A 576,716-nucleotide genomic window follows, 5' to 3' on the forward strand; every position below is an offset into this window, starting at 1 on the left:
GGATATTGTGCCCCTTGCTCTGAATGCCCTCCTTCTTTATCCCAACTTCTAGATACATGTCTTCCCTCATTCCCCTAGTTGTTCAGTTTTGGTGTATTTATTTTATATCTCTTATACTTATTTATCTGTGAACCAGTATACCCTGGTAGAATGTAAAGCTGTTTCATCTTTTCTCTGTATATTTAGTACAGCACATGGCTGATTGATTGCTGAGTCCTTCAATGCTGTCCTGCTGCTGCCCCTGGCCCGCTACCCCCGCCAAAATGTCCAGGGCTGATTTCCCTATTTGTCAGTCAATGTTGATGAAGACAGACTTGAGCAAATGGCAATATTCAAACATTGCCAAGAATGATGACCAAATGGTCAGAATGGACAGATACTTAGAGAAAGATTGTGGATAGGTGGTACCAGAGGACCATGCCAAAGGAGGACTTTATAAATTGAAGGATGTCAGGGAGAAATATTGAGGAATTTCTCCCATTATCCTCTGTGAGTTAAACTCTTCTAATGTCTGGTTCTTGGTTGCAGAGATAAAGGTCCATGTGATAAACTTGGAACAGAGTTAGAGAAGGATTACAAGGATGAGAACAGTTAGAAAATAAGACCAATGGGGAAAGGAACTGAAATTTCATTGGCTCCATGCCATAATGATTTACTCAAATTAAAATTCCCTTAAAGGGCTGACCTGCGTCTCCCAAGATGCCCCATTGGAACACCGACCAACTGGCAGGTAGCCACACACCTGCCCCATACCTCAAGAGCTTTTATATATATTTCTAACAACAAAGAATACTGCACTGGGCAGGGGAAGAGAACAAGCATTTATACAGTGCCTGCTGTGGGCCAGGCATCGTGCTAAGCACATTAAAATTATTATCTCACTTGATCCTCATGACAACCCTGGGAGGTCAGTGCTGTTATCATCAGCATTGTACAGTTGAGGAAACTGAGACAAATAGAGGTAAAGTGACTTTCCCAGGGTCACGTAGCTAAAAAGTGTTTGACACTGGATTTGAACTCAAGTCTTCCTGACTTCAGGACCAGTGTTCCATCCACTATGTCCTACTAGATGCCTATGAGTGCTTGCTATTCTTCTGATGGAAGAGGTACCATAAAAAGAACCATCCAGCTCTGGGTAGCTGATGGCATGCTAGACCTGACATCAGGAAACCCTGGGTTCAAATCCCTGCCTCTGATACTTGCTAGCTGCATGACTTGGGCCATGCTGGCTCTTATCCTCTCTGAGTCACAATCTTATCATTTGTAAAACAGGGTCAACCATACCTATAGTGCCAAGCTTACTAGGTTATTGTGAGGCTCAAGTAAAGTAACTTATGTTGAGTGCTTTACAAATTTTAAAGCATTCAGGTGTATGACTGGCAAAAAGATGGGTGAACCAAGGGAAGGCCAACCTCCTATTCCATCGGTATCTACAGACACCAGCCCACGCCCTCCATTGGTGTCTATGAAATGTTAAGAGAACTCAAGGAAGGATTCTAGCTCATTGGAGGGATGCTCTAAGAGAATTTATGGAAAGACTTGAATGGGAGGCATTTATTTCACAGGAAAGGAAAGCATGGATGAGTTTCCAACTACATCACCCACATTGATAAAAATCAGAGATCCACTGGAAATTATACACTAGTATATTATTTATGGATTAACCGGTGCTAAGAAAAAAAGGCATTTCTTAGAGAAAATGAGAAAACTCTTCATGTTGCCCCATAAGAATCACCGGACTCCCCTTGTCCATTTCTCTTCCCTAGAAGCTCTTGTAAATTACTTTGCCTTCAATTGTCTACTTTCTATGAATGATAACTCCAGTCACTTACTGCCCTTCCCAAATATGACATGTAGTTGAGTGGGTGGCCCATAGAGCTGCTCCATTGGTCCTAGGCAAGGACAGCATGTGGACAATGAACTAAGATCAGAACTGAAAAAAGAGAAAGAGCAGTGGGCTGACGTGCACTGGAGAAACAGTGGAGTGTTTTGAATGACCCCAATTTTTCCTCCAGACAAAGGTTGATCTTGTTCATACCAATATTCTTCTAGGGATGCTATGTAGCTATGAGTCATGGGATAGCCAAATCTCTGAAGAATTAAAGTGGCCTAAAAGGCAATGGTGAGACAAAGGGTGGGTATGAGCAGGCTTATTACCAATGAAGAATCAGATGAGTTTATATAAAGGATTCCATCAAGGTGATGAGTGGCTGTAAAAGGGGATATTTTAAAAACTTGTTCTGGCGGATTACATAAAGACTAAATTTTAAATTGTCCAAAAGAATTTTAACTCATTTAAAAATAAAAAAGAAGCAAGCTCATAGATTTAGAGCTGAAAGGGATGTTTGAAGTCACTACTCCCTCATTTTACAGGTAAGGAAACTGAATCCTGCTTCCCCAAGGTCAGAAGACAGTAGGGGGCAGAATCAGGCTTTGACCCCAGAGTGTTCTTTCCAAATCTAGCTACAACATTTGCTGCTCTACCATGTGCTGGTCCCTGGGCAGACCTGAGGTACAGAAAGGGTTGTAAATGCCTTTCCTAGACCAAGGGGTGGGAGAGAAGGGAGTTTGCTAAAGCTCTCCCTCAGGAGCTAACAGCTCTGGTGATAAAGATAAACTGTGATTCAGAGTGGGAGGAAAATTCCATTGGGTTGGACCAGAGTTCCATAAGCTATGGGAGAGACATGTTCTGAGGCTGATTCCTTTCACCTTTTTTTCCCAGCTCTGACCAGGAAAAATGAAAGGTCAGGGGATAGAGCCTGGGGAGGGCAGGTGTGGCTGATCTACCTGGTCATAAAGTGGCTTGATGTTAAGAGAAGCTCCCTAACTTTCAGAACTAACCCCACGTGGAATTGGCTGCCTTGGGAAGTCTTCAAGCAGAGGCAGAGCTTCCACTTGTCAAGTAGGCTATAATGGGGATTCTTTATCCCCATTATAGGAAGGACCAGGTCATCTCTGAGGTCCTTCCCAACTGAGAGTCTATGATTCCAAGACGGCAGTAGGCCAGATAAAAATGACCTCAGGCATCAAGGTGATCACCTAATTAAAGACTTGCCTCTTAGGTTGGTAGGAACACAAAGAACTTTTCAGAAATGCAGCCAACTCAGAATTCCTGGAACCAAACCAGTGACTCCAGGCCTGTGTGAACCCAGGTACAGTGAGGACAGTACCAGGTTGGTTTGGAGCCCGAGTCACCAGCAACACCTGTTTCATGCACTTTTCTATCATGACTTCAAAGAGCATCCTTATTTTCATGGTTAATGTTTGATAGAATTTTAGGTGGAGAAGGGTTTTTCAGAAATGACCAAATCAACCTCCTCCATCCTAAAGTGAAAAAATTCGAGTTAGCGGACCAAGAACTGATTTTCTATGGAAATAGCAAGTGGGATTCACGATTCACCTCGACGCTGGAGAGGGGTTTGGTTGGCAGCTGTTAGTCACCAGATAGGTCCCCTGTGGTGTTGGCGATGCTGCCTCCCAAACACCAGTGCCAGAGCTCTGGAAAAACTCTTAAGGGAACCTCTGAAATGAGAGCAACTCTGAGATGCAGAGACAGCTTCTGTCACCTGGTTAGACGAACTCTGACCAGCCTCACACTAGGTGCCCAGTCAGTGTACCCTCTGTCTTGACAGGAGAGCAAGGAGAAAGGAGACGCAGGTTGCATTTGAAGCCGAAAGTTTGCGTGTGGGTGTAAGAAGGAAAATGCTCGCATTTCAGAATGGGTCACTGAGGGAAGAGGCAGCGTCTCCTCGAGAGGGTTTTAAAAATAGCCTCGAGAGTGGTCCAGAATACAAGTGGGTAGATGGACTCTGAAGGCCCCTCCTCAGTTCCCAGGGCAGGCAGAAATGGATTTCCTCCTTTGAAACACCATTTTTATCTTTGGCTCCACATCTATGGTGCTCACTTTTAAGTTCATAAAATTTTCACTGTTTGGCTTGATGTTGTGAGATATCTTGTATCTTAAGTGGAAGAATTATATCTATATTCTTAAAATTGTATCTATATTCTTAAGCTATCTGCTAGCTATCTTGTTTCTACGAAGAAATCACAATAAAAGTAAAGAATATTTTTAGCATCTTCCTGACATAAACATGTGTCTTGTTTTCATTTGAATTCTTTTCTTTTCTCTCTTTAATCTTTGATGTGCTTACATGGTATGCTGGGTACACCTTCATGTCTCCAAAAAAAATTGGGATTTTGCTTTTCCTTTTTTAAAGCTTGCATTTTAAAAGCAAAGCATTATTCTTATTCTTTTTTTAAACTAAGGTTGTCACAAATCCAGATGATTGAAGATGAAACATTCTACTCACCCCCCTGCCAGACTGGGGATGAATTTAAAATCCAAAGAGACACACACATTTTCTGGGCTATTCAGGTTTGCGATGAGGGCTTTCTTTTTTTTTCCTCTCAATTGGAGGAGTAGTGGGAAGAACAGGTTATAAATAATTGGAAAATAAATTTATTTAGAAAAATTACAGTTAATTAAGTTTTGAGTCCTTCATGGCTGGGTAAAAAAAACTTTAAAAAGAAATAAAATTCCTTAGTTGCACACCCTAATGAAACACACTGCACATGTCTATGGCCCTTAGTAGCCAAAGGGTTGGCCTTGGGATCAGGGAGCTGTGGAGTAGGGGCATCTCTGACCCACCCTGGCTGGGTGACTCTCAGTACATCACTTTAACTTCTTAGGGGCCCAAGAAACTCTCCAAGACTAAAGGACAGAGGAGTTAGCTCTGCCTCCTCGGTGCTGATAAAAATTACAGGCAGGTTTGCACATGAGAATGGTCTGTAGAGGTTCCTGATCATTTGAGAGGCAGGTGGATTCCTTTTCAGCCACAGCAAATCTCCACTAGATTGCCCCTGATTTGTGATTTGTGTGATTAACTTCATTTTCAATGAAATTGCAAGTCTTTGAAGCATTAAGGTATGATTGTCCTCACAAAGTGGGCGGGGTGACTCTGAAGTAGTGGGACACACATTCTGGCCTCAATTTGTTATTTTAGGGAACTAGATGTAGGGTGTTTGAGAACTGACACAATTATAGGGATAAGAGCAACCCCCAAAACCTGTGATCTAATTATGTTAGTTTTATACTGTGTGAAAACAATTGAAAAAAGAAAGAACGATGCCCATCAGCTACTGTGTGCTCTCTTTATACAGGGCCCTGCACATAGGGATTTCCCCCTTAGTTGATTTGTGCTCGAATTGACCAGTTGTTTCAGGAGATGGCGGCAATGATGGCTAATCCCATTGAGTCGACCAGTTGTTTGGGATTAGAATTTTCCAGGCCAGTATCAGCTGTCATCTTCCTGTCCCAAGCAGCCGTCTACCTTGACTCTAGGCTGAGATTAAATTCCAATTCCTGAAAGAAGCTATTTGACTATGGAGGGGAAATTCTGTTACCCTTCAGAAGGGCAGGAAGGAAGCCAGAGGCCACTGGAACTTAGAGAAAGAAGATGGTGGATTCAAAGGCGCTAATCAGTTAGCATGCAGACAGCACTTATGTGGTTGAAGGAAGAGCAAGAGAAGGACGATGTGGAGACATTTCATGAAGGTCTGTACCCAAGGGTGTGGCTCCCAAGAGGCTACTATGAAATTTTCAGTGTCCAAGTGTGTGCCTTGGTGGAAATCAGCAAACTACAAATCAGGTTTAATTTATTGTTTTGTTGATCATCTAAACTTATGATAGTGAGAGAGAAAATGTTAACAATGAACATTAAAATTACAAGTGTGTTGCATATTATTTAGAGAACTGATTGTTAAACATTTACCAAACTACTTTTAGATTGGGCCAGGAGATAAGAGAATCATTCAGTAAGACTGCTGGTTTCCAGGGCCCAGATAAGTTGGTTGGGGGAAAATCTCTTCTACTTTTTCCTCTCTCCTCTTTTTTCTTCCTTTCATCTCCCTTTTCTCTTTCCTTATACTCTGTGTCTGTCCCTACTCCCCACCTTCACCTTTAGCCTCACCTCACCTCTTTGGTCTTTACTGAATCTGTGATGGTGGTCAAATTTGATAGGAGCAAATACTGGCAGCTTCATGCCAAAACAACATATTGTTTTCCTGATGTTATGTGGATATAAAGAGACTAGACCATTCCCTAGACCCAGCTGCCCTAGAGGGTTAAGATTGGTCTCCAACCCCCCAGATGTTTAAAAGTAAAAGATTGGTGTGCCACTTATCCCAAGAAGGCCACCACCGTCTGGTGAGGCTTCCTCTCTACATTCCATCGCTCAGTTTGTGAACTGAAGTACAGAAGTCATTAAAGAGGCTTCTTGTGAGGGTCTTTGTAGTTTAATGATAACTCTCTTCTTGTTCTGTCTATAACAAGTAGCTTCTTCCCATTAAAAAAAAATCAAAACCAAATTCCTTTGTAAATGGTTGCTTTTCTTTATCAATATGAAATTGAATGTCAGTGGAGTCAACTTTGAACATTTTCACAAATCATCTTTTTGGGTATGATGTGTTTCCCCAGGGAACTCAGTCAACCAGACAGAGAAACCCAAGGGGATAGACAAAACAAGTGAAGAGGTACAAAGTAAATGGGGGAAAATGAGTTTTGAAGTTTCTATGACCTTTGAAAAGAGTGTACTGATTTGGAGTAAAGAGCTGGTGGGTGGCTTAGACTGAAGGTCTATGAGAGATGAATGTACTCAGTGATCAGGTTACTCCTAGTCTGACAGGGTTTGCATTTGATGGAAGGGTGCTTTCTATCATTAGAAATAAATGCCAGGCTATACTCTACTAGCCTGGTATGAGATCCTCCAGGAGTCGGGCTTTCAGGCATGCCATGCCTAACTGTCTCAGCTGCCCCCTTCTCTCCTTTCCTGTGGGTGCTTCCTTAGTTCAGGCCCTCATTACTGCTTGCCTGGAGTACTGGAACACACTTGCCCCACTCCAATCCAACCTCCATCCATTTGCCAAAGTGTTACAAAAGCCTCAGTCTGATCCTGTCCCTCATGGGCTCCCCAAGTTCCACAGCACCCCCTGCCATTGACTCTAGCTAACACTCATATGGCACAAAATATTACACATATATTATCTCATTTGATCCCTAATAACCCTGTGAAATAGGCACTATTAGTATTATCATCATCCCCATGTTACAAATGAGGATAAAACACAAACTCTTAAGTTTTGGCTTTTAAGGACCTTCCCAGTCTGGCTCTGGTCACCCCTTTCAAGGCTGATTACACATTACTCTCCCCAACACACTTTACTTTCTAGCCAAACTGACTTGCTTCCTATTTACCATACATGAAATTCCATCTCCCATCACTAAGCTTTTGCATGGGGCACCCCTCATGTTTGGAATGTCGTTCCTTCCTCACTTCTGATTTCTAGAATTCTCTGTTTCCATCAAAGCTCAGCTCACATGCCAACTCCTACAGGTAGCCTTCCTGATTCCCACCCCCACCCCCAGGTACTTCTCCTGGAAATTGCTTTGTATTTAATTCTTTTCTATATAAATTGTTCTCCACCCTCAATAGAATGTAGGATGCTTAAGAGAAGGAATTTTGTTTATGTAACCCCAGGGCCCAACAAAGCACCTGGTATATATTAAATGTTCAATACATGCTTGTTATGAATGAATCAATGAAGTCTTCACAATTCCCACTTGTGTATTCACATGCTGGACATTTTCTCTGCACATTGCCCTTCACAACATCCCTATGTGACTAAGGACCACTACAATTAGTGAAAAATGATGCCACAAAATCTCAGTAATTGTAGAAGCCATCCCTTCATTCAACCACCACCACCACCACAACAACAACAACAACAAAGGTCATGCTTTTGCTTTCAAGAGAGTAAACCATCACACACCTCAAACCTATCATGCTTTTATTAAAAAGGTGTGTGTGGGGGAGTCACATAAAATCTTTCGTTTAAAATAAGAAGTCTCATTGCTTCTAATTCATCAGTAGTTTCAGAGAAAGCATCGCCAATCAGTCCATAATGCTGGAAATGATCAAATCTTCCTCCATGACCAGGGAAGAAATGGTAGAATCAGAACAGGATAAGTGACTTCATGGAAAACAAATGAATATATTTATGAGAACCTCTTAGTCAATTCTGGGGCCAGTTTGCTTGGAAACCAAATTAGAAAAATAGGGAAACTCTTACTGAGACAGAGTAAAGGAAAGTATGTGAAGGTGACTATGGCCCTTACTTCAACCCTTTGACCTGAAGTCAAGAATTCTCTCTAAGGGGATGTGTGTGAGCAAGCAGATGCCCTGCTCTGAACTGTCCAGGGTGCTGAATACTTTGGCTCTTCAGCCATGGGGAAAGGTGTGTGATGGCTGTGTTTGTTTAAGGGGAAAGCTTACTCCTTAGTAGATAATAAATTCCCTTTCTGATCAAAAATGAACAGGTCACATCCTGATTCAAAGTCTCAGAGAGGATGTGGGGGAAAGAGGTAAACAAACCAGTTTGGACTTTCTGTTGCCCCTTGAGGTTCTGTGCCCATCAAGGGGTTGGCCATCATATTGACTTTCGACTAGAGGAACACACAGTATGCCTCAGGGGCTATCCCAAAGTACAGCCTGAAGCATCTATTTTTGTAAAGGTTAGATTTTCTTATACTTGGTAAAAGCAGTCACCAGGAAACAAGTCTGAATAATGAGCTTGAGGAAAAGATATTTTTAAAAGCCCCTGGCCCTTCTATGTCTTTAAAAGGGGGGAAAGGTAATTTCCTTGTCAAAAGTTTTCTAGTACAGCACAGTCTCTAGTAGTTAGCTCATAGCTTGGCTCATAGTAGGGGCTTAATAAAGACTCAGTGAATAGAATTGAAGTCTATAGTGCTTTGCATTTAGAAGGCAGTTAATGTTTGTTTTAATAAACTGAGAGTCAGTTACTTTATAGATATGAAGTGAAATCTAAATGGACCCAATGAATGGATGCAATAAATTCCAAGCAGAGATTTAAGGGGCTCACCTTCCCTATGGTTTGATCGAGCAGTTTTTTCATAAAATTCAGGAACAGGAAATTAAACACAATGGATGAACTAAATTCAACTCATTAAAAACAAAACAAAAAACACCAAACACTATTCTTTTGTTTCCCGGTGAAAAACAGCCAATATAATTTATGAAGATGTTTGTGCTATAGTAGATACAAATTATATTATCTGCTCTAATTCCAGTTAAGAGAAATCAAGGATCTCTGGAGAAATCCAGAAGAGAGAAGGAGGTGAAACTACAGGAGAGAAGAGGTTTTCTTTTGGGATTGGTGAGTACTTAGAACAGCAGGGAGGTCCCTACTTTGAGATGGGGCTCAAAATCTGAAAAGGCTTGTGGTCTACAGTGTGAGATTATAGAAAGTGAAGGTTGATTTTTGGGAATTAGAAGTAATTTGGGTTCTCACGGCTAGGTCAGTATATGTGAGGCCTTGGAGGTGCCTCACATTTATATGTCATTTAGATACGATCATGTTTGCATGGGGTACAGACAACATGGGAAGAAGAAAGATACCAACACAGCATATGATGACAGTAAGTGAGGAGGAAAGAGCACAAAGGGGAAGCACCCAAATCTGCCAAAGGCAGCCCTTTGAAAGACTGTTCAACTCATGACATCCCTGAGTGGGGTGCAAGGAGAGAAGGAAGGATGAATGGAAAGATGAATGTGACTAGAAAACACTACGGTTTTTCTTCTCTAGGAGTTAGTGATCTTGGAGACCTTCTCTGGGACACTCAACTTAACTGAAGGAACTATCTCCATTCAAACTTCCCATACCCCTGCAGGGCTAGGATTCATCTTTGTTCTGATACCAGACAAGGGGCAGTCAGACCTTATGCTGAGGTGAGAAGGATGTACCTGTTCATGGTTCTACCTTCTCATTTCATTTTGAAATGAATCAACAGGATAGATTCTGGCCCGGATTTCAGAGGTTCTAGGACATAATGTCAGCCCAGGTCTCTCAGGGAGTTCAGGTGTATTTTCATTAGGACTAATGTCATCAGAGACCCCTCCCCCTCACTAAACCATGGTCCAACTCTCAGGGTATGGCCAGAATTAGCTTGTTCTCCAAGAGGACATTGAGACTAAGGGATTTGATCGTATTCAAATCCAGTAAGATCTGACCAGAAAAATCACCTCTGAAATGCTGCTTCTGGCAGAGTGATGGGAACTTTGGTCAAGAAAAGGGGCTTAGGGTTTTCTTATATATTCCCCTGTATTAGAATTATACATATGTCTTATATCCCCTATTTGATAGGAAGCTAGTAGATTATAAAGTCAAGAATTGTCTCATTTATTTTTATGTCTCTCATAGCACCTAGCACAACAAGCATACAAATATTTGTGAAGGAAGGGCAAAGCAAAGAGGGAGGAAGGAAGAAAGGAAGAAAGGGAAGGAGGAAGGAGAGAGGTAGGGAGGAAAGGAAGGGAGAGAGGGTGCAAAGGAAGGAAAGGAGAGAAGGAAGGAAGAAAGGGATAAAAAGGAAAGCTGAATGGAAGAAAGACTAAAGGATAGATGGAAGGAAGGAAGAAAGGGATCGAAGGAAGGAGGAAGGAAGGAAGGAGTGAAGGAAAGAAGGAAGGAAGGGGTAAAGGAGAGAAGGAAGGAGTGAAGGAAAGAAGGAAGGAAGGGGTAAAGGAGAGAAGGAAGGAGTGAAGGAAAGAAGGAAGGAAGGGGTTAAAGGAGAGAAGGAAGGAGTGAAGGAAAGAAGGAAGGAAGGGGTAAAGGAGAGAAGGAAGGAGTGAAGGAAAGAAGGAAGGAAGGGGTAAAGGAGAGAAGGAAGGAGTGAAGGAAGAAGGAAGGAAGGGGTAAAGGAGAGAAGGAAGGAGTGAAGGAAGAAGGAAGGAAGGGGTAAGGAGAGAAGGAAGGAGTGAAGGAAGAAGGAAGGAAGGGGTAAAGGAGAGAAGGAAGGAGTGAAGGAAAGAAGGAAGGAAGGGGTAAAGGAGAGAAGGAAGGAGTGAAGGAAAGAAGGAAGGAAGGGGTAAAGGAGAGAAGGAAGGAGTGAAGGAAAGAAGGAAGGAAGGGGTAAAGGAGAGAAGGAAGGAGTGAAGGAAAGAAGGAAGGAAGGGGTAAAGGAGAGAAGGAAGGAGTGAAGGAAAGAAGGAAGGAAGGGGTAAAGGAGAGAAGGAAGGAGTGAAGGAAAGAAGGAAGGGAGGGGTAAAGGAGAGAAGGAAGGAGTGAAGGAAAGAAGGAAGGAAGGAGTAAAGGAGAGAAGGAAGGAGTGAAGGAAAGAAGGAAGGAAGGGGTAAAGGAGAGAAGGAAGGAGTGAAGGAAAGAAGGAAGGAAGGGGTAAAGGAGAGAAGGAAGGAGTGAAGGAAAGAAGGAAGGGAGGGGTAAAGGAGAGAAGGAAGGAGTGAAGGAAAGAAGGAAGGAAGGAGTAAAGGAGAGAAGGAAGGAGTGAAGGAAAGAAGGAAGGAAGGGGTAAAGGAGAGAAGGAAGGAGTGAAGGAAAGAAGGAAGGAAGGGGTAAAGGAGAGAAGGAAGGAGTGAAGGAAAGAAGGAAGGAAGGGGTAAAGGAGAGAAGGAAGGAGTGAAGGAAAGAAGGAAGGAAGGGGTAAAGGAGAGAAGGAAGGAGTGAAGGAAAGAAGGAAGGAAGGGGTAAAGGAGAGAAGGAAGGAGTGAAGGAAAGAAGGAAGGAAGGGGTAAAGGAGAGAAGGAAGGAGTGAAGGAAAGAAGGAAGGAAGGGGTAAAGGAGAGAAGGAAGGAGTGAAGGAAAGAAGGAAGGAAGGGGTAAAGGAGAGAAGGAAGGAGTGAAGGAAAGAAGGAAGGGAGGGAAAACTATATTGAACTGGAGTTAACAATTATTTCCCTGAAAAGAGAATATGGCTGGGGCAAGTTTCAGATGAGTATTAACAGATCCTTGATATATGTATATGAATACTACGTTCTTTATTAAACTGTTAGTGTGTGTGTGTGTGTGTGTGTGTGTGTGTGTGTGCGCGCGTGTGGCAGCTAGTTGGTGCACAGTGTGGGACCTGGAGCCAGGCAGACTTGAGTTCAAATGTGACCCCAAATATTTAGCGGCTAGGTGATTCTGGGGAAGTCATTTAACCCCAGTTTGGCTCAGTTTCATTTGACTGTAAAATGCGTACCACAATATCACTTGTCTCCCAAGGTGGTTATAAGGATAAAATTTGCTAACATTTGTAAAGTGCTTTGCAAACCTTAAAGTGCTATATAAATACCAGTTATTATTACTATCATTGTTATGGTACAAATGTTTATGGGTACTTTTCCTGCAAATGCACTTGCCAGGTAAGCGCAAATATTTATGGGTGTGGTGGGAGAGAAGGGATGGTCATTTTGCCTGAATCTACTGATTCAGTTTGTCCAGTGAGAAGCAGCCTGGGGTTCTATGAATTCATCAGCCTGGGCAGCTCCTTTCACAAGACAACTCGTCTGCGACCTCAGAGATGAACCTGATGGAGGGCCTCTCAGGGCCTGAGGCCCTGAGACTTTCAGTGTCTTGTTTTCAAACTCAGGAGGCAGCATTTGAACCCAGGACATTCTAGCCATCCCACCATGCTCCCCTTGTTGAAAACAATCCCAAGTTAAAAAAAAAAAAGTAGCCTGTACAATTCTGATCTATGCTGGGTGGGGAGGATGACATTTTTTCCCCCCGGTTCAGGCTTATACCACCCACAACTCCTGGCTGATGAAAAGAATGACCCACCAGTGCAGCGCTGTCCATCTCGCTACTGCTGATTTCATCATCTGTAACTATTGAGTTACTGCCACTATTAGAATAAGGCAACAAGCTCAAAAAACAGTCTGTGGCACAAGGCAGACATGCATGGCTTAGAGATAACACCTATATTTGCAACTGCCCAGGACCCAGCTCAGCCCTCAAGGAGCTACCATGATGTGTGTGATCTGAGGGTCCCACTCCTTGGGCTGTATGAAATGTACAAAAAGAAACCCCAAAGTTGGACCCAGCCAATGTCTCTCTCTCTCCCAAGCTTTGCTCCTATCTTTCCAGCAGAATTGCTCCCAGTGCAAATGATGGGAACTGGATTCAAGATAAGGTTGACCTAAAGCTAGGATATTTGCCTCGACTTTTACCAGAAGTCACTGGAGGCTCCAAACTTATCCTTTCCCTGAAATTTATTCCTTTCCTAAAATCTTTGAAAATGTTTGTGAGTGAGCCTTGTACACATTGCATAGTCAGGTTGAGTCTTCCTAAGGTGCTTTCCCACTTGAAGACCTAATGTTTTCAAAAATCCTATTGGATATTGTGAGTCGGGATAGGAAATGCTAGTAAAATGAGTTCAGTCTAGGACCCTAGCAGTCAGCTGGGAATCTTTGGAAAGTCCCACCAGTGGGGCAGGAACAAGCATGCTTAAACAGAAGTGGACCTAGAGGGGAACCTGTTCCTTATTTCTGAACTATTATCCACCACCACAATATGGCACACTCATTAGAGGCACAGTTGGGTGAAGCCCACGTGGGGGCTATCGGTAGAACATGTTAATCTAACTTCCTTATTCCGCGCCCCCCCGAAAACTGGTCTCCAACTGGAAGTTGGGGCTCACTGAGAGAGTGCTAGAACAAATTCAACCAAGTGTGGATGTGGGTGAGAGGGGGATCCCATTTCTTTCCCACAGGACCATTTACTGCTTTGGGCAGCATTGATTCTTGAGCTAAGTACCAACTGTGTACAAGCCCACAAATTTCAGTAAATGTATGCAAAGCATGGTTGCCTCTAAATATATAACTGGGAAATGTGGTTAGCAATGAAGAGAAAAAGCAGGGAAAAAGAAAAAGCGTCTGAAGGTAAATTCTTTGCAAAATTTTAAGTCAGTAAGAAGAACCCAGGGGGTAGCTGTCAATTACATCTTTATATTACTCATTTAATGATCCTTGTCACTCCTCCCCCTGCCCCCTTACACACCCAAACTCAATTAATTCCAGTGGCCTCACTGCAGCAAACTTCCAGGATTAAATAGAAAAGCCTTTGTTTAGCTTTGAAAGCCTTTGAGATCTTGCCCCTTCTCTCCATATTCTCTGAGATCCAGGGATATCGGCCTCCTGGCTGTTCGCCCACAAGATACCCCATCTCTCAAGTCTTCATTTTCCCCAGCTGTTCCCCATTTCTGGAGTCTGGGCCTCCCTAGCTTCTTCTGCAAGAGGACTTCCCCAATCCCTCCTCAATCTGCACCAATGGCTTCCCTCTGGAATTAGCAACTCTGTCTATATCTCGTGTGTACACAGTTGTTTCCACATTGTCGTTCCCTTTAGAACACGAACTCCATAAGGGCAAGGACTCAGAGCTTAGAACGATGCCTGACCCATAGGAAATATCTATGAGTTGCTTGTTGACTAAATTCCCAGGGTGTACAGAGAGCACCATGGCACTGCTGGAGGCGACACAGAACTGAAATAAAACAGGGTCCTCACCCTTAGGGATCTCTCAGTCTGGGAAGGGATCAAGACAAAAGTGCAGACAACTATCTCTGTTGTTCAGTCGTCTTTTAGTCATGTCTGACTCTTTGTGACTCCGCTCAGGGTTTTCTTGACAAAGATACTGAAGTGGTTTGCCATTTCCTTCCCCAACTCGTTTTACTGATGAGGAAACTGGGGCAAACAGGGTGAAGTGACTTGTCCAGGCTCACACAGCTACTAAGAGCCTGAGGCTGGATTTGAACTCATGAAGAGTCTTCCCGACTCCAGGCCCTGCACTCGATGCACTATGGTGTCGCCTAGCTGCCCAAACTATTACATGATTAAAGAGTCACCACCCCAAGTGCTGTCCATGGAGGTCTCCTGGTAAGAATCTTTCTCTGCTCTCTACTCTTTAGGGCAGTGGTGGGGGATGATGCCCAGCTGTACTCTGCTCTAGTCCTTCTGTGTGCCTCTTTCGGAAGTGACTGGTCCTTCTGGAAGGCGGTGCTTCCATCTGGAGCACAGAGATCACCCTGCTCACTGATGTCATTACCGTTAAAATTCTAAGGAGTGAGGATGATGAGTGTCTTTAACCATATACTCTGACATCAATTTTCAGGGCAATAATGAGTTAAACATTTCAAAAAATCATAATGAAATACGTGAGAGAGCAATGCTCACCAGTGACTAGGTTATGATCCACTCTCTCACCTATACGTGTATGGATACATGTAGGTAGCTGTGTATCAACATCTATACATGTGTCAAAGTTATCTCAGTCCAGGTGACTAAGATGCCAAAGTGTGTAGTGACTAGTGTGCAAAAACAGGGATTGAACTGTGATTTTTTAAAAAATTAAAATGTGTTTTATAAGCCTTGTACCCAGTTCCAAAAACCTGTTTGGCTTATAAAGTCTTGTTAAATCTACACAAGCCCTGCCCCATACACCAGGGTTTCCCTTCTCTCTCCTTAGCCTTCCCACCCCTCCACACCATTTTCACTGTATTCTTCCTAGATTTACCAGTCTAACAAAATGCAGAATCTGTCTGCCACAGACACGATCAAAGCCCCCTCGGAGACCTGGATTCTAATTAAAACCAACCCCAAAGAGGTAGAATCTACTTGCTTCTGTAGTATTCCCACAGCCTGCTTTAAACTAGGCCCTCCTTGATTACTGTATTTTTGAATCTTGGAATATTCCAGAGCTTACTCTCATGGCTGTTTACCAGGTAGTGCAATCAGGTACTCACTGAAAAACTGACACGCAACCCTATTGGTAGTGCTCAGCTACGCATTCAATCCAGTTTTTCTAAACTCATGAGTTGCCTTCACCAACTGCAGCTGAACCACCTTGTCACTCCTTCTTTCTCTTTGTTTGCCTTTTCCAGTGTGCAACATTCACTAAGAAGTCGTTTAATGAATCGCGTAAAAGCTTGGTAAATAATTTTCCACTGGGTTAATGCTTCTATTTTTCTTCTTCTCCCTATCTCAACCTTAGAAGATTAACTCAAGGCACTGGCCAAAGGCTTGAATGTTGGTATACTAGCAACAGTAGAGGTGTTGGCCGGAATGACACAGTGCTGGTGAGGACTGAGTAGGAGCCCTTTTGGGCCCTCTTGCAGGCCTGGGACCAGTGGTGGGATCTGTCAGTGATATTTAGAAGAAGCTCCAGAGGGCCATATGAGAAGGCCATAAGGTCCCTTTCTGACCCTTTCCTCCACTCTACCTTTCTCTCTCAGACTCAGTTTGCCTACCAATGAGGCCATATCTGTGAGTTCATTTTTTTTTCATAGAAAGGATTCTATGAGATCAACAAGGGTCACGGATAACATGACTGTAGAGATTGCACAAAATAATGACAGTTCATTTTATTTGGCTCTGGGTTGTAGGGGTGTGGGTTGTAGCAAAGAAAATTAAGCTCTGGAGGGTGTATCAGAAACTGCCACTTGATTATGATGCAGATCTAGTTAGTTCCTCATAGGAAACTCCTCCAGTAGGCTGCCATCTTAATTTTGTGGTCCTCACTAACCCTATACACTCTGTGTGCCACACCCCTGTGACACTGAGTAACAGTTCAGATGGGCATTGGCCAGAGATGGAATGCCCATTTACCACTGCAGGAGGACTGTTTTAGACCTGACTCCTTACAGTTAGACCAGGTGACAGCTTCTCTTGCCAAGAAATACCATTTCAGCTCTTGGGAGAGTAACTTATTTTAATAGACCCTACAAAAATACATATTCTCATTGGACGTAGGAAAACAGTTCATTTACAAATAGCGTCCTCAGAGCTGTGGTGACAGTATGTGATGAGTCTGCGAGAATGCACATGCCGCATGAAACAGCAGCTTGGAAAGTCAACGGGGATCTTGGGTTGCTCCTAATGAGCCATGCTGACACATGAAGGAACACGGACACGGCAAGCTCTGCAGGCTTGTCCTGGAATTTCCAACGGGGCATCTTAAATAAGTGGGTGAGTAAAAACACAAAGAAATATTAAAAAGGATTATAAAATGGATCATTTTTTCCATCACTTGTACTATAAAATGTTTATAATTTAAAAATTCCCAAACTCCCCAATCAGCCTGCCCTTCTCTCTGTCCAGTGGTAAAGGAATGTCAGTGTTCCATACCATTACTTCTGGAAGAAGAAAATACAAATGCTTAAACACTTGGACCAGTAGCAGTTGAGATAAATTTGGGATTGTCTCTAGCCCTGGTCAAAAGGCAAGCTCTGAGATAAATCTTACAGTAGACCACAGCTCTGGGATAACACATTGGAAGTTTATATTTAATGTTAGAATTCAAATATAGTTCCCACCAATGGCTCTCTGCTAAGCAATCCTTCTCAGGGTGAAGCTTCTCAATCCCCAAAGCGCATTGAAATGACTGAAAAGCAGCAAATCTGCTGATGCAACACGCAAGGAAATTCCACACCAATAGCAAAATAAATCACAGGGCTACTATTTATAATTAGAGAAACCTGAAAAAAAAAACAAGCGACTTTCCTGCCACCCATCACTCACTGCTTATATTTGTGGAGAACCATGGTTCCCACCAATGGCCTTTTGTCCATTTTCCCAACTTTGCACATATTGTAATCAGCAGAAGGCATTGAGCAAGTTTAATTAATTTTGTACTGACTCTTTATATTCAGGTCCCAGAGATGAAAGGCTAATTTATGAAACATTTCACTCTGTATGGTGAGAATTTAGCAATGAATATGGAACCAAATATAAACACTGTATACCATATGTACAGTTACTTTCATAAGGCATTATCATGTATTTTATTGAAAAAGATTCAACATAGTAAAGTCTTATTTTAAGATATATTTTCTTTCTCAATCCGAGGTGTTTAGTTTATGAAAATATCATTTCTCTATATTCTTTTTGAATATATGCCAACATACAACTTGTGCTAGAAATATTTTATGGGAATTACAATTCTTTATATCTGTATTTTCTATAGAAAGGCATATACAATTTTGAGGCAGTGTTTCTGATGGAGAGCGGAATTCTTAAAGAGCTTGTGTGTGCTTCCGTGCTCTGAAATTATAGGAAATCCACTTTGAGAAGAAACTAATTTGATAAAAAAAAAAATGAAATGAAACAAAAACCCCGCACCAATGCCCAGCCAGAGGCTGACAATGAGAACTAATACATCACCACGTGAACGTCATATTTATAGAGTGAACATTTTTAAGGAGGATCAGTACTGACATATAGTATTATACATTTGGCACTAATGTTTGCCATTGGTCCAGCAATTGGCAAAAATGTTTTCCTATGTATAAATTTATCTTTGAACATTAGGTCTGATTAGACGAATCTTCACTATTTATAAAAAAATATTTAGACAGTAAGCTCACGCTGAATAACTAGGTCTACTGTGTTCTGGAAACTCTTCAGGAGCAAGACTGCTTTCTCATGTTCCATATGCACAAAGCTGTGTCCATTTGCCTGGAAACACATAAATGAAACAGCATAATCAGCACCAAATTGTAAGTTGTTGCTCTCCATTATTTCTCAAAACAACAAAAATCAAACAGAAATCAACAAAATATTTGATTATGGAAGAGGCTTGTTTTTTAACCTGCCCTGAGATATGAGCTCAAATATGAAGATATACAAATGATCTTTGTTTCACCGAAGGAGGTTTAGCACCATTAATGTCTTCTTCACAATACTGCAAGTTTTAAAAATTATTAATGCTGCTGAGGTGTCCACATATACATGGAGGATTTAGACAAGAGGTGGTGGCTTGACTGGCATCTGGAGGAGCTGAAGGTGGGTGGTGTTGCCCACTTGGGGTTGTACTGATGAGACATGCCACTTCATGGTGACCAAATCTTTCATCTGGGCACATGTAGAGGCTGCCTATCTTGACTGAAGACACTGTTATTTCTACCAGGGCAGATGAGAACAGAGTTAAAATTCTGACTTTTGGATTTATAGAGCAATGACTGATTTTAGCTAGGCTTGCTGGGAGTCATGGCTACTGTGCTGTATCCCTCTGACATAAACATCATTTTGATTACTTCAGGACATGGTGTGAAGGAACAGGACTGATTCCAATCATGTTTCATATAGGATTGATTTTGTCATCAGCCTACAGCAGAATAGGTGTCACAAATATTGGTCACACAGGATCTCACTGACATGAAAATTACAGAGAAAACATAGTATCATTTAACTACTTTAGAAAAACCCAGTGTTTGAAAGTCAAAATTTTTATTGCATTGATAGACATAACCCTGGCCAATTTAACTTAAACAGATGCTTATTTTGATTAAAGAGATCAGTCAAACTGGTGTTTGGCCTTGCATAACCTTAAAGAACAACGTAATGGCTTGCATTTCTCACTTTGTGGTTGGCTGGGTTGGTCTTGTGTAGATAAAGCTTTTGTTATGGTGCTCTTTCCTTCTTTTGTGATACATTAAAATATAATGAACATTTCTCATAACTACTCTTTTCAAATGTTATACTACCTTGGGCGTTCTCATAACAAAACAACAACATATCACCAGTAGTGCTGGATAATACTTTAACGAGGTCCATCTATCTGATAAATTCAAACTTGGTGCTCAAGAGCATGATGGAAGCATTACTCGGGAACATCAAAGCCCTTGATCCACAAGGTAACACTGAGAAACTAAGACAGAAAAAGAAAACTGAGAAATAAGGAAATGATGGTTTAGCATTAAAGTACCTGCCAAGTGTGCTTCCCATGACGACCTTTATTTAATGTAAGAAATAAGCAAAGTTGGCATGATAGTAGCTGAGGCAGCTACAGAAAGCAAATAACTGAGTGGTCCTTTGGCCATTGGGCTCCTGTGTTCAAACTTCTTGCCCTAAGTTGTATTAAGAAGCAAATAATTGGGCTTATTCATTTTTCCTTCAAGTCAGACCAAGATGTGGTTTAGAGAGTTGAGCAAACCTGTTTCCTGTGACCTGACCTGGGCACGTGGGTTTGCTCAGACCTGGGGGGCATGACTTACTAAGACCTCTATTTTCCCCCTTGTGGGGACATCATGAAAAAGGCCCATCTCTTCTCTTTGCTTCAGTAAAATGCAAAGCTGGTGAAAATAATCTTTTTAGTCACAATTTTGTGAGAACTCTGCCTTGACTCTGTTATCTGACAAGAGATTCCTGTCCATTTGCTCTACAGAAACTAAATTGAACAAATGAGCTCCTGAATGTTAAATTTGGTGAATAATTCTGAAAACCTCTCAGGTCAGGGTCATATTTAAAGGGTATAGTCTTCAATAAGTTTCATTTATTACTAATGAAGTTGATGAGATACAATTCAATTTTTAAACTATTTTTTATAAGTACCTTCTCCATGGAAAGCAAAATTTAGATAAGCTCCATTTCTGCCTTGATGGACCTTGTAGTCTAAAAAGAGATATCAATAAATCCTATATTTAATATTCCATTTCTGTCAATTATCTGTTAAGTGTCTGCTGAGTGCCAGACACAATTCTAAGCAATAGGGATACAAAGAAATGCAAAAAAAAAAATATCCCAGTCCCTGCTCTCAAGAGACTCATGGTCTAATGAGGGCGAAAATATGCAAAGTATGTGCAAACAAGATAGATACCAAATAAATTGGGGGTAGTCAATGAAGGAAAGGTACTAGCATTAAGGGAGATTTTGGCTAGTACTTGAAGGAAGCCAGGAAGTGGAGATGAAAATTCAGACATGGACGACAGTTGGTGAAAATACGTGGAGTCAGTAGATGGAGTGTCATATGAAGAACATCCAGGAGGCCAGTGTCATTGGATCAAAAAGTATGGGAAAGAGGACTGGGGGGAAGGGTCATGCCTAAGAAGAAGAGGAGGGGGACAGATTATGAAGGGCTTTATATGTCCAAAAGAGAATTTTATATTTGATCTTGGAGCAAATAGGGAGTCACATGAATATGTTGAATGGGAGCATGGGGGACATGGTCAGATCCACACTTGAGGAAGATCAATTAGACAGTTGAGTTGAGCATTGCCTGTAATAGGAAAAAGACTTGAGACTGGGAGACCTAGCAATAGGCTACTGTAATAATAAAGACATGAGGTGATGAGGTCCTGGAACATGGTGGTGGCAGTGCAGAAGGAGCATATAAGAGATGTTGTGAAAGTAGAATCAACAGGACTTAGCGGGGCAAGGAGAAGCCTTGAGTTGGGCTGTGGGTCTTTTGGACCCTGACTAGGAAGGACCAGCAACAGAACAAGGCTGGTTGGCATGGTCCTGACTAGGAAGGACCAGCAACAGAACAAGGCTGGTTTGCATGGCCCTTGTGATCTCTGTTGGTCTGATCTGATTGGTCCTCCTAAAGTCTAGCATCTCTTGCCACCTTGCTGGTGAATGCTCTCCACTGCCGCGTGGGTAATTTTGTGGCTACTATGGCATGCTGTATTGTGTTTCCTTGTGAGTTGCAATTAGCTTTTTTTCTCCCATTATAAACTCCCATAACTTCGTTCTCTGTAATAGTCTCTCCAGACCTGGGTGCTTTCAAGGCTGTGATTTGTATTCAAATTGCCATTTGGGTCATTCCAAAAATACTGGTGGAAACGAACATTTATTCTTAAAGTAGAATCTGCAAAAACACAGGTTTTGCATTCTTATTGCAGCTCCTGCTCCTGGATTATTTTGGGTGGTTTCAGCTTATGAATGTGTGTTTGCTTTCTCTCCCAAAGCAGAAAAGCAACGTGACAGAAATCAGCATTCTCTGCTGCAGAAAAATGATGCATTCCTTTTGTCACCTTCAATGTACAGCTTTATGGTGGTGTAGCCAGGTGACACAGCAGACAGAGTACAGGGCCTGGAATCAGGAAGACCTGAGTCTAAATCTGGCTTCAATCACTTACTAGTTGTGTGATCCTGGGCAAGTCACTTAACCCGCTTGCCTCAGTTTCCTCAACTGTAAAATAGAGAAGATAGTAACATCCACCTCCCAGAGTTGTGGGGGGGAAATCAAATGAGATAATACTTGTAAAATGTTTACCGCTGTCTTGGCACAGACTAGGTGATGCGTAAATGCTTCCCTCTCCCCTCTTATGTCCAAGGTTTTGTCTCTGAATTTCTTTGTGAACTTATGCTCCAGTCTTGCCCTGGCCAAGTTTTCCACCTGCGCCCTGGACCTACCTCCTTCCTTCATCGTCGGGTCCTTTTTTTCATCTCTCTTCATTGTCTCTCTCTCCACGTTAGTTCCTATCCTGCTCTTTTCCTCCCCCTTGAAGCATATATAAATGTTCTTCTATTATATAATTATGTTCCATCAACTCACTGACCCCCAACCTTTCACTGACTGTGCTTGATGCCCCCACTTCCTGGACACACAGTCGCTGCTCAGCCGCTTGGATGCTGGCTTCTGCCCCACTGTTCTCAGCCGCTTGGATGCTGGCTTCTGCCCCACTGTTCTCAGCCGCTTGGATGCTGGCTTCTGCCCCACTGTCCTGCCGAAAGTGTTCCTTTAAAATTTACCACTGACGCGCTTCTTGCTAAAGTCAATGGTCTTATTCCTGATCCTCTTTGATTTCAGTGCAAATAAAAAATTGACCCTGTTGTTTTCTCCCTTCCCCCCTTTCTTGACACTATTTCCTGGGTTGGTTTTTGTGACACAAAACTCCCAGGACACTTTTTTTTGGAGAGGGAAGGCAGGGCATTTGGGATTAAGTGACTTGCCTAAGTTCATACAGCTAGTAAGTGCGTCAAGTGTCTGGGCTGGCTTTGAACTCAGGTCCTCCTGACTCCAGGGCCAGTGCTCTACTCACCGCAGCTCTTACCTCTCTGATGACTCCTTATATTTCTTCTTCCTGTCCCCTAAATGTATATATCCACCAGAGCTCTATTTTCAGACCTCTTTTCCTCCTTTTTTTCTCTACAGTCACAGAATCATAGACTCAGAGCTTTAAGGGACATTTGCAATCATCTAGCTCAACCTTCTGGGCAAGTCGCTTAACCCGTTTGCCTCAGTTTCCTCATCTGGCAAACCACCACTCCAGTATCTCTGCCAAGAAAACCCCAAATGGGGTCATGAAGAATCAGACATCACTGAAAAATTACTGAACAACGGCCAGAACAAAGTTCAACCTTCTCATTTCACAGATGACAACAGGAGGTAAAATCACAGGTCTAAACCTGGAAAGGACCTCACATGTTGCGTAGTACAGGCCCTTCATTTTACAGATGAGGAAACAAGACACAGGAAGGTTACCCAGACAGCAAGCATCAAAGACAGAATTTGAACCTATGTCCTCTGACTCCAGTGCTTCCCACAGCTCATACATCTCTGGTTACTGAAAGAACCTGCAGATGGGATTGATGAGCCACTGTCTGTAATACCGACTGTGGGCAACGGAGGAGAGACCAGGAAGAGAACAGATTCTGCAAACAACAAGCTAAAAAATTGAACTTTGAATCCTGGGAACATTCTAGAACAGACCATTCAAGATATGGTTCTTAAACATCTGGAAAAGTAAGTCGTGATCAGAAAGAGCTGTCAGGATTTCGCCAAGAACAAGTCATGCTAGACTGGCCTCATTTTCTGTTTTTGCAGAACTATTAGTCTGGTACGTCAGTAAATGTTGTAGATAGAGTTTAGTTAAATTTTAGCAAAGCATTTAATAAAATCTTTTATATTGTTATCGTATGGATGGATTTTGAACTGGCTGCACCGCTGTATTCAAAGAGCAGTCAGTAATGGTGCAACATCAACTTGGCAGGAGTGTACAGTGACTGCCCTGGGCATCATGCTTGGCCTTGGGTAATCCAACATTTTTAGTAAAGACTTGGACAAAGACATCAATGGCCCACTCATAAATCTGCATATGACACAAAGCTGGGGAAAAAAGCTGAATCAAACAGGAGAAAATCACAAAACTGTGCAAACTGGGTTCACGACAAAAGATAATCTCAACTGGGCTTTCACTGTGTCAAGGCAATCCTTTTATATCCCCCCCCCAAATGATTCTCTATCCCATTTACAACAAGAGGTTTTCCAAATCTTTTCATCCCCCCTCAAAACTCCTTTGGTACACTCTTCACCAACTTTTTCTGCTGAGAACTTTGCCTTACATTTCATCGAAAAAAATTGAGGCTGTTCACTGAGAACTCTCTCTTCTCCCCTCCTCTTCATCTTCCATCACTTCAGATACCTTCTACCACCATCTCTGCTCTTGTCTCACGTAAAGAGGTGTTCCTTCTCTTTGCCAAGGCAAACCTTTCTACATGTCCAAGTGATCCCATTCCATCCCAAGTGATCCCATCCTATCCCATCTTCTCTAGCAGACTGCTTCCTCTATCGTCCTCATTCTCTCACTTGTTTTCAGTCTCTCCCTGTCTACTGGCTGCTTCTCTACTGCCTACAAACATGCCCAAACTCTCATTTGATCTGTTATCTATTGTCTCCTCTCTCCGTCCTTTTGTGGCTAAACTCCTTGGGAAGGCCGTCTATATTAGGTGTCTCCACTTCTCCTTTCACTCTTTTCTTGATTCTCTGCAGTCTGGCTTCCAACCCCACCATTCAACTAAAACTGTTCCCTCCCAAGTTCTCTTAAATGATCTCTTAGTGGCCAAATCTAGCTGCCTTTTATTAATCCTCACCCTTGATCTTTCTGCATTCTTTGACATTGTTAATCACTTTCACCTTGCTACCATCCTCTCTCTAGGTTTTTAAGACACTGCTCTCTCCTTGTTATCCTCCTACATGTCTGGGCATTCCTTCTCAGTTTCCTTTGCTGGATCTTCATAAAGGTCATGCCTACTAACAGTGGGTGTCTCTCAAGGCTCTGTCTGCCCAGGGTGCTCTTTTCCTTCCCCTCTATGCTATTTGATTTGGTAATTTCACCAATTTCCACATTACTAATGATTGTCTCTATGTTGATGATTCTCACTTCTATTTATCCAGCCTTAACTTCTCTTTTGACCTCCAGTCTCACGTTGCTAATGTACGTCTCAAACTGGATGTCTTGTTGATGTCTTATACATATGTCCAAAACCAAAACCAAACCCATTCTTTCTCCCCCCAAACTCTCCTCTCTTCCTAACTTTCCTGCTACTATCAAGGGCACTACCATCCTTCTGGTCACCCAGTTTCAGAGCCCAGGTGCCATCCTCAACTACTCTCTCTTACCCCTCCCATCCAATTAGTTGTCAAGTTCTGACAATTCTACATGAGCAACATCTGTCATATATGCCCCCTTTTCTCCTCTGATACTGCTGCCATCCTACTGCAGCCACTAACGTGATTTTCCTAAAGCACAGGTCTGACCATATTGCCCCCAACTCAACAAACTTCAGTGGCTCCCAATGGCCTCCCGAATCACATATAAAATCCTCTGTTTGGTATTCAAAGTCATTCATAATCTAGCCCCCTCCTAAATTTCTGTTCTTCTTGTACCTTGCTCCCCCACAGTGCACTCTTTGATCTAGTAACACTGGCCTCCTGGCTGTTCCATAAACAAGACCCTCCATCTCTCGGCTCTAAGCATCTTCTCTGGATGATCTCCATCCCTTGAATATTCTCTCTTCTCATCTCTACCTACTGACTTTCCTGGTTTCCTTTAAGTTGTAACTAAAATCCCACCTTTTATAGGAAGATTTTCCAAATCCCTCTTAATTCTAGTGCCTTTCCTCAGTTAATTATTTCCTATTTATCCTTTATATAGGTTGTTCATATATGTTTGCATGTAGTCTCCCCCGTTAGATCGTGAGCTCCTTGAGGGTAGGAACTGCCTTCTGCCTTTCTTTGTATCCTCAGCACTTATCTCAGTGCCTGGCACATAGTAGGTGTTTAATAGAGCTTAATTAATTGATTGCTCAAGGTCTTTACCACCTCATGCCTGGCCTACTGCAATAGCCTGCGAGTCAGTCCCCTTGGTTCAAGTCTCTCCCCATTCCAGTCCATCATTTACTCAGCTGCCAAAGTGGTCTTCCTAAAGAGCGGGCCCGACCATGTCATCCCCTACTCAATAAACTTCAGTTGCTCCCTATCACTCCTGGGATCCAATGTAAAACCCTCTGTTTTTTGAAGCCCTTCCTAACTTTCCAATCTTCTTGCACTTCATCCCATTTCATTTATTGACAGGTTAGAGTAATGGGTAGAATCTAATAAGATGAAATACTAAAGAAAGAAATGGAAAATCTTATACTCGGGTAGAAAAATAAACTTCAGAAGTGCAATAAAAAGGGGAGGCATGGTCAGACAGAAGTTTCCCTGAAGAAGAATTGGAGGTTCCAGTGGAATACAAGCTCAGTCTAAGTTAACAGAATGATGTGGAAACTCCAGAAGTGAATGCAGCCTTGGCCTGCATGAAGAGTGTCATAGCTTCAGGGAATATAGAATTGAAAACCTCAATGTGTTCTGTTCTGGTCAGAATAGAGCTAGAACATTATGTTCGGTTCCAGGTATTACAAGAAGGAAATTGATAAGCTACAGAGTTTCCAGACGGGGTGACCAGGGTGGCAAAGGACTTTGAGCACATGTCACACCAGGGTAGGTTGAAGGAACTGGGGAAGTGTAGTCTGAAGAATAGAAGACTCAAATATTCTTCAATATTTAAAAGGCTGTGATGTTTAAGGGGATGGCCCATCCGGCTTCAGAACCAGGGGTGAGGACTAGAAGCTGCAAGGAGACAAGCATTGTTTTCATGTCAGGTAAAGCTTGCCAACAGTTAATACTTTCCCAAAGCAGAAGGGGCTGCTTGAACATGTGAGGAGCTCCTCATTCTTGGAGGTCTTCCAGAAGAGACTGGATGACCACCTGTCACATAATATTACAGTGGGAATTCCTTTCAAGTTGTGGTTGACCTACAGGACCCCTGAGGGTCTTTCTGACTCTAAGGTGCTGTGATGCACTGAAAGAGCAAAGACTTGAACCCCCGTCTTCTTTGGATCCCTAGCATTTAGCAGTGTCTTGCATACATACAGTAAGTGCTTAATAAATACTTGGTGACTTGACTTGCTTTCCTATAAATGAGGGACCTTCCATGCAATTGTTCAGTGACAAAGGGATAAACCCCACCCCATGCAATTAAATAAAAGAAATCAACACACGTGCCACATCTCATGGTGCATCATTTGTCCACATCAGCACTTAGAGTTTCTTTATTCTGCTGGGAAGACCGGAGCACTCCTCACTGCCTTTCCTCCGAAATCAAGACCAGTCACTGCGCTATTTAGAGTTTCAGGGCTCTTTCTACTGAACTGGGATCTCACTGCTCGTTTTTCCTTCTAAATCAGACTGCCTCACTCACCCCTGGTGATCCCATTCATGGCCATAGTTTTAGTTAACTTCTGAGAATAAAGCATCTGATTACATATTTAGGTTCCCAAACCCCAGTCCCTCAGTGTAAATTGCCTTCTAGACATCACTCCAGAACGTCCTGGTCCCAGCACTTTGAGATTAATAGGGCCTAAAGCGAATCTTCCCTAAAGCCCAGACCATTCTCTTAAGTCTTCTCTGATGGCTGCGTGTTTGATTCTGTGGTCACCTAGGGTGCAAAAAGGACTCGTAGCTGTTTTTTAGTTGCTGGGTTATAAAGGAATGTCAAGATGTTCTTTTGATGCTGGAGGTTGTTGTTTAACAAAGACATAGGATCTCAGATCCCTTAATGGTCAATTGTCAATACGCATTTATGAAATACCTACTAGGTAACAAGCTGAGGGATACAAATGTGAAAAAAGAAAGGCAGTTTCTGCCCTCAAAGAGCTAACAGTTTAAACTGGGAAGACAATCCACAAAAGGAAGCTGAAAAGGGAAAGGACGGGGAGGTAGCAGGAAGTAAGGCTATAATGGAGATGTCAGCAGCCAGGTGGCAAATGAGGAGATGTCTGAGCTCCCTTCTTAAATGGAGGTTTGGAGTTTGTGGTCCCACCCTTTAATCAGTAGGACAGAGGGTGAGGAGGGAGAGTCCCAACTGTGATGAGATCTTCCAGGATGATGAGGTTAACCCAAGAATGAGCTTCCTGGGGCATGGTGGAGAAGCGAGTCAGAGAAGTTCCAGAGGAGAGAAGCCAGGTGAAAAATGAGGAGTACTGAGAATGTGAAGAACAGGGCATGGACAGAAGGAGTGCTGCACATGGAGTGATTGGATTGTTGAGGCATTTGAGTCAGAGGGAAAGAGAGATGGCGAACATGTGAGTGGGGAGCCCAAGTGGTGATTCTGATCAAGGCGGGGGAGGATGTGTCTGGGTTTGTCGCTGGATGGTCTGAGTGTCAAAATATGTTGGACTGGGAGTGACCTCTGCTTTGTGGAAGCATGGAGAGAATGAGTAAGTCTTTAGGTAAGCTGGAGACTAGCATGCCTCAGTGAGGTTCTAAGCCCTGAGAGGAGGCAGCTCTGGGCTTTAGTGCCCTCCCATGCAACAATATCACTATTGGGGAGCAATGCAGAGAGAGACCCCCAGATTATTGATCTAAATGGCACAATTCTAGATTTCCAACAGTCTCTACATTCAGTGAGAAAAGAGAGAACCCAGTAGGGTGTGTATAGGATGAGAATGTCTGTGATCAGTGAGAATGGGTCCATAGTTCAGTGTTCTCCCTGTCACCAACCTAAAACCTCAGTCATCTTTTATTCCTGCTCTCTCCTAGCCAACCTCTAACCCACTTCCAAATCTAGTATTTATCCCCCTTCCATTCTTACTTCCATTGCCGTAGTTCAGACTATTGTTATCTCTTACCAGAACTACTGCTGTAGTAGCTTTCCTGGACTCCTTACCTTCAGTCTTTCCTTTTGCCATTTAATCTATAACCATTAGCAGAAAAGCTTTTCTTAATGTATGGTCCCAAATGATAACAGAATAACAGGTTTTTATATTATAGTTCCACATCCACGTTAATGGTATCTGAAGGTCTACAGCTTCCTTAGGCTGACATTCAAGGCCCTCCGTGATCTAGCTTCAACCTACCTTTCTGGCCTTACTTCACATGATTTTCCCCTACATTCTCTCTATTATAGTCAAATTGGACTCCTCACTTTCCCCTAAACTCATTGCCCTTTCCCTTTCTCTATGCTTTTTGCTCGCATGAGTCCCTTTTTCTAGAATATTCTTTCCATGACTGTCTTCAGTCACTGACCTGTCCACACATTTATGTGTACATAGGCATATACAGAGATGTATGTATGCTGGCCTCCCCTTTAGGATATGAGCTCCTTGAGGGCAGGGACTATCACTTTGGTCTTTTTCTATGCCCAGCACTTACCTAGCATAGAGCAGGTACTTTCAAAATGTCTGTTGATTGATCGATTCTCTGGTAACTTGTGACATCTGACAACAGAGACTCTGATTCATCCTTGTCTTCCCAGGGCCCTTGTACACTATCTTGCACACAGTCTGCTTTGAATCACTTTTTTTGTCAAATTTAAATGACGTCCAACTTCTGCCTTTAATTAACAACACCTCAAAACATTTTGAAGAATCTCACAACTGTTCAGACTCAGACTGAACTCCAAAGACCACATTTGGATGCCAGAATCAGCATGTCTTTAGATGACCAGACTGGGGAGCTTTTAGCTTCCAGGTCAGAAGGTCCTAAATAGAAGCCAATCAGCCAAAAGCACATGCAATTCAGAAGGGGTGTGAGATTGTCCTTATGGGACACTCTCCCCCCGTCGTTAACATTGAGCACAATTTTTGGTTACAAACCACTTTTACTCCCAAAGCAGACATCTAATGCCCTCTAGAATCCTCACTTCGGGATCACAGCTCCCAGGAAGAGCTTTAGAAGATCAGGAGCCATTACAAATGGCTTGCTAAACCCCTGGGGCCCCAGAAGGGAGGCCAGGCTGCTCTTCCTGCCCTCTTCTCTCTCCTTTACCAGCAGGGATTGGTGTACACCATCAAGGAGGAGGGTACACAATACTATAGATGTTCTTTTGGGAAAAAATAAAAAAAATGTGAATAAATAGAAAACCTTCATCATTGAAGTACCTCCTGGTGAGGTGCTTAATGAAAGACTTAGAAACTGGATGGCCTGCTGGACTTGGAGTCAGAAAGACCTGAGTGTGAATCCTGCCCCAGAGACTTACTGTCTGTGTGACCCTGGGTTAGTGACTTAACATCTCTGTTTGCCTCAGTTTTCCCATCTGTCAAATGAAGATTGTAATGGCCCCTGCCTTCCAGGGCTGTTATGAGGATCAGATTAAATAATATTTGTGAAGCACACTGTTAACAGTAGAGCAGTATATAAAAAACTCTTCTGTTGTGCAAAAACTCTGTCATGGCTAGACTCACAATAATAAATTATGAACATGGAGGATAATAGCTTGGCATGCAGGCCTCTAAAAGAGGTTTAGTTTTTGCCCAAACTGGGATCCTGAAAAAAGTCAAAAGAAAATATATTTGACATTTTTCTCTCTTTCCTGAATATTGGGCAGTTATGATTGTGTGCTTCTGTTATCTTGGAGATACTGCTAGGACCACGTCAAATATTTTAGATTTCCTTTGGGACTTAGAGGCCAATTAGTATATTTGGGAATCCCCTGGGTAACATGCCCAGCAAGAGGTCACCCAACCTTCTCAGGGAGGCCCCCAGTGTAGGGGGCCCCACTGCCTCATGACTTAGCCCATGCTGCTTGAGAGTAGCCATAGGTAAGTTCGAGGGTCCCTGTTATATCCAGGACATTCAGGGCCCTTTTCAAACTGGACCTTTCCTTCATTCCAGGGGTTCTCACTTTTAAGAACCCCAACTTCCAATATGCAGCTTCCTTGCTATTTCTCACAAATGGCAGTCCATCTCCTGTTTCTATATCTACATACTGGCTCCCCTTTGTTCCTGGAACAAGCCCCGTTTCACCTCGGCTTTTTAGTTTACTTGGCTTCCTTCAGTACTCAGTTTGAATCCCTCAGGGTTCAAGAGGCCTTTCTTAGCTTCCCTAGCAGGCTGTGACTTCCCCTCTAAGATTTTTGTTGTCGTTCAGTTGTATCCAATGTGTCATGGCCCCATTTGGGGTTTTCTTGGCAAAAATACTGGAGGGGTTTTCCATTTCCTTCTCCAGCTCATTTTACAGATGAGGAAACTGAGGCAAACAGGGTGAAGTGACTTGCCCAGGGTCACACAGGCAGGATTTGAACTCAGTGTTGTTGACCTCAGTAAGTGTCTGAGGCCATATTTGAACCCACAAAGATAAGTGCCTATTTAAAACTAGGCAAAACCCTAGAGGTCTCTCGGGAAAACCCCTTCATTTTACTGAGTTATCTTCTACATCTCAGAGAGGTTGAGTTACTTCCTCAGTTACCCAGAGGGCAGTAGCAGAGGCAGCATCTGGGTTCAGGCCCTCTTCCCCCCTCTCCTAGCTCTCTCTCCGTTAAGGTTGTGTTGATTAATACGGGGGTGACCAATTAACATTTACATTGGATAATCTCGATGAGAGACCAATAGATTGGTTTCTTACGCATAGTTTCTCCGGCATCATGAAAACCAGGATTTTAGGGAGGGGAACTACAGGCTTTTAAATTACTTTAATCGGTGAATGAAGTTAATAGGGGTTGAGAGGACAAAGAAGGATAACGGGAGTCCTTTCTCTATATTTTTTTCCCTCTTATTAGGGAAATCAGGTCACTGGAAGCCAGGTGGCACTATGGATGGAGGGCTGGGCCTGGGGTCAAGAGCACGAGTTCAAATCCTGCCTCAGGATTTATTATTATATAATACATAAACTATATATATTATATATTATTATATAATAAATAAACTATATATATATTATAGTGGTGTGATCTTGGGCGAGTCACTTGACCTCGGTCTCCTCAACTGTAAAACAAGAGTAATACCAGCCCCTCCCTCCCAGGGTTGTTGGAGGATCACATGAGTTCATATTTGTAAAGGGCTCACTTAGCACAGTGCCTGGCACCTAGGAGGCGCTTAAGAAACGCTGTTATTTATTTATCAGGAAGTAAAGTGAATAGCAAAGACAAATTTAGAAACGTTTTTGTCTCGAGTGACAAGAGCGACGGTGTAGTGCAGTGGGTAGAGAGATAACCTTGGCCCTGGGACTCGGGATGACTCACTCCATCGCCTCAGAGAACTCTCTAAGGCTGTGAGCTGCAGAACCACGGCCAATGTGCAGAGATAGAGGAATCACAGGTCCCCCTCCCCCCAAACAAATAAACACCACACACAAACAAACCTAACAAGCAACTATCTGTTCATTCTTCACATAGGCATAATGAGTTAAAATGGAGTTATTAGGTTAAATAAAATTCATGCAATTTCGAGGTAAATTGAGTATAAAAGTTTGACACATTAAAAATGAGAAATAAATGAATCTTGTAAAATGAAGTTAATATCAAAGTTATCTGGGAAGGGGCAGAGCTGCCAGCAATTTTATGCCTCAACAGTATGCAATTAGCAGGTTTTTAATTTTAGCTGAGAGGTAAATTCTGAAGAGATTTCAAACTGTTTTCCAGAAGCCCTTAATGTTTGTTGGTGGATCAATAGTGATTATATGCATTCTAGTGTGATAGCCTCTTGGCTGGTGATTGACCCTGTCTCTTGTCGGAGGATCAGCCACTAAGTTTAGGGGCAGCAGGTTAGGCACCAGGTAGTTCATTCATTTTTTTTTCGTTACAACGACTCAAGAACACCTTCTCCCAAGGCACATAGGGCTAAAATCTGCATCGTTAAAAGGGATGCCCAAGCCAATGAAATCTCAGAATCTTGAAATGTTGAATTAAGTTCTACTTGGTGCCTCTTTCTCTAAAAATATGCTCCTTTTGCTCCCTTCCATAATTCGGAATGAAAAGACTGAACTAATGAGACAGTATTTGCAAAATGATTTGAAATTCCCAGAAAAGGCAAACCTTTTAAAATACATTCTATTACCATGGTCATCATATTATAGGAAGAACAATCCTTTGCTGTCTTGCTCTCCCTTGCTTTTTGGTGGACATATTTCAAAACCACCTAGGCATCTCTTACTTCCTTCCTTTTGGTTATTTTGTAAAGTTTCCAGAGGTCACCTTAATTCTCTTGGGAGCACTGGCTGACCTATGGAAAATTACCTATAGGCTTAAGAGTGGGTATATGAGAAGGTCCCCACTTTGAACTTCCCAGATAGTCAGAGAGGTTTCCACTTTTAGATGTTTTTCAGATGTTTAGATGTTTACAGATGTTTTCTCTCTCCTTATTGTGTCATTTTTGTGGCCACCAATAGGAGGCACCTTACATCAGGAGATGGGCTCATATGAGTCTGATTAACTTAAAAATAAATCCTCTGGGGACACACTCTCAAAGGACCCATCCAGGTGTAGACTGGGTGTTTTTTTATTCACTCATTAATATTCTGCATCTCAAATGCCCAAAGGTTTGTCTCTTCTGGCAGGTCAGCAAAAGCACAGCAGGTGTGTGTGAGTTCTAGGCTTGGGCTTTTAGTAACCATGGTTCCTAAACCTTATTGACAGCCAGGCAAGAGAGGAAGCCCTGAGAACTTTAAATAATTACAGGTTTTCTCCACATTAACTTTGTGGAATGAATTCACATTTCAGGAAGTGAATCTGACAGAGTACTATAATTAAGTACTGGGATACATTCAGGGCTGACTAGACTACATTCATCAATACTGTATTGATTCTAAACTAAATCGTTTTTTCCTCTGATGAGAAATTATAAATAGAGATCACAGTTTCCCAGGAAATTCGTACTCTGAAGTTCATAACCCTAAAGCTACGTGTGTTGTGAGAAACTGTTTTGAGGATGGAACATCCTCTTCCTGCTCTTGGTGATTGTTCTGGGAAACAGCAACTAAAACACTTTTCAGGAACTGTTTTTCCCAATTCAGGGGGGCCCAGAGATTGACAACCTCTCCAATAATAAGGGGCAGTAAAGGAGCAGCAACTCAGCCTTACACTTGGTGTATAGGAAAGTGCTTTGCAAACCTAAAGGCATTCTAGAAATTAACATTGTAAATGAGAATGATCGTTGTTAGAAAACTGAAAATAAAATTGTGGCTCAAACTTGTATTTAGTTATGTTAAGTTGGTAGGGCAGCTAGGCAGCACTGGATAGAGTGTCAAACGTGGACTCAGGAAGACTCATCTTCCTGAGACCAAATCTGCTAGCTGTGTGACCCTGGGCAAGTCCCTTTTCTTTGTTTGTACCAGTTTCCTCATCTGTAAAATGGGCTGGAGAAGGAAATGGCAAGCCTCTCCAGTATCTTTGTCAAGAAAACCCCCAATGGGGTCATGGAGAGTCAGGCACAACTGAAAAATGGCCAAACAAGAACAAAATGTTGTTGGTAATATTTCTTCGTGGAAACCACTGAATTAGGCTTGAGAAAGATGGCAGGTGAATGCTGCTAACAAAGGAAATTCCATTGGTGCCCATGACAGCTACTAGGTGGTCATCATTTTCTCTACTTTACTGCTTTCACAGTGTAGGGAAAACTCCAATGACAGGTGCCGATCACCAGAGAGTGAGTGTTTTAGGGTCAATGTTCTCCTTGAGAACTACATTCACCAGAAGCCTGAGTGTAATTCAGCAGCTTTTGGCACACACAATTGGAGGTGGCACATCCAAAAGAAAGATGGGACTCAAGAGAAGGCTAGTAAATGGGAAGGCACCTGGGGAGAGACAGACTGAGAGAGGCACAGAGAGATGGAGCTACATGGGATACATGCAGTACCAGTGCACTTCTGGTGTATATATTAAAAAGCTAGTGATGTATGCCTCAGCCCATACTTGGTGATGTTCAGGAGAGTCCTATTTCCTGTTAGTTTATAATGTGGAGCCTTAGAACATAAAGATAATGTGGAGACTTACAACGTGTATGACTCTTGACTGAGAGATCAGTGAGAGGAAGCTTGATGCCCAATTATGCCCTTAGCTCAGAAGAAGTCAGGATGGGGCCTTGGAGAAAACTATCAGGAACTCCAGCCAGGTGACAGGGTCCTGTGAGAAATCTTGGTATCCCAGTAAAACACAAGGTAAAAGAGGGATGGAGAATCATGCCCTCAGCTGAAGGATTAGGTGATCTCTCTCAGTCCCTCAGAAAACTCCAGACAACAGTGAACCTCCTGCAAAGACCCATCATTACAACCACCAGTGGCCTTCTCTCTTCTCAAGTCTCTTCCCATCCCTTTAGTGGAGGACCTTAATGCATACTTGACTGAGAAAACAGAGACGATTGGCCTCTAGCTCCTTCTTTTCCTCTATACCCTCTCTCCTCCATTACTCTAGACTCCAAAGGGATGGTCCTCTTCCTTGCCAATGCTGACTCCCTATGTCTTCCCTTGATCTTATTCCCATCTGTGGCCTGCACAGTATTCTGCCCTTCCTAATATTCAGACTCTTCCTACTTAGGAGCTCCTTCCTTGTTGCCCACAAACATGCCCAGGTCTCCTCCATCTTTAAATATACCCACGTGATGCCATCATCCTTTCAAGCTATTACTGCATTCCCCCTGAAATTATGTTGTATTTGTCTCATAAGCACTTTGCTTTTACATCTATGTGCACAGGCGATTTCCCCAATATGTGGTAAGATCCTTGAGGGCAGGGACTGTTTGCTTTTCAAATGTGCATTTCTAGAGCTTAGCATAGTATGTGACACATAGAAGACTGAAGTGGATCAGCTTCTCTAGTGAGCAAGAAAACAAAAGGGATGGGAAGCTGCCCGAGAAGGCTCTAAAATGTACTATCCTACATAAATGGATTCTGCTGCTTACAGACTGGCCCTCCTAGCAAACTAATCTTGCACATGAACATTAAACACAACTGTTCTAACTGAGCTGATAAATAAGAGGAATAATAAATGTAAGCAATCAGAATATTCACCATTCTGAACAGTTTTCAAGCATTTGTTGATGGATTTATTCTGTGAAAGATTTTGAGGAGTTCTGTTTTAGGCATAAAAGTCCAAATTCTCTAAGGCTTTCTCTGTGGGGTGGGGTTTGGAGGAAGCTCATCTTTCTTTAATGCTTTCTTCAAAATTAACCTTCGAGGAAATTAAAATATGACTCCTCTCCATTTTGCAAGAAAGGAAGCAGAAAGTTAAAAGTATTCAGTCAAGATCAAACAGTCAATAAGTGACAGGGCTGATTCTTGGAATCAGATCTTCTGCACATACAATCAATGAATTCTCTTTTCACTATAACATATCAGATTTTATTAGGAAACAACTGATTTGCCTGAGTCATTCACTTTTCAATCAGTTGTTTTGGCATGTAGTTCTCTCTTAGATCTCAATTTTTCCAAGTTTATTAGTTAAGTTTAAAACTTATTTTGTCACTCATTTCCAAAATTCATAAATTAGTGAACTCTGAACTCTGCGATGGCAGTGGTACTTTGTCTAAATTTTGTCTCTTCCTGGATACTGACAATGATACACACTATAGGCACACACAATCTGTATTTATTAACATTAATAATGTTTTAGGCACCTGTTGCATACAGTAGGCACTGAAATGTCAAATTAAATTTAGTATTATGTTGAATTAAGTTGGATTGAATGGAAGAAATTACCAAAATTATTTTTAATTCAATACCAAGTCAATGAAATGCCTTATGCTTTTACATTTGGTTTTAATGACCTGTAAAATGCTGTATGAGTAACCCATTATTCATAAATGATTTTTTCTATTGTTTAGGAGATTGTGTTGTAATAAAATGGTGCATACAGACACAGGAAGCTTTTGGGAGGGGGAGTGGGTACTCTGAATCATCTTGTTCAGCACCATCACCTACCAAATGCAAGAAACATTTTCTTCTGGCTTATTTTTCTTCTTGGCAACAAAACAGCTAGCCATAATTAATAGATTATATTTAAATGAGTCTTGAAATTTGAAAAGAATTATTTATTAGACCAGTTAAGCACCATATTGTTACTTGTATTATTTTTAATCTTTGGCAATTCATTCTGAAAGAATGAGGTGTAGAGCGATAGAAAGCCGGCTCAGGAGCTGCTGATGGATTTCTGGTCACTTGCACCATCTATTTATGACCCGCCCCTTGGTCCTTGCAGAATTCCATGAATACTGGACCACATGAAAAACTGAGGGGAGTGCTATCACAGAAGTTGGGATTAACTAGGGATCACTAATATTCTGCTTTAATTCGCGGTCTTGGGTAGGCCATCCATGAAGCCAGATGAGGGTTGGCCTCCTCCCAGCCCTTTGGAGATGAGATGCTTAGATACAGAATAGCTCAATCCTGATTCAGTAACTGCTGTGAGCGTCTGGGGCCATCATCACTGAGAGAGCAGGCTCATTTATTTGTGCTTTTCTAAGCCATGCTTCCTAATTAAGGGCTGGGAGAATAGATGGTACAGGTGTGGACAAGGGCCCAAAAATAAGCAATGATGTGGCCATGGCAGTGATGTGGATTGTCACCCTCCCAGCACCCACGATGGTGACAAACATCCCAGCTCTTCTAGTTAGTTTCTGAAAATGAAACTGGCCACTTCTACCCGCTGAATAGATAACTCTGCTATGTTGTAAACACAGTGGTCAGTTTGGTTGGGTTCAATATGGCCATTCTCCTTTCATTACAGAAAAAATTATTCTGATGTATTAGGTCCAAATGCTTTCCACAAGAATGATAAATAGTATATGGGGTAGGTGTTTCCTAACCAACCAGTGTTCAGAGCTGTGATGGGTTATGATTATACTTGCTTTCTCCAGCTTATTTTAGGCTTTTTGCTATCAGTGAGGAAAGTGCTTTGTTAATTTTAACCAATTGGTTAGCAGGAATTTATTAAGTGTCTGCTATGTGCCAGGCACTGTGCTAAGTACCAGGGATACAAAGAAAGGCAAAAGCATAGTCCCTGCTCTCCTGGAGATCCCTTCTAATGGGGGTGGGGTTGAGGCAATATGCCAAAAACTAGGTACAAAACATATATAGACTAAAGGGGAAGGCATAAGCAGCACCTGATGTTCAAGGTAGAGGTGAGCTAAGGCTTGAAGGAAGCCAGGGAAAGGATGGAGGTGAGGAGGAAGAGCATTGTGGGTGTCTCATCATCGTGGCAGCCAGTGCAAAGGTACTAAGTCAGGAGCTGGGAGTGTCCTATAAGGTTATCCTCACCCCAGACCCACTTAAAAGTAACTTCCTTTAGTAGGTAAGAACACCACTTGATTAAATCAATCACAACTATACATGGAAGATGGCCAGTGAACAGGGCCAGGACCCTCAATGCCATTCACCTGTCTAGAGGATTTCTGTTCCTAGGGGGTGAGAGATATGGTCACACGAGGATCTGGCAGAAGAGAGGAAAGAGATGGAGCATTGAGCTGGGATAGAAAGAATCAAGGTCTCAGAGGTAACCATCCAGAGGAGAAAGAGAGAGTAGGACTGAGTCGTGGCTGAGAAGGGAAGAAGGAGGACGTTGGTGGGCCCTGTTGGCATCTTGGAGCAGAAGACTGAGAGCCACCTCACCAGCTGTACCCACCTCCTACAATGCTGGGAAATGTTCCAAGAAAAGATAACTTTTTTCCCAACTGCCTTCCTATTAATTAACACTGTAAGATACAAGGTTTGTTTCTATATCTAAACATTTCCTGTAATCTGAATATAGCATCAATCCCAAAGTATCTAGGGGTTAGTGAGAAAGAAATACAAATGTAAATTAGGGTTAAAAGCCAAACTCTAGTCTATATGCTAGAGATTTTCCTAACTGGAGGCTCAGACAGGTTGTGATTATACTCCTAATGTTTTATACAATAAGAAATCCCCAACGTATCAGAAGGTACAAGCGACTGGGGACATGGGGGGCAGGGAGACATTAGATTGCCCTCAAGTTTAGAATGAACCAAGAATTGTGACTGTTACAGAGGAAGACAAGGTGGCGAGTGCTGCTGGATTGTAGAGGGTGGCTAGGGGAAGTAAAGTGTAAGAAGACCAGAAAAGTAGGAAGGGGCTGGTTGTGAAGAACTCTAAAAGCCAAACAGAGGATTTCATTTTTGATCCTGGGCAAAACAGGGAGTCACTAGAGTCTAGAGTCTAGAGTAAGGGGTAACGTGGGCAGGGCTGCACTTTAGGAAGATCCTCTTGGCAGCCAAGAGGGGGATGGGCTGGAGGCAGGGAGGCCAATGAGAAGCTTGGTTAGTGCAAGAATCCAGGCAGGAGGTGATGAGGGCCCCTACAAAGGTGGTAGCTAAAAAGACCTTATTGTCACTGATCTTCCATCTGTTCAATTTATACTTGTCAGGAGGAGGGGATGCTAAGCCCACAAGTCCCCATTGAGTCACATCAATGAGCCACACCCAAGTTGCAGTTCACTTCCCTTCCCTTCCCTTCCCTTCCCTTCCCTTCCCTTCCCTTCCCTTCCCTTCCCTTCCCTTCCCTTCCCTTCCCTTCCCTTCCCTTCCCTTCCCTTCCCTTCCCTTCCCTTCCCTTCCCTTCCCTTCCCTTCCCTTCCCTTCCCTTCCCTTCCTTTCCTTTCCTCCCTAGTTCTCTTTCTTTCTTTTCTTCCCTCCTTTCTTCTTGACATCATGGAAACAGAGGCTTAAAGCCTCATTCTTTGATACTTTGAATGAGATACAGGTAGGTAGGGCTGATAGACTTTTTCATGACACATATGTTTTGGTTTCTGTCTTACTACTTAGCCCAGAATAATCCCAGGAATAAATATATATGCACGGCTATATGTCAGGACAAATAAATCAGGCCATGAAGATGAAAATTCATGTTTCTTATTTTCTAAGTGTTTCTGATTGAAAGGTGGCTAGCCAATAGGATGGTAGACCAGCAAAGGTGAATTAAAGGGGACCCCTAGAGCCTTGGAATCATCATTCTATGTGAGATCTAATTTTTTTTGTGGCTGATTCTCCAATTTCTTCTGCATTATGGATATCTACCTCTATGTTCCTTTTCTTTACCTTCACAGTGACATAAATTTAGATTCTGGGACCTATAAGTAAAAAAGTCTGGATCCCTAGGCAGGCATTTCAGAAAGGGCTCCTTTTCTATTGCAAAATAAAGACATCTCCCCTGGAGAGTTTCCCATCATGCAAGACAGGAATTGCTTGTGCAGCATTTGTGTGCATCTTGGATAGGAACTGAGCTCAAAGATGATGATATGGGTGCACAGAGAGAGCAAGATGTCTAAGGCTTCCCAGAGCATTTGACAGCTGTGGGAGTGAGTTTTACCTGCTGTGCAGACCATTAAATGAGATAAAGCCATTTCGAAGAAGATAGGACTTTACAGAAAACTTACCTCTTGCACAGCTAAATTTTTCTTCTTTTGCAAAAACAACAGTGGACATATATTCTATGGCATTAATGCAACATATCTAAGAGTCACAGTTAAGAAAATTAAATCCCAAACTAGTTCCCAATCTCTGGCCCAAAGCCATCAATCTATGGGTCCTTCTTCAAATTAATTAAAATTGAGAAAAAAAGCAAAGTCTCCTTTTGATGACTATTTACAGTACCAAGCAACAATAATGAAAATAAAGACACATTAGTGTCAGAAAAAACATTTGCACATTGGTCACAATATGCTTTTGGTAAACATGTATTTTTTACATAACTTTTCCCTCATGGTATATAAATAAAAAAACTACAACAATTCTCTTACCTGAAGGATCTTATCACCAGGCTGCAGCAGGCTGGATGCTGGCCCATCAGGCTGAACCCTAGTAACAAAGATACCCTATAAGTCAGAAGTAACAGAGGTTAGGATTCTATCACCAAGAACTAGGCTTTAGATTTGTTTGCTATTAATTCACACCAAAAACTCAGATTATTTTTTTTAACAATAACAAAAACTTGAGAAATACTCCACTCATGTTAACTTCAACAATGGGATTATGGGTACCCCTCACGTACGGGTCACCATCACTAAAATAAAGGACTGAACATGTATGGGAGAGACTCCTCAAGCTTTCCAAGTGCACAATGGGATTATGAGTTCATCTGATTGCATTTTCTTGTGGAATTGCAGAGAACTCTATTGTCTTAATTACAAACTCAATTATCTTTCATGTGCTCGAGTTCTTTCGTTCTGTTTTCAAGCATTCCATCTACCTGGGAGGTGGCTCCTTCAAGTGACTGTATATTATTAATTTGGTGCAATGTTTTAAAAGCTTGAGGAGAAGCTGTATATGCTGATTTATTTCAGTGATTATCTTCTGTTTCATTGAGATTTCATCTAAGTCATTTACTATTTACACAAAAATTGAAAACATGTTGACTGAAATACAGATGGTGTCTATATGGTGATGAAGTCTCATCAATTCAGTCCCTAAATTGGACAAATGGATCAGCCAGTTTGTGTAGACAAACCAAGACATTTACTCTCTGGAATTTTTATCTTCCAACTGGCTGCTTGAACATTGTGTAGACACAGTCTTAAAATGCAGAGTGTTTTCAGTATCAATATCATTATATCTGTTCTGCAATTTACACAACCATTTATTGCCTGCTGTTCTGAGGTCTTAATATATTTTTGAAAGTCTAAGCTTTGATGTATTAAGAAATGAGTAGACAAGCTATTCTGAATTCCCCTACCACTACTTAGCCCATTTATATCCCCTAACATTTGAGCTCTTATTCAAAATTACATTGGATGTTTGCCATAGAAGCTATCCTTTGAATTTCCTACTGTTATCCTTCATGTTTAAAGGCACTATCGCCAAGAGTGGCTAGGACTACATCATGTTCTAACAACAAGCTAGTTTCACCAGTCATGCAACTAGGTAGCCAATTAATCAAATGAATCATTTGCCTGAAATGTTAGTTTAATTAGGGTTAGGGTCTAATTAGGTTAGTTAGGGTTAGTTTACTCAAAATGGCCAATGGATCAGGCAATAGTAAACAGACTGTGTTGCCATTGTCATGAACTTAAGACCTGGGGGAACCCAATAATTCTTTCCATGCAGATATGTCTGCAATCAGTCCAAACGGCAGGGGAAGCTTAAAGGGCCCTTTGCTGTTGGCCATTCTGCCTCTCTGCTCCAGAGGATGAGTGATATAACTGCCCAAAATATGCCCCCACATCTCTGATTGCCACAGCAGGTCAGGCTGTGGGAACACTATCTGTGTCTCACAGCTTGTAATTTGAGTTTCAGTGGATTTTGTTGGCTCACTTGCTTCAGGACATTGGACAGGGAAGCTGCGAGTCTCCTTCTGTTGAAGCTGTCCTTTGTGTACATTTGGTCTATAGGAACAGGATCGTAGAAAGTATAACTGCACTGCTTGTGCCTCCCTACTCTCTGGGGCTTTGTTGTTGTTGAGCTGGCACCCAGAATGGAAATGTGAACATCAGAGAAACCTTTTGAGAATCCCAACATGTTGTCCTTGTCAGTGGCAGGTCCATTGAAAGGTGCCACATAATGGGGTGCAACCTAGCCACTCACTCCCCTGAGGTTGACTCTGAAGCTTCCCGACTGATGACTGCAGCTTCCCAAAGGACTTGCTGGCTTCCTTGTTAAGGTTTCCAGTTCGTGGCACTGCTGAGTGAGCAGGAGCTGACTGCCTTCAGCCGGCATCTCATGGAGATCACAGGCATTCTTAGCCTTTCAAGTTGCCATCGTTTCCCAGAGGACTACAAGCTTAGATTTAAGTCAGTGCCCAGATGTTGCTGTTGTTGTTTGTGTCTTTCAAATGATGACACCAGGTAGATAAAAAAGGAGGTCCCAACCAAGGTGTGGGGGGTGTCCTGGATTAGAAACTCACTCCAGTATTGTAGATTATCAGCTCATCTATAACCTGTAGACTTAGAGATGTGACTGAGGCATTGAAAGATAAAATGACTTGTCCAGGGTCACACAGCTGTTATGTGTCAGACGCAGGATTTGAACCCAGATAGTCTCGGTTCCAAGATTAGCCTTCTCTCTACTACCTCATGCTATCTTTAATGGAAGTCTAGATTTAGGTGAATATCAGTGAGGAAAAAGAAAATTGATTTATAAAACTGGATAATCTCATTGTAGCATTGGGTGGAGATTCAAAATATAAACTGACAGCAATGCTAAAATACAGAAGAAAATCAGCTGGTCTCATGAATGTCGAGAACTATTCTGTGCAGCTTTCCTTCTATTCAGCAAGAGCATGGCCATCATCATGTCCTTACAATACCATCTTCCACCTGCTGGGCAGTGTGAAGAGATCACAGATGTGCTGGAAACATGAACAAAGACATCTCATTCATTTTCTGACTCTTTGCCAGAATGTTGGGATTCTTGTGAATATGGGGTGGGAGCAGGGCAAGTGCTGGGAAAAATACTCACCTGCTCCACTGCATTCTAATGATGCAATCTCCATGTGTGAAAAACTGACCTCACAATGAGCTCATCAGTTTACTGTGATGCATTAGGAGGAAAATACTCATAGCAACAATTTCCTAGCAGTCCAATAGGAAGAGTCAAGTACATTTGAAAAACATCTTATTTGTCAAAACTACCTGGTTTAAATTTTGCATCTCTCCTGTATATACTTAGAAATAATGGGCATCATGGATAGGAAGCTGGCTTTGAAACCAGGAGGACCTAGGTTCAAGTCCCATCTCTGACACACACTGGCTATGTGACCTTGGGTGAGTCCCTGAAGCTCTCAGGTGCACTGCTTAGGGACTCTCAGTTTCAGAGAAAGTGTCCACTTTCATTGATGGATGGAGTTTCCTCACCTGGGAAATCACAAGTCCAGTCTTTATCTGCATCTATTTATAGGTGCCTGTTGACTCCCCATGAGGATCTGAGCTCCATGAGGGCAGGGGCTGGGTCTGTTTTTATCTTCATGTCCCTGGCACTTCGCACAATGCCTGGCCTGGAGGAGGGGCCTTATAAATGCTTCATGTAGAACAGATTTGCTTCCTAACATGGCCATGAAGGCACTGCTTTTTGAGCCAAGCATGAGCACAGCATGACTCCAGAAGAGCCCAGAAGTGCCATGGCCTCCAAGCTATTGTCCAGCCAGGAAGAAAGCTCAGACTTGTGCAGATCAGCAGTGCTCAGTGGGCATGCACCAGGCCAGATAAAATCTGAATCTGGCATTTGGCATGATGCCATTTTGTGCACTTGTTTATTCACAGTTTTAGGCCCTTCTTCATGTCAATTACAATCAATTTTCCAAAGTTTTAGACATCCATCCCAGGAACATTTCTGTTTTTGAGCAGTCATCCTGGAAGAAATGAGTTTGGAGGCATATTCATAAGGGACAAGATGTGACTGCTGAGCATATTGTCTGGCATGGAGACTACTGGACATACAATTTGATGAAAAAGATGAGCCCTGCTGTCCACAGGACACATATCTGAAACTACTAACTTTAGAGGAATTTAATGATGAAAGTGAGAAGTTCTGACAGTCTTGGCCACTACAACTGCAGATACCAAAATAGATCTTGCTCTTGGGAAGTGTGAACTACAACTTCTATTTATGGAACATAACACTTAAAAACTCTAGGCCACTCATCTCTGTCTATGCAGACCATGGCTCACACAAAATGCCTAATAATGATTATAAGACTATAATGCAGAACACATTAAATAATCTCCCAGACATCACCAAAGGAATAGTGGGTAAATGTTCAAAGGTTTATTCTGGAAGATAACTGATTCCTGGGATTGGCCAACAGTCACAGACTCAGTCTGAGTAGCTCTTTGGTAGGCTCTGCCACGTGGGCCATTCTTACTATGCTTCCCTTCCAGGCTTGTCCTTTTTCTGGGCTCTGAACCAGCATGAGCCAATGACTTTAGACCCACAGAGATCCCTAGGGAACACACAATTACCACACTTACTTCTGGTCACCTTCTCAAGGAGAGCAGTACCTTGGGGCACAATAAGAAGGATGCAAGAGGGGAACACTCAAGCACCAAACAACCATAGCCACTGCTCTCTTTGCTTTTGTATACTCAACACACAGCACAATGCCTGGCACATAGTAGGCGCTTAAGTGCTTTTTGACTGATTGACTATTGCCTGGTATACTGAGATTTCTTCTAGCTTTGAAATTCTGTGATTTTGATCTGTAGCCTTGGCTCTTGGACTTCAGACTTTCTAACACTTTCCAAAATTCAAACATTTAGCCACACTAAGCACCATTATGTATTTCCAATACAGATTTTAATTCATCATTGCATTCATCAAAATGGCCATTAGAATGGTGGTCCATTGGCCATTCTGTTTCTGAAAAGCACTGAAAATCCAGGAATTTTGTTAGTATAAAGCAACAAATACTTATATGACAAATGAAAAACAGTCAATGACAAACTCCTAGAGATGAACCATACCTTGGCTAATGAGTATTTTAGTTACTGATAATGTTAAAGCATATCACTGGTGAAACTTTCAAGCTAGGTGATGTTAGTTGACCACAAACTACAGTGTGTTGGGTTGTCTGAGAACAAAGGCCCAGTGAGACCCTGAGGAGCAGATAGAACATAATCTGAGAAAGGAAAGCACTACAAACTGGGGGGGGGGCGACTGGGCATTGTTTTCCACAGAAGGTGGGATCAGAGGCGACTCCTGAAGGAAGCTGGGAGGAGGGGCATTGGCTTTCTCTGCTGCTGTATTATTACACTGTTGATTCATAGAAACCTTGTGTCCCCTAAAACCTCCAGACCTTTCTTAAATCTTGTATTTTGCAGTTAATTTTTTGAACCTAAGTGTAAGATTTGTAATTTATTCCTCTTACATTTCATCTTATTAATTTGACCTAAATGTCTGAGTTTCTCTGGATCTTTTTGGAGCCTGACATCGTCCAGAGTATTAATTATCCCTCCCAACTTCAATAAGCATTCCACCAATGCCTTTATCCCAATCAGTGACAAAAAAGCCAAGCAGATCAGGACTGAGCACAGATCTCAGGGAGCTCCACTCAATGGCTGCTGATAAATTGTTCCTGAACCAGTCAAAGATGTCTTTGAAAAATGCCTTGTTTCTTAGGATTTTACATAAAAGTTGTTAGACATTTAAAGGCATCCCAAACTCCTTATTTTTATTTACATAGCAGATTATGGATTAAGATATAATTTAGTTACATTTATGAAAGAACATAGAGGCAACACACACACACACACACACACACACACACACACACAGAGAGAGAGAGAGAGAGAGAGAGAGAGAGAGAGAGAGAGAGAGAGAGAAAGAGAGAGAGAGAGTAATGATCCTTGTACTAGTTGGTGATGATGCTATATAGATATTAGAGTGAAGAGAATGGATATGATTCTAATTTGTAAGATAGAAATGGATTACTTGACTTTTTGGATAGATGGGATTTTTTCCCCCCAGATCATTACAGAGTCCATCCAGTGCAATGAAATATTCATTTTACAAAATGCTGCTCTGGTGGTCTGGTTCATGAATGAAAAAGGTAAGTGATTTACTCCCTCCTTACTAGTTGAGTCAGGCCTATTGAGAAATAGACTAAGAAATAGTAATTCGATGATTTTCATGACTTTGCTAGTTTGATGGTGGATGATTACTGGTTGCTCTCTTTTGGTGACTACATCTTAAAAATCAAAATGGGGTTTGCTTTGCCTACTTTTACCAGGTCAATTTTCTTTTTATTAATTTCTCTGGTGCTATAAAATGATCCAATACTATATTCTCTTTGGGAGATATAATTTCATTGTCTATTTCTAACTGTGATACTGGAATTGTATTTATATTTTGCCCATGAATTAATTTCCTAAATTTAAAAAATAAATTTCTATAGGTTAATTGTCATACTGTTTTTAAAAATCTCCCCTTAGATCACACATTTTGGTAAAAGCTGTCATGCTTTTGTTTAGGATGATGCTCATAATTGTTAGGGGAATAATTTAATTGATGACCTTCTCCCAGTTTATCAAATAATCACAGAATCTTTGAGTTGAAGGGGCATCAGAGGCTGTCTAGTGCAAGCAAAAGTATATGGACAAGAATCTCCTTTAAAATATATTTGACAAGTGATCAACCAGCATTAAGGACCCTAAAGTTTTTCAGTGAAAGATTATTAAGTAAAAATTATTGTGCATTATTAATTATGACTAACATTAATAATTATGATTATTAAGTATTAGGATTAGGATCTGAGAGAGGTGTGGATATTCCTTGAATGTTTTCCAAAACATGATAACTAATTACTTATTAAATGGTCATCCCTGTAGGCTACCCTCAATGCCTAGTCCCTTCTTGGTTTTTTTTGATACCTGTATTCCATATAATAAGAACAAAGGCAGCTGACAAAGTGGAGAATTCAATGAAATTGATTTTTTTGGTCACATCTTCAAAAATGGAGTTATATGAAGTTAATAATTCACCTTATAAAAATAAATTTCAGCCACACCAGATATTCATGAGGAGTCTAAAGAGATACATAACTCACTGATTTGTACTCCTGCCAGGGTCCATATACTTATTCAGAGGGAGGGGAGGGGCACTTTTCTGAGTTCTAGTAAGCAATATAATGTTTATTTTTTTATTCAGAGCCATAAAGAGAGTTCTTAAGAAGCTCTCTCGACTTCTGGTGCCAAGATGGTGGAGTGAGGAAAGAACCCTTTGAAAACTGCCTCAGAATGGATGTAGGAGCAGGCAAACAGTTTACTAACCCTGCAGGAAAGGTCTTTCTCACTAGAGTGGGAGGGGAGTGAGGTCCAAGAGCAGCAGCAACAGCAGCAGCCAGCATCATAGCAGGGGGTCTGCAGCAAGGCTCTAAGCCTACAGCAATCCACCATCAAAGCCCTACCTCCTGCAAGCCAGCAGTCCCCTAGGCAAGTAAGCAGTCTGTGCAGCACAACAAAACTCCACCCCTAGCACAAACCACCAGTCAGGCCTTGAACCCATTACTAACCAGCAGTGAAGTACTGCCCTGGGGCTGGCCAACAGTGAGACCTTGCCCTTGGAGCCTACCAGCAGAGAGGCTCTGTTTCCATAGCAACCCAGCAGCAAGAATTTGCTTAGCTAGAACAGGCCAGCAGCTAAACCCCACACCCAGGGGAGGCCAACAGGGAGGTCCCACCAGTAAAAGCCAGAAGGGAAGCCTACCCTCCAGAGAAAGCAAACAGGTAAGCCTTGAAGCTCAGTGAAAGCCAGCAGTAAGACCCATAGCTCCAGCACAGAAAAACTTGGGACAATGCAGGAGCAGAGCCCAACTCTCACATAAAAACACCAAGTCACAAAAAAGGCAGAAAAAATGGGCAAAAAAAGAGAGCTTGACTATAGACAATTACTATAGTGACGGGGAGGATCAAGGCATAAACGTAGAAGAAGACAATAGTGTCAAAAAGGCTACTTGTGAAGCCTCAAAGAAAAATGTAGTTTAGTCCCAGACCCCAAAAGAATTCCTGGAAGAGCTTAAAAAGGATTTTAAAAAGCAAATTAGAGAAGTAGAAGAAAAACTGGGAAAAGAAATGAGAGTAATGCAAGAGAATCATGAAAAGAGAGTCAATAGCATGGGAAAAGATATATGAAAATTTCCCGAGGAAAATAATTCCCTAAAAAATAGAATTGGTCAAATGGAAAAGGAAGTACGAAATCTCACTAATTAATAATTATAATTCTAATAATAATTAGAATTAAGCAAGTGAAAGCTAATGACTCAATAATACATCAAGATAAAATAAAACAAAATCAAGAAAGTAAAAAAAAAGAAGAAAATGTGAAATTTCTCATTGGAAAAAACAATTGACCTAGAAAACACATGTGGGCAAGATAATACAAGAATTATTGGACTACCTGAAAGCCATGATAAAAGAGGTTTACACAACATTTTTAAAGAAGTCATCAAAGAAAACTGCCCTTAAACATTAGAACCAGAGGGCAAAATGGAAATTGAAAGAATCCACTGATCACTGCCTAAAAGAGATCCCAAAATGAAAACTCCCAGGAACATCATAGCCAAATTCCAGAGCTCACAGATCAAGGAGAAAGTATTGAAAGTAGGCAAAAATAGTTCACATATTGTGGAGCTACAGTCAGGAGTACACAGGATTTGGCAGCTTCCACTTTAAGGAGCTAGAGGGCTTGAAATATGATATACCAGAAGGCAAAAGAACTAGGATTACAACCAAGAATCACCTGCCCAGAAAAATTGAATGTAATCTTTCAGGTTATAAAATGGATATTTAATGAAATAGAGGACTTTCAAGAATTTCTAATTAAAAGACCAGAGCTGAATAAAATATTTGACCTCTAAATACAAGACTCAAGGGAAACATAGAAAGGTAAAAAAGAAACAAGAAAGAGAAAACATAAGAAATTCAATAAGGTTAAACTGCATTTCTGTTTGGCAAGATAATATTTGTACCTCTTAACAACTTTATTACTATGAGAACAATTAGAAGGAGTATATGTAGACAGAGGGTGTGAATATAAGGTGATTTTGATGGGATGACATCTCCCTTCCCAAAAAAATAAAGGGGTGAGAAAGAAAATTGCACTGGAAGAAGAAGGGGGGATTGAATGGGGTAAATTATCCCACATAAATGAGACATGAAAGAGCAATTATGTGATGAGGGAAAGGGTGGGGGTAGGGGGAATAAACAAGCAAAAAATAGCATAGAGGGAAATAGTTATCATAACTACAAATGTGAATGGGATGAACTCACCCATAAGGCAGAAGTAGATAGCAGAATGGATTAAAAAAACTGGAATCCTACAATATGTTGTTTACAAGAAACACATCTAGAGCAGGGAGATACACACAGGGCAAAGGCAAGGGGCTGAAGCAGAATTTATTATGCTTCAGCTGAAGCAAAGAAAGCAGAGGTAGCAATCGTGATCTTAGACAAAGCAAAAGCAATAATAGATCTAATTAAAAGATATAAAGAAGGAAAATAGATCTTGCTGAAAGGTACCAAAGACAATGAAATTGTATCAATGCTAAACATATACGCACCAAGTAGTATAGTATCTAAACTTTTGAAGGAGAAGTTCAATGAGTTATAAATTACTAGTGGGGGACCTCAACTTTTCTCTCCCAGAACTAGATAAAACTAACCCAAAAATCAACAAGAAAGAAGTTAAGGAGCTGAATAAAATTCTGGAAAAGTTAGATGTGATGGATATTTGGAGAAAATTTAATGGGAATAGAAAGGAATATACCTTTTTCTCAGAAGTATATGGCACCTACACAGAAACTGACCATGTATTAGGACATAGAAACCTTATAAGCAGGTGCAGAAAGGCAGAAATAGTAAACACATCCTTTTTGGATCATGGTGCAGTGAAAATGACATTCAATAATGGACAATGGCAAAAGAGATTAAAGGTTAATTGGAAATTAGGTAATCTAGTTCTGGAGAATGGGTGGACTGGGGAACAAATCACAAAAACCATCGATAATTTCATTAAAGATGACAACAATGAGACCGCATACTGGAATTTGTGGGATGCAGTGAAGGCAGTGCTTGGGGGAGGATTTATATCTCTAGTTGCTTGCATTGGTGGAATAGAGAAAGAGTGGATTGGTGAATTGGGCATGCAACTAAGGGGATTACGGGAAGAACAAATTAGAAATCACCTATTGAACACCAGGTTGGAGGTCCTGGTGGTAAAGGGAGACATTAATAAAACTGAAAGGAAGACCACCATTGAACTGATGAATAGGACTAGGAGCTGGTTTTATGAAAATCAAAAACTATGGGGTAGATAAAGCATTGGTTAATTTGATTAGAGAAGGGAAAGAAGAAAACCAAATTACTAGTACCAAAAATGAAAGAAGTGAATTCACTACCGATGAAGACATTAAGACAATTGTTGGGAGCTATTTTGCCCAATTATATGACAATAAATTTGATAGTCTAGATGTAATGGATGAATATCTACAAAAACATAAATTACTCAGATTAACAGAAGAAGAAATAAAATACTTAAATAACTCAATCTTTGAAAAAGAAATTAAGCTATCAATGAACTTCCTAAGAAAAAATCCCCTGGACCAGACAGATTTACATGCAAATTCTACCAAACATTTGAAAAACAATTAATCCCAATACTATATAAACTATCTGGAAAAAGAGGTGAAGGACTTCTACTAAATTTCTTTTATGACACAGATATGGTGCTGATACCCAGACCAAGGAAAGTCAAAGCAGAGAGAGAAATAAAATGCTAGCAAAGAGATTACAGCAATATATCAAAAGGAACAGGTGGAATTTACACCAGGAATGCAGGGATAGTTCAATATTGGGAAAACTATCAGCATGGTTGACCATATCAATGGCAAAACGAACAGAAATCACAGGATTGTCTCAATAGATGTAGAAAAAGTTTTTTGACAAGGTACATCACCCATTCCTATTGAAAACATTGGGAATAAATGAAGCTTACCTTAAAATTATAAGTAATATTTATCTAAAACACCAGTAAATGTTGTCTGTAGTGTAGATGAGCCAGACGCCTTCCCAACACAATCAGGGTGAAGCAGAGATGCCCATTTCCACCACTATCATTTAGTATTATGTTGGAGATGTTGGTAGTAGATAGTAGTGGGAGAAGGGGGAGAGAGACTGAAGGAACTGGAGTGGGCAATGAGGATACAGGACTATCACTTGTTGTGGATGATGTGATGTCATACTTAGAAAATCCTAGAGGATCAACTAAAAAACTACTTGAAATTATTAACAACTTTGTCAAGCTTGCAGGATACAAAATAAACCCACATAAATCATCAGCATTTCTGTATATTGTCAACAAGGTCCAAAAGCAAGAGAAAGAGGGAGAAGTTCAATTTAAAATAATTGTAGTTAACATAAAGTACTTGGGAATCTTCCTGCCAAGACAAACCTAGGAACTATATGAACACAACTATAAAATGCTTTTAACACAGATAAAGTAAGATCTAAACAACTGGAAAAATGTTGATTGCTCATGGGTACACTGAACCAATTTAATAAAGGTGACAATTCTACTTAAATTAATCTATTTATTCAGTGCCATACCAATCAAACTATCAAGGAATTATTTTATTTGTACCAGATATCAAACTGTATTATAAAGCAGTAATTACCAAAATAATCTGGCACTGGCCAAGAAATAGAGTGATGGGGGGGGGGGGGGCAGAGCCAAGATGGCGGCTGGAAAGCAGGGACTAGTGTGAGCTCCCCCCCGAGTCCCTCCAAAAACCTATAAAAAATGGCTCTGAACCAATTTTAGAACTGCAGAACCCACAAAATAGCAGAGGGAAGCAGGGCTCCAGCCCAGGACAGCCTGGATGGTCTCTGGGTGAGGTCTATCCCACACAGAGCTGGGAGCAGAGCGGAGCAGAGCAGAGCCCAGCATGAGCAGCGTGGACTAACCAGACTAGGAGCTGGGCGGAGTGTGCCCTAGCGCCCTGAATCAGTGAGCTGCAGCAGTTACCAGACTTCTCAACCCACAAACACCAAAGACAACAGAGAAGGTTAGTGGGAAAAGCTGTGGGAGTCAAAGGAGTTCGCAGTTCGGCAGCGGAGATGGGGCAGCTACATAAGTACAGCTGCAGTTGCTTCCGGCCCCAGGCCCACCTGGTGGGAGGAATTAAGTGGCGGATCAGAGCAGGAGGGAAGAGCCTGCTGAAGATCTAAGTCCAGTCCGGATTGGGGGTTCTTGGGGAAGGAGGAGTGCTGGTGTGGCAGAGCTGGTGCATCCCCCCAAGCTTGGAACATAGTTCTCTAAACTCTACAAGCAGTCATACCCCACTGAAAAACTCAAGGGTCAAGTTAGTTGGCTGGGAATATGGCCAGGCAGTGAAAACACACCCAGATTCGGTCTCAGACTTTGGATTCTTTCTTTGGTGACAAAGAAGACCAAAACATACAGACAGAAGAAGTTAACAAAGTCAAAGGGCCTACAACAAAAGCCTCCAAGAAAAACATGAACTGGTCTCAGGCCATGGAAGAGCTCAAAAAGGATTTGGAAAAGCAAGTTAGAGAAGTGGAGGAAAAATTGGGAAGAGAAATGAGAAGGATGTGAGAAAACCATGAAAAACAAGTCAATGACTTGCTAAAGGAGACCCAAAAAAGTACTGAAAAATATACTGAAGAAAACAACACCTTAAAAAATAGACTAACCCAAATGGCAAAAGAGCTCCAAAAAGCCAATGAAGAGAAGAATGCCTTGAAAGGCAGAATTAGCCAAATAGAAAAGGAGATCCAACAGACCACTGAAGAAAATACTACCTCAAAAATTAGATTGGAGCAAGTGGAAGCTAGTGACTTTATGAGAAATCAAGATATTATAAAACAGAACCAAAGGAATGAAAAAATGGAAGACAACGTGAAATATCTCATTGGAAAAACCACTGACCTGGAAAATAGATCCAGGAGAGACAATTTAAAAATTATTGGACTACCTGAAAGCCATGATCAAAAAATGAGCCTAGATATCATCTTTCAAGAAATTATCAAGGAGAATTGCCTTGATATTCTAGAGCCACAGGGCAAAACAGAAATTGAAAGAATCCATCGATCACCTCCTCAAATAGATCCCAAAAAGAAATCTCCTAGGAATATTGTTGCCAAATTCCAGAGCTCCCAGATCAAGGAGAAAATACTGCAAGCAGCCAGAAAGAAACAATTTGAGTATTGTGGAAACACAATCAGAATAATCCAAGATCTGGCAGCTGCTACATTAAGAGATCGAAGGGCTTGGAATACGATATTCCGGAGGTCAATGGAGCTAGGATTAAAACCAAGAATCACCTACCCAGCAAAACTGAGTATCATGCTCCAAGGCAAAATACGGATTTTTAATAAAATAGAGGACTTTCAAGCTTTCTCAGTGAAAAGACCAGAGCTGAATAGAAAATTTGACTTTCAAACACAAGAATCAAGAGAAGCATGAAAAGGTAATCAAGAAAAGGAACAAAAAAAAAAAAAAAGAAATTGCAAGGGACTTACTAAAGTTGAACTGTTTTGTTTACATTCCTACATGGAAAGATGATGTGTATGATTCATGAGACCTCAGTATTAGGGTAGCTGAAGGGAATATGCATATATATATATATACACATATGTGTGTGTTTATGTATAGATATGTATAAGTGAATGTGTATGTATGTATATATGTATGTGTGTATATCTATATATCTATATCTATATCTATATATATATATATAGAAAGAGAGAGAGAGAGAGAAAGAGAGAGAGAGAGTGGGCAAAGGGTGAGTTGAAGATGAAGGGAAGATATCTAAAAGAAATAAAATCAAATTAAGAGATGAGAGAGGAACATACTGAGAGAGGGAGATAGGGAGAGATAGAATGGGGTAAATTATCTCGCATAAAAGTGGCAAGAAAAAGCAGTTCTGTGGGAAGAGAAGAGAAGGCAGGTGAGGGGGGAATGAGTGAATCTTGCTCTCATCAGGTTTGACCTGAGGAGGGAATACCATACACACTCAATTGGGTATCTTACCCTACAGGAAAGAAGAAGGAAGAAGATAAAAAAAGGGGGGGGGATGATAGAAGGGAGGGCAGATGGGGGTGGAGGTAATCAAAAACAAACACTTTTGAAAGGGGACAGGGTCAAGGGAGAAAATTCAATAAAGGGGGATAGGTTAGGAAGGAGCAAAATATAGTTAGTCTTTCACAACATGAGTATTGTGGAAAGGTTATACATAATGATACACAAGTGGCCTATGTTGAATTGCTTGACTTCTTAGGGAGGGTGGGTGGGGAGGCAAGAGGGGAGAGAATTTGGAACTCAAAGTTTTAAAAACAGATGTTCAAAAACAAAAAAAAAGTTTTTGCATGCAACTAAAAAATAAGATACACAGGCAATGGGGCATAGAAATTTATCTTGTCCTACAGGAAAGGAAAGGAAAAGGGGATGGGAGGGGAGTGGGGTGACAGAAGGGAGGGCTGACTGGGGAACAGGGCAATCAGAATATACGCCATCTTGGAGTGGGGGGGAGGGTAGAAATGGGGAGAAAATTTGTAATTCAAACTCTTGTGAAAATCAATGCTGAAAACTAAATATATTATATTAAATAAATAAAAAAATCATCAGAAAAAAAGAAATAGAGTGATGGATCAGTGGAATAAATTAAGCACAAATTACATTACAGTAAATGACCATAGTAATCTAATATATGATAAACCCAAGGATCCAAGTCTTTGGAACAAAAATTCATTATTTGGCCAAAAACTACTGGGAAAACTGGAAAACTGGGTATAGACCAACATCTCACACAGTATACCAAGATAAGGTTCAAAATAGATACATGATTTACACACAAAGGGTGATACCACAGGCAAATTAAGAAAGCATGGTGTAGTTAATTTGTCAGGTTTATGGATAAGGGAAGAATTTAGTAACAAAGAAGATACAGAGAGCATTACAAAATGTAAAATAGATAATTTTGATTATATAAAATTAAAAAGTTTTTGAACAAACAAAACTAATGCAACCAAAATTATAAGGAAAGCAGAAAACTGGGAAATGTTTTTTTTGCAATAAGTATCTCTGTAAAGGCCTCATGTCTCAAATATATAGAGAACTGAGTCAAATTTATAAAAATGCAAGGCAATACTCAATTGATAAATGATCAAAGGATATGAGCAGGAAGTTTTCAGACAAAGAAATCAAAACTATCTATAGACATATGAAAAAAATCAGTGCTTCTTAAACTGTGGGTTACAACCCAATATCATGACCCACAGTTTAAGAAGTGCTAAAGGGGTTGCAAGTGGAAAAAGTTTAAGAAGCTCTGCTTAAATCACTATTGATTAGAGAAATTCAAATTAAAACAAGTCTGAGGTACCACCTCCCACCTATCAGATTAGCTAAAATGACAAAAAAAGGAAAATGATAAATGTTGGAGGGGATGTGGGAAAACTGGGACACTAATGAGCTCTTGGTGGACAGCAATTTGGAAAGGGCTATAAAACTGTGCATACCTTTTGATCTAGCAATACCACTGCTTGGTCTATATCCCAAAGATATAAAAAAGGGAAAAGGACCTATATGTACAAAAATATTTATAGCAGCTCTTTCTTCAGTGGCTAAGAATTGGAAATCAAAGAGATACCCATCAATTGGGAAGTAGCTAAACAAGTTGTGGTATATGACTATAATGGAATATTATTGTGCTGTAAGAAATGTCAAACAGGATAATTTCAGAAAACTCTGGAAAGACTAATGAGAACTGATGCATAGTGAAGTGAACAGAACCAGGAGAACATTGTACACAGTAATAGCAACATTGTTAGATGTAGAACTGTGAATGACTTAGCTATTCTCAGCAATACAATAATCCAAGACAATGTCAAAGGACTAATGATGAAGTATACTATCTGCCTCCAGAGAAAGGAACTGATATTGATTAAATAGAGATGGAAGCATGCTTTTTTCACTTTCTTGCTTTCATTTTTTTCTTTTGTTTGATTCTTCTTGTACAAAATGACTAATACAGCAATGTTTTACATAATTCACATGTAATCCATATTTCTTTGCTTGTCATCTCAGGAAGGGGAGAAGGGAGTAAAGGAGGGAGGGATAGAGTTTGGAACTCAAAACTGAATAAAAATGTTAAAAAATTGCAAAAAAGGAGTGCTGTGAAATGATGAAGAATATGCTTGACCCCAAAGAACAGATAGAGAAGACAATTCCCTCACCCCCTGCTCTTTTGCATGTGGATGTGGAACACTGCATATAACATTCAAATTAGTTTCAAAGTGTTGATTGATTTTACTATTTTTTCTCTTTCCTTGTTTTTTAACTTTTAAAAATATATAGCCTGTCTGGGAGAGGCTAGAGGGAGAAATTAAGAGGAAATTGAAGTGACATAAAAACAAAAAATATCAATAAAATCTATTCTAAGAAAGAAATTATAATAACCAAGCTTGGCACCAGAGAAGAGATATGAGAATCCACCTTCTTCCCTTCTCTGCAGAGGTTGTAGACTATTGGTATGCAATATGGCATATGTCTGAGATGGTGATTAGATGTGCTAGATTGTGGGTGGGGGTGGGAGGAAGGATCCTTCTTTTTAAAAAATTATTCTAAGGAAGATCATGGGGCAATGGCTGTATTGGGAAATATAGTGAGGTAAAAACAACAGTTATCATTAACAATTTAATAAAAGGAAAAGTTCTTTTTAATCGGCAGAAAAAGATGTTCTCTTAATGGAGAGGGGAATCTAAAGTCATGCTTCCTATTTCTGTTAAAACTCAAATATTTATGGGCAGAATCCAAGGGTCTATTTCCTCCTTCCTTTGAAGCAAGTGAATGGTGGTATCTTGGTTATAGTGATACAGTGTGAAGAGCCAGGATCTAGATGTAGGCAGAATTAACTGAGAGGGGAATTATGGTACTCTTCTGCTCAATTATTCATTAAAGCCAAATGAAGCTAGTACTCTTTACCAAAATGAAGCATAGTAACATTTTAAAATCATTTAAAATGTAATATTTTTATAACGAGATTTAAATAAACATCTTTGACATAATTGGTATTTTTTATAAATGAAAAGCTTATTAATCATTGATGAATTAAATCACAGTTTCATCTCCAAGTTTGACTAGAATTCTTTCTAACTCACCCTGAAATTCTTAAGAGGGAGTCTAACCTTTACTAGGATGGCTCTGAGACTTTGGGAAAACTTGACATCAAAAGCTCTTCCAGGCAATTGGCTTTAATGGCTGGCAGCCTTCCTCCAGCTCAGCTATTGGGGGTCTAGGGGCCCAGCAAGGCTCTTTGGGACACCTTAACTTGCCTTTTCTTAGCCAACTCTCTCAGATAGAATGATGCTTGCCTGTTTCCTTGAATATTGTGAAAGAAAAGTAGAAAGATGTAGAACACATCCACATCTTCCATTTCTGATCATCACTGGGCAGCTCAGTGGTGCCATAGCACACAGAGTGCTTGGCCTGGAGTCAGGGAGACCTGAGATTGGATTCGATCTCAGACACTAGCTCTGTGACCCTGGACAAGTCTCTTAAACCTTGCTTGCCTCAGTCTTTTCATCTGTAAAATGAGAATAATAATGACAGTTCCTACCTCCTAGGGCCGCTGTGAGGATCAAATGAGAGAATACTGGTCAAGCGCTTAGCACAGCGCCGGGCACATCGTCAGCTCTGGCAAACGTCAGCTATAATCATCTCTGGTCCTATGGGATTCTCTTCTGAATAACCTTTCTGCCTTATGAAGGAACTTATTCCAAGCTCTTCCTTACCTTGTAATTAGTATCTAATCTTGTAAACAGCGACGTCCTTTAGCAATAGTTGTTTTTATTTATAGAATTATTTATTTTTAGTTTTCAACATTGACTTCTATAAGATTTAAAGTTTTAAATTTTCTCCCCCTTCTTCTCCTCCCCCCTCCCCAAGACAGCGTGCAATCTGATATAGGCTCTACTTATACCTTCATATTAAATATATTTTCACATTAGTCATGATGTAAAGGAGAATTAAACTAATGGGGGGAACCATGAGGAAGAAGAAACAAAACAAAACAACAAAAGAAAAGGAGAGTAAATAGTCTGCTTCCATCTGCATTCAGACTCCAAAATTCTTTCTTTGGATGTGAATGGCCTTTTCCATTGGAAGTCTTTTGGAGTTGTCTTAGATCCTTGCATGGCTGAGAAGAGCTAAGTCCATCAAAGTCAGTCATCATGCAATGTGGCTGTTACTGTGTACAGTATTCTCCTGGTTCTGCTCACTTCACTCAGCATCAGTTCATCTAAGTCTTTCCAGGTTTTTCTGAAGTTGGCTTGCTCATTTCTTACAGTACGATAGTATTCCATTACATTCATATACCACAATTTGTTCAGCCATGTCCCAATTGATGGACATTCCTTCAATTTCCAAATCTTTGCCACCACAAAAAGAGCTAACATTAGTTTTAACTTCTGCTTCTGGCTCAAGTATAAATTGCTTGCCATTAGAAGGGCAAAACTATTTTCCATAATAATAATATCTGACATTTAAGGGAGATTTTAAGGTTTGCAAAATATTTTAAAGACATGGTCTCATTTGATACTTGCTCCCACCCTGTGAGGGAGGCAGAAAAGGTACTATTATCTTGAGGAAATCTTGAGGAAACTGAGGCTCAGAGAGTTGAAGCGATTTGCCCAAAATCATACAGTTAGTAAGAGTCAGAGATGGAAATTGAACCAGGCTTCTCCTGATGTCCAGTCCAACAGTCATTTGTGACTTATCCAGGTTAATACAGTCAGTAATTGTCAGTGTCAAGACTAGAACTCAAGCCTTCTACTCTCAGTCCAGTACTTCTGCCACCATATTACATACCTATCAGGGACCAATGTCCTCTTAGGGCCTGGCACAGAAGAGCTCCCTATTGCTGACCACTGACCTGTTTAGACCTCTGCCTACACCCTGCAACTCTAAAGGCCCATGTCAGCACATCTTCTGCCTGCCTGCCCACTCTTAGGCCTCCCAGAAACAGATTGCTCCTCATGTTGTCCTGTGCCTGTGTCCACACTTTCCTAAGTTACCAAACATCCATCTGAATTCTAGGGCTCTCAGCCTGGATCTTCCTGGATCATTTGTCTCTTGGCAGAAGTCTGTCAAGTGGGAGCTAAGTAGTCCTACCTGTGAGGGTAAAGGATGGGAGAAGCCAGGCTGACCTTTATGGTTGCTGTTCAACTGATTTTTCCATGGCAGAATTTAGTCAACAACATCCTTGAGAGAAGGGTTTCTTCAACCTTCTCTGTGCCATGGGTCCCTCGGCACATCAGCCTGGTGAAGCCTCTGGGCTCCTCAGAATCAGCTTTTCAAATGCATAAAATGAAATACAGAAGATTTCAAAGGAAAATAATTACAGTGAAATAGTTATCTTCATATATGTCTCTATATAGGTATATATGTATATGTAACTATATGTATAAATATTAATAAAGCAAGTTCCTAGATCCCAGCTTAAGAAGCCCTATTTTGGAGGTTTCACAAAAGTCTTGGACCGCCCAAACTTCGGAGATTTGCCCATCCATCTTCTGGTGAATAACAAAACTTCTTCCTTGCTAAGTATTATTCTGCTCTGTGATATGATTGTCACGGACACATGATAGAACAAAGATATACAGAATACACATTTTTAATAAGAAAATGCTATTCACAAACTATTCTATTTTTAAATTGAACAATGTTACTGTGCTCAGTAAGCCTGAAAAATACTTCAGATGCATTTCATAATTTTCTAAAATACCCTCCTAAGTATTTGCAATCCACAGGTTCCAAGGAATGCTGTGATGCTGTGCTTATAGACTCTTCTCTTTTGAAAAAACCTGTACACACCCACACCCCCCCACACACTATACATTTTCATTTGAAACAATCTTTACCAAAATTAAATGTCTTCAAGCTTTCTCAAGAAATCTTTTTTTTCTATCTTTATGATACCCTAATGAGTCTCTATTGGAGAGGAAGATGAGTTGGAGAGACCATAATAATCACTTAGGATGGATTGAAAATCAACGTTCATAATAATCACGTTTGAGATTTCCTTTCTGTTGCTGGTGACTTTGTCTCTAGGCCAGGCTTCTAATAGTATCTTAGGGCCTCTCCATGGGAAGCATGAGGAGATTTCTTCAGTCTCAGCGCATATACTCAGATTGTCATTGTCGATGACTGTCCAATTTTCTGTACCATTGCTAAACATGGAGATTGCCTGTATAAACTTCATGGAGAAAAAATTAGGTTTCCCTCTAACGTTCAGCATCCTGCTGAAAAAGTCCTTTTGGAATGAGTAGGTGTGTCGATTTCATGGTGGTGGGGTTCATTTTGCTGTGGCTGTGAAACCAGATTCTTCCTTAGTAGGATTTGTCGTAGTTGTTGTTCTGTGCTTTGGAGAGAATGAGGTCCAGAATCCTTCTTCATTCCCTTTCCTACCTACAACTTTGTGATTCACTCTTCCTTTCCTAAAATGGAGTGATGAGGGAGCTTATTCCTTCAGTGATGAATTTCTAGTATCCACCATTAGAAATTTTTTCCATCAATAAAAAAAGGTCATAGATTACCTTATGGAATTGATACAGTATGATCCTATCATTGATAAATATAATGAAGAGATTTTCATGTGTATTACTCATCAACATTTTTAATAGTAACCAATGGAAATTGTGTACCGGCAAACTCTTTGCAGTCAGCAATTTTAAAGCACTGTTGCACGAATATTTAAAGATAAGCAAATTAAATGGTAGTTTGCTACACAAGGTCTTGGAGAGCCTCTCAAACTGAACAGATGAAATTGTGATCTGATTCAGTAATGGGAGTACCCATAGCAACCAAACCAGAGCTATTTGATATGTAATCTAATAATGAAGTAAATACTGTTGGATCAACCTCAAGGGGAATGGTGCTCTGTTTCTTAAATCTTATTGGATTAGACCAGTCAACAGTTATAATAAACTCTTAGTGGTCTGGCTTCAAGTAGCCTGGGAACTCTAATTTGCTTTGGCTTGCCCATAGTCCAGAAGATGAATTGAAATTGAGGTCTATGGTAGGACTACTCAACATCTGAAGTTCTTCAGGACTGAAGAAGTCCTAGACTTCTCAGAGATGCCAGACTAAATAGTCAAGTCCCACATTCTCAACAACTTTTATTAATACTTCAGACTTTTTCCCTTATCAAACTTTCATAATTTTAAAAATCAGGGTTTGGTGTGCTGTCTTCTTTTCTCTATTTGTTAGGATGCTAAATTTGTTCATGCAAACACAACTTACATACATGGAGGAGAGCAACTGATCATTTTAGGATGCAAAATCCTCCAATGAGTGTCACCATATATGTCAGATGATCAAAAATCTCTGGATACTTCTATTTTTAAAGGTAATTTTATAAAGTTCTTTAGTAACAAAAGACATTATCTGTTTTCAGTAAATAAGTTGAATATGGCAAGTTTCTAAATTAATTCATTCCATAAAGAGAAAGAAGCATAGACCAGATTAAAGTTTCATACTTTGAGTCAACATGAATTTTATGTGATAAACTTAAACCTATCATTCTTTTCATCTTTTCCTGATACTCCCATGTATAATACACTGTAGATTCAGCTGTGCCTACTATTAACTATCTTGTCATTTTAGGAAAACAAAATCAGGGGAAAAAAAAGAATTCAAATAGTTTTTTTCAGTCTTGTGTAGACAAAAGAAATAATTGACTACATTTTCCATTTTCCTACTTGTTTCTCTGGTTCAGTAAACATAGTCCTAGGACCATATTCTAAACCTGTAGTAAAGTAGAAAAGTTGGGCCATATGCCCCAACTGACCTTTCCAGAGATGAAGCCCTTCCTCCATAGATGCCCATCACTGAAATGGCACCATTTGGCCTCTTCCATTATTCCATTGCCATCAATAGTGGCACAATGATGACATGATTATGTTCAGTCCAAAAGTGGCAAATAGGAGAATTCCTAATTATTTTATGTAAATTGGGAACTTTCACTTCAATTTGGCAATACTAGAAGTATATACCTACATTTGCAAAGGGCTCCATTGCTTCTTAGGGAGTGTTTTTTCCCCATGGTCATATGGAAATGCAATTCGATGTCATGACATTTAATCAAAATAAATTATAAGAAATAAGTGGTCTCTTTAGAAGTTTAGAGAAATTGTAAATATGTAATTATGTAATATTTGTAAAAATGCTTATATTTATCACTGAGGAAGGAATATAGGGTAATTTTTTGGGTAATATTAGAAGCCCTCAGATATATTGGACTTTGTAATTGAAATAATAATAAAGTGGAACCACACTAGCATTCACAAACATCTTTTCCATCAGGTCTTTTGTTCATTCTGAGTAGAAAGTTTTCCAATCAAACTGAGAACATCAAGCACCTTTTCATCTCTCTATTTTAAAGAAAAGAAGAGAGAAGAAAAAGAAAGTGACAGGATGTCTATGCTGCTCAGAAAGAGTAAAGAATCAATAACATTTTCTTGAATTTTGTACATATTTTCCTAATGATTCATATTTCCATAAGGATTGGTTTCTCACCATGACTGGGACTAAGATAGAAATCTCAGTAGAGAGATAAGAAGTTGTGCCGGGCTGTGACAGAAGGGGTGGGGGGCGGTGTGATGGTGAGGGAGATTGCATGTTGCCATGATCAAAACAATTAAAAAGAACCACAGTCCTTTTTCTGTCGTTGTTGTTTCTGACAACTCTGAATTTTAAAATTCTACATTGATACCAATTTGCTAAAAATACAACGATGACTTCCTTCTTTCTGTAATCACAGCCCCAGAGGGTAAGGACCTTAAAGTGCCTTAAATACATGACATCTTCAAACGTATTTTTAAGTGGAGCTAGCAACAACTTTTGTGACTGGTGCGTATTTGTAAATAATCTACAACTATTGCTTGGATTACACATGAAATTGCTATTTTCCCACTTGTGCCAATGGACCTGAAATACACTTGGGCTAACAATCTCAAAACAACTAAGACAAATTCAGGAGGCAGTAGAGAGGAGTCCCTGGGATACAAGGCCCCATGGAGAGAAGAAACACTATTATATAAGACTGCCAATGAGGAGGCTGCCGAGGATTGGGAAGGGCAGGGACAGATCACCTGGTCAAAAATTATGATGTGGGTGTATGTGGGGAAAATAATCTGGTAGCTTCTAATTTTAAGCTATTATTCTTGCTATTGGTTAAGCTCAGTTGTTTCTAAATGCTGGAGTTCAAGTGCTATCAGCACTCCCTAAATTTCAGCACCCTGAGACAAAGCTCAAGTTGTCTCTCCTTAGTTATCACTCTACTTATATGCTTCCCTTATAAGTCTGAGGTTGAAGGGAATGTCTTTAAGGATGCCCTTAAAAGAGAGGGGAAGAGTGAAAAGGAATTACTAAATGCCATTCCTACCACTTAACGCTTATCAGCCCTGCCCATTTCTGGTCCCAGATCATCTCTTTTTATCTCCATTTCATTCTGCTTTTCACCTTAGAGTCCTCACTAAACTCCTCTCCATCCTCAGTTTCACTTCTCAACTCATTCATTCCCTACTGTGATGGGACTTCAGGAGTTTATTGCTATTGGCTCAAAGAATCCTTGTGTTCATTGCTCAGCAGGCAGGTGAGGGGAGAAGGCGAAGAGAGCTGGTTCTTGGGTTCACAGTAGGGGAGAAATGTGTTCCTGGCATCCCAAGGTGGACATCTAAATGCATCGTCCCTTAGGAACCTTGCTATTGATGATGGTGTCTTCATACTTCTGGTATATTACGGGTATTACTGGAACTGAATCTCATTGTATAACATTGTTTCTATGAGAAAACGTATTTCAAATTCTAAACAATTTGCTTACTAGCTTCTGCAACCCAATCCTTTGTGAGCTGGAAACTGTCAGTGCAGTTTTCTTAAAAACAAAACCAATCTAGTTATATAGGAGAGATAAGATTTTTGTGAGATCTATTTCCTACAATTGTTATGTTCAAATCTGTTTTTGTTACATTAATGCCAGCATATATGAAAGCAACATAATGCAGTTTTATCTTACTGATGAACAAATGTATAACTTGTTTCAAAGTTGCATACTTTATTAAAAAGGATAAAATGCCTTTTTAAAGAGGTTCCAATTAACATACACCAGAGGGAAGGTTTGTCATTAATGGTCAATGAAAAATTGATTTCTTACCTTGTCAGAAGGTTTGAATGGATTTCCTTGTCCACTAATTCCACCACTGATACTAAATCCAAGGCCAGGATTCTTTTCTATTCTCACACAAAACTAAGTTAAAAGATATGAGAAGGTAATAAAATATGTAAAACATAGTCTTTTCAAATCATTGCAATCCCCCTTTCTACATATTAAAAATTCTTCATGTAACATTGAATTCATTCCCAATAGATATAGAGCAGGAACATTTAGAAAATATTAGGCTTTTCTACTTACTTCAGTTTGGGTCTAAATTAGGTTGAAGATATTTATACAGTGAGTCAGTCAGAAGACACTGCCTGCTATCAGCAGTTAGTTAAAATTAAAATGCAGTTATCAGATTCAGAGCATTCACACAGAAAAGACCAAGTGGATGAATATCTATTGTCTAGGTTTCAACATGTTTGGATGTACAGTTCGTAGTACTTGTTCATCACTATCTGAGTCTAGGACAAAGCATAGAGATAGTCAATGAGTGATGAATAGGGGGAAGAGAGTGGCCTTCATTGCCTTTAGGAGATTGCCAAGCTCTTTAAACACCCAAGCTCAGAAGTCCTTATTCTTAATAGCAACACTTTACGGATATGGCTATAAGCAGAAAAACATGGAATACACTAGCTTCTGAAGAATTAAAAATGAATTTTATACAGCGGCAACATAAGCAGGTTGCAACATGAAACAAATGAGGAATTTTGATGAAGAACTTGAGTAAAAGAGATCATCGAGGAAGAGAAGAGGGGCTGGGGATGACTTGTAGGCAGCCAGAATCCTCCATGGGGAACCACCCAATGTCATGTGTGGGGGACCTTCTGTGATGAACTTGGGTGAGGCCATGGACAAGAGTCTTCCAGGACAGGTGGCAATCTGAATGGTTGTAGATGACATGGAATCAATCCATGTCATTGCCCATCAAATCCAGCTCCACTGGAGAATGGCATGGCCTCTGCTAACGTCCTGGTACCATGGCTAATTGCTATGGGGGAGGGGGTGTTGGTCAAGGTCTCAGAATCTATTCCAGCAAAGCATATGTTCTGGCTTTGACCCCTATCCCAAGAATATGCTTTATACAATGGAAATCAATAATGTCTTAGGACATTAAAGAAATAAACCTACTTCCATATTTATCAATGTTAAGTGTCCTATTTGTTCCATAAATAGTTCGCTTACAACTTGGAGGTGAAGAATTTCCCACTGATAAAGTCTTTATTGCACAGTCATTAGTGAATGGTTTCCAAGTATAGATTTCAGGCTGAGGATGAACAACCATCCACCCTAAGCAAAGCACCATGTTTTGACTTTTAGGATGTCTTTAACAACCACTTTCTAGCTAATGAAGCTCTGCTTTTCAAAGTGAGTTATCAGCAGGTGTTTAAAACTGCAGATTATGACAAATTTGTCCTTTTTTTTCTGTATTTTGGTACGGATGAATGATTAAAATGTATTATTAGTCAGAAGTAAGTGGAAAGATTTTTTTTAGCTCTTTGTCATAGGTTAGCTGTCACTTTTTTATTAAGTAGAAAATAAAAAATATTGGTATGATTAGTATAGTTAACCTTTGTCTCTTCTCTATGTGCAAGCATTTCCAATTACTTGAAATTTGGGTTATTTATTCATTGTTGGAGAATCTTCTATTACATGTTGGAACCTGTGAAAGGTTTGTGGGCTCTTTTGGATAGCAGTCCCAAAAAGAAATATTCCATACAGAGATAGGTAATAGAGTTTCCTTATAGGAAAAGCAGCTGGATTTGTCCCCTTAGATCCGCTTTCATTCTTCTTTCAAGGTTTAGGGAGTATTTACATCCCAAGGAAAACCAGAACTTCATTTATTTCAAATATTAAGTTGAAGAATCATGTCATGTGATTGTTACTGTCTAGATCTGTGATTTTGTTGGCATAGGGAGCTATGATAAGGAAGCAACCTCTATTCCTGTAGACTTGTAACTTAGAATTTGTAAAAATTGTCTGCAAGGATGGAGATTTGAAGCTAGTAGACGCCAGAAGTTGGTTTTGAATGCAGGCCATCGAAGTGATTAGCCTTAGAGTGGACCTTAGAGGAAAGCTAGTCCAAATCCTGTGTGTGTGTGTGTGTGTGTGTGTGTGTGTGTGTGTGAGATGGGCTTCATATATATGTCTGTGTGTATATGTGTTGCTCATCCTTTGTTTCTGAAGAGGACTAAGGACATCACAGGGCAATGTCTTGTCTTGCGAGTGAATTGGATTTCAGTGAGGCACAGTTGCACAAAGTCATCAGCCTCACTCTGTCTTCCAGTCAGTGAAGTCTAGTGGCAGGACAAAAGTCAGGACAACTGCCCATGGTCCAGGATGCAGTGGGTGACTTTGGCACCTTCAATGTCTGACCAAGCTCTGAGTTCTCCACAGCACCTGCTTCTTGGAACCTTTTTCAGAATAATGTTTTTAATACATAAAATGAAACACACAGAATGATAAAGAAAATCAATTACGTTGAAATACAGTTATCAAAATATATATTAAAAAAAACCCAAGTTCATGGACCCTGGGTTAAGAACTCCTAGTTTAGGTATTTGGTATATATGAAGTGGGGAAGACTGGTGGGTATTTAAGTCTCATGACAATGTTGTGAGATTTTATTCCCATTTTATAGGCAAAGAAACTGAGGCTCTGATGGGTTCAGTGTATTGTCCAAGTTGGTATGAACAGTTAAGTGTAGAAAGTGGTATACAAACTCAAGCTTTCCTGATTCTTGCATCTTATCCTGGGCCAGAGTCTTAACCTAGGGTCCATGAGCTCATCTAAAAAATCTACTTTGATAAGTATATTTCAATATGAAATGGCTTCCTTTGTAATTACTCATTTAAAACATTATTGTGAGAAGAGGTTTATGCTGAAGATGAAACCTGTTCCCCACCCCTTGCTGGAAAGGTATGAGACCTGGAATGCAAATGAGATATACATCTTTGGACATTTGCTATGGGGGTTTATTTTTATTTTTGTTTTAATTCTTCAGTGGAAAGTAATGAGAAAAGAGAATACTTGCGAATTATATATATGTATATATATATAATACATGTATGTACATACACATTCACCAAAGTGCTAAAGGGGTATGTGACTCAAAAAATTTTTTAAAAAGGTTGAGAACCCCTGTACTAGGCCATGTGTTTTGTTTTTAAATAAATTTTGCATCCATTAGCTCATTTGATTCTTACAAAGATCCTGTGTGATGTGCAAAGTAGGTATTTTGAGACTCCTTTCACAGGTAGGGAAACCCTGTCCCTTAAAAGTTAAGTGACTTTTCCAAGGTCACATGGTTTAGTGAAGTTGGAGCTTAGACACAGGTTTCCTGTCTTCTTATTCAGTGTATTGTCTTGTCATTACTAATTAGATTTTATTTACAATACACTAATAATTATTAACTTCTTTAAAAAGGTTGAATTTCAAATTTTTATTTTAAAAGACATTTTAAAAAATCTGTTACTTTTTCTAGTGTTCTAGCTTGATGGTGTTTCTTGGCTTTTTGCAAATCACTAGGGCATGGGGCTGTTGCTGTGTTGCTCCTTACCACTTAGCAGTGTTTTGTGACAATATTCTTTATGAGCTAGAGGCCTTGCCCTTTTTCATGGTCTTGAGACATCCATTTCCTTTTAATGGGCCTTGTGAAGATGGAGTGTTGACTTTTAGATGCTTGGAACCCACATAAAACATTTCAAATATTTTATCGGTCTTTGACTTTTAAGTTGCTATACCTCATTTCTAGCTCCAAGCTGAACATGTTAATGATTTTCTTTTAAATATTTTAAAACTCCTTTCTTGCTAATACCTTCTATATGCCTTCTGATAAATTCTTCTTTGTTCCCTATGTCATTTCTAGGGATTTGAGTTTTCAGAGGAAAGCATTTAGAAATATTCAAAATTGCATTTACAAAGTACATGTTTTTTTTTTTAAAGTACGCTTACTTAAAAAATATTTAATATTTATATAGTACTTTACTGTTTGCAAATTGCTTTATCTTCTTGGATCCTAACAACTTCCTGGTGGAAAAGGTATTATTAACTATGATTATTTTCAGTTTAAAGCTAAAGAAACTTGAGTTAAGGTTAGGTGATTTTCTCATGGGAGGAGACAGGATTTGAACCCGAGAACGATGCCTCTGAATCTGGCACTCTATCCACTAGGCCACCTCCCTGCTTGGACCATCTGCATCTTAGTGAGGAGAGACTATTCAAAAGCATTCTAAATTATGGAGAATAACAATCAGAATGGTGAGAGTGTATTTCCAGGTGAACCTTTATGCCGTTGGCATTGGTTTAGTAACAGCCTTCACGTGACTTACAGCAGTAGGAGACTAGCGATGGTTTGGGGAAATTTAACTATAACTTCTTTCCCTTCCTACTTTCATCGGTTTGCCATCCTTGTCTTTCACTTCTCATGCTTTCCTTCTTTGATCCTGGGGAGTGAATTTCTTGGGATACCTCCAAAGGTGTGTCCTAAGCTTTAGCGGAAAGGTAAGGAGGAACCAGTGGCTGGGGGAGAGAAAAGGAGAAACCAGCCTGGCTGTACAGAAAACACTTCAAGGGATGTAAACTTTGAAAAGACTTGGGGACAAGAAAGCATCAGGGACAGGTCATGGTTTATAATTACAAATGCATCACATGGTCCTTAAAGGAATGCTCGGAACAACAAAGAGGCTTGAAAAAAAAGCTACCTTGAAGGAAAGATGAGCTCCAAAAGGAGTGATTAGGTGCTGACTGGAGCAAATGGGCGGGAGATATGGGACAATAGAGAGGTGGAGTTAATTTTACTTCTGCTTTCGCTGCCTTGGAGAAGGACAAAAGGCTGGTTGTTGGTGTTGGCTTTGTTCTTGAAATGGACATCAGGAAGGGAGTAACTTGACTTGAAAGTGAATTGACTTTAAGTGAGGGAAGGCTGTGCAAAGTCCTTGGCCTCACTTTCTCCTCCAAAGTGATCTGGGTTCAGTGGCGAGATATTGATCAGGACCACTGAAGATGGCCCGATGCAGTGGGAGACCTTGGCCTTTTTAAACTAAGGTCTTTCCCAAGTCTCATTTTGTTTGAGGCAATGTCCATTCAGTGATTAAGGATAGGTAATAAATGAAGCAAAGAACAGCCTCTTACACTTAGTTTAAAAAAATATCATTCTGGGAGAGGAAGACCCTCAGGGTTTCTGGCCAAAACAGAAACAATTGCTATGTATACTCACTCTGAGCCATCAGAACCCAAAGAATGACCAAGTGAGGTTTAGGCTGGGATCTATTGTTGGCCAATCAATGAGAGCCAGAGCGATTTGGGTTTAGGGCATGGTCCTTAAAAAAGAATCTAGCCAGAGATAAAAATGTATATTCCTTTGAGCAGAGTACCTGCAGGTAAGGGTATGATTGCCTATGTGGACAGAGGGAGGGGAGAGAAGGAAGGAAGGAGGGAGAGAAGGAAGGAAGGAGGGAAGGAAGGAAGGAAGGAGGGAAGGAAGGAAAAAAGGAAGGAGGGAGAGAGGGAAGGAAGGACGGAGGGAAGGAAGAAGGAAGGAGAGAAGGAAGGAAGGAAGGACGGAGGGAGGAAGGAAGGAAGGAAGGAGGGAAGGAAGGAAGGAAGGAAGGAGGGAAGGAAGGAAAAAAGGAAGGAGGGAGAGAGGGAGGGAAGGAGAGAGGGAGGGAAGGAAAGAAGAAGCTGTGTTGCCAACTTTTGCTTTTCCTGCATTGGAGAATGACAAAAGGCAGAATACAAAGGGAAGGAGATAAGCCAAGAGCACTTAGTTTTGTTAAATGAGTAAATGTAGCACAAATACAAAATAAATGCCCAGTAATACCTAAGGGAATCAGGAAAGGTGGCACTTAGGTTGAGCTTAGAAGGAGAGCTGGGATTTAGAGGGGGAGGTGAAGAGAGCACATTCCAGGCCTGGGGCTTGGGATCAGAAATGGAGGATCGAATACAAGGAACATCAGGCAGGCCAGTTAGACTCCACCCTGAAGGGGACTAATGTATAATAAGCATAGGAAGGTAGCTTGGAGTCGGTTGTAAAGGCCTTTAAATGCTGAACAAAGCCACTAGTACTTGACTCTAGAAGGAATAAGAAGTGCCTGGTCTTGAGCAGGGTGGACAGACATGAGCTTTCCCAATATCACATTGGCGGCAGGATGGAGGATAGATTGGAAAAGGCAGAAACTGGAGACCAGCTAGGAGGCTACTGACATTCTCTAGATAAGAGGTGATAAGGGCTTGGCTGAAGGTGGTGGCCATTCGGGTGGAAGGAAGGGGACAGATGTGAGAAATCCTCTGGAGGAAGACTGGACAAGACTTGGCAATTTATCTGACATATGGAGTGAAGACTCCATGATGATTCTGAAGCCATGAGCCTGGATGGCTGGAGGACCACAGTGCCTTTGATAGAAATAGAGATAGTGATCAGGGTTTTCCTCTCTTCTTTTTACCTGTTGAAACAAGGGGACGTTATTTGCTGTACATTTCCAGCTATTGAAATCTCCAGGTGCTCTGCTCAACAGTGCCTAAGAATGGGGAAAAGGTTTGCAATTGACATGTGTTGGGGAAGGTGGCATAGCTATATATGTACATGCAATGCACATGCATGCCTGTGTGTAGTATAGCAATGTATGTGTGCACACATGTGTGAGCATGCACATGTGTATGTATGGACATATAGGCACATATATACTGCACACTGGTGTGCTTGGGTAAGGTACACATGTGTATGTGTGTACAACCTGAAGAGAAGGTCGGCTGCTCATTTAAAGCAAGGTGACAGGGAGGAGGCTTGAGTGATACCAATGAGAGATGAGAGGACTTGGGGAGAAAGCCTTTGTCATGATGGGTAGATAGAGCCTCTAGGGAGTGCTGAGGGGAGGATAAGACTCAAAATCACCCTAGAGAGAAGGTGTGGATGGGCTGCGATCTGCACCTCAGGAATGGCAACATGGATGGGATTCCCAATCCTCTCAGGTATTGGCAATGAAGCAAGGATGAGAATGTATAGATGCACACATATTCACATATGTTTGCATAAAAAGATTCATGAGCAGATCTCATGAATGTGGGGCAACTCTCTTTACTAATGCAGACTGATTCCCTGAGGACTTGGAGGTGAGCCCTCTGGGGCCACAGGAAGAATATCCAGGTTCAGTCACCTGCCCCTGGTCCTAGAATAAGTCAGCATTAGAAGAAGCCAGGGCTTCCAGGCCTCTTATCCCTCAAGGGCAGAGCTCTGTTAGGCCCTGGGGCCTCACTTGGTGTGTATTACACACACACATACAACATTGGAATGAACACATTTTAAAGCAATTTTAAAGAAGTTTCCCTTTGGCTGCGTTGTCCTCCCATGCCCTCAGTTTTTCCTTCTGTGTATTGGGCCTTCTGGGTAAAAGGGCCTCATCCTGTAGCTGGGGTACTAATCGGGGCTCACACTTACACGGCAGGTTAAAGTTCCCACTCTGTTTTCTCCATGCCATCCTGTGAAGGAAGCAATGCTGGGAATATTATCCTCTCTCTTTGATGGCTGAGGAAGGACACTTGGACAGTTGAAATGGCTTGCCCTGGTCACCCAGCCGGGAAGGATCAAAGCTGGGATTCCAAGCCAAGTCCTAAGCCAAGCTGTCTTCTCACAGTAACGGGCTGCCTCACAACAGCCATCACTGGCCCCAAAGTAACACCATGGGATTAATATTAACATATTTAATTTCCACAACATTTCACTTGGGGATCCATACAGGCAGAAGGAAAACCATGGGCTTGTGGGTCGGTGCTGAGGGTGTTGGGAACCACACAGGAAGGAGAAGGAAAACCATGGGCTCCTGAGTGGGTGCTGAGAGTATTGGGAAAGTGGCGGCTCACCTGCTCTGGGTACCCGTCCATACTCCTCTGCCCTTTAGTTTGAATTAAGCACCGTCCAGGCTGAGGTCCCCGCGAAGCTTGTGAGGAGGGGATCTGAATGGGCAATGGCGATTGAAACTGCTGGATGGTCACCTTGTTGACATTGCCCTCGTACGGCTGCTGCTCCCGACTCCGATGCTGGAGGCTCTGTGAGCCCATCAACGTCTGGATGTGGCTGCCTGCCTGTGGGGAGAAGACTCTGTCAGTGTGGTACTGGGACCCTCCACCAGGCCAGCGCGGTCCAAACCGGAGGAAGAATAGCCGCAGCTAAGCAGCCTAGCAACGTCGGGCTTTGGATCAGAACCGGGAAAAAGAATGACCAAAGAGCGTGGCCCTGCTTCCGCGAGTTTATGAAAAAGTGGAGGAAAACGAGATCCAGTACATCCACAGTTATCCAAGGGCATGCATTAACGTGATTCAGCCCGAAAAGCCTCAAGATGCCAAAGTCTCTCTCTTCTTCCCCCCCGGGGTCTGACTCCTGCAACCTAAAATGAGCATTCATGTCGTAGAGGCACACGGCGGGGGCAGGGGGAGGGTAGTAAATAGAGGGATGGCCTTGGAGTCGGAAAAACTCTCATTCCAGTACCGCCTGAAATCTACAGGCTCTCGTTGGGCAGTCCCTTATCTTCTTAGTGACCCGGGTAACTAGAGCTTAAGTACACATGATTTGGGGATCTGCATTGGTGGAGGGGATTTCCACACTAGGAGTTCCCTGCATTGCGAAGGACTGTGGGTGGGTGTGTTTGGCTGAGGAGCTTGGGAGAGGCTGTGGCTTGATTCCAAAGTGGGTGTGATCAAACATCTGGGGAAGAGAAAGGTCATCTTCTACCCTATCCGCTACGACCAGCTTTGGCGCTTCTCTCCACCACGACACCTAGCCTCATCCCCCAACTCTCCCCTTCTGTACCACGTCCTTCTGCATGTAATCTCCCAACCTCCCCTCTGATGAGCATCTGGGGGCAGTTAGAACTTAATCACCACCACAGGAGTGCTGCTCAATTCCCATTGGGGAATTTCTCTCACTAGCCCCCTACCATATTCATCCCTCTCACTCTCAGCTCACCTTGTGGTTGCAGCAGGTGTTCCTGGGAGGGTAAGGGTGGGCTCTGCATGCCAGGGCAGGGACTTGTGAGAGTTCTGTTTAGCCCTCTTTTCATTTTGGTTGGGATTGAGTAGCAGAAGATGAACGTGTGTGGGTGGGTTGTGACAAATGGCAAATTCATTCCATTATCTTTCTTCTCTCAATTTCCCCTTGACTGTTGAGGGCACCACCATCCTTCCTATCCCCCAGGTTCAAAATCTCAGTATCATAAGGGGTCCTCCCTCTCCCTCATGTCAATCAGTTACCAAATCTGGCCATTTCTGTCCCCCCCACGTCTCTTCCACATCTCCACCCATAGTCGCCACCCTAGTTCAGACCATAATTACCTTTCAGATGATGATTGATAAGCCTTCTAGTGTATATTTCTGTCTAAAGTCTGTCCTCTCTTCAACCTATTCTCTACATAGTGGCCAAAATGATTTTTCTAAAACTGAGATTTGATCACGTACGCTCCACCCCATTGAATAGACTCTAGTGGCTTCCCAGTGACTCTAGGATCAACTATGATTTCATCCTTTAAAAATCTATCTTCAGTATATGTTTTATAATGAATATAGTAGTACACGCAGGTAATTTATAGATAAGTCAACATAAATGTGGAGGAGGTGATATTCTCAAAGCTCTTTGCTCCTCGGAGTGCACAACTGAAAAAAAGCATGAAGGGCACTATTACCCTACACCAATCAAATTACGGCTCTAGATTTTTACAAAATGACAAAAAGCCCTCACGTTTCTATAATACTTTAAAGGTGGAAAAGTTCTTTTCTGACAGTCCTCTGAGGCAGGCAGTGAAAGTATCATTCTCATTAAAAAAAATAAAAGATCAGGAAACTAAGACTCTAACTGATTAGCTGACATTCCTGACCACATAGCTTGTATCAAGTGGAATTTGAACTCAGGTTGCCTGAATCTAAGTCCTGCATTTTTTTCCCAACACATTTGGAATTTTACAATTGAAATTGTTAAAAGACTTAGAGGAAAACCTTTAGCACCCTGGTTGAAGATTTTATAGGAGGATGGGATAGAATATGGAAAGGCAGCAAAGTGTAGTGGCTGAAGATGGGACCTTGGAGTCAAGAACTCCTGGGTTCAAATCAAGTCCCATTTCTGACAAACACTGGCTGCATGCCCCTGGGCAAGTCACTTAACTTATCACTTTCCCAGGCAACTCTTTAAGATCATCATTAGTTAGGTGACAGAGTGGATAGACTGCAGGGCCCAGGGCTGACCTGAAGTCAAATCCAGACTCAGACACTTACTAGCTGTGTGACTCTAAGCAAGTCACTTAATCTCTGTGTGCCTCAGTTTCCTCCTCTGTAAAATGGAGATCATAACAGCACCTCCCTCCCAGAGTTGTCATGAAGATTAAATGAGATAATTATAAAGTACTTAGTATAGTGCCTGGCACATAGTAAGCACTATATAATGTATTATCATTTCTGGTATATAGATTCCTCCCTGGGAGTTCACACTACCAATGGAATCACAGACTTGTCCACAAATGGATAAGAATCCCCAAGGATGAGAAGGCGTGGACACATTGTAAAGCTGTGAGTGGGATGCGATTTGTACTACTGGGGGTGGTACTTACAACACCAATATCATAGCCCCATCGAAGTAACAGAATCCAAATGAAATAGTTATTAATAAACGGTATCATAACTTTAATTTCCCTTTTCTGAAGCAAAAGTCTTGGAAAAAGTTTTATCCACTTTTATAATACGTCACAGGAAAATTATAGTCTTGTTTAGATAAGTACAATTCGTATTTATTGAATTATTGCGTTATCTTAAAGAGGAAATATTTCTATGGCAACTTATTCAAGTGTTTCTGCTATTTGGAAACTAACCTAGCTAACAGAGACTCATGATCCCATTGACTAGAAGGTGATGAAATTTTAGGTCATAGAAACTTTCTATCATTTATTTAGTTAGGAAAGATTATGATCCATCATACCTGCATTGACAAAGTCATATCCTTCAGCTGTCCAAACTATATGTAACTAATTGTACCCATTTTGGTTCTTGTTCTCTCTCTCTCTCTCTCTCTCTCTCTCTCTCTCTCTCTCTCTCCTTCTCTCTCCCTCCCCACTCCTTCCCTCTCTCTCTCTTTCCCTCCCTCCCTCCCGCTCTCTCTCTCTCTCTGCCCCCTCTTTGGGTGTATATGGGCACACATATATACATATGTGTACACATAGTCTTTATATACAAAAATCTTTCAAGGGATAGCTACATATGTAAAGGATCTTACAGAAGAAGAAGCAGCAGCTTACATTTAACTTTCAGAATCTGAAATTGATTTTTTTTCAAATAGTAAGTATTTGTAGAGGAGCTGATTGGTGTAGCAGATAGAGTGCTGGGGCTGAGTTCAAATCCAGCCTCAGACCCTTTCTAGCTTTGTGACTCTGGGCAAATCACTTAAACTCTGATTGCCTGACAAAAGGATCCACTGGATGCCCTGGAGAAGGGGATGGCAAAACCGTCCAGTATCTTTGCCATTAGAACCCTGTGGATGACATTGGTGTGCATTGGTCCGCGGGGTCCCATGAAGTCAGACACAACTGGATGACTAAACAGCAATGACAACGATAACAAAGTAATAGTAACTGTGCTGCCTTATCATTATTTAGTGGAGCTGTCCTCTTTTATCATAAAATGAAACAGTCATCATAGATTTAGAGCTAGAAAGGACCTTAGAGGCCAAACGGTACAATCCCCTCATTTTACAGATGAAGAAACTGAGACCCAGAGAGATTGAGTGAATTGCCTCATTTCCCAATCACACAGCTAGTAGGAGAGGCAGGATTTGAACCCCGGATTTTTGGATACCCAATCATCCAATCCGCCCTACTATGCTGCATCCGCAATGACATTTCCACTGTAACCAGTTGGTTACCTGGTCGAGTTATGTAATCTAACAGCACCTTTTCAGGCTAATCCCATAGTTTATCTTTTAGGATTCCCTAAACACTTTTGTAGATTTTTCACAATCCATTCTGCATGCCCAGAATATACAATCTCCTCATTCCCCGCTTCTTAGAATCATTATCTTTCTTCAAGGCTGGGAGCTCAGATAGTATCTCCTGCTCCATGAAGCCAACTAGTCACCAAGCATTTATTAAACAATTACTGTCAATTACAGGTGCTGTACTAAATGCTAGGGCTACAGAGGAAGGCAAAACCCATCCCTGCCCTCAAGAAGCTCTCACTGTAGTAGGTATTTCTGAAGTTCACTTAGCTGTATGCATTTTGTTTCTCCTTTTTGGAAAATTAAGCTCCCTAAGGGCAAAGGATGATTTAGTTTTTCTCTTTGTACTTCCAGCACCTAGAAGAGGATTATACAAATAGGACATGCTAAATAAAAATTTGCAGGACTGAGTTACATTTCTTAAAGGCAAGTGTAGTCATAGGGAATAACTGTATCTGAATAATAGACTAAAAATATCACCATATTGCTACCATGAAGAATAATTCATCTTTAAACACATGACCCAGAATAATTAAAATCATGAATTTACAGTTTGTGTCTGAACAACACCAACACAGCCTGCTGATTCAGTGAAACATTATGTAGAACAAAAGCAAATATGTTCGACTGAATTATTTTCTGTTTATCTAGCTGTACAAATCATGGGGATCCTGTTCTAGTTTTTATCCCAAAACAAGCACAATAGCTTCAGGAATGCAGAGAAAGGTGAAAATATACAAAAATAATCATAGACTAAGTAGTATGGTCACCAAACAAATGTCAATTTTCTATTCACATTAAAAATTCATTTTAATTCATATTAAGACTCACACATTCATAGAATTGTACCATAACATGACTGGGAACAACCTCATGAGATCACCTGCTCTTTGGGGTCTGTTTGTATCCGACTGAAAATGACTACCTTCCTAGCACGAACCCAGACTGTTGCTCCAATGTGAGTCAATAACCTCATTTAGACAATTATTCAATTGATTGGAAAGAAAGTCATAGAAATGTCCTTTCTGGACTACTAATTCATGAGGTCCTTGAAAAAAGAAGTAAAGTTTTATTTGTTTCTTATTGTATTGGTGCATAAAATTTGTATCTTCTCACATACTGCCAATTCTGTGCATACATATATACATGCAGTACATATTTAATAGATGTTTATTTAACCATTAACTCTGCATTGTGAAAGAACTGTATCAGCCTCCTGAATTATTAAGGTTTTATTTGATTGCTTTCTTTGTTGATGCAACCATTTAAGCAAATGAAACATGAAAAGGAACAGAAAACCTAGGAGGGCTTATCCAATTTCTCTTTGACCACTGCCCAATTTTCTGCCAGACTATTGCTTTATTGCTAAAGTATTAAGATTTCTGTTTCTTAGGATTCAAATATGAAGATGAACACTTATCTTCAAGCCAATGAGAAGGCACCATCTGACAGAGAAGGTTGGGCTGAGTGCTGATTATTTTCTGTGTGCATTGGGGAATGAACTGTGTGCTTGGGGGAAGGCTGGGCTCTAGCCAGGTTCCATTTCTGCATGTAGCAGCTGGGCTTCAGACTAGGCCAATATGGCTCATGCCTGCAGCTGAGTGAATAGCAATGTATGTCAGGTAGAGTCAGGGTGAACGTTGGTGACCCTTTCACACAGGCAAAAATGTAATACCAAATTTCTTGTGAAGGTAAATCTAAAATAACAATAATTACCTCCCCCAACATTCACACAGTACTTAGCATGCCAAGCATTTTATATATAGTATTTCAATTGATCCTGACGACAACCTTGTGTAAGAGGTACAAGAAGTCCTGTTAACTCTATTTTATGAAGTGGAAAATGACACTCAGAAGACCAAGGGGACTTCCTTGGCATAGATTTAACAAGCTTATGGGGACAAAGTAATGCCAAGAGCAAGATTTCTTGACTGATCCAAAAGGTAACAATGTAGGAAATGTCTTTATGTGAGGCATGGAAGACAGGAGAGATCTGATTTATTCTAACTGATGACTTAGCTCTCAAAATAATGGCTTCAGGGTTAAATTTAGATAAAGAGACATATTTGGAGGAAAAGGAATATGAAAAAGCCTATCTACAATTTTGTTATATAATTTGGATAATGAACAAGAGAAAAGACAATTGTTCTGATCTTTCAAGGAAATGGGACAAAATAATTTTTTTTGAAGAAAACATTAATCGATAACAAATTCTGATGTTTTTGTTTCCAGTTGCCTGTAGACAAAGCATCAGAGTCTATGGCTGGAAACTTGAGTATTCTGGGTATCCAAGAAAATGCATGTCAGATTTGCAAGTGAAATCTCTATTGATATATCTCTTTGAAATCAATATAATTGTTTATGCAGAATTCATTTCACAAACTCAAGCCAACCATCAGGCTTATTGTGTAGAAACTCTGAAGTGTTGAGAGACTGTGGGCGAGCCACCCAAGAGTTGTCTGTTGTGGTGAAGTGATTGGCTTCTCTGCTTTCACCTTTAAGTCTATTCAAAAGAATGTGATGCAAGCTATAAAGACTATGTCAAAATCAGAGATCTAAAAAGAGCTTTATGTAATATCAGCATCATTGGATAGATAGCCTTCCAAGATGACTGATGACTTGGAAGGTAAAAATGCTCACCTGGATGTAGAAGTTCTGGGTATGTTCATTTAAAAAATCATTGTCATTAGTATATTGTCCTTAAAGTCTTTGGTGTATTTTGTTGTTTTGACATAAGATAAATCAAATGCAAGAAACTAAGAAGATCATTCATATATTATTATTTACATATAAAACCTTAAATCTGGACACACATATAGAGAGGCTGTTACTACTCCACAACCAATGTGAGAGGCCTATAGTAAACTCTGATGTGAATGTTAGAGATACAGGTGGTCACAGTTGGGAATATGCCTTTGTTTGTGTGTCCTTGGTATATCTAAAAGACAACTTTTCCATTAGCAGCTCTGTGTGCTTACCAAATGAATACCTTATCTAGTTCATTCTCAACCATGTTTTCATCTAAAATACTAAATTCTATAGACAGAAAAATGATAAAATTAAGGATTGTGGTTTAGTCTGGACTTCAAGAAAAAATAGAGCCAAAAGCTATAGTCAGACTTTAGAATGAAGTCAAGATATTAGTTTTAGACTCACAGATTTTGATGGTTGGAAGGGACCTTTGAGGCCAACCCATACATGAACAACAATCTCCATGGTAACATAACTGGTAAGTCCAGCCTCTGCTGGAAGACCTCCATAGAAGGGGCCCCCTCCACCGCATTTGTGCTCCCTTTTTATGGAGATCTCCAGTTCTGTAATTCACAGTTATTTTGTGTAGTACTGTGTTTTATTTAATCTCTCTTGTAACCTTAACCTGCTCTAAATTTTGTGGGAAAGAATACTTTCTCTAGAGTCATACATATAGTCAAATTCACCTCTGACACTATCTGTGTAACCTTGGCCATGTTATAAGTAACATTCTGAGCCCTAATTCCTCATCTATAAAATAAGGGCCTTGGAATAGTGGGCTATGGAGTCCTTTCTAGCTCCAGATGTAGGATCTTATGACTCTGAGATGCCAACATGAGATCTCATGGACTTAAGAGCCAGAAGAAACTTAGAGGTAGATTAGTCTAAATCCTTTATTTTATCTTTCCAAGGAAATAGGTCCAGGGAGCTCAAAGGAACGTTTGACTGATAAGAATGATTATCCTTCCTCCAGGCCTACTCCCATGCAGGTAAATAGAAGGATGGTTCACAAGTTCTCCTTAGAGCCACAAATAAAGGAGTTTATGGAGTTAATTTCACTGTGCACCTAAAGGTAACAAAATATTATTTCATCATATTTGTGTCCCTTTGCTGTGCTCATGATGGATATAAGAGCTTATGAATAGACATCTCTTGCAGAAGCTGAAGAAACAGCATGAAAAGCTTAATGCAATTCTCTTAATTAAGGCAGCATATCTTTTTATACTGGAGACTTCAATGGAAAAGGCAGCAAAGCAGAACATTATCAAAGTCATTTTGGCACAATATGACTTAGGCCAAAGAAGTAAAAGAGGCCAACAACCTTCTAGACTCTTCAGAGGCCTCATGCCAGATCAAGAACACATTCTTCAAGAAAGAGAACTAGAACACATGTGGTCTGCACACCGGCTATCCGTGTGCCCACAGAGCCCTGGACAGAAGAAAAGGAGGAGCTCACATCAGGTTCACCACTGCATGACTAAGGAGGCTCTTGATCTGGTATAAAAGCAGAAGAAATGAGTAATGCTCTAAAAGTAGCCACATTTTGATGTGTTTTGAATTCCATGCAGGCTAAAGTTTGGATCTCAGTTAGCAGGTAATGGATGATTCGCAAAGGATTTTGAACAATGGGGTGACATAATTGGATGCCAATTATAGTGGCCCAGCCTGTAGGAGGGTGCACTGAAACCAGGAGAGAGTGGAATCAGATGTCTGGCAGAGTCTGCTGTTACAAACCAAGGAGGAGGCAAGCCACCATGACAGGTCCACTAAGCAAGACTCAAGTCTCAAGTTAGTGAGGAGGAAGGGGAACAAACGTTAGGAAATTTTGCTTTTGAAGGAAGACTTCACTCATTGATCCCCCAATGGGCCCTGTGCCCCTGTGCCCTTGCTATTTCTTCTCCCCTGGCCTAGGATTCCTTCCTTTCAACTCCTTCCCTCTCCTTCATGGCTCTCCCAGCCCAACCTTCAACTCTTCCAAGAAGTCTTCATTTCCCAGTGTTCCTTTCCTTCTTTGGTTCTCTTGTTGCACTTGTTACCTATAACAAGCTGGCATATAATTCTGCACTTAATAAAGTGCTTACCTACAAAATTGTGTCTTTCCTTCTCTGATGGAGGCAGTACATGAAATGGAAAATTATCAACACTAATGGAACAAATACTTAGAGAGATTGGCTAATGGATGAAAGTAAAATTAGGACTTGGCCTAGACACTTAAACTTTTAATTCATGCTGGCAGACACAAATAAAAGCAAAGGTTTGACACTCATTTTCTTTATTCTTATTCTCTTAGGATAGCCAGATATTAAATGATTCCATTTGAACACAGATTGTTTGACTCTCTAGACTAAGTATTTATCTATAGGATTTTTTCTTTTTTTCTTTTCAGGAGCCTTCCAAAAAGCAGAATGCACTAATGTCAATGGATGTGTTCATTTTACAAGGGCTCAGTGGTCACCTGTTTCAAAACAAACATTTCAAGTATTGCTGGGATAGTTCCACAGTCCTAATTTGCCCCTATTTCTACCACGTAAACTGTAAACATTTTTCCTTCTTCTTACTGAATATCTATTGGACACTCTTTAGGCTTATGTATTTATTAAATAAAATAGCTTATAATCAGCATAGAAATAGTCAACCCCCTGATTTTGTGACAAAGACTTTTTTTGATGCTGGAGATAGATGTATTCTTGCTGAAAAGATATATACTCTGGTAACTGGAGATGTAGGAATGGATGTGTTTTGGGATTTAATGAACACTATGGTTAGAAATAAGAAAATACAATTCAAAAGTGACAGAAAAACCAAACAACCTTTTAGTTAGTTGTCACTTCTACTTGGAATTAGAGAACTTTTTTTGGTACCCTTAGTACCCTCTGCCCCTGTGATTGGAGGGAAAAAAAGCTCTTCCCAAAGCCTCCATTGAAAGAAGGCTCCTAGGCCAACCAACTTTAATTTCCCACCAGCTATTCTCTTTTGGATTGGCCTCTACCTTGCCCTCCTTAGGTAACTTTTTTTCTTCTCCTCCTCTTTTTTGGACTTCTTTTGTGCACTGTCTTTCCCCTTTAGATCAATAAGTTCCTTGAAGGTAAGGATTGTTCTTTTCCTTATTTCTTAACAAGGAGCCTGGCACATAGTAGGCACTTAATAAATACTTATTGACTGACTGACTGGTCATCCAGCTACCTCCTAAGGCTTCCAGTGATTGGGAACTTGCTACTTCCAGAGTTGGTTCATTAAATTTTTGTACAACTTTATTTATCAGAAAGTTTTTCTTGTACGTTGAGCTTATATCCGCCTCTCTGCAGCCTCCACCCATTTCTTCTAGTCTTGACCTTTGGGAGTAAGCAAAACAAGTTGACTCCCTTTTCCCACCTGATAGCTCTTTAAATCCTTGAAGGCAGCTGTCGTGCGCTTTCTAAGCCTATGTATTCCATGTGACCTATTTCAAGCTACTAATTCATGCCTATTGAGGGAGTTTTAATTCTCGTTGCATTAAAAGTCTTCTATCTCTTAGGTCAATAATTTATATCTTTTGGGAAGTCAATTCTGCTTGGATACAATCAGTCTTATTTGCCTACTATAAACTGTACTCTAGGGCAGACCAAGAAAATTACAGTAGGAAGCCACAGTGGCATTCACATTCTTGGTAAAGATAATCAGAACAATCAACCCCAATTTTCAATCTGTGTTCAGCTCAAAGAATGGGCAAAGGCTTTCAGTGGCTACATAAGTGTGATGCCACTGGTGCTTCAGATGACTAACCCATTTCTATGCTAGCCTTTTATACTTTATTTATTGAGTATAGTCTATCACTAAAATGGTATTTTTTCTCAGATAGGTCAGTGACTGATATTTCTCTCATTAAACTTGTACTTTTACTGGAACCCAGCTAGGAAATCTATTTCAAATCAGTAATACTCAAGTGTTCGAACAAGAAAAGGAGAGACTTAGGATAGAGACTTGTAAGGGAAGCGGGGATTAGTAGGCATCTTCATAGGGAATTAAATGCATATTCTTCTTGTCATCTGAAAGGTCTTCCTTTTCTATGCTCACTTTTCAGGCTCCAGACTTCTTTTCCTTCAAGGAAGGTGCTAAGGTGCCAACTCCTCCATGAAACTTTCCCTGATTACTGAGTCCCCACACCTCAAATATTCTCCAGCTTATCCAATGTTTCTAGAGCATTTTGTTTGAACTTCTCGTTTTCTACCATCATAATCCAAATTATACTTACATGTCTATATGTTAAATCCTACCCCAACCCCAAAAGAATGTAAGTTCCATGTGGACAAAAACTAGTTTTTTTTTTTTAAATTTGTACCTTTAGTAACTAGCATCATACCTTGCATAAACAGGGTGTCCCAAAAATTCTTAGTGAAGTTTTAAGTTATTAAAGTTTAAAACTGGACTATGACTTTTGGGCCACCTTCTATAAATGTATAGTGTGTGTGTGTGTGTGTGTGTGTGTGTGTGTGTAGAAACAGAGAGAGAGAGAGAGAGAGAGAGAGAGAGAGAGAGAGAGACAGAGAGAGAGAAAGAGAGAGAGAGAGAATATAGGTAGAAATGTCTATGTTTATTTTTCTATCTGGTCTGGACTTGTGATTTCATTGTCATTGGAATTCCTGGTAAGGAAACTCCATCGACAAAAGCTTCGTTTAAACTCCAAACACAGGAAGCCTTCCCTACTACCTTCTCATTCCAGTGCCTTCCTTCTGGTAATTATTCCGTATTTATCCTGTACATAACTTGCTTTGTATGTATTTGTTAGCATGCCATCTGCCTTTTTAGATTGTAAGCTATTTGAGGGAAGGGGCTGTTTTTTGTAACTTCAGTGCTTAGCATAGTACCTGGCACATTGTGGGAATTTAATAAGTGTTTATTGATTGATTGAGCTACTAAAGCAGAGTAGCAAGACTTCTGCAATTTCTAGGTTGAGAGAGCCATCTGAATAGTGAGGGATAATGTGTCTCATCAAGAGTCATAAAGCCAGTCTGTTCTGGAGGCAGGACTGTAGCCTCAGTCTCCTTGATGCTAAGGTCAGCCCTACCTACTATACTACACTGCCTCTTTCCTTACATAAAAACTATTTAATAAATAGTCATTTAATTTAATAAAAAATTCAAAGAATCTCTTCCAAATGGCTACTTTGTATGTATATCCATTTTGCTTTCCAATGACTATAGCCCCCCCAAAATAGTCATCTAAGATGCTATCTTAATTTTCTTGTCTCTTCCATTTGATTGATTAACTGAGAAATTTATTAAATATGTACTTTGTACTAAGTATCAGGAGAGAAGAAAGAGCTAGGAAGACATGGTTGTAGTTTATTTTGTTTAACACCAGATTTAGAGGATGACATTGATGGTGAAAGTCTATGTGATTTTTTTCAGTATCCTACATATATTCAGAACTTTTGCTTAAAACTCTTTGAGTTGGAAATACAATTAAAGAGGAACACTTGCTTGTAACACAAATAATAAATTACAGAACAAAATATTCTTCCAGCTAAGAAACCTAAGTGGTTACTCCCTTTTTAAACACCAAGAACAATAAGGAAAGTATTCCCTCATTACTCTAGCCAGTCCCTTTAGACAGAAGTACTTTCAGGGGGGAGTTTTCCTTCCTGTCTACACATGTATCTCCCCACTTTTCCAATGAGATATTTCTATATCTTCTTAAAAATAACTTTTGAAAAGGATTCCTGGGTTCAAGGGGAAAACTCTGGACGTATTACTAAACGTAGCATTTCTTCTACTTTTATAGATGCCCTAAATGAATGCACTAAAGGCTTTTGTTACTGGGGAAGAGAAGCTATGATTGTAAGATTGCATTCATTGTTTCTTTCACTGACTCATTGTTATTTTTGGCATAGCTCACTGATAGCAAGTGTGCCTTCTTTCAAGGAAGAGAAATGAAGATGAGGAGAGACATCCAGGAACCACTTTAATATTACTAACGTAGCTACAGTGCTGTCCGAATTACCTGAGACAAGCAATAATTGTGGAAAGAAATGTGGCCTCAAAGTCAGGGAGACCTGAGTTCAAATCCTGCCTCTGACATGTACTAGCTATGGGACTTTAGGCAACTCTGACTATAAGCTGAAGAGGTATCAACCCGCATGGTCGAAGGGGTTCCTTACCTGAGAGTTCTCTGTACAAATGAAATCACAAGTCTTGTTCCAATCCTATTTATTTTGTGACAGTAGTGCTCAGGTGTGGGGGCTACTATCCATACTAAACTGACTCAGAATGTTAGACCTTGACAAGATAAAAGTAGGTTGAGCTGGTTTTCTCACTTTCACAGTTCACAATATATCATTGCTCTATTTTAAAAATGTTTAATTCTGTAGTTTTTAAGAATGGCTATTACTTTAAGGAAATATATAAAAGTCATAACTTTTAAAGAGCATGCTTCAATCACTCTTGATGTGGAGAAGCTAAGCATTTCAAGGATCATTTGAGCTCACAATAAAATAAGATTAACTTCAAAGGAATATGCGTTCAAAAATGAAAAACAGGACAAAGAACTGGCAAACTATTTTTGTAAAACAGCCTAATAATGATAATAAAAAAATCAACCAAAGACCTTCAGAGGGATTTGGCAGGTAGAGGAGTTTCTCTGATTCTTTGACAATTCAGTTTAGGCTTCTTCAAGTTGAAAGAACATTAAGGAGACCTATAAAAAACAAGTGCTAAGACAATATAAAAACTGGAGTTCTGATATTAGAAAAAATGTAGTCTCTACTGATGAAACATACTTTTTTCATTAAAAGCTGTACCAAAAGTGTTGTCAGTTTGACTCGATAAGACACCTCCCAAATTATTTTAGAGATTTTTTTTACTTCCAATGCATCTAGAAGTCTTGTTCCCACTGAGGGAATGATGAATTATGGTAAATATGCTGATATATTGATTGTAAGGTACATTCTGGGCTTCTTTGGTCTTCTTGTTGTGGCAATTAGCCTCCAGTGGTTAAAGTTCTAGAGCAAATTATTATGGTCAGTAAGCCAACTGTTATTCAACAGTTAGTCAAGTGATTACTAAAGATCTACTATATGCCAACAAAAGTGAAACAAAACACACCAAAAAATAACCCAACCCAAGGAGCTTACAGTCTAATGGGGGAGATGCATGGAAAACAACCATGTATATGCCCTCTCCCCTTTCTCTCTATATACACACACAGAATAAATGGGGATCGTCTCAGAGGAAGACATGAAGATTAAGGAGGTGATGGTTGTTGTTTTCAGAAGATAGGACTTAAAGTGAGACTTAGGACTTGAAAGAAGATGGGAAAGTCAGGAGGTAGAGATGAGGAAGAAACATTCCAGGAATGAGAGAGAGTTCAAGAAAATGCTTATAGTTGGGAGATGGTGTATCTTGTGTGAGGATCAGTCAGAAGGCCAATGTTAGTGGATCATAGATTATAGGGAAGAGAGTAAGGTGTAAGAAGACTGGAAACGTAGGAAGGAGCCAGGTTATGAAGGGCTTCAAAAGCCAGATGAAGATTTTATATTTGATCCTGCAGGTAACAGGGAATTATTGGAATTTATTGAACAAGGGAGTAAATGGTCAGATCTGTGCTTAAGGGAGGTCATTTCAACAACTCAGTGGAGAATGGACTGGAGTGTGGAAAGACCTGAGGCAGAGAGATCAACCAGAAGGCTATTGCAGTAGTTCAGGAATGAGTCTGATGGCCTGCACCAGGATGGTGACAGTGTCAGAGGATAGAAAGGAAAAGATAAGAGAGATATTACAATTGAACAGATATGGGGGCTGAAAGAGAAAGACACCTAGGTTGTCAGTCTGGTAACTGCAAGGATGGTGGTTCTTTGACAGTAATAGGAAGGGGGAAGGGTTTTAGGTAGAAGATATTGAGTTCAGTTTTGGTTTAGTAGAGTTTAAAATGTTTATGGGACATTAGGTTTGAGATGTTAAACATAAGCATTTGTAAAATGCAAGACTAGAGATCAGCAGAGAGGTTAGGGCTGGACAAATAAATCTGAGAATAATCTGCTTAGAGATGATAATTGAATCCATGGTATCTGATGAGGTCAGCAAGCGAAATAGTAAAGAAGGAGAGGAGAAGAGGACCCAGGACAGAGACTTGGGGAAACCTATCATTTGTGGGCATGACCTGCAAGAAGATCCAGCTAAGGAGCCTGAGGAGAGGTTGAGCCAGTAGGAGAACCAGGAGATGGCAATGTCCCAAAAAACCATAGAGAAGAGTTTATTAAGGACAAGATGTAATCATCAGTGTCAGACTGCAGAGAGGTCAAGAAGGATGAGGACTGAGGAAAGGCCATTAAAATCAGGAATTAAGAAATCATTGGCAACTGTGGAGAGAGCGACTTCAGTTACTTATCATTCGATAAGTAACCAGAATGTAGAATGTGAAGATGAGAAAGGAAAGTGAGTTTAGGTAACAATTGTAGATGGCTCCTTCAAGGAGGGAGGAGAGATATAGGACACTAGCTAGCAAGGAAGAGAAGAATCAAGTGAGGAGGTTTTTGAGGATGAGAGACATGGACATTTTTGTAGGCAGTAGGGAATCAGCCAGTAGACAAGAAGAAATGGAAAGTTAGTAAGGAAGTGGGAATGGTAGGGGGGCAGTCTGCTGGAAAAGATGTCATGAAATGTGATCATGTGTTCACATACAGAGGTTTGCCTTAGCAAGGAGAAGGGCCACCTCTTTATGTGAAACAGGACTGGAAGAGATGATAGAAGTAGGCACCTGAGTGATGTGAGATGAGGAATGGGAAGAGGGATTTCTTGTGATTGGAAGAAGTAGCAAAGGGAAAAGGGCAAGATAAGGGAGGGGAATCAAGAAGGAGGGTAAATAGAGGAAGGAGGTGGTCAAAAGGAGTGGAAGGGAGAAGGGAAAAATAAAAGCATGAATGGGGGGGGTGGGAAATAGGAAGGAGAAAAAAACATAGATCATAATCATAACTGTGAATGTGAATGGGATGAACTCTCCCATAAAACAGAGGCGGATAGCGGAATGGATTAAAAACCATAATCTTACAATATGTTGCTTACAAGAAACACATTTGAATCAGGGGCATACACACAGGGTAAAAGTAAAAGGCTGGAGTAGAATATGTTGTGCTTCAGCTAAAGTAAAAAAAGCAGGAGTAGCAATCCTAATCTCAGACAAAGCAAAAGCAAAGATAGATCTAATTACAAGAGATAAGGAAGGACACTATACCCTGCTAAAAGGCACCATAAACAATGAAGCAATATCATTATTTAACACATATATACCAAGCGGTATAGCATGCAAATTCTTAGAGGATTAGTTAAGGGAGTTACAGGAAGAAATAGACAGCAGAACCATACTAGTGGGGGACCTCAACCTCCCCCTCTCTGAACTTAATAAATCTAACCTCAAAACAAACAAGAAAGAGGTAAGGAGGTGAACAGAATTTTAGAAAAGGCAGATATGACAGACCCCTGGAGAAAAATGAATGGGGATAAAAAGGAATATATTCTTTTCTCAGTGGCACATGGCACAAACTCAAAAACTGACCATGTACTAGGGCATAAAAACCTCACAATCCAATGCAGAAAGGCTGAAATAATTAATGCATCCTTCTCAGATCATGATGCAATAAAAATTATATGTAATAAAGGACCATGGAAAGATAAAGTAAAAATTAATTGGAAACTAAATAATCTAATCCTAAAGAATAAGTGGGCCAGAGAACAAATCATGGAAACAACTGATAAATTCATTCAAGAGAATGAAAATAATGAGACAACATACCAAAAGCAGTTCTTAGGGGAAGTTTTATATCTCTAAATGCATACATGAATAAAATAGATAAAAAGGAGATCAATGAAATAGGCATGCAACTGAAAAAGCTAGAAAAAGAACAAATTGAAAATCCCCAATTAGATACTAAATTAGAAATACTGAAAATCAAAGGAGAGGTTAATAAAATTGAAATCAAGAAAACTATTGAACTAACAAACAAAACTAAGAGCTGGTTTTATGGAAAACCCAACAAAATTGATAAACCCTTGGTCAATTTGATTTAAAAAAAGAAGAAAATCAAATTTCCAGTATCAAAAATGAAAAGGGTGAATTCACCTCCAATGAAGAGGAAATTAAAACAATAATTAGGAATTATTTTGCCCAATTGTATGCCTACAAATTTGATAACCTTAGGGAAATGGAAGAATATTTACAAAAATACAAATTGCTCAGGTTAACAGAAGTAAATTACTTAAATAATCCCATCTCAGAAAAAGAAATTGAGCAAGCTATCAATGAACTCCTGTACTGGAAATCAAGATGGGCTTTTAGCACTCATTCAACCAAATGCCCTTGAAGAGTTTGGCCTTTGTTTCCTTGATTAAATTGGGAGTCCTTGATGACCTCCTTGCCTCAAGGGAAAGCCTAGTTTACATGGGTTTGAGTGACATGTTTGTGACATCAGAGGCTTTTAGACCATGTGGGTTTAAGTCGCATTTTTGTGACGATTTTGGGTCATGTGGGTGAGTAGCATGTGTGACTCACCTTTGACCCTGAATAAGATATATAAACCCAGAGGTTGGCCTTCTCTTTTGGAGCTCTGAGCCACAGCAGGAGTGGTACGTGACTCTAGGCAAGCTGATGTTATCAGCTCCCTGGCTTTGAAGAAAACCCAGATGTTGATACTTCTCTGGTAACTGTATATTGTGATTTTGTCAGACAGAAATCTCTCTGTTGATTTGTGTTTATTTGCTCTGTTTGTATTTGTTCTGAAGCTCAGGGTGATGGCTTTTCCCCTTGAGCCGAGTGAATGATATTTGCATGTTGGATTAAAGTAAGATTGTTAACCCCTTAACGTTGCTTTCCTTAGTAAAGCAGATCAAAAGAACCTGGGCTTGCAGCATTCTTGTTGTTGGGCTTGTGTTGGTTTTTCACCCTCACAGCAGCTGCTAGCTGAATTGTTGAAACAACTCCTTGGGAAAAAATCTCCAGGGCCAGATGGTCTTACATGTGAATTCGACCAAATGTTTAAAGAACAATTAATTTCCATACTTTACAGACTATTTGGGAAATTAAGTGGAGTCCTACCAAATTCTTTTTATGACACAAATATTGTAATAATACCTAAACCAGGAAGAGTCAAAACAGAGAAAGAAAATTATAGACCAATTTCCCTAATGAATATTGATACAAAAATTTTAAATAAAATATTAGCAAAAAGATTGCAGCAATTTATCAGGAGAATAATACACTATGACTGGGCAGGATTTATTCCAGGAATGCAAGGCTAGTTCAATATTAAGAAAACTACCAGCATAATTGATCATATCAATAACAAAACTAGCAGAAACCATATGATCATCTCAATAGATGCAGAAAAAGCTTTTTGACAAAATACAACACCCATTACTATTAAAAACACTAGAAAGCATAGGAGTAAATGGAGTCTTCCTTAAAATTATAAATAGCATCTACCTAAAACCATCAGCAAGCATTATATGTAATGGAGACAAGCTGTATACATTCCCAATAAGATCTGGGGTGAAACAAGGATATCCATTATCATCCCTATTATTCAATTTGGTACTAGAAATGTTAGCTTTAGCATTAAGAGAAGTAAAATAAATTGAAGGAATTAGAATAGGCAAAGAAGAAACTAAGTTATCACTTTTTGCAGATGATATGATGATTTATTTAGAGAATCCTAGAGAATCAAGTAAAAAACTACTTGAAATAATGAAAAAAAACTTTAGTAAAGTTGCAGGATATAAAATAAACCCACATAAATCCTCAGCATTCCTATCCATTACCAAAACCCAACAGCAAGAGATAGAAAGAGAAATTCCATTTAAAGTTACTGTAGACACTATAAAATATTTGGGAGGCTATCTGCCGAGACAAAGCCAGGGCCTATATGAATACAACAAAATTCATCTGGAAGAACAAAAGATCCAGAATATCAAGGGAATTAATGAAAAGAAATGCTAGGGAAGGTGGCCTAGCCATACCAGATATCAAACTGTACTTTAAAGCAGCAGTCATCAAATCTACCGGGTACTGACTAAGAAACAGAGTGGTGGATCAGTGGAATAGGTTAGGTACACAAGACGCAGTAGTGAGCAACTATAGCCATCTACTCTTTGATAAACCCAAAGAATCCGGCTTCTGGGCTAAGAATTCACTAATACACAAAAACTGCTCGGAAATTAGAAAAATGGTAGGGCAGAAACTGGGCATAGATGAATATTTTACACTGTTTACCAAAATAAAGTCAAAATGGGTTCATGATTTAGTAATAAAGGCTGATACTATGAACAATTTGGGAGAACAGGGAATAGTTTACCTATCAGATTTATAGGAAAGGGAAGAATTCATGACCCAAGAAGAGATAGAGAGCTTTACAAAATGCAAAATGGATAATTTTGATTATGTTAAATTGAAAAGATTTCATACAAACAAAGCCAATGCAACAAAGATTAGGAGGGAAGCAGAAAATTGGGAGAAAATCTTTACAACCAGTGTTTCTGATAAAGGCCTCATATCTAAAATATACAGGGAACTGAGCCAAATTTATAGGAATACAAGTCATTCCCTAATTGAGAAACAGTCAAAGGATATGAAGAGGCAATTTTCAGAGGAAGAAATTAAAGATATCTATAGGCATATGAAAAAATACTCTGAATCACTATTGATTAGAGAACTCAAATCAAAACAACTCTTAATACCACATCTCTCCTGTCAGATTGGCTAACATGACAAAACAGGAAAATGATAAATGCTGGAGAGGATGTGGGAAAACTGGAACAAAAATACATTGTTGGTGGAGTTGTGAACAGATCCAGCCATTCTGGAGAGCAATTTGGAACTATGCCCAAAGGGCTATAAAAAGTGCATACCCTTTGACCCAGCAATACCACTCCTAGGGCTATATCCCAAAGAGATCACACAAGTGGGAAAGGGACCTGTATGTACAAAAATATTTATAGCAGTTTTTTTGTGGTAGCAAAGAACTGGAAATCAAGGGGATGCCCATCAATTGGGGAATGGTTGAACAAGTTGTGGTATATAAATGTAATGGAATACTATTGTGCTATAAGAAATGGGGAAGACACAGACTTTTTAATAACCTAGAAAGACCTACATGATCTGATGCTGAGTGAGAGGAACAGAACCAGGAGAACATTGTATACACCACAGACATATTGATTCTGTGAGGACTTACTTCGATAGACTTTGCTCTTCTCAGCAATACAAGGCTCAAAGATAGCTCCAAAGGACTCATGATGGAGATAGACATCTACACCCAGAGAATTCAATCTGAATGCAGATTGAAGTAAACCATTTACTCTCTTTTTTGGTTTTGTTTCTTCTCTCTCATGATTCATTCCATTGGTCATAATTCTTCTTTACGACTTCACTATTGTGTAAATAAGTTTAATGTGAGGGTATATATAGAATTGTATCAGACTATATGCCCTCTTGTGGGGGAGGGTTGGGAAGGGAAGAAAATTTGAAACTCAAGAATATGTAGAACTGAGTGTTGTAAACTAAAAATAAAAAATCTAATTAAAAAAAGAAAGATGGGAGCCTTCAAAACTGATAAGCCAAAGGGCCTCCTATAGAGACACATCATTCAGGGACAAGGATGGGGCAGGGACACTTGGAACTTCCAGGTGAGGAAACTCCCTCTATCAGTGAAGGTTAGAAAATTCTTTGCGATTTCAAAGGTAGATCACCTAGGGCACTGAGAGATTATGTGACCTGCCCTAGATCACACAGCCAATATACATCAAAGGTAGAACTTGAACTCAGATCTTCCTGGTCCTAAGACCAACTTTCTGTCCACTGTGGCTGGCTGTCTTCCCAAAGCAACCATACAGGGAAGTCAATGTTGTCTTCAGCCTCCTTCAGCACTTCACTGGTTCTGAGATCTTTCCATCAGCTGGAGCACTGTGGCCAATGACATGGATCTGAGCACTTCCAGGCATGACTCTGGTTTGTCCTCTCCCATCAATCTTTTGCCAGGGCTGTAAATGGGGGTGGGAGGGCAGTCTTCCTCAGGTCTCTTAGCATTACCTGGGTAAAAGGACAGCATATGTTCTGTTTCTATGGTTTGTAATTCCCAGCTCTTTCCAGGGATTCAGCTATTTGATGTCAGCTTTTATGTTCTTCCTTGTCCATGAGACAGCATATTTAGGCTTTTTGGGTGACTTGAAAATTTGATTCTTGATAGATTGTGGTATTCCATGATTAGTAGCCATGTAGTATTACCAGAAAGTAATAGTTTTAAAGAGGTGAACTTTCATGTCACAGAGGGGCTCAGAGTCATTGAAAATTCCATAAAATTTCAGAAATGCAATGCAGCTCACTCTGTTCCTCCCATCCAGTCCTGAGGCTGTCCAAAGCATATGGACTGATAGACTAGCTCAACAGTCTGCACAACAGCCATTTTTCATTCATGTGGTTTCCTCTGTGAATTATTAGGTTGAACTTTTTAAAAGAGCAACTCGGAGGTTCTTTCTCAGTGATGTCAGATGCCTTCTATAAGGATGAAAATGGAATCAAGGTTAGCTGCTTCACTTATGGCAAATCATTTAACTTGAAAAGGCTACAAGCCAAGACCAAAGTGGAGGGAGAGTTGGACCATGACTTTTTGTTTGTAGATGATTGTGTACTCAATGCAGCCTCTGAGGCCAAGGTGTAACAAGGTATAAGTCGGTTCTCTGCTGCTTGTGCTAATTTTGGTCTGACAACACCAAGAAAACACAGGTGCTTCAGAAGCCAGTAGCAAACCATTCCTACATGGAACCATTGGTTACAGCGAATGGAAAACTTTTGAGTACTGCGGATAAGTTCACTTACCTTGGAAATATCCTTTCCAGGGATGTCCATTTAGATGATGAGGTTGATGCACACATTGCCAGAGCTAGCTCAGTGTTTAGGAGGCTCCAAAGGAAAGTATGGAAGAGAAGAGGTATTGAACTACCTACTAAACTGAAGGTCTACAGAGCTGCCTTGCTGATTTCATTGTTGTATGCCTGGGCAGCCCGGGCAATATACCAGTGCCATGCCAGGAAACTGAATGGCTTCCATTTTAATTGTGTTAGGAAGATTCTGAGGATTACCTGGCAGAATAAGGTACTGGACATTGAGGTTCTTTCTCAAGCTACACTGCAAAGCACTCAAACTCTACTGCAGAGAGCAAAACTCTGATGGACTAGCCATGTTGTTCAAATGCCAAACATATGTTTGCGTAAAGACTATTTTACAGAGAACTCACACATAGCAAGTATTCACATAGAAATTGGAAGCATCAGTGACAAGGACACTCTTAAGGTCTCTCTGAAGAACTTTGGAATTGATTGCATTACATGGGAGACACTTGCAAAGAACCACCCAGCATGGTGTATCTGTATCAAAGAAGGCACAGTGCTCTATGACCAAAACAGAATTGCAGTAGCTCAAAAGAAATGTGAGTTGTGCAAATTTAGAGACATCTCCAAGCCAAATGTCCAAGTGGACTATTTATGCCAGACCTGTGGTAGAGTCTTCTGAGCTCATATTGGTCTGATCAGCCACATCTGGTACACACTCTACTTTGCTTCCAACTTAGTGATGTCATTTTGATCGTCTTCAAGAATGAAGGACAACAACCAACCACCAGTTTGTGAGGGCTTGATGTCATGATGTCATCTCGAGAGGAGGCAGGTCAAAGTGCATGAGATGCTGGATTTTAAGCAAAAACTAGATTCAAACTCATCTCTAGCTGTGTGGTTACAACCAGTCACTTAATTTCTCTGTGTCTCAGCTGTAAAAAAAAGGGATAATGATGCCTGCTGTATCTGCCTCACAGGGATGTTGAAAGGTTCAAACTAGATAATGTAATTACATAAAGTGCTTTGCAAATCTTGAAGTATTATATGAATGTTGGCTGCTATCATTTTTTGTTATTATTATTATTTTCATTTGGAGGACATCACCATCTATAGGAAATCACACTCCAGTTTGGACTTTGCACTGGGCACTATCCATGACCAACTTTGGTGGACACCCCACTCCTTGTTTTATGCCTCACTTGACATTAACATCAATATTTTTTCAAACGAAGTGATCTCTATTTTTGCACATATCGAGTGTTCTTGTATATCTGGGCCAGACCAGCTGCTCTTCCCATCTCTGTTTTCTTAAGGGTCAATTCTTCAGGCATCACATGGGATGTCCATATATGTCACTTTGTCTGTCATTAGTGGAAACAACAGCTTATTATAGAAAGGTTGAAAGGTCTTAGCATTTTGAGGCAGCTGGGTGGCACTGCAGAGCATAGAGTTGGGCCTGGAGTCAGGAAGACTCATCTTCATGAGTTCAAATCCAGCATCAGACACTTACTGGCCATGTGTGCTCCAGTTTCCTGATCTTTAAAATGAGCTGGAGAGGGAAATGGCAAACCACTTCAGTATCTTTGCCAAGAGAACCCCAAATGGGGTTCTGAACACAAGAGTTGGACATGACTGAAAAGACTTAACAACAATATTTTGAGTTGGTTGGTTGATCCTTCCACACTCATCCTTAGATAGATCTGGCTTAAATGGATCCTATGCCAAACTTTCTACAAACCCATTTTCCCTTTTACCACGTGATATTTCATGAGAGGCTAATGTTCAGAATCTTCAACCAACTTTCTTCTTCAGATTCTGAAAATGAGTACCCCTTGCCTTGGCAAGGGAAACAAGTGTGTGCTGGCTGAGGCAGACTCTGGGCTTTTCTGGTTTCCTTATTGATTACTTTACATTGGTTAAACCTCTTTAGGAAATGATGATGGTGTCACTACTTATTCCTTTATCTATTTCTCATCTTTTGGTGGGGGAAGGAGGAGCAATAAGCTTGTTTAAATAGGCTGCGTTGGAGTAGTTTTAATTGCATTCCATTTCTTTTTCTTATCCCATCCTTTCTTCTAATTTGAGTGTTAAAATTTTTGCTCTAACTTTGCTCAAGCAAGTTGAAGGTGAGACTTCAGACAACTGATTTGGTAATAAAACTACAACATAATAATTTCTTGTCTCTTAAGACAGTCAATTTCATCATTTAGGATGTCATTTAGTGTCATGCCCAGCGCTGACTCTCTTCTTGAAGCTGGTATCCATGACATGTAGTTTTGAGTGTTAAATAGTTTGTAAGCCTTTGGCATCATTTCAAAAATGATCCTGAATTCTATTTTCTAACTTTTAAAAATTATTGATATTATTAAAATATTCTAATAGACTTTAAAAATAACTTTGTCATAATATTGACTTATTTTTGTTGGTGAATAAAAAAATTACGCACTCACTATGTATGTGACAGGGCACTGTGGACAGAAACACAAAGGTGTGACAGTTTCTGTCCTCAAGGCATTTATATTCTAATATAGGAAGACAACACAGGCAAGTGAATGGTGTCCAGGGAAGGAATTTTCTGGGGAGTCCCAGGGATAGCGAGTTGATCCATAAGGCTTCCAATGGACAGATCCTTTCCAGGAATGATGGTAGAATTGATTTGATTACTACTTCTAGAACAACAGGTGGAAAACTGTGGCATGGGCTATTGGCAGGTGCTAAGATTGCTGGAGGGGACATCTGGATATGATGTAAAAATTGGTCTGATGGTATGGACTGGGTCGTGGGCATAGTGAGATATACAGCGTTCTAGTTTACGCCCTACAATGTAAACATTTGCTAATTCTAGTGAGCTTTATTTAATAAAATGAATAGATTACATATTTAAAAAAATCTCGTGTCTCTTTGCTGCTGTTCATTGTATTTTTCACTTAATTATTTGTAGATTGTAAAGTCCTTGAAGGCAGGTACGGTTTCCTTTTTTTTTGGTAGTTCTGGCACCTTCCGCAGTGCCCTACATATATCAGACTATTGATAAAAGCTCAATAAATAAACTGCATTAACATAAAACATCTACATGCAGTCTGTACTTAATATAATATTATATAAAGGGGGTATTTTAAAAAGTATGGTCTTTGTACATATTAAAAACATGTTGATAGCTGTTTTAAAAAGTGCCAATGATGTAACTACAGATTACACACATATGATGTGGCCTTAAAAAAAAGACAACGACTCTATGATAGGGTTAGAATTACTGATCTTGCTACATCACTACACAAATGCTTGGCGGAATCAATGACCCCTGGGCCATGCTTTAATAATCTGACAAATAAACCCAGGACAGGGTCATTTCCAGAGTCATCTACACAGGTTTTCACACCTAGAAATTGTTGCTAAGAACAGGACTTGCAATGGATTTGACAGATTGGTGTGAAGAAAGGAAAGTAATTGGATTCTAAGTTTATGACTGAAATTAAGTGGGTCCAAAGTAATCCAAAGAGCTTACTCACTTGCTTTAGTAAGAAGGCATGCAATGTGGATTCTGAAGACTCAGATCGTTCAATTCTCCTGAACAAACATTTACATAGCACCTATTACATTCGAGCACTGTGCTAGGTCATGAAGATACAAAGACAAATAGGAAATGATTTCTGTGCCCAAAGAACTTCCACATATACACAGAGAAGCAAATACAAATTATATAGGTAATGAATATAAAGGAATTTCACCTAATGCTTGGTAGATCAGGGAAGGCTTCATGTAGGAGGTGACATGAGCTAGGTACTGAAAGGAGCTAGGTATTCCAAGAGGCAAAGGCAGAGAGGGAGAACATAGAGAGGCAGAAGGTGAAATGCCTTGTAAGCAGAGCAGCAAGTGGATCACGTAGCAGGAATGTAAAGTATGTGAGAAGGAATAACGGGAAATTGTCTGGAAAGAGAAGTTGGAGCCAGACAGAGAAGGGTTTAAGTGACCAACAAAGAATCTTCTATTTTATCCTTGAGATAACGTGAAGTCATTGACACTTCTTGAACAGGGTGGTGTCATGACTTTAAAACTATCCTAACTGTGCTTTGGTTGCTATGTGGAGGATGGATTGGCAAAGAGATGTTGAAGACAATAAGATGAATTAGACTCTTGCCTAATAGTCTGGGCAAAAGGTGATGAAGGCCTAAAATCTAGTGGGCTGGTAGCTATAACAATGAGGAAAGGGGGTAGAATCAATGAGGCTTGGCGAACGACTCTAAAGTTGTGAACCTGGCTGACTGGAAGGATAGTTGGACTCTTAACAGAAACCAGGACATTAGAAAGATATTTGATTTAGAGGCAAAGATAATGTGTTGTTTTGTACGTGGTGAGTTTGAGAGTCAGTCCTATGGGAAATCCAGGTGAAGATGTCCATCAGGTGGTAGGTGATGTAGGCATGGAACTCAGGAGAGAACTGAGGGATTAGGTCTGTGGTCATCTGCACAGACATGGGGAAGGAAAGGGAATAAGCACTTTTATAGTACTTAATATATGCCAGGCTCTGTCCTAAGTACTTTAGAAATATTGTCTCATTTGATCCTTACAACATTCCTGCAAGAGAGGCCTGGTTATCCTCATTTTACAGATGAAGAAACTGAGGTAGACAGAGGTCAAATGACTTGCCCAGGGTCATACATCCAGTAAGTATCTGAGGATGGGTTTGAATTCATGTCTTCCTGACTCTAGGCCCAGGAATCTGGGCACTGTGACACACTCTAGCTCCCATAAAGATGATCATGATTACTAAGCATCCAGAGAAAGAAGAGGACCAAGGCCAGGGCTCTAGGATTTATTCATGCATGGACATGGTGCATGGTGGATGGTCCAGCCAAGGATCACAGATTTCCATCTGGATGGTAGCTCATCAAGGTCATCTGGTTCAACCCCTCATTCTACAGAGAAGGAAAATGGGACTCAAAGAAATGAGTTCTCCAAGATTACAGATGTAGCAAGCATCAGAGATAGGATTTGAACTCAGGTCCTCAATCTGTATCTCACTGTCTTCCCCCAGCTCAGTGTGTCAGGGGCATGACAGAAGATGCCTTCTTGAGTACAGAGGGTTGGCCAGAGATGTGCTATGTGGAGATTTGGGTTTCCACACCTAGAAGAAGATGTGGCAGGCGTGGGAAAGGAAAGGTCAACGATGAAGAGTGAGGTGTTAACAACTGAATATGGCCCTTTAGGGGACAAGAGGACAAGAGGGCAGGGAAGGTTAGGAATTTGGGATGCAGAAGGATGAAGTGGATGGAGAGGAGGAAGAGATGGGCTCGTGGAAGAAAGGAATCTTTGGCCTGATTTGGAAAGCAGCAGGAGAAAACTTGCTAACCATTCTTAACCTCATGGTATCACTACTCTCTGTTATTTAGAAAAAACTTTATACAGTTAGACTGGGAAGAGTGGCTAAGATCAACTTGAAAGGGATCTAGTCTTGGCTCCATCTTTAATGATAACTTTGGGACAAACAATCTGGGCCTCAGTTTTCCCATTTCCAAGAACAACCAACTACACAAACTGAATTTAGGTTTGTTAAATAAAGCAATAACAGAAAAGAATTAAATTTAGATTTGAGTATCTTAAAATACAAGATATTATTAGGATTTAAGCTGAGAAGCCAACTTTTAGGGTGAACTTTTAATAGCCCTAAAACATACTGTGATGGTGACATTGGCTTTGGAAAATATTCTCATCCCTCTCTAGTTACACCTTCTGTAGCATTACTATTTATATTTGATAGCAACATTTCAAAAAAGACCAGTGGAAGAATAAACACATTTAAATGACAAAAGATAAAAGAGTTGAAAGTAGGTCTATTTAGACCATTAGACCTGATACACCGGAACATCAGATGGAAATAAACAATTTAGAAACAAAGTAGACATTGTCTTTCTGTGGTATTTTAATTTTCAAATAGGTCAAACACTTTGTGAAGTCTCCCTCTGCTGCTTTGGGAAAAATGGAAGTTTTACAGATGGAAAAAAATGAATATAAACAGATCTCAAATTCATTTAAGAAATTAATTCTTTGAAAATATTAGGGTGAGGCAGTGTTGTCCAAAGGAGAAAACACTGGATCCACCAGTGTCTACCAGATGTTGATGTCTTTTATAATAATACCTAAAATTTGATAATATTTTACTTCTATTTGTGACAAATATTGTTCATTATCATATTTAATAAAAACTGGACATACTTCCCCCAAAGCAGGACCAATCTTACCATTATCTTTTTGAAAGGGTGGGATGATAGGCTCCATGGGTTATTTTGCAAATTTCAAGCAGAGAGTACAGTGAAATGCCCAAGAAGTCCTACTTTTTCTTATCTACACAACTGTACCATAGTTCTATTGAGCCCATTATCCTGCCTTTTATATTAACAAAGCTGGATCAACCAAACTACCACGACCATGATGTCGATGATGACTATTGCTCCTACCTCCCATTGCTACCCACTTTAATGCTTATAAAGAATTGTCTTCACTATAACCGTCTAAAGCAGGTGATGTATTCATGCTTGTGTTTACATGCTTGTCTTACAGATGGGCAAACTAAAAAATAGGGGGTCTTCTCTTGGAGTTATATAGCCAGAAAGGGTTGGAACTAACGCTGTTAAGCAGCTCCTGACTCAAGGTACCACACTCTTGAATACAATGCAGCCTTACAATACAGTCAACAGATGTTATTGTGGAAAATTATGAATTTTAAATTTGTTATGGTAAATCTGGCCAGCTTATGTAAATTAATTTTCCCACAGTCTCTTGGCAAGTGAGTGTGGGGTGGGAAGTCTATAAAATAACTTCGGATGGCACCACCATGAAAATGGCCTGCATGCTGATCAGTACCCCCTCACTCAAAAGCCCGGCCAAGTTCTACCAACACTATCCATGGTGCACAGTAACAACTATGGAGCTGGGCTGATGCCAGAGTGCCTGGCTCTAATCAGTGCTGCCATCTCTTTTTGGAGGTGGCACTTCAGACAAATGGTTGGGTTAACCCCACAGCCCAACTATCCCCATACAGCTAGGGGCTAATGCAAGACAGTCAGGCATCTATACTTGTAAGCCTCTAGGTGTATGCCTGGGCTTGGTGGTCTACGGGTCTAAATTTACAAGTTGAATTGTATAGTGTTATTAAAGAAAACTCATAATTAATACAGAAAGTTTGGCATCAATGACTTTTGATATTTTTAAAAAACGATTCCATTATATTGTGCTTCCTTTTGTTGGGTAACATTTAGCAAATATTTATTATAAAGGCAGAAGTGATACCAAGCCACAAACTACAGACCAGACATTACAATGAATGGCACAAAAGTCCAGGGTCTCTGTTATCAATTTGAATAGATTACCTTTTTAGTAATCGTGTCCGGAGGTACATCCCGCCTCCCAAGTGGATAGGGGTTCCACTGGCCACTGGGAGATACATCTTCTTGTCCATTGTCTAGAATGTTGCTTTGCTGGGACGGGGTCTATTGTAAAAACGGTATGGCAGTCTTAATTGATGTAACAGAAGTTTCAATACTTTTTTGAAATGAGTGCCTAATTGTTATGGCAAAATTAATTTTTGTTTACTTGCAGAACAATATTTAACCTGAATTTGAAATATTATTATATTCTATTTCCTGGCTAAGGACTGTAAAATGACAGCCTGTTGGTGGCAGTGCTGGATACATATTTCATTGAAAACCACCAATTTGTGTTGGTTCCTGAACATATTTGGAAAAATTATTCTAGATTATTCATAGTAGATAAAATAAAAAAAATCACAGCAAAACTAATAAAAATATAGTACCTTAGAAAACATATTTAAAGCTTAGTGTGTCTTTTTTTAGCATTATCTTACTACTAACAGTAGAAATCAAAACTTTTATGTTGTGTATCAGACATCTTACCATAATCCATGATCTCCAAGTGGCTAACCTATGACAGACGGTGTAAGGCTGTGCCAGCACCAAGGCCATAGGACGCTAGGCTCCTAGTTTGCACCATATTGAGATGGTGTCAATGCTAACAATGAGCAAGATGTAGCATCTTGGGACATTGTCCATTGCTTCAAATAGCAGATTAAAACACATTCAAGAATGTAATAAGAATGTTACACTATTCAAAAGAGGCAAAGCAGGTCATAAAAACTGACTGAACACAAGGTTACTTGATTGATTTGTATAAACCATATTATATATTTCTTTTGTTAAAGTTTAAATCTTTCATAGTTGTCTTGTCCTAGTCTGATCCTTTGCTATTGTGGATACCTAGTGATTCTTCAGCGAGTACAGCAATGATCTCACCCCTGTCACCCCCTCTTTCCTTTCAGCCAGTTCTATATGTGCTTCTGAAAGCCATGTCCAGAAGGAATGGAACTAGCAGCTGTATACAAGATGAATTACAGAGTTTGTGCTCAAATCTGAGAGATGTCTATAAAAGAGTGTCTGGGAAAGAGAATTTTCCCCCTTCTCTCTTGCACTACTGGATATATTGAAGTTATCTCTAATTCTAAAAAATGGAAAATTGGATTGATTCTCTCTCTGTCTCTCTCTCTCTCTCCCTCTCTCTCTCTTTCCCTCCCTCTCTTCCCCACCCCCACCTAACCTGCACAGAGAACTCCCAGCTAGTAATCTCCCTCTAGCAATACAGATCAATAACTTTTGTGCAATTTATACTCTTAAAGAGTTGCCTGGGTCACCAAGAGGTTGAGTATCTTGAGCCCAGGTCTTCCTGACTCCAAGGGCAGCTTTCTATCTCCTATACCATTCCTTGGCCTGATGTCCTTCTAAAAGAATTATAATTTATTAATTGCTAATTTTACTAATGCACATTTAAAATGTGAATGGTTCTTTTTCTTTGTTCCCATTCTGAGTAATTTCTATGACATGGATATGACATTCTGTTCACATGTATTTTGCCTCAAATATATTTTGCATATTTATTGTATCAATGAAATTAATACTTATGAACCTTAATGAAGCATAGTAGGCAGGGTCTTAATAGTGAATGAAAAACACTCTAGATTCTCTATTTATGCTTATGTCATGTTCCATATATGTATATCCTAAGCATGTGCTCCTTTAATAAGCCCACCTAAACATTATTTTTTTTTAAAAACCCACAACTACATTTGATAAAAGAAAGGAAGTGAAAGAAAGAATACTCTTAGTTAAGCCAATATTTATATTTAGTTTGCTTGAAACAAAATCACATATACTTGAGTTTTCTCAATTACCTTTTCCTCTCAAGAATAATACCTAGCCATTTCTTTAGGGTTTATCACTGGTTCCCTTCGTTTATATTTCTAGTCTTCACTTCCTCTGGACTGAGAGCTTTTCATATACGCTGTTGCATATGGCCACACAATTCCCCTAGGTATGCCCTATGCAGCCAATCAGAAGAATATTAGAACCAAGCAGTTAAAATACAGGGCATCCCAAATGGCTTGCAGTGGAGCTTTAGAACAGCAGGAAGACTTTTGGAGCTCACTGTCCAGTGGACACTGTAAGTCAAAACTTTGCTCTTCCCCTTTTGGCATGTTCTTTTTGTTTTGGTCTCTGTCAAGTCTGGATAACGCATCTTCTTTGGGCTAAGCAGTAGAATGCAGCATTTTACAAAATTATCTGAATAATTCAATAAAGCACCTTTTCTTTCTGATCCTCCCACTTTGGGTGGGTTTCATCTCTCCTTATAACTTCTGAGCTAATTACGTTTTTACTTTGCTTTGTTTGGCTGCATTGACATTCTTTCTACAGGTGGGCGAGATAATTATCACATAATGTAAAAATCCCTTAAAAGTGAAAAAGATTAACGAGGGAACTTTTAAGCCCATGATAATCCAGGTCTTTTGCTGATGTATAAATTGCTGAGATCTTTCTGTCCCCTAACTAGAATGACAGATTTAATGCACATTCTTCTCTATTTCTAGGACCCAGTGAGAAAAGTAGTTAGGCACTTTCTTTTGGTGAGGTAATGGGGTTAATTGATTTGCCCGGGTTCACAAGGCTAGTAAGTGTCAAGTGTCTGAGGCCAGATTTGAACTCATGTCCTCCCAGGCACATTTTAAAGGTGGTTTTGTTGAATACCAAAATTAAAGGAGTTCTCTGAAACAAATTTCTTTTATCAGTACCAAGAAAGTGGCTGCTTTTTCGTAAGGGAGTCACATTCATTGTAGATTTTCAAGGAAAGCCAAACTAAACCCCAACAAAACAGAGAATGTTGTTGCTCTTGTGTGAAAGGAGGGAGAACTAACAACCTGAGGCTTATTTGCCAAAATGGGAGCTACTTTTGAAAGGCAAACATTTGACCCAGGCTTGTTGAATTGGATCCAGATGAAAGTGGCCCACCTGGTAAGCCACAAGGAGCATTGCCAAATGTACAGCAGCCAAATAGACCCAGTGAGTTTGAGAAATCTGAGTCATCTTTGTGCATGGGTGTTTGGGCCAGTCACAGGGGGTGTATGCAATTATATTGTAATACTCTGGACACACCATTTGTCTGCCTGCCTAAAATGAAATGAGGTTTATTTTTTTAACTGAAGAAAAACAATGAAATATGAAAGGAGATATGGTCTATCAAAACCAAACCCTTGAATTCTAGGTTTTGAAAGAAAAACTCTCTCATTTCAAAACTATTTCGAGAAGGCTAGTTTAATTTTGGGGAATATTCTGAACTATGTCCAATTTGGTAAGAATGCATGGAGTACAGGGTTCATGGGACCTCTTTCAATGAAGACTGGACTGTAACTTGGAATGGGTACAGACATTGCCCAAAGTTCTTGAAGATAGCTGAGTGATTCACGTAAACACCCAGCTCTGAAATCTCACACTATTCTTTAACTTAGCAATTTTTTCACGGCCAACACAGAGATAACTTTGGCTCTAGTTTCTGTCTAAATCATAGCAAAACTCCAATTTCATTTCTCACCTATTCTCCAATTTGGTCAAAGTTAGCATTTCACCAGGGATGGGAAAAGCATGCTCTACTGGTTCCCTCACTGGCATCAACCTTCCTGTCTAGCTTTAGATTAGAATATGAGGATTTAATCAAATGTGTATGCTAAATGCCATTTTTTATAATTCTTCATGAAAGATAGGCAATTAATAATAAACGGAGTAAAATCTATACAGAGTACAGCTATGAATTTTGAAACTTTGTAACCCACAGTATTATGATGTGACTAAACCCACACCAAATGTGACCCTTGCTGAAATCTTTTCAATAGATATTGTTTGCATGGATCCAATTACATTAAAAAATTATAGATAATTTATACTGCACAGTAGCTTTCTTATGCAGAAGTTGAAGCCATTGTTATCTAATAAAAAGTCAGTGAAGAATTTTGATATGTGCAGGATGAGTAACCAAATCTGAATGACTGTTTCATTTTCATTCCCTTATCTGTACTGTATAATGCATAAATATGTGTACTCTATAAATAATACAGCAAGTACACAAAATAGATTAATTCTAACTCAGAAAGAGCTTTTCACAAGGTGATTAACTCATTTAGCTTTATAGTTATATATAAATTTTTTGAAGAACTGGGAAAACTTGGGAAAACTTATGTTAAATAAAGATTTAAGATCTTCTTTGAAGAGTTTTATGCTAGCTTTGTTTAGGAATATTTTTCCAGTAGTTAAACTACTTTGTATTAGTGATTAAGATACATTAGGAAGATTCGTGAACTCTACCAGACATACCATTTGCAAACTCAATGAAGTAGAGATTAGTAGCATTTGATTCAGATATGGAGTCATTTTGGCAAAACAGTGCAAAGGTCTTCGATCATCCAGGTATGGACTGAATTCTCCCATTTGTGCTTTAGCCATAGAAAGCTGCAACTTTGCCCTGAGGGTCTTTCTAGGCCCAGCTCAGGGCAGTTAGCTCATGGGCACTCACAGAATGCACTGTAAGGCTAATGCCCCTGAAGTGATTTAATTAGGAAGGTGAACGTGTTTGAATAAGTCATAGGTTATAGTCCCAATAGCAGATTTTGGGGGGATTATAAAAAACATAACTCTATTTCTCTCTCTGTACCTCCTTCCACATTCTTAGCCTCTCTGCTCCTCTCTTCAACATAGACATGTACTTCTACTAATGCAGATGCTGAAGGGTTGACTCAGCCAGTCTCTTAAGAGTTGAAGGATTCCTGGGTTTTAAATTAATGCAACTTTTGAAGATACCTCTTGGGTATCTTCATACCTCTTGGGTATTTCAGGTGCCTGAATAGGCCCTGAAATATCCTAGATATGTATCACTTCAGACATAGAACATCTTTAAGGTGTATGGTAATTCATGCTGAGGTAATTCTTTAGGGTCCCCTGCAGGACATTGGACAGTTAAAGTTGCTATCTGGAGCACCTAATAAAAAGCCAGAAAATAACAGACACCGATGGGCTGTGGCCCAACATGTTTTACAATAATTCACATATATTCATTACCTTCTGTGGCAGAGAGGATTGCTGAAGGGCAGCAAAACCAGATAATTCAAAGATCCCCAAGATCTCGCTTTGGAAAGGCCCTGGATGGCCACTACACCTACCCTGTGCCTGAAGTGGTATTTCCTTCAAAATGTTTTCAGTGACTGAGCTTTCAGCTTCCACCTGAAGACCTCAAATTAGGAGGAACCCAGCCCTCAAATGATGACTTCTACGTTTGGGAAGTCCTAATTACCAGGAAGTTTTCCCTAACATTGGACCAAATCTGCTTCTCTGCAACTTCTGTCCCTGAGTCTTGCCCCCTGAGACAGTCAGAAGGGATCATCATGTGGTCCAGTACCCTCACTTAACAGATGAGGAAACTGAGGCTTGGAGAGATGAACTGATAATGGCCAAAGTCACACTGCTGGTAAGGGGCAATGCTGGAATTACAACTTAGCTTTCCTGATCAATGTCTTTCCTACCAAGTGACAATGTCACACTGGGCATATCATTCCTAAGGTTACTATGTAATGCCTGTCTTAAACTAATTAACTCAAAACACATTTTTAATTCTAGCTCTGTTCCCAGAACGCATCATCAACAAAAGCTAAAACTCTATCTTAAAAATAAAATAAAAGGACCTCAAAGCAACACACAAAGCCACATGAGCTTGAATACAATCCAAAAAGCAAGGTTGTCAGCTGGGAACTGACAGCCAGCTGGTTCAATGGCATGGCCTGTTCCCATCAGGCATATTGGCCCTGATGCTTTTTGGACAGTGGAGGAGCACCAAAGAAACACAAGGCGTTGTTACGAGTTGAGAACATGAGGGAACAAACAACATTAACTAGCTTTGGAGACACTGGCCCATCAAGGCTGGTCCATACTTACATGCTGGAGAGGTAGCTGTTGGTGTGTTTGGTTCTCAAACTGAGACTTAGTCTGCAAGTTTAAAGTCATGCTTCTCCCTGCATGCACGGCCGAAAACCCTCCAGAGTGCAGCATGCCAAGGTTAACTGTGGCGTGTTTGTAAGCAGCATTCTGAGTAGAGGAAATAATCACGTGACAGGGAGTGGACACATGCTCAGCAACACATTATTACACGAACATGTCTAAATTCTTAAAGTATAAGTTTTCGGCTGGCCAACAGGAAGTTGTTTCTTGAAACATGCACTGAATTAGACGGAAGCTTACAAGTAACAGTGTTAGTTATACACAGAATGAAACCATCTAAAACTATGGCAAAGACAGAAAGCAAACATGACCCGTTCTGCTGTACACTGGCTGATCACTGTCAATGACATAAAATTATCTTTTGAAAATTGTGGTAGTGGCCATTCTGACCCACTGTTGTTCATCTGTGGCACAACACATTAATTTGACAAATTCCAACCACAGTGAAACCCCAGTTTTATCACTTAGAAATAGTGCTAGAGATTTCCCAGTAATGAAACTATCATACAAATATCTTTAAAAATCCCAGTTTGTAATTATGACTTAAAGTGAGAAAACTGGACAGGCTAAAATTAACAGTCATAATTATCCTAGTGTCTAGAGACCCAACAAGTCACTTAGTGAGTCCACAAGCATTGATTACGCACTTCCTATGGGGCAGGCACAGTGCCAGGGAGAGGGATACAAAGAAAGGTGAAAAAACCAATGAGAATAAATGGCATTTTAAAAACAAAGTCAACTAAATTGACTGAATCGGCCACTTGTCTGACGGAATTTTTGATTAAATTAAAATTGTCAAATTCATTAGGTATAGACACAGCCTTTCTTTGTCCTTTCCATCTTCTTTTGACATGGGCTTAATTGAGCAAAGGAAAGGGCCAAGTCAAGCAGAACTTTCAAAGAACTCTTTGTCATTTTGGGACTAGGATATAACTCAATCCCCTAATTTGATATTTGAGGAAACTGAGACCCATAAGGACTAAACAATTTGTTAGGGGTCACAGAAAGAGTTAATGTCAGATGTGGCACAAGAGATCATGTTGTCTGATTCCTAGAGCAATTCTCTTCCCATTCATGTACATCTTTCTAGTTTTTCTTTCCATAAAATTATATGAACTTACATGGAAGCAGAGGAACTGAACTCTATTTCTTAGTATGACTTAGGACTCTGACTCATTGAGTTATAAAATAATTTATCCACAAATTAATGTGCTACAGCAAAATATTTATGCATATGTTCTGGAAATCAGAAATGGCAGGTGAAGTGATGACTATCAAGGAGTAAATCTAAAGTTATTTTGGGCACTGGAATATTCCTTTTAAAATGCTGACATGTTAAGGATTCTCTCAGAAAATAGCACCAAACCTTGTTGATTAAGGATATACTTTTGAGAGCCTGTGGGATCAGAGATGTAGCCTTAGACAAGTCCTTTGCCTCTGAAGGCTGGCTTGTCTGAAGCCACAAAGGGAGTGAGCAGTAAAGCCTGGATTGAAATTCCATCCTAATGCCCAATCTTGCACTCACTGCCTTCAACCTCAGGGATCTTTCATCTATAGATGCGGCCACTTTAAACTATTTTCTTACTCAGAGTCACAGAAATAAATTATATTAAGTCTTTCCATCCATTTTTCTTAATAAAATGTTCAGAACTGTATACATATGATTTGGAACTTGAAATGCTAATTCTGATGGTGAAATTCTGGAAAGTGTCACTATCGAGGTACTAATCCTTAACAATCCTGAACTCCAAAATGAAAATGTAGTTTAGTTATAATACACTAATATATGAGGAGTCTCAAAAGCTACTAAAGTAGCTTTTGAGTAGTGCACTACTACTAAAGTAGTGCACTAAGACTACTGGGGTACCTTGTATGGAAATATTTTATTTTGAGTATATTGAGTAGTGCAGTACTACTAAAGTAGTGCACTAAGACTACTGGGGTACCTTGTATGGAAATATTTTATCTCAGATAATTTCTTCTACCCAGTCATTTTTAATGTCATCACTTCAAAAATGAGATTAATAAGGGATGAAAAACAACTTATTTGAGCATGAATGATTCCTTTAGTTACCCTAATTCCTTGTATAAAAAGTGTTTTAACTCCTGTCCTTAACAACTGTTGTATGGCTAGGGGTGAGGGAAGACAGGGGATTTGAAGGAATAGGTAAATGTCAAAAGATGTTGACTATCCATTCTGTGGATAAACAGTAGGGAAAGCAGGGTTTGGGGTTGGGTTTGGAGTTTATTTCTGTAACTCTCCTTCCAAGGAAAACATTGATTCTCCACTACCAGGGATGCTGTCTAGCTCCCTGGAGGACCAGAACTCCAGAAGTTCTCTTTCTTGCAAAATGAACAAAGAACTCTGGAATGTGGTCATCAGGGCTCACTCTAGAGACCTGGGTGAATTTCAGGAGCAGTCCATTATGTTTCTGCTGTAACCTTGCCATACAGGGAATTCCAAAGAGCATGGATGCCTTAGAATGGACTTCACAGAGGAGCTTGAGCTTCACTGCTTGGAATTAACTGAGCATCTTTAGGAGCAAGGTAGGTAGGCTGGGTAGCATGGCTGTTCAATGGCTAGGGGTGTGCCTTGTTTAGATGGAGGAATAAGAGGGAGAAGACAACTGTTCCCAGCTGCCAGGACCTGGGATACCTTCACATCATCTGAGGCATTTTAGTCTCTTAGAACTAAAAGAGAAGCTGCTGAAAACAATTTCTACCCTAGTTCCTTTGAAGAACGTCAGGCTTATGGAATATAACACAGAAAGTTAGTGTGAGATTCATGTTCACTAACAAAAAGGGTTATACCAGATAAATGGAAAATGCATTTTTAGTCAGTTTTTCCCAGAATGGGGCAGACTGCCTACTTCTCCATCCCCATCCCCATTTCCACTCATTTGGTCTCTGCTGATTCTAGAGAATGTCACTTTATCATTCATTGGAAGTTCTAGCTATGAAATCAGGGGCAACAAGGTTTTAGATCACCCAAGCTTCTTGTTGTTTGTTTTCATTCCTCTTCCTATCACCCCCAGATAACTGTATGCTACTCTATTCATCCAAAAATAGCACTGAAAAGTTTCTTAGGACCTTAGGACCTCTGTTACTGGCTCACTCTGTTAATGTATGGTTGTATCTACAAATCCAAATAACATCCAAATAATACTGTATTCTTTGGCCCCAAACATTTTTTCTCTCCATGTTATCTGTCTGCATAGAGCCGAGAAAGGATTTACTTGAGATAAGGCAGGGTCAAAATGTGTCCTATCAACAGATTTGGTCTGAAAACCTCCCTTTAATATGAATGAGCATACCTATTTGAAACAGAAATTTTGATGACATATTTGATAAGGCAAAACTGATTCCCACATCGAAAAAAGCTAATTCCCAAATTCCTGTTTGTTTTTTCTTTTCCCCTACAAAAACTCTGATTGTAATGTAGCCATGACAGAAATGTTACAAATAATACAATGACTTTAAAAGAATTAACTCTGAAAATATGGAATCTAAAATTAAAGAACTACATTGTAAAGGCCATGGGCCATACTCTTCTCGTCTACAGTCTAAAACAGAGTAAGTGAAAAGGCCACCATTTTCTAGGTTTAACAATTTTCATTGAGTAACCAAAACTAACCAAGAAAAACAAGAGATCCTTTTTTTTTCAAATGAAAATCAAAAACAACTAACCACCCCCTTTAAGTATCTTTCAGTAGAGAGCACTTACAGAGACCTATGCTGAAACTAAACAAACAAAACCTTATGAAATCCTTCACTCACTTCATTAATTTCTATGGAATGAAACATCATATTTCTCCTGGATAGATCTCAATTTCTAAGACAAAGTGATTTTCAGCAGTTCCCAGACAAATCTGAACCTCTTAAATCATACCATAAGGCATCTTGTGCTGTGACTTCATGCTTGAATGAATCTGGATGAATTTTCTTATTTCTTGTAATATACATGCTAATTTCTAAGTTTCTGATCTTCTCAAAGAATCATCATTTATTTTTATTGACTTAAAAATTGGATCTAAATATTTCCTTCTATATAAAACCAACAATGCAATTAAAAAAAGAAATGAAATGGGTAGGAAGACATTGAATCCTGACTTCTTTTCTTATTTCCTGCTGGGATGCTTATTATTCATTATAAGCAATAACTTAAGTAGTCCCCTAGCTTTAACTAAATACAAATTGGTCTCCACAAAATAGGCCTGACTTTTATACATAATTAGTCTACAGAGAAAAGGGTGAATGAAGTCATTACTATTCATAGGTGTAATGACACATTTTGGTCTATTAGGGCACCTTTTTGAGCCCTGGGAGAGGAATGTACTCTAGTGGTCTTAAAGAGACAATTCTCCAAAATAGAATCATTGACTTTTTCCCCCCACCAAGAAGACCAAGGCCAAATTTGGAAAATCGCTATCCCCAGATAGCTGATACTAATAGGTTATTTAAAAAATGTCATTGGTAGGTAACCCTTTGTGGTCATCTTCCCATTAACGCAAACACAAAGCAGATTTTGGTCATCACTATTCAGTCATGTAGTTCATGCTTTACTACAAGTACTCAAAAATATGAAAATGTAAAACTAGAGGCATCGATGATATTCTTACAGAGAAATGCCAAACATACCCTGTCTAACCTTCTAGCTTCTATATGTCTAAGCAGCTGTTGTCTCCAGTCTGCAGGCATTTTCCCACAGCTCTCCTCTCCCTTCCCAGGAGTGGGCCTTGGCTTTAAATCACTGTTATCTGATGGCTTGTCACCATAGTTACCCAAGTTATAGTCAGATGGTATCTTTTCCAAAAGAGCTGCCATAGTAGGCCTAGCTGAAACTGGTCTGGTTTGGGAGGCACCATAACTCTCTGTACTGTAGCTTCTTGCAGACAATGGCCGCCTTTGGGTAAGGTTTTTAACTGGAAAACTTCCCGCCTGGGCTTTCACTTCTTGATATGAAGGATGTTCATCTTCATACCTGCCATTCCTTTTGAGGAACTGGGATTCAGACACTGAGGCGCTGCTTTGGCGATCCAGAGCTCCTCTATATGGAGGCCTGCCATACCTATCACTCGGGGGCACTTCATGAGGTTCACTGACCCTTCTAAACATGGCCATTTCCGCGGAGCTTGCCAGAGAATCGGCTCTTCTTAGGAATCCTGCCCTGGAACCCTGGCTTGCGAACTGGGCATTGACGATTGCCTCCTCATTAACAGAAGGCTGAGAGAATGAAAACATATGCTCTACGGGGGGATAGCCTCTGTAAGCTCTAGGACTGACCAGATCCTTCGCCATAGTTTTACCAGGTTGGGAAATATACTCAGGGTTCTGTTGGAAAGGGGGTGGCATCCTCTTTTCTGCTTTCACCTCTACTGCTCCTTGTGGATTGAAGCTTTGGTCAAACTGATAGACTTTCTTCGTCACAGAGGGCTTCTGCGGTGGCTGCCCCTTACTACTGCTGTAAGTCAGCATCTCATCATCTAGCATTGGTACAGATTGACTACGAGACATACTGGGCATGCCATGCTCTGGCACCATTATTTTATCTGGCCTTTCGTGGCTCCCTAAGTGATCATTACCAGATGCATAGTTTTCTAATGGTATGTTATAAACCTTGTATGTACCAATGTCTATCTCATCAATACTTTGTGACTTTTTGAATTTATTGGACTTTATATCTTTCATCAATGGTGAAAGCCTCTCTGTGCTTTTGCTAATTGGAATCACACCTTTGGAAGGCTCTGGGCGGCAGTGAATATGAGAAAAGACATTACTGAGACTCCTGTTCGCATTCGAATCATGATACTCCCAAGGTACTCCTGAAGAGAAAGGACTAGCTATTTCTGCTGGTTCTTTTATATGGTCTTTCCTTTCCGGCAAAGGGCTGGTGGTGGGGGTGGTCTCCAATTTAGAAGGAAAAGCTGTCCTGTCTTCAAAAGGACTAGGGGTTCGGGTCCAATTCTGCCAAGGATTGGAAGGAGGCACTTCTGATTCAGGTGTGTGTCTATGTGTAGACTGTTCAAGTTCCAGGGGAATGCCAACTATCCTGTCTTGTCTAATCAAAGGCCGACGCCCATGAGCAGATGTGCTTCTAGATTTAGAACTTAACAGAGGGTTACTGTTGGCATTATCTGCTGTGTTCTCCTCTGCAACGAACCCTGTGTTATCATAATGGGAGCCATCGTTCCAGTGATCAGCGAATGTTTCACTCATCGGACGTCTTTCAGGACGCGGGGGTAAGTTCCCTGGTGGCACAGGCTCACGTTGGCTGAGTAATGGCTTTGAGTCGATAGGCTGTGGAAAAGGCTGCGGAATCCTGCAGAGAAGATAAAAAGAAGCAATATTACAGTGATAATTAGCTTGGTGTTCATCAATGAATGAACAAGCAGCAGAAAATGCCATCATACTGTATGTATACAGCTAGTTGGTCATTCACCCAGGACAAGTGGAGAGACAGTGATGATCAGCTACGTAAGTGGAAAGAACTCTTAAAGGATCTTGGCTCATCTAACAAACTCGTGTAATCTCTAAACAATGTCTGTTCAGAACCCAGGTACTCAGAATGTTAAGTAAATGTATGATAACACTTTATTGGGACATAATATGCACATGTTTGGCCATATTTTCCAAGGACAAAAAATTATATAATGGAAGACAATCTAAAATGTTCCTTTTAGGTTAATAAAATCCTTCAAATAAAATAGGTCAACTATTTCTAACTGGTATCCCAGTGATCCAAAATTACCCAAAACATTATCTGAAATTTACTCTCAGCAATATATGTGTACATGTATGTATATAATATGTATTTCATATAAGAATGTATATATTTAAAAATATTTTTCTTGAGGTAATTGTAAATACATACACATATATCTGTATATACATGTGCATATATAAATATCTCTTCCTGGATCAATGCCTTGTCATGGCAGAGGGGCTTACATAGTTCGATGAAATTACGAGCTATTCTGTGCAGGGTTATCCAAGATGAACAGGTCATAGTGCAGACTTCTGACAAAAGGTTATTCACTGGAGAAGGAAATGGCAAACCACTCCACTATCTTTGCCAAGAAAACCCCATGGACAGTAACAAAATGATAAAAAAGATGACATTGGAAAAGGAGCTCCTCAAAGGAAAACTACAAGTAGTTCCAGCACCAATGAAGTGGCTGGGCCAAAGCTGAAAGGGAGCTCAGCTTCAGATACATCTGGTGATAAAAGGAAAGTCTGATGTTGTACAGATCAATGTTGTGTAGGTACCTGGAATGTAAGATCTATAAACCAAGGTAAGTTAGATGTGTTCAAACAGGAAATGGCAGGATTAAACATCTTGGGTGTCATTGCATTTAAATGGATGGGAATAGGTAAATTTAATTCAGGTAATCATTAAATATACCGCTGTGGGCAGAAACCCCCTAGAAGAAATGGAGTAGCCCTCATAGCCCTCCTAGTCATCAATGAAAGGGTGAGAAAAGCAGTATTGGGGTATAATCTCAAAATGGCAGAATGATATCTATTTGATAGCATATCGAAGTAAGCCATTCAACATCACAATAATACAAGTCTATGCTGCAACGATTGATGCCAAAGAGGCCAAAGTTGATCATTCTATGAAGATCTACAACATCTTCCAGAGATAACAATAAAAAGATGTACTCATCATAAGGGACTAGAATGCTAAAGTAAGGAATCAAAAGATAATTGGAATAACGGGCAAGTTTGACTTTGGAGTACAAAGAGAAGTAGGGCAAAGACTAATAGCGTTTTGTCAAGATAACTCACTGGTCATAGCAAAAACCCTTTTAGAACAATCCAAAAGGCAACTCTACACATGGACTTCACCAGATAGTCAATACTGAAATTAGATTGAGTATATACTTTGCAGCCAAAGGTGTACAAGCTCTATGCAGTCAGTTAAAACAAGACCCAGAACAGACTGGCTCAGATCATGAGTTTCTTATTGGAAAATTCAGACTTAAATTGAAGAAAATAGGGAAAACCATTAGACTGTATAAGTATGACCTAAATAGCATCGTTATGAATATGAGACAGCTGGTGACCAGAGTGCAACAAGGCTGTATATCGTAACATTATTTATTTAATTTATATGCAGAGTATATCATGTGAAGTGACAGGCTGGATGAATCAAAAGCCAGAATTAACATTGCTGGGAGAAATATCAACAACCTCAGATATGCAGATGATGCTACTCCGGGATGGCAGAAAACAAAGAGGAATTAAGAAGCCACTTGATGAGGGTGAAAGTAGAGAGTAGAAAAGTTGGCTTGAAGCTTAACAAGAAAACTAAAATCTTGGCAGTTGGGCTTATCATTTCCTGGCAAATAGAGGGAGAAGAAATGGAAGGAGTGTCAGATTTTATATTCTTGGGCTCAAAGATATCTCTAGATAGTGACTGCAGCCATGACATTAAAAGACACTTGCTCCTTAGAAGGAAAACTATGGTAAGTCTGGACAGCATACTAAAAAAGCAGAGACATCACCTTTCTGACAAAGGTCTATAAGACCAAAGTTAGGGTTTTTCCAGTAGTAATGTATAGCTGTGAGTTGGAATGTAAGGAAACCTGGGCGCCACAAAATCAATGCTTTCAAATTGCTGTGCTGGAGAAGACTTTTGAGAGTCCTTTGAACAGCAAGGAGATCAAATCAATCAACACTTAAAGAAATTAAGTCAGACTATTCATTGGAAGGTCAAATACTGAAACTGAAGTTTAAGTACTTTGGCCACATAATGAGATGACAGGACTCATTAGAAAACACCAATGCTGGGAAAGATTGAAGGCAAAAGGAGAAGGGGATGGCAGAGATGAGATGTTTAGATATTGTCATGGAAGTGATGAACCTAAGCTTGGATAGACTTTAGGAAGTAGTGGAGGATAGAAAGGCCTGTGTGCTACAGCCCATGGGGTTATGAAGAGTTGACATGACTGAACCACAAAAATATATACATATGTTCATACACGTATCTATATCTATTATATCTATATAGTAGGAGAGTCAGAAGAGACCTTAGAGTTAATTTGGTTCACATACGCAATTTTACAGGTAAAGAAACTGAGGCACAGAGAGTTTAAATGATTTGCCTAAAAGCACACAGTTAGCAAGTAGCAGATCTGGACATTGAACTCAGGTCATGTGTTTCCAAACCCAGAATTTTTCCCACTATATCACAGTGTTTCACTTTTAAACATTCGTAGTAGTTTCTTAACTGTTGATGAAGACAATGTCAGCAGTAGGAATATTATAATATCTGTGCAAAAATGAAAGACCATGGGATGCATTAACTGCTGACAATAATTTGTCCATTGCTCCCAAAGCAAAACTAATAACCAAGGAGGCTATACTCTAAACGGATTATAGAGCAGAGTACTTAGCAGTGCTCCTCTTTAGGAGCCTGCCCCTTCTGCCCTGGATGGCTGTTGTTCCTTGGGTCTTTACTTACTCATCTGTGAATAGGAGAAGGTGGGGCAGAATCACTGATGATGACCTAAATGCTTTTGTGTGTCCCATTGACTTCATCAGGTTAATGCTAGTGCCAGCCAGTGCTCCAATGTGATAATTTTAAACATGGTTCAGGAATGTGGAAGTCCAACGAGGTCCTTCTGACACCTATTCCCATCATCCTCAGAGTGCCCTCACCTGTTGGGTCCTCAGTGATTTGACCAACTCAATCTGGGATTCTCTGTCTGCTGTGTCCATGCGATTGCTTAAACTAATCCCTGAGGCAAGAGGGTAGTCTTCATTTTTGTTTTATTTTTAAATGACAAAATAAATAGTCATTTGGGAACCCCAACCCACCTGTTGCCCCACAGAGAATGATTTCCTGTATCTTTAGTTGTTGTTTGCAAAGATGCTGCTTTACCACGGGCATTGGATGATCCTGAGGAAGCCTGAGAAGGTGAGTAGTCTGAGTAAGTACCGGAGGAAACACTGTTATTCAGACACTGAGTTTTATCGACTTCAGACTCATCTGTTGATTCTGAAATTTAAGGGGGAAAAGTTATCAGAGTTGTGGCTATTTACAATCCAGTATTTTCCAGAACATCATGATCTGAAAACAAACACCACATTCTGCTCTCAGAAAACACAACTGTAAAAGAGATGTACATGAAATACCATGAGAAACAGGTAACCCTGTACAAATGTCCTGCAATTATTTAAATGCCAGTTTGTAAGTATTACCCTTTTTGTCTTTTGCTAGAAGAACAAGTTTGGGAGGGTATAGCGGAGTCTCGGCCAGCGAAGGGTGAAGTTCCCCAATCCTCATTTCACTGGCTGGATGAACAAAGGAATCCTGAGGGATGGGAAAATAAGAGAAAACCCATGAATAGAAAGTGACCCAATGGCTGCCTTGAAATCAGAGAGAGTGACGTAGCTCAAAGCACCCTGGGGGAGAAGGGAAAGAGACCTCCTGTTGCATCCTCAATTTGAGTGAGCCCTGGAAGTTCTTTATGTTGGGCAGGCAAACCCACATTCATTGGTCCAGCAGTCTTTATGAGCACCTACTCATAAAGTACTCGAAGTACTGTGTGCAAAGCCGTAGGTGGGACACTGAGAGATTGACAACGCATGTTCTCTGTATGAACTTAAAGCACAACCATGATAAAATACATATGAAACAACAGTTATAGGCATTTATAGGGTGCTATAAAATCTGTAAAGCATTTTACACCCATTAGGCATTGGAGCCTCATGCCAACCCTGGGATGTTGGGTCCCAGAGGTATCATTGTTGTACAGAAACTCACCAGATCAATGCAGATTAACAACTTCTTGGCAATTTACAGGATTACTGGGATGCCTGGGGCACAGAGAGTCTAAATGACGTGTACCTGGTCACACATAGGTCTTGAACCAGGTCTTCCTGACTCCAAAATCAGCTCTCTACTGCACAAGGATGCCTCTCCTATTTTACAGTCAAGAAAATTGAGGTTCACAGTCATTAAACGGCTAGCCCGTGGTCCCTCAAACAGGAAGCATCCAAGCCAGGATGTGAGCCTAGGTCTTTCTAACTCCAGATGGTACACTCCAGTGGCCACACCGCACTGCTTCTCTAGGAGATATATCTGGTTTTCTGATAGGGCTGGGGCTTATGACATGGGACAGGTAGGTAGCACAGTGGGTAGAGTGTTGGGAATGGAATCAGGAAGATTTGTGCTCAAATCCTGCTTTCAGAGGGTGAGAGGGAGCAATTACTTCCCTTTAGGTGTTTTGTTGTTGTTAATGAGTTTTTACGTGAAAGACCTGACACAGATAAGAAAGCCATATGCCATCTGCTCTAATGCAAATAGTGATGAAGTCTGAAACATGTATAGTAGCAACAATAAAGAATCATAAATTTAGCTTGTTACAATAGTTTTTTCCCTTTTAATGATTAATATAATGAATATTTTGGGTCAACCAAAAATATATCATTACCATAACATAATTGGTGTTGGCCAGATTTTTGTGGGTAAGTAAACCATTTCTTGAGAAAAGTTTGGAAAATTTGGGTTCTCTGCTAACGATTAGACTGAAAGAGTACCATTTAATGCAAAAGTGACACTCAGTTTTTAAATATGACAAATGTTTCGATGAATTTTTAAAAGTTCAACTAATGTCCTTGAAGTAATTTACTTACCAGGAGTAGCTGTTAAACACAAATCAATGTCATATTTCTTAGCATTTCTAGTCACCCACATCATACTGGAAATTGCTAATAACTTGGAAATACCTCAACTGCAATTTCCTTTGGAGCAACTGGCCACTTGTGTTCGTACTTCTCTTTCACGGGTTGGTCTGTGTTGGCCGCTGGAGTTGAATTCTCAACACGCACTCCATGGCTTGTCTTTCCGACCAGATTTTGAACAGATTTTACCATATTCTTCAAATCTTCTGGGTAAGGAGTAGGATATCGTTTTAGGTTTATCTCAACCTGCAAATTTATAATAAGAAATTTAATATAAAATATCTTTGGTATGCATTTTCGCACAGCTTCCATTATATGCATAATAGCTAGTAAAAGTACACACGAAATCACAAACACTATAGGCATTTGAACAACTACTTTCTGTGGAAGAGTGCTTATCATACTCCCCAGTTCTTTTGTTCATGTGGTTTTTAGATCTTCCTCTTTTCTCAGATCTGCCTAGCAGATGTCTGAGAATCAAAGCAATTTAAATGTTTGAAATATTGACAGAAAATCTAAACTATTCAATCATTTTGTTATTAGTCACTTAATATTTTATACATTGAGGGCTTATTCCTTCCATTCATTAATTACTTATAGGTAATAATACTGATGTTAATGGTACACATGCAGGAAAAGAGGGGAGACATCCCTCCTTCAATGAATTTCATGCAGTATTGTTATATGTAAAAGAAAAAAAATGAAAAGTAGATAACATCTGGTGTCCTAATATGCATCAGAGAGAGAGATGTTAATGAGCACATTACTTTGAAATGTACATCATTTCCAAAGTAGGATGAGAGAGAAGCATTGTAAGGGTCACTTACATTTAGTTTCACCCAAGTAAAGTACAACATTTTAATGTGTTAGATCAGAGTTAAACCAGTCAAGAAAAAGGGAGAAGTGAAGCAATTGTCTAGCCAGAATGCTTTGGCTTCCATTTGATTGCTGTTTAGCTCGATGCCATCAAATGGTCCTCTGACAAGAGGGCTTTTAGCTTTTGTTTTGGCAAAGATTGGCCTTAAAACCACCTCAAACTCTGCTTCACTCTGTTGATCTAAATTTAATGAATTATGTATATGTGATGCTTCTGAACAGCTAATTTATAGAAAAATGAGAAACTCCTTATTGAATAGCCTGCCTTTGGGTTACTTATCACAATGTAGTTGGACTGAAACAGACATTTATCAGAACTGACTTAAAAATAATAAAAAATTAAGTTGTGCACATTTGTCTTATCCCACTAAAAAACTCATGCTATCTAACAAAAGAGTAACATATGAACATGACAGCTTTGGATTTTCATCTAGATGTGGAAATTTTGCATGTGTGTGTGTGTGTGTGTGTGTGTGTGTGTGTTTGACTGAGTGTGTGTATAACTCGATAAAATTCTTAGGAAACAGGAAATTCTACTTGATGGTGGTGAGGCTAATGTGGATGACATAAATCATTTTGCCATCCAAAAGGAACTGAATATTTCCAAATTCCCTAAAACAACAAGCAAACCAAACCAAAAAACCAAACCAAACCTCTTTTCGTTGCTCTGTCCAGATTATATTTCTAATAGGGGTAATAAGAAGTAGCCAACTATTTATAAAGTTGTTTAGAGATATGTAAAATATTTTGGTAGAAAGGTACATAGATAGCTTATTTTTTTCTGTCATGTAAATAGATTAGATTAGAATTCATAACATGAGAATTAACATAGAAATATAACAAATCACAAGGCTATTGAAGTCTAAGCTTCAAAGAAAATAAGCTTTACATACAGTGTAGATGTTATAAGAAAGGTGTTTCTTTTAAAAAGATTATTTCCACACAGTAAATATTAAATAAAAATTAGTATTTTTGCTAGTAAAATCCTGTAATAATACACTACTATGTAAATTGGGAATGGTAATATACCATATTTGATTTATTTTTAATTATTTTATTGAACTTTAGCATTGTTTGATATCAGAAATTTTAAGTAAAAAAATAATCATTTCTAAAAATGCATATATTTTAATCCAGGAATTATGATTTCTGTCAGTATATTATTTTTTATTAACACATAGTGTTTATATGGAAAGTTATGTTCAAATATGATCAAAATTAAAGTTATACGTGCCACAATTTCTTTATCTTCAAAGTAATTTTGACATTTTCAATTCTATGGTACATTCTAGAAGTCAAGAAAAGAAGCCATTTTGCTCATCCAAGATCTAGTTGGAATAAAATTTGTTATTTTTTTTGTCAAACCTGCTTCCTATTGATACGATTACATGATAGTGTGTTCCTAACTACATTCATGACATTTTCTGAATATTTTGTCAAGTGACTATATTTTGGCAATATGTCCAGTATTCAAATGAAGATATATTTATATAAAACAGATTTGGGGACAGATATTTAGCCTGGAAAATAATCTCATTGCTTTATTAGAGGAAGCATGATGGTCTTATTTGAAAGTACCGCTGGACTAGGAGTCAGGAGACCTGATTATTGGGCCCAGCTCTCCTCTTAACAAAAAGGGCCACTACAGGTAAATCAAAGTCTTTGTGACTCAGTTGCTGTATATGTAAAATATGGATCATTGCACTTGCTTAATTTATCTCACAGGGTTGTTGTAAAGATATGATGAAATAATAGATGTGACAGTCATTGAGAAGTTAAAGTTATAAGATAAAGGAAGTTGACATTAACATTAATTAAAAATGGCAAATTGGCAAAATTGGGAAAAATTGGCAAATCAAGATCTAAATTAATATGCTTTGCCATATTACCTTTGGTGTTTTTCTAATCTTATTCAGATGTATTTGAAAGTAAATCTACTTCAGTGGCAGGGATAGACCAATCAAAGATATTTTGATACTATAAATAACTCACCAGTGTAGGCATCACACACACACACACACACACACACAACGCACACGTGTGCACACACGCATGCGCACACACACACACACAGTATTATAGAGACAAACTGGCAATTTACAATCTACTCTTTTTTGTTTAAAATAAACTTGTATTTATTTTTTTCCTGAGTGTCTGAAGCATGTGCCGCAAGGTGGTATAGTACCAACTTTCAAAAATTTAGTAAATACATGTTTCATAATACCTTAATGATTCTTTTACTGATTTTCAATATGTATGCCAAATGTTCCAGTGATGATAAATATATGATCAGAAACAATTATGTTAATATCACAATAATCTAAAATATATTTCTTTTTTTTAAAATTTTAAAATGTTTAGGAAAAAGTATCTTTTATTCTAGTACATAATCTAGAAAAAATGTAATTAGTTTAAATTCAGGTAACATATCTACTAACAATTATTTGATTAGTGAAATGTTGTGTTATATCACTTACCCTATAGTATTTGTTGATGTAAAATACATCTTATTGAACAGAAAAACCTACTGAAATATTCAGTCAGTTTATGTAAAAGAAGCAAATGTTTTCTGCTCTTTCTCTTTCATTTTTAAATGAACTGGAAAAATTATTTTGTTTAAGAATTAAAAGTTGAAACAGTAAATCTGTGGTTTAGAAATATCAAAACATTAATTTTGAAGTTGAAATTTCTTAATGCCAAAGCATTTTATAGATGTTTACAAGACTAGAATTTAGAAATGGACAAATCTCTATGTTTAAAATAGAGCCATCATTGTTTCATTAAAAAATTACTTGAATCAAATTCCAGTAGAAAAATAGTTACTGTGCTGAGAATTTCATTATGAAATATCTTATTCTGAGGTGGAATTTTTTGAAATTAAAATAAATCTCTGAACACTTTATAGGAAGAGATTTTTGCTCAGCTTGACTTTGCAGAAATGTTTTTGTCCAGCACACAGACTCATAGGACCATAGAGTTGTGCCAGAGGAACTTCTAGGCCACCCTCATATTACAAATAAAGAAACTGTGGCTAAGACAGATTCAATGATTTGTCCAGGGTCATGCAGGTGGTAAAAGTCTGAGGCAGATCTGAATCTGATCCTTCTTGCGTCAAAGCTATTCACTAAACCATGTTTCCTCAAAATCCAGTTGGTTATGTGTCAGGAATACAATTAGTTAGTACTTCTTTAAGTAATAATAAATGCAATTGTAAAAAAGTCTGAGACCAAGATGGCAGGTTTATCATTTCATTAAAATGTTACTATTTGTTACAACTCTAAAGTAAATTGATGTTTTTTTTTTAACAAAATCCCATCTTGGTGCCAATGTTCCTTTCCTGTGAATTTTCATCCAAATGTAATGTCATTTTAAAAATGAAAGATTTAGATAGTTCACCTACTTCCAAATGTGCATTGCCATGAAGTTTAAATCAATCAGTTGTCTAACTCTGGCAACACATCTGTCCAGGGGCTAATGTTCTACCAATATGCTCATGCTTAGGATGGGAAAGTCCATCATTAACAATAAAAGCAACAAACAACCAAAATTGGTCCACCCAAGTCAAAAGCCACCCCACTGATCCCCCCTGGAGGTGCCCCAAACTGTTTTTCCCACCCCTTTAACATTTCCCCTTTCCCCCAACCCCACCATACAGATGCTGATATTGCCAAGTATCCATAACAAAATTCAATCTGGATTAAATAATGGCGATTAGAAAACAGGTAGGCAATCATCATTCCTTACAAAACCCATGCAGAACATACCCCATAGACCACTGGCTCCAAGGCAGCCTTTATGGGGGGGGAATCTCCTGCCCCAAACACCTAGGCCTACCTGTCTGCCACTTAGAGAGGGAAGAGTGGTGGAATTTGCTGCAACTGGCAATGGAGTGCACATGCTCCTGTCCTGCTGGAGGCCACTTATACAACCCCATGCCAGCTGTGGGTCAATCTGGGGAACTGGCATGTCTTGGATCTGCTGATCACACCTGGCCCATGGTGTGCAGCAATCACCAGACAGTCTGGCAGGTTGGAGGGTAATCCCACGCTGGCCCCTTTCCCAGGGGGCATGGCAAGGGTGATCCTGTGGGAGAAGGAATCTCCATTTTCTGGGAGAAAGAGGAGCACTATAGCAATACTTTCAGTTTGTTATCATTTCTTTATCCTAATTTTAGTGCTTTTTTTTTTGGTAATGCATTTAAAAACTGCAAGCAAATTAGCTTTCTCTCTAGTTTATCAAACAGCAATATTACAGCAGGATGCTAATGGGTCATAAATTTGTCACAAAAGGCAGCAATCATGCTATGCTATACACACAGTTAGGGAACTATACGTTAATTCATATGGAAGTTGATGGCATAGGTTTTCCATTTTCTGAATTGACATATATTAAGAGATAACATGGGTACTGAATTTAATGCACATGTAATGAACCAGAAAATTGAGATTAACCTCATTTAAGATTTCAGTGTAACCCATTCATCATGCCTCCATGATGACTTATTTAGAAGAATGTTTGTATTCTAATTTGCCCCAAAGACACTGGCATTGGAAGTACTTAAATTAGCCACGACCAAGTAGATGGAAATTTTAAAAAAATGAAACAAAACAAAACCATAACAAGAACAAAAACCACGAAAAAAACTCAAAGTAAAAAGAAAAGCTAATGTGGAAGCAAAAAACAAAAGAATAAAAGCAAACTTAAACCAAAAGAATAAACCCCAAACTCCCTCCCCAACCCCCCCATAATAAGCCACCACCCAGAGGGTAGGGACCTTGTTTTGGCCTTTCTCTTCTCCCCAGCACTTAGTTTGGTGCCTGGTATGTAGAAAGTGCTTAATAAATGCTTGTTGATTGACTGATCAACTCAACAAAGCAGACTTTTAATAATGGTTTGAACTGACAGTCTTTGGGAACTGAAACAGCTCTGCTTTGATTGTTACACACACACACTCCAGATCAGATTCCACGCTCTTTTCATGCCCTCTTAGATGCTCTGTTAAGATTGTCGGTGAAAAGTGCTGGGAGTTTTGGAAATTCAGTAAAGTAGGAAAATGCTTCAGAAGTCCAAGGCAGAGCGTGTTAGCATTGGTGCTGCGGTGAGGATTTAAAATTCTGGGAGATTAGCACCGTCTTTGTTTATTTTGGGGGCTCTTAATGATAATCTTAAAAGCATGAGAAATTCTGATCAAGACTGGTTTTTTTTCCTGGAAACTTAAGTAAAAATCCTCCCAAGTTATTTTGAGCCCATAATCACCAAGACACCAAGATATTTTTGCAAAATTCCTGTAATAATAAAGGTTTTTTTTTTCCCTGTTACTAGAAAAAAACCCATGGTACATCAGTGAATGCTCAACTACCTTGCTTCCCTTTATCCAGAGAGCACCTTAATGTTCAAGAGAAAGGTCAGGAAATGGGTGGGGTCAAGGAAAGGGTGTAAAGTCAAAGGTGACCACAAAATTTGTCGGCGAGATGCATATTAAGTTACCTGCATAATTAGTCAACTAGAGTGAGAGTTGTTAGTGTCTATGATGGGAAAAGTGCATAAATAATAAGAAAAAAAATTAATGGGAGATCCAAGATGTTGCCATGATGATAGAAGACACTGAAACTTGACATTGACAAAAAGTGGAAATGTATTTACATTTCTGAATTCATCTAAGTTAAATGAATTGGAAATTACTAAAGGATATTTATTTAAATATCCTGTAAGGTTGACATTTTGAGGACATTTGAAACAATAAAAACATCATCTACCAGCTTTAGTTACTCTTGTCCTTAATTACTTGGTATCCTCAGATTTAAATCTATTCCTGGTCTTTTCTCAACTATCCCAGTGATGCTTCAATCCTTGACATTTTAATACTAAAGTTCAAAATTCATTATATTTAGCCTCAGTTCAGTTTGTATGATACATTGCTCAGTAAGTAAAAGAAAACCAAGGCTGTGTAAGAAAGACTGAAATAAATCTCTTGAGAATTCATTTAATTTTTTCACGATGATGATTATTTTACTTTAATCTGTACTCAGAATGGTCTTTTCTCATTGGCTACCAGCTTGACTCTCTCTCCCTAGGGCGATGACAAGTATCTCAAAGATCCCTCAGGCAGAGCTGGGGAAGTATGAGGAGCAAGCTCAACCAGATGGGCAGATTAAGAATCTGCAAGGTTCTTAATCTTTATGAAACGAGACCATGTTGCGATTTTTAAAAACAGTTAATGGGAAAATGTAAGGATTGCTTCCATTATTCAGTATGCTCTAACCCTTGACTGCATACATAACACCAATGGAAAACTGGAAGACTCCTAGTGGGTTGGGGACTGAGAGGCTGGGAAAGAAGACATAGAAGCTTCACCTTCACTTTTCCAGCACTGTCGTCTTCTTCCTTTTTGTCTTCAAATTCAAAGGCAACAGTCATTCGTTGTTGTCGCTGCTCCTCCCACAGAGTAGGGTTAAAGCTGTCGCTGTCTGACTGGAAATCTACAGTTACATTCCAAAGGATTATCAGAGTAAAAGTAATTTTCTAATAGAGGATTCTTAACAATCCTTAATTAATGCATCAAGCAAAAACTGCTGAAAGGTACTAAAAACTGAAAAAGAAAAGGAGGCACAATCAACATTCCAATTACCAGATGGCCTTCTTGCAGTTTAACTTAAAATCAACTATTATTAATTTCCATTCATTCCAAACTGGCCTTGCTTCTGAGCCTTCTAGTGTGGACAATTGGATATGTAGAGGGTGAGATGTGGCATATTTTGCTTAGAACATTGTATACATATGGTTTCTTATGGAAGAGGGTTCCTAGCATTTTATCCTGTTTTTGGATAAAACCAGGCGTCTTTTTTTTTTCTATCTGGGAGAAGGAATGTGAACTTTCATACATGGATTCCAATTATTCCATTCAAGTCTGAAATTGAAAAAACAGTGTTAAATGACTCCTACATATTCTATTTTCCTTAAAAGGCTGGGCAATGACAGTGATTTTGAAATGCTGAAACTCCGAACTATGGCCTTGGTCAGACTTCTTTCTTGTCTTCTAAGCAATTTGGAAAGTGTGTCTATCTATCCATCTATTAATCCCGCTTGTGTCTCTGAAAGCCCAAGATGACTAGGAGTTCAAGATTTTAAACTATATAGTAACTGCCCTTATCTCTCCTGGGGTAAAGATTTTTTTCCCCATATGACAGATTTTTTGTTATTGTCTTAATGCTACATCTCACTTCAATAGGTCTATATCAAATCAAGGAAGAAAGTAGATTTTTATTTAAATGTCTGTTTCCAAGGAAGATATTTGTGAATGTCGTTTCATTTTTTTCTTGTAAACTTCAAAGGAGAAATCTTTCAATAGAATTTGCCTGAAGGTTCCCTGAACATGGAACTATAAAGAACACTACCTGTACCACTACTACTATTCCATAAAAAGAGCATTTAGGCTTTAATCTTCAAGTAATGATATAAATAAACATGGTTGTTTTTTCTTTCATAACTCAAAATTTCAAATACACTAAATACGGGGATATATTTTTCAAATTAATGTTGATTCTTAGATTCCTAAAAGGTAAAAATGCTTATAAAATAATACAAGAAGAAACTGAAGGATTCACTTATATTTGTGAATTACAAAAAAAAAAAATTAAATTATAATTTAATCTTAAAACCAGAAAGAGGGGCATACCTGGTAAAGAAGGATCCATTTACAAGTTGTCCTAATTCAAGTAAAATTGGATTTAAAGAGGGTTACTTTTTGAAGCAGCATTGTCTGTCTCCTTTTCATGCCCCTTCCTTCTGTCTCTCTTTCCCTCCTCTGTCTGTTTCTGTCTCCCCCCCTCTCTCTGTATCTGTTTCTCTCTCTTTCCCTCCCTTCTTCTCTGTCTCTCCCTGCCTACTTCTCTCTCTTTTCTCCTCACCTTTCTGTTTCTCTGCCTCCCTCTCTGCCTCTCTCTCTCTCTCTCTCTCTCTCTCTCTCTCTCTTTTTCTGGAAAAACCTCACCTTCATTTACCTTCACATTCCCACTCATTAGCACTTGGGGGTGCAGTTGCCCATGTCAGCACCCCAAGAATGAATAATCGATTTCTTTGAAAACATGAAGAATCAATAGGATCAAGAGGCTACTTTCCCAGCACTTCAGCACTTAACCTCACCCTTTAATCCTTGATTCTTAACTTAAATTTCCAAAAATGCTTATTAACATTTCTTAGATAAAATGCTTCACCTTGGGAAAGACAAGATTGTAACTCTTTGTAAAATGCCTTTTTGGGATTAATTTCTAAGGGCAGCTGATGTCACAAGTTCATGAGCTATGTGGTTTGTGCTTGTCGAACTAGGGAACGAACCCAAGGTGATAACAGCTCCATGAGAACTTGAGTTAGTTCTGCTCTCCTCAGACTGACCTTGTATCATTCCACTTAACTGAGTGCTTGTTTAAAATACCCTGGGAAGGAAATGCCAGAACCTTTTTTGATTGATTACCTCCTAGATCTACAATACCTCCAGTCAGGAAGTTCCTTAAATTCAATTGGCCATTTCTATTTAACCAGGGAGGGAAACTTTTCAGAATGCTTCTGAAGATGTTCCTTTGGACATAATGATTAGGCTGGAGAAAAAGCAAAGGTACTCCTGGATCAGAAAAAACCCCAATTATTTTTCTATACATCTATTCAATTGTTAAAAGTTGTGACACTGACACTATCAACAAATCCATAGCCTTACCCCTCCACAGATGTCACTGTCCAGAAGTCAAAACCAAAATAGTCCCTTTATATATTATAAAATTTTTAAAACTTCGTTTTTGGAAGATATTTCTGATGGCGATTTACCTTCATCACCTCGAGGTTGCTGAGGAAACATGTAGTTAGTCAATACTCTCTGTTTGGTTTCTGGGTGAGCTTCAGTTTGTAAAGGGATAAGGGCCTTTGACTGTAAACAAGGGGAAAACAAAACAGGATCAGAAAGGCAAAAATGTACATGTACATTTGTACAGTACAAATTGAAGAATTTTTTAAAAAAATGATACCAAATAAAGTACCAAAATTCCTTCTTCAGGGCTGTAAATGAACAATTGAACATGAGTCGTAGTAGAGTGGTGAGAGGTAAGAAATGAGAGTATATATAATATAAATGAAGATTGCTGCAGAAACATATTTCAGGATTCCAAACTGAATGTCAGTGAAGATTATTAAACATATTACAAAAAACAGTCTTTAGTCCAAAAATGTCCTAGTCTGGTACCTCACTAAGGTTTGGAGAAAACTCTGGACTCTAAAGGGTAGGCCAGGGTTGGGGAATCTGCTGCCTTGAGGCCACATGTGGCCCTCTCGGTCCGCAAGTGCAGCCCTTTGACTGAATTCAAACTTCACAGAACAAATCCCCAGTGACGTTTGGATTCAGGCAAAGGACCTCACTTGAAGACCTACAGGCCACATGTGGGCTTGAGGCTGCAGGTTCCCCACTCCTGCTAGGCCAATGGTAGGCCCTATCAAGGTGGCGAGGCCTTGAGTAGAGTTCTGAGGATGGATTAAATGTTTTCCTCTGACAAACAATTTTGTTCAGAGATATCCATTAGCGGTTGTCCTCAGGATGATGAATTTTTAGCCATAGCAACCCTTAGGAGATCATAACTGTTGGAGAAGGTAGAAGTAATATCTACACAGACAAAATCACAGAACCCTGAAACATTGAAGACAGAACAAGGTTCAGTTTCATTGATCAGTATCACCAAAGCTGGGCTCTGGTGGGGAATGCCCAAACTTAATCAAGTTATTTGTTTCTTTTATTAAAGAAAAAAGCTTTAGGTATAATTCTGCATGCCCATTAATTTTCAATGATGTGCTTTCCGAGTGATACATATAATACCTAACATACATAAAGAGAATGCACTTACATATATTACCTCATCTGTGATCAAACATCACAATGAAGTTATAACCAAATTCGTGAAATGCAGAGTTCAAAGATTTTACATGATTTAAAATGCCATCAAGAATAGTTGCTTTGAATTTTTGCTTTATGATACAGATAAAAGATACATTTATTGACCAAATAGTGTGAAGTCTCACACACACGTATGTATATGTATACATACATATATACATACATACATATATCTCACAGTGCCTTGCACATAGTAAGTGCTTAAGAAATGTTTACTGGATTGAAAATATCAAGTCCAATTATATCAAGTTCTAGCCAAAACTCAAGAACTCCATTAATTTTTAAAAACTGATTTATTGAAATCTTTCAAAAAACCAGTTGAATATAATATAAGCAATTTTATATAATACTTCAAAGCTTGTCTGAAATAGTCAAATTATTTAATATTTTGGAAAGTCTGTTCACTGTATGGCATTTGTTTATACAGAAAAAAATATTTTGTTAACATAGCATTTTATACGGAAATGTCAGGAACACATGAAAAACCATTATTTTAAAGAAAAAGTTAATTAGACATTTTCTGTTCTATCCAAATTCCCATAAGAGTGAATCATGATTTTAGTGGAAGTTCTCCATGATTTAGGTGTCTAAAATAGATTCTCTATTTCACATTGATTTCAGAATGAAGTATGACTTATTATGATGTATAGGGATTCCTTGATGCATTGAACACTTCACATCATATTGACAAGATATTTTGGGTGACCGGCCCAAATGGATTGAAAATATCAAGTCTGACTATATCAAGCTCTAGCCAAAACTCAAGAACTCCATTAATTTTTAAAATTTGATTTATCTCAGTAGATAGAAGGAGACCCTATTATGAGTACAGTATCATGAACATACCTCTCACATGCTCTCTGAACCACAGGTTTAGGGTCAACTGAGCAGGTGTCTAAGAATGGCCCAAGAATCTGTCTGTGGCCCCGTGCTGCTTCAGATGTTTGTCAAGGATTTGGATAAAGCAAAGATGGCATGCTGATCAAATTTCCAATGACATAAAGCTGGAAAAGACAGTTAATGTATGGAAGAATTGGGATTCCAAAAGGTGACACAGTCTCTAACTTTGGACTAAGAATAAAATTAATAATGATAAATGTGTGGTCTTATAATTGGGTAAAAACATCAACTTTTCAAGGAATAGATGGGGGGGATGGTGTCTGAAGAGAAGCTGGGGGTTATAGTGGGTGGCCTGTTCATTATGAATCAAGAGTATGATATGGCAGCCAGAGAAGCCATATGATATTGGGCTGCAGAGAGATGTCTGGTGTTCAGAAGGAAGTGGGTGCTGCTCTTCTTCTCTGCCCTGGCCAGACCACAAACCCTGGGTAGTTTAGGCACCATCATGTTTTAGGAGAGCATCTAGGTAAGGGTGTCCAGGATGGCATAGGACCTCATGATGACGTTGTATGAGCATTTTTTCTAGAGAAGAGTTTGTGTGGGACATGACATTTGTTTCTAGGTATAACAGAGGGCTGGCAGACATTCACAATTTCCTCAGCTGATGAAATTCTCTATTTGGAAGAGGTTGTGGAGCCTGGTTCTAAAAAGCCATGATGATGTGGAATGGAAGGGCTCATATGTGCCTCAGTTTGGAGCAGCTGAGTGTGGTCTGTCAAACAAGACCAAAGAGAAGAACAATTGATGGGCAGCACAGTCATAAGTGGGGCATGCAAAAAGCACCAAGTGGACAAAGTGAGATGTCCTCCTTCCTTCTTGGCTGTGTGCACACACAGAGAGAGAAGGGCTAAAGCTGAGGTGGGGAGTAGGACACAGAATGGCAAGCCATCACAGGTCTAGGGGCCAGAGGCTTGTGGGAAGCTGGATTGTGAGTGACCTGACTCAGCATGGATGAAACATCAGCAAGAGGGAGCTACAGAGATTTATCCACTGGGTATGGTGAATTCAGAGGTGGATTCAGTGGGGGGGTGCAAATACTTTGTAGAAACTACCTTATGTTTGAGCCTACTCTCTGCAGGAACTGAGGAGGTAAAGGGAAAAATGCACCCCCAGGCAACAGGGTGTGTAGTCGGGTATACTTTGCAACTTCTATTCTTGCTATAAGTAAGAACATCCCATATACAAAATTAATGTAAGTGGTTAAAGGAAAGGGATGCACTAATCATTGCCAGTTAACAATGAGTGAATGAACAAAGCATTAATTAAGTGCTTACTGTGTGTAAAGTATGGGGGAAACAGATAGAAAAGCCTGGCAGGCCCTCCTTTCCAGGAGCTCACATTCAAAAGGCGAGACAACACCAGGAAAGGTTTCAGCTGCAAGTCATATGGGAAGGTCCCATGGTCCTTAGGCCCCAAAGCAGATGGTCATGTCTCTTCCTGAACACCATTCCCACTTTGAGTCAGGTTCTGATGAACTATTGGATGGCCAAGGACTTTCCTTTCTGGATCTTTATTTGCTGTGGCTCTAGCTCCTGCAGAAGAGGGTCCAGGCTACATTTTCTTGGGGGCTGCTTCTTAGGCTGGTGGCTGAGGGCACTGGGCTAGAGGCTTGGCTATTCTCAAGGCTCTTGGGCTCAGGGTCTGGGCCTGAGGGGATGTGGTGGTCAAGGAGGTGGTGGTTTGAGAACACATTGTAGTGAGGGATTGAGCTGATAGCATTAAGCGAAAATCACCCCATCCCTTCAAGGGTACCCTGTGAACTCTTAGGTAGAGATTCTGCCAGCCCAGCTCTGGCGCTGGACCTGCTACTGTGCCTTCTATATTAGGAGAGTGTGTGTAGTTTGACTGCACAAGTAATTGAAGGACCTTTGTGTGGAAGAGGGATTAGGCTTGATCTGCTTGGCCAATCAAGGGAAGAAGTGGACGGCAGTTGCAGAGAGTCAGATGAGTACTGATGAAAGGAAAAACTTCCAAAGAATTAGGGGAACACAGAAGCAGGAAGGGCCGCCTAAGGAAGGGATAGAATTTCCCATTTGGGGATTTTCTTCATTGTTCAGAAAATCTTAGAAGTTGCTTGAAGATCTTTAAGCAATGAGACAGAGGGCATGCTAGTTGGCAACAATAACAACAGTACAAACATTGTCACTTATGCAGTGATTAAGGCTGACAAAGCAAGTTCCAGACAATCCTTCTGACTGTGCTGAGAGGCAGCTCTTTAGGGTTGCTCATCCTTATTTCACAGAGAAGACTCAGAGGGTAAAGTGACTTCCCTTGGAAGCATACTCCCAGTAGGTTCCAAGGGCAGAATTTGAACCTGGTGCTCTTTTGACTCCAAATCCAGAATTCTTACCATTGCAACTACAAGTCTAAGATTCTATGATTCTGAATTGCCCAGGTGGCTGGAGCACAAAAGTCATGGAGAGAGGCAATGCATGAGCAAGCTGAGAAGGTGGGGTGCTGCACCCTATCGTAGAGGGCAAGCAGAGGGTTTGTTAGATAATGGAGAACCAAAGAAGAGTTTTGAGCCGAGGCGTGATGTGACTATGTCCATACACAACAAAAATTATTTGTAAATTAATCAGCAAGCATTTGCTAAGTACCTACTATGTGCCAGGGCAGTATCCTATGAACCAGGGAAAGAAAAATTATTCGTAAATTAATCAGCAAGCATTTGCTAAGTACCTACTATGTGCCAGGGCAATGTCCTATGAACCAGGGATACAAATACAAAAAAATGAAACGATCTCTAAAGTAGCTTATACTCCATTGAGGTGAGGTACAATAGGCACACATCTAAGTACATAGAGAATCAATAGAAAGTAGTTAAATACTAGGTTATTAGGGAGGGAGGATGTTGGCAATTTGTGGGATCAGGAAAAGCTTTGGGTGGAAAGTGGCACTTGAGCTGTGTCTTAAACAGATATTTTCAGAGGTGGCTGTGAGGAAGGAATGCATTCCAAACAGGGTAGATGGCCAACTCCAAGATATAAAGAAGGGGAATTAGGCACTTTGTATGAAGAACAGAGAGAAGGTCAGTTTGGCTAGGCTGCAGAAGATTGCAGAAGAGCAATGTGTAATGAAGCTAGAGAGACAGGGTAAGGCCAAGTTGCAAAGGGTGTTCAAGACCAAACATGAATCTATATCTTATCTTCAAATCAAAAGGGAAGCACTGGGACTGAGTGAGTGGGTGAGGGACATGTTCCTAACTGCACTTAAGGCAATTTACTCTGGCAGGTTCATGGATGGACTGAAGTATGAAGAGACTTGAGGCAGAGAGATCAATGACCAAGAGACCATTGTAACAGTCTAGAAAAGAGGCGTGAATGCTAAACTAAGATGGTGGCTACTTGAGTGGAGATGTTTTAGGGGTAGAAATAGCAAGATTTTATGATTGGTCGCTGTGGGGTTAGGAAGAAAGAGGAGTTGGGGTTAGTGCTAAGGTTATAAATGTGGAAGGCTGGAGGAATGGCACATCTTTTAGAAATAGGTGTGTTTGGAGGAGGGGTGGGCTTTGAGGAAAGATCAGCAAGTTGTGTCTTGAAGATGTTGGGCTTGAAATGTTTCCAGGGCATCCAGACTGAAATATTAGTTAATAGCCTACTGGGGATATGGAAGCAAAACTCTGGAGAGAGTCTTGGGTACACAGATCTGAGAATCATCTTCATAAAAGATGGTACTCCAGACTATGGGAGCTGATAAGGTTAGAGGTGTGGAGAGAGAAAAAGGTACAGGACAGAGTCCTGGGGGCAGGGTGATATTGGTGATGATGCAGTGATGTGAAGGATGGATTGGGGAAGGGCCAGAAAGGAGCAAACATCTACTAAGTGCCTACTATGTGCCAGGCACCGTGCTGAGTGCTCTACAGATAAGGACTCATTGGATGGAGTGAGGAGTGGGGAAACTGGCCCAAGAGGGTGGTGGCAGTGAGGATGGAAAGGAGGGGGTGGATATGAGATAATAACCAGGATTAAGAAGCAATTCTTTGAACTATTTCATGGTATTTTTAGATGACAGAATTTGTCATTAATCCTCACTTTTGATATTTATACTGTAGATATGGATGAATATGCAGAACCAGTAGAGCATAAACATCTGGGAGTAGTTTTATAGGAAAATCTTTTATTTACCTATATCTATATCAATCTCTATGTGTGTGTATGTGTATGTATATATGTGTATATATATATGTTTGTATATACCTACATATCTATAGCTATATATATGTGTATATGTGTATATATATATATACGTGTATGTGTGCATATACATATAAATCTGTGAATAAGAAGTTGAATATAATTCTTGTCCATTCGTGTCTGACTATTTATGATCCCATTCGAGGTTTTCTTGGCAAAGATACTGGAATGGTTTGCCATTTCATTCTCCAATATAATTAAAAGCTGGCATAAAAGGAATATGAAGGCCTACTTCTGAGGATTGTGTCCCTGGTTTTTTATGTCTTCTCTTTAAAGATAAGATTAAGTTATAATCTCTAAGTTCACTGGTCATATTTGTGTTACCTCTGACTATGAACTGAAAAGCTAGATACATGTTGCTGTGAGCTGAAAGAGGCAAGATATGAACCAGAAAACTAAATGTTGAGTCTCGAGAGACTGTTACACTCTTAAGCATGAAAAATACAAATATTTTAAACAAAATGCTATTTCTATATTTGAAGTAGTCCCTTTTCCCTCCTTCCTTCCTGTATATTCTTTGGCTTGCTGAACTTACGAGCTTCTGTGGATTTGATTACCATCTCTGTGCAGACGATTCTTAGATCACTCTCCTGATCTCAGGTCTGATATCACCATCTTGACTACTGAGACTATCTTACTGAAGTCTCCCATGGTTACAAGCCAAGTGTGATCCTTGACTCATCACATTCTCCCACTCCTCATATAGAATCAGCTGCCAAGTTCTGTTGATTCCACCATCTTACCAGCTTTCACATCTGTCCCTTCCCTCTTGTGATACTGTCCTACCTGGTTCACTGTCTCACCATCTCGCTCCTGGACTTCTGACATCACCTTCTGCTTGGGGTCACTGACTTGAGACTCCCTCAGCTCCAGCCCTTCCTCCACTTGACTATCAAACGAGCTTCCTGAACCATCTGTCTCACCAGGTCTTCCCTGCTGCTTCCTCCTGCTCTACTCAATGGCCTAGTGACTTTTGATTACCTCCAGAATCTAATATAAAATCTGGTTGAGTCTTTCCTAACCTGGGCTCATTCTACCTTCCCAGTCTTCTTATACCTTAGTCCTCAGCAAATATCCTATAATCCAGTGACATCGGCCTCATTGCTCCTTTTACAACATACTTCATCTCCTGATTCCGCAAACTTTTGCTAGCTGTCCTGCACCCCTGGAACTTGCTCCCTCCTCGACCCTGTGTCCCAGCTGCCCTGAACTTCCTTCTGGTCTCAGACAAAATCGCAGCTTCTACAAGAAACATGTCCTGGTTCCCTTTCATTAGAATGCCTTCTCTCTGATGCTTATCTCCAATTTATCTTGGTTGTCATTGGCTGCTTTGGCCATAGTTGTTTGCATGTTGTCTCTCGCATTAAATTGTAAGTTCCTTGACAGCAGGGATTGTTTTTTCCTTCTTTTGTGTCTCCAGCACTTAGCATGATATCTGGTACCCAGTAAGTACTGAAGGAATGCTTGTTAACCTGACATTATTTGAATTGATGAACCAAAGCCACTTATTTAATATATTTTCTTTTTTTTCTAGCAACCCAGTGTACTAATAAAGATGTAACATAAACATCTTTATCTATCTATCTATCTATCTATCTATCTATCTATCTATCTATCTATCTATCTACCTATCTATTTCCATACAAAGATACATAGTTCCATGAAGGAAGTGATTCTGTCATATGGAAACTTAGCACCTCTCCTAGAATTTAGAAAAGTTCACACAGTAGAAAATGAATAAATGTTTGGTGAATTGAATCAAACATAAAGTTATAAAAATAGATAAAGGAAAGCCCAGAAATGGATGAAGAACATAAGGGAGAGATGGGAGGAAGGGGAATAAAGACTCATTTCAGGACCTACTCTTCCATGAATATTTCCTAAGCAATATCTAGCCTATAATTAAATTTCATTAACTTTGAATCACTATAGGAATTATTCAGTTGATATTACACATGTACCCCTTATGCTTGGGGAGATCTCCTATCACTTAACTTGCTATGCTGCATGATTAAATACATTTTATTAAATCAATTAATCAATCAAAAATCATTCATTAAGAACCTAGTAAGTGTCAAGCACTAGCTTAGGTGCTGGGGACAAATACAAAATATGAAACAATCCCCATTCTCAAGGAGCTGACATTCTATCAGGGAATACAATATGTATGTGTATATGTGTATTTGTGTGTGTTTTTGTGTAGAGAAGAAATAGACGCCAGGCAGTTCAATACTGGGAAGTATTTCAGGGAGGGCACTAGCAGTTGGAAGGATTGGGAAATTTTGAGTGCAGAAGATGATTTTTGAGCTTTATGAAAAAGGGAAAGAAGGATTGAAAGGATGGAGGTAAGGAGGAGGTACAATGTAGCTATGAGAGATGGGGTGGGGTATGGGGGAAGGTCTTGAGGCAGGGAGACTAACCAGAAGGCTATTGTAACAGTCCATGCATGAGGTGATGAGGGCCAACATCAGGGTGGTGGCAGTGCCAGAAGAGAGAAGAGGGAATACTGGAGATATTTTACAAAGACAGAAGCAACAGAACTTGGCAACAGACTGGGCACAGGGAGTCAGAAGGCTCAGTCAAGAATGACTCCCTCGATTGAAAGCCTGGTGACTGGGAGGATGGTGAGACCCTTGACAATAATAGTAAAGTTAGAAAGAGGGGAGAGTTTGGGGGAAAATAATGAGGTCAGTTTTGGACATGGTGATTAAAGTTGTCTATAAGACAGTTCAAGATGCCCAACAGCCAGATGGAGATTGGAAACTGAAGGTCAGCGGAGAGATAAGGGCTGAATAAATAGATCTGACAGTCATCAGCATAGAGATGATCATTGAATCCTTGGCAGGTGATGAGGTCACCAAACAAAAGAGTATAGAGAAAGAACAGAAGAGGGCACAGGACAGAGTCCCGAGGGCCACCCATCATTAGCAGGTGTGACCTGCATTAAGATCTAGCAAAGAAGACTCTGAAGGAGAAGTTGAGCAGATAAGAGCAATACTAGAATAGAGCAGTTTTATGGAAACCTAGAGAGAAGGATTGAGAAGAAGGTGTTTGACAATGTTAAAGGCCGCACAGAGATGAAGAAAGATGAGACTTGAAACAAAGCCATTAGATTTTCAACTAAGAGATCACTGATACTTTGGAAAGAGTAGTTTCATTTGAATAAAGAGTCTGGTAGTCAAGATGTAGAGATTTTAGAAGAGAGTGGGAAAAAAAGAAAGTGGATGCACTGGTTGCAGACTGCCTTCTCAAGTTTAGCTACAAAAGGAAGAGAAGTATCAGCCTAGTGGGGATAGATGGGCCAAGTGAGAGTTTTTTGAGGATGGGGACTACATGAATATATGTGTAGGAAGTAGGAAAGCAGTGAGCAAACAAGGAGAGATTGAAGATTAGTGAGAAACTTTGGAGGATAGAGAGGCCAATCTCTGGGAGAAGATGAGACTGAATAGGCCCATTTTGCATGTAGAGGGGTTTGCCTTGGAAAAGAGAATGGCCATCTCTTCATGTGAAACAGGGGTCAAGGAGGAGATAGCAGAAGCAGGCACTTGGTGATATAAGATGAGGAAGAGGGGGAAAAGAGGTCTCTTAGTGAATGACCTCAGTTCTTTCAGTGAAATATGAAGCAAGGTTCTCAGCTCAGAGGGTGGAGTCATGGGAATTTTGAGGAGGGAAGGACAGGTCATTGCTGTGTGGGATGATGAATCAATTAGGCATGAGTAAAATAATTGGCTTGTCTCAGTGAAGGTCCGACAGAGATTATGTAACATAAATTTGTGGTGGACCCAGTTTATATTTTTCTCCAGTGTTATTCAGAAATATTTGAGTAGGAGTGAAGGCAATGAATTGTGACAGGCTAAGGGGGCAAGGGAATCTAGAGAAGAGGACAGTGTAGAGTTGACTTGGTTCACCATGGAGTCAAGATGGAGAAGGGAGGAGAGTATAGTTAGTAAAAAGTGATGGCAGCTGAGGGACTAGCTGTAACAATGAGGACAGAGAATAGAGTTTGGAATTGCAAAGCAGAGGGAGAGGTAAAATGACAACAGACTGTGGTCAGAGAAAGGGATTTCAGATTTCATGAATGTAGAAGTGGTGTCTTTGTGCATGACAGCAAGATCAAGCTACGAGTACCTTTGTGTGTATTTGAGGTGCGGTAGAGGAGTAGGTCATGGGAAATGAGTAAGTCGAGGAACTGGGAGGGTAGAGTATTTGAGAGAATAGCAATATGTATGTTGAAGTCGTCTTTTATGAGGGCAGGCAGGAGTTGGGGAAGAGAGAAAGACTGTGAGACAGGTACTGAACTTTTTGAGGAATGAAGTGTCCTAGGGGTAGGTAGACAACAGCTACCAAGATTTTGATTGGGTGATAGACATGGAACCTTAAAAGATAAGCTACTGAGTGATTGTGCTTGGTTGGCTGGTTGGTTAGTTGGTTGATTGTTGTCATTTGTTCTTGAAGAGGATCATGACATTACTACATTGGAGTCAAAGTACAGTGAGTCTGACTGTGGCTGATTGGATTAATATGAGCTCAGAAGGCTCTACCACAGGTCAGGCACAAATAATCCACCCAAACATCACATGAGTGAGGGTGGTAGAGAGACACTGGAAGTAGGAGAGGGGAGCAAAGTATATTCTAGCCACCCCACATCATCCAATGAGTTGAGTGGAATCAAAGTATAACCAAAGTTGGAAAGGAAAGCCAGGAGGCTGTATCATTGGGAGGGAGCCACTTCTCAGCGAAAGCCAGAAGATGGAAGTGGAAGAATGGAAAAGATTTAGAATGAAAGCAAGTTTGTTACCTATGGAGTAGATATTCCAGAAAACACAGTGGAAGGGGTGGGTATTTTTTTTTGAGGGAGGAAGGCAGGGCAATTGGGGTTAAGTGACTTGCCCAAGGTCACGCAGCTACTAGGTAGTATCTAGGTAGCTACTAGGTATGTCAAGTGTCTGAGGCTGGATTTGAACCCAGGTCCTCCTGACTCCAGGGTCAGTGCTCTATTCACTGTGCCACCTAACTGCCCCAGGTGGGTGTTTTTTTCGAATGAGACACTGGCGGGGGATAAGGTTGAGGGGAATGGGAAGAGAGGAGTAGGAAGTTGGGGATGTAATCTTGGGCAGGTCATTAAGCCACTCTAAGACTCAGTTCTTCATCTATAAAGGAGGGAGTGGGTTTAGATGGTCTTTATGGCTCTTTCTAGCTCTGCCTTTAATGCCAATATGTAGAACTGAAAGTCAGGGAAGTGATTAGGGTTGGATTTATAGACTTAATGTCATGTGAATAGAGGCTACAATTAAACCCATGGATGTTAATGATGCGATTGAGTGAAAGAGTATAGAGAGGGACCTTGGGGAACACTCACAGGTAAGAGGGGTGGTATGGATCATAAACCAAAAAGGAGAAAGTATGTAGAAACAGAAGGTGAACAGCAATGGCAAATGCAGAAGATGGGTGCAGAAGGATAAAGACTAAGAAAAGACCATCAGACTTACAGTTAAGAGGTCATTGGAAACTTTGGAGAGAGCAGTTTCAGTTGAATGATGACGGGGGAGGAATCAGAAGCAATAAAAGTAGACAGGTTTTTTCCCCTTAGAAGTCTGATAAAGGAAGGAGAGATGGGGGATTGATAGTTTGATGTGATGATAGAGTCTAGGAAGGATTTTTAAGGACAGTGCAGGATTGGTCACATTTGAAGGCTTTATGGAAGGAACCATTAAATAGAGAAAGATTAGTGGTTAGACAGGGGATTATTGAGGGGGAAATCTGCTAGACAAGATAGGAGGATAAGGGATCAAAGGTACCCTTATTATTGGATATAATCACCTCTGGGTGGCTAGTCAAAGTGTACACATTGGTATGAGCTCTTTAGCTATGGTTTTAAGTAGGTGCTAAGCCAAATTGTACCTAGAACCTAGAATATCTTTTCTAGACAGCCCACATAGAAAAATGGGTATCCTATGGGTTACTTGGTGCATTTTCTATGCATTCATAGAAGCCTATGTACACAACTTTCTGTTTTCCTCCTCACCAGAATTAGTTCTTTCAGGATTTACTGTTAACTTCCCATCACCAATGGGTTGACCCTCTGTTGACTTTAAATCCAAAATATCTTGTCTATCCTTTTTCTTAACTCTTTGGAATCCATTCTCCTAAAGTCTAAGGTACATGCCAGATTATCTCCAGATTTCATCTCCTATATAAACAGTTCCTCCTTGTTAGTGAGGATCAGACTCAGAATAGATTTCTCTTTTTCAGATTCTTCAAATTTTCAAGGATGAAATTATCTTTAAAACAAGTCAAGAAATTGTTGGCATGTCTGGTTTTGGCACAAACACACACACACACACACACACACACACACACAGAGTTCCAAAAGATGTCCTAACCGAAGTTCTTCCTCCACCACTAATAACCATAATAGGTAACATTCATATGGCGTCTACCATAAAGCAGGTACTCCCTGTGCTAAGCACTTCACAAATATCTGACTTGATCTTCACAACGATCCTGTGAAGTAGGTGCTATTACTGTTTTCATCTTACAGACGAGGAATCTGAGACAGACAGAGGTTTAGTGACTTGCCCAGGATCATACGACTAGCAAAGTGTCTGAGGCTGAATTTGAACTCGGGCTTTCCCAACTTCAGGCCCAGCAGTCTGTGTGCTGCCTCAACTACTCTTCTATCCAGCTGCTGCTCCTATAGCATGCTACTCGGCTAGGGTGAGATCTGCTTCCCAGCTTCTCCTTCCTTTCCTTTTTCTGCAGGGATCGGCAGTAGAGCCTGACAATAAGAAGACATACTTCTCTGCTCTCACTCACCTTCATTCACATGTTCTCCACTGGCTAGCTCTGTTTTCTATGCTTTGTCACATGAGTGCATCTTTTGAATATATGATTTTAAATAGACCTCTTACTTCCTTTATTTATCCAACGTCTTCTGAATAAAGTTCATTCATTTAGAGCCACAGTCCCTAGATCTCATCCTACCAAGTTTTGGTAATATAGATGCAGTCATATTTGCCTCCTGTGTTAGCCTCAGTCGTTCAGTTTTTGGTTCATCCTGACTCCCATCTTCCTCTCACAGGCTGCCTTCATTGTGCTGATGCCAGGGGAGAACATGGACAGTACATTGACTCTCCCTGGTTCTTTCTATTTGACTGACAGGTCTCCTTTCCAAGTCATACTTCTCTCTGATCACATCCTTTGGGGAGCTTGTGGCCTTGAGGCCACATGTGGTCAAGTGTGGCACTTTGACTAAATCCAAACTTCACAGAACAAATTCCTTAATAAAAGGATTTTATTATTATTAAATTTTCTTAATGAAAGGATTCAGTTAATGGGCCATACTTGAGGACCTAGAGGGCCATGTGTGGCCTCAAGGCTACAGGTCTTCCTCCCGCCCCCCCCCCCCCTGCTTAACACCATTCTCCTGGTACAGTTATCCAGGGTAATATGTTGCAGCTTGCTAATGAGTGAAATGCCTCTTCTCTTTAGCCCTTTGGAAAAATGATAATGTTAATTCTTGAAAGACTTGCAGTCATATTGTGTCATTGGATGAACAATGATGTTAAAAAGATGAGCTGTTGTTTCTGGAAGAAGCTTGAAGTCATTTAAAACATGGCATAATTTCATAAAGGCAAATGCATTCTACTCTTCAGCTACTGCTAAATTCTGAGGGCAGACTATTGTTCACCCTTAGTGACTGGCCAAGATAAATATGATGTTGGAGCAGCCATACGGGTTCTCCATCTAACTGAATGTCCTCATTTGAATAATAGCCATTTTTCATCCACAAGGTTTTTCCTGGTGAATAGTGAGGCCACACTCTTCTCAGTGAATATAGATTTCCTCTAGGCGGTTCTGTAAGGATTAGGGCTTGCTGCAATGAATACGTCATCCACAAAGAAGGGCACAAGGAAGACCTTACCATCTATAGAGAATCTCTTTTCTTTTGGACTCTGTGCTAACCACAGTAACACTAATAATATAACAATGATAGCCAGCATTTAGATAGCACTGTAAGATTTGCAAAATGCTTTTCAAAAATCCCGTTTTAGCCTCTCTGCCATCCTCTATGATGGTGGCATGCCACTTTGGGGAGAACACATCTCCTATTTTATGTCTTATTTCATATTAAGAATCTGAGGAATGTTGAACAAAGTTACCTCTGGGGTTATAGTTTTCATAATGTTGTGTGATTGTGACATACATGGAAGGTCTCATGTTTAAAGCCAGCCTTTACAGGGACCTTTGGCTCTACCCATTAAACACCTTTTTTATAGTGACAACAGAAGAACAGTAAAATGAGATATTCTCCGTGTTTTAGTCAACTCTGCGATTATTTAAAAATATGGTTAGCTTTAGATCACTGTTGACAAAGGCCTGATTATTCCCTTTGCAAACACCCATCAAGGATGTCCTTAATGTATGTGTAGATTATTCTCACAAAGATCTGCAGAGATGGGTCAGCCAGTAGTAATATTTTCTATAACAAATTTTTCACTAAATATTAAGATGTGCTATTTTTCCTCCAGGAGTTGTATTGATTTTGTCCTTTGCTCTAATGGGTTGTTGGTCTGACTGTATACACAACAGCTGATTTATAAATGGTTCCCACATGAGCCACCAGTTGATTTTTGTACGTTGAAATATCAATTTAATGTGTGTGATGCTATTTGGTACTTATTATGCCCAGTTCCTCCTGACTCCTTGATGAAAGTTTCCATTACAGATTTGCATGAGATTTCCTTAGAGTTGACAAGTTTTTGACCTCTTGTTTCTTATCCCCAAACCCTATTTTCTACCATATTTTTTATTGTACTCTCCTATGCCAAGCTTTATGTTTATGTCACCAAGAATTAAATACATAATACATACACAACTAGCACATATCATTTAATTTTAAGGATCTCCTAAAATTTCTCTACTCCATCTTCTTCAGTGGATGTTATGGAGAAGTTATGATTATTTTCATGGTGGTCTATTTGCAAATGCTTTTTGTGAATAGTGCCACGAAATATGACAAAACATTCCACAAAATTATACTTTTTGTTTCCTTTTGATACAATTCCCTGCTTCCTTTCTTTGCTTTTGCAAGGAGAATCAATAAGCCCTCCTATTTACTTGACATTTTCCTGAATTTTTTGGTTTTGTTTATAGTAAAAATGTCAGAATTGATAAGATTCACTTCTACTTGTATGTCCTCTGGAACAATTTGATGTTCGTTGTGTTTCTTGTTTGTTTGTTTGTTTGATGGGTGGCCCTGGCCCAAGTGGTCAAGCTCCTGGTGAAAAGCCTCTCTGTCCCTAAGCTAAGCTAGTCCTTGGGAAGCAGACAGGATCAGTTGTTAGGATACTACTGAGCTTTTGGTGAAATCTTCGAGGGTTGAGGCTCTGCTGACCCAGCCTTGGTGAATTTGGGTCTTCTGACTTGTCATGATGATGTGCTTAAGCAGGGCTCTGTGGAGCTCATCAAGTAGAACTTTATCCATTTAATACGCATTTTAAATACCTCTCCTGATTTCACTTTCCTCTCAAACATACATTATAACATACACCTGGTTTTACTAATTTTCAAAGATATCAAAGTTCATTCATATTTTGATGACATGTTAATCTTTTGATTATAAGGAGATAATTCTTATAAGTCCTTACTTGATTGTCGGATAGCCACAAAGCAGCAAGTTCTTTCAGTTTGGTAAATGAGAATGGTAAATTCTTCAGCCTGAAAATAAAACAGTATTTCAACATTATGGATGAATTATAGAAACGGTCATCTTTTATTTTATGAGAGCTTATTTTAAATAGCTATATTCTATGATTACTACCAAAAAGTATAAATTCTAGCAGAACACATTCAACTCAGGCATCCTAATATGATAGAAAGGGTACTGGCCTGGGAGCCTTGGTCTTGGCTCTATCATCAGCTAGCTTTGTGAACTTGTCAAACACTCTGGGTACGCATGGAGGGTTACAGGACTTATTAGAAATCATCTAGTCCAATCCCATCATTTTAAAGATGAAGAAATATGGCTTAGGCAGTGAAGTGATATGACTAGAATTAAACAATGAAAAGTGTCAGCACATGAATGAGGGTAGCTGGATGGTGTAATGGTTAGAGCACTAGGACTGGAATTATGAAGATTCATCTTCCTGAATTCAAATCCGGTTCCAAATACTTATTAGCCACGTGACTCTGGGCAAGTTATTTAACTCTGCCTCAGTTTCCTCATCTGTAAAATGAACTGGACAAGGAAGTAGCAAACCACTCCAGTATCTTTGCTGAGAAAACCCCAAATGGGGTCACAAAGAGTCAGACGTGACTGAAAATGACCATACACCAACAACAGCATCAGCAGCAGCAATTTGTTAGAGAACACTATGAATTATTAAAGAGAAATTGAGATAAAATGAAATTCTAGAAGGTTCTCAGTCTTCTCAAGCTGGACAGTTTGTGTTTGAGAAGCTGTCATTTGTTTTCTCATTAGTTTTTATTTCTCTTTTGCAATTAAATACGAATCTCTTTTCCACGTCTTAAATAACGGGAATAGAATTGAATCTTATGACTTAAGGGAACAACATCCGAGTGCCAACATTTTCATATGTGTAGTAAAAGTTTTATTTGGTAACAGCAATCATTAGCGTTTATATAGCACCTTATGTTTGCAAAGCGCCTTACAATATCTTATTTTATCCTCACAACATCCCTGGGAGGAGGGTGTGTTTATTATTCCCATTTTATAGATGAAAAAACCGAGGCAAACAAAGATTAAGTGATTTGCCCAGTGTCACACAGACAGTTAAGTGTCCTAGAATGTATTTGAACTCACTTCTCGGCTCCAGGTCTCACTGTGCTGCAAGATGCTTATTTGGTAACGATATTATTTTCTTCTTCACTATATTATTATTTTTCATTGTATTGGCTAATAAACTTTAGATGGCACACTCTTTCATTAATAATATAGGTATCTTTCTTTAGAATTCATTAAGTTTTAGTGCTATCCTTGAGACATCTGTCCAGTTGTTTGAATATTAATTTGGAAATTATGGAGATGTAATTCCATAATTGGTCTTCATAAGAAAACTACCTCAAGATGATATTTATTCAGTTTTCATGGAAATCTAACTGCAATTACTAGTTGTCTCTGGGAAAAAAAACAAACAAAACTAGTGCCAGTATTCATAGTGGGCAGCTAGGTAGCAAAGTAGATAAGAGTTTTCTCTTTGGCTAATTTCTTCTTGAGGTCAAATCCAGCCACAGTGACTTCCTAGCTGTATGAACCTGTATAAGTCACTTAACCCTGTTTGCCTCAGTTTCTTCATCTGTAAAATGAGCTGGAGAAGGAAATGGTGAACCACACCGGTATCTCTCCCAAGAAAACCCCAAATGGGGCCATGGAGAGTTGGATGTGAACAGTAAGGGCAACATTTTTCATAACCTTATATTGATATTATGTCATATAACTAAAAGAAAAGCGAAAACAGCTGTATTTAAAGAGTTTTTTTAATTTAAGAACAAAGTATTAATAAAAATAATCTCTAATAGTATAGTAACCACCAGAATGAAATAAGAGTAAGCTCTAAGCAAACTTCAATTCACTCTTGTTCTCAGTGTCTCAGCAAACTTTCCCATATACTAAAAGCAGGGCAGAGGTCCTTGTACACACTGCACTCAATTAAAGTCATAAACCCTTTTCTGAAGACTGATCTTTCAAATTAAGAAATAATCTATGTGACTAAATATATTTAAGTTCCCTTGGTACTCTCTTGTCTTACAGAAAACATGTCTGCTCATTTCCTGCTCTTTTCTCTTCAGGAGAGCACAGGTGCCAATGAGACTAAGAGGGATTTCATATTGCATCCAACAAAATTTAAGGAATTCAAGCTTAGCAAGATCTTCAATTTCACTTTTTTGAGTTAATTAATGTTTGTCAAGAGGGGGAAAATAACCCACATGGAAAGCATCAGGGGCTTATTTTTAGGAATTCATGTAATTTGTAGAGTTACCTTTAAATAAAAGTATAGCTGTTCAGAAGTCTCTAATGGGTCATACCTTCCACCTAACTGTCCGTTGTATGTTCTATGTAAGCTCCCTCTATGGCTTCAGGATGGTAGCTTTCCATAAATTGGAATCATTCCCAATCTGGACTCTGCTTTCCTTTGGGTTATTTTACTCTACCTGGTGTTCCTTTAGTGTCTGTTATGGTTTAAGGCCACAGGGACACTGATATTTATGCAAAACATGTAATAAGCATTTGCTGAATGAATGAGTTGCTGAGGACAGCAGGTTCTGAGGTGGTGGCATTAAAAAATAAAATTGTTTTGACCTCATTATATTTTTATTCAGTCATTCATTGAATTCTTGGTCTCTTTTTAGGTCTTTTCCCATCGAATATGGTATTTTACCCATGTCCCAGCACAGGCTAGCAGGTCTCTTTGATCTGATACCAAACCTACATTGTCAATCCCCAATCCAAGGTAATCCTCATCATCCACTTTCCCCCATTTCTACTCCCAGAACAATGTTCATTGGGTTAGTTACAAATTCACGTTATGTAACCATACTGGCCCACATTGGGATTCATTTTATTCCTATCTCATCTACTCTCCATTGTTGTTCTAAACCTTTGCAGCCAAGTAAAATAAATTTAATGCACCTACACAACAACCCTTCAAACATCTACTCTGTTTTTTTCTTCTTCAGGCTAGATACCCTCTGTTTCATTTTTCTTCATATGGCATGCTCTCCAGGCCTTTTGCCATCCAGATTAATTTCCTTTGGATGCTCTCAATCTTCAATGTGTCCTTCCTAAAATATGGTACTCAGAACTCAACACACCACTCCAGACGTAGTCTGACCAGGACAGTGCACAGTGGGAACATTGCTTCTCTAGACACAATGGTGGAGTGTATGCTCAGCATGATTTACCAGGCAACAAAAAAAGATAATGCCTTTTGGGGTGGCATTAAGAGAGGCATAGCTTCCAAGAACGAGGAAGTGATACTACTTCTGGATCTTCCCAGTCAGACCATATACAGAGTGCTTTGTTCAACTCTAGGTGCTGTACTTTAAGGATGCCAGTTGGCACAGTGTTCAGAGGAGAGCAAGCAAGATGATGATGATGATGGGTGTTGAGCCCACATTCCATGAAGATTAGTTGAAGGAATTGGGAGTGTTAAGTCTGAAACATGGTGGGCCAGTCAGCCTCCAAGGTCCCCTCCATTTCTAAATCTATTATCCTATTAAAAGAGAAGATACAGGGGAGACATGATAGCTGTCTTGTTCAAATATTTGAACAGCTGTTATGAGGAAAAGGGAACAGATGTTCAGTTGATTCTAGGAGCCAGAACAAGGAGCAATGAGTAGAAGTTTAGAAAAAATTTAGGCTTTATGTCATGGGAAAAACTCACAACTTCTTAACAAGTAGGGCCATAAACAGATGAATTTGGCTACCCAAGAAGCAATGGGTTCTCCACACTCTGGGATTTCCAGAAAAGGCTGGATTGATGACTTATTGGGAGTGTTGTGGATATGATTCCTTTTGAGTTATGGATTGGAAGTCCCTTCCAGCTCTGAAGTATTGTGAGTCTCTGATTTATTCTGCACCTACCATCTAGGTGAAAGAGATGATTCATATAGCTTAATATATAAGAGGAGAGAGAAGATTGTTGTATGAGAGTTTTTGTCTCTTTATCCTCAGCCTCTGTGACAATGGAAACATTTTATCCTCCTACCTCTGACTTCTTTTTGGTCTCTTCAGCTTTCTCTTATTCCACCCATCCACTTCATATAAAATTTCTCCAAGGAACTGCTCATTTCCCTTTCCCTAATGTTTCCAGGCACTCTCCTCTACTCCAATGGTTCCCATTATCACCTCTATCATAGGACCACAACTTTGGAGCTAGAAGAGACTTTACAGGTCATTCAGTCCAACCTCTTCATTTTGCAGACAAGGAAACATGGATCTGTCCAAGGTCCTGCTGGTCACATGTGGCAGAGCTAGGACTCAAGCCCAAGTCCCCTGCCCCCAAATGCAGCACCTGCTTTTACCACCTGGATAGAACCTCAAATCCAACATCTCCCAGGCCCTCATCTTTCCTCCAAAATGTGCTCCTCCTCCTTACTTTCCTGTTTCTGTCAGTGGCAGGATCATGGTCCCAGTCACTTTGGTGTCAAATTTCAGAATGTCCAACTTTTCCCTTTACTTCATTCTTGATTTCTAATCTGTTGCCAACTCTTATTAATCTTCTCCCTGAAATCATTCTTCCATTTGTCCTTTCATTTGCACTCACCACCCTCACTCACATTCTCATTATAACTAGACAATGTGCCCACCACATTTCTAAACTGGTCTCCTCCTTCAGTTTCTCCCACCTCCAACCTACCCTATATCTCCCTGCCAAATTGATCTTCCTAATGTGTGGCTCCAATGATGTAATTCCTCTACTCAAATACCTTCAATGGTTCCTCAATTCCTCTTGAATAAAAAGGATTAGCCTGGCCTTCAACTTGTCCTCAACCTAATTTTCCAGCCTCATTTTAAATTACTACTTTTCATGAATTCTCTTTTGCCAATTTTAATTTGTCCTCGAGGAGCTCACAATTGAATGGGGGACAAAACATGCAAACAGATTGTATGCAAACTAGAGATATATGGGATAAATAGGAAGTAATCAAAAAAAGGGAAGGCATTGGAATTGAGAGCTCAGGAAAGGCTTCTTGCAGAAGGTTGGATTTTATCTGGGATTTGAAGGAAGCCTGGGAAGCTGGGAGGCAAAGATGAGGAGGACAGCCTTCTATTTGTGAGGGAAAACCAGAGAAAATGCCTGGTTTGGGAGATAGAATGTCCTGTTTGAGGAAAGGCAAGGAGTACGCATCACTGGATTGGGGAATAAGTGGTGGGGAGGAAGATGTAAGAAGCCTGGAAAGGTCAAGGCTGTCAGGTACAGGGTTGTAAAGAGCTTTGAATGCCAAAGAGAATTTGATATTTGGTCCTGAAAGTGACAGGGAGCCACTGGAGTTTATTGAGTAGACAGGTGACATGTTGGACCTGTGCTGGACTTTTAATTTTCTCTGGACACATCACCTCCTACCATGCATGTCAATTCTTTGTGTAGATCTTGTCTTGCCTAATAAGTGACAAACTCTTTAAGGCCAAGTTGTCCATCATGTTTATTTTATATCTACCATGTTGTCTTTGCTGAGCCTCACACTCAGTAACTGGTCAATAGAAATTTTCTGAATGAATGTTGTTCATGAATATTGTTGCTCATGGTTAGTAGAATTGAATTCCATATCCAATTTAAAAAAAACCCATATTTAATTATCTTTTGGTAGTTATTGCAGATTATTTTATCATAATTACAAATTAAGTTATTAAAAATGGAAAGTTTTAAAATTAGATGAGGATTTTGTGTAAAGCTTGTATATGATTCGATCAAAGTTTTGTTAAATAAAATGGATCTTGCCCCTTATACAGGACATATTCATATTAGTTTATAACATTAGATAATCCAAATTTAGTCTATCAAAGAGGTGATTCCCTTAGAGGCCATCTAGTTCAAGTCCCTCATTTACAGAGAGAAAACTGGAGCCCAGACAGATGACGTGAATTGCCCAAGGTCACATAAGTGGTCAATGTCAGGCCAGGATTTGAATACATATCCTCTGACTTTGAGTCTGGTACTTGGTCCCTCTGCCCTTGTACTCTTCTGATTGGTCAATTCCTTCCAGAATCTCCATTTTAAGGAATAGCCCAGGCCAGGCACAGGCACATTGTTCCCTTCTTCATTTCTCTGTGGGCTCTACTCCTGACTCTTTCTTCTTTCTCTGTCAAGATCCCAAGCAAAGAGCTTCACTTTCCTTCCCACCCTCCTTCAGTTTCCTCTATGTGTTGATTTTTCTAATAAGTATGTTCCTTGAGGATAGAGATATCTTTCTTTTTGCTTTTCTTTGTATTTCCAGTGTTTAGTACAGTGCCTGGCACAAAGTAAACACAGTAAACACTTAATAAATGTATGTTAATTTAACTTTCCTGGATGCTATCTTCTACATTGTAAAAGTCAATGTTAATAATAAATGGTTTTTAGTATGTCTTATTATAATGTTTCCATCTTTTACAAGTTGATTTCAAATTTTAAAAGAATCACTTCAACTTAAAACTTTTTGAAAAAGAATATATTTGGTATTTTCTGATGAAAGTCTCATTTTTGAAGACTTTCCTTGCATATTATATATATTAATTGGTTAATGGAAATATTTTCTAGGTAGGTTTGGTTGATTATTAGACTCAGAAGAACAAAAATTTGTGACATAATTAAGATGACAAAGCCTTGCCATTGAATTTTGTGGGGATTTTTCTTGGCTTTTCTATTTTTCTTATCACCTGTGCTGAATAATTTCTGAGTACCATGGACTGGCAATTAGACATCTTAATGATATCATTATTACTCTAATGGGAATCCCAGTATTTACACTGCTAGGTAATTTGTTAGAAACAGTTATGAGTGCCCACAAGCTTCTTATTTATTGTTAAACCATGTGGACTTTATTATTACAATGAAACAGAATTTTTACCCTTCTTAAATTGTAGGATACTTCTGACTGGGCTCTTACACACAGACATTTCTATATTCTAACAGAATTTTAATAAAGTTAGGTTGATGTAACTTATCTGCCCCTCTTTGAGGTTTTATTTACTAATTAGAATTGGTGGTGAAATGGTTTGCTACTGTCTACATTCACAGCATGAAAAAGCAAATGAGTGATCCAAAACAATAAAACATCACTTTTCTTCAGTAAAGGTAGATTTATATGGGATGTACAATATTGCAGAAATACCTGTTATCACTCAAATTTAAAACCCTTAATTTCTGCATCTGTCCAATCTCTTCAGGAAGAAATTCCAGCTTATTGGAGCGCAGCGACATGACTGTAACATTTTTACAGCTCCCAATCTGTGAACAAAAAAGGGAAAAGAAGTGAAGAAGTTTCATTTTGCCACAATTTTCATATGAATTGCTTTGACTCGCAAGAGTAATTATGATTTTTATTCGAATGGAGGCAGTCCATAGTGCAAAGGGCCCTGGGCAGGGAGTTGGGAAGGCCTGGGTTCCTAGACCAACTGTGACACTTATTAGCGGCTGGATCCTGGGCAAGTCCCTTAACTGCTGTGTGTTTCAAGCAATTTCCTAAAATGGATCCTTGTTGTTGTTGCATTATTCAGTCACGTTAGACTCTTCATGACCTCGTGAACCATATCACAAACTGTTCATGGGGTTTTCTTGGTAAAAATACTTGAGTGGTTTGGCATTTCCTTCTACAGTGGATTAAGGCAAACAGAGCTGTGTGTCCTGAGGTCACACCACTAGTAAATGTCTGAGTCCAGATTTGAACTCAGATCTTCCTGAGTCCAGGCCCAGCACTCTATCCACTGAGCCACCTAGCTTTCTGATCTGCCAAGGAACAAATGGTCTGGACATGTGCTGTCGGAAGGCATTCCTACACATGGGGTTCTCTATCTTGACACAATCACAGATCCTTGCTTATTCACATTTCATATGAATATTTAAGATAATAATAGGTTTCAATATATTTCTTTGAGAAAATTATTTTAATCCTTATTAATTTCAAAGTCTCTTTTTAAGCTAAGGCCTTGGACTAAGCCCTGGGGATACAAATAAAAAGCAAAAGACAAAAATAAAAATGAAAAACCAAACTAAAGACCAAAGCTTATGTAAAATGATTCAAGAAATTTCTCAAATATGTCTAAGGTCCTTCCTGTATAAGAGCACTTTCCTTGAGACATATGACACTTTGGTGACTATTCATATATTAGGTTCATCATCATTGTCACTGTCATCATAATTGTTTCCAGCAGCAGCAACAGCAGCAGCAGCATCACCAGCATCATCACCAGCATCATCATCATGTGTGGTGTTTTAGGATTTCATAGAACATTTTCCTCATAACAAGTGTGTTGAAATAAGTATCTCCATTTTACAGGGGAAACTTACCCAAAGTCACAGCTAGCGAATGGTGGAGTCTTTGACTTTTAGATCTAGTGTAAGATTTCAGCTTTAATAAAATATTTATTAAAAATGAGGTCTTCTTATTTAACATTTCCTGTAGCTGTGAAAGTTAGCAATAACATAAGCTCATTTCACTACAAAAGGGGTATACAGATACATTTTCCTAGAGAAATTAAAGTTTTGCCTACAAATGAGCCATTCTAATCTAACGCTCCACACTCTGGAAATTAAAAAAAATGTTTAAATTATTGTTCTTTATTAAGGAAGTACTGAAAGAAAGAAGTTGAATTTAAATGTGCACTGAAATTCAATTTTCCATTAGGATATGGAAAGTATATTTTCTAAAAATAGTCATTAAATGGAAAAGATATTTCCTATCTATCTATCTATCTATCTGTCTACCTATCTACCTATCTATATTAGCAAACCTTTTAGGAGAATTTGAGGTATTAGTATTACCAAATTTAAACCTTATGGCTTTAGAAATAGGAAACTTAGAAAATAAGAAACTGTCATCTGAAATATACACAGTACCCACAAAAAGAATTCCTTAATTTTTCCAGGAAAGTAAAACACATGAATTAGCTTTGAATCCTATTGTAAGAAATACAAGTATGTCTTCATTATTATTACTGATTTTATTTCCAATTCAGTAATATTTTAGTTGACTTGGAAAAAGCTTTTTTGACATTCTGAATATACATTCTATTTTTTGAATGCTTGAGCATTGTGTTGTACAAGGTAGCATAACTAGGTCTTATCTAGAAAAAAATATATACATAAATGCAATTATTCTAATGCAATATTTTAAATGAGCAGTGGCATAAGTAAATATAGAAAACATACTTTACAAGTTTTAATTTTTATAATATCTAAATATGTATTATAATTATAAACATTTTTCACCTCACTTGTCTCCTGAAATAAACAGGATTACATACATTTTAACAGATTTCTACTTATATCACACACCTCATGAATCTACACTGAAGATATTCATGCATGATCAAATAACAGCCATATTAATAATGAATGTATAGAAGTTAATCTCTTACTTCTCTAGGTAGTTCTGGGAGAAAATTCTCATCCACAGCTAATGTCCGAAGACTATGTAGGTAGCCAATAGTGGAAGGTAGGCTCTCCAATTCATTACAGCTGCAGTCAAATTCTTCTAATAAAGATAAACTGAAATTTCAAGCACAGTTTAAAGCATTTCAAAATTTTAGGTCATCAAATAAGATTTTATAAAGTCATATTCCCCCCATCTTCAAAAGAAACTGAAATTTATCACCTAGTGGTCTCATAAAAAAAGTTATCTAAACTACCCTGAGCAATTTATTTAAATAGGTCAATTTAGTTTATACATAAAAGCCCCACTTCTCCTTTGAGCTAAGTCATCATTTGACTTTTGTGCAGATGCTGGTTATGTTTTACAGTTGACCAAAAGGAATTTCTCAAATGTGGGCATGTTTAAGTTGCTCTGTGGAACAGTGGCTTCAAACTCAGATAGATATGGAGGCCACTAAATTGTACATAAGGAACTCTTCAGGATGTATATTGACTTAGAAAACCATGCAGTTACGGGTTTAATTTTTTTTGTTATTAATACACCAACATGTTCCATGGATAGAAGCTACCTTTGAATCTGTTGTGGGGTCTCCGTGGCTGAATGCCCATTTGCTCAGGGCTGCACCACTGGCTTGCTCAGCTTGACAGCCACTCAATAGCCAGCCCAAAGGGCCTAGCAGAACCCCAGCTGTGCATGGACCAAGGTCCGCCACACTTCTTCACCTGGATAGCTCATTAGCATCTTCAATTCAAGTCTCTATAAAGGACTCACTATGTCCCATGCTAAACCAGCCCCTCCTGACTTTCCTCATTTCTAGTGAGGACACCTTGCTTCAGGCCGGACCCTCAGGTTTGGAACCCCTAGTTCTTGTAGAGCCTCCCTCGCATCATGCTAATTCTACATTCTGGCATGTCTTTCATTTCCCCCCTTTTCTCTCCATGTACACAGTTAAGTACCCAGCTTCAGAGCCCCGTGAACTTGTATTTGGACTCCCTTGTGAGTGGCTCCCCTACCTCTGGTGTCTCTCATACTAAGCCACCTTACACATGGCTCTCAAAGTTACCTTTCTGAGGTATTGTTCTGATCTTGTCACTCCTCTTTTCCAAGACTTCCCTAGCTCCCTATTTCCTCTTGGGTCAAATGTAAATTGCAGAGCCTGAAGTTTAAATCCCTCCCCTCCAAACCTGCCTTCAAACTACCTTTGCAGCCTTGTTAATCACATTAATCACCTTCCCATATACTATGGGTCAGCCATCATGGACTCTTAGCAGTTCATTGAATTTTACATTCCATTGTCTGCCTCTGGATTTACACAAGGCCAAGGTCATTGCTGGATCTGGATCAAATGTCCCTTTTGCTTCAGGCTTTTTATTTTCTTTGAAGACTCAGTTCAGGTCCCCTACCTCCTCTGGGAAACCTGCTAGAGTTCTCTCTCTCTCCCATATTAGATTGTCCTTGCTTACTGGGGTGCATGTGGTATGCCTCAGCAGACTGTCAGAACCTTGAAGGGAGGGACTGTGTTTTTCATCCTCAGCTACCCCTTAATCAATGTGGTTTTTTAAAAATAGAATTGGCAGTTCTGTAAGGGGCTTGGATTTCCTAGCAAGCCCCAAAGATTGAGGACTTCACTTCTCTAGATTGGAGAGAGCAGGGCCATTTTTAAGCATCCTGTGCTGATTGTACAATGTGAATTTACTCTATGGCAGAGGGACCATTATCCGTTTTCAAAGTGCAGGCTTCTTATTCTTCTAGAAGAGAAAGTAAAGACTCACAGTGGTCACCAGAGAGTTAGAAACACCCCTTGAAAAGAAAACAAAAGGGACCATTATCTGTTTTCAAAGTGCAGGCTTCTAATTCTTCTAGAAGAGAAAGTAAAGACTCACAGTGGTCACCAGAGAGTTAGAAACACCCCTTGAAAAGAAAACAAAACATAATCAGAAGGACTCTAATGGAAAAATGAGGAAGATGGATGTAGAGGCAAAGGGCACTTGCTGAATTCTGCCAGTTTGGAGGGTAGAAGGATGTGATATATTAGTGAAAAGGAAGAGGGATCACTGAAAAATTTGAGGCAAGAAACAAATCTGAGGCTCTTTCTGAAGAGGAGGGAGTTAGACTCTCTAGGGAAGAAGCAACTGCTGGTTTTCTAAAGTATTGTGATGTGGCATTTGGGAGATACCAAGTGAGAGACCAACCAGTAAGGGTCAGAAGGAGGCAGATGAGTACTAGGTTGTTGGTGACTCCCTTTTGAGGAGCATTGACTAGGGTGCTTATTAACCTGAAAACAACCACAAAGAGACTCCTTGTCTTCTAAGTGTCTGTACCCAGGACATGATGGTGTTGAACAGAAGACTACTACCCACTTTTGATGAGTCATATGGGCATAAATGAGGCTGCCAGAAGGATCTAGAAAATATTGCTAAGGAACACAAAGTCTTGGTTAAGAAAATGAATATGGGACAAAGATATTGATTTCATCACTTGATTGAAGGCAAAGGTTTTGGAAGGGAAAGGGAGATATAGGAAGAGAACATCTGGTTAAGAATATGGTGGCTGAATGACAAAACAGGAAAATGATAAATGCTGGAGAGGATGTGGGAGAATTGGAACATTGTTACATTGCTGGTGGAGTTGTGAACTGATCCAGCCATTCTGGAGAGCAATTTGGAACTATGTTCAAAGGGCTATAAAAATGTTCATACCCTTTGACCCAGCAATACCACTTCTAGGGTTGTATCCCAAAGAGATCACACAAGTGGGAAAAGGACCCATATGTACAAAAATATTTATAGTGGCTCTTTTCATGGTAGCTAAGAATTGGAAATCAAAGGGATGCCCATCAGTTGGGGAATGGCTGAACAAGCTGTGGTGTATGAAGGTAATGGAATACTATTGTGCTATAAGAAATAGGGATGATACAGACTTCATAACAACCTGGAAAAACCTACACGACATAATGCTGAGTGAGCGGAGCAGAGCCAGGAGTACATTATACACAACCACAGATATATGGATTCTGTGAGGACTAACCCTGATAGACTTTGCTCTTCTCAGCAACACAAGGTGCAAAGACAACTCCAAAGGACTCACGATGGAGAATGCTATCTACATCCAGAGAAAGAACTATGAAGTATGAATACAGATTGAGGCACACTTCATGCTCACCTTCCTCCCCCTTTTTTGTCTCTTTTGTTTTTGCTTTTGGGTTTTTTTTTGGTTCTGTTTCTTCTTTCTCATGATTTATTCCATTGATCATAATTCTTCTCCACAACTTGACTAGTATGTAAATTAATTCATTGTGAAATTATACGTGGAAGTTATATGGGATTCCATGCCATCTTGGGGAGGGAGGGGGAGAGGGAGGGAAGAAAATCTGGAACTCAAAATTATGTAGAACCAAGTGTTCTAAACTAAAAATAAAAAAAATAAAAAATATACTGGCAAAATAAAAGAAAAAAAAGAAATAAAAGAATACGGTGGCTGAGAATGGGATTTGGACTTCTGGACCAGGGTTTGAAAAATTTAAATGACAGGCTATGGCCCAAAGATGGGGTATGCCTAATAAGAGATGGTGAAAATATATTTCCTTGGTGTCTTGAAGATCTATAATATAGGCTTTAAACTGAAAAGGATTTTGGAGGTAGAAAACTGCCTGCTGATGTCAATCATGTTAGATACTCTACCTAAACAGTGGCTATGATGAGGGAAGAAGAATATTGGTAGTAGACAATCCCAGAAAATCCCAAGGTACAAAAATTCAAGAAAGGTGCTTGCCATAAAACATTGCCTCAGATATCTATACAAGCAGGTAAAAAGTACAGGTAATATGACTATCTAAAAAAAAAAACACTGGAAGATGTGATTCTAAGACACTTCAATGATCTTTGAAAGATCCTGGTTATTGGCAAAAGGTCCAGTAGGATTGGAGAAGGCCAAATGTCTCACTTTTCAAATGTGGGAAGAGAATAGAGTCTACTGTAGCCTAAGGGTTTTAACTTCAGTTCCAAGCCAAATTCTAGGACATATTAAAGGCATCATGGGATAGTGTTACCATTTTAATGTTATTAAATACAGCAACATTTATCATACCAGACTAATCTCATTTCCTTTTTGGAAGTTAGTTAAAATGATGGTAGGTTGTAGGAATGCTATAAATATAATTAACCTATATTTTAGCAAAGCATTTGAAAATATGTGAGGAGTTATTCTTTGTGGGAAAAAACTATAGAGATGTGTGTTAGATTAATGATGTTAAATTCAAATAGAAACAAGGGCCGCTATATTATACAAAAGGATCCCTGCATGCTGCATATTGAATTAGAAAACCACATATTAACATTATCTATTCTATTGAATTTTTATTTTTTTTGTTAAATATTTCCCAATTTTAACCTTGTGGGTTTTAGGGGGAGTGCTGTGCCTCCCAGTGCCTCATAGTGGGTTGGACACCTCTGGGTTAGAGAAAAGTAAAATTTCACATGTAAAACCTTACAGAGGGTGACAGGATCACAGTGAAAACTATGAGGAGGTGGAGGAAAACGTGTGTAAAGAAAGCTGGACACAGTCACCAACTAAGCCAGCTCCTCCAAGAGCATTTAGCAACAAAACCAGAACAAAAGAAAGTCCCCCTCCCTCCTTCAAAAGGCACATATCCCTCAATGTTTCCATAATGAGCTATTTTAATAATTAATGACTGGAGAACAACTGTATTTGAATATCAACACCTTTGTTCTTGATGTGCTGTAATAAGGAAAAAGAAATGAGCCTAAGAAAATAAAGTCGGAAAGAGCAGCCAGAGAAATCTAAATATGCAAGGAATGCAAGTCTACTGGAGGCAAGACCATTTTGGAAGCACCCAGAGAACAATTTTCAAGCCATCTGAAAGAAGAGAAGATGTCAAATAACTAGAGGGAAAAATCTATCCCTAAAAGGTATAGTTTACATTGTTAACCTCAAAGGTAACTAAATGGAAACCAATAACTACAAAGTCATATTATGTCTTGCTCAAGCCTGCAAAATTTTGATGAGTATAATCTGCTTGTAAACACATAGTTGTTTGCATTTGGTCTCCTCCATTAGAATATGGCTTCCTTTATGGCACAAACCATGTTTTTGCTTTTCTTTGTAACCTTGTGCTAAGCATTGAGGCTACAAAGAAAGGTGAAAACAGTCCCTGCCCTCAGAGGGTCCATGCTCTATTGGAAGAGACAACAGGTCAACATCTATTTATAAACAAGCTCTAAACAGGATCATTTGGAGCCATCTCAGAGAGAAGGCACTAGAATTTAGAGGGATTAGGACAAATTTACTGAGGAAGGTAGGATTTTAGCTGAGATTTAAAAGAAGTTAGGGAAACCAGGAAGTAGAGACAAGAAAGGAGACCATTCTAGCCACGGGCGGTAGCTGAAGACAATCCACAGCAATATCTTGTTGGGGAGCCAATAATGCAAAATTCTGCACTACTCAGTCAAATGCTGTCTTATACTCAACAAACACCAAGAAAGGAAGGATCTAGTGGTCTCACCACCCTTCAACTGTGTGACTAGGAAGATGAGGACTACTAGCAAATATCATATGTGGGGTCATGCTGGTTCCCTTCTTCTAGACATTGCTGTAGGCTATCATCACAGAGATTTTCAAGAAAAGAGCAAATAGGCATATAGGCTGAGAGTGGTTGAATGTTCTTGATTGCATTTGCTCAGTAATGACAAATAACTGGGATTTTTTTCAAAGAATTTGGTATCCTCTTCTTTTTCAGATACCTTAGGCTTTTGAAATTGTGCTGCCTTGATACTGAACCACTTCTGCGGAGAACATGGTCTTCTGGTATAGTCTCCTAGCCCTCAGGGTAATCTCTGTGCTATGGTGAGACACCAGAGAAGGACACTATGGACCCAAGGAGCTGGCCTAGACTACCTGTGAAGGCCCTTCCAACTCTAAGAGTCTGAGTCTCTAGAAATCACTTCCAACACTACCACTGGAATTGTTAAAGATAACATTGAACTATCTATATGCTGTAGTCATGAACTGAAATATGGAGGCGGGGGGGAGAATTCAGGCCAACAAAAATATATAAAATATAATTTGACCATTATCCATACATGTTTTGACAATGTGTCCCAGAGTTTAAATAGTTAATCCTGAGGATTATTGTATGCCTCAGCTGAAATCCACTTTCATTCATGATACTCAAATTCCATTTGAGTTATGTACTTTCTTCAGTGATTAAACTCAATGATTTCTGTGAGGTTGCTATTACATAACGAAGTTAATAAAGCCACCATATTTTGTGTTTAGTCTGATGTTTTCTGCAATATTGATTTGGTAAGAAAATAATGTGACTATAACATTTAGTAACAGTCACCAGGGTGCAGTCAAATAGGGTGATGACTGTTGCTGCCTGTAGATACAGATCTCTCAAGTTCAAATACTTGGATTTATTGCATTTACTTCCATTTGTGAAGTGACCTTTTAAAAAAACAAATAGAAAACTATTAATTTGCATTATTTTAAACCTCATACCAATCCATATTAACAATCAACAAATTGTAGCTAGCACCTTAGAGTCAGCACGGTGTTGTGGAAAGAACACTGGGCTTGGAGTTAGGAGAGCCCTAGGTTCAAATTGCTCCTCTGATACTTGCAAGCTGCATGAACATGGTTAAGTCAGTTAACCTCTCTGAGCCTTAGTTTCCTCATCTGTAAAATGGTGACAATTATGTCTGTAGTACCTAACTCACAGGCTGTTATGAGGATCAAATGAGGCAATGTGTATAAAGTGCTTTTAAAGAGGCAGAGAAGTGTCAGCTGCCATGTGGGAGGCCCCTGGAGGGAGATGCAAGAAGGAGACCAGATTGCCAAAATAGTTACAATACAGTTGGGAAGAAAACATGGATCATGTGAAAAGGCAACCAACAATGGAAAAGATAAACATTCAATAAAATACAAGAAGTCAGAAGGCAAATTATGGTAAAATGTCAAAGAAATGGTTTAGACCAGTGGTCTTCAAAGTGGAGAGTAGGGGTGGGAGTGGGCCACAAGCAAATTCATTGACTGAAATGCAGAAAAATATAAGAAAAACTGTGTGTGTGTGTGTGTGTGTGTGTGTGTGTGTGTGTGTATGCATGTAAAGACAGCAATTAAGCTTGACTAAATCTAAAGTACTGATTGATGCTGCTGCCCTCACCTGGTCTGCATGTCATATACTCCCAGGCCATATTCAGTAAGGAAGGTGACTCAAGGGAAGAGTAGGCAAGCTACAGCTCAGAGCAGTGGCCAGGGACTCTCACTCAGATGCTTTTGATGTGTCCTATCTTATAGTCTATATGTCCCTGTTAAGTCAATTTCTCTCTTCTCTAGTTATAACTAAACCAATCCTCAAAAAATGTTCCTGTAAAAGAATTGCAGATTGAAAATGGCACTAATGAAAAATGTGAGCGCAGGAAAACAAAGAGAAAATGGCACGGCTAACACTTCTCTTGCTCCTTGGATGGGATCTTCATCAGTAACATTACAAGGCAAAAATGGCAACTGAATCAGATAGAACAAGAAGCTGGCTCCCCAAATTCCAAATTCTCAAGGTTATGTGCAACATGGATTTGTCCCTACTATTCCTAATGCTGAATGCCACCTAAAGTGTTTATTGTACTTTGAAATGCTAGCAAATAATAGTAGGAAGCCATCACAATATAAAAACTAAACATCCAGAACATGAAGATGAAACTACCATTTGTTTTCAGTCATGTTTAAAATCACCCAGGCTTGCAAACTAGGTCACTCTCTATTCCTCATTCTCGCTATTTTATATTTCGATTTGCTTTTATAATATACATACTCTATTCTCTATTATACATACGTATAATAAATACACATGTTTGCATGTGAGCTAAAAAAACCTTTACTAATATCATGAGTGATCAAATGAATGTGACAAGAGCTCATTGGAACACAAGAGAATAATGGATTGTGGAGAGTTGGAAAGACTTCACTGAAAGGAGGAATTAAGTTAGATGTTGAAAAATGGGTTTGATTTGCAATGGTGAAAATGTGAGGGAAGTCCTCCATGCGGTAATGATAATGGACAGGAAGAAAAGAAGAGTGGACAGTGGAGAGGAAATGATATGAGCAGAGGACTAGTAATGAGAAAGGAAGAAGGAGAGAGAAGAAGGAAGAAAAGATGGTAGGAAGGAAGGATGGGATAGAGGAGGCAGAATTAAGATGTGTTGCACATACAGGGAGTTTGGCTAGAGAGATAGGTTAGAACAAGTTAAAAATGGACCCTGCAGTATCTGGTTGCAGTTTCCCTTTCCACCCACTCGTCCTATGATCCCTTTTGGTATATACTGGATTCTACTCAAGCTGGACACTTCTAGGGTGTTCCCTGTATACATTATTCCATCCTACACTCATTACTCCATCCCACACCCATTACTCCATCCCACACCCATTACTCCATCCCACACCCATGTGCATTTATTCAAGATGTTTCCAAGCCTAGAATACATTTCTCCTCTTCATTTCTGCCTGGAAGAATCCTTTTTCTCTGAGGCTCAGCTCTTCTCTGTGAAACCTCTCATCACCCCAGTTATTCCCCCTTGTTCTCCTAGTCTTCTAATAATTTGTACTCATCACCACCCCTCTTAGAATACATGGTCAATGAAATCAGGGCCTGCTTCATTTTTATCTTTCTATCCCCAGGGTCTGGCAGGGAACCTTTCACATAGTTTATGCCTAAGGAATGTTTGTTTAAATTGGATTATTGTGGAGGGCCTTGAATGCAAAGTGAAGGGGCTCGAATTTTACACAACAGTAAGGTGTAAACTTCCTAAAAACTTAGAAAGGCTAGTCCGGTGGGCTTTAGACTAGGAGCTCCTTGAAAGCAGGGAATGTCTTTTGTATTTCTTTGCATCCCCAATGCTTAGCCCGGTACCTAGCACATAGTAGGTACTTAATAAATTCTAGTTGACTGATTAGTAGTATGTAATTTTTAAAAATATATTTAAAATATATAATTTATGACAAAATTCCCAACCCGATGGCTACACACATGGTGATTCATTGTTGGAAAAAGTTACCTGACAGCATTTAGAAGGCGTTATTGATTTTAGGAAAGCACTGGCAAGAACTAAAGTATGGCAGCACAGACTGTCAGGCTTCCTCCTGGTTCCTTTTTATTTCCTCTCTATTTTCTCACTTGGTGACCTCATCAACTCCCAAGGGCCTAATTAACATCTCAATGTAGATTACTCACAAATCCTTATTGTTTTTTCTGAGCTCCACTCTCATACCTCCAATTGCCTATTGGATATTTTAAATGGAATTTTCCATGGGCTTCTCAAATGCAAACACTAAAATCATAGAAACAAAAATCATTATCTTTTCATTCAAACTCATCTCCCTCCCTAACTTTCCCAGTTTAGTCAAGGCTACCACCATTATTCTTGTCAACCAATCTTGGAATTGTCTTTCCTCTCCCTTATCCCACATAAGAACCAATCATGGCTGCCTTAATATTGTGTTAGGGGCTGGAGATACAGAGGCGAATCCCCCAAATGTCTCTACTCTCAAGGAGTCTGTTGTCTGCTGCCAGAAACAACAAATACATAGAAAAATATGAAATACATGCCAAGTGCCTGCTGGGGAGATAAAGACAGCTTTCCCATAGGAAGTGGCCTTGGATCTGAGAAGGCCAAGGATTCTATGAGAAAGAGTTGAGGAGGGAAAACCTCTCCAAGATAAGGCCAGACAGGCTGGGAAAAGGCACAGAGCTGGAAGGTAAGAACTGCCAGCAGAGCAGGGTGGGCCTTCTGTAGAAGGAAGGAGAGGAATGCGTACCATGGATGGAAAGGTAAGCTGGAGACACATTCTGACATTCTGAAGGGCTTTAAAATCCAGATGGAGAAGTTGGCATTTTATTCTAGAAGCAACAGGAAGACACTAACCATTTTTAAGTTTGGGAATGATACGGTGCTTTAGGAATATCATTTTGGCAGTTGTATGGAGGATGCAAGGGAAAGGGGACAGACTGGAGTCAAGGACAGTGTTTTCCCTATTGGGTCATTGTACTAAATGAGTAAACAGACGTAGTAGAGATGGGGTGTGCCGATTATCCAGACATGATGCTGGAGCTCCTTCCTTCCTTCCTTCCTAGCTTCCTTCTTTCCTTCTTTCCTTCCTTCCTTCTTTCCTTCTTTCCTTCCTTCCTTCTTTCCTTCCTTCCTTCTTTCCTTCCTTCCTTCTTTCCTTCCTTCCTTCTTTCCTTCCTTCCTTCTTTCCTTCCTTCTTTCCTTCCTTCCTTCCTTTCCTCCTTCCTTCCCTCCTTCCTTCCCTACTTCCTTCCTTCCTTCCTTTCCTCCTTCCTTCCCTCCTTCCTTCCCTACTTTCTTCCTTCCTTCCTTCCTTCCTTCCTTCCTTCCTTCCTTCCTTCCTTCCTTCCTTCCTTCTTTTGTTTCATGTATGGTAGAAAACCTGTACAATGTCAAAGAGGCAGCAGAAATAATGTTATAAATGCGGAACAATAAGGAGGCCACTTAGCACAATCCTGGCATACTCTAGGTCCTTACTAAGTGCTTGTTGATTGAGTGTGTGAAAGCAAATGATGTACAATAAGCCTGGTGAGATTGGTAGAACTGGGGAGTATTGTGGAGTGTTCTGAACATTCATGGTGGAGGGAAGCAGGAACACTGTGTCTATTGAAGAGGTGAATTCCATAGTCAGACCTGTGCTTCAGGACAATCACCTTTGCAGCCATATAGACTATCTACAAGTTGGCCATTGTGATACTCCAGGTGAGAGGTGATGAGGGCCTGAACAGGGGAGAACCTGAGTGAGTGGAGGGCAGACAAGATGACAGATGGAAAGCTGGAAGGGACTCCAGAGACCCACTAGTCCAACCTCCTTGACACGAAGCCCAAAGAGAGGACGAGATTGTTCTAAGGCTATACATGGTTTCTAGGTGATGGAGGCAGGATTACAAATCATGTTTTCTACCTCCAAAGCCAGGGTTTTTTCAGCTGGATCACACAAACCTACAGATGTCACAAAGAGGGAGGGGAAGGATAGCCAACATGGTGACTGGAAGTTGGGTTCCAACTGCCAATATAAGAAGATGAAAAGAGAGAAAAATGAAGCCTACACTTGGGTTCCAAAAGCACTTTTACAAGTGTAAGACTGGTGAGACACATCAGTTCAATGGAAAAAGACCTGGGAGTTTCAGTGGATGGCAAGCTCATACCTCTAGTAAGGTAGGGTAGCCAACTGTATGCTGTATTGGGAGAGATGCTCCTGTTCAGATGAAGGGAGTGGTTTGTTTCCTGTGGTCCAGGTCACACCCTGTCTGTGAGTTCAATCTGGGCACCACATTTCAGGAAGAATCCTGATGTCACAGAGGGCACCCAGAGGTTGTCTAGAATGATGAAAGGCTTCAAGATCAGGGCTTATGAGGTTATGTCATGAGAGAGACATAACCCAGAGAAGAGAAGAGAAGACGTAATGGGGACAGAATAGTTGTCTTCAGTCATTTGAAATAATGGATGACAGTGTCAAAAAGGTAGGTGTCGGCTTCATTTAAAGAGTGATTTCCCAACTTAGAACTATTCATGGGTGGAAAAGTCTGCTTTGGGAAGCTGCTGGTTCCACCACAATTGAAGCCTCCTATAGAACAGGAGAGATGATCACTTTTGGGTTTGTTGCAGAGAAGATTATAGCACAGCGTGGACTCGATGACTTCTGGGCTACCTTCCAACTCTAACAATCTGTGATTTGGGGATTTAAATGATAATAATTTTCAGAAACCATTAATATAGGTACAATTTAAATCAGAATCTTTTAAATAATAATTAAATTTAGATACTTTGTTTAGAAGAAGATTTTTCTACAAAACTGCATTGAACATGGCTACTTTTAAGAAAATATTAAAGTCCAGTAATGAAGTTTTCAGGCATTGGGAGATGGCTTTTTAAGAAAAATGTCATGTACTGCTGGGTCTAGATGATTATGCCAGAACATGTTACTGAAAATAAAAAAAATCTGTAACAGAGATGTCTTGTCTACACAGTGCTGAACATGTAAATATAGGCAATGAAATTATTTTTCATATGAACATTTCTCATAATTAAAATTGTTACAGGACTAACAACACAAACTTAACAATTCAAAGAAAAATATTGTAATTTCCTCAAAATAGTACAAACATCTACATAACTGAATGTACTTTCCATTTTTTATCGGGATGCCTTGATATAACATGGGCCCAGCTGAATATTGAGCTTGATATAAGCGAAGATCTCTTGCTTAGCTACTCTCCTTATCTTTGCAGAACAGATTATATACTTTTCCCACAAAAAATATTTTGCCTCAAGAGCTGCAGCTGCCATCAACTGAACCATCATCATTAATCATTCAAAAACATCCTGCAAATGTGTGAATTGGCTGCCATGATGTAGCACACTTTCGATTTTCAGAGCAGCTACATGTCTCCTGGGAACTAATTAAGATTCAGTGACAGGCAATAACCAACGAAACAAGGTATTTAATATAAAACCTAGGGAATCCCTTCCAGTCATGGGGTATAGAGTAAATCATCAGCAATCAAAAAAAATCACCAAAGACAATTCTCAGATATTGAAACAATCTGAGTAAAAAGTGGGAAACACTATTTTTAGGTTTTCTAACTGATGAGAATTTTGTGGAGTTTTGGTGGACTTAGTTCTGGAAAACAATGTTTTTAATAACGCAACTAATATAAAAGCATTCATCATTTTAAAAACACATTTCTCACAGATTTGTCATGTAACAAAATGGGAATTTAATTTTATCTCCAGCTCTAGAACTACGATATTAGGTAATAGACTGCAAAGGTAGATGGGTCCCAGATGATGGAGGGCTATAGATGCCAGGCTGAGCTGAAGATTTTTTATTTTTATCCTAAAAGCAAAAGGAAGCCTTTGAAAATACTTGAATATTGGGGTGATATGGTTAGTAAAATCTGTTTGAATTGGGGAAGGGCTGGGGGTAGGCAGAGCAATTAGAAGCATGTTGTAGTAGTATAGGTGAGACATAATAAGGCTTTGAACTAGATTTGAGGCTCCATGAGTGCAGAGAAAGAGGTTTATTTGAGAGATGTTGTGGAGTTATAATGAACAAGACTTGGTAACTGATTGGATTGGGTGTACATGGAGGAGGGAAGTCTCAAAGGTGATTTCAAGGAATCTACTTAACCAGCCCCAGCCACTACTTATTTAGTCTTGCATCTCCAACTGTCTATTTGACATCTCAGACTGAATATCCCACAGACCTCTTAAATACATGTCCTAAACAAATTCATTATCATTGCCTTCAAACTCCCTCTTGCCTCCCAACTTCTGTACTACTATCGAGGGCATCATTATCCTCCCAGTCCCTCAGGCTCCCAGCCTAGAAGTTATCCTGGACTCCTCACTATCTCTCACCACTCATATCCAATATGGTGCCAAGGCCTGTGAATTTTGCATCTGCAGGATTTCTGAAATATGCCTCCTTCTCTCCTCTGAGACTGCCTCCACTCTTGTACAGACCCTGTCCCCTCACACCTGGACTATTACTATAGCTTCTGTGTGTGTGTGTGTGTGTGTGTGTGTGTGTGTGTGTGTGTGCATGCATACGCGCATGCAGGCGTGTGGTTCTTCTTGCTTCAAATTCAGTTCATCTTCCATCCAGCCATCAAAGTCATTTCCCTAAAACACAGGTCTGATTATGTCACCTCCCTCCCAAAAAAACCCACAACAATTCCAAAGGCTCCCTATCACCTCCAGGCTCAAATACAAAATCCTCCAGTTTGTGTTCAGAGCCCTTCATAACTCAGTCCCCACTCCCCTCCCAAAAAAACCCCAAAAAACGTTTCCAGTCTTCTTATACCCTCTACATCCTCTTCCATCCAGTGACACAGGCTTCCTTGCTGTTCCACTAACAAATTACTCTCTCTCTTGGCTCCAGGCAGTTTCTCTGGCTGTCCCACATGCCTGGAATGCTTTCCTTTCTCATCCCCATCTCTTGGCTTCCTTGAAGTCCCAGATAAAATCCTACTTCCTGGTCAAAGTACATCCCCCTCGGTGTTCAGTATCCTCCCAGTGACTAACGCTCCATTCTCTTTTCAGTGGCTCTCCCAGAGCAGCCAGAAGTCCTCACACCTTGGCCAAGGTGACTCTGAAGCTTCCACCGGAGGGAGAGGCCGAGGCCGAGGCCCAGGTCCTCGCGGGAGATCTTTTTTCGGCGCTCTCTGATACCTTGGGGTCAGAGGGCCCTTCTACGAGTTCCCGGCCCCCAGAGCTACTCGCTGCCACCGTCAGAAGGTCTTCCTCAGTCAAATCCTGATCTCTGGGAGAGGAGGCTTCCTCTGAGGTCAAGCAGTGGCAGCTGTGGGCTGTCGGAGGGCCCAAGCCCCGACCCCCACGACTGGCCGGGCCCCCCCCCCCCCCCCCCGCTTTCGCACGGCTTTCACGGCCAAACATATCAGCACTCTGGAGAGCTCCTTCAAACGCCACCACTACCTGGGTGCTGCCGAGAGGCAGAACTTCGGGGCAAGACGCAACTGTCTGAAGTTCAGATAAAAACCTGGTTCCAGAATCGCCGCATGAAGCTGAAGGTCCAGCTGCAGGACTTGAGGCCCCTCGACTTTCCTCCAGGCATCTCCCTCCACCTCTACAGCCCCTTGCTTCTGCGCTCTGCACCAGTGCCGCCTCTGGGCCGGCCTTAGGTGCACCCCAGTTCGCCGCAGCTTTGAGTCCCCAGCCTCATCCAGGAGCCCTTTGCTGGTGGCCTGGCCCTCCCACCTCTGCCCCCTCTGTCTTTACCCCCAAGTTCCTGCCAAGTGGCATCTCCTGCCATCCCGTCTGCGCTGGCCTGCAAGGCTGCTGAGCGGTTGCCCAGCCTCCTTCCCGAGGGCATTGTGACATTGGAGACTGGCCTCCCTTTGGGGGTGATACTGAAGAAGAAGGAGAGGTAAGGGATGGGACTGGACGGGACAGGACAGGACAGGACAGGATGCCTCCAGGAGACAAAATCTGAGACAAGAGCTGGTGATAGAGTTCTCTTTCCTTTGGCTTCTGCCAAATATATTTGGAGAGGTCCTCCAAATATAAACTTATATGTATATATCTGCAATTTTTTGTCAAAGTATATTACTTACAGAAAGAATTATTTATGGAAATATTAAAGAATAGTTATGTTTTTTTTAAATCCCACTTCCTGCAGGAAGCCTTTCCCAATCCCTCCCTCTCAATTCTAGTGTCTTTCTCCTGTTGATTATTTCCTATGGACCCTACATTCAGAGCTTATTTTCACATAGTTGTTTGCATGTTGTCTCCCCAATTAGATTGTGAGTTCCTTGAGGACAGGGACTGTCTTTTGATTTCTTTATATTCCCTCACTTTGTGTCTCCATCAGAGTGCCTGGCACATAGTAGGTACTCAATAAATGCTAGTTGACTGGCTGACTGACTGACTGAAGAGGCATAAATGAGGATTTCATCACATTAGCTGAATGCCCAAACCCATCCCTTGTTATTACTGTTAAGTGCAGTGCCATCCTTCAAGCCATACAGTTTGGTAACTTTGAGGTCACCCTCAATACGAACTCACCCATTTATCATACTTAATCAGCTGCCAAATTTTGTAGACTGATTGATTCTACCTGTACAACATCTCTCAGTTACGTTCCTGTCTCTTTCCTCACTGAGCCACTACTCATTTCGGTCCTCAGCATTTATCATCTGAATTATGACAATAGTCTTTTGATTGAGCTTCTTGCCTCATCTCTCCTCTCTCCAATCCATTCTTCACAGTTGCCAAAGTGATTTTCATAAAGTGCAGGACCAAGTCACAGAATTTCTGTGGCTCCTTATTGTCTCTAGGATAAAAATGTGATTTCACCTTCATCTCATCATTTTTTATTTCTATTTTTGTGTGAATTTTAAAGTATAAATAATTATTAGTTCAATAGTGTATGTGTGTAACTTATACAGTGATGAGAACTCTCTCTCTCTCTCTCTCTGTTTCTCTCTCTCTCTCTCTCTCTCTCTCTCTCTCTCTCTCTCTCTCTGTGTACTGGGAGTCTAGGCTTGAATTTTTTTTACTAATCTGGGACACAATCACAAGTGTGTAAAGTACTGCTCTTGGTACTCACTATTTTAGCTCTTACTGTGCAAATCATTTGATCTTTTCTATTTTTAAGCCACCAATTTTCTCTGACTTGCTTTTTGGGAACTAAGGTAATTAGTTTATATTTCAAATGGGACTAAAAGTAAGAAAAGTATCAAGTGCTTTACTAAGTCAATCAACAAATATTTTTTAAGTGCCAGGCTCCGTGTTAAGGACTAGGGACACAAAAACAGACAAAAGACAGTGCCTGCTTGTGAGGAGGTTACAATCTAATGGGGGAGACAACATACAGGTAAATACATAGAGAGAGCAAACTATATACAGGATAAAAAGGAAATAATTCACAGCGGGAAGGCAGTAGAATTAAGAAGCATTAAGAAAGGCTTCCTGTAAAAGTCAGGATTTGAATTGGGAGTTAAAAGAAGCAAGGCAAGTCAGGAGGTAGAGTTAAGGAGGCAGAGCATTCCAGACCCAGAGGATGCAGGGTGGCCAGAGAGAATGCCCAGAGCCAAGAGATGGAGTGTCTCATTCATGGCACAGCCAGAAGGCCAGTGTCACTGGATCAAAGAGTAGGTGGCAGGGAGTAAGGCATAAGAAGACTGCAAAGGTGGGAGGGAGATAGGTTAGGGAGGGCTCTGAATGCTAAACAAAGCATATTGTATTTCCCCCTAGAGGTGATAGGGAGCCAATGGAGTTTATTGAGTAGGGAGTGACATGGTCAAACCTGTGTTTTAGGAAAGTCACTTTGTTGGCTGAATTGCTATATTTTTTTCCCTTGAGAATTAGTGAAAAGAAGTATCTCATATCCAGCCATTTCTGCAAGAATAAGAAAGAGTAGCAAAAATACCAGAGAGTGGTGAAATTATTTTGTTTTGAATTTATCTCAAGTGAAAGCAGACTACACCATGCTTTCCCCGCAATGGGGAGCCTCACAGAATCACTGGTGATGATGTAAGTAATTGTAGAGACAAATGTAATGTTTGATAGACAACATGATGAGAGTGAAGAATAGTGCAGGTTTTTGCTACCTTTCCAAATGCTGAAGCATGTCAGTTCAAAAGAAATCAATAGTTAATGGCATCATCCATTTTCTAATTTAATAATGCAGCCTAGAATTTTTGCCTGAAATTGAAGCTGTCTTGTCTAGGCTGTACTTTTTTCTGAAAAGCAAGATATTTTCTCTTTTCCATTTCTGATACCTTTCCATTATCCATATTCCATAGTATCAAATATACAGCCTGAACCAGATTGAAATGTCATTGGGAAATATTTAACAAAATAAATACAAATTCAACAGAACATAGATACTGTTAATCTGTGGATTTCCAAGTCAGTCTGTGCTTTCAGGGATCCTCATGTCCCTGTTTCTATTTGATTCCAACAGCACTGTAGCATCTTATGTCCCTGATGAGTACTCAGCATCCATCCCCATGACCATCTTTTCAGTTCCTGTGCTGGAGTTCATCTGGCCCACATGCCCTAAGTCCATGAGAGGTGGCTAGATACTCTTTTACTATCTCTTTACTTATTTTGGGTATCAGTTTTCCATTAGCCATATTTCTGCTGAACATTTTTCAAGGCAGAGAAAAAAAATGCAAACAATAGCTGAGAATTTCCACCTTCTTCCCATTGCTGATATTCTGGAATCAGACATGAGAACAGGATCTTGTCTTAGGTATAGTTTTTAAATAAATATTTATTCCTTTCAGATAATTCTGTGGGTTCATCTTCAATTATTTCTACCAAAAAATTTGAAATCTTAGCTGAAACAAATTGATTTATTCTTAACTCTTATTAAATAGTCAAATTAAATTGCAGCAAAAACACTTCCCTCCCAAAGTACAATACCAAATATATCAGGAAATCTTCATCTGTTGGCTACAAAGCTTTGCTAAAACAGAGCATGCCAGCATAAATTAGCATTTCATTTTGAAATGCTCCTTGGTTATAGAAAAAGACTGATGGAATCTTCAAAAGACTGGTAAGAGTAAATATAAATTGTTCACCAAGCATCCATGTTGCTTGTAAAAAGCAGAGTACTTATCAACAAATGACTGAATTAAGGTAGTAAAAGAATGTCTTGATATAGAATTAAATTTAAAATAATTTAAAGTTTCAACAAATATTGTTGAAAATGTCAACAAATATTTTTGTTTTAAAAACGTTTTCATTTCTAGCTTTAGGGATACGGGTTCATTTGATACATCTGTACTTACTTTCCAATTGCATTGGGTAACACGGTAAGTTGATTGTCATCTACTTTTAGAGTTGTTAGTTTTTTCAACAATCCTAAAAAAAGAGAAGGAGGGTTGTTAATACATAAGAGCAGATTTGTAACACTAAACTTTGTTTTAAAAACAAAGGAATCACTTGTCATGAACACATATCACACATCATTGGCTCTGTGCTGTTTAAATAAACACATGCAGAGAGTTCTAGGTGTGACAGAAGACAGAGTGCTGGGCCTGAAGTCAACGAGTTTTGTCTTCATGAGTTCAGATCTGGCCTCAGACATTTACTAGCTAGGACACTCACTTAATCCTGTTTGCCTCAGTTTCTTCATCTGTGAAATGAGCTGGAGAAGGAAATGGCAAAGCACTCCAGCATTTGGCCAAGAAAACCCCAAACGGGGTCACAAAGAGTTGACACAAATGAAGTGGCTGAACCACAACAAAATTAAGTTCAATTTACCAAGTATTACATACAAGGCATTATGCAGGGTGCTAAGAATACAAAAATGACATTAAAAACTGCTCCAACAAGCATCCAATCTAGCAGGGATATAAGAGACTTCTACAGATTAATGACTACAGGATAATTTGAATAGGAAGACTGAACTAAGAACTAAATGGGTCAGGGAAAGTTTCTCATCTGAGGCGGCTCCCAAGATGAGCCTTGAAGGAAGCTAAAGATCCTGGGAGCCAGAGGCAAGGAGAGAGGGCATACAGGTATAGGGGACTTGTACGAAACTAGGGCTCTATAAGAATTTGAGTTAATGATTTCTGCTGTGAGACAAGATAAAAGCAAATCTGAGTTTAAACCTCTCCTATACTAGACTGTTACCTGCTTGAGCCCAGGGATTGAGCGTTATCCTTGCTATAATAGGGATTCGAATAGTTTGTCAATCAATGAAGACTGACTACTAAGATATTGACAAACATTTCTAGATGGATGACCCACAGGCATTTCAAATTCAATATGTCCAAAACAGAATTCATTCTTTTTTTAGGTATCGTCAACCTCTCTTCCTAACATTTCTCTTTCTTTAGAGAATGTTGCTATCCTTTCAGTCACCTAAGAACACAGCTTTGGAGTCATTTTTGACCCTCTCATCACCCACCTCTCACTTCCCACCTTCCTATACAATCAGTTGCCAAATCTTGTTAAATACAGCCCTATAACATCTCTTGCCTCCTCCTCCTCCTCCTCCTCCTTCTTCTTCTCCTCTCTCTCTCTCTCTCTCTCTCTCTCTCTCTCTCTCTCCCTCCCCCCTTCCATATATATATATATATATATATATATATATATATATATATATATACACACATGTATGTGTATATATGCATACATAGGTATATATTTTTATGTGTGTGTATTGTGATAACTGTATTTCCATATAATTTGTCTGCTTTGTAATCCTATGGATTTTGTTTCATGCATTTAAAACTATCATCCTGAGAAAGGGTCCAGAGGCTTCCCCAGACTGACAGCAGCCAAAGGTATGCATGACACAATGAAGATGAAAAACCTTTGTTTCCTGCTGGGAATACAGCCCATCCTCCTAAGTCTTAGAATGACTAGTTCCTCTCATACTCATTTTAAGAGTCTCCTTCTACACAAGTCCATGGGTTTCCTCCAGCTGATTAGTACCCTCCATGCTGTTTGCCTCCTGACTGGAGGGCTAGTGGGCAGAGCAAGGACTCCCAAAGCCTCCATTTAAAGATGTCTCGCTGGCTAATCATCTTTTCATTTCCTGGCAGCCTATACACCTTGGACTGGACTCCATCATACCCCCATGCCTCAATACCTTCTCCCCACTCTTCTCCCATTCCCGTTTTCAGCTTCCTTTTTTGTGTTGTCTTTCCCCATCCTATTGTGAGCTACTAGATGGCAAGAACTGTCCCCAGTGCTTAGTATAATACTTGGCACAAAGTAAGTGCTTAATGAATGTTTATTGACTGACTCTTCCTTGAATCTAAAATCAATGTTAAATAAAGCAAAGAAAGAAAACAAAACAAATAAGATTTTTAAGCTAGGTTGGATTTATTATTGAGATAAAAGAAGGGAGAGAGGATGATGATCAATGGATGAAAAAGTTTGATTTTGTTTCTGTTTTATCTTTGTACTGGGAAGGAGACAATGAAAATGTTTAAGAGTGACTCTAACATCATTTAACTTCCCTGAATAGGTTTACTAGGCCTGTTCAAATGATACCCTGTGGTACTGAAAAATCCATCAATGTGATTGTTTACCAATGGTTAATAATCTCTGAAAGTCTATGGAAAATTGCAATTATCCTAATTTTTAAAATACTGAAGAGGATGGAATCTATAAAATATAGGCCAAAGAGTTTGCTTTTGTTTCCTGATAGAATTCTAGAACATCATATTCAAGAGCTGTTTTGTGGCCATTTAGAAAGGGAAGCAGTGATGACTAAAAATCAGCATGGTTTTATCAAGAATAGGTCAGGCCAGATGAACTTCACTTTGAAACAAATTTACTATAAGGTTAGATTAGGGAAATTCTGTATCTAGATTTTAGATTTCAGGAAAAAATTTTATTTAGATATTTAGATTTCAGGAAAAAATAAACATTTGAAAAGATTTCTCATGTCATCTTGGTACATGGGTCTAGATGGTAGTATAGCTCTAGGAGTTTGGAACTAGAAGAATGACCAAAGAACGGTCATTACTGGGGCTAATGTAAACATGTGGGCCTTTAGCAAAGTGCTTCTGGAATATGTGCTTACCTATGTGCTACTAAATAATTTTTTTTCAGCAGTATGAATGAAGCCATAGAAGGCATGATGGTCAAATTTGTAGATGATGCAAAACTAATTCATTAAAAATTAACTACTTAGGAAAAATTAACATTGGATAAAGTATCCAACAAGATAGTCTAGAATGAGTGAAATACAATAAAATGAAATATAATAAGAGATAAGTAAATAGTTGTACACTGGTTTAAAAAAATAAATTTTAAAATTACATGAAGTATAGCTAGATAAAAGGTCTACCAAAATTATCTAGAGGTCTTGTTGGACTAAAAGCTCAACATAAGTCAATGGAGTGATTGGAAGACAGAAGTAGCAAACAAACAAACTAATGTTGTCCTAGCTTACATTCAAGGACATAATAACCAGAAAAGGGGTCATAATCCCACTGTACCTTGGTCAGATCACATCTGGAGCATTGTATGCGGTTCCAGGTGCAACATTTTAGGAAGAGCATTGACAAGCTTCAGAATGTTCACAGCATGATGAGAGGTTAAGAGAACCTTCTACATTAAGGAAGGAAATTTGGGTGATTCTCTCCCTTAAGACTATGAAGTGCTTGAGAGCAAGGACTCATTTTTTGATATTCTTTGTATCTTCAGCACAGTGACTTACACACAGTGAGTGCTTAATAAATGTTCATTGATTGATGTTTATCCTTTAGAAGAGGAGACTGAGAGGGGACATGACAGTATGTCAGCCTCTGAAGTGGTATCATGTAGGAGAAGAATCTTGTTTTGCTTCACTCCAAAAGACAGAATTATGAGCAAAATCTCCATATCACAGAAAGACTTGAAGCAACAGTGAAGTAAAACCAAGAGTCCAAACCAAAAACTTCCTAACGATTAGCTCCATCTACCCATGGAGGTTCCCCTCACTGGGCTTTTTCATTGTGAGGCTGGAAGACCTCTTGTCTCTGGCGCTGGAGTGAAGATTATTGTTCAGGCACAGTTTGGACTAGATGGCCTCTGACCTCTCTTCCCAGCTCTCAGAGTCCTGGATTCCCAGAACATGCTTTAATGGATCAATCCATCAACAACTACTCTGTGCTAGACTGTGTGCTAGGCATCGAGGTTACAAACAGGGGAGTGAAGCAGTTCCTTATGATATGTTCACAAACAAATACACACAAAATCAATACATTGTGAAGGGTGGGGTAGTGTAACCCTAGGATTCTTCAGGAAAGGACCCTTCTAGCAGGTGCTGCTTGAGGGCTTCAAGATGTAGAGGTGAGGAGGGAGCCTAACACAATGGCCTCAACCTAGGAAATTGGCTGCCATTTATGGGGAAAGGCAAGTAAGGCTGTATGGTTAGAGCACAGAGTGCAAAAGGGGACTAAAGTGTAAATGAGCTAGAAAAAGGTTAGAGGCAGATTGTGAAGGGTTAAATGCCAAACAAAGGAGTTTGTACTTGATTTTGGAGGCCACTGGGTGTTGTTAAAGCTTCTCGAACAGAGGATCAACATAGTCAGGCCTGGACTTCAGGAATATCAATTTTGGTCAAGCATGGTAGCTCCCAAACATCACTGCTCCTTGTACCTGGGGAAACTGAGGCTGGTCACTTCCATTTGGGAATTTTGAGCTGCAGTGGGCTAAACTGATTGGATGTTTGCACTATTACTGTGAGCCCCTGGAGCTGGAGACTACCAGACTGCTGAAGAAGGAGCATATCAAAGTTCCCATGCCACTCAACAGTGCTATGGGTCTGTGAGTGATCTCTGCAGTTCCAGTCTGGGTGAGAGAGGGAGACAGAGTCTCAAACAAAAACACCATGACAATAAATAATATCTAATTTGACAGCTTTGTAGAGGATGACTTGGGGAGAGGAGAGGCTTGAGGCAGGAATACTAATTCAGAGGCTAGTGCAATCAGTAGCCCAGGAATGAAGGTTTGGGTTAATGAGGTTATGGTATGAGTAGAGAGATGGATATGTGCAAAAAAATTTGAGGAGTCAGAATTGATAAGACTTGGCAAAGTGTTGGATATGGTGGGTGAGGGAGAGTGAAGAGTTGTGGGTGATTCCTAAGTTACAAACTGAGTCTGGAGCCCTGGAGGAGCATGGGCAGTGATGCAGAAGTGATTGTGAAGTAAGTACCAGACAACCCAGGTAGAATGGGGAACAGGACAAAAGTAGCAAAGAAAGGTAGGAAAGGGAAGTGTGTGTGTGATCTGGGAAGACCATCATGCATTTTGTTGACCACTAGCTACAGGCTGATGATCGGCATGATTAGTTTATCTTGCAATTCCTTCTCCTGACATCTTTAAGAGAGGCATCCTGTTGGAGCTGATAGAGTGCCGGACTTGGAGTCAGAAAGATCTGCCTCTAACAGCACTAGTTGTGTCACCCTGGGCAAAGCATTTAGTCTTTCCATGCCCTGGACAGCTGGTTACCATTATACATGACACTAGACTTATGATATCTCTTGATATGCACCTGTGAAATCACAGGTCTGTACCACAGATTTTCTTTATAGCTTTATGTCTCTTCCCCTTAACAATTTCATTTCTATTTTCCACTATTTCTTATTAATTTTCCTAACATTCACAACCTTTGTAATAGGGAAAGAAAAGGAAATTTAAAGCTCTGCCAGAAGACAAGTTGTTGTTCCTAAGGGTGGAGAGAGAGAGGTCCCCACAGAATAGACTTTGTGATAATAGGTAGATGAGGGCCCTGATTGGCTTTGGAGAAGATAGATCCTCCAGTGGCACTTCCAGGAAGTCCAGAAAACAAACAATGACCCTTCCCTTGAATGTAGATGCCAATGTAGATATGTATGATACCTCTAGGGTAGGTGGGGAAGATTCCATGGCTCTGAGGGTTAATTCTGGCATAAAAGGGGTTGGGATTTGTTTTTGAAGTTCTATATAAATAGTGTTATCAACAGAGTATTTTCAGTCCAAAGAACATTTTCCTTGCCCATTATCATTGTACCACTCATCCAGAACAGCCATCCTCTTCCTCCTTTCATTCCCCCTCTTGACCCTAACCCCAAACCCTTTTTGATGACCTTACAATTAAGCTTAGATTTAGTGAAATAACCATGGGACAAAAAGCATCCTGCTCTAAGATGCTATTAGAGCAACTTCTCTCCTGGATACCCGACCTCCTCTGACTGAAGCCCTCTCTCTGTACTGACCTATGGCTCCTTGGTGTTCTGTTACTGTCACCTCTGGACCTCAACTATCAAGCATCTAGCTCACCTTAGGACTTGCTTGGACTGAACTAGTTTCTATTTGAACGGCCTCCCTTGGCTCTCTGTGGGAAGCCTGCCTTCAGGTCTTGTCTTTGAGGGCTCCGTGCTCTAACCTAGACTGGCTGGTAATGGAGCTGAAATATCTAAGCATAGAGGGTGCCAAAAGGGTTTAGGGTTACTAACAGGGAATAGGGAAGGACAATGAGGGGAGAAAGGAGAAACTTCACGCTGTGTCTAAGTTTATTTTACATATGGTGCAGTTTCCATCATCAAACACACTTATTTTCCAAAGCCAAAAATAAATGACTTTTGGATTATTCACAAGATTGCCTGTCATTATGAGTAATAATTAAAACATAGTTTTAAAGGGTTTCCAGCCTGACTTTATGATCATAGCACATCATATCCAGTTTTCATTGTAATTGTTCAACTGAGGACAGTATGTGTTATGTAGAATAGAACTAACATTTGGCAAAAAGAATCATAATTCAAAACATACATATTTGAGTGTATATAATATTTTAAAGCACCCCTGAATACAGCAGCATTCTAAGGACTACAACTACTATAATTTCTGTTGTAAGAAAAATTGTACACATTTATCAACTTATTTTAAATATGAGAACATATTTATAATATAATAAAACAACTTGGATTATTTTAAATATGCAGGTTTCAAAGGTTCACCATAATAGGGCAAATTTCTAGAATTAGAAATCAAAGACCAGCTTTTTAAAAAGAAAAAAACAACTTTAAATATTAACATAAAAATGTATGGGCTTAAAAGAGCTCAGGCATCACCTTAATCAGTCTCTTTCATTTCACTGATGAGGAACCCGAAGCCCAGAGAGGCAGAGGCACTTCTTCCAGGCCACCTACCTAGAGTCCATCAGCTGCAGGCCAGACTCTGGGGCTCCCTCCGTGATGCCCCTCTGCCCCTCCAACAGTTCTTAGATTTTATACTGGTTACTCAATTCAAAATGAATTTGGTCGTCTTTGCCAACGGCACATCCCTTACTCTCCCAGGAAAGATAAAAAGATGCCAGTAAATCGAAGACAACATTTCACCCATCAAATGCTTGTTCCTCACCTATAGAGTCAGGCAGTTGTTGCAACATATTGGATGACAATAAGAGGTCTTCAAGCGCTTCACATCCAGAAATGTCCAAGTCAACAGTTTCAATTCTGTTTTTTGACATATCCAGGTACACCAACATCTTTAATTTCCCTATAGACTTGATGACATTGCAGAAACTCAGGGTTAGTTGAGAAGGTTTTCCAAGAAGTTCACAAGGAATAAATACATACAGCTATAAAAGGTCTTATCTAAAAAATCGAATATACTCCAAATGGCTCTTCTGGGAAAAAATGAAGATTGCCAATTAAAAATACCATGTCATTTCCTCAGTCAGAAATCTTGTTGTTTGAGATGACTGAAACTGGACTGTCTTCTACAAAGCAGGGCAGAAACAGCAACTTCCTCTGACTGCTGTTTCACTCTTTTCTCTTGCTCTGCCTCAAAGTAAATGAATACTCTTCTCCCCCAGGGTCAGTTGGCCTCCCTCTTCCCAATGACTTGTCCCATCTTTCATTTCCAGCCACTGAGCCATTGATTGACCCACCTCTTTCTCTGGGCTTCCATGAGGGTGCCTGCTGACTGGTCATGGGCCAAGAAAAGAGTGCAAGGTCCCCACATCAACATTCTTGGTGATGCAGATCAAGGTATAACTAAGGACAACAGACCTGAGGTACTCTAAGACTGAAGACCACTGGTCCCCCCTACTCTCTCTGCCTCACCCTATCAGCTCTCAAATTCTGGGGATTCCCACTAATCCCAACGGACTGAGTCCATAGAGAACCCATTTTCAAGAGGGCGCTAGAGGACATTTGTTTCCAGAAAATGGGGGAAGAGACCCACCAGATGGCCCAGATTGTTGGTTGTGCATGATAAAACAAGCTTGGCTTCAGTGACCAGACAGGAAGTAGGAGGAAGTAGGAGGCCTGCCATCATCCTGGTGTGTGCCACAGGCATTCCAACAGCCAGGATTCTGCACTGTGTGAAGTGTGCCTGGCTTAGATCACTTGTAGGTCTCAGAGTAGCACTCCCGAAACCAGCTTTAAGGCCATGTGAGAACCCAAGCAAGGAGTCATGAAAAGGATACCTCCTGGCATCTGACACCACTGGTGTCTGCCAATGTTTGTGAAAGGTGTGCAAAGAGAGGGGAGTGTTAGCCTAGTTGTCTGCACGTATGTCGAAAGAGGAGGATGAGAAAGACTGTGAGGTCTGCTAAATTGGCATTACTGGTATAGCATGGAAAGCCAGAGTGGACAGCTTCTCCCTCAGTGATTCAGCATCTCAGCTGAAAAATGTGAGCCCTGGGACGATGAGGCCATGTTTAGGGGAAGGGGTTGGACAGTTGGCCTTAAAATGGGAAGACCAGAAGTGTGTACAGTCACGGTCAATCATGGGGTAGGGACTGTGGAATGAGCCAGTCTGGGACATCTTGGTCTTTTGGAAAACTTGGTCACTGTGGCACCTTTTTAAGTCATCCTTACACATGGAGCACAATTTCTCCAACTCTCTTTCAGAGGGAAGCAGATGTTAACTAGCTCTACACGCTTTCCTTGTAGTGCTTTTGGACCATGCCTAACTTAACTGAGTGTGTGTGTGTGTGTGTGTGTGTGTGTGTGTGTGTGTGTGAGAGAGAGAGAGAGATAGAGAGAGAGGGAGAGAGAGAGAGAGAGAGAGAGACACAGAGACAGACAAAAATGCAGGGGATAAAGGAAAACAAACACCCAGAATTATTTTGCTGTCCACAGGTTCCTTCCAAGTGTCTCCCCTCCTGGGCCTGGATTTTCTGTGTATGTTCTGTAAACTTTGAAGCTGTGGGAACAGGCGGGGTGGGGGTGGGAATGGGGATGAATATGCCACCCTGTGAATGCTTGTAATTCTGTTATCCCTTGTTGGAATCTCTTGGGGGGGGGGAGTGGCCTCTTGGCCTGGTGTCCTTGTCAATAAACTCATTTACACAAAAGAAATCATTTTATGTTCTCCCTAGCTAATACACAATTTCCCCTTGAGTCCAAGGTTCTGGTGAGCCATTTTTTTTTTCTGTTTCAAAGCTACAGAACCTTTTGTTCCTAAGATAAACTACTTTTGGTCTTTCTCATTTACAAACATTTTGCCAGCAGTGGCCTTTCTCTTGGCCAAAGTGTGTCCAACTATTTAGGTTTGGTTCCTCCAAATCTTTACTTGAAAATTCTCAAAAGAGCCAGAGGTACAGGCAGGAGTGGCCTTGAGGATACAATAGTTCTGCCCTATGTGCAGATACTCTTAAAGATGGGTGAGGGTTATAACAGAACAATAGAACTGGCCTCGAAAGCAGGGACTGTTGTTTTGTACTCCAATGGCTGGCACACAGTAGATACTTAAGAAATGCTTTTTGATGAATTGGTTGATAGAGAAGCTCTGGTTTAGGTATGTGGGGCAAGAGGAGGAAGCCCTGTGAGGTGGAAATTAAAAGGCAATGAGAGAAGTTAAATGAGGAAAGAGAGTATGTATGTCTGGGTATATAGGAGAAGTGCAAAAATGGAAGGGAGACCAGATCCTCAAACCCAATTTTTTGGAGGCCAGACCTATGTTTTCATAAGTACAGGGAATTTTTGATAAGAAAGCCTCCTGTGCCAAGGTAGATTTTCTTTACAATTTATTGACCTAGAGACCAACAAGAATAGTGAATGTATGTGTGGGGTGGGGAGCCCCAGAATCTACGGAAAGAGAATTAAAAAAGTAATGCATAAACTTTGACCACATTTCAGCTGATAAATCTTTAGAACACAGCATAATGCAGTCTACCAAGATGAGGCAAGACGTGTTAGAAAGCTAATTACAGGGGTCATTATGGACTTGATTTTGAGTTTAAGATTTTAAAAAATGAAATTACTTCAGCTAAGGTTTCCAGAAGGATTAAAAAAATTAATCTAATCTATTAAACATGTGCTAAACAATAAAAAAGCAATAATATTCATAGATAAAATGCCAAATAAATATGCAAATACATTTCAGCCTAGGTGTCGGGCTGTATTGGTAATTAAGGTGGGACTTTTTTCACTGTTTTAGAATGCTAAATTAATTAAGTGTCTTTGATTGAGTCCTACTAGGTGCAAAGCCCCAGGCTGGTTAGCAAACTAGTTCTCTAGTTTTAGAGAGGCGGGAAGCCCCCAGGGCCCTAAGGGGAGTTGCTAAGACCAGAGCCAATGGTATGTGCCTAAGTTCTGGTCAATAAGATGAAGTTCTAGTAGATCAGATGATATCTAAGGACTGTATAAAAAGAGAGAACAGAGTTGTTTGCTTGGGGCTCTTACTCCTGGAGGAGTGTTGATGTGAAGACTCTGGGCAGCTGCTCTAAGAGCCTCCCAGCTCGTAAACCCAGATGTTGATGCTTTCCTGGTAACTATGAATTATGATTTGGTCTTTTTATATTGTCTCTGTTTCTAATTTGTTTGTATTTGCTCTGAAGTTCAGGGTGCTGGCTTTTCCTCCGGAACTAAGTGAATGATATTTGTATGTTGGATTAAAGTAAGATTGTTAACCCCTTAACATTGCTTTCCTTAGCAAAGCAGATCAAAGAACCCATGCTGGCAGCTCTTGTTGCTGGTCTTGTTGGGTCTTACACCTCACAACAGCTGCTAGCTGAATTGTTGCAACAGGGGCATAATTTATTTTTGTTTATTTGCTGTGTCCCAAGACACTAAATTAATAAGGTTAATCATGTAATGAAACAGATTACCATCTACTTCTTTGAATGTACATTCACCAATAAGTCTTCCTGAGTCAGTAAAAAACAGGCCTATTCCAAGGCACAGTCCATCATGGAGTGAAGCCAGTGAAAGGTTGGGGTCTGAATCCATTTGTTGAAGCAGGCTATAAATGAGTGAAATACCAAACTTTCTAACCTAATAAATGAGTGGATGTGAGTCATCTTCACAAGACCCTGTTCCACAGCCTCATGGTAGCATCGAGGTACTCTAGGTTTCTTCAAGGCTACTCCAGAAGAGCAATGACTCTAGAAGGTTCTATTGTGCTGTGATTATGGTTCTAATGGTAATTTATGCTTTCCAGGTAGTTAAGTATGGGGAAGATCATCAGTAGGTTGGTCACTTAGTGATGCATTCTTCAGCTATGACAAGCCATAAAATAAAAAAAAATACAGAATGGTCCTTAGTTCTGTAGAGACTCCCACCTCTACCCTTTCCATTTCTGCACTGTATCTCATAGTGTTGGTGGTAGGAATGGGGACTGAGTCTTAGAGGCTATATAAAAGTCACATAGTAATTTGTGGTTTATCTATAAACACTCTTAGAGGTAGAAAGGCCCCGGAGATCCAGCCTTGGGGCTAGGAAGACCTGGTTCAAGCCCTGCCTTTGACACATACTGAGCTGGGGCATCCTGGGCAAATCATTGGCTCTTGGTGCTCTAGGCCAGTGGCTTCAAACACTTGGTTCTGGGGCCAGAGTGAAATGTAATTGGGGAATATTTAACAAGAGAAATAAAAATACAATGGGACACAGGTAATGTTAATATTTGAATTTCTAAGTTAATAGCTGCTGCAGGGGTCCTTCTGTTTGGTTCAGTGGCCCTGTTTTGATTTGAACTTGGCCCCTCTACTTGAGGACATTCTGTAAGACTGTAAGGTGCAGAGAAGGTGATCAACCAGCACTGGTAGAGGGAGCGTCCTCACCTGGGGGTTCCTTGGCCACTACAATAACAGGTTCAGTCCCTACCTCTGTTTATAAACTCTAATTGACTGTTGGTGCTGCAAATGGTAAATGCTTGTAGAATGACCCATGAGAGGCCTGAGGAACTGAATGCTCCTTATAAATGGAACTGTAAGACAATGAGAAGGTCCAGCTAAATGGAAGGGTGACTTACAGGCTCTTCTTGGAAAGGCACATAAAGAGTCAGTGAAGATGCTTTTGTCATACATTTAAGGGAGCAAAGATAGTAATTTCATGGGACATTCAGTCATATCATATTGTCATGTTCATTATGAGGATTTGAAAAAAAACATCACAAAGATAACTGCAATTTGTGTGCCAACATCTGTGGTAGAGCTTGAGGTCAAAAAATTCTATGAAGAACTTAGCAAGACTCTCCAGATTAAAGCCATATGTAATTTGATATTTGGTGACTAGAAGACAAAGGAAGGCAAGAGGAGGACAGTAAAAAATATGTTGGAAAACATGATTCCAGAGTAAAAAACAAGAAAGCTGAAAAGTATTGTGAATGATAATAAGAGCCATTTCTTGATATTGTGGTGTCTTTATTACTACTTCTAAAGGGCTGGGAGGTGCTCGCCATGGCCAATACCAAATAACATCAAAAATGAAGTTGACTGTATTCTGACAAAAAATTGGATACTGATGTGAGAGTCATTTATGAATCACTTATCTGTGTATAGTAAGAACACTGACTTGTTAGATTCAAGATAAAAATAAATATCCAGTTAAAATAAAGAACAAAAATCAGGATTTACCATTTGAGGCAGCTCCAGCAAAAACATACTTAAATATTCTTTTGATGCAAAACAAAATGGGAAGTGGATGAAAGGACAAGTATCCACCCAGATCATCACCAATTCTTAAGGAAGTTTTATTGGTGTAAATCAACTGGCACAACTAGCAGACTGAAAAAGCAGTACTCAGCAAAGACTCGATCTACCTGCCAAGGCAAGAAATGCTTCAGCTGCAAGTAACACTGATTTAAAACAAAATCACTTCTAAAAAATCATAGAGGAAGATGTTGGAACATTAAGAACAGTTATCTTCTTGGAAAACACCAAGTGACAGTGGAGGGGCAAAGTGGAAGGAAAGCCTGGCAAAGGCCTAAATGAAGTTGGTTCATCCTTGAGAGCATGTAAGCATGACCTTAATACAAATACGTGAAAACTGGAAAAGGCTTGTCAAGATTTCTGTAACAAAGTCTTTTTTTTTTTATCAAGAATGGAGTCATCACATTTGGAATCTAAACCCATTGCCCTTCATGGGAAGTAGAAATGGTGCTAAGAGAAATAAAGATGAGAATTAATAAGCCCACTATACACAGACGATGGTCTTGGTAAAAGTGAAACAATTTTTTGGGTATTGACAGGCTGATATTCAAAATATCTGAAGGAAGAGTTGATAAATGCTCAGAAATGATCATGAATGTTACCATTACACTCCTGCCAAAGAACAATTTAAAAATTATCAATAACTACTAACCTATTGCCCTAATTTTTCATTTTTATAAAATCTAAGAGGATATCTAGAGCATCCCTGATAATAAAAGCCTGATGAGAAGGGAAAATGCAAGTTTTTGAAAATTATTTTCTATATCAGAATTACATCTTTAAAGTTAAGTAATTACTAAGTGGTTTAGACAATGTAATATTCCATTATGCTTACTGTTTGGTGGCCGTTAAAATATATTTAATTTGATGGAACAGAATGCCACATTAAAGGCTCTCTTCCAATAAGGTTTCCCCTATGGATATATTAAAGTTATATAAGATCTTCCCTGAAAAATGTAATAATTAAATAGCTCTGGTTTTTACCCTCTGATTATTAATATGGACATCATCTGCTCACCATTTGCCACTTTCATTGAACATGTCCAGTGCAGAGTCCAAATGAAAGAGGAATTCTCTATAAATGATGAGGTCTTCCAAATGCTTCTGTAGGTAGATGATATTATCCCACCTGAATTAAGCCCCAGAACATTTCAGAGCCTCCTAGATGGGACCCACATTCACTAAAAAGTGTTTGGCCTGTCTACATCAGGGAAACCATGGTAATGGAGAATGCTTATTGTTCAAATGATAGAACTTGTCCATCAATATGTATATGTTGTTTAGTCACTACAAATGGATAATGAGCTGCACCCAGAATTTAAGTTGCATAATGTGATTGATTACCTTTGAGAAACTGTCAAGTTCTTTTAATGTCTCCAAGCTTCTCCTTCAAACAAATGTCTATATTTTAAACATCAGTAGTTCTTTGGTGATTTTATATGACTACGATTCATGGAGAACTAATTTCCAAAGAATTAAGGTCAAGGGTCACTCATCTTTATGGAAAGGTACATAATGAACATGTATAGGTTGCAAGACATTAGAACTAAGAATTGAGCAGAAACTGTGACATCAAGGATATTGTCAAGGAGAAAGTCACCTGGTCATGAAGTAAGAGGAGGGGAAATCTACTTGTATCCATGCAGTGTCAAGAGTTAGAAGAAGGCCTTTCCTTAGCACACTGGGTGGACTCCTTGTGGAGGGCTGATGGGGGGCATGAACAAAAGTCACAAGGGATGAGAAAATGTGGATGGATTGTGATCTGCACCTTTGAATGCAGTACCCACATCTGGGAAACCAGAGATATATGCAAGTATGGGAATGTGGAGAATGTTGATCAGAAGTGGCCTGATCAACCGAATGAGGCTAAGAGATGAGGCATTTGTTTTGGCTTTAAAGACATCTCCCTAAGCAAAGTGTGAACATAATGAAATGAATGTTGACATTTCTTTGATGGTTTGTAAACAGAGGCATGATAAACAGGACAAAGCAAAAGATGCTTCTGGAGACATATTTCCTATGGAAAGAGTGGATCTCCCCATTGATACCATATCAAGATGAATGCTGACATGTCCTTGAAGGATAGAAGGATTGTCCTTGGCCTGGGGACACTTTGAACCATTTTTGAATCAATGAGGATAACTGATTGGGTCGTGGCTACTCAGAGCTGAGTTACATCCCTGGATTGGGGCCTCTGAACCCCAGAGAGATGTGGCAGGGAGATGAGAAAGCTGAAAGAACTGAGCATAGGTAGGACCAGAAGACAGAAGTGGGTCCCTTGGGACCAGGAAGCCTGCCTGTCCAAATAGTTCTCCTTTTGGGGAAAATGCTAATCCCCACAGATGGCTGAAGTGCTTTGCAGAGAGCTTCTGGGGCCACATCTGGGGAGAGGAGGTGGATTTCCTGAACACATCTTGTGCTCCTGGACTTTGCTTCTTCAGGAGAATTTCACCTCCAGTGCCTGGACACAAGCTTTAGAGAAGAGGAGGAATTCCTCTGCATTACAAAATCAAGCCCTTCTGGGAGAAGAGGAATAACCATGTGGCCCAGATAGAGAAGCAGAAAAGGACTATATGGAGAAACCTGGTCTTCGTCTCTGTTGCTGTCTATTTCTAAAGGTAAGGAGGGGCTGACTTCCTAATAACACCAAGCACACTGGCATCCCTTTCAAGAGAGCCCCAATCACAGGGTGTGACTCTATGTCTAGAGAGCTGTCAGTACTTCTGGGAAGGGAAGGCTCACAGGAACATGAAGGGTCACTTATCTCTGCCTCAAATGTAGTTCCCTTCCAGGGAAATTTGAGCTGCATGATGGTGATATGAGGAGAGGTGAGACTTCTGGAGGGGGAAAAGAATTGCCTTGACTGCTTATAAACTGCTCTGAGTTCTTTGTGTTTTTCTCCCATACATTCTTTCTGTGGGGCAAAATAAAAGCTGGTAGTTGAGGGACATACCTACACAAATCTGTGGTGTCACAAACTGTATTCTGATGACCCCAAGGGACAGCAAGGGTGGAGGAATCCTTGAGCTAGATATACAGCCTATTCAAATGGCAGTTATTGAGTGCCTGCTATGGGCAGAGCTCTCTAGTAAGCACAGTACATACTCAGTGATGTATACATACTTTATGAAGATAAATCCAGGATCTGTCTGTCTATTTATCTGCCTTTATACATCTATCTAATTCAATATAGATATGTAAACGTATACCTATTTCCCCATTATGCCTGGGAGGATTAGTAGCAACGTGATTTTCAGGTTAGAGAAGTAAGCTCTCTGCCGCATTCCAAGACTCATCTTCTAAATTAGGTTTATGATTGTACAAAAGGAGAACACATTTGTTTCTGGTTATATCTATAATTCTTACCAATTTTCTGACATTATTCCATAAAGCAGGGGCTAGGAATCCTTCTCTAGAGCATGTAGAAGGGGTAGTGATGCTAACAGAGTTGCTATTTGCCACATGAAAAGTGCTCATGTTTAAATACTAAGAAAGGACTTCAAGCCAGAGTGGGCTGAAACTCTGCCATGCCACAGGAACAGCCACAAGATCTACACTCATTAAGTTAATTGTTATAGCTTCCATTTAGGAGAAAGTACAAAGTTATCCTTTAAAGCAATGAAGAAACTGATTCTTTGATTTCTCATTTACCTTAATTAAATTTTAGCTCATGCTGTACTCAAAATTTCGAGTCTAAACGAAATAGATGGGACCCAAAGAATGATTTTGCTCTTAAGATAAGACTGTAAAAATATTAACGCAGTTTCTGATTAGCTTTAAGGACAATAGCTTTAAGGACAAATTTAAGGCAGTTTTTTGAACTGAGGAAACCCATGGCATTTCCAAGGCCTCTTCATTATATAAAATTTCCTAAATTAGATAATATACTCATTCATGAGTATATAGACCATTTATTTTTCATCTAGTAACAATACATTTTCCAGCTTTTGAAAACACAGGTAACCTCAATTAAGTGGCACAGATAAGTGAGATACCCCAAAGAGAACTAATAAGGTGGACCATTCATACATTTTTAAGCACATACACAGAATAATTAAAGAACTAAAATTAAATCCATCGAATACTTTTTGCAGTTAAACATTGCTATAATACATCTTATAAAATGGTTTTAAAACTCCTATATAAATGGAGTCTATTATGGTTAAATGATAATATATTGTATAAATGATATTTCTCCTAAAACACATTTAAAAAGCATTACATAATATAAACTTACATACCCCAGGAAGTGTTTGAAGTGCATTATTATCCATCCACAATTCTCTTAGGTTTTGTATTTGTTCCAGAACCTCAGGCTGGGGAAGAAGAGAGATAATCTAATTAACACCAAATTATGACAACATCCAATAGAACTTAACTGAGGAAAAAAGTGTCTGGATGTTATCTTTGGTACCTATTTTGAAGGGCATGAGAAGAAACAAAGTTGGGTCTTGTGTGCATTTGTAAAGGAAGTCATTAGTATGTGTTAGATTATGGTCTTGAGTTCTCTAAGAAACTTCCAATTTAAGAGGCTTTAAGTAACACCAAAAAGTCCCTAAACATTTATAGTCAGCCTGGAGCTCTTCTAAATTGTTCCTTTCCCCTGGAAACGTGCAAGACTAGAAATCAAAAAAGAAAACCAAGCCAGATTGATTGTTCACTGTCAACATAGGAATCTGCTAGATGATTCATTCTTTCCTTCATTCATTCACCAAGCATTGAGTGCATGGCATTTCTTTCCCACTTCAAGCATATCAAGGTATTTAGATTCAGAATGACAGGATTTCAGAGAGAGAAAGAGCCTTTAAGAATTTGGTCTAACCTATAGCTCAACAAGATTCCCCCCAACAATGTACTTGACAAATGGCCATTCAACCCTTTGCTTAAAGACTTTCAGTGAGGGGGAACCTCTTGAGCAACCTATTTAACTCAAATAGCTCCACCTGTTAGGAATGTTTTCCTTCTATTAAACTTAAATTAGCCTCTTTACCTCTTTCACCCACAATTCCTCTTTCTGACCTCAGAGGTCAAACAAAACATGTCTAGTCTCTGTTCCATGTAGCAGTCATTCAGATATTGGAACACGGCTACATGGAACTGCCTTTCCAACCCATTCCTTACCCATCTCCAGCCCCTCCTTCCTCATTCTCCTTACGTGGTACTCATATGTCATGGGAGCTGGCTGAGGGTCATAAGAACACAGACTTGGAACTGGAAGGACCCCAGAGGTCACCTGGAACAACCTCATCATTTTATGATGACATAAAATGGGTGTTTTCTGGAGGACAAAAATGAGCCCCAGAGAGATGAAAAGACTCTCAAGATCTCACAGATCCACTAATTCCAAATTGTTTGTCACCCTTTTCACACTGTATCATGTTCATCTTCCTGTTTACTTTGCTTTGGAAGCATTCCAAAGCTTTAGATCTTCCCTCTAAAAAACTGAGTTGAAAAATGAACACGATACACCAGATGTGCTCTGATCAGACAGAATACAGTTAGACCACCCCATCTTTTGTCCTAGAAGCTATTTCTTTCTTAGTTAAGTCCAAAATTGCATGGGCCTTCCTGACTGCCACTTTATACTATGTACACAAATCAAGCTTGCTATACACCCAAAGCATCAGAAAATTTTTTAGATACACTCATCTTTTATCTTATACTTATGAACTTGACTTTTTAGACACAAGTGTAAGATATCACCTTTACCTTTTCCATCTCATTGGATTTGACCTGATATTCTAGCTGGTCAAGATCTTCTTGGGTCCTGATTATATTCCAGTATATTGTGTTGGCTACTTGTCCCAGGCTTGGGCCATCTGCATATTTGGCAAGCATTCTACCTATACTTTTGTCCATCTTGCTGACAAAACCTTGAATGGTATGAGGCCATTAAGATAAAACTGGGGAGATCCATTAGAGACCTTTTTAGATATTGGAGGTCTATTGATGACATTGACTCCCCAATGTTTTGCATAGAGCCTGACCCTGCAGTAAGTGATGAATAAATGCTAATTGATTGGCTAATAAATTTTATTATAGCTAAGAGAAAGCCTGGCATAGCATCTCATTTTGGTTCTGGGTCACATTCTATATTTGATAATTTCCAAGGTATATGTTCATTGGTAAAGCTCCCTGAGCCTCAGGAAACTAGCTAAAATGATAAATTATAGATGGTTACTAAGTTACAGATGGAGAGTGATCTCTGTTAGATGAAATAACAGATCCCTGATATTCTGACATTATTAATAATCCTAATTCCATAATGCTTCAAAGGATTCTTGATTTTGCCAGTGTTGGCAACCTTCCACCTACACAGGCTCCAAATATCTCCTCACCTGAGTGTATAGTTCACCAAAAATAATCATAACAGATTAATTGGATGAATAATCATTGAAGTTTTAAATAAACTGACTACTCTAAGCCACCTGGCATATGCCTCATTACTGACATTTGATATGTGCCCAGGAGATGGAAACTAATTTTTATACTGACATAAGAAAAAATGACTTATAAGAGTAAATCTTTGTTAACTGCAAATATACGTATCTCTAATGGATGTCAAATAAAATCATATAATCAAATAATCACACAGAGCTAACTTAGTCCAACACTTGCCTGAAAAATGAAAACTCTCTACAGTGTGCCTGACTAGCACTCAATCATCCTGACTCTGCTTGAAGAACTTCAGTGTTGGGGAGTGCAAAGGCGTCACAGTTGAATCATATTTTTGGACAGATATAATTGTAAGGAAACTCTTGGTTATATTGAGCCCAAATCTGCTGTCCCTTTAACTTCCATTCACAGGTCCCAATTTTTCCCTCTGGGACCAAGCAGAAGAGAGGGAATCCGCCTTCCAAATGAAACCTTTGAGATGTCAGAAGATAGTTCTGTCCTCCCCTTTCCCTGCTTTTCCTCCCCCTGCACCAATCTTCTCTTCCTTAGGCTGTAAGTGATTTTAGGACTAGCTGTTTTGTATCATTGGTGCTAATGTTCTATTTTACTAGTGTGTGGGGTGAAAGACCCTCACCAATTAAAAAATTAATTTTTAATAAAGAGCCATCTCAGGATGGGAACAGAAATAAATTTTATTCAGTTCTCTTGAGAAAAGGGCATCCTCTGCCAGGATTGGACTAGCAGAAGGAGGTGGAGTTCAGAAGGCAAGCAGGGAATTATATACCCTTGTAAAACAATTCTAAGAAATCCCACTCCCAGAGACTGGATCCCCATTCCCACTGGCAGGGTCAAGTGGCCTCACAATCTAACCAGGAATAAGGAAATAAGTTTTTACCCAATACAAGCACAGAAACTACAGAATTACCTTATAGGGGGAAATAGGCAAGGGGAGGGGGAGAGGGGAATGCCATCTGACTTCCCCGGAATCATATGATTTACAGGAAAATGAAACTGAGGCTGAGGTGACATCTATAAATCTAAAGAAGGAGAATAGGGAAAAAGGGGAGGGGGAAACCCTCTTTTCTCTCTCACGGTAAAGAAAGCAGGTCACAGTGACCCTATTCTTATTTGGTAAATCTTTAAACCAGAACTAGAAGAACAAAAACTTCAGGGGAGAAAGACATTCCCGAAGGCTCAATAATCAGATTCCCACAGACTCAAATTTATCTCATTTCCCTTTTCTCTAAATATTGAAAACATTTTAGATATAGATACATATATATTCCCTGTGAAGTCTTCACATGTTATTCTCTCACTACCTCACACACTACTTTAGAAAGTCAGTTGTCACAACTTGTGTGTGTATACACACAAATATATACACACATGTATGCATATATACATATACAAACATATGTGTGTGTGTACACACACACACACACACACACACACACACACACACATTTGAGTTAATTTAATTTAAGGCTTTTTTTCTCCCAGAGTGCTAGGTGTCAGAGAAAATGTTAGAATAGAAACATATGTCACACCACACATTCATCACAGTCTATCAAACACAAGCAGTCAACAGGCAAGCAAACAGTATGGGAAGCTATAAAGGTCAATAACGGGGCAGAAGTGGGGGCAGAAAAGCAGATAATAAGTAAATCCGACCCCAAGGACGAAAAGCAGAAGTTAATCATTTCACATCCAGCAATTACGTGAGATTTAAAGGCGCATTGTTTTTCTATCAATAATAATAATAATAATAGAGATTTCACAGAACGCCAGAGTTGGAAGGGCCTTCAGAAGTTTTCTCAGCCAACCCTCCTGCACCTGAACAAAGAACTTCCACAAAACTATCCCTGGTAAGTCTGAATTCAGACTACACTTCACTAGAAGAACTGGAATTTAAGAGTACTTCAAAGTGCCAAGCTGTGCGATTAAGCAGTGCATTTCTTTTTATCCATAAAGAAAACAGAGGTAGTAGGATGCAAATTTTAATTTCAAAGTAAAATTATAATATCTGCTTGTAATTTATTGTATTTAAAGTGCATTTGCACAGATAGGTGAAATCATAGTAAATGTTATTAAAAAAAAAGTGGTATCAGTTGAAGTACCTGGTCCTACCAAGTGCTTTTCTGCTACTTCCCAAGAAAGCCCTTAACACGCTGCATCCCTCGGGCTCCCAATATTTCAGACCCATCTCGTCACACCGTCATGCCCTACGTCCCCATCCCATTAGGGTCACCATTCCCTCTGCCTTCTCCCATGCACCCTCTTAGCACCCCCTCTGTCCCTTCATGAGGTCTTCATGCCTTCAGTGCTCCTGGTATGGGCTGGACTCCAAAACCCTGCCACTGAAATTTATGAGGACCCACACTCGCTGCGACCCTGGGCAATTATGGAAGTTTTCTGTGCCTCAGTTTCCTCATCTGGCCTCGACACCCTTTGAGGTCCTTTCCTCTTCTAAATTTGACCCAGCTTTCTTCTCCCTCCCCCCGCCCCTGGAGTTCTGAATCATCTGGGTCCTGTCCTAGTCCCGCCCCCCCCTCCCCACATCCCAGTTAGTGGCCACACCCTAGCTACCAGCCGGGGCTCCACCCTACTCCTCTAGGTTTCCTGAGGTCCGGGGTCGTGTGTGCTCCCGCCTCCACCTGCCTCCTGCTCTGGCTACACGTCTCGGAGACGGCTCCCTGAGCCCCACTATTCCCTAAACAATGGAACAAAGAAACCTAAACTATGATGTCCCTTTCCCCGTCGAGCCGAGGTCTACTGGAGGTAGGGCGAAGGCAGAGCTCATCCAACTTGTTAGAATGTCTGTATTTGCTCCTGGAGGCCATAGGGAACCATTGATGGAAAATCACTTTAGTGGCCGAATGGAGGGTGGACTGGAGAGGGGAGAGACTGAGGTAGACGGGATCCCCCTCCCCAGCAGGTGTTGCAGAAGGCCAGGTGTGAGGTGATGAGGATCTGCACCAGGGTGGGGACAGGGTGAGAGGAGAGAAGTGGGTGGGGGTGGGGGGCCGGAGAAGCTGCACAAGTGAAATTGACAGGCCTTGGCAACAGTTTGGATATTGGGGGTGAGAGACAGTGAGGAATCCAGGGTGACGCCTAGGTTGGGAGCCTGGGGGACTGGGAGGATGAGGTGTCTTCTACAGTAATGGGGACGTTTAGAAGACTCACCTCTGCTGAAAGGTAATCAGTATCTCCTTTTCAGCCCCCCCCCTTCCCCAATCAGAGTTCTTATTCTACAGGACAATCTGAGGATCACACTAGCCTTTTGGTTATAACAACTGGTAAAATTCACGAATTTCTGAAGGACCAGTTAGAAACTGTTCGTGAGGGGCAGAAATGGAAAATTACTCTTTTATTGAAAATCCTGCTCGTTTTCTCCGTGCCCTTCTGTTAAATGTGTCTATAAACCCTGTCACCTTTCCAGAGTTAATTTTGTTAGAGCTGCAAAGGTTAGCCCCTAAAGGACTCAGTCAGTTTTCATTTTGTAGGGGATTTATTTTTCCTAGTTTTAATTCATGTATTAACTGCTCTGAAATGTTTTTCCCCTTGTTCCCCTGGTTTTGAGACTGGAGTGCTGGACTTGGGAATACTTGGGTTTAAGTTCCATCTCCAGCATTTACTAGCTGTATGTACTAGCTGTACGATCCTAGAAGAGTCACTTTCCCTCTCCGGAGTCTATTGGCTCATTTCCTACTGCCCATCAACATGCTCAGGTGTTCCCATCCTCAAACAATCTTCACTTGATCTTTCTATCCCCATTTCCTTTGTCCTAAATCTCCCTTGTACTTCCTGTTACACTCTCTAAGAAGGCCATCTTCATACCACAGGTACCTCCACTTTCACTCTCTTAACTTCCTACAGTCCTGCTAATGGCCTCATCATTCCACTGAATTTGATTTCTCCAAAGTGACTGCCGATCTCTTAATTGCCAAATCCAATAACACTTTCTCCAATCCTCATTATTCTTGACCTATCTTAAGCCTCTGACCCGGTTGATCACTCTCTCCTCCTTGTTTCTCTCTGTTTTCAGGACACTGCTCTCTCCTGGTTCTCCTCCTATCCATCTGACTTTTTCTTCTGTCTCTTTTCCTGGATCCTCCTCCAGGTCACACCCTCTAACCGCAGGTGTCCCATGGGGCTCTGTCCTGGGTCTTCTTCTCTCTCCATACTGCTTCATTTGGAGATCTCATCAGCTCCCATGGATTTAGTTATCATCTTGATGATGATGATGATGATGATGATTCTCAGATCTACCTCTCCTGCCCTAACCTCTCTGCTGACCTCCAAACTCACATCTCCAGCTGCCTCTCAGACATCTCAAACTGGATGTTCAGTAGACATCTTAAACTCAACATGTCTTAAACATAAATCATTCTTTTTTCCCCTAAATCCTCCCTATTTCCAAATTTCCCTATTTCTATAGAGAGCAACACCCTCCTCCCAGACCCTCCTCAATGTATTCATTGATCCAGAGACATTGTTCCCTTTGCTGTTAGATACTCCGTCTCAGAACAAGATACTCCATCTCAGCGTCCTCCACCTCTCAAGCTCTGGGCATTTTCTTTGGCTGTCCCTGTGCCTAGAATGTTTCCCTCCTCACCTCTGCCTCCTGTTTTCTCTGTCTTCCTTCAGGTCCTAGTTAAAATCCCATTGTCCACAGGAAGCCTCTCCCAATCCCGCTTGATTCTAGTGTCTTCCCTCTGTTGATTATTTCCTGTTTATCCTGTATAGAGCTTGTTTGAACATATTTATTTGCTTTTTGTCTCCTCCATCAGATTGTGAGCTCCTTGAGGGCAGGGGCTGACTTTTGCCCTATTTTGTATTTCCAGTATTTAGCACTATGCTTGGCACATACGGCACACTTAACAAATGCTTATTGACTAATTGACTCTGCATTTTAATTGGGGATAATAATAGCACTTGTCTCACAGAGTTGTTGTGAATATATAATGTATGTAAAATACTTTTCACATCTTAAAGTGCTGTAATAATATAAGCTATTATCATTATTATGGTTATTAACAATGGTTGTAAAATCCCTGAAATGTCAAGAGATGCATCACAAATCTTCCAACATATTGGGTCATTCTCCCATGGAGAAGTGATGGTAAGACATGGACAAGAGGATGTAGAGGATGGCAGGCATGGATGGTTATTGGCTCTAGCAGAGGGGTTTGTCCACACCAGCGAGATTACAGTGCCATAGAAGTATTGAAGTGATAAAATCTAATGCCGTGGAAATGTTGTTTACTTGTAGTTAACAGCAAGAGCAACAACTACATTAGTCTCTTAGGTTATACTCATCTGTGAAGAGCTCAAAGCAGTTTGTGTTATCTAGTGGTAGGATAGTTGTTTTGCCACCAATTGAGAAGCCCAGAAAGCACAGAATGTCATAATAGTATGTTGACGAAGTGTTGACATAACTGTGGAAATATGTCTATGCTCTGGTTTCTTTATGGGACATAAACAACATTTTATGATTAAAATAAGAAGGGAAGAACAGAGGTTGCTGATCAAATGGACTTATCAAGCCCTTGAATGCTTTAAATTGCCAATCCCTGGGGAGTTTGAGAGAGTTCCTCTTGCAAGACATGGAGGAAGAACCAGTCCTGAGAAGGAATTACTATTGGGGAGTGATAAGAGGGTTCTTTCTTCCCTGATCCCCAAGCCTCTCCACGGGTCATCTCACTGTGAAGTGGGTGTCCTGGGGAACAGAGGTATACATTTTAGACAAACATGGAAACAGAGAGACAAGTCTCTTAATCCTCACTTGGACTAAGAAATAAATTTGAAGAACAAGACTGCTTCATAGCATTAAAAAGAGCTATGCCCTTGAGCAGCAAGCCTGAGTTAGCAATAATGCAGCCAACCCAGAAGAAACACTCTAACCTGTGAAGAGTGAGACCTATCTAGTGGACACCACTTTTAATAGGGTCCTTTGTGAGGACTCTACAAAGAGAAAAAGAAATTCCACGTCTTGCTGTACCAGAAGCTATAAGCTGCCACACTTGTAGAGAATGAAAGGAGAGGGAAGGAAATATGCATTTATACAGTGCTTACTATATGCCAGGCATTGTTGTATTATCTCATTTATTTCCCTTATAACAACCCTAGGAGATAGATGCTAGTATTATCACTCTAATTTTACAGTTGAGAAGACTGAGTTTAAGTGATTTGCCCAGGGTCACACAGATAGTAAGTGTCTGAGGCTTGGTTTGAATTTAGGTCTTCCTGATTCCAGCGTTAGCATTCTATCCATTGTGCCAGCAGCTACCTCTTGTATCCTACACATGTGTCTCTCTTGTATAAGGCATTCCAGTATAAATGTTGTATATGTTTGTAGGAAAGCACAGCCCAGTTTTATGAGGGAAAGTTTTGTAACTACTGTCCTGCTGCTAGCATTTGAGAAAATGTCTTTGTCAAGAGCCAGTTGGGTGTACCGGCTGATTGTTGAAGGGAAATACATTGGTGGGGACTCATGAGCTATAGTTTTATAAGTACAGCCCCACAGGATCACCTCTAGAGTCTGAGGGAGCATCCACCCTGTGTCACACATCAGCACATAGTAAGTACTTCATAAATGCTTATAGATTGTAAAATAAGTGAGATAATTTGAAGTGCCCGATATTTGATTGTTCATTTGTTCTCATAACTCTAACAGATGCTTTTTCACTCAGACTGATGGGAGAACATGGGCACTTATGTTCACTCAGTGGAAGATGAAGAGGAGTGGACATCTTTTGGTGTTTTCTTTCATTCCAGTGTATCTAATCAGGCTGGCCACCATGTTTACTAGTCACCAGCTAGCTGTCAGTAGTAAATAACTAAAGTTGTGCCTGGCTGAATGAGCGAAAGCTTGGGCAATGCCACTGGTAGAAAGGGTCTCTGACCCTTATGACCTGTGTGGATTTGGGCAAGTCACTTCATGGGCCCCACACAGGTTTTATAGGATCATCTCAGATTTAGAGCATACCTGGAGGTCATCTAGTCCTGTGCCTTTATTTGAGAGATGAGTCTGCAGTCCAGAAAGGTTAAGGGAACTGCCTTAGGTTGTAGGTGGCAGAGACTGGATTTGAACATGGGTTTTCTGACCACAAACTTAGCTCTGTCTCCACTGGGTTCTATTGCCCCTCTTGGGCCTCAATGCCATCTAATAAAATAAGGAGTTTGAATTAGATGAACTTTTAATTAATATTTCTTCTCTCCAATTCTATTGAGCAAATTTCTCACCATTGTATTTTCTTTCATTTAGGGAGACTATAAGGTCAGGGGTTTTTGTTATTATTGTTTTTGCACAAGGGCCTTTATTTAAATAGGAGCTGGGTGTGAAAAATGAGTGGGAGGTCAGGTTGTTTTTATTAGAATAAATTGTCACTTTACAAAGTAGGAAGAGTTTAGCCCTGGAGTTATGAGATTAAAGCAGAACTATAAAATGGTATAGTGGAAAGGAAGTTAGGTAGGAAGGAAAAACAGCTGGAAGGAAGGGAGAAAGGGAAGGAAAGAAGGAAAGGAGAGAAAGGAAGAGAGGGAAAGAAGGAAGGAAGGAAAAGAGGGAAAGAAGGAAGCAAGCAAGGAAGAAAGAAACAAGCATTTATTGTGTGCTTGTATTATATACTGTGTTCCAGGCACTGTGCTAAGCATTTACAAATATTATCTCATTTGATTCTCATAACAATCCTGGGGGGTAAGTGCAATTAGTATTCTTATTTCATAGTTGAGGAAACTGAGGCAGAGTTAAGTGACTTGCCCTCAGTCACATAGCCAGTAAATGTTGGATGCTGGGTTTGAATTCAGGTTTTCCTGATTCCAGGTCCAGTGTTCTGATTCACTGCTCTATTATGCCTGATATCTGGAGGTATGATCTCTCCCTTGCTCTATGCCATGACTACCTGCTTCCTTGGCATAATAACTGTGTTACCTCCGCCATCCACCAACACCCCTTTCTAACAAAGGCCTTAGGTTGTTCTGAGGCCTACCCTCCCACAGAGGCTTATTCCTAAGGAAGTCTCTTTCTGAGTCCATTTACCAGAACCTTTCTCCAGCTGCCAGCCGGAATTGTTAGTTGCATTTCTGCATATAAAACAATGGATGAGAAAACAGAAGTGGCATAGAGTGGCAAAATAGAGTTGACCATACCCAGCTCATTTAGGAAAGATAGGTCTGGAGAATGAGGCCCCATGTGGGACATGGGGTGAGTGTGTGTGTGTTGGAGATGATGACTTTAGAACATGTCAACAAGTCAAGGGTCTGTGACTCTGTCAGTGTGGGAACTTGAACACACACAAAAAAATGGAATTTTCAACCTGGAGGGATCTTAGTGTCCACGGAGTCCAACTTGTACCTTAAAGTAAACTCCATTTTAATCCATCTGGCAAATTGTCCTCATGCTATTCCTTGAATATCTCCTAGGAATGCGAAGCTACCCCCTGCTCTCCAGTCTTTTCAGTGTTTGGACAACACTAATGGTTGGGGAGTTTTCCCTGAAGTCCAGCTAAACTGGCCTCTTGGCAACCCTGCCCCACTCCCTATTGCTTCTGGTTCTTTCCTTTGGGCCAAAGGAAACAAGTCCAATCCCTGCCCCCTCCCACCCCACTGAATAGCTCCAGTTGCCTCATTTACCTCATATGTCATGGCTAAAGGCCTTTCACAATTCCGGGTGCCCTTCTCTGTGTGTTCCCCCTTCATCAGCCTTGTGTTAAACTTGCCTGTGCTCTGGAGTCTTAGGGCACTGCCTGATGCCTAAAGGATTGCCAGGAGGCAGAGGGCAGCTGCTGAAATACATGCAACAGTTAGGATCTTCCTAAGTGTGATCCTGCCAGGGGCCCGTAATCAGTCAAAAGTGGAACAAAGTCAAGAACTGCTTCATTAACTCACGGCCAGAAACCTCCTAAATGGCAGCAGACCCTGGAGATTCAGAGTCTAAACAGCCAGGTGACAAAAGGTAAAGGCAATACCTCTGATGATGTTAGCTAGCATTTATGCTGCGCTTTAAGGTTTGGAAAACTCCTCACCCATGTTAAGTCATTTGAGCTTCACAACAGCCTTGTGGTATCCCCATTTTACAGATGAGGAAACTCTGTGAGCCCAGAGTCACACAGTGAAGTAAATATCTAAGGCAAGATTTGAACTCAGGGCTTACTGACTCCAACACTCTGCCCACTGCTCTGCCTAGGGTCAACCTTTTCATAATCAAGCCACATTCTCTATTTTGGGGCTGGGAAACCTCAGAAGTTCAGTGGTCGCAGAGGCATGGATTCATAGGCTCACATATCTAGAAGGGGCCCTGAAGGTCTTGCCCCCTATTTTATAGCTGACAAAACAAAGATGGAAGATGACTGGCCCAAGATCACACAGATAGTAATCATTTGAGGTGGAACTTGAACCCAAGGTTCCTGACTCCACAGGAGGTGCTCTTTTCACTATACCATTCTTAGTTGGGTCAGCCAAAAGGAAATAAAAATCTTAGGCATAAGACCTTAGTGTTGTAACAAAATAGCAACAAAAATGACCATCGTGGAAACGTGAAAATTGACATTAAAATGATTTCATTTTGTAGGTGATGGGGAGATCTAGGAAAGAGCAGTAGATGAAGAACCTGAAGCCCTGGGGTCTAGTCCTCATTCGTTATCTGATGTTGACTTCCTGGGTCTCAGTTTCCTCAACTGGGAAATGAAGGATTTAGACTATGTGAGCTCTGATTCCTTCAGTTCCATGATTCTATCCTCCCAAAAAAGTCAGATGATTACAGATGTTTGCAAGTCAGGGAGGAGAGCTGCTGTTGGAAAATGCAAATTTCGATGTTGAATCCTTGAATGATGCATACATGCTCATCAGTGAAAATTGTAATTATAGTAAATGATATAATTTCTAGATTAAGTTTAGTTTTCTCTGTCTCTTAATAATGTTTAATATGTTGAAAATTGTATAAACACTTTTATATGAGCAGAAGCCTGTAATTATATATGTATATGAGGCACCCATGAACAATTGCTAATACTATTGTATTTCTCCTGTATCGGTCAGACTCTTTTTGCAATTTAGATACTTCACGGAAGGAAAATGGATTTTTGATGCATCATTATTTTCTTGTTTATGAGTGCCAGTCAACCTGTAATGTGGACTGTTTCATTCACAAGAGCTCTGAGCAGTACTTTCAATAAGCTTTCAAAGGCATGGTTAAGAAGAGATACATAATAATGGTTCCATTTTTCTGTGGATGATACGAAAATCCTTCTTGTATTGCTGATCTACTGTGCTGATGAATTTAATTTTATCTAATGCTGTGAAGTGTGGTTTGTTTGGCTAGTCAAACCCTCACCCACCTCAGATGTTGCCACTCTCACCAATACTACGCTCTACTGACCATCAGATTTCTTGAGACCCACCCTCAGGAACTAGTCCATTTAGATTTGGAACTTTTGTCCTGGGGGTGATCTGATTAGTGAGAGAGTATGGATTCTAATAGCTCACTATGTCTAGCTGGTCCCGTATCAGATTCTCCAGACTGTACTATGTAACACGTCCAGTCTCCCACCCTGGCATTTTCTTACCTGTCACAAACATACCCTCATTCATATTCCATACTTCCCAGTCTCCTCCAAACACACACACACATACACACACGCACACACACACACACATGTCCTTCTATACTTCTTGCCCTGGGAAACGTAATCAAATAAATACAACCATTGGTTCTGGGAAAGGCATGTCAACTGGTTCTATTGATCATCCCAGTGACCTTCACACCCTTCCCTGGCCACCACTCCCCCCGCCCCCACCCGGGGTGTTGTCTCTCCATCATGAAATTTAAGCTGCTTTAGGGCAGAGACTGGTTTCACTTTTGAATCCATATCTTTGGCACTTAGCACAATGTTTGGCACATGGCGAGAGCTTGATAAAAATGCTCGTCATTCACTCTTTGATTTGAGCACAACCAGAACTTCTATTTCCATGCTTACAAATAAAGTGATGATTGATATCCATAGTGATGACCTTGTATCTTGGCAGACTCTGCAGGTATCTTCAGAACTACCAAAGAGAGTGTTCTTAGGGTTAATGTGTTGTATTGTGCTCCTACAACTAGGCTGCCTACATACATTGCTTTAGCTGTTTCTTCTCAAAAGCCTTTAATGAGGCTTTGCAAATAGCTGAGGAAAGAAGGAAAATGAAAAGTAAAGGGGAAAGTGAAATATCCAATTGAATGCAAAATTCCAGAGCCTAGCAAGGAGAGATATGAAGGTTTTCTTAAATGAGCAATAGAAAGAAACAGAAGAAAACAACAGGATGAGAAAGATGAGATCTATTCAAGAAGACCAGAGGCATAAAGGGAAGATTTCATGCAAAAATAGATATGATAAAAGACAAAAGTGGTAGGGATTTAACAGAAGCAGAAGAGATTAAGAAGAGGTGGCAAGAATACACAAAAGAAGTATACAAGGAAGATCTTAACATCAATGATAACCATATTACTGAAGCCTAGCTTCCAGAATCTTAAGCATAACTGTGTGCATTTAGGCTTAGGTATATGAGATAAGCTCAATTATTTGGTAATTTGAACATTCAGCAGTGGCCACTGAATTGGAAAAGATCAGATCAATATCAAGGAAGGACAATGCCAAAGACTGTCCACATTATCAAACATTTGCTTTTATCTCCCACACCAGCAAGGTTATGCTTAAGAGTTTGCAAGGTAGGCTTCAGCAATATGTGAATCAAGAATAACCAGAAGAGTGGGATGGTTTTTGAAAAGGCAGAGGAACTAGAGACCGAATTCACAACATTCCCTGGATTATGGGGAAAGTGAGGGAGTGCTGGAAAACCATCTACTTCTGCTTCATTGACTGTGACTGTGCGGATCACAGCAAAATGTGGTGAGACCTTGTAGAGATGAAAGTCCCAGGTTCATCCTACTTGTTTCCTAAGGACCCTGTATGTGGGCCAAGAAGCCACAATTAGAATCAAACATGGAACAATTAATTGTTTAAGAGTGGGAAAGAAGTACAAGGCCGTACACTGTCACCTTATTTATTTAATATGCAGACTGCATCATGTGAAATGCTAGGGCGGATGAAATCAAAAGCCAGAATTAAGGCTGCCAACAAATCTCAGATGTGCAGATGACACCACTCTGAAGACAGAAAGTGACAAGTGTCAAAGAAGAGCATGTAAAAGCTCACTTGAAGCTTAACATAAAAAAATTAAAATTTTGGCAATTGACCCAATCACTTCCTAGCAAATAGAGGGAGAAGAAATGGAAGGAGCATCGTATTTTATATTCTTGGGCTCAAAGATCATTGCAGATGGCAACTGTAGCCATGAAATTGGAAGATGCTTCCTCCTTGGAAGGAAAGCTATGGCAAACCTGGGCAGCATACTAAAAAGCAGAAACGTCGCCTTGCCAACGAAGGTTGGTAGAGTCAAAGCTATAGTTTTCCAGGAGCAGTGCATGGCTGTGAGAGTGAGATTACAAGGAAAGCTGAGCCCTGCAGAATCGATGCTTTGGAGAAGACGTTTGAGAGTCCTTTGGACAGCAAGGAGATCAAATCAGTCAACAGTTAAAGAAATTAATTCAGGCTATTCTCCGGAAAATCAAATACTGAAACCAAAGTTTAAATACTTTGGCCACATAATGAGAAGATGAGACTCATTGGTAAAGACCCTGATGCTGGCAAAGATTGAAGGCAAAAGGAAAAGGGAATGACAGAGAATGAGATGGTCAGTGTCATGCAAACAATAAACATGTTGGACAGACTTAGAGATAGTGGAGGATAGGGGGGCTATCTCACTATAATCCATGGGGTCATGAAGAGTCAGATGCTTAACAATGACAAAGTTGCTTCTTAATGTATAAACCTGGCTCAAAGACAGAGTTGAGACCTTCCTGTTGGAGCAGAGCAATATCCTTGGAGTCCTTCTTGCTGGCCTCTCTGTGACCAGAATTAGAAGAAAATGCAGAAGTTGTTGCTGAATGGAAAGGAGGCTCCAAGGAACTCTCTCACCTGTGTGTGTGTGGATTTGTTTGAAGGGAGGAGCTCAGCCAATTAGTTGCATTCATTGTGCATCTAAAAATAGTTGACACCTTTCATCCAGTCTCTGTTCTCATACCTTGAAGTGCTTGTAGTAATCTTAGGCAAAGAGACCAGTATGGCTTAGGAGCAGTCAACCATTGCAAACATAGGAGGAAGGGGAAGGGAATAAGCATTTATATAGCACCTTCTGTTTGCAAGATACCTTACAGATATAATATCAGTTGATCCTCACAACAACGCTGGGAGGCAGGTACTATTACTATCTGTATTTTACATTTGAGGAAACTGAGGCAAATAGAGGTTAAGCGACTTGCCCAGGGTCATACCACTGATAAAAGCTTGAGGCTGGATTTGAAGTTGTATTTTCTTGACTCTAGGCCAGCACTCTATGGACTGCAGAGCCACCTAGCTGTCCACCTGTGGGAAAGGTGTTCATAGTAATTGCTCCAAAGCTGGAGAGGTGGCACAGGGTAGGTTGTAGCAAATGCACTAAGTGTCTGAGCAAATGGCTTATCTTATGAAACTTCCCACGCAGAACAGGATTGTGAGCTCGGCATCACTAACAGTGATGTGACAGTCCAGAGAAGTTGCACAGTGTAAGCTGGACTGATAGCCAGAACATCTGGCAGTAAGCACGTGATCACCATCCTCCTGTACCCTGCCCTGGCCAGGCACATTTTAGCAAGGATGTTTCGGAGAGACTGCTTTTGTTTTAATTTGTGTCTCCACTGTTCAGCTCAGTGGATTTCATTAACACCATATTGACTGGTTAATTTTGAAATGGAATGTGTGCTAAAGAGGGCAGCCTATCTGGGCCTCGAGTTCCTGCCACAAAGAAACCGAGGTTGGGACATGATAGGCATCTTCAAGAAAGATCAGACTTGCTTGCTCCCAGAGGGCACATCTTGGAGCAATGGGTAGGACTTAGAGGGTATAGATTTGGGCTTGATATAAGCAAGACTGTCCTAACAGCCAGAATTATCCTGAAGTAGAAAGGGCTGCTGAGACGGGGATTCCCCCTAGGTTCAGGTGGGAGTTAGGCTTTCTGGATTGGCTCAGAGGGTCTGGCATTATAATCTTTGTTCTTGAAATCAGGCATGTAAAGTACTTTGCAAACCTTTACTAACTGAATACAGCCATCGTTATTCAAGGAGAAGCTAACACTGAGCAGGAGATCTCAACCTTTCTAGTGTAATGGACCTCTGTGATGGTCTGGTGAAACTTATGGGTTCCTTCTCAGAACAGTGTTATTGAATGCATAAAATAAAATCCAGAGCATTACAAAGAAAGCAAAGTATGTTGAAAGTTATCAAAATATATTTTTTAAAAATTCCTAGGTGAAGAAGGCTTGGCCCAGAGGGTGGATTCTGTTAAATATCCAGTCGTCAGCTCCCATCAGATGGTCAGGGGAAAGTTCCGGCTTTTTACATCTGTTTCACTTTTTTTCTTTTTTCTTTTCCAGCCAAGCAGGGAACAGCTGCTTGGGCAGGTTCATTTTGTACTGTATCTTGTACTCCTCCACGCATCCTGGATGCGGATGCCTGCCAAGACCATATCGCAGCAACCTTGCTTGTCATTAATCACATCACAACCAGTTATTTTCACTTTTATTAAATTAAAGCAAAATTAGACTTCCAGTGATAAATTTTTGCCTTACACGTAGAGAAGCCACTTCAATGCTCATTGTTTCCGGCCTGCCATAAACACTCTGCTATAGACGAGTGCACCTGCTATTAACATCCAAGTCTTTGCCCAGGTGATGGTTCTCTCTATTTGAAATGCCCTCCACTCAATTCGATTCAATAAACAAGTACGTGGTCAGTTGTGGTCATACATGCCTCTAATCCCAGGGAGGCCCAGGCAGGTGGGTCTTGAGCTTGGGAGTTCTGAGGTGTAATGGGCTAAGTCTGGGAGCAGTCTAGTGAGTCTCCAGGAGCAGGGGATTGCCTAAGGCCAGGAGAACTAGTCCCAGGTTGGAAATAGAGGTTGGTGGTGCTTGGTCAGTTACTTGTGTCCAAACCCCATTTGGGGTTTTCTTGGCAAAGATATTGGAGTGGTTTGCCATTTCCTTTTCCTGCTCATTTCACAGATGAGGAAACGGAAGCAAACAGAGTTAAGTGACTTGCCCACGGTAACACAGCAAGTAAGTGTCTGAAGCCACATTTGAACTCAGGTCCTCCTGATTCCAGGCCCAGGACTCTATCCACTATGCCATCTAGCTGCCCCTGGAAATGGAGCAGATCAAGGCTTTTGTGCTGATCAGCATTAGGATTGGGTCCGTGAATGGCCACTGTACTTCCAACCGGGGTGACATAAGGAGACTCACTCTCAAAAACAAACAAATAAATCATCAGCTATTAGTAAGACATTGGGGATACAAAGACAACTCCTCCCCCCAGTCATCCTTACCCTTAATTTATATTCTATTGGGTGACACAGAAAGTAAACCATTATAACCTGTGTCTACACACTGCTTGTCTTACATAGAACATCCCAACAGTGTCAGTACAGTTGGGAGTTATTAAAGCTATTTTAAGCTATTGAAGCTTAAAACTTCAGTTAGACTTTTGGGACATGCTGTAAATTTTTCAATAGTCAGTAAGCATTGATTATTACTATGTGACAAGCACTGTAATATCTGATGTTATTATCTGACAATAATAGTATCAGAATCATTTTTTCCCTCATGGGCTTGGGATAGATGATAATCATATGACTTGTCAGGAATAGCAGTGTTCTACCCCCAACATCAGCCATCTTTCTAACTTGGTCCCCACAGCTATCATCCAAGAATAGTAAATACTATGGAGAAGGGCCTACCACCTCTCTTTCTCAAGTAACTGCCAACCAATCACCATCAATAGGGCAGGCAATTGAGCCTAGCAGAAGCATCAAGGTATTGTGAGAAAGAGACAAAAGGTAGCATGTGGTGGGCATGTCAAACCACTTTGATCATCTTGAAAACTAACTTTTGGACCCTGGTGGAGACAGTCCTGAACCCAAAGCCCAAGATTTGTCTAAGACCATTAACTCTGCTTCTAGCCTGGCTCCCACAGCTATTATTCAAGGGATAAGAAGTTATAATGATGCTACCACCAACATCAACTACCAATCAACTGCCAGCAATGGGCAGCTGAGTTCAAGAGACTTGGGAACAGTAGTGTCCCCCAAACCACCAACCTTGCTACCAGTCCAGGGCCCACAGACATGGCTAGGGGACAATCCTTTTAGAGATGTAACCTGTCAATAGCCCCTACCTTCTCAGCAGTCAATGACTCAAGGCCCAGAAAAGAAAGATGTCGCCCCAAAGTCCTTGGCACTGTCAAATTGCTTAACATCAGAAATAGTTTATGATTTTGTCAATGGAAATGATATTAGGAAGCACCATCACCATCTGCTTTGCCACTGGACCTGAAGGACCACTGGACATTTGCATTTGACTTGCAGCTGAAGCCTCTTGGATGAGTTTTCTTCTAGTACAATGTGAGCTCCTTAAGAGAAGGGACTGTCTTGCCTGTCTGTTTGTGTCCCTAGTACTTAACACAGTGCTTTGCACATAGTAAATGCTTAATCTTCCTTCCTTCCTTCCTCCCTCCCTTCCTTCCTCCCTCCCTCCCTTCTTTCCTTCCTTCCTTCCTTCTTTCCCTTCCTTCTTCCTTCCTTCCTTCCTTCCCTTCTTCCTCCTTCTTCCTTCCTTCCTTCCCTTCCTTCCTTCCTTCCTTCTCTTCCTTTCCTTCCTTCCTTCCTTCCTTCTTTCCTTCCTTCCTTCCTTCCTTCCTCCCTCCCTTCCTTCCTCCCTCCCTCCCTCCCTTCTTCCTTCCTTCCTTCCTTCCTCCCTTCTTTCCTTCCTTCCTTCTTTCCCTTCCTTTCTTCCTTCCTTCTCTTCCTTCCTTCCTTCTCTTCTCTCTTTCCTTTCTTTCTTCTCTCTTTCTTCCTTCCTTTCTTTCTCTTTCTTTCTCTTTCTTCTTCCTTCCTTCCTCCCTTCCTTCCTCCCTCCCTCCCTTCCTTTCTTCTCTCTTCTTTTGTTCACTCATAAACGAGCAGAACATTTCTGATGATTGCTGTATCCTTCCTCCCCTGAGAAGATTAAGATTCATCCTGTGTTCTTTTCTTATTGACTCTATTTACAATTGATTTTTACCTATAATTATTTTTCTCCTGTAACTGCTTAAGTCATGGCTCTTTGTCTCTGAACTTGGTTCAGAGTTCAGCTGGCCTATAATGGATTAAGTTTAAAAATCCAGCTCTCCTGTTCAAGGAATTTTTCTAACCTTGGGGAATGTATGAGAAAGCCAGGGAGTTTGAGCTTGATAACTTTACTCCACCAAGTACCCTTCAAGGATGTCTGGTTTGCAGTCCACTATCTTGAGCTTGCACTCAGACAATGAACACTTCTTAGTCTCATGAGAGAAGAAGGTGGGGAGCGATCATTGATAGCCCCTATTACCAAACTTCCAGTCAGTCTTGTCACCTTTAATCCCATGATGTTATCTGCCCTACTCTGTTCTTTGTCCTGTACTCCCCAAAATGTATATAAGGGGAAATGTCATCTGCTTGGGGTCTTTGGCATAAATGGAGGCCATCCACTGACCCATTTTTTGACAGGCAGCATGCCCCTGCTAATAAATGTTATTTGGCTTGGAGAGCTGTCTCACTTTACCCTTTTGTCAAAATACCAAATGAGAGACCCTTTTATTGGACCTCTTCCTCCAATTGGGGAGATCCCCCCAAACCTCTGTTTGAAAAAGTGCCCCTGCCATCCATCATTTTCTCTTCAATCCCTGGCCAGCCCACAACTCTCAGGACTTCCCATCCCTATCTGCCCCCTCCCCCCAGCTTTTCAGCTTCCTTTTATATGTTGTCTTCCCCCATTAGAGTGTAAGCTTTTTGCTTTTCTTTTTATTTGTATTTGTATTCCACAAACCTAGAAGAGTGCCTGGCACATTAATAACTGTTTTATGTCTCTCTACGCATCTAAACCCTGTTGTCTGTGAGTATATCTGGAGGCAAATTTGTGTCTAGTGGTAGAAACAATAGCCCCAGAAGGTCTAGTGTACATCCACCCTGTGTCTATTTTACTATCCCAGCTGTATTGTTAATTCCTTGAAGGAAGGAACCGTTTTTTGGCTTTGCTCCCTATTTACCATACTACCTTACATAAAGAACGGGATGAAGAAATGCATCAGTTCACTGATGGGGGCAGACCCGGAGGGTTCTCAGGGTGGGGTATCCTAAAGGCATGGTTAGTACAGGTCAGCTAGCAGTTAAGATCACCCACAGTCTTGGTCTCCCCAGCCCTCAAATTCTCCTGCCACAGGGGAAGACTCTCCCTGAAAATCACAGTGGCCACATGGTGTGCACATGGGTGGGATCCGAAAATGAACTGGGTGCCACTTTCCTGTAAGGAGCCTAGTGAAGGAGCTTCATTCTTTTTCATTTTCTTTAAGCACACCAGGCCAACGTTTTCTTATTTGCTACCTCTTTGATTTACTTAAACAGGGTGTCCCGAGAGTCTTAGTGTAGCTTTGAGTTAGAATCCAGCTTAAGGCTGCACTAAGACTTTTGGGACACCCTGTCTCATCCAAAATAGTCACCTGGAGTGGAATGTGAAAGATGCGAGTTATGCAGCAACATGACGTCTCAGACGAATATATTTGAGGTTACTGTGGCATAGTGGACAGAGCTCTGGACTTGGAGCTGGGAAAGGCCTGGGTTCAAATCCAGACTCAGACACTAGCTGTGAGACCTTAGGCAAGTCATGTAATTTGTGCGAGTCCCAGTTTCCTCATCTGTAAAGTGGGCACAATGATCCCTGCAGTAATTATTTCACAGGGCTCTTGCGAGGGTGAGATGATACAAGGCGTGAAAGGTGCCCTTACAAAGCCCTGCAGCACTACAGAGATGGCGTTATTAATTAGACGGCAAGCTTCAGAGAGAATCACGTGATGTGGAGAGGATGAGCCAAGGATGAGAAAGCTGAGGTGCAGCCACTTTGGGACCCGGGGCTGTGCAGCAGCCTGACTGCCGAGCGACAGAGGGAAGATGGTCCCGGTCCCAGGTAATCCCCCGCAGGGGCTCCCTGTGGCCTCTGGGATCAAATATAAATTTCTCGGTTTACCTTTTAAAGCCCTTCACAACCTGGCCCTAACCTATAGAGCAGTGAGCCTGAAGGCAGGAAGAACTGAGTTCAAATCCTGCCTTAGACTCTTAACAAGCTGTGTGGGCAGGTCACTTCACCTGTCTGCCTCAGTTTCCTCAACTGTAAAAAAGAAGATAATAGCCCATACCTTCCAGAGTTGTTGCAAGAGTCAAATCAGATGGTATTTTGTAAAGCACCTTGTGCAGTGCCTTGCATAGTTTCTGGTTTGTTTTGTTAAGTATTTTCCAATTGCATTTGAATCTGGAGGGAGCATTCTGGAGGCCCTGTGTATTGGTGTGGCCTGTGTATTTGACCTTGACCTATAGATCTGCTGAGACTGAAAGTTGTGCCCAGAGTTTGGTTCACCATTAGTCTCGTCAGATCTTAAATCAAATTGCTGTTCCTACAATTTTAATTTGTGCTTGTACTCACCAGTCAGACAGATTTCAAGATCTCAGCCTCCCAAAGAGCAGGATTTTAGCTTGAGGTTTGACTAAACCACAGAGAATAATTTGCATTTGTGTTAATGGTGATTCACAATCCCTTACTGAATATTCAGGGTTATATAATTCTGTTTCCCTCATGAGCACCAAATGCTCATATTTCCTTTGTGAAGCCTCAAATGCAAACACAGAGCCTCATTCAAAACAGTTTCCCCTGGCTTAATCACAGAGCATTTTCCCTTTAATTCATCTGGTAGGGCTGTTGACTAAAGATTGCCAAAGTGCCAGCTGCGCCGACAAGCCTACAGAGCTCAGAAAAATCCATTGAAGGAAAGGCAACCAGGGCTGATGAATTTCATTCACAGGGTCCAGCTACCACATTGCAGACAAGAGAAAGATGATGATGGAAAAATTACTTCCTATGTCAGTGGAAAAAAACAAAAAAAGAGGAAAAAAGGAAAGGAAAAATACTTCTTTGGTTGTTCATCAAGATAGTTCTTTAGAGAGGGAGGAATTGAGTTTATTTGTACAAGGTGGGGCACATCACTTTCATACACATTATACATGCACACGTATATTTGTATATACACATATAAATCACTCTGTCTGTCTGTCTGTCTGTCTATCTATCTATCTACCTATTTATTATCTCTGTGTTTTTGACTAAAATCTTACTCTCATGCCTCCTTGTGGAAACTCTGAGTCCTCCAAGGCCAGGCCAGCAGAATCCATGCTGGAAAAGCTTTCAAGGAAGAAAGCAAAACAATTTATAGTCATATGAAAAAATGCTCTAAATCATTATTGATTAGAGAAATGCAAATTAAGACAACTTTGAGATACCATCTCACACCTATCAAATTGGCTAAAATGATAGAAGGGGGAAATGACAAATGACCCTAATACATTGTTGGTGGAACTGTGAAACGATCCAACCGTTCTGGAGAGCAATCTGGAATTATGCCCAAAGAGTTAGAAAACTGTGTATGCCCTTTGACCCAGCAATACCCCTGTTAGGTCTGTTTCTCAACATGACCAGGGAAAAAGAAAAAGACCTATATGTTCTAAAAATTTATAGCAGCTCTCTTTGTGGTAGCAATGACTTGGAAGTTGAGAGGATGCCCGTTACTTGGGGAATGGCTAACAGGTTGTGGTCTATGATTGTGATGGAACGCTACTGTGCTATAAGAAATGGTGAGCAGGTTGATTTCAGAAAAACAGGAAAGACTTGCATAAAACAATGAAGAGGGAAATGAGCAAAACCGAGAGAATGTTGGATATCATGGCAGCAATGTTATTCTAAGAACAACCTATTATAAATACTCAAATCAACTACAAAAGACCTCTGAAGGAAGATGCTGTTCACCTCCAGAAAAAGAACTGGTATGGTTTTACACGTACATGTGTATATGTACACACACACATACACACACACATATATCACATATTTGTATCTAATGTTAGCCTTTTCTAGGGTGGGGTAGGGAGAGAGGGAGAAAAAAAATAAAAAGTGCACAGCAGAGAACAAAAGAAAACTCAGAAGAAAGCATGTGTAGCATTTATTATGTAGTATATTTTAAAATAGTGTGAAATAGAGAGTCATGATTTCATATTGAATCCTTTTTTTATGTTGTGCTGTGTACATGAAAATGTTTTTTGTTATTTTTGTATTTAAGTTCAAAATGAATAAAAAAATGAAAAAAAATTGGTGATAAAACTGTGTCTGTAGCCCCAAGCAGGTGTTGACCCTCAGGCGATGATGTTTTGGCCTCAGCAATACATCAAGAAAGCCTACTAAGGAAGGGAGGGTTGGGGATTCTATCTGTGGGTGAAATCACTGATCATATGGCCTCTGAGATCCCACCTGTCCCTTGGTTTCTCTGAGTCTGTGGAAATTAGAACGGGCAGCATCATACAGCAGATGGAAGGCTGGACTTGGAATTGGAAGATTTGGGTTAGAATCCAAGGTCCCATACTTAGTAGGTACTTTATTCTCAGCAAGCTGCTTAATCTTTATTTGCCTTAGTGGAATGAGGATAACATTTCCCTTCCTTTGGGCAGATTTTTGTTGGCTGAAAGCTACCTACTTAATTTGAGGTCTACTGGCTAGATTTCTTTCTCAATGACCAAGCCTTAAACCCAAATCATTCTGGATCTCAGGGATTGGTCAACAGATCCCTGCCCAAGCACTGCTTAATGGTTATTTTGGGGGCCCTCCTGGCTCAGAGTGAGTGTAGATAGTAACTACTTCTCTTTTGGTCAGTAACTGGGAGGGTCGTCCCCTCCCAGTTTGATTTTTTTTTTATTAAAGGGGCCATCCCTTGATTCACTTCTTAAAGAGGCCTATTCATTGAATGGGCCTTGCCTCACTCAAAGTGAGCGCTTGAAAAGACCTTAGCTTAAAAGGGCCAAGGTCTCCCACTGCATTCTGGGCCATCTGCAGTCATCATGATCAATATCTGGCCAGTGGACCCAGATGGCTCTGGAGGAGAAAGTGAAGCTGGTGGCTTTGCACAGCCCTTCCTCATTCAAATCAAAGTCCATTGCAAGTCATGTCATCACCTCGCTGATGTCATGCTCCTCTTCAAGAATGAAGGACAAACCACAAGGATGAGGATAATAGCATCTACCTCCCATGGATCAACTGAGATAATCTATATAAAAATGCTATACAAATCCATGTTATTATTGTCATTGTCAATCAAGTGCTCTGAAGACAAGAGCCCCAGAGAAGGCTGAGTAAGACTTCAAGCCTACTGGCATTCCAAGATCTCTCTCATTTACCATGAGTAGGCCACGCAGAACGAAACACTTCCATTGCTACTTCAAGGCAGAAGAATGGCTTTCTGACTCCTTGACTTGCTATGAAATTCTGAGGGGGCATCCCACTGTGTGCTTCAGTATTGGGGAAACACTCAGTGGTAGAGTTCAGAGTGAACTGTGGATGATACATCAGGAGAGAGAGTAGAAGGAGGAATTGCTGCCTCCAGATACAAGAAGGCACAGTCTCCTTTCACAGAGTTCAAGTACACACGTCCAACACACACATAACATAACTTGAGGGTAGTCCTGCCTTGGGGACACAGACAGATATGAAAGGCAGGAAGATGGATTTAAGCCCTGCCTGGCACTTACTAGGTATATGACCCCAGTTAAATCATTCAGTCACTATGTGCTGCAGACAACTCCTCTGAGCTTATCTAGCAAGGCATTGCCTGCTTGGGACTGTCACTTGGTGGAGGGAGTTCCCATTGTGGGAAGTCCCTATATATGTTATATATACACACACATATTAATCAATAACATTAATTAATATTAATCAAGCGCATATTATTAATCAAGTTACCATTTGCATGTGTGTACACATATACACACAATATACATATATGTGTATGTGTGTATCTATAGTCCCAGAATGGTAACAATACACACACACACACACACATACACACACACACACACCCCATACTTGTATGTATCTCTAGATCATTATCTATATCTACATCTTTATCTGGCAAATCTTTTCTGACTCTGAGTCCCATATGTGTTTTTATGTACGTGTATATATAAAATTCAACTTGGGAGCTAGTCTTGCCTCAAGGCTAAGGGGGAAAATCTTACATTCAGGAATATGAGGATTTCAGTTCTTAGGAGATAGGTAATGCTAAGTCCTCTTTGCTTCAGCTCTTTGTGCCCCCTTACTTTTGTAAGATTCCAACTTACACACCAGTTATTTAGGACTTGTGTTGGTGAAGGCAGTTTCCACACTAGAAGTTCCCGGTTCTCCCCTTCCCTGCCCCCAAAGAAAATCAACTTAATCAGATCTGATCCTGACAGTAAAATGGAATAAAATCTTTACATCTTGTAGATGGATCCTTTTTTTAATTCATTCAGTTTAATTAAACACATATCAAATGCCTTTTGTGTGAGTGTTGGTGGACAAAGAGATCTAAAACATGGCTCTTGACTTCCCTGCCTGTCTGTCCCGGTTGTCTGTGTAGCTCCAGACTTCACAGTACATTCCAGTGAACTCAATAGGCTGTCCCATGTCAGTAAATCAAATAAATTTATCAATATCTATGGAGAATCTATTCTGGGTTCCATTCTGTTTGACAATGGTGGGACCAGGGCGGGGGCAGACTCCCTTATTTAGCAGTCATAAATATGTTCCAAACAGTTGCATTTTATAATTGAGGAAACTGAGGCCTTGAGAGGTTTGAATGTCCTGCTTGTAGTCATGAAACTGGCAGGTCATCAGATGCAGGCCTAGACCATGCCTAGTCTTCCCTGTCTTTAAGTTTAGCCTTCTATCCATTATACAGCATTGGCTCTTGAGGTCACACATTTCTAGGAGATACAAAATAATAGAGACATAATTTGAACCAAGTACTGAAGAAAAGCAAAGTGGCTTCACAGGCAATTTTGATAGACCATGGAGAAGGGGGGTAGCTCCTCTGAAGAGAACCCTTGGCCAGTCGGCTTGAGTTACCTGGGACTCATCAGTGAGGGGACAGGAGGCTGTCCATATTCTGGAGGGGGTGACCCTTAGATCTGCTTGGCCTCTAGTCTTTTTTTTCCTAAATCATTATTTATTTATTTAATGTTTTTAGTTTTCAGCATTAATTTTCACAAGAGTTTGAATTACAAATTTTCTCCCCATTTCTACCCTCCCACCCACTCCAAGATGGCATATATTCTGATTGCCCCATTCCCCAGTCAACCCTCCCTTCTGTCACCCCACTCCCCCCCATCTCCTTTTCCCTTATTTTCTTGTAGGGCAAGATAGATTTTTATGCCCCATTGCCTGTATATCTTATTTCCTAGTTGCATGCAAAACCTTTTCTTTTGAACATCTCCTTTTAAGACTTTGAGTTCCAAATTCTCTCCCCCCTTCCCTTCCCACCCACCCTCCCTAAGAAGGCAAGAAATTCAGCATAGGCCACATGTGTATCATTATGCAAAACCCTTCCACAATACTCATGTTGTGAAACACTAACTGTATTTTGCTCCTTCCTATCCTATCCCTTTTATTCAATTTTCTCCTTTGACCCTGTCCCTTTTCAAAAGTTTTTGCTTTTGATTACCTCCTCCCCCTATCTGCTCTCCCTTCTATTGTCCCCCCCCTTTTTATCTCCTTCCCCTCCTTTCTTGTGGGGGTAAGATACCCAATTGAGTGTGTATGTTATTCCCTCCTCAAGTCAAATCCGAAGAGAGCAAGATTCACTCATTCCCACTCACCTGCCCCCTCTTCCCTCCCAACAGAACTGCTTTTTCTTGCCACTTTTATGTGAGATAATTTACCCCATTCTATCTCTCCCTTTCTCCCTCTCTCAATATATTCCTCTCTCATCCCTTAATTTTATATTTTTTTACATATCATCCCTTCATATTTAACTCACCCTGTGCCCTCATACTGAGGTCTCAAGAATTATACACATAATCTTTCCTGGTAGGAATGTAAACAAAACAGTTCAACTTTAGTAAGTCCCTTTTGATTTCTCTTTCTTGATTACCTTGTCATGCCTCTCTTGATTCTCGTGTTTGAAAGTCAAATTTTCTATTCAGCTCTGGTCTTTTCACTGAGAAAGCTTGAAAGTCCTCTATTTTATCAAAAATCCATATTTTGCCTTGGAGTATGATACTCAGTTTTGCTGGGTAGGTGATTCTTGGTTTTAATCCTAGCTCTATTGACCTCCAGAATGTCATATTCGAAGTCTTTCAATCCCTTAATGTAGAAGCTGCTAGATCTTGTGTTATTCTGATTGTATTTCCACAATACTCAAATTGTTTCTTTCTGGCTGCTTTCAGTATTTTCTCCTTGATCTGGTAGCTCTGGAATTTGGCAACAATATTCCTAGGAGTTTTCTTTTGGGGATCTTTTTCAGGAGATGATCAGTAGATTATTTCAATTTCTATTTTACCCTCTGGCTCTAGAATATCAGGGCAGTTCTCCTTGATAATTTCTTGAAAGATGATATCTAGGCTCATTTTTTGATCATGGCTTTCAGGTAGTCCAATAATTTTTAAATTATCACTCCTGGATCCATTTTCCAGGACAGTGGTTTTTCCAATGAGATACTTCACATTGTCCTTCATTTTTTCATTCCTTTGGTTCTGTTTTATAATATCTTGATTTCTCATAAAGTCACTAGCTTCCACTTGCTCCAATCTAATTTTTAAGGTAGTATTTTCTTCAGTGGTCTTTTGGACCTCCTTTTCCATTTGGCTAATTCTGCCTTTCAAGGCATTCTTCTCCTCATTGGCTTTTTGGAGCTATTTTGCCATTTGAGTTAGTCTATTTTTTAAGGTGTTATTTTCTTCAGTATTTTTTTGGGTCTTCTTTAGAAAGTCATTGACTTGTTTTTCATGGTTTTCTCACATCACTCTCATTTCTCATCCTAATTTTTCCTCTACTTCTCTAACTTGCTTTTGCAAACCCTTTTTGAGCTCTTCCATGGCCTGAGACCAGTTCATGGTTTTCTTGGAGGCTTTTGATGTAGGCTCTTTGACTTTGTTGACTTCTTCTGGCTGTATGTTTTGGTCTTCTTTGTCACCAAAGAAAGATTCCAAAGTCTGAGTCTGAGTCTGAGTCCGTTTTCACTGCCTGGCCATGTTCCCAGACAACTTACTTGACCCTTGAGTTTTTTGTTGGGGTATGACTGCTTGTAGAGTAAAGAGTACTTTGTCCCAAGCTTGAGGGGTTTTGCTGTTCTTTTCAGAACTATTTCTACACAGCAAGCTCTGCTACACCAGTGCTCTTTCTCCCCCAAGACCTGCCAACCCCGGACTGTGACTCAGATCTTAAGCAGGCTCTGCACTCTCGCTGTGATCCACCACTTAATTCCTCCCACCAGGTAGGCCTGGGGCTGGAAGCAACTGCAGCTGTAGTTCTGTCCTCAGAGCTGCACTACCTCCGCTGCCCCCTGGGGTGGTGGCCAAACTGCAAACTCCTTTCACTCTGTCCCAACAGCTTTTCCCACTAACCTTCTCTGTTGTCTTTGGTGTTTGTGGGTTGAGAAGTCTGGTAACTTCCACAGCTCACTGATTCAGGGCGCTAGGGCCTGTTCTGTCCAGCTCCCAGTCTGGTTGGTCTGGGTGCGGCTCACTCTGGGCTTTGCTCCCAGCACTGTGCAAAACACCTTACCCAGCAACCATCCAGGCTGTCCTGGTCTGGAGCCCTGCTTCCCTCTGCTATTCCGTGGGTTATGCAGCTCTAGAATATGTTCAGAGCCATTTTTTATAGGTTTTTGGAGGGACCTCATGCAAGTCCCTGCTTTCCAGCCACCATTCTGGCTCTGCCCCTTGGCCTCTAGTCTTGTAAAGTTGAATTCTTAAATCTCTCAGGGGCTCTTCTTCCCTACCCTCCCCACCTGTTATAAAACAAAATCAAAAGTACTTGCTGGCTTCATGTAGCCCGCTATTATCTGGCTGTATTTGCTCTGTGGAGAAATTTCCCTGACATGGTCTTAGAGCTGTAGTCTAGCTCTTGGTCTTGTCTAGAGCCTTCTAGGACCTCTTCTATGATCAGCACAGATCAGAACAACATCTCCTTGGCAGAGAACATAGAAGCAAACTAGGAGTTAAAAAGTCAAGGAAATCAAAGGTAAAGGACAAATGTAGCCAATGGCCTGACCATTTCCCTGCCTCCCCCATTCTGAAATTTTGCAGAGTCCATAAGAGCCCCTAATGGGCATTCAATAAATAGCTGGGCTTATCATGTAGAGAAAGATCATCAGGAAAGGACTTAAGGTGAGGTACCAAGAGAACGTGTGACAGAGGATCATTGCCCACTGTCAGTGAGTGACTTCTGAGAAATCAGACCAATTGGGATGGCAGGAGAATTGCAGTATGCAACTGGAGGCAGGCAAACTTTATCTTAATTTTTTTTTGTTTTTGTTTTTTTGGCAGGGCAATTGGGGTTAAATGACTTGCCTAAGGTCACACAGCTAGTATGTGTGTCAAGTGGCTGAGGCCAGATTTGAACTCAGGTCCTCCTGACTCCAGGGCTGGTGCTCTACTCACTGTGCCACTTAGCTGCCCCCATCTTAATCTTTTTTAAAAGAAAGGGTATTAAGGTGGATGTTTCAAATAATGTAGAAAGTCCTGTCTGGCTCTTTCCTACCTTTGCAGTCTTTTTGTATTTAACTCAGCTCCATGTAGGGAAGGAAGAGAATAGCTCTTTAGAGAGCACCTACTATGTGCCAAGCACTGTGTTAAATGATTTTACAAATGTTATTTCATTTGATCCTTACAACAATTCTGTGAGATAGGTGCTATTATTATCCCCATTTTACCATTGAGGAAACAGGCCAACAGAGATCAAGTGATTTGCCCAGTGTCACACAGCTAGTAAATGTCTGAGGCCAGTTTTGGGCTCAGGTATTTCTGCTTGTCAACTTGACTTGACCAGTCAATTTTCCATTGTGCCCTTGAAAATTCAAGAATTGATGAAAAGGACAGTTTATGAACATTGGTAAAGAGAGGAAGTGAGCACTGAAAGCCATCATGGGTTCATCAAGAACGTGTCATGACTGTCTAAACTCATTTCTACTTTGACAGTTACAAGACTAATTGATTAAGGGAATGCTGTGTTTACATCTGTATTTCAGCAGGACACATGACAGTCTCTCCCAGAAGTGGAAAGAATACTGGTTCTGCAGTCAGGTTTCTTGGGTTCAAATCCTGCCATATATGCTTAATTTCTTTACCCATATGAGACTGAGCTAATCACTTTTCCTCTCTAGATCTCAGTTTCCTCATCTGTAAAAGGAAGAATTTGGACTCTGTGGGCTCTGGGGTCCCTTCTGACTTTAGTTCTATTATCCCATGAAACAGGCAAGTTAGAAAGAGAGGGACTCGGTAATAGCACAGTTCATAGACTGGTTGGATTCAAAGAGGGGTCATTAATGTACCAGTGTCCCCAGGAAGAAAAGTCTCCAAGTGAGGGTGACAGCTTTAGACTTGAACACTCAACATTTCCAAAAAGGCTTTATCAGGAGTTCTTTGCAGTTTTTGTGTCATGGCTCACTTGGGCAGTATGGTGAAGCCTAGGGACCATTTCTCAGAATCTACTTTAAATGCATAAAATAAAATACAAAGAATTACAAAATAAAACAATTATATTGAAATATTGTTGTTGAACTAAATATATATATTTTTAAAAAACCAACAACCAAGTTCATGGATGCCAGGTTAAGAACCTTGAAGATTCAGCATGGACAGCACTTAATTCACACCAGTCACAGTGAGAGAACTAATAGGTTAGATAGAAATTGGTGGCCCCCAAATGCCTCAATAGGTAGGAATGGTTGGATCAAGCAATAGTTTAAAATATTATAGGATAAATGAAAGGTCCTTTAATTTGCTTAGAAAAATAGCCACAGTAGAGGAAGGGGGTCAGGTCCTATAGTAAGTTTCTCGTCATAAGGATAATATCTTGTTCAAGGAGGCAGATTCTCTTCTGGCTTTGATTGTCTCCTTGTATATTTGTGAGCTTGTCTTGCCCTGATTGTTTCCTAAATATCACATTAAGTAAGATTTATTGAATCATGGCTAATCATACAGCTGAGCTATGCCCTTGTACTTGACCTTGAAAAGAAAAGAGAGAAAGAGGGGCAGGCAGGCAGGCAAGAAGCCAGAAACGCAGCTCAGATCAATAGGGACAGGTCTGTTGGGCATGTACAGATTTAGAGGCCCTGGAGGGAAGCTTGCATAGAGCCACACAGAACCACATGGCACCTCTAGGGAACCATGTATATCGGAGAATTACCTAGCCCCAGGGGAGGAGGGGACCACATGGCTCCCAAGATGGCAGCAGATGGAGGCTGCAGTTAGAAAGCTGTTCATGGGCAAACAACATGGAAGGCTTCTAGTGAACTGTAAGGCCAGAATGAATCAGTAATGCGATGTTATTCTGAGAAAACTGGGCCAAGTTTAATCAGATGAAATCAATATGCTGTTTAACATTGCTGTCACTGACTTGGATAAAGGCATAGATGACATGACCGCCAAATTTGCAGATGGCATAAAACTCTTACGCTGAGTGATGAAGTCAGGGTCCAGAAGAATCTTGACAGGCTAAAGCATTAGACTGACTCAAAGAAGACAAAATTCAGTAGGAACAAGGGTAAAGTCTTAACACTTGGGTAATGATGTATAAGGAGAATTGAGTGAAACCAATTTAGGTTTAATGTCAGGAAAAACTGCTGACAATGAGAGTTTTCCAAAAGTGGAATGAATTGCCTTAAGGGATGGTGGGCTCCCCCTTCTTGGTGTTCTCCATTCATAGGCTGGACAGCTAATTATCAGGCAGGTTATAGTGGATACTTCTTTCACATATGGCTTTGCCTAATTGCTTGCTGAGGTCTCTTCAAACTCTCAAATTCTGTGCTTCTATGATTATAAGGATAAATGTGAATGTTTTTACTTTGCTTCTAAAAACTCAGTTTTACATTATAAGATGGCTAGAAGTGGTTAGAGAATAGTTTGTATGAAATAAACTGTGGGGTTTAGGTGGACTTTAAACTCAAGGTGAGGTCCTACCTAGCCTGATGTGGAAGCTTAAAGCCCAACCCAACCCAACCCAGGCAACTCTTGCCTGCTCTGAGAGACGCGCAAAATGTTCACATGGAAAGGCCCTCTGCATTCTTTCCTCATTTACTACGTCTCAAGTTTTGTGCTCACTTCTGGGCACCATGAATTTGGGAGCACATGGAGAATATCCATATGAGGGAAAAGCAGATGGTGAAGGACCTGGCGTTAGTGCCTTGGAAGGATCAGATTAAGGAAACAAGGACGTGAAACCTAAGCAGAGAACCTTCAGGGAGGGCACTGATAGCTTTCTTCAAGTATTTGAAGGATCAGATTGGTTCTGGTTGGCACTGGACAGCAGAACCAGGAAAAAAGTCTGGAAATGTTGGAGAGTGAGAAATAGCCTTGACATCAGAAAAGTAATTCCTAAGAATAAAAACTATCTCAAAGTAGGAAGGGCATGCCCCAGAAGGGTCCCTTCACTGGAGGGCTTTAAGCAGAAGCTGTAAGAGGATTCTCCAAGTTTGTTCTAGAAGGGAGTCTTGGTCAGACATAGGCTGAACCAAGAAGACTCTGATAACCCCTCCCACCCTGAGATTCTGGGATTCTCTGAATTTTAAAACAGCTTTAAGCAGTAAAGTTGGCTCTACACACAACAAAGGCACAGAGGTGGGCTGGTGTCCCAGGGGAGTGTGGGCTGTTGGGCCCCAGTCCAGCATGGTGGGAGGGAAAAAGCCAAAGTCCAAACAGAAATGTGGACTTCTGAAGCTAAGTTTCCCCACTCTGCTGGTTCTGAATAAACACTGAAGGGTCATGGGAGCCCCAGTTTTAACTAGGCTAAAACCACACCCAGGACAGTTGGACAGGACTGAAAAACAACCCAAGCCTCAGAATCCCTATTAGCATGCTTACTGGCAACATGCATTACCTGTGTTTACTGGACCTACATCCCCAGCCAGTTTTTCATTTTTCAGTATCATGGGACCTGGTTTACTCTGTGATACAAATAACCATAGAATATGCAAATTCAAAACCAATATACTTTTCAAATGGCCTAAGTGTGAGCAGGACCTCAGGACTGAGACTCTTCCATACTTTCATAGGTAGTTTCTTAAGTTGCTATAGCCAAAGTACCCATCTTTCCTTCCATCTATCCATCTATCCATCTATCCATCTATCTATCTATCTATCTATCTATCTATCTATCTATCTATCTATCTGTCTGTCTGTCTGTCTGTCTGTCTGTCTGTCTGTCTGTCTATCTATCATCCGTATCCATCCATCTATCTATCTATCTATCTATCTATCTATCTATCTATCTATCTATCTATCTGTCTGTCTGTCTATCCATCTATCTATCTGTCTATCTGGTTATGTCTATATATACAGGGTGTCCCTAGAGTCTGGACATATAGGCAAAAATGCATATTTTGAAATATTTGGAATATTAAAAGACCTTAGCCCCGTTGACTTCTTTTTCTGGGGTATGTTAAAGGAGAAAGAATACTCAATGAAAATCACCAATGCAACACACTTGATTGAACACATAAAGAGTGAATGTGCTAAAATTGATAGCAATGTGGAATTATTGCATTGAGTTCATGTGAATCTTGCAAAGCTCATCAACCTTTGCAACACAATTGATGGAAATAATATTGAAGATGTTATTTATTAATATTCCAATTAAATAAAATGTTGAAAATTTCATTCATTTCATTTCTTGAAAATATGCATTTTTGCCTATGCGTCCGGACTTTAGGAACACCCTGTAGTTATTATAGTTTAATTGTGAATTTATAGGCACAAATATGAAGTGTTTCTAGGCATCTTCTTGTTTGAATGATCAGGTCTAGTTCATAGGGTAACAAATTTAGACCTTATAGTATATGAGTGCCTTGTTTTATGGAGGAAACTGAAGCTCAGAGAGGTTAAGAGGCTTCCTCAGTGTCAACAGCTAATAAGTGTCTGTGCTTCCTAGCATCTACTTCCTTTGATAGAATGCCAGCTCCTTGAGAGCAGTGGCCATTCAATTTTTTCGTCCCCAAATGCTTAGCATGGTTCATGGCATCTGGTAGGCATTTTAAATACTTTCTAGGCAGCTGGGGGCACCATAGTGCACAGAGGCTTGGATTCAGGAACACTTGGGTTCAAATCCAGTCTCAGTTACTAGCTGGGTGACCCTGGGCAAGTCACTGCCTCAGTTTCCTCAACAGCAAAATGGGGATCATAACACTGCCTACCTCACAGGGCTACTGTGAAGATTAAAAGAGATATTTGTAAAAAGCACTTAGCACAGTGCTTGGCACATAGTACATGCTTAACACTAATTCCCTTTCTGATTGTGAGTGACAATGAAGGATTTAAATTTCCTGAACGTCTAATCTTACAGGAATTCTTCACTTTTTTGGTGCTACTGACCCCTTTGGCAGTCTGGTGAAACCTATGGACTTCTTCCCAGAATCATGTTTTTTAATGAATAAAATGTAATCCCTAGGATTGCCAAGGAAACCAATTGTATTGAGATACCATCATCAAGATGTCGCGTAGACCTCAGCTTGAGAACCCTCCTCTAGGGCTAAGGCACACACAGGCCGGCCAGGACATTTTAGGCAACATGACTTAGGGAAAGCAGTCCCGTTACGCTCACACCTTAGTATGACCTGATGCTGCTTCTTCCCTGGTGGCCAGTTTCAATGATGAGTCTCTTTGACCTTGGGCTGTGGGCCCACAGGCAGCAGAGCTGATGATCCCATGGGCTTGGGCTGGGAGCCTTCTCCTTTGGGTAAGATCTGACCAGGCTTGGACCCTGCTGACACAGCCTGGAGAACTCTGGAGAGGAATCTTGGAGGTCCATTGAGCCTCATGGAATGAAGCGTAAAAAGCTGCAGCTTCAGAAATCAACCCCCTGCTGGGCAAATGATGTCACATAATGCAGAGAACTCAGAAAACCCTGCAAGTATGATACAGTAGAAATTTTACAGAGAGAATAAGTGCTCTCCATCCATCCAAGTGGCGTGGCCATAGCCTAGAGAAGTTAGTGGTTGGACTGGGCTCACTGGGACTCCAGCTCTTTGCCAGCCTGTGAAAAGGAATCTATTTTCCCATAATCCTTCTCTAGTCTCTCCCTGCTGGAATCCATCTGTAGGTCACTGCCAGATGAATCTTCCTTATGCAAACTGTTCATGTTCCTCTTCTGCTAAGAATACTCTATTGCCCATTGACACATGCGTATGCACACACATATACACACATGCACATACCATAGATAGCTTTGATTTCTTTGTCTGAAAACTGCATGTTCATATCCTTTGACCATTCAGCAATTGAGGAATGACTTGTATTCTTATATCAGTTCTCTATATATTTGAGAACTGAGGCCTTTATCAGAGACACTTGCTGTAAAATTTTTTCCCCATTTTCTCCTTTCCTTCTAATATTGGTTGCATTGGTTTTGTTTGTGCAAAACCTTTTAAATTTAATACAATGAAAATCAACCATTTTTTATCTCATAATGCTCTCTATCTCTTGTTTGGTCATAAATTCTCCCTTATTTATAGATATGACAGGTCAACTTTCCATGCTCCCCTAGACATCTTTTATATCTAAATCATTTACCCACTTTGACCTTATCTTGGTATAAGGTGTGAGACTTTGGTCTGTACCGAGTTTCTGCCAAATTGTTTTCCAGTTATTTTAATCAGTTTTTATCAAATAGTGAATTCTTGTCCCAAAAAGTTGGGTCTTTGGATTTGTCAAACATGAGATTACTATGGTTATTTACTACTGTGTCTTGTGTATTTTAATCTATTCCACTGATCCAACAGCCTATTTCTTAGCCAGTACAGGTTGTTTTGGTGATTACCACTTTATAATATAGTTTTGAGATCTGTTATGGCTAGGCCAACTTCCTTCACATTTTTCCATTAATTCCCTTAATATTCTTGATCTTTTATTCTTCTAGATGAATTTTGTTTTTATTTTTCCTAGCTCTATAAAATATTTTTTGGTAGTGTGATTGGTATGGTACTGAATAAGTAAATTAATTTAGGTATACTTGTCATTTGTATTATATTGGCTTGGCCTACCTATGAACAATTAATATTTTTCAAGTTGTTTAGATCTGACTTTGTTTGTGTGAGAAGTGTTTTGTAATTGTGTTCATATAGTTCCTGGGTTTGTCTTGGCAGATAGATTCCCAAGTATTTTATATTGTCCACAGTTATTTTAAATGGAACTTCTTTTTCTTTTCTTTGCTGCTGAACTAGGAGCTTACATTTTAATGGGAGAAGATACCAAAAAGGAGCTGAGCCAGTGGAAGTGGGAAGGTGCTCAGTGTGGGGGAATTGCTTTGAAGTCTAGAAAGTCAGGGCCTGGGCCAGGAGGAGAATAAAGGCAGGGTGGCTTGAGTCCTTCCACAAAATGGAGGTTCCAGAAACTCAACAATGGGAGAAATGGGGAGGAGGACTCACAGACTCCTTGGGTGTTCCAGGGCAGGCTGTTCCAGGGAGGTCCCTGGCACTGAGGGAAGTTCCAGAATGAGCCAGAAGTAGAGAAGACGCATCCAGATAAATCCAGAAAGTCAGGACCAGGCTCAGCAGGAGAAAGGGTCATAATGTCAGAATACTGAGCTGGAGGGAATGGTAGAAGCCATCTGTTCAATGCCTTCATTTTATGAATGGCAAAACCGGGGCTAAGTAGGAGAAGCAGGATTTGAACCCGGTCCTCTCACTTCACATCTAGTGATCTTTCTGCTGTATCATCTCACCTCTCAGGAAGGTCCTCTCTGAGGAGATGCACACCACACTAGGTTTCCACAGCAAGTCTTTGACAAGACCAATGATGGATGCCTTGTAAGGCCTGGGTCAATGAGCCTGAAGAACCATTGAAAGGGCAGTGTCTGTTTTGTGCATCAGAGGGATGTATGACTCACCCCAGATCCTGCTTCAGCCACTCTCCAAGAAGTGGCAACTGAGGTGAGAGCAGCCTTGGGGCTGGGCGGGGGTGGGGTGGACGATGACCACAGTTCTATTAAAATTGATTTGATTCAATTAAATTCTAGGACTATTCATCGAGAGTCCACTTAGTACAAAGCACTGTGCTCACCATGGGCCCTAGAGATTCACAATCAAAAGCAAAACAACCTGGGTCCTGATGAAGCTTCCCTCCCATGTTCTACATCTGCTCAGGAAGAAAGACAAATGCAAAGAATCACAGAACTTCCTGGTCGTGAGGGTCCTCAAATCCATGTGGTTCAACCTGTATTTCAGCAAGAATCACCTTCACAACAATGCCAAGAAATGGTTGCTCACTTGCAGAGGAAAAGCCTCTAGGATGGGGCCCAGAGCCTCCCTACCTTCCAGGCATCCCATTCTATTCAACTGCCTCTACCTGTTGGGAAGTTGTTCATCAGGAATGGTCTAAGGGCTGACTCCTTTGAACTTCCCTTTATTTCTGCCGGTTAGTCAATCAACAAACATTTATTAAACACCTACTATGTGCTGGGCACTATGCTAAGTGCTAGGAATACAAAAAGAGGCAAAAGACAGTCCCTGCCTTCAAGGAGTTTACAATCTAATGGGGGATGTGACATGCAAACAACTAAATACAAATAAACTCTAAACAGGATAAATTGGAGATAATCGACTGAGGAAAGGAGGCTCCAGAATTGAGGGTCAATGAAACTCTCTGAGAATTACAGGGCCAGAAGGAATCTTTGAGCTCATTCGGTCCAGGCTCCATGGCGCCATGTCACTAGGTGGAATGTCCAACGATAGGACACCTGGGCTCTGAGGTATCTGTTATGGTGTCATGAAAGGGGTACGTTTAAGGGCAAGGGGCTTGTTGTGTGTGAGAGATCTTCTAGTCCCACCCCCTCATTTTACAGACGAGGATACTGAGGCTCAGAAAGATCAGATGATTTGCCATGGTCACATATCTATTCAGTGTGTGTGGAGCTGGATTCCTAGGGTTGGGAGACTCTGGGCTTTGGTTCTCTCATATTCCACATGAGGGTGGACATTTAGATGACCACTAGCATCTTTTTCAGCTCTAAAACTCTGTGATGGTGATGACGAGGACGATGAGGGTAGGTAACATTTATAAAACACTTCCAGGTTTACAAAAGGCTCGGCAAAGATGGACTCATTTGATCCTCACAGCAGCCCTGGAATGTAGGTGTTCTTAGTATCCCCGTTTCACAAATGAGGTAATATCCTAAGAAAAGAGAAGTGATTTGCTGGCGAAAGCTGAGGCTTTGAACTCAGGTCTTTCTGAAAACCCCTCTATCCAGTACTCCAGCCACTAGGTTACCTCAATGTTTCTATGTGAAGTGGGGCTTTTTCACTTGCCCATGAAACACGTTTTGTCATTTTAAACTTTGTTTACTTTTTAAACTCTGTAAATGTCAACACCTTTTTCTTTATGTGATAACAAAAAGACAAAGAACAGGATTTGGCTGAGTATCTGGAGGGAACCTCTTATCTGTCGTAACTTAGTTATATAATGGAATTGGAGTCACCACATGGTGCTGATTCTAGAGGCCGTTGATTGGACCCAATTACCCTATTTTCCTGTTAAAAGATATTACTGTCACTGGAAAGCTGCCAGGGCCACCACATGACTAATACCAACAAACCACTGCATTAAAATGAGTCCCACTACAAGCACGAAGCCCCAGAATGCTCCTCTTCCCCCCAATCCCAACACAATGACATTTCCAAAGAAAGGGTCTCACAGCAATGGTGAGAAAATGAGAGTTTCATCGGTGGTGAAGAGTACTCTGAATTCAGACGGCTGAAAGGAGCCTTTGTATTTAGATAATTTCCAAATGCCTTTAGGCATAATAAATCAGACCAAAAATATTTTTAAACCCCATTTTAATAGGATATTTTGATTAATTAGAATTCAAAATGTTCTTAGAGACCAACCGTCTCATTTTATGCATGAGGAAACTGAGGTTCACTTGGCAAGAGATAGAGCTTAGCTTTAAACCCAGGTTTCTCTGCCACTTAATACCTGTTGTGCGTCAGTTGTCTCTTCAGTAAAATGTGGTCATCAGACTAGATGACCTCTAACAATTATTTCTAACTCTATAAAATTTGAGAGTCAATCAACAAGCATTTCAAAGCACCTACTATGTGTCAGCCACTATGCTAAATTCTGGGGATACAAAAAGAGGCAAAAGATGATCCCTGCCCTGAAGGAGCTCACAAACTAATGGGAGAGATGATAAGGAAACAATTATGCTACACAAACAAGCTATGTATAGCATAAGTAAGAAAGAGTCAATGGAGAGAAGGCACTAGAATTAAGAATTTTCTTAAAGTACGGTTGGACCATGACACCTTTCAACTCAAGAAACTCCAGTGGCTCCTTATCACCTCCAGCATCAAATACAAAATCCTTTGCTTCGTGTTCAAAGCCCCCTCCCCACATTTCTGGTATTCTTACATACACTCTTTCCTCTTTTCTCTAGGGACTTTTCAATCCAGTGACATTTGGCTTCCTTGCTATTCTCTGAAGAAGACACTCCATTTCTGGCATTTTCTCTGGCTATCCCCCATTCTTGGAATACTCTCCCTCCTCACCTGTCTTCTACATTCCCCAGCTTTCTCCAAGTCACAATTAAAATCTCACCTTCTGTAGGAAGGCTTTCTCAGTCTCTCTTAAGTCTAGTGCCTTCTCTCTGTTGATTATTTCCTTTTTATCCTTGTCTTGTTTGTACTTTTTTGTTTGCATAGTGTCTCTCTCATCAGGCTGTAAGCTCCTTGAAGGCATGGACTGTCTCTTGCCTTTCTTTGTATTCCCAGCAGTTGGCATAGTGTCTGTCACATAGTAGGTGCTTAATAAATGCTTATTGACTGTGTGATTAACCTCATACCTGAAAATGTATTCCCTCTGCAACATTTAAGTCCTCACATTAGAGTAAACTCACTCCTTCCACTTTGGGATATTTCCAACCATGAGGAAGTTTTCATTGTATTAAGTCCAAAATAGTCTCTTTGTAACTTAAATTCAAAATGTCTAAATTCAGTCCTACAATTGCTCAACCAAGATTGGTCTCAGATGCTAGTAAAATCCTCCCTTCTTCTGAACCTCCTTGCTGCCTTAGGAGCATCACCATCCTTCCGATTGCCCAGGCTCACAGTCGTGGTGTTGTCGTCTTCTGCTTCTTGGTCGACCTCACCCTCCATAACCAATGCTGCTGCCGTTGTTCCTACCTTGACAATATGTCCTTAAATGTCCCCTTCTCTCCACTTACAGAGCTACTGCTCCGGTTCAGGCCCTGATCACCTTGTGACTGGACATTTGCAGTAAGCTGCCAGACCCCCTGCCTCATCACTAATTGCACCCCACATGTCCCAATCTTCACTTGCCCTGATTTCTCTAAAGTACAAGTCTGATCATGTCACTGTGATGCTCAATAAACTTCAGTGGTTCCTAATACCACTAGGATAAAATATAAAGTCCTCTTTGACATTTAATGCTCTTCACAACCCAGCCCCTTCCTAGTCAGTCGTTTAATAAACATTGAATAAGCACCTACTGTGTGTGAGGCACTTTCCTGCATTTTGCTCCCTCCTCACACACCAGTTACATTGGCCCATTTGTTCCTCAAACTTAAGACTTCATCCCAATCTCTGTCTTTGCATTCAGTGCCTTGTGTCTGAAACACTGCTCCTCCTCACCAACAGCTCTCAGCTTCCCAGGCTTCCTCAGAGTCTCAGCTCAAAGCCCGCTTTCCGAGGGAGGCCTCTCTGGGCCCATTCCCCACACGCAGCACCTTCACTCTGATATTAGGCTGTCTGTAGCTTATACAAGTACATAGTTGAATGGGGTCGCTTCCCCCATCTCAACTTGAGCTCCCTGAGGCCAGGGACTGTTCTTGTCTTCCTTTGCATCTACTCTGATTAATAAGGATGGTCCACTGACTGACTTATAATCATAGAGAGCTGCCTGAGAGGTCAAGTGACTTGTCTAGAGTCACCCAGTCAATGTGTGGTGGAGGCAGAACTCAAACTCAGGTCTTCCTGAATCTGCAAACAGCGCTCTGTCCACCGTGGTTCACTACCTCTGCCTGATAATATCAACCCCAACCCCAATGAACAGAGGGCTTCGAAGCTGTGAATCTCTTCACAGACGCTTTCTATTTGAAGCCACACAATCACTCTGTGAAGTGGGCATTATTCTTCCCTGAATGATTTGCCCAGGTTAATCACAGAGGTCGTAACTAGCAGAGCAGAGATTTGAACCCAGACCCTTTCACCACAACCCTGATGCTCAGTCCACTGTCCCATCTGATCTTGCCCCTTTGTTTAACTGATGAAGACACTGATATTCAAGAAGGGCCAGACCTTCCAGAATCCAGGTCTTCTGATTTCCAGTCCCTAAGAAACCACGCTGCCTGGCACATAGTAGGTGCTTAATAAATGTACATTGACTGCCTCAGTCCAACAACTAGCTACTCACATCTCCTGAGGTACAAAGGTACAGAATTCTTTACAATGTTTGGTGATTGAGTATTTGGTCCTCATGACAAACTTGGGGGTAAGTAGGACAGTATCATTATCCCCATTTTAAAGATCAGCAAATTGAGGTGCAAAGTGTTTTTTACAAGTAACTTGTCAGTGACCCCCCAGTTTATAGGTACTGGATCTGGGATTTGAACCCCAGCCTCTTGTTTCTTTCTTGGAGACAGGATTAAAGCAATATTAATAAAGACATTTGCTATTTGAGGGGGGAAGGACTCAGTAGCAGGCTTTGGAGCCACTGCATGTAATGAATTCTAATGAATAAAATACACCCCTTCTAGAGTCCGGTTAAGTTCTGCCTTCTCTCCACCCATCTGCAATGACAAACCTTCCCATTGTCAATGGCCTGTTTACTGGAATGATTCCAGCAGAGCTTCCCACCCCACGATGTACTTTCATACCCACTGGGGACGCATCCAGAACAAAGGAAGCAGTCTTGTTCATCACATTAATCATGTTTAGAAAATGTGCCTTCTTACCAGCTCGCTGAACTCATTATTGCCTAGGTCAAGTCTCTCCAGCTGCGCCAGTTTGTGCATTGACCTGTAGCAGGTGAAGAAGGAAAGAGAAAACCCACTGTGAGACGTAGTAAGAAAGCAGGCTTCTGAAAGGTGGCGTTTATGGGCTTTTGTTCTTATGCTGAAGTCATGGCAAAAGTGGCAGTGAAAGTACACAGGCTATTCTTTATCATCACAGAGCCTTAAATAATCAGCTGGTGGCTGGAGGTCATCTGCCTTCGACGCTGACTTGGGTTCAAGGGCCACATCTGATACAGGGTGGGCATCATAGGGCACAGAGCCCTGGACCTTGGGTTCAAATAGGACCCAAGACACTAGCTGAGTGACCTTGGGCAAGTCACTCAACCTTGGCCTCAGTTTCCTCTCATGTAAAAGGAGGATGATCATACCATCTACCTGCTTAGCACAGTGCCTGGCACATAGTAGGCATTTAACAAATGCTTGTTTCCTTCCTTCCTTCTTTCCTTCCTTCCTTCCTTCCTTCCTTCCTTCCTTCCTTCCTTCCTTCCTTCCTTCCTTCCTTCCACAGGTAGTATTTGTCAAGGACTGGAACATAAGCTTTCCTGATTCCAAGGCTAGCCCTCTATCCATGGCACCAAAGTACCTTTTTCATAGGATCATAGATTAAGGCCTGGAAAGTGCCTCCGAATCCAACCCTTTCATTTTTATAAATGAGGAAACTGAGACTTGGTGATGTTAAAAGAGACTCGCCCAATGTCACCCAGATCATAAGCACGGAGGATGAATAAAGGGAAGTCCCTAGTCTACATCCTATGTCCTTTTTACCCCACAGCCATCTGTAAGATCCAATTCAAATTATGCCTCCTCAGTGAAATGAATTTCTCTGAAATTCTATATCCGTTTTTGTTCCTCCCGTTGATATTTCCCACTTAGACACTTCTATTAAAAAGTCAGCGCTAATACGGTGCTTTATGATCTTGCAAAGGGCTTTACAAATAACATCTTGTTTTATCTTCACACGATTCTGGTTGGCAGGCAGGGGTTGTGATCATTCCCATTTTACAGATGGGGAAACTGATTGAGGCTGGATGCGACCTGAGGTCTTACAGGTTTCAGGTCAAAGGCTCTATCTACTGTACCACCTAGCTGTCTATCTTTTCATTTCCTCACTTCACCTGGAGTGGTACACACACACACACACACACACACACACACACACACACACACACTCCTGCATGTTTATATGTGGGGGAGGAGAGGGAGAGGGAGAGAGAGAGGGAAAGAGCTGGCTCTTAAGTAGTCAGGACACAGCATGGATAGACAGGAACAAGGTGCCTCATTTCTCCAACTCACACAGGAATAGATCCCTCACTATTAACCCACAAGGCACTTTCTCCTGTCTCTAATGCTGAAAAATGTTTCTCTTTGTTGACTTTCTACACAGTACATTTATTTTATACAAAGGGAGTTTGCTCATCACGGGTTCCATTTACTGTTGAAATCACAAGCCTAGATAAACGATACTGAACAGCAATTGAGGACATACGAGAACACCTCAATGTAGGAATTAAAAATTAGGATTGTCAGTGGAGAGAGGCTGGAGATCTGTGATGGGTGGAGATAAAGAAAAGAGGTTCCCATTGCTCGCAGATGTGCAAAATAAAGGCAGAGATGGGAGTGGGCTCTGGCAGAGAATGGCCTTGGTTCCCAGGACTAGCTTGAGTGTACCCTGAATTTCACTTGCATGTTAATCTGGGAGTTATTTTTTTCGGGGAGGGGGAGGGTAAGGCACGATTTAGCAATCGAGGTTAACACCAGACTCCACATAGACTTTTTTGAGCAGAGTCTCCAGCTAGGTTTAGGGATACAGGCTCACAATCGGGGGTATCAGAATTTTGTAATTCTAAGTCAGATACTTGTTTGGAACCATGGGGATCACATCCAGTGATGTGATGTAGCAGTGATAGGCAGCTACAATCAGAGCCAGCTTTAGCTCGGGCTGTTCTGTGAGCCATTCCTGGTTGGCAGCCCCAAGATGTGGATGAAGAAAGCTGCAGCCCTGCCTTCTTCCTAGTCCCTGATGCTAATAGGGAGTAGCTGTTTGCTAGCTAGCTGAAGCCCAGCAGGTGGTAGCAGAGCGTAGCTTGAGAACCCTAGGACCAGGGCATCCTTGCGCAGCAGCATTGCACTGATGGATGGCAGAGCGATGATAACCAGAAAAGACTGAATGCTCAGATGAGATTAGCCTGATCCTGTCCTCAGAGGAAATCCGTGGTTCTGCAGTGTCAGAGGTGTGAGTGGCCACTGCCTCTTGGACCACCTAGTAGGCACTTAATAAATACTGCTGATTGATCTCTAGATGGCCTTTGAGGTACCTTCCTTTTTGGTCTAGTGTCCCATGTGTCTGGGGTAATAATTAAACCTAGGTCATCCTTACTGGAATACTGACCCTCTGGCTGTACTGCCTTTCCAGGGAAAAATAGCTTTATGTAATCATACGCCTTACACTTGGAAAGAACCCTAGCAATCCTATAGTGTGCTTTATCTTTACAGATGAGGAAAATGAGGCCCAAAGAAGTTTGAACTTTCTTTCATTTATAATATGGCAAAAATAAAGCAGGGTCTATTTTTTGAAATAAAGATTCAAACGTAGTATGAGTGTGGGTGCATATGTGCATGTGCGTGTGTGTGTGTGTGTGTGTGTATCTGTATGCATATATACACACATTAGCTACTGGGGCACCACCTCCCACATTGGACTCCAGAAAATTATCATTTATGAAAAAGTAATTCATATACAGATTTGTGCTCCTGCTGGATTATAGACCTTAGAGTTGCCTCAGGCCTTAATGGTCTATAAGGTTTGACCTCTCCCATGGTAAGTACTTTTTACTAGAGCCCCCTTCGACAGTATCCAGGATGGACCACGACTGGCCACGCCGGGAGCCAGTGGCTCCAGTTGGGGCATCCAAGGCACTTGCTCCATTTTTGGGATGGGTCCAACAGTTAGAAATCTCTTTGTCGCGTTGGGGAAAATATGTTGTTTGGCCCTTTCATTCATTTCTTTCTTTCTCTCTTTTTTCCCCTGGCTAAACACACCTTTTTTTCTTAAACTTTTACTTGTTTATTTCTAAACCTCTCCCAATCCTGGCAGCTCTCCTCTGGACGCTTTCCCGCTTGCCATTGTCGTTCCAATAATGGTATTCAGAATTAGCCAGGGTGGTTCTGAACTGGCCTGACCAGTCTGGAGCACATGCATGCTGCTGTGCTGTGCAGGCAGACTTTTTCCAGGGTGCTCCATCTTTCCTCTTTTTCTGTTTGTAAAGCATAGACTAAGTGTGATCACCAAGTAATGAAGATGATTCTCTAGATGCGCAAGAACATGAGAAGCTGGCAGTGCCAACGATGCTTTATTTCAGTGTCACCAGGAGGAGTGATCGCTGGTGAAAGGTCTGTTGTAGAAAGGAAACCTCAGACTACACTGAAGGGCTGATACTGATACATTTTCAGAATGCATTCGAATCTCCAGACTTGGTATACCTTGATCATCCAGACAAGACAGCATGAAATAAATATTTCCATCTGTAGAAATATAGCTAACTCTATATGTGTTCTAACATATCCACATATGATATAAATTTGATCTAATAATCCATGTGTGATATATATCTATGTAGACATAACTATAGATAGGCATATGGAAAACGTTTTAGGAAGTATCTTAAACAAGTATCTCTTAAGTGCCTACTTTGGACCAGGGACTCTGCTGGGAGGTGAGAACATAGAGACAAAAAGGAAACCTTTCTTGCCATCAAGAAGTTTACATTCTGTCAGGAGAATCAATGCGTGCATATGTAATATGGAATTAATGCAAATTAAATAAAAGGTAATTTTTGTGGGTGCTTGCTTTGGCAACACATATACTAAAACTGGAATGATACAGAGAAGATTAGCACGGCCCCTGAACAAGGAGGACATGCAAATTTGTGAATAATTTTAGGCAGGTGGGTGGCACAGGAGACAGAGTACCAAGCCTGGAGTCAGGAAGATGAGTCTTCCTAAGTTCAAATCTGGCCTCAGACACTTACTAGCTGTATGACCCTGGGCAAGTAATTTAACTCCATTTGCCTCAGTTTCCTCATCTGTAAAATGAGCTGGAGGAGGAAATGGCAAACCACACTGGTGTCTTTGCTAAGAAAACCCCAAATGGGGTCACAAAGAGTCAGACATGACTAAAAAATGACTGACCTAAATCTTTGTAGGGGAGTGGGCACTGACATTTGGAGATTAGGAAGGCCTCCTGGAATTGCATGTGAGCCAATAATTCTAGATCATTTCACATGAAATACCATCACACAAAGTCTCCCATACTTGTGTTGGTGAGCTTCTTAATATCCCTGTGCACAAATCCCTGGCAAACAGATTTAAATGAGAACATTCTAACCCTTTTCTAAAATATCAAGAAGGGACAACAGCACAAGGAGGAAAGGGTCCCTACTAGAAGCCTAGGGAGCAAAGGATGGAAAACAGGCCTTCCCTAAAGCCTCTCTGGGCCTGGCTCCTGTTGCTTGCAGCAGGATCTCTATGTTTCATGATAGAGCTCAAGGCCAGACTGGGCCTTCCTTATCACTTGGCCCCTGTGGCCATGTTCTGTGCCCCTGAAACCAAGGCTGTGGCTCTGATACGACGGGTCAGTCTCTACCACAGGCACAGGTGTAGGGATGAGATTCTGCCAGCATTTCCTTCCTTTCCTATTCTTCTACAAAGTGGCATGAGTACTGGGCCTGAAGTCAAGAAGAGAGGCCTTAGGGCCTCCCCTACAATCCTTTCTAGCTGGGCAGAGTCCTGGCAGTCCTCTGGGCAAGGTCCCACTGGTGCCCAGAGCCTCAGTGTCCTCTGGGCAGGGTCCAGGTGGTGCTCCCTTTAGTGAACAGAAGTGTAGTGGTACTTCGGTGAGGTGTTCCAGGGGAAATTCTTTCCAAACTTCAAACATTCACCATGGGCAAAGCTGGGGAAAATGATTCTTTGTACATTGTTCCTGCAAGAATCCTTCAGAATTTCTAAACTCCTGGTTTCCTTCCCACAGCCTTTTACCCTTCCCTAATTAACACACTATCCCACTCACCATAGCAGCTCTTCCTTTTCAGAACTCTTTTTTGAAGTTAATTTCAGTTCTCTCTCTGAACATTTCTCTCCACCCCCTCAACTGGATCTTTTCTTTGATTTCATTCCTTAGAATTCCAAATCCTTTCCATTTTTTCACAGATATCACCAACATTTTGTGGCATCTTTAAATTCTCAATGGGCAGCCAGGTGGAGGGGTGGCTGGCACATTGGATGTCAGGGTCAGGATTCGAGTTCAACTATGATCTTAAACAGTCACCAGCCATGACCCTGGGCAAGCCGATTAACCAGCCTCGGCATTCTCATCTGTAAAAACGGGGATAAAAAGAGAGACTATTTCCCAGGGTTATTATAACATCAAATGAGATAATAGCTGTAAAATGCTTTGCAAATTTTAAAGCCTATCCAGTTGTTAGATATTATTATCTCTGCTTGTGAGAGTTAGGTCAACAAGGATGCTTCCTAACATGGTACCACCTCTTTTTGAACCAAATTACTGCCTCCAGTTAACCTCATGAGGTTCAGAAAGTCCTTAGATTTCACAGCTGCATAGGAGCATCGAGGTCATTTAGACTAGTCCCCCCAGGTTATAGATGAGGAAACCGAGGGCCAGAGAAGGTAAATGGTTTGCCTGAGGTCACATGACTAGTACTTGACAGAGTGGTGTAGGCACAGTAGTGCCAGTCTTGGAGTTGAATTCTACCTCTTCTCCACTAGATGTGCGACCCTGGGTAAGTCACATAACCTCTATCTGCCTTGGTTTTGTCATCTGTCAAATGGGATAATAATAGCACCTCTTTTCTAAGGATCTTGAGATGGTATCTGTAAAGCACCATGTAATTGCTGCTCTCCTTATTATCTATAAAATAGAGCTGGTAATAGGACCGACTCCACGGTTCTGGGAAGGGCAAAAGAGATGACAAACATAATGCATTTTGTGACCCTGGGAGTTCTCAGTATTTGTTAGCTCTTATTACTGTTGGGGCCAGGATTTGAATCGGGGTGTTGTGCCCTCATAGCCAATTCACATTCCATTTCACCAGCAGAGGAAGCAGAGTTTCACCTTCTCTTGCTTACTAGCTTCTAGTCCTAGGTCCGAGTTTGCCCATTCACCCAGCATTCCTGTTGTTATGTCTCTCACCAGCAGCCCGGCCACTCGAATTGCTGTGGGACTTTGCCATGAGAACTTGGCCTGCTTGTTTACCTAGAGTATGCCCTTCATTATAAGGCTTTCAGCCTTGAATCTACTCTGCTCTCCTGGCTCTCTGTAGCATCTGCAGGTGATGATGGTGTAGGTGGTGATGGGGGTGGAGCCTGGAGATCATCCTGACTCACTGTAGCATCTGCAGGTGATGATGGTGTAGGTGGTGATGGGGGTGGAGCCTGGAGATCATCCTGGCTCACTGTAGCATCTGCAGGTGATGATGGTGTAGGTGGTGATGGGAGTGGAGGGGACTGGAGATCATCCTGGCTCACTGTAGCATCTGCAGGTGATGATGGTGTAGGTGGTGATGGGGGTGGAGACTGGAGATCATCCTGGCTCACTGTAGCATCTGCAGTCAATGTACAGTGGGTGATGATCGTGTAGGTGGTGATGGGGGTGGAGGGGACTGGAGATAATCCTGGCTCACTGTAGCATCTGCAGATGATGATGGTGTAGGTGGTGATGGGGGTGGAGGGGACTGGAGATCATCCTGGCTCACTGTAGCATCTGCAGGTGATGATGGTGTAGGTGGTGATGGGGGTGGAGACTGGAGATCATCCTGGCTCACTGTAGCATCTGCAGGTGATGATGGTGTAGGTGGTGATGGGGGTGGGTGGAAGCTGGAGGTCATCTGGGCTACCTTGAATTGTACATGACAAGCAACCTGTGTAGCCAGAGTGATGCTAGGGATCCTCCAATGAGCCTTTTGTGACTTTGGCCATCCACATGGCTGACTTAGTACTTGGCTAATTAGTCCCCTGTAGTGGTTACATGCTTTGATGATAGTATAATGGGACTCTGGCCCATAGACAAAGAGGATCACCTAACCCACTGATGCAAACTTCCTCCGTGGAGAGGCAGAGGAGCCTGCTTCTGGGAGAGTTGTAATGACATGGAATGGAAGAGCCTTGGAGGGACTATGGACATGTGTAAGCTTTTGGTAATGGGTTCTGTTCTGGGGCTAGGACAGGCCATTTCTTTTGGCTGCTTAGCTACAACTGGGGACATCCTTCAAAAAACTGATTCAGCTTCAGCCTAGACTCTTCAGCTCATTCTCTTCAGCTGGGCTCTTGGGGGATCTCATTCACTGCTTTGCTCGTGGCATCTGCTGAGAAACAATGCTGTGAGCAGAGAGGCCTTGGGGCCTTCTCCCAACCCCCTCCCCCCTCAGACCATATGGTCCTTGGTCTCAGCATTCATTTTTTTCTGACACAAGTGAGGAAGAAGTTAAATCTAGAGGTCAGGGGAGTGAGTTGTGGGAATCCCAGAGTCAGATTCCAGGCCATGTTTTGACACCAAGGCTGCATCGATGTCCAGAGAGCCCCTTTGGGAGTGACCTTCAGGACCCAGCTGGGAGTAGCTGAGACAAGTGCTCATCCTGAAGTCAAGATGTGGACTCAGTGGTACCAATGTAGGAAGTATACTAAAAGTGAACTTACTCTCTCTCTCTCTCTCTCCAAAGACGAAGGGGATAGTATGTCCCACAGGTGTTGCATGGAAAATGCTTATGCTTTGGTCTTGCTATATCTTTGAAGTAAAGATCCCTTTATACAAACCAGTTGTTGTTACGTGGTCACATGGAACTGGGGCACTTGTCACTGGTGGCTGACATTGGTGGGTGACACAGCTGGTGGGAGCTTGAGCCAATAACAGTAGAGACAGGACATCCCTAAGCCACTTGGGGTACCCTAGAACCCTGAATGGGGAGATATAGTCAGCCTGGTAGGATGAGGCAGATCTTGGGTGGTGCCTTAGTCCTTCCCCAACTCTTCCTCCCCACCCTCTGAAAAGCAGGGGGAGGGGCAGGACTACATTAGTTTTGAAGCAAAAACAGCTTTGGGCTCACTCAGTTCCTGCCTGGTAGTATCACCTGACTCTGGGGCCTACTGGGAAGGAGTAGGGAAGGGCAGCTGGCTGTTTTCCCCACTCCTTACTCCATGCTGCCATGAGCACACTTCAACCAACATCCAGGCCTTGCCTATGCAAGCAGGGTCCTGGTTTGGGGTTGCCTCTTCAGTGTGTCCTTTCCTACATAGGTGAAGGATCATCACACTCAAGATGGACATGCCAGTTCTTTTCTCTTGAGTTCTTTGCCTCCTTATCCTATGGCTGAAATACTGCTAAATGTCTACCTTGGATCACTCCCATCAACCACTGCTTCTGTTTGGCCTCGGAGCAAGGCTGGAGAAAATCTTGAAAGAATGATGTTTGGGTCCACTACACATTTATGCTACAACAATCTCCACTGGATCATCCCTATGTGAGGCAAGGGAAGCCTTTTACACTTCCCTAATTAACACACTATCCCACTCACCATAGCAGCTCTTCCATATCTTTTTTGTTCTTCCTTAAAGCTTCCATGGCTTGTACCTCCCTCTGCCCCAACTCAGCTGAAAACCTGTCTACATATTGCACTGAAAAGACTGAGGCCATTCACTGAGAGCTCCCTCTTCTCCCTTTCCTCTCATTTCACATCACTCAGGCAGGTGCCTTCCTCTATTTTTTCTTCCTGTAGTCTTGTCTCCCAAGAAGGGGTGGCTCTTCTCCTTTCTGAGGCAAACCCATGCAAAATGATCCAATTCTATTGTATAGTCAACATTGAGGCTTGGCCCCTCTCTCATCCCTATTCTTCCATTTCTCCTTGGCTGCTGGCTGCTTCCCTCACGCCTACAAATGTATCCACGACTCCCTTACTCTCAAAAGAAGCCCTTGTTCCATCCATCCATGCCCGTTAGCTATCTTCATATATCTCTTCTCCCTTTCATGGCCAAACCCCTATAGAAGGCCATCCATAACTGGTACCTTCATTTCCCTTGAAGCTTTACTTCTTCCTAACTCTCTACAGTTTGGTTTCAAACCTCATCCCCAAATGAAATGGCTCTCTCCAAAGTGACCAAAGATCTCTTAGTCTATATAATAGAGGGAGAAGAGGAGAGGGCCCAGGACAGACCCTTCAAGGGCATCCATGATGAAGATTCAGCAATGGAGAAAGTGAAGGAATGGTCAGAGGGTGGAAGGACAACCAGGAAAGAGTAATGTTGTGGAAACCTAGGGAGAAGAGAATGTCAAGGAGAAAAGGGTCCCAGACCGGGTCCGATGGGCAGAGAGGTCAAGGAGGATGAGCACTGACAAAGGGCCATTCAATTTGGCAGTTAAGAGTCACTTTGGAGACAGCCATTAATGAGGGCTTTGTGGGGGGAGCGTAACAAACAAAAGGGTAAAAAATAATACCAGCTAACATTTGGTGCATGCTGTATACGAGACACTATAATATAATATAATATAATATAATATAATATAATATAATATAATATAATATAATATAATATAATATAAACATTACCTCAGTAGTACATCCCCACCACAGCCTTCAGAGGTAGGTGCCGTCATTATTCTTATTTTACAGTTGGGGAAACTGAGGCAAATAGAGATTCAAGTGATATGGCTCAATAAGTTTCTGATGTTGGATCTGACCCCATCTTACTGATTCTCAGCTCAGCCCAGCTGCTCCCCCTTCCCCTGTTCCCCCATGACAGGCCAAGTTTGAACCCAATGTGGGTCATGTGCATAAGTCCAGAGCGGAGGAGCCTCTTAGAGGGAAGGGAGAGGGCATAATGCTCCAGCCTCTTGGGCTTGGCAGTTGTCCTTATGGTTAGACTGACCTCTCTTAGACTCCCATGGAGCCCTTGGGCAGAACATCACTGGGCCAGACAAATACATCCTAAGGTCCTGAATGAGCGAGACTTCTATGAGTGGCTGATCCCACATCCACGACCTTTTGAAGGTCATGGGAACAGGAAGGGTGCTGCAGGCCCGAAGGATGGGCCAGGCCTGTCTTGATTTTTCACAAAAAGAAAAGAGAGTGTGGAAAATACAAATCACAGGCCAGCAAGTTCCATGGAGATTTTGGGCAGCGTTCAGGAGTTTACATGGAAACTCTGCTTAATTGGAAAGCATTAGATGAATGGAGAAATTGCTTTAATTACTAGGCCTGAAAGAAGAAAACATTCAGAGAAATAACTTGGAGTTGCTAGCTTTTTAAAAAATTCTCATTTCGAGTCACTTGGACAATCCGCATTCATTCCTTTTCACTTTGTTTCTCTGGATATTTTTCTGATCTCTGCTTCCAAGCTGCTTCCATTTCCGACTTTATTTCGAAATGACCATTTCAGTTTGAACCATTTTGTGCCTTCTCGTTCAGAAGGAAGTGGAAACATGTTTTTCTCTCATCTATTTCTCTGTCCTCATTTCTGTTTGTTTTGCCTTCAAAGTCATTTTCTTGCCAGATTTTTTCTCTCTCCTAACTTTAGACTTTTTGTTCATCTGCAAAAGGCTGGTAGCACTTTCCGAAGGCAACCAGGATTCTGTGATCTTCCGTTTGAAGATGGGACTTGATGCCCTCCCCCACTGACGGGTACCAGGAATGGCTTTTCTTCCTGGTAATGTGTTAATAGTCATTATTCCTACATAAAAGTAAAATTGGATTCCATTCGGTAATCGAATTTAGGTGTAAATTAAGTCAGATGTATTGGTTTTCAACTGTCTTTTAATAGAATATCACTAAGGAGAGAACTTTTGGATGGTCATTAGCCGGTTTCGTCTTTTTTCTTTTCTTTTCTTTTCTTTTCAAACAGATATCCTTTGGGCCCACAAATGAGTCTATTAAAATACAGGTGTGGCAATTTTCACTCAGAGGTAAAGAAGGTCTCAAGAAGGAGTCAGATGAGCTATTAGAAGCTCATAATGGGAAATACAATAAGAAATTTCAACAATGAAAAATGCTTGCAAGAGGAAGGCATGAAAATAGGGCCCTTAATGAAAACTTGTTTCAGTTGAAGAAATACCAACAAAAAAGCTCTGAATTATAATTGCATTTTAAAAAACCTGGCTCCACATTTACATAAAATTATTTTGACTTCAAGTAACTTGCATGATGGGAGTCTGCCTGCCTTGCCATTGGTAAAAATACATGAGGAGTTAGCTTCTAGCTCTTTGCATGCAGGATGGGATGGGGAGGGTGGGGATAACTCATGGCTCCCCTTAGCTTCTGCCAGGCAGCACAATAATAGATGGGTGGGAGTGAGTCAAATGGCTGGATCCACAGGTGGTTTTCCCTTGTTCACAGAGAAGGACTCCTTTGATTGCAAACTGACTCATCCCTTAAAAAGGGAAGGTGCCCTCCAGGACCCTCAGGGTTGGGAAGGCAAACATCTGGTTGCTTCCAATACTCAGGCAGACCTGAATCTAATCCTAACAGTAATTAAGTGGATGGAAAGCAAAGTTCTCACAATACAGGGACCCAGTGGAAGACAACACCAGGTGGAGATGAGAAGGATATTTACCAGGACAATGGCATCCTGTCTTCTACTAGAGTTCTTCCAAAGGTGTTTTTAGTGCATCTGCCGAAGATGAGCTTATACCCCAATGATTTTTACCTACTGCAAAGTAATTCACTGAATATTAACCCCCGAAGAGCAGAGTAGAAAGTTAGCGACTTGGCCTAGAACTGTGTCTCTATTGAACATAAAGATGACAGGAATGCTGACAATAGGAGTATAAGTAGAGCACCAAGCATGCCTGGCACTGATGTAACCAGGGGTGGCATTTAGAGCCCATGTGGGCGCACACCTTTTACGTGGGCACATCCATCCGCCCCTTGTATCTGCCAGGCATTTTCCGTGGCTCCCCATTTGACCGTCACCACAACCTGCAAGGTCAGTTCTTCAGTTCTCCGTGTTTTCATTCCCGTATCACTGATGAGAAAACCGACTACTAGAAATTAAGTGATTTGCTTATGGCTGCAGAGCTAGTAAGTATGTGAATTGTGACTTCAGATTGGATCCTGCTGATTTCTAAGGGCTAAGCCAACAAACTAAATCAACAAAATTTATTAATCAATCAACATTTATTAAGCACCTACTATGTACCAGGCACTGCGCTAAGCACTCTGCCATGCCGTGCTACCTTTAGCAAGAAGGAACATGACAAGTGTAGACTTTGGACTCTATGACCTCCCAGCTTGGCTTTTCTAGAGCAGTAAAAATAGGGGTGTACGATCTGATTAAAGTGAAATAGTGGGAGGACTTTCAAGTTTCTTCTTGCCTTTCCTTTCTCTCCTTTTCCGGGTGCGAAGACGAAGCTGAAAAGGAGGGGGTGGTGCAAAAGAAAGTTTAGGAGGCATGAACAAGGTTTGGAGGGGGACGGAGACTGGCCCAGCCCTCTCCTCAAAATGGAGGCTCCAGGAGGAAGTCACCAATGGAAGAAGGGGTGGTCTGCACAAAGCAGTGTTCCATGTTTAGAAGGCTCCAGGGTAGTTAGACCTTCCAAGGTGAGGAAAGTTCCCAGGATACAGTATGGTTTGGAAGTCTGGGAGCCAGCAACAGGGCTGGGAGTGAGGAGATATGAATATCAGATATGTGTGTGGGAATGATGGTAAAAAGTCCTGGATTGAGAAGAGACCAATGCCAAGTGCTGGGTGGGGGCAGGGGTTATCTTTCTGGCCTTCTTTTCTCATTCAACACCAATCACTATTTCAAGTGAATCAGGCTGAGCGAACACTGAAGGCTGTGTGGTGAAGTGGCTATTTTGGCGGACATCCATTTCATTTATCAGCAAACAAACACAGGTGCTTCAATAGGAAACATTTCCCATTTGGATTAGGTTATTTTCATCATTACTGAAGAAGGAAGAACGCTTATGATTTTTATACAGTGGGGATAGAATGTTATAATTTGCAAATCTTTTCAAATGAGAAGTTGTCACTGCGCTTGTGATCAGAATGTTTGATGACAATATGCTGAAGTTATCTTTTTTACTCTCCAGTAGAGGCCAACAGAATATTGCTTTTAAAATATGCTTTCATTTTATTCCTTATAAAGAAAAGAATGGAGGGAATTGATGTCTCATTTCTTAGATGAAAATTTATTTTCTCCTGGAAGAATGTTAACTCACTGTGCTTCTTTGGGTCAGAATGCTTAATTGTGAACCTAAGACTGAAAAGAGGAAATGCACATTAAAATGGGCTTTGCTTTCTTATCTATAAAATTAAAGAGGTATGATCAGTGATTTAGAAGGTTCCTTCCTGGTATATTATCCCATGCTTGTTACTGCCTGTATGATCTTGGTGCAGTCATTTTATTTCACTTTAATGTCCATTTCCTTCTGCATCTTCATTCCAAATTTTAAGTGCGGACATGCTCTTATCCTATTTGTTGGTAATAAGCTGATGAATATTATGACTTTCTCTTTCTTTTAGTTTATTTCTAACATTTTTCTAGGCTTCTTTGAAAATCCTATTTAAAAGACATGACCTATATCCAGTCTTCGAATGAGCTGTGCTCTTATATCCGTAACTGCTGGAGGACATCTCTGGGTGATGTGTTGTATGCTTCTCAAACTCAGCATGTCCAAATGAACTCATGATCTCTGTCCTCCCACCCTGACCCTCCAAACAACAACAACAAAATAAAATCCAACCTAGCTTAATGTTAAGTTCCCTATTTCTGTTGGGGGCACCACTGTATTTTCTTGCATCACTCCTACCATATGCTGCCTTTGTTCCTACACACCTGCTGCTGAATGAAGCTGGAGAAAATCCAGAAACTGTACTGAGTGAATCCACTACAAATTCATAACTCCATGTTCTGACTCCAACTGGGCCCTCACTATGGCAAGACAATTATCTTCTGAAATATCTTGCCCACCACAGGGCCTTTTCCAAAACTTCTTCCCTCCTCAAATCTCCCATGGTTTTCCACTCCCTACTCTTCTGAGAATCTTGCTTCATAATTCACTGAAAAAAATTGAGGTTATTTGCTGAGAGCTCCCTCTGCTCCCCTCATCCTCCTCATCTTCTATCATTTTGTTACTATCTTCTCCTTCCTCTCTGTCTCAAAGGAAGAGATGACCCTTCTCCTTACCAAGATGAACCTCTTGACATGCACAAGTGATCCCCTTACATCCTCTTTTCTCCAGCAGATTGGCCCCTCTGTCATCCCCAACCTCTCATTTAGCTTCGATTTCCTATCTACTGACTTTCTACAAACATGCCCATGTCTCCCCCACCCAAAAACAAACCCTCACCTGATCCATCTGCTTCTTCTCTCTCCCCCTCTTCTTAACTCTCTGCAGCCTGGCTTCCAGCCTCATTGTTCATCTGAAACTACTCGTTCCAAGTTAGTAATAGTCTCTTAAGCTGCCAACCTGAATGGCCTTTTCCCAGTCCTTACCCTCTTGACCCCTCCACAGGCTTTGACACTGTTGCTCTCTTCTTCTTGGTACTCTTCTCACTCAATTTTAACAATACCGCTGCTTCCATGGCTGACCACTCCTTAGTCTAGATCTTCATCGTCTGATCAAGGCAGCCATCCCCCAGGGCTCTGTCCTGAGTCCTCTTCTCTGTCTCTGTGATTTTGGTTGGCTTCCACGGTTTCAAGGATGATTTCTATGGTAATGATTCTCACATCTACTTATCCTCTCTCCCAACCTCCAGACTCGTATGTTTAACTCCCTGTTGGACATCTTAAACTGGATGTTCCATAACTTGAACTTAGCGAGTCAAAAACTAGATTCATTATTTTCCCCTTCCCTTTCTGGTCCCCAGGCTCCCAACATGGGTGACATCCTCATCTTTTAATTCTTTCTCTCCTCCTCCCCATAACCAATCTGTTGCCAAGTCTTATAGATTTTTACCTTCATAACATCACTCATAAGTACCCCTTTCTTTCCTGTGACACTGCCACCTTGTGCAGGCCCTCATCATTTCAGGCCTAGACAACTGCATCAGCTGCTGGTGGAGAGGCCCTCCTCCAGTCTCTCCAAACTCCAGACCATCCTTCATTTAACCGTCAAAGTGATTTTTCCAAAGCACAGGCCTGACCATGGCACCTCTCCCCTTCTCCCATCTTTGACAAACTCCAGCGGCTGCCTATTACCTCCAGGAGCAAATATAAAATTCTCCATTTGGCATCCCAAGTCCCTCACAATATAGCTTCCTCTGTCTTTTCAGCCTTCTTCTACCACCTTACCCCACCCACTCTGAGATCCAGTGACACTGGCTTTTTGCTATTCCTTTCACAAGACCCTCAATCTCCTGACTCCAGGGATTTTCTCTGGCTGTCTCCCATGGCTGGAATGTGCTCTCTTCTCATCTCTGGCCCTGACTTCCTTCAAATCCTAGCTGAAATCTATCCAGCTGCAAGAAACCTTTGCTGATCCCCCTTAATTGAGTGCCTTTCCTTTATTATATCCAGTTTGTCCTATCTATATCTCATTTGTACATTGCTCTCTACATGTTATCTCCCCATCAGACTCTTAGTTCCTTGAGGTCAGGGGTAGGCTTTTGCCTTTAGCTCTGCCATGCTTAGCACAGTGTCTGGCACATAGTGGAGGCTCAATAAATGCTTATTGACTGACTGACCCAGATTTGCAAACTCAGCATCATCCTGAACTCTTCACTCTCCCTCCATCCTGCTCTCCAGCCAGTTGCCAAGTCTTGTCAAATCCATCTTCCCAGAATCCCTCACATCCATCCTGTCCTCTCCTGTCCTGCAGCCATTAACTCAGCTCAAGCTCGCTTCTTAATAGGATAATTCAATAGCCTCCTCATTAGCATTTCTGCTTCTTACTCTCTCTTCTTTGATCTATATTCTGTTCTGTGGCCAAACTGATCCTCAAAAAAACCCAGGTTTGGCCATGTTACTCTCCTGCCAATGAATCTTTAGTGGCTCTATCTGCCTCTTGGAAACTTCTCTTCTGGGTATTTAGAGACCTAAAAATGGCTTGAGTTTACCTTGTCAGACATCTCACTTTGTTTTCCTCTACACATTCTTTATTCTGGTCAAAGCTTCCTGTTTGCTATTCCCTGTGCATGACACAATGACTCTCTCTCTCTCTCTCTCTCTCTCTCTCTCTCTCTCTCTCTCTCTCTTACTCTCTCATCCTCATACTTTTGTGCAGGCTGTCTTCAAGACCCAGTGGAGATGCTGCCTTTTATAGGAAGATTTTCTCCCTCCTCCTAGTTACTAGCACTCACTCTCTTCTCAAATTAAGGCAGCTATGTGGTGCAGTGGATAAAGCACCAGGCCTGGAGGCAGGAAGAACTGAGTTTAAATCCAGCCTCATACATGTCCTAATTGTGTGACCCTGGACAAATCATTTAACCCTGTTTGCCTCAGTTTCTTCATCTGTAAAATGAGATGGAGAAGGAAGTGGTCAACCATGACCGAATCTTTGCCAAGAAAGCCCCAAATAGGGTGATGAAGAGTTGGACATGAGTGAAAAATATGACTGGCTGAATGCTGAGAGAAGTGATAAATAAAGTAGAACATGGAAAGTCTTTCATAGACTGATAAAAAGTGAAGTAAGCAAATAATGGAGAACAATATACACACCCTCAGAAATGTAAATGCAAAGAACAACTACCACAAAGCAAAAGGAAATGAATTTTGCTACATTACAGAGCTCGAGATTGGTCCCAAGGAAGAGACAGGACATTTCCTCTGGCTCCTTTGCCTAGGTGTCAGTCCATGGGCATGCAACATTGAATACAACATCAGGTTTGTTTGTTCCTTTTTTTCCTGACGCACAGATTTGTTTTGTTGAATTACAAACAAACCATTGTTATAAGGGGTAGCTTTCTGGGGAAATCTAGGCCATATAAAAACCAAGGGTATCAATAAAATCTATTACTAAAATTATAAAACTGTCCCTACTGTCCCACATATGGCAACGCTGCCTCAATTCAATTCAATTTGATTTAACAAACATTATTAGGCTCCTATTGTGTACATGATACTGGGAGGAGACCAAGAGGAAGATGAGGCAGACTCCGACCTCAAGAAACTTACAGTACAATAGACAACTGGGGTAGGGTTGATTTGAAAATTGTAAACTATTAGAAAAAACAATAACAAAATTCATCTGGAAGAAGAAAGGGTTAAGAATATAAAGGGAATTAATGAAAAAAATACAAAGAAGGTGGCCTAGCCATATCAGATCTAAAACTATATCATAGAGCAGCGATCGTCAAAATTATTTGGTACTGGCTAAGAAATAGAGTGCAGGATCAGTGGGATAGATTAGGTACAGTAGCAAATGACTATAGTAATCAACTGTTTGATAAACCCAAAGACTCCAGCTTCTGGGATAAGAACTCACTATTTGACAACAATTGCCAGGAAAATGGAAAATGGTATGGCAGGCACAGCCCAACATCTCACACCCTACACCAAGATAAGGTCAAAATGGGTACATGATTTAGACATAAAGGGTAATACCATAAGCAAATTATGAGATCAAGGAATAATTTACCAGTCAGATCTATGGAGAAGGGAAGAATTTGTGACCAAACAAAAGATAGAGAACATTATAAAATGCAAAATGGATGATTTTGATTACATTAAATTAAAAAAGTGTTGCACAAACAAAACCAATGTAACCAAAATTAGAAGGAAAACAGATATATGGGAAACAATTTTTTCGGCAAGTGTTTCTGATAAAGGCTTAATTTCTCAAATATATAGAGAACTGAGTCAAAAATTATAAGAATACAAGTCATTCCCCAGTTGATAAATGGTCAAAGGATATAAGCAAGCAGTTTTCAGATGAAGAAATCAAAGCCATCTATATCCATGAAACAATGCTCTAAATCACTATTGGTTAGAGAAATGCAAATTAAAACAATTCCAAGGTATTACCTCCCAGCTATCAAATTGGCTAACATCATAGAAAAGGAAAATGATAAATGTTGGAGAAGACGTGATAAAATTGGTACACTAAAGCATTGTTGGTGGAGTTGTGAAATAATCCAGCCATTCTGGAGAGCAATCTGGAACTATGCCCAAAGGGCTATAAAACTGTGCATACCTTTTGATCCAGCAATATCACTTATAGGTCTGTATCCCAAAGAGATCATAAAAAGGGAAAAGGACTCACATGCACAAAAATATTTATAACAGCTCTTTTGCAGTAGCAAAGAATTGGAAACTGAGGAAATGCCCATCAATTGGGGAATGGCTGAACAGGTTGTGGTATACGAATGTAATGGAATACTATTATGCTGTAAGAAATGATGAATGGGCAGACTTCGGAAAAACCTGGAAAGGCTTACATGAACTGATGCTGAGTGAAATGAGCAGAACCACAAGAACTTTGTACACAGTAACCGTAACATTGTGCCATGATCAACTATGATTGACTTAGCTCCTCTCAGCAATACAGTGATCCGAGACAATTCCAAAAGTCTCTTGACAAAAAATGCTGTCTATAACCAGAGAAGGAACTACAGAGACCGAATGCAGATTGAAACATATTATTTTCACTTTTGGGGGGCTTTTCCTTTTATCCTGATTCTCTTTCACAACATGACTAATGTGGAAATATGTTTACACAATTGCACATGGATAGCCTAGATCAGATTGCTTGCTGTCTTGGGGAAGGGGGAGGGAAGGGAGGAAGAGAGAAAAATTTGTGACTTAAAATCTTATAAAATGAATGTTGAAAACTGTCTTTACATGTAATTGGAAAAAGAAAATACAATTTACAAAAAAAGAAAAAGAAAATTGCAAGCTATGGATCAGCATATCCTCAAGCTTTCAGTTTGAGAATCATATGTTTCAGTCATAAACACAGTAGCCAAATGACAACTTGATAATATGTGCCTGGAGACAGTTAAAAGTCCATGTCATTTATAACAATTATCTGAATATTGTCATGGCAAAGACTGCCATCATGAGATTTCTGGTCAAGTGACTTGGAGGTAAATAAAAGGAGTAGCAGCACTGGCATAAATCATGCGAGGGATACTACATTTAAGCTTAGAAATCAAAACGTGCCTACAGTGTGTGGGCATGGCCGATAAAGAGACATGGTGGAAATCTAACCTAATACTTTTAGGGACCTACACTCAGGGTCTAAAGGAATGAGTGAAAGCACAATGATCATCTTCAGTGATGTAAAGGACGATCCTGGGGAAGTGTTTGGCCTCAGAGGGCAGAAGTGGGAGTAACCAGTGGAAGATGCCAAGAGGCAGATTCCAGCCCAGAATAAGGAAAAACCTTCCCACCAATTTGAGGGGTTCCAAGTAGAAAGGCTGCCTTGGGAAGTAGTGAATTCCCCTTCATTTGAGGTTTTTGAATGGAGGCTGCATGGTCACTTGTAAAGGAGGTTATAGACCATGAGTGTTTAATGTTTTTGGGTCAGGGACCCCCTTTGGCAGTCTGGCAAAGCCTCTGGAGCCTTCCTCAGAATCATAGTTTAAAATACAAAAAATTACAGAAGATTACAAAGGAAATCCATTACATCAAATACAATTACCAAAATATATTTATAGCATGGAGCACAGGGCCAAGCACATAGTAGTTGCTTAATAAATACTGGCTGACCAACTTTAAATATTAAGCACACTTAAGTTCACAGGTCACAAGTTGAGTATTCCCGTGGAAGAGGTGTTCTTGTTGAGGTGGAGGCTGGATGAGGTCCCTCCTAACTCTTGAGGTTCATTGATTCAAGTAAACAAGCATTAATTAAGAACATACTATGTGCCAGGAACTATGAGGCACTTGAGACCCAAAGACAAAACAAAATAGTCTATACTATAAAGGTCAGGAAGAGGGGATATGATCCCTAGTCCCAGCTTAGCTGCTAGAATCACAGAATGCAGTCACATACAATGAAGTCATAGTGTGTAAGTGAGATGCATGTTTGCTCTGTTATCTCTTCATGAGGTGTGATTCTCTTTGATTGGTCAAGAAAGGAAGTGAATTGGCTTAACAAACAAGCTACCTACGGCTCTGGGGACCTTAAATGGCTCGATGAATTTCAGCAGCCTGAGTTCCAGTTAGGTAGTTGGATATGACTATGGCAGGAAACCCCTGTGTCTGAACCAGAGAGCAGCAGCGGGGATAGGTATGGGGACGGGATGTTCTCTCTTTTCCCTACTGCACATGGCCAGAGCAAGTGGTTGCCACTCAGGTTACCTCCTTGTCAGAGTCTGTTGGGAATGCGATATTCTCAGGGTGGGGAAGCTGAGGACCTCTTGGGTCCCCAGTGGAAGCATCCTACCCAATATCTTTGGAGGGTGATGTCGACTCACTGAGAGAGGCCTTTAAAACTGTTCTTCTGAATTTAAGATCTTGCTTCAGTCTGGAGCTAGGACCTGGTATTTGGCAGCTGTGATGCTGTATGGTTTCAAAGAATTTCGAGGATTTTCGTTTCAACCTCACTTTCCTTTACACATTGATATGACTGATCCTCTTTTATTTTGGACTTGAAGCATCCTTGAAATGCTGGACTTCCCCATCCCAACAGCTGTTGCAGCTCTAAAAGTCACTCGAGTCACTCACTAAGAGCTAACACTTTTACCTATTTCCTTGAGTCGTATCCACTTAAAAAAAGCTCAAAAATTTAAAACACAACAAAAGGTCAATGAATACATATATTTGGTACTAACTCTAACATTCAACTGACAGAGAACTTATGAAAGGTGGGGAAAACCAGCTTGATCTAGTATTGACTGGTCAAGGTCAGCTGTTTTGACTCAACCTACTGTTAGAAGCATTCCTGCATGGCCATGGCTGTCACACAATGAAACCCTATGGAAATGAATGCTTTCTCCAAGTAATTTGCACATGACCATAGTTCATTCTCTCACACTGTGGGAATCCTTGCTGCATGACAGTGTCCTTGCCAAAAGGTCATCCAGTCTATACTGGAAAACTTTCAAGGATTCTTTCAAGAGCTCATTAGGGTGGCGTAATCTATAGACAGCTGGATGGACCAATTGTTTCCCCCTGTGCGTGTCATGAAGACAGAAGACACTAATGACTTTGCCCCCTATAGAATACCCCCTAAGAAAAGAGCAGCAGAGTGATGTAGTGGATAGAGAGTTGGCCTTGGAAGTGCGGAGATCTGGATGAATGTCTCATCTCTCTCCTTAGACACTGCCCCCACCTTGGTGCAGGCCCCCATAACTTTGGATGATCTGACTGTCTCTAGCCTCTCCCCACTCCAGCCCATTCTCCATTCCACCACCAAAGGGATTTGCTTAAAGTACAAATCTGATCAGGTCACTCCCTTACTCAACAAACTCCAGTGGCTCCCTATGGCCTGTTTAGCATTCAAAGTCCCTTGTAACCTGCTCATTCTACCTCTGCAGTCTTCTTACCCCATCCATTCCAACATATGCTCTTCAATCCTGTGACACTGGATCCCAGGGTGTTCCAGAAACCGGACATTCTATCTCTTGGCCATTCTCCCTGACTATTCCCCATGCCTGGAATGCTCCCTCCTTTGCTCCAACTACTAACCTCCCTGGCTTCCTTTAAGGCCAAACTAAAATCCCATCTTTTATAGGAAACCTATTGCAACCCCTCTTAATTCTAGTGCCCTCCCTCTGTTAATTTTATCCTATTTATCTTGGATATAGACTTTGTATATATTTGTTTGCATGTTGTCTCCTTATTAGGTTGTGAGCTCTGTGAGGTCTATGCTCCTTTTTCTATGCCCTGTCCTTAACATAGTGTCTGGCACACCGTAGGTGCTTAATAAATGTTTACTGATTGATTGACCTTTGATCTTTACTGGTAATAGAATGTTGGCTAAGCCTCTTCACTCTAGTACCCCACACACATTATATGAGTCACAGAGAATGTACTAACTTGCACTGGTAGAGGGTGTTTTCTTGTCTAGAGGTTTCCTACATATCCAGTTCCCATTACCATCCCCCATCTATGACAAATAATCTCCCAGGCTTTTCTTAGAGACCTCCAAGAACCAGGAGCCCACTGCTTCCAGAAGCAACTTGTTCAACTTTTGGATAGCTTGCATGCTTTGAATTTTTCTAACCGTATTCCTATATTCATAATATAAAATCTTATTCAAACTAAATTAAAGGGATCAGAAATGATAATAATTCAAAAGAGAGAATTGTCCCTATTCATTTAACTAGGGTTTGTGTTTTTGCACATTTAAATTTTTTTAACATTTTTATTTAAAGTTTTGAGTTCCAAATTCTATCCCACCTCTCCTCCCTCCTGTAAATGATAAACAATCAGATATAGGTTATATATGTGCAATTTGCACGTATTTTTGAACATGGCTGTGACCTACATTCTAGAAATCAACATCCAATCATGGACTTCCAGAGCAATGTCTTTCCAGTTTCACCCCCTCCTCCATATTGGGAAGTGACTGTGCTTTCTGGTGCAAGGTTTACAGGCTTTCATCATTTCCCTGGAAAAGGAAGGTGACTAGGTTTGAAATTCAACGTTGCATACAATACAGCTTAGAAAAGTCAAGAAATTCACGTGCACCATCATTCCACTTTGGTATGCATTTGACAACTGGCCAATTAAATATTCTGGACTAGACATCGAGCTTAAATGAAATATTCAAACTTCTTTATCTCCTGAGTGAATATTAAGAAACGGAGCTTCCACAGAGCACAGTTACTTCCCACCCTAGGAAAGGTGTGACTCTCCTATGTCCTTAGATCTTGTTGGTCTATTCAGAGCAAAATTACCCAGCCAGCCCAGAACAATCCATTTGAAACAGATGCTGTCTTTTTATTTGTAACTAAGGTGCTAGCTTGCTCCAGAACTTCTTTGCAGATTCCTAGGGTTTCAAATCTATTTTCTCACCTCTTAATTTTTTTTAAGTCTTAGCATTTCAAGTTGTCTAGAGGGTTCAGTTATGAAGAACATCTCATTCCCTGGAGGTGTTGGATATATGACGTGCTATCATAGTTAGCGGAAAAGAATAGGAATAAAACTAATTTTCAATGAACCACAAAGCCACATTTCCTAAAGACTCTGGATTTAAATCTTATTAAATGAAGTCAGGCTGAACACTCACCTTTTACTTTTTTCTTTTTTAAAGATGTCTTTTTGAAGGCTAAAAGCCTCTTTAAGCAATACTCTCCTTAAATCTAATTTTTATCTTGGCTAGAACAATTGGCAGAAGTTGTGGTAGTTGGAAGTTTTTTCTAGGATATCTGTAATGCAGAGTTAAAATGGACATGAAGGGAGAGAGAAAGGCCACCTTCCAGTGAATCCACATGTGACTTAGAATTGCCTTCTCTTTACATAGCTACAAAGGATGACTTACTTAGAGCCTTCCTCTCTGAAGTGCTGGGCAGATTTTCTTGAAGAGTTTTCTCCAATTTGGAAGTTCATTTATGATAGAACTATTATGCTCACTCAGTGCTTTCTCACACTTGTGCTTTGGGAGAACTCCTCCCCCTCCCACCCCATGTTTGTTTGTTTTTTTTTTGTCCTTTAAAACAACAGCATGGACTGAAGGTAGACAGCTCCAGTGTGGTACCAGCAACAAGAGAATGATGCCTATTTTCACACCTTTCTCTCACAAGTCTTTCCATGTCATGGCACAGCATTCTAAGGAAGCATCAGTGAAATGTCAGCAGGGAAAATGTTTTCCTCACGTCTTGTCCTACTATCCCCTTTCCCTTCTTGGAGCTTGAACTGACTGTGAGGGAAGATTCCTTCCTCCTTCCCAACAACGCCCCCCCCCTTCCTCTCAGGATTCTTTAGCCAATGAATTTATGCAGCCAAGTACTATTCTCAGAGATGTTTCCCTTGGAAATCACATTGAAAGCCAGGACAACAGGATGCCAATATTTCAATGAGAATCAAGTCAGTGTTTTGAACATTTCCAACTAAGGTATTAGTCCCCTTAAAGAGCCCCATGGGTCAGAAATTTCATGAACCTTCAGAAAGCACATCTTTTTTCCTTTATTCTCAGAGGTAGTGGGCCATTCCCCAGTATGTACATTTGAGAGTCATGCTACAATGGATAGAGAGCTGGCTTTTGAGTTAGGAAAGCATGTGTTTTCTCTGACACATGCTTGTTGTGTCACCCTGGGCAAAATATCTCATCTCTCTGTGACCCAGGCAACCCTCTAAAGACTCCAAGTCTGTTGATCTGCATCTGAAGGGAGTTTCTGCATCAAGACTTTGTGTATGCTAGTGAAATCACAGGTTGAGAGGGACCTTAAACCAAATTCCCTTCAAATACAAGGTTTTTAAAGACTTAAAACAGCACCAAGACTTTTGGGTCACTAGATACACATACTTATCTATATATGCATACAAACATATATATTATATATTTATATGAATCATGTATGTAAATATCCTCTCATAATTTATAGAGAATAAAATTTTAGAATCCATTCTGAAATGTCTATTCTTAAAATTGTGGTGGCTCTATTACAGGCTAGTATTGTGTTATACTTGTATTCAGTATTTACAGCAGAGATAATGATAGAATTCATGGAATTTGGTGCTAACAAATTAAGCTGTTTTCTTATACAATCATTTTTCTGCATGTAGCATTTTAAAAAAAATTACAGTTTTTTCTTAAATGGCAGCTTTGGCTGCTAAACCTGTTCTTCTTGTCATTAAGAAGCTGACTCTTGGTTTTCTGAGATTCAATCCTAACTGCAAAAGCTGAAGCATTCTTCCATCCTCAGGGAGTTTCTTCCTTCAAAAAGCCTGTGGGGCCCCACCCCCCACCCCCACCCCATGCCCACCTTAGACTTTCCTTCTGTTTCTTTCGGGGTCTACACCATGTAGAAGATAGGATTTTGGACTGTCTTGGGCTCAGGAAGGACTAGGTTCAAGTCTCACTCAGACTTTTTCTAGCTGCATCCTTGAAAGTAAATCACTTCAACCTCTCCAGACCTCATTTTTCTCTTCTGTAAAATGGGAGGAAGAAGAGGGAGTCTCAGTGATACTGAAAGTTTCTACCCTGACATGTGGTGGAGCTCAAATAAGGTCCTATATGGGGAACATTTTGTGGACATTAAAGAGCTATATAAATGTCAGTTATTACTACTACCACTACCATCATCACCACCACCACTACCACCACCACCACCACTACTAGTATTTAATGACAACTACTACTACACCTACTATCACTCCTCCTCCTCCTCCTCTTCCTCCTCCTCCTTTAACTACTGCTGAACTACAACCACCACCACCACCACTACTTCTGCTGCTTCCGCTGATGGTGCTAGTGAGCAGTTGTGTAGTGTGTCAAGCACTTTAGAAATATTATCTTATTTGATCCTCACAACAACAGTGGAAGGTAGGTGCTGTTATTATCCCCCTTTTACAGATGAGGAAACTTTGGCAAACAGAGGTTAAGTGACTTGCCCAGGCATACCCAGTTAGTGTTTATCTGAAGTGGGATTTGAAGTTGTCTTTCCAATCCTGGGTCCATTTTCTATACACTGCACCACCTACCTTGCGTTACTGTTGTTTGTACTTCTATCATATGCACTCTACTAGACTATATCCACCCCTGGAACAGGGGCAGCATCTTCAATGAACCAGCATTTATGAACCACCTACTATGTTCCCCAAACTGTCCTAGGTGCTGAAGATACAGATATCCTCACTCATTAGGAGCTTAAATTCAGCTGGGGAGAGAATCTAAGTATATACAGAATAAATACAAGGTCATTAGGGAAGGAAACCACTGGTAGCTCTGGGGGTCAGAAAACGTTTGTGTCTTTGAAGGTGCTGCTTGAGAGATGTTAACAGCAAGTATTTATTAAGCATCTACTGTGTGCCAGGCACTGCTATGTCTTGAAGAAAAACTAATCATTGTGAATACCCTAGGACAGTATAAACCCATACTAAGTGAGTGTTTGTGAAGTAGATGGCTTCAGAAGGAAAAAAATCATCCTTGGGTCAGGGCAAACACTAATGAAAATTTGGAGTCCGGGCTTGGGGTATGGCTACAGGCTAATTTTGCTACCTGCAAAAGCTTGAGCAAACCACATCTCTCTGGGACTTGGTTTCATCAACTGGGAAATGAAGGGGCTGGACTCAATGTTCTCTGGGCTTCCTTTGAAGTCTAATTCCCATGAGGCCATACTGCTGATTTTTTAAATACTAGCACTAATGTAATAACACTTCTAAGCATTATTGGAAAAAAATCAGATTTTTCACTTGGAATAATTCAGTGATACACCAATAGTATTTTTTAATTTAAGCTGCTCTTATCTGGGTGCTTCTAAATAATCTTCAAAGTACATTTTAGCAAGTAAGCAAATTGGGAAGATTTGGAGAAGGGAAGATTTAATTAGCAGATGATGCACAGGCACACTCTGCACAAATAATGTTTAATTTATTTCATTGTGATGCTGTAACATTCCAGAAATCTGGAACTGGAAGGGACCTCAGTGACCATTGAGTCTGATCAGTAGCTGAGCAGGAGTTCCCTCTACAAGCTACCCAGCAGTCTCTGGTGAGTGCCTCCAGTGAGGAAAGATCTGCCAGATCAGATAAGTTCTCTTTGGGCAGCTCTAATTGTTACTATGGCCTGCCTTGTGGTGAGCCTAACATGACTCCTTTGTGACTTGCACTCATTCTTTCTAGTTCTATCCTCTAGGACAAGAGTTCTCAACCTTTTTTATGTCACAGACCCTCTCTGGCAGGTTGGTGAAGCTTATGGATCCCTTCTCAGAATAATAATTAAAATGCATAAAACAAAATACATAGAATTACAGAGGAAGCTGATTATAGTAAAATGTGATTATTATATTTTCAAAATGCATAGAACCCAGGATAAGCACTTCCATTCTAGGGTCAAGAAGAACATGTATAATTTCTTCTCAGTGATGACCTTTGCAATACTTCAAGCTGGCTTCATACCCTTCTTAAGTCTTCTTTTCTCCAGGTTGAACATGTCCAGTTACTTCCACTGGTCATCCTCCAGCATGAATGAGGCCCTTCATCTTCCTGATTGTCCTTCTCTGGATATATCTAGTTTATCAAAGTCTTTCTTGAAATATGGCCCCTAGTACTTGATTCAATATTCCAGATGTGTTTGACCAGAACAGAGCACAGCAGGGCTATCCTTTCCTTGTTCTTGGGAACTATGCCTCTCTTCATGTAACATAAGATTGCATTACCTGTTTTTTCTGACTTATTATACTTTTCAACCCATATTGAACATATAGGTGGCAATCTCCAAAGGTCACAGGTTTACTTTTCTATTTATCTTAAACTCTTAAAAAAGCAACATTTTCAGAAGGCAGAAAATAAAGTTGCTATGCAATAATACTAATAGTAGATACTAATTTAGTGCCTTTAAAGCTTGCTTGTCACTTGTCACAGATACTCTAATAGAATAGATATGGTAGAGTGGGCAAAGTGATGGATTCAAGGTTTGAGTCCCAAACATATCATTTAATAACTTATCTGACTGTGGCCAAGGCACCTATTAGTTAGGAACCTCAGTCTCTTCATCCTTAAAATGGATTTAGCAGTTCTTATCTTCCCTAGCTTATAAGCTTGTTATAAGGACCAGAGAAATTCATATAATCACAACACTATAAACTAAGTACATTATTATTAAGTTATTTAGGACATAGAATTATCGAACATCCATTTTAGCTTTGAGAGATGATACGAGCAATGAGATAAAGACGGACAAAAAACAATAGATTTATTAACATACAAAAATAGCTACATTTGTGATTTTTAGCTTTTGAGAGATGATACGAGCAATGAGATAAAGACGGACAAAAAACAATAGATTTATTAACATACAAAAATAGCTACATTTGTGATTTCCCAAGAACAACTCTTTAGAGCCACACTAAAGATTCAGTGCAACCCAATTCAAAACACATTTATTGATCACTAGTTGTATGCCAAGCACCGAAGACATAAAGACAAAAAAGAAACCCATCCTGCCTTCAAAGACCTTATGATTCACTGAGTAGAAAACACATGTACACAGGTGAGTGAATGCAATAACACACATGTACATATATACAAATGTGATATACACGTATACAATGCAATATATATACATCATATACACACAAATGTATATTTGCACACACATATACACATACACATACACACACATATATACCCAAAGAATTTTTGGGTCCAGGAGAGTACTAATAATTAGATATATTGGGAAGGCCCATTGAAATCATGAATAATACAATTTTGATGGCATGTTGTACCTACATACTGCATATGACACAAAATTGTATGAATAAGTTGGACCCATTCTTTATTTTTCATATAGTAAAAATACATGAATTGAGGGCTCTGAATATCCCTTCAGAATCATCCAGGGAATGCCATAATTTGTGACTTTCTAGATAATAAATGAAAGAAATTAAAGTTCTAGAACTGCTCTTCCATTTACTTCAATTTTAAGTAAATCCCAATTCTGTTGATTCCTGCCAACGTAGAAAAGAATTCCAGCACAATATTTTATTAGCTACATTGAGAGCAATGTTTTGGGGGCTCATAATCTATAGAATCTTAGGGAACCCATTTGCATTAGACTACAATACTCTTTTCTGCTTTTTTGTCCATATAAAACACAATTTAATAATAATGACAACAACATTTATGTAGCACCTACTATGTGCCAGGCACTGTGCTCAGCACTTTACAATTATTATCTCATTTGATCCTCACAACAAACCTGGGAGGGAGGTGATGTTCTTATCCCCATCTTACAGATGAGGGAACTGAGGCAAACTGAGTTTAAGTGACCTATCCAGAATCACCCAGCTAGTAAGTGTCCGAAGCTGGATTTGAACTTAGGGCTTCCTGACCCCAGACCTCACCTATTATAATGATAACACTAGACATTAATATAGTGCTTTAGAGCTTTGGTAGCACCTGACATAGATTGTCAGATGACAGAAATCCTGAAATCCTGACTGAAGGTAGGAATGGTTTTTATTTTGTCATTGCCTTAAGGGAGGCAGTGGGAAAATCCCTGGCAGTGGAGTTGGAAGACATGGATTCAAATGCTGCCTCAGATGCTTGCTTACTCAAATCACAACATTTTCTGGGCTTCGTTTTCTTTCTCTGTAAAATGAGGACATTGGTGTGGAAGCATTCTGAGGTCCCTTCATACCCCACAACTATAAACCTATGATTCCTCAATACCTAGCAAGGTGTCTATCCCATACGAGGAGCTTAACAATTACTGACTGACTTTGACTTTTCAACAGTCTATGATTTGATCCCCTACATCATCGCTCCACCAATGTGAACGACATCTCTTCGGTGACATAGTATGTCCTTTGAAAGAGATGCTTGGCTGTTGTCTTGTTGCTGCATTGTGGTTGATTAGTTGGCAGCCCTTGGCAGACTGGGTAAAGAGCATTTCCAACTTAGCTGAAACTGAGTTGGTCATCAGGAGACAGCCTTGGATTTTGGCAGTTTGTTGGATTCAGAATGCTTTTTTTCTACCTTGGATTCAAGGTTCAGAATACATTTTTGGACAAGGTGGAGATTTATTAAGCACATTAGTTACAAGACTTTTCTTTTTGGGGGGTTGATTGGAAAGGAGAGAAGACAAATGTTTGCAATTGAAAAGGAAGACTACCTTAGAGTTTACAATCTATTAGGTTATTCTCTGAGAATCTATGGCTCTTCCATTCCCTGATGAGGCATCAAGGGAGGACTTCCATTAAATCTGGTATTACCCACAGTTTAATAATGTTAAATAAAGCTGCAATTGAAATTACCCAAAGAATTACCTATATATTTTAGTCCTCAGGCACAATACAATTTTAATACAAAAACACAATAGCAGCACTAAATTACATGTTTAAATGTTCCATGTAAATGGACCCCCTGATGCTGATTTTATTTATTTTGCATAAAGTCATTATAGAAAACAATTCAATGTGCAAATTGAAACACACTATACAAATGAAACCAACATTGGTAATTAACATGTTTTAGGGCTACAAAATCACTGTTATGTATTAAATTACACATGGTGAAAAGAAAACATGAAACAAATCAAACATTGATGTTATAATCATTTTAATTTAGTCCCAAAGTTTAGGCAACAGTTGAAAGGAACTAGAGGTCAGGAGGGATATTTAGCCTCATAAGTTTTTCGCCGTGACTCGAGTGGGATAAAATCCATGAACTGACCAAGGTCCTATTTTGGAATTCCTTATTAAAGAGGAATAGGATAAATAAAATGGCCAGAGGAAGATTACATATTAAAAAGGTATGCTTATGTGAGGAAATCTCAGAACTGGGGGTGGTGATGTAACATGATGGATGATATTTGGGTAAATGTCAAAGGATGGAGAAATAAGTGATTTTGTGATTTGACTCTACTAAAGACTACCTAGCCAGAAAGAGAAAATAGATGAGGAGTCGAGAAACTGATGATAAGCACAGCATAGAGCATCATAGAGCAATGATGGGGGCTTTAGTTATACAGATATCTGATGGCGCTCTCACTCTGGCAAAAATAGAATCTGCAATACATTATTGACTTGCTTGAGCGATAAGTTCATCCTTCAAAAGGTGGAGGAACCAACAAGGGGAAATTCTCTTCTGCATCTGATTCTGACCAATAAGGAGGGACTGATTGTTGGGTAGAAATGTTAGAGGGGATTCCTTTCACCACGAAGTGGGGCTAGGTGTCCAGGGAGGTCCTCTCCAACTTTCAAACTTTATGATTCTGCTAACTGGGTGTGAGTTCTTAGAGAAGATCATTGGAGAGTATCAGAATGCTGGATAGAGTTCTGGGATGAGGATTCAGAAAGAATTTGATTCACCTTCTGCCTCTGACACCGACTAGCTGTGTGACCTTGGAGAAGCAACTCTACCTTTCTGTGCCTCAGGTACTTTATAAAATGGGGATATGAATGCTTAGTATACCTACCTTATGGGGCTGATACAAACCTCTGGTGAGATAATGAATAAAAAGAGCTATGCAAAGAAAGGAAAACTAGCTCTTGCCCTTGAGGAGCTCCAAGTCTAATGGGGGAAACACCATGCCAACATCTATGTAGGTACAATATGCATAAAGGGTAAATTGGGAAGAATCTCAAGGGGGAAGATCTGGGTTCAAGTCCTGATTTGGACAAGCACTAGTGATGAGACCATGTGTAAATCATTTAACCCTTCAGTGCCCTAGGCAGATCTTTAAGATTACAAATTCAGATTAGTGCCTATCTGTACCAGAGGAGGAAGTTTCTACATAAGGAGTTCCCCACACTGATGAAATCATAGGTCTAGATTTAAAAAAAAAAAAAGCTGCCTCAGACTGAACTTATCTGAGCACACAAGATTTCCTTCTTTTTAACACGAAACTAATAGCTAAGCTTTAGTTAAAAAGCAAACATTTTTCATGACACTCAGCATGGAAAGAAAAGGCAGCCCCCATCAGCATGTAGTATTCCAAAAAGGTTTGGTCCCGGAGCAGAGTTTGGGAGAACTACCTCTGCCAAGTCTATAGGCGTGGATGTTCCTGGTCCTGTCATTGCTGGTGCTCGTAAAGCTGCTGCCTCCACCTCTGCTGCTGTTCAGGCCACTGTATAGTCCCCAGGTGACTGGGCCAGTGGGGGGACCTCAGGATCTTCCAATGCTAAGATGAGAAAAGTCAATTTCAATGTCCCAGAAATGGAACTCTTGATGTGACTAAAAAAATAAAAACCAAAAACAAACAAAACCTTGGTGTATGGCATGGGCAAGTAGGAATATTTGTTTAAACTACTAATATCAAAATAGATTAATATGAAGTTTTCTGAGGGACTGTTTTAGAATTACCCAAAGGAGAGAAAGGAAATATAAAATAAACATGGAGTGAGGAATCAAAAAAATCCTCTCTTTCTTAAAGAAGGGAGAAAATTATGTCATGTATATTATAGAGATAGGGCCTGAATCTGAGATTCATTAACACATGGAATTCCCAGATGAGGAAACTCTACCAAAGCATGTTGGCATGATTTACACCATTTGTAGTCTTAGAGAGAGGCCTAGGGCACTGAGATGTTCCCTTGCTTGGGTTCACACAGCCAACAGGTGTCAGAGGCAAGGCTGGCAGACAGAGTTCTCTCCCATACACCCTCACATGGCACACCAGCCTCTTCTTGTACATTAGAATGATTCATAAAGCAAGCCTTTCGCCCTGATGAAAAACATTTTCCCCAAATATCTTCAAAGTCATTTGTGCATGTTTTAATTGTCAGTTTGCTTGTGGGTCAGTTATAGTAAATATATGTTTAGCTTTTCTTTTCTTCTTTCTTTCAGATCTATTTTTTCTTCTCAGAAACTGCCTTCGCTGACTTAGAACAGTGCTTCCTAGTTAGGGGTTTAGAGAGTCCATGGGGGTTTATGAGGAGGGTCCATGGGGTTCCTGCTAAAATTACCCTAATAGTGCCTTAAGCAGCAAGTGATTGCCCAATTATGCCACAAATACATTTTTTTCTCAGTGAGAATAAGCACGTGCATGTTGGAAGCATTATAGGTTTGTTTTCAAAATCATTAAGAGCTTTTTGGGACGAAGGTTAGCATTACAATGTCTATAATTATTTAGTGGATAAATCTAAAATAATATTAGGAGTAGTATGCTAAATTACCCTGGGGGCTCAGAACACATTTGTTGTTGTTGTTGAAAGGAGCTCACCAAACCAAAAGTGTTGAGAACCATTGACCCAAATAATGATGCTACTGGACCTTAAAGTTTTAAAGTTGACTGTGGATATACTAAGACTTGTCCAGGGTCACACAGTCAGTATGTGCATGAAGCAGGACTTGAACCTGGATCTTCTATCCACTAGGTCATGGTGCCTTCTATTTGCATATTTAATTATACCTAATACATATCCAGATATTCCAGACAGAAGTAGGATGGACAAGACATTTCCCTATGAATTTCTGCCTCCTTTTCCTTTCCTTGCCATCTACATTTGCTTTTTTGGAGCCACCTCCACCTTCTGAATTTCTTTCCTGCACAGATATGTTCCCATCCAGAAGGGGACACTCCCAGAAGATTCAATCTGGATTATGTGGGATTTGAAAAACTCAGTTCCATGAGATACCACAGTGATACCACTGAGAGTTTGATGTGCTTCGAGGAGAGATTGTGGCTGGAGAACACATCATAGAAGGACATGCTATCAGCAAAGACTCAGAATAAAGACAATACATTTCATAGTACATAAGTCTTCTCTCAATTCTTCTCTTTAGATATTTAAATAGGAAATTTGCTTAGGGGACATAAGTTTAAGTGACGGATGCCTGTGGTCAGCATCTTAGCAAAGTATTGGTTTAAAAATAAAGGTTTCAATTTGAAGGCATATATTGGAGAAAAATGGTTTAAATCGGTATGTATGCCCCCTGCAAATGCATCAGTCACTTGATGAGCATAGCAAGGTTATTTGGATTTAACGATCACATTTTTTAAAATGAAAGAATTCAAAGCACTTTCAAGGGCAAATATTACAGTGTAGGCACCTGCGTCTATTATATTTGAGATAATGGAAAGTGAAACATGACCACAAACTACAATGGCTGGCTTGTACCGAGCGTAATTTTTCAACATGAAGTGTCTGGAATCAATTAATCATGGGATCTTTCTGCTTCAAATGGGTGAAAGTTACAAGTCACTTTTTCCATTAATGACTTTTCCATGGTTTGTGCATAATTTTTAATGTGTGACATTTTATTCAAATTAATTTTCAAATTATGTCCTTTTTTTGAGACCATGCCTGTGATTTCTGAACTTCTTGTAAAAGAAAATTCCTTCCCCCAAAGGAGATATGAACCTGCTTTGCAATGTTTTAGGCTTTTGTGCCTGGGGGACTGAGGGGTTAAAGCTCTCTGTGAATTTTAATTTCTAACACAATAGATATAACCCTAATTTTTTTTAAAAAGCTCTTTGGGGGAGTCCTCAATAGGTTTTAAGATTGTAAAGGGGTTGTGATACCAACAAGTTTGAGGACTGCTAATCTAGTCCAACCCCCTCATCTTACAGATAAGGAAACTGAGGCTGAGAGGTTGGCGACATGCCCAGTGTGATATAACTACTAAGTATCTAAGGAAAGATTTGAACTCAGGGCTTCCTGTCTCAGTGAAGCCCTCTGAATTGAATATTGGGATTGTTTGAACTTTTCCTTTATTACTGCTAATGATATACATATTTTCACTTCATTTAAGTAGTATAGTAAAATAGTATTTCCCTATAATGCTGCAAGATCCCCATGGCAGGTTTCTCTAAGTGTCCACGTCCTGTTACATTAGAATAATATGTGTCTGTGAATATGGGGTAACAAGAAGGCATAAAGACCTTTCCATCCCACAGGATGCAAGTCATCTCTGACTTAGCTGAAGCTTCCTTAGGAGGGGCCACAGTCATTTAGAGCACAAGTAACTTGAACAGCCACTAGGTGGGAAAGGTGGGATTTGAACTCAGTCTTTCTGCCTCTGAGCCCAGCAGTCCGGGCAGTGTGCCACCTTGTATTTATGGATTCATAGAATACTACCACTCGAGAGAAATGCCACCTGCATCCACACTACTTGTGGCTATCAATCAATCAATAAACCAGCATTTAGTAAATAAGCACTTACTATGTGCCACATACTGTGCTAAATCTGGGTGATAAAAACAAAAGGCCAAAAGGGCAGGCTCTGCCCCTGGGGAGCTTCCATTCTAAGGAGGGAAATGACATGTAAGTAAATAGGTTTCCACAAGATTGATGCAGAGAAGATAGAAAGTAACAGTAGAGGAGGAGGGGGCTCTAGGAGCTGGGGCTGAAGAGGGGGGACCAGGGAGGCCTGTTACAGATGACGGCCTTTGAGCTGAATCTTGAAAGAAGCCGGAACAATGTTGTCTATGGTCCAAAAGCTTGACACACCAAAACAGATCCATTCTGGGGCCGCTGTAACTCATGGATTTGGATGTCTAATTTGTTGCAGCTGTGTTATTTTCACATCGGCTGTACCTATGAACGACACTTCAAACATGATTTCCAAACAATTGTGGAAATATTATCATATAGTGATTAGTCAGGTCTGATCGTGGTGTTTCAATTGTCTCTATCTGCATCTGTCATTTGTTCTTCCTACATACATGAGATATATGGATGTCATGGAGTCATTAATTGTAAGGGCCTTCAGGAGGAACTGTACCTGTGTTTAATAGCTGGATGGGGTGAGGGCCTCACACGTCTCACCTAGCCACAAGGACACCTGCTTCCTCTCTGGGTTTGATAGCTTACTTCAGCCTTCACACTGGCAGGTCTGGGTTCACACAGAAGGGCTGATACCATACAATTATACTCAATGCCTATCAGAGTCTTAGAGGTAACCTTATTGAGGGGTCAATATCCTCTCCCTACTCACTGCCTTAGTTATGGAACCCCCACCAATGCACTTCTATTTATACAAACCAGCCACTTATAATAATGACACTTTTAGAACTTAACCAGAACCATCTACTTAGCATTAAAAGAAATAATAATATCATAGGAACTAATATTAATCAAATCCATGAATAGTAAAATACATCACAATCCACACCAAACCTAGATCACACTACTATAAATGCACTTAATTTCTATGGGAGAAAGTTGGCATACACAGAAACCTATCCCAGAAGCACATGAAGGGAAAATAAAACCCATGTTTGGGGTAACTCACAGTTCTGGTCTGTGGGCTTTGCTGTTTTTTCTCCATTTAGGAAGATGTTTTTCAGTTGTGTCCAACTCCTTGTGACCCCATTTGGGGTTTTCTTGGCAAAGATACTGGAGTTGTTTACCATTTCCTTTTCCAGCTCATTTTACATATGAGGCAAACAGGGTGAAGTGACTTGCCCAGGGTCACACAGCTAGTAAGTGTCTGAGGCCAGATTTGAACTCAGGAAGATGAGTCTTCTTGACTCCAGGCATTTCATTCCATGTACTGCACCACCTAGCTGCTCCAGGATAGGTAATCCTCTAAGAAGCAAATGCACTGGGAAGCTTATGGCGGCTCGGGTTCTCCCTCATGCAGCATGACTTAGCAAGGTTTGACATCGTGCCTCACATAGAGTTTCATCATTCTGTCTCATAGACACTTAACTGCAGCTCAAGCATCTTGAAAAGATTCCCACTCCTTTTATGGGGAGGAGGGTTAGTATATTATTTCCTTCAAATCTTTGTGGAATTTTGTATTTTGTTGAAACAAAGCCTAGGATCCTAGACATAGAACTGAAAAGGACCTTAAAAGCCATCTAGCCCAATTCACTCATTTTACAGATGTGGAAACTAAAACTCAGAGAGATTAAGAGATATAACCATGATCTATCAGAGAGTAAGCATTAGAGGGAGGATTAGAACCTAGCTCCTTTGATTCCAGAGTCATCACTCTTTCCTTTTTATCAAGTTATATATCATTATGTGGATCATGTTGGAAATTAAATTAAAACATTGTTTTGATGTGGGGAATCTCCGAGCCTGCCACAGACAAAAGTGTGACATGCTAAAGATTGTGTGTGAGTCTCCTTCACTTCTCTTTTCCTCTCTTGGTGCCCTGATTTCCCCCTCCTTTCTTTCTTCTGCACCCCCACCCTTCAAGTTATGCTCCTGGGTCTCACTTCCATGAGGCACTTTTCTCAGGTAGATGTTAACTTGCCTCTCATGGAATGTTAGATGATGCAACAAATGACAACTACTTATTGCCTACTGTGTGTAAAACACTTCACAAGGCACTAACCAATCAACTGGCCAAGGAACATTTATTAAGACTAAGCTAATGATATCATAGGACATGACTATAGCAAGGTTATGTAAGGTGAGGAAATGTGTGGAATCAATAGTGATGCCAAGATTGTGAACCTTGGGGACAGGAAGGTTGATCACACCTTTGACAAGAATACAGAAGTGTTAAAGACAGATAGGTTTTGGGGAAAGAGAATGAGTTCTGCTTCGGGCATGTTGTGTTTGAGATGGTTATTGGGCATCTCTTTAGAAATGGCTTTCAGCAAGGCCATAATTCGCTAAGAATATAAAGACAAAGCGTAACCAAATCTGTCATCCAAGAGCCTGCATGCTCCTGGCTGGTGGGTGGCAGGTGTAGTATATGACATGTGCCTGAAGAAGATAAATGACTGACATTTGTGTGGTACTTGATACATATTATGCCATTCGAGACTTACAAGAACCCTGTTGGATAAGTACAGTTATCCCTCCCACATCACAAATTTTCCCATCATTCCCATCTGGTATGTTGTGGGTTGGCACAAAAATTAATGGGAATCTTGGGGAGTCTTGTCTAAGCCGCAGATGACACAGAAAGGGCCAGGAGGTGACACAGAAGAAAGATTAGGAACTCAGAAATGTGCAAAACATGTGTTGTATAATATCAACCCCCATTTTACAATAAGGTACTGTAAACACCCCATAAAAGAAAAAGAAGAAAATTCAGACTTCTTCTCCAAAAGGAGGGCCAAACATTTTTACATGGATTTTCCAGATCATGGGGGTGCCACACCCCTAACCCCTGAGATGTAGAAGGAATAATTGGGCTACATTTTGAACATCCCCATTTTACAGCTGAGGAAACTGATTCTCAGTGATTCTAAGGGATTTCTCCATGGTTACATGACAAGAACTAGTAAGTTTTAGAGTGAGGATTTGAACCCAGATCTTTCTGACTCCAAGTCCAGTGTTTTTGCCTTTTAAATGAGGTCTTTTTCACCCTCCTCCTTCAGCTGCAAAACTGTGTTGGAGAGCCACCCCTTTCAAATACAATAAAAGAAAAGAACATGCATTTACTTAGAGTTTTAAGGTTTGCAAAGCACTTTACCTATAGCTAGCGATGGGGGTGAAGGTGAAACCACTGTACTTTTGGAAAATATAAGTAGGGAGAGTCAAATAAACAATCATGAAGCATTTCCCATGTGCTGAGTACTGGACTGAGTGCCAGGGACACAAATATAAGCAAAAGAAAGACAGGTCTTGACCTCAAGGAAGAAGACAGCACATAGAAGGGACTACAGGCAGGAGAATCATGGTGGTGAAAGATGTCTGGAAAGGACTGACGTAGTGACTCTAGCTGGCCTGGGCACTTTCCTCCAAATGGAGATTCCTGGAGGAGCTGACTAGTCAGAGTGAAGAACATTTGGGGACAGAGTGATCTTGCAAGGTGACAAGGATGCTAAGAAGGCATCTCCATTTGGGGGAGTGACAATGCTTCACGGATGAAGTGATGCCTTGTTTGAACTTCAAGGGGACTCAAAGTGCTTTCCCTCCCAAGTTAGCACCATATTTCAGAATCACAATATTTTAGAGCTACAAGGGACGTGGGCAATAATCTTGTTCCAGCTTCAGAGCTCTACCCATTTGGGAGCTTAATAAATCTTTTTTGAATGAATGCATTCTACAGATGAGAAACCGGAGTCCCAGAGAAGTGTAATAACCTGCCTGAAGTTAGACATTTGGGAAGACACAAGACTGGAGCCCAAGTCTCTTGTTTCCTAGTACAAAATATAAGCTCCCTGAGGGCAAGGACATTTTTTTTTATCTTTGCATCCCTAGTACCTAGTACAGTGGCATACAGTAGGCACTTAATAAATGCTCATTGATTAACCTTACCTTTCCTTGCAGTATAAAATGTAAGCCCTCTGAAGGGAAAGACTTCATTTTGTCTTGCATCCTTAGTCCTTGGCATACTTCTTGGCATATGATAGGCATTTAATAAATGCTTGTTGAGTTGAATTTTAACAACATATAACCAATGGCTTTTGAGACATCAAAGAATAATCAAATAAGTCAGCAAGCACTTATTAGGCTCTTACTATGTGCCAGGCATTATGGTTCTCTAATTGCGACATTTTAGGCATGCTGACAGGTGGTGGAATACATTGATGGGTGCTAATAGCCCCACAAGAAGACCCTCAAATCCACTTCAACAGGCTGCTTCCTACTCTCCCTATGCACAAAATTAGACTTGGAGCCTCTTTAAATTCTAGCACTTTGAAAATGCTTGTGTGAGAAATAGGAACATTAGGCTTCCTCATTTTGGAAATGTGCTAGATGCGGCATTTGACTTTAGCGGCTTGTAATCAAGGTCATATAGATATTTATTACAAACTTCACACCACTAGCAAGGCATTCTTAATGTTTATGTTGGCATGCTTAGCTAAAAATATGTCAGTCTTACTGCCCTCACAGAGCAAAAAGTCAATCGAAATATTCCTTATTTTATCATAATTCCCTTTTTATGTAAGGCAAGTTTAATTTCCAAAGAAATGCTTCAACATCACAGTAAAAAGTAGCATACAGTACGACTCAGCACAGGGGAAACATGGCCTTGAGTGCAGTCATGCCTTCACCTGGTTTTAGGTATGGCGCTATAACCTAACAAATAGGAAACCCATTTGTTGCCCTGATGATACCTAATAAAATGCAAATCCTGCTCCAGAGAACATGAAGACTGAACAGAAAGCATCAAGGACGAATTTTCAATCAGTCCCTAACCTAAAGTTTCACATCATGACTATGTTGTAAGAAAGGAAATGAGTTGAATGAAAGGATTGAGATTTGTACTTATGGATACAGCTTGAGAGATGAAATATACCATGGGAAACTCGATGTCTCATTTATAAGGATACTACAATAGGCCACATCAAACCTGGGAGAAAAGAAATGCCTGTTAGCCTGATTCATGATGTAAACTGAGAAGACAGAAGGGAGAGCATAGAAGAGGATATACAAGAACAGAAAATAAGAAATAAAGTTTGCTTTAATTTTAGGATTTCTCAAAACAGAAATGTGTAGGTGTATTTTGGAAGGTGATGCATAAAGGAGTCTTGAACAATTAGTATGCTTGAGCATAGGTCCCATGGACCTGGAATGAAATAAGACTCTCCAAATTTTGGAAAATCTTAACTAATGGCTTACTTTCAGCTCCTTAAGCCTTGGCTTTTTAATAGAAGGTCAGGGAAGAAAGAAGGCTATATTGCAAAATTAGACAGCCAGTAGATAGCATTCTGGACTTGAAATCAGTACTCGGTTCAAGTCCCATCATTGGCATGTATTTTGCCATGTAATCTTTTGATGTTTCTTAAACTCTCTTCTGTTGCTTGGGACCCTTCTTGTAACCTTAACTTGTGACCTAGTTTTAATTTGCTGTGGAATTTTACTAGCTGGCTTGCGGAATCCCCCATGCCTCAGTCTCCCTAATTGTATTCTGAGAAGCCACCATTCCTTACCCTTTTCCTTGGCATAAGTGCATCACTGTTCACATGACCTGAAGTTAGAACAGCAGGCAGTCTTTCACCTACCCTGCATCCAGAGATAAAACAATGTCTTATTTTATTAGAGATTAAGTGGGAACACCCTATCTCTGTCTAGATGGTCAGAGGGAACACCCTAGAAAAAGTTCCTAAAAACCCCATTTAACCTCAGTAAATAGAGCAATCCCTGTCGGTCTTCTGAATACTTGGTTATCTCATACCCTTAGTGGATGCCTAAAGATCAGTTCTTCTGTTTGACAGGTATTACTTAATTCCCTGAGAGGGATTCCCTTGGGCATTTATCCCTCCCTTGGCATAAAATAGGTAAAGTGTCTTGAAAACATTGAAGGACTAGACCAATGCCACCTACTATTTCTAGGGCCAACATTTGTTAGATTCCTATTCTCTAGTCCTACTTTTTCTAACCTTCAAGTTCTAGACCCAGCTTGCTTAGATTTATGTTATTTATTCAACTACTCATGCCTTAGCTCTCTTGCCTGAATTTCATCTTATGCTTGGGTCAACTTAGAGTATCTTCTGACTCTGTTAATGTGCTCATCTGGAACTTGACCCCTTTGTGTTGGTAAGCAAAATGGGCTCTTAGCACTCAGTTCAACCAAGTGCCCTTGAAGAGTTTGGCTTTTGCTTCCGTTGATTAATTCAGTGTATTTCATTGAGTCTTACTAGGTGCTAAGCCCCAGGCCCTAACCCCTATTAGGTGCTAAGCCTATGTGTGTGTGAAGCAACCAGGGTACTAAGGGGAGGGGCTAACTCAAGAGCCAATCACAGGAGCCTAGTTCTGGTCATTCAGCTGACATTTGATGACGTCTGAAATGGTATAAGAAGAGAAGACAGAGCCATTTGCGCAGGGCTCTCACTCTTGGTGGTGCATGCTGATGCGGAGACTCCAGGCAGCCGTAGCTAAGAGCCCTTCAGCTTGTAAACCTGGATGTTGGGACTTTATTAAACTCTGGTAACTATGTATTGGAATTTGAATCAGACAAGGTCTGTCTGTCGATGTTTGTACTTTCTTTGTATTTTGCTCTGAAGTTCAGGGTGCTGGCTTTTCCCCCTGAACTAAGTGAGTGATATTTGTATTCTGGATTAAAATAAGCTTGTTAACCCATTAACGTTGCTTTCCTCACTAAAGCAGATCAAAAGAACCTGGGCTTTTGCAGTGTGCTGGCAGCGTTCTTGTTGTTGGGCTTGTATTTGGTCTTTCACCCCCACAACAGCTGCTAGCCAGATTGTTGAAACACCTTTGCCTGTTAATCTTATGTTATCCACCAGACCTCACCATTCCAGCCAGTATTGCAGGCTTTGTCAGCTTCTAGTTTAACTGAGCCCGATGCCACTCAGGTCTTCCATGATTTTAACTCAAGCCAGAACCAATTACATTTTGTAGGGGAAAAGTCTAAGGGGAAGGATTTATTATTCTTACATCAATAAAGTTAATTTCTTGACAATTGGAGTTACCCCAAAGTGGAACAGGATCCAAGAGTGTGATAATCAATGGATTAACCAACAAGCACTGATTAACTGCCAGACTATGTACCAGGCACTGCACAGGTAGTAAGTGTCCTGCTGAAGCAGGAGCTGGATGCACATTTATTCAGGCCAGTGTTGAAGAGATTCATGCTTCAGTGAGTATTAGATTCCATGACTTCTAATGCATCTTCAATTTCCTCATTCTATGATTTTGTCACTGGCTGAAATATAAAGTACCAAGTCCTTTTAAATCGTGAAAGTGGCAGAATTCCAGTTAAGCAGATAGTTTATAATGCTTCTACCCACAAACCCCTTTTTATGCATGATAAGGGTATGTTAATGTCCTTGCAGCCACAGAAGGTATGCTGTTAGGGGTACAGCTTGGGCTTGTTGGCTTTTGGGGTCCTTTTTACTCTGAATTTCTGAAATTATGATTGGGCAAATTCATTTATCTGGTGCATCAGATATTATAGCAATTTTGGAAACTTTCTAACAAGTTTTTCTTAAAAATTTGAAATGCATCGAATAGGAGCCCATATCTGGAATGGATTAGCTTTATGGGCAAAATAGTCAATGTCTGCTATTAATTTAATTACTTGAATCTCAGAGGAATGGAAAGGGGCCCCAGAGGCCAGCTATCCCCTCCTAAAACTGAACAGGAAATTTCTCTATAACATTCATGATCATTGGCCATTCAGCTTTTGCTTGACTCCATGGCGTCATAGATTTAAAGCTAGGAAGGAATCTTGAGGCCATCAAATTCTCTGTCCTCATCTTACAGATGAGGCAAAGAAGGCACAGAATATTTAGGTCACATAGCTAGTAAATGTGTGAGCTAGGATTTGAACTCAGATTTTACCATCTCTAAAGGCAGCACCATTTCCTCCTACTTACTAAGGCCCAGGGCAGCCTGCTTCACCTTTGGGCAGCCTTGATTATTGGCAAGCTTTTTTTTTTTTATCTAAGTGGAACTGAAATCTGCCTTTCTGAAATTCCCACCCTTTGTTCCTAGTTCTATCCTGCAGAGACAAGCAGAAAACATCTAATCTGTCTTCACCATGACAACCTTTCAAATATTTGAAGGCAGTGTGATCATATTTCCCACTCATTAGTCTATTATGGGAGTGCTGTTCTCTAACAGCATTACTCAAGACTTACACTTCATTTACTTATCTGCCAAGCCAACCCAGTGTAGGCACATGTTGATTTCTCAGATTAAATTTGTGGGTCTTCAAATGATTTCTGCTGATGATGTTACTCATTTGCTCAGGTGCTTGCTTGAAAGTCTGGTGATGGAAGTCTTCTGTGTGATAACAGGGATTTCATTGTTATTGATGCTAAGTGCTTCTTCCTGTCTTCAAGCACATATCATTTGAGAAGTATCATTAAGCTGTCATTTGATTTCTGATATTCTGGCCTGACTCTCATATGGAAGCTTGAGAATATGCTCAAATCATCATTAACTCCACCATCTCTCAATTGTCTATTAGACTTTTAAGTGCTCCCAGTACCGAGACTGCCTTCTTTTCCATTGTGGCATCCACACAGTGCCTTGCACTGTGGAGCTTATTAAAGTTTGTTGAAGTGAATTGCTACAATGCTGCTCTATATGAGTCTGGATCAGAGCAGGAAATGAACTTTACCGATAGGCCACAGGATTACTATTTCCAAATATTTGAGCGACTGCAGACTCTTAGTGGTCATATGGACCGAGTCCAAGCTTTCCCTATACGGAAATTCTGTCTACAAAATCCCAAGAACTGAACAGCGAGTTTTTGTTTGAATACCCTAAGTGAGGGTGAACCTACTCTCCCCAAAGCTTCCCATTCCACTTTTGATTGACTGTTAAGAGTATTTCCTTAGATTTAGTCAAAATCCGTCTTCCTAACACTTCCTAGTTTCTACTCACTGAGGTAAGGCAGAACAATCAACAAAAAATCTACAAAGCAATGACATAGTCCTTGAGTTTATGTGCTCTGAATTAACAAAATGTGGGCAAGAAAATGTGGAAAACATTTTGGATCATAATTTTCTGTTTCTCTATCCATTCTTGTCATACCCAATTTGTCAGTTTCTTTAATGTGGAAGGAGAAATATGAGATCTTTTGTGCATATATCTCTAATTTGGTTGTTAATAATTCCTCACAAAGAAGAAAGAGAGATGGATCCAATAGAAAGATTGCATTTTAATATGTTTTTGGTGGGACTGGACCTGTAATTGCATTGGTATAGGGAAGTCCCAGCGAAAAACCTCCTGTTACCAAAACAGATTTGCACCTGTTCCACAGCTTAAAGCTTCAGCAGGTTGCTCATTACCCTAAGAGTCTGTGACTTGCCCAAGGTTGCAGAGCCAGTATAATTCAGGGGTTGGGCTTGAACTCAGATTTACCTGACTCTGAAGTCAGCTTTCTAGGTACCATACCCTGCTGTCTTTTACATTTGATTTGATAAAGCAACTTTAGATGAAAAAAGAATAAGAAAGGGAGGAGGTTTCATTTTCTTAGGTGGAGAAACAGAAGTGGGAGCATCTCCCTGGCTAGAAAGTTCCAATGAAGATTCTTTGTCAGACCCAAAGGAGTTAAATCCAAGGATAATGAAAGTCAGCAATGTATTTTAGCAGGAACCAAATAGCTGATGAAACAGCCCCACTTTGCCCTGGGTAACACTAACACTTTATCAACATTTCTGGATGGAGAACTGAATACTGGATTGAAATGCACAAGCTAAAAAAAGAGATGGGATTCTTCTTTCTGGTACCCAATGCTTGCAAAGGATTCTGGAGGAAATATGGAAGAAAAATGAGTCCAGCTAAGAATACGATGATAAGATACTAGAATTTTGGAGAAGGAAGCACACAATTGGAGTGGCCATCTAGCATAAGACATCCTGTAGGAAGAACTTTTGGACATCACAGCGGAAGGGCCTTGCCAGTGAGGAGGAACTCTTGCTTCCCAAGGCAGGTCAGGCCACTTTGGAATAGCTCTAATTTGGGGGAAGGTATTTTCTGAAAGAAGCAGAAATCTTGGCAGTCATCAATGGCTCCTGGTTCTGAACTCTGGAATCAAGCAGAACAAACCAAATCCCTTTTCTGTGTGGTGATCCATCAGATACTTGAACATCAATAAATCAGTCCACAAACATTAAAAAGAAACATTTCCTACATTCTGGGTGGAGAAACAAAGACAAAAGTGAAATTGTCTCTTTTTTTCAAGGAGCTTATGTTTTGCTGGAGGAGACACTATGTACCCATATCCCTATATCCATAATATATTTACTACATAGAATATGTTATGTAATGGGGGTACACTAGCCATGGGGAGGGGGTCAGGAATGTCTTCATATAGGAGATGACATTGCAGCTGAGATTTGGAGAAGAGATTCTAAGGGGCAGAAGTGAAGAAGGACCACATTTCATGCCTTTGAGACAGCCTGAGAAAAGACATGGAGATGGGAGAGGGGGTATCATACATAAAGAAAGGCAAGAAGTCTGAGTTAGCTGAACCAGGGTGTGTGGAAAGGGCACACAATCTACATAGCCTAAGAAGGGTTGCTATCAGATGGTGAGTGGGCTTTAAGTGCCAGAGGACCTTGTATTTGATCCAAGAAGTAATAAGATAGATAATAGTAGTAGTAGTAGTAGTAGTAATAGTAGTAGTAGTAGTAGTAGTAGTAGTAGTAGTAGTAAATAACAGAGAGCATTTATATAGAGCTCTAAGGTATACAAAGCATTTTTTCACATGCTTTATCATTGGACCCTCACAATGACCCCATGACATGGGTGCTGTTACTGTTAGGAGGCTGATAGAGGTTAAGTGACTTGTCCAGGTTCACACAACTAGTGAATGTCTGAGGTAGGATTTGAACTTAGGTTTTCCCAACTCCGAGTCTAACATTCTATCCACTGTTCCACATAGCTTCCTATTGTATCCTTCGTGGTCTCTTCTCTAAATAAGCACCTCTAATTCCTTTATGTGTTTCTTAGATAATACTGCCTGTCTCTTCACCATCTTGGTTACCCTCCTCTAAGTGCTCCAGCTTATCAATGTCCTTCCTAAATGGTACTGCCCATACATGAACAATTCACTGCTGTTTATTCAAACACAATCTGGTAAAGTGGATGTGTGTTTATCTGACAATATTTTAAATTTAGAAACAAAAACAAATCATCAGAGTAATGAGGTTTAGAAAGCAAAAAGGCAATTCAGGAGAGATTTTTTAAAGTACAACTGTAAAATGGAAACCAAGAAAACATTTTTAAGTGAAGGACAGGACTTTTCAATTTTGGGTAAACTGAGTTCATTTAGCAAGGCTCCAAGGGAGGTACTTTTAATGGAACTAAGCACCTTACCCTATTCTAAAACTTGATCAAATTCATCCTTCAAGGAAGAATAATATAATTATTCCAAATAGTACCTTGCCAAAACCAACATATGTAATAATGGAGGTAGGGGCTTTTCAGTAAGCATTTTGTTTGATGATACGGTAATAAAAATAAAAAAGGAATTGCATGCCATATTTCTTTTGGAAATGCTTTAAATTCTCAGGTGGGCAGCCTTATATTTATGATACATGCTATGGAACGTGACCGAACTGTACATTAGCCTCTATGCTGTCAATTAGCATAGATACAAGTATATACATCCATACATCTCTCTTTCTACATATGCATACATGTATGCAGAGAAAGAGAGAGACAGAGACACCACTGTCTCTGTGGTTTCTGTGAAACTGTGATTTCACTGTACTAGAGAACTCCCAGTAACGATACTCCCTCTCCCACTGCTCATCACCCAGAACTCTGCCACTTCTAGTCTCTGAGAGTTGCCTGGGGAACTGAGAGACTGAAGAATTCACTCTGAGTACCACAGCAAACATGAGTCAGGGGCAAAAATCAAATCCAGGTTTTCCTGACTCCAAGGTCAACAATCACAGAATCAAAGATTTCAATCTGAAAGGGACCTTAGAGGCTATATCTTACAGATGAAGAATTGAAGCTTGCCCAAAGTCACCCAGGTCTTCTAACAACAAGTCCAGTACCCATCCACATCATTATTCTGACTTTTAATAGAAAGTAAACTTCAATTCACAATGGGTACTTGTGCTAGCATCCCTTAGAAGAGGAGAAAAATCCTTCAATGCTAAGGATGAAAAAACTATTTCCACTTTGGAGAGAGCAGTGCCTTCTCTATGGAGTGTAAAGTCACCTTTGTCTGGGAATTGAATGTTTCCTGATGATTAATAAAAAGAGATACTGGAGCTATCTTTTGGGATTTAAAAAAAAATGAAGATGAATGCTTTCTTCAGATGGTTCTGCCTGAGGATGATGGATTAAATGATCCTGCCTGATGAGAGAATGAGGGCTTCACCCTTCTCTACAATCCTTTCCGTCTGCATGATTCCAGGATCACCTTTCCAATATACATGAAACCGCATTACATTCATGATGCAGAACTCTAAATTATGGCTTTGCATATATCACATGTATACCACTTCATGTTTCATCCTCATATAGATGAAATAATGTGTTAAATGCTATTATTACATATACATTTTTTAACCAGTTACCTTTGGCTCCAAGTTAAAATATCAACTTTTATGTAATTCTCCTAAATTCTGCAAATTCATGAATAAAGACCACTGAGTTTTCCTGAGACCACTGCTTTGAGGAAGGATCTGTAATTTCTTCATTAAGGGGAAATACAGGTGGCGGAATGCCCTCCACCACATCAGATCACAACCCACCTATGAGATGTGGGCAGGAGCCAGATTAAAATATTATTGACAAATATTTAGCCAAATAAATAAAGCTACAATCGAACATAGATGATATTTTAACATTTTTTGAGTCCAAATTTTCTCCCTTTCTCCCTCCACTACCTACTGAGAAGGCAAGCTATATGATTTCAAGTATACAGGTGGAAGCATGCAAAACATGAAAATGCATAATGTTAAAATGTGGATTTCTTTTTTTAAAAAATTTATTTATTTATTTTTAGTTTACCACACACGGTTCTACATAGTTTTGAGTTCCAGATTTTCTCCCCTCCCTCCCCCCCTCCCCAAGACGGCATGGAATCTCATATAACTATCATGTATAACTTCGCATTGAATTAATTTATGCACTAGTCAAGTTGTGGAGAAGAATTTTGACCAATGGAATGAATCATGAGAAAGAAGAAACAGAACCAAAAAAAAAAAAAACAACCCAAAAACAAAAACAAAAGAGAAGCAAAAAAGGCGAGCATGTAGTGCGCCTCGATCTGTATTCAAACTTCACAGTTCTTTCTCTGGATGAAGATAGCATTCTCCATCGTGAGTCCCCTGGAGTTGTCCTTGCCCCTTAGGTTGCTGAGAAGAGCGCAGTATGTCAGGATTGGTCCTCATGGAATCCATATATCTGTGGCTGTGCACAACGTTCTCCTGGCTCTGCTCCACTCACTCAGCATTATGTCATGTAGGTTTTTCCAGGTTGTTATGAAGTCTGCATCATCCCAATTTCTTATGGCACAATAGTATTCCATCACCTTCATATACCACAGCTTGTTCAGCCATTCCCCAATTGATGGGCATCCCTTTGATTTCAATTCTTGGCTACCACAAAAAGAGCTGCTATAAATATCCTTGTACATATGGTCCTTTTCCCACTTGTGTGATTTCTTTGGGATACAACCCTAGAAGTGGTATTGCTGGGTCAAAGGGTATGAACATATCTATAGGCCTTTGGGCATAGTTCCAAACTGCTCTCCAAAATGGCTGGATCAGCTCACAACTCCACCAGCAATGCAACAATGTTCCAATTTCCTCACATCCTTTCCAGCATTTATCGTTTTCCTGTTTTGTTATTTTAGCCAATCTGATAGGAGAGATGTGGTATCTAAGAGTTGTTTTGATTTGCATTTCTCTAATCAGTAGTGATCCAGAGCATTTTTTCATATGCCTATAGATAGCTTTAATTTCTTCCTCTGAAAACTGCCTGTTCATATCCTTTGACTATTTCTCAATTGGGGAATGACTTGTATTCCTATATATTTGGCCCAGTTCCCTGTATATTTTAGAAATGAGGCCTTTATCAGAGATACTAGTTGCAAAAATTTTCTCCCAATTTTCTGCTTCCCTCCTAATTCTTGTTGCGTTGGCTTTTTTTGTACAAAAACATTTCAATTTGACATAATCAAAATTATCCATTTTGCATTTTATAATGCTCTAAAAATGTGGATTTCTAAGACAATCCACTTTCACAGGGATCCTCAGGTACGGTTCAGTGGCCCCATTTCCATTTGAGTTTGACACCACTGTCTGAGTGGATAAACCCGGGGTGGGGGGAGGGAGGGTTGTTGTTGCTCAGTCTTTTCAGTCATGTCTGACTCTTCATGACCTCATATAGGGTTTTCTTGGCGTGGAGTGGTTTGCCATTTTCTTCTCCAGATCATTTCACAGATAAGGAAACTGAAGCAAGCAGGGTGAGGTGACTTGTCCAGGGTCACAGAGATACACAGAGGTTAAGCATGGCCTTAGGGAGAAAGAAATGCTGGAGTGAGAGTTACAGGGCCTGGGATCACATTCTCTGGGCCTCAGTTTCCTCAGAATCAGACTAGCTGGTGTCTATGTTCCTATGACTTGCCCAGGATCCAATAGCTAGTAAATTTCAGAGCCAGGATGGGAAGCCAGGCTTTCCTGACACAAGTCCATGTCTAAATCCAATAGAAGATGGCGATGTCTCTTTATTCGGAGGATAGGCTGTTATTATGATAATTGCTGGCTATCCCTGGCAAAGCGCTTAACCTCTCAGTGGCCGGACAATTCTTTAAATCCCAGGATGTTTGTCCTGAAATCACTTTTTTCTTTGTTATTAGTAATATATCTCTGTTGTGTCTGCTTTGACTTCTTCATCTGAAAATTGTCTTTTAATATCTTTTGATCATTTATCAATTGGGGAATGACTCATATTATTATAAATTTGACTCAGTTCTCTATACGTCTGAGAAATGAGACCTTTATAAGAGATACTTGGTGTAATTTTTTTCTCCCAGCTTTCTTCTTTCCTCTAATCTTGGTGGCATTGGTTTTCTTTGTGCAAAAAAACTTTTAAATGTAATATAATCAAAATTACGGATTTTATAGTTTGCACTGCTCTCTATTAAAACTATGCCCAAAAGGCTATAAAACTGCACATACCTTTTGATCCAACTATACCACTACTAGGTCTGTATTCGAAAAAGATAAAAAAGAGAAAGAACCTATTTGTACAAAACTATTTATAGCAGCTCTTTTTTTGTGGTGGCAAAGAATTAGAAATGAGGGCATGTCCTTGTTTGGGGAATGGCTGAACAAATTGTGGCATGTGATTGTAATAGAATCTTATTATACCATCAGAAATGATGAGCAAGTTGATTTCAGAGAAACCTGTGAAGACTTACATGAACTGATACAGTGAATGGAGTAGAACCAATAGAACACCATACACAATAACAGCAATGTTATACAATGAACAACTGTCTATGACTTAGCTATGCTCAGTAATAGTGATCCAAGATGATTGCAAAGAACTCATGATAAAAAATGCTATCGACCTCCAGAGAAAGAACTGATGGAGTCTGAATACAGATTGAAGCATACCATTTTTTTGTTTTTTTTTTGTGATTTTTTTTTGGTCTGCGTTTTCTTTCACAACATGGCTAATGTGGAGATATGTTTGCATGATTGCATGTGTTTAATGTATATAATTTTTTTTACCATATCAGGGAGTGGGGAGGGAAGGGAAGGAGAGAGGGAGAAAATTTGGGACTCAAAATTTTAAGAAAAGAATGTTAAAAATTGCTTTTACATGTAATTGGGGAAAAACAAAATGTTATTCAAAGAAAAAAATCGATCCAAAAATTTTAAAAGAGAAATGCAATGTCAGCTTGTTCCTTCTTGGGAAAAAATAATCAACAGAATCAGAAGTTAGCCTGGTGGAGTCTTAGGAGGGTTGGCTTTGGCATCCAGGAACCCTGGGTTTGAGACTTTATCTTGATACTTACTGGATGTGTCCCTTAACTTCCGGTTATTCCCTTAGCCTCTCTGAGTCTTGATTTCCTCATCTGTCAAATGTTCATTGTAATGCCTTTGGCACTTATTTCAAAGAGTAACAAGAAAGAACAAATGAGATTTTAGATACAAAATACTAAAAAAAAATCCCCATCAACTTTAAACCTCTCTATAAATGTCCATGATTAAAATATAATGAAAAACACTGAGAAAAAAAGACTTGAACATTCAACACAAACTCATCCAGATATTGCAGAGTAGTAAATCTCATTCACAAACTAATTTTGGATCATTAATCATGATATTCAATAATGAGCACATATTGCTTTTTCTTTTAGTCATGTCAGTGATTTATTGAATCTCAACTGAAGCATGAATTCCAGGTCTGTAATGATGAATAAATGGAGAAGGAAATGGCAAACCACTCTAGAGTCTTTGCCAAGAAAACCCCAAATGGGGTCATGAAGGGTTGGATGATGACTGAACAACAACAGCTGATGAATAAAAGAGGCACATATTTTGTGTGTATATATACACATACACACACATATATAATATGTATGTATATATGTGTGTATGTCTGTATACAATATATGTGTATATGTCTCTCCCATTAGAATGTGAGATCCTTGAGGGCAGGGACTCTTTTTAAAAATTTAAAAAAAAATTTTTTTTTGGAGGAGGGCAATTGGGGTTAAGTGACTCGCCCAAGGTCACACAGCTAGTAGTAAGTGTGTCAAGTGTCTAAGGCTGGATTTGCACCCAGGTGCTCCTGACTCCAGGGCCAGTGTTCTACTGACTGTGCCACCTAGCTGCCCCGACAGGGACTCTTTCAATCTTGCCTTCATCTCTTTAACACCTAGTACAACTCTAGCTGGCACATAAAGGTTGTTTAATTGAGGCCTGTTGATTCATTGGTTCCATTGCAAATTAACGTACATTTCTCATACACTTTTTGGCCAAGATTTTGTACAATCACTAATTTCAAGTTGGAATGGCTGTTGGAGGTCCTGTCCTTCAATCCTTTTTTTCACAGATGGAGGAACAGACAAGTTAATGATTTATTTAAGATCACGCAGGTTTTAAGCTCTGACTCCAAATTCCACATTCTTTCCACTCCAGCATGATTGAGTTCTCTCTCATTTTCCCTCTTGCCTTTGCCCTGGGTTAGGATATCTCACAAAGCTTCTTCTCTTAATGGTTTAACTACTTATTTCAAGTGCAAGCATTTATTCTACTAGCCAAGATCTCTAGAAGAAAAATGTTTTGCATTAATTTCTTGATGGCAAGTCAAGTAGAACAGAACTCCATGATAATAATGGTATTCGTCATGATCAAGTTTCTGATATATTCATAAATTAAATGTCTCCTGAGGCAGAGTAACTATACACAGGGAGTGTCTGATAGAACCAATCAATCTAAGATCACATGCCTGTTCATGTAATCCCCTGACAGAAGCATTGTGATGACTCTACTTTATTTGCCTTTGGGCTTGAGAGATGACTGAATGACTTGGTTTCCCTTATGGCAAGGTCTTCCTCTTAACTATCCCTGTATCAGTCAGTCAGGCAGTAAACAAGCACATATCAAGTGCTTACTATGTACCAGGCACTTTGACAAGCACTTAGGATACAGAGAAAGGCAAGGAGCTCATATACTAATGGGGGAGACAACCTTTGGATAATGAGGTACATATAAAATTACACAGCATAAATGGGTGATAACTTGAGAGGGAAAGGGCTAGCATCAAAGAGGACCAAGAGAGGCCTCATTTAAAATGCTAGGTTTGAGTTGAGTCTTAAAGGAAGCCTGGGAAGACAAGAGGCAAAGGTTGGGGGACTGAGCATTTCAGATATGAGGGACAGCCAGTTAAAAGACCCAGAGGTGAGAGACAAAGTCGTGTATGATGCGCAGCAAGTGGGTCAGTGTCTCTAAATCCCAGAGTAATGCAAAAGAGTACTGGACAGGTAGGAAGGGGCAGATACATTATGAGCTTTAATGCTAAATAGAGGATTTTATATTTGATCCTGGAGGCAACAGAGAACCACTGGAGCTTGTTGAATAGGCAAGTGACATATGCTTTAGGAAGATCACTTTAGTAGCGGAGAGGAGGAGAGATTGGAGAGGGGAAAGACAAGGAAGGGAGATCCTGGTAGCTATTGCAATAGTCTGGGTATTAGGAGATGAGGGTCTGCACCAAGATGGCAGCAGTGTCAGAGAAGAGAAGGGGACATAAGTGAGAGATGTCATGAAAGGATGAGAAGAGTCAGTTATAGATTGGCTATACGGGGTAACCATGAGAGAGGAGTTGAGGATAACACTGACCCTATAGACCTGGATGATTTAGATGAGGATGGTGCCCTCAACAGTGCCAGAGACATAGAGGTGATTCTTTGTTTTTCATGACCAGATTGGCAAAGGACAAAGTGTGTCCTGCCCTAGGACTCCAGAAAGATTTTGAGGAGTGGTCATGCAGAAGAACTCAGACATAAGCATAATGTCCCTTCCTGAGTCTTCTCTTCTCCAGATCCTCTTATACCACAGACTCAAGGCTCTTCACCATTGTGCTTGCTTCTCTAAGGTTATTCCCCAGAGTGTCAGTGTTCTTTCTACAATGCATTATCCCCTTGAATGCATTACTCCAAAAATGGCTTAAAAGACAGAATATAGTGGGGCTAGCACTTCTTCGTCCCTGGATTCAGAGGGCCAAGAAAAAGGTCGTGTGTCCAAGATCGTTATGGGTTGAAAATGTGACACTTTAAGGATCTACTGGGCAAGCTTGGTTTAAAATCAGGCCAGAGTCCAAGAGCTCAGATGGTCAAACATGTGTGGAGTCATACAAGAGGTACATTTTTTATCTTGCCTGGGGTAAAGTTATTTTGACCCTAATATTTGAGGCTAATATCCCCCAACCCTTTCTTCCACTAATATTTTGAATATCTTTTAGTTGTGGACAGTTCCTATCACTGCTGAGTTTCCATATGGGAAGCAGCTGTGTACACCAGATGAGAGGAAATGCCCAGTACTGGGTTGGGTAACAAAGCCTTTTTCTTGATGCACTGGCCATACTGCTCTAGTAACACTGATGAATTCTTACTTAGATAAAGAATTTGGTTAGAAAATGCTTCTCTCACTATACAAGTGTTGTATGAATATTACATGAATTGTATAATTATTGTATTGTGTAAATATTATTGTATAAATATTGTTGGAAAACATTTCTATCCCCATAGATGGAAGCCACAACGGCATATCCTTCCATATTCTGCTCACCTTTAATAACTCATTTGCCTTTTTAAAATGAAAATCATCAGTAACATTTAAAAATGATACAAGCCCAATGAAAGACAAAGTGTTTAATTTTTTGAGTGCTATTTAATTTGGAAATTTTATTTTATATTGATAAATGGCCCAGTGGGCCTAATGTAAGTTTTAATTTATTTAAAACCCTTAAAAGAATCCATTCATCTAAAGTTGCATTGGAAATTGTCTGGACATACAAAGACTATGTATCTAACTTTCCTAACCCCAAATTTATTGGATACAGAATGTTTCTGGATAGCATTTTTTGAACATAACACAACTCTAAATATCAAATATTTCCTAATGGCCACCGCAGCCCAAGACACTAATTAACTTCATTTCAAAGAACATTGCTCATAAAATTATGAAGCTCATTTTGTAGCTAGAAAGAATTGTTAAATCATTATTTGGGGGTTATAAATGTGAACTCAGATGCATAAATCCTTTAAAAATGTCAGCATGCAGTGGAAAACTAAGGAATCATGACTATAAATTCAAAAAGGTGATTAGTTTACAACTTAGAGTCCTTACGGTGGCAGGGTTTTAAACAGTAAAAGACATAAACAAGTGATTAGCAAAGTAGAGCAGTGAATGGAGCCCTTGGGAAAACAGAAGTTCAAATCATCTCACAGATACTTTGTGTGTGACCCTGGACAAGTCACACTTTATGTGTTCTGTCACTGTTTTTGTGGCCATGTTAATACATCATTCTGGCATACAGTGTAAACTCTAATGATGAAATGGCACCCTGAGAGAATGTGTGTGTGTATGTATGTATGCATATATATGCATGTATATGTGTATGTGTAAATATATGATTATAAACAGAAAGATAGCAGAAAGTTAATTGCCAGCCAAAAATCAAAACCAAAACCCCAGAATTTTCTTTTCTTTGCCCTATCTTCTTGAACTAATCAGAAATACCAAGAAAGGATTCTTTTGACAAGGCACCTACTGGGTGCATCCGAAGGCACACTGGACTGGGAGCTGGAGGCCTTGGGTCTGTAGAATCACTGAATCTCAGAACTGACAGGGGCTTGAGAGGAGGTCTGGTTCATCCCCTTCCTGAATGATCATCCCCTCTTCATCACACCTGACAAGTGGTTCTAGAGCTGGAACATGTGCTGGAGAATTATCAGTGAGAGGGGAACCTACTGCTTATTACCAGCACCCTTTCCACTCTCAGTAGCCATGAGGGAATGTTTTCTATCTTTGGGTGGCCCACTTGTGCTCACCGGCCCTTGGCTTCCATGTGTGAAAAATGAGAGAACTGAACTAGGTCATAACTAAGGCTCCACCTTGTTCATAATACTATGATTTTCCTCCTCAAATATTTTCTTTAAAAAATCAGATACAGCAATAGCAAGTAATATCTCATTCAGTGGATCTGTGATCTCATGATTATAGGGACTTACTTCATCAGTGCTGAGAATGGCTCTTCCACATTACACAATGTGGTATAGTTGACTGAATACTGGACTTGGAGTCAAGAAAACCTGTGATTGTATCTACCTCAAATACTTCCTGGATGTATGATGCTGGGCAAGTAATTTCACTGCTCTGGGACTCAGTTTCTCCATCTGTAAAATGGGGGTGTTGGCCAGATAAACTCTAAGGTTTCTTCGACTTCTAAATCTGTGATCCTCTTATGCACCTTTCTTCATGTGACTCAGAGTCATGCTAGGAAGCATTTTGGGGATGGGAGGTTCATGGAATGCTTCAATCATATCTCTTTTAATCCTCATAATAACTGAGTAAGGAAAGCACTAATTAAAAGGATTATTATTATCTTAATTTTATAAATGAAGAAACTGCTACTCAGAGAGGTGACTAGATTTACCTTTAGCGTCATAGTTAGTAATCTGGAGGGAGATTTGAATTCAGGTCTTCCTGACTCAAAATACAGCATTCTACAACAGATTCCACTCATCCATTGGAAGAAGAGCAGTTCTTTTAACATTATTGTTGTACTGGCACTATGTGGTTTAGAATATAGACATCTGGCCTTGGACTCAGGATGATCTGGGATCAGTTCATGTCTCTGACACACAGAGTGACCCTAGGAAAGTCATCAAAACTCTCAGTATCCTAGACAGCTCTCTAAGGGTGTGAGCTGCAGAAGGTGCCAACCCATATTGGTAGAGGGAATGTCCTCACCTTGGAGTCCTCTCCATCAATGAAATAAATCACAGATTCAGACAAAAATAGCGCAGCCCTCGGGTCTGATGACTGAGGAACAATAATTGCTTCTTATTCTTGCTCCATGGTCAACCTCTCTCCTTTTCTATTGATACATGTCCCTGATGATGCCTCTTTATGTAATTCTTTTACATGTAAGCCATCGTCGATAACAAGGATAACTCTACGTATAAATATTATGCACCTTTCTATTGCTCCATGGGCCACTAGCAAGTTTGATTTGTCCATAGTCATGGTATTCCATGTGCACACTGACAGATTATCAGTGGGAGAATATGGTTTCTAAAAAGATGAACATTTGCTACGATGAGCAACATGGGATCGGTGAAAGAAGAGCAGAGTTTCCCAAATGCAATCTCATATGGTTTCCTTACACTATGTCATCCCATCTTATTGTGTTTCTGCTGCACGTGTCTAAGAATGCACAATAAATGCATAATTGTGAAGTAACTTGAGGGACTGCCTCTCTAGTGCTATACCATAATTGGGACAATATGTGTTTTTCTCCTCTGCTTTATTTTTCTGATGTAGATGGTTGAAGAAGCATTGTAGTAAGTCAGAGCTTGGTACAATTAGCCTAATGCCATGTAGGAATGAGAGCAACTTTCCCTGACACAGTACCATGCTGTGGGTTTGGTGACTAGAGCTGCCTTCCCAATTGTTGATCCACTTTGGCTCCTAGTCAACACAATGGCCAGGAGTGGCCAAAAAGGAGGGAATGTGTCTGGAGGCATGCATATTGGAATGGTGAGTATGTTAAAAGGAAGAAGGATAAACACATCCTGGTAGGACATGAAAGGAGAAGTAACGGAAGATTGGGCTTCAAAGGTGGTATTTGGTGGAATAGATCATAGGAGGAAGAAAACTGTTAAAAAGATGTAAGAATCATTAGCTCTACTGATGGGAAAGGGAAAAGAGTCAAAGAAATTTATGGTAATCATGGGCAAAACAGTTTATAATTAAAAGAATCTACAGTACCATATATTATAAGCCAGTATGAATACCAAGCAGTACTTAATAGAAGTTCTTGATTGTTGGGGCTATAGCCAATTAGGTAGAGCATGACATTATCCATGACATATTTAGATCCAGTCACAAGGTGGAACATTACCAAACATATGGTGATTGAAAAGGTTTAAGAGGGTGGGAGGGAAAGCTGACTCAGAGAGCATCGAGAACACTGGACCTGGAGACACGAAGATCTGAGTTCAGATTAGGCCTTATACACTTATTATGTGACCCTAGGCAAATTACTGAACCTCCCTCAGTCCTGATTTCCTTGTCTGTGAAATGGGAATAATAACAACTACCTTTCAGGGTTATAGTGAGGATAAAACCATATTTGTAAAGTGCTTTACAATGCCATGTAAATATTATTATTTTTATGATCCTTAGGCAGTAATAAATAAGGATTCAAATGGCATAAGAAAGCATCACTGAATACTAAAAAACAAACAAAACTAAAACCTCCACCTTTTTAAGCATTTAAAATTTTCAAAGTACCTTAATGAAGAAAAGAATCATTGACTTCAAATCTAGCTTTTTTTTTCTTGATTTATTTTGTGGGATGTTGTGGGAGCATGCATATTGTATAGAGGGTTGAGGAATGCTGAATTTGGAGTTAGAATCCAGATAAACCAGGATCACACAAAGCCATAATGGTCCTTCCAGAAGTGCCTAGAGATTGGACCTAACACAAAGTCCCAATTCAAACTGGAAGAAGGATTAAAATAAAAGACTCTTATTATGACAAGCTATGAGAAGCATGCCGAAGATACAAACCAAGAAAAAGAAAATGATTCCAAATTACCTACGAGTAAAGCCACAAAGAAAATTCAGACTGGGCACAAAGCTAGTAAAAATTTCTAGAAGATTTTCATTAAGAGTTAAAAATGATATTATAATGAAATGAGACCACTAGAGGAAAGAATTGAAAAAGAAATGAGAGACTTAGAGGAAGAGACTTGGAAAAAGAATAAACTAAAAGCTTAGCCCTAATAGTACAAAATCTTACCCCCAAAATAAACTCTTTCAAAGGGAAATAGACAATAATACCATGGAAGAACAAGAAATATCAAGGCAAAAAATAGAAGAAAATGTAAGGTATATTGTATTACCAACAACAGACCTAGAAAATAGATCAAGGAGAGAAAATTTAACTCATAGGATTATCTGAAAAATATGACCAAAAAAAGAGTCTGAATATCTTTTTTCCAAGGAAATCATGATAGACAACTTCTCAGTTCTATGGAGGAACTAGAAAATATGGTGGAATATCAGGAAACAGTAAAGACCAGACCAGTTTTTCCCATATGATTCTTCCAAGAAAGGGCTAGAAACTGTTCCAGACCAAGAAATAATCAGGAAATATAAGAGGAAAAGGAGAAAACTAAGTAATTTTTCCAGCCTGGGGACAGATGCAAGTCTGTGGGCACTGGGGGTGGTTCTAGATGGGAAGATGATGCCCCCAGGAGTCTTTCAGTACAGTTACCGAATTGGGGCCTATGGCTCAGTGCTAGGGAAATACTGTCTAATCTAGTTAGGATAAGGGTTTCAGGGAACAGGGACAGGAAACCCAAATCAGTCTTGTTGCCCGTATCCCAGAGCTAGGTTAGAGATTCATTGTGGACTGAGAAGGGGACCCGGATTTAGGGGCCTTGGAATAGCTGTGCAATATTGACTAGTGAAAAGAGAGGCCATTGGCCTAAGACTGTGAACTGGGCAAGAAGCTAGAACTATGTGGGGTATTGGACTTCCTCCCCTACTGAGTCTGAGGCCTGCAGCCGAGTGACCAGGTCAGGGAGCTCAGACTAAAGAGAACTCCAAACCTTTGGAGCCTTTCTGCTATCTTACATGGATGGACCAACATAAAGAGATGGGAAATCCAACTAGGGGTAAGCCTACAGTTGTGTCCCTCAGACTCAAATTGGGGGAAAAGCTCGGGAAAAAGAGATAACCCCAGAGAAATTCCAAAATGAAAACTCCCAGGAAGGTCATACCCCAAATCCAGAACAAACAGGTGAAGAGTTCAACTACGGAGGACCATAACTATGGAGGATCACACAATATTTAGCAGCTGCTATTATAAAGAAGCAGTTTAAGTGGTATAATTGGATTGTTGGAATACAATATTCCAAAAGGCAAAAATTAGAAGCTTAAAACCAAGAAAGCTGAGTAATCTCGCAGGAGAAAATGGGTTTTTAATGAAATAGAGGACTTTTTAACATTCCTGATGAAAAGATCAGAGGTGAGTAGAAATGTTGAAATGCAATCAAGGGAGTCAAAAAAAGCAAAAGGCAGATACAGCTGAGGAATCCAAGATCCTTACAAGGCAAAAGTATTTACATTCTAATTGGGGGATATAATACAAGTGCCCCCTCCAAACCTTAATGCCATCAGCAGTCACAGAAAGAGTCAAATAAGATAGAGGCTTCGAGATTAGTTTTTATGTTCTGATGATCTTTTAAGCAAAGGAAAGGGAAGAAACAAGGAATCCAATAGAGAAGATGGGGTTACTTATTTTATATTATCAGAGTGACAAACAGAGCACTCTACAAACAAGGTAGGAGGTGAGCATGGAAGCAGGCAGCCCTTCCATCTAAACTGGTCAGAGGAGGGAGTAGAAATACCTTGGGCAAGCCTTAATTTTTCTCCATCTCAGTTTCCTCATCTGCGAAATGGGGATACCATTAATACCTACACCTCTTAGGGTTGTTGTGAGGACCAAATGAGATAACATTTCAAGCAAGTGGGGTTAAGTGACTTGCCCAGGATCACACAGCCAGTAAGTGTCATGTCTGAAGCTGGATTTGAACTTAGGTCCTCCTGACTCCAGAGCTGGGCTCTTTCCACTGCTCCACCTAGCTGACGTAATGTCAGCTATTGTTAACTGCTATCCATTGTCTTCATTACTAGGATGGGCTGGAATTGAGAGTAGCTTGAGGTGGGGGACCAATTAGAAGGCTGTCACATAGTCTGGGAGAGAGGTAATGAGAATCTGAGCTAAAGTGGTGGCTGTAGATGGGGACATGCATGAAAGACACAGAGATAGAAATGACAAGATTTGGTGCTGTGGGCTGAAGGGAAGCCAGCTCATAATGCACATCAAAAGTACCTAGTTCTAAAATTGACTATGAAGTGAAACAAGGTTTCCCAGACTAGAAGAGACTTTGGTGCACACATGTTTAACTCTTTATGTTGATACCTTCCTTGGTTGCCTGAATCTGCACTCTTGACAAGGGCCCTTCTGGGCTCTATCCAACTGGACATCATCTTCCACTGCATGTTCCTGTTGCTACAGCCCAACAGACCATTTCTTTTATCACATCCATTTTGTTCATGTGAATCTGCACAGGCTACTGAGGTGGCCAGAGCAGGCTCCTTTTCTCTTCTCTATCAGCCTTATCCTTTTTTCCTTTTAAAGCACAAACAGTGGGAGTTTTCCCTACCTTGGATGTACATGGCCTTTGAGGCTCCTTCCAGACCTGAGTCTTTGACTAAGAAAAGACTCTTTAAAATCTGTGCCATTGGTAACATTAATTTAATGTACAATTTTCTTCTCCACAAAACTTCATCTCTTTTGAGTCAGCTTTCACAGATTCATCATGTACAAGAGAACCTTCAGCACGGACGTGACGGGATATAAAAACAGGAGGCAAATGTTCTCCTAGCATTAGTACAGCATGCATTATTTATGCACAAGGTGAAGGATTAACTTTAGAACCTAAAAAAGCCTTCATGCACCTGGTAGAAATGGCCATGACTCTGGACAGCCTGACTGTATCACTACTAACATGGGCATCCAGTTAAATAACTACCTGGGGAAGGGGCTGAACTGTGACCACTAGTCATCACCAGTCAACTACCATGGGGTTAGGCAGCAAACTAGACAAAGGAATCATTTTGCCCCCTTTCCATTTCTACCTTGGCATAAGAATTCAGAGGTAAAGGTGTTTTGAGGAAAGAAGTGTTCCCTGGTTTGTTTGTTCATTTTCCTCAGTGCACAGTTCCTACACTTCCTGGCTACAAAGGAGAAACTTAACGAATGGTTGGTGATTTCTGGCTCCAGATAAAATACTTCCTATTACGCAAACAATAAAGCAATGAACTGTTGTCTGCTTTAGATATTTTGGAGCAGATACTTTCAAATGCCCATTTCTTAAATTCACATTTTCCTCCCTTGTTTTATCTTAATTTTTATACATGATGTGAAAGAGGATTTCACTAGAATGGAGAAGCCCCTCCATAGATCCCAGATTTCAGACAGTCTGTGACTTAGTGAATAAATTCTAGGCACTTGCTTCAGGTCCATCAAGGTTAAGTGACAGTGCCTAAGGTTGCACAGCCAGTAACCTGATGGGTGAAGAGGGGTTTCAAACCAGGTCTTCCTGACTCCTGTCTGCCATGCCATCCATTTGATCAACAAACACCAAGTACCCTCCATCCAACAGTCCATGCCACAAGCTCTCTAATTTCTACATCTTCAATATCTGCCTATAAGTCCTCAATTATCTGGGTATAAATCACTCCCTGCATTAAAAATCCTTTGCTGACTTCTCATCCAGCAAGCACATCATTTGAGCAGCCTCCTCCCCTGCCACCCCTCATTTCTGGTCATCAGGTGAGGCAGGATAGGGGCATGTGATCTGGATTTCATGTTGAGAGAAGTAATACATTATTAAGAATGAGCTGCTGAACGCTGCATTTCAATATGGGAGACATGATTTTTTGCTGACCCACAATTTGAAATGATTCATTATGTAGCATGCCCTCTGGGCTCACTGTCCCCAACTCCCACTCACATTGCCAGGTTGGGTTTCCAGAGGGCTGCTAATGACATTTCTCTTGAGGGTACTAGGAGTAACCTTGAGGCTTTAGGGATTTCTTGTACTGTTTGCTCACACACCCTGCATCTCTCAACCACCCCCTCCTACTATGGCAGACCCTGCCATCAACCACTGCTGCTTCTGAGGCACTGCTACTCTTCTCAATAGGAAGTCTAAATATTCCTGCTTTTTCAAAGTCACAACACTATTCTATCCTGTTGTCAATTGTGGGGTAGGCAGAGAATGCACTAGGTCCCCAATCTCCCCTGCCCCTGCCCCACTCCCAAAGCAATTTCCTCAATCGCCATTACCAGACTGGCTCATTGCTAGACTTTCTTGCCAAAAATGTGCAGATTTTTGAACCTTCTAACTGTAATATACACAAGCTCAGAGGTGTGTCTGATTCTTTCAACCAATCTCATTACATTTCCTATCTGGCTTCATCTGACTTTATCTAATGATGAAAGTACTTTATTCCTCCCAATTTGAATAAGGAATTGTTCATACTTCATTTATATTTTTGATTGATTTGATTGAAAAGAGTTGTCTAGAACTTCTCTAATTACATTAATTTGGATTGGGAATGCTCTTAGAATGGCTCACCACAAGTCATCATTTCAATAACTTTAATTCAAACATGCCTACACGCTTATGAACATATCTATAATATATGACAATGGAAAGAAGCTACAATTTTGTCAAGATGGAGAATTCCTGGTGTGAGCCCTTTGTCAGAGAAGATGGGGCATGATTTAGTATGTGAGTTGTGGGAGAGTCTTGAGGTACAAAAAAGCATGAGTGACTTGCCCAGGATGGATCAAAGCTGGCATCCATGGCAGGTCCAAGGCTAGCCCTCACTCATCTGTTGTGCATATGCCACAGCATCATTAAAAAACAAACAAACAAAACCTCCAAATCTGTTGGTCATCCATGTGTATATAGGACTTCCCTAGAAAAAAATTCTCTCATCTAAAACAGATCAGCAATTGCTCTGCAATTAAGAGTTTTCTGGGGGCACAGAGAAGTTAAGTATTAATAATCATAACTAGTATTTAGATAGTGCTTTGAGATTTGTCATGCACTTTACATGGTACTCCATTTGATCCACAATAGCCCATTAAGATAGGTGCTATTATAATCTCATTTTACTGAGGAAAAAAATTGAGGCCCAGCAAGATTTAGTGGGCAGCTAGGTGGCATAGTGGATAGAGCACTGGCCATGGAGTCAGGAGGACCTGAGTTCAAATATGGCCTCAGATACTTACTAGCTGTGTGACCCTGGGCAAATCACTTAACCCTATTTACCTCAGTTTCCTCATCTATAAAATAAGCTGGAGAAGAAATGGCAACTCATGCCAGTATCTTTGCCAAGAAGACCTCAAATGGAGTCATGAAGAATCAGACATGACTGAAACAACTCAACAAAAACAAAGATTTAGTGACGTCCAGGATCTCATATCTAGAGTGCTTGGAGTCAGAATTTGAACTCAGTTCTTCCTGACTCCCAGTCCACTACCTGGTTACTTCTTGCTCAGAGTCATACAGCCAGTATGAGTTAGATGTAGGACTTGTACCCAGGTCTCAAGGACACTGTGGCCAATTCTTTATCCATGGTATACCATGATGTCAATAATAATAAGTCAGTCAGCCAATGGATATTTATTAAGCACCAGTGCCAGGCACTGTACTAAACACTGGAGATATAAAAAAGGCAAACAACAGTCCCTGTTCTCAAGGAGCTCACAGCCTCATGGAGGAGACTACATATAAATAAGTATATACAAATAAGCTACAGACAGGATAAATTGGAAATAATCAAGATAATTATGGTAGTAACCTGGATGGATATACAAGGCCAGCTGACTTGGTTTTAGTAAATGAGATCAGTTGATCCTGAAAGTGTCACATACTTTCCAATGGCACTCCTGAACTGCTGAAGGGTGTAGGGAGCCCCTATCATCAGAATGTTAGTGAATTGTACATAGGTGGACACATGGATGAGTTTAGAATCATCATAAAAAGGAAAGAGAAAAAACACTGACTAAGCAACCCTTCAGCCTTTCTGTTGCATTCCAGAAAAGACAGATGCTAAGAAGTCTGGAGTTGTCACAGTGACCTAGGGTTGGGAGGCATAGGGAAGCTCAGTGGTCAGCCAGATCAACCTGAAGCATTTGTCTTCTCTATATCATCCCTGGTTATCTGGTATCTACTTGACATTCTCCAGTATTGGTGGCCATATTTTCTCTTGGGACAGCCTGCTCAATTTTGTGAACATCTCACGTGATTACGGAGTTTTATTATATCCCAAAGAGTGGGGTCATCATGGTGGGTGATAGATAAACCACACCTATAGTCCCTAGAATTTGGGGGACTCACATCTCTTATCACAGCATGTTGACACCCAAACTTTCTCTGGGATGGGACCCTCACTCCAACCTGGCCTTATCTTTGCTAAGTACAGAACCTCAATGTTAGACTACCATTATATTGTTACATTCAAACTATGTCAGGATCCCTGGGGGAATCTTTTTGAAGCTAAGTAAACCTCTCCTCCTCTCCACTCCTGAATACCACTGAATGCACTGAATCCAATGCATTCTTGATGTACGCAAGCAGTTATTCCCAAGGTAAGACAGGCATAGAGTAAGTGATAGTTACATGATCACCCAACTTGCAATAAATGCCACTTTACAACTTAAATACAACCATTCATTAACAAAAATGAAACAATATTATCACAGACATTAATAAGATAAGTCACAAAACATATAGTGCCTTGGATCATACTCTCCCACTGTTGTGGGAAGTGATGTTCATCTGCAGCGAAGAGAGGGCCCACATTTACAGGACTCTGGTAGGGAAGCACAAGAGGGAGGAAAACCCATCTGTGCTTAAGGTATTTCCCAAATCAGGACTTCAGTCTTTGATCCTATTTGTCCATTAGGGAATATATATACATTGCAGGAAACAGCCTCTGCTCACCACTTGACTATCCTCACTACTCTTCAACTGGGAAAAGCCTCTTCTCTGTTCTAATCAGGACTCAAAATTCACAAACTTTTTTCAGTATATAATTATCCCTAAAACAGTACTTAGAAAATGTGTGTGTGTGTGTGTGTTTTAGAATGAATAGTAGTACTCTTTAAGATGGATAGCTACAAAGGTCACCAAACTGATTATTCTGGGCTCTACATATCAGACCAGTAGGGTATTCATTCACCTGGAAGCTTCATTGTCCAATCAGAATGGAGCTTACAGCACAACTCAGGTTGACCTTAAGCCAATTCACCTGGCTACCAAATCACCTGTCAAGCCCTTTCTGCTTTTCCTTATCATGCCACAGGTGGCAGCAGAGAGCAACAGGTCCTTGTAAGACATTTCACCTCTGCTGAGGGGCATATCTTTCCTTCTTGATCAATGAAGTCATTTCTCTGTTCCACCAATCAGGAATCAATTAGTGGAAATCTGTCAGCTAACTGATCCTACCTGCCACAATTCCAACACAGCAGCCTTTAAGCATCTTCCCCTTAGCTTTCTATACAGTTCATTGGTTTAAATGAGAGCCTGCCAGCAGATCGACTCATCTTTCACTTAAAAACTCACAACTCTCCAAATTTTCTATATGAAATTGGTAGTTATTTTAAAATCATACCTCAGTCTCCAAATTATTATATGATGTCATTTTTTTGGTTTTATCAATTTTAGTAATAAAACAGTTATATGCAAATGAGCATAGTGAGTTACCGTAATTGTCTATAGGTCTAGAGTCTACAGTGTGGTTTAACGTATCTTTGGTGTCCTTGAAATTGTTTTTTATACTCACATTTTTCTGGTTTTAATTAAATAAAATCTTTGCCTCTTCATAATAGCCTTCACAGGGTGATGTGTCTTTATATTTATAATTCCATTTCTGTCCCAAACTGCTCAAATTCTACCTGAAAGCTATGTTTCTTCAGCATGTATTGAAATAAAGTTATTTTCCTACTGCCTTTTGGTATAAAATGTTAATTTATGGCAATTACAGTGTCTTACCTTCTTTGTTAGTTAACGTAAATCTTTTTATTTACACAAAAATACTTTTTTATGCCCCTTTCATGCCCAAACTTCTCCATAGGGAAAGGGCCTTGAAGGGGCACCATATTTTACAGAGTTCATATTTTCTAAAAGTAAGAGTGGTGCTTGGCACTGTTCGTTGCATGTATAGGCTATTAATAACTTTTTAAAGTTGTTGAGTATAATAGTAAGTTTGAAGTTTTACTGGTCTAGAACTGCAATGTCATCAGCATATGAAATTTCTAGCATGGAAGCTTTCTTCACCCAACAGAGGACATAAGCATCTCTTAGAGAAATACCTGAAACACTGAGTGGTCATGAAGTGCCAAGGGTTAGGGTCAGAATTAGGGTGGTGGTCAGCGTGTGTCTGAGGCAGGTTTGAATCCAGTTCTTCCTGATTCCATGTTACTCATCTCTAACACCATCATTATGCACAAAGTCATGCTTTCCCCAATCATTTCTACTTTGGTTTTTCCTTGAAGACCACACAGCACAAAAGAGGAAGGAAGATTGCTAGAAAATGCAGCTAAGTCAGTGATACTTTGAATAGTGATTAAGAAGCTATCCGATACAGTCCAACAAGCATTTATTAAGCACCCACTACGTGTAAAACATTATTCTAGGAAATGGAGACCCAAAGTAACCATATAATGAAAAAAAGCTCATGAAAACATACTCCAGAGTCATTAAAAACCAAGTCTTTTTCTGTGGTTCTCATTCTACAGGGACCAAAACTAAGTATGTTACTTCCTAACAACTCCCCGCTTACATTTTTAGTGTTTTAACTCTAACTTACATAAAACCTCCCACTAGCAAAACAAAACACATTTACTTTGAAAATATAAAATCTCTCAAGGAGAACAGACACAAGGTTACATTTTCAACAAATATTTACCTAAGTGTACTGCTTCCTTTATGAACGTTGTTACAAAATCCACATCCCAAACACAGCTTTACATATACTATTTACAGAAGTTCGGTTCACTATGGAACCATGCCCATATTCTTCAGACAAAATAACAGCTTAGGAATGGTCTTGTATCAATCATCTTATGGCATTATCACAAATGGTACAAGCACAGTAAGAATAGCCAAGATCCACATAGGATATACGCAGGCTCCATTTCGTCCTCTGCACTACAGCACACATTAATGGAGAATTGAGGAGAGGGGGCTCTTTACCACTCCCTTTAGTTTCTTCATGTCCTCAACTTCTAGACTAAGTCAAGGAGAGAGATGTTTTCACATTGCCAGCAGTATTTCTTCCATTACTAGTATTATTTCTCTGCCATTTTTTGTTTTTTGGAAGATTTACCGAAAAGATGAGAGATGGAACCACAGGCAGTAACTATATTCACAGGAGGCTGATACTTCAGTGTGACTCCTGTCTCTGCCTCTAACTGCTGTATCAAACCCCTGGTTTTATATTTACAGATCTAAGTTATTGACAGAAAAATCACACAATAAACATGTCTGAGAATGTTTTATTGTCCCATGGGTGAGAAAACAATACATTTGGGGCTGTTTTGTTTGGAGAAGATGTAAAGACAAAATGAGCACCCAGGTTAGGTGATTAAAAGGGAAGATCTTGAGTGCCAGTCCTTTCCTGGAATAGGATACCACTATATTGGAGTTGTACAACCTTTGAAATCACAGTATTTTGTGGTCAAACATTTTGAATCACAAGCAAGAAATCAACCTCATAACATGCATACTATTTCCAGTTTATTTTGAAAAACAAACCCTTCCCCCATCACAATTTTTTCTTTCAAATTTCAGAAATCAGTGACTTATTTTTGCTTTTCTTGCCTGGAATGTTCTCCTGTCTTATAACTGTATAAATTGAGCCTGCCTTCCTCATCCCCATCAGCAACAACTTCTGCCCAAATGATACCAACAGGCAGAAAGGTCTAGGAGTGGCAGCCTCCCCTAGACAACTGGACCTGCTTCCAGCCTAGCCTTCACAGCCAGCTTCTGGGGATGCAGCTCCTGTTCATAAGGTGCCATTCCCACCAAGTGCCAAACCAAGTACTACATAAGTCAGTCTAGCTGCCCTAAGGGACGCATCATGATCCATATCACCACCACCACCACCACCATCTAGACCATAATCTTCCCTCAGACCCCAATGGAAACAGCTGAGGATTCTGACCCCTAGGGCCTTGGAAATATCAAGACTTCTAGCCCACTGCCTACAGCCATCACCCTAGGCAGCAGCCACTGTGGAGAACTTCTCCGGCAGGTGTGAAAACCACAGCTACTGAAGACCTAGAAAGAAAAGTTCATACTACTGAAGTCCTTGGCCCAATCCAATGGTTCCACATCAAAAACTGATATGATTTTATAAATGGGAATGACATTTAAGGAGAGATATTAGCATCTGCTTTGCTTTCATACCCTAAGGTTCATGGGACCTTTCCAATCTGACTTGCACCTGAAACCTTCCTAGTCTTGTCTCCTCCGTTAAAATGGGAGCTCCTTGAGGCAGAGATTGTCTTGTTTTTCTATTTGTATCTCCACTGCTTAGCACATAAATGGGTGCTTAATAAATGCTTCTATTTATTCATTACAGACCATTGTAGAAGCTTATACTTTTACAAATGTAGAAGATTAGTTTTAGGGTAAGCTTTATCCTTTAATGAAGGATAGATTACCTATGATTCTAATGTGTCTATTTCTTAGAAAAACAAAACAAAACAAAATACTGTTCTGGTTGCATTAAGTAAATGATATGTAATGGGATATTTTAAAAATATTTGCAAATACAGAACTTATGCTAAATGTCCCTGAGATCCTATTTAAATATGGGCTTAAATAGAGATGGATTTTGGTGTGTTTCCTGAAAACTGATACTTCTATTATTATTTTCAAAAATTCAGGCATATATAATCCAAGGACGACATAAGGCCTTGGGGCCGAAAAACTCATCATGGTCTGCTGCTGCATGAAGAACCTAAAATCGACCCTTCTACTTTTCCTTCTCCTGGCTGGAAAGCGGAAGATTTTCATGTATTTAGTTTAGGCCACTCTTAGGAAAACCAATGTAGCCCTTCCTTCAGAAGCAGACACGCTGAACTGAATTGAAGTGCTGCGGAGAAAATGAATCCCACAGCCTCCATATACAGAGACTGTCATTTCTCCTACCAGCTGAAAACAAAACTTTGAAAACTGCAGGTCAGACTTAAACAAAGCATGTGCTCACTTACTTTGGTAGAGTTTTCAAGTGATTTTCTCTTAATTCCAAGATCCGCAATTTGACAAGTCTACAGAAAAAGATACAAAATTGTTTCTTAATATAATCATACAAGAAAGTGGTTCAGAAGCCAACATGAATGACTTTTATCCCTTTATTGCCCAGAAAGAAATGCCCCAAAAAACTGGTACCATGTTGACATATGGTACCAAAAGGAAGTTGGTTCATTATCATAGTAGGGCCTAGGTGGCAAATTGAAGGGTCGGGCATCCAGACCCAGTGCTCAGATTCCAAATTTGGCTTCTTTTTATCGTCCTCTGGATTCAGAGCCAGAAGACCCGGGTTCAGATCCTACTCCGACACTGTGGGCCTTGGGCCATTTAAGCTCTCTTGGCCTTGGTTTCTTCAGCCATAAAATGAATGGGTTGGACTAGACATTAATCTATGAATCTATGGCATTTCACACATTTTTATGAGCCATATTTTTCCTCACTTTCGTAACTACAAATGGATACTGCTCTGTGAGCTCATTTGAAATGACTAAATTTTATTTAGAATGGTCAATTTAAACTTCAAGTTTTTATTAAATGATCTCAGATATCCTGTATATTATGAGATAAGTGGCCTAGTGAACAAAGAGCTGATTTCAGATTTGAAATATATGGGTTCAAGTCTCACCCCTGACATATATTGCCTATGTAGTACTTCTCTAGGTAACCTGGCACAGGGAGCTTCCTCACTAATGAAATGACAGCTCTGTCTCTCTCTCCCCTCCACATGAAGTCCATGATTTCTGTGTTTGGGACAAGAATTCCATTCGTTTATTCAACAACTTAAGCGTCTCTGGACCTAGGTGCTATGGGGAGGTAATGAAGACAGTAATAAAAATGGGGAGGCAATAAGACAGAGCAGGTGCCCTCAGGTAGCTCACCATCTAGGAGGGAAAGAAAGATTCATACGAATAATTATAAAGCAAGGCAGAATTTGAGATCTCAGTAAAAGAGACATAAAGCCGTAACAATGATAACCGCATTTCTATGGCAGTGCCATGTGCCGAGCACTTTGTACATATTGTGTTCTTTGATCCTCACAACAACCCTGGTGGGGAGGGGCTGTTATAATTTCCATTTTATAGATGTAGAAACCGAGGAAGAGAGAGCTTAAGTGACTTGCCCAGAGTTACACAGCTTGTAAGGTCTGAGGCTGGGTTTGAACTAAGATCTACCTTATTCCAGGCCTAGTGCTCTAACCACTGAACAGCCTACCTGAGGTATACAGTAAGTATCGTCTCATTCTTTTTATTTGCATCTGCCTGGACTTAGCACAAAGCCTGGTACCTTGTGCGCACTTAACAAATGCCTATTGATGGATAATTGTTAGAAAGAGAAAAATTCAAATAAGTGTCCATTTTGTCTATACAGCACCAACTGATTAGTTTAGCTTATTCTCTCTATGAATGAGTAGTTTGTTCAAACTGGCCCAGGCATGGAGAAGGGATTTGCCCTTTGCTGATTTTAAAGAATTAGAAGCTGGATTGGGAGTGGGGAAGAACTGATAACTACTGTTTTGTCTGTGACACCTCTGATTAAGAAGTCACTGTCTGGCTTGTTGGGATTAAGGAGGTTTTCCGCCTCTTTGTTCAGATTACAACATGGGCTTCACCTGGCCTGTCCAGGCCTGACAGATCTCTCCATTAACCACTTCACAGTTAGGGCCACCTGACCATCTGAGGGATACAGTAGCTGACCTCACTCTCTGAGCTCTTCTCCCTCTGACCAGCTTTCATCTTCATCCTTCTGCATTGATTTCCTTTGACCAGCAACCCTTCTGCCCCATTCTTTCTAGGCCCCAAGTCCTTTCTTCCTAGCAACCACTTTCACTTTTTTTATCATATTTTTTGGACCCTCTATTTGGGAAAAACTTTTCATACCTCATGGATTCGACTCCCTACTAGGAAAAGACATCCCCGAAACATTTATGCAGCCGCGTCTACTTTCCACATTTTTGAAAATATTTAACAGAAAGGTGGATCTTTGTGACTTTGAGGGTCTCTTATTTTTTGTCAATGCAGGAACTTGCTTTTCATCAACTCAGATCATAACTCTCCAGATTTAGCAGATGGTCTTTGAGATCTGTTGTGACTGGAACATTCTTTGTAAGTAGCTTGTCTGGGGATGGATTCTGAGTTTGTCTCAGCTCATCCTTGGGTAAAAGGCCCAAAGGCCAGTGTCCAAAGCCTTTCCCTCTTGCTAGGATCTGTGATCCTCCAGCATAGATGCTGAGGACTGAGAAGACCTTCTACACTACTTCTATGCTACAGTGGAGCTTTGGAGAAGAACTTCATTGGAGAAGTATGATAATATTTCAGAAATATTTTTGGTTCAACAGAAAAACTTTTGAGATAAAGACTTTGGTCCTAAATGTTTCTCTCCCTAGCCCAAATACCAGGTTAATAATAAAAAGGAGGGCATTCAGTCCTATATGACAGGTATAGAGACAACTTCCAGCCCTGTGATGAGTAGATTTCATGCTAGAATTGGTGTCAGAAGGCCTAGATTTTGGTACCAGCTCTGCTTTTTAGAATAGTGGATAGGCTGCTAGACTTGGAACCGGGAAGGCTTGGGTTCGAATCTTGCCTCAGCTACTTACCATATGCAAATCACTTAACCTTTCTGGGTCCTAGTTTTTTAATCTGTGAAACAAGGGAGCTTGTGTCTAAGATAACATCTGATCTTAAATCTAGGCTCCTCTGGTCCTATAAGTCCATGAACTCTAGGCTATGGATTTCCTGTGTTAAAATAAGGATAATATTGGTATTACCTGCCTCCTCATGTTATGAGAGAACATTAATGTTCTCCAGAAAAGATAATTGTCATTATGCTGATGAAATGAATTCAAATGAAGCAATGCATGTGAAAATGATCTCTAATAATAAGGAAATAGATTTCAGTTTTTACATATATCATACGCATATTTCAATGTATGTATATATTGTTAAATAGAACTCTATGTAGGGGAAGTATTATTATCATTCCTATTCCTACATATGCATACACACACTTTTATACGTTGACATGTGTGAAGTATGATCTATTTTTATTATTTGGGGTCCAGGTACTCTTTTTAAATTTTCCTACTGTCTTTATTTTAATTCTTTCATCTGAGTTCTCTGCTCCTTGCCTGGCACTTTGGAAAACAAGACAAACGGAAAGCCCAAAATAATATTGATTCTAATCCAGGGCTGGCACTTGGCATTCCATTCTTGTGCGTTTGCCCAGAAGTTCATTGTGCCTCTTCCTTTCTCCCTTTGAATCTTCTTCTTCCTTCAAGGCTTATCTCAGGTGCCACCTTCTCCATGAAGCCATCCAGGTCTGCCTCTGAAATTAGTACTTTCTCCCTCTGTGCGTTACCTTGTACTGACTCTCTCTTGTGTTCATGTTATAATCCCTTGCTCTCTTCTCCTTCAATCCACTTATCCAGAGGCCCAAGCACCTCCTCTTACTGGAGGCCTTTCTTATACCCCAAGGGCTAGTGCTTTTCTCCTGCCTCCCTTCAATTACCTTTTATTTACAATGTAAATATTTGGGATGTAGTATTGTTTGTACATGCAGCATCCCCTTATGGAATAGAAGCCTCTGGTGGGAAGACACTTTTTCATTTTTGCCTATTTTTCCCTAGTGCCCAACACAGTTCAACACATAGGTGCTTAATTAATTTTTCCTGATGTGAAAGTAAAATTCTATGATCTCTTCTAATTCTTGAAATAATTATCTACCTCATCTATCTATCCATCTTTCCTTCTCTTCCTTTCCTTCTTTCTTTCCTTCTTTCTTTCTTTCTCTCTATCATTCAACCATCCATCCATCCATCCATCCATACATACATACATCTATCCATTTCTCTATCTATCTATCTATCTATCTATCTATCTATCCATCCATCCATCTCTTTAGAGTTTCCCAAGTGATTATGTGACATCTGCTCCTGGAGCATTCTGTATGATTTATTGGCCCCTCATTTCTATTTGAGTCTGATGCCCCCCTTCTGTAGACAATGCCTAAGAGGAGACATTGCAGAGAAGGCATTGGCCTCCATTGGCAGAGGAGCTTTTTCATCCAGGACTTCCCCAGAGCAGTGAAATCACAAGTGCAGACCCTAGGCTATTACTTGATGTTGTGGTACCAATCCACTTAGGAGACATGTGGTACTTTGGTAGTAAAAAGTCACAGATTTTCCTTTGTTGACAGGTTATTTAATATCATTTCATAAACTCAAGATAATAGAGAAAAGGAGAGTAATAAAAATAGCTGACATTTATATAGCACCTTTTGGTTTGAAAAGCATTAGTAAAGCGTATAGTTCTCATTTATTAGCCATTGCTAGGCATCTAGAAGGCTCACTGGATAGAGCGTTGGGCCTACATTCAGAAAGACCTGAGTTCAAATCCAAACTCAGACACTTACTAGCTGCGTGACCCTGGGTGAGTCACTTAACTTCTGTCTGCCTCAGCTTTTTCAACCATAAAATGGGGATAATAATAGCAGCTACCTCTCAGGATGGTTGTGTAGATGAAATGAGATAATATTTGTAAGAGACTTAGCATATATAAATGACTTAGCCTAGTATGTATTAGGTGCCGAATACATGTTTATTCTCTTCCCTTCTCCTCCTTCCCTTGTTCTTTACAATAAGTAGAGGAGATACTTAATCCTTGTATCACAACTTAGGAAACTGAGGCTCAATGCCTTGAAGTGACATATCCGGTCACACAGCAAGCATTGGGGCAAGATTCCAAGCCAGAGCTCTTGGGATGCCAAATGGAGACTTTTCCCCATTGTTCGTTCTGCTGGTCCACACTGAGAATGTGCCTGAAGGCTAAGTTACTCATGAAATCAGCTAATTTTCCTGCAAAATTCAGCCCAATATTACTTGCTTCCCTCTGTGGCCATGATTTTCAGTGTATTCTGGATTTGTTATTTAGTCTAATCAATAAGGAAATACTTGCGAAACTCCCGCTATGCTGCAGACATGAGGCTAAGTTCTGTGGGTGCAAATAAATGGCTTCTACCCACAAGAAGCTCACATTCCAATGGAAGTAAAAGTGATGATTAACTTGGTACATAAAAGGGGAGGAGGAAGGAATGAGCATTTATTGCATGCCTACTATGTGCCAGATACTGTACTAAGTACTTTACGAATTTCATCTCCTTTGATCCTCACAACATTCAGGATCTATTCATTTTGAGTGGAAGGTGACCTCAGAGGGAAGATATTAGCCATAGAGGGGAAGGGCTGGGAAATGACTTCTGCAGAAAATTGGATTTGAATCAAATCTTGAAGGAAGCCAGGGAAGCCAGGAGGTACAGGCAAGGGGGCAAGGGGACAAAGCAAGGAGGAGAGAGAGTCTGGATCTTAGAGTATGTGTAAGGGAGTAAAATGTAAGAAGACTGGAATGGTGGGAGGGGTCCAGGGTCTGCTGTGCTTTACATGCTGAACAGAGCATTTTCTATTTGATTCTACAGGTAATAGGGAGCCCCCAAAGGTTACTGAGTAGTCGGGTGATATGGGCAGACCCCAGCTTTAGAAAAATGACTTTGACAGATGAGTGGAGGATGGACAGTGGAAGAGCCCCTGCCCTCAGGGATATTACAATCTTAGCCTGGTAGTTCAGTAGATGCAGCACTGGAATGACGTCAGGAAGACCAGAGTTCAAATCCAGCCTCGGACACTTGCTAGTTTTGTAATCTTGGGCAAGTCACATAACCTTTGAATGCCTCAGTTTCCTTATGTATGGAGGCACCTGCCTCCAGGGTTGTTACGAGGATCAAATGAGATATTTGTAAAGCATTTTGTGAATCCCAAAGTGCCGTATAAATATTAGTTATTATTATTAGATGGAATGTACAGCATAAATACAAATAATCATGGTGTAGATAAATTAAAAACAGTGTAGACACATGGTGTACATCAGGAAAGGCTTCATGCAGAAGGTGGCATTTGAGCTGCATTCTAATGAAGGAAGGAGACATCTGGGAAAATGAAGGTGATGCTGTCCTTAACTCCTAGCTAAGGAAGACAGGTTAGGGACACTTCCTCTACTGGAATGGGTTTTTTCATCTTTTATCTTGACTCACACCTTCCAAGAGGGACAGACTCCTCTGGTGAAGTACTTGCCCAAGGTGAAGTAAAATTAAATCTGTTCAAGTCATGTGTTCTTACCTTCCAAAGTTAGCTGGAAGAAACTCCAGAAAGGCATCATTCAGGTACAGCTGGGTCAGGTTGATGAGCTGTGTGAAGCCATCGGGGAGCCTACAAAGGAGTTAAAGGTTTGGTCACTGCATCAACATCACCATAGAAACAGGGCCGACATGTACATCTCTAAGGAGAACAAGAAAGAAATGTGATAAATTTCCCAACTCTCCTTTGGTCACACGAAGACGGTAGAATTTATTGAGCATCTTGTTATAGCCTACAATTTTTGTCTGTTATTAAAACAAATGACAAGCATCCTGTCCATACTGCTATCACAGGGTGAGATTTATATGCCTGCCAAATGAAGGCTGCATCATCTTTCTTGTGTCCTACTTTGGGAACCTTGGCTGAGGGACCATACATGAAAGTGATGAGTCTATGCTACTTTCCCTGACTTTGAAAGTGGTATTTCTCTTTCAATTCAGTTCAATTCAGTTCACTTAAGTTCAGTTCAATTAAATTCATGTTTATAAAACATTTATGGCATGGTGGGCATTGTGCTAGGTTCTAAGACAAAAATGAAACTAATCCTTATTTTCAAGGCCCTTGCATTCTACTGGGGAAAGGGAGAGGGGGAGAATATATATATTTACTGGAAAGCCTGTATCTCACTTCTCTTAATAATTAAAACCTAAAATCATGACTAAAGTTTCCAACTCTGAAAATGAAATAAATGGCCAACATCCCTGTTCCTTCAAAGTTTTTTTTTTTTTTTTACATTTTAAAGGATCTACTATTTAACAGGCAGCATTAGGATACTCTTTGGTCTAATTTTGAAGAAAAAAAGTCAAGAATGGTTAGTGTCATGTTGAACGTGTAGCATTAAAGACACCAAATGTGTATTTCTTTATTTTCAGAAAAAAAGGTTAGGAGAGAAATTCTCTGGAGAAACCAATAAATTAGCTAAGGTAGATGAATGGAGGCTCTTTTCTTATTTAAAAAAAGAATTACTATCCGTTAGGCAAAATAAACCCTTCCCATTAAATTCCCACAAATTATACTGATTTCTTTGAGCTAACATTGCCCAAATTGTGAGGCAATGACCTGGCCAAGTATCCTTGAAGGAGTCTTAGTCACTTGGGGGTGATGAAGGCAAGATGTTCAGAAGAACTCTGGAGATGGTATGGTGGTGAGCGTGTTGGACTGGGATCCCAGAGATCTTAGTTCAAATTCCTGCCTCTGTCACTCGCCAGCTTGGTGATTCGAGTTACTGCTTCTCTCAAGTTCACTCTCCTTATTGATAAAAAATGGGAGGCGGGGGTGGGGGTGGGGTGCTGATAATGCCTGTGATGTCTACTGAGCAGGCATGTGAAGATCACATGACATATGGTGTGTAAAGAGGTTTCAAAGCTTGAAAATCCTATATTAACATAATGCTGAATTTAAGATTTTGTTTTTGTTAATAAAAGAATAAGGCCTAGTTTATTTTATTTTTGCCAAAAGAATCATTCATTTATTTTTTGGAGAGTCTATTAGCTCACAGTCCACATATATAACATTTAGAAGATGTTGGTCTCTAATTAGTTTCTGTCAAACTGTTTTCCATTTTTTATCAACAGTTTTTTTTTGTTGAATGATAAGTCTTTGCGCCAATACCTGGGATCTTTGGGTTTATCAACCTAGACTATTCTGATCATTTGCAGTTATCTATTGCAACCTTTCTTTCTTAACTAGATTTCTTGTCTAGATTAACTCTTTCTTAACTACACATTTTCTTCTATATTTCTTTTATGACACGTTCAAATTATTTTTAAAATTATAATATTTCAATACTCTATTTTTAGTTCTGTCATTCTTGGCATTTTATAATTTTATAAATATTCTTCAATTTCATTTAGACTCAGTTTTGTTGGCATAAAATGGAATAAAATAGTTGCTAATCATTTATTTTATTTTTTGTTGTTTTTAAAAATTCACCTTTTTATTTTTGGCACTGGTAATTTGGTTTTTTTTTTTCTTTTTAAAAATTAAGTTAGTTAGTAGTTCACATCTTTTTTTTCTTCAAAAAGCAGTTCCTACTTTTATCACTTCACCTTTTTTGCTGGTTTTCAGTGTTTCTATTTTGGTGCTTAATCAGAGATCTTTAATTTATTAATTTTCAATTTATTTAGCTATATCCAATTTGTTTTTCTGAACTTCTTTCATTAATCAAAGTGTTTAAAGACATAAAATTTCCCTTAGGTGATACTTTAGCTGCATTCCCCCAAATTTTTTATGTTGCTTAATTCTCATTATATTTAATTAAATGATTGATTGTTTCTGTTCTTTGACCAACCTATTCTTTAGGATTAAGTTGTTTAGTCTCCAATTAATTTTAATCATTTCTTCAGGGGCCTTTAAAATATAACTTTTATTGCCTTATGAACTGTAAAAAATATGTTTAATATTTTTGCTTTTTTGCATTTGCTTGTAAGTTTTTATGCTTCAATAATTTGTCAATTTATATGAAGGCAGCATTAACAGCTGAGATATATCCATATTCCTTTCTTTTTTCATTTAATTTTCCCATTTAATAATCTTCAGAAGTTTATCTTATCTAATTTTCACAAAATTAAATTTATTTTTTTGTTCATTTTTGGGGGAGTTAGATTTATCTAGATCCTAGATCTGAGAAGGGCAAATTGAGGTTTCCCATTATATTTTTACTGTATTTTTTCCCTCATTTAACTTTTCTTAAAGGTCTTAGATGTTTTGCCATTTGGTGAGTATATGTTTAGTATTGATATTAACTTATTGTTTATGGTACCTTTCTGCAAATTGTAGTTTTCTTGTTTATCTTTTTAATAAAGTCTATTTTTATTTTTGCTTTATCTGAGATCACAATTCGTACCCTATTTCCCCCCTTCATCTGAAGCATTATAGATTTTGTTCTAACTCCTTGTTTTAAGTCTGTGCGTCTTTCTGTTTCAAGTGTTTCCTTTAAACAACCTATTATTGGGTCTAATTTCTAATCAAATATGCTATCATTTCATTTTATGGGTGAGTTTATTCCATTCACATTCACATTGATGATCATTAATTATTTCCCTCTATCTTATTGTCTTATGGGTTTTATTTCTCTTTGTTTCCCTCCACCTCTTTATTTAAGTTCTATTTTGCCTTTAATATAGCATACATTTATTTGTTGGTATTTCCAATACTATAGATCCAGGTTTCACTGAGAGATTCTTTCCTTTTATGTTTAAATGAAATGAAATGGCAACATTTGATAACATGAACAAAACTATACATATTAAAAAATCCAATTCAAATAGGATATCTGGATAACAAAAACACCTTTTCAAAGCTTCCCTGTCTGTTCCTCCTCCTAATGCTCTCTATGTTACATTGTTGTTTCTTAATTTTAAATTTGATCATCTAAATTACCAACAATTTAACCAAGCATTTAATCTTTTCATGCAGGGATTTCAATTTAGAATGTTCTGTTTGCTTTTGTTTCTCTTATTCTTCTTTAGATCTTGCTTTAGCTTCTACTGTATTTTGCTCCTCATTCACCAATTCATTCATTCATTCATTCTCTCTCTCTCTCTCTCTCTCTCTCTCTCTCTCTCTCTCTCTCTCTCTCCTATGGTAATTTTCCTTAAAGGGTATCAGTAGCTCTATATCTTTGTATATTTATCCAGGGGTTTCTATAAACTTCTTGGCAGATTCAACACTATCAAACATAGCAAATATTGATCTCTTAAATGATTTATGTACCTAAGATATTTTCTTCTTGACCTTTGTAAATTTATAAAATATTTTGTACTTGATTTTTGCCTTCTAACTGTTCTTTTATGTCTGAAGGATTGCATCTGTTGGAAAACCTTTATCATGGATGGATCTTTTATTTTCCTTCATTTTTATACTCATATATTGCTTCAGGGACCCTCCCCCTTTTTATAAAAAAGAAGATGGTAAGAAAGAAGCAGTGAGTTCAGCCCCAGTGCTCTAGATTGGGTATAATTTGATTTTGTTCCCCTGCCCTTCTTCTCTTTCTTCATTCAGAGCCCCAAAACAGGGCCTTATCATTTCTTTCCTCTTAATCCTCTCTTTAAACTTCAACCTCCTTAAGGTTTATTTTGTTTAAGACTAATCCTTTTCTCAGTCTACCCTCCATATTATTCCCATATCCCTCTAATTTTCCTCTTGAGTGAAATATATTTTTGTACCTGACTGTGTCTAGATTCTTCCCTCATATGATCAGTTTAGACAAGAGTGAGGTTCAAGGACTATCCACTCTTCCCTCCCCCTTCCTCCTTGTTTATATAGACTTTCATTTGCCCACCATAATTATATGATATAATTTTCCCATAATTCCTTTCTCTCCCCCACCTCCCTCCCATTTACTTCTTTCCATTATTCCTTAAGATACTGAAAATATAGCAGAACTGCTCCAAGACCTTTGTTTAATTAGAGTCCCTCTATGACCCTTTATGATAATAAAGGTGATACACATATCATTTTTCTATATTAGAATGTAAATAGTTTATCCTTATATAGTCCCTTATGATTGGTCTCTCATGTTTACCTTTTTATATTTCTCTTGACTCCTGTGTTGGCATTTCAAAGGTTCTACAAAGCTCTGATCTTTTTACCAAGAATGCTTGGAAATCCTCTATTTCACTAAGATCCATTTTTTTTCTCCTGCAGGATTATACTCTGCTTTGCTGGGTAAATTATTTTTGGTTTTAAGTTTAGATCCTTTGCCTTCTGGAATATTATATTCCAAATTCTCTGCTCCTTTATACTGATAACTGCTAAGCCGAGCATCGTAGTGTCTATAGGTCTTTGGTACTTAAGTTCTTTTTTTTCGCGGTGTGCTCTTTGCCAGACCCTATCTCCAGCATTCATGGATCTCTCTCTTTGTCTCTCTAAGTTGACCTGGGCTTGATATTTGACTAATTTTAATTTTTTCTTGGATTTTCTGCCCAGGAATTGGTCTGATGCAATTTCTAGGTCTTGTAGAGGAGTTATGTTGGGGGTATCTCGGCTATACTTCTTTTTGCTGCTCAACTATTCTCTCTCTCTCTCTCTCTTTCTTTCTCTCTCTCTCTCTCCTTTCCCTTTCCATCTCCATATATACATATGTGTATACATATATACACACATATTCATAATTTAATAAACATTTACTAAGTTTTTGCCACGTGCTAGGCACTGAGTATATAAAAGACAAAAAAATCCACAGCCCCTGACTTACACCATTCTATTGGAGGAGAAGAGTATGCACATAGAAATAGATTTCCGGAGTGAATCATATAAATTACATCATTCGATCAGGTAATGAAATATACTAGAAAGATCACTAAATTTGGAGTCAGAGGACTTTGTTTCAAATCCTTGCTCAGCCACTTACTGCTCAGATGGACTGGGACAACCAACTTTGCTTCTCAGGGCCTTAGTTTCCTCATATGAAAAGATTGAAGGCTGGACTAGATGACCTTGGCCTTCCTTCTAGCTCTAATTCTACGATTCTATAAATGGTGTGGATTGGATCCCTCTCCCTTCCCCTCATGCTATATTTTCTACTTAAATATTTCTGTGTCTCCTTCTTCTGTCCAGTCCATAATGAGGCATTCTTCAAGATACATAAATATATTAAAAATATGATGGATTGTCTTGTAATAAGACAATACCTGGCACTGCCTTGTGCTTGTATACATGAAGGATGTATACCTGGGTACTTCTTAATTTGGATATCCTTCCACAAGCTTATTTAACAGTCTTATAGTCTAGAAATGTAATTTCTGAGCCATAGCAGGACCAGAAAAAAGTGCATTATTTGTTGAATCTATTCTCATGCCAGATTGCAGAAAGACAATAAAATAATCAGTGCCATTTCTATTCTAATGATCAATTTCTCCTTAGTTTTTTCAATCTCTTTTCCCCAAGAATCTTTGAGTAAGTTTAATCTTTAATAGCTTAAAACTTCACTAAGACTTTTGAAATATCCCATTTATATACCGGCATGCACATATGTATACACCTTTATTCACAGCATAAATTTGTACTAGATTGTTACAATTAAGTCCATAATGGCTCAGTAACAGAAAATTAGACATTCAAATTGGGGACTAACTACAAAATCTCCACTGTTTTACTTTACCAGCTGGGGCAGACAATGTCACGACATATTTTATTTTTCAATGCTTTGTTCAGAGAGTTGGAGCTTCTATCATCGCTCTCTTTTGCCCTAATATCCACCTGGGTCTTTCTCTTAGGAAATGATTGTGGTGGTCATGCCAATATCTTTTTAAAATGTTTCTCTTTGATTCATGGGAAAGCAGTTCCTTGTTTAGGACTAACTCTTACATTCTGAAAACATGCACACAAATATGGTGACACCAGGGATTGTCTGCTAAGAAAATATATTGTGGTTTCATCGACAGCTGACTTTTTCCTTAAATTCTTACTAGTCCATGGCACATCTGGATCCATTCATCAGCAGTTTTAGTTCAAAAGAAGTTTGGCTACAGCAGGAAATGTCAATCAAGAAGTCAGCAAGAATGAATTGATTGGCAGTTCAATTTGTCTACCGTGTGTGGCTTTGTTTGTCTCGTGCTGTTTTGAGAAGCCAATTGGATTTGCAAAGCTCACTTATTTCCCCTTCCACTCTCATGCTAATAGCATATTGCTCTAAAGATAAAGGGTACCCAAAGCCAATTTTTTCCTACATGATTTTAAAATAATAACCACATTCATAAAAATTGTTAGTATAACTTGTATCTATATAACACAATGGTTTTTGATCATTTCTTTTAAACTATGAGTCAGACTAAATTGTGTTTGTTTTGTAGGTGATGAATCTAGAGCACAGAGGTACAAATTCATTTGCCAAGCAATGCCAATGAGAAAGCTAATTATTTCTGGAGCAATGGGGATTTGTCCACATTTGTCTTTTTGAAACAGATACCTTTCTATTTGAATGAGCACATCTAGGCAAATTTTGACTTTTAGCATGTGGAGAATGCAATGTTCTCAAATTTTTTGGTCTCAACACTCATTTGCCCTCTTAAAAAGTTGTTGAGGGCTCCAAAGAACTTTTGTCTTTATGGGTTACTTCTATTGATGTAATTTTAAACAAATTTAAAAAGGACAAATTTAAAAATATTTATTAATTCATTAAAATAACAAGAATATTATAGTTAATAGAAATAACAAATTTTCATGTGAAATAACTGCATTTTCCAAAACAAAAAATTAAGTAAGAGGAGTGGCATTTTTAAACATATTTTTGCAAATCTTTTTTATGTCTGGCTTAATAGGAGACAGCTGGATTCGAATATTTGCTTCTGCCTTCAATCTGTTGAGATATATTGTTTTGGTTGAAGTATATGAAAAAAAAATCTGGCCTCATACAAATTGATATGTAGTTCTAAAAGGAAGCAGTACTTTAAAGGGTAAATAAAATCTTAGCAATATTACAAAAAAGAGTTTTGATCTTGTAGAACCCCTAAGAAAGTATCATGGATAGTCAACCACATTTTGACAGCTATTGTGATTGAGCCATTGTGAACTTAATTATAATAATCCTTTATAAGCTAATACTTTGACTAACTCTTAAATATTATGATTCTATTTCCCCTTGTAATTTATTTAACTTTTCTTGTAAGTATTTAAATGTTGCATCACTGGGCGCATATTTGTTAAACATTGAAATCAATTCATTGTTCTAGCAAAATGTTGTTCCCCCATTTCTCTTTAAAACAAGTCTATTTTTGCTGTTGCCCTGTCTGAAATCATAATTGCTGATACTGCTTTATTTTGGTTGTTGTTGTATAGCTAAGGTGTGATAGATTTTGCTCCAACTCCTAATTTTAATTCTTTGTGAATCTTCATGTTTCAAACCCATTTCTTTTAAGCAACATATCGTTAGATTTTACTTTCTAATTCTGCTAACCTCTTACGCTTTCTGGGTGAATCAATTTCATTCACATTTACGGTCAGGACAGTGATTTATTTATTTCGCTCCATTCTCTCTTCTTTTATACTTTTCTTCTGTATGCTGCTCTCTCCCTGTTTATTTCAAATTATTATCTTTCTCTTGTTCCTTTTTACTTTCTTTTCGCTCCAAATTAACATTTTGTTAATGAGGATGAGACCATTTTCTTCCTGAATCTACCCTTCTGTTTGTATTTCCCTTTTCATTCTTCCTGTTCCTATCTGCCTTCTGGTTGAATTGGATTTGTTTCCCCCTAACTCTCTGTCTCTGTCTCTGTGCATTCTGTCTTCTTTTGACCAGTTTGGTTGAAAGTGGAGTCCGAGTAATTTCCTCCATTCCTTCTGCGCTTGCATATATTTCTCCCTGCAAAACCAGATGACGTCTTAACACGTTCTCCAGTATTTCCTTTCATTTTCCCTTACTGTATTAAAACATCTCTTTTTATTTTCTCTTATAACATATTCAAAATATAACAAAACTACTTATAGATCTGTTTCAATTTATTATTTTTAAGCCCCACTGTGAAACCATGATTCTATAAGAACTGTTTTAATACCCCTCCTCTCCATTAGAATGCAAACTACTTATCTTTATAAAGTCTTTTCTTATTGTTCACTTGTCATTATCTTTTCATTTTTTCTTGACTTCTGTATTTATATTTCAAAGTTCCTTTTCATCTCTTTTATCCATTTTTAATCAGGAATATTTGAAAATCCTTTATTTCATTGAAGGCCCATTTTTCCTCATGTAGAATGATACTTAATTTTCTTGGGTAAGTTATTCTGGGTTGTAGATCTTTGTCTTTTGACTTTTATAACATCTTATTCCATGTTCTCTGCTACTTTAAAGTGATAGCTGCTAAATTTTGTGTGATCCTGATTTTGCTTCTTGGATACTTGAATTATTTCTTTCTTATTTTTGTAGTATTTTTTTCTTTCGTCTGGAAGCTCTAGATGTTGGCACTGACATTTTCCTGCATTTTCATTTTGGGGTTTATTTCAGGAGGTGATGGCAGATTGAATCTATTTTCACACTCCTTATTCTAATATGGCTGGGATATGTTCTTTAATTGTTTCTTTTTTAAAAAAATATTTCTTGAAATGTGATATCTAGGTTCTATTTTGGTTATGGATTTCAGATAATCCTAGTTATAAATGATCATTTCTTTATTTTGCAGGTCCATTGTTATTAATATACAATTTCTCATACATTTCTCTATTTTCTCATTCTTTTGACCTCATTTTAAGAATTCTTGTTGTCATCTAGATCATTAAATCCCATTTAATCCATTCTAATTTTTAGGGATTTTTTTTGGCTAGGGTAAGGTAATGTCTTCTGTTAAACCATTAATGATTTTTCCAGTTGTTTTATACATAGCTTTCATTTCTTCTATAATACCTTTTATAACTCTTGCATCATTTCTTCAAAGAATTACAATTGTTTTTGTGAGTAATCTTTTTTTTTAAATGTTTTAATTTTATATGTGTTTTCATGTTATTCTCCTCTTCTGGGTTTGTGCCTTAGGTATCACTGGCTTCATAAAAGTTCTTTATCTATCATCTATCTATCTGTCTATCTATCTGTCTATCTATCTATCTATCTATCTATCTATCTATCTAATTTATTTATCTACCTAATCTATTATATGTGTCTACCATCTATCCATTTATTTGTCTATCTATCTCTATTTTTAATTTAATCCTTTTTTGTTACTGTTGCCAAGGCCTTAGGAGTTGAGTTCTGTGTCTCTCCTACTCTGGGGATCAAATCAAGCAGAAATCTTTCCTTTAATCCAATGGTATTTGTTAAGGGTTTTTCCTGTCCTACGGACACCAGAAATCTCTTCTTCTGTAACTAGCCTTTTCCTTGGAATGAGGAGAAAAAGAAGGAGAGGACTTTTCTTTAATACTCAGTGAAATCTGAGGATATCCTTCTCTTGTGGGACAGATTGAGCTGAGTCCTTTTCCTTGAGAGGAGGAGATAGGGTAAAGTCTTTTCTTTCACATTTCTTTTTAGATCATCTGTCAGCCTGAGTGAAGCCTTTTTCTTTTTCACACTGAGATTTTTTCTCCTTAATGTGTAGGTGTTTTTTTAACCTTAGTACTTCATTTTTGTTCAGTTGTTCAGTCATGTCTGACTCTTCATGACCCCATGGACCACAGCATGCCAGAACTTTATGTCCTCTACTATCTCTTAAAGTCTGTCCAAGTTCAAGTTTGTTGCTTCTATGGCACTATCTATCTCATCCTGGGTTACCCTCTTTTCCTTTTGCCTTCATTCTTTCCTGACAACAAGGTCTTTTCCAATGAGTCCTGCTTTCTCATTATGTGGCCAAAGTATTTAAGCTTCAACTTCAGTATTTGACTTTCCAGTGAATAGCTTGAATTAATTTCTTGACCTTAGTAGCACTGAATTCTGTCAATTTCACTTTGGTCTTTTGGGGAATTTCTTTCTCCTGAAGCAGTTGGGACTTTTACATCCTGTAGACGTCAAGGCTTACGACCTTGCTTTCTCATTTCCTCACTCTCACTCACTCTACAGGGTGTCCCTAAAGTTTGGACACACAGGCAAAAATGCATATCTTGAAAGATTTGGAATACTAACAGACCTTAGCCCCCTTGACTTCTTTTCTGGGGTATGCTAAAGGAGAAGGTGTACTCAATGAAAATCACAGGTGCAGCACACTTGATTGAACGCATTGCATGGAGTTCACATGACTCTTGCAAAGCGCATCAACTTTTGCATCACAAATGATGAAATCATATTGAAGATGTTATTTGTTAATATTCCAAGTAATAAAATGCTGTTGAAATTTCATTCATTTCATTTCTTGAAAATATGCGTTTTTGCCTATGTGTCCAGACTTTAGGAACACCTTGTACATATCTCTTCAGTTACCAAGTACTGTCTTGTCTATCTCATATAGGCTACCTTATTCCCACTTACACAGCTATTATTCTTGTTGAAGTACCATCACCTCACCTCCAGACCATTTCAGTAGCCTCCTGAAAGATCTATCTGTCCTTTCTCCCTAATTCAACCTACTTTCTACATAGCTGCAGAGCTGTCAAAATGATTTTTCTGAATTACATGCTAACCATGTTACCATCCCCTTTCCACACACTCAGTAAACTCCAGTGACTCCCTACTATCTCTAGCATAAAATTCAAGCTCCTCTCTTTGATATTTAAAGCCTTTCACAACCTGGCTCCAACCTACCTTTCCAGGCTTATTATATAATACTCCTACAGCTCTACATTCTAGCATAATGTCTTTCTTGCTATACTTCACCCTTGACATTCTATCTTCTCTTTCTTTGCCTTTGAACAGGCTCTGCCTCATGCCTGGGATGCTCTCCTTCCTTCCCTCCATCTCTTGGAATTACAAGTTTTCTTCAGGGGTCAGATCAAAGGTCATATCTTCCAAGAGGCCTTTACTGACCTACCAGCTATCAAGACCTATCTTTGGAAATTATCCTTGCATTAATATTTCTTACACACTTACATTTGTACACAATGGTTTACCAAAATGAATGTATGTTTCTTGAAGGCAGGGATTATTTCATGTGTGCCCCTAGCATCTAGCACAATGCCTGGGTACATAATAGGTCCTTAATAAATGCGTATTTGTTGACTGATACATCTTTCTCAGTGAAGTATTTTAAAGCTATCCATATCTATTGAGTCACTATGAGTAATTCTCATAGCACTTTGTAATCCTATGTAAACTTACTTTAACGTTGGAGCATTAATTAAATGATTACTAACCACCACAACGGACAAATATTAGCAGCAATAATAAAAATAATCACAAGTATTCATTCAACACATTCTTTATTATGTCAGTTTACTAAATATTAAGAGTATAAAGGGACATAATATAAGGTCACTGCCTTAAGGTATATATTAGCTACTTGGAGAGATCAAACATATATTTAAAGGAGGACTTTGAAGTAACAATAGGGCTTAGAACAGGGGTTCTTAACTTAGGGCCAACAGATCCCTTGGGTGTCTGTGGATAGATTTCAGGGAGGGGGGTCTACGAACTTGGATGGGGAAAAATTACATTTTTATTTCACTAAAGTCTAACTGAAATGTAGTATTTTCTTTACTTATGAATGTAGGCAACAAGTATTGTTTTGAGAAGTGACCCGTAGGATGGAGTCCATGACATACACACAAAGGTTTAAGAATCCCTGGTTTGGATAAAGTCTGCTTGGGGTGATTCTAGCCATACAGATAGCTGTGTTCAAAGATGGGAAGCTAGTAAGAGGTGTGACATTTTGAGAAATCATGGAGTGATGACTTTGATGGAAGGGTAATATTCTAGTAGAATGGCAGTAGAAAGAAGACTGGAGTAGTGGTTAGGGAGAAGATAATGGAAATTCTACTCTAATAATGTAATGGATTCATGGTTTTATTGGCCTAACCATTCTTCCACATCTACTCATCCTATTTAATTGTCATCCATGCCTTTCCAAAAATCTCATCTCTGTCTTTCCACAAATCCATCATGGAAGACGGACCTAATGAAATGAAAGCTTTCCTGTTTTGTTTAATATCTTAAGGGTGCAATGTAGCACTAGGCATGCTTATCTGCTGTCTTTTATGACTAGCCCATCCACTTTTCATACAGGTCTTCCACTGGTGTCTTTGATGCCATGCTGGTAATGTTGTAGATGGCACATGCTCACTATGATTTGTTCTATTGTCCTTTGGTTACTTTGGACATACTTTGAACTATGAATTTTTTTCCTGAAGTAATGGTGATTCTAAGTCAAGTAACATCACAGGAAGATGGGCTTTGGGAGCAGTGAGTAGTTTGTCATAAATGAAAGCCCCTTATCTTCTACTCAATTTTGGACCTGCCTTATTGTTCATATGCGTCAGGTTCTTTCCACTCCCCTAACCCCATCTGAACAACTACCCACGGCCTGCTTTGATGGTTACCTAGCTCACTCATTTATATAGGAACCATTTTTTATCTACTTTGCTTTTCTAATGTGCATGGTCCTAAGAATCTCTTTCAGACTTCTGCGGATGTCTCTAAAGTGGCTTTTTAGTGTTTTGGGGCTTGACAGAATTGCTGTTATGTCATAAAAACATGAACATATGGAGAACTCTGGTATTCATAGGGAGATCTTTATTTGAATCAAGATACTTTTCATGACACTAGTGAATAAAATGAAGGAAAAAATGAAAACAAACATTTTTTGAGAACTCATTGTGGTCCAGGAACTGTGCTTATGTGAACACCTTAATGAAGCATATCTTACTCTGTCCTACATTTTACTTGAGAGTTTTAAGATTTATAAAACATGTAATATAAATACTTAGCTGGCCATAAAACAAGTGTTATGTTCAAGTTCACAGCTGTCATAGGCTCATGTTTAATTTTAAAGTATATATAGTAGACATTTATATTGAGGAAAGCTTTCAAGGCCAAATTGTTTTTTGAATCAGTTGTTTAAAAATCAATAAACCACATACACAGCAGGATCTTAAATTCTCTGCATTTCTCGTTTAGTTCCTTACATGACTATAAAGACACTGTCCACCGGAAAAAAATCATTTCTGCAAACCAGTTTATTTCCTTCTCAGGTTTTCATCCAGGATGCCCTCAATACATACATATAACATCCTCATAAATTGTTTATAGAGATGGGAAAGTAGAGCAGATGAGTTAGTAGAACATGTGTCAGTAACCCACTGTTTCCCGAGATATGTTCAATTTGATTTGAATAAAACATTATTCAGCGCTATGTTCATAGTCTTCTACGTCTCCTCCTAAAGGAAGATTTCTAGACATGTAGGAATGAACGAGTATTTTAAGCAATATTGAAGGTTTTTGACTCCTTTAAGGAAGCAGCTAGGTTGTACAAGAGATAGAGCACTGGGTCTAGCCCTAAATAAATGTTTATTGGATTGTGTTATATAAGGCACTGGGAGTCAGGAAGACCTAAGCTCGCTGCACTTTGAATCTGCTCCTCTGCCTGAGTTCAGCTCTGCCGAACAAGACTCCCTTCCCAGAGTAAGCTCATCACTTCTACTTTGCTAATTCAAGACCTGACTGATACCACCTTCCTCAGCCTCCTCCCCTCTTATGGAGGGCTAGATGAAGGAATACCAAACTCCTCCCAATGCCTTCCTTCATAGAGGGTATGAACTGGACTTTTGGGCTTACTCCACTCTGCATCTGCTGCTCTACCTGGTTTCTACTCCATGGAACAAAATCCCACTGAGCCAGGTACCCCCTAGGTCTCTCTCCCTCGAGGGGAGGGCATCTAGGATGGCAAAGGCTTCAAAATTATGCTTGTCCCTTGACTTCTAGTACCTAAAGAAATCTCTAGGACTATCGATTTCAGACTAACTGGAGATCTGCCTTGGTGGAGGGGATTGGTTCTCACCAAGATAAAAATTTTAAGTCTAGGCCCTCCTCCCTAGCCAATGAATAATCTGAAAGTCTATTAGTTTCTCTACTATGAATAGTAAGTAACTATCCTAAATGCCACCTATTAGTTGCTAAAAAATGAATAAAACTAACATAAAGAATGGTAGACTCATTAACTGAAGCACACCATTGATAAAGAGAGATTTCCTGAGTTAGATCCTTTCTCTCCATTGAGGTGGCTAGTTCACTGCATTAACCCAGTCATTGGGCACCATTTCCTTACTATTTGCTAAGTCATACCTTTACTCCATTCAACCAAATCCAGGGCTGCTTCCAAAAAAGACAAATGCAATAAAGGGAATGTTTTGTGAAATGGAAGAGTTTGTTTTATTATACAAAATATCTTTGTGGGGATTAAAACATCATCCATGCCTTCCGGTAGAATGAGAATGCCAGGAAGGTAGTGGCTGTTCCATTTCTGTTTTTGCATCCCCTAGAAGAGGGCTGTCCCCAGAGGGAGCTCACTAGGTGCTCGCTGAATTGACTTGCAGGTTGGACTATACAAAGAGAAGACAAATTGGGACATTCGCTAGATTTTAGTGGCCATGTGGACTATGGAAGAAGGGACACAGAAGATGCTCCTTAGAAAGCTTATTGAAGATATATATGCACATATAAATGCATATGTATATACACACATATATCTGTGGTAAGCCTTTTTCTTAATGCATAATCACACATATGATATATATGCGTATGTCTACATACACATGTGTAAATGCATATATACAATAAATATAAAATATGTTTTTATTATATGATAATAATAGCATTTTCATTGTACACTAAGGTTTATGAAGTGCTTTGCAAATATTATGTCACGATAATCCTGGAAAGTAGGTGCTAACATTTCATTTTATAGATGAGGAAGCAGAGACAAGTGGAAGTTAGTGATTTACCAAGAGTCACACAGCTAGGAAATGTCAGAGGCCAGATTTGGGGGTAAGGGCTATTATCATCCCCTATTTGCAGCTGAGGAGAAATTAAAGCAGATGGGTTAAATGACTGGCTCAGGCTCACATGGCTAGTGTCTGAGGTCACATTTGAACTCAGGACTTTCTGACTCTAGGCTCAGCATTCTGTGTACGGTACTACCTAGCTTTTCATTTACCTTATTATACATGCGTAACAAACATAGATACATACATACAAATACGTGCCTACCTGTAGAGCCATGCTTCTATTTTGCCTTAGTATGTAATTTTAAATAATATATTTATTTTTAACAAAATGCTTCTTATTTCATTGTTTCTAAAATCCTAAATTTCATATTTCCTGTGCCAAGATTTTCAAACTCCTTTTGGCTGAGCAGGGCCTGCCTGCCATACATAAAAGACCATTTTTTTCATCAGCATGGTGGACTCTTGGAGGGGGAGGTTCCTTAATAGTCTATGACCTGGTAGCAAGAGAGGTTCTAGGGATTTGTCTGATCACAGAAAGATTAAAGAGGTGTCCCAAGGCCACACAGCCAGTATGTTAGTGATGGCTTTTAAGCCCAGCTCATCCTGCCTCTCAGGCTAGCCCTCTATCCTCTGTGACCTAACTCAAAGAGATTCTCCTTGCAGAAGGAAGCCTAAGCCACTCTAGGAGGAAAACAAACATCTCTAACTTCATGCTTGGTAATGATATATTCAATCCCTATTTTCAAGTTAACTAATATTCATTCATCACAGTTTTTAAAAAAGAACCTCCAACCTTTGTGTTTTAAAAAGAAATACATTTGTCACTTAGAAAAGAATTGTTGTTCACAAAAAGAAAAAAAATGCGTTAAAATTTTTACATAATGTAACAGGCATTGCATAACAAACCTGACTAGGCATGGGAGCTTTAAATAACCCAATAATTATATTACTTAAAGACATACCAGGTGGTTTTTTATATTTGACTGACTTAAGAAAAGATTTCAAGCATGCCAGTTGATGGGTTTTATATAGCTGTCAAGTATCACTTTCTTTCCAAAGGCAGAGTTATCCTACCTTTAATTCAGTGCATTTAAAATTCAAAATAGGATCTTAGATCCTGACCTGAACCTCAGAGACCATCTAGTACAATCTTCCCATTTTCTGGATGAGAAAAAAAGAGGTCCAGAGAAATTAAGTACTCACTCAGGGTCCCACAGTTGGTAAATATCTGATACTGGATTTGAACTCAAGTCTTTTGGCTCCAACTCAATGCTCTTTCAACCTTAACACACTGTCAACATAGCCCAAATAAAGAGTAGCAACCAAATAGAATGTCATTCCGTTGTTGCTTCTCAGTGTGCAGAGGTTTTTCTCCAGGAATAAATAGTACTGATATGGTGATTCAAGGCTGACAAAAGGCCATAAGTGTATTATTTCATTTGGTCATTATGACACACCTAAGAGTGAAGTTCTAGTTATCACCATTCCCATTTTACAGATGGGGAAAAGTGAGACTTCCTACTGGTCGAGTGGCTTGTGCAGAGTCACCCCACTAAGTAGTCAGGGCTGCATAAAAATCTGAGATCCCTGTGACTTTGCTGAGGAAAAGCTAGATTGCTAATAATGACAACACCAGGCTATTTCTTAATACCAGCCGGGAGGCTATTTAAAAGTCTCACAGCTGAAACCACTGGTGCAGATGGCTAGGAGAGATGAAGAAAGATTGGCCATTTTCGCTGCTCTTACAAAGTTTTACCTTTTGAATTCACACTTCTATATTTTAAAGTTAAAGATGAAAGATTTGACAGTCAGATCTCATTTGATCCTAAATACATTTAGGGGGAGATAGTTGGATGACTGTTACATGGGAGAGGGAGTGGATTTGTTGTGTCATCCCAGAGGATAGAACCAGAGGGAGTGGATGAAAGTTACACAGCCCAATTTAACCTTGATGCTAACTGGAGTGGGGGGTGGGGTAAGAGGTGGGGGTGAGGGTGGGGTATTCCTAATGATGAGATCTGTCCAACATGGAGCTGGCTCCTCTGAGAGGTGGTGGCTTCACCCTCCCCCGAAGGGCTTCAATCAGGAGCTGGGTTTTGTAAAGGGGATTCATTTTCAGGCATTGATTGGACCTGATTGCAATGAGATTCCTCTAACTGAAAATCCTAGTACAATGCAAGCTCTTCCAAGGCAGGGCCCATTTGATTTCTTTTTTTTTTTTGTATCCCCAGAGGCTACTGCAGTATCTTGTTCAAAGCATGAGCTTAATAAATGTTTGTTGAATATACAGGTTAATTCTATGATGTCACTCACTCCCCTGCCTCTTCCCCCCACCCTCTCTGTCTGTCTGTCTCTGTCTCTGTCTCCCCCATTTCTGTCTGTCTCTGTCTCTCTGTTTCTCTGTCTCCGTCTGTCTCTCCATCTCTCACACACACACACACACAAATACACACACACACACACAAATACACACACACACACACACACACACACAGGTTCTAAGCTCTCAGTCCAGAGCTGGCAACTTAGTGGCTGGCTGTTCAACAAAAGCTTATTGATGAAGATTCCTTACTGATGAAGAAGAGGAAAGACTAGATACAAGAATTTAAAAAAGAACCTAATGCTTGATGAGTTGTTACTGTGGATATGCTCAAGATAGGTTTGGGGGCCATAATGCAGTTTGTAAATAAGCGTCATATGAGCTTGCCATTATAATTAATGATTAAATTAGCATTATTATTTTGGTATTCTGCTTGGCAGGCTGCTTGGCCACATCTCCCTAATCTCTAAGTCCCACGTATTCTATGACAGGTCTCTGTCCTACCAGTGACAATGGAGTAGAGGGGGAACGACACTGGATTGGGAATCAGGAGACCCAAGTGCCAATCTCAACATTCTCTCCAAGTGCCTCCACTCTGAGCTGTGGGCTGTGTGGGACCTTGGACAAATCCTTCTACATCTCTACATCTTGGCTTCCTTTCTAACAGAAGTCTGGGCTACAGTATGTCTATGGTTCTTTCTGGAACTAAATCCACCGGTCTCAACGTTGTATCTTCCAAGCATCTAGCAGAGGGCACACAGAGAATTTGAAGAATTGACGTGAATTGATGATTCTTCCTTCAAGAAATGTCATCATGTTCAAAAAATTCTTGGGAAAGTTACTTGAGGATATTTTTTTCCACTTAGTTCTTCCACTTCATTGGAATGTTATCATTTGTCCTTTACATGGCACAGGGTGCAAAAATGGCTTTATGCTAATATAACTGTCCATGATCTTGCATGCCTCTTCTGGCTCCTGTACAGTCCTCGTACCCCTGCCTTTCTAAAATGATCTCCAATGTATCCTGAATATATTTCATTTGTACGTAGTTGTTTGCATGTGGTCTCCCCCATTAGACTCTGTGCCCCTCAAGGGCAAGGACTGGGTTGTTTTTTTTTTTTTTTGCTTTTCTTTGTATCCCCACTGATTAGCACAGTGACTAGAACTTGACTCTCTTATCCATTCCATTCCAGTCATGTTCTCCCCTTCACCTCTCTCCTTACGGCCTCATTCTCCTGGGGCGCATGGAATCTATGCTTTATTATTAGCATAAGCCTTCCATCTTCCCACTCTAACAGAAATTAGGCCTTTCCTCAGGACAAACACTGATTTTACTAGGGACCTCTCCCATGGGGGCCTCGCCTTTTCCTGTGCCTGCCGTTATGCAATCACCACATGATATCGTTGTTATTTGTGCATATGTCTTATTCTCCCCAACTATACCATAAGATCTTGAGGGCAGTGACTTTTTTCTATTTATTCTTGCAAGGCCCTTAATAGTCAGCAACAACCCATTCATTCATTCATTCATTCAATAAAATTGTTATTGAGTGTTCCCTATGTGCTAGGCCCATGCCCCCTGTGATGGGCACTGGAGGAGGTCTAAAGTAGTGAGGACGGGTCTTTGCTCTCACAGTGTTTGCACACATTCAGTAAGCATTCTAGAGCAGCCCAACAACTGTAATGTTGGCTTGTGCTGAAAGAGGCCTGAAGGCTCATCGGATCCAATGTTTCCCACATTATGTTGGTCGTGGAACGCTTTTCGGCTTGAAATATGTTCATCCAAGTTTTGGGGACCACAACGGCAATGATGGAAGTAGAGCCAAGGAGGGCCGATAGGGCATAATTATTAGGGAGAGAGAAACAGGAGACAAGGCACTGTCAAGAAGGGTCATTGCAGAAAGTGATTAAGGGGGAGTGGGGTGGGGGTGGGGAGAGACTCTCCCCTTCATTTGATCACTGTTATTCCCACTCTAGGTAGCAATGACCTTATCCTTCCTCCACCCTCAGTTCCTGTTCCACTTACTCATGACCTTTTTTTGTCCCCTTGGGCACTGTGGTATCAACATTTTCTTCTGAAATCTTTTATATTTATAGAAATATATTTTATATTTATAGAAAGAAAACCTCAGATACTTCCTTGGGACTAGATTTGGGAAATATGGATCTAGTCTAGATTGATCATTCCACAGAGAAGGAAAAAGGGGCCCAGTGAGACTTAGAGAGCTCCTCAAGGTCACTCATCTAAGTCATGGCCAAGTTGTGGTGAGAACTCTGCAAACTCCAAGGTCAGGATACTTTCCACTGTACCACAGGAACACATTTACGTGGATAACATCTCGAAACTCAAGACTTCCTATGTACATTGACATCTTTTTCATTTTTGAGACCCTCCAGGAAGGCCTCACTGGTGCACCCTCATCTGAACTTGCCTCACTCCTCCAATCTCTCATAGCAACTTCTGTTGATGCCAGAAATTTGTGAATTTAATCATCTACTCCATTGAGAATTCTCCCCTATGGTTGCCCTAAACTGTGATTGAAATTGTGTATTTATTAGCATAGATACAGCTTAAGCACCAGAGGGAGAATGGAATAGTGGAGTCCAGGAGCTCAAAGGGTATCTCAGACAAAGCTGTATGATCCTAGACAAGTCACTTAACTACTCTGTTTCTCAGTTTGTACATCTGTGAAATGAAGGGATTCAACCCCCTGGCCTCTGTAGTTCTTTTTAGCTCTAAAATCTATGATCATCACTTGCTATGTGGAAGTTTTCTTGATCTATTCACTCTGAAATGGCTTCTGCCCTTGTTTCTTCCCTAAAAATATGGCATCATCTACTTCCTATTTATTCTGCATGTACTTCGACATGGGTTACCCTGCTGGACTTCCCCCTGAATGACAAATCCAAGGATGTCAGTCAGTTCTCAGAGGCAGCTAAGAAGTGTGGCAGCTAGAGCTTTGGGTATGGACTCAGACCAAATGCAAATCCTCTTCATGTGCAGTCTCGGACACTTACTACCTTTATGACCTTGGCCAAGTCACTTGACTTCTGCCTGCTTCAGTTTCCTCAACTCTAAAATGAGAATACTAACAGCACATACTCCCAAGGTTGCTGTGAGGATCAAATTAGATAACATTTGTAAAGTGCTTAGCACAGAGCCTGGCACATAGTAGGTGCTTATTTAAATGCTAGCAAGACTACTGATAGCTTCCTTGAAGGAATGTAAGCTCCTTAAGAGTAGGAATGGTTTCGTTTGATGTTTGGCATCTGTATCCCTACAGACTAGATCGATTGATGATTTGATTAATTGAAAGAAGGGCATCAACAAGAGCTTACTAGGATGGGCCAAGTGGGAGGTGGAAATCTGAATAGTTGGGAGGAATATTCACATGGATAAGATCACAGAACTGTCTGAGTGAAAGATTTGAACAATAATAGCTGACTTTTATTTCTAGACAGTCAGTGGCAGATGGTATGCTGGTGTCACACTCAAACAAAAATGTAGACCACTGAGCGAGGATCCCTAGGGGCTGTGGGTGACTTAGAAAGCCCCATAGTACCATGAGATTTATTCTATTGCATTTTTATTTAAATGCATTTCATTAAAATGTATTTCCCAATTGCATTTTAATCTGGTTCCTACTGCCCTCAGGAGTGCTACTGGTCCTGTTGGAGAGAGAAATAGCTTCAGAGTAGGGAAGTCCTGCTTTCAAGTCCCACGTCTGCCACACAGCCTACCCGTGTGGCCCTGGGCAAGTCACCCTATCTCTCCGTGAATGGATTACTGAGTTCAGGAAAACCTGAATTCAAATCTAGCCTCAGATACTTCCTAGCTGAGTGACCCTGGGTAAGTCCCTTAACTGCTGCCTGCCTCAATGTCCTTATTTGTAAAACGTGGGTAATAATAGTTACCTTCCTCACAGGGTTATTGCGAGAATGGATGTAATGAGATATTTACGAAGTGCTTTATAAACCTTGAAGAGATATCTAAATACTAGCTAAGTAAAATAAAAATAAAGCTGTAAGACTATAAATTGTAACGGCAGGTGTAGATCTGTACAGGTAGAGGAAGTACCTCAGTGGTAGTGCCCTACATGAATGATATTATTATTCAGGAAAAATCCAATCTTTTCTTGAAGAATGTAAGGACATCTCATCTGTACAATTGGACTTCCAGTCTCTTGGCCAATGATTGTGCCTAAAAAGAGGAGGGAGAGTAGCTAGAGAGGCTCTAGGGAGCACTTTGGGGGGCCCAGAAGCATTGAAATGGAGTCAGGAGACCCGAGCTTGATCTCAGCTCAGACACTTAACAGCTGGATGACCCTGAGCAAGTCACTTCCATAAACCTTATTTTCCCTATCTACAAAATGAAGATGAGAATACTCGTACTCTGTGCCTTGTAGGGTTGTGAGGAAAACCCTTGGAAAGGCTGAAAATGCTACAGGAAAATCAGAAGCTGTTGTAATAATACTTCCTCTTCTCCTGCGGCTCTGACCTTGGGCAGGTGGTCAGTACACGTTTGCCCATTTGATTTCTCTCTTCCTGCCTTCCATGCATGAATAGGATCTGACAGTGGGTGAAAAAATTCAAATTTCTCCAAGTGGGAATTTTCTTTCTGTCTGTATATTTTTCCTGAGAGTGAAAATATGAATAGAAATAGAAATAGAAAGATGAATACTCACTTAGAAATGGGATTGACACTGGCTTCAATAATTGTTAAACACTTACAGCACTTAATGTTTTCTGGAAATTCTTGTACACCTAAAGATGTAGAAACATAGAACCGAACATGAGAATATGCCAAGCAAAAAAATCCTCTTATTTCATAGCTATTATTCAATTCAAAACAATAATGGCAAAACTCATGCACTATATTTACATATAACAGTTAAATGTATAACATGTAATAGTTACATAGAAATATTTACATCTCTAAACTCAATTTCATATATGCATATATAATTGTTGTCAAAATCATTTTTCAGTTAAAAGGATATCTAATTGCTACCAACACATTTTAAACAAATTATCTTTTGTGTACTGTGCAATATATATACATATATATGCATGTGTGTATATGTATATATTTATAGATATGTATATATCTATATATACACATGGATGAAAATCATAGTTCAGCTAAAAAAAATCCAAGGAACTCTATATATCTTCTCCCTCTCCTCTCCCCTGCCCTCCCTTCCCCTTCCCTCTTCTCCTCTCCTCTTCTCTCCTCTCCTCTTCTCTCCTCTCATCTCCTCTCTTCTTCTCTCCTCTCCTCTTTTCTCCTCTTCTCTCCTCTCCTGACCCCTCCTTTTCTCTCTCCTCCCCTCCCCTCCTCTTGTCGTTTTTTCTTTCTTTCTTTCTTTTCTTTCTTTCTTTCTTTCTTTCTTTCTTTCTTTCTTTCTTTCTTTCTTTCTTTCTTTCTCTCTCTCTCTCTCTCTCTCTCTCATTATTTCACTTTGTCTTTGAATTCCCAAGGCCTTGGAGAGTTCCTGGAACATAGTAGGTGATTAATAAATGCTTGTTGTTTGAGCAGTCAGGAGCAAGAGAACTTCACAAAATATATTTGTGAAGTATAAAATCGCCATGAAATAGGTAGCTAATAATAAGTGTGCATTTATATAGTGAGAATATATTCCATACTAGAGATACTAACCTAGAGAATTCAACAAACATTTCGAATCATTTACTATGTACAGGTAGAAAAAATTTTAAATGGAAGTAGTATGAAGGGTACAAGAGAAAGTGCAAGCTCTGGAGTCAAGTCAACAAACATTTACTAAGCACTTAATATGTTCCAGGGCCAGAGTTAGGGGACCTGACTTCAAATCCTGCTACTGCTTCCCACAGCCTTTGTGACTTTGGGCAAGTAATTTCACCTCCATGTTCCTCTGTTTCCTCATCTGTAAAAGATGACTAGATGGCTCTGAAGTCCTCTCTGACTCTGTGTCTGTGATCTTATGATCATATCTGTACTCATTCAATGAATTGACTCGTAGCTGAATATCGAATTAACAATAACTATATTTTATATTTCTACATACTGGGCACTTAATAAAAGTTTCTCGAATTCTGTAGATCAGCAAATTCAGTACATTATGGGGAAATTTTATGCTGCCTTTAGAACTGTTATTTTCCTAAAAAGAAAATTCTGGTTTTTTTAAACATTAATGTTCCTCTAGTGATGCTATATAGCTATGGGCTATGGAAAACTGCTATTTCTGAAGAGCCAGAGCTGGGGTTCACCCCAAGAGCCCCAGGGAGATGCTCAGTTTCCAAGCGCAGAATTCAGTGCAACAGTGTAGATGAAGATTTACCCCAGGGAAGTGGGATAAGAGCTATTTCATCATACCGGAAGGAAGATGGGCTGCTAATGGACCACAAAGCAAGGGCTATCCAACAGATGGTTTATGGGCTGCACTGGTATCTTCCCGAGATAAAGAGATGGACTGGAATGACACAGTCTTTACCCAGGGCCACTCAACCAATACAAAGTAGGAGGCAGAACTGGAACCCAGGTCCTGCTCTCTAGTTACTGCTCCATATTTACTATATAAATCAATATTAAGGCTTCATTTGTGTTATTAGTTTCAATGGTGGGCCAGTAGACAAGGGTTGGGTATGATGGATTTGGGTTTGTAAAGCAACACAACATAGCACAACACAGTACTGTGTAGTGTGATGTGATGTGACACAATACAGAGTCATGGTATACGTAAGCATTCGAGTCCATATTTGCATTGAGCAGCATGCCATTTATAAGAATGAAGTTCATCATATTTAGATATATAAAGTCAGCATTGCCTACTCATGAAAGAACCAGCCTAGAAGACAAGAGGACCCGGGTTCAAGGCCCATCCTGGTAAACGATAGCCACTTAGTGCTAAAGGCACTCTAAGACTCAAAGGCCCAAAGAAGAGGTTGTGTTGACTTGGAAGAGGGGATTCCCTAAGCCACCAGCACAGGCCTAGGTCTAATGCCTCTCTCTTGATATTTTCTAATATAAATGGCTCAGTTTAATCTAGAAATTGTGAAAACTTCACTTTAATAGCAACGTAAACAGTTTGACCAATTTTGACCTTCATGAACTCTGAAAACTGGAAATAATTAGACCTGAATGGTTCCTAGCCTTCTTTAGTATGAGGAAACCTTTTTAACATAAACCATTTTGCAGGCATCCACAATATTGTCCTTGTTGGTACTGAACAGATGAAAGGGCAATATTTAGCATGTATGTGGATTCACAGACTCCTAGTCATAACTCCCAAGGTTCCATGGCCCACAAAATGGAAGAATGGGAACCAGGGTTTCAAAGTGGTCACCCTTAACCTTGGGTTTTAGGCCTAGATTTCACATAGTATTTTTAACACTAGCTCAAGCATAGCTTTTCTTCCCCCCAGCAGGCCTGAGATAACTTAAGAGGGGAAGGAATTGATACAGACATTGATGTTGGAGAGCTCCAGCAGAGGGCAACTGGGATGGTTGAAGTTCATGAGGCAGCAGGAAATAGGGATGTTTAGACTAAGGAAGAGGAGACTTGGGTGGGTGAAGGGGGAGGCAGGCTAGTTATCTTCAAGTATTTGGTGATCTACCATGCTTCGCTGACCTCTGGACTCAGCCACTGAGATCTCATCCAACTTTGAAAAAAAAGATTCTCTGTTTCTATGAATTGGGGTCACTTTCTCTAGGAGGCAGATCAACCTAAGTTGACCCATCAAATACAACAAAAGGGCTTCTGGAGGCACCTGTTTTATAGGCAGTACCATTCTATTTGGTTTAAATTCTGATGCTTGAAGTATGAACAAACAGCAAATGCTACAAAAATATGAAATAGAATCAAGAAATGCCTTAATGCTGACTTTGGTAATCACACCTCTAAACAGAATTAGAATATTCTCCTGGAAATAGTGCCTGTAGAAACTCTGCTCTATACATACTTATCAAATGAGAAATGCCATAATTTTGCTTACTGAACTAAATGGGTCCGATAATCAAGGTTTTAGATAGAAAGGAATTGATAAAAAAAATCCATTAAGAATACATTCATGTGTTCACAGGCAGAAGATAAATTGACCATTTAGGCTCGTTCTAATTAGGAAAGCATTTGTTTCTTTTTTTCTCTTCCAAATCTGAGGGAAAATTTTAAAAGACAGTAAACTCTCAATTATTCAGGGACCAATTAGTCAGTGTGTGGATTATCCATTCTCTTCCTTGTTCTCTCTTTGCCTGGCTTCCATGTAACCATTTCACTCCTCATTAACTCTTCCACCAGAGGGTGTGAAAAGTAAGGAAAAGGAGAGGAAACTCCAATCCATCAGGTTCAGTCCTTGTTTGTGGGCAGAGCATTGGAACTAATAGTGCAAATGAAGACTTACTACTCCCTGTGAACTATATTTATTCGTGCTACTCTGACCCTTATTAAGACAAACCTTCAAGAGTGGACTAGAGATTGGCAAACCCATTAATAATAGCAGTTTTCAACCTTAGTTAAAGACAAAAATAGAATAGGTGTCAGACTAGAAATGGAATGCCATAAGGTGTTTAATCAAAATCAAAATTGAATTAATAGGGCCATGGGATTACAACTTGAAGGAGCCTGAGAGAGCATGTAGAACAGCCTCCTTATTTTATGTATGTGCTTGGATCTATATCTGTTTGTATACAGACAAATGTTTGTATACATATGTAAATATACATGCATGTATATTTCTCTCTCTCCCCTTACCCATCTACCCTTCTTTCTTTCTTTTTCTTTCTTCATCCCTCCCTTTCTCTCTCTTTCTCTCCTTCCTTTGTTCCTTCCTTCCTTTATTCCTTCCTTCCTTCCTCCCTCTCTCCTTTGCTTCCTTCCTTCCTTCCGTCCTTCCTTCCAACCAACACAAGGCAGCCACAAGTTGGTGCATGAAGAAAGAAATGCTTATTTCCATGGTCTACAGGCTGAGCTTTGGTAGAATAAATGATAGATATTAGAAATGAGAATAGTTAAGTGGCTGTAGTATCAGACACTAATTCTGATACAAAAATATTATAAAAGATGATGTAAACTGATGATTGCATCATTCTAAATAGGAAATCCCAGATCAACAAATCCTCTGCACTTTATCATCTTAAAGAGCTGCCTGGGCATGCAGAGGTTAAGTGATTTATCCATAAAGTCAGTGTGTATCAGAGATAGGATTTGAACCCAAGTCCTCCTGTCCCTAAGTCCAGAACACTATCTGTTCCCCACAAGTATCTGCTGTTAGGGGTGGAGTGGTAGTGTTAGGGGAATTTACAAGAAAAATCAGAAGTATATGATAGAAAATATTCATTTGAAAATCTCAAATCATTTTTTCCTCCATCTTTTATTAGTCTCTCAAATATAATCTCAGAATTTAAAGAGAGGCAGCAAAGGGCAGTGTAACAAAACAATAACAAGCCAAAAACATTGTTCCTTGAGTCAGGAGAGATGTGGGTTTGAATTCTACCTCAGATTTGCATTACATCCCTGTGTAAATCATTTCACTTTTCTAACCCCAATTTCCTCATCTGTATAATGGTGGTGATGCTAATACCATGTTATAAGGTTGTTACAGGATTCAAATGCAAAGGCACATGGAAAACATGTCAGAAATCATCAATTACCCTATAAATGGCAGCTATTAGTAGGTCCTCTTCCCAGTGTCCAGTTACTTAAAAAGTATAGCTAGCAAGTGACTGTTAGGTCATACATAAATGATCCTTTGCACTATGTCATTGCTGAATATATACTAATCAGAAAACAAAAAAAAAACTGAAGTAAGTGCCATATTTTTAGCCAAATGAGGCTAGGTGAGGGATGGAGCTTGGGATAACCTTAACATGAGGTATTCCTGTGGGAGGAAATGTTCTCTGCCAGTACAGGCCACCAACGAACTTCTCTGAAGCTGGGAGCATTAGAGACATGTCCAGACCTCTGAGAATTCAGACCTCGCCAGGACAATATAGGCAAGGGGCAGAATTTGAATCACTGGATTGGAAGCTGGCTTTCTAGCCCCTCTGCCCATCCCCTCTAACAAAATCAGGACATTTGAGTTGGATGGGACTGAGCTTTGTAAGAGAAGTTCCCTTAATGCCAGGCTCTTAACCTGGTTATCTCCAGTTATACTCTCAGACTAACCTGCAGGTAATTTCCTGCATTCTTCTCCAATAGGCTTGCACCTAACAGCTGGGGTAGGGTGACTATTCCTTCCTTACCAATGTCACCTGCCATAGCATGAACTCAAGTACTCTGATCATATCAGGTCTACTAGTCAAAACATAGTATGGGGAAATGCTTATCTTATAGTTATGCTCATCAAATTTCCCCTCAAATCTATCCTGCCTCTTCTGACCTGGAAGGCACCAGCATCGTGCCCACGTTTCATTTCCTTAAATTTGTGTCTATCGTAATCCCCAAATAAGACAAGTTTATTTACGGATGGCCTCTTTCCTTTTTGTCTTTGTATCTCCGGTACCCAGCAGAGTGCTTGGAATAGAGTCCTTGCTTAATAAATTTTCTAGTGTGCCAAGGATTGGGTGGTTAGCTCTGAAGAAGTCATTCTACTGTTTCCCAGTTTTAAAGGCCTGGAAATCCCAGATGTCCAATTTGAGTCACAGGCTTATGGGCTCTTAGATTTTCAGCTAGAAAAGATGTTAGAGGCCATCTGGCCCAATTCGTTGATTTTTACAAATGAGGAACATGAAACCCAGAAGTAGTAAAGGACCGGTAGCATCAAGTAATAGAACTGAGATTTCAACTCTGGTTTCTCAACTCCAAATTTATGACTCCTTCCCAATGCACCACCCTCAGGAAGAAGAGTGAAGTTCTCTGCCTACTAAGTAACACTGTCTCTTACAGAGATCGAAGATTTCAGTCTGGCAGAGACTTCAGGCCATATAATTCAACCTTCTCATTTTCCAGATGAGGAATGTCTCCAAGGTAGTTGTAGGTGCCCATCTCCCTTCTACTTTATTTACTCAGAATGCTTTAACCATTTGGGGTCCAGTGAGAGTTCTTTAAAGGATGGGGGACCAACATATGAAGATAGAGGCTGATTTGTGTTGGTTGATGGAGTTTCCTCATTGGAAGTTCCCTATACCCATACAATCACAGGTTTAGACAAAAACAAAATGTTAGCCCATTAAACAAATCATCAACTAAAGGGTGGGTAGCTAGGTAGCTCAGTGCACAGAGCACAAGACCTAGAGTCAAGGGAGACTTGAGTTCAAATCCAGTCATAGACACCTACTACCAGTGTGATTCTGGAAATGTCACTTAACCCTGTTTACCTCAGTTTCCTCATCTGCCAATTAAACTGGAGAAGGAAATGGCAAACCATTCCAGTATCTTTTCCACAAAAACCCTAAATGTGGTCACAAAGAGTCAGACATGACTGAAATGACTCAAACAACAACACCAAGGGATGGAAGGACTTGGTATCTGCATAGAAAGAAGTTGAACAAATACTCCAACGCTCCACTAGCTTTAGGAGCTCGTAGTTGTGGAAGTGACAAAGTAGGCTTTACAGTCCTGAGATCCCTGCCTCACTGGGCTTCTAGTCAATAACACACTTTCCTTTCAACAAGGGGTTTCAGTGGTCTGCCTAGGCCCATGCCGCAGCATTTCTTGTCATGGTGTCACAGGATCCCAGTTGTAGGGCTAAAAGGGCCCCCAGGACTGATCTACTCCCAAACTCTCATTTTACACATGAAGAAACTGAAGCACAGAGAAGCTAAGTGACTTGCCAAGGTCAAACAGTCAGTTGGTAAGTGGTAGAGTCAGGATTTGGACACAGAATCTTGGAATGGCTTCTTTTTGCTATACCATGCTCCTAATAGAAAGTAATTCAGTTGCAGCCTTTTCTCCCAGATCCTACAAATGACTTTCCTAAATTGACTGTCTTTAAAAAAATGATAATGAATACAGTGATCTAGAATCTTTTTTCCTTCATTTTAATATACTCACTTTTACATTATTTTTGGAGCTTGAATGGCTGCTCATTTTCTCCTGTTCTAATCTGATGTGACTGAGTAAAAGAATCTTCTCCATTTACCCCAAGATTGGGAAAATTATTTATTGTTTCATTCAGCAAGCTCCTACTTTGGGAAAGAGTGGGATAACTGATAAGTTAGTAAAACATTTAATGATGGCCCAAGTGCTGATTGCTTTTCATTAAGCTAAAATGATGATTTAACCTTTTGTGATGTTATGAGAACCCATCTTGTTGAGAAAGAAGTTTTGAAAGAAGAAAGAAAAATCACTTAAATGTGGCAAAATTATGCAGGGCTTTCAAATTAATTCATTTTCATTAACATCAATAGACTGTGGTGTCAGGCTCTCTGTGACACATCCACAACCAGACTTGAAATTGAGTCATTGCTCAATTAAAATTCACCATTTGTTATTATACTTTCTCATATTTAAATCAATGCTCTTCAGTGAAACCTTCTGTCAACTTTACAAATAGGCATATCGGATTTATCTGGAGGCCACAAAGTGGTGAGAAATAGATGCATAGAAATAGATGCAGGGCTTCAGAGTCCTAGCTCTAGAAATGGAAAGAACCTTAGAGATCATGAGGTTCAACCCTCTCATTTTAGAGATTAAAAAAGTCGAGGACCAGAGCTGGTGAAGGGTTTTGCCCAGGGTCATTAGGTAGCAATGGCAGAGATGGTATTTGTATTCAGGCCATCTGACTCTAAATCCATGGCTCTTACAACTCTGGGAAATGGATTCACAGGAAGAAGATAGAGAAGACTGTGTGAGATTCTAGCTGGAAAATGGAGAGATTAAATATAATCATAAACTTTTTTGTAAATGTTGAAGTGAAAAGAGCATTAAATTAGTAGTCTGAGGACTCCACACCCCCTTTCTTCCAATGACTACTTGTGTGACTTTGGGAAGGTCATTTTTCCCTTTCTGGGCCTCAATTTTCTTACCTATCAAATGAGGGAGTTGGACCAAATGATCTCTCAAGTCTCCTCCGACTCTAAATCGATGATGCTAATATTACCAGTTAAATTTGTTTAGCCACTATTTCCATTTATACAAAGGACTTTTGCTGGATCAAATGCCATAGTGTTTTCTTCATGCCCTCTCTGCCTTCATCAGCTCTCTTTGCCAATCCATCTGTTCCCATTTAATTTCCCCATTGTGTGGTCCTAGTCAATGTGAATCTGTTCTTTCATGCTCCTTTTCTTCTTTGCATTATTTCCAAAAGCCCCAGAAGGGAGGTCTTTCTCACTATGGAAGAGGCACTGTAACTTCTTTTTCTCTATCTTACTGGTGCACAGACAATTTCTGTGAGACTGAAATCTGTGAAGAGCATCAGGACTAAGGTCCTATTTTTTTTTTTTTAATGAGAAACAGGCCGAAGATCAGGGAAGTAAGGTGAACTGTTGCTGTCACTGCCTTATCCCACTTCTGTGACTTTGGTCAAGTCCCAGTTTCTCTGGCCCTTAGTTTCTTCCTTTGTGAAATCGGGCTGTTGGACAAAGTGATCACTAAGGTCACTTCTGGCTCTAGATCAAGGATGGCCTTGACTATTTAGGATGTCAGTTTTGGGTCTCACTCCTGGTAATTCCTAAAACAGCAAATACTTACTGGGTAAGAATTGGTTAAATAGGTGCAGTGTTGTCTATAAAATTTCAGCAGTCTTCTCTACCTCTCATCTAGCATTTCCATTTTCAGGGTCCCTAGGCTAGGATCTTGATCCATAAATTGCTTTGACATAAAAGAAGGGAGAACAAAATGGCCAAATTGTTGGTGCCGTATAGGCTGCCTCTCATCTTGTGAATGGGGTTACCTTCCAAAAGGCCATGTGTGAGTCAATGAATTTCAAACTATTTAGAAGAGAATCACCAGGTTCTCAGCTACATTTACCCCAATATAGCTAAACTCCAGTACCAATAGGCCTGAGCTGATGTGAAAAGGTCTACCACAGGTTGGGCACAAGTAGTCCATATGAACATTTGGGATGGTCTCTACATTTGCACATCTCATATTTCTTTTGATTTTTTTCTTTTGAGTTTTGATTAAAGGGGCCATCCCTTGATTTACTTCTTAAAGAGGCCTATTCACTGAATGGATGTTACCTCACTCAAAGTGAGAACCTGAAAAAACCTTAGTCTGAAAGGGCCAGGTGTTCCCAATGCATCCTGGGCCATCTCCAGTCATTTTGGTGAGTATCAGGCCACTGGACCCAGATGGCTGTGGAGGACAAAGTGAGGCTGGTGACCTTGCACAGTCCTCCCTCACTCAAATCAGTAAACTGCAAGTCATGTCATCATTTCCTTGGTGTCATTGTCCTCTTTGAGAATGAAGGACAAACACAACAACAAACCTGTTTCTTTTGAGCTACAATAATTCTGCTTTACTCATGGAGCATAGCACCATCTTTGACCACATAATAGGAAAATTAAATTAAATGGGTTTGATCCGCCACAGTCGGATGCACTGTACTTTGACCAAGACATAGTGATGTCACTTTGGTCCTGATGGAGTTGTTGTTTGTCCTTCATTCTTGAGGAGGGTATGAAGGACAACCACCAGATTGTGAGCTCCTCGAGGGCAGGAACTGTTTCAAAGCTTCTCCTTGTATGTTGGATACACTTTTAAGAATGCAACTGTAAGACCAGGGAAATTTTGAAACAATCACAAGGATGTCACATGATGCCCGTGGGATTTCAAGTGCTAGAAAATCCGTTCACTCACATTTTGCAATAACCCTGGTGACAAGATGCTTCACAACTAGGAGGATCGCAGGGTTGGTCCTGGACATGTCTTAGTTTTTAGACTAGGAGCTAGTGGTTATCCAACCCCTTCACACCCCCCACATACTGTCAGCAATAAAAGCGATGAGTTATTTTGGGTTCACTGGCCCTGTCTCACTCCCACCCCCACCATCCACGTGTCTTCCTAGACTTTTGTAATAATCCCCTAAACAGTAGTTCCTTTGGGCAAGTCGCTTAACCTTAGTCTGCCTCAGTTTCCTCATCTACAAAGTGTGGCTAATGTACCACTTCCCAGGATTATTGTAAGGATCAAATGAGACAAGATTTGTAAAGCACTCTGCAAACCTTAAAGAGCCATGTAAATGCTGACTATCCAACTTGGCATCTCCCTAATGGACAAGCCCAGTGATGTCACTTCCCTTCTCAGAAAACCTTCATGGGCTTCCTATGATTTACAGGACAAAATACAGGGATCTGAACCTCTAAATTGGCTTCTAAGTTGCCCTTTGGGGCTCCAGCCTCTTTCCTGGTTCATAATGTTGGTGCCCTCTTCATGGAGAGAAGCAGCAATTGATGTGGGGCTGGAATCAAGAAAGACCAGGTTCTAGCCCTGCCTCAGAGCCTTAATGCTCTGGGAACCCGGGTAAGTCCATTGATCTCATTGAGTCTTGGTTTAGTCATCTTCAAAATGGAGTTACTAACAGCCCTGTTTCCTAGGGCTCTTCTGAGGACCTAATGGGATAGTATATGGAAAAGGTCTTGCCAACCTCCAAGTGCTATATAAATGTCATCACTTATCATCATCATCATCATCATTTGTTATTTAAGGCACAATCTTGCTTCTAGCTCCTTCAAGAACACTTCCCTGATCTGCCCACATGAGAAAGAATTTCATTTCTCAAATTTCTTCTATCATTTTATTCAAGACTTTATTCACTACTTTCAGATGAACATGCTTTCTGGGTGACAGGTCTTACAGGCAGGACTGTTATTTCATATGGTTTGGCTCCCTTAGGGTCTCCTACTTACTCTCAATCTTACCAGTTCTTTCTACACAGCTAAAAAAAAGTTTGAGCATTGTCAGCTCCTTCTAAATTTTGGCGCCCACAGTAAAAGCCCAGTTGTCCTGACCTAGTTATGGATCTAATGCTATTGATGTCTTAAGGGAGTGTGGCATGATGTGGAAAGAATGCCAGGTTTAGAGTTAGGAAAGCCCTGGATTTGAATTTATCCTCTGAGATTTATTAGCTATATATGACCCTGGACTAAATGAAAAAAAAAAGTATAATTGTGAGGGCTAAGCAGGCCCCTCGGCTCCCTGACCAGACCACAGCTGGTCTATGATTCAGTTCTGAGTACCACATTTTAGGCTTGAAACAAATAACCTGACGTGTCCAGAATAGAGCAACCAGAACAAGGAAGGGCTTAGAGTCCAGGTTATCAAATCAAAGGTTGAGAACTAGAAGCAACCTTTGAGGCCAGCCCTCCCTCCCTCCCTGTACCCCATTTTACAGATAAGTAAACTGACTCAGAGAGTTGGAATGATTTACCCAAGTCACGTGGCTGTCTGAGTGAGTTTCAAAGCCAGGTCTTCCTGACTCCAAGCCTAGTCCTCTCTCTGCTCTGCTTCTCCTCTAGTGGTTGAGGGAACTAGGGATATTGAGTCTCAGCATGGTATGATAGCTGCTGTCCAGTATTTGGATGGCTGACATGTGGAAGAGAGATTAGATTTGATCTGTGTGTCCACCAAGGGAAAAACCAAGAGCAATGGGAGGAAGCTATGCAGAGACAGTCTCCAATCTCTATAAGTAGTCAGATATAAAGACAGCCCAAGTGCTTCTCCAAAGAGTCCTGACTCTGGAACCACAGGACCTGGATTCAAATTCCACCTTTGGGGCTTCTACTTTGGTTTTTGCTGTTGTTGGGTTATTTTTCAGTCACATCCAATTCTTTGTGATGCCATTTGGGGTTTTCTTAACAGAGATACTGGAGTGGTTTGCCATTTCCTTCTCCAGCTCATTTTACAGATGAGGAAATGGAGGCAGACAGGGTTAAGTGGCTTGTTCAGGGTCACACTGGTAAAAACTCTCTGATGCCAGATTTGAAGTTAAGAAGAGGAGTCTTTCTGACTTCAAGCTCAGCGTTTTATCCACTGCTACCTAGCTACTTTTATGACCTTGGGCAAATTATGCCACTTTCTGAGCCTCAACTTCCTCGTTTGTAAAAATAAGGAGGTTGGACTAGATTTGCCCTCAGGATCCTCAAAGCTCTATATCAATGATGCTACATGTAGAGGGAAAAGTTGCTGGAGGAGGTAATGTTAGGAAGCTCACTCCTAGTATCCCCATTCAAAGTCCTAGGACAAGTCTTTAAAGCAGTAAAACATACCTTTTCCATGTCTTTGTTTAGTCATGATCATTTTAGTTTATAAGTGATGCATGAGAATATTGGATCTAAAAATGGAAGACATTTCCAATCAATCAACAAGCATTTATGGAGCACTTCCTTCATGCTGGGCACTGTTAGGCACTTGAGATACAAGTACAAAGAATAGCGCTCGACCAGCTTGGGAGAATCGTTATAAGGCAGTTCTTAGGGAAACAAAAAACATTTAATTTTTTAAAAAAACCAACAAGTTATTTAGAAACAAGACCCTTACCGTTTTTACTGATGTCAAGTTCTTTGAGATTAACTAAACTAGCAATAGTGGTTGGCAGATTCGAAAGGTCATTATCTGGGATACTCAGTTTGCGGAGAGCTTGACAGTTGAACAATTGCTGAAATGGAAAATAACCATTAATTAGATTGCAATTGGAATATGCTTAATTTGCAAGCAAATTCAATGATGCAAAAATGTAATTCATAATCTCCATATATTATATATGTATATATTAGCATAAATGTATAAATAAATCTCATCTGATCTCTAATCCCATATTACAAGTTTCTTTAGCATATCTCCACTTGGATATGTCAAACCAAATGAATCAGTTCCTCTCCTGAATGACTCCCATTTTTCAAAATTCCCATTTCTGTCAAGTGTAGCTCCATTCACATGCTCACTATGTTCAAAACCTACAAGGTTCTGTTTATAGCATCATACATTCTCAGGTTAGAAGATAATTGAGATGGTATAATTCAACCTCCTTTTATTACATGCCATCTTTGGCCTTGCCCTTGTCATATATTTCCACAATCTGATATACATTATGAGGCACCTACTCTCTGCAATGCAGGATACTAGGTGCTAGGGATAGATTAGAATAAACAAAAACGCTGTCCTCAAAGACCTTACATTCTCCTGGGGTGGGAGGGTGGGGGGGAGAAGGTGAAGAGATTCAGCTTTTACAAGTAAAAGTGAAAGTTAAAATAAAGTAAAAAAAAGTTTTAACAAGTTTTAAAAAGTAAAAGTAAGAGATATAGCTTTTATAAGTAAGTACAAGATAATTTGAGGGTGCGAGAGCACAGGCAGCTAGGAGGGATCAGGGAAGGCTGACTGTTGGAGGTGGCATAAGAGTTGACCTTTAAAGTTAGGAATTCCCAGAGGCAGAGATGAGGAGGGAGGACATTCAGGGCAAATGGGAGACGTAGTGCTGAATACAGAGAAGCCAGCGTAGTGAGGACCACGTAATTGGTCCTTAATTGGTGCTTAATAGATGCTGGTTAAATTGAAAGACATCAATGCCACAGGAAGCTAAATCCTGTTTTGATTGCTTCTTGCCATCAGAAAGAGCCCAAATGGTATGAGAGACAGAACCAGGCAAGGAGGCAGGAAGACCGGGGCTCAGAAGCCATGTCACACACAAACTGGTTGTGTGCCTCTGACCAAGTCATTTAACCCCTTAATGGCCTCAGGCACCTCTCCAGGATCCTGAGATGCAAAGATGGTGGTGGTGGTGGTGGTGGTGGTGATGATGATGATGATGATGATCTTCCTCCTTAGTTCAAGTTCTTCCCGATCTGGAAGTTCCTTAGACCAATAGAATCAAGAAGCCAGGCCTGACCCTTCTCTCTCCTTAGACAGTAAGACTTTAGGACTTGCTTACCAAGCACTCACACCAAGATTGGAACCAGCAAATGAATACTCAAGCATTTACCTGGTGGATTTTTAATGCCAGGCACTAGCACAAAATTTACTGAGTACGGCTCTCCAATCATGGAGGGCTCGAATTTTCACCAAGAATGAGATCATGTTGTCCAGTGGCTGCTGAAAGATGGGAACAGCTGGTTTGTGTTTCAGGATACATTTGATAGTTTTCTAGCTCACAATTTTTTCCATTTCTATGCTTTAAATTTTACTTTTTTCAATTAACAAATATTTTTTTTCTGCCCCCTTCTATGCCTCCCTGAAAAGAAAGAAAAAGAAAACCCATATAGCAAATAAGCATAGTTAAGCAAAACAAATTCCTTCATTGGCTATGTCTAAAAACGTATGTCTATTCTGAATATTGAATCCGTCACTTTGTTGGGAGAGTGGGTAATATTCTTTGTCAATGGTAGGGAAAAAATGTTATGAAAAGAGCTCTGGGTTTGGACTCAGGGGATCTATATTGGATTCTTTCTTATCTCTGCTACATGCTACCTCTTCAACCTTAGCCACATCGTGTAATTTCTCTGTGCCTCAGTTTCCCATTTGTAAAATAAGAATTCTGAATTTGGGTCTCTTCATCACTGTCAGTGACTCTATGCTCTTTGTCAATTACCCTGCTTTAAATTTACTTCCACGGGGAAACCTTCCTAAGAAGGAAGCAATCTCTGAGTAATTATCTAATCTCTGTACTCACAGCTCCTAATGGACTAATTTCACTAGTGGAAGAGCCTCAGGGCAGAGTCAGGCCAAAGGATTTGTGTGTTCTAAGCAAAATTTGAGAGTTGTCTCCCTGGGTTCCTGTCCTCCTCTGAGGTCCTTTTCTGATGGATGCCTCCTCATAGCTTTGAGATGACACTGGCCTCTGATATGAGTGGACTGACTCTGTACATCTAGTCGAGGGGGAAGACTTCGAGGATGATCCCTCTGCATACACCCCAAAGAGATCAAAGAAAGAGAAAAAGGACTCACATGCCCCAAAGTATTTATAACACTGTGTGTGTGTGTGTGTGTGTGTGTGTGTGTGTGTGTGTGTGTGTGTGTGTTGGCAAAGACTGGAAAACTAAAGGAGAGGGATACTTGACTATGGCAAATGGCTAAACAGATTTTGGTATATCAGTGGCATAGGATGGGATTGGATCATGGCATTTTCAGATGAATGACTTGAAAAAAGTGATGCCGAGTAAAGGGGGCAGAACCGGGAGGACAATTTCTGCAACAAAATAAGATCGTTAAGAAAAACAGCATTGAAAGACTCAAAAACTAGTCCAGGTGGGACAAACCATGATTGTATTGGCCCAAAGCTGAAGCGGGCTGCCTATTCCTGACAGGGAGGCAATGAATGGATTTAAAATTCAGAAGAGAAGGGAATTTGGGGGCAGGGCCTATGTGGGAATTTGTTTAATTTGATTGCATATGTTTGTCAGAGAATTTTTCTTTTTTCTTGTTAATTGATTTATTTGAAGGGGAGAGGAGAAATTGTAAGGATAGAAAATAAATGCTTGATATTTGGAAAAGTAAAAATAGAAAGAAGTATTAAAATGGCCCTCATGTTGGTTTGTTTGCTTATTACCCTAAAAAGAGTTTATATAAGAGTAGTGAGACTCATCTCCAGTCTGGTCAGGTGGTGACACATTTTTTTCTGGTCATGGAAACTCATAAAGACCATGTGGAATCATAGGATAATAGACACAGAACTGGAAAAGACTTCTTTTTACAGATGAGGGACTGAGGACCAGAAAAGTTAAGTCACCTGCCCAAGGTGACACAGCCATTGAATGTCTGAGGCAGTACCTACATGGTCCTGGTGCCAAATCGAGCCTCATTCTACTAAGTCATAAAGGGGTGGAGATCTATGTTGGTGGAGGGACCATGTTAACAAAATTACTGGTCCTGGAAAGACTGGCACAGCAGATAGAGCAGAACTTGGCTTGGAGTCAGGAAGACTTGGTTCCAGTCTCATCTCTGGTTCATACTGGCTATATGACCCTGGGCAAGTCATTAACTTCTCCATTCTCCAGGAAACTCTCTAAGACTGCACGCTACAGCTAAGTTTCTGATTTGCTTCAATGGAGGGAATTATTCCCATGGATGGAATCACAATCAGGAGAAAAACCTAAAGATGTCTTTCAAAGGGTTTCACATGAAGCTTGAACCATTGCAAAACAAAGCCTTAGGTACTGTTGAGTGTGCTGATGACTTTGCTGCCATTGACATTTGAGCGTTCCCCAAAATGATGCAGATTATATCTTAGGTGGGTGATTACCCAGAGGCTTAGCTGTGGACCCTCTCAGCATCAGGTGTTTAAGAGAGCTTCCTTAAAGCTTGTAATGTTTTTCTTAAGCTATAGTATCTTACTAGGACAAAATGAAAGAGGACAATACTTTTCAAGTGGGAAACAAATTTTATTGTTCTATCATTTTATCTAAAAGTTTCAATATTTAACACATTTTAAAAATCTATTGTATGTATTGTATTACTTAAAATCCATTGTAATCAGTATTGTTTTATTTTCATGATTTTTATCTATTATAAGAATAGATGATGGGCTTAGTAAAAAGTGAATTGGTAAAAGAAAAAATAATATGGATTATAAGTTGACAATTACAAAGATCACATAGATAATACATTTGTATATATCAAAGAGAAAATCAAAAAGAAATGTTTATTTCATTGACAGTCATTAGGGGAGCTGGAGAAGAGCCTGGCATCATGGGTAAGACACAAGACTTGGGATCAGGAGGCCCCTCAGTTCCAATCCCAGCTCGGACCCTTCCTAGCTGTGTGACCATGGACAGATCGAATTCTCTGAACCTCAGCGTCCTCAGAGAGTAATACCTGGATGACTTTCCCATTGCATGATGTAATGTCAGCCAATTGTTATGACGTGAAAAATCTGGACAAAGTAATACCTCACCTCACCCTGCCAAGAGCAGCCATGTGTACAAGCAGGAATCTCACGATCTTGTTTGATCTTTGCAACGACCCTTTGAGGTAATGCCTATAGGCACAGTTGCCGCAATTTCATTGGTGGAGGAAACAACTGGGGAAGAAATTCCTTTTAATAGTAACAGCAACAACGATGATATCTGGCATTCATGTAGTGCCACAAGGTTTATAAAACACTTTGCATATTTCATGCTATCCTCCCACCAACCTGGGGAAGTAGGTCCTATTATTATCCCCATTTCACAGAGGAGGAAACTGAGGCTTAGAGAGATTAACTGAGTTGTCCAGGTTCACCCAGAACTATAGAAAGGATTTGAGGCAGGATTAGAACTCAGGTCTTTCGGGCCCAGTATTCTATGTACCTAACCACCAACTGCCTCTAGCAAGTCAGATCAGCAATTTAGAGTCTTCAAGAATTGCCTGTGGTCATGGAGGGCTTAAAAACTGTTCAGGGGTCCTGCAGCTCATGTGTATTAGAAGGGGCACTTGACCCCAACTTTTTCTAACTCCAAGGTCAGCTCTTTATCTACTATATTATGCTATCTTCACAAGTATTATTATCATCCTAATTTTATAGATGAAAAAATCCTTTGTTAAGAATTAGAGAGACTGAGGTAGGATGTGAAGGAGGTTTACTCCCAAGTTCAAACAGAGATTAAGTAAGAGTGGTCTGAGGTAGGGTGTGAAGGAGGCTTATTCCCAAGTTCAAACTTCCCACTCTTTCCACAACATAAACATAAGAACATAATGAAAGATGGGCAAGGGGGAGAGAAGAAAAAGAAATGAAAACATAGAAAAGAAAAGCATAATGTCTTAAATAATCATTTCATTAGGCCCCAGCCATGTATATAATCAATCAATGAAGTTTTATTAAGTACCTGCTCTGAATCAGGCACTGTGACAAATCCTGGAGATACAAAAAGAGACAAAAGACAGTCCCTGCCCTCAAGGAACTTCCACACTAATGGGGGAGACAACATGCAAATAAATATATAGAAAGCAAGCTATGTACAGGATAAATGGATTAATAGTCCATAGAGGGAAGGCCCTGGAATGAAGAGGGTTGGGGAAGGTTTCCTGTAGAATGTGAGATACTAGCTAGCATTTAAAGGAAGCCTGGGAGGTCAATAGTTGGTGTAGAGGAAGGAGGGTATGCAAGACATAGGGAACAGTCAGAGAGAATGTCCAGAGCCTGGAGGTGGAGGGTCATATTCATACACAATGTTATAGAATATTTAATTTATTTGTCATCAAAATGTGATTGGTACAGATATAAAATTCTGTAAAATCATGAGTTAGGTTACTATGTACTACCTACATTTTAAGTAGAGAATAGTAGGCTACAAATATGTCCTGCTTCTCTTATGGATCCCTCATGGTCTCTTTAATGGACAGAGCCATTGGCATTGGCCAGTAAGCACAATCCAGGGATTAAGTCAGAATCTCAAACAAATGTTCTCATTAGGAAGGTCATAGGGAAGGGTCAGCAGAGAAAGTTGGAGAGTGAACAGTCTTAAGGGAGATATCAGAAGCAAAGCTCTTGTCAGCCAAGGGATCATGAAGGAAGTCTGACCTGTCCATAGATGCCTCATGGGACCAATCACAGATATAAAGCTGGAAGGAAATCAGAGATCATCTAGCCCGACCTTCTCATTGGACAGGTCAAAGAAGAGTAAGCAACCTGCCCCAAGTCCCTCACCTGGTATAAGGCAGAGCTGAGATTTGAATCTAGGTCCCCTGACTCCCAATTCAGTGTCCTCTCGGTCACACTCAATTGGTCATACACACATACTTGAGGAACAACAAAAACCAATAAAATCTCAATGGAGATTTCTAATGAGTCAAGACCAGAAACAATGCAACAGGACATGGAGGAGGGAATGGTGTACCTGGAGTCAGTGTGTGAGGTTGAACCTTGTCTCTGCCAGTTACCAGCTTGGTGACTCATGCTGGAGTCGCTTAATCTCAAAAATCTTCGGTGTCTTCCTTTGTAAAGTGGGAATAATAAAAATGATGATGAAAATAACACTTCCTACCACTCATGTGGTGATGGCATGGTGAGTGCTGTGCCAATGAGATATAGTGTGTGGAAAACTCTCTGCTGGCCCTTCAAGCACTATGTGAATGCCTACCAAGAGAGAAGAGCAACTCCCGCCAGTATCGGGTCCAATGATGTAGCCTACGTAGGGCATTTTGCAAGCCTCAGAGGGCTCACTCTATAAATGGACGTGATGCTGGTGGCAAGAGTACCTAAGCAGGATTCAAACTCAGGTTTTAATGGCTTGCTTCCATCCATTTTAGTTCAAGCTGACTCTCTATCTCCTGATGCCCTTGTGGCTTTTGAGTGAGTACCTCTGTGGGGCACAGCCGCATGTGAGATTGTAGGAAAATTGTAGCAGTAGCAGACACCAGGATTGGAAGCCATATTGGCTTCCCCCACCTCCCAGGCATCGAGGCCCATGCATGACGTTCCCCACCCCGCCCCAGGCTTGAGCTAGGAGAACCTGCAACAAAATCCTGTCCCACTTTTTCCATGCGCATTCTTAAGACATCTTCATTTTTGTCTGTTTCATCTCCCCAGTTGGAGCCTAAATTATGAAGGACACATTATGTGCACGAATTCCACACACAATGGGAACTCAAGCAGCTACTGTCAAGTGATTGTTCCCAATGACTAATCAAGCCAGCCTATGTGCCTCAATCTCCTAAAAAAAGTTATAATTTATTTCAAAAACAAAACAAAACATTCTGCATATTGAGGCAGCAGGACCCAATGGATACAAAGTCAGCCTCAGGAAAGACTTTGGTTCGGTACACTCCCTGACACACCACTGGTTATGTGACAAATCACAGTCTTTTAATGCCACTAGGTAAGACTATCCAGGATTGACTAGTGGGCTATTGGTATTTGCAGAGAGGTCTCCATTTCAATAAAACAACAGATCTAGACCTTAAAATAAAAGTGGCATATGCACCTCCTATCACTGGATCAGAAATTTGAGATGAGCAAACATTTCAGGTGAAGAGAAATTCCATAAAGAAGATGGGAAACTTCTGAGTTTGAGTCATGGAGGTCCACAGACTGGTGAGCAATTTAGAAAGTCTTTTTTAATGAGTCTGTCAAAATTCATGCTTTGAATAAAGAAGTGAGAATCATTTCTGAGCTGGCTGTAATTGTAGGATGTTAGAAAAAGCAAATATAATTAATAGTCAATTAGAGGAGGGCCATTAATGGTTATAGTTATTGTGACTTTCACTAGTTAATAGTTTTTCACATTTCAAAAACTGGGCAGGTAATAAAAATGTTTTGAGTTATAAAAGGTTTTTTATAGAAAAATGCTTTCTTCTTCGGGTGAAAGGGCCAATTTATTTAGATGTGACTTAAATTGGTATGGAGATGGTGGGGTTTAAAAAAAACATGGAGTTTAGTGAGCCAGATTGGAATTGGCACTGGACAGAGAGAGCAAAACTGTGCTTGGCACATAGTAGGCATTTAATAAATATTTCTTGCTTGCTTGATAGCAGAACATCTTTGGATAAAAATGAAAATCTAAAAGATGGAAATCTCTTTCTCTCTCCTTTATGTGTGTTCAGAAAGCAAGATACTAAGGGCAGCACTTCTTTGTGTGACCTTGGGTAAGCCACTTCATCTCAGCTGAGAGCCTGGCATATAGGAGATGCTTAATAAATGTTTGGTGACTGCTGACTGACTGTATGCCTCAGTTTCCTTAGTTGTAAAAATGTCATGAACGTGACAGATCATATTTTATACTGATTGGTGCAGTTCTCATTTACTGGTCAATCAACAACCATTTATTAAATGGCTGCTGTATTCTAGGCACTATGTTAGGCTCTGGAGGACAAAGACAAGAAAAAGCTCCTGCCTTCAAGGAGCCTACATTTGTGCTGCTTTCCTGTACACATGTACCTATGTTCAAAATGAGGTTGCGTGTATATGTATGTGTGTGTGTGTGTGCGTGTGTGCGTGCGCGCATGCTTGTGTGAGTAGGGGGAAGCATTAGCAGCTGCAGGGATCACCAAAGGCCTCATGGAGAAGGTAAGGCTTGAATTGAGCTTTGAAGGGAGCTGGGATTAGAGATGCTAAGAGGAGAGAGTTTATTTCAGGCATGGTGACTGAAGATGGAGCATCATGAATGGGAAAAAGGCAGCATAAGCATTAAGTGAATGAACTTTATTATTCATTCATCACCATGGTTGCTGTCCATTATTGATGTGGATTCTAAAAATTGCCTTCTCCATGGGAGCTGCTGCACTGGGATACCCAGATGAAACTTACAGCTCCTTCCCTGAGAGAACATGAGTGAGTCAGTGGAAAGAATTCACCCTGGGAGTGGAGAACTTGGAGCCCCGGGGCACAGCTTAATAACTAGGCTGGCTCAATACTTGCTGCCTCATTGAACTCGGAGGACTGTTTAATCTCTGGGCCACATTTTCCTCATCTGGAAAACTCAGGGGCTGGACTAGACATGCTTTCAGGTCCCTTCTGGCTCTAAATCATGACAGCTGGGTAGTGCAGTGGATAGGGCGATGGACCTGGAGTCAGAAAGTGTTGAGTTTGAATCCTTCCTCAGACATTTACTAACTGTGCGGACCCTGGCCAAGTCACTCAACTTCGTTTTCCTCATCTGTAAAATAATAGCGCCTACCTTACAGAGGTGTTGAGGGTCAGATACACACACGCACACACACACAGACACACACACACAGACACACACACATCATCACTTGGTAAACTTTCAATAAATATATTAATGTGTACATACATATGCATATATGTACATACACACTAGTTATCACTATATTTGTTATATCTTCTGATTCTATCATTACAGTCTAGAGCAGGAATAAAGCCCATCCACAAATGTGTTTAATATAGGTAGAAAGTGAACATTCCCAAAGAAGAAGGTGTGTCACAGGATCATAGACTGAGGGCAGAAGGGACCTCACATGGGTGATTTGGTCTAACCAAATGAGACCAATGAAGGGATTTGTCTAAGATCCAGTTTTTTAAGAGATGGAAAGATCCTTTGTGTCAGGGAGATCAGAGAAGGCTTCATGGAAGAAAGTGCATCCCACTTAGGTCTAGAAAGAAGGGAGGAGGGATTTTAACCCAATGAGATGAGTAAGGAATCTGTTTTAGGTGTGGGGAGCACTGAGCAAAAGGCTGGATAATAAAGATGGCAGCCTGAGAAGGAGAGGTGATGACATACATAAACGGGATTGTGGCGCTTACGTGGTAGGTTGGACTGTGGAAGGCCAGCCTTAAATACCAGGGCGATTTAGCTAAACTTTATTCACTGAAGGTTTTTGAGTAAGGGAACAACATGATAAGAATAGTATGTCAGGATGTTTACTCTGACAGCTTGTGAAGAATGGACTAGAGAGGACTAAGGAAGGAAGCAGGAAGCTCAGTGAGGAGGGAATTATAAAAATGCACGGCAGAGGTGACAAGGGCCTGAACTAGGCTTGCTGAAACATGAAAGGAAAGTGGGGGACAGATGCAAGAGTATTGGTGGAAATGAAGTGACCCAGACTTGGCACCTGATAATATTATAGCAGGTGGGAGAGAGCTTTGGGTTTCAGGCTTGGTTATGCCAACTTGGTTATGCCAAGGTGGTACCATCAACTGTGATTGGGAAGTTAAGGAAAGGGGCAGGTTTGGAGAAGAAGATGAAGAGTTCAGTTTTAAAATTATTGAATTTGAGATACTGGCTAGATAGACATCATGGTAGAGCTACCCAGAATAATGATGATGATGAAGATGACAGCTAACATTTAAATGGCACCTATTGTATGCCAGGTACTAGGTTAAGTGCTTTATGAATATCTTATTTGATCTTCATGACAACTGTGAGAGGTAAGTGCTGTTACAATCTTTATTTTCCAGTTGAAGAAACTGAGGCAGACAGAGGTGAAGTGACTTAGCCAGGCTCACACATCTAATAAGTGTCTGAGGTCAGCTTTGATCTCTGGTCTTCCTGACTTTAGGCCTCCCATTCTATCCACTGAATCACCCAGTTGCAAATGTAGTACTAGTAATCTGGGGATAAGGTGGAGGAAGGTCAAGACAGGGATTAGAAATGGAGGCTGGACCTGTGACTTCATTAGCATAGGGAACTCTTCAGGAAGGAAACTTTTAGCATTGGAAACTTAGAAATTCTGACTATCTCATGTTTCCCTTTTACACAAGGCTGAAATCACATCCTCTTCTAAAAGACTGCACACCCACTCTGAAGCCTGCTAGCCTCTGCTACAAATAGGCTCTGCCATAACCCAGCAGATCTTTCAGCTGTCTCTGTGGTTTTAAAATTTCCTGTTGAATTTTTCTTCTTATTGCTTCTTCACATTTGGCTACTCACAGAATTTCACATCTGATTCCCAATCATCATGGTCTTTTACTGTGCCTATAACCCTGAGCTCCTGACTCAGGAACAATGGAATCAGAATTGGGCTATGTGCTAGGGCAGAGTGTGTGGGGTGGGAAAGAGGTGGGGGAGGATGGAGGATGTTCTTAAGGAAAGGAATGTCATTTCATGGTCTTACTCTCGAATATAGAAAATTATGCAACACTAACCGAACTTTCTCTAAATGAAATTCTTCTCCTCCTCTGGGGTCTATTTTTACGTGTTTTCTGACATTCTTTGTCATGCATTTTGTAACATCATTAATTTTTTTCTTTTTCTACTTACTGTATCATATTCTATGGCTCAGAACTACCTGTGACTACAAGGTTAGAGAGAGAAGCACCAAGGTGAAATGAGTGAAAGATATGATGGTCAAAGAGCAACTCTTTCCTAAATGGTGTTGATCAACATGAGTTCCAGTGGACATTATGGAAAATTCTAATGCCCAGTCCATCTCACATTATGGTGGGAATGACACTAGGAATAATCCAACAATAACCACAATTGTTGATCAAAAATGTATTGATGTTTTCCTAGCACAACTTCCAAGACTCTCCATTCAAGAGCAATGGATTTAGAGTCAAGGGACCTGTGTTCAAAACATACCTCTGATTCATATTTCCTCTGTGTCTTTCAACAAATCACTTTACCTATCAATTTCCTCAAATGAAAGTTTTCAACTAGATGAGATCCCTTCCAGCTCTAAATCTATGATCCTATTAGTGACACATTAGCCATGTGTCCTTGCACAAATCACTTTACTTATTTGGGCCTCAGTTTCTTCATCTGTAAAATGAAAGGGTTGGACTGAATTATCTCTGAGGTCCCTCCTAGTTCTAAAGCTCTGATTCCATGGTCGTTCCCCAAAGGATTCACCCTACAGAGTCACTATAGAAATACGCAACTTCCATTGTTCTACTGGAATCTTGAGAGATTGATCTATAGACTAGAACTGTGTTTTCCCTGATCCAGGGAACTCAGATGAGAAAACTCCTGCTACCAGTGCAAGTCAGCACCTTCTTTGAATCTTTATGATTTCAGTGAGGTGCATAGTGCACCATGCACTTAAATCGCTTACCCAGACTCACAAAGCCCATATGTATCAGGAGTGGGATTGTGATGGGCTCTCTTTCCACTTCTCCCTGTTGTCTGTTCATTGGAACATGAGAGGAATCTCTTTCTTTCTCTTCCTTCCTTCCTTTCTTTCTTTCTTTCTTTCTTCCTTTCTTCCTTTCTTCCTTTCTTCCTTTCTTCCTTTTTCTTCTCTCTCTCTCTCTCTCTCTCTCTCTCTCTCTCTCTCTCTCTCTTTCTCTCTCTCTCTCTCTCTCTCTCTCTCTCTCTCTCTCTCTCTCTCTCTCTCTCTCTCTCTCTTTCTCTCTCCTCTCTCCTATTATGATAAAGAGCAATATTCTTCTTTCATGCCATGGGTTTTTTGGATGGTTTTCATTAGAACCAACTCACCTGAAAGCTGGACAGTTCCTCAGACTTTGCCTGCCTGAGAAAACATCTCCTGACCACTGGTCAGCAAGTCTCTACTTAACAACCTTTAATGATAGAGAAATCACTTCCTCCCTAGGCAGTACATTTCACTTCGGGCTAGCTCAAATTATCAGGAAGTCTGTTTCTGAGATCAAATCTAAATCCACTTCTTGGCAATATTCATGCAGGGCTCTTAGTTCTGGTCCCTGGGTCTAAGCAGAACAGGGCTAATCTCTGAGACAACCCTTCAAATCCTTCAAGACTCTTTAAGTCTTCTTCACCAGCTCAAAGTTCCTTGACTCATCCTCACATGGATTAACTTTGATCCCCTACAGCATTATCATTTTATTTTTTTGTGGACACCCTCTAGCTAATCAATGTCCCCTCTAAAGCTTGATTCCAGACCTGAACACAATACTACAGAGGTGGTCTGTCCAGGGCTGAGGTGAGTGGAGGAATAACAACATCTCATTCTAGATGTTAGGTTTTTATTTGTGTAGACAAAGATGGATGAGGCTTTTTGGGTTGGAATGTCACCCAGTGGATCATAAAGCTGGACCTTAGACACTATCTTGTCCACCCCTCCCCTGCTTCACAAATGATGTGATAGGTTAGGTGTTTACCCTAGACTGTAGGAACCTCCTCCTTTGAGTTTATTTTCCATGGACTCTGAGTATATCTTGCATGGACCTAGTTATTTACATGTTGTCTCACCACTTAAAAAGTGAGCTCTTTGAGGGTAGAGACTGTCTTTGCCTAAAGTTGGGAAGCCCAGGGTTCAAAACATACATTGAAAAATTACTAGCTAGGCAAGTAATTTAACATTTCCCTGACTCAATTTTATTGTCTGTGAAAGGGAAACAGTAATAACACCAACATGGAAGAGTATTCATGAGTGTGAGATGAGATAACATGTATAAAGTGTTCTGTAAGCCTTAAGTATTATATAAATTCTCTCTGATGTTGCTATTTTATTAATTTTTATTAAATTATTATTTGAATTATTTATTATTATTATTAATACTATATAATGAACATTTAGCACAATTTTTGGCACATGGGTAGAGATTCAGGGATATATAGGTCATGGGAAATTCCAGGGTAAGGAAGCTCCTTATTCTAGTGTAGGTTAATACTTCTGCAACTTATGGTCTTTGAGAGCTGCCTAGAGCACTTCGAAGTAAGAGACTTGCCCAAAGTCACACAGTCAGTGCATGTCAGAGTAGGAATTTGAAGCCAGGTCTTCAGAGACTCAGAGACCAACTCTGTGCCCACTCAGCCATATTGTACACTATCTAGCACATAGCAAACACTTAAATATTTGTAGCTTTGTGACTAGTAACTGATATAGGATTTAGATTAAATTTATGGACCTCCACAACTCCTGGGTCTTTTTTCCACAAGGGGTTATCTGTCTACATGGCTCTGCATCCTGCCCTTCATTCTGGGCTTGAAGCTTTGAATTTAGGCATAGGACAATAAATTCACTTCAATTAAATTTGACCTTGAGAGGCAATGAGACCTATTAGATCCAGAACTGGTCATAGAGTTAAGAAGACCCAGGTTCCAATCTTTTCTCTGACACATAAGACCTGACTACCTCGGGCTCATCTCAGAGCCACAGTCAGTTCCCTAAATCAAAGTTGTAGACGAGTTGCCCATCTGCCTTGGTGGAGGGGGTGTTCACATGAGGATCAGGTAATAGCTATTCAGCAGTAGGACAGAGGTCTTGGTCTTCCAGAAAAGGGCAAATGAGCCTAATGGACCACTTGAATATCTTTTTAAAAATTTCCTGTATTTGTTTCTGAGCACTTGAAAGTTCTTTTGCTCATCTCATCATTTTGCATTTTCGGTAGTAAAGAAAATAAAGACCATCTCTACTTGATGCCCATGTCATACATTGACTATCTGTGTGGGAGTCGAGGAGCTCATTACCCACTTTGAGTGAAACCATAGACATGAGTCATCCTGAAGCTTTGCTTAGAGATTTCCTTGGAAATTTCCAGGTGGGGCATGAGTCAAGAGAGAACCTGAAACCATGATATCACTTCCCTCCCCCGTTAACACAAATTCACATGACCCCATAATCCTGGATGAGTCCAGGGCCTTGGGTGGCATGCACATATTTTGTGGAAACACATATACACATGTTGTCTTTCTCTCTTAATAGAAAGAGAATACCCTGAGGGAATGGATGATTTCATTTTAGTCTTTATATCTCCAGGGCCTAGCATAATTCTGGAATCCAATAGTTACTTAAAATCCCTGTTGATTGATTTCAATATTTGAATACCTCAAATTAAATCATCTTAGTGTATGGCCTTTTAAGATTCTATTTGATTTGTTAAGTTCATTCTCCATTTGTATTCTAATCATCTGTAAATTCTTAAACTGATCTATAACCCAACCAAATAATAAAATTTTATTTTGTGAAGATCATGAAAGTACAGGATAAGATACTTGAGATACCTATCAAACAGACTTCTTTCAAGGAAGAGTTTGCAATCTAATAAAAAATATAGTCCTATCTGCAGGGCATTATTCAAAGACTGTTGTGCTCAGAAAATTGAAACTCCTGAAGCTGTAAGAGTAATTGATTTTTGATGGCCTTGCTTCTGGTTACCGACTTTGCATGTTGCCTTCTTTTAGCAAGAAAAAAAAATAACATTCAAATACTTAGAAAATGGACTCTGGACTGGCAAGAAAGAGTATTAGGTTTGGAGTCAGGAGATCTATTACTGAATGTGTGTGTTATCTTGGATAAGTGACAGAAAATCTCTGGTCCTTTATTTTCTCACCTCCAAAATGAGGAGCTTGGGTAAATTTCTTTTGTGTTCCTTCCAGTTGTAGATTTCTATGAGCCTAAGATCTTTCACAAACATGCTCCAGTTTTGATTGATTGAGTTTGATCAGATCAGGAGGTCTGAAAAGATCAGTGGCTTCAGAGAAATGGCAAAGTGTCATGGTAGCTAACTTCAAGCATTTAGAGGGCTGTCATGTGGAAAAGGCATGAGACCAAACATTTTGCATTATTTATCTCTGCACATGGTTCTTATGATAGAATGTGAGCTCCTTGAGGACAAATCAAGTCAAGATCATAAACAAATTATTGAGCACCTACTATGTGTCAAGCATTGTGCTAAGTAAGTGCTGGGAAGACAAAGAAATGCAAAACATGGTCCTGCTCTCAAGGAGCTCACGACCTGTTGGAGGGGAAAACATGTGAACAACTATGTACAAATGAGAAAAGTACACACTAAATTTGAGATGATCTCAGAGGAAAAGAATTAAGGGGGATCAGGAAGGGCCTCTTATAGAAAACAAGATTTTAGATGAGATTTGAAGGAAGCCGCAGAAGCCAGGAGGTAACTATGAAGAGGGTAGGCATTCTAGGAATGGGGGACAGTCATCAAAAATGCCCCAAGCTGGAAAGAGTTTGTGTGAGGAATAGCAAAGATTACAGAGTTACTGGACTACAGAGTACAAGAAAGCATATAAGAAGATTGGAAATGTGTATATGTGTGTGTGTGGGGGGGGGGCAGGTTATGAAGGGCTTTAAAAGCTAGAATAGTTTATATTTGAACCTAGAGGTCATAGGTAGCTACTGGAGTTTATTGAATGGGGGCTGGAATATGACACCATCAAACCTGGCTGCATTTTAGGAATTTTACTTTAGTAGCAGAATAGAGTATAGACTGGAATGGGGAGAGATGAGAGGCTGAGAGTCCAGCCAGCAGACTATAAAAATGGTCCAGGGGCAAGGTGATGAGGGCTTGCACCTGGATGGTGGCAGTATCAAAAGAGTGAAGAAGGTGTATTTGAGAGATGTTGCAAAGGTAGAAATGACAGGATTTGACTACACAATGGATATGGGGGCTGAGAGAGTGGGGAGTCCTTAACAAAATCTTGGTTGTGAGCCTGGGTGACTGGGAGAATGATGATGCCTTCAACAATAATAGGAAAATTGGGAAGAAGGGAGGGTATTGAGAGGTATAATGAGTTCAGTTTTGGACATGTTGAATTTAAGATGTTCATGGGACAAGTAGTTTGAGATATCCAATAGGCAACTGGAGATGCAACATTGGAGGTTAGCAGGGATGCTGGGGCTGAATAAATGGATCTGGAAATCATCAGCATAGGGATGGAAATGGAATCTATGGGAGCTAATGAGATCACCGAGTGAATTAGTATAGAAGAAGAAGAGAAGAGGGCCCAGGACAGAGCCCAGTGGGACTCTCGTGAATCATAAGCAGGCCCTGGATGAAGACCTAGCAAAGGGAACTGAAAAGGAGCTTCCACACAGGTAGGAAAAGAGCCAGGAGAGTGAAGTTCCACCAAAACCTAGAAAGAAGAGAGTATGGAGGAGAAGCAGGTGATCATTGGGGTCAAGGGCTGCAGACAGATCAAGAAAGGATGAAGATTCAGTGCAATAGAACCGAAGGGCCCATTACTAACTTTGGAAAGAACATTTTAGTTGATTGATGACATCATAAACCAGCTTTAGAGAGTTAAGAAGAAAATGAGAAGGAAGAAAGTGGAGACTTGGATTATATCATCCTTTGCAAAGACTTTAGCCATGAATAATTAAAGAGATACAGGATGGTTAACAGGGGTGGTCACAAATTCCCTGATTCAAGTCTCCTCACTTCACACAGCTACTGAAATTATCTTCTCCAAGCACACTTCTGACCATGGCACCTTACCTTTCTACCCCCTCCCCAACTCAATAAACTTCAGAGGATCGCCATTACCTCTATGATCAACTAGGAAAAATCCTTACTTTGGCATTTTGGATTCTTCACAATGACCCCTTCCTTCTTCTCTAGGCTACTTACACACTACTATTGTCCATACTATTTTTGGCTCAGCCCTATGAGCCTCCTTGCTATTCCACACACACAAAGTTACATCTGCCATCTAATCTCCTTTCCACTGGCTCGTGCCTAGAATTCTTTCTCTCCTCACTTAAATCTTCTTGACTCAGCTCAAGTGCCACCTACTCATCCCACAACTGCTAATATTTCCACCTCCAAGATTACATTAGATTTGATTATGTCTTGTATATATCTCTCTTTGTACATGCTATTTCCTCCATTAGAATGTAAGTTTCTTGAGGTCAGGGACTGCTTTCCTTTTATTTTCATATTCCCAGGGCTTGACTTAGTGCCTAGCACATAGTAGATTGTGGTATTAATAAACGCTTGTTCCTTGATTAATTGATTACCATTGAGCCCAATCAATCTGAGTTTGCTTGGAGGACAACAAATAGGCTTTGAAGGAAAACAAATAGGCATTGACTAGAACAACGTGATATCCACATGAAGAATATTGTTTTCTATGTAATGGAACATGAAACAATAGCATTTAGTAAAGAGACTACAGGAAGCCAACCTGCTTATTTGTTGATGTCATCTGTGGATCTTCCAGAGAACAGACAATATTTAGAATTCATGGCTAACCCTTTGAAATCCTCAAGTGTTTATTTAGAGTTTATATTTCAGATCCTAAAATATTTACCTTAGGCAGCTCTTCAATTTGATTGGCATCTAGATAAAGTTCCTCTAGGGTCCGTTCAAAGTTAAAAACCTCCTTTGGCACCTGCTGAAGGCCACAATGGGAATAATCCAACACTGCGACAATTTCTTCTTCACCTCGGAAACATCGGCATGGCACCAGGCGGCCGATGATCTTCCGTTTGGTTGTCATCTCCAGGCACTGCACTAGAGAAAGAGAAAAAGTGTTGCTTCATTCTCTGCTCTTGGAAAAAAAGACCCAATTCTGCTAGTTAAGACAGGGAATAATAAGTTTTCGTCTTGGAATAGAAATTGAACATATTCTTAATTTGCAAAAAGGACATTTGTACATATTCAGACTGATTCTCACCCTTATTCCCAACTCTCCAAAGCACAATATTGCCCACCCCCTCCCACTGCCATGGGGAAGGACCCCTCCTTCAAAGCAAAACAAACAAAAATGCCACTCTAATTCCTCTGCCTCTCTAGTTGAGGGAATAGAGAAATTCTTCTATTTGGGAAAAAAGGCTTCACTCCTTATTTGGTTTATGCCATCCTGAATTCTGACCCTATGGATCAGAGAACTGGGATGGTCCTTTTCATATCAGAAATTGTCTTCATGAATCCTACACAGTTTGATGGAAGCACATATCCTTGATCTTGGTAGCAGGTCATGCTGTACTGATTTGCGGTAGTGATTAGTTTTTCACAATATCTCTAGCACCGTAATTAGTGTCATGATCTAACTCTGATAGGTGATTTTCCTTTGCTAACAATATGTATTTGACTACAACAATTTTTTGTTTATCTATCTATCTATCTATCTATCTATCATATGCCTCTATTTTGCATTGCACAAATAATATCACACTCACGGATAATTGACTCCAACAGGTCTAAAATCTGTTTTATGTAGAGCTTCATGTCAAACTTAATAACACTTCCAGCTTTGCCAGTTGACAAAAGGATTTGGGTAAACTTCATTATCAAACCATCCTCCTTCACTGGATATAGACAAATGATCCTGCACTTAAGGCAGATGGTAACAAGGTAAATATTAAAAGAGAACAAGACTAGACATCTTGGGTTTTAGTCATGGCTCTGTACTAGCTATGACCTTGAGGAAGTCTCCTTATCTCAGTTTCCTTTTCTGTACAACCAAGAAAGGCTATATTCAAAATGATCTTTACAGAATCTTCTAATGCTGTATCTATGATTCCCATAAAGATACGGTACCTATCAGGGGTTTTTAACCTTCTTTTTTTCATGGACCTCTTTGGTAGTCTGATGAAGCCCATGGGTCCCTCCTCTGAATAAAGGTTTGTCTTCTACATTTGTAATGTAAGGCAATGGTATATTTAATCTAGATGTTAATAAAAAATAAAGTTCAGTCCCCCTACTCCAAGATGACTTAGATACTCCAGCCATTTTCAGTCAGTCAACAAACATTTGTTAAGCAGCAGTGCTAGGCAGTGTCTGGTTAGAGTATTGACCTTGAAGGCCAGAAGCCCTAAGATCAAAGCCAGGCTCTGACTCATATGACTATATGACCTTGGATAAATCACTTCCCTAGCATCCCAATTTCCTAACCCCAGACAGCTCTCTAAGAGTACAAATTCCAAATAGGTTCTAATCTGCATTTGGAAAAAAGGTTTCTTTACTTGGGATTCAATATTCCAATGGAATCACAGGTCCAAATGAAATAAAGAAAAGCCCATAACAAGTCTGTACAGTGATCCTGTAAAGCAAAGGGACAGATATCAGTAGTTCTAGTGTATGTGTATGTGTGTGTGTGTGTGTATTTTCCCATAGCTTTATAGGTTCATAGAGGCAGTGACCTGGAGTGGATAGAGAGTTGGCCTTGAATCTAGGAAGACTCGGGTTCAAGTTCCACTTCTGACTTATCTTGGTTTTGTGACTCTGGGCAAGTCACTTAACTTTTTGGTGTCTAGACAACTGTCTATGATGGTAGGTTTCAAAAATGGTATTAGCTGGTATCAGTAGAGGGCCCTGTCCTTATCAGGTAGGTTTCTTATCTCCAGTTTATCATAGGATCATAGGAGAGTTGGAAGGGAAGTTCAACCTTCTCACTTTACAAAAGAAGGTGAGCTCCAGTTCTGTGAAGAGACTTCCCAGAGGTCTCACAGGGAATAAGTCCCAGAGGCAGGATTCTGGGCCAGCGTCCTCTGACTCCAGACCAAGTGCTCATTCTCCTGACCCAGGCAATTTCTTTCATGTGGGAAACTCTCTACCAAAGCACATGCTAATTAATCTCTCACATAGAGTCTTAGAGATTTGTTGGGCCACTGAGAGGTTAAGAGACTTGCTATATAGTCTTTGTCATTACATGTTAGAGGCAGGGTTTGAACCTAGGTCCTCTTGACTCCAAAGGCTGTTGTCTACAATATCCACTTTACTTAGCTGCCTCTTACATCCATTTTACAGATTAATAGCTTGAGATACAGAGAGTTTACCTGACCTGCTTAAGGTTACACAACTATTGAGGGGCAGTACTGGGGTTCTAGGTGTTCTGGATCTCCTCTTATCCAGTGCTTGACTTTTTTAGTAGATGATGATGCATTGCCTTATGACCATACAAAGGCTTTGAAAGAAAAGACTTGATATTAACATTTCTATTACATTCTAGTCTTCAAGCATGGGGATTTATGTATAGCACAGGGTGTGGGTAGAATGCCAGAATAAACTGGTGGGGAGTTGTCATCATTTCTCTTCAAGAGAGCTAGAGAAGACTCAATGCCAAGATAAGCCTTCAAGGGCTGGGCGGGGGTGGAAGTACAAGGAGGCGGGCATAGCCAAGGCTTCCAGCCTGGCACACTACAGATCCTATATGCACTTATGCAATGTACCATACTAAGGATCCAGGTTTTCCTACTACATGGCCAGAGATCAAGAACTCTCAAAAGGCATTGACACAGACCCTACCAATCTGATCTATCGATCCATCCTAACTCATGCCCCTAAAATGAACCCTTCTAGTAATTATAGCAAATGATCCACATCCAGAGAAAGAATTGATGGGGTCTGAATGAAGATTGATCCAGATTCTTTTTACTTGTGTGTGTGTACTTTCTTTTGGTCTGTTTCTTTTTTCACATCATAACTAATATGGAAATATCCTTCACATGTTGCACATACATATGTATGTGTATATAGACACATGTATACATGTATATATGTATATGTGTATATGTAGGCATATACATACACACACACACACACACACACACACACACATATATAACCTATATCACATTGTTTGCAGTCTTATGGAGAGGTGGGAGGGAGAGAGAAAATTCGGAACTCAAAATTTAAAAAAAAGACTTAAATTGTCTTTACATGTAATTGGTAAAAATAAAATGTTATCCGGATATATAAAAAGCAATTATACCAAACTTGCATGAGATTTGCACTGCACTTTATATATTTATTTCATTTAATCCCCACCACAACTCAGTGGGTGGAATAGGCGCTATTATTCCTCCAATTTATGGAAGAGTTCCTTGAGGATAGAGAGGTTAATTGAGTTAAGGTCATACAGGTAGCAAGTAGCTGTCCAGCTTGAATCTTCCTGATTCCAAGTCTAGAATTTTCTTCACTATACAATGCAAGCTCTCCAATATCCAGGGTAAAGGGCTCCTAGGCTTTTCTTGAAGATCTGCAGTGAAGGAGAGGGCCCTCCCCTCTGAAACAGCCTATCTCACTTTGGGCAAGCTCTAATTGGTAGGAAGTTTTCCTTGAATGTATTTGTCTTTCTTTGGATCTTTAGGGCTTAGAGCAGTGCCCCACCCCAGCCCCAACTTTTTAGCATCCTTTTGTGTATTGTCATCTCTTAGTACAGTTATCCCTTCCACATTGCCACTTTCCCCATGGCAGTTTTGCTATATTGCAGGTAGGCATAGAGCAATTAAATGGGAATTTGGGGGGAGTTTTGCAGATTACATGCAAAGGCTAGCAGATGACACAGAAAAATTCAGAAACTCAGAAATGCATAAAATATGTGTATAGTATCATATAATATCCATATATTTTATCTTTTAATACCATAATAATTCAGACTTCTTCTCTGGAACAAGGGGACGGCCAAAATCTTTTACATGTATTTTCCAGATCTTGGGGTGCCCTCAGAAGGGATCGTTGTACTTAATAGATGGTTATTGAATGACTGGCTATTCTCCACTCCTGGAATTCTCTGGCTCTTCATCTCCACCTCCTGGATTTCCATGCTTCTTTCATTTCAGTTCCATTTTCTATTAGAAGCCCTCTCTTAGCATCCTAGACCCTCACTCAAATCCCATTTACTCTTCTTTCAAATCAGATGGTAACACATTTCTGTAATTTCTCTCCCCATAGCAGATGAGAGGTAGAAAATGAGACGGGGTTTTGCTCTTAGTAGACTAAAAACACCAAATAGAGATGGATAATCATTTTGCATGGAGTGAGGAGACAGAAGAAGTCAGGGGCCATTTCCTAAGCAGGTCCTACCTCAACAGACCTTAGCATGGACTCAGAGTCCATTTCCATGATGCTGACCAGGAATCAACAAAAAAGGCTAAATTGTGTTCTATTTACCCTGAATAAGAACATGGGGTCAACAGAAAGGGCCAGTGTTGGAGTCAAGATGGCCTGAGTTCAAACACAGCTTTCACCTTACACTTCTTGGGGTTCCTGGACTGTATAGAAAGGTCCTTCAACTACAGATTGAATTAGAAAAAACCATCTATTATTATTATTATTATCCATGCCTTACTGTATTTTTATCTATTTTGTTAAATAGTCTCCAATTACATTTTAATGTGGTTCAGCCATATTTCAGAGTGTTGTGGGTTATGTGCTGCCCATGGCCATGTGCTTGCCCCTATTCCCCCATTCCCCCATTCCTAGAGCAGAGGTCAAGAGACTTACCCAAGGTCATGCAGCCAAAATGTGTCAGAGGAAGGATGTGAGAGGCAAACTTTCTATCCACCACTCCACCCTTCCTCTCAGGGTGATTTGCTTTCAAAATATTTTCATTAAAATGAGTATTTAAAGAGAACAACCTCATCGATAAGTTATTTAGGTATAACATCTCATTCACCCACTCCTACCAACAGTTTGTAAATGTTAACTCAGAAGACTTAGAAAAGAAGGTATTTTCCATTGACTAGCAGAATGTTTCAATAGAAAGAATCAGAAGGCCTTCATTCAAATCTTGGCTTTGCTATTTGCTACCTGTATGACCTTGAACAAGTCAATTGACTCTTCGGTGTCCTCATCTGTGAAATGAGGGAGTGGTGAGATCAAGCTGATCATATCTCTGTCCTTTTACATAAAATTATCTTTACATATCTCTTTACATAAAGTATCTCAGCCAAATCTTACAGAGACCTGCTGGTGCCAAATCCATCATTCTTTGTTGGTCTCTCATCTTAAAAGCCCCGCGCTGCTTCCAAGATTGGATAGAGCCTCAAGTCCATGGGCTTCAAGGCATGCTAGAAGAGCCATCTTTTCAAGCTGCCACTTGCAGCATGGATCAAGCTGCTTTGATGGAATTTCAAGCTGTTTTATGCTGATATTTCTGTCATAACTCCGGATAATTCCTGCTTTTTTCTATTTTTATTGATATTTTAATGAATGTGAACCATGTTTGTATTTGCACCCTAAGGTTATTTAGAACAAATGGTGCAATTGTGTAAATCAACTCAATAAATAGAATCCCCAAAGATAAACTCTTCCCAATTGGCTCCCTCTCTCCCTCATAGCTGCTTTAGGTGTAAGAGGCAGGCAGCTGCTTTGGAAGAAGGAAGATTCTCGGGAAGCTCACAATGTACATAGCGACCTTCCTTCCTACACCCAGAGGATAGAGGAAGAGAAAATCCACTTGAATGGAAAGAAAAATGAAATCTCAGAATTCTACAGAAAAGTGCCAGTTAGAGGTATGAGAATTTACTCCTAACTGCCATCTTCAGCATTCTTAGAAGAGAAACTGCCCATGTTTATTTATGAGAGAGCAGAAACTTTGTCTCATTGGGAATGAACACTTCTCTAAAACTACATCATGCAAGCCGAGGGATTCGACTCCATTAAATAATTGGGGATGTGCAGCACAGTTGACTGAGTTTATAGGCAGACAGGTGGTGCAGTGGTTAGAGGTCAGAGCTTGGAATAAGGAAGACCTCAAGTCTAAATCCTGCCTTAACTAAAAACTTAACTGCCTTAACAAATCAGTCTTAACTAGCTATGTGACTGGGTAAGTCTTTAGACACTAACTAGCTGTGTGACTGGGGCAGATGGGGGTGTTGCAGCTAGGTGGTGTAGTGTATAGACCACTGGGCTTGGAATCGAGAAGACTCATCTTCATGAGTTTAAATCTGGCCTTAGACATTTACTAGCCGTGTGACACTGGGCAAGTCACTTCACCCTGTTTACTTCAGTTTCCTCATCTGTAAAAAGGAGAAGGAAAAGGCAAAGCATTGCAGTATCTTTGCAAAACAAAACAAACCACAAAAAACAAAACCCCAAACCCATATGCGGTTATGAAGAATAGGACGTGACTGAAACATGACTACACACAGAACAATAAGTGTGCCTGGATGAGTCATTGAAATTCTCTCCTTTCTAGGTTTTTATGACTCTGCTCTCCCCTGGTTCTCCTCCTGTCTGTCTGTCACTGCTGGATTTTCTTCACTCATGTGGGCGTCCCATAGACCTCTGTCCTAACTCATCTTCCCTTCTCCTCCCATGCTACTACACTCCTTGATCTCATCAGCTCTCCTGGATTCCGTTAGCATCTCTATACTGACAATTCACAAAGCTACCCATCCAGCCCTAACTTTCCTGCTGGCCTCCCACCTCACATGTCCAGCTGCCTATTGGAGATATTGAGCTGTTTTTCCATAGACGTTTCAAACATGACTTTTCCCAAAATGAACTCCTTATCCTTCCCCCAAACCTTCCCCTCTTCCTTACTTTTCTATTACCGTTGAAGCACTGCCATCTTCTCTGTCACCTGAGCGATAAATCCAGATGTTAGCCCCTCTCAACCCTCATATCCAATCAGTTGCCAAGGCCTGTTGATTTTACCTTTCTAACGTCTCTCCAACGGCCCCCTTCCCTTCTGTTCTTTGACATGGCCCATACCCTAATGCCAGCCATCGTCACCTCGGGCCTGGACTATTGTCCTAGCTGCTTGTGGGTCTGTCTGCCTCAGGTTTCTCCCCATGCCAGTTCATCCTTCACTCCGCTGCCAAAGCAATCTTGTCAAAGCTCAGCTCTAACCTTGCAACCCCTCCTGCTCAATACGTAGCTAGGATTTCTAGAGGCTTTAAGGTCTGCAAGGCACTGTAAAAATGTGATCTCATTTTAGTATCCTGACAACCATGGGAATTGGCATCTTATTATTATCCTCATTTTACAAAAGTGGAAATGGAGGCAGACAAAGGTTAAATGACTTGTCTGGTTCATAAACCTATTAGGCCTCTGAGGCCAGATTTGAACTCAGGCCTTCCTTGCTCCAAGTCCAGCACCCTTGCAGACACTGTGCTACCTCCAGTGGCTTCCTATCATCTCCAGGATCAAGAAAATCCTCTGCTTGGTTTTTAAAGCCCTTTCCAATCTAGTCCCTGCCCCCCATACCTTTCTAGTCATCTTGTTCCCATTCAGCCCCAGGCCTCAATATGACATACACTGTGATCCAGTGATTGTGGCTCCTGGCTATTCCTCTAGCCATGACATTCCGCCTCTTGGCTCCTGGCATTTTCATTGCTGTCCCTCATGCCTGGAATTCTCTTCTTCCTCATCTTTGCCTCCCAGCTTCCTTGGTCTGCTTCAAGTTCCAGCTAAAATCCTGTCATCTACAAGAAACCTGTTCCAACCTCCATTAATGCTAGACCTTTCCCCTGTTGATTATTTCAACTCGATTCTGCTTAGAGCTTGTTTCTACATAGGCATTCACATGTTGTTGCCCCCATTAGACTATAAGCTCCTTGAAGGCAGGGATGGTCTTTGCCTTTCTCTGTGTCCTCAGCATTTAGCACGGTGCCTGGAATATAGTAAACAATAAATGTTGATTGATTAAATGAGTGAATTGTCCTTTCTCAGCCTTACTTCCTGCAGAGAGGGCAGCCATTCCCATTAATTACCAACCAATCATAAAGGGGCAGGAAAGGGAGCCTAGCTAAAGCCGAACCCTGGGGACAGACAGGAGGACCTTGGTGCCAAGCAAATCAGACCAATGCTGTCACCTTGACCCTCATCTCTTGTCACCCTCCCAGTGGAGTCAGTCCATGAGCTTGAACTCAAGAACCTTGGGAATAGCCCCACTCTCAGCCAGTGCCCTTTGCCGTCATCAGGGGAAGCCACAGCTGTGGCAACCTGCAGCCACTACTGGCACAGCTACTGAGGACCCAGAAAAGAAAGTTCTTATCACCAAATCCTTGGTCCTGTCTGATGACTCAAGATCAGAAACTGATAGGATTTTCAGTGGAAATTATATTAAAGAAGAGGCTGTCCAATCTACTTTGTTGGACAATAGGACCTCTCCATTGGATATGTACCTGAAGCCTTCCTTATGCCTTGTCTTACCCCATTTGAATGTGAGCCTCTTGAGAGCAGAGACTGTCTGACTCTTCCATGTATATTCCAAGCCCTTAGCCCAGTGCTTAATAAGTGCTTCATTCATCCATATGCCTCAGTAGAGAGGGGGCCTATGGGTATTTAATGTTGCATGTGAGAGTTGCTCATTTTATTAGCCCCTTTTCCTCAACTCTTGTTCTTTCATACAAAGGAGGGTTCAGTGGGGGGAAGGCATAGTGGATAATGGTTATAGTGTAAACATGGAAGGCACCAAGTAGACTTCTAGTGTAGATACCTACAAAAATGAAACGGGAGTGGCATTAGCATGGATTATGGGAGAAGCCAGCAAAAGCCTAGATAAAGGCAAAGAAATAGAAAAAATATTTAAAGACAGATAGAAGTGGGGGGTCTTTACCACACATTTTGGCAATCAACTTAATATTTCATCACACAGAAAAGCATCATGGCCTAAAAGAAAGTGCTTTGGAGGTACAGCTACAGCATCAGGTCTTCTTTATCCCAAAGAGAGAGAAATGATTTTCAGATTGTAAGCTCAAGACTTTATGCTTTTTTCCCATTAAATTTCATATTGTTAAATTTCCTTTGTGATAGGATTTCTGGATCAGTGACACTCCCAGCTCTGGGTAAGATTGTTAGAGAGTGTAGCCTGGCTTTGGTGAGACATTTAAGAAGCACATTGGGTTGGCTGCTTTATCACCCAAGCCATATCTGATCAGATGGAGATCAGATGTGGGTTGGGCAATGATCAGGGTCCTGCGATGACAGGTTGAGAGTTGCATAGGCCCTTTGAGGTCATTCTTTTGGATGGGAACCAGACAAAGGTCTAAGGCTGGAGGTTCTTAGAGGCTGTCTAGTCCCATCTCTTCCTTTTACAGTTGAGGAACCAAGCTCCAGACAGATGTCACCCAAGGTCACGTATATAGTAAATGGCATAGTTAGGATTCAAACTCAAATATGGTAACTCCAAGTTTAATTTTCTATCCTTTTTACATGTGAGGGAACCAAAGCCCAGGGAACTGAGTGATTTGCTCAAGGTCACCCAAGTTCGAAGTGGAAGAGCTGGGATTGGAACCCAGGTCCTGTGACTCCTGTGTCATTTTTTCATCTCCTTTTCAATAATTTGGATTGCTGAGGGCTAGTTGACCAATGGTACCCAAAGAGTATTTTTAAAGGATTGCTATCTGCCTGGATGAATGTCTTTACTGAGTTAACAGTATTAGAGAATTCCAGGACCTCAGAGATGGAAAAAGACTGAGTGGCCATGCAATCTAGCACAGCCATTAAAAAACAAAACCCTAACTGCAGTGTCCAAGTCATGCAGATTTGTTGGAAGACCTCTAGTGAGAGGGAACTTACTGCCTGATGAGGAGTCCATTCAGCATTCCAATAGCTCTAAGTCTTAGGAAGGGTCTCCTCACACAAAGGCTGAATTGAACTGTTCGCAGCTCCTATCCACTGCTTCTAATTTTGCCTTCTGAGGACAAGTGGAAAAAAATAGAAGCCCTTTTCCTTAGGACAGTGCTTGGGGAGACCTATTATGTACTCCTCTCCCTGGGGCCTTCTTTTCTTCAATATAAACATCCCTCCTTTCTTATCCTGAGCTCTCCATCATGATTGATACAATGTCTCTGTCCTTGGCTCACTGTCTCTCAACATCTTTGCTGATGTCCTGAAGACATAGAGAGGAGATTGACAAAAATCTGTGGATGAAACAGTCAGCATTGACAGCAGCCATGCTGGATGACAGAGTCAGGATTTGAAAGACCTTGACAGGAGGTGGGAGGAATTGAAGAGCAGAGAGAGCAAAGAGAGGCATCGGCCACAATCTGCATGGCACTGGTGATCCAACTGAAGTTTCTGAGCAGCCCAGAGGGGCCCCTTGCTGGTGGTGAATGGGGAGACCCTGGGCCCCAAAGACCTATGCTGGACCCTGACAATGAAGAGGTCCATGGACCGAACCTAATGCTGCTTTCATTTCAAGTCAAGCCTTAATTTCTGATCATAAAACATGTAAGAAATCAAAGAGGGTATTTGTGATAAATTACTAATGAATTTTCAAGTATGGAAAAATCATGGGGTTATTTGAAGTAAAACTTGATGGCTGCTCTACAAGGATTTTTATTTTTTTGACCAAATTACTCATTTCCCTCCCTTAGAAATTCCCCTCTTTACACACTTAAGGGGAGAAAAGATGCTTACTAAGATGTTCTGTCATCTCAAGGTCATATAAAAATTGAGTCAAAATGAACAATAGGCTTGACTTCAACAACCATGGATAAGTGAGTACTAGGTATGGAGGGGGCACAAAGCCCAAGTGGGGATGTTTCCCCAAGGAAACAGTCCCTGTCATCAAGGAACTCATGTTACAATGAGGCAAACACACACACACACACACACACACACACACACACATGCACACACATGCGAACTAGAGAATAGGCACAAGGTAGTCTCAAAGTAGAGGCAGGAGCAGTGGAGGGGACTGACAAAGGCCTCAGGCCTCAGGCAGGATTTGTAGCTGGTGCTTCCCTTCTCCTACAAAGAATCAAACATAAATAAAAAAACAAAAGTCCGACTCTTTTAAAGCATTTTAGTGGACAGAGGAGTTGGAGGAGGGCTCTGTTGTTTTTTACTTTTAGGAAATGATATTAGTGAAAGTTGAGCTGTTCAATGTAGTTTAAATGCCACTGTTGGAATCTGTAGGAGAATGGATAAATCTTAAATAACATAAATTAGATCATATGTGGATTTTTGTATGTTCTGATAAGACAGCTTCGTAAGGCATACATCATTCACCTGAGTTTCCAAGGAACAATTTTAAAACAAGCAAGGGAAATGAGTATCCTAATGTCTATGGTCCTACTGTCATTAATACTCCCCTTTCAAATCAATGTGTTCCCTGACATCAGGGGACAATCCTGGCAATTTGTACGAAGCTCAAGATCATGCACATTTCATTTTCTGGGTGACACAGCGTGTCAAGGAGAAATTAGTCTTTTTGAGATAAATACAAACACTAAATATTTAACTTTCCTGCCTAGAATCTAGTTAGAACTCTATCTGTGCCCGGCCATTAGAGGATGATTAATGTATGAAGGGCTGTCAGAACAAATCCTTGCTTTTATCCCTCCATTTCTGGATGACGTGGAGAAGAGGAGAAGGTTCAGAAAAGAATGGGAACAGAAGGGAAGAAGACCATGAGCAGCTGCTGGTTCAGGAGTGGGATCACTACTGCCAGGAACCTCAGAGCCAAAACAAGTATGGAGGAGGGAAGGGGTAGAGTCTCCTCTTGTCACTCCTTGGGACCAGCAACTCTAGGATAAAAGGGAGCTTTCAATGATGCTTGAGCACAATGCATGCACGTAGAGGGATGGCTACATTAATGCCTCAGGAATCTAAGATGGGAAGAAAGGAGAATATTCTGGATAAATGAATTTCCTATTCAATCAACAAGACTTTATTAGGCACCTGGGACACAAAGTTAAAGCGGCATGGTCTCTGTGCTCAGGGAGCTTACAGGACATCCTGTCATGGTCACCACTGAAGAGGCAACATTACAAAATGTTAAGTCTCCAAATCCATAAGTCCATTTACCAGGTACTGTGTGGCCTTGGGCAAGTCAACTCACTTATCTGGGCCCCAGTTTCCTCATCTGCAAAGTTCAAAGAATAGGGTAAAAAGTAACTAGAATTTCCTTCCAATTCTAGAGCTAAACTTTAATTGACTCAATCATGTGAGGTGGGATCTTGAGATAAGAGCCAGGAAAACAAAGGTGTGCGTGTGTGTGTGTGTGTGTGTGTGTGTGTGTGTGTGCGTGTGTGCATGCATGAGAGAGAGAGAGAGAGAGAGAGAGAGAGAGAGAGAGAGAGAGAGAGAATATACTGGGCATGGACATTGTAGTGATGGTGATGGTACGGAGAAAATACCAGGGGGCAGAAAAGGGCCTGTGGGTGTGACAGGTAAAAAAGCAAATACAAATAATTTTAGGAAGGAGAGAGTTCTAGGGACTGTTTGCCTTAGGAAAAGCCTCCTATGGGAGATGGTGCTTGAACCAAGTCTCGAAGGGATATAGAGGTAAGGAGAGAGGGCGTTTCAGGCAGGCGAACAGCCTGTGTAAATCCATGGAGGCAGGAGATTGCATGTTGAGTTTGGGGAACAGTCATCAGGCCAGTTAGGCCAGAATATAGAGTGAGTGAAGAATACCATGAAATAATGTGAGAGAGGGAGGTTGGCGTGAGACTGGGAGGGACTTTAAATGCCAAACTGAGGTATTTACATTGCACACTAGAGGCAATAGGGAGTCAGTGAAGATCTTTGAGGAGGGGAGAGAGACCCACATCATAGGATTTGTTACGTTATGAACTTTGACAAACATCTCTCTCATTCATCTACTTGTTTCAGCTCTTCATTGGCATTTCTTGCCTTTCCTACACCTCCCTGAGGATAAAGAAAATGAGAATGTTTTTCCCTGTTTTGTTTCATCACATTTATATACTTCTTCCCTCCTGAGGAAATTAGCCACCAGAAGCTTATTCACTAGGAAACCTTCCTAACTGAGGCAGTAAGGGATTGCCAACTGCGCTGCTAGACTGTGTGCTCCTTGAGGGCAGGGATCTGTCTTTTAGCTTTTGTCTTCATATCCCCTGCACCAAAGAAGGTATCTAGCATACAGTAGGTGCTTAATAAATGCTTATTGGTTGATTGATTGAGAAAGCTAGTACCCACATTGATCAAATCAGATTTTTCTTCGTCCAGAAGCAAATTCTTATGCACTTAGAGGCAATTTCCAAACTGCTTACAAAATGGTCTATGTAATGATTCTAAAATGACTTTGCCTTCTATTGTTCTTAAAGCCTGAATAAGCAGAATAGGAGGGTGGAAAGCTTGCCCCAATACTCTCAGGATGCTCATTTGATTTATTTTTTATTTTTTCATTTGGCAGCCAATCCACCTACTTTAGTGAATAACTGAGAAATGCTAATTTCTTGGAACTCCACTTGGAAAATAATTAAGTCTCATAGGAGTTATGAGAGCAAGTCAGAAGAAAGCATTTCCTTTCTCATTCCTCTCCCCCAGCAGTTATCCCAAACAAACTTCCAATGACCAGTGAGTGTGAAGGAAATGGCAGGCCAGAGTCAGGGCCTCTGCTTTAACACCTGCGACATAAGAGTGTTGGCCAAGCGTGAAGGGGAAGGATTTTGAAATAGAAAGAGTGGTTTGAAAAACAACAGCAAAACCCTTATGCCTCTATGTGGCTTGATGGGGCTAGAAAGCCAGAGCTTGAAGGGTCACGATTCTTTTTGGTTATTATTTTTCTCTGGAAATGACTTTGTTTTACTTTGCATAGACTTGGTATTAACAGCACTGACCTATAGACAGCCACACCTGCCTCCCACCAGGAGAATATTGCTGTGTCCACAGTATGTACCACAAATCCTTGCACATATACTAGTGATAGCCCATGAGAGCAATCATAACAGCTGGCATTTATATAGTGCTCTGAGGTTTGCAATGTGCTTTACAAATATTACCTCATTTGATCCACAAAACCACTCTGTGAGGTCGGTGTTCTTTCTGTTTTAGAGATGAGTAAACTGAGGCTGAAAGATGGCAAATGTCTTGTCCAGGGTCACATAGCTAAGTAAGTGTTGAGATGGGATTTGAACTCATGTTTTCCTGTCTCCAAGTTCAGTCTGCTTACCTACTGTGCTGTCTGTTGGGTGTAACTGATTTTAGATTTATAAGTGATGCCAACCACAAAAATTCCAGATATTCCTGCCGAAGGAGGTGAATTATATTCATCACTGGATTTAGTTTATTTTCATACTGTTCTTTTTCCTTCTTCAATATAATTACAAAATCTAGCTCCCTATCCATGGTAGAGTTATCTGGCATTTTTGTACTTGTAAAACATTTATACACTTTGAAGCACACGAGTCAATCCAACCTGCATTTATGAAGCAGGCCACTTGGGGTCACTGATCATGACCAAATCCTGTTAGTGCCAGAAATCTATTAATCCTGTTTTTCAAGGGACCCATTTCATCTGACCAGAGTTGGCTTGGAATAATGGGGGCAGAGCTGGCCTCAGAGCCAGGCAGATTGGGATTCAAGAACCTCCTGACTGTGACCGTAGCCAAGTCAATTAAAATCTCAGGGCTCTGGGCAAGACTTGAAGATTATGAGTTGCCAAGAAGATGCCACCCTGCATTGATAGGGAAAATTTCCAATATCAAAGAACTAATAGATCTGTTCCTTAAATCTTATATCTACCTCTTGGTGTCTTGGCATAGTCCACTAAAATGGGCATATCCATGAACCACAGAATTCAGATGAAAGAATTTTCTCCTTGCTACACAAAGCAAAAGTAATAATGCCAATGGCTGGCCTTGATGCCCAGCCCTGCCATCTCATCTGCTATGTAACCTGAGAAACCCTGGGCCTTCCCATGCATCCCACCACCACACCGTCAACATTTCTGGGCCTCTCCCTTGGCCTTGGAGCCAACCTTTATTTTCTCTGTTGTTTCTTACAATGAGAAGGTGAACTTGCCGAGAACAAGGTTGGAAATTTTCTATTTGCATCCTCTACCATTTAGCCTAGGGCTTGGCATGTAGTAAGCACTTAATGCATGCTTGTTTTCTGACTGGTGACTTTTTCATTCATTCCTGCCTGACCCAATTTATACTTCTTACAGTAAATATTACACTTGTTACTATTCTTATTTTCCAAATGAGGAAAGATGAGAGATGAAGTAACCTGCCAGTGGTCAGATGGCTTCTCCCGTTAATTCTGCAGAAATGGAACCTTGGATGTTCTCTTGGGGATTAGGCTGGGTGGGGGGGTTGGGAGAGAGAATGAGCTTGCCTGAAGTTGCAGGGGAGGATTTTCACTCAGCTTATTTGAATTAGGCACCAGCAGATGGAAAACAGTGCAAAGAAGAGCCAAGGACGATGACAAACCTACAAAAGAACAGCAAACATTGCAACGGGAAAGGACACTGCTGCCATGGTCGTTGTCTCCATTCCTTCATTAGGAAAGCTCCCCCTCATGCAGCACCCCCTCTCTGCTCTTTAGTCTCTGAAGAGTAATGGGTTGTCTCATGGAATGTGAGGAGAGTCATGTTCACAGAAAAATGGAACAGGGGCCAATGACATGCTTGATTACATGTCTAATAGGGCACATCCGGGATGGTCAGGAAGCCTGTGAGCATTGAACGACTTTTATTTTTTTAAAAAGGCCACCCTGGTATAGAGAGAGAATTGGCCTGGGAGGCAGGAGACCTGGTTTCTAGGCCTGCCTTGGCTATTCGCTAGCTGCTTGACTTCAGGGCATATCACCAACCCTTTGAGGAGGGGGCTCCTCGGTTTCCTCAAATATAAAATTAGGAGATATGGCCAATTGGTCTCTATAGGTTCTTTTCAGCTCTGATGTTCTAAAATTTGACAGTGACTTAAGAGTATGCCAGTCAGTTAACAAATACTTATTAAACATTTATTGTGTGCCAGGGAGTATGCTAACTAAGCAATGGGGATGCAAAGAAGGGCAAAAACAGGGTTCCTGCCCTCAAGGAACTTATATTCCAATGGGGAAAGAACACACAAACAATTAAGTACCTATTCTCATTCTCTCTCTCTCTTCCCCCTCCCTCTCTGCCCACATATATACGTATATATGCATGTAGATGTGCAATACATACATATACATACATACATACATACATACATAAATGCATATGTACATTCATATATGTATATTGTATATTTTATATAATGTATATATTGCCTATATACATATTATATTATAGTATATTAATTATATTATATTATCTCCCTCTTTTATGTATGTATGTATATGATATACATGTATGTATATATATACATGCATATATACATGCATATACACACAGGTATATATATATATACACTCATATATGTCACATACAATATATTATTATATAGCTATATACATATATTATGAATGAGAGAGAGAGAAGGGGGGAGAGAGAGAGAGAGAGAGAGAGAGAGAGAGAGAGAGAGAGAGAGAGAATGGGAGGCAATCTCCCAGGGAAGGAAGTCACTAGCAGTTGGTAGACCTGGAAAAGCCTGTTGTAGAGACTTGAAGGAAGACAGGAGGCAGAGAAGAGGAGTTAGAGCATTCCAAGTATGGAGGCCAGCCAGTGAAAATGAACAGAGTTGGGAGATGGACTATGACATGAGAGAAATAGCAAGAAAGCCAATATAGTTGCTTCATAGACTTCATAGAGCAGAAGCAAGTATATGAAGAATGGAAAGGCAGGAAGGGTCCAGAGAGTAAAGAGTTTTTCCTTTCCCTTCTACTTTTGAATACATCTTCTCCATAGAGACACAGACCTCAGGGACCTCACTTGACTTCTTGACAATACCCTTTGTTTTGTCATTTGCAAAATGAAGGTCTTGGTCTAAATCGCCTCTACATGCCTCCCCGTTCTGAATCTATGCTTTCTTGATGCTATTTCTGCCTTGCTTAGGACCAGCTCTAGCTTGAATCCTGTGTGTGCTCTGTCATCAGTCTGGTGAGCCAGTCTAGGATCAGGGTCTGTGTTTTATCACAGTAGCACTTTCTGTGTCCCTAGAACAGTGGGAAGACTGCAGGAACCCCAAAGCCAATATTGCTCCTCCCACCCCCACTCGAAGAATGGTCAGTGCCATCTGTAGGATACAATACAAATTTTTCAGCGTGGCTTTTAAAGCCCTTTACAGTAGCTTAATGGACATAATTCCTATTATTTCCTTTTATGCATTCATTCTATATTCCAATCAGTCTAGTCCACCAGCTATTCCCCAAACATCCTCCCAGCGCATTTGCACTTTGGGCATCAACTCCCTCTTTGCCTCTTCCCCTTGGAAGCCTTCTCTTCCTTCAAGGCTCACTTCAGCATATTGATTCTTCTTTCCTCTGGGAAGCCATTCCTGATGACTCCAGTGGCTATACTTTCTTCGTCCTCACATTTCCTTCTATTTATGGCATAGGGAATGATTCAGTCCTTAAAGCACTTGCAAATACTCTCCTTCTGCAGCCAGTCCATGGGGGGAGCCAGCTCACTGCTAGGATACATTGGCATTGCTACTATGTGATGATATAAATTGCCTGTAGAGCTGGAAAAACCAATAACTCAGGCATGGCTGGGCCACATCTGAGTGTATATGTCAAAATGCCACTGGCTGGTGTCTGGACATGTTTTCTTGGTGGTTTTAAGTGAAGATTGCTGTGAGCCACTGGCTAGGGGAGTGGCAACAAAGCTATGTTTTCTCTACCTCACGACCATGTGTCTGTGAGTACATGGAGATCTTGTTTCCTGTGTGCTTATTCTTTATTAATAGTAGGAGAATGGGTATTAACTTTGTGATCCAGAGGTGCTATGAGGGGCCCTGTTGGTGAACAGGGAAGTCCACTACAGGTGGTGGTGGTTGCTGCCCGAGCAGTAGCAAACACTGCCAGAGTGCCTGCCTATGGATTTGAAAAGCCAGTCACCCATGGACAGTGGTAGCTTCAGTGATGGAGAAAAATGGACCAAAGTCACCATCTTTAGAACCCAGTAGACAGCTATACCTTAGCATAGCTTCATGAGGGCTCCATGAAGGGGAAACGGAAGACCTCTAGTTCAAGATTTGAGAGGCACCTCGTGGTTGCATATGGTCTCTACATCTGTGCTTTAACCATTGCATTTTAAGTTTGAACCCAATTCTCCTGAAGGATCTGGTGTCTTCAAGGGGACAATATTACCTTGGATTGGGGAAATGCTTTTTTTTTAAATAGCTAGTGTTCTTGCTATACATTCTCGGTAAATCCCTTTTCTAAAAGTTAATGTAGTTCAATTAGTTCTGACTGATAATGGGGAAGATACTAGTGGGGACCCTTGAGTAGTAGTACTAGAAACACCAGCCCCTCAGGGTTAATCAACAGGACCCTGAAAGTAATTAGTATCTGCAAACCCTCTGGGGCCCTCAACCTATGAATACAAATGCTCAGTTGAGAAAGTGGCCCCTGAGGGATAGTACATTTACTTAGCAGCATATCTTTTGTTTCCTCCTGGTTGAATGCAAGTTGCTTAAAGGCAGGGGCTATTTCCTTTTGACTTTGTATCCCCAAAGCCTTGTGCAAAGTCAGCATTAATTTTGTCCATTGTTTGTTAAATTGAGCTATTTAACCATCAAGATTGATAAATAAATAAATAATAAAATAAACAGTTTAAATAACAAATGGTGCAATGGTTCCTATTATTTTGTTTTTTTTGGAGGGGGGAAGCTAAGGCAATTGGGGTTAAGTGACTTGCCCAAGGTCACATAGCCAGTAAGTGTCAAGTGTCTGAGGCCAAATTTGAACTCAGGTCCTCCTGACTCCAGGGCCGCTTCTGTATTCACTGAGCCACTGAGCTGCCCCTCTTATTATTTTAATGAGTGCACACCGGAGGCCTAAAATATTGATTCTAAAAATATATCTGAAATGTACTGAATTTTATCTTTTTTTTTAAACCAGTGCATATCTCAAGGAGACAGATTATCCTAATTGTTTGTCTATGAAAAAAAAAAAGAAAAAGAAAACATTTTCCTGGGCCACAAAGAAGAAAATTTCAAAGTTTTATCATAGTAAAATTTGTATCACCATTTTAAAGCTAGGATGGCACTGCTGACCTGAAGCGACCTGAAATCCCCTTCATCTTGATCTTTAGTAGAGAGTTCTAGAATGGCAGTTTCTGATATCTTTTCACTGGATTTCATTGTCCTAGAGTCTAGACTACCTGATTGGTCTCCCTAGTGCTCACCTTTCTAACCCATCCTGCACACAGCCACCACATTCCCATACCTAAAGCACAGTGGTGACCTGCCACTCTTCTGCTAAGAAGCATCAGTGACTCTCTTTCTCTGTAGGATAACACACACACTCCTTTATTTTGCATGGAATGCCCTTCACAGTCTGATTTCTCCCTCTTTCCAGAATGATTTCACATTACTCTCTCCCTAATGCACTCTACATTTCATCCAACCTTGCCTAAAGAGTGTTCCCCACAGAAGGCCTTCCACACATTGTCACTGGGTCCTTGCTTTGCTTTCTGCACTCAGAATCCCTGGATCTTTGTATAGCTGCATTGGTAACTAAGATGGGACTTTCTTACTGTTTTAGAATGATAAATTAAGTCTCTTTGATTGAGCCTTACTAGGTGCAAAGCCCCAGGCCCAAACCCCTAATTACCAGGGGCTAAGCCTATGTGGGCGTGAAGCCCTCGGAGTCCTAAAGGGAGTTGCTAAGACCAGAGCCAATAGTAGGAGCCCAACTTCTGGTTCTCAGATGACGTTTGATGATGGCTAAAGAGTGTATAAAAAGAGAGAACAGAGCTATTTGCTTGGGGCTCTGAGCCACAGGAGGAGTGACTCGTGACTCTGGGCCAGTTGTTATGAGCTCCCCAGCTCCTGAACTCAGATGTTGATGGTTTCTTGGTAACTATGAATTGTATTTGGTCTGTTTATAATGTATCTTTGTAGTTTGTTTGTATTTGCTCTGAAGCTCAGGGTGCTGGCTTTTCCCCCTGAACTAAGTGAATGACATTTGTATGTTGGATTGAAGTGAGATTGTTAACCCTTAACCTTACTTCCCTTAGGAAAGCAGATCAAAGAACCTGTGCTGTCAGTGTTCTTGCTGTTGGGCTTATGTTGGTCTTTCACTTCCACAGCAGCTGCTAGCCAAACTGTTGAAACAACGGCTCAACTCAGGGAGCAAGTACTTCCTATACAAGATTTTTCCTGACCCACCCAGTGGTGTGCTGATAAGTGTTTAACAACCAGCTCTCCTAAAACTGAAAACATACTTTAAAGTCTAATCTGCACTTTTAACATTTTCTCCATCACTTTCTTAAGTCCAGACCATCAACAAAATAATACATCAAGTCCTAATTTGCAGCATTTAATAATTTCTGAGGTGTAAATGCTTGCATTGAAAATGTAACCATCAGGTCTCATGAGCTGGTTAGAGCTGGCTCCAGTACATCCCAGGATCCATCCCAGTTCTTAGTGCCCTTCAACTCCTGGAAATTACTTCGCATTTACTCATCTGTGTACACATTGCTTTCTCCCAGTATAAAACGAAATCCTTGTGGGCAGGAAATTTAATTTTTTGTCTTAACATCTCCCAATGTCAAGAACAGTAGGTGGCAAAGTGTGATTTAATAAATATCTATTGAATCCAATTAGATAAAACCATCATTGATGAATATCAAGGTTGAGGAGCATAGCATTGTGGATACAGAACTTGCTTAGAACTTGCTAGATTCCAGTTCTGACTCTGATACATAGTGCTGGGTGACCTTGGGTGAATCACTGAGCCTCTTGATGCCTTAGGCTGGCCCAATAGAGCACTTAAATAAAGAATTCTGTATTATGGACCATTTTGTACCATCCCAGATACATAGTATATACTGAGACACTTAATTTCCAATGATGTATTTTCAGGTAATTATTTTAGAGACAAAAAGAAAACCAGTTTTCATTCAGAGATTATGGAAGCTTTCTTCAAAAGTCTTACATAGATATTTTCCTGAATCATAAAAGTAGAAATTTAGAAGATGGGTCAGAGCTCTTATTATGCATGAAGATATTTTTAAAGACTCTGATCTCCTGCCATCATGATCATAAAAATGTATTCTGGACTCAAGTGACGTTGAGTTCTTTTCTTTGAATAGTTTTCCAGGAAATTGGCTGCATTCCATGTGGCGAACTGTGCTTGAAATGATCCTGCATGACTGTACTTGATGGGCAGCAACCTTATGAAAACTGTGATGTCTTTAGGCCATGACGTAGGACTGGAGGTAGAAGGGCACTTAGCACTTTTGAAGCTCACTTCTGCCATTTTATAGGCGGGATAGCAAGGCTCTGAGACTCAGCACAGTGGCTTACCCAAAGTCTCCCAAAAATATGCATCAAAGATGGGCTTTCACCTGAGCTCTCTTGACTCTAAGTCCACAGCTCTTTCTCATGCTGCCTCTAATTCATTTAGAAATAATTTAGAGTTGGAAGGAACTTTATTGGCTACTTAGCCTGAATCCCTCATTTTATAGGTGGGAGAATCAAGGTCCAAAGAGAGGAATTAACTTACCAAGGTCAGATAGGCAAGAAGCAGAGCTGAGACTCCAGCCAAAATCCTCTGACCCCCAAATGCAGTTCTCTACGCCACATCTGTGATGCGGCAATCTAATATATACTTTAATATATAATGTTCTTATCTAGTATATGATGAATATATCTCATGTATTCTAGCTAACATGGCTAATCTCTTAATCTATTACACACACATACATAATGATACAGCAATATATCTAGTCTTTTAATATAATGTATACTTACCTAAACTGTTTTTCTTATGCATAACATACAATTAATATTCACCTATCATATATTTATTTAATGCTTTTAACATATCTAATATGCCCATTTAATATATTCATCTAATATGTATTTATCAACTATATCTAATATTTCTCTGTATCTAATATAGCTAATACATATTTCTAAGATGTTACCTATTACCTATTTGTATTTTATATAATTTATTTGCATAATATATTTAGCTGGTATACATATTTGCCTAACATGCATTTTTCTAATATATCTAATATATTTGTTTAATATATACAATAGATTTTTCTGATATGTATTTATCAAAGATACCTTTGTGTCTTCTGAGACTCATAGCTGTCTTGATGCTTTGCACATAGCATGCCCCAAAATGAGTTTTGCCCTAATGAATGACCATAGATTTAAAGCTGGAAGGGATGTCAGAAGCCATAAGTCTAATCTTCACATTTGATAGAAGAAGAAACTGAGATCCAGAAAGTTTCAATAATTCACAATAGCAAAGGCATGATTTGAACTCTGGTCCTCAGATGTCCAAATTCAATACCCTTTCTATTACATCACACTGAGTCCCTGGAAAAATGGAGAAATGAGGGCCTGGGTTGAACTAGTTGACCTCTAAGGTCTCTTATGTTCTGATGAATCATATTTAGTCACCAAATATTTTGGGCAATTGCCTCGAAGTTTGCTGTTGGGAAGCTGTCCTAAGATATATTCCTTAGCATTTTCCTAGTGGGAGTCCCATGGCACAGGGAGTCCATATCACCTTTAGAGACTTATAGGATCCCATGATTCTAGAGTATCTGGTTTAGAAGAGACCTGTGAAGCTGCCATAGAGTCCAACCAGAATTTGACCAAACTTGACCATTCTCTCTACAATATCCCATTTGTTTGAAAACCACCTGCTGTTTGGAGGTGGTCCTTTTACTTAAAACTCCCTTTGATTGTTAGGAAGTTGTTGCTTCAATTGAACCAAGAGCTTTCTCCTTGCAACTTCAGATGGTCACTTTAAATTTTGACTTGTGGGACCAAGCAGAGCCAGTGCTCAATGCCAAACGCAGTGCCTTGCCCTTGGGATTGATGGTTGGTCGAAGCCAACCTCAAACCCTCTTTATAAAGAAGGGCATATAAAGAATAAACAACTCATCTTGGGGCCCCGTCATCCACACCTCTATATCTTGTCTAAAAGAATAACATGAGAGACCCTGCATTCCCAGCATTTCCCAGATGTCCTAATTAGATAACTAACTGTGCAAAAGGGACATGAGGTTAATATGGCATCACTTGCTCAGGAAACTGGGCTTCCTTTTTGCACTGTCTCTTCTTTTTCTAGATTGCCACTGACATACGACATTCTAGAATTTTTCTAGGAGTCAAAGTCAAGCTCATAGGCATAAAGGTTCTAGACTCCATTTTCTCCCCCTGTCCCCTTTTGGGGGATCAAATCAGAACATTTGCCCTTTTCCAGTTCTGTGGCACCTCTTCTACTCCAGGCTCTTCAAAGCTCATTTGACAACGGCTGTGCAATATCATCAGTTCCCACTTTTTGTGTCTTGGGATGTAAATCAGTTGGGCCTGATGACATTAACTCACTGAGGTCAAATAGGGGCCCTCTGAGTATTGCTCTCTTACTCTCAGGTAACCTCATCTGCCCTTTTGATCTTTTGTTTGAGATCTAGTCCCTTCCAGGTCATGGAAAGCTGCCCTGGTTCATGGGCAGGTTTCCTCTACTTGATGACGTCTCTTTCATTAGGATTTTGACCCTCTCTAGTCTATTCTCCCTCAAGAAGGAAGACTCAAGGTTTTGTCCCCTTTCTTAGTTCATCCCTGAGCCTCATTCTTTGTGTGATGGGATGTCCTGGGAGGTATCTCATTAAGGACACAGATTAAGTGCCTGCTTGATACTTTAGGTGCCCAATCATGACTGACTCCCAGGCAAATCAGTGACACGCCCATCACTGAGACACTAAAGATTCAATGCAAGGCATAGAGAGTGCAACTCGCTACAAACAACATGGGTTAGATGACTGATTTAACTGCTAAAGAATGGAAGTCAGTTTTCAATGAGTGATAATTTGATGAGGAAATTAGACAGGAAGATTTGATAACTAGCTTATTATGAGTACACAGGATAAACTTTAGCGCTAGAAGAGACCATAGCAATGATGAGCTTGTCCAACTCCAAGGTTGTCGGGCAGAGCTTTAGAGCTAGAAAGGACCCTGGAGATCATTTGGTTCGGATGTGTCAAACATGGAGCCCATAGGCAGCACATATGGCTTAGTGGCTCCCTTTTTCTATTTGAGTTTGATATCACTTCTTTAGTCCAAACCTTTCATTTTTCATTTTAAAAGTTTGAGCAAAAGTTGTTGAACTACATGTCAGATGTAGGGACTGCACCTGTGATTCCTAGTGAGGAAACTCTCACCTCTGCAACTTAAAGTCTTCAGAGTGACTTGTCTTAGGTCAGACAGTCAGTATCTATTAGAGGAAAGACTTGAACACAGGTCTCTCCAATTTTGAGAACAGCTTTTTTATCTACTACATCATGCTGCCTCTCTAAACTAAAATCAATGATCATTTAATCTGTTTGCTATGATGCTAGGCATTGAGGGGACTAGGTTCTAGAAACACAACAAAATAGCTCTTACCCCAAGAAGCTTAAATTTTGATGGGGAAACAATTTAGCCCCAGGTAAGTAGATAGAAATACATGATATATCAGCTGTGGTGAGGGTGGAAGAGCCCTAAAAATGAACAGAATGTAGAAAGGTTTTGAGTAGGAGCTGTCAAATTATGGGAGCTTCCACTGGCGCAAAGGGGAGGGCAGGCCTTCCACATAGGAGAAAGGGCCCTATGCATGAATTTGGAGGTGGGAGTGGGGCCTGTGCACAAATATGGAGATGGGAGAGGGGCCTGTGCATGAGTATGGAGGTGGAAGAGGGACTTTTTCATTCAGGAAATAGAAAAAAGGCCTATTGAGTTGGAATGTACAAGGAGTGAAGGCGAGTCATGTGGATAGAGCTAAACTGGAATAGGTTATAGCTTTAATTACCAAACATTTCTATAGGGAGACACTGAATCTTGCTGGAAGGGAGAGTGTAAAAAATGATCGACGGGTTTAGATGGAATTCTTTTTGAGGTGTCAGGTAGAAGAGATTGCTCCAGAAACCCTGACTAGTACTGGGATTCTGCAGTTCTAAGCTATGATCAAGACAGTACTCAGTGGTCAGGACTGGAACTCCAATCCTGTAGTTTGAACCCCAGGGCTCTTTCTACCACATTGCCTCTTGGGAAATCATCTCTTTTTTTTAACTCAGAGTCAGTAGGAGCATCCTCAGGCCTGACCAGCTTTTTGGTAACCTATCTCTTTACCGAGAATTGTACTATCCATTTTTTTTTCAAGGAGATTTTGACTTCTCAGATGGCTATTTTAGAAAAAGCCCTAATAAAGTCTACTAGCTCAATTTTGCCAGCATTTCCAGATGGAGAATGCTTTCAACAAGTTTGCCAATTAACATGTTGTCCCGGAACATACATATATATGACAAAATATACATGTCTATGACAGATTTTATACTTACATATATGCATATATGACAGATTATATATATGATCTGTCAAATTACTTGGAAATGATAAGCTATAAATATATATATATATATATATATATATATATATATATATATATGTGTGTGTGTATACAGATTATAATTTCCAAGTTGTTATTTGACAGCTAAGCCAGCAGTAAGGCCAAAAATTTTAATCTAAGCAATATACTCCAAATTAGATTCTGAAAGAGTCATTCCTTATAAAATATTTCTTTCTCTCTCTCTCTCTGTCTCTGTCTCTGTCTCTCTGTCTCTCTCTCTCTCTCTCTCTCTCTCTGTCTCTCTCCCTCCTCTGTCTCTCTCTGTCTCTCTGCCTCTGTCTCTTTGTCTCTCTGTCTCTGTCTGTCTCTCTCTCTCTCTCTCTCTCTCTCTCTCTCTCTCTCTCTTTCTCTCACTCTCACTCTCTCTCCTTTCTCTCTCCCCTCCCTCCTCCCCACCTCTTCCCTGGCCTCTACTCCCTTCCCCCTTCTCTTTTCCCTTGCCTCCCTCTCTCATTTGTGGAGGTGGTGATTAAGTATATAGGTGTAACACTTTATTTAGCCCACCTCATAATGAATTTCATTTTTTTTTACATTTTTGACACAAGGAGACCATAGAGCAAAGGCTCAAAACTCTAGAGCTAAGAGGGACCTTCACATATATGATTTCTGTGCATATAGACTACACATAGATCTTTGCATGTATGTAGATATGTATGTTATCTTCCCCTTGAGCATGTCACCTCCTCAAGAGCAGGGTCTATCTGATGGATGACTTTGTAGGCCTTGCTCTTAACATCTTGCTCAGCATGTAATAGACACTTCATAAAGACCTGAAGATTGATTAAAAGGATATTGGCACTTCTTTGGCCTTCTTGTTTCCCCCATTCAAATGTAAGTTCATTGAGGTCAAAGCCTGTTTTTGATATAGTTTTCTGGTTTAATAAATGCTTCTACATTCATTCATTTGCTCATTCATTCATTCATGCAAAGACACACTAATTCTAGACCATTTCCAAGAAGGACTTCTTACAAAAGTTCTATATTCAGAAAAATACCTCTTCTCTCCCATACTTTCCTTCGGAGCCTCCCAAACACTGAGCTAGCTCTGGCAATGTGAGTGTCAACCTCATTATCAATGTATACATCCCTGGAAGTACACTAGCAAGGTAAGTGAACTTATCCACAGCATTCAAAACTCCTCCATTTGTTGTAACTGATGGTTCCATGTATGTATGGTGTGTCGGTGGCTGATGGAGCACCTGTGTTTTCTTGCTGTTAATTGTTAGGCCAAAATTAGCACAAACAGCAGTGAATTGATCCCTACTTTGCTACATCTCAGCTTCAAAGGCTGCATTGAATGCACAATCATCTGAAAACAGAAAATTGTGCACCAATATCCCTCCACTTTGGTCGTGGCTTGTAGTCTTCTCAAGTTGAAGAGTTGACCATCAGGGCAGTAGCTGACCTTGATGCTGTGTTCATCCTCAATGAAAGAACTTGACAACATGGCTGAAAACATCATGCTAAAAAGCCTGGGAGCAAACATACAGCCTTGTTTCACTCCGTTGGTGACTGGGAAGGCATGAGAACATTGTCCATTATCTAGAATCCGGGCAAGCATGCTGTCATGAAAGTGACATACGATGCGGATGAACTTGTCTGGGCAGCCAAATTTTGACATAATTTTCCATAAGACCTCATGACTAACAGTGTCAAAGGCCTTGGTCAGATCCACAAACGTTGTATGTAGACCTCTGCTTTGCTCTTGACACTTCTCCTAGAGTTGTTGAGAAGCAAACACCACATCGACTATTCCTTGGGTCCTTTCTGAAGCCACACTTGCTCTCAGGTAGATGGCCATCTTCCAGGTGAAAGATCAGCCTACTAAGGAGGACTGTGGCAAGAATCTTGCCAGCAATAACTAAGAGAGAGATGCCCTTGTGATTTTTACAGGACAATCTATTTCCTTTACCTTTATAGAGATGGACAATAGAGGCATCCTTGAACTCCTGGGGGATAATGCCCTCTTGCATTGCAATCTGGAAAATTTCAGTCACCTTTTGTGTGAGCAATGGATCCCCTACCTTGTAAATCTCAGCTGGAATAGAATCAGCACCAGGTGCTTTGCCACATAAAAGGAGCCTAATGGCTCTCAAAAGGTCTAGAGAGCAATTGTGCTGACCTCATTGTACGGCTGCGAAATCTAAATAAGTCTATACCAGCGCCATGGCAGGAAACTGAATCGCTTCCATTTCGGTTGTTTTAGGAAGATTCTGAAGATCACCTGGCAGGATAAGGTACCAGACACTGAGTTCCTTACTCTAACTAAACTGCCAAGCATTCAAACTCTGCTTCAGAGAGCACAACTCCAATGGGCGGGCCACATTGTTTGCAAGCAAAATGGTACACTTGCCAAAAAGATTATTTATGGAGAACTCACACAGGGCAAGTGCTCACATTGTGATCAGAAGGAGCAATACAGGGACACTTTCAAGGTCTCTCTTAAGAACTTTGGAATTGATTCTGTGACATGGGAGACATTGGCACAGGACTGCTCAACATGGCATGCCCACATCAGAGAAGGTGCTGTGCTCTATGAGCAAAGCAGAATTGAGACAGCTTAAAGGAAACACAGGAGGCCCAGATTTGGCGTATCCACCCCAAATGTTCACATGGATTATTTGTGCCGACCTGTGTAGAGCATTCCTGAGCTCATATGGGTCTAATCAACCACAGTTGGACACATTGAAACTTGACTTTAGCATAGTGATGTCATTTTGGTCCTCTTCGAGAATGAAGGATAACTATTCAGAAAAAGCAGGGTGTACTCCCCTCCCCCAACATGCTAATGTACCACAAAGATAGCCCAAAGACAGATTTAGAGTGGGGAGGGGCAGCAAAGCTCATCTAAGCGATAGGGCAATGTAGGTTAGATTACTTAACGTATGTGAGAACTGAAAAGAGTAGAGTGTCTTAACCAACAAAGACTGAAATCATTGGATTCGTAGACTAAAATTAAAATTATTTTTTTTCAAGAGGGAGGGGACATTCCAGGCAGCTTCCTCAGTCCCTCCAGTAAAAACAAAGAGTTTTTCTTCCCGTGTGAAGGAAGTGCTTCTTCCCCCCTGTCTCCCTCTCTGATGAATTGAGCAGAGAATCAGGAGGGGAAGAGCTCAGGTTTCCCTCCTGGGTTCTTGGGCTCCCTGCCACGTCGGGGCTTCTTTTGCAGCAGTAAGCATCCAATCTGTCTTGTTAGCAAGGAGTCCTGGCCCAGCAGGTGAGGCCCATGAGTGGCAGGAGGGCTTCAGCATCCCTTCCCTTGCTGGATATTTGATGGCCTTTCCATGTGGCCTCGTTTCCTGCTGAGCGCCTTCTCCGGGCAGTCTGACAGATGGGCCCGGCATCTTCCGGTGTTTGTTTAGTATGAGCAAGGCTGGCACAAATCCGCCTTTTTTCAAACAGTTTCTAGTTAGGACACAATAACGCTGTGCATGGCTGGGTACTGCTTCTTGGTGGGATGAGGGGAGGATTTAATGAGCTAGAGTGTCACCATTTTTTTAAAAGAACCTGCCACAGAACACTCGTTGACGCCTCCCTCTTATACAGAACAAGAAGATGTGTGAAACCTGCTACGTGCCTCATCTCATTTGAGCCTTGCCATGTGCCCCGTGATCATGCCCTTTTTGATGAGGAAACTGAGCCTCAGAGAAGTTAGAAGCTTACATGGCTAGTAAGGAAGGATTTGAATCCAGGTCCGTCTGACTCCAATTCCTTTGGGAAAAATCATGAAAGACAGAATAATGTTCTCTGATGGGGAGTGTGGCATATTTAGCTGATAGAGGTCTGACCTTGGAGTGAACATGACCTGGGTTCAAATCCTGCCTTATACATAATATCATTGTGATCTTGGGCAAGTCACTTTATGCAATTCATTCACCAAGCATTTATTAAGTGCCTACTGTGCCAGGAACTGTGCTAGGCACTGGGGATTCATAGGCATGAATGTGGGCTAATATCATAGTTGCCTGTGTTGCTCCAGGATCCTGACTCATGGAGGCTTCAGAAGTCAGGTACGGTGTTCACTCACATTGAAGAAGCACTGAGGAAGGTGTGGCAAGATCTACCTTAACTGCCGGGTGTCTGCTCTTAGACAAGAACGGGCTCTGGCCAGGGCACGGTCTCCACCATCCCTTCTTCTGGATGATACACGTGTCTATTAGTCTTGCCTCACACCACGGAAATTTTTTTGTTGCCACGTCACATTAATGATTCACATTGCAGTTGTGAGCCACTGCAGCCCATAAATCTAGTTCATATGAACTGGCTTCAAACCACATTTCCCCTATCAGATACTCGTCTAGTTGATTTTCTTAACCCAAGTGTAGGATGTTAAATTAACACTATTAAATTTCTGCCCATTCCCTTTGACCTGTCATTCTAGCCTGTTGAGATCTTTCTGAATTCTGATTCTGTCAGCCAATATATTCATAGCACAATTAATTAGGCTAGGTACCCAGGGATTTTATTTTATTTTTGTTTTTAAAGTGAAAACTTAATGAATACTCAATTAACAAGGGAATTATTTTATTCATTAAGTAAAAAAAAAACCTTATTTTAAAAACTAAACTTTACCATAAAAACAAAATTAAAAAATGAGATACAAAAGCCAGCTTTTGCAGACATTGTGGTATGCCTCTGCCCACCCACCTGTCACAGTCCATCTGCTTGCCTTGTTTGTATTATTCATCCTTCCCAGCTTTGAGGCAGCTGCATATTTGATTAAGTACGCCTTGTATGCATCTATCCCCATCCTAGTGATAGTACTACCACCCAGGACTATTGTGATGGTCAAATGAGGTAATGTAGGCAAAGTGTTTTGGAAGCCTCAGAGCGCTACACGAACATCACCTGGAGTTATCATTCTTATTGGCACTGATAAAACTGTCGCCCAGTAGAGAAGAGCCATGGATGGATATAGCATTAAGGCAGAAATGTTTGATGATGGCTAAAGAGTACATAAAAAGAGAGAACAGAGCTATTTGCTTGGGGCTGTGAGCCACAGGAGGAGTGGCTCATGACTCTGGGTCAGCCATTGTTATGAGCTCCCCAGCTCCTGGACTCAGATGTTGATGGTTTCTTAGTAACTATGAATTGTATTTGGTCTGTTTACAATGTGTTTTTGTAGTTTGTTTGTATTTGCTCTGAAGTTCAGGGTGCTGGCTTTTCCCATGACCTAAGTGAATAATATTTGTATGTTGGATTGAAATAAGATTGTTAACCCTTTAATGTTGCTTTCCTTAGTAAAGCAGATCAAATGAAGCTGTGCCGGCAGTGTCTTTGTTGTTGGGTTTGTGCTGGTCTTTCGCCCCCACAACAGCTGCTGGCCGAATTGTTGTACCAATGAAAGTGTTGAAAGTAGTGAATGGAAAGCTAGAGCTGGTTCTGAAGGCTGCCTGAGCACATACTAGCTGGGATGACCCTCAGCATCACTTCACATCTTTGAAGCACAATTTCCTCATCTGTGAAATGGAGACAGTAATGGCCTGTACCTGACAGGCTCTTGTGAAGATCTGATGAGAAGAGATATGCGAAGTGCTTGACCGACAATGCGCTATGGGTTCATAGTCACTATTATCATCATGCTGATATTCCATCATATGCCACGATATCATCATGCTCAGAAATTCCTCTATAGATAATTCTCCACTGTGGTTCACATGGTTTTGTAGAGAACTGGACATAAGTCATTACCATTTCACCATATCTTTCTAATGGAGCTCAGTCTAAGAAATGTAACTGGGTCAAATGGAAGCATCTTTCACACAGAGGTCTAAGAGCGGGGTGATAGGATTTCAAATATTTCTATACCTCTCCCAGACACAAGGTACCAAAGATTGCTACTTGTGATCAGGATGGATAGAGAATGGAAACTATTTTAATGGCTGAAATGAAGAAAATGAAAAGGGTGGGTATTTCCCCATATCTGTTGAGTGTGCCCCCTTGAGTTTGTGGAGTTTAGAACTGAGAAGGACTTTAAAGATCACTTAGTCAAGCCCAAAGTCACATGCCCAAGGTTACACTTGGGAGCAAGTGCAACCCAGGTCTTCTGATTCCCAATCCAGTGTTCTGCACACAATCACATGCAATCCCTGAATGGTAAGAGCTGCATCTCCCTTACCTATTAAGTGACACCATATGTGTCCAGAAGGAGGGAGCAGTGAGAAAGGGCAGATTGGAAAGAATCAGGGTCAGAGAAATAGTAAACAGATGCAAGTACATGGAAGGGCACAGCTTATGTCAGGAGTGACCTTAAAAATGGCTATCTGTGTGGAGCAAAAAATCCCAGGCCCCAAAACAAAAAGCCCAACACCCACAGAGAAAAGGAAATCCACCTGGGCTTTCATCGAAGGGTGGGGGAGATCCAGAAATGTTGTGGTAGTCTTCTAATGTGATTGATCACACCTTGTGGTATCTGGCACTCAATTTGTTTTTGATTTCCCCAAGGTAGAGTTTTATTAGCTTTTGATTGCAAATCATCTCATGAGATAATTAGAATTGAATAGAAAAGCACCACTAGGAACCACTGGAATTGAGGGCAGTGGGTTTATGTGATTGGGAAAAGCAAAACAAAACAAAACAAAATATGTTAAGTTAAATTCACAATAAAAACCCCTCAGTATTGTTGTCCCTAAATGTGAATAATGAACTTTAATATATCAACTGACATGTGATTTCATCAATCAGAGAGCCGCAATCCCAGCAATGATGCAGGTCCCAATCCACTGATCCTGGCCCATCCTTGTAGCTTTGTCTATGAATTCCAACGAATCTGCCACCGGGAGCATCCAATTGTAATGAGGGACGAGCTGTATGTCTCTGGGATGGAAAGCATGGGCTGATTCCCAATTAGCTCTTGCTCTCTGTACCAGACAGGCTCATTTTTGTTTCTAGTCACACAAAGCAAAGCAGAGATATTTGGGGCATCATTGTCACAATTTTAAGTAGTAAGAGACAATGCCCTTCCCTTTTTTCTTGTCTAAAGAGTAGACAACCCTCATATTATAGATTTGAAAGAGTTCTGATGATTAGATGATGTAACGGATAAGGAAGGGCTTTAACGAATCTAAGGTCATTATTTGGAGTCCAAGAATCCATGTTCAAATTTTACTCCTGACATTTACCACTTACATGATCTCAGTCAGGAAAGTTATTTCATTTGCCTGGGCCTTGGTTTACTGATCATTACTATCCACTGTACGGTGGATAGAGTGCCAGGCCTGGGGTCAGGAAGACTCACATTTCTGAGTTCAAATCCAGCCTCAAACACTTACTCGCTGTGTGACCCTAGGAAAGTCACTTGACCCTGTTTGTCACAGTTTTCTCATCTGTAAAATGGGCTGGAGAAGGAAATGGCCAACCACTCCAGTATCTTTGCCAAGAAAACCTCAAACGGGATCACAAAGAGTCAGACAGAACTCAAACAACCGAACAACAACAAACAACAAAATAAAGAGAGCTAAAAAAGATCAACCCTGAGGTCCCTTTAAGCTCTAAATCTGATCCCGTGACCTGGGCCGAGTTACCTTACTTTTATGAGCCTGAGTTTCCTCCTCTGTAAAGTGAGAGGAACAGACCATACATCCTTCAAGGTCCTTTCCAGCTCTAGGTCATCAAGCAGCACAGTGGATAGGAGCTGGGCCTGGAGCTAGGAAGACCCGAATTCAAATCCAGCCCCAAACACTAGCTGGGCAAGTCACTTAACCTTTGTCTGCTTCAGTTTCCTCAACTTATCAAATGAGGTGATCTCTATAAAGTTCCTGGCACATAATAGGCGGCATAAAATACTAAAAATTATTGTTATTAATATTATTGGTTTTGCGGTGCTGTGATGTGATATTAGCTGTGTGATGTCTGCCTCAGTTTCCTCATCTGTAAAATCAGGATAATAACAGCATCTACCTCAGACAGTTGTATTGATGCTAAGATGATACATTTGTAAAGTAATTTGCCAACCCCAATTATTAATTATTAATTAATTATTAATTTGCCAACCCCATTATTAATTATTAATTAATTATTAATTTGCCAACCCCATTATTAATTATTAATTAATTATTAATTTGCCAACCCCATTATCCGAATGTTTGTATGAACATGTAAACAGAAGAACGTTATTGCCACGTCCGCCATTGTTGCCGTTCCTATTTGGAGAGGATCCCCTTTGCGCATCACAACAATGTATGAGCGCTCATAATACGGCCGTTGGATTGTGAGCCCCTTGAGAGCAAGGATGTCTTTTTTCTATTGGTATCCCTAATGCTTAGCACATAGTAGGCACTTGATAACTTCATCAATTACTTGATTAATGGCCAGGCTTTACAATTTTTCCATGGACACTATTTTCTTTTTTCCTCTCCTTTTCTTCTATTCATCTCCCCACCCCCATCATTTCCTTTCTTCCTTCTCTTTGGTCCTGACTGGAAAGAATTATAGTTAGACTTGGGGCCTGGAACCATCAGCAAAGCCTCCCCAGTACACAGGTGGAGCTTTGGCTCCCTAGCTCAGCCTGGGGATCAGAAAGAGATCCAGGGGGTGGCACCAACACCAATTCAATCTTTTACTTGGCGTTAAGTCACCTGTGGGCATAGCAACTGGGCTATAAGCCCACAGAAAACTCCCAATAGTCAGAACAGGTCTGGACTGGAGCCCAGGGTTGTGCAGCTGGTGATGGGCTTTCTACCTAGCACATAAGTCACTGGGATTCGTGAGTCTCCCAGGCTTCTCTGCTGGCACACTCAAGAGCAGAGGTCAATGGGAGGCAATATGTCTCCTGCCCAGCTTCTCTGGGGTTACTTCATACCTCTGGCTACATCTTAACTGAACCCTAGGGTCCTGAACACTAGGGTCCTATTGCCTCTCTCCCCAGAGATAGAATGGAAAGAACACTGGGGCCAGAGTGTCTCTGTACCCCTCCTTCTTGGCTGCTCTCTAGCGGCATGTCTGTGGGCAAGTGATTTTACCTCTCTGGCCTCAGTATCCTCATTTGTAAAATGGGAATAATAACATTTGTGATTCTTCCCTTAAAGCAGGAGTTCTTACCCTGGGCCTCACGGACTTGGGGAGCATTTTAAGAATCATATTTCAATCCAACTCGTTCCCTTTGTGATCTGTGATGTATTTCAGGCATTTACAACCATCGTTCTGAGGAGGGGCCCCTAGGCTGCACCAGGGTGTCCAAGGGGGCCAGGACAGAGAAACAGTAAAGGACCTCTGCATTAAAGGGGCACGGCGAGGATCAAATGAGAACAAGAATCACCAGAATTCTAGGAGTGAGGGACTCTGGAGATCACTTAATCTGACCTCCACCCCCATCTTACCGAGCAGGAAACTGAGGCCTGGACAACAACATAAATGAGAGCAATAACTAACATTCCAATATGGCTTTAAGACTTGTAATTTGTTCCTTTAGGTTTCTCCCCCTCTTTTCTTCTCCTGCTACTGGTTTCACTTACAGAAGATCCATCCATCCATCCATCCATCCATCCATCCATCCATTCTTCCATCTATGTGTATCACTCAAATCAAAGTCAATTGCAAGTCATATCATCATGTCCCTGATGCTATGGTCCTCTTCAAGAACAGGGACAAACTACAACCTGTGAGTGATCTGAGCTACCTGAATGGGGACCCAGCTGGCCAGCTTCAGTTGTGCAATGCAGCTTCTCCTTTCCTCCTCTCCTCCCCTCTCCTCTCCTCCCTTCCTCTGCTCTCCTCTGCTCTGCTCTCCTCTCCTCCCTTCTCTTATCTCCTCTCCTCTCCTCTCCTTTCCTCTCCTCTCCCCTTACCTGAGGGTGTTCTGCCCAAAGGAATGGACATTTTGATGGCCAAAAGCTACTAGTTAATTTGGGGTTTACTGGCTAGATTTCTGTCTCAAAGACCAAGCCTTAAACCCAATTCACTCTGGATCTCAGGGATTGGACAATATGTCTCTTAATGGTCATTTTTGGGCCCTCCTGTCTCAGAGAGAATGTAACTATTTCTTTTCTGGCCTGGGTCTTCCCATCCCAGTTTGATTTTTTTATTAAAGGGGCCATCCCTTTATTCACTTCTAAAAGAGGACTATTCACTGAATGGGTGTTGCCTCATTCAAAGTGAGAACTTGAGAAAAGGACCAAGGTCTCTGACTGCATCCTGGGAAATCTCCAGTTGTCCTGATCTATATCTGGCCACTGGACCCAGATGGCTCTGGAGGAGAGAGTGAGGCTGGTGACTTTTCACAGCCCTCCCTCATTCAAATCAAAGTCAATTGCAAGTCATGTCATCATCTCCCTGATGTCATGGTCCTCTTTGAGAATAAAAGACAAACCTCATACAATATATCTATGTATACACCTATGTGTGTGTATCTTTATCCCTTTCTGTATCTGTATCCATATCCATCTCTATTTCTATCTCCATCACTATCTTTAGGCAAACAAATATACACATATTCTCACATATATAGTATTGATTTACACACAGGTGCATGTATATGTGTGTCCCTATATATACATATATAAATATGAAATTGGTGACTCTGTGTTTATGTTTGTATATATGTATATCTGTCTGTACATCGGTATCTATATCATCATCTCTCATCCTTTGTCTGTCTGTCTGTCTGTCTGTATCTATCTATCTATCTATCTATCTATCTATCTATCTATCTATCTATCTAATTTCAGGCTCTTCCTGAAGCTTCAGTCTTGCATTATCAGTGGAGGTCCTACAGATATCTTGGACTCAATTTGTCCAAAACTGAACTTATTATCTTTCCCCCAAATCACCCCCTCTTCCAAAGCTCCTTATTTCTGTTGAAGGTACCACCATCCTTCTAGCCTCCCAGGTTTATAGCTTTGGAATTATCCTTAACTTCTTCCTCTCCCTCGCCCTATGAAGCCAATCAATTGCCAATTCTTGCCCTTTCAACCTTCACCTTATTTCTGACATAGCTATTACTTGAGTCCAGGCTTTTATCACTTTATTATTGTGACAGCTTCCTAACTGGTCTCCCTGATTCTTCTTGCCCCATCCCAGTCCATCTGTCAGACTTCTTCAAAATAAATTTCCCTAAATGCAGATCCAACCACTAGATTCTCCTACTCAATCAACTCCAGTGGCTTCCTATTGCCTCTAGGATTAAATATAAATTCCCCCATTTATTTCAAAATCCCTACACAATCTGGCCCCAACCCATCATTCCAGTCTCACCAGCTACTTGTAGTCTGTGACCCAGACAAACTGGCTTTCCCTCTGTTCCTCATACACAATTCTCCACCTCCCATTTCTGCCTGCTTTCGCACTGGCTGTCCTCTGCATCTTAGATGCACTTACCTCCACCATGGAGAGTCACTCCTTTTCTTTAAAATACAGCTCAACCATCGTCTACAGTCAACACTATCTAGTCCTCACAAAACAGAGTGCCCTCCTTTGCTACTTCCTTTCCTCCCAAAGTGCCTTCGTTATCTGCTTTATTTGCATTCATGAACTTTATATTTATGATGTTTATAATTTTATGTCTTTGTTGTCCCCTCCATTACACCAGAAGCTCTTTGAGAGCAGAGGTCATTTCATTCTTTGTATTTATATCCCTGGTGTCAAACATTGTGCCAGGCACACAGTAGTTGCCTAATAAGAAACACTGATTGCCTGTTTGTATATATTAACACATTTGATCAGGAGAACAACTCTATAGGGTAGGGGCTGCCTTTATCTCCATTTGAGAGTTGGGGCCAACACTCTCTGTTATGCCCTCAATTGTCACAAAAGTATTAAGAAATGTATGATATGTGAAAAGTTTTGAAATTATATAATGCTATACAACTGTCCATCCAATTTCATTCTGGGCCCAGGACTGAACTGAGGGAAGACAGTGGGAGGTATTGCATTTGGGAAATGAGGCAGTGCTTCTAATTGCCTCAAACTTTTGCCTAGGGGCAAAACTTTCAACATTAATGTTTTCTACTGATGCTATATTGAGCAAATCAAGGTCTACCACAGCCACCAAATACAAACTTTAGGGTACCAAAAAGGTCCCAGAAAGGTTCATGGTGGGCACCAATAAGTTACAGCATAGAACCACACAGCCCTCGTGCTGACGGCAGCACCTGCCAAGTGCAAAAGAGCCCTCTTCACTTTTCATTCTCTGAAATCAAAGTCCCTTTATTCCTTTCACCTGTCAAATCTCCAGTGAGATCTTTTCACATTTTGGTTAGTGAGTAAAATTTCTTATCTCAGTGGAAACATTTTCTAGATAGAGGCACATGTTTATGAAGCCATCTGGATGCCCTACATAAAATGGGAAAAATTTCCTTTTAGTAAACACACGCAGATGTACACACATACGCTCATGGACAATTCTCTTTTACCCTTCCCCCCCCCCCCACAGTGTCTAGGACAGTGCTTGGGATATTCTAGGTGCTTAATAAATGCTTGTTGATTGATTCTTGACTGACATTTTACAAGACAAGAAATAAAGTAAGATGGAAATAAGTAAATGAGATGATATATACCTTCCGCCATTCTAGGCTGTTATGAAAATATAGGATTAGAGATAGAGTTTTAGAGCTTAGCTATTGTCTAACCCAACTCCAATTTCCTTTTTTTCTACTACATATTTTTAAAATTTAATTTTAATTTATGAAATAACATAGTAGAGTAAAAAAAAGATGATTGCACATGAAATCACATCTATTACATACAACTTGCTATTCTATTACAGTAAACAAATTGAGGCTTAGAAGGGGAAGAGACTTGACTAAAGTACTATATTTTGTAAATTTCAGAGCCCAGATGAAAAGTTGTGCTCTGTGGCTCCAAACCTAGTATATGCTGCATTCTAATAAAAAGGAGTCTAACTCTAATGAGTATACTAATGCACAAGCATTTATGAAGCACATGCTATGAGCTTGACACTGTGCTAGGCACAAGACCAACGAAGAAAGAAAGAGAGCTTGCATTCTAACAAGGAAGACAACATGCATACAAGGCAAAGTCACTGTTCAGGGACTGGGTGGCACTCAGGGCTGGTGTGTGTGGGAGGATCGAGAATGACTCCAGGCAGAAGATAGCCCCTGAGCTACATTTTTAAGGAAACTAGAGATTTGAAGAAACAGAGCCAAGGAGAAAATGCTTCTCCAGCAGTGGGAATGCAACCTCTGCAAAGATCTGGGGATAGAACAGACTGTCTTATAGATTGAGTAAAGGAGAGTTAATATATGACAAGGCTGGACAGTAAAGGTGGAGGCAGGTCATGATAGGCTTTAAATGGCAAATAGAGGAGTTTGTTTTTGAACCAAGAGACAACAGGAAGATGTTGGCAATGTCAAATTTGTAAGGCAAAAGGAATCTTAACCCATAGCATCCTAATTATCCTTTCTTTAAACCATTGAAAACTTGCATTTCAATGTTCTTGATGAATATGGTGGTTCTTGGGGGAGGAGGAGCTCTGGTGTGGCAGAGCTTGCTGTGTAGAAAAAGCTCTGAAAACAACAGCACAGCCCCTCAAGCTTGGGACAAAGTACTCTATACTCTACAAGCAGTCATACCCCAACAAAAAACTTAAGGGTCAAGTAGTTGGCTGGGAACATGGCCAGGCAGTGAAAACAGACTCAGATTCAGACTCAGACTTTGGAATCTTTCTTTGGTGACAAAGAAGAACAAAACATACAGCGAGAAGAAGTCAACAAAGTCAAAGAGCCTACATCAAAAGCCTCTAAGAAAAACATGAACTGGTTCTCAGGCCATGGAAGAGCTCAAAAAAGATTTGGAAAAGCAAGTTAGAGAAGTAGAGGAAAAATTGGGAAGAGAAATGAGAATGATGCGAGAAAACCATGAAAAACAAGTCAATGACTTGCTAAAGGAGGCCCAAAAAATACTGAAGAAAATAACACCTTAAAAGATAGACTAACTCAAATGGCAAAAGAGCTCCAAAAAGCCAATGAGGAGAAGAATGCCTTGAAAGGCAGAATTAGCCAAATGGAAAAGGAGGTCCAAAGGACCACTGAAGAAAATACTACCTTAAAAATTAGATTGGAGCAAGTGGAAGCTAGTGACTTTATGAGAAATCAAGATATTATAAAACAGAACCAAAGGAATGAAAAAAATGGAAGACAATGTGAAATATCTCACTGGAAAAACCACTGACTTGGAAAATAGATCCAGGAGAGATAATTGAAAAATTATTGGACTACCTGAAAGCCATGATCAAAAAAAAAGAGCCTAGATATCATCTTTCAAGAAATTATCAAGGAGAACTGCCCTGATATTCTAGAACCAGAGGGTAAAATAGAAATTAAAAGAATCCACAAAAACTCTTAGGAACATTGTTGCCAAATTCCAGAGCTCCCAGATCAAGGAGAAAATACTGCAAGCAGCCAGAAACCAAGAATCACCCACCCAGCAAAACTGAGTATCATGCTCCAAGGAAAAATATGGATTTTCAATAAAATAGAGGACTTTCAAGCTTTCTCAGTGAAAAGACCAGAGCTGAATAGAAAATTTGACTTTCAAACACAAGAATCAAGAGAAACATGAAAAGGTAAACAAGAAAGAGAAATCATAAGGGACTTACTAAAGTTGAACTGTTTTGTTTACATTCCTACATGGAAAGATGATGTGTATAATTCATGAGACCTCAGTATTAGGGTAGCTGAAGGGAATATACATACATACATACATACATACATACATAGACAGAAGGCACAGGATGAGCTGAATATGAAGGGATGACATCTAAAAAAGTAAAATCAAATTAAGGGATAAGAGAGGAATATATTGAGAGAGGGAGAAAGGGAGAGAGAGAATGGGGTAAATTATCTCACATAAAAGTGGCAAGAAAAAGCAGTTCTGTAGGAAGAGAAGAGAGGGCAGGTGAGATGGAATGAATAAATCTTGCTCTTATCGGATTTGACCTGAGGAGGGAATAACATACACACTCAACTGGGTATCTTACCCCACAAGAAAGAAGGAGGAAGGAGATTAAAATAAGGGGTGATGATAGAAGAGAGGGCAGAGAGGGGGAGGAGGTAATCAAAAGCAAACGCTTTCGAAAAGGGACAGGGTCAAGGGAGAAAATTGAATAAAGGGGGATAGGATAGGAAGGAGCAAAATATAGTTAGTCTTCACAACATGAGTATTGTGGAAGGGTTTTACATAATGATACACATGGCCTATGTTGAATGGCTTGCCTTGTTAGAGGGAGGCAAGAGGGGAGAGAAATTGGAACTCAAAGTTTTAAAATCAGATATTCAAAGAAAAGTTTTTGCATGCAACTAGGAAATAAGATATGCAGGCAATGGGGCATGGAAATCTATCTTGCCCTACAAGAAAGTAAAGGAAAAGGAGATGGGGGCAGAGTGGGGTGACAGAAGGGAGGGCTGACTGGGGAACAGGGCAATCAGTATATATGCCATCTTGGAGTGTGGGCGTAGGGTAGAAATGGGGAGAAAATTTGTAATTCAAACTCTGGTGAAAATCAATGCTAAAAACTAAAAATATTAAATAAAATAAAAAAAACTAAAAAAAATGTCATTAGGAAATGTTTAACAAAATAATGAAAAAAGTACAATGCACCATAGACAATGTGAATTTATGGTTTTCTAAGTCAATACGCTGAAGTAAGGATCCATGTCTATTTGAGTTTGACACCACTTGTCTACAATATTGTTTCTATTTCAGTTTCCACCGATGTACACCTAAGTGTGTTGAGCTCTGGGCACCCAATTTTAGGAAGACTTTTGAATGGCTGGAAAGGATTAAGAGCAGTACAATGAGTACTTGAGTTTATGCCACATGGGTCACAGTCAAACAAACTGGCGCTGTTTTTCATGGTAGAGAGAAGACGGAGGAGAGATATGATGGCTTTCTTAGAACATCTGAAGGGTTGTTATGTGGATGTAAGATGGGCCTCAGGGGTGGGCCAACTCATTCTGCTTCACTCTGAAAAGCCAGTTGTTAAATTTTCTGGGTGAGCATTTGAATCTCAGAAATCAGCAAATGCTACAAATCAGGGCTTGTTTTATTGTTTTGTTTATTATCTAGACTTAAGAAAGTGATGGAGAAAATGTTGATAATGTGAATTAACCTTGAACGTTCGTCCTGCATGTATTCTCTCTGCCCCGCCCCCCCCCCCCAAGCCAGTTATTAAACATTTTTCCAGCACATGGCCTGATTGGGTATGTCCTACTTGGCCTCAGAGGCCAGAATTAGAACGATGCGTGGAAGCCACAAAGAAGCAAATTTGGATATAAACAATAAATAGCCAGCACTGTGCTTTGCACAAGTGATGTAATGTCCAAACTGAGCTCCCTGCCCTTGAGGTGCATACATCCAGAGACTGGAGCTGTCCAACATGGGCGGGGGCTGCTTTAAGAGGTCACCTGATTGTATTTGGCTTTTCAGAGCTGGAAAAGAGGGCAGTGGCAATCTACCTCGACTTTTACTTGAATGAGACTCCCCTTTACAACTACAATGTAGCCAAACAGATAGTCATCCATTGTTTTGCTTGAAAACCTCTGGTGATGGCAAATTCATATTGTAAAAGCAGCAAGGAGGGTACAATGAATAGAGGACTGGCCTTCAAGTCAGGAAAGGCTGAGTTCAAATCTTGGACATTTACTTACCTGTGTGACTCTGGGCAAGTCACTTAACCCCTATATGCCCAAGTTTGCTCATATGCAAAACTGGGATAATAATAGGGTCAACTTATAAGACTTGGAAGGATTGGATGAGATAAGAAATAGAAAGCACTCTGTAAAACTACACCATCTATGTAAATGATAGATAGCATCATTAGAATGAAGTGTGAATGATAACAAGTGTTTATAGAGTCCTTCCAAGTTGGCAAAGCACTTTCTATGTGTTATCTCGTTTTGATCCTCCAACAACCTGTGACGTAGCTGCTATTACCCCCATTTTACAGATAAAGAAATTGAGGCTAAAAGATGTTAAGGTGCCTGCTCATAGCTAATAAGTGTCTGAGGCAGGATTTGAATGCAGGTCTTCCTGATTCCAAGTCCAACACCACATGCACTATGTCATCCAGTGGCCTCTAATTTTGTGGGTTGTTGGCAGTCTGCCTGCCAGATCTTTAGTACAGTCATGAACTGGCTTGTTAACACCTGGCTGCATCTCAGCTGCTAAGGGGATTCCCTCTAGAGGTCAGCCTCAGAGTAAAAGGCCTCAGGTTGATGGTTGCCCAGCACACTGTGAATGAATTGCAGAGGCATTTTCTGAGGGAATGGGGCAAGTTTTCTCTGATTTCACCTTGCCCTTTTTGTTGAAATATCATACGCCCTTATAAAGGAAAATGGTGGTCTGAAGGCTGGATTTGGAAAGGATGGAAGTAGAGAGAAATCCCCAGAGAAGGGAAGGGAAAGACTGAAAAGAAAGAACAGGAATATGTTCCCCCCTCCCCTCGTCTCTTCTGGTGACATCACAAGGTAATAGGAGACATGGGAAATTTGGGAAACCTACAAGAGTTGTGGCGTGGGAGTAGGGGCAGCACCTTCGTCTTGCTTTAGCCTACTTCCAATTATCTTATATTTGTACATGTCTGTACATCAAATCCCTTCCAGCAGAATGTAAGCTCCTCGAAGGCAGGAACTGCTTTTTTTCTTTTTTCTTGCTAGTGTCTGGTGCAGAGCCTTACACACACACACACACACACACACACACACACACACACGCACACACACACACACACCCCTATATAGTACTTATATTGGGCAAGGCAATACACACCTATACATTGGCTACATAAATATGTAATTTGATTCAGTCGAAAGATGAGTGACTCTTACTAGGCTACACATCAGTGGGAGCTGTGAAACTAGAGAACAGAAGGGAGGCCTCTAACAAGGCAGTCGTTTCACAAGGTGTTTCCAAGCCCCTTTGGGGTGTAACTGTGCCGTGACAGTTAGCTAGCATTTTCATAGTGCTTTTAGATCTGCACAGCCACGTATGTACGTTATCTCATTTGATCCTGATAACCACTCCAGGAGGGAGGTACTCTTATTCCCATTTGCATCTGACAAAACTGAGGTAGAGGGAGGTTAAGGGACTTGGCCAGACTCATGTAGCTAGTGTGACAGAGTGTTTGAGGCAGAATTTGAACCTGAATCTTCCCGACCCCAGGGCTGGAATTCTTGCTCATGGTGCCACCTCATGACAATGGTTCAATGGAGCCGTAAGACTTTTCCTTGAGCCTAGCATCTATATGATTTATTCCTCAGGATTCTGGAGGATGGAGAATCCAATTTTATCTGAATTATGTTCATCTTTGTACAAACAGATGGTTATCATGATTATTAGAGTCTAAATTCCCCACGCAAAAAAATTATTCGGTCAGTCAGCTCATTTAATTTTGAGCTAAAAAGGACTTACTATGTATTTTTATTCCTGTGTGCTCAATAAACATGACCAAAAAGTACTTGGCATGCATTTTAGTCCTATGTGTTCAATAAATTTCCATTTTCAAAGTAAGTACAGTCTAAGAAGTCATGCTATTACCCACAGTCAGAAGATTTTTGAGTCACCAGACTATTTCTTCTGGAAAACAAAAAAAAAACCTGCGAAGCTTCATCTTCTAGAGAATGCAGGGCCTGTCCTCCTCTTCCCTTGGAAAAATGGGAGCAGTCTTTGTAACATTATTCCACCGAAGATTTATTTATCAAGTCATTTTAAGCATTGTCCTTGGATTAACACCTACAGTCAAAGATTTCGTAGGAAGCTTATTACAAACACTCTGATTATCTCCTGTGAATGCTTCCGAACACATTCATTTTGAAACTAGGATTTGAATTCTCCTCTGTTAGAGAATTAAATTAGCAGTTGCCAGGGGAAGAGGTAATTTATTTCATATGGAAAAATATTTCAGAGTTTCTTTGATGCATTTCATAGGCTCCCCTTCATGGTTTGTTGGAGGAAAAGGGTTTTGGCATACATTATTTTAATTGTTACTATGGTTACCTAAAGTATGGAACTAATGAGACTAAGGTCCCACAAGATTCAGGTTAGCATTCTCTCTTTCTGTGGCATCCTGGCTACAAGAAGCCACTGCACAGATGCCTTCCTTTGGTCCCAAGGGTACACCAAGCAAAGAAGTGAAAAATGATCAGCACAACAGAGAGATTCCACTGGTAGGCATATATTCCAAGGAGAGCAAAGACAAAAAGGTCCCACACACATCCAAATAGGCATAGTATTTGTTGTGCCAACCAAAACATGGAAACTGAGTAGGGACTCATAGGGTGAGGACTGACTAAGCACATTTAAGGATATAAAAACAATGAAATATTTTTGTGCCACAAAGATCGAGGAACACCATAAATACAGAAAATGGAAGACAACGCAAAGTGATCTTGAGTGATAGAAGCAGAACCAGGAAAATACCATACACAATGACTAAAATATGTAAAACAAAAACAAATTAAAAATGGAATAGGTCGTTAGGGACCATGCTTGTTCCAAAAGAAGAGATGAGAAAATGCACCATTTTGCCATCTTTGCAGAGGTGAAGAACATTTCATTTTAGTTGTCTCCAGGATACAAGTCAGGCACATAATAGGTCCTTAATAAATGCTTCCTGAATGTCTGAGTGATACTGCCAGACTTGATTGACATGTTGCCAAATTCCACTTTCTTATTCCTGTTAAAAGGGATGGTTCTGCATTTAGCAATTAATAAAACTGGTCAAAGGACAAGAACAGGCAGTTTTCAAAGGAGGACATCCAAGCTCTCAATAGTTATATGAAAAATGCTTCTAATCACTAATGAGTAGAGAAATACATATTAAAGCAACTCTAAGGTTATCCCTCACATCCATCAGATTGATAAAGGTGACAAAAAAGAAAAAGGAGAAATGTTGGAGGGATTATTAGGAGTTGGCACATTAATGGATTGCTGGTAGAGCTGTGAATTGGGACAGCCATTCTGAAGAGCAATTTGGAACTATGCTTAAAAACTAAACTGTGCAAACTCTTTGACCCAGAGAGAGCCTAATGAATGCCATACCCCAAAGAGATCAACGACATGCAGAGGACTCATGTGTACAAAAATAGCTACAGCGTCACTTTTTCTAGTGGCGAAGAACTGGAGACTGAGGGTGCCCATCAACTGGGGATGACTGAAAATTATGGTATATGACCAAAATATAATATTATCATACTCCAAAAAATGACAAAATGGATGGCTTTAAAGGAAGCTAGGAAGACTTGTGCTAGAGAAGGAAGTGGCAAACCACTCTAGCGTTTTTTGCCAAGAAAACCCCACGTGGGGTCACAGAGAGCCAGACATGACTGAAATGACTCAACAACAGCAACAGGCAGACTCATAAACTGATGCAGAGTGAAGGGAGAAGACCTAGAAGAACGATTTAGACAATGACAATATTGTGACTCGACATTCAGTCACCAGGCTGACCACGCCAATCAGTCAGTCAGTCAGTCATCCAGCATGGTATGATCTTACAGCTCTTCACAACCCTGGCTTCCCTTCCTTGGACACTATATAGGTTCGGAAAATGTGGTATTGAGAAACGAACACAGTATTTCAGAAATGGTTAGCTTGCGGTAGTATATAGTAGGACCATAATCTCACAAATCTTGGACACGATGCTTTTCTTAATGTTGCCTAAGACTATAGTAGAGTTATTGGATTCCATATTGTACTGTTGACTTGCTGCACTACTGGGAGTAGAAAAGCACTGCCCCTTTACCACTCACCCATGGTTGTATGTAGGCATATCCAAAGATAACAAGGTTCTCAATTTTACCATCTTCTCTTTCTTCTCTCCTTTCACTATAGGATGGAGTGACTGCTGGGCATTCATATAGCCAAGCTCTTAGGAGAATTCTCTAGGTCAGGGCTTCTTAAGCTTTTTCCACTCATGACCCCTTCAGCACTTCTTAAACTGTGGGTCATGACCCATCTAGACAACGGGTTTATCGAGACCTCCGTTCAAAGCTTGATAGTTGGAGAGCATGATGTCTGGGAGAGAACACTCGATTTGAAGTGAGGAAACCTGGATTTGAGTCTCACCTCACAGGACCATAGATTTAACCTCAGTTACTTACCAGCTGTCTTAGCTGGGACTCTTCTCTGAATTTCAATTTCTTCACCTGACAAATGAAGTTAATTACAAGAGTAACAATCTTATCTACTACCCAGGGTTATTGTGAAAAAAGCACTTGGACAACCTTAAAGTCTTATATAAATCTAAGTCATTAATCTTATCTAAGTGATAGTTAATGTCCACCTTTATTTTACCTCTATTATTGTGTCTATTTTTAATTAATGGGCCATTAATCTTAGTATGTCTCTTTACCTGGGTAAACTGATCTGCGACAGGGACATAGGATCATGGATTAAAAGCTGTGGGGGGGGGGGTAGGGACTTTAAGGCTATCAAGTCTAGTTCTATTATTTTATTGAGGAGTAGACGATGTCCCAGGAAGAAAAGGTAACTTGCCTAGGGTCACACAGGATTTGAAGCTCTCTTCTTGGATTCCAAATATTCCCAAATTTCCCATTGTCTGAGAACTTCTAGACATCGTGCACCGGCTTGGCCTTAGTCTAGTCCAAGTCATTCAGTGCACAAACATTATTCAATGCCAACTCTTTGCCAGGGAGGATGGAGGCAGGTAGTGATTGCAGCCAATGCAAAGATATGGATATGGGAGCTCGATCGCCTAAGAGCAGTAAAGAGGCTAGTTTGGCTGGACTACAGTGTGTACCACAAAGAGTAATGTGAAATGAGGCTGGAAAAGTAGGTTGGAACCAGGCAGTGAAGAGCTTTAAACACCTGACAGGAATTTATGTTTGATCTTAATAGAGGGAACTACTGGTCTTTAGCCATTAGTCTGAAAGAGCCCAAATAGTTTAGGAAGAACTCTTGCTAGTGCTAGAGCCTGGCACCCAGTCAAATCCCCTCCTCTGTGGTGGAAGAGAGCAGAGAGTTCGATCATCTACTACAATCAGATATGCAGCTCTCAGTGGAACCCTAGATGCACCTCTCTGCACATTTACTTAGCCTCACCTGGCCTTGAAACCTATATTCTCCCTTCCTAGTCTCTGTTTTCCACCACATACTACATACTAGCCAGTTTGATCACAGATGCCTCAACTCCATATTCTATTTCTGACTCTTCTAAACCCTGGCCAATTATAGATCTCTGTGGAAGATGTGATATAATCAACCTACTCTTTACCAGCAGTACATACTGGACAGAAGCATCCCTGGGGAGCCCCCTGGCTCTGCTACACCTGCTTCCCTGTCCTCATGTTACTGTTTTGTCTTGTGGCCAGAGTGGCCAGATGGGCCCCCAACAGCTGTAACCTGCTACAGGTCTTCCAACATGTGTTACAGCCTGGTGCCTCCATCTTCCCAGTGGTAGAGTGACTTCATTCAAAACCACATGGGGACGTGGCCCCAGAGTAAACCTTTCAAAGTCCACCTTCAAGTGATCTCTAGGTAACTCAGTTGGGCATAGTTTAATTCATGAGATAACCTGAGTCTAGAGCCTCTTCATATTTTCCCAAAACCACAGGGGGTCACTGGATCAGAGGAGCCAGAAAAGTCTGTTCTTTCCTTGTCTGGGATGGCATCCTTGCTCTGGGACACCACCTCTACCACTCCTTAATGACTGCTCTCCAACTTCATCTTAATCTCCTTCCATCAGAACTCCAGACTCTGCTCTGGGTCCTCTCGCTTTGATGAGTGGACCATCGTCTTGTTCTACTGAGGCCTTGAGCCTCCACGCTACTTGACAAAGCTGTCTTTCGTGAACTCTGTGTGACCCTCAGCAAATCATTTCACCTCTCTGTTCCTCTGAGGAAACTCTGCCTCAATTTCCTCATCTATAAGGCAGAGATAATGATAATACCTGTCTTAGAAGGTTGCTGGGAATATTGAATAATATATATATATATACATATACATATCTTTGCAAATCTTAAAGACTAGCAATGATGATGTTGATGATAATGGTGATGGTAATGAATTCCCCTCCCCCTTCCAGTACTATTTAAGTATAATTTTCCCCCATTAAAATGTGAGGTGAGAGGGGATCTACGATGTGCCAGGAGAAGGAAATGGCAATCCCCTGTAGTATCTTTGCCAAGGAAACCCCAAATGGAGTCACAAAGAGTTGGACAGGACTGACACACCCGAACGATAACAACAACAAAATGTGCCCAATACTGTGCTAAGCGCTTTACAAATAGTCTTATATTTGATCCACACAACAACCCTGGGAAGGAGGTGCTGCTATGACCCCCATTTTACAGATGAGGAAACTGAGGCTTATAGGAATTAACTGACTTGATTAGGGTTACACAGCTAGTAGGTCTTGGAGTCTGTATTTGAACTCAGGGCTTCCTGACTCTAGGCTCTACTCTTGACCTAGCCGCCTGTGAACTCCTTAAGGACAAGGGCTGTCTTGCTTGATTGTTTTTGGATTCCCAGGGGTTGGCACATAGTAAGCACTTAATAAATGCTTTATCTGTCTATTTAGTAGCTGGGAATAGGAGAAGACATTTGACAGATGTGCAGTCAAAGTGGTTGTGATGATCAAATGAGATGATATTTGGAAAGAATTTCAGAAAACTTAAAGTGCTATATAAATGTTAGATGTCATTATCATCTAACTTAGAAAACCAGAAGACTTATTCCAAAAGCCACATTTTGCTTTCACAAAAGTCATAGACTCTCAATGTTCAAAGGACCACTGGGGCTATCTTGTCTAAAACCATACATGACTTAGAATTTTGCATCACCTAAATGATCATCTAATGCAGGAGTTCATAATCTGGAGTCTATTAATTTATTTTAAAATATTTTGATAACTATTCCAATATAATTGGGTCTATTAATATATTTTAAAAGTATTTTGATAACTATTTCAATCTAACTGATATCTTTTGTCATCATTGGCTTTTAATTTTTGGAAGTAGAAAAAACCTTATTCTGAGGCAAGGTCCTTGGGTTTCACTAGACTGGCAAAGGGGTCAAGATATACCAAACACTTAAGAACCCTGCTCTAAAGGACAGAAACACAGGGTTTGGGTAGGGAGTGGCCCTCAATAGCAGCAAGACTTAGGTTCAAATATTGTCTCTGACAAGTACTGTGGGCTGTGTGACTCTGGATAGGTCACTTAAACTCCTACTGCCTCAGACAACTCTCTAAGATTTTAAGTGGATCTGTGCAGATCTATACTGGTGGAGAATTTTTCACCAGGAGTTCTCTATGCCAATGATATCACAGTGGGAAGAAAAAGGAGGAGGAAGAGAAGGAGAAGGAAAAAATAAAAGAGAGAGAAGGAAGAAGGGAAAAGATACAGGCAAAAGGGAAGAGGGAAGAAGAAAAAACAGAAGGAGGAGAAGGAAGAAGAGAAAAAAGAAGAGAAGGAGGAGTGGAGAGAGGAGGAGGAGGAAGACAAAGAGAAAGAGAAGATCCCCACCTCACAGCAGTAGGTAATCAGGTACAAGCTGTCTAATTGAACTAAGGAGGCTCCACTCTTTTGGGTACAGTTCTGTGAGAACAGCCTCACCAAGGAAAGTTAGGCAGGACCAGATGCCAGTGCTGGTGGCTGAAGTTTAATAAATTGTCAGCTGGCATAGACCAGGGAGCAGGTGAGGTGGTGCTAGTGGTTTCAGGACTTGGCCAGGTGACTTGGGATTAAGCCCCTTAGCACAGTTCCCAGCATCCAGCATAGGTGCTTAATGCATGCTTGTTGACTTTCTTTGAAGCCTAGGGAGATAGAAACTAAAAGAAGATAACAGAAATATCATTGTAAACTATGAAGAGTCTGATCCCTCCCCTGAGGCTGAAGTGGTGAGTCGTTGATAGGGAGTTGATGAGAGTGGTGGGACATAGAAGTAACCCAGATATTGTTAAGGCTGGCAGAAAAATAACCAATCAATTGGGAAAGAGCTTTTTCCATCTTTGATGGTGTGTCAAGTAAAAGTTGAAATGTCTGAGGAAACTAAGGTTCAAGTTTCCAAGTGTATTGATTTATTAAGCAATGCATGACAATTGTCCAACAAATTGGGACCCCTTACCTTCCTCAACTTTGTTTATATTTGAGGTCCAGTGTCAAAACTACTGGTCCCAATTTGTTGGGCAATTGTAATGCATTGCTAAATAAATAGATACATTTGGAAGTTCAAAGCTTTGTTTCCACCTCTTTTACCACTAATCATTAGAGTTACTGATATCTAATTCGTTCCCTGGAGGAGAAGCCTGAGGGAGCTATTGGACTGTAGCCTTAAAAATAAATCCAGCACTTTAGAAATACTTGCTGACCCACAGGTACAGAAGGTGGAGGCTCTAAGTTAAGAGGACAATTGCCTATGGTGATTTAGGAAGGCTTCATGGCTGCCTGCCCTCTCTGTCATAGCTCTCTTCACCAGCACCAGCACCCTTGACTCTGGACCTGAGAAATGCACCTCCACACCTGGGACTTCCAGAATCTATTCCCTCATCCATGCATCTCTGGAGCTCTTGCCTAATTGAATGGGGACTAAGAGTGTACAAGTGACTTCACTTTAGCCCACTACAAATTTATGGTACTAGACATCAGTCCAAGCTGCAGCTTTCATTCTCATCCAACTAGGGAGCTATCAAGTCAGGCCATCACACCATCTACCTGCTATGCTGCTGCTCTCCCTTCCCATTCCTAGTCTTCTATCTCCCTATAACAAAACTTTCTCCCCTAGCTACTTCTCTCTCTCTCTCTCTCTCTCTCTCTCTCTCTCTCTCTCTCTCTCTCTCTCTCTCTCTCTCTCTCTCTCTCTCTCTCTCTTTCTCTCCCCCCTCTCTCTCATTCTTCTATCCCCTCCTCTTTCTCTCCCTCTCTCTGTCTATTTCTTTCCCTCCTTCCCTGGTCCCTTCCTCCTCTCTCTTCTCTCTCCTTTATCTCTCTCTCTTTCCCTCAGTCTCTGCCTCTTTATCTCTCCCCCCTCTGTCTTTCTAATATTTGTATCCCTAGATCTAAGCACAATACCTGGCACATAACAATGGCTTGATGAATTAATTTTATTTCATTCATTCATCTGTCTATTCAGAAAAGCTACAGCCCTGGGCGGAGGGGAAATGGGAAATAAACACTGAAGTATAGGTTAGGTCTACCCTGCTAAAACACTAACATAAACACAAGTCTAGGTATCATTGAGAAGCTCAAAATCGAGTCTGGCCAGAGAAAACAGTCTTTATAACATAATTAGTAAAGAAACACCACAAGGACAGGTTCAGGAAAGAGAAATTGAGAAAGTCCTGTGAAGATCAAGGTGAAGGGAAGGAAAGGAGATGATGCTCATAAAGAAAATGAAAGAAAGAGTGAAAGACAGAGGTCATTCCTACTACTTGTCTGGAGAAATCATTTATAACGCTAGCAGCTCCCTCCAGAGAAAAGATGCATTGTTTTCAAGTAGAGCTCCCTAATTCATTATAAGACAAATGGATTTTTATCTTTTTTTAAAGCTCTACAGGTAAAACGCAATGCCACAGCCTTGTCAGAAACTGTTGTCTTTTCCTCACTTAAACTGAATCTCCTTCTCTGTTACTTGCTCTGTCTTGGTGAAGATGAAGAAGAACAGATTATTGTATTGCATATGCCTGGCATTGTGTAGGATTCAGGACAGCTCATGCCAATTAAGGGTTTTGAAGACCACACGCATAATAGGAGCTGATGGTGGGGTGTATTTGCTAAAAATATTGACACCATTGGAAGCTACATTGACAGCTGGACAGTGTTCAGATTAAAGGACACACAATTCCATTGTACTCTGCACTAGTCAGACCACATCTGAGTGTTATGTTCACTTTGCAAACTTGAGCTTGTCTATTCTGCTGGATACTCTCTTCACTGGGTTTTCCTGACCCTGATCTCTTTTGGTTCCCCTCCCATCTTCTGGCCAGTCTCTGCAACCCCCATCTTAGCAGCTCTGTTTCAAGTGACATGGTTGAGAAAAGTCTAACAACCTGGCTAAATTGTTTAGCTCTGTATGACATTCATAGCAAAATGCCAATTTGTCATCCCATGACATAGAGCTTCTTCTTTGGGCAAATTCTACCAGTTCCTTAACCTTGGAGATAGTGTTTTCCATTCTTTTTAAATTGTGAACTCTACAAATAATAGAGATGTTTAAGAAGTATTTGCTGGCTCGAAGTGAGTTGACCGCTAAACTTGAACCTATGATTTATAGCGTATATGCTACCATCAGACCAATCCTACCAATTACTTAATCACTTGCCCTTGGCTTGTGGTCCTTTGAGGGCCCTGGGAAGTTGATTGCCAGACCCATTCTTAGTTATTCCCTTTCTTCTAGTAGTCTTCCTTACCAGTGGTTCTCTGCCTATGTGTAATGAACCACCTGAAGAGATAGTGGGATTCCTTCATTTGAGGTGCTCAAGCAGAGGCTGAATGATCCTGTTGCAGGACTGTGTTGGTAAGCAAAATGGGCTCTTAGGACTTAGTTGGCTTTTGTTTGCTTTGAGTAATTCAGTGTATTTCATTGAGCCTTACTAGGTGCTAAGCCCCAGGCCCAAACCCCTATTAGGTGTAAAACCTATGTGGGTGTGGATTGGTAACCAAGGTGGGGCTAACTCAGGGGAGGGCCTAGTTTACACATGATATTGAGTGATAGGTTTGGGACATCAGAGCCTCTTAGACCACGTGGGTTTGTCGCCTCTTTGTGATGATTTTAGGTCATGTGGGTGAGCTGCATGTGTGACTCACCCCTGACGCTGAAAAAGATATAAAACCAGGGGTTGGCTTTCTATTCTTTGGAGCTCTTAACCACAGCAGTGGTGGTGCTCGTGACTCTGGGCCAGCCCCTTTCATGAGCTCCCGGGCTGAACCCAGATGTTGGTAACTATGAATCTGTATTTGGTCTGTCTGTTGATGTTTGTAATTTGTTTGTAATTTGCTCTGAAGTTCAGGGTGCTGGCTTTTTCCTATGAACTAAGTGAAAGGTATTTGCATGCTGAATTAAAGTAAGCTTGTCAACCCCTTCACCTTGCTTTCCTTAGTTAAGCAGATCAAAAGAACCTGTGCTTTTGCAGCATGCTGGTAACATTCTTGTTGTTGGTCTTGGGTTGGTCTTACACCCCCACAACAGCTGCTAGCCGGATTGTTGAAACAAGGACATGGTTGGTAATAGGGATTCCTTTCTGTTTTGGAATGTGCCGTTTGGGGATGTGTTGGGTATTATCTGAAGTTCCCTCTGTGTCTACAATCCTATGATTTTGTGATGAAATGTCTTTCTGTCCTCTCAGACTTAGAGTTATTAACAAAAATGTCTATCAGGGCTTTAAATCCCCTTGAAATAAGAGGTTTGCCTACATTATATCTAAGGCACCTTTAAGATCTCATATTCTAAAGCTCTATAATTTAATTAGAGATTGATTTTATAGTCAATCAGTCAACAAATATTTATAAAGCACTTATTAGGTGTTAAGTGCTGGAGATACAAATAAGGACAAAAACAGCTCTTGCCCTAAGAAATTTACATGGAACAAACATCTAACTGAGACAGCAAGTTGGTGCAGTGCATAGAGTACCGTTCTTGGGGCAGGAAGACCTGAGTTCAAATTTACCCTCAGACACTTACTAGTTTAATTACCTTGGACAAATGACTCAATCACTGTTTGCTTCAGTTTGCTTATCTGTAAAGTGGGGATAATAATTGAACCTTTTTCCCAGGATTGTTGTGAAGCTCAAATGAGATGACAACTGTAATGCACTTAGTACTGTACTGGCACATAGTAGGTGCCATAGAAATGTTGTTGTTGCTGCTGCTGTTGTTATCAGCGATGCTGGATGAACTTCACCCAAAACATCTACTATATACACAATTCAACAGCCAATAGGGGGCAGCATCATCTTGATGGATGAATAAAATACTTGCAGTTTAGTGTTCTAGGATTCCTAGGGCACAGCCCTTTGACTGAGTCCAAACTTCACAGAACAAAGATGAAGTTTAGATTCAGTTAAAGGGCTCCACTTGAGGATCTAGAGTGCCACATGTGACTCCCCACCCCTAGATCTCTTAAGTGATCTCTCAGAACATACATACAGAGTGTTCCTTGCCCTCACATGTACAGCCTTCATTTCATTCTGTTGACCTCTAATAGGTATATAATTTTTCAAAGTTATTTTGATACTAGTCCAACAATAAGCTCTTATTAAACATCTACTTTATGCCAGGTAGTATATTTAAGCTCTATGGATAAAAAGAAAAGAAAAACCTCAGTAATCACCCCAAAGGAGCTCACAGTGTAATGGGGACAACATGAAATGAACTGCTTACATGAAAGATGTACATAGTGTAAATAGGAGGTAATTCGGGAGGAAAAACACTAGCATGGGTTAGGGAGCGGGGTGGGGAGCCTGGAAAAGACCTGAAGAAGGTGGGGTTGGAGGTGGGGCTTGGAAGAAGCTGGAGAAGCCAGGATGCTGAAGCAAGGTCAGAGAGAGTTCCAGAGAGTCCCCCAGGCATGGGGTCACAAAATTCAAAAGCCATACTTAAGAAATGGAGTATCTGGTGAGAGGAACATCTAGGCCAGCCACTGTAGAGCATGTGTGTGTGGGGAAAACTATATCAGAAGACTGGAAAGGTAGGAAGGGGCAAGGGTATGAAGGGTTTGGAATGACACACAGAACATTTTATATCTGTTCTTGGAAGCAATAGAGAGCCATGACAGTTTACCAAGTAGGAGTATGAACTACAATTTGGCAACTGAGTGGGAGATGGAGTAGGGAGAGACTTGAGGGAGAGAGACCAACCAAAAGGTTACTAGTCAAGGTGTGAGATCGTAAGGATTTGAAAAAGGGTGATAGCCATGTGTATGGAGAGAAGGGGAAATATTTATGAAAGACATACAATAATATACAAACATAAGATTTCATAAGATTAGATATTTCAGGTGAGTGAGATTTGAGGAGAGAATGACATTGTGAGCCTATGTGACTGAAAGTACAGTGGTCCCCTAAACTATAAAAGGAAAATTTGGAAGAAAAGGGAAGCTTTGGAGGCAAAGTTTTCTAAAGTCATAGTTCAGAAATCAATCAATTCAGAATAATCTCTAAATACTGCTTACATGGATTAATTCAGCCTGATGAAAGAGTGGCCTTAAATATGGTGGACTCTTACAGGGTCTCCAGTAGTGGAAATTTGATGATAGTTCTTGGTTGTTATATTTCCATTCCTAACACTCGCAGGATGAGGCAACTAGGAAATAGACCCTCATTTGCAATGGACAGCGGTATCCTTTTTGTAAGCTACTAGAGACCCCCCCACCAGTTCTCACTACTGCCTATAAGATTTAAACAATATAGGAAACATGTATTGATGTGAATTCAGTTTCCTAAACTTCAGTTGTTTGTGACCCTATATTAATCATGTGATATACATGGCCAAATGAACAGTCAGAAAGTCTAAAGACAGACAAAATGGTCACAAAATTAAAACTTTTATATATATTGTATTCCTTCTCAAGTAGAAAGTAAGCTTATTAGGAGTGGGAATTGTGTTTCGTTTTTATCCCCTGGGTCTTCTTTGTTTCATGGATTTCCATGGGCAAAGATTGCCTTACCAAGTAGGCTGATTACTGGAGACAATCCTCTATTTCCTTCGCTGGAGTGGTAAGACCTGAATAAGAATTGCCCAGGATGAGTTGGTATGAATGGGTTGCAAACTGCTTCACTGGAGGGAATTCCCACAGTGACAAGAGCACAAATCCACTGGAGTATTAGAGTATCCTTAGCGCCTAATGGAATGTAGTGCATATATACTTAACCATTGCTTATTAGATTGCTTTAGAATTCATGGTCAAACGACAAATTTAGAAGCACGATTATTTGGAAGACTTAACTGTTATCCCTTAAAGCCTTCCTCAGATCACTGTGTGGAGATGATTAATTTCTTGAAGGCTAGGCCATCAGAGTTTATTGTGTTTATTATCAAGTTCTGGGAGAATCTCTCAAGCTCTGAGCATAGGTCTGAAGAAAGACCACATACCTCTCATTGGAGGACCAACCCACAGAATTTTATCACTAGGTTGGTCACAATCTAAGACAATCTACTAAGTAAGAGAGTATGACAGACAGGCAGTCATCTGCACCAAAGAAAACATAGATTCTTAAGATACTGAGGTACGGTCATCCAAAAAAATTGGATCCTTCCAGCAGAATGTAAGGTCCTTGAAGGCAGGCCAGGTTTGTAACAATATGTTCTCCTTGGAAGTACTTTGCAGCATGGTTGATGATCTAGTCCAACCATTGTGGATAACAATTTGGAACTATGGCCAAAAGGTTACAAAAAGAGGACCTTTGACCCCTGAGAGATCAAAGAAAAATGAAAAGGGCTCATATATATGAAAATATCTATAGTGTCTCTTTTTGTTGTGGCAAAGAATTGGCCGTTGATATTATGCCCATCAATTGAGGAGGAGCTTAACAAGTTATGGTATAAAAGAGGGTGACTTCAGAAAAACTGATACAAAGGGAAGGGAGCACAACCAGGAGAATGATGTATACAGTAACAGCAATGTTGTGATGATGGCTTGACTGCTCTGATCAATACAGTGATCCACAATAATTCCATGATGAACAATTCTCTGCACTTTCAAAGAGAGTTCTCATGGACTCTGGGTACAGATTGAAGTAGATTTTTTTCTCTTTCTCCATTTTTCTTGCTTCTTCCTCCCACCCCCCACAATATGGCAAATGTGGAAATGTTTTTTATGACTTCATTTGTATAATGAGTATCATATTTCTTGTCTTCCTAATGGGTTGTGAGGAGCTGGAGGGAGGGAAAGAATTTGGAACTCAAAATAAAAATGAAAGATAAATTTTTAATTTTTTTAAAAAAGGAATCACTTTGCATTTATTTTGCATCTCTTCTATATTTACTTAACTGGGGACATTTTGTTCCCCTTCCCTTGAATGATGTAAACTCATTGAAGGAAGAGACTGTCTTCTTTTGTATTCCTAGAACATTGCACATGGCAGGTGATTAATTAATGCCTTTTGGAAAGAATTGGCTTCTTAAAAACTATAAATTTATGTAACAAATTTATTAAAATATAGTTTTTCCAGAGATATAAAAACCCAAGTAATGAATTAACTCCCATCCTCTGAATGAATTTAGTTGTAAACAATTTTAGAATTAATTTCAAACCTTGACTTCATACAGCTTACTGTAAGACCAGCAGAATTTTTGCAGTATTCAAGGGACATCACAACATCACTCAGCAATGACGCTTGATATGAAGAGAAACAATAATCTACAAAACACATTAATTACAGACAGATAATCACAGATGAAACAGCCTCTGAGGGCTACTCTGAGACAGAATCATTGACTCTTAGAAGAAACTGTTAGCCAAGGCTAGAGAGCCAAGAACCCTTCCGTCCCCATTCAGAGATCTTCCCACCATGCCACGCTGCTTCTGTTATTAACATTTCTTCATGTGAAGTGCTATTTTATAAAACCTCTATCCACTTAGATAAATGCGTGAAAAGTAAACTTTGAAGAGAGTTGGCCCCAAATATAAAAAGCCTTGTAGGGCAGCTATAGATTTTTAGTCCAAATGAACCCAGTGTTCTTTGTAATTAAGCCTCATTAGTAATTTATCATGAATGTGGTTTTTGATTTCTTGCTTTTTTTATTAGAGAGGCAAATTAAGGCAATGTCCTTCTCTCAAATGAAAGCAACATTAAACTGAATATACCAGCTTCCCTAGTTGTCAGAGCCCAGACAGCAGGCAGAAGTAGGCCTAGATAAATCCTTTAAAGATTAGAAAGCAGGAGACCATAAGTGAAACAAGGCCTTTAAACTTATCCATTATCACCTGGCATTGGTGGCTTCTCTCTTTTCCATCTCTGACCCTTCCTTTTCACCTTCCTTCCTGCTTTCTGCTTGCTTCTAATCTGTTCACCTGGAGAAGATCTCAGTGATTTTTAGCTGGAAGGAATCTTGGTAAGATAAGTCTAAACCCTTTATTTTATAGTTGAGGGAAGGAGACTAGTACAAGGAAACATAGCTAGTAAGTGGCAGATTTGAGAGTTTAACTCTTGTCTGCTGGGGCCAATATCAGGGATTTTCCCATTGCACTACACTACCCTTAGGAGGAAAAAAAACATAATGGAAAACTTGACCATGATTGTCAAGTCCTTAAAGGATAATTATGTGGAATATGGATTTGAATTATTCTGCTCAGCCTCAGAGGGTAGAACTAAGTACAGTCAGTAATTACAGAGAAGCAGGTACCATGGACAGTTTCTTAACAGTTATTGCTGTCCAAGGAGAATAGGTTTTCTTAGGAGACAATTACTTCCCCATTGCTCGAAACTATTTAACAAAGACTGGGTGACCCTCTTTTGGATTTGTCATAGAGAGATCCTGGTTTAGATGAACATTGACTAGATGACTTCTGAAGTGCTCTCCAGCTTTGAGATTTTGTGATTCTGGAGTTCTGTGACCTGGACCTCCACCTCAAATTTGATCTGTTTCTGGTAACTTTATATTCTCTTTTCCTTTCTTCTATCTCATAGATCTCATCCCTCACTCAAATCCAAGTCATGTTATTATTTCCCTGGTGTCATGGTCCTCTTCAAAAATGAAGGACAAACACAACAAACGTGAATAGTTTAACTCACAGATTTTACTTTGCCTTGGGCAAATCACTAGATCTTTTTCAGCCCCAGTTTCCTCATCTGTAAAATGGAGATATTAATAGCACCTCCATCCCAGGGTTGTTGCGAGGCTCAAGTGAGGGAATAATTATAAAGTGCTTAGAACAGTGCCTGGCATGTGGGAAGTGTTCCGTCAATGTTAACTATTATTATTAGCTATTAGGTAACTCCTCAAGTCTCAGGCTCTTGGGATATGGCTCCTTTGTACTTAGCATTTAAGTCCAAGCCCAGAAGTTGTGTAGGCAGATTAAGTGGTCACCTTAAGATATGTATTTAAGGGACATCATTCGATTAAGACATTTGATTCAAGGGACAATGAGAAGGATCATCATGGCTCTCAATACTTCACTCAGCCTGGTGCTCATGTGCCTGAAATACTGAGCATCAACAGAATAATACTTCTACTACTACTAGTAAGGCAGCTGGGAGGAGCCTGGAAGACCTGAGTTTGAATCTTGCCTCATATACTAACTAGCTCTGAGAGTCTGAAGGTGTCATGTAACTTCTCAGAGGTCAGTTTCCCCATCTATAAAATTAGATTAAATGGTTTTTAAGGTCACTTTTAGCTCTAAATTCATGATCTTATGATTAATAGTAATGATCAGTAGCATTTATACAGAGCTTTCAGATTCATAATACACTTTACATATTATCTCATTAATAATTCTCATTAATAACCCTCATTTTACAAGGTGTCCCAAAAGTCTTAGAGCAGTCTTAAACTATGAAACTTAAAAATCCACCAAGGCTTTGGAATACCTTGTATAACACTTGGAGTTTGCACTTTGCTCACAATCTGAGAATTATGAAGGACTTTGAAGGTCATCTAGTCTAACCCATGCCTGGCAAAGGATCCTTGTTGGAACATGCCTTCCTACCTATCACCTAAGGTTATACTTCCTCCTCAGGCAAGAGTGGCCAGGTCATCCTCTCTGCTAGCCAAACTTTATGCATCTACATAGAACCCCCACCCCAATGAGGGCAGAGGTTTTATTATTGGTGCTTTCTCTGCTTATTGCCTCAGGTTCTGACATTGGGGATTTCTTTCCTCCCCTTTCCAGGATTCATGCTCCCACTTTCCATCACCACCTGCTCTCTCACTTGGCCCAGGTGACCACATCCCCCTACTCCTGAATCCCTCTCTGTTACACTGGCTGCTGTCCCTCCACCTTCAATAATAAAAACTCAGACCTAGCCCTCCCCAAGACCCTCTCCTGCTCTGCTCCCATCTCTTTCGTTTCTGAGAACTTCCCTTCTCCAATGACTTCAGTCTCTAATCTGTTTCAACCACACACTGGAGGGGATATCCTCCCACCCTCTCATGCTTGCCTCCACCTCCCCAAGTTCCCAAATTCCGAGTCATAGCTGGATCAGCTGTTATCCAGCCCAACCCTCCATTTTACAGATAAGGTCAGGAGGCCTGGAGGGGTCCAGTCACTTGTCAAGGTCACACAGGTACTGATGGGGCAGAGCTGGCAGCTGATTCTGGGTCTTGTGACTCCCCATTCCTGCCTCCTTCTCACAGCAACATGCTCAGCACTCCAGAGTTAAGTGGAGAGGGGATGATGGAGCAAAACTGGACCAAAAAGATTCTTTAAACTATATGGCAAGCATAGTATTTTTAATGCTCATATATTCTGAAATATTTTAAACAGATTATTTTAATAACAATGGATTTTTTTATTTTGGTGTAAAAGCACTGAGTTAATCCTTTGTATTTTTTTGGTATAAAGTAATATAACAATTTAAAACCATAATGGAAGGGAGGGAGGGAGGAAGGGAGGAAGGAAGGAAGGAAGAAAGGAAAGAAGGAAGGAGGGAAGGAAAGGAGGAAGGGAGGGAAGAAGGGAAGGATGAAGGAAGAAAAGGAGAGGAAGGGAGGGAAGAAAGGAGGAAGGAAGGAAGGGAGGGAGGGAGGAAGGAAGGAAGGAAGGAAGGAAGGAAGGAAGGAAGGGAGGGAGGGAGGAAGGAAGAACTTTTATGAGACTCTTACTATGTGCCAGACACTTTTAAGGCCTGGGGATGCTGATACATGAGCAGGATAGAGCTTGCCCTCAAGGAGCTTACATTCTAATCCATCTAAGGGGAGTTTCTAGGGAAAGTCTTTGGCCTAGGAAGTCACAGTGATGGTAAGTGGAGTCTAAGGACACTTGACTGACACATTGTTTTTATGAATGCCATGTCGATTCAATTACTGTCCTTAGAGCAGAGCTAGACTTGGCAAGTTGAGGCGAGACAGAGAAGACAGGACAGGTAAAGGAGATGACACAGCAGCACTGCAGACAAACGGCTAGGGAGGAGAGTGGTGGGTCTGAGCTGGGCTTGCTATGTAGAGCTCTCAGTAACCAGCAACATCAGAGCCCGGGTCAGGAGCTGGAGGAAGCCAGAGTGCTGGGTCACAGGTGGAGGCCAGAGTGCAGTAGCATGATATAAACTGGGGCAGAGAGCCACCTGAAGGCTTTGGGACCCTGGGCAAGACAATGAACTTCTCAGTGCTCCAGACAACTTCCTAAGGCCCGAAGTCACAGAACAGCTGGCAATCTGCCCAGGGAGAGGGAGTTTCTTCACTGAGAGTTCCCCATACCCCTGGAATCAAAGGCTGAGCCCTAGTAAGTCTGTGTGTGTGTGTGTGTGTGTATACATATTATATATATTTTATATATATAATATGTATATGTATATATACACATGCATGCAAACACACATATAAAATGTATGTAATGTCTATATATGCAATGTATATATGTGTAATACACACGTATGTAACATATGTAATATGTGTATCTATCTCCATTACCATGACTATGAAGTAACAATGGTGGAAAGATGGCTGTGAATCAATGTATTTCGAATATGAACGTAACCAGACCAGACAAGCTCTCACTGAATGTTATTCTCTTCAGGTCAAAACCCAATCCTACTTGTCTTCATATTCACCAGAGTTCCCGGAGTATTGTAGGTCCTCAATAAGTATTGGGAGGCTGGATGGATGAATGAACGAACGGTTGCCAGGCAATCAGAGAGTAACTTTCCTATGAATGGATGATCTGAGTCCATAACAACCTCAGCTATGACAGGGGCAAGAATCTAACTGTGTGTTTATTTTATTCATTCAAAAATATGATCCTCACTAAGGTCTCTGTGGATGACATTTGGAAGGAGTGAAAAACTGGAATCTGACTTGCTGTTGGTCAAATGATTTTGTTATTTCACCACACAAATATTGAATAAAATTGTACATAAGGCGTTTGTCACCTGCAGTGTGCCTTCACTCTTGCAAGTCTAGAGAGTAGCATTGGGGCAGATATTTCTGTAGTAGTCTTTCATCTCACTTTTCGGAAGTCTTTCTTGATCCCCTTTGAAGCTACTGTCTTCCCTCAATTGATTATTTCCAATTTACCTGGTCTGTATCTTGTACACAGTCATTTGCATGTTGTCTCCCCCATTAGACTATGAGCTCTTTCAGAAGTCTTTTGGCTTTCTTTATATTCCCCAGAATTTTGTACAATGCCTGGCACATAGTAGGTGCTTAATAAATGTTTACTAACTGATTGATTTATACCTCCTTAGAAATCTGAATTGAAGGGAAAGAAAGCTGGACTTTGAACCTCAAGATTTGCATTTGAATCCCTGCTAGACCATTTACTGTGTGACTTGGGAAAGTGATTTTGATGAGGATATTCAAATAGATGACCTGCAAAGACCATTTGAACTTGGATATTTTATTGTTTTGCCAAAGTAAACCAAGCAATAGGCATTTCTCTATAGTTACAGATGCCTGGACTACTTAAAGTGACCTGGTTTGAAAAGATAATGAAATTGTCTGTTGTTTATTACACAGCCCTTTTCTCATCTGTATCATCACCATCTTCATCAATGAGGGATTATGGTACATGGGAAAGAATGCTCAAGTTAGAGTCTGAGGATTTGGGTTCCAATCTCAGCTCCCAGTTTCTTTATTTATAAAATGAAGGAGTTGGATAAGATTACCCTGAAATCCCTTCTAAGTAGATAATCTTGTGTAGAGTTTACAATGCTGAGTGTTCTCAAAATTGCCTATGTTTATAAAAATATTAGTCAAAATAACTATTGAATGTAAAGTCACAACCCAAGTGACTTGATTTAATCATCTGTCAAATAAAGAAATGGGTCTTAATCAGTGATTGCTGATTTTTTCCATATCGGGCTTCTTTGTATCTATTTGTTTGAACGTTAAGTGAGCTCCCCCATGAGATTGTGAGGTCCTTGAGGGCAGGGACTGTCTTTTGCCTCTTTTTGTGTCCCTAGTGCTCATCACAGTGCCTGGCACATAGTGGATGTTTAATAAATATTTATTTATTGATAAATAAACACATGTTTCTCTCACATCTAATGTTCACTGATTTAATAACAATTCTCCAGATACATTTCAGGATAAATCTTCTCCAACATTACACTAAGGATACAATGAGATCTTAGAACTTTCTCCTTACTACTCAAATTTCTTTGCTTATCTCTTCCCATTTAAAAAAGTCTTTTCCTGCCCACCCACCTCATTCATTAAAAGTGTGTATATTTTTTAAAATCTTGCTTCCTATTCTGTGTCTTGAAAATGTCAGGACATCCTGATACATTGAAAAGAAAAATCCTCCAGAGATAGCAGCTTCTCGGAATTTAAAAAACTGTAACCTTTCAAAAAGACTGGCTTTAATTCAAAAAGAAATCACTTTCATAAAACCATTTGTACTTAAAGATCCTGGGCTGATTTTATGGCTTTATATTATAATCAAAGTTAGCATGCAATATAGGGACATTGATTTACTCTCTTCAGTAAGACATACATATTTTGAATTGGGCACAAGGAATAAGAGAACTGACTAAAAACAGCGTCATATAGCCACACTCTTTAAAGACGCAAATCATTAATGACACGAGATGAGCTTCCTAAAATTCATCCTGGATATTTCCTCCCTAATTGATTTAAAGCTATTGTGTATGACCACCAAGCAGTGGCAGGTGCCAATTCAAGATTCCAAGGCTGAGTCTGGGCCAGTGACAGAGCTTAGCACAGTGCCTGGCACATAGTAGGTGCTTATAATAAATGTTTATTGATGGCTTAATTGATGAGAGGCTCCCACTGCCAGAACACGACAGCATTCTACACACTAAAGGGTAGAGAAATAATTGAGTATCTACTTGCTAGTTATTCCTGTCTCTGCAGACTTCTAGGATGGGACCACTTGGACGTGCATTTTTTTGTCAGGTAGCGGAGAGCTCCTTTAAAAAAAAAAAGAAGAAGAATTTTGATTAAGTGCACATATACATGTACATGTGTCATCAAGCTGTAACGACATCTGAATGAGCATTTCGAACACAAATGGAATGGGGAATATTCCAATGTGATGCTTTCCAAAGTGAAGTGTTTTATGTACAATAATATGGAACAAAGTAACAAGACATAGGGACTCAAAACACAATGTTATGGGTGAGTCAAAACAGGTTTTATTCAATTCAACAAGCATTGATTAAACACCTCTTCTGGTCAAGGCACTTGCTAAGGAACTGAAGACACAAAGATAAAAGGGAAAATAGTCCCTGCCCTCAGGAAGCTTAGGCAGGAATGTGGTTGATATTAATTGATTTTAAAGTCTCTCGTTCTCTAGCTTCATGTAGTTGTTCAATCAGGATTTAACATGTGTCTATTAGATGCTAGGCGCTGTGTTAGGTGCTGGGGATCCAAAGGGAAAAAAGACCAACCCCTGCCCTCAAGGAGCTTACATTCTATTGAGGAAAAGCAATCTGCATATAGACAATTGAATACAAAATGTATAAAAATAATTCGCTGCAGAAAGGGTACATGCAACTGGGGGATAATTAAGATGGGCAAGGTGGCATTTGAGCTATACAAGCTAGAGACTCTGAATGTAGAATTAGGAGAGAATGTTCTAGATGAGAGGGAAAGAAGGCTGGGCACGGGACAGAGTCAGGAGATGGAATGCTGAGTTTAGAGAAAAGCAAATGCACCATTTTGGTTAGAGCCTTGGTTATGTGAGTGAAACAATTCTGGGAAGTTAGGCTAGAGTCACATCTGTAAGGGCATTCAATGGAAATCTGAGAACATTGAGTTTTATCCTAGAAGCAGTAGGGAGCCATTGAAACTCTTTGAGTAGGGGAATGAATAGTAAGATTTGGGCTTGAAGAATGTAATTTGGCAGCTACGCAGAAGGTGAAGTAGGCAAAATATAGGAGCAAGGAAGAGAACTACAAGGCTTCCTCCCTATAATCTAGGAAAAAGAGAAGGGAAAGCTGGAACTAGGGGAGCAGCTGTGTGAAGAGAGAGAAGGCGACAAGAACCTATGGGATCTAATGAATCCATGAAGCAAGAGAATACAGAGAAAGAAAAGATGAGGGTCCAGGATGGAGCTCTGGAATCTGTGCACAGGGATTAGGGCAAGGTTGGGGATTGAGCAAAGCAGAAGAACTAGGCACAGTCAGACAGGCAGGAGAACCAGGAAAGAGCAGCATCCCAAAAATCTAGGAAGGAGAAGCCATGTAGTCAACAGTGCTGAGAATGAAGAGAAACTAAAAAAGATATTTAGGAGAAAAGGGCAATCAGCATTGTCCATTACAGTAGAGAGAATTGAGAATTGAGAGAAAACTGGATTTGCCAGTTGAAAGATCATTGTTCATTTTGTAGAGAGTAGCCAGTGAAGTGATGAGGTTGGAAGTCAGGTTGGAAGGACCTGAGATGTGTGTGGGAGGAAAAGAACTAGAAATGGAGCATGGATAGCTTGGAGTTTGGCTATAAAAAAGGAGAGAAGGGATCAGATGATGACTTGAAGAGATAGTAAGGCCTAGGTTTTATTTTTTGTATTTTTTCCCTTTGAGTATGATTTTAAGCAAAAACACTTCTTCCAGTGATATCCTACGCCAATGTTTTTGTTCAATTACTAATGAGAGACCATTAAGATGTCATTTCCTTCCTTTCTTCCTTCTTCCTTTTTTTCTTCCTTGACCAGTAGCCAATGTATCAGAGGATTATGGATTTTGTTTCATTTTAACAGTTTGTTCCTATTAAGAAATATACAACATAATCTATCATCGTTCATTTTGTAAAAATGACACCAGGTTTACAATAAGCATAAAATTTGTATGTTAATTAAATGTTCTCACGCTCATAATAAATGCCATTTGCATAGAGTTTTCAGGTTTCTGTAGTCTTTTAAATGCACCATCTCATTTGATCTCAATGATTGCACTGTAAAACAGGTACTATAGGCCTTAGCATCTTCGTTTAACAGATGAAGGTAAGTGGCTTGCAACCATCAATTAGTGAAGGTACCTTCCGGTGTCTAGTACGGTGCCTGGAATGTGATAGCTACTCACCAACAGCATCATGCGGTGGGAAAGGGCCAAGCAGAACAAATCTAGACCCTTTGCATTGGAGAGGACTTAACCACAATGATCACTGGGAGATTAGTACCCAAGGTAAATCAGGAGATAGTAAGAGAAGACATCGCTGGCCTGGAAGAAATCTAGTCATCTAGTGCGTATAATAATGACCATGATGATGATAGCAGCAATAGTAAATGTCAGCTAGAATAATACTCAGCATGTCCACCTATACATATGTGTGCCCGTGTCTATATACAACGCATGCACATATATGTACATATACACATACACACATGTACATACACACGTATGTACATATACATGGTAACTATTATTATTTTTGTTATTATCATTGTTATTATATGCACTAGATGACTGGATTTGTTCAAGGGCCCCTATGTCTTCTCTCACTCTATACGTGCACACACACACGTGCACACACACACGCACACACACACACAGAGTACATAGCATGTGCCAGGCAGTCCGCTAAGTGCTGTACAGATATGACCTTACTGATCCTCACAACGACCTTAGGAGGCAGAGGTTATCATTAGCCCCATTTCACAGCTGACCAAATATAGGCAAATCGAGGCTAAGTGACTTGCCCAAGCTCAATCAGCAGGTCAGTGTCTGAGGCCAAATCTGAACTCAAGTCTTCCTGACTCTAGGCTCAGCACTCTATTTGCTGTGTCACTTAGCTGCCTCAGATATCACCTGGAGGAAGATTTTGAGTTCAACATAAGGAAGGATTCAATGTTGAGGCATCCCCAAAATGGCATGGATTGTCTAATGAGAAGGAAGTATTGATCTAAGGTTAGACTCGTATCAGGATGTTATGGTACTGCTTGATCAGACAACGCCTAAGTCTCCTTGCAACTACAACGTTCAATGGCGAGCTCTAGACCATCCATTTCTGTTGGTACAAATTCTGCATCACTGTAGTCACCGTGAATCTACACACACTTTTTTATGGAGCTTGAACCTTCCATCATTGTGAGAGCCTCAGGCCAGGGGCGAAGGAACTGGGTTTGGACATCAGCATGCGTGTCTGAGCTTGGACGCTGCTACTAATTAGCTCTTTAACGAGGGAACCAGTCACTTCTCCACCTCACAAGAGCATTTTAAAATAAAATTTAAAAATGGTACAGGGTTGAGCATACTTTTAGAAGAATGGTGTCATTACTATGCGTTATACATTCCCAGTGCAATTAGGTGTCTATGGTTGTGTCTTGCCAGTAAAGAGCTCGCTTATGAATTGAAGATGGTATTATACCTTATTGATAGCTAATGGTCCATAATTCTTAAATAAAACATTTTCCCCTTTCATGCCACACTCACTTTCCAGGAGGCCAGAAATAATACAGAGCACTGTTTCTCAAACTATTATTTGCCCAGGGCACCATTTCTATTGTCTCAAGGACTGTAGCTCACAATGGCAGCTTATGAGACTCATACATGTGACTGAATACTTTGATAATGTTAGGGCTCATAGTAGGGAGGTGGAAGGGAAGAGAAGAATCTGTGTTTCTGTAGCACCTACTGTGTGAGAGGCGATGTTAGGGCTCATGGTAGGGAGGTGGAAGGGAATCCACATTTCTGTAGCACCTGCTGTGTGAGAGGCAGTGTTAGGGCTCATAGTGGGGAGGTAGGGAGGGGAATCTGCATTTCTGTAGTACCTACTGTGTGAGAGGCAATGTTAGGGCTCATTTCTGTTGCACCTACTGTGTGAGAAGGCACTGTGCTGAGGGCTTTCCCAATATTACCTCATTTCATCCTCACAACTTTGCAAGGAGGTGCTGTTATTATCCCTCTTTTACAGTTGAAGAAACTGAGGCACCCAGAGGTTAAGTGCCCTGCCCACAGTCACCCAGCTAGCAGGTATGAGGCCAAATTTGACCTCAGATCTTTCTGAGTCCAGGCCCAGCACTCCAGGCCGGGCCGTACCCAGCTGCCACTGCAGTCAGTGGCACGCTCTTGGAGAACAGGGATCTAGAGCTTGGCTTCATTTCTGCCTGACTCATTGCTAGGAAGTTCTCCCTAATAGTGAGCCTAAACCTTTCTCCCCTCCAACCTACACCACTGAGTCTAGTTGTTTCATTCTCTAGCACCTGGAATAAGTCGAGACAATTTCATTGCAGGACTGAAGGAATGGTGTAGACACACCCTTGGTCACTTGGGTGTTGAAGAGACAAGCAAGTCCCAAAACATTAACTCCGCTGTACTCTGGGTGACTATGCTCTCTCAGAGAAGGAAAAATCAAATAAAACAGATGTGTCCGCAGAGATTACCATAACAGAAGGGAGACTAGGTCTGCAGGCAAAGGAGCTGGGATCAGATCCCATGTCTGTCAATAGCTACAGTGTGACTTTGGGAAAGTCACTTCACCTCCTTGGCCTTCAGTTTAATCTGTGAGATGGGAGGTGGGGTGGCCTCTCATGTCCCCTTGAGCACTAAGCCCACATCCACTATTTAGTGTGAGAGCGTGGGAAAGATTTCAAAGTGAACAATTAGCCTTGGCCAAGCAGAGGAAACAGGACAGAGACCAGACTAGGCCAGGATTATGTTCATTCGGTGGGATCTTCTTAAGAGATATTTGATTTTTCTGTTACAAGGGACACCGTGTGGCTGAGTCACAGCTCCTGACCCCATTCAAGAGAAAAACAAGGTGCGGGGCGGGGGATAAAACACACAACCCTCCCACAAAAGACAGACTGCGGGGATTTTTTCTTCTTTGCAAAGACTTTAAAACAAGAAACATGGGAGAACAGTGAACAAAACCCAAAGGCTCAGCAGATGCTCTCCCCCTCTGGGCTAATACATTGCTGGCTACTTGAGGCCTCGAGCGAAAGCTTCACTTTAAGAGGTTTCTCAGGAGGACTTAGAAAGAGAAGTATTGTTTGAAAGCTTTCTGAAAAAGCTCCTTGCTTTAAGCAAGAATTTGGGGTTTTTGTATTTTTAAGTTCACGTCATTTAACCAACGATTCTTGAAAATATAGTCTGTCAACTTAGTTTTCTCAGTGTACGTAAACAACCCCTCAAAGGACCCCTGAACACCTGGGCTTTCAGGCACAATAAAATTCTTGCTAGCGGATGCCTCCCCTCACTACCCTCCCACCCACCGCCCCGTCCCGGGCTGGTCAAGCGGAAGTAAAACATTACACTGGGAAGAATGGGGTTCACATCTTGACTCTGACATTTCAGAAGCAGAGAGTACTTGAGCAAACCACTAAGGCCTTGTCAGCCTCACTTTTCTCATCTGTAAAGTGGGAATGATAATAAAGCACCTACCTTACAGGGTCGTTCTGAGGCTCAGGGTGCTTTTTGAACTTTAATGAGCTAGGTAAACGTTGGCTGTCATCATCATCACAAATCTTCCACCTCACTACATTCTTCTCTGCAGAGGCAGCTACATGGCACAATACAAAGGGCACTGGGCCTCCAGTCAGGAAAGCCTGAGTTTTAATTTGGCCTCGGACACTTACTACCTGTGTGACCCTGGACAGGTCACTTAACCTTGACCTGGCCCGGTTTCCTCAAGTGTAACAGGAGAATCCTAACAGCAGGATTGTTCTGAAGATCAAACGAGATAATCTGCTTCTTTCACCCCGCCTCCTTCTTTCTTCCGACTGCCCTCGCCCTGGCACAGGTCTCCATCACCTCATGCCTGGACTATTGCAATGGGCTGCTGGTGGTTCAGCCTGTCTCAAGTCTCTCCCTACTCTCATTCATCCTTCACTCAAATTTCAAATTGATCTTCCTAAAACGCAGGTTGGGCCATCTCACCTCCCTGTTTCATCGACTGTAGTGACTCCTCATCACCTCCAAGATGGAATGTAAATCCTCTGTTGGGCTTTTACAGCCCTCCAGAACCTGGTGCCTTCCTAAGGTTCCAGTCTTCTTGCCTCATACTCCCTTCCTTGTACTTTTCCAGACATGGCATTGGCCCCCTGGCTGTTCCTCCACCAGGATCCTCCATCTCTCTCCTCTGGGCATTTCCTCTGATGAGCCCCCACTCCCGGGATGCTGTCCTTCCTTAGCTTTACCTCCCATATACTCAGGCTTCCTTCAAGCATCAGCTAAAGTCATACCTTCTCCAAGAGATGCCCCTTTACCTTAGTCTTTTCCCTCTGAGATTATCCCCACTTTATCCAGCATATATCTTGTTTATACAAAGTTATTTTCATGTCATCTTCTTCCTTAAACTGGGAGCTCCTGGGGAGGAGAGATGGTTTGGGCCTTTCTTTGAGTCCCCAGCACTTAGCACAGCTCCTGACACATAGTAGGTGCTTAATAAATGCTTGTTGACCTGATTTGACTTAAAGGTCATCTAGTCCAAACACCTCATTTTCTAGACGACAATGCTGAGACCCAGAGAGGTTAACTTACTTGTCTCAAGTTACATAGACAATGACCAGAAGAACCATTATGGGAGGTCCTTTGATCCATACCCAGTCCCTATCTTTCCATAATACAAGACAGGATTTGAACCCAGGCCCTACGATTCCTCCATCTGAGGGTGGTCTTTCCACACTTTACATTGCCTTCAAGGACTATGATGCAAAACCAAAAGCCCCCACACTTTTTAATAGACCAACACACAGACTCCCAGAGGCAGGTGCCATTTTGGGTGTGCATCCTATGCCACGCACACCCTTTTCAGAAACATTCAGAAACATACAAACATTAAACAATCACAAATGTGACTGGAAGGTAGAACCACAGGTAATACATTGTCTGCCCAGATTTCAGGGCCAAGAGCTCTAACTCCTGGCCTTACACAGCAATTGCCTTTAAATGAGAAAGCTTAGTGGAAGAGTTTAAATATTTATAAAAATTAACCTTCCAAATCCCAGAGGCCCAGTGTTTGACAACATCAAAGCTGGAGACCTCCATTTCAAGCTACTTAGCAAATGAGAGCTAACAATGAAGCCCAGGCCCAGGCAAGCTGGGGTTCAAAGGCTTTGAAATGTCAAGAGGGGAAGGTAACCTTAATACTTGGAAATCAACACTGAATTAGCCAAAAAGCTCAAAGCCTCATTTTAATCTCAGCTCAGTAGATTGAGAGATGTCCCTTGACTGATTTTATGTGATTTCGATGCAGTATTCATTGACTGCTCAGTGCCAATGATGTGCCAGGTGCTCAGAGCTTAGAAATTTGATAAACAAATCTAACTGAGCATTTTGCACAGTGAGATTGAAATACCAGCTAGAAGGAACTTCGTGAGGTCATTCAATCTATTCATAAACCATAGATTCATGTGATTAGAGATACAGAACTCCAAGGCACCTTTGACACCAGCTGCTCCATTGAACCCCTGTTTACAGATAAGTGAAGTGGGGCACAGAGACTTGTCACATATAACACAGGTAGGGACAGAGACAAGATTGTGAACCATACCCAATGACTCCAAATCAACTTCTCTAGGCACTCCATCATGGCACTCCCTCTTCCTATCATCAGTGTTATATAGACAATGGAAGGGATACTGGCTTCCAGCTCAAATGACCTCGGTTTAAATCCTCCATCTTTCATTTAGTACCTGTGTCACTTTTAGCAAGTCAGTTAACTTATTTAGGTCTTGGTTTCCTTATCTGTACTATGGGGGAGTTGGACTAGGTGGCTGCCAAGGTTCCTTCCAGCTCTATGTCTATAACTGTATGAGCCCACAACTATAATTAAATTGTTCCTGATGGACAAATATGTTGTTCTTCTAAAGGCTTCATGGAATAATAGCCCGAGGCTATCTTGTCTAAACATAACAGGGATCCCTTTATGACACTGTAAACACTCAATAAATATTGGTTGACTGAGAACATTTGAGACATGACTTGCTTTCATGACCTTCTTTGGGCACCTGTTCTCCCCAAAGCCAGAAATCCTTCTTTAAACCTTGTGTATCATAATGATTGTAGCTGTGTTGATACTTGTGTTCTACTAACACATTCCTAGGCTTCAATTAGGACAAGACCTGAGGAAAGTGATAAGGGTGCTAAATTGGGAGTCAGAGAACCAGGGATCAAAGCCTGACTCTGACACTTGCTATCTATGGGATCTTGGGCAAACCTCATAGCTTCCATGGGCCTCAGTTTCCTAATCTGTCAAATGTGAGGGGTTGAACCAGATGATTTCTAAGCTCAAGATTTATGCTTTATTAATCTATTTAAGTTTTATAAACAATTCCCTCAAAATGATCCTGCGAGGGACATGGAAACAATTCATCTTTATTTCAAATCCTACCTCTAAAACTTCATGTGTAATTTTGGCCAAGTTATTCCAGATCTTGGGTCTCAGTTTCCTCAACTGTAAAATATGGATGTTGGATGAGATGACCTCAGAAGCCCCTTTCATTTATGACTCTATGAGCCTATGAATTAATTAAATGCTGTCTATGAATGTGGCCTTCTGCTGGGTGCTGGAAATAGACAAACAAAAGGAAGAAGCAGTCACTGTGGAGCTCACACTCACCTGGGGCAGAGCCCACAGATTCTCCTGATGTGTCTATGTTCTAATAAATATGAGAGTTCTCTGCAACAATGGAGGTGGAGGTCACAACTCATCCTTGACTTTTCCTGGAAAGCGCTCGTCTTTGTCTTCCCTCATATCTTCCAATGGGGATCTACCAATGGTAGAGGCCTCTCAGCTGTCTTGACATTGGCCTGGGGGACATTGGGGCTCATGTCTGTAGCTGTACAGTAGGTAGCAAAAGTACCATGCCTGCCATTCTGCAGATGAGGAAACTGAGTGTGGGATTAGACTTGTTCTGTATGGCTCCAGAAGGCAGAACTAGGGAAAAAAAGGACAACTTTCCCAAATTTAGCACTATCCCAAAGTCAAGCAAAACACACATATAACTGGAAAGGTGAATGTATAAAATCCTATTGTGCATAAGAAATGAGGAAACAGATGATTTCAGAGAGACATGGAAAGACTTGTATGAACCGATGCAGAGGCAAGTGAGTAGAACCAGATGAACACTTCATATGATAACATCAAGACTATAAAACATGAACCATTTTAAAGATTTTATCTTTTAGCTGATGAGGAATGAAGGGAACAGAGCCAGAACAATTTAAACAATAACAACATTGTAATGACAACAGCTTTGAAAGCTGTTTGTCAATATTGTCAATATGCTGACCAGCCATGATTCCAGAAGACCAGTGATGAGATGTAATATCTACCTACCTACTGTCAGAGAAGTGATGTATGTGTCTCATTCTGCACCTTAAATCTTATTTTCTTTTCAATTTTATTTATTTTATTTTGAATTTGTGGAATAAAACAAGCATTTCCATAACATAGTATAATAAAAAGATGGTTGCATATGAAAATGCAAATTATCATTTACAACTTGCCATTCCTTTTATATACATAATAAATTTATCATGCAAAATTTCTTTTTTTCCCTTTTTTCTCCCCTGCTTTCCTTTCCTTCTTTCTTTCTTCTTTCTTTCTTTCAGTCTTTCTTCCCTTCCTTCTCTCTCCCCCCTCCCTCCTTATCTTCATTTCTATCTACCATTTCTCTCAGCCTCCCCCTTTCTCCCTCCCCCCTGCCCTGGTCATATCTGTGGCAGTCCATTTTAGAAGGACTCTTGCTAAACTGGAGAGTAACCATACAAAGCCAGTCAGAATGGTTCAAGGCCCTGACTTCATGCCACATGAGGATCAGTTGAAGCACTGGGGGACACTAATTGGAGAGGAGAAAGGACTAGAAAGGGATGTTATGACTGCCTTCAGGTATTTGAAGGGCTATCTTGAAGAGGATGAGTTAGCTGATTCAGCTTGGCCTCAGTGATCAGAGTGAGTAGGAATGTGGGGGGGGGGGGAACTTCAAAGAAACAGCCTTTGCTGGCTATAAAGAAAACTTGTAACCACTGGAGCTATCCCCAAATAGATGTGGCCATGGTGGGAGGCAGAGGGTATGGCCTGCCCCTCACTGGAGGTCTTCAGATAAAGGCTGGACGGCCACTTAGTAAGGATTCTACAGAAGGTTCTTTTTTAGCTATGAGTTGGATGAGATGACCAATGAGGTCTCGTTCAGCTCTTAAATTCTTAAATTCATATGGCCCTGAAGTCAAGCAGAAGAGTTTGGCTTTGATGGGGAAGCCATGTGATGATAAGAGCACTTTGACAAGATTAGTTTGGCAGGGTTGCGTAGGACAGGTTGTACTAGAAAGAGATCAGTACCAGAAAGGGAAGCTAGGAGGGTACAGGGATCCCGAGATCATGAAGTCCTTGATTAGGGTTTAGCAGTGAATCTGAGTCACCACTTCATGTCTCTGGGGACTGTAAGCCCAAGTAGCTTTAAAGATATTTACGGTTCTGCAGAAGGGCTCCAAGAAGGGCTGCAGTTCTGCAGAAGGGCTCCAAGCTCCAGAAGGGCTAGGAAGCATAGCTATTAATTGTTAGTTAGGAGCCCCCAAATAATCCCAGTGAGTAATCATAGATCAGTGGTGAGTCCTAGCAGCCTGTACGTTAACCTTCTGCCAGTAATGTCTGAGTTATGTGACTTATCTATAGACGCAGAGATCAGAGGGCAAATGGGATGACACATGCCACCATAACAGTCCCAGAGAGTCTCAACACTCTCAATGATCTTGGGCTCATCTATGATAAAAAGTCAGAAGCAAACCTTCCTTTCCACACAAAGTCATGCCAGCTGCACCCAGGGATGGACACATCTATATGTCCACAGTTGTACCATCCCAGCCAGGACGGGTGAGAACAATGGGAACAGTGGCAGTGTGGTGTTTTGTGGAATAGCCACCAGAAGGTGCCCTACTGAGAGACACCTGGGAAAGGCAAAGTGGTATAAAGGACAGATGACCAGCATTTGTGTCATGAAGACCTGGGTTCAAAGACTACCTCTCACCAATACTGGCTGTGTCACCCTGGGCAAGTCACTTGAGTTTTCATTAACATGAAAGAGCTTTCTAGGACTATGAATTAAAAGAAAAATTGCTGATCTGCATCAGTGAAGGGACATTGCACACCAGGAGTTCTACATACTGATGAACTCCAGGTCCAGACCAAAAACAAATAAGCAAACAGACCCTACCTATGAGAATTTTAGTAGGTCACCTTTAAAGTCGTGCAGGAAAGCTCCATAATAATCAGTATAGGGAACCCCAAGTGGGAAAATTCCCTCTATCTGCACAGATAACAACCTACCCAAAACTTAGAAGACAGACAGACATATTATGAAGAGTTTTTGGAGGTGTTGGACACTTAAACAATTTGCTAGAGGTCATATAGCTGTCAAATGGGAGGGGTCTCCTTGACTTCAAACCTATTACTCTCTTTACTACAGCATGCTCCCCCTTTGTATTATGTAATCTTCATAATATAAGGCATATGCTTTATGTATGTAGTAGATATACGACTATCAGAAAGAATAATATTTATATTTAGTTAATAAAATATTCTAAACACTCTCATATAAAATTAACTGTTTCATAGGATAATAGTTATTGTTATCAATATTGGTAGATACATTTAAGGTTTGCACAGAGATAACACATATCTCATTTGACTCTCATAACAACCTCTGTGAGGTAGGTGTTATTATCCCCATCTCACAGATGAGGGAACTGAGGCTGAGAGAGGTTTAGTGATTTGCCCAGGGTCACAAAATTGTTAAGTGTTCAAGGTAGGATTGGAACTCGGATCTTCCTGATTCCATGTCTTGGCATTCCATCCACTATGACACCTAACAATGATAATAATAGGTATTAAAAATGGATGCCATTTGTTCCTTCAAGTAAATTATCTAATTAATATTTTTTCAGCTTACGGCTAACCTGTACCTCTTTCCCCACACTCATCCTCATTTTCAGTTAATGGTAAAACTCAACAAAACAAAATAGTTATTGAAATTTTTATTAAGCATTCAAATGAATTCATTGACATGCAAAGTCTACGAAGGGCCTTTCAATTTCCCCAGAAGTTGACAATATCGAAGACTATCAGTGGCCACTTTGCCTTGGAGGAGCCAAGCTTTTGCTAAGACAATAGACTAGACTCTACTTGCCTCAGAAAAAAGCTCATTAAAACAACTATTCCTTCACCACCCAAGGTTGTAAGAGATGACATCAATAGTTGAGAAACTTCAAAATGCTGCATGGCCTTAAATCAAAACAACAAGGAGGTGAGATAGGATGTATCCAGCCTGGTCTGAAAAGGATCTGTCACTGAAATGGAACCCTGTATAAAGGAGAACGGTGTGAGGAAGCCCTGGGTTCAAGTTATATGTTGGACACATACTGGCTATATGACCCTGGACAAGTCACTGAACCTCTCCCTGTGCCCCAGAAACTTGCTAAAGATTATAAGTTACCAAAAAATGCCAGGCTATATTTGTGGGGGGCATTTCCTCACAGATACTTCTATACACAAATAAAATAATTGGTATAACTCCTCTCCTCCCCTCCAAAGGAAAAAAATATGAAAAGTACATACAACTCTACACTCCTTTCTGGGGTTACAAAGAAAGAAACCAAAAAACCAGTCTCAGCCCTTAGAGGCCAAACATTGTAGTAGAGAGCAAGTAAGTCTATAGGCAAGATCATTTAAGGAAGGCACGCTACTAAGAACTTGGTGGATCAGATCTGGGAAAAGGCTCAAGAGGGAGGCAGCATCATACAGTGGGAAGAACATTGGGCCTTCTGAAGATCTGATCTCACCACTGTCACTTAGTGACTAGGTGACCTTAGACTTCAATGTCCTCATCTGTCAGAGGGAGGCTTTGACCTCTGCTGTCCCATCCAACCCTAGATCTAGGATGCTCTGATATCTCCCAATATTGTCTCCATCTCCTTCCCCCTCTGCCACACATCCCAGCCTCTGACACAACCTGATTGGCTCCAAGGAGCTGAATGGCCCCACAAATGGATTAGCCATCTGTGGAAGACGTCATCTCTGCCCTGTGTAATGACAGCATAGACAAGATGCAGCACCAGTGGAGAAAAGTGATGCCCGTGTGATCAGCATAATCGATCCTCCGATGAGTTAACGGGCTTGGGTAATGGCTAATCATAAAACTGCTCACCCTACTCTGATTGCCATCGATTTTCTCCAAACACAAAATCTAATTATAGCTGTTGAGTATGTGTTCCACTAAGCCTACTCCTTAGCCCATATTTCACACCTGATCAGAAGTCTTCATTTCAAGTCATACATTTTCCCAAATGCCTTCATTGTCTATTAAATTTAAAGAACTTTTTTTAAAAAAAGTTTCTTATTCTGCCTGCCCTTAATGCCAGCTAATCTTGTGTCTATATATTAATTGTTACCCAGTTATTTCTTTAACCCTGTCACACTGTGGGCAATGAGGCTTTTAGCAAGAGATGGCAGCTTATAAGTCAAGAATTAAAAGGCCACTGAGTTTAAGCATTTTTCCTGGTGGCTTTTTTCTTCTCTTAATTAATTTTGTTACCCTTTCAGTTAAGAGCCTAGTGAGAAAGGAAGGGCAAGGAAAATCCATAGGGAAGGTTCCCAAACAATTCTGTGGACAGTGAGGTAAGAAAGATCACCCCACAGTGGATAATCTCTTACAATTCTGTCTAGCACAAAGCATTATTAATAACAGCGTATCCTCAAAAATTGTGTCTATCACACAAGCTGTCATGTTTATTGTCATCCAGAGTGTAGATCAAGGATTGGAGAGAGAACAGTATGAACTGTGGTTCCTATCATGTGCTCTGTCTTGTCTGACAATAAACTGCTAGGCATGTGACATCAGCTTTCTGGCTGGGGCATAGCAAATACCCCAGGTTGGAACATGACCTTGGTCAAACCTGCCATGTCACAACTGAAAAGTAGAGAGCAAATTCATCATTCACTTCCACAATGTGAAGGCAAATGCCCCAAACAGTCCCACAGCTCTCTCTTTCCTCTCCATCAGCCCCTGTCCCTCTCCCTCTCTCCTGTCCTCTTCTTTCTCTCATCTCTTGCTCTTCCTTCCTTGTCTTTCCTACTTCTATTCCTCCTCTCCTCCTTCTTTTCCCCTCCCTCTCCTTTACCCCTCCCTGACTCCAAAGTATTGCCCTCTGACCTGCTTGCCAGTGTCTCCTAAGGACTCCTGGACTTTGCCTTTCCCCGTGCAGATGGCCCGAAAGGTCCAACAGACCTTTGCCATCCATCATGGCATTGTACTCTCCTTTATTCATCACATCTACTTTCCTCTCCTCTTCCCTCATTCTCCTTCTTATCTTCTTTCTTCTCTTCCCCTCTCTTTCCTACCATTTCTCTCTTCTTATTTCCTCTCCCTCTCTCATTGATTTTCCCCCTTCCCCTCTCTTCTCTTTCCCATTTCAATAAAGACACTCCTGTTCATAATGAACAGAGCACTTGAAGTCAGGAAAATTCAGGTACTTAACTAGCTGTGTGAGCACAGGTAAATCACCCAATTTCTCTTAGTCTCAGTTTCTTTATCTGTAAAGTATGTATGGGGGGGGGGGAGATGGCATCTCCAATACTGGAGTATCAAAGGGGATAATATATGTGATCAGTTACTGAGGGTACTTAATATGGGTTCTCAGTTCTGTCTAAGGCCATTGGCCTCAGGTTCACTTTGGACATTTCCTCCCTCATAGTCTATCCTTTATGCCAAGCACCAGTTCAGAATGCAATAAAATTATCTTATATTTATCTTCAGATAAAACCCCTTATAATAATACAGACAGCAAATAAAGAAAATTTAAACAAAGCAGGGACACTCCTGAGCAGGGGTCAGCAAATCCCTAAGCTAAGAAAGCTTTTTGCATTCTTTAATAAAGTTTAATTGTATTTAAAATATAAACAAAGACATTCTTAGCTTGCCCTAATAATAGACTTTGTCAGCTATTATAAAATGGGCAATGAGGATGACCCATTATGGTGCCTGAACATCTTGTTGCAGAAATCTATCTTAAGGATAAAGAACTAGGCTTTGGGATATATTTGGTAACCTACACAGGGAAGGTCTTTAAATTTTTGGTTATATCAACATAGCACACTAATATATATATATGTAATGTTTAGAGCTGGAAAAAAGCTGAGAGGTATATGGTTTTGCCTTTTCATTTTAGAAATGAAGATTCTCAGGCCCAGAGTTACAAAATGACTTGTTCATTATCACACAACTAGGTTGAGGGAAAACTTGAATTTGAACTCAGGTCTTCTGACTTCAAATTTAATACTCCTCCCTCTCCTACTCCCCCAATATACCATATTATCATCAAGAAAATCAGCCCCAAAGGGGAAAAAATCAATCAATTCTTTTTAGCTCTGTGTGGCAGTAAATCATAGAATTTCAGAGTTTAATAGGACCTTGGAGTTCATCTAGTCCAGTCAGAAGTAAAACCATCATCTATTCTACAGAATTCTGGAAAAGTTGAAATCCTGCCTTTGCTGGACCATCTTCAGTAAGGAGAAGCCAATCAGAATGAAGAGCTCTCATTTTTGTTTTTGCTTTTAAACATATTTTCATTTCATTAAATATTTCCCAATTACTTTAGAAAACTTTTAATACTCACTTAAATGTTTCAGATTCTTTCTCCCTCTCACCTCTCCCCCATCCCTTAAAAAGGCAGGCAATATGATATTGAATATACTTGTGAAGTCATGCAAAACATATTTCAATATTAGATATGTTGCAAAAGAAAACAAACTTTCTCTCTCTCTCTCTCTCTCTCACACACACACATAGGCACACACACACACACACACACACACACTCTCACTCACACACACACACACACACACACACACACACACACACACACACACACACACACCCCAAGAAAAATGAAGTGAAAAAATCAGCTTCATTCTGCACTCAGTACATCAGTTTTCTCTCTGGAGGTGGAGGGCATTCTTTATCGTGAGTTTTTTGGAATTGTCTTGGATTTTTGCCTTGATCAGAGTTAGCTCTCATTCTGGGAAGTGTTTTTTCTTATGTCAAGAAGAAATTTTTTTCTTCTGCATCTTCAATGGACCATGCCAATTTCTGCCCAACCTCCCTGTGCTTCAACCCCTCCCCCAGCCCCTTTATCATCTGACTTGTTGGTGCTCCTAAGGACTCCTATGAGGAAAATTAATTTTAATGCTGCATCATTTGATTATTAATACGGCATTAATTTCTAATCCCTTCACTTTTCAGTATAACTTTTTAGAGGGACCTCTTCCATTTTAGCTAAGGAATGTGCTTACATTCCAGCCTCTCCCAAGGCCTGGGATGGGCCTCTCTGTCTATCCCTGAGCACAGAAGCCAACCTGAACACTTCCACACTAATAAGAAATGACCCTTATGTCCTTGCTTTCTAATCAAAATTGGGGATACCTTGGTCTATTAAGTGGAAACTAAGCCAGAGAGATCCTGATTGGGGTGGTTTTCCTTGCCCAGATTTCTAGAGGCAACTGAGTCTCATGACCAGGCCACTTTCCTCAGTTGACTGCCCCTTCCCATGAAGTAATAGGGAAGACCTGAGAACACATAGACTCCCTCTTCATTAAATGCTCATCAATCAGGGTTGCCTCTCACTTGTTGGGGGGCTCCCAATTAGGTACTAGGCCTGCATTTAAAGGATACTGTGCCTCTCACTCAGTGTTTTTGATCACCAAGAGAGATTAATGACCTCTATTTATTGGTGATTTCGTGGTCTTGCTAATATATTGATTTATCATACTTAGAACTTTGTTCCCAGGAATTTCATTCCTGCCATCTGGACTTTGCCATCCCTGCTAGTAATGCATCCAAAGGTCCATCAGTCCTTTCTATCCATCTTGGAGCTGAACTCTCCTTCATGTATCATCTCCCCCAATTAGAAGCTGATCTTTCTGAAAACAGGAACTCCTTGATTTTCTTTTTGTATCTTGGGCACTTGGCACACAAGAAGGAACTAATCTTTGCATTTTAATTCATTCATTAGCATTTTGGGCTGCTACACCATACACTGACACTCCCGGATCTTTCAGATGGTTTGGTCTGGCCACACCTTTCCATCACTTGTAAAGCGATTGAAAATTATTTTAGAACTGTGTAGATACAGCCTCGGTGTGTTAATGTGAAAAATGAAGGAATTTTATCCAAGCTCTACTTGAATGTCCTAGATTTCTTCTGCTTGAATGAAATGATTCTTCCTCAGTGACCCAAATCCATTCATGTTCTCATTGCTTACTGTTTCACTGGAGTGCTTTCCCTATGCAAATCTCTATTTGTGGGTGAATGGATTTAGCTTATAAATGGGGTCATCAGTAAAATCTAGGGAAACTAAAAATAGAGGTCAATTTGCAAGTGTGCATTCTGCTTCATCAAGCCCTTGCACTTTCTTCTCCTCTGAATATGGGAAGAATAGAAAGGCTGAGTTTGTGACGATTTGTTAAGTATTTCTCATGAACCCAAAACTGTGCTAGGTTTTGAGGATGCAAATAGGAAAAGGAAGATTGTTCCTGATCTCAGAGAGCTTACATTTTCATAGGCAATGAGGACACATATAAGATGTTGGTAGCTAGAGAATGGAATGTCCGAGGAGTCACAGTGATCGTGAGTTGATAGGTTGTCCCAAAAGTCTTAGTATGGTTTTAACTTTAGTAGCTCCAGAAGTGTCAACATTAGGAGCCACAATGGCAGAGTCCATGCTGGGACCCAGCTGAACCCTTCCAACAATCACCTCTAAGCAATTTTAAAATAACATTTCAAATCAAATTTTGGAGCAACAGAGTCAACAAAAGGTCAAAGAGACCTTTATCTAGCCTAAGACAACTTAGGACATTTTCAGGAGAGGTCTGTGACACCAGGGTGAGTGCAGGCCTGGAACCTGGCAGGAGCACCAGCAATGGACCTTGGAAGTATCTGTGACAGTAGCGGCAGCAGCAGCAGCAGCAGTAGCAGCAGCTCTCAGCCTAGAGATAGTAAGGGGGTTGGATGGCTGGTCAGAATGAGATTACATGGGACCTTTTGCCTGCACTGGTCACAGGTGGTGCTGATTGGCAACCCTATGGCCCATAAGCAGTTCTATGTCTTGGTTCCAGATGAGGAGGAGTGCTTGTGATTGGACACAAAGGACACAGTTCCAGGGTCAAGAGGAGTGCTAGCACTTGTGGCTTCAGGAGAAGAGGGGAATTGATCACAGCCCCAGATTCAAAAAAGAATCTTTATCACTTAAGGATACAGTGGAACAGGGGCTCCTCTTCCTGAATAAAGACCAGAGAACAGACTAGAAACAGTGACCACACCTCTTCCTGGGCACCACCACCTTGGCAGCACCAAAAACTTGTAGATCCCCAGAACTATCTCTGAAAATAGCAGCACTAAAAAGCCTGAAGCTTGGCACAGGGCCTCCTCATCCCCAGGTGAGCAGAGCCTAACTTCAACATAAAATTCAAAGTGAAGAAATGTGATGGGAAAATGAGCAAACAACAACAAAAAGAAGACCAACCATAAAAGCTACTATGGTGGAAGGTAAGAGATCAAGATATAAACTCTACAAGCAAAGCCTCAAAGAAAAATGCCAGTTGGATACATGGTCAGTAAGAATCCCTGGTAGAATTAAAGAAAGAGATGAGTGGTAGAGGAAAAATTGGGAAAAGAAGTGAGAGAGATGCAAGAAAATTATGCAAAGAAAATTAGCATCTTGTTAAGAGGCATACAAAAATACTAAAGAAAATATTACCTTAAAAAACAAAATTGGCCTAATGGTAAAAAAATGGCACAAAAAATCACTGAAGAAAAGAATTCCTTTAAAAGCAGAATTGGCTAATTGGAAAAAGAAGTACAAAAATAATTCCTTAAAAATTAGAACTGGGCAAGTGGAAGCTATTGACACCATGAAACATAAAGGAACAATAAAACAAAGTCAAAAGAATGAAAAAAAAAGAAAATGTGAAATATCTCAAAGGAAAAACCATTGCCCTGGAAAATAGATTGAGGAGAGATAATTTAAGAATTATTGGACTACCTGAAAACCATGATAAAAAAGAGCCTAGACATAATATTTCAAGAAATTATCAAGGAAAATTGCCCTTATATATTTGATCCAGAGGGCAAAATAGCAATTGAAAGTATCTGCCAATCACCTCTTGAAAGAGATCTCAAAATGAAAACTCCCAGGAATATTATAGCCAAATTCCAGAGCTCCCAGGTCAAGGAAAAAAAATATTACAAGTAGCCAGAAAAAAACAATTCAAATGTCATCGAGGTACAGTCAGGATCACACAAGATTTAGCACCTTACATGTTAAAGGAGTGAAGGGCTTAGAATATGATATTCTAGAGGGCAAAGGAGCTAGCATTACAACCAAGAATAATCTACCCAGCAAAACAATATAATCCTTCAGGGCAAAAAATATGGATCTTTAATGAAATAAAGGACTTTCAAACATTCCTGATGAAAAGATAAGAGCTGAATAGAAAATTTGACATTCTAAAAGGAGACTCAAGAGAAGTATTAAAAAGATAAACAGGAAAGAGTTAGTTATTAGGGATTTAATAAAGTTAAACTATTTACATTCCTATATGAGAAGATGATACATGCATACCCTAAAAACTTCATCCTTATTATAACAGTTAGGAGGAGTCTGCATAGACTGAGAGAATGGATGTGAGTTGTATATGTTGGGGTGACCCCCCACAAAAAGAATAAAGGGTAAGAGAGAAGGATGCACTGTGAAAAAGGAGAAGGGAGAGGTAGAATTGGTGAACTTTTCTCACAGAAAGGAGGAAGATAAGGAAGAGCTTTTATAGTGGAGGGAAACATGGGTGGTGGCAGCAGGTAATGACTGAAGCTAATTTTCACTGGGATTTATTCAAAGAGGGAAGGATATTTATACACACTGTGTTGTGTATGGAACTCTATCTTACGCAATAGAGATTGGAGGGGAAGGGGCTAAGAAATATAGGAGGGAGATGACAAGGGAGAGGGTGGATTAGAGGAGTCAGTGGTCAGAAACTAGGCAGATTTTTAAGGAAGGACAGGATAAAAAGAAGAAGAGAGAGAGAAGGATAAATAGAGGAAAATGGGATATGAAAAAGAACAGTTAGGGGTTATAACTGTGAATGTGAATGGAATGAGCTATCCTATAGAACTAAAGCAAATAGCAGAATGGATTAGAAACTAGAATCCAAAAATATGTTCTGTACAAGATCCACATTTGGGGCAGAAAGATATGCATGGAGTTGAAATGCAGGGCTAGAGGAAAGCCTATCATACTTCAGCTAAAGTGAAGAGGGCATTTGAGTGAGAGAAAGTGCATTCTAGGCAGTGGAACAGTCTGTACAAAGGTATGGGGTGAAGTGGAAGGTTGAGTAGATCAGATTGTCTGGAAAAAAAGAATGTATCCCCAAATTGGTATATCTGAAGTTATAATTGACTAAATGTAATTCAGATAGAGCGTATTTATCCAACTGAGATGAACAGTTCATGCTTGGCTAATAGAATGTGTGGCACACAGTATGTCTGATTGGAGGCTCAAGTCTGTCTTTAACATTTCTCTTGCTAACATGCCAAAGCAAAATTAGAAGTAATTGAACAAGATAATCAGGGAAACTAAATTTTGCTAAAAGATATCACAGACTATGAATTAATAGCAAAACATTTACAGCAAATTTATCTGATAAAGGTTTCATTTCTCAAACATACAGGGAACTGAGTCAAATTTATAAAAAATAAGAACCATTCCCCAAGTGACAAACAGTCGAAGGATATGAACAGGAAGTTTTCAGAAGAAGAAATCAAAGCACATAGGCATATGAAACAATGCTCTACGTCACTATTGATTACAGAAATGCAAATTAAAACAACTCTGAGGTACCACCTCACACCTATCAGAAATGACAAATGTTGGAGGGGATGAGGGAAAATAGGTACATTAATGAATTGTTGGTGGAGGAGTGAACTGGTCTAACCATTTTGGAGAACAATCTGTAACTATGCCCAAAGGGCTATTAAACTGTGCATACCTTTTGACCTAGCAATACCAGCACTAGGTCTGTATCCAAAAGAGACAAAGAAAAAGGAAAATAACTTATATGTATAAAAATATTTACAGCAGTTTTTTTTCTTGCAGTGGCAAAGAATTAGAAACTGGGGATATACCATCAACTGGGGAATGGCCAAACAAGTTGCAGTATATGATTGGGATGGAGTACTATTTGGCTATAAGAAATGATGAGGAGAGTAGTTGCAGAAGAAACATGGTGACATCTATATGAATTGATGCAAAGTGAAGTGAGAAGAACCAGGAGACTGTTGTGCAAAGAGACAGCAATGTTGTAATGATGATCATCTATGAAAAACTTGGCCACTCTGATTAGTACGGTGACTCCTGGTGAAAAAAGCTAGCCAATTCTAGAGAGAGAACCGATGAGCTCTGAGTTCAAATTGAAGTATGGTTTTCTCACTTTTTTGTGATATGACTGATACAGAAATATGTTTTGCATGCTTTCACATGTATAATTGATATATTGTTTGCCTTCTTAGTGGGTGGAGGAAGGGTATGAGGGAAAGAGGGTATATGTGACTCAAAATTTTAGAAAGAAAAAAAATGCATTGTTAAAAAGAAAGAAGTTGGGGCAGTTAGGTGTCACAGTGAGTAGAGCACCGACCATGGAGTCAGGAGGACCTGAGTTCAAATCCGGCCTCGAACACTTGACACATGTACTAGCTGTGTGACCTTGGGCAAGTCACTTAACCCCAATTGCCTTGCCAAAAAACAACAAAAAATCCAAAAAGAAAAAGAAAAAGAAGTATAAATGTCAAAAATTCACAAAAACATTGCTTGAAAGTTTAATTATTTACATTTCTTTAGTTTTGTGAATCTTGAATAACAAATTTTTAATTTTAACAAGATAAGGCATTCGGTCATTATTCACTGCATATGCAACAGTTTCTGGGTGGCTGTTTCTCAGCCCCTTGGTCACTTGATCTATCTCCATTTGACCATTTCTTTTGCAGTTGTGTCAAAACTTTTAATGTGTATATCAAAGCCTCACTCTCTGGATTATCTTAAGGCTAGAATTACCAATGAAATCTTTTCAGTCACTGAGTAGTAGAAAATTGACTACAGTACAAGACAGTGGGGATGTTGAATTTTAACAAATTCTTAATAAACACTTCTGGTGTTGGGATCTTCTGTTCTGCCTCTTCAGTTAGGACTTAGACCCTGGCATTCAGGCACTGCCAATACTCATACAGCTTCTTTTCAAATTATCTCCTCTATATTTCACAAACGACTTTTGATATATTAATTTTTAATGAATGCAACAAAAGCCACTAATTAACTTTTTTGTTTGGCTACCATATGATCCTGTTGAGTTACCGTAAGCTTGTTATCTATTTATCAATCAATCCATAAACATTTATTAAGTATCTACTATATGTCAGGCACTGTGCTAGGCTCTAAGGATGTATATACAAAGAAGGAAGCCATCCCTCTTCTCTAGAAGTTTATATTCTAACAGACACTCCAGATCTTTTTCAGAGAGCGGTTGCCTAGCTACATTCCCCCCATCTTTGTCCTTAAGAAACTTGTTTTTGAATGTTTAAATATAAATTAAAATTGGTATAATATAACATTCTCAACTCCAAATGTCTCATGCCCTCTTTCTTCTCTCCCTTTTTTCCTCCTTCCCTTCTCTCCTTGCTTCTTTCTTCTGTCTCTTTCTCTATGTCTGTCCTTCTATCTCTGTCTGCCTGTCTGTCTCTCTCTCTGTCTCTGTCTCTCTCTCCCTTCTTCTTCCCCCACCCCTTTCATTGCTTGGAGTCAAACACAAAGCAGGAAGTAACTGGGAGAAGGCTGTCATAATTCTCTGATCTCTGAGCTGCATCCCCACATGATTTACACTGTAAATCTGCACAACTTCCTTGACTCTTCTGTGTGTCCAATTCTTTCATCTATACATTTTGTATAATACATTTTCTTAATAACAAGAATATTGTAATGTAGGACTAAGGAATTATCCCATTTCATAAAAGCATCCTTTCTGTGGTTTGTTGTTCTCTCCCACATCTACCTTATTAGACCGAAAGCTCACCAGGTGGGAGCCTCCTGCAGCCCTCTGTTTTATGCACACTCAGCATGCCACTGACATTCAATTTGTGCATGTTAGCAAGAGAAATGTTAAAGAGAGACTTGAGCCTCCAGTCAGACACAGTGTGTGCCACACATTCTATTAGCCAAGCATGAGCTGTTCACCTCGGTTGGATAAATACACTCTATCTGAATTACATTTAGTCAATTATAACTTCAGATATACCAATTGGGGGATACGTTCATTTTTCTGGACGATCTGGTCTACTCAACCTTCCTCTTCACCCCATGCCTTTGTACAGACTGTTCCACTGCCTAGAATGCACTTTCTCTCGCTCAAATGCTTCATCCTTCACAAATTCTTTCTGCTTTCTTCTTTTTTCCAATTATCTTGCACTTACTAAATGGAGTTTCCTTCCATCACTGCAGAAGAATGCATGTTCCTAGAGGGCAGGGATTCTTCATCTTTAGATACCTAGAAGCAAGCATGGTACCCTGCACAAAGTCAGCCCTCGATACCATCTGTTGAATTGAACAATGAACACAATTAGACCTTCAACCCTCGGCTACACTTGGTTTTGATGAACAAAAATCCATTAACAGTCTCTGCCTACAGAGTACAGTAGGGCACAAAGACAGTCATAGAATCCAAGAGTTGGAAGGAATTTTAGGGTTCATCAACTTGAAGACCCATGTGAGCAGAGGAATCTTCTCTCACTGACGCTCATCAAGTGGTCATCTACTAACAATAGCCATTTACCATCTCATAAAACAGTCCATTCTATTTTAGTATAGCTAGGTGGCACAGGGAATAAAGTGCCAGGCCTGGAGTCAGGAGGACTCATCTTCCTGAGTTCAAATCTGGCCTAAGGCACTTACTAGCTTTGGCACCCTGGGCAAGTCACTTAACTCTTTTTGCCTCAGTTTCCTCATCAGTAAAATGAGCTGGAGAAGGAAATGGCAAACCACTCCAGTATCTTTGCCAAGAAAACCTCAAATGGGGTCACAAAAAGTCAGACATAACTGAAATATGACAATACAGCAACATAACAGATTGACATAATGTTGAATCCCATCAACCTTGTGATGTATTCCCACAGTCTATTGTTGAGTCAAACTGGATTCATCTTGGTCCCACACCAGGCACACCATCTCCTGCCATCATGCTTTGCACTGGCCACCGACAGATTGGAGTGCACTCCTTCTTCTCTCCTTCTTCCCAGAATTCCTAAGTTCCTTTAACACATAGTTCAATCTTCATATTCCATATAATGTTTTTCCTGACCCCATCCACTGCTGGTGGTATCTTTTTCTGCATCTTGCATTCTTCTGTACTTATCCTATTCATATTTCTTTTACATATTTGCATATGCTGTGTATATGTTCTGCTGTCTCCCCTAATAGACTGCTACTTCTTTGAGCAAAGCTTTTTTCATGTTTTGGCTTTGTTTCTCCAATGTTTGGCATGTACTTAATGGTTTAATAAGTGCTTGTTGATTGAATATTTTGAATTTAAATCCCCTCCCTTAATTATTGTAAAGTTGATTCCCTTTATGCCCCTCCCTGCCCCATATAATCTGCCTTTGGATTTCTCCGTCCTTTTATAAAGCTCCAAACGCTTCAGGAGCTTTTTGGACAGAGATCACACAGGCCATGTCCCATTCTAGGAACTCTAGGAACGTGCCCCTCTCTTCACTTCTATGCCATGGAATTCCTCAATTCCTTCAAAACTAGCCTCAGGGTCCCCTTACTGTAGGAGCAATGAACTCCTCTCCATGAAGGGCTCAGAACTTTCCAATTAAGTTCTTTTTACATAAACTACTCTATTTGGTTGGGAACAGCATGCAAGTCATACCAGGTACCCTCTGGAGGGGCCACCCACCACTTTGCAACTTCCTTTTGTGTTTCGTTTTCCCTCATTAGATTGAAAGCTCCTTGAGGACGGGGACTCTTCTTTCTTTTATATCTGCCATACTTAGTGCCTAGAACATAGTAGCTGCTTAATAAATGTTTACTGATTATTGACTAAGTTTGTGCCCATTCTCTCCATGGATCGTGCTAATATGTGTGGAACAGTGTACCTCAGACTTTTTTGGGGGGGTGGTTTTATAATTACTATTTTTGCCATACCATCTTAGTAACGGTTTTTGCTAAAAAGCTAATTAAGACTAATTATTAGTGGGAAGAACAGCAGTGGGGGCTTGGGAGTGACAATACAAGAAATCTAACCCCTCAGGGTTATATCTAGAACCTGGAGAGAAACAGCAGTAGCCACACTCTTGTGTCCCAACGAGGAGTTTAATCACAAATTGGGGAATGACTCTATGAGGGCTATTGTATTGGTCATCCATGCGCACTGAGTACTAAAATGGACTCTTTTTATTCTGCTTTGGGAAAGCTTAGAAGTAAACCAAACCTGCACCTTGAAGGATTTATCCTAGGGCTCCAGCATGCTGAAGCGAGGACCCAGAAACAATAAGAATGAAATGGGGCCCGTCTTTAGAGGCTAGGATCTCTGAGTTATGAACCTAGGGCCATATCTTAGCCCCGAGCTGAGGCTCCTCAGTGGAAGAAGGAACCCGAAACGCCTCGTCCAGCACCTGCCTGTTACGCGGATGTATTTCTTCATACGTTTATACATGTGTGGGCTTTCTCAACCAAAAGAATGTGTTTCTAAGTGGGGAATGAGTCTTTTTTTTGTTCCCACTGCTTAGTCCAGTGCCTGACACATAGGAACTACTGAATTATTGTTGCGTTGAATTAAATTGAATCTCTCTTTGCTTCCACTAGAGAGAATAGGACGGAATCTCAGGAACTTATACTCAACGTCTTTCCTCTCAGGAAGAAGAGCGGAATTGTGGCTAGAGAGGCTCAGGATCAGGAGGGCCTGGGTTTAAGCCTCTATGGCCACAGTAAAGTCAGTAAAATTCTCAGGGCCCTGGGCAAATTTATAAGACTATAAATGACAGAATAGTTTCTGACTTGCATTTGAATGGAGCTTCCTTTCACAGAGTTCCTGAATGCAGCGAATCCATGTCTAATTTTTTAGAAAAATCAATCCATATCTAATGAGCACCTATCGAGCACAAATATACAATGAGGCCCTCTAAAATGTCTTCTGCCATGAATGACCTTATAATCTAATGGGGGAGATTAAGTACACACGTACAAAAACAGCTCCCAATATCAGAGAGAACATGCAGTGTGGATAGAATGCAGGATGTGGAGTCACGAAGCACTGAGTTCAAATCCTGCTCAAGTCCATAAACATTGCTGACCTTTAGGGACCTCTCAGAGACTGTTTACCAAGTTAGAGGCAGGTTGCTATAGGCGATAGTGAAGAGGGCTTCCATAATGTAAAATCCAAGTCACAGAGCCTGATGTATGGACTTATGATAGTCAGTCAGTCGGTCAATAAGCATTTGTTATTAAGAATTTACTGCATGCCACTTACTCTGCTAAGTGCCGGAGATAAAAAGAAAGACAAAAACCCAGTAATGAAAAATTAATTATTTGGACAATAAGTGGTACAAAAATTATAAAAAGGAACAGTCACTGTGGGTAGGGAAGGACAGAGAAACCTTCATGGAAAACTTGGGAGATGTGAAAATGGATTGAATTCAGATACATAGAAAGCAGGAGAAAAGATGGAGCATAAAACAGAGGAGGGTGGGTTCGAGGGACAATGAATGGCCATGTGATTTGATCAGAGACTTCAAGAAGAGGAGAAGTGGGAGATAATGAAAAGATTGGTGGAGTCATACCTGTGAAAGGCTTCAAATGCCAAATGAATGAGTTCAAACTCTAATTAGCTGACAATAACAGAATAAGAATGAGACTGTCACCTAACTCATCTAGTAGGACTAAATTTAGTAGAAAAAAAAGCACAGCATTAACCTTGGGTCCAAAAAAGTGATTGTCCAGTGCAGTATGGAGGAGGCATAAAAGGGAGATGTAAGGGAAGAAGAAGAACAGAAGAAAGGAAGGAAGGAAGGAAGGAAGGAAGGAAGGAAGGAAGGAAGGAAGGAAGGAAAGAAGTGGGAAAGTTATTATCAGCATCTCATATCCCATAAGGACCTGTTGAGAACTTCTGAATAAGGGAATGAATAATGAATGAAGGTGGAGGCAGTGAGGCATTACAAAAAGGACCCAGGATTTGGAATCTAAAGCTAGGCTTGAATCTTGGTTCAGCTTCTTCCTGCCTGCAGGAGCAGGTACAAATCCTTTCCCCAGGGGTTCTGAATCTGCACTCCCTCCCTAGCAGGTGCCTGAAAATACATTTCAGGGAATCCTTGAACTTGGAATGGAAAATTTTCTTTGTTTTCACTAACTCTAATGGAAATTTCACATTTCCTTCAATTATGAATGTAGTCAACAAATATTGGTCAGAGAAGGCCTTCACTAGGCTACTGAAGGGTCAATGACGCAAAAAAGGTTATGACCTCCTGCTTTGCACCCTTTGTGCCGCAATTTCCTCCTCTGTGGGATGAGAAGTTTGTATTAGATGATTCCCCAGATTCCCTCCAGCTCAAAATTCTCTCTTCCTTTGAAGAGGTACTTTAGGGGGGATGAATCAGAAGCAATAGGTTGACTGGATTAGCAAGAGATCATAGGATCATAAATACAGAACTTGAAGAGGCCTTGGGGCCACCTTGTTCAGGCCTTCAGCTGATGGGGACCCTGGGACCCAGAGAAGTGAAGAAATGACTAAGGTCACAGTGGAGACCCTAGAGGTACAAATACCAAGGAGGAGCTATTGGGCAGGCTGACTTTTATTGCGACAGTAAAAATGAAAGGCCAGCCCTAGGCAGTCATAAAAACAGGCAACATTTGTCTTCCAGGGGTCTTCATTCCTTCATTCAAAAAAAATTGATTAAACCTCTATGCAATGTTAAGGCTGGGCATTGGTCAGGGCAGGGGGAGGGAGATCCTGCATCTCAGCCATCTCTCCTTTGAGTGTTCTGTTTTCCAGTGTCCTCTTAGTTCTCAGTCATAGTAAAATGCTAACCATCTATAATGATCCCCTTGAGCCATCCAGAAAGGTTTAGATTCTATGTAGTTTCTAGTTTAAGAAGGCTGGGGAGTGCAAAATACATTAGAAGGATTCCTGTCAAAAATGGTTATTTTTTAATTGGTGTTTGAAAAGGTATGCTTCAGTTATCTGGAGAATCCTCTCATGGTGAGCACCTCTGCCCTTCAAGTACTAACTTTATTGGGATGCCAAAAGAAACTGTTACTGCCAACAGGGAAAAAAGGAACTTGTCAGTGCAAATGTATATTTTATATAGAGATAAATTTCAAGAAAATCTATTTTTCTATTTAATTTTTAGTGCAGTGATTCTATAGCCAGATTTTATACAGTTTGCTTGACAGAGAAATAAACCTAGCAGCAGCAGTAGTAGTAGTAGTAATGGTGGCGGTAGTGGTGCTGGTTCTGGTGCTGGTGCTGGTGTTGGTGGTAGCAGTAGTAGTAATGGAAAGTGTGACATGATAAATAGAGGGCAACTTCTGAGTCAGAAAGAATGGAATTCCAGAACCCCATCTAACTGTGACATCCTGGTAAGTAACCTGAACTCTTCAGTACTCGAGGAAGTTCTTTAAAGGGGGGAGATCTAAGCTCATTGTTTGTCTCCATTGGTTGAAGGTGTTTCTGTGCCTGCCTCAATGAAACAACACATCCCAACATATACGTGTATTAATGGTGACATCACTAGGTGACATTTACACAGCTCTTTAAGGTTTGCAAAGCGGTTTACATGGATCACTTGAAACAGAAGAAAGCTATGAGTTCGCCGCAGCTACCATTACTCGTATTTTATAGGTGAGAAATTTGGAATCAGAAAGATTGACTGACTTGTGCCTGGTCATCTAACGAGCACCAGCCAAAGGCAGATTTCTTCCTGACTACTGACTTGCACCCTAGTCACCATATTATGAAGTGAATATATTGGACTTCACTACCATTCAGAATGAAATGTCACAGTTTTGTATTTGATGGCAGTGGGTTCAATTATATGGATAGCCTAGAACTGCATGATCATGGAGGTTTTAATTTGGGGGAACCTGAGGGGTTTAGTGTCTAGGATCCTGGCCAAGAGTCACAAAGATCTGGGTTCAAATGCCGATTTAGACACTTGCTGGCCACGTGAAAACCTTTCTTTGCTTCAGTTTTCTCATTTGTAAAATGAGGCAGTTGGACGTAATGACCTTTAAGGTCCCATTCAGATTGAAATTTATGAGGCTGTGAACTTAAAAGAAATGATACTTTGGGGAACTTAACGTGAACAAAATCAAGTGAGGGAAAATGCTGTGTTTGTGTAATGCCATCTCACCAACGAAAGTTGGGGTTAATGATGATGCCTATAAGAAAGTCAATATGTGTTAACAATGTCAAGTTGATTAAGCACCTGCTAAGTGCCAGGCACTGTGCTAAGCATGGAGGATACAAAGGAAGGCAAAAATCAAATCCTGTCTTCAAAGACTTCACAACCCAATGGAGGAGACATCATGTAAACAACTAGGTATAAACGAGTTAGATACAGGGTAAAGTCACAGTAATATCAGAAGGAAGACCCTGAGGTGAAGGAGGACATGACCACCAAGAAAGGACGCTATTTGGGCCTGCACCAAAGAAGGTATTTTGTCTAGGATTGGGGAGACCACATTTTATTGTATCTTAATCAGAACGTATCTGGGCTAGCATATTTGGTTCTCAGCACCACACTTTAGAAAGACCATTGATAAACGAGAGAGTCAAGAGAAGAGGGCAAGGATGAGGAAAGGTCTTAAGGTCAAGTTATATGAAGGTCCATTGATGAATCTGGGACTTTAGCTTAGAGAAGAAAAGACTTAGGACGGAATATGTTAGCTTTTTTCAAATATTTGTAGAAAGATTTCAGTTTTTTGGCTTGGTCCCAGAGTGCAGAATTAGCAATAATCTGTGGAAGTTGCAAAGATGTAGATGGAAGCTTATGGCAAGGAAACACTTTCTAACAGATCAATTCTTAAGTGGGATGGATTGCCTTGGAGTTGTGATGGGTTCTCCTACTCTGGAGATTTCCAAGCAAAGGCTCTATTGACCATTTATCCTGCATGTTGTAGATACAATTCTCTTTCAGGGACAGGTAAAGAGACTTCAAGGTCTCTTCCAACTCACAGTTTATGATGCTGTTTCTTTTTTAGCACAATTTTTATCAAGTTGTGTGCATCATAGTTGCTGAAAGAGCAAAAGGATGATCAAAGACTCATTTTATTTCTCATCAATATTCAAATATGCTTTTAGCAAGAAAGTTAATAAATGAAATTATTGGTTTTGATGCTTATGGAAAATCTATCTTTGTTCCTCATGCATTCCTCAACAACAGGGTTTTTGCCAAGGTGATTGATCAGTATTCTCATTTTCTGCACTCCAAATCAGTAAAACAGCATTTGAGAATTCAAAGGAAGATGTAATACTTCACAAAACAATTTCCATACTTAATAAAAATAAATTTAAAAGAGAAATAATGTTCTACCTAGAAGTTCAGATCAACAAGACAGTTTAACATTCAGCACTGCACCAGGAGAAGATCAAAGTGGCAAAGGTAGAGTTTGAAGATCAAACGAATGAATCAAACCTCCAGGAAGATGCCCTGGAGAGATCCCCGTCTAGGAAAAGGTTGATTTGAATTAAACTAAGCCTAGAGACAGGCCTAGTTTTAAGATTCAAACTCGAATTCATGCTGGAACTTTGGAAACTGATTAAATAAAAATATAATGTTAACGTGGGGCTTCAGAGCTACAGACTGTACATTACATCATCTGAGTGTCGTAAAAACGACACGAAGCACCCCCACTTTAAAGATGAGGAAACTGAGGTTCAGAAAGTTATGTGATACACTCAGGGTCCCTCAGTGACTAAGGATCAGCTGGAAGAATTAGCCCTTCTGAAATTTAGGTGTAGCCTGTGATCCACCACACCACAATGCCTCCAGAGAAAGAAATATACCCCTCTCCTATTCGATGTTTGTTTCTTCCACTTAACATACATTCGAGAAGACTCGTAGCTGTAGTTCCTAGTATGTCCAAAGCTGAATGAGTAATTACATCCTTTTAATTTTTGTGGAGGAATCATAAGTAAGCCACGGGATAGAGTGAGGCTAGACAAGATTCCATCGATGTCAGGAATTCTCACTGAGGCAACTCCCTCTACCAACACCAATGCACGTTGGAACCTTGTAATCTGCAAGTTACAGTCTTGGAGAATTGCCACCTCCCCAGTGAGAGAGGCTGCGAAACCCTGGGCAAGTGTCTCGGTACCCCAGGCAACTCTAATGCCAGCAATACCATTGTCAGGAAATCCTGATCCAAAGTGACTGATTGACAAAGGAAAATAGACCCAAACTGAGTTTCCCCCTGAGGTTCCTGCCTACTGAACATAACAAACTCAGCGAACGTAAATATCTCCAATTTTATCTTATCTCTTAAGACTGAGCTAAATTAAATAATTACAAATACAGTAGCTGCAGGACAAAACTCTCATCTCATTTTTAATTAAGGTTTAATTGCCACTTTGGTGGCTGGGGCTGTATACAGGCCCTCACATACAAAGATGAACACAAAAGCAAGGACTAATCACGATAGCTGATGTCATTAATTCAGGGCCTTTGGGTTTAATGAGGCCTGCTCCACACATCTGGTCATCTGATCCTCCTAGCAATTCTATGAAATGGGTGCTATGGACATTACTAACCTCCATTCCACAGATGAAGTAAGATGAGGTAACGAGGCAATGTATGGCCTTCAGCTGTATACTATAACGGAAAATGCTAAAAGTTACTTGTGCCCCAAGAATATTGGGGCACAGTAGAGGAGCAGATACTCCTCAGAGCTATGGTTCATGGTAACACGGTGACATACTAAGCTAAGCACAACTGGAAACATTTGGGGCTAGATATTGGGGAGCACTTGAGGATATGAAGGCCTAGGATATGCTGTGTTCTGAGGTAGACACTGTGGAAGACAATGCAGTCCAGTGGAAGAACTTTGTGTCTGGAGAAAGAAGTCTTGGGTTCAAATCCCACCTCTGATAAATCAATTAACCTTTTCCTTAAGAAGCGCCTTGCTACTAGCTGTGCGACCCTGGGCGAGTCACTTAGCCCCATTGCCTCAAAAAAAAGTACCTCGCAAACTTAAGGTGCTTAACATACGCTTTAAAAATTAGACTGAGTGGATAAATCTCTTGAATGAATTGTGTAGTGTGGGGACAATTGGAGGGGTGGGACTCACAAAGTACAAGAGGCCTGAGGACATTGCTTGTGTCAGTCTCAGTCTCCAGCCAGCACATAGAACACATGACGAATATTTACATCAAAGAAATTCGTGGGCAGCCTCGCTCAGTAAACCTCTGAGCTTTAAACTGCACACGTTCCAAAACGCAGAATTGCATTTGCCCTGGACTGAGAAATGTTTTTTTTTTTCTATTAAGTAAAGTCAGCAGTTTACAAAACACAAGTGAGCCTGCCCTCTGTGTGAAACCACAATGTGTAATTAGTCCCTAAGTCCCAGACAAATGGCTAAGCAACCATGATTTCTCAAGGGGGAGTTTCCCCTCTGAGTCCCCACTGCAGTGCTTACATATCCAGCTGGAATCTTTGAGATGCTTCCGATGATGCCCAGGACCCTGATAGGAATTCTGTTTGAAAACTGGGCCAAAGAGCTGCATTGACCATGATGCTGCTGGTAGTGAATCTAACACCATAGAAAGACACGCGGCGTATATTGTGTTATGGTGCTGTCGACTGAAAATGCCACCTATTGTACTTTATACGGAGGGTACTCTTTGGGGCATGAGTAGATAGCTTTGATGAAGTCTGTTTTTACTCAAGACGAGATGACTTTAAAAAATGTGAAATGCCTATAAAATACGGATGGACAAACAGGCAATATATTTAAGTGAACCTATGGCACCAGCCACATCCTTGTAAAAATTAAAACCCTTCCTATAGGCAGAACTCTAGATTGCTTTGTGTCACAGTGGCCCACAAAACTGATGACCAAAGCCAACCATTTTGTGCATCTGCTTGCTTTGAACAATGCTTGGTTTTATTTATATCAAAAAGTCAAGTTAGCCTGGTATTTGCAAACAGAAGCAGAGAAGTAAAGAGCTTCCCAAGACATCCAGACACCTAGATAGGTGTCACAGAGCCACTTGGACCTTAGGTTACTCATCTACAAAGTGGAGATAGCATGCCAGTAGTACCTGTCCCATGAGGTGTTTGCAAAGCACAAATGAGATAAAGTTTGGGTACTATACAAATGTAGAGTATCATAATTATTTGAATTATTAATTAGTAGGCATTTGAAAATGTTTGTTGATTGATTGACGTAGCCAAGACACAGGTCATAATTAAGTACTTAACAGTCTTCAAATTTCATTTTTATTAGAATTCTCTTTATAATTGTGAGATCTTTCATGAGATTATAAGTTGCATTAAGGAAGGCACTGTGTCTTACTGACATATTTTTCAGTCAGAATACAGTCACTAAGTACCTACTATGTGCCAAGCACTGTCCTGGGCACTGAAGATAAGAAGATAGAAGTGGAACCGTCCCTGCCCCCAATCACCCTGTGTTCTACTGGGGAGACAATGCGTATGTATAGAGGACTTACAAAAAGATACAATATAATTTGGGGGGCCTCTTACTTTTAGTTTTTCTTGAGTCCAGCTCAGTTGCTGAACGTGAACTTGGGGTCCAGACACTTATCTTTTCCATGAAGTGCTAATTTCTAGGGGGAAAAATCCCGCAACTGAAGGAAGAAGAGAAGATGGAAAAGTTTTGTTTCTCTTGTTCTTTCAGGAAATATTTAGGAGGGTAAAGAAGTTTCAAATGCTGCTGTAGGCACAGGGGATGCCAATCCCTCAGTGGAGGCAGCACAGCATAGTAGAAAGAGCTGGATTTGGAAGACTTGGGCTCAAGTGTTGACTCTGTTCTTTAATACCTGTATGATCTTCTCCAGTACTTAGCATAGTGCCTGGAACAAGTAGGTACTTAAAAAATGCTTGTTGATTGATTTCTCCTATCTGGGATTCTGCTTCATCTATAAAATGAGGGAATTGGATGATATGATCTAATGAATCCCTTCTTGACCTAAGTATGATGATCTTATAAAGGATTAATAGATTAATTACATATTATATAGATTGTGTGGTTAATATCTATATCTAAATATATATGTATATATATTTGGTGCTAGGAGTAGTGCTACATAGACAAAGAAATATAGATATGGCTGGAGCTATGGGTATAGATGTAAATATAAATATCTGGAAATGTCATGGATCAGTGAGGAACCCATCTCTACAAAAGCAGTTCTGAAATTGTTTTGCAATTTGGAGATCGGTTTGGGCATTGACTTGCCCGAGTTGACAAAATCAGGATATGTAAGAGGAAGGACTTAAGCCCAGATATCCTCAACATTATTACCAGCTTCCTCCCCATTACAATACCCTACCCTACCTCACAATATCAGTGGAACCACATGTGGCACCTGTAGCCATATTTGATAGCAATGCTAGGTCATAATGAAAACTCATAATGTGATATAGGATTATAATGAAAAAAAGTCGATTGAAATAAAATTGTAAGGGTTCATTCTCACTTGCTTACAGGTTTATAATTATCATCCTAGTCTACCTGTCACTTTATATCCATTCATCTAAACCACAGTCTTTGAAATGATGCACGTTAATATATTATAATGAGACACTTAGTGGTTTCAGGTTTGGTACACCAGTTAAGCAACAATTACTTAGACATTCTTCTAAACTCAATTCAGTATACTTACACTCCTCTTCAGGCCTCTTCCTAAGTGGAGCACGCACTTCCTGAATGCCAGGACTTCTCAGAAATTGTGGGGGATTCCTGTGCCTCCGTAGGCTCTCCATCCTAACAGCAAAAAAAAAAAAAAATCCATTTTTATTACTATCATCTCATGGACTTATTATAACTTTGGAGAAAAGAAGTAGCATTATCTCAATCTTTCAGACATGAAAATATAAAGCAACTTAGAATTTATCAAAATGTGAGTCAGCCAATAGGGAGTAGAAGAATTCCCCCAGCCAGTCAGTCTTGAACACTATCTCTTGCTAAGAGTAAAGAAAGAAGGGGTGGAGGACTACTCATGCATATGCAGCTTGCTTTTCAGGGTTTCAGATGACATAAGGCCAGGTGGCAGAGATAATACATTGGATGACAGTAAGGAGCCAAGGAAGAGCTCAACAGACAAAGACAGAGGTAGGGAACCTGTGGCCTCGAGCCACATGTGGCCTTTTAGGTCCTCAAGTGTGACCTTTTAGCTGAATCCAAACTTCACAGAACAAATCCCCTTAATAAAAGGATTTGTTGTGTAAAACTTGGACTCAGTTGAAAGGATGCACCTGAGGACCTAGAAGGTCACATGTGGCCTCGAGGCTGCAGGTTCCTCACACCTGGATTAGGACAATGACTGAAAGCATCTTCTCTTTGATACTTCAATAGATTTGTAGTTTCATTTAGCAAATGAAATGATAATGACCCATCTACACAACTCACCCTGTGGAATTCTTGTACATGCCTTCCTAGAAAACATCTACAAAAGGTCCACCCAATATGCTAGAAGCCCCCAGAAGTTTTAAATATAATACCTATAAATATGAAGTCCCATACTGGAATGGAATCTCTATGAGGGCAGGGACTCTTTTGTTGGCCTTTCTTTGTATTCTCAGTGTTTAGGAGAGTACCTAGCCCATAGTAAGTGCTTAATGAATGGTTGTCTTGACTTGGGGTCAAAAAGATCAATTTGCCAAGTAGGGAATGGGGGAAGCTATGGGAGAAGCTAATGGGAGAAGGGCTAGATCCTAATAAAGATAAGGATGTTTTAATGGATTGTAAGACCAACAGGAGGCAGCAGCATAGCCAAAGAATCTGCTTAAACCAAAGGGGACATTAAGAAAGGCAGAGTGCTCAGGACTAGAGGAGTCCCTTTGTCTCTGTCTTTCTCTGAGCCCATTTGGGCTACTGTGGTCAGTTCTGGGCAAAATATTTTTTGACATGGAAAAGTATGAGAGTATCCGGAGGAGAGCAACTAGGGTGGGGGTGAAGCAATGGGAGTACGCCTTAAGATAGGCTGAAGTAACTGGGGTGGTGGGGTTAACATCTAGAGGCGAGACTTATGGGGAATAATAGTCCATGCCTTCATGTTCTTAAAATTTCATTTGGAATGTGTACTTAAACATTGTCTACTCTGTTACACTGTAAACTCCCTGATTGTATGAAATGTTTCATTCATTGTATTTGAACCCCAAACAGGGGTTCAATACAAACCCCAAGAGTCTAGTACAGTTCCTGGCATGTATTAGTGTGTTTAAAAAATATTTGCCTATTTGTTGGAACACGGATTAAGCTTGTTTCTATTTGGTCTTGGAGGGCAGAACCAGGAGCAATGCGTGGAAGGTGCAATGAGAGAGATTTAGGTTCAACGTCAGGAAGATGTGGCAATAATTAGAGTTGTCCAAAAGTGGAATGAGCTTCCTGGAAAGGCAGTAGGTTCTCTCTCTCAGGAGGTCTCCAAACAAAGGCCATACATCCAAATCATAGTAGTATCGAAAAGGGGGCAACTGATCACGTGCTAGTTGGACTAGATGACCCCTGAGATTCCCTTCAATTCTGCAATTCAATTATACAAGGTTACTTACTTCTTGTCAAAGTGGCTAGGGGAGAACCGACCTCACCTTCCTCCAGAATTCTCATTTTCTAGTGAAAATCCAATGCCACTAGGCAGGAATCAATTACGATGCAATGAATGTATCTTAGTTCAATGTCATTTAGCCATATGCGTTATGTGTTTAGGGTTTTATACTTTAAATATAACTTAGACTTCATATTCAGAAAGTGCATTTAACTGGTGTCAGTATAAAAGATAGTCAAAGCCAGTCCCTCCTTCCCTCCCTTCCTTCCTTCCTTCCTTCCTACCTACTTTCCTTCCTTCCTTCCTTCCTTCCTCCTTTCTTTCCAAGAGGCAGAAAGAAAGGAAATGAGACTGTCATTTCACTGCTCCTGAACATTCTGCCTTTCTTTCAACAAAATCTCATCTTCCACAGGAAGCCTTTCCCAACCTCTCTTAATTCTAGCCCTTCCCTCTTTTATTTGCTTCCTATTTATACCTTCCATAGAGTATTTGTACATATTTGCTTACTTGTTGTCTCCCCATTAGATTGTAAACACCTTGAGGGCAGGGACCAGCTTTGGACTCCTTTTGTTTCCTCAGTGCTTAGCACAGTGCCTTATTGTAAGTACTTAGTGTTTATTGGTTGACTGACCACAGTGGTTAGCCTATTAATTGAGGAGAAAAGAGGAAATGTTGGCAGTAAAGGGTAGGGAGAGGGAAAGATCATGCCACTTAGCATAAGGTCATTGACCTTGAGTTGGGTGGTACTTTAAAGGCCATTGAGTTCAAGCCCCTCATTTTAGAAGGAAACCAAGGTCTAGCCAAGAGCTTGGGTGATTTTTTTATAATCATAGTTAGTATTGACGCAGGATAATGGATAGCGAACTAGACCTAGAGTCAGGAAGACCTTACTTCAAACCTGACCTTAGGTACTTCCTGTGTGACCCTGGGCAAGTCACCTAACCTCTCCCAGTCTCAATTTCATCATTTGTAAAGTGGTGATAATCATAGCACCCACTCCTAGGGACTTTTGTGGGAATCAAATGACATAATATTTGTAAAACACTTTGGAAACCTTAAATCAATATATAAATGCTAGTTACCATGATTAGCTATTTTTAGAAGTGTCTTAGGCAGGATTTGAATTCAGGTCTTCTGTACTTCGTGTCCAGTGACATATTTATTAAACCACTGACAAACTTTCAGGAAGAAGGCACAATCCTGTCTCTAATAGGCCGATTCACAGTGAGCCTGTGGGGCTTGCTCTTACAAACCCAAGGGAAGAAGGTACAGGAATGACAAATGGCCCGAACAGCATTGAAAATTGTCTGTCTATTTTCTCTGCTACCTGGGCTGGTGTAGATAATACTTAAGTCAGATTCTCCAATTATGCACAGTATGCTCTGGGAGCAAGCAGGCAGGTTTGAAGGGTGACTAACTCTTTGGGGCTATCAAATTATCATTGTGCAAGCTATTGTTTCAGGTTGTACTAATTAGTAGATTACATTAAGCTCTCGTATCCCCCAAAGTAATTAATTCACCTAGAACAGGACTATGTGACCAAAAATGTCACCTCATGTTTTGTTTTTCCTCCTAGTGAGTGATTCTCTAACTCCCTTCTCTGCAAACTAGTTCTTTCTCTGTTTTGCCTTGTTTTCTTCTTTATCTCTCTTAATCTATTTTTCCTTTTGTCTCCTTGTCTTCTTTCTTTCCATTTTGTTTTAAATTTTGTGTTCTCTCTCTGTGTCTGTCTCTGTCTCTCTCCCTCTTTCTCCCTCTCTCCGTCTCTCTCTCTATCTCTCCGTCTCTCTCTCTTTCTTTCTCTCTCTCTCTCTCTCTCTCTCTCTCTCTCTCTCTCTCTCTCCCTCCGCCTCTCTCTGTCTCTGTCTTTCTCTCCCTCTCTCCCTCCCTTCCTCTCTCCCTCTCTACTCTCTTCCTCCTTCTCTCTTCCTGACTGCCCAAGGGCACCTTCTGCTGAGATCCTTCAGGTTACTCACTACTCCCTTCCCCATTGATACTATTGCCTTCCCTTTGCCTCCAAGGTTATCTTTTATCTGCTTCAGCTGAGTTTTGTTTATACCCCTATGTGTGCAGGTTGTCTCTCCTGTTAGAGTGTACAGTGCCTGGCATACAGTAGCATTTAATAGATACTTGTAGATTCAAAGGTTGCATTCCAGTATCACCCACAAGGTGACCATCACTACTTTCACTTTGAATACCTGCCCCAACTGGGCCTACTTCACCAAGTGGAATGAAGCCACTGAGGTCATGTACACCGAGGGCCATATGTCCACCTCAAGCGCCACCCCTGCACCTCCTGCTCAGCACAGGGGGTAAGCAGCAGAGCTGGGATTGGAGCCTCCCTCTTCTGGCTCCAGATCCTTAGCTCTTTCCACATGTTGAGTCAGTTTGTGCTCTTGGGTCGGTGTGTAGCATCCCCTCTGCAATTGAGAAGTGGTTATGCAAACTTTGATTGAAGACCTCCCAATAGGAGGTAACCCACTAACTCAGAGGGTAAACTCTTCCATTCTGGGATAGCTCTCATTGTGAGAAGAGATTTTTTTGTTCTCATATGAGTCTAAATTTGTCTCCCTAAAAGTTCTCATTATATCCAGTTCTGCCGGTCAGGACCAAAGAATCCAAGTCAATCTCTCTTCCATGTGTTGGCTTTTCAAATACTTAAGACAAGGGTCATGTTCCCTGTAAACCTTCTCTTCTTCAGGTTAAATATCGCAACCTCCTTCAGTAACTATTGATAGCTGGAATTTGTGTAGAACTTTAATGTTTGCAAAGCACTTAACAAATATTATCTCATTTTAATCCTCACAATGACCCTGGGAGGGAGGTCCTATTATTTATCTCATTTAACAGAAAAGGAAACTGAGGCAGATAGAGATTAAGTGACTTGCCCAAGTTCACACAGCTAATAGGTGTCTGAGGCTGAGTTTGACTCAGGACTTTCTGACTCCAGGTCCCATTCTCTACCCACTGAGTTAACCTAGCTGCCTCTCAACCACATATTAACCACAGAGCATGACTTGGCCCTTCACCATCATGGATAAAAAAATAATAATAGCACATATACACAGATATAGTTAGATAGCATTTACTATGTGTCAGGCACTGTACTCTTTTGGATATTCTCCACCTGATCAGTGTTTTTCCTAAAACTTGGTGTCCAGAACTGAACACAAAAATCCAGATGTTGTCTGACAAGGGCTGAGGCCAGTGGGACTATCTTCTCCCTTCCCTGGAATGCTAGGCTTCCCTTAATACAGTCCAAATTTGCATTTCACTGTTGCCTGCCATGTCTCACTACAATCCCAAGCTGCTTGCATAACAGCCTTATAAAATCTTATCTCTTTAATACTAATATTCTCCCCATGTGTTATATGGCCATAAATCATGGAACATGATTATTAAAATTGTATATGGCCAAAGGGCAATAGGAATCTGCATGGCAGGTGTGTAAAGAGGCTATGGCATAATGTCATTGACGTCTTATACATGGAAAGTGACACAAAAGCCATTAGCAAAGATGTCTACGATTGGAAGAGGAGGAGGTAAGTCCTTTATGTAGTGAATGAGAGTAGTTCACAAATGCGCAAGCTGAGTGGAGCCCTGCGATCTGGGAACAATTAAAGGACTTGGTCAAGGATTCCAGTACATTGAGCAGATGCATTGCAGAGTGTCTACAGAAAGATACAGACGAGCTATAAGGGATGGCGTGGCTATCCCCATCAGAGAAGGGAGGTCGGGTAACATCATGAACCCATGGAAATATCAACGTGTATTTAGTTAAGCCAGATATTAATTTCATTGAAATTCTTACAAGAAACCACTATTAGACTTTTTGCTAGCAGAATATCATGTCCAACCTATGACCATGCTTTTGTATGCAATCCTCAAATGCTTTCTGAGTTATCAAGGAAAAAGTAAATTACCTTAACTGTACTTGTAGTTTTGTAAATTTTGTTGCATTCCATTTCTTTGAAAATTGGCCAACCATGTATGATATGGACATTTGTCAGCTCTACTAATCAGAACATTTGTTTGGCAATACAGCAAAGGTTTGATGTATTTATTGGACATAGAATATGTGGTTATTTTACATTGGCATTTTATTTCAAATAAGCCCATCACACAACAGTCCTGGGGCATTGCTGTTCTTCTCAGGGTTCTCTTAACTCTGTCAAGGCTTGCATCCAAGCTTAGCACTCTCTGTCCAAGTATGTGCCAAGCTGGTAATCATTGGTTTACAACAGTACCAATGTGGAAGGCAATGTAAGTAGGGCATTGGACTGAGATTCAGAAAACAAGGCTTTGAATCATGGCTTTGCTACATACACTCTCATCTGTTACTGAGACTGCTGCAACCCAAATCTTTTGATAGCTAGTATTCTCAGAGTCTTACAGTATTTGGGCAATAGAAGGCATAGAAAACTGAACCCCACTATGTAAAATGGAATTTAAAGGAGAGAGGAGGAGGAGGAGGATGAGGAGGAGGTTGGGGTAGGGATGAGGGAGACAGACTATTGGGAAATTCCTAACTAAGAAAAAAATCTACAAGTCTATTGAAATGATGGATGTAATAGTAATGAACCCTTAACAACAATCCTCCAAACTATGGGAATTATGTATAATTATTTCTGAATAGAGAAGGAAATGATTATCTTTCTAAGGTCTGGGTGAGCCTATCATGACATTAAGTCAATGGACTTTGCTTCCCCTACTGTTAAGGAGAAAACATGAGAAAAAAGATTGCTAGTCATTTAATTTTCTACCTTATGGGGAGTCTCCTGCACATTCATAGGGTAGGTAAGTAATGACAATGTCTCTGATCATTCCTGCGTTTAGTAGAGAAGACGAGTAGGGCATAGAAAAAGATCTGACTAATGGACATGGTTTTGCTCTCCTTGTCAATAGGCAGAGAAGGGAATGGAAAGAGCAGATTGGCCCTGCTCTCATCCCATCTAGGAGGGAAGACAGCAAGATCGAGATACAAATAAAAACCCCAATGTCTTGATACTCCATCTGTTATTTCTGATCTTGTCAGGTCACATGTCCACTTGTGTTCATTCTTTCAGCCAGAAATCATCCAGAAATGCTCATGTCTGCTTTCTTGAGCTTTGGTTGCAATACTGTACTTCCTATACTTCAGTAAGTCAATCGACTAACATTTATGAAGTACCTACTATGTTCCAGGCACTGTGTCAAGGGCTTAGTTACGCCAACCAGCTAGTGGAAATTTCTCTTTTATCAAGCAAGGAATCATTATTGAATAAAGGTGGTCATACCAAGTTCATAACAGGGTGCTACCTTAGCTTTGACTTCAATTCCATTTTTTGATGCTCTCTGAGGTGATATATGCTAATATTTTACAGATGACCTTGCACATTGTAAATGCAAGGTGCCAAACATGAGGCTGTTCCCCAGGAGCCCCAACCAGATGAAAATATAATTGAGAAATATTTACAAAGTACAAAAAAAGACAAGAAAAGTTAATGCTATTATGTGGTTTTCTAAGTCAACATTTAGCCCTTCCTCATGTATGATCTAATAGTCCTGTTTCTAATTGAGTTGGACCCCACCCCTGCCCAGACACCCCAGATCACTAAGGCCCTTGGCTGTCATATTTTTTTAACAAAAGTATTCAAGAACTTGCTGCCTGAGGCAGTTTCTGGGATCTTTTGGCTTCTTCATTGTGATGACTGTTTTGTATTGTTTAAAACCCTCCAAGAAATAGTAATAATCTGATTGATTCAGCTCCTTCCAACTCTCTTATTGAAAAAGGCATTTGTTATTTATTTCTGTAAAGCTTCCAGGCATTGTTAGGTATTGGCATCTTCAATTTTACAATCCTGCAGCACATTTTCCAGTGTATTTTTCGGTGATTGTCTCTGTGGCCAGGCTCATGATAACATTTCCAAGTATTGAAGTCTATGTAGTCTTGCCTTGGATGATCTTGCCATGTTCTTCACCGAGCTCTCTACCCCTTCACCCCTTGCCATGGATGTTAGTACATAAGAAAACCTTGTCCATTAGTCAGATCTTTTCTATGCCCTACCTGCCTTTTCTACTAAATGCAGGAATGATCTGAGACATTGTCATTACTTACCTACCCTATGGATGTGCAGGATACTGCCCTAAGGCAGAAAGTGCATTATCTTCACAATTGCTAATAGGTTGATGTGAAGAAGTCTAGCATAAAGAGATTAAGTGTACCATGTAATTATTGATTTAGAGATGGTAAGGCCCTTTGAGACCAATGAGTATAGTCCCATCATTTTGAAGAATAGAAAACTAAGGCATGCATCTTAGGACCCTGGATCCTTGCCTAGGGTCACAAAACTAACCATTGCCTGAAACAGGATTTGAATGGAGACTCTTCTAACTCCAAGTCCAATGCCCGGTGATGTCATCAAAGACAAAAGAAAATGCTCTAGAGGGTCATCAAAAGCTTTTAAACAGTAACAGAATGTAGATGTTTGACTGCCAGAGATCAATAGAGGCAGTCAGTTCACTCCAGTCAGCATCAGTAAAAGGTCAGATGACTCACGAACAAACGAACTGTTTAGCCCATAAGGAAAAAACATAGAGAACTTGGCAGTGACAAGTCTATATAGTGAAGGCTTAAAAAGGGGACTGAGGGACAAGCATCATACTCAAATGATATTCAATTCTATGAGCCTTTTCAAGTATTTTTGTGTTCAGTTGTATCTAACTCTATCTGACTCCATGGACATTGTCCATGGGGTTTTCTTGGCAAAGATACTGTAGTGGTTTGCCATTTCCTTCTCCAGTGTGTCTCCATTTTACAAATGAGGAACTGAGCAAATAGTGGGTTAAATGACTTGCTCAGGGTCATACAGCTAGTAAGTGTCTGAGGCCAGATTTAAACTCAGATCTTCCTGACTTCAGGCCAAGTCCTCTATCCATTGCATCATGGAGTTCTTACTCTTTACAATTCATACTCCTATGTCTTAAGGATATAAGAACAAAATAAAAAAATGGTACCTGCCCTGGAAGAGATTATATTCTACTAGAATTTAAAATAGCTAAATAAAAGAGAAGTAAGTGAAGTAAAGCTATCATTAAATAGCTAAAGAATGTGAGCATACATTTTGTTTGAAGTTTGTGGATTTCCCCATCAATATTAGAACTATGATAAGGGTAGGACAACAGAACATTGCCTCAGGGTGCCAAATGAGTCTCACAGATTTAGAGTCATTGTTCCAGCTCTGAGATTCTGTGATTTCATCACTGCCAGGCCCTTAATCCCTATTCTTTCAGTCCATCCACCTTTTCTGGCTCCTATCAGCTAATCTCCCCAACTTGCACTGGGAAGGTCAGTCATTTCAGTTGTGCCCTTGCTCCTACCTTAGAAGCCAATGTTAACTTGTTTTCCAATGTTGTGTTTACATTTACAATATGCAATTCAGGTAAAATACTCTGCCTGCCTTTACTCTGTTCTGGGCTTCCAAGCATTACTGGAAAACAGTTACGGAATGTGGCCATTTGGATTGGCTATAAATTCATGCCTCATCTGGATCCTCAACACTGCTTGACAATCATTTTGTTCATCTCTAATTTACTCCCTGTCATATTCATCACAGTAGTTGTTTCAAATCTATCCCACCATCTTCAGTATCCCAACATCACCTGATCCCTTCACTACGTGAAGATAACTGGGAAAATTAAGGACATTTGACATAAGCTCTCTTCTCTTCCACCCCTATACTCTTCCTCTATCTCTTCACCCAACTGGCCCTCCTTTCCTGCTATCTTAGAGAAAGGAATGTCTAGAGACAGAGTGGTCTCTTGGAAAGCACACTGGACTGGAAGTCAGGAGAGACCTGGATTTGAACCCTGCCCTCTACTCAGAGCTTTCTGACAATGGACAAGTTACTTTACCTCTCTAGGATCTTAGTTTCCTGATTTGTAGAATAAGTCCAATGATACTTTTGGGCATTATAATACTTTTTAGGGTTGTTTTGGAAATCAAAGGAAATAACATACTAACAGAAGCTTCAGTAGCTTCACTGTACTCTTCTGTATTTATCCTCTGTTACTGATCCTTGCTTCTATCATCTGTATTATTCACTTTTATTCTAAGATAGTTGGTAAATTCTCTGCTCAGCCACATTCCTTCACACATTTCCTGTTTTTTCTTCCTTACTGAAATGGCTTCCTTTTGTGTCTTTTGAATTTTATCCTTGAGAGTCTCCCATCTCTCCTTGGCTTACTTCCTTATAGAATTATAAAATAAGTTGTTAGCTATTCTTTCTTTCAACTCTGGAATCTTCTCTCACAAAATGGATGGTAAATGTCAGGCTATTCCTTGCTTTTGTTTAATCTAGTATAAATTTTAAAAGATAGTAATAACTGCTTGCCTGCAAAATCCCCACCATGGGGAGAAGAGGAGAGGAGAGGAGAGAAGATGAGAGAAGAGGAGAGGAGAGGAGAGGAGAGGAGAGGAGAGGAGAGGAGGGGAGAGGAGGGGAGAGGAGGGGAGGGGAGGGGAGGGGAGGGGAGGGGAGAGGAGGGGAGGGGAGAGGAGGGGAGAGGAGGGGAGGGGAGGGGAGGGGAGGGGAGGGGCGGGGAGGGGAGGGGAGGGGAGGGGAGAGGAGGGGAGGGGGGAAGAGGCAGGAGAAGAAAGACCTGTTTCTGACTTCTGAATAATTGTAGTTCCCCGTTACTACTATTTAATGACATCAGGCTCATGATCTGTTTTCTTTTAAATTAAATTAAGTATTTTTGTTACATTTTCAAGTTCTGAACTATCTCACTCATGCACTCCCCACCCCACCACTTGACACAGATACACAAATGTATGTAAAACCGCACTATGAATACTCCTCTTTATGAATTCTTTCTCTGGGGTGGAGAGCACCTTTCCTCCTAGGTCCTTCGTGTTGGTTTGAGTCTTTATAATACTCAGAGTGAGTTGGTCGTTCACAGTTGTTCTTTGAACACTATCGCTGTCACTGTATACAATGCTCTCTTTGTTCTGCTCATTTCACTACTATTTCATACAAGTTGATCTTCTTCTTCCTCTTGTCCTCCTCCTCCTCATCTTCCTCCTCCTCCTTTTTCTTCTCTCCTCACCACCTGTGGTCCCTCTCTTCACTTGGGATACCACATATGGGAGTTCTGTCCACAGGAATATAATTTTTAGTTGCTTATATTTTTGTGAGATATTTTGGTATTTGGAGGCTAGGTTTAAAAAAAAATACTTTCAAATTAATTAATTAATTAATTTCTTTTTTTTTTTTCCCAAAAGGTTGGTACAATTTACTTTTTATTCTGTGCAGTTTTCATTTGTGATTTCTTGAAATGTAGCTCTGAAAAAACAGGCTTTAAAAAAGCCCATTGTGTCGCCCAATAGAGCTACTTGACTACCTTTTAAACACAAAATCTCTCTGGCTTTCATTAATGGCCAATAAGAGGACCCAGCCAAGCCTCCCTCTCTCATTGCTTAGATTTTGAGGGCTTGTAATTAGTGTAAATAGACATTGTTTTCTGTTCTGGCCAGAAGTTTTGAGGTTCTTTCTCTTCTAAATTGATGTTTTCAATGATAAATTAGGCCATCTTTTGTCTTAATCCTGACCTAGCCTTTGGTCATTGAATGGGCATTGCCTCAAACAAACTGAGACCTGGGAAAGACCTCAATTTAGAAATTGTAAGGTCACTTGCTGCATCCTGGGTCGTCACCAGTACTCTTGACTTTTATCCTGCCACTGGACTTCAATGACTCTGAAGGAGAGAGTGCAGCTGATGACTTTGTGTGGCTCTGCTTCACTTAAATCCAGATCATGACCAAGTCAGCATATCACCCTTATGATGCTATTGGTCCTCTTTGAGCATGAAGAACAAAAAACCCCAACAGATCTGTTTCTTAAGCTATTCATCTATTTCCTCCTGTCTTGTGGGCCTGTAGTATATATTCATTCCTATTAAAACCTTAGCTTTATCTCTATTTATATTCATTCATTATATTTTCCCTGTCCATATTTTTTGAAATCATCAATCAACAAGGACTTAAAAAGGACATACTATGCTCCAGGCACTGTTTCTGGGACCAGATATGTGAAACAGCCTTTTCAAGAAGCTAGGAATCTAGTCAGGGGAGACAACGTGTACAGGTAGAGGTACATGCAAAATTGACATGAGGCAGCCTTTTTGGAGGAGGGGGACTCTGCATCTTTATGGGGAACGCAAATGGTTTAATATAGGACGTGGGCTCATAAGCCTTGAAGGCAACTAGAGATCCTGGAAGGTGGAGGTGAGGTAGCATTGCATAGGCCTGGAGGCAGAAAACAGATCCTCCAGTATTGAGAATGGTTAGAGGAACAGTTTGGTTGGACCAGGATACTGGTAAAATGGAGGGATGTGGAATAAGGCTGGAAAGGTGGGTTGAGACCATCTGATGAAAGACTTTAAATGGTGGCCAGAGAAGCTTCCATTTGATCTTGGAGGTAACAAGAAGACATTGCAATTCATTGGATTGGGGAATGACATGATCAAATCTGTGCTTTAGGAAAATTGCTTTGGAAGCTGTATGGAGGACGGATTGGAGTTAGGGGAGATGAGGCAAGGAGATCTATTAGAAGGCTACTATGATAGTCCGGGCAAGAGGTGATGAGGACATTAGATGGGGTGGAGTGGTGGGGAGGCAGGGCAATTGGATCTTCCAGCTTGTGTTAGTCATCCCTCTCAGCTTTGTGTGTTCTGCAAATCTGCCAGGTATGCTCCATATGCTTTTAAGTTATTGACACAAATCCTTAAAAGCCAAGGGTCGACAATATTTCCCAAGGTTATACATACGTACATAATGTCATAACAATTAGTTGAAAATGATTATGTGTATGAGAAATCTATACACACAAAAACACAGACTCCATCTTGGTTAATTCTCCTTTGCCTCTATGCCCCTTCCCTCCATGAATTGATTAGCTGTCTTGGTGTAATGCAGACATGCCCTAATTTGCATTCAATTCATTCAATTACCCAAAAATGAAGTGAGGAGGATGAGCATATGCTAAGTATAGACAACTACTCCATTTAATTCAAGACCTTTCCTTTTTTAAGTAGGAATCACAAAGGTTTGCAGTTTACATGACCTAAAATTAGTGGATAATTACAAACTTCATTCCTGATATGTTCCCTAGACCCAGCTTTACTTTCCCTAAGGATATTCTCTCAGCTAAAAGGAGTTATAAAATAAAGTTAAAAAAAAACCTCAGGTTATTAGTTCTAGGAAGGTAAAACTTTTAATTATACTATAACAATTAAATATGTTTAATTAAACCATCTTGAACAAATGGAACTTCTGGAGAGAGAGACTTCCTACAGGTCTGTACTCTGTCTTTGGTCATATGAGGGAAGCAATTTTATTAGCTTATTTATTATGATTTATTAGTTACTTTGTTACATTGTAAATTATTATTAGCTATTCATTATGTCACAACAAAATCAATTTATTATTTTATAACAAAATTTGAATGATGAACAATGAAGTTATGGGAGGGAAAAAATCATGAAACAAAATAGTGAACATTAGTTTGGGGACAGAATATAAACTCCTTGAGGGGAGGGGCTGTTTCATCTTTTTGTCTTCATATGCCTAGCACCTACCAGGGTGTCTGGCACACAATAAATACCTAATAAATAGTTTTTAGTTAATTGATAGATTATCTTACCTTAGATTTAATAATTAAGATATAAAACATATTTTGGGTGAATAGCAGGATTCATTCACAACAAAATTCAACTCGTAAATTGAGTAAATAATTCTTTTAAAGTGTTGGCCGCTGCCTTTTAACTTTTTGGCATAAAAACACCTAAAATTTGTACAATGTAGCCCATATCGAATGTCAGCTCCATCCATATTGGCTGTTTTACATTCCTCAGAAACTAATGGACACCTTCCATATGTCAAGCTGGTAATTACAGATGGACACAATCCTTTCCTTCCCTTTAGGAATGAATGATCTAAAAACTTTCTCCATTCAGGTCAGTTTTCTCTTCTTCCTTAAATATGCCACACTGTTCCCAGCCTTGCCCTTGCCAGGAAAGTTCTTTGGACCCATCCAAATCCTGCCCATCATTAACTATCAGCTCCTCAAGGAAGCCTTCCACACCAACACAGTGACCCACTGTCGTGCCCCTGTCTAGACAACTCCAGTCTTTTCTTATTAAGGCAGCTATGTGGTGTGGTAGATAGAGGGGCCTGGGAGGCAGAATATCTGAGTTCAAATCCTAGCTGTGTGACCCTGAGGAAGTCACTTAACCTCGATTTGTTTCAGTTTCTTCATCTATAAAATTAGAATAATAATAGCGCTTACCTCCCAGGGTTGCTGTGAGGACCAATCATGAGCTAGTATTTGGAGAGTGCTTTGAAAACCTTAGAGAGCCACATAAATACTGGCTAGCATCTTTATCAACATTTTGCCACAGTTAATAGTGATATTCTGAATCATCTGTTTAACAGTTGTTTGGTTACTGTGTCTAAGTCTAGCTTTCTTAACTTGCTAAGAAAGCACCTTGATGTTGGGGTTAAAATGCTGGACTTGGTGTCAGGAAGACCTGGGTTCACATTCTACTCTAATCCTTAGTAGGTGAGTGACTATGGACAAGTCATTTCAAGTCTCCGAGACTCAGTTTCCTCATTTTTAAAATTAAGAGGTTGGACTAGATCCCTTGATGGTCCTTTCTAGCTCTAAGTCTATGACTTTGTGACCCTCTTCTTGGAGGTAGCAATGGTGTTGCACATTAAGTATAGGGCTAGGAGTCAAGAACTCAGGGTTCTAATCTCACATCTTCCACAAATGTGCTGTATGGCTTTGGGTAAGTCAGCTCTCCTCTCTAGGACTCTCCACATATAGAACATGCAGAAATTTGACTAGATCAAAGATGAGATTTGTTTTTCCTTCTAAGGCCAAAAGGCACTCCAAAGAAGACCTTTCAGGCTACCCCTTGGTATGAGCAAACGAATCATGTGCTTGATATCTCCCCAGCGCATTTGTGTGGAATAAAACAAAGATTGTTATGATTTTTGGTTGATTACTACTTGCATGAATGAATTTCTTTTTGGATGAATGATGTCCTTTCCATTTACCAAAGGGTCTTTCCTGTTCCCTCAGCTACCACTTTCTCCTCCATAATATGTCTTTTTATCTATTTTGTATTAAGAGAGGGACTGGATTTGTGATTTCATCAATACAAGGAACTCCCATATGAAGGAATTACCTCTATCAACACAGGTCTTAGGCTCATGTGTGAACATTTGACTCCCCTTTTAGAGTGTAAGCTCCTGGAGGGTAGGTAATGTTTCATTTTTGTCATTGCATCCCCAGGGCCCAGGGCCCAGGGCCCAGTACCTCATGCTTAATAAGTGGTTATTGATTCTACTGCTCGATTATTTCTGTAGATTTGAAATTTGCATGAATGTTTTCATTCCAATGAACAAAAATCTAGGCAGCCTTAGAGACAGAAAGATATCTTGCCTCAAACGCTTATTAGCTATGTGGCCCTGGGCAAGTCATTCGACCTCCCTTTGCTTCAGTTTCCCCATCTGTTGCAAGATTCAATTGAAAGAACATGTGAAGAGCTTCACAAACCTAAGGCCCCGTGCACCTGCCAGGCATTTGTTGTTATTATCATTATTAATAATAGTAAATGAAAAGGTGATTATTCTAAAAAATAATACCCTTCCTCCAAATGTAAGCACAAGATAAAGGAGAAAATAATTTCCTTGATATAAACACCTATTTCTTTGGTCCATTGAGGAACAGAGGGTCATGAGAGGAGCCATGCAGTGAGATTCTGGAGCTCAGGGCTTCCCAACACGTGTGTGTGTGTGTGTGTGTGTGTGTGTTTGTGTGTGCGCGCACGCGCACTGTGGATCCCTTTGGTAGTCCAGGGAATTCTATGAACCCCCTCTCAGAACACTATTTTGTTGCCTACATTCATAGTTGATGGAAATATAAAATTTCTCTTCGAGGTTAGTGAATCTAAAGCTGTAAACTTTTTCCCATCGGTGCTCATGGACCACGGAAATCTCTTCATGGACCTCCCCAGCAATCTGTGGACCCAGGATCAGAGCCCTTGCTCTAGTTCATTGTATTAAGACATTCAACTTGAAAGCACAACCATCTCTATCTACCAAACTTCCTTAGAAAACACTATTCGGTGAAGTCAAGGAAAAAGTAGTACATTGAGGGAAATGCTCCTTTTGGGGAAAGCTGAGCAGTTGGCACTAATTAACTTGTTCTGAAAGAGTAAGATAGGTAAGTGAGTGTCCAAGGCAGCCATCTTGTGTTAATGCAATATACTCTCATTGCCCTCAGTGAGCTAAACTCCAGAATAGGCTTATTCAGAGATTATATTAAATGAAAAAAGAGGCATCTACATGGGGAATAAACAAGGGTGTCAGACAGTAGAAAATAATTTCAGAATCCTAGAATGACCACCTTTAAAGGAACAGCCCAACCCAATTTAGCTTGGTTTGGAGTAGAGGGCACGCCAGCTGTCACTGAGTATCTGAAGAGCTGTGATGTGGAAGGGAATAGACTTAGAGTCCAGAACTGGGAGCAATAGCTAGAATACACAAATTGTTTAATACAGATGTGCATGAAATAAAGAAAAAAATCCCACAACAACGAGAAGTCCATGAGTGGAAGGAGCAGCTTTGGAAGGTCAGAGGAACCTTCAATCATAGATTTAGAGCTGCAAGACACCTTGGAGGCCATCAAGGCTAAATCCTTCATTTTACAACTGAGGACATTAAGGTATAGTCATGTGAAGTTAAGGTCACATAGGTAGTGGGAATGGGGGCAGCTTTGAAACCAGGGTTTCCCGACACCAAGTCCAGCATCCTATCCACTAGGCCATAGTTGTCTCCTCATAGAGGGCAGCGGACTTGCTTTCATTGGGAGCTTTTCAACAAAGGCTGGAGGGCCATTTGTAAGGGATGTTGCCAAAAGGAGTCTTTTAGTTGTGGGTTGGACTCAATGGCCCCTGAGGTCCTTCTCAATGTGAAATCTCATAGTCCAGTTACTCATATTCCAAAGCAAAGTACCTCTACAATATGCCTTCAAACAACCAGGTTCTCCCTCTAAGAATTAAACATTCATATTTGAATGTGGGCAATACATCCATGGCAGTGATATGGAAAATGTCTTTTCCAATTATGTTGCCTGCCAGCTAATGAGTGAAAAGCATAAAATGCAAATACAAGGAAAAGACAAAGAGAAAATTGGCATAGAAAAAGAATGCCAGGGAACGATGCTCATTCAACAAACACTGCTTTTAAACAAACCTGACTGATGATAGTTTATTATCTTTGGGAAGGGATTTAGAAAAGCCTTCATCAGATGGTTCTCTTAAGTTGCATGTTTCTCCTCGTGCATCTCAATTTGCAAGCAATTGATTTTAGGAAAATGTCTATTGGCTAAAAGTTGGGTAAAATGGCTAATCACGCATAATAACACAGCTGCTCATTTTTCTAAATATGCAGCACCTTCCATGAATATCCACTGATAGAAATAATTAATACTTTCATTTAGATATTAACTATTATTCAAGTTTACAGAAATATTAAGACACCCAAGGCAAGGAAGGAAAAGAAGCCAAGCCAATGGACCTCAGCTATGCAAAGGACATTTATTAAGACTTCCAACCATAAACATGGAGGACATGATGCCACTGGTGGAGTAACCAGCATCCTATTGTGCTAGCAGCTACCTCCCTCCTTCCCCCCAAAACCTCTTGTATTTATTTCAGAGATGTTTTGTCTCTGTTTCCTTGTTTATATGTTACACATATTCCTTCCCCCTATAGAATATAAGCTACTTGAGGGCAGGAACAATTTTGGTCTCTGTGTCCCCAGTGCCTAGCACAGTGTCCTGACCATAGCAGACTCTTAGTAAATGCTTGCTTGCTTGCTTGAAACTAGGCCTATATAGGAAAAAGTTCTGAATATCACCATGCTGCAGTATTATGCGTATAAAAAGGGATAGGATTTCTATTATGCAAAGGACATGGATTTCATCTGTATAGGAGATACCATCCACCAAAGCAGATCACAACTAGTCTACAGCTTATTAATGAAGTGACTTGCCCAGAGGCACCCAGCTCATGACAGTGGGGAGATTTGCACCCATGTTCTTTTGACGTCAAAGCATAGCCTTCTATCCACTACGACTTGATGTGAATACACCCCCCTTGTGTCTACAAGCATATGGGACACTAGGAATTGTACATGCTGAACTAACTAAGCTGCTAATGTTCAGAAAATACCAAGTCCTGGCTTCTATGGCACAAGGGCTTTGAACACCCAAAGGAATTCAAAGAAGGTTTGTTTATGAACCTTAAACCATCTCTGAAACTCTGGCATAAGAACAGAGCATACAGAGTACTTTTGTAGCAACAATCCTGTGAGGTAGACAGAGAGGATATTATCATCCCCATTTCTCACATAAGATAGTTGAGGCTCCGAAAGGTGCGGTAACTTGGCCAAAGTCACTAAGCCAGGAAGTGTCAGCGCTAGGACTCAAAATGAGTCTCCTGACTCCAATTAAGTTCTCTTAATACTTGTTTTAATAGTAAGTGGTGCAGCAGATAGAGTGCCAGGCCGAGAGTCAGGAAGACTCACCTTCCTAAGTTCAAATCTGGCCTCAGATGCTTATTAGCTGTGAGACACTGGGCAAGTCATTTAGCCTTGTTTGCCTCAGTTTCCTTATCTGTAAAATGAGCTGGAGAAGGAAATGTCAAAACACTCTAGTATCTTTGCCAAGAAAATCCCAGATGGAGTCATGAAGAGTTGGACACAAAAAAAGACTGAACAAGTTCTACAACACTTCCTTTTGTTTGGGTCTATTTGGGTTAAACCTATGATGTCACTGACATAGGGAACTTCCCCAAGAAAACCCTACCCATGCAGATCACCACTGTTCTGCCCCTAATAGTTTGAGAGAGTTGTCTGGGGTACTGAGAAGTTAGGTGACTTGCGTAGGGTCACACAGGCAGAACTTTAACCCATATTTTCTGCCTCTAAGGCCAGCTCTCTCTTCACGATGCCATTATCCCTTCTAAATAATAATGATGTTTATTCTATGACTCTTTAATCACTGACATGAAATATTGCTCCCTTCACTGTACACTAAAGGAGAAGGGAAAGATTTCGCGCTCACTCTTTCAGGATAAGATCGAGGCTGAACCTGGGATCCATTAGAATACTGACCTCCACCCCTAACCAGGGAGAGAACTCTCTTAATGCAGGCTGGGCCCTTCTTTGCACCTTAAGGTCTCAGAGAGCTGGATAGGGCACAGAAAGCTGAAATTACTCAGGGTCATTATGAGCCTGAGTAGGCATTTGTTGGAGGCATGACCCAGACCCAGGACTTCCTGGTTTCTAGCCAGCTGTCTGTCCTCCATATTAGGCTACTACCTCTCTATATCAGTATGTTAACAACAAATCATGAATAAGGTCAGGCCCTGTTCACACTCAGTTCTGCCTGTTTGATTCCATCAAAAAGTGTTCTCATCTACTCAAGACCTCAGTGCCCAAAAGGATAGTGTCAGCTCCATCCCTACATGATATGTATGTCTGGTCAGGGATTCATAATCAATGTGGCAATGGAGATACAAGCACTGAAGTCAGTAATCTCAGCAGGCCTCACCATAGACCTGGCCTCAGAATAGAGGTTCTTTGTCTCCACTGGCTCTGGCTCTCTCAGCCTTGAAACCTTCATTCCCAGTCCTTGCCCCCCTCCATCCCTTCTTCCACTGCACACAAATATTCAGTCTTCTTGTTCTTCTTATTCTTTTTTTTTTTTTTGGAGTGGGGTAGGGAGGGCAATTGCCCAAGGTCACAGAGCTAGTAAGTGTGTCAAGTGTGAGGCCAGATTTGAGTTCAGGTCTTCCTGACTCCAGGGCTGGTGCTCTACTCACTGCTCCACTTAGCCACCCCACTCTTTTTATTGTCTCTGCTGTCATGTTGTCATAACTCATCTCTCCAATAATAGGAGGACTTGGTAGCTCACAGAGAGACTTGTGTGAATTAATTCAATGTTACTCCTTCCAACAGTATTTCAATTGTAAAGCAACTTTAGGATACTAACCCTGAGGAACAAATGCGACAAAGCCAGGTTCCAGACACAATGACAGCACTTAGGAAGAAACTTGTGGTTCTTTCTGTTGCTGTCCAATGATATCACGTACGCAACCTCTTATTCTGTCCATAGGTAAGGCCATCTCTGGTTGGACTGAATGGGCTGTACATAATTAAGCTCCATGTGCCATTGAACTGGGTTTTCTGAACCAGTGATGATCAGTCCAGAAAGTAGCAGTCCTGGATTCTAAGAGGCTCCTGTTCTGACAACAAATGGACCCTGTTGATGATTACATCATTAAAATGTTATTACATTTTCAGGTTCATTGTAGAGTACTAATATTTCCTGTGCATTCATCATAGCTAGTAATGTGGTCACATTAGTAAGAAATTAGGTCAGTGTGAATTTAGGTCAGTGACCAACAGAAAACACAGCACAAGGAGCAAATGATCAGAGTTTCGGTGATGTCACTGGTCGTACTCTGCTACCCTGATCAAATGTTTATAGTGGAATGATTTTCTAAATGATCTACAAAAGAATAATGTTTAATGAGTAATTGCATCTATTGTTTTGTGATGTCCATGGTTAGTATTATTAAAGTCAGGGGATTTTTTTTTTAGTCATTAACTTTTTAGACATTAGAATTTTAAAATATGGAGTTATAAGAGCCAAAAGCCCATAGCTTTAGAGCTAGCAGGGACCTTAGAGGCCATGGAGATCAACATACTCATATTTTACAAAGGAAAAGGAGGCCAAGGAGAGGAGTAGTATAAAGATAATGAGGGAAGTAGGATTTGAACCCAGATCACCTAATTGCAAATCCTGTGCTCTTTCCACTAGGTCACATGTCTTATCAATACAATGCAGCTTATGAAAAATCCACTTTTTATATTAAAATATACTTTCAAAACTATAGAGGGGCAGATCTGACTGACTAGAGTAAGCTGGCTTTGGCCCAGGAACAATGTGTCTTTGGAGTCAGTAAGGCCTGAATACAAATCACACCTTGGACATTTATTAGTTCTGTGGTCTGAGACAAAATACAACCTGCATGTGCCACAGGCAACTCTAGAACTTATCTAAGTCATCCCCAGCTTATCATCTGGATTGTTGGAAGAAATCCCTATAATGAGAGCTCCCAACTCTGAGGAAATCACAGATCTGATTCATGTATATATATTGATACCTAAAAATGATGTGGGAAAGCAAGGAAAATGTTGTGAGTTTGTAGGAAAAAAAACACAATAAAAGAATGTACTTGGCTGTGAAATAAAATTATAAAAGTCAGAGGTATAGATTATAGTAGTATAAAGAAATTTCCTATTCCCACATGGATCTGCAAGCGACAAGCACCCAGGAGCTGTCTGTCCTATTCGTAAAGCCTCTGATGAACTCTGGTGGCTATGGCAAATTGTGTCTGTCACTTGGGCAGTAATGCCAGGAATCCTATAGACTAAGGCCTAGTGACACAATCCTGCAGATATAGTAGGAGTTTGCTACAACCTGGCCAGCAAAGCAAATTAAAACCTTCTATCTGATAACCTGGCCAGGCTTTACCAACTTATCCTTCCAGTTGTTCGTAAATCTCTCTCTCTCTCTCTCTCTCTCTCTCTCTCTCTCTCTGTCTCTCTCTCTGTCTCTGTCTCTCTCTCTCCCTCTCTGTCTCTCTCTCTCTCTCCCTCTCTGTCTCTCTCTCTCTCTCTCCCTCTCTGTCTCTCTCTCTCTCTCTCTGTCTCTCTCTCTGTCTCTCTCTCTCTGTCTCTCTCTCTGTCTCTCTCTCTCTCTGTCTCTCTCTGTCTCTCTCTGTCTCTCTCTTTCTCACACACACACACACACAAACACACACTCATATAGACTCACACACATGCACACTCACACATACACACATACACCCCCATACACTCACACACATGCACACTGACGCACATACACATATACCCCCCATACACTCACACACACATACACCCACACACACATTCACACACACACACTCACACACACACACACACACACACACACAGTGCCCCACCCCAGCACACCCATGGGAACAAAAGGACACACCATATTCTCCAAGGATGGCAATCTCCTAGAGTGCTGCATTTGAGGGCTGCACACATTTGAATATGACTGTCTTACCCTGCAATGACACAGAAGGGAAAGACTGGCTGCTTGTGGCTGTTTTTCTTTCTTAGAGAGCGATAAAAAGGCGATGAGAGAACTGTGGGTAATTTTCACTCATTTGAGTTGAATTGGGTGAGTTCCCAACATCATCAGCACCCCAGTGATAGTTCTCCCCATTATTGTTTCGATACAAGGATAATCATACTTTTATCTCATTTATCGCAGCAGGCTGAAAAAAAAGCTAGGAGCTATATGCAAAAGAGTTTGCAGTTCTTCTGTATTTCTGTACTCTTTAAAAAGGCTTCATTCAGCCTATTTGTATGCTAAATCTGTTGGAGGCCGGTACCCAGGATCTTCTAGGAGCTGATTATTAGAATATGTGGAGACTAAAACTCAGAAAATAAAGACGTGATCGTATTGACAGAAATACTGAAGCAGGGTCATGAAGTTCATGGTCCAGAAGACAAATAGTAATAATAGCCAACATTTATGTCATGCTTATTGTGTGCTAGGCATTTGACAATGCTTATTTCATGCGATCTTCACAGCCACCTTGGGAGGTATTATCTCCATTTTACAAAGGACAAATTTGAGATAGAGGCCTGAGGTTAAGTGACTTGCCCAGGATCACTGAGCTGGTAAATGTCTCAGGTCAGCTTTGAAGTTAGGTCTTGTGGACTGCTGACCCACTGTGCCACCTGGCTGCCTGCGTAATAATGCCTAGCATAATAAGGACATCAGGGAGATGGGATATCAAGAGAAATAATGCCTGGTGTAATAATGACTTATCAAGAAGACTGTGTCAAGAGCAGAACCAAGGGGGAGCTATATAGGCAATGACTCAGCTGAACTTTCTCAACATTCCCCTCCAAACAACTTTGAAATAATGCCTCCAATCAAATTTTGGAGTAGCAGAGCCAACCAAAGGTGGCAGGGGGACATTTTTCCAGACCAAGACGACTCGAGAGGTTGGCAGGAGAAGTCTGTGACACCAGAGAGGGGGCCAGCATAGAGCATGGCAGAGGCACCAGCAGCAGCCCTTGGAGGTGGCCACAATAGTAGCAGCAGTTTCAGAAGGTCTCAGCTCAGAGGTGGTAAGGGGATTGGACAACTGGTTAGAAAGAGATTAAAGGCAATCTTTCACTGGCACTGGGTGCATCTGGCACTGATTGGCAACTCTGTTGCCATTAAACAGTTCTGGGTTACATTTCTAAGATGAAGAAAGACAATTGTGGTCACTTACAAGGTACCAGAGGCCCTGGTCACAGTTCCAGGGTGAAGAGGAGTGCTGATACTTGTGGCTGAAGAAGAACAGGGGCTCCTCCTAGATAAAGACAAGAGTAAAGACCAAGAGAGGAGTGACCACACCTTTCCAAGGATAACACCAATCTGGAAGCACCAAAAACTCATAGACCACCAGAATGAACTCTGAAAACAGAAGCTCCAAAAAGTCTGAATCTTGGGACCTCACCACTCCCTGGTGGGTAGAACCCAGCTTTGACATAAAATTCAAAGTCAAGAAATAGGTTGGAAAAATAAGTAATAAGAAAAAAAAGGATTTGACCAGAAAAAAGTGACTATGGTGGCAGGCAAGACCAAGGCACAAACTCAAAAGAAGACAATAATATAAAAATAGAAAATACAACCAAAGTCTCAAAGAAAAATGCTAATTGGACCTAAGCCCAACAAGAATTCCTGGAAAAGTTAAAGAGACAAGGGTTGTAGAGGGAAAAATGGGAAAAGAAATAACTGATGCAAGAAAATTATAAAAAGAGAAGTAACAGCTTGTTAAAAGAGGCACAAAATATTTTTAAAAAGAGAACCCCTTAAAAGCAGGAATGGCCAAATGAGTAAAAAAGGTACAAAAGCTCGCTGAGGAAAATAATTCCTTAAAATTAGAATAAGGCTAATCGAGAGACATCAAGATACAATAAAAAGGCAAAAGAATGAAAAAAAGAAGAAAATGTACATCATCTCATTGGGAAAAACAATTGATCTGAAAAAATAGATTGAGGAGAGATAATTTAAGAATCACTGAACTACCTGAAAGCCATGATTCATGTTGTAAAAAGACATAAAAGAAAACTGCTCCAATATTTTAGAACCAGAAGGTAAAATGGAAATTTAAAGAATCCAACAGTCATCTCCTAAAGGAGACCCCAAAATGAAAACTCTAAGGAATATTATAGCTAAATGCCAGAACTCTCAGGTCAAAGAGAAAATATTATAAGCAACCAGAAAGAAATGATTAAAATATCATGGAGCCACAGTCAGGATCACACAAGGTTTAGCAACTACCATGTGAAAGGGCTTGGAATATAATATTCTAGAACGCAAAGGAGCTGCAATTGCAACCAAGAACAAACTACCAGCAAAACTGAGTATAATCTTCCAGAGGGGAAAATGGATATTTAATGAAATAGAGGACTTTCAGGCATTTCCAATGAAAAGACCAGAGCTGAATAGAGAATTTGACATTCAAATGACAACTCAAGAGAAGCATAAAAAGCCAAACATGAAAGAGAAATTGTAAGGGACTTTATATGCTTAAACTGTTCATATTTCTATATGGGAAGATACTTGTAACTTCTAGGAATTTTATCTTTATTAGAGGAGTTAGAAAGAGTCCTTATAGACAGAGAGCATGGGTGTCAGTTGATTATATTGGGATGATCTCACCCCGCCCCCAAAATGAAAGAGTAAGAAAGTGGGGATGCACTGGGAGATAGTGAAAGGGAGAGGTAGAATGGGGGGATTTTGCTAACATAGAAAAGACAAGCAGGGAAGAAGTTTTACAGTGGAGGGGAAAAATGGGAGAAGGGTGACAGGCAAAGATTAAACCTTACTCTGATTGGATTTGATGTAAAGGGAGAAGAATATATACATATACACGCATACACACATTCAGTTGGGTATAAAAATCTATCTGACTTGATGGGTAAATAGGAAGGGAAGGGGGTAAGAGATATGGAAGGATGACAAAAGGAAGGGTAAATTAGGGGAGGCAAGGGTCAGAAGCAAAACAGACTTTTGAGGAGGGAGAGGATAAAAAGAGAGAGAGTAAAGATAAATATAAGTAAATAGCATGGAGGGAAATACACAGTAATCATAGTTGTGAATATGAATGGGATAAGATCACCCATAAAATGGAGGAAGAGATGAAAATGGATTAGAAACCAAAATTGAGTAACATGCTATTTATAAGAGGCACACTTGAAACTAAAAAGAGCCACACAGAGTTAAAATAAAAGGCTGAAGCAGAATCTATTATGCTTCAGCTGAAGTAAAAAAGGCAGGGGTGGTAATCATGATCCCAGACAAAGCAAAAATAGACCTAATTAAAAGAGATACTCAGGGAAGGTACACTTTGCTAAAAGATGTCAATAGGCAATAACAAATGTTTACAGAAAGTTTCTTTGATAAAGGCTTCATTTTTAGATATAAAGGGAATTGAGTCAAAGTTATAAAAATGAAAGCAATTCCTCAATTGATAAATGGCCAAAAATATGAACAAGCAGTTTTCAGATTATATCAAAGCTCTCTATATTTATATAAAGTGCTCTAAATCACAACTGAGGTACCTGACATCTATCCGAAATGACAGATGCTGAAGTGGCTGCAGAAAAATAGGTACATTAATAAACTATTGGTAGAGTTATGAACTAGTCCACTCATTCTGGAGAACAATTTGGAACTACACCCCAAGGGCTATTAAACCGTGAATACCCTTTGACCCAGCAATTCCACTACTAGGTATGTAATCCAAAGAGATCAAAGATAAAAGGAAAAGGACCTATATGTACAAAAATATTTATGCCAGCTCTTTTTTTGTGGTGGTAAAGAATTGGAAATTGAGACCATGCTCATCAGTTGCAGAATGGCTGAACAACTTGAGGCATGTGATTGTAATGAAGTATTATTTTGTCATAAGAAATGATTAGAAGAGTGGTTTCAGAAAAAACAACAACAATATAGGAAGGCCAACTGATGCAAAGTGAAGTGAGAAGAATCAGAGCACTGTACACAGTAATAGCAGAATTATAATGACAATTAACCATGAAAGACTTGGCTCTGATTAATACAATGATCCAAGATAATTCCAAAGTAGTCATGATAAAAAATACGTTAGCCACTTCCAGAGAGAGAACTGATGAACTCCAAATACAAATTGAAGTATAACTTTTCTCCTTCCTTTCTTCCTTCTTTTTTTCTTTTCTGTGATACAGCTAATATGGAAATATGTTTGTGTGATTTTAAATGTATAATTTATGTCATTTTACTTGCATTCTTGTGAGTGGTGGTGGACAATTGAAAGTGACGGAGAGAATTTGGAACTCAATTTTTTTTTAAATGTTAAAAATAAATAAATAAATTTATTTAAAAACTAAACACACAAACCGTGGGGTATCTGCAGGAATTCCTACTTCAGTACAAACATGCAAATCTATGAAAAATGACTCATAATAAAAATACAATCAAGAGTGTACTACTCCATTAATGAAGCTCCCTCTTCAATGCAGTTTACATTACTGATTTGGGACAAAGTTTTGAATTAAGGGGATCCTATTCATGGTTGAAATTTCTGACATACTGGGGACTATTCTTATACTGTCTGGAGACAAATGAGATAAGGGTAGTTCATTCTCTATCATTCAACATCTAGGCTGGCCCCATCATTTTACAAATGAAAAAAACAGGTCCAGGGTGGCTAAGTGACTGCCCAAGGTCACACAGTTAATAAAGATCAGGTGTGTGACTTCAGCCCAATTCTTCTGCCTTCAGAGCCTCTGGTTTTTCCATCAGTCCACACTTCCTTCATCAGTTATGAAAGGGTTATAACCTGTGTTGCTCAAGATCTTACCTGTACCCATGACACATGTTCTTGATGTACTGATATTAGAATATCTTGTGGCATGTATTATGCTGGGTGCCAAAGGAAGACCTAGGCCAATTTAGTTCCTGACTTTAAGAGCAGCATTCTTTCTGGATTCTGATGAATGAGCAGTATTTATCATGCCTCACCATAGTAACATACTTCCAAAATTTCTAAAGCGAGTGTTAGGGCTAAAGTCTAAAAATTAACAACACAAAGATTTGGGGAACCCAGGCTACGAGTTGCCAGCCATTAGTTCAGGCAAGTTATTTTACTTTTCTGTACCTCAGTTTCCTTCACTATGAACTGTTAATAAAATGGCTGTGCTATCATTGAGAGTTGGCATGGCTTAGTGGATAGGTCACTGGACTTGGATTCAAGAAGATCTGGGTTCAAATCCCGCTTTAGCTCCATCCTAGCTGTGTGACCCTAGAGCAAACTCTTTAAATGCTTCCTTATCGGTAAGAGGAAAATTGGACTTGGGGACCCTGAAAGGTCACTCCGAGTTTCAAATTGAGGATCCTGCAATTTCCTTCCCAAGTATGTAATAATGAAGGAAGTTAGTATATGGGAAGTGATTTGTAAAAGCAAATAAATAAAGTATTGGGCAGATGTGAGTTCCAGCGGCATTGGCAGAAATTTGTGCTGGTTTTCAGCAGGCAGGTTAAGCCTGCCCGCTTGGTCCTTGATGACCTAGGTCAGTCCCTACAGATTTAAAGGGTTCCTTATTCATTTTATAACCAGACTTCCCAACTGTTTATTTCTCTTGACATGGCAGAGGAGAAGAGCCTTGAGGGGGCTTCAAATACTTCCACCCTTTCGACTTTCCTAGACTTCTCGAAATCACTACTATCCTTTGCCAAGGCTGAACCAGGGAGCTTGGTTCTGGGGACCACGGCAATATGTAAAGAAAGGTCTGCCAAGAAACTAAAGACCTGGAGGCCATCCAGAGGAAGGAAATCAGAATGTTTAAGAGTCTTGAGTCCATGCCATATGTTAATCAGTTTGTGAATTTGGGGATGGTTAGCTCAGGGAAAAGAAGCCTCAGGAGGGTACCTGTCATCAAGTATTTAAAAATCTGTCATGTGGAAGAGGAATTACACCTGTTCAAGTTGGCCCCAGAGACAAGAATCTGGAGCCATGGGTAGAAGTTACCAAGAGGTCGATTTCAGCTTGTCAGTAGAAACTTCAAAACGATGAGAGGTTCCCCAAAGAGGGCTGAGTAGCCTCCAGAGATGGTAGGTGCTACTCTTTGAAGGTTTTCAAGTAGAGGGTGGCTAGTGACCCAAATGGTATGTTATAGGGGAGAGCCTTCCAACTTTAAGCATGCTATGGTGCTGATAAAGGAGGCAGCGGGGCAGGGGACAGGAGAAGAGGAACAAGGTTTCACCTCCTTAAAAGGTGAAACTATTGCATGAGCTTTTAAAAGCATCCATTTTCAAAGGAAACAGCCTCAATCATTCTATTTGGAGTATGACTAGAAACCATTTCCAATGATCTATTAAATTAGACTGTGGTCACAGTAAAAAGGGACAGTGTCCCACTAGAACTGAGCCTAGCCAATCAATCCCTTTCCCTTTGTGACTGGATCTCTCACTTGCTGGACTTCATGTCTCTGTTGCAGCCTCCCCTTGAAATCTCCCTCAGCAGCAGAGCTGCTAGACTCTGCTTCATATTTTCTGAATGACAACCTGTGCCCCAAGCATCAATACTTCCATTCATCCTCCCCCACTTTTTTCAGCCCTCTTTCATATGTGATTCCTTACCCCCAGTAGAATGTAGGCTCCTTGAGGGCAGAAATTGTGTTTCTTTCTGTTTATATCTGTAACCCTAGCACTTAGCACAATGCTTGGCACATAGTAAGGACTTAATAGTTGCTTTTTGCCTTGCCTTGCCATGGTAGCCTTTCTGGCAAGCTCCTTGAGGGCAGGAACCATTGCTTCTTTTCCTTTATACAGTATTGTCAATGCTTAGCAGTGTGCCTGGCACACACTAAGTGCTTAACGAATGTTTGGTGACTGATTACATTTACTGAAAGTAACTACTATTTCCACTTTACTTTGGGTAATGAAACCTGCCATTAATAAAGTAGTTTTTAGCTTAAAGTACTTTCATCACAGCCTCACAGAGATCCTGTGAGGGGGTTAATGGAATCTGAAGCTAAAGCTCAGAGACATTGAGTTGTTTTCCCAATGCCACACAGTAAGAAAGTGATGGAGCTGCAAACTTCTCCCCAGGGTTTTTGACTCCAAGTATAACGTTTCTTCCACCATACCATGGCATACTATTGACCCTCTGCTGAGCGTCAATTGAGTCTGCGGCATGTGATTTCTATTGAGATGACATCTCCATTAAGGGAGAAGTATCCAAACTAACTGTAACCTTGATGTTTACATGGATGTTGCAGAAAGCATCTGTTGGGATAGGTGACCTCTGGGCAGCTGACCACAGGGTTCCTGGAGGAACAGTCTTACCAGTTCCAACTCTAGGTCTCCTGCAAGAATCTTTCAGCTTAACATTTTAGGGCTTTCCCCCATCATCAACTTAAGAGGACAGTAGGATTAGCAATCATAAGACACGCTTAGAGCAGCAAGGACCTTGTAGCCAATTCAATGCACCCCTTTATTTTGCAAATGAGGAAATTAAAGCCCAAAGTGGTAAATTGTTTTGCCCAAGGTCAGGTGTTAGAGGCAGCTGGATGGTGCAGCAGAGAGCGTGCCTAGCCCCGAGTCAGGAAGACCTGAGTTCAAATCCAGCCTCAGACATATACTAGCTGTGTGACCATGGGCAAGTCATTTAACCCTGTTTACCTTAGTTCCTTATCTGTAAAATGAGCAGCAGAAGGAAATGGCAAATCACTCCAGTATCTTTGCCAAGAAAACTGCAGATTGGGTCACGGAGAATTGAACACGACGGCAATGACTCAACAATGAAAGGTAAATTAAGTGGCAAAGCTGGGATTCAGGCCAGGTCTTTCAGATCTCTCTTGACTTCCCAAATCCTGTGGTCTCCCGCTGTCTTCCTGAGCTGCCCATTCTCCTTCACTTATTCAACTTTTATGCTGCTCATCCTGTTCCCCAGTATCAGTCTGTCTCCTTGTCTTCTGTTCACCAGCCCAAAGACTCCCCAACCCCTTTCTCCAAACAGGTGTCTAGGTCCTGACCATCAAAAAAGGAGATTAATTTTCAGGGTATGATGTTCAGAAAAAGTTACTAGTTTGCCCTGTTTATAGTTAAAAATACTGAATTCTCATTACAGGATAGAATTCAAGTTGCCCTATTTCAAAATGTAGTCTATTACACTTCATTTAAAGAATCCTAAAACTGCAAAAGACATTAGAGGAGACAGTACATGGTCACTTTTAAAAACTATGTGACCCTAGGCAAGTTCCATAGTCCTCAGATGTCAAACCCAGTTACCTCTGTAAACCTTGGCAAGATGTTTCACCAGGTTCTTCAACCTCTCTGGGCCTCTGTACCTCCTCTGTAAAATGAGAAGGTTTGACTAGATTCTCTCTTAGCTTACTTCCAAATATAAACTTATGATCTCAGAATTTTCTCATCTAGACATACCCATTTTATTTACAGATGAGGAAAATGAGGCACAGAAACATAAATGACTTGGTGATAACCATTCACATAACTAGGAAGAAGCAAAGAAAAGACATGAAACCATACCTGATAGAGCTCAGTGCTATTTGTACTACATGGAGTTATCACCCTACAATCTTCTTTTCTTAAAAAAAAAAAAAACAATGTTCTTAGACATTGCATTGTTCAATTAATGTCTTGATATGATTACCAAAATCTTATTTAGCAAAATTTGTCTTCATTTTAGATGGATAAATCTAAATAAACCTGCTAAATGCTTCTTAAATTTCCAAGTTCCTCTTCAATCCTATTACTGCTATGGTCAGTTGAGAGTACAATATATATTTTCATAGCATGAGTCCTAATAAGGTGAGGGTCCCACTTTTCCTTTTGCTAGGCAGACAGGACCTAGAGCACTGTGTTCAAGTCCAGGTCCAACATTTTAGAATGGACGTTTAAAAACTTGAGAGCATCCATGGAAAGATAACCGGAGTGGTGGAGGACCATGCATTCATGCCATTTGTTCATTGGTTGAAAGAAATGGGAATATTTAGCCTAGAGAAGAAAAAACTTATATGTATTTGTTGGGGTGTATGTGAAAGGTGGATTCAAATATCTTAAGGACTGTCATATACAAGAGGGATTGGACTTACTGTGTTTGGCTCCAGAAAGGAGAATAATTAGTAGTTATTGAAATTATCAAGATGGAATATTTTGCTTGACATAAGAAAACCTTCCTAGTTATGAGAGCTGTCCAGAAGTGGATTGGGCTGTTTTAGAGGGCAACAGGTTCCTTTTCACTGGAAATGAAGTGCAGGCACATCAGTGTGTTGACTATTAACATTACAAGGAACCATTTTCCAGATATGGGTTGAATTAGACAACTCCCCAAATCTCTTCTAACTCTCTGATTCAATTATAATAGCTATTCAGTTGGTCTCCTTACTTTGAACCTCTTCCCACTCCAGTCCACCTTTCACTCCACTATCAAAATGATCTTCTTAAATTGCAGGTCTGACCATATCATCCTGGGGCAGCTAGGTGGCACAGTGGATAAAGTATCAGGCCTGGAGTCAAGAAGAATTGTCTCCTTGAGTTCAAATCTGGCTTCAGACACTTACTAACTATGTGACCTTGGGCAAGTCACTTAACACTGTTTACCTTAGCTCCCTCCATCTGTAAAATGAGCTGGAGAAGAAAAAGGCAAAGCACTCCAGTATCTTTGCCAAGAAAACCCCAACTGGGGTCATGATGAGTCAGACGCTACTGAAAATGACAGAACAACAATCATGTTATCTTCTACTCAAGAAATTGCAAGTGACTCCCTATTACCTCCCAGGTCAACTATAAAATTCTCAATGTGGTGTTCAAAGCCCTTCCCCACAATGTACTTTGTAATCTAGTGACTCTTGCCTTCTTGTTGTCCCTTATACAGGGTGCTCCTAAAGTCTGGACACATATGAAGTATAGAGTTATTGCACTGAGTTCACGTGAATCTTGCAAAGCGCATCAACCTTTGCATCACAAATGATGGAAATCATATCGAAGATGTTATTTGTTAATATTCTAATTAAGTAAAATGTTGTTGAAAATTTCATGCATTTCATTTCTTGAAAATATGCATTTTTGCCTATGCATCCAGACTTTAGGAACACCCTGTACAAGATACTCCATCTCTTGATTCCAGGCATTTTCTCTGGCTTTCCTCAATGGAATTCTCTCTCTCCTCACCTCAGCGTCCCAGCTTCTCTGTCTCCCTCTAAGCTGCTGTTAAAATTCCATATTCTCTAAGAAACCTTTCTCAAGCCTTATTGCTAGGGCCTTCCCTCCATGATTATGGCCAATTTATCCTATATGTATACATCTTGTTTGTACATAGTTCTTTGGATGTCCCTCCCTCCCCCAGTTTTTTGAGCTCCTTGAGAGTATGGGCTGTTTTAGCTTTCCTTTTGACAGTTCCCAGTACATAATGGACACTTGATAACTTCATGTTGACTGACCATTCATCTATGCAATTAGCTGAATGCATTTGAGCTTGTGATGCTGCAGGAACAAGCTGAAATTTGAACGTACTTACGTCTAACAGCCTGTCTTTTGACATGCATTAAGCATTTCCTTTATACAAGAACTTAGGTAAAGTGGAAGGACACCAAAGAAGCAAAAGAAAGGTCTGACTTAGGCAAAAATCCTTTAGATATGTGCTTCTCCAACCCATACCAAAGTCGCCTCAATTTTCAAAGACTTTTTCTCTTCCTTTCATCATAGACCAAACTAGAGCCACTATTTTGACAAATGAACTTCAGGTGATGCAATCTAAACCAATTTTATTATCTAAATAGACAGATTTCTTAGTTCTCTTTCAAATAAGAAATGGGATTTTGACAATAATGTAAAGGGGTAGTACAATTTCAGCAAAATATTACTGTTAGTGGGTTGGGATATTTTGTGATAAAATGGAAAAAATATCATCAGGCAATGTATATTATAAAACTTCGTGATTTCGCTATTGATTTAAAAGATATGCTTGTTTAAGTATCCATTGGTCTAGATGGCCTCTCAGGTCCTTTCCTATTCTGACTCTGTGACGTATTTATAGCGTCATAGATATAAAGCTGGAATATGATTCAGAGGCCAGGCGGAGCCAAGATGGCTGCATGAAAACAGCGTCTTACCGGAGCTCTCTCACAAGGTCTGTCAGATTCATATAAAAAAGTGAATTTGAGCAGATTTGAGAGAGTTAGAAACCACGAGCAGTCTGCATGGGGCAAATTTCCAAGCCGGGAGAGTCTGAAAGGCCGAAGGCACAAATCTGTAGGCTCAGAGAGTGCTCAGCATGGGGTGTGCGAAACTGCTCCAGACCAAAGCGGAAGCAGCCGGCCGGGAAATCCACGTGGGAGACGGGCTGGGAGAAAGCTGGGCGCCCGAAACTGGTGGAGATCCCCAGGCCTCCCAACACAGGACAGCAGTCTGTGGAGGCGACGAGAGGCAGCACAATGCCACCAGAGGATTCCTGAGGCTTGCAGCCCGAAGGAATGAAACGGGCTTATAGAACTTCCAGGAGACATAATGACCAGGTAAACAGCTCTAATCCCTTCCCCCTCCCCCAGAGAATTCCTCGGGAAAAAAAAAAGAACACTGGAACAGAGGAGAAAGAAGTGGGGCTTCAGTGGTCAAATAGTAGAAGTTCATTCGTCCCAGAGTGGCAGAGCTGGCAGGGGTCAACACCAGGAGCCCAGACGTAATCTTGCTCCCCCAGGGGAAGTGCCAGAGATCAGCTCAAACAACAAACAGCTGAGACCATTGCTGAAGAGCAACAGTGCTGGAGAGCACCCATAGGGATTGAGATGCCAGGGAGCCAGACCCCTCCCCCACACCTCAGGAAACTGAAGGCTATAATTCTAGTCTCACAGTCCCCAGAATAAGAAAGCTGGGACAGAGAGCCCTGAGCCCCAAAGGCAGAAATTTGTTGTAAAGCCAGGAAAAGGCAAACCAACATGAAGAAGAACACAAAAAAAACCAAGGACCATGGATTCTTTTTATGGAGACAGGCATGATCAAAATACCAATTTGGAAGAGGACTGCAATAACACTGTAGATACATCTGATATCTCAAAAGGTAATGTGAACTGGTCTCCAGCCCAAAAAGCATTGCTGGAAGAGCTAAAGGAGGATTTTAAAAACCAAATTACGGAGCTAAAAGAAAATATGGAAAAAATGGAAAAGTCCCTAAAGAATAAGATTGGCGAAATGGCCATGGAGATTCAGAATCTAGAGAGAGAAAATGACACCCTGAGATGCAAAATCAACCAATTGGAAAAGGAGACTCAAAAACAAAATGAAAACACTAACTCAGAGGCCATCTAAGTCAGCTACCTCATTTCGAGAGGATGAAACCTAAAGATCAGGGAGAGGAAGGAACTTGCCCCAAATTCCTCAGGTCATTGGCCTCAGAGGCAGGATTTGAACTCAGATCTTATGACCCCAGAGCCATTATTAGTGACACTGTACTGCCTTTCTTCTAACACTACACTGATTACAAAATAGAGAGACCATGTGGACTTCTCTCAACTGTCATTAATTACTCCTCATGGGTTTTGATAAGGAAAATAATGCCATTTTAAAGAAAATATTCAATATTTTAATCAATTAACAAACTTGGATTAATCTATTAAGCATCTGCTATGTGCTTAACATTTAGAAGGGGATATGTAAGAAATTTAAAACACAGACCTATCCCAGGAGCAGGCCCTCTAAAAGCAGAGAAGATTTGCAAAGACAAATGGAAGACAGTGAGTGATGGACACACAACACACACTAAATATGGCTCCTGGAAATTATGTATACACTGAATTTCTGCAAATCAAATCAGATTCTCCAAGTACTTGGATAGGTTTCTATTTCATTTATCATTGAAATGAATATTTTAGTGTATACTATTTATTAAGTACATACTTTAGGGAAACTAAAGAAAAACAAATAACTCCTCTACAATTTGAATAAATATGCCTAATATATTTCTTTTTATAAGTCACGATGGTCTGCTTCCCTCTACTTATGCTTATTTAATACAAAATTCTAAAGAGCTTGGTTCTCTGCCTACCCAGTCTACAGAGAATTAGACTCAGTATATGATACTTTTAAAGGCAAGCACACGGCCAGAAGCACAAAGTAATTGATGGGATGAGAAGAGGCAGAAAAACCACACAAAGTCAACACAAATCTTCAAAAGCAGGTCATTTAATAGAGGTACAAGTTTCTGTATCTTTGACAGTCTGTGAGGATAGCATAGGATTATAGGTTTTCAAATTTGAGGGACTTTGAGGGTCTTTAAGACCCAGGATTATAGGATCTTATGATATAAGGTAAGTTCCCTGAGGGCCAGGGCCATTTCATTTTGGTCTCCACATCTCCAGTGGCCAGCAGAGTACCTGGTACACAGGATACCCTGAATTATTTAGAGATTAAAATGACTGGAGAGATTCTATGATGCAATCCTTCATTTTAGAGCTGAGGAATCTAACACCTAAGGATGTTAGGTGACTTGCCCAAGATCTCGTAGAATGGGAGAAATCTCCTGTATTGGCGGATTTCCCATACTGGAAGTAATCTATGCTGACAACATCACAGACCGTTCATGAATTTGAGTTTTCAAGGTAATTTCCTAGTAGCAACCTTGTGAAGTAGTTTAATTGGTATCATTTTGATTGTGTATCTGGGGAACTGAGTTTAAGCGTTGGAGACAAGATCTGAAGTGATTCTCTCCTGATGCCAAGCTCTGGACTCTAAGTTTTGCAAAGTTCACTAAGACAAACCATGAACACTCAGTAAGTTGGGTACTCAAGTAGTATCCTTATAATTAAGAGGCAGGATGGTACAGTGAATAGGGTACTACATTCCACCTCAGACACTTACTGGAGGTACAGCCTTGGACAAATCACTGAACCAAACTGTACCTCAGTTTCCTCATTTGTCAAATGAAAGAGTTGGGCTAGATGGCCTTAAAATGGCATTCCAATGCCAGACCTATTTTCCTATTAATCAAGGGGCATGATTAGCCATAATGTTCAACCTGACACAACTGTCTGTTAATGAAATGATGTTCTTTAGAGTGTCAAGAACTGGAATTTGAACTCCAGGATATTCAACTTGCAAGTATTTCAGAGAAATGAAAATATAAAATTCAGCCAACCTTAGACACTTATAAGTCAAATAGGTGATTTGAAGCAATGACTGCAGAGTTCACAGATCATTAGTCTGCTGCAATCCTGGGAACAGATGACCGGGTCTGAGATGACACATCTCTTTAACAAGACAACTCATCAAGCCTGGTTAATTCCACTGACGTGCCCTGCTCATCTATTCTGTCCCTCACAGGGTTATTATTCTTCCTGAAACCAATCAGTCAGCCTGACAGTTTCAATAGCTGTTTACAAACTTCAAAACTCCCAATTTCAATGTTCCTCGAATTACAGATAACTTTGAAATACAGAACTTGACAAAGGATTGGTATGTTTTTTATTTTGTTGATAATCATCCTATGATTGCTTCAAATTTCCTTAATAGCCAAGAAGGTCCTTTATGGTATTTTTTTTTTACTTAAGTACCCATGATCTTTCATTCTAAATTTATTTTTATACAAATCTAATGTAAAATAGAAAATAACCCATACTCTTCTATCATTTCCTTAATAAATGTGGTGTCATGGAGGCATGATGGCATAGTAGATAGAGTGCGATACTTGTAATTGGGAAAACCTGAGTTCAAATACTACCTTTGATCTTGGGCAACCTAGCTAGTTTTCATGACCCTCAGTTTCCTCACCTGTAAAATATGGATGACAATATCACCTACCTCACAGAGCTATCAGAATCAAAAGACATAATGAATGCAAAGTGCATCACAATCTCATTTTCATTATTTTATAAAACACAAGTAATTGATTCACTTAATAAAGAAAAGGAAACAGTGCTTATAAAATAGAGAGATCTGAAGCATGAACTGCCAATTCTACAATTAGAATTAATCACATTTGGGCATGTGGGACCAAATCTGGCCCTGAGGTTTCATCAGTAAGGTACTTTTTATATGAGAACACCCTCTTCTGATATAAATGAGCAATTCCTGATTATAGCTTATGGTTTTTAGGTAACATTGCCTGCAGAACTACTGAATAAATGAGTAACTAGCCCATGGTCTTTCAGTAAAAATATTTCAGAGGTAAGAAACAAACCCTGGCCCCCTCCTGACTCTATCAATGAATAGATCATACTGAATGGTGATGCTGATGAAATACTCAAAGTGGTAATTGAACGTATGTGCCAGTTGTCCATTTAACTCATTGGTAGCATTAAAAATATCAAGGTTTTTAAAGTGCATTGGAAAATTTTATTGGGATGTCTTCATAAGTTTCTGGGCATTCTCTGTGTAATATGTAGTTCTACTCAGTGGTTCTGGGCACTACATTTTAGAAGGAATGTTGACCTACTGGTACAAGGTACAACGGTGGGGGAATGAAGAATATGACTTGTGAGGAGCAACTAAAGGAACTAGGGATCTTCAACCACCAAAGAGAAGAATTGGAGGAAAGGGAAAAGGAATGATAGGTACCTTTAAGTATTTGAAGGAATGTCCTACAAAAGAGCAAGGAGACTTGTTTGACTTGGCATCAGACCTTCCCATCTCCTCCCTTAAAAAGCAAGCTAAAGGGGATAAATGAGGAGTAAGAAGATTTTGGGTAAGGAAATGCTAGTGATTACAACTATCTCCAACCACAATGGGCTGCCACAGAGGTGGCAGCCTACTGCATAATGAAAAATGGCAGGTAGAAATTGTCAATGATTTTGAAAGTGGGGTTTTTGATCTGGCATGGGTTGGACTAGATAGTCTCTAAAATGCTTCACATTTCTGAGATTCTCTGATTTTGTGAAACAAGGAGGATGAGGAGCAAAAATGTTTTTTTTCTGTTTTTCAATTATCATAGACAGGTACAAATACAAATATTTTAGTTTAGTAAAGATAATATTGTTAGGTAACAAATGAATCCAATTCTGCTATTAATTTTGTTGATTCTTAAGAGTGAGGGAGGAAATCTGGAAAGTCTATTAAATCTTTCCTTTAGCCACATTAAATCTTTATGAACAGAATAGTGCTTTATCAAATTATACTTTAAAAAATCCAAGTTAATAGCCCTTCTCAAGTGCATAACTTCCTCCTTTACTTTCTGGTTCTGTATGACCAATTAGCAAAGAGATAGAAAATAAGAAGACCACACAAAGAAGAAAACCTCTGCCATGATGTAATGACTTCACAAAACTCAGCTGAATAATTCTGGTACATTCATGAACCAGCAATTTGCCACAAGCACGTCAGTTCAACAATCATTTGTTAAATGCCTACTATGTGCAATGCATAATATAGACATTACTCACTAAGATATGCACTTTGTTTTATCGAGGCTTTCTTTAGTGGATGAATGACTGCAGTGACATGGCTATACTCACCCCTCTTGCAGGCCATACATCTGCCACAGCTTCTGTTCCTGTGGGATCCTGATGATGCTATATCTTGTCATAATTTGTATATTGAGAATTTACTCAATGATTTTGAGGTCTTCTTGTGAATCTTTTAGTATTTCATTTGTACCAATGCACAAGACAGCCAGTGGGCTATAGAAGACTGAATACTCTACATGGATCCAGAACAACTTACCGCTTATTTGCTGCATTACATTGGGCAAATAACTTAACCCCTCTGAGTCTCAAATAACCTTCTAAGACTATACATAGAAGACAGGTTGTGATCTGCCTCAGTGGAGGAAGTTGCCTTACCAGGAATCTCAATATGGATAAAATCACATATACATAGAAATACACACATATATAATATGTATATATGTATATATGTACACACATATATATTCTACATATGAGGACTAACTGGATAAGATTTCTATTTAAGATGTATGTGATGGTCTTGGAAATAAATTTCTTTCATTTATTTTGTGATTATACTATTTTCTTTTGAAATGCTGAATATTTCACTGAGAAGGCTTTATAGTGTTCTGGGATTGATTGTAATTTATATGTCAATGATGAATAATCATTTATTGGGTACCTACTATGTGTCAAGCACAGTGATAAGCACTGAGGATACAAAAAAGTGTCCCTATCCTCAAGGAATCACAATCTAATTGGGAAGGAGCAACAAGCAAACACATATATATAGAAATCTATATACAGGATAATGGGTCGTAAAAAATAGAAGGCACTAGAATTAAGAGGAATTTGGAAAGGCTTCCAGTAGAAGACAAGATTTTAGTTGGAACTTAAAGGAAGCTGGGGAAGCTAGCAGGTACAGATGAGAAAGGAGAGTTGTCTACTCTGTGAAGAAAACCATTTGGAGAACCATTCTATCAGCTGGGGACTGTGTAGGATATCTTCTCTAACTCTTATGAATACCTTAGGTGAGTATGTACCTCCTATTTTATACCTTTCTGGGTATTGGTACTCAGAAAATTGTTGAAGAAAGTTATGTCAGGAGTCTAATTTGTTGCAAGCTCTCAAAGCACCCTTAGGGTGATGGAACAGAATTTCAGAACCAGGGTCATATAAGAAATGCACCTCAGTCTGTTCCTGAAAAATCTTCTCTTCACGACTTTCACCCTTCCTTGTGTACAAAATCCTTACATTGTGGAGAAGGAAGCAAATGTAACAGAAGAAGAGCAAACACTTGGGAAAGGGTCATCTAAATGCACTTTATATCATCTGATTCCCTGCATGTTAATGTATTTAGAAAGAGACACAAAGGTCCAGTCAGAACAAGAAAACTTCTGTGGAAACCTATAGGAAGCAGTAGCATCTCACTCAATAGGCTCACTCTGAATTTTAAAGATGACTAAAAGGTGTTAGAATGACTAAATATACCAGTCTAGGTAACTGTAATCTGCTGCCTTAAATGTCTCCCATCACTGTGCCCTGTACAAGCTCACAACAGTCTTATGAAATGCCATTTGGCAGCAAGGGTCTTGGCACTGCCCAATTACTGCTTAACACAAATCAAGCAATCAGCCACACTATGATTACTGTCCGTGGTCTTGGAAAAATCTGTCATGGTGTCTGTGTAATTTTAAGATCTACATGAGAGATACCCTGTTTTTAGAAAAGCTGTCAAGACTGCATTTTGTTTTTGGCCCCCAACAAGTCAGATGCATTCTAAAAATCAATAAATCATCAGCAGAGAAGGATCCTAAATTCCCAACATTTGTCTTATTTGTGTTTCGGTAAATATGTGGTCTGCTATATAAAAATCATTTGTAAAAGTCTGCCTGCTCTGTTTTCATGTTCTCATCAAGGATACCATTGATGAATGAGCAAAACACTCTCATAAAGATTTTATAGAGAGAGTCCCCAACACTTAATACCCCAGTGTTTTTGTTTGCATGTAATTGGTTGACAAATATTATCAATTTTATCTTTGCACTGTCTTTCACATTCCTTCTGCTGCTAAGGAAAGTCCTTATTAACTCTTCTCTGGACTGCAGTCATCTTCTCTTAATAGTTCTTCCTACCTAAAATCCCCACATTCACCCATAATGCCACTGACAGACTCATCTTTTTTATGTTTAGATTTGGTTACGCTCACTCATCTACTCAAAAGCCCATCCGTGGCTGCTTATTGTCTAGTGAGGAAAGTTCTTTGTCAGGCATTTAAGGACATCTATCATCTACCTGGCTTGTAATACCTTTCCAGCCCAATGTCACCTTACTGCCCTGCACATATACATGCCATCTAAATTGAAATACATATTTGTCTTCAAACAAACCTTGTACCCTTGTACTTTTATTCCTCTGTGACTTCATTTATGTTTTTTTCCTATATATGAAACATTCTTCCTTCACCTCTTTACCTATGGAATTTCTGCTTCCCAGTAAATCCATATTCAATATCATATAAAATCCTTGAAGTCTTCTGTGCTCCCAAGCTCAGGTTGATAATGACCTGTACTCCCTTGGATTCCCATAGCAGTTTGGTTTATATTTCTCCAATAGATTTATTAGATAATATTTTGTATTAGATATATTTGTGTACATTATGTGTGTCTTTAAATACTCAAGGAACTTTCATTTTGTATTTTATGAAAGAAACATTATCTGAATTTTTATAACTACTCAAACCAAAAAAAATGGCAATGAGTACATAGAATGTGTTTAGTTCAGATGTTTTCTGCCTTAAATTCAATCCAACAATTGATGCTCATGAGAGAGCTGGAATATGGTTTTGGATTGGTACGTATCATAGACAGTGTGGCATGCTGGACATATTGCTGTAGCTGCAATCAAGAAGAATGGATTTGGAATACCATCACTGACACTTAAAGGTCAGGCGGCCTTGGACAGGTAATTTCACTTAATTCAATCTATTTATCATATATATAAAATGGGACTACAACATTCCGAGCACTTATCTCACAGGAATGATGCATGAATCACATGAGATAATGTATCCAAAATGCTTCTCCCTCTTTTTAAAGGTTGATTGTAAGCACTATGTGTAACCTTTTTCATTTTAAAAGAATGTTTTCTTTAAGTGATGCCAAAAATTGATTTGAGAATGACTAAAAGTCATGCCTCCTTTATGGATTTCTTGCATTAGGTTCAGGTACTTTTTCTGCCACCATTGTAACCTCATTTCCAGTCATCATACAGTAAATTAGGATAAAAGTGAGAGGAGTCAACATGTAGGCTGTACGTGTGGCTGTAACAAAAAAAAACAACCACATTTCATTTTAAGTGTTACATTCTTCCAACTTCCTTAGCGAATGCTGTAGAGATGATGCAGCGAAATTGAAACTAATGCCGATCTAAATCATTGTATCTTCTTGGATGGCCTCTTGCTGTGGACAAGTTGTGGAGTTGTGATTAGCTTTGCTGTTTTGAGGTAATCTCTCATTCTCTTCTGTAATATTTCTTTATACTATAAGCCAGCATTCACCTTGTGCTTCTTGGCTTGTAAAGATGTTTATCTTTGCTGACTAAAGTGGTTTCTAAGCCCTTCAGTCCTTGCTGTTTGGGTGACTGTTTTGCACTTATTAAACCTCTATAAGAAATGGTAATTTCAGAGTCAAAATATTTTCTTTCCCAATTTCCCATTTCACAGAATCAATAGCTATTTTAAAAAATTGGGTATGAAATGAAGACCAGAAAAGGTGAAAAAGTGAGAGGAAGCAGTAATACATAGATTTCTCACACAATACTCTCCCAAGTTCAAGGAACAGCGTCTTGCTGAGGGATGATTAAGAAATTCATGGGGAAACTACAGGGTGTGCCTATTTACATCTAAAGTCAGTATAAGGAGAGACCAGTGGGTGCAGGAGAAGGCATCTAATCAGCATGGCCCATGCAGAAATATTCTGGCATGTAGACCACAGCTGGAGCCATCATAGAATCATGGACCAGGCTTTCAGTTTGCAGTAGTGTTCTCAGGGCAGGAAGCATGGACCAGGGGATATAATTCTGTTATTTTGAACTAGGGGTTAGGTGGACTGTTCAAAGCAACTAGGCTAACAATTGTCTATTATAGATTCAATCAAGGAAATATACATAGCTATATTTCCTAGATCCTTGAATAAGGCTGGGAAGTTGGAAACATAAAACTAGGAGGGGAGCAATATGATTTTTCCCCTCAATCATATGGCTTAAAGCACTGAAAATTTGCAACTTGCTGGGTTGAGATGATGCTGAAGCACCTGAACAATACAACGCTCATGGACCAGGATAGCAAAGGCAATATTTTCCCAGAAAATACAGAACAGGGCCAGTAAAAGCCTCTATTTCATCACTATTTCATTCAGACGTGTTAATAACCTAGCCCTCACACAAAGTTTGAATTGAGGAAATAAGGGCAGAAAATGAATAAAAAAATACACAGATGACAAAAGGATATTCTGGAGTCAGGGTTACCCAAGATACACAACCATAAAAAACACCCCAACGACTCTACAACAGCTACAAGCAATAGCTGGTATTTAGTGGTTTAATGATGTTCAGTTCTTCATGATCCCATTTGGGATTTTCTTGGCAAAGATAATGAAGTGGTTCGCCTACTTCCTTCTCCAGCTCATTTTTCTGATGAAGAAACTGAGGTGAACAGGGTTAAGTGAATGAACCACCTAGCTGAAAAGCCTCAAGTGAAAACACAACTGAGGCACAAAGACAACCAGAATTCCTAGAAGAAATTAAATACATGTTTCAAAAAATGATAAATGAAGTGAAAGCTCTGGAGGAAAGAACTAACAGCTGGGAAGGAAAGAGTTGGAGGTGGCAGCTAGGCAGTGAAGTGAATAGAGCTCTGGGAATGAAGTCAGGAAGACTTGAGATCAAAGCCAGCCTCAGACACTTACTAGTTGCGTGACCTTGGGAAAGTTACTTAACATCTGTCTTCTTCAGTTTCCTCATTTGTAAAATGGGGATAATCATAGCACCTGCTTCCCAGGTTTGTTGTGAGGATGAAATGAGACAATTGTTGTAAGGTGCTAAGCACTTTGTGTACTTGGCACCTAGTAAAGGGCTTAGCCCTTGCTACCTAACTGGCACATAATAAAAGCTGTAAATTTCAGATAGTATTATGGTAAATAAACAGCTTGATCCAGGTTGTGCAAAATATTCTCCAAACAATAGACTCAATGAAAATTGAAATCAATCAACTAGAAATCAGTGTCTTGATAAGACAAGAAATTTTCAAACGAAATTAAAGGCTGGAAAAATAGAAGAAGATATAAGGTATCTCACATAAAAAACAAGTGATGCAGAAAAATAGTTAAAGGGAGAAAATTAAAGAATGATTAGACAACCTGAAAACAATGAAAAAGGTCAAAATACTATATTTCGAGAAATCATAAATAAAAACAGCCTCGGGCTAAAAACCAGAGAGCAAAGTGAAAACACAAAAATGTAAACCAATAACTTCCTGAAGGGAAATCCCAAATGAAAATGCCAGGATTATCGTAGCCAAAATCTAGCACTTCAATATGAAAGAGAAAAAACAATAACATAAGTAGTCAAAATGAATTCAAAGAACAAGAAACCTCAGAGAGGATAACAAAAGAGTTGGCATTTACTGCTCTAAAAGAGAGGAGAGTTTGGAATGTTTTTGTCCCAAAGGCAAAGTTAAATGAGCACAACAAAAATAATTTAATCCAAAAAAGTGAGCATAATCCTATAGGAAAAAAAATTGACCTTCAGTGAAATGTGGTCATTCCAAGGTTCGCTGATGAAAAGAACAAAGCTAGCTCCATCCAAACTTTGAAATATAAATATTGGCATGAGGAGATGTATTAAAAGTTAAATATATTTGAACAACTTAAGGCAACTGATGGTACAGTGGATAGAGCATTGGACCATGAGTCTAAAAGATCTGAGTTCAAAGCTGGGCTTAGAAACTTACTATGTGACCCTGGGAAAATTACCTAACTTTGTTGGCCTCAACTTCCTCAACTTTAAAATGTAGATAATAATAGCACCTACCTTTGAGGATTGTCATGAAGATCCCTTGAAATAATATTTTAAAATGTGCTTAGCACAGTACCTGTCACATAGTAGGTGCAATACAAGTGCTTATTCACCTATTGGGAGGATGAATAAGCATTGCCTCAGAACCCTAATGTCAAGAAGTTTCCCAAAGGGAATTAAATAAGACAGAGGTTTGAAAAGTGGTTTCATTTCATTTTATTTTGATGATCCTAAAAAAAAGGAAGAAAAGGGAGGGCAAAGAAATATACTGGGGTAAAAAGGGAAGAAGAGTGGTACTATCTTATATAATTGAGGCATACAAGAAAGAGACTATACAGACAAGGAAGAAGGAGTAAAGGCAGCAGGAGTCACTTGAACCTCATCTTCATCTGTACTGGTCACACACACACACATTTGGTATAGAAAAGCATTTAACCTAAAAGAGAAATATGAGGGCACTGATAGAAAGAAAAAAGAGGAAATAGGTGGGATGGCAGATTCATGGAGAGATTATTCAAAAGCTAAACAAATGCCAACCACAGAAGATGAGGTGTGAAGTAGGGCACAGTAGGAGCCTATGATCAGGATCTGGGTAAAGAGAAGAGAAGAGGGATTGGAGAGCAATAGCAGATTGTATAAAATACAAAGTATTACTAGTGAGAACAGTATTCCTCATCACCTTCTTTGTAAAGAGGGACAGAAGGGGCAAGGAGAAGAAAAGATGTAAGACAACATGATGTAGGGAAATATACAGAAATATCTGTGAACAAAAATGGGATGAACTCATCTGTAAAACAAGAGAATAGCAGAATGGACTAGAAAGAAAAAAGCTATCTGTCTCCACATGTAAACACATATTACATGCAACATGAAGATTAATACAGATTTAAATAAGGATCTCACTTAAAATCTAGTATGTATTAGATTAACTAAAAAAATGTCAAGAATAATGACCTCAGAGAAGGTAATAGTAAAAATGGTCTTGATTAAAATGAATAAATCAGAAAACTACATTAAGATCACCACAGTTTAAATGCACTGAATGTTATAGCATTTAAATATGCAAAAGTGCACCCTTTCAGACCTAGAAAAAATTAACTAAAATACAAACAAGAAGTTAAGGAGGTGAACAGAATCTTAGAAAAGTTAAATATGATAGATTTATGGTGATTACTGAATGGGAACAGAATGGAAAAACAGTACATCAGACATATCCCTTACTGACCTAAAGGAAACAAACATTACTTTTTTAATAAAGGGCCTTTGGATAAAGGATTAAAATTGGTGATTTCATAATGCAGAATTGGTAGGTAAAACAACAATCATAGAAAAAAAGAGTAACAAAATGACAAGAATATAACGTATGCGAACTTTAAAGATGAAGTCAAAGTAGTCCGTAGAGGAAAAGGTGAAAAGGCATATGACTAAACACTGATAAACAAGAATAAACAATATATCAATGAATTAGATCTGAAAGTAAAATAGAATATAGAAATTCTGAAAGTCAAAGAAAAGATTAACTGCATTAAAAGCAAAAGGGAAAACCCAACATTTAATTAATAAGGAAAAAATAGGAATTTTTTACTTTTATTTTTGCCCTTCGTCCTTGTGATAAGATTCAAAACTATGGAGCACTGCTGGATCTCAAATCATCCTTCATTCCCATAGTGATAAGGATATTTCTAGTACTAAACAAGAGCACCCTACCTCCTCTGCCCACCAAACTATGGGATTCTTCCTCACACCTTCCCATAAGTCATCCTTCAGGGATCCACCTGCTTCACTTCGTGTCTTTCTCTGGGTCATTTATTATCTCTTGAGTATTAATATAACTTATGGAACAACCATTTGTTTTATCAGTCATGAAATATAAGCCACTTACCTTTTATTATATTCATGAATATATTTGGTAAAATATATTATAATAAACAACAATTATTTCTTTTCCACAAGAGGCTGTCATGGATAATGTGTGGCATCAGGCTTATGCCAACCACACACGCAATCGGAGATTTAGATTTGGAAAAGATTATGGGGAATATTAAGTCCAACTTCCTGATTTTACAGAAAAAGAAGTAGAGCCCAGATGTTCTAAATCACTTGTGTTAGGATGTGACATGTTGTTGCTTGTTAGGCTTGAGATAAGAAGACTTAGATTCAAGTCCAGAGCCTGAGCTTAATAGCTTTGTGTTTTCGGCCATGCTGCTAAACTTATCTAGGCCTCAGATTCCTCATCTGTGAAATTATTGGGTTGAACTAGACCAATGTTTCCTAACCCTTTACAGTTCCCATACTTCTTGGTTTGTAGGCAAATCTTTCTATATCTTCTGTTCAATAAAAAAAAGAAATAAATTATAGTTTATCATGAATATAGGGCAGCTAAGTGGCACAGTGGATAGAGTGCTGGCCCTGGAGGCAGGAGGATCTGAGTTTAAATCCAACCTCAGACATTTACTAGCTTTGTGACCAAGTCACTTCACCCTGTTTGCCCATTTCCTCGTCTGTAAAATGAGCTGGAGAAGAAAATGTCAAACCACTCTGGTACCTTTACCAAGAAAAACTCCCAAAAGGTCACAAAGAGTCAGAAACAACTGAAAATGACTAAAATAATACAATAAATACCATTAATATGCATTCCAGACTATACTTACATACTTCCTCTACCTTGTCCCAGAAACTGCTTCATCCTGAATGCTCACTCCAGCCCCATCCCAGGGATTCACACAACAGAAGTACCTTCTATCTCCTTCCCTCTGATTGAATGGCTTTTTCTCAGAACCTCTATTTAAGGTGCACCCACACCAGCACTTTGCACTTCCTCTACCATTTCAGAAAGCCTCTCCCACTTTTCCTTTAACACATTGTCTTCCCTCATTAGAATGTAAGCTCCTTGCAGGCCTTTCTTTCTGCTTATATTTATATTCTCAACACTTACATAGTGGCTGGTACACTTAATAAATGCTTGCTGACTGATGGAAAAGAAAGAGCTCAATTGATTTTTCTTCCCCAAGGTCACACTAACATGCAGACCTTTATTGATTAAAAAATAATTTAAAGTTTCTGAAAATTTTCAATAGGATACTGTGGTTATTTGCCAAATATCCCTTTCCCCATTTTCAGTCTTCTTATACCCCCCATAGTATATGCTTTCCCAGGTTGAGAACTCCTGGATTAGAAGGACCTTTCAGATTTTTCTAATCCTAACATTCTGTGAGTTTATTCTATCATCTTGAGAATATGATTTATTTGAAGAAAGGGTCAAAATATTAAAGGCTGACATTTCTTGCTCTATTTAATCTACATAAATTTTATTTGAATTTATATACATTCTTTTACTAAGCTATATTATGAAAGTATAGGATTAGAAATTACAATAAGCTTGTGAGCTCCCTGACATGAATGAAAATCTTTTATATGATCATCACTGCCTTATATTTTCATATTTTGATAGTTTTTTCCTTGGCACAGAGTAGGTGCTTAATACTGGATTTTCTGATTCATAAGTCAAAATACATGACTTTCAAAAACATTCCTATTCTTTTTCTTGAGATACTCAAATAGATCAGAGATCTCATCAATGTGGCACTTTTATCTGTTCTCTCCCTTGAGTTTGCCTAAGGAGCTCTATCCAACGTTCAGCCTTCTACATGAGGACTTCTTCACTTTCTCCTTTCATTATAAGAATAGATGTGGAGTACATGGGTTGGCTATCAGATAATCGATGATTTTTCTAGAGTGATTTCTTTCCTTTTAAATCAGCTATACAATACTGAACCACAATCTATTTTTAGTTCAGTAGGGCAAGTGTCATGGAGAATTTGGAAATGAGTGGAATGGTCTTGTGGAAGAGCAAGCATTGTTTTTTAATGGTCATGATGTCCAGGAAGGGCAAACAATTTTAATTTCTTTTTTTAAATCAATTTTAATTTCAAAAGACAGTTGCTTTCTTTTAGAATTTTGATGGATACTTTTTCCAAATAAGGATTGAATTGAAACTTAGAAACTAGGGCAAACTTGCCTCTAAGACTTCATTAAATCTTTTGATTTCCTTAAAAGCAGATGCACACATTATACATTATAAGCAAATGGCATGAATAAAATATTACAAAAACAAGCAGCAAGCAACACATTAAAGTCATGCCCCAAATGCTCTTTCTCCCACTGACACTCTTGGCCTGTCACCCAATTAGGAAAGTGAAATCCATCTACTGATGTCTATGAACTTAAAGTGCCCAGATGTCTTTTAGGGTGGAAACTTAGCTAGAGGCCTTAGTCAATGCTTCAAAGATTGATGAAGTCCCATCATTAATACTGTGACTTTCATGTGAAGATGGCATTCTTCTAATTGTATGCTATAACCATCAAAAGGGTACTGAGATATGATCACTAAATTAGGGGTCTGTGATTGACAGCATGCAATTAGTGACGTTGTGACACATAGAAATTCTGCTAGAAATTTTGAGATTTTTTTTATTTTAAACTATTATGTTTAGATTATTTATTGATTGCCTAGCATTTGAAAAGCTCAATAGTAAATGCTTTGGAACCCTAAATGCCAAGTATTTAATTTAAAACAAAAAAATTCTATAAAAAATTAAAAGTATGATATTCTACTTTATTGAATCTTATCAGAAAAGAGAACCAATTAACAGTTTAAAGAGACACATTAAATGAGGAGAAAATCTTCACAAAATCCATACCATATGCCAGTTAAGAGAGGGATATTTGGATTATGAGGAAGATTAGGGAGAATACAAAAAATGCTTAAATGTCCCTCCTGGTGGTAGTTTTTGCTAATATTTCCCCCAGAATTACTTTGGCTTTTGGGAAGAAATCTCATATTCTGAACAAATTAATATTTGCCCATGGTCTAAAGTCATACAATTCCTACTCCTTGCCCTCTTTTTGACCACTCCAATGCTGTCACTGGAAGCAGAAGAGGACAACCCAGAAGGCTCTAATTCTTTCTTATTTATTTAATGTGTTACAATAGCAAAAAATTTCGTCAACTGGTGGCCAAATTGCTGGAGTAGAGTTTCTTCATCTTTAGGTAGGTTGGCCCTCGGGCAATGGATGCCATTTTTCTTCAGTTCTAGACATTTGAGAAATTTCACTAATTTCACTAAGTATTCACTAATATTAAAATACTATTTGCCACACAAATACACAATTTTCAATGCCTATGTTCATCTAGTGCTTCTCCATTTACATGAACCAAAGAATAATAGCATAGTAATAAGGATGATAGCAGAATTGGAAAATTGGAAGGGGTTGCAGTAGTCTTCTATTTCAACAGACACATACAAAGAATCCCCACTGTAACATATAGGATAAGTGATCACCCAGACTCTGCTTAAAGTCTTCCCAAAAGTGGGGGATCCATCTCTACAACAGCTCTTTCTCTCTTAGAATATCTCTCATGCTTAGAAAGTTTTACTTGACACTGGTCACTATGTAAATTCTTGCTCCTGTTTCTGCCCATGGGGAACAGCAGCAGCAGCAGCAGCAGCAACAAAAAGCAAACAGTCTAATCCCTCCTCCAAACGACAGCCCTTAAATACTTGAAGGCAGCTTTCAAGTTCCCAAGTTCCTTCTTACGATTCTCAGATGACACGAACTCAAGGCTCTTTATCATCTTGATTGCCCTTCTTGTATATGCTCTAGCTGTTAAGTATCCTTCTTAAACCATGGTTCCTATAACCTTACACCATATTCTAGGTGTAATCTACCAAAGGTGGAATAGTGAGACTACTACTTCCCTCCCTCCAATTATCTCCAAAGAATTAACATTGTAGATGCCGCAGAAAACAATAGAATGATGCATGGTGAGTCTTAGCAGACTGCAGTTCATTACCAATAATAGCCTAGATGGAACAAGTATGGCTCCTAATAGGCACTTAACACATGCTTGATGAACGCTACTGAAGTGGTCTAAAAGACAATACCCAGGGCACATATGACCAAAAAAGGAGGTGGACTGCTTAAGGGGAGAACCCACAGAGAGACTGAACACTGCTCTGCTATCCATGTAATCGCACAATGCACATGTCTATACACATACATGACACATGCACATGTTTATATATAATGTGTACCTATGTATAGTTTATACACACTCATGTATATTATATATACATATGTGCACATGCATATCACATACATACAACTTATGGGAAGTCCTTCAGTAGTGTGCTGGATAGAATGTCTGTGGAGGATATATGGAAGGTCATGTGCAAGACTCATATAAAGTAGGAAAGTATGGAAAGTTTATAAATTTCTTCTGTGGAGGGAGAACTATATCGATGAGATCACACAATAACCTAATTATCTCAGTTGCTTTTTTTCTCTCTTGAGAAAGAAGTATGATTGGAAATTCCTGAGGAAAAAAGCATGAAGTAAATGTAAATCATAATCATTATTTTTTTCAATATCACCTTACAAATCCAGCTTCAGGGAGAGCTAGATTACTTTATTCTAAAAAGCATATTGAAATCCGGGGTTTTGGCATTTATAAATAGCTATTTTCCCAGGCACAATCACCTGTCTTATTAATACCAATATTCTAGCAGTGTTGTTATATGTCTACAAGTCATGAAATACTAACGTCTCCAAGGAACTGAAAGTACAATGGAGAGAGCAAAAAAAGGTACATGGTGGGCATGAACATATTAGAACATACTAAGAATTATGACATAAAATCAGAGTAATATATTTTATCAAAGAAATGTATAAGAGAAAAAGAAGATAAATTGATCATATGGTAAGGGTGAGCAAAAATTAACGGACAGTTGGTTTGCTCCAATGGTAGGTAAGATGTCAAGAAAATATGAGGAAGGCCCAGCAAGTTGGATAGATACCACCATGGTGAATTTATGGATGGGTCCCATGGGATGGGTAGGCATAAATATGCATTGGTGGAATGAATATTCATATCAATAAGATCAGAGATCCATTTTGGTATTTGACATTGTTGTACTAGCTTACTTGTCAGATCTATGGAGAAGGGATGAATTTATGACCAAACAAGAGGTAGAGAACATTATAGAATACAAAGCAGATAAAAGAAAAAAGGTTTTGTACAAACAAAACCAATGCAACTAAGATTAGAAGGAACACAGAAAGCTGGGAAACAATTTTTGTAGCCAATGTTTCTGATAAAGACCTCATTTCTAAAATATATAGAGAACTGAGTTAAATTTATAAGAATATATATCATTCCCCAGTTGATAAATGGCCAAAGGATATGAACAGGCAGTTTTTGTACGAGGAAATTAAAGCTATCTATAGTCATACAAAAAAAGCTCCAAATCACTATTGATTATAGAAAATGGCAATTAAAATAACTCTGAGGTACCACCTCAATCTAGCAGACTGGTTAATATGGCAGAAAATAAAAATGATAAATGTTGGAGAAGATGTGGGAAAATTGGAACACTAATACATTGTTGGTGCAGTTGTGAACTGATCAAACCATTCTGGAGAGCAATTTGGAATTATACCCAAAAGGCTATAAAATTGTACATACCCTTAGATCAAGCAATGCCACTGCTAGGTCTGTATCCCAAAGAGTTCATGAAAAAGGAAAAGGACCCGCACATACAAAAATATCCATAGTGGCTCTTTTTGTGGTGGCAGAGAATTGGAAATTGAAGGGATGCCCCATCAATTTGGGAATGACTGATGAAGTTGTGGCAGATAAATGTAATGGAATACTATTGTGCTATAAAAAATGATGAGTAAGCAGACTTCAGAAAAACCTGGAAAGACTTATATGAACTAATGCTGAGTGAAGTGAGAACAACCAGAAGAACATTGTGCACAGCAACAGCAACATTGTGTGATGATTAATTATGACTGACTTAGCTCTTCTCAGCAATACAATGATCCAAGACAGTCCCAAAAGACTCGTGATGAAAAATGGTAACCACGCCCAGAGAAATAACTCTGAAGTCTGAATGCAGATCAAAGCATACTATTTTCACTTTTTAAAATTTTTTCTTTCTCATGGTTTTTCCCTTTTGTTCTGATTCTTCTTTCACAACATGCTTAATGTGGAAATATGTTTAACATGACTTACATGTAAAATCTATATCAGATTGCTTGCTATCTTGGGGAGGGAAGCAGAAAAATTTGGATCTCAAAATTTTACAAAAAATGAATGTTGAAAACTATCTTTACGTGTTTACTATCCTCTAAAAAAAGAAATTGTTATATCCTGTTTGGAAATCAAAATCTATCTCATTCAGCAAAAACCTACCTCATTTGGGATTCCTGGTTCTCCTTCACTTGGCTTTCCTATATACATACATACATACATATATATATATATATATATATATATATACACACATACACACATATATATACACATATATATACATATATATATACATATGTATATATATATGTATATATATAGTATGATTATCATATTTTCAGTTGATGAAAAGCTAGGAGTTAACACATTGAATGATAGAATTATGATCCAAGAGAATCTTGGTAGGCCAGAACACTGGACTAAATGTAAAGTGAAATACAATTGCAGTAAATGTGAAGCTTTTAACTTGGGTACCAAAAAATATGTACATGGTATATGAATAGACTGCAGTTGGTTTGTAGGAGATCTGAGGGGGTTTGTGCAATGAAAGCTCAATATTAGTCAGCAGTGTAGTGTGGAAGTAAAAAAGAAAATGTCAATACTATATTGGGTAGGATTAAAACAGCTATGACAAAGAAGGAGGTGATTGTCACACTGTATTCTGCCTTCATCACACATCATATGGAGCACTATGTTCAGTACTAGACACTATGGTTTAAGTCGGACATTGATGAGTTGGAGAATGTCCAGAGGAGGAAAACCAGCATGATGAAAATCTTGAGTTTATGATGTTGGGATTAAAAACAACATGGGGTTATTTAGCCTGGAGAAAAGAAAATTTAAGGAAATATGATAGCATTCTTCAAGTATTTAAAGGGCTATCATATGGCTTTCTCTGTTTAGCTGCAAAACAAAACAAAACAAAACAACAACAAAAAACCAAGAGCCATGAGTGAAAGTTCCTAAGAAGTTACCTTAGACTTAATGTTATTGAAAACTTCTCAGTGATGGCAGCTGTCCGAGATGGAATGGTCTGCCTCACTAAGAGATTGATTCTCTCTCCTTGATGGACATCAAGAAGGGGTTGGATATCTGATTGTCTAGAATGTTATAATAGGATTCCATTCATGTGTGGGTTGGACTTGTTAGATGCTGTCACTTCCAATTCTCCGATTTTCTAATTTGATGTCCCTTTCTTTGGTCTGTAAAATAAGATTTATCATTCCTCACTTTCTAGAGAAGTAATAACAGTGAAATAAGGAGAGGTTCTCAAGAACAGTGCTATTTCCAGATTGCTATCAAAATTTCAAACCCTTTTTAAACCTAAAATATGACATGGTTTATTATTGTTCCTAATCTAGAACTTTCCAATTTTGATTTTTTATCAAAATTGTGTCAAATAAAGCACATGTAATTCTCAGTCTCCCAACTTAAAATAGTTATACACTTCTTTGCTAAGGTAAATAAACCAAAAAATTTCCATAAACTACAATTACCTAAACATTAGCATTTAGCAATAAATAAAATCTCACTTTGTACTCTAATCCTTCTTTGAATGGGAGAGGATTAAAGAAACTATACATACATATGAGGGTGCAATGGATAGAGTGCCTGGCCTATTCAGAAAGATGAGTCTTCCTGAGTTCAAATCTGGCCTCAAACAGTTACTAGTTGTGTGACCCTAATCAAGTCACTTAACCTGTTAAATTAAACTTAACTCAGTTTTCTAATCTGTAAAATGAACTGGAGAAGGAAACTGTAAAGCACTCCAATATCTTTAGCAAGAAAACCTGAAATGGAGTCAGAAAGAGTTTGAGATGACTGAAAAACAACTAAAAATACATAGAGGCTTCTTGTAGAAGGTGAGATTTGGGCTGGCACTTGAATGAAACCAGGGAACCCAGGAGGCAGAGATAAGGGGAGAGAGAATTCAAAGCATGGGGGACATCCCTTAAAATACTTAGAATCTGGAGACAGGGTCTCATGTTCAAAGAACAGAAAGGAGGCCCATATCACTGGTTTATAGAGTATATGGGGTATGTGTAAGGTATGAGAAAACTGGAAAGATTTTGGGGGGGGGCGCTAAGTTATGAGGGGCTTTGAATGCTAAATAGAGGATTTTATATTTGGTCATATTAGTGATAGAAAGCTATAGGAATTTGTTGACTAGGGGGTGACATGGTCACATCTGCAGTCTAGGACAGCTAGCTGAGTGGAGGATAGATTAGAGGGAGGAGAACTTTGGGGTAGAGAGATTAACCAATAGGCTGTTGTAGTAGTCCAGGTGTGAGGTGGTGAGAGCCTGAACCAGGGTGGTATCAGGATCTGAGAAGAACAGAGAGTATATATGAGAGATGTTGCAAAGGGAAAGTCGAGAGCTCTTAGTAGCAGATTGGGTCTGAGGAGAATGGATGAACGAGAGTCAGGAGTCAAGCATGAGATTTAGGTTAGGACCTTGGGGGACTGGGAGGACAGTATCGCCCTCAACAGTACTGGTAATTTTGAAAGTGGAGGGGAAGTCAAGAGAAAGACAATGAGCTCAATTTTGGAAATACAGAATTTAAGAGGTCTGTGGGACATCCAATTAACGATGTCTAATAAGGTGCTTAGAAAAACAAAGGAGAAATCACCTTGGGATGTTTCAAGAGGAGCATTGTTTTGCCTGAAGGCAGAGCAAGAAAATGGATCACTTCCTGAGGTTTCTCCCAGCTCCATGACTTAACACATAAAATATAAACAAATACAAAATCCTCAGTCTCATGAAGAAATTGCTCCACATCTGTGCAAATCTCCCTACAGAATTTAAAAATCAGAGAAAATTAAACTAGCTACTAGCTAACAAACATTGTGTATTCCCGAGAGTTACTTACCTATTCATTCAAATCCTTTAGACATCCGTCAGGAATAGAGCAAAAGTACCACTTTACAAGGCAGCTAGGTGGCATAGCACTGGGCCAGGAGTCACGGAGACTCATCTTTTCAAGTTCAAACCCAGTCACAGTCACTTACTAGCTGTGTGAGCCTGAGCAAGTCACTTAACCCTGTTTACCTCAGTTTTCTCATTTGTAAAATGAGCTAAAGAAGGAAATGGCCAACCACTCCAGTATTTTTGCCAAGAAAATCCCAAATGGGGTCACAGCTGAAAAACAAGTGAACAACATGGACAACCACTTTCCTAAAAAAAACACTGAAAAAGTACATATGCATCCCTTTCCCTTCCTCTTTTATTTTTTTCTTCTGCTAAAAGATTTTCATTTAGCATGTGACAAATTTTAACTTTCATTTGTAAACTTAATTTTTTCTCTTGACATGTGTCAGCACTAGCCTTTTCTAATGCAATCCAATCAGCATTTATTAAGCCCCTCTGATGAGTTTTAGCAACAAGAGCTGGACATTCCAAGCAGTATTTTCTCAATGCCAAGAAAAACTCAGGAAAGAACCTAGCAAATCTGAGAAACCTCCCCTCCCCGAAAAGAATTTATAGGACATGGGGAGATATCACATAGGATGGGCATGGTATGAAGGAGGTGTACACATTAGGAGAAAACAAACTAATTAAGGAAATCTCAGTTCCATCCAAATGTTTAAGAAGATGGAGAAGGTACTGTACAAGGCACTATGGCTACAAGAGCAACAACGAAACATCCCTTTCCTGGGACCATACAAAAAAACCCCCAGCATAATGAGTGCTTAATAAATTCCTGTGAATTGATCAGCATAAATATCACTCCACTAGCACATATACTATAATCAATGAGTCTTCATCTTCAGATAAATCCTTCCTCTGTCTATGACTTGCCCAATATTTATTCTAGTCCTGCTTGCTTTTATTTTGACTAATATAACTCCCCCAAAGCAAGAATTACATAAAATAAAATACAAGATTGGTACTCAAGCCTTGTTGATTGGAATTGATTTTTCTTTTCTTGATTTATAGAATCATTCCATAGGATGTCACATTATAAGACCACACCCATAAAGTTAAAAGGACATCTTCACTATTTCATTTCTAAAGGGATTCGATAAAATGATCAATGAGGAGGTCCACCTGATGAGCAGATCTGATAGCTTTTTTATGTATAGGGCATCCTATAGAATGTACAGGTGTGATATGTAAGTTACAATTCCCAAGAAGTGCACACCTCTTGGGGATTTTATTTATTGTCCCCACATAGAGATATTTTAGCTGTTATCAATAAGAGTGTTATTCGGGCAGTGATAACTCAAGACGGAGTTGAGATTCAAAGAGATCTTGATGGACTAGAACACTGGACCAAATCTAATAACATTGAATTTAATAGAGATAATTATAGTTTTGCACTTGGGTGCAAAATAAAATGTCACATTAATAAGACAGAGGAAGGCATCACTAGATGGTAGTACATCTGAAAAAGACCTTGAGGTTCAATAGGAATCAGCAATCTGCCATGGAAACCAAGAAAGGAAAGGTAGTTTTAGGGCCCAGTAAGAGAACCGTGGCATCTCTAAGATTAGAGAAGTCTCATTGTATTGTGCCTGGCTTCAGCCATACCTGGACTCTTATGTTTAGTTCTGGGCACTGCTTTTTAGAAGTGAGATTGAGAAGCTTTAGAGTTAACAGAGGAAGGTGACCAAGATGGTCAAGGGCCTTGAGTTCAGGTCACATAGAGATCATTTGAAGGACCTGGAAAAGTAAGGGGTACATAGTCTCTGTCTTCAACTATCTGAAGTGCAGTCATCTGAAAGTGGGATATGTTAGTTGTTCAATTTAGCCCTTGGGGCCAGAAGTAGAAACAATAGGTGGAAATTTTTAGAAGTCAATTTAGGCATGATTAAAGGGAAAAGTCACTCAAAATTAGAGCTGTCCTAAAGTACAATGGATACTTGGATGTATGCATGAATAAACATGCATTAAATGTTTAGTGACAAGTCTGAGGGATATAAATTCAAAACCAAAGACAGTCCCTTGGATGCCTTGCAAGGCAGTGTGGTCTTTGAGCCATCTACCTGACCCCTTCTGAGGTATCTTTTAAAGAAGATATTTATTCAGGTATCAGTTAGACTAAATAGCTTATAAGGACTAGTCCAACTGTAAGATCTCTTAATTCCATGTTGTGATAAACATTCAAGGAACCCTTCACTGAAACCCAATTTTAGTCCATGGAACAAAATTGGATTTACCGCTGATTCTGAAAGACTATATGTGAATTGAAACAGTTAGCACCAAGGTTATTTTCCTACACATAGATAATCTTAAAGAAAAGAATAAGCAAAAACATTTCCAAACCTTGGGCACTTTTACAAATGTTTTCTTTAAAAAAAATTGTGCTTGTGAAATTTCAAGCCTAGTGTACTACCTAAATGCACACTACATTAACGTTACATGTGCACTATTCAAACAGACAAGTCATTTTAGAAAATATAATAAACCTGTGAAAAATCTAGATAACCCATAAATTTTGCTTGTCCTCACCCACACTGACCAAGGCTGCTCCTTTTCCATTCTAATGATACATAACTCACTTTCCTTCTACTCATTTACTCAACAATTTCTTAAGTGTCTATGTGCCAAATACTGTTCCAGGTGCTAGGAAGACAAGACCATCTTTGCTGATGAGGAACTGCCCATCAAACTAAGAAAAAATAAGCTTTGAATAGATTCTAGCCAATTGGTATCAAATTTATTTGAATCATCAAGGATATAAATTCAAATGAGGCTCACCATAAAAACCTTTGTCCAATGCCTCATTGTAGTATGTAGGTGACCCAGTGCAACACGAACCCTAGCAGGTATTATCCAACTAGAATGACATTGAGTACAGGTCTAGAGATATTCTTTGCCAAAGGAAGAGTGGATCACCACCAAAAACTTGGCCACCTGTAATGTTTTGTGCATGTGTGTGTGTGTTTATTTGATTTGCTGCAGCAATTCATAAGAACCAGATACCAAGAGTGGGAAGTGTCCATGTTAATAAAACTACTTATCTTTTTTTTTTAATTTAAATTTATTTATTTAACATATTTAGTTTTCAGCATTGATTTTCACAAGAGTTTCTCCCCATTTCTACCCTTCTCCCAACTCCAAGATGAATCTGGCTGCCCTGTTCCCCAGTCAGCCCTCCCCTCTGTCACCCCACTCCCCTCCCCTCCCCTTTTCCCTTCCTTTCTTGTAGGGCAAGATAAATTTCTACGCCCCATTGCCTGTGTATCTTATTTTCTAGTTGCACGCAAAAACTTTTTTTTTGTTTTTGAACATCTGTTTTTAAAACTTTGAGTTCCAAATTCTCTCCCCTCTTCCCTTCCCACCCACCCTCCCTAAGAAGTCAAGCAATTCAACATAGGCCACATGTGTATCATTATGTATAACCCTTCCACAATACTCATGTTGTGAAAGACTAACTATATTTTGCTCCTTCCCAATCCATCCCCCTTTATTGAATTTTCTCCCTTGACCCTGTCCCCTTTCGAAAGTGTTTGTTTTTGATTACCTCCACCCCTATCTGCCCTCTCCTCCATCAACCCCCCCCCCCTTTTTTATCTTCTTCCCTCTTCTTTCCTGTGGGGTAAGATACCCAATTGGCTATGTATGGTATTCCCTCCTCAGGCCAAATCTGATGAGAGCAAGGTTCACTCATTCCCCCCTCACCTGCGCTTTCCCCTCCTCCCACAGAACTGCTTCCTCTTCCCACCTTTATGCGAGATAATTTACCCCATTCTATCTCTCCCTATCTCCCTCTCTCAGTATGTTCCTCTCTCATCCCTTAATTTGATTTTATTTCTTTTAGATATCATCCCTTCATCTTCAACTCACCCTGTGTCCTCTCTCTCTCTCTCTCTCTCTCTCTCTCTCTCTCTATATATATATATATGTATATATATATATATACATATATATATACACACACATAGATATACATACATACACATTCACTTATATATATATATACATAAACATATATATATATATATATATATATATATATATATATATGCATATTCCCTTCAGCTACCCTAATACTGAGGTCTCATGAATCATACACATCATCTTTCCATGTAGGAATATAAACAAAACAGTTCAACTTTAGTAAGTCCCTTGCAATTTCTTTTTCTTGTTCTTTTTCTTGATTACCTTTTCATGCTTCTCTTGATTCTTGTGTTTGAAAGTCAAATTTTCTATTCAGTTCTGGTCTTTTCACTGAGAAAGCTTGAAAGTCCTTTATTTTGTTGAAAATCCATATTTTGCCTTGGAGCATGATACTCAGTTTTGTTGGGTAGGTGATTCTAGGTTTTAATCCCAGCTCCATTGACCTCTGGAATATCGTATTCCAAGCCCTTTGATCTCTTAATGTAGAAGCTGCCAGATCTTGGATTATTCTGATTGGGTTTCCACAATACTCAAATTGTTTCTTTCTGGCTGCTTGCAGTATTTTCTCCTTGATCTGGGAGCTCTGGAATTTGGCAACAATATTTCTAGGAGATTTCTTTTTGGGATCTATGTGAGGAGGTGATCGATGGATTCTTTCAATTTCTATTTTGCCCTGTGACTCTAGAATATCAGAGCAGTTCTCCTTGATAATTTCTTGAAAGATGATATCTAGGATCTTTTTTTGATCATGGCTTTCAGGTAGTCCAATAATTTTTAAATTATCTCTCCTGGATCTATTTTCCAGGTCAGTGGTTTTTCCAAGGAGATATTTCACATTGTCTTCCATTTTTTTCATTCTTTTGGTTCTGTTTTATAATATCTTGATTTCTCATAAAGTCACTAGCTTCCACTTGCTCCAATCTAATTTTTAAGGTAATATTTTCTTCAGTGGTCTTTTGGACCTCCTTTTCCATTTGGCTAATTCTGTCTTTCAAGGCATTCTTCTCCTCATTAGCTTTTTGGAGCTCTTTTGCCATTTAAGTTAGTCTATTTCTTAAGGTGTTGTTTTCTTCAGTGTATTTTTCAGTATTTTTTGAGTCTCCTTTAGCAAGTCATTGACTTGTTTTTCATGGTTTTCTCGCATCCTTCTCATTTCTCTTCCCAATTTTTCCTCTACTTCTCTGACTTGCTTTTCCAAATCCTTTTTGAGCTCTTCCACGGCCTGGGACCAGTTCATGTTTTTCTTGGAGGTTTCTGTTGTAGGCTCTTTGACTTTGTTAACTTCTTCTGTCTGTATGTTTTGGTCTTCTTTGTCACCAAAGAAAGAATCCAAAGTCTGAGACTGAATCTGGGTGCGTTTTTGCTGCCTGACCATATTCCCAACCAACTCACTTGACCCTTGAGTTTTTCAGCGGGGTATGACTGCTTGTAGACTAAAGAGTTTTATGTTCCACATTTGGGGGGAATGTGCCAGCTCTGCCACACCAGCACTCCTCCTTCCCCAAGAATCCCCAACCTGGACTGGGCTTAAATCTTCAGTAGGCTGTGCACTCCTGCTCTGATCTTCCCCTTAATTCCTCCCACCAGGTGGGCCTGGGTCGGGAAACAACTGCAGGTGTAGCTGCCCCACCTCCTCTGCCCCCAGGGCTGGTAGCCGAACTGTGAACTCCTTCCACTCCTGCAGCTTTTCCCACTAACCTTCTCCACTGTCTTTGGTGTTTGTGGGTTGAGAAGTCTGGTAACTGCTGTAGCTCACTGATTCAGGGTGGTAGGGCACATTCCACCCGGCTCCTGGTCTGGTTGGTCTTCACGGCTCACACTGGGCTCTGCTCTGCTCCACTCCCAGCTCCCAGCTCCCAGCTCCATGTGGGATAGACCTCACCCAGAGACCATCCAGGCTGTCCTGGGCTGGAACCCTGCTTCCCTGTGCTGTTTTGTGGGTTCTGCCATTCTAGAACTGGTTCAGAGCCATTTTTTATAGGTTTTTGGAGGGACTCGGCAGGGAGCTCACATTAGTCCCTGCTTTCCAGCCGCTATCTTGGCTCCGCCCCCACTACTCATCTTTTATAATACTGACTCGCATTCATAAAATTAATGATTCCAAATGTGGAGTGGAAGGGACGAGGTTTCCCTTTAATGAAGTTCTCCTAGTATGGGATGGTTGAGCACAATTTTCATGTCTACTGGAATGGGAATTCTTTTTCCATCTTGGATTTCATTTGGACTCCACTGCTGAAGTTCCTTCCAGTTTTGAACTTCTGTGACACTCAGAGTCCTTAGATTTGTACATATTTATTTTCTCCATTCAAATGAAGATAACTAAAAGTTTGGTATTAATTCCATAGTTGATGAAATGCTTGACTTGTGGTCGGGAAAAGTTGAGCTTGAATCATGCCTCAGATACTTGCTAGCTGTGTGACATAGGCCACATCACTTAATCTCTCTGTTCTTTAGTTTCCTCAACTGTAAAGTGAGGAAGTGATAACACCAACCTCACAGGGTTGTTATAAGGATCAAAGTGTTTTTCCAATTTTGAGGCACTATATACATGTTAGGTGTTATTGTTATTATTGCTGGCATCATCATTATTATACAAATAGGGTACAGCAGCTCAGAACAATCTACATTTATATAGAGCATAACGGTCCATAAATAATGTTTCTATAAGAACCCTGTAAGTTGAGTAGAACAATTATTATTACCTCCATTTTATTGGGGATGGAACCAAGAGCTAGGCACATGAAGTGACTTGCCCACTGTTACACAGTAATGTCATAGGCAAAACTTGAACCCAAATCCTCTACATTCCAAACCCAGCACAATTTCTATTAGATCATGCTGCCTCTTCTCAACTGTTAATTAATGCTTCTTTGTGTGGAATTCAATTAAGTGACTATTAAAACAGAACTTCATGTATTCAAAGCCCTTTGACAGGGACTGGGGGAGATTATACAGTGTGGATATAATGATTTCTGATACAGGGGAGCATACAATCCAGTAGAGAAGTAAGGAAGATGAGCATTTAACTACACCTAGCAAAAGATGAGAAGGATATCCTGAGAGGACCTAATTGCAAAGAAAACCTACATGGAGAGGTCTTTAGCAGTGGCAGTAGGGGAGTGGGGTGGGGAAATCAGAAAAGACTTCTTGAAGGAGGCTGCATTTGAGCAAGACTTTAAAGGTGGGTTTCTTAACCTGGGGGTGATTTCAGGTAATCTGTTAAATTGTATGGTAAAGAAACAAAAACAAACCAACTGATCTTTGCTTTCACTAACCTCTAACTGAAATTTATCATGTCCTGCAATTATGAATGTGGGCAATAGATATGATTCAGTGAAGGGGCCACGGGCTCCACCAGAATGCCCAAAGTGTCCATGACAGAAAAAGGTTAAGAACTCCTACTTTGAAGGGTGGACAGGAATGAAATGGAAGAACAGAGAGAGGGAAAACAGATATTTCTGGCATCAGGTAAGCAAAGTTTTACAGACAGAAAAGCATGAGGTCACAGATAGTGGGCAGGAGGTATAGAAGATAATGGAAGGTAGCACATCATTGGCTTATGAAGGATGGAAATACTGGGCAAAGAATCTGAAACTTTTCTTGCTATATAAGATAGAGCTACTGAAGACTTTGCAGTAGAGGAAAGGTAAGAATTAATTGAATGGAAAGCATTGGAACTGAATCACTGAAATTATACTTCAAAGACATAGTAACATGACAGAGTTCTACTTATCCCCAAAGTTTGAAAAATTCACGTGTATTATTTGGTATAATATACCCATGGGTACGGACAACAAAAGTAGGATTTCAGCTAACATATACATAGCGCTCTAAAGTTTGCATGATGTTTTACATATGTAATATCATATGAAGAATGTGTTCTTATTATCCCCATTTTACACACAAAGAAACTGAAACTGAGAGAGGTTAAATGACTTTTACAGGATAGTATAATTAGTAAAGATATGGAGTAGCATTTCAATTCAGGATTTTTCCTAACTCCAAGTCCAGAGTCCTATCTTGTCTGCCAAGTTTACTCAACTTGAAAAAAAGATAGGCTTAATGCAACAAAGATTAGGAAGGAAGCAGAAAATTGGGAAAGAATCTTTGCAACCAGGGTCTCTGATAAAGGCTTCACCTCTAAGATATACAGGGAACTGAGCCAAATTTAGAGGAATACAAGTCATTCTCCAATTGAGAAATGGACGAAGGATACGAACAGGCAGTTTTCAGAGGAAGAAATTAAAGATATCTATAGTCATATGAAAAATGCTTAAATCATTATTGATTAGAGAAATGCAAACCAAAACAACTCTTAGGTACCATATCTCTCCTTTCAGGTTGGCTAACATGACAAAAGAGGAAAATGATAAATGCTGAAGAGGATGTGGTAAAATTGAAACACTGTTACATTGTTGGTGGAATTGTGAACTGATCTAGCCATTCTAGAGAGCAATCTGGAACCATGTCCAAAGGGCTATAAAAATGTGCATACCCTTTGACATGGCAATATCACTTCTAGGGCTATCCCAAAGAGATCACACAGGTGGGAAATGGACCAGTATGTACAAAATATTTATAGCAGCTCTTTTTGTGATGGCAAAGAATTAGAAATCAAGGGGAAGCCCTTCAATTGGGGAATGGCTAGACAAATTGTGGTACAGGAATGTAATGGAATACTATTGTGCTATAAGAAATGAGGAGCAGATGGGCTTCATTACAACCTGGAATGACTTATGTGAACTGATGCTGAATGAAGGGAGGAGAACCAGGAGATCATTATACATGATTACAGACACAAGGTATCTGTAGGGACTAACTTCGATAGACTTGGCTCCTCTTATCAATGCAAGATTCAAAGACAGCTCCAAAAGATTTATGATGGGGAAAGCTATGCACATACAGAGTAAGAATTATGGGGTCTGAATGCAGATTGAGGCAAACTATTTGCTCTCTTTTTTTCCTTCATTTTTGGCTTCATTTCTTCTTTCTCACAATTCATTCCATTGGTTATAATTCTTCTTTACAACTAGAGTATTATGTAAATAAGTTCAATGTGAAGGTATATGTAGAACCTGCATTGGATTATATACCATTTTGAGGGAGGGTGGGGGAGAAGAGGAAGGGAGAGAAAATTTGGAACCCAAAAACTTGTGGAACTGAGTGTTATAAACTAAAAATAAAAAAAATAAATTTATTTAAAAAAGATAGGCTTTTGTTTTCCTGAAAAACTTTAGGTCATTAATGAAATCTTGTATTTCCTAAAGGCAATCCCACTCTTCTTTTCCTGTTCAATTATGAATCTAACTCAACAACTTTCGGTCCCCTCTATCCCAGATATTTGTGCTGATGTATGCACTCCACAGGTTGCCCATCCAATTATATTCTACCACTATTCTCGTATGAGAATCTCCAAGAATTTATAATGAGCACCACATGAAGGCAATGGAGATGTCCATGGTGAATATGAGCAGGAGGTGGCATATAAGCACTGATGAAGAAGAACAAGAGTAAGGACTGTGTTTGGGGACATAGGTGATGGACTACTTAGGCAGGAAGAACAAAGGATGACATATGGACAGCCAAGTGCTCCACTGAAGCCTTTGTTGTCACAACAACATGGGGAAGTGTCTAGCAGATTGGGTAGATCCCTCATGGTGAATTTATGAGATGGCATGGGCAAAAGTCACAGCAGATGGCAGGTGTTGATGACTTCTCATTTACATTATTGTATGGTGCTCTAAAATTGATGGACTCCATTGGAGTATTTAAATACGTGAGTATATCTACAGGTACTATCATTCTCCCAGTCACCCAGGTTTGAAGCCTGAGCTCTAATTTGGACTGTTTTCCCTTTCATCATTCCTCATATCCCCTCAATGTTCAGGTAATCTAGAGCTTACCTTCTCTATATCTATCATCCCTCTTTCCACTGCTAGCACTCTTCGTATAGACCTCAAAACAATAGCGTCAAAACCAAAGTTCAGAACAGGAAGGAAGCCCCCAAATCCTCTCATTCAAAGAAACATGAATCTACTCTATAACTTTTCCCCAAAGGGGTGATGGAATAGAGTGGAATAAGCATTTACTAAGGGTCTACTTTGTGATAGGCATGGTGCTAAGTGCTTTTTAAAAATATTAGCTCATTTAATAATTCAGCCTTTGTCATCCATTTTTTTTTTTTACTTAAAGACCTTTACTAAAGGGATACCCACTACCTCTGAAGTCAACCTATTCCATTTTGGTGGTGGGAGGGGGGATGGTAAATTTGAGTTGTTAGCAACTTTTCCTTTTCTCATGCTAAAACTGAACCTGCAACTTCCACTTAATACTCCTAAATCCTCTCTTAAGGGCCAATGATGATGAATTTAATCCTTCTTTCCATAGGTTAGTTAGTCCTTCAACTTCAATTTCCCTGCCAAATCTCTTCTCCAAGCTAAACATTCTCAGTTCCCTTTAATTGGTGATCACATTACATATTTGGTCTTCTGCAATATCCTCTTTATAGGTCTTCTGCTTTTATGCTGTCATTCCTCCATCCTGTCCTTGATCAGAAGAGATCAATAAAAATGATGACCACAGAAGAACTATGGAGAAGCACAGGGCAAGCTGAACAGCCACTCGTACTTCTCCCATAAAATGCTGAGTTTTCTGACAACTAGTCTTACAAAAGATGCTAGAAGATTCAGTGTTTCACAACAACATGAGGAGTGTTCTATATTTGCAGAATACAGCCAAACCCCATAAAAAATGCCTTGCAAATCAATTACACTGTGAATACATACGTGGTGATATGCAATGAATCTGTCCCAACACAGCACAGGAGCCAATAAAGCAGATGTTGACTTTGTACTGAGCTCTCCTGCTACATCAGGCGAATCCCCTAAAAGAAAGGACTGGCAATGGCTTGGCAGCCTACCCAGATGAAGCTCTTAGGGAAGTTGCAAAGGCTTCATGTATAATCAATTGGCTTGAAAACTGGATGGGAGCTTCTCTTTGGGAACCCTCCATTTTATAGGTAAAGGAGCTGAAGTTAACCCCAAGATCTTGAGTGGACTACTAAAGATCACAAAGAGTTGAGCAGATGCACAAGAATGGATTCATGCCTTCAGTCTCTGGCTCCTTAACCCCACTGCTCATGAGCAAAGTTTTTGCCCCTGAAATCAATAGGGGTTCAGAACAGAGCCTGTCCTATTCTTTTGAGAGTGGCTAAGAACTTAGAACAGAATACCAAAATAAAATTTTGTCTATCCTACAAGATTTTTAAGAACACCCAATTGTCTTTGGTTTAGATTCCATTTTGCTTGGAGGCAGAAGAGAAGAATCTTTGTTATCCTATTTTCTGAGGACTTTATTGCATTGGGGAAACTTTCTTGCTACCATCATTATTCATTCTTTCATTCATTCTCTCATACATACATATATAATAGTACATGTATATCAGGAAATGAGAAAATAAGAATATATCACAGTTCCCATCTATCCCTTTATTCCCCTTGAGGGCTTGGACAAGTGACTTTGACATCTCTGGACCTCAGTTTCCCCATTTGTAATGATCTCTGAGGTCCCTTCCATGTCTACAGCTATGATTCTATCATCCTATTTCACTATGAGAAGACACCTTTTTCTCTCTCTCAAGTGGATTGTAACATCGTTGAGGACAAGGGATAATTTCATTTCCTTTTTGTATTTTTTCCCTTTTTTCTTTTCCTTTCTTTTCATTTTCCTTTCCAATCCCCTGTTCCTAGCATATTGCCAAGCACTTAGTAGGCACTTAAGAAATGCTTGTTGAAATAAATTGGATTTCATCCTTGATATCAAAGCTGGCTTTCTATCTAGTATGCCAGGTTGTATTTCTAAGGTAATTTGTACATGTTAGCAATTGTTATAATCATGATTATCATATAATTGTCATGGCACCAGGAATACATTAGGGTGACTCTTTCATCAGCCAGCACACAAGAACTTCAGCTTGGGTATATTGTTTAATGTAAATGACCTACTTATCCAGATCGTGTGTCCCTAGATGAAAGTAATCCTTGCTGTGATGATTCCTGGTCTCATTCCTCCAACTCTAGCTCTGATCCCTGGAGGAATCCTGTGACTTGGCCTCTGAGAATTCAAGAGAGTAGGGCTAGCTTAGGATGAAATCTCCAAGGGCAGCTGCAAACTGAAAAATTGCCCATGACCACTCACCCTAGTGCTAGAAGCAATGGGAAGAAGTTGAAAAGAGGTACAATGGGGGGTGATACCAGGAAACAGCTTTCTAACTGAGCTATCCAAACAGGCAACAGGCCACCCAGGAAAGCAGCCTACTTCCTGTCAGTGGATGTAGGTAAACAATGCCTGCATGAGCTTCTTTCAATCAGGATGTAAAGGGGGTTCTTATTAAAAGAACAGGTTGGATTCAATGATCATGGAGTTCATTTCCAACTGTGAAATTCTGTGATTCTTTAACCTGCCTTATCATTACTTGCTTCTATCTTGAACACGGTGTGTAAAACACAGCCCATCTTTCTTCCAAAACCCTTTGCTATCCCCAGACAATCCATGACTGTTGAGGGTACAAGCACGCTCCTAGTCCCTGAGGTTCACAACCTTGGCATCATCTTGATCTCTTCACTCCTAACCACTCTACGTATCCAATAAGTCACCAAATAGTGTTGTTTCTACCTTCGCTTACATGTATGACTCCTTTCTACTCACATAGCCACCCCACTCTTTTTGTATTTCTGCCTTTCCTTATATCCCCTTGGCTTAAACCAGTGCCTAGCACACAAGTGTTTCCTATTCTTTTTCATTATCTACTGATTGAGTCTAAATTCCTTTGGCACCTATGTGCCATCATCACATCTCATCTACCCTACTGCAATAATTGCAATAATCTTGCAACTGGTCACCCAGCCTCAAGTTTCCCCTTAGCCTGACTAAAACCCCACAAAGCTGTCACTTTCTAAAGTGACAACTTGGCATTTTCTGAAGTATGGGCCAAGCCATGATATCCCCCTCCTTCAGTTCAATAAATTCCTGTGGTTCTCTTTTATCACCTCTACAGTTAAATACAAAGCCTTAAGTTTGGCATCAAGGCTCTTCAGCCTTCCTCCCTTTCCAGGCTTGTCAGACTTTCCTCTTCTTTACACATGCCATTTGCACCAGGCATTTGTAAGCAAAATGGCCTTTGTTTTCTTTAAGTGACTTGGTGTATTTCATTAAGCCTTACTAGGTGCTGGGCCCTTGGGGCCCAAGGTAGGGCTAACTCCAGGGAGGGCCTAGTTTACATATCTGGGACAGCAGAGGCCTTTAGACCACGTGGGTTTAAGTCCGCCTCTTCGTGAAGATTCATGGGGCTGGCTAAGGGGAGGTGTTAACTCCAGAGCCATGCCCTATTGGGTGTTAACCTAATCTACGTGGATGTGAACCTCCCAGGGTCCTAAGGGGAGGGGCCAACTCAAGAACCAATCAGCTCTGGTCATTCAGAGGATGCTTGATGATGTCAAAAACCCTATAAAAGGAGAGAAGACAGCTTGAAGATCCCTTTTTGTTTGGAGCAGCAGTGGTGGCGAGCATGACTCTGGGCCAGCCCTTGTTCGGAGCTCTCAGGCTGAACCTAGATGTTGGTAACTATGAATTGTATTGGGTCTGTCTGTTGATGTTCGTAATTTGTTTGTATTTTGTTCTGAAGTTCAGGGTGCTTGATTTTTCCCCTGAATTAAATGAATGTTCTGAAGTTCAGAATGCTGGTCTCTTCCCCTGAAGTAAGTGAATGAATCTGTATTTGGTCTGTCTGTTGATGCTTGTAATTTGTTTGTATTTGTTCTGAAGTTCAGGGTGCTGGCTTTTCCCCCTGAACTAACTGAATGCTCTCTGTATGCTCCCCTGAACTAAGTGAATGCTGTCTGTATGCTGGATTAAAGTAAGCTTGTCAACCCCTTCACCTGGCTTTCCTTGGTTAAGCAGATCAAAAGAACCTGTGCTTTCCAGGCGTGCTGGCAGCTTTCTGGGTGCTGGCTGTGGGTGGATCTTACACCCCCACAGAAGCTACTAGCTGGATTGTTAAAACAGCATTCTTTACACTCATTAATCCCATTTCCCTTCTCTGTGCTTTTGCACTGGTTTCCTCCTATATCTAGAATTCCCTCCCTCCTCACAAATCTAGCTTCCTTCAACACTCAGTTCAAACAAACCTATCCATTCACAATTTCCTCTCCAGTGTCACCTTCTTCCTACTTGGTATATATCTTGTGTGTACTTAATTATTTCCATGTCATCTCATTCATACACAAGCTTCTTAAGGGCATAAATTGGTTGGGGGGGGGGGTTTCCTTTCTTTGTAACCACACTGCTTAGCATAGTCCTTAGCACATAACAATTGCTTAGTAGACATTTAGAATGATTGATGGATCGATTTCAATTCCCTTAGCAATTATGTGTTCTTGTTGTCCTTTAGGCGGCTTCGAAGTCCCTTCTGTTGTTATAGCTCCCTATAGTTTTCCATCACCAGAGTTCCTTCTATTCTGAAAGTTTATGGTATTGTGTCCCCCAGCCTCCAGAGGTATCACTCAGTGACGCTTCTGGAATGGCATCCCCAAGGTTTTGCTGCTGGTATTGGAGAAATCAGCATGATATAGAAAAAAGTGGATAGCCTTCTGAGTCAGAAAAGTTAGAGATGTTTATATGGGTAAGAGATGTTCAGTACAGTTCTATTGGAATGCACACCACAAAATAAATATATAAAGGTCAAGGCTGCCTCTCAGACTCCCTACTATCACTTTATCTCTACCAGCCCCAGCTTCCTAGTTTATAAAATGTGAATGACATTATTTCAGCTGTCTACCTTATGGGCCTATCGTGAGATCCAGGAAAATACTCAATGAGAAGTATGGTTTAAAACATTTACATAAAGGTCAGCTATCAGTGATCAGATACCATAGCAATTTCCACGGCAATTATTGGCAAGCCAAAATCAACGATGATCTTCTGTGTGCATGCAGAGATGCTGCCACTACCGCTACCAGAATTAATGACCATTACCACCACCACCACCGCCGCTGCCGCCGCCGCCGCCGCCGCCGCCGCCGCCACCACCATTTACATAGCAATGCTACGTACCAGGCACTCTGCTAAGGGCTTTACAATTACTATCTCATTTGATCACAATGTTGCAATGCACAAGAGAGGAGGTTCTTTGTTCAGACATTAAGACTCATCATTCAAGATATGACTATAAAACACTAAGGATATTTTAAGGTCTAATGTACATCAATTTCATTGGATCCAGGACAACATGTTAATATCCCATAGCTCTAACTTCAATGATGAGGGCATTGCATTCAGTGATATAGATTATAGTCCATCCATGCCTGCCCATTCTGTATTACTCTTGCATAACATAAAACTACATATTCTACACAGTAGATTCATCTCAAATGCTGCAGTCTCCTTGATTTTTCTTAACAGTGTATGGATTAAATGAGCTGTCCCTCCTTCTTCACACATAACAGCCCATGTTCTTTTATCTTTTATTTTTGATGACATCCTTTACTCCCCTTCTTTTTCATGATTCCCTGTTTGCAATGTGTTACAGCCTACTCCCACCCACAACAAACCTTTCTGTTGCCCTCATTTTCATACTCATTTTCAATTTTTAAAAGACAGCAGTGTACCATGTCTTGAATCCAAACAACACCAGAAGAATATTGGCATTAAACAGATGGGCATTTGTTTCAGGCAGAAGGTTATGATCATTAAAATAACTTTGCATTTTCCCAAAGGCAATCCAGTTTTCTCCTCTCCTCATATTCAAGAGTGGCCCCAATTCATTGTCCATTTCCAGTACTTGTCCAAGAAAAAATAGAAATAAATGCCTTCCCTCCTTATCTCCCTCCTGTCTCTCCTGCCTTCCTTCAAGTATTAGCTAAAATCTCATCTTCAACAGGAAGCCTTTGCTGATTTATTTTAATTCCAATACCATTTCTTTGTTGATTTTTCTAATTTTATCATGTAAATATCGTGTTCATACATAGTTATTTGTATGTTTTCTCCCTCATTAGGTTGTGACTCCTCAAGAGTAGGGACTATATTTCTGTCCCCAGTGCTTCAACTGGTGCTAATAAATGTTTATAACTTAGTAAATGTAAGTTTATCTATATAGATATATACACAAGCAGCTATTTAAATAGATATATAAATAGATAGGTGGATAGATCCATGGCTAGATAGATGCATAGTCAGCCAGCCCATGGTTACACATAGATATCTTTCTGTCTCACATTCAGATGACCGATGGCTGTTCCCCAATTTCTGGAATGCATTCCTTCCTCATCTCTCCTCCCAGAATCCTTCTCTTCCTCTAGGATGCAGCTCAAGTGCCACCTTCTATAGGAAACTGGTTCATCTAATATCTGGTGCCTAACTCCTTCATTACCTTAGATGGAACTATTTCTATCTATCTCCATTTAGCCTCTTGATGTTTATTCTGTATGTACTTATATATGTACTTCTTGCTTTCTTCATTAGAATATAAACCCCAGGAAGGTAGGGATAGTTTTCTTCTTGTACTTGTATCCCCAGTGCCTGGCAGAGGAACTGAAATATAGTAGGGCCCAAGAGATGCCTAGTAATTGATTCACACATGTAGATACATATGCATATTTCCTATATATTATACAGAATACTCACATGTACACACTCATTCTACTGGAAGCCTTGGGAGGGTTATGATCTATATTGCTGATAAAATCACAAACCCACTGAATTACTCTCATGAGTACAACAACATTTTGCTGAGGTTGATAAACATATCAGGACTCGAATTGCCTTATCATTGTTTTACCCTCGTATCTTAAATGGAACATTTCAAGGTCTGAAACAAGAACTTTCTGTCTTGGGTGTCATGGCATTCCAGTGCCTCTCCAGGCATCCAGAGTATGCTGGTTAATTTTGTCCTGGCAGTAATTGTAAAGACAATCACCAGGATATTGGACAGAAAAAATACTGACATTGAAAGGACCTCACTATCTCCAGGCAATCTTTCTTCCACTCTAAACTAGATCTCCTGTTTGCAGATGACATCACACTGATTATAACAAGCCATGGATCACCAAGGGCTTCTACAGTGAGCACCATAAGCATTTAAACAACTTCGCCCTGTTTATGGAGGAAAATTAAAGTAGATGAAGAATGTTGTCTAGGATAGGGTATGTAGTCAAGAAAACCAGGAGAGCTTGCTCATCAGCAGGTGCATGAATGCCCACGTGCACATATTTGAATATATCTATATATTTCCCTTGGCTGGTCATTGAGGTGACACATGGACATCGAGGTGAATAGAAGTGAAGAGGAGAAAGAAGCTTGATGTTAAAGGTTTGGTGTAAGCAGTTCAATATGGGCAGGTAGGTGTCACAGTATAAAATCTCACCTTAGGCATTTACTAGCTGTGTGACCCTGGGCAAGTCACTTAACTCCATTTTCCTCAGTTTTCTCATCTGTTAAATGAGCTAGAGAAGGAAATGGCAAACCACTCTAGTATCTTTTGTGAAGAAAACCCCCAATGGGGTCATGAAGAGTCAGACACAACCAAAATGACTCACCACCACCAACAACAAAATCAGCTCAATATCATCACAAAACAGCAGCACCTAGAGGACTTGACCTTCTATAGAGAATCTCACTTCAACTTGAACTCTTGGATGATCTCCGCTAGGGTAGTAGTTAATACTCTGGACCAGCATGTGCCTTAATGTTATAATAGTTACAAGGATCTCGAGGTTTGTTGTCACACAAAGAAAGTTGAATAATTTCAATGCATGCATGGCAGATTTTCTTGTAAGAGAATTCTGAAGGTGGCATTTTGCTTGACCAAGTAAAATAGTTTGTTTTTAATAGTCAACAAATTTACAAAGAAGGAACTAATATTTTCTTAGTCAATGACATGGTGATGAAGGCATGTTCAGCCTTGCCATATGACTTGCAAAAGTGGAATCTCATGTTTTTTCAGTCAGTTTTTTGACAGCAACAGGAGTGAGCACGGCAGAGTTGGGAAAAGTTGGGTTCATAATATATCTCTGACATATACTAGCTGAGTACACCTGAGCAAGGCAGTTCAATTCTCTGTACCTCAGTTTCCTCACCTTTAAAAAGAGGGCATTAGACAGGATGGACTCTGAGTTACCTTCTAGCTCCAGATCTGTGACCCCATGTTCTTAACGTGGCCTACTGTGGAATATCACTTGTGAAAGTTTTGTTTCCTACTGCTTCATCATCTAAGAAAACCTCAGCATTCGTGTGGAGGGTAACACTTTATATAATTGGAAAAGTAGGCAGTGTGTTGATTATGTTTCCTCAGGTGCCTTTTTTTGGTAACAACAGGGGCTGAGATAGGTTTTACCTCACTAGTATCTTTCCTTCATTCAGATACTTAAGAAAATCAAGCTTCAATGCTTTCCAATTCCTATTGTATCCAGCATAGCCCTTTTTTGTGTTAACTGTGTTACTTTAGCTGCTTTTTCTACTTTGAGGATTTATTTGCTTTTAGTTTGTTTCATTTTATTTTTCTTTATGTTAGAATGAATATTCAGGACTGCAATGATTTTACTAATAGAATTGATATAAAAATTTTTGCAGATCTTTTCTTCTTCATTTTTTGGTCTGTTTTCCCCCTGAGAAGAGTGTGAAACTTAAAATCACTTGGTCTGAATTTGAATCCTGGGCTCTCCCAACTATTACATGGGTGACCTAAAGAAAAGAACGTCCTTAATCGCGCTGGCTAGGTCTGGAAAGGTCTTTGGGAACCATCTGATCTAATTACTTCGTTTTATAGGGAATGATAACAATTATAGCAGCTACCGTTTGCATAGGATATGAAGGTTCGCACAGCACTTTATAAATGTGAACTCATTTGAGGTGAGGGAACCAGCGCTAAATGGTGACGGACTGGATGAGATCTCCGGTCCATTCCAGCTCATGATCCACGACGTTATGATACTTTGACAAGCCTGGCTTCATTTTTAATGACCTTGGCAGGACTTTGCTTAGTCAGCTCTCTCACCAACATGTCTTCAAAGTGTTTTTTCCTCTACTATTTTTCACTGTTTGGTGAGGAGATTCTGATCCTAATTTCCCACCAACCTTCTCATAAGATTTTTATAAATATATTTGTTTCAAACTGATCTTGCCCTCTTTTGTCTTGTTTCTCTGCTTGACAACGAGCTCAAATGTCTGTGGACTAAAACAGTTTTTAGATTCTCATGAGCTCCTTGTAATTGATTGACATCAGTTAGACTTCAGTATGAAATTGTTATAATTGCAATATATGTGCTTTGCTTCATCCACTTTTCAACTTCAATCACTTGCTAAAATAGGTCATTTTCAACTTAATGGCATGTTGCATCTTTTTCATATTCTTACTCTTTTCTTCTAGCTTTATATTCATTCTAGAATTGTGTTCTAACAAGTCAGCAGTCTAACTGCACACCAACAACTGATTCAAGTATGACTTTCATACTAATAACAAGTCGGTTCTGAGATTTGTCAAAGTGACCTCCATGACATCTTTTTAATCTGTCCTTTTTATTTCCATACACATAGGACAGGACTGCCTCTAGAAAGAAAATCTAATTATCATTGAAGCAAGAGAGGACTTTCCAAAGTTAGATATAGGGATTCATAGGACTGAGGCTGTTCATATTTTCCTTATATTCTTCTGAATCGCCTAGCAAATATTTGAGGATTAAACAGACAATCAACTTCTATTTGTTTTGGTTTATATAAGTCTTGTCTCTTTAAATGAGGGCAGGTATCATGTTACCCACATATTCTGCATTGTTCAAACCTGGGAGCATACCAGAATCAATCTATTCACCACTTAGCTTCTCCTCAGTTTCCACATCTGCAGAATGGGGATAATAATGGTACCTATCTTAGAGGACTGTTGTGATATTTAAATAAGACAATATTTATCAAATTCTTTGCTACCTCAATTCTACCTTTCTATTGTTATTATTATTATTAAATATAAATACTCCTCAGGAACAGTATTGCTATCATAAGTATAAACCATCCCTTCCAGGGTTCTTTTGCATTTGTAGACTGGTGTAGGGCATGGAGAGCTGATCTGGCAGCCAAGGAGACCTGGGTTCAGGTGCTGCCTCTGACACATACTGGCTGTGTGACCCTGGGCAAATCACTTGACTTCTTAATATTGTAGGGAACTCTCTAAGAGGATAAGCTGTAGAGATTCACCAAGCTTCATTGGCAGAAGGAGTTTCCTCATCTAGGAATTCCCTGTCTCAAGGAATTCACAAGTCTGCTTCCTCTGCTTGTTTCTTTTACATACTTTTACATGTTCATGCTATCTCTTCTACTGGACTAGAAGCTCCTTGAGGGCAGGGTCATGAAGACTGAGTGTCTTTGTATCCTCTGCACTTCACACAGTGACAGGCACATAATAGGCACAATAGGTAAATGCTGAATGATTGGTCAATGACTCTATTGTTTTAGGCTAATTAACTGTCATATGATAATGCATGTAAAAGTAGAAGGGACCTTGATGTGTTACCTCTCTTGGCTCCATAATTTTTGCTAGGATCACAACTAGACCATTTCAGAAGGTTTTAAATGACCTTCAGAAAAGTAAGGCAGCCTGGTACAGCAGGGAAAAAACCATGAGATTTGGGCTGAGAGAACCTGGGTTCAAATAGTAATTCTTTACCTTATTACCTGTGTGACCTTGGGCAAGTCAAATTACTTCTCTAGGATTCAGTTTCTGTATCTGCATAATAGATCTAAGTCCAAGCTTGGACTAAATTATCTCTAACATTCTTTCTGGCTTTGAATTGATGATCTTCCAAGGTAGCTTTCCTTCCTAATACAATCTTGATTCACATAGCAACGCTGAAATTAAATGTACTCATTTTCATGAATTGCACATCAAAATATCTAATTATGTCAGCATTTCACTGTCTCTGTTCAATACTGCTAAACTGAAACATTCTAATGAAAGCCAGTTATATGTAAGTTAACATGTTAGACATCTCTGAGGATATGAACATATAGATAGTTATACATATATAGATATTTAGATATACACAAATATGGGTCTCTGTCTCTGTATTTCTCCGGCTCTCCTTTCATATACATATAGAGATATCTATATGTTTATTCAGAGAGATAGACAGAGAGATACTGTGTCATCTTTATATAACTATGTGCCATATCTATATAGAGGCAGCTATGGTGGCACAGTGACAGAGTGCTTGGCCTGAAGTCAGGAAGACTCATCTTTGTGAGTTCAGAGCTGGCTTCAGACACTTACTAGCTGTATGACCCTACACAAATCACTTTACTTTTTTGCCTCAGCTTCCTCATCAGTAAAACGAGCTGGAGAAAGAAATGTCAAACCACTCTAGTATCTTTACCAAGGAAACTCCAAGTGGGGCCACAAAGAGTCAGACATGACTGAAATGACTGAATAGCAACACCAATTATACACACATACAAACACATATATGTGTGTATGCATATATCCATATATAAGGAGAGAGACAGATATATGTGCGTGTGTACATATCTATATCCATACATCTATATAATTACATATATAACTTCCATAAACACAGGTAGAAGATACCTTCCAAAGCCATCTAAGACATCTCCACATCATTTCATAGACAAGGAAACTAAAACACACAGAGCCCCCAAGGTCACACAGGGCTAGTGAAGTCGAGGCTCGAACCCAGGTCTCCTGACTCCCAATCCAGTGCTCTTTACATGGTACCTCGCTGCTTCTCATTAAATGAAAAAAAAAATGCAAATTGAGGCTGATGCTAATTCAGCCTACATATTGTCGAAGAGTTCTCACTTCTTGTGTTCATAAGTTCGTTCCTTGGGGCAAACAAGAAATCTTTAGTCTCACTTGGTATTTATACAAGTCTCATGTTTCATCTTCATTTTCATCATAGCCTCTAAAAATTAAAAAGAAAAAAAGCTGCATAAAAGCATTTCTTAAAAATGTCTGACAGAAAATACTATTCAGTTCATAAATATTTCAGCTGAACAAAATGCTGGGAAAACCTGAAGTCACTAAGAGCTGCCCGTCAGCGTGGCAAAGCTCGATTACTCAGCCGCACTCAGTAAACGAGATCAGGCCAGCTCCGACCTGGACAGTTCCATGTTGGCATGGTTATTAAAGTACTATAATAGATTCAGATGTGCTTTTCCACATAGAAGCAAAGTCCTGCTGATCAGTCTTCTACAATGCCTCTCTCACCCATCCTACTTTCTCACTTCCCATTTCCAGCCCCTGTTAGAGAGGTTCCCTCTTATCTATGCATCCCACCTCTATTCCCACCTTCAATCCATCTTCGAACAAAACAGTCTGACTTATGCTGACTTATGCACAAATCTGTTCGGTCCTTCTGCTGCTCAGAGACCTTCTGTGTCTCAGCATTGCTGACTAAACAATACCCCATGTTTCTACAGCTCTTCATGTTTACCAAGGATTTCTTTACCAGAACCTTATGAGTAGTTCGTATGCTTTTATCCCTATTTCAAAGATTGTAAAACTGATGCCTAGAGAGTTCGTGTGACTTCTTCCTGTTTTTCAGTCATTCAGTCAAATTCACCATTTGACACCATGAATTTTTTTTGTCCATGGGGTTTTCTTGGCAAAGACACTGGAGGGGTTTTCCATTTCCCTCTCCCGCTCATTTTACAGATGAGAATACTGAGGCAAACAGGATGAAGTAACTCGCCCAGGGTCACACAGTTAGTGTCTAAGGCCAGATTTGAATTCAGATCTTCCTGATTCCCAGCCCACTGCTCACAGCACCGCCTAGCTGCCCTTAAGTGACTTACCCAAAGCCAAATAGCCCCACTAAGCATAAATGTCAGGATTCAAAACGAGATCTTCCAATTCCAGATTCAATGTTTTTTTATCCTGCTTAACCAGAACACCAGTACACAATTGGTTAGTATTCAAGGACTCCCAATATTTGTCCTTACCATTATGGCTTTATCTCATACCATTTCCATTCATGGGTTAGCTAAATAGGTTTCTTTTTGTCCCTCATACACATTGTGATTTCCCACCTCCACGGCTTTGACTTCAGTGTTGCTTTTTGGTATGCCTTCCTTTTGTATCTTCCCCTGTTGAATGCCTATCTCCATTCAAGTCAAGTTCAAATGCCACCTACACCATAAAACTTTTGCACATGTCTTCTGTGATCTCCCACCTCAGACTCTCACAGTACTTTGTTTCATACCTCTCACATGCATCTGTTGTGTATGTTCTACATCACAGTTGTCTATGTGTCATATCCTCCCAATTAGAGTATAAGCTTCACGAGGGCAAGTTCTAAGCCATATTTAGAAGTTCTATCTTCTTCGGTGCCTACCATGTTGTTTTACATATGTTAGGTGCTTAATAAATGTTTGTTGAACTAAATTGAAAGCTTTTTAAAAGTCCACTTACATTTTAAAATTCCATCTGGTCCCTTCAGAGTTCACTGAACTTAAAAAACATCTAAAGTAATTTTGCCAATCAGGTGCCATTACAAACTGCTTTGTTCTCTATGTCTTCATTCTTCTTCTCTAGCTTACATGTTCCTAATTGCCTCTACCAGCAGGCTCAGGCTGGTTTATATCCTGAGAACTCTTCTAACCCTGGGGAAGGAAGCCTTTAGACTTGACTAGTCTTGATCAAAGACCGGGAGTTAAATACTGGAAGTGATTATAATAAGATAGTAGGTTATTATGTCCCTGCTCAAAAACTTTCAGTGGCTCCCTATTACCTTCAAAATAAAATAGACAACCCTCAGCCTAACATTTAAAATCCCTCACAATCTGTTCAAAACTGACTCTTCTAGATTTAATAAATATTCCTCTATTCCAAGCACTCTACATTAAAGTCAAACTGAACTATTAGTGGTTGCCATAACCTGGTTTTCCATCTCTTAGCTTCTGTTCCTGCTCTTTGGAATTTAATCCCTCTTTACGTCCACCTCTTAGCACCCTGAGCTTTTTTTCAAATGATCAGCTTAGGTCAGCTATGGGAACCTTTCTGGATCCTTCCTTGCACCCCAGTCCCTAGTACTTTCTCTCTCTTTTCAAGTTACTTTGTATGTCTTTCTCTGCACATAGATGGTGTTCTCCCCTCTCAGTAGATGAAAAGCTCCTTAAGGAAAGGCAGCGTTCATTTTTTTCATATCCTGTATGACCTATATAAAGCCAGAGCACTTCACTGGTATGCTAAAACATCAAACAGAAGAGGGAAAAGTCATCAGCATATTGGGTGGACTCTCTGTGGCCAATATTTGGGATGGCATAGAGGAGCTGTGCTGGTTGGGTGGGGGTGGGGTGGATGGTGATTTGCATCACTAGAGGGGACCTAAGGCCTCACCCATCACAAACCTATATATCTATCTATATATGAGAGACAGAGAGACACACACACACAGAGAGAGAGAGAGAGAGAGAGAGAGAGAGAGAGAGAGAGAGAGAGAGAGAGAGACAGAGACAGAGACAGAGAGACAGAGAGAGAGAGAGAGAGAAGGAGAGAGAGAAAGAGAGAGAGAGAGGAGAGAGAATCTCTAGCAACTAGCAGTATTCCTTGAAAAAAATGCATTGCCTGCATTGAGACACAGAGTTTTCCAATCTGACCATATTCTGACTTGGTCAAGGCCAGACACTGAGTACCACATTCAGCTCTTCAATTCTATGCACCACATTTTAGGAAGGACATGCTGGAGAGCATTGAAGGTAGGCAAGTGAACAGGTTGGGAAAGGGGTTGGAGGCCCTGACATTGGATAATCAGTTGAGCATGAAGAAAATAAACTTTTAGAAGGACATGTGAAGTGCCTTCAAGCATTTGAAGGGCCGTCAGGTGGAAGAAGAGTCAGTTTTTTTCTGCTTGGTCTCAAAGGCTGGAATCAGGAGCAACGGGGGGAAGGAGAAGTGAGGGGGATGGGCTTTTGAAGGTTCTGATGGAAGTAATGGACTTTCTAAGAATCAGAGCCATTCCAAAATGGAATGATGCTTCAGTAGGTCAGTAGTTCCCTATTATTGTAGTTCTTGAAGAGAAGCCCAGAAGACCATAATGTCCACTTGCCAGACATATTGGCAAAGGGATTCTCATTCAGCCAGGAATTAACTGACATGACCTCTGAAGCCTGCTCTATTCCTGACATTTTGTGACTTAAATAATCTTTGGTTTAGTCATAGGTTCCATCTTCATTACTTTGGATACTTCTCTGGCTTCTGAGCTGGAGCAGGCCTACTGTTGGTTTAATGGTCCTGTCACATTGAGGCTCAGGCCCTTGGTGCCTGAGGCACCTCTGCCTGGTGACACCATTACTGCTTTAACCTGCTGACCTTGAAATCTTTTTCTTCTGCTGAGATCTATGCTACCTTCTTGCTCCTCTGTCTCTGTTGAATTACCTGGATTGGACTTACAGTTTACTCACCTCATAGAGCCTATTAGCCTTCCTCTTGGCTAGCTGGGTCCTTGCCTTTCCTCTTTAGTTCCATCTTCTTCCTTCCCAAGTCTGTCCCAGAACTGAACCACACTAAGGTCTGACTTTGGGCCTGGAGAAAGTGTCATGAATCCCACACACCACGATCTGCCTAAGCTGGCTGGATTTTTAAGAATTACAGAGCTGGTATGAGCCTTATCACTGGCCAGCCTCTTCTTCCTGTGGTACTCTCCATCTGCAACTCCTTTATGCTTCACACCAGTCCATCCAGTCTACCTGCCAGACTTGTTCCCTCTGGAAGCTTCTATCTGTCAATTCCACCTAGCCCTCAAATTGCTTTGCCACTTTTATCTCCAGTTCTGGGCAGTCTGGCTCTTTCAAGACAGTGCCAGAGATCTAAGACCTGGTCTTTCTATTGATGGTGTAATCTATCACCCCATCCCCTATCCCCTAAAAAAAGAGTTTCTTAGACAGAGGCCCAGGTCTGCTCTCTCTGAACTACCAATGACAGTCCCCTGCCCTCCAAAGCATGTTGGCATTGGAATTCTAGAGTCGGAAGAGACTTAGAAGCCAGTTAGTCCAACTTGCTTCTTTCATATTTGGAGAAACAGAGGGACACAGAGTTTAAGTGAATTCTCCTAGGATATACAAGTAATATGTGACAAAGCTGGGGATTGAACCCATGTTCTGGGCTCTTTGGATGATAATCCATTAGAGATGGAAGGAACCTTAGATTTCATCAAAGGTTCTTATCATGTGTGTATGCATGTGTGTGCGTGTGTGTGTGTGTGTGTGTGTGTGTGTGTGTGTGTGTGTGTGTGATGGACTCCTCTTGGTAGTCTGGTGAAGTCTAGACTCCTCAGAAGTGCTTTTAAATGGGTAAAATCAAACATACAGGATTACGAGAGAAAATAAGCATGCAGAATTAAAAACAAAAACAAAAAAAAAAACAGTTATTGATTCCTAGGTCAAGGATTCTGGCTGTGGATCTTATTTTACAGGTTAAACAACTGGGGCCCAGAGAGGGCTGTGCCTTGCTTAGGTTGACCAAGGCAATTAGTGGCAGGTGCAGTACTCAAAGCCACATCTCCTAGCCTCTGGTCCAGAGTGCTCTCTACCAGACCCCCCACCCCCTCACCCCCCCACACATGCTCTCTCTGCTCGTTGGGATGGAAGCAGTTTACAGACTGTAAAGCACCACACAAACATGAATTGTTCATATCATTAGACTGTTCCCTCCCTCTCTGTGTTGGTTTCTCATGCATAACATTCTGTCTGTCTGATTTATGGTACCCACCTGTCCCCTTCAGTCTAGTTGAATTTGTCATCTTAGACAACCTTTGCCAGTATTGTCCAGTTGCTGCCCTAGGCACGGGACTCTAGAGATGACGTGAAAAGAGATGAATGAGATATGCGTAAAGTGCTTCATAAACCCAAAGGCACTACATAAATGCTAGTTACTATTATTAGGGCAGCTAGGTGGCACAGTAGATAGAGCTTTGGGCTTGGAATCAGGAAGATTCATCTTCCTGATTCAAATCCAGCCTCAGACACTTACTAGTTCTGTGACCCTCAGCAAGTCACTTAATCTTGTTTGCCTCAGTTTCCTCATCTGTAAAATGAGATGGAGAAGGAAATGGCAAACCACTCCAGTGTTTTTGCTCAGAAAATCCCAAAAAGGGTCACAAAGAGTCAAACAGGACTGAAATGATTGAACAACAAGTTACCTTTGTTGTTGTTATTATGAATTACACACAAATCCATGTGCGACCAACCAATTCATGCAATCCAGCAAGCAATTATTAAGTACCTACTATGTGTAAGAAAGAAAGGTATTGTTGATTCACAAATAGAGAGCTGGCCTTGGAGTAAGAAGGTCTGGGTTCAAGTTCTTCCTCTGACACATACCAGGGTGTGACCCTGGTCTAATCAGCTGACTTCACAGTCTCTGAGTCAATTCCATAAAGCTATAAGTAGTAGATCAGGTGCCAAAGTGTATCGGCAGAAGAAAATTCCTCATCTGCCTGTTACTATTCCAAGGAAATCTCGGGTTGGAATTTTTTAAATGCACCATTCATTGTAGTACATTCTAAGGATACGGAGAAAATGAAAAAACAAACCATTACCTACCCTGAAGGAGCTTGCCTTCTGCTAGGAGATGGCTGCATCTAGACAGAAAACTATACGCATGATGACTGGAATCGGAGAGAGGGGGCCCTAAAATATTCCCTAAAAGGTGACACCTGAACTGAGCCAGGAGTAAGCTAAGGGCTCTAAGAGGCAAAGGTGGGAGTGGAGGGCATGGGGAACAGAAAAGGCGTGGAGATCAGAGATGGACTTCTAAGTTTGTAGAACCACAAGTAGGCCAATTTGGTTGAAATATATATTCGAAAGAGGATTTAACAAAGAAATGGCATATCATCAATTTCCAATTCTGTCACTGATTAAGAAATTGAATTACATTTCTAGGAAAATTAGAATAATTAGATGTAAAATTAAAATGCAAATCCAGTATGGAAATCTAATTTAGCTTCTTCATATGACAGTGAAATAACCTTGACATACACTATAGCGATACTACCTCAAGTCGCACATACTCTCCCCTGCAGGGATTCTTCAGAAGGGTTTGCCTTTTTTGGCTCTTCCCATCAAGTTGTTGCTGTTCAGTCATTTCAATCGTGTCCACCTCTTTGGGACCCTATTTGGGGTTTTCTTGGCAAAGATACTGGAATGGTTTGTTATTTCCTTCTCTAATCTATTTTGCAGATAAGGAAATGGTGGCAAACAGGGTTAAGTGACTTGCCCAGGGTCACTCAGCTAGTAAGTGTCTGAGGCCAGATTTGAACTCGGGAAGACATCTTCCTGATTCCAAGCCCAGCACTCTATCCACTGCAGGGCCACCTAGCTATCCACCAAGAACACATTCTGAACATTTAGGTTTGATTTGATGTGAGATGGGTGGGGAAAAAGTGGCATTTATTTACCTCTCCAACTGTATTTTAGCAATCCTCTGGTTATCTTTTTCCATGAAAAGAGAAGTTTTGTGTTTTAGCAGGACTTTCAGAATCAGACCTCTTCATTCTTTGAAATCTTGATCAAACCTGAACCTTATGATGCTCTGTAAACTAGAGTATTGGCTCTAAAATCAGACGCTCTAAGTTCAAGTTCACATCTGATATTTGTTACCTGTATAAGCTTGGCCTCAGTTTCTCATCGATAAAACAACAGAGTTGGACCTGCTGGCCTTCTGAGATGCTTTCCGTCTTCTTGGGAATATCTTTACATAATCACAAAATTAGGCTGTGTCATACATTCAATTCAACCGAATTTTATAAAGTTCCTACTATGAATGCATAATGGAGGACAGAACAGTCACCTTTCCAGAAACAAGGAATTTAGGGAGATAGAAACAGCCCTGGCCTCAAGGAGCTTGGAAACTTCTGGACATTTTAAAATGCTATATCTTGGTTATTTTTGTGCTCCAGTGGATACCAGTACTAGAGAGAGAAAGACTCATTTTCCTAAGTTTGAATCTGGCCTCAGACACTTACTAGCTGACCATGGGCAAGTAAAAACCCAGTTTGCCTTAGTTCTTCATCTGTCAAATGAGCTGGAGAAGGAAATGGCAAACCACTCCAGTATCTTTGCCAAGAAAACCCCACAAGGGCTCACAAAGAGTTGGACACAACAACAATGGAAGACTAAGACCAGGAGACAAAAATATAAAAGCTAAGTTAGCCCCTGCCTTCGATGGGCTTACATTCTAGTGGGGCACATGACACACGTGGATAGCATGTGGAGGCACAAGGGGAGTAGCTCGACATATCCTTTCTACTAGTGATAACAATATTGATTTGATTGTGATTCAGGAAGAAGAAAGTAGATGGCAAAGCTACATAAGAGCTAAGCAGGAAGATGGTAGACATGTGGCCAGGGCATAAAGTGGAGCATGACTAGAGGCAGCCCAGATATAGAGGGTGATGTGAGGCACTCTCCAATCAAGGTGGTGGTGCCTGATGGAGGGAGATTTTATTATTTATTATTATTGTTATTCGTTACCATCATTTCTTCAGTTTTTTGATCTCACTTTGCCTTATTCTAATGTTGCATTCTACTTAATTCTCCAGCTCTTTTTTTAGGTCGATTACTGTTTGTCTATGCCTCTCCCATCTTTTAACTGAGAAGATAGCTTTTGTGATCCCCAAAGTCAGATTTTGTGTTTATCTAGGTTAAAACTGCATCTTGGTGGATTAGATGAAATTTATAGCTACTGATAATAATTGAACACAATCCATCTACCACTTAGTAAATAAGTCCTGCAGAATTCCCCAGGATACAGAGATATTCAGTGACTTGCCCAGAGTCACTGAGCTGGTTAGTACAGGAAAGAATTGAATCCAGGTTGTTCTGATTCCAAAAAACCAGGGAAATCAAGAAAGGCCTTGTGTAGGATATGACACTTGGATGGAATACTGACGTATCTCATCATTAAGTGAATGGCCACCAGGTGATGAGGGGTTTTTGGCCACAAGGAATCCACAGAGATCATACAATAAGGTATAGAGGGTTTATTGGGATTATCATTTGGACACAGAATCTGTAATAATTAAATGATAAATCTTTGAATTAGTCAAGGAAATATACCAATATATTTACCTTGAGCGCAGATGTTACGCCGAATGTTTGCCCAAAGCAAAAACAAAAGTACAAGTATTACCCCTGTATCCCTGTCTGTCATGGTGGGGGGGTGGTCCAAGTCAGCAAGTCAATTGGTCAAGTAGCATTTATGAAGTACTTCCTATTGCCAGGCACTATGCCAAATGCTAGGGATAGAAAGCTAGACAAATACAGTCCCTGCCCTTGACAAGCTCGTAGTTTAATGGGGGCAAACAACATGCAAAAATGTTCATATGTGATATATATTCAATATTTACATTTATGAAGAAACTAACATGGGGTATGGAGGGGGACTGGGAAAGGACCTCCATGAAAGAAGGTGTGGGATTGGAACTGAATATTGAAGGAAGCCAGGAGATGCAGGTGAGCAGAGAGAGCTTTCCAAGCAAGGAGAGCCAGTGAAATGAATGGAGTCAGGGGAATGTTGTCTGAGAGGAAAAACAAGGTGTCATTAGGATGGAGAACATGTGTAGGAGAGGAAAGTGTATAAAGACTTCAAAGTAGGAAAGAGTCAAGTTCTGAAGTGCTTTAAAAACCAAAAAGAGCATTTTCTATAAGATTCTGGAGGTAATAGGGAGCCAGGAGTAATAATGGCCAATAGGAGACAATAGTAGCCAACTACTAAGTTGGGAGTGGGGCATGACATGGTCAGACTTGTGCTTTAGGAAGATTACTTTGTTGCCTGAGTTGGATTAATCTCACTGGAGATGAATCAGCAGGCTATCTCAACATTAGGGTGCTGGCAATGTCAGGGGAGAAAAAGGTGTGCATCAGAGCAATGTTTGTATCGTTGAGTAATTGCAGCCATGTCTGACTCTCTGTGACTCCATTTGGGGTTTTCTTGGCAAAATACCTGAGCAGTTTGCCATTTCCTTCTCCAGCTCATTTTACGGATGAGGAACTGAGGCAAAATGGGTTGTGACTTGCCAATGGTCACACTTCTAAGTAAGTGTCCAAGGCTGGATTTGAACTCAGGTCCTCCTCACTCCAAGCCTGGTGCTCTATCCAATTATTACAAGGTTAAAATGGATGGGATTGCCTGGTGCTCTATCCAATTATTACAAGGTTAAAATGGATGGGATTTGGCAACAGATTGGATTTGTGGGGAGGATTGCAAGGAAGGAGTTGAGGATGATGCCTAGGTAAGAGGCAGTGTGCCTCCAGTTCCTTTACATCCTGTAGATCCCAATGGAGCATGTAGACTCCCACCAGTCTATCCCTGGACCTTGCCACATCTTTGTATTCAATCAACCGTATCTTTGCTAATGCCCTTCCTTGATGTGCCTTCTTCTGGATAATTCCTCGTTCATAACCTGTGGCATTCTGCTCAGAACTGCCATGCATCTCTTCCTGAGATGTAAACCTGTAGGCATAAAACAATCAATTATATCCACTGCTGTGAGGATTTGTCAAGGACCGGTTCTGGAAAAGACACTGGGGATCCAAAGACAAAACTATGACAAGGCAAGGCAAAACAAATACAGTCATTGCCCTCAAGTAATAGCCTACTATGCTACCCAGGGAAAGAAGCACATAAACAGAGAAATGTCTGAATGATCGTTGAAGGCAAGAGACAGTACTAACATTGGGGGGTATGTGGGGGAGGGCATCAGAAGATGCACCTAGTAGGAGGTGGCACCAGCATTGAGCACCGAGGGTGCCGGGGATTCTGAGTGGGAAGGAAGGAGGCAAAGAATGAGGGCTGTACTTGGCTAACACCAGGTGGGCTCATTAGGCCAGAACACATGAGTCCTGGGAATAATGGGGGAAGAAAATCTGGAAAAGGAATGGGGGAAAATGAAGGAAAAAAAACCCTGCAAAGATAGGCACAGTCCAGCCTTTAAGTTATTACAAAATCCTTTAAATTCCATGTTGATGAGTTTGTATCTTCTCCTAGGTGCAACTGGGTCACTTGGATTTAAGAACTATCTCAGAATTCAGCTAGAAGGGGCCAAAAATTCTGATTTGCCAGGGGCTGTGGTAGCCATCAAGACCAATCTGTACCCAAAAGGGACACACACCATAGCACACTTTAAGTGCCTACCCTATGCAGGTACTTGCTAAGCATTGGGATACAAAGACCCAAATGGTGACTCTTCCAGTTCTCATCCAACTTAATCTGACTTGTTCTTGAGCAGGGATATGACATGGTTGGACTCTGAAGGTGTCCTTACACTTCATGACAACGGGCTGGGGAAGTATTTGTGCACCAAATACAAGGCTTTTGTAGGACAAATCACTTTTGTTAGCCCTCATGCCACCCCACAAAAAATGATTTGAGACAATGTGTTATTAGCTCAATATTTATAGTTAATGTATCCTGATCATTTCCCACAAGCTAAGCCTCACAGCAGGATAGGTTAGCTGCATTTTAAAATTGAGATAGATCAGAAAAATTGCTAATTTTCCTATCCTTACAGTCACCCAGAAGTTAATAGAAGAGTAAAGATAAGAAAACAGTACCAAGAAGAAAGACAATGAAAGTTGCCTAGGGTGATTTTAAATTGTTTCTGTTTCATTCCACTCAGAAGAAGGCAGCCCGGCTCAGTTTGGTCACCAAGATCGATGTGCCAGAGTGAAAGGGACATGATGACAGTTTTAGCTAGGCAAACAGCAGGTAGATGACAAATGAACAAATCTGTAATGCAGCCAGGCAGTCAGCAAGCATTTGTCCCATGTTTATTATGCGACCGGAACCGCGCTAACCGCTGGGGCTGTAAAGAAATGCAAATCATGGTCCCCACTTTCAAGAAACTTGTGTTCCGATGAGGGTGACAACATGCAAATAATGATACATATACAAGATATATAAGGCTCACCCAAAAGCCCTCTTGTCAAAGGCAAGGACTGCAGCTGAGGCTTGAAGAAAGCCATGGAGGAGAGGAGGTGGATAAGGAGAGAGAAAGGATCGCAGCCATGGGGGACAGGTAAGGCAATGGCACGGAGTCGGAAGATGGAATGTGATGCCTAGTGAGAGGAAGACCAAGGAAGCTAGTGTAGCTCTGTCCTAGACAAGGTGGAGGGGGCACACAGTGGATTGCTGTTGTCCCCCATGAGATGATATTTGGAAAAAACTTTGCAAACCTTAAATCACTGTAGCAATTCCAGCTCCCGTGATGGTGGTGGTGGTGGTGATGATGATGATGATGGTGTTATCAGCTTCTGCCCTTTAAAGCATATTGTCAGAGAGCTGACTAGAACATTGAAAAGTTAAGTGACTTGCCCAGGGTCATATAGCCAGAAAGATAAAATGTTCATGGATTAAGGAGAAACTTGCTAACAATCAGAGCTAGCTGCCAAGGGGGATGGTCTTCCTCACTAAGTAGCAGGTTCTCCTTTACCACAGGTCTTCCAACAGAGGCCAGATGACATTTTTAAACAACTAAAATAAACTTTTCTATAATTTTTTTACCATTAGCTACAATTTCCAATTTTCCCCTCCCTCTCCCTAACTCATCCCTTATAATAAAGAATTTTAAAAGAAGGGGGAAGATAATTCACTAAAACTAATCAACCTATCAAAAAAATAACATTGATGTTATATGTTACATTCTTTACTCAGAGTCCCCCACTTCAAAGAAGGTTCCTTCTCAAATCTTATTCTTAAGGGTCAAGTTTGGTCAGGATTCAGTGTCCATGCATAGTTGTTGCTGCCGCTGGTTTTTCCTACTTGTGTTGCCAATTGTCTCCATGTTGGTTGTTTTCCTGGTTCTGCTGATTTCACTTTGCATCAGTTCAGGTTAATAGCTGACCACTCATCACAGATATTGCAGATCTTGTTCAGGGAGGGGTTGGGATAAACAGCTGCTGAAGTGCCCTTCGAGTCTGTAGTCATGAAATTCCCAAACCCCAGCAATCTGCCCTCATCACTCTGCTCGTTTGGGGTTCATTTGGCCTTCTTCCATTCTTAATTATATACAGTTGCACAGTGTACTCAGGAATGCATAGAGGGCTGCCCACACTTGGTCCTGGCCTCTGTGCACATCAAATACCAATGAAATCTTAAGGCTAGCCCCTGCATCTTGAATGTATCCCAGGCTCCCATGATGCCTAGCCACTGCCACCTGCACTGTGTATAACTAAAGAATATTTGTTGATTCAGTGGTTTTAATGATATTTTATTATTTTTTCTCCTGGGTGTCACATATTCATTTTATTTATTAATTACTCAGTATTATTGGCATATGCATAAACTTTTGTTTCTACATTAACAGTCCTCGGTCTCTAATTAACTTTATTCCCCTACATCTGGCTCATGCAAATTCTGAAGTGGCCAGTCTGCTCAGTCATTGCTGCACAAATGCCTAGCAGCTGCTGTTCCCTAGTGGCTAAAAGCCTCAGGGCAAGTGATAACAGCTTTTTCTGTTTCTGAAACATTGAATAAGCACTGGCTTTCATGATAACCCATGGATGGTCCATGTACCACACTGGTTCATGTGTGAATATCAAGAGAAAGGTCAGTAGGGACTCAGGATGTTAGGTGAATCCCCTCCTACCCCACAAACAGTCAACTCAGGGAAGAATAGGGTAAGATGGGCAGGCATAGGCAGACTTCGAGCTGCATCATTAGAGGGAAAATTCACATCAGTGAAATCCCAGATCCACGGGCATCTTGGAGGTGAAAATCACCACAAATCCTTCCAAATAATAAAAAGAGCCTGCCAAGGACATCCCACTGCCTTATACAAATTTTCTTGCCCTGAATACCTGCTCAGCGGGGCCCTCTTGTCTCTTGTGGCTGGTCCAATAAAGTAAATCAAGTGAAAGTATTAATGGTTAATAAAAACTTTAATGTACCACTAATCACACAAAGCCCTTGAACTTTAACAGAGGCCTTCAAGGGCTTATGTTTCTCCTTATTCAGGAGATAAATAATGTCAGCATTGGAGGTGCCCTGACAAGCCTGGTGAGGGAATCTATTTTTGTGCAGTAAAGAAACACACATGAGCACACATTCATACACATACCCGTATCGGACCCTGTGATTTCATTGGCACAAGGAGCTCCCAGGGAGGAAACGCCTTCCATTCTTAGTATGTCAGTTGAGTGATGATCAATAAGCATTTGCTAAGTACTTACTATGTGCCAAGCAGTGTGCTAAACTCTGGAAATACAAAGAAATACAAAAAAACCCTCTGCAACTTATAGTCATAAAGAGTTGATTAGGACATTGGGAGGTTAAGTGATTTACCCAGAGACACACAGTCAGCATGTACCAGACATGATCCTTGAATTCAGATCTTCCTGGCTTCTAGAACTATCTAACCCTGCTCTGGCAACTCAACTCCTACTCTCTTCATTCTTTTCTTCTCCCTCCCTCCCTCTCTGTCTCTTTATTTCAGTCTCTGTAACTCCATAATATCTATGTGTATATATATATATATATATATGTATATATATATATATATATATGTGTACACATACATATTGTACATATACCATGTCTATTTTGTGCATAGATATGTACACAGAGTCACAGACACACACACATATATAAAGTCTCACGCACATAAAATACTAGCTCCATCATCTGTTTGCAAATTAAAGACTTGACGGCAGCCATGGCTCCTTCTTGGTCCAGTTTGGGGATCCTATGAATATCTGACTACATCGCTTCTTTGTTCCAATTCCTCAATGTTTCTCTGTCCATACTGCGTAGTGTCTACACTGCCTTCTGCCTGCTCTTCACGGTCCTTTGCCATCTAGCCCCAGGTTGTCTTGTGAACTTCATCTCCCGTTACTCCCCTACATGCAGCCACACTTTAAACTCACGTCCGTCCAATTCACCTGTGTTAAGCCCGGCGCTCTTTTCTCTGTCACTTCCTTCACACTATCAGGCCTGAAACAGACCCTCAATCCTCCTTGTTTGCTTACACCTACTTATCCTTCAGGGTCCACTGTGAATATGTATTATCTATTTGACACAGTGGAGACAGTGTTGTACTTGGAGGCAGAAAGACCTGAGTGCAAATCTTGCCTCAAACATCCACTAGCTGAATGACCTTTGGCAAGTCACTTAACCTCTCTCTACCTCAGTTTCCTCATCTATAAAATGAGGGTAATAATAGCACCTGCATCCCAGGGTCATTGGAAGGAAAGAGAAGATAACAGCTAAAAGCTGTGTGAATACTGGCCATGATGAAGATGATGGTGAAGGAAAGGAAGGAGGAGGAGGGGGAGGAGGGGAAGGAGGAAGAGGAGGAGGAGGAGGAAGAGAAGGAGAAGGAGAAGGAGGAGGAGGAGGAGGCGAAGGAGGAAGAGGAGGAGGAGGAGGAGGGGAAGGAGGAGGAGGAGGGAGAAGGGGAGGGGAAGGAGGGGGGAAGGAGGAGGAGGAGGAGGAGGGAGAGGGGGAGGGAGAGGAGGGGGGAAGGAGGAGGAGGGGAAGGAGGAGGAGGAGGGAGAGGGGGAGGGAGAGGAGGGGGGAAGGAGGAGGAGGGGGAGGGGGAGGAGGGGGGAAGGAGGAGGAGGGGGAGGGGGAGGAGGGGGGAAGGAGGAGGAGAAGAAGAAGAAGAAGAAGAAGAAGAAGAAGAAGAAGAAGAAGAAGAAGAAGAAGAAGAAGAAGAAGAAGAAGAAGAAGAAGAAGAAGAAGAAGAAGAAGATTATCTTCTTCAGGAAGCCTTCCTTGCTGTTCCCATTTCCTCATTTCCTCCCCATTCCTTCCAGGCAATAACAACCTTTCCCCTTTGGCCTCATATGACTCTATTTTCCAATTTTCTAATGTACTAAGGTAATACTGTACACCATGTTTATTTGTTTGGTGATTTTGTGTATAACATTGCTGTTGTTTTTAATCTGGTCTTTATATCCCCCAAATCTCACGTAGTGCCTTACACATAGTGCCTTACACAGTAGATGCTTAATAAATGCTTGTATTGTGTCATCCTTTTATTGGATCATGAGCTCCATGAGGACAGGGACTATATCATTTTGAACTTTCTCTCTCCCAGTACTCTAACATGGTAGACATTAATAAACGTTTGTTGAATAAATGAATGAAGATTTTTGAAGAAAAAAACCCTATTTTGCCACCTACAAATTTTTGAAATTTACTTCATCCAATAATGGTTTAACACACGATCCAAAAAATATTTTCAAAAGGAAACTATGTTCCATAAAATTCACTTTTGCCCACATTGTTTCTCCAGCTGAGGATTTGTTCTTACTTTATAAAGCAGGCATTTTCCACCTTGCAAGACGGGTACTCATCTGTAATGACTCCCCAAAATGATGTAAAATCTACGGAATGGAGGTGGCGGGGAATGATTTCTACAGCTTCCTAGGTGGGATAATTCTCTTCTTGACATCTCATATTAACATTGTGTATTCATGAATGCAAGGCTGCGTATACAAGTACTAAACTGAATTTGAACAAATTGAAAATGAACCACACCAACCCCAAAGCCAAAGGAAAGAGAAGATCTGAAAGGATACACAAGCTTAATGAAGGCAAATGGTGGTTGTAAATGGTATGTTTGAGCTATTAGAAGAAACATCATTCCTTTAGCCTTTGGGAAATGCATACATGTGTTCACAACATACCTGAGAGAAAGAGCACCTGTTATATTCTATCACATGTCAACTACTATGAATGAATGTGGAGAGAGGGTAAACAAAATAATTTCTAACAAAACTCTTAAATAACTTTCTTCAGATATTCACTACCATGGCTTAAATTCAAGTCAATGAATATTTATTGAATGCCTACCATGGACAAGGCAGTATGCCAGCCTCAGAGGAGGAAAAGACACCAATGAAACAATCCCTACCTTTGAGGAAGTATAATTCAACTGGGATGATACAATGGAAGCATAGAAAAGTTAAGATAAAGAATACAAAGGAAATGGGGAGTTATTTTTGGTCAAATGCTATTACTAATAATTCATCATTGGCATTAGTAACTGGGAGAGAGCACACTGGGAAAGGACTCACATAGGAGGCATTGGCACTTGAACTGAGCTTTACACAAACAAAGCTAGGGACTGAATCTAGGAGGTAGAGGTGTTGAGAGAGAGAGCATTCCATAATTGGGGAAATCACTTGTTTATGGGGGGGGGTCATATTTAGGGAATAAATAGAAAAGCACTGTTCCTGGCACATACTAAGTGCTTAATAAATGTGAGTCCATGTTATTACAAAGGGTTTTCCTTTTATTTATATTAGAAACTAAAGTTCTTCAGAGAGACCTTAACTGTGTCCTTGTACCACTTCTTCTGATCTCCATGTGAGTGCTTGCCTTGCGCAAGTTCTCTATAAAACAATATTTTAGGTAAATGTACATTTGGCATTTGGGCTACATGGCCAGCCCATCAAGTTGTGCTCTATTGATGGTGAGATATGGGAGATGCTGGCACTGGAAGGCATGCCTGCATCGAAGAAGTTGCTGTGCTCTACAAGCAAAGCAAGGCAGAGTCTTAGTAGTACAAAGAAAACATGAGATGTTCAAATCTAGAGACATTTCCATTCTTTATGTTCAGATGTGCCCGACCTGTGTTAGCACCTTCCAAGATCATATTGGACTGATCAGCCATAGTTGAACATACTGTACATTGGCCCCAACATCACGATGTCATCTGTCCTCTTTGAGTACAAAGGATGAACAATAATAACGTTAGGAACAATGCTCTTTGGGACTTCTAAACTTCAGGGTTTTGTGATTTAGTCCATGTAGATACTCCTATGGCTAAAGCAGAATACAAGCTCTCTGTAACAAGAGTGAACAGAGCCACAACCTGTATCGCTGTCTCGCTGTATCGCTGTCTCGCTGTATCGCTGTCTGGTTAACCTGCTGGCGAGGTTTATCAAACTTATCGAGATTGGCATCTGGACAGGAGACCACAGACAACAGGCAACAGTATAGTGAAAGTAAGTGTAGAGATATTATTTGAGAATAATATACATGAAGTTGAAGAAGTATGGAATTTTTCAGCAAGGGATATCAGCAGCCATTTAATGCAATACGAGCCTGAGAAAAAGTCCTACTATAACATACTTGACCAGTGCTCAGCCAGTTTCCTCCAGAAAACCTATAAGAAGGGGTTCCCACTACCTGTTGAGGCGCTCCATTGCACTTTAAACAGCCCTAAACGTGGTTGAGTCCATCACCGAACTTCTATGTGAAGCCTGGCAGCACGTGTTTTAACTGTCCTGATATAGCCTTCAAAGGCTCAAGGTCACCTCCAGGCCACAAAGTGATTTGAACAATATTTGTCAAAGTCAACTCCATCAGGCAATGGGGCATCAGAAAAGTATCTCAAATTGATATTCCCTCCCTCCAAAAAAGGTACTTTTTCAAAGGAATCCCTCAGATAACTTAAGAGATTCTTGAAAAGAAAATAGAAAGAAAAAAAAAAAACCAAATGAGAATAAGGGAAAGGAAAGAAACACTTTAAAAGTCTTGCAATTTAAAAATATTGGCTAAGGGGCCTTTGTCTTCTTGTGTTTATCACTCCTTTTGCCACACTGTTCTGGCCCCAACAACAATAAAATGAGACCATATTTCTTTCTACTTCTTCTTTTTACTTAAAATTATATCTCTTTTAGAATTTTTTAGAATTTTTAGAAATTTTAGAATAAAATTTAGGTGATTTGATTTGGTAAATGATGGAGTGCCTGGCCTGACTGATATATACAAATAAAATATCATTAGTACATTCTATTAGTTGTTATATTATTGTACGGTACCTGTCCTCCACTTACTATGTTGCAATCTCGGACAAGCCAGTCAAACTTTATGATACTCAGTTTCTTCATATGTAAAATGGTATGACATTCCTTACTATATCAGGTTAAATTTCAAAGTACCATATCTCCTACTAATGTCTTCTCCTTTGAGATTATTTTGATCTACTCTGTCCATATTTCTTATGCGCCTAGTAATTTAATGTTATAAACCCTACTAGAATGTACCCTCCTTGAGGATAGGGACAGATTTTTGCCTCTCTTTATGTCCCTAACACTTAGCACAATGCCTGGTCCAGAGTAAGCACTTTACAAATGTTTACTGACTGACTGACCTTGGGTTGTTATTGACAGATCACCGAAGGGAAGTATGATTAGAAAAGTTGCCAAGCACCAGTTATATAACAGAGCAAAAGATTATGGGTATTTAGTGCCCGTATTCATTAATGCCCTCATCATGTTAAGAGATTGAGAAGAAGGCCACAAGACCTTAGATGAAACCTTCATGGAGAGTTTATAGAAAGACTTGAACAAGAGTCACACAGCATGAAGAGAGGAAAGTGGGGAGCCTCTGTGATGTTGGAGCTTACCAAGTTCTCATCAATAGGAGCACAGCTCCCTTTAAGCCTATATTCCATTCCTAGCTAATGGTACCAAGGGAACAGTAACTAGTGTTGTATCCAAAACAGTTTTAAACACTTCCATTATCCCAGCTTAGCAAAGGACTCATTCCTAAGTCAACCTGATCCACCTTCACCAGCCACTAGATATTGCCAGGCTATCTCCTAAATGATGCAATCTGTAGAATATTATCTGTCTGTTACACTTTCTGAGCAATAAATCAAAGAACTGTGGGAGAGAAAAACTCATCATTAGAAGCTCATAGGACAAATTTGATTTTTATATAAATTGGATTTGTTAAAGTAAAATTCATTTTGTAAAATACAAAGCAGAGATAGATATAAGATAATTGTCATTTAAGATATGCAAAAGCTCAAAGATATAATGGGATAAGAATTCTAACTTCTCATTATCTCGTATTTTATGGCAATAAATTCATATGATCATTGAAGAAAACTTTTATAAATAGGTTTTAACAGGCCATTATCTATCACTATTTCCTCTTCCTGCCAATAATCTCAACATCCAAATCCTAAATTCCTTAGTGGCAGCTAGGTGGTGCAGTGGATAGAGTACTGGCCCTGGCATCAGGGAGATTCACTTTATTGAATTCAAATCTGGCCTCAGACACTTACTGGTAGTATGACCCTGGACAAGTCACTGAATCTTGTTTGCCTCAATTGCCTCATATGTAAAATGAAGTGGAGAAAGAAATGGAAAACTATTTCAATATCTTTGCAGAGGAAACCCCAAAAGGTATCCAGAAGAGTTGAACATGACTGAAACAACTGAACGACAACAGCAAAGTTACTTTTAAAAAAAGATGGAGTGCACTGTGACCACGGACATCCAGAAACTGACCCTTCAAAATAACAAAGACGACAACTTTGGCGGCTAAGAGTTAACCATTCAAGGAACACATTTACTGGTAAAGTCTTGAAAAAGTCATACCTAGGAACTTGAGATGGTCGTTTAAGCCTCCGAAGTAATCAAAGACTACTGAATAATAGTCAGCTTCCAACAGCTGGAGCACTTATCCCGGAAAGGTGAACAAGACCCTTTTCTCTCTTTTGATTTATCCATTCTAATTAATTCTAATTGACAATCACTTGGGAACTGAAAAAGCAGGAAAATTCATTCCTCTTCTCGAATTTAGGAATTAACAAAGAAGCAAAGAATGAATCATACATGATAACTATTTTTGTTTCATATGTACATCTACCTATGGAATATTGCCTATTTCAATTTTATTGAAAAATATTTTGCATAGATATTTAAATAAATCAAATACGTATTATTTTGTTGTTTGTTTTTATCACTGCCCCAAATATTGAGCTTGTTTCACTAATTTAGCTTTCAAATGAGATAATAAAGTGAAAGCATTTTAGAATTGCAAAAAACATGTGGATTCCGTGAGGACCAACCCTGACATACTGCGCTTCTCTCAGCAACCTAAAGGGGCAAGGACAAATCCAGGGGACTCACGATGGAGAATGCTATCTTCATTCAGAGAAAGAACTGCGAAGTTTGAATACAGACTGAGGCACACTACATGCTCGCCTTTTCTGCTTCTCTTTTGTTTTTGGTTTTGGGTTTTTTTTTTGTTGTTTTTTTTTTTTTTTGGTTCGGTTTCTTCTTTCTTATGATTCATTCCATTGGTCAAAATTCTTCTCCACGACTTGAATAGAGCATAAATTAATTCAATGCGAAAAAAAAAAAAAAGAATTGCAAAAAACAAAACCCATAATACTAAAGAGGGGGGATATTTATTTTTTCAAATCATTTTTCACTTTACTTTCAGTTCCAAAGTCTCTCAAACCCCCAAATCCTCTCCCACCTATTGAGAAGGCAAGAAATACAAAACAAATGAGAAAATGTTTGTTCTTTGGGAAAGTAGAGGAAGGTTGGAGTAATTGGTAATAAGTTGGCCTAGGAGTCAGGAAGACCTGAATTCATGCCCTGCCTCTGAAAGAGGACACACATGCTGGATATATGACCAGAAGCTAGTGACTTGATTTCTCAGTTGCCCCAGGGAGCTCTCAAAGATTATAAATTAGAGAGAAGCTGTTAAATGCATTGGTAGAGGGGGCTTCCAAACCACTGATAAAATCACATAGACAGATACATTTTTCCATCCTTCCTCCCTTTTCTCTCTCTCACTCCCTCTCTCTCTCTCTCTCTCTGTCTTGTACATATCACATATAAATACATATATGTATTATACACATACACACATATACATACATAAATGCATAATATATCACCAGTATTACCCTCACATACACAGCAAAATAAATGTCGAATTCCTTTAAAAATGCAAGTTCCATTAAATCTTCTGGCAAAGTCTATTTAAAGAAAGTTTTCCAGATTAATGATTTAAACTGTTGTGGTAGAGAGAAAAATCATTAGATTTTTCCTGTGAGGATCCAAATTTGAATCTGGGCTCTGCTCCTTCCTACTCATGTGATGTTGGACAGGTTCCATGGCTTCTCTAGGCCAGTATCCTCCTCTACAAATTAGGGGGTCAGACTGGAACATATATGAGATCCCTCCCAACTCTCAATCCTACAGATTCAAATAATGAGCCTTCTTGGTAAAACGAAGATGAGCTAGATAGCTCCAGAGTATATTTGAACAAGAGAGGCAACTCAAGCAAAGAATGAACTGAATTAGGGAAAACAAGCCAGCAAGAAGGGCCCATTAAAGAAGTGAATGACCTATTCAGCTTTAGTGCTCACATCACTGCTCAGATAAATCAGCTAGAATAAGGCATGCAATCTGCACATGGCCTGACGGCTCTGACACCCAACATTCCACATAAAGCTGTGCTGGCGACCGAACCTTGGTATGGAGGCCAGCAAGGAATCAAAGAGTAAGTTGGTCCCCTACCAGTGCCATCTTCATTAGTGCCACCATCCATCCCCCTTGCAATGCCAACAGCAGAGTGCTCACTTCCAAGCACTAGAACACCTTCACCATGATGCAAAATATTAGGGTAGCATAAAAGTGCCAGGCTATATTTATTAGCTGTTTCTAAGGGCTGACCAGGTTTTTTTCTTTCAGCAGATTATGTGTGCCCTTTTCATGATATACTGGTTGATGTTTTTACTCATTTCATCAAATAGAGAACAACCCAAGCCATTCTAAGTTGTTAGTGTAATGAAGTAGCTCACATTTGCACAGTGTTTTAAGATTAACAGTAGACTTTTTACACTAGATTCCCACTGGTGTACTCAATTGTCCTGCCAAACTGGCCTATTTGCTGTCCCTCACACATGACATTCCACCTCATATCTCTGCCTTTGCACAGTCTTCCAGTATCCCATACCTTCAATACTCTCCCTCTTCGCCTCTGAATCTGAGCATGTTCTAGCGTTCTTCATGCCCCAAATTATTCAAGGCCTAGATCAGATCTTTCCTCAATTCTCCAGCTGTTAGCACCTCCTTGACTTATAAATTGTCCTATTTACTTTATATCTCTCTGGCTGTCTATCTATCTATTTATCTATCTCTGTGCATCTATCTATCTATCTATCTTATCTATCTATCTATCCCTCTCTCTACCCCCTCTCTTCTATGTTTCTTTCTCTTTCTCTGTCTCTCCCTGTTTTTATGTAACTACATCTATACATCTTTTTTGCATATATATAGAGGTCAGATGGAACAGTGGAAAGAGAACTGACCTCAGTTCAAGTTCAACTGGCCTTGGTTCAAGTCCTGCCCTTGACATATACTGGCTGTGTGACCCAGGGCATGTCATTAACTGCTCAGTTCTCTAGGTCAAATTTCTAAGATTATAAGTTATGGAGAAGAGGTAGTTTATTCATCTTGTAGTTCTCTATTCTAATTAAATGACAGGTCTAATCTCTAGCCATATATTTTGCATTTACTTATATGTGTACCCTCCAATAAAATATAAGCTCTTTGAGGATGGGGGTTGGTTTTCTGTCATCGTAGCTTCACACAGTACCTAGAAAATAGTAAGCATTTGATGGATGCTTATTGATTTGTGGAATATGATCATTTACTCCAGTGAAATTGGTAATTCCAACATCCATCCTCATTTAAGGATGAGTGACCCTGGGTCACACAGCCAGTGATAGCTGTAGGTAGGATATAGAACCATTTTCTTAACTTTAGTCTAGTGCTCAATCCAGTATGAGCAATGCACTTCCTCTCTATTGTGGAGCTATCCCCTCCCCTCCCCCAATATCATATTTTATCTATGTGTAATGTGGGACTGCACAATAGGGGCCCAGCCCCCCAAGCTTATGAAATCTACTGGGCCTAGGGCTCACCCAAAGGAGACTTGATCTCTCTATCCAAGTATCAGAGGGAACATTACGTGAAAGAACATTTGGACTCTTCTGTTTGGCCCCAGAAAGTAGGGCTGGGGTTGATGAGAGCAAATTTGAACAGAATACAAAGGGATACTTCCTAAAAACCAGACTCTACAAAAAAAGGAGGGATACAGATGGAGACTGGATCCTGCTTGTCCTCCTCTCCTTTCTATCAAAACCTTGGAATTGCTCCCCCCGCCCCCAGCTTCTCTGGTTCTGATAGATGAGCTTCTGCTGGTTCTTGCCTGAGTCTAGGCTTAATACAACTTTTCAGTTATCTCCTCACCATACCCAGTTAGGGAACTGTGTCCCACCCTCACTTTACAGCAACTTTTATGCCTTGTCTTCCTCCATTAGAATGCAAGATCCTGAGGGCAGGGGCTGCCTTGCTTTTTGTACCTTCAGTGCTTTGCACAGTGCCTGACACTTAATGAGTTCTCCAGTTATTCATCTTTCTATTTTGTGATCGTCTTCTTACATTTGTTAAATCTCTGTATATATCTGTTGTTGTCTAGTTGTTTCAGTGTTGTCCAACTCTTTGTGACCTCATCTGGGCTTTTCTTGGCAAAGATACTGGAGCAGTTTGACACTACTTCTCTAGTTCATTTTACAGATGAGGAAACTGAGGTAAACACAGTGAAGTGACTTGCCCAGGGTGACATGGCTTGTAAGTGTCTGAGGCCTAATTTGAACTCAGGAAGATGAGTCTTCCTAACTCTAGGTCCAATGCTCTATTCACTTTACCACCTAGTTGCCCCTTCTGTGGATAAGTGCACAGTGCAAAACCAAGCGTATGTTGAGCTAATTGCTCACTCCACACAAAACATTCATGAAGGCAAACTCTGCCCTCAGATTGCTTAGAGTATATCGGGGGGACAAGACATCACCTAAGATGGTTTGTATAATACAGCAGATGATGTGCTAAGTTGAGTTATAATAAAAGGTGTTTTGTGGAGTCTGAAGGGGAAGGTTATTACCAACCAGAGGGCAGAAGGAAGGCTTCCAGAGGGAGATGAGGTGAGTTTGGCTTGCTAGAGCACTTCACATCCACACCCATCATCTAATCTGGACCTCCTAATGGCCCTATGGGGGTAGGAAGGGCAGCCATCATGATCTCCATTTGAGAGCTGAAGCTAAGTAGGGCAAATGCCCAACCTCTTTATTCTCTGAATGAGCCAATATTGGTTTAGCTGGTGTGGAAGAGGAGCATTTTCATGTTTCAATTATGTAACAGCTCTAAATAGGGACAAACCCTTTCATCTGCCATTTAGATCAGGCATCAGATGTCTTAGCGAGACCCCAGGGTGATGGTTTGCCACAGCAGACAGGGGAGAGAGTGGCCTCTCTGATCTGGGTCAGCCCCAGAAAAACCAAACAAAAACCCAAGGAGGCCATTTTTTAAAAAGCCTAATCTTTGATGCTAAGAATGAAATTTTAGAAAAGAGTATTGTTAAATAAAAAGAATAAAGTAAAATACTGGAGTGCATCAGTTCGGGGACGGGGGGAAGCACATAGCTAATGACACAATCTTGAGTTAACTTGGAAAAAAAAAGTATTTTAAGCAATCCCTAACTGCCTCCAAAGCTCAGTTCAAGCAATTCCTCCCACATGAGGTCATTCCTGATCACCCCTCCCCACCTCCTAAAACCACTTTGTAATTTGTCTTTACTTATTTCACCTTTACTTACATATATACATTCATGTTGTTTCCATCGGATAGAATGTAAACTCCTCGAGGGCAGTGACTTTTTTTTTAATATTCCTAGCCCTTAGTGCCTAGTCGGGACATGCTTAGTGAGGGAGTGATTTGGGATATTAAAAGTCTCACCCAACAAAGTGCTGCTGGCTTTGAAAACCTTCTAACAGTAATTATATCAAATTAAGAGGAATAGTATTCGATGATTCTTCAATGACAGCAGCATGTTTTTATAGGTCATTCTCAGAAAGATAGTGAAGGCAAAGGAGTATTGGATTTGACTTAGAGGACAGAGTTTGGATCCAATCTTTCTACTTATCTGTGTGACCTTGAATTAGTCACTTAAGGCCTCTGGACCTTGGTTTCCTTCTATACAATAAGGATGTGGATTCATAGACTTGGATGATGGCTAAGGTTCCTTCCAGCAAATTCTCCACCTCTCTCTCTCATTCTCTCTCTCTCTCCCTCCCTCCCTGTTTTTTCTGTCTTTGTCTTTGTCTGTGTGTGTCTCTATCTCTCTGTGTCTTTGTCTCTTTATTTCCAAACTTGTATAAATGCTTATATAAAGAATTCATCTTTATATATACTTATATTTAGGTATGGTTCTACCATAGCCAGTTACTTAACTTGCCTGCCTCAATTTCCTCATCTGTAAAATGGTGATAATAATAGCCTTGACCTCAGAAGGTCGTGAAAAAGAAATGAGATAATATTTTAAAAGACTTTGCAAACTCTAAAATGCTACTTAAATGCTAGTTATTACTCTTACATTCTATATGCTTATATTTTATCTATATATATAAATCAGAGAGGTACCTGAAGCTCATACTTTTATAAGCACTAAAATATTTTTAAAAGATATCATTTTAGAGGTTTTTTTTAAGATGTAAAAGGTTTTTTTTTTTTTTTGCCTTTAAAATAGGGTATAAAACAGTGTGATGTACTAGCCATAAGCTGCAGTGCAAAATTAGGATGCCATGACAGAGATATAACATCCAGGCAGCCGTGGGGAGGAGCCACCTTCCAGCCTTCTGCTGTGCTCCAATCATACCTGGACTATAGGATTCATTTGGAGGTGATCCATTTTAAGAAGGTCATTGATAAAATGAAGACTAAATATATGAGAGTGACCATGTCTGTAGGAGGACCAGTGGAAGAGAATGGCGATGTTAACTGAGAAGAGATATAGGGGGCATTGAGTTATTAAACTGGGACATGATAAGTATTTTCGAATATATGAAGAACACTCAAGGAGAAGAGACAGTAAATTTTCTCCACTTGCCTCCAAGAACAGAAATAAGGAGAAACAGCGACAGGGGAAGAAGTCAAAACAAAAAACAATTTAGGATCCATGTAAGGAAAAACTGTCTAACAATTAAGTGTTTTCCAAAGGTTGGACAAACTGACCCAGAAGAAGATTTCAAGCCAAGGCTGGAAAAACTCAAATCAGGGAGACTGCTGTTGTAGTGTATATTCTTGGACTAGCTGGTCTCTTTCAACTCGTAAGAGTTTTTGTGATTCAATGACCAGATTTTTCTAACTAGTAATGGTCATTATCTATGCTCCAAGACAGTAATGCCCTCGGGGCTTGGGTTGGGCTTCGCAGCTACTTATTTCTATTGTTATTATCCAGTCAGAACTCTTCATGATCCCATTTGGGGTTTTCTTGGTAAAAATACTGGAGGGATTTGCCACTTACTTCTCCAGCTTATTTTACACATGAGGAAACTGAAGCAAATGGGAGTTAAGTGACTTGTCTAGGATCACATTGCTAGGAAGTATCAGAGGCTGGATTTGAACTCATGAAGATGAATCTCACTGATTTCAAGCCCAGAGCTCTATCCACTGCCTCATCCAGCTGTCCATTTATCCCCACTGTGGGATGAATGGACCCAAGTTCCCATGAATGATCTTGAGGTTCTTCTCCCATTTTTCCCTTTAGAATTTTACCAGTTTCTACACTATTAGGCCAACACTTATCCCTTCTTGCTCCTCTCAATGGCTACATAAGTAAAGGGAAATATGAATTTGAAGTCACCTTTCCTGAGGTAAGCATAGCCTGGCAACTGGAAATTCCATTGGAATAGGGCAGAGCATTTGAGGGATAGACTGGATTTACTCTCAGGGAACCTGGGTTTTAATTCCCCTGATCTTCCATTTATGACCTAGCTGACTTTCCGTAAGCCATAATATCGCTACAGCTTCCATTCCCTAACCTTAAAAATAAGAGGGATAAGTGTGACTAGCTGATTCTGAAAGTTATTTCAGTTCTAAGCCTATAATCCTAAAACAAAGATCATAGCAATTTTTTTGCCTTAATCTCCAAGTAATAGTAGCTGAAATAAAAAACCTCATGCACTAGCAGCAGCAATTATTATGGGTAGAGACTAGAAAGGAAGAAGAAATTCTGCAAGCCAAACTATTGATGCATTATATTCATACACTACACAGAAAGTTAGCCCTTAAATTAATTTTCAATAATAACATAATAATTTTTGGTGGTTTGGTCCTCTATATGCATTGGAAGATCATGCAGACCAGGAATATATGGTCTTGACAACCCACACTGTCCTCCCACTATGAGAGTCTTGTTAGGGAGTGCAGAAATCCACAAGGCCACTTGCAAAGTTCAGTCCAATTCAACCGACACAAAATAAATACCCATTATTGCAAAGTATCGCTCTAAGTTGGGCTATAAAGACAAACCTGAAACAGCTCCAGTCTCCCAGGAATTTACATTCTCCTGCGGAGGCAATGTACAGGTAGAAAAATCAATATAAAATAACTGGAGAAGGGAGAAAGGACCAATGACTTGAGAAAGTGGGAGTGCAGAAGAAGGTTCGTTTAGGAAGTGGCTCTTCGACTGGCCCTTGAGTGAAAAGAAAGGATTCTAAAATTGGAGGTGAAGAAGGGAAGCATTACCTCCATCAGCCTATGGGAAGGTAAAGTGGAGAGATGGAACTCTGAATTTGGGCAATAGAAAATAGCCCAGTTTGGTTGACAAATAAGGAATGAAATGAGTAGAACAGATGAATAATAGGAAACAAGTCTTCAGAGGAAGGAGGGTGCTAAACAGAGATCTCCCCAAGCCAGACTGAAGAGTTTGCATTTGATCCTGGAGGTAAGAGGGAAGTGCAAATGCTTTCTGGGTGGGGTTAAGATCCATACACTTACATAAAATTTGTTCTTGAGGAAACAGTGAAGTGGAAGACAGATGCTCAATGATAATTCAACCTATTTTGCTAGTGAACTAGGTATGTATAAATGTGTGTGGGTGAGTGTGGGGGCACAAGCAAACCTATGGTAAGCCAGGCTCACCAGAAGACCAAGTGTTCAGAACCATTTTACCATCAATTCCCCCACCAGCTGGAAATTCTTTTGGGCTAACATGATATCCTGGAGGCTGCAAATGCATCCTGGGAAGGTTATTCCATCGGACACTCTGAAGCTTTGTTTCAATTGCTTTAATTAAATCAACACCTAGCTGAGATTAAGCCTTCAGCCTAATGATCATTCACAACTTCATGCTAATTGCTTTAATTAGATCAACACCTAACTGAGATTAGCCTCAGGTTTGATTGGGTAACAGAGGGGAGAGAAAGAATAAGGAAGAGAAAGTACAGATTACACTTTTTCCCCCTTGATCTTACTCCAAAGCTCCCCTAATCCATGTTCCTTTTGCATCTTTATGAGGGGAGGGGGAAGAGCAGTATTCATAGACTCTCCTAATCCTGAAGGCTCTAGTAGTGTGGCAAGAGGAAAGAGGCCTGAGGTTCAAACCCCAGCTCTTCCACTTACTCTCCATATGTTGATAGCATCTCTGTGGGCCTCAGTATCTTCATCTGTAATATGAGGCCATTGGATTATATGATCTCTTAGCTCCAAATCTTTGAGTCTATGATCCCATGTTCTTATGGATCAGACAGCTAACAGTTCACAAAATGCAGAATTCTTTCCTCTAAATCTAATGAAAATCCTTCCCCCTAAAATGTCCTCTTTGCTGTGTAGGGACGACCCCAGTTTCTCAAAGTGCATGTTAGCTGGATATCACTTTAGTTGGGTCTTGCCAAGTTGAAAGGGGTTTCAAATAGAGACCCAGAGACAGTTCCTGTATCTGTCATGTGAGGTGAAGGAAGCCCAGTTAGATTGACAAAGGCATCTTGCTAGGAGGTTACTCACTAAATGATTTTCACTTCTTCTTCTGGGCACCACAATTCATTAAAATATTTACTAAGGTGTGGGTGGGCTATAAGCTGCATTGGTTTGAATTATACCTATACTAATGCAATCGAAGGCCCCTGCGTTATTAAAGAAATAATGAAAAGCTACTTGAAAAAAAATCTCTATTCTTTATCCAGCAACAATTGGGTATGAGATGCCTGGGCACATATTTAGGTTAAGCACAAGTTATCTGGATGTTTGTTAGGGCAAACTGTACAGCTGTCATGCAACTTGGGAGGGAGCCTAGGATATTTTCTGGCATTCTTGATGGTGGTGATCCTATGAGGATCCACTTTGTAGGATGCTCTAAATGCATTTCTCACAACAACCTCTACTAAAGTAAATAGAGGCAGGTCAGTGTGGAGTCTGGAAGAACTGAGTTGTGTGATCCTAGGCAAGTCACTTACCCTCAATCAGTCCCAGTTTTCTCAAAATAATACCTTCCTTATGGGGTTGATATTCAGATTAAATGAGGTCATATATACTAAGTGCTCCAGGAAGCTAACAGTATTTTATAAATATTGGCTTTATTATTATTGTTTAATAAAAATAATAAACAATAAAATCACATAGGGTGGCTAGGTGATGCAGTAGATAGAGTACTGGGTTTGATGTGTGGAGGACTCATTTTCTTGAGTTCAAAACTGGCCTCAAACACTAGCTGTGTGATTCTGGGCAAGTCATTTAACCCTGTTTGCCTCAGTTTCCTCATCTGTCAAATGAGCTGGAGAAGGAAATGTGAAACACTTCAGTATCTCTGCCAAGAAAATTCCAAATGGGGTCACAAAGGATTGGACTTGACTGAACAGTGAACCATCATCATCATCATTATCCCCATTTTGCATATGTCACTGGTGGCTCTGAAAGGTTAAGGATTTGGCTACACAGCTAGTAAGTTTCTGGGATGAAACTGAAGTAGCTGAGTGAGAAAGCTTCCTTCATCAGAGCTTAGAGTGACTGCCACAGGACAGCCTTCTGCTTTCTACACTTAACAACTGGCTCTTTGTTTTCAAGTTTAGCACATCATTCAGCTACTTTGTTTTGTCCTGTTTATTTGTTCACTGTATACATCTCCTAGGCAAATTAATAAACAATGAATAGTCTTTCAGTTGCCTTCTGAATCTCATTTCCATCTTCTTGGCTTTTAAGGAAATGGGAACAAAGAACTTATAAAGAGATAATGGAATTTGACAGACAAGTTCTTCTATTAATATGTGATATTTCAAAATACTCAGATGAGTCAGGGGACTGACCTGGATTAGGCAATTCAGAATCATAGCATCAAAGTATTTCAAAGTTGGAAGGGACCTCAGTTGCCATCTCAGGGATGGGGAACCTGTAGCTTCAAGGCCACATGTGGCTCTCTAGGTCCTCAAGTGTGGTCCTTTGACTGAATCCAAACTTCACAGAACAAATCCCCTGAATAAAAGGATTTGTTCTGTAAAACCTGGATCCGGTCAAGAGGCCACACCCAAGGAGCTAGAAGGCCACATGTGGCCTCCAGGTCACAGGTTCCCTTTCCCTGAACCCAACTCAACCCCAAAATGAATCTCCATTACCACATGCCCAACAGGTTGTTATCCATTCCTTGCTTGCAGATATTCAAGGAGGGAGAATCTGTACCTTCTGACTCACATGGTCCAATGGAAAGATTACAGGCATATCCCAGAGACATGGAGGGTTCAGCTTGAGACCAGTGCAAAAAAGGAAATATCTCAGTAAAGCAAGTCACATGAATTTTGTAGTTTCCCAGTGCATATAAAAGTTATGTTTACACTAAACTGTAATCTATATGCCTTAATTAAAAATACTTTATTGCTACAACATGCTAACCATCACCTGAGCCTTCAGCTAACTGTAATCATTTTTGCTGTTGGAGGGTCTTGCCTTGATGTCGATGGCTGGTGACTGATCAGGGTGGTAGTTGCTGATGCTTGGGGTAGCTGTGGCAGTTTCTTAAAATCAGACAGCAATGAAGTTTGCCTCATTGATTGATTCTCCCTTTCACTTGAACACTTAGAGGCCCTTGTAGAGTTATTAATTGACCTAATTTTAATATTGTTGCATCTTAGAGAATAGGGAGGCCTGAAGAGAGGGTGAGAGACTGGGGACAGTAGGTAGGACAGTAAGAACACACACAACATGTATCAATTAAATTCACTGTCTTACATAGGCCCAAAACAATCACAACAACAACATCAAAGACCACAGATCACCATGACAGATGTAATAATACTGACAAAGCTTGAAATACCGCAAGAACTATTCAATTGTGACAGAGAGACATGATGTGAGCACATGCTGTTGGAAAAAAATGACGTTGATAGACTTGCTCCAAGCAGGGTTACCACAAACCGTCAATTTGTAAAAATGCAATATCTGTGAAGAGCAAAAAGTGAAACATAATCAAATGAAGTATGCCTGTGCTGTCTTTGTAGAAAGAGGACCAATGTCCAAATCCTACCTCAGATGCCTATTAGCAGGCACCCATTGCATCAGGATCTCAGTTTTGTTGGTTGTAAAATGAAGGGCTTGGCCTCCATGGTCACTAAGGCCCACTAAGGTCCCTTACAGCTCTAATCATATTGAGATATGACTTTTTGGTACTTCCAATTGCTAAGAAGTTGTTTCTGGCATGGATCCCAAAATTTAGCTCTTTAAAGCTTTCAGTCACTCTCTATTTCCTTGGAACTTCATGGATCCAAAGAGAACAAACCTACTCTCCCTTTCACATCACAGCCTTTCAAGTTACTTGGAGGCAGCTATCAGGTCTCCTTTTCCCCTTCACCATCCCACGGCCTTCTCTTCTCTAATTTGAACTGATTCATGTATGGCATACATTTGAGGCCCATTATGACTGTGGTTGTCTTGTTTTGAATGCATTCCAACTTCAAAGTTGCTACAAAATGATGACAGTATTGAAAAAAAAAACAATCTAAAAGGGAAAGCATAAAATCATAATTATTTAGCATTTTTTATTTCTTGTGACCTGAATTTGACTGTTCAGTCAAGTATTACATCAATTAAAGAGAAAAGGGTATCAGAAAATGGATTCTTCTTGGCTTTCTTTATCCAATTTATTATTCAGTGAAAATTTCAATCAATTTTAGGGATTAATCATTCTCTTCCATTCTCACCCAGGTGACTAAAAGATTGGCACCCAACTGTTCAGAATCAATATAATAATTCTCTGCATAGTTGATGTTCAGCCTCAGCACCAGAGTAGCGAGTGAAAATGGAGCAGAACTCTCCAAATGATGCTCGCTCTGGCAGGCACCAAGAAGTTTCCATAATTGAATCAAGATAAGGATTTTAAGATAAATCTCATGAAATTTCCACTGTTGACATTTATCATTCATTTCTATCCACCAAAGTAAGTTTGAATAAGTATTTAGGATAAACAAATGTTAACTGAAAATAAAGAGGGAGGAGATCCAAAGATATATAAAGCTTTCTGCTACTCTTTCCAAAGACAGGATCCCCCCAAATCCAAAAGGATGATTGGGAGCATCTTACAATACTTAGCAATGAACATTATATGACATAAGACAGTAATTTAAGCATAACAATCAACCAAGAAGCATTTTTAGCTGCCATCCTATTACACAGGCACTGGCGTATAGTTGGTAATCAGTTAAGAAACATTTATAAATTACCAACTATATGCTAGTGACCGGGTGATAGACACTCAGGATACAAAGACAAATGATGCAATCCCGGCTCTCAAGGAGTTTATAATCTACCTAGAGGAGACAAGAGATATGTTTATGTGTTCATATCTATGTGTGTCTATCTTAGCTATGTCTTTATATAGAGATAAGATAGATACACATACATACATATACATGTACAAATATGTACCGCTATACATTTGTGTGCAAATATGTACTGATATACATACATGTTGGGATAATTGAAAAAGGTACAAGGCAATTTGGTGAGGATGGCACTAGCCACTGGGAGGATCATGACATACTTCATGTAGAAGGTGATATTTGAGCTGAGACTTGAAGGAATTTAGTGATCCTAAAAAAAAAAGAGGGAGGGAGAGAGTTCATTCCATGCATGAGGGATAATCAACACAAAGGGATATTTTCAAGAAATTCATTCAGACACATGAACAGAAAATTGGCCAGACTTACACTGGAAAAAATATGAATACTACATATTTAGCTCAAGAAACAAAGCATCTAATAAGCCCAGTGGTTCAATGGAAAGAGCTTTGGATTTGGAGTTAGAGGGTGTGGCTCCAGATCTCAGCTTTGCCACTCAATATCCTTCTGAGCTTGAAGAAGTTACTTCATTTCTCTGACACTCAGTATCTACCTTCTTAAAACAGAGGGGTTGGATTAGGCGACATCTACCATCTCTTCCAGTTCTCTGTGTTATGTCCCAGTCATCACGTTAGCTACTATAATGATATGAAGCTCAGACAATTTTAAAAGTCTCTTCCCTCAGGGACCTTATTTTCTACTAGGAGATACAACAGCAGAAAGATAAATACAACACAACAAATACAATACAATAAATGCAATAAATACACAATTTTTGTTGCTGAATTGTTTCAGTTGTGTCCAACTCTGTGCCCCCATTTGGGGTTCTCTTGGCAAAGATACGGAGTGGTTTGCCATTTCCTTCTCTAGCTCATTTTGCAGATGAGAAACTAAGGCAAACATGTCACGTGACTTGCCCAGGGTCACACAACTAGTAACTGTTGGAGGCCGTGTTTGAACTCACTTCCTCCTGACTCCAGGGCTGGCACTCTATCCATTGAACCACCTGTAGAAAGTAATTCGAGAGAGATAAAATTTTTAAAAACTGAAGTGGGAGAAGGATGAGAAAGGCCTTTGCGTGCACAGGAATACAAACACTATAAGCAAACAATATGTCTGACAAGAGAAAGTTTATCACGCTCATTGAGTGAGCCTCTGATAAAACACAAATGCATCAGTTCATAATTCAAGTAAATATTTTCATAGGTAGTACAGTACCCATCACACAATATGGGGTATTCCATAAACAGCCAGTAATTTAACGTTTGTTTATAAATATTATTAATGATACCAAGACGTTACATTTACAAAATGCTTCAAACACATATTATCCCGAATCAATAGACATGAATACGTGGATAACCAATGGGGAGCACATCGGTGGAGGTTTGTGAGCAATAACGTTAGCTGGTGTTGTTTCGTGGTTGTTCAGTCATGCCCAGCTCTTTGTGACCCCATTTGGGGTTTTCTTGGCAAAGATCCTGGAGTGGTTTCCCATTTCCCTCTCCAGATCATTTGATAGATGAGGAAACTGAGGCAAACGGTTAAATGACTTTCCCAGAATCACACAGTTAGTAAGTGTCTGAGCCTGGCCCTGAACTCAGGAAAAGGAGTCCTCTTGACTCTAGGCTCAGCCCTTTATCCACTAGCTGCCCCTTCCCATTCATCAAGGTTACTCCTTAAACTCTGAGGGAATATGTAACTGTACTCTAGGAACCCAGTGTATTCACCTTCAGTATCCAACCTGCTCATTTTGGAGATCCAACTTCCTAATATAAATAGGGTTGGGAGAATGAGCTCACAACTTTGGCTAAAACTGGAGGGGAGAGATCTGCAATAAGGAAGGAAAAGTAGGATGAGTGCCATGCTGTAAAGTCTTTTAAAAGCCAAACAAAAATATTCATATCTGATTCCAGAGAAAATAGGCAACACTAGAGTTTACTGAGTTGGGCATATAACATGGGCAGGCTGCACTTTAGGATAATTACTCTGTCAGCTCCGTGGAGGAGATTGGAGTCTGGAGACACTTGAGGTACAGAGAACAATTAGAGGCAAAGATAAGAATAGTGAAGATAAGGAGTCATGTGGTCCTGAATTAAAGTAGTGGCCATGTGAATGGAGAGACTTGACAATTGTAAAAGATGTGGAGGAGGGAGAAATGTAAAGATAGGACACCTTTTTGAATCTGTAGGATTAGGAAGAATGAGAAATTGAGGATGCCATCTGAGACATGAACCTGGGTAACTGAAGCATGGGAATGCCCTTTACTCAAATAGAGAAGTTCAGAGGAAGGGGAGGTTGGGGGTGGGGGAAGAGGACAATGAATTCAGGTTGGAACAGCTTGTGTTTGACAAGTTGACAGAACACCTAGTTTGAAATGCCCTTTAGGCAGCTCATGATTCAGAACCAACATTCAGGGCAGAAATTAGGGATGGATATGTTGATAAACCCAGGAGATCTAGGCAGGTCACCAAGAGAGTGCAGAGAAAGAAGAGGGTCCATGACTAAACCAAATGGTGTACCAATAGATTAGGGATATGGTAGTGATTATCCAACAAGAGATTGAGAAGAGTCATACTGGTAGGAGAAGAAATGAGCAGAGGTCCATGAAAACCCTGAAAGAAAGGAATGTCCAGGAGGAGAAAGTGGCGCAAAGTGGCACTGCTACAGAGTTCATGAAGGAGGCACTGAAGGGAAATTCCTTGAGTCCAGGAGACCTTTTTCACTTTACCTCCTTAGATGATATCACAGCACCTCATGCATTGCAGACACTTGATAAATGTTTGATTGAAAGTATAAAAAAGCATCATTAAACGCTTACAATGTGTTAAGCCTTGTGCTAATATCTCATAATACAGAGAAAAAGTTAAGCTCTCATAATACAGATTCAAGGTAAGACAATCCTAGTCTTGAGGAGCTTACATTGTCACAGAAAGAGATGACCAGGAGTGCTCTGGAGCCAACTGCAGCAGCTTCCCTTATTGGGCTATATTCAGGTTAGGAATTTACACCTCAGAAATCCACCAATGCTACAGATCAAGGCTTGATTTATTGTCTTGTTGATTGTCTAGACTTAAGAAAGTGATGGAGAAAATGTGAATAAGACAGATTAAACTTCAAACTATGTCCTGCACACACTTTCCCCAGAGAGTCAGTGGCTAAACATTTACCAGCGTGTTTGATCCTTAACCTTATAGCAGCAAAGCAAATAGAAAAAAAAATTGCCTGGAGTGTCATGTCCAGTGATAAAATCACATCCATTTCTGATATGGAACTATTTGAAGTGTCAAGAACTTTGTTGGTGGGAGCTTTGTTTTTTGTGTCTTGAGTACCTGTGGCTGCTGAAGTGTGTGTGTGTGTGTGTGTGTGTGTGTGTGTGTGTGTGTGTGTGTGTGTGTGTGTAAAGCTGTAGCAACTGTTGAGCTAATTGTCAGGTCACATTTGAGGTTGCTCCCCTCCATGAATACTGGTGGGGAGACAGACTGAAAACAGGGCTTAATGGTCTAGAGGGAGCTGCTGCTCCCCAGGATCTAGAGCTCTAAGAACCCAAAGCGTTTAAAACAACTCAGTTTGAGAATAGGGAGGGTATATAGAGGTCATCTTCTGTGAATACCTTATTTAAGAGGAAACAGACTTGGGTACAGTGGTTTGTCACAGATGTCACGGGTAGCCAGTAGCACAGCTTGGACTCCTAGAACTTAGATTTTCAGCCCCCAAGTCCAGGTTTCTTTCCTTAAAATCCCCAAGCCCTTCTGAGGGTTAGCAACTTTCTCATTTTTCCAATGGCCTCTTTGAGGGGTTTGAGATCAGGTTGCCATGCTTACTTGATGAGAGAGAGCCATACATTTGTTTCTCTTGTAGGAGTCAGTTTAATCTCCTAAGGACAGAAAATTACTTAACCAATATATTATTAAAAGTCATTTTCTTTAAAGGATACACTTTGTGAGTAAGTTAGAAGGAAACACAGTATGACCCTAAAAGCTTCAGTAAAGTCGCAATTTTCAAAAGGGCCGTATTGTGGGAAATCCATGGAAATTTCCTAAGTCAGCATTCAGTATTATTGTGGTGCCATCTGGCAGAGTTCGTTGTCAAGCTGAGTAATAGGCTAAGTCCTTTTTACCAGATGAGATGTGCTGGGAAACCTGTGGAGGCTGAGGTGTGATGTGGTTGGTGATGCCCCTCACCCAGCTAGTATAAGGAAATTAAAGGGGGTTGGGTGGGGATGGGGCAGGGTGGAGCTGAGGAGCTCATGGGCAAAGCAGATTAACTGACCAAAAAGAGAATAGTTCTATCCTCTGGAACAATGATATCTTATGTAGTGCAGAAATGTTTGCTAGAACTGCATCGATGAAATATGGATGCTTGGTCTGAGGCAGCAGTAGCAGAATGAGGAATGGTTAGTTGAGAGGCAAGAAGGGTTGAAATAGCTGCCTCTGAGTATCTGAGGGGCTTCCAGGGGCTAAACTGCCTCTGCTTTCCCTCAGATGATAGGACTAAGAGCAATGGGGAGAAATTTCAAACAAGAAGATTTGGGATTGATTGCCTTAAATAATTCAACTATTACATAATAACATCTTATTGTTTATAATCATTAGTAACTCATGAGAGGCAGCATGGGGCAGTGGATCAACAGACAGCCTTGGAATCAGGAAGACCAGTGATCAAATCCTGTCTCTGACTCAGACAGTGTGACCCTGTCTATGTCACCTAATTTCTCAGAGCTCTAAGCAACTCTCTAAGTTGCTGATCTTGGCACTGATGAATTTCTCACTGTTAGCTCCCTACACTGATGAATCACACACAGATCCAGTAAAACAAAGAGAAAAAGCAAGTTCACATGTTTATAGTGCTTCAAGGAATGGAAGAGTCATTTTTCTATTGGGTATTGCTCTGGTATCACCAAAGAGATCAGAATGTTAGAGATGAAACCCCAATGATTGGGAGTAGAATTCATTGCACCATTCTCCCTCATCAGTTCTTCAGGGAATTGGTGCTAGCCCTGCTACTAATAGGACCAGATGTTGACTGCCAAGCTAGCCCTTCCCATTTTATGGGACTAGGGAGGAAGAGGCTTCAGAAGGAGGCAAACAGCTGGAGTGGCAACAGAACTGGTGAAGCCAAAAAGCCCCGTGAGCACATGGAAGTGGGACATGTAAGCAGCCCTTGTACCACAAGCAGCCCTGTGTCCACCAATGCTGGACTCCAAGGCTAGGGCCCTGGAGGCAGATCATGTTTCAAGATGGAAGTTTATCATTAATATCCAGCTGCCACCATAGCACAGCCCCCAGGACTGTGCTTCCTCATTCTTTTTCCATTGGCCTCCGTTTTCTTGTCCACAGCCTTCCTCTGGTCTGGGAAGAATTAGCTCTATTTCCTAAAGACTTATTTTCTTTTCTGTTTACTTTGTCCCCTTAGCAGGCTTTCGTTTTGCCAGTGACTTACTAGCTTGGAGTTTAGAGCTGAAAAAGAGAATTATTGATTCCTTTTTACAATGTTCCGGCAGAGAGAGCAAACTTGGGAGATGGATCTCTCTAAGCCAAGGGTTCTGGAAGGCGGGGTGGGGAATCTGAATTTGGATGGGGAAATATTTGCATCTTCATTTTAACAATTAATTTCCTTTGTAATGCTAGGTATTTTACTTTATGCATTTAAAAATTATTCTGAGGAGTCCACAGGCTTCACCAGACTGGGACCAGAGGAGTCCATGACACAAAATGGTTAAATACCCCTGAGCTAAGCAAGGATTCAGCAGTAGCTACAGTGCCTGGTAGGTACAGTGGCTTGCTCAACGTCGTAGAGTGAAGAAATGGTAGAGCTGGATTTGAATACAGGTCTTGAGACTCTAATTCAAGCACTCTTTTTATTAGACCCATGCTCCTTACCTCCCCGGCAATATTCATTAGAGGCTAAATCAACTAGTGCCTGCTGGGAACCTAGTAGTGCTTACAAAGGAGCTGAAGTGATGATAGACAATAGAAATGAGCATTCCCTTCCCTTCTGAGATTCTCATCCTTTCTCAACAGCATTGCTTTGGCTCCAACCTAACCCCTTCAGTTTGTTACAGTTATCAGCCTCACCACACATTTGTATTCCTGGGTCTGGCATCCTGCTTTAGGACACAACGTGAGTACCTGTTCCTAGACGATCAAAATCCTCTAACTTCAATGGCTACAATGTTTCATTGCTCAGCCATCCTTCCAAGACACTCCATCCAGTCTCTCTCTATCTCCCTGTCTATTTCTGCCTCTCTATATAATATGCAATGTGCATACATAATTACATATATGTACACACATCTGTCTGTCTGTCTGTATGTTGCCATTCTGCTCAGCAGATTCCACCCTATTCTCAGTGGCACCAAATGTCACAATGGCTACCCATCCTCACAATTACATGCGCAAGTCTTATGTGAAGCTTACAACCCCACCAACGATAAATGAGCAGTGTATTCTTTGGTTAGCCTCCATGTTAACTTTAGGGCTGCATTAGATGCTTCAAGAAAAACTTGGTGTTGGTGGTGGTGGTTGTGATGGTGGAGGTGGTGTATGTGTGTGTGTATGTGTGTGTGTGATTTTCTTTACTTAAAAAAAAAACTACTCTAGCAACATCTGCCTGTTGTTACCCAGAAATCAACAGCCATGTCATTTTTCACATAGAACTTAGAGTGTTTCTTCACTAATCCTGGTGCTTTAAGACTTGCAAATAACTTTAAAAATATTATCACATTTATCCTCACAACAACCCTGGGAAGCAGAAGCTAGTATTTGTAGATGGATGATGGCTTTGGAGTCTGAGGACTCAGGTTCCAATCTCAGCTCTGCCATTTAATACCTATGAGTCTTACATTAGTTGCTGCATCTCTCTGGGCCAGTTTCCTGAGCTTAAAAATGAATGGGCTGGAGTCCTAGACCATAGGAGTTGTAATCTCCTCTTCAACTCACAATCTAGAATCCCATGGTCCTCATTAGAATCTGCATAAGAGGTTGGAAGACACTATTAGCTTATAGAACCTGGAACAAAGTGCCTATTGGGTGTAAGCTTTGTAAAAAAAAAATGCCCAGGCTCTCTTCAGGTGATTTTTCTAATCGCTTGTTCATTGTCACAGTAGCTAAGTTTGGAGATACATTTTACTAACAATATTTTTTGTTTGTTTCCAGTAAGATTGTCTTGATGGATTTGGACGAAAATTTTCAGTCACCTGTTACGTTGACATTTAATTCCTTGTGCTTTCTAAATTCTGCAAAGCTAAGGCAGTTAACAGTTGAGTGCCAAGTCATTTATTCATGAAACATTCATCAAATGCTTACTATGTGCTAGGTATTACACTAGGAGATGGAGATATAAAG

General features: G+C 40.3%; 1 protein-coding gene and 1 pseudogene across 4 annotated transcripts; one reads left to right on the forward strand and one right to left on the reverse strand.

The window, feature by feature from the left end:
- Positions 1 to 16,535: 16,535 nt before the first annotated feature.
- On the reverse strand, positions 16,536 to 459,491 carry LRRC7 (leucine rich repeat containing 7). Of its 4 annotated transcripts, XM_036753706.1 has the most exons (26): positions 459,389 to 459,491; positions 359,880 to 360,082; positions 342,082 to 342,199; positions 329,372 to 329,450; positions 307,058 to 307,147; positions 300,852 to 300,908; positions 231,385 to 231,448; positions 189,066 to 189,140; positions 179,304 to 179,448; positions 172,244 to 172,316; positions 153,884 to 154,013; positions 151,639 to 151,754; positions 144,453 to 144,522; positions 128,593 to 128,692; positions 126,130 to 126,254; positions 123,610 to 123,858; positions 118,945 to 119,145; positions 117,415 to 117,526; positions 117,031 to 117,211; positions 111,847 to 113,527; positions 107,146 to 107,295; positions 101,197 to 101,316; positions 72,122 to 72,343; positions 64,262 to 64,354; positions 40,350 to 40,424; positions 16,536 to 18,302 (listed from the first exon to the last, which is right to left on the reverse strand). In XM_036753706.1, the coding sequence occupies exons 1-26, from the start codon at positions 459,486 to 459,488 to the stop codon at positions 18,195 to 18,197; spliced, it is 4,737 nt and encodes a 1,578-aa protein (XP_036609601.1). In that variant the 5' UTR covers positions 459,489 to 459,491; the 3' UTR covers positions 16,536 to 18,194. The 4 variants fall into 4 exon arrangements, with proteins under 4 accessions (XP_036609601.1, XP_036609599.1, XP_036609600.1 ...); XM_036753704.1 differs by lacking the exon at positions 107,146 to 107,295 and having other exon boundaries at positions 459,389 to 459,488; XM_036753705.1 differs by lacking the exon at positions 107,146 to 107,295 and having other exon boundaries at positions 18,262 to 18,302; positions 40,350 to 40,407; positions 459,389 to 459,488.
- On the forward strand, positions 235,284 to 235,382 carry LOC118849271 (annotated as a pseudogene).
- Positions 459,492 to 576,716: the final 117,225 nt, after the last annotated feature.

The sequence above is a fragment of the Trichosurus vulpecula genome, chromosome 4 (assembly GCF_011100635.1).
Source record: "Trichosurus vulpecula isolate mTriVul1 chromosome 4, mTriVul1.pri, whole genome shotgun sequence".
Classification (NCBI taxonomy): domain Eukaryota; kingdom Metazoa; phylum Chordata; class Mammalia; order Diprotodontia; family Phalangeridae; genus Trichosurus; species Trichosurus vulpecula.

Coding starts and splice junctions, on each gene's coding strand:
- LRRC7 (XM_036753706.1), bottom strand. CDS start 459,488: ATGGAGAGCCTACGGAGGCACAGGAATCCCCCACAATTTCTGAGAAGT. Junction 113,528..117,030: donor CATTCTCTGTGGGGCAACAG/GTGGGTTGGGGT, acceptor TCTTCTCTGCAG/GATTCCGCAGCCTTTTCCAC. Junction 107,296..111,846: donor AAGCTAGAAGGTTAGACAGG/GTATGTTTGGCA, acceptor TCCTCTACTCAG/AATGCTGCTTACAAACACGC.